The 576,716-nt window shown below is 38.9% G+C and overlaps 1 protein-coding gene and 2 long non-coding RNA genes across 16 annotated transcripts; 1 reads left to right on the forward strand and 2 right to left on the reverse strand.

Annotated features, from left to right (window-relative positions):
- Positions 1–958: 958 nt before the first annotated feature.
- Positions 959–251,580, reverse strand: DIAPH2 (diaphanous related formin 2). Of its 13 annotated transcripts, XR_011811854.1 has the most exons (31): positions 251,250–251,575; positions 236,249–236,281; positions 233,616–233,792; positions 232,097–232,201; positions 227,694–227,714; positions 221,831–221,970; positions 220,690–220,764; positions 220,535–220,604; positions 219,724–219,860; positions 218,584–218,692; positions 216,389–216,499; positions 214,968–215,086; positions 214,463–214,579; positions 213,401–213,519; positions 211,916–211,980; positions 210,213–210,317; positions 207,309–207,851; positions 204,031–204,145; positions 186,505–186,606; positions 184,945–185,039; positions 183,471–183,572; positions 176,925–177,164; positions 168,034–168,163; positions 161,953–162,078; positions 141,602–141,765; positions 125,536–125,671; positions 116,596–116,691; positions 27,883–27,976; positions 8,534–11,734; positions 5,647–5,707; positions 959–2,681 (listed from the first exon to the last, which is right to left on the reverse strand). XR_011811854.1 is itself a non-coding variant. In XM_072043112.1 (29 exons), the coding sequence occupies exons 1-28, from the start codon at positions 251,370–251,372 to the stop codon at positions 27,927–27,929; spliced, it is 3,525 nt and encodes a 1,174-aa protein (XP_071899213.1). In that variant the 5' UTR covers positions 251,373–251,575; the 3' UTR covers positions 959–11,734; positions 27,883–27,926. The 13 variants fall into 13 exon arrangements, 8 of the variants coding, with proteins under 8 accessions (XP_071899213.1, XP_071899210.1, XP_071899215.1 ...); XR_011811856.1 differs by having other exon boundaries at positions 959–8,725; positions 11,687–11,734; XR_011811855.1 differs by having other exon boundaries at positions 959–9,158; positions 11,687–11,734.
- Positions 251,581–255,512: 3,932 nt separating this feature from the next.
- On the forward strand, positions 255,513–284,636 carry LOC106016322 (uncharacterized). The gene is made up of 5 exons (XR_001188942.5): positions 255,513–255,792; positions 256,467–256,500; positions 279,399–279,451; positions 281,975–282,060; positions 282,558–284,636. It is a non-coding gene; the product is annotated as an uncharacterized lncRNA (long non-coding RNA).
- Positions 284,637–347,071: 62,435 nt separating this feature from the next.
- LOC106016323 (uncharacterized) lies at positions 347,072–373,848 on the reverse strand. 2 transcript variants are annotated; one of them, XR_011811768.1, is made up of 4 exons: positions 373,528–373,848; positions 364,816–364,924; positions 364,281–364,385; positions 347,072–349,663 (listed from the first exon to the last, which is right to left on the reverse strand). It is a non-coding gene; the product is annotated as an uncharacterized lncRNA (long non-coding RNA). The 2 variants fall into 2 exon arrangements; XR_001188943.5 differs by lacking the exon at positions 347,072–349,663 and adding an exon at positions 357,793–362,298 and having other exon boundaries at positions 373,528–373,844.
- Between the last annotated feature and the right edge of the window lie 202,868 nt (positions 373,849–576,716).

Below are 576,716 nucleotides of genomic sequence, written 5' to 3' on the forward strand. Positions count from 1 at the left end.
CCTTGACACCAAAGAATGTACACGAGAAAATAACCACTGGAAAAATAACCCAGCAACATCTATTAAAAAGCAAGACAATTGGTTAAGCAAAAGCAAAACAAATGGTTAAGCACCCAATTTTCAGCAGAATCCAAATTTCTAAACCATGTTCCAGAGGAATGAGAAGAAAAAATATCTATGTGTAGAACTTGGAAACACTTGTTCATAGCACAGTTGGTGTGTGTATATGTGTATATAGATATGTGACAGTTTCCCTTGTCCTAGTTTTGTATGTTGATTATATGAATGGACTTGCGTGCTATTTTGACATTACTTATCTGCACTGGCTTTAGGAACCATATGTTTTCATTTATAATCCAATGCATATCTGTAAGTTCCATATGCACTGTGTAAATATGAATTTATGTTTTGAGAGCAAGTATGAACTTGCATAGTTCGGAAGCCTTCAGATCAGAAGCCTCGAGTGTCATTATTTAGAACAGAATGGTAGTGGTTATGGTCAGAAAGAAAGGTACTGATCTTAGTAGTGACTGTTGTTACAGGCAACTGTGTGAAAGCTATAGAAACCTTCTGCATGTGTGTGCCTAGCAGCACAGTATGGCTCACATAAAATAAAGATCTGAATAGCTACATCTTCCAGCCTTCTTAAATAGGGTTTTATTGTACCAAAAAGATTTTTTGCTACTAGCATTATTTTTTTCTATCAATTCACTTCAGCTGAATATGAAGCTAAGGTATAACATATGCTGTATGCATCATATGTTTGCCTGCATACCCATGCATATTGTTGCTTTGTTTTATTCCAGGAGTCTCTTGAGCACATGGAAAGTAGAATTTCAGTGGGTTGGAAATTTATGCTTCAGTAAATATATTGTCAATTTAGTGACCATCTGTAACTTAGAGAATTTTCTTTTACTCTGCAGCAATTCATATATAATAGTTTTAAAAACAGACCCAATAATGTTATGGAAGCTCTATATTTAATTATATATATATATTAATATATATAAAGCCCAAGTATTAATTTACCATCAAGACAAACTTTTCATGAGTTCTCTTAGATAAGAACATACTGACACAGTTCCACAGTACATGTATTAACATTTGCAGACCCATATTGCAGACACGCACACAGACAGAAAGGGAAAGCTAACCTTCTAGGATATCCAGGACATAGCATTTAGCTGGATTCATATTACAGTATAGAGAGAATCAAATTTTCAGTTTTAGTCAGTTAGTACATAAAGACATGTTCTATCTTAAGACTTTCCTCTGAATGCAAATAAAATGTGTATATTTACATTTATATATATATATATATGAAAAACAATTCAGTGATAGGAAATTCAGCTTCAAAAGCAAAATTCTTGGAGAGTGATTCAGGAGTGATGAGTGAAAACAATGTTCTCTTAGCTTAAAAAGCATTATTTATAGATTTTTCTATCATTCAGGACAAATACAGTAGCCATCATTCTTGATCATTTACAGAAAACACTGAAAATTTAGGTCAGGATGACTACTTTACTCAGGGACAATTTAAGATTGTAATTGTTTGCTACCATTTTCTTTATCAGCAACAACATTTGTATTAACTGTCTTACTGAAATGAGATTTACAAATAAGCAAAAGGATGCAGTTTGTGCAATCCGTTTCCGAAACAGCTCCACAACAGTGTTCTTCCTTCCTGCTCACTATAATCTATGATGAGGAGACTGTACAATATTAATGAATTGCATTCATTATCCCCTGTCTAGGCAATACCTTCACCCTCATAAGAAGTGTTTTTTTCAAGAGGGAAATCCGTATTCTTCGCTTCTTCTTTCTTCTAATACAAGAAAACATAGGAAACACAGAAGAACATAGTATTGCCTTAGCTGCATTTGCACAACCCCAGGAAATAACTTCTATTAAATCTTTTTTGTTCTCTCTCGTTTGCTCTGTCATAGGCAGGATTTGAACACTAACATTTGAGAGGGATGTTAATGAACTCCCAGAGGATTAAAATAAAACTACAGTAAATATTCATTTCAGTCACCTAGCTCTATGCTTGTATCTGTATGTAGAATGATGACCTTTATTAATATAATTTCCCTCCTACTTCACAGGTTACTATGTTGATTTTAGACAGTTTGCACTGCTTTGACTGTGACAGCGTTGTTAAAATGACACAAAGCAAAGCTGAAGAGATACTGGAAGCCCTAAGGAAAGAGCTGATGTTGGAGATTAAGAAGAATTTGTCTTTTAGCTATAGTACTGGACATAAATATTTTAGATTGTTTACTTTCTCACTTTATCAGCTCATAGATCAAATATATATGATTTTTATCGTATATATTTTTATCATATATATGATTTTATATAATATCATTTTAATCATATTATATTATTTTTATCAGATATATAATACATAAAATCACATACATTTTTATAATATATATTTTATCATATATATATCAAATATATATGATTTTTATACTTGTGTATATATTTATATATAAAAATCATATATCCTATATAGCATGACTGCTTATTCATGCATCAATGCAATTCAAAAAAGGGCAACTTGAAAGAGTTAAAATGCAAATTAAACAACAACAATCAAAATACTGGGGAGGGATGCAGTCTTCTTCACTACTGGTATACACAAATCTAGTTGAAATTCTACGTTTCTGTTTGCTGATCTGAAAAAAAAGAAAAAAGGATATTACCTCATTTAGGTACTCTGAGAACTAAGTGTTTTGAACAAATCCTTCTAAATTTCTTAAAGTGATTTGATAGAATAAATCATTCCATTGTAAAAATTAAACTTTTAAAGCTCATATTACTCTTCAAAATATTTTTTTTTCAAGATTTTTTTTCTTTTTTTCTTTTTTTAGATTCCATAGCATTACATATCTTAGAAAAAGACTTTACTATTGTAGTCAGTGTTTCCATTAATCTTAATGCCATCTATTGGCACAGAAGAACACATTCAAAGAATTGAATGGAAAATGACATGCTCTCAGGAGATGGCATTTATGTTGTTACCTGCTTAGCTAAGATTGAAATAGAATACTATATCTGAATTGGTGACATGCTATTCAAATTAGTTTCTAAGTGTTACAATTGATTTAGCTGTTTTGAAATTTATTACTTAAGAAATGTTAAAATTTTAACTTTTATTTGCTGCATCATGACAATCTTATAAACCCTAATGCTCTGCAGGTATAATCTTATGAATATCTTCCATGTCTTCTTCTGATATATTTATGGTGTTTGATTTATTATTAGTAGTATTATTCAAACACTTGTTTTAATTAGGTAGTACTGATTAGTTTTTCAAAATTCCAAATGTTTACACTTTACTTCAGTCAGGATGCTGGGATGCCTAACCATCATCATAAGAAAATACTTTCTTCACTAAAAAATCTTTTATAACTTCCTAAACTTGACATACATGTATATGGTTTCCTTTTTTATCCTAGAGAACCACACTGTAATGTTGGGTACTGTGAGACAGATCTGGAAATCCAGTTTAAAGTATCGCCACTAAAAAACTTCAATGTTATTCAGTTTACTCTGACTGGCATTAGGCTCAAGTATAACTACATAGCCCGGTAGCTATGATTTTTGCTGTTATTAGTAGAAGATGAAGGGCTTCACAATGACCTGGCAGCATACTAAGTTATCTAACCTTTCCTTGGCCTGAGCTATTGTTAGCTAGTTTATAGCAGTTAGTCTAGCAGCCAAGTAGCTATTGCTTAACCTGTTCTAGCCTAATCACTGTGAATGTCACATAACATAAAGGCCTGACAAATATAGTCATTCTATGATTCTATGAATATTGAATGCCATGCATTCAAAGTGTAAAATTTTGCTTTTGATGCTATCTTAAGTTATGTAAATGATCCCTTTCACACAGAACTCTGTTTTATTCACTTAAAGGACAATTATTCAATACTTCTGCTATGCATCAGATTGAATGTGTGGCCTTGACACTCTAATTTGCAGTATTTAAAGTCTAAATTCTTGATACCAGATCTAAAATGATTAACATTTTGTCATGGTCATGCTTTGTAAGCATCCAACATTTTTTTAATAGAATATTGGTACAGAACAAGGTTTGTTCTCAGCCACATTATCCATCAAAATGTGGCAATCAGATTATAAAAAATCCATTTATTTTACATAGTTGAAAAATTCCATTGAAAATAAAAGGCTGGCAATCAGAGAAGGTGTGGATCTGGCTCACCGGTTGTTGAAATTAACCAAAAATTTAGTTAATCATAACATAACAAGGCCAGGTGTACAACACTAACAAGTCTGTGAATACTTACAAAAGAAAATTTGTTTATGACACAAAATCTAGACAGATTTTTAACAGCTAACAAGAAACCTATGTTCCATAGATTTTACTGCAAGCTTAACATATTTCTGAATTTAACATTTCATAAGCAGTGGGAAATTTTATTTCCTCTAGTTTGGCCCTTTAGTACAGCTTTCCATTTCATAACTCCTTTCAAATTTGTCTCACAAGAAATTAGCACAGGTATGTGATAAAAAACAAACAAACAAACAAAACCCACAAAACTGAGCAACAGGTTAATATAATAATGGAACATTAATGTTATATAAAGTGTTTTTTGTTGTTGTTGTTATCTGCATATTTCACCAGTGAAGTTGTTTAAGTGTGAAAGAACCAAAATTCTTGTATTATATCAGTATGTGTACATTTCAGAAACAAACAAACAAACAAAAGTAGACGTGACAGAAGAAATCTTAATTGAGTACTATACAAATAATGATCACTAAAAATGCTACTTAACTAATCAAGTAATTACAAAGAGATTGTAAAGTACATATTTATAAAATCTATATTGTTAAAGTCATTGAAGTTGTTGTAAACTGTCGGAAAAAGATGTAGGAATGTTGAGAAATAAGAAGTAACCAGATTTTGGTATGCTTTATAACAATAAAATCAATGTATAGTAGCTAATATCAGTGCAACTAATTGTATGAACTATTAAAATGAAAAATCCCCATGCAACCCAAAATAGGAATTATTATGAAAATCAACATTTTATTCTCTCCATCTGTTTTTCATATAATTAAGAGAAACTACTGAAAAGAAAGAAGATAAAGTGTATGAACCTTTATACATTTATAGCAAACTTTGGAGTTTATCTTATGGCACTGTAAGTGCACAAAAAACTCCCAATAGTACACTTAAAATATGATATATATGGCCATTCTATCACATTTTGACACTTTGTACAGTATGTTCTGAGTTTCAGTCACTATCTGTTGTTAAAACATAAGATTGTTCCTTCAGTAAAATAAGCTGTGACGAGGAGAACATAAAAGCAAAGGTACTGAATAACATATTTGTCTATTAGGAATTGGAATATCTTACTAGCACTGGCAACACTGCAGAGACTTCTAAATCTACAACCAACACACTAAGTTTCGGTGGAAAGTTCTGTGGTTTCTAAGGAAATTCCTATCTTACCAAATCATGTTTGTTAAGTTTGATGTAGAATTGACTAAGGTGTTTCAAAAAGGTCTCTCTCCAGCTTGCGTGGTAACATTAGCACTTTATTTCTTAAGAAAAAAAATTAGCAACTTACATTTGAAATTCATATGAAATTCTTCAGTCTTCAGACTTACCATCTATCATATAACCATATGTTATCTGCAGAGTCTTTGGCTTTGATGAACCTAGGAGGAACTACAAAGAGATCTGTTAGAAGCACTGATTTATTATATTTAATAAAAGTTATCCTGATCCACTAGGTTCGGACATTTAATTAAAGTCAGTGGAAAAAAAAATGCAGTAGGAAATCAGAGTAAAATTTAATAGTAAATCAGCATAAAGCAATTCAAGAGAAACCAGAGGGGATTGATATAATACCTGATTGATTGGGAAGGATACAGTATTTCAAGGAGTGAAAATGTCATGCAATACTGTCCAGTTCAAATATATGCAGAATACATAGGTGCTAGATAACTCATTTATGTGCAGAAGTGCTGACAGTATAACAGGAATGGCCAAAATACTTTAGAAGACAAATCCTGACATAAATGATTTATGGTCTAGATGTATGGTTCACAGTATTCCCTGCTCTGATTCTAGTTTCTGCATACATATTTGCATTAGCTTTGAACTAGGTAAAGTACCTACCTCAGGAATAAATACCAGTGTAGGCATAGCAACATGAAGTATATTGCAGATTCCAGTGTTCACTCATCCATTTGAGTGTGTGACTGGGTGGCTAAGTTACACTGAACTTTTTATCCTTTCACAACAATACTGACAACAGTAGCTAAGTAACTAGCCCACGTGGTCTCATTCTTCATCCTCCAAGCCTTTCTAAGTTTATTTATTGATCAGTTGCAAAAGATATTTTCATGATCTCAATTGCCTTGTCTAGATTTCAAGTTCCCATTTCTCAAATTTGATGGGTAGATCTTTGTTATCATATGAAGAACAGTGCAGGAAATGACCAAAGGACTGACAAATTTAAAAATTTTTAAGGCATTCAGGAATTAAGGTTTTTCTGTCTACAAGGTAATCCTGTTTTATTCTTAGCCAATCAGTTTAACGTAGTTTCTCAGACAAGAATTAAACTATTTTTGTCAAAGACATAAGTCCTCTAGTAACTTTTCTAGCAACATTGTTCAAACTCCTTTCTTCTTGGGTTGAACAAGAAGATTGTAATTTATCTGGTAGTATTAAAGTTCTATGAGTTTTTGTTAAAATGTCATTTCAGTAAAATAAATAAATAAATAAATAAATAAATAAAATCTCTGATTCCCTAAACTTTCTAGAGGCAATTCATAATCTAAATGTAAGCAGTACCCAGTGTATAAAATACTTCAGTTAACATTAGGTGTAATTAAGTTATATTTCTTAAAACGTTAAAATAGAAAATTACAGTCCAAATTGGAGTTTGATTATTAAGAAGTAATATTTTATATTCCTTGAAAAACAAAGACAAAAATAAACACCGCGAACCACAAATATTAATGCTATCTAAGACTTCTGTGTGGCTAAATAATTCATAGAAGTTAATTGAATTTTGTTGGTTGGAAAAGGGATAAGATTGATTTAGCAATGAGACAGATGAGTTAATCCCCTAAAGCCTCTGATATAAGGATTACCCATTTCTACAACCTCTTCTAATTTTTCCCTAATAATGCATAGATCAGCCAGCAATCAGTTTCTAGCAACTCCTTACCAGTTGCTGACCCCAGAATCTATTTGTGCGGTAATAATATTTCAGAGGAAGTGCATGAGTCATCACCATTTGAAATAGTTTAGTCCATATTTTGTCCATGTATACTTATTCAGAGGTAACTATTTTTTCTGACCTCTCCAAAGAGCAAGAGTAATTTAAATGTTTATCTTATACTTTTTTAAGTTTTAAGTTTTTATGCTTTTTCCTCTTGTACATTAACATATAATGTGATTTATAATAAAGTTGTGAGTATGTATTGTCCCCAGACATTCAAGAAGATACAAAGTCAAATGCATATAAATTTAAGGAAATCTGAAGAGTAACAATTTAAATATAAATGACTGTTAAGACAAAGATCAAGAAATAGGACACATATGTAAATCAAACATGCATAAATCAGACATACAGTTTGGACTTATATGTGTTTGTTCATGTGAAATTTGCAAGCTATACCTGCAAATTGTTCTCTTAAGCCATATGCATTTCACACATTCTAGCAGACTGAGCTGACAGCTTTCAAATGCAAGTGAAATTATTAAATGGAGATCTGCAAGCACTGAAAAAATTATATACCACTACTCAGATTATGACATACATATAGGCATGCCAGGAACACAGCATTTTTTTCATATACAGTCTTAATAACCCCAATGAAATAAGAACTCTGATTTCCAGGAATAAACTTTATAAGAAGGAATTGTTGAAGGAAAACAGAAAATTATAGTTTGGAAACCATGATTATCTAAACTATCTAATCTACAGATTATGAAAATTTATTCTGGTCCTGTTTTATTTAAATCCGCAATTCAAATCCCAAAATTTATTCACTGATTCACTTTGTAAAATGGTGAACACTCTAAACCCAGAATATTAAAAAGGTCAAAATGATATTAAATTCAAGGCTTGGCAAAATTAAAGAAGAAGCTTTCAGATCTCAGACTGGCCTCAACACACATAGAAAACTAGAGGAATCAAAGATACATGGTGCTTTGGACTTGGAAAGATTGTGTCCAAGAGGAGTTCTGATACTACGCGCTTGTAACAAAAGTTCAGTGAAGAGAGAATATACAGCTGTACAAAATTGACATGCAAGTGTTTTTATTTCCCAAAAAGTACTAAATTTGGTAAGAGAACAATCTGTGATACTATAAAATGGTTCTTTAACATCAATTTTCAATCAATCTCAGAGAAGAACCAATCCTCTAATTCCTTTTCCACAGCCAAGTCTGCCATCTGATTTTTCTACTGCTCTCTGCACTAATTTTCCTAGAATTAAGAGTGCTGATGGAATCATAACACTCAGTGCATACACGTACCTGTTGTGAGTTTTATTCTTGCTCTCTTCATGGCTTCACCATTTTATTCAAAATCAAGGGAAGGTACACACAAAGCCCTTTTGACTTTTCTCTCCAGTGACTTCTACACATTTCCATCTTGAATAAGTGCCAGTTTGTTTTCCACAATTTGTTGGTTTGGTTTTATTTTCAAGTTGTTGGTGGCGGTTTATACTGTGTATATCACATAGTAGAGACTTTCAGAAGCTGTGTAAGCAGCATTTTATATGAAAGGTTGATATAGTAAGTGACCTCGTGCAAACTGAGCCATCTTGCAGTTTTACAATCATTTATTGTGCAATATGCATTGTTTTTGATTTTTCGTTTTTTACGAGTCCTTGTTATACAAGTTATGCTTTTAGACATAAACTGTTGAAAAGCATTCAAATACACGATACATATACAATGTATAGAAAATATTAAAATAATGTGATTGGGTTAGAAATGCCTCACTGATATATTTTAGTGAATTTAGCGGTTCAAGGAAAGTATGTACTGCCTGTCATATAATGAATTTTACACGTAAAAGGGAGTATCTATGTACAGTTTACTCAAGTGCATATATAGTCTTACCTTGGAGTTCAGCTCATTTTTTTCTAGCACAAAACTAATAAACACAAAAAGAAAGAAAAGTCCTTGACTATTACAAGGTAGATTTCTCAGGTGTCTTCTCTCTTACCTTTTCACAGCTGCTGGAAGAAAAACATATCTTTTTCTTATATAACAAGTTTGTGTAGCAGACACATTCAGTTCTTTCCTATCATTTTCTTGTCAGAAGGGCAGTAAACATGTTAAGTAAAAAGTGTAATCTACTTAAGATGCAGATGTAATGCATCCATTGCATAATTTACTGCAAATTAAGTACGCAACTATCAAATCTCTGAATGTCATATTTTTTATACAACAATTTTATTTCCTCTTAGAAGATCTAAAAGCACAGCATTTCTGCAGCTGAGACTGGTAGAAATTCTCAACTACAAAAGGACATCAAAAGTATTTTTCTATGTTGCACTTGTAATATAAATTTATTTAGTTAATAATACCTGAGTTGAATAAAAATTCAAGTGTGCATGTTGAAACTAAACCCATATATCAGGGTTTGACCTTGAAAAATATTTTCTTCTAGTATCTAGAAGATGAAAACATTTAGTGCCAAACAAAACATATCTTATTTAACATATCTTATTTAACAAGGGAAAATGATGGGAATAGCAAGAATAGCTATAGCTTAAGACAGGCTATACTGTTCTAAGACAAGGTGTAGAAAATGCAATTAAAAATGTCAAAACAAATAGCAATAGAAATCATAAAGGCAATCACTGCCAGAGAAATTACTCTTATTTTGTTATACATTTCATTACTTAGTCAACTAACTGCTGTTAGATAAAGGACACAGAATAGCTCCTGAAAACAACTTTATACTGAGGGAAGTCATATGTCATAAATGGTACATTTGTCATCAGACTTCCTAAGAAAACTAGTGTTACTTCAAATATTTAGATTTTTTGATATATATATAAATATGTATTTAATTTTACAGAGAACAAATGTAATTCTGTAAGGATTTAGAAAATATTTCTTCCTTCAAGGATTATTTTCCTTATTTGTGGAAGTTAAGTTTTAACTCAATTTGGATTTTGGAGATTTCATGATTTCCAGTCATTAGGAATTGCTTTTCTAAAAGGTATTCACCTCAGAATGGCTTTAAGATTTACGAATCTTGGAAAGTAGATCTCAACATTTCCATGGTTCATCTCTGCGTTATTCTCAAGCTAAATCAATCTTCAGATTCATAAATAAGTCTGTAAATATTATTGCTTGCCAGGAACAGTATCACCTCAGATACCTAGCACAGTAGTAGAATGAAGGAAAAGAACCTTTTTTTTTTTTTTTTTCTTTTTTTATATTATTATTCCTCTCCAGTAAAAATAAACATTCTATTCTAGAGAAGGAAAAAAATAAGGAAAAAAGTACAAGAAAAAATCTGAAATAATCTGGACAAGGAATGCTAGAAAACCTGGTTGGAGAAAAAAAAAAAAAAAGGAAAAGACCAAAAGAGAGGAAAAAGTGCTATGTGCCAAATAGATGTGAAAACAAAGAAGAGAAGGAAGGAAGACAGAAATGAGAGAGAAGAAAGCATACAGAAAAGCAAATAAAAATAAAAATTATAATTCAAAAAAAAAAAAAGAACAGGGAAAGAGAATGAATACCAATGAGATTTATACGTATGTGTATGTATATATACATGTATGATATATATACATATATATATATATATACATATACATGTATATATATATATATCACAGAATCACAGAATCATTAAGGTTGGAAAAGACCTTGGAGATCATCCGGTCACTTTCTGGGAAAGTATCAATGTCAAAACATGTAGTTGAACAACTGTATGAAATAGATACATCATATCTCTTGGGGGAGCAGAGGGGCAGGTGCTGACCTATTCTCCTTAATCACCAGCGATAGGACCTGCAGGAATGGGGTCAAGTTGAGGCATGAGAGGTTTAAGCTAGACATCAGGAAGAGGTTCTTCACTGAGAGGGTGGATGCACACTGGAACAGGCTCCCCCGGGAAGTAGTCACTACACCAAGCCTTTTGGAATTTAAGAAGTGTTTGGACTATGCACTTAGTCACATGGTCTGAATTTCTGGGTAGACCTGTGTGGTGCCAGGAGTTGGACTCAATGATTCTTATGGGTCCCTTCCAACTTGGGATATTCTAGGATTCTATGATTCAGTATGATCAGTAGAAATCAGGGGCAGACATAGTCAAACTTACCTAGAGCAACAGAATGCCTAAGGCTGGTTCTTACTATCGTCATGCTGAGGCAGCATATATTGCCCTGGATTTCTCCTTGCATAAAGAAGACAAAGCATGGCTTGTATTTACTGCCAATGCTTTAAGTATAATCTTTGACATGTACCATCCAGTAAAGTGATGACTGACATCAAGTCTCCCTCATTTGTCACGCACTAGTGTATTTTGATTCCTTTTTGCACTGTAGTGTCTTACATGAAATTTTTCATTTACTTCAGTTAATCTTTCCTCAGGTGTTCATGTCTTGCAGGTATTTTGTTTATATATATATAATTATTTTTTTTTTAAAGAATCTTTCTTACCTGGTAGATTGTCTTTGACTTTCATAGATCTCTTGGTTTTGTTTTTTCCTAAAAGAAAAGAAAGGTTAAACGTACATTGAGTGCAAGCAGGAAAACTATGCATTTGTTTTTGCAGTTTTTGTTTTTTATTTTATTTTTTCTTAAATTGGCAATCCAGGGGAATTAAAAGAAAAGCCGAAAACAAAAACAACGGCCAAGACAAAGAGAGTATATACTCTTTCTTCCAGTTTCTAACATGATATGTTCAAATACCTTTTGGATACAGTATGTCAGATTGTGTTTCACCATATGATATGACATAATGCAACATGACACACCAATTGTTTTGTGACAGAAATGTAAAGAAAAAGAGCTTCTCTGCTCTACTGCTAAAGAAATCTTTTTAAGTAGAGAAATAGACAGACTTTTTCCAAACATCAGTACATCAAAGTGTAACAGCCTTGAGGTCTTTCCCCTTCCAGGAATTCCTACTGCCAGGGATCAGGGACAACTTCAATATAGTGCAACTGCAGGCTCTCCCCTTTACCTGACAGCTCTGCTGGGAGGCCTGAGCCAGACTGACTCCACTTTCCTGTGGGATCTGCTTTTAAGTTGAGATGCTCATGTTTGGTCCCAGCCTGACCTACAGACCAGATGTGTGGCAGCCAGGGATCCTGGTCATGGATCCCATTGATCCAGACCCATGGAATGACATCCTGCCCCACCTCAGACCTGCCTCATCACTACAGACTTGGTGGCCAGTCTGTACTTGTGTCGTGGTGCCACATATCTGACCCTGGTCAACATCACTAGACCTGATCCTGACCCTGATTCACTATGGGCCCAGCTTGACCCCATGGACTCTTGATCACACCTGGTATGCCAGGCATGCTAACTCACCTTGCTTGGTGAGTGCATGGTCCTGAGTATGTTATCATGTTTAGCGCTTGACTTCTCTCCCCTAGGGAGCAACCAGCCCATGATGTGCCCCAACACAAAATGAATATTAATTCAGCCAGAAACAGTACTGCTCTGTAGGCCCAGCTGGTACTGTTCATTCTGAGAACACATAGCTTTCCCATTCTAGCAAATTGTAACTGTAAACCTTTTAATGTTGAAGCATGCTTGTAGGGCCCTGATTGAGCGTATCATCTAAAATTTTGGTCACATATTATGTGTTCAGACTGATTAAAAGTGGAATCAAATTCAACTTCTAATAGCTGGGAATTTCACTTAATCACTTTGAGTATTGTAATTTTGAAGCTTTTCAGCACCAACATTTCTTGAGATTTAGAGATTTTTGTTTTATTTTTGAACTTTATTATTCACACTATGGTCTATGACTCTGTGATGACTCTGTGATCCCAGAAGGCTGCATAAGACTTCTGAGGAGGACAAGCTCTGGCTGAAGATAAAAGCATTATAATAACGCAATAACAGGAAAAGCTCATCAGCAGCAATTGATTCTACACTTCCAGGTAAAAGAGATACCAACTACAGAACAGGAGAATACACCAAAACAGCATGAATTCAGTGTACTTGTGGGCTGGGAGTATTCGCATGTAAGAGCCTAGAACAGCCAAGTCCTCACACAATACATAGCAAACTATTCATGTGGCACAACACAACTTAGTGCAGTAACCTGAACGAAGACATATGCTCTAGAAACCCTACCAGATAACTCCAGGTTACGGCAGTGCCAGTATTTGTATAGTTGTATATTTATAGAAGTCCTTTGTCACTTTCAGATGAGGAAACAAAGAAAAAATAAGACTGCCTTTGACTAATTTATATATCCAGATCTAGATTACCTAGATTTTTCAAGCATATTTCAGCAAAACTTGCTCCTAAATAAAGCCCATGGTATCCTACTGCATACCCTCAGGGTAGATCTGAGGATTTGTCTTAACTGATTCTTGAGACTCTTTCAGCCAGGGAATTGCAACAGTGCTATTAAAAAGAGTTTTATTGACATGACACATTCCCTAAGATAGGTCGTTAATCATTCCATGTTATTGTATCAATAGTATACTTAATGTTTTAATTCAAGCAAAATCCTAATGATACAGCTATCAGGAGGAAAAATGCTACACTGAATCTAAGTGGTGCTTCCACTATGACTGAGTAGTGTATTCAGACTAATACTTATCAGCTTGGCTTCTGCTGTTCTGTGTGTATTTTCATGTATTAAAGAATTGTTTATAAAAAAGGAGGAGGTCAGCAATGTCATTCTTGTAAACTGATAGCCTACTTAGAAAGAACTTCTTGGAACTGCCAAGAATTTTGTTGTGTCATTTTCTCTGGAGCCTTCTCTCAAAACATATGCATAAACATATCCTCAATGATAATACTGGGCATATGTTTCAACCCCAAGCAACACTGACTGCTGTGGTTCTATACCAAAATAACTTAATGAGACAGAGGGTGCAGGTTTTACTACTATCTTCCAAATAATACCCTGTCCTTATTTACGTCACTGGGAAAAGGATTCATTTTAACTTTACAATGTATAGAAATGTTAAACATCTCAGAAACAACAAACAAACAAACAAACAATAACAATAAACTTGTGATAATAAACTATGTGATTACCTTAATTCATATTTACTACTTTTTTTGATTCTGACTGTTTTCTCAGCAACCTTTCTTGGCAAAATAAACAAGTGACATTTTAAATGATGGAGAGTAAAGTAACACCGTTATTTATAAAATGGAGGTTCCAAGACAAGGAAATTGTCACTGATACAGAATGGAGATTAACACAACTGCATACCCCAACCATCACTCAGCAGAGTGAAGCCCGAAGGGAATGAAAAAATGCCTTCACTCCTCCCTAAAATCTGACAAAACTGTAGCGCTATAACTTGTGATATGCTGTATAATTGTGTTAAGACTTGACATCCATGTTGAAGTACAAAGAATCTGTGGTTCTGCTCTGCTTGTTATCTGCTGTTGTAGATCCATGCTGCCTATATGAGCTTGATCTTCACTTACTGCACTTAACTTAAAATGGCCCTGCAAAGTTTTGGTGTTCTTGTGTCCTGTGCTGCAGGGTAAATCCCATTCCTATTTGGTTGTACCCCCCTGCTCTGCTTGCCTCCCCATCCTGCCGAAGGCACGCTGCCACTGGCAGACTTGGGATCCATGATCACACACACCATGCTTTCCCTTCAGATTTCAAAGATTTTGCCATGAAAACAATTTTGTGGCAAGTTTAATATTAATGAAGCTATTGAGAGCAGCTGTTTAACACAACCACTTAAACCAATTGTGAATCCCACATCACCACCACACCATTGTTTTCACACTACTTTAATTCAATCTAGAATTGAACAAAGAATTTAGCCTACACTAACAGAGCAATAGAAAACAGAAAGTGGAAAAAGAAAGGTGATAAGAATGAGAACTGAGGCATATCAGGAAAAAAAAAAAAAAAAGAGAGAAAAAAAAGAAACTGCAATAAAGCTCATTTTCCTTCCAAATTAAGCATGACTATCAATCTGCCGTGTTTTTGCAGACTTAGTTTACAAATATATTAATTCATCATACCTCTTTCAGGTTTAATAAAAATAATACCAGTTCAAATGAGCATCAGTCAGTTTTGTTGTCTTATAATAGACTGATGGCTTTAAGCTTTCCAAAAGGAAATTCAATTTGAATAAGGATTTATCTTGAATTGTCAGTGAAATATCCGTCCCTCAATAATTATTTCTCACAATCATTCTAAATTCTGTTAGTATTTTTTCTTCCAAAGCACCATATTTTGAAGTTAGCCCTAGGTAAATCACAGAATATCCATATTAATGGAGATATTTATAGTAAGAGCATTGTTTTTTTCTCACAGTAATTCATGTCCCAAAAAGATCCTTTCTAGTACCATAGGAAAAGAAGATATATCTGTGTAAAATGTCACCAGTGTTGAAGCAACTATACACAGTATTTGTTTCTTTTGATATTTCAGCTGAGGTTTCTAAGTTCAAGTAATTAACTTAAGGGTTTTCTTGTATCCTTCCACTGCTTCTTATATCTATCTGTCAAAATGATTTCATTAAAAAACTCACAGATGATCATTTTACTGAATTTCTGACAAGTTAATATACTCCTTGTAAAGCTGTAACTACAGGTTAGATTTGGTTTTGATTCAGTGCCCAATCCGTTTACTGTTTACAGAACAGGAAAAAATATCAGGTGTAATGAATGGTGCTAAGCTGGAATAAAATAAATTGAACATGCATTTTTTTATTTTTAACCTCTTATGATCTACTGCCTTTTCAGATGATATTTAAAATGAATACATATCATTCAGGTGTTCAAATGTGCATATGTACCTTTATCCCAGGATTTAAGAAGAGAAATGGCAATCATTAACAACTACAGAGTGCACAGCTGGTCATTAACAGCAGAAGTTACAGATCCTTCTGAATAGCCACTACCAGTCAAAACAAGGTGATGAGTTTTTTTTTTTTTTTTAAAGAGCACTACATGACTCACAGTCAAACAGCACTGGAGCAAGCCAAGTCAAAGAAGCAGATTGTCTAATTAGAGTTTTCAGTTCTTTATATTTGTTAGCTGCCTAGAGAAGCTTCTTCAAAGATGCCCTAAAATCAAGTAATACAGAGGACAATCAGAGGAGAAAAAAAAATCTGCTTTTCATGTAAAGCAGTAAGAATTGGACTTCAGGAAACAAACACATACTGTATTTTTACTTTTCCTGTGCATGAAAAATAAAGGAGGTAGACTTGTTTTAGAAATACTCATTCAAGAATATTTTCTATAGATTAACTAATTTTGAATTCACCTACAAATCAAAGTACAGACATTTTTAGCTTTGTATTGTAAACATAATGTAAAAACAGCAAAAAATAAAATGGTATGTGTTGCATCCATTGAGTTTACAAATGGCAAACAAACGAGGAAAGCGATATTTCTCTCCGAAAACAATTTCTGCCAGTTATTTGAAACAGATAAATCCTAAGCAAGTTAATGAGCAGTAATGTTTCTCTAAGCATTACTCTTAACATCTGAAATAAGTAGAAAACAATGAAATAGAGACTATAGATGAGTCCATTCTTCCTCCAGCACATGCCATTCAAGATGATAGCTAACTAGGAAAATCTCCAAAATTAATGCTGAATTTTGCTCTCTTTAAGAGAAATGGTGGAGATAATATAAATATAACTCAGTCTTATCAACTGATTCAGTTCCAAAACCCAAACTTTTAATCATATGGTTTTATGGTCAGAAAAGCCTAAATATCAGAAGAATAATTCTTGAATGGAACAGTAACAGTCTGGCATTACATGCTAGCATTACATGCTAGGACTCACAAAATTGCATTTCCATTGCCATAATATCAACAAATAAATTTTATACTTTGACAGTTCATCACATAGAACATAGTGAGAATTTCCAGAAAATGTTTAAATTGTTCAATTTTTGAATAGTGTGATTCATTCTTAATAAATGAAGGCAGTTTTTTTTTTTTTTTTCTCTTAAATATGGCCGATTTGTTCGTTTAATAAAATAGAAACAAAAGAGCTCAGATTCCATCAGGAAATACAGCATAGTACAGGAAAACACAACATAAAAATGGTCCATTGATTCTGGTCCATAACAAATAGACAATACTAGAAAAGCTTTAACCCATTTTTCTTGTACTGAAACATTTTTTTTTTTTTCCAAAAACATAAACTAGTTGGATATACTACATATCCAACTCATGATAGTGATTTCCATGAGTAGATTTTCCAGCTTGTTCTATATGATCGCTGCATAATTACTAGTCTTAAAATGCCTTTAATTCCTCTTATTTTTCTAGTGTCCTAATCTATGAACCAAATAGATCATCTCTTTTTAATAAACACTGGAAAAAGGCATCTCTTTCCAAGATTCTGATAAAGCATTTCCAGAGACTGTTGTGAAAAGAAATACATCAAGTATACATTTTCTACAGCAGCCCAGACCACAGTAAAAACTAATTTGAACAAGGACTGGATACCCTGGCAAGATTTTTGATCCTTGAAATCAATATGAAGCTGCTAAAGGCAGAGGGAGGAAAGGAAGCACAGCAGTCTCTGGCTTGGTTATTGTTTTGCATGAACACTGAATTTCTAAGTCATACACCATACTAACATGTCTATTAGGTGTGTGATCTCCTTAGGCCTTCTTAAAGACATCTGCAGAAAATTAGTAAGGTCAGGCTGAATCACTTTCTTGTGTAAAACTCAAGGCGGTCACAATCCCAACTTCAGCACTGGAATTCTTTGTCCTAACATTTACCACTTGTAGTGGTAAACCCAGTCTTCTGCCAAGAGAGACTCAGTGCAAAGATAAGCATCTGACACCATGAATAAGGCCAGATGAGGACAAGGGACTATAATGATAGGGTGAATTAATAATTAGGTAGGAAATTAGATGGTTCTTGATGGACTACAAAACCATCACTTATGGTACAGGTGATCTGTAATTGGATTACCACAGAATTAGGAATATGAAAAAAATATTTCTAATATTCCTGATTTGCATTCAAATATATTCTCCAAAAAGAAAAAGAGGACAAATTAGTGGTGTTGCTACTGAGAGATTTTTCCTGTAGGAAAACAAAACAAAATAAAACAAAAACAAAAAAAAAAAAAAAAAAAAAACACACACACAATCTAAGATATGCTATAGAACTTAAAGGGACAAAAAAAACGAAGATTATTTTCCAGATTTTTTTTGTCAACATTATACAAATGATATCAGAGATTAAACGCTGTTAGCTTTTTAAACTCATAAATCATTACAATTGAGATGTCCAGTAGCATTAAGTAAATCACGTAAATGTCAAAATCATTTGTCAAGAAATTATGATCATAATTATCAGATATGTTTTTTTTAAAGGGAACAAAAAGTAAAAGCAAACAAACAAACTTAACTTTTCTTTATGGTACTTCAGAACCTCCTTGTTTTTCATATTTCAGTGATGATCAGGTTTATGATCAACTTAAGCTACTCATATACTTGGAATAACATAAATCAACCTTGTTTTTATAACTCCTTTATCCGGCTAGTTTTACAAAATTGATATTTGGAAGTGAATTCTTACCTGCTTTTGTCTTTCAAGATAGAGCTCATATGAAGCTGGTATGACTAGGCAAGTTTAGACCATCTCTGCACTAATCTATACTTGCTATAGCAAAAATTGCAGAATGTATTTCAAAACCATCCCTGCATGTTTAATAGCATTTCCTGGAAAATTCCACTATTAAGAAAATGCAATAAGACCTTGGACAATTTTTTTTTTTTACAGTCTCCCTGTTCTGGTTTTGCTTTTGATCCCGCAATTGGCTTCTTTATGTATTGCTTCCACTGAGAATGAAGTGTTCCAATCTCTATGTATTGAGGATCTAAACCTTTTTTTTTTTTTTTTTTTTTATCATTTAATCTGTTTTCATGCATCCTTCTCAAGCTAAAGCAACACTGTTGAAATAATTATCATCTTCAGTCTGTTTCTGAAGTTAGAGGTTATTGCCTCCTCTAATCTCCCAGTGGAGCTGCTTATATAAGTAATTCTTATCCTGTTTCAGTTCCAATCAGTTTGATTAGCAAAATTCTATTATGTATGCTCTATACATTAACTTGGATCATTTAGTTAAGAAGCAGGCAGATAAGAAAATCCATCCAATCAGAAAAATGACTACTTCCTACAGGGAGTATTGACATGAAGAAGAAGATAGGTTAGGGGAACAGCAACCCCTTCAAGCTGGTATGACTCCAGAGAGAATACACCTGTGTAATTCCATCAAGATAGCCTGAATGCACAACAAAATATATATACTGGCATATTTTTTATACTAGAACAAATATGACTTACATAAGCTGCAGGAGAACAGGAAATTCCCTACCTAACTTTAAGTTAGATTTTCACAAATGGATGATATTTGATATAGCATAAACTCTTACAATAAAAAATTACTCTTTAAAAAATATTAATTAATATGATCTGACAAAGAACATTTATATGAGTTCAGCAGAACGTCTCATCTGGAATCAGCATTTCTGGTCTGTGAAATGCACAGTTAATATCCATGGAAGTGTGATTCATGTTCTCCAAGGCAGGAAAGGGTACACCTAGTTCTAAGCTATGAACAGAAAATTAAAACTTTTTTTTTTTTTTTTTTACAATAAGTAGAAATATAGCAGGGAAAACAAAAAAAGAAGTCAATTTCTGAAGGTTTTTTTTTGATGTGTACAGTTGGAACACGGACCAATCCATGCACAGATTTATAATATACATGAAGAAAAGTGATACTGCTGCTTTGACATTATCTTCCAGTTTAGTGACAATTAATTGGACAGAATAAACCTAAATACTTTCATCCAGTATTATGCACAAATTGTTTAATTCTTTAACATCTTATATATGCTTTTTTAAGGTATATCTCATTTTTAACATGTATTTCTATTGTACCCACAATATTTATCTGCATGCAGTTAATTCACTACCTCCGTATGCCAATAAATGTTGTGAGTAAAACATATACATCTACTGTATATGTTACTAACTTATAGTTAATAACAAATCAGATTTTAATGCTAGAATTGTGACTACTGTAGAAATATTTACTGTAGCTAGTACGACTTCTTCATTGTATTGTCATTTACTCTGTTATTTTTTCTAGATTTCTTAGCATAAAAGTAAGCAATTTTGCACTGTACCTATGCCATGTTTTGTTGAATTCCCATCAAGATGGTAGTGCCCTGAAGCACCTGGAAATGTGCACTGATCTTCTGCAACACTAGTTTCATCTCTTCAAGACTAAAATTGATTTTTCTCAAACTGGCATGTAAAGGTACAAAGTGTACTCAGTGATCCATAACTCAAGTGAGTGCAACAAGACTAGCCTCAGTGGTTGAAGAAGCAGTAACTTTTTAAGCCTCTGCAAGCAACAGTGAAAAGAAAAGAAAAGAAGAAGAAGAAAAAAAAAAAAAAAAGCAGACAGTAGTGAAGAATTTATCTTGTAAAATGCCAGGCAGTCAAGTTGTTCTACTGCTGCTGCAGGCTATTGTCAGAGTTGCTAAGTAAATGGTAGAAATAGTGTTCTTTAATTGGAAAGAGCTGGGATACCATGGTGATGTGCTTTTTATAGCATACCTAATATAAACAGATAAAAAGGGATTTCTAAACTCAGATTTTATCTCTGCATTATTTGCCCGATTCTGTATTTCACTGTGAAAGTTTGAATCCTCCCTGAAATAGAAGGAAAAGTATTGGAGTTTCTCCTAGCTCTCCCCCACAACATAATCCTGTCTGTAACACCTAGGCTTATCAAAGGGAAAGCAAGTAGAATCGTAGAATCATAGAATAATAAAGGTTGGAAAAGACTTCCAAGATCATCTGATCCAACCATCACCCTTACTACCACTATCACCCACTAAACCATGTCCCTGAGCACCACGTCCAACCTTTCCTTAAACACCCCCATACGCCACCACCTCCCTGGGCAACCCGCTCCAAAGCCTGACTGCTCTTTCTGAGAAGAAATGTCTCCTCTTTTCCAAACCAAACCTCCCCTGGTGCAACTGGAGGCCATTCCCTCTAGTCCTATGATTAGTTATCTGCAAGAAGAGTCTGACTCCCAGCTCCCTACAAGTTGGACTATGCCTTTAAACAGAAAGACCGGTCGAGTCTTGCACTCACTCAGCCCCCATTAGCAATTGCCTGGCAACTCATGTACTTCCCTGATAAAGCAGAGCAGTACATATGTCTCAGAAAGGACATGCACAAGAAGCAGCGTCACCAATAGGCAGACCGCATGCTACTCTGTCAGGCCATGATGCTTTCTTAATACACAATCCGATAGAGAATACATGGTTTTAGATGTGATGTCATCTGTGGAGTCCCTGACCCGTTAACAACAAAATATCAGTATTGCTAAGTCCTGAAATAAAAAACTGAATTTCACAGGCAGTTCAAATTTCTACATCTACTAGTTTCTGCAGTGTCCAAGACTTCAAAAAGGCTCTTTATTTTATTTTCACTACATGTACGTAAATCATAATGTAGGAGAAATGCAACAGAGCGTTCAGGCACTTGGGAGTAATGAGAATTTCCATTGTCATGGAATATCTTGATGCTAGCTAACTTGCTTGGTATTATTAAACTGAGGTAGGTAATGTAGAAATTAATAAAAACATTTAATTACTAAATCATGAGTAAGAGAAACAAATGTTTTCTCTTCCCCTTTCTCTACACTACATAGCCCAAGATCAAAATATTTCTTTTTCCTTTTGCAATCATCTGATAAAGTGGTAGATGCTAGCCTATATTCTGTTTTCAGTAACAGAAAGAATTGCTTCTCATCAATCTTGTGTGCTCAAAAATGTAAATTCTGAGAGTGAAAATGGAAAATCTTTATGAAAACCGATGAAATGTCATTCGTATGAACATATGAAAGCTATAGAAATTGAACACAATTTTGAGCGTCCAGACAATTCCTACTCCAAGTTTGTGTTGCTCTGACAAAAAATAGTATGGAAAATAAGTGAGCTGTAGAAAGATACAAAGATGATATCAGCTATGATTTTCTTTTTTAAAAAAACTTTATTGATGTCTGTATATTTTACATAAAATTATTCTAATTATACCCCTTGCTTGCAGTAACTACCTTTTTTATTAATGAAGTTTCCGATAATCACAATTTCATAGAATCATAGAATATCCTGAGTTGGAAGGAACATACAAGGATCATCAAGTCCAACTCCTGGCTCCACACAGGTCTACCCAAAAATTCAGACCATATGACTACGAGCACAGTCCAAACACTCTTAAACTCTGACAGACTTGGTGCCGTGACTACGACCCTGGGGAGCCTGTTCCAGTGCATGACAACCCTCTCAGTTTTCTGATATCTAGCCTGAACCTTCCTGTCACAGCTTGATCCCATTCCCTTGGGTCCTATCGCTGGTCACTAGAGAGAATAGATCAGCACCTGTCCCTCCACTCCCCATCATGAGGAAGCTGTAGGCTGCGATGAGGTCTCCCCTCAGCCTCTTCTTTTCCAGGCTGAACAGGACAAGTGACCTCAGCTGCTCCTTTCTAGGCCCTTCACCATCTTAGTAACCCTTAGTTTCTTTCAACATAATTGTGGAAAGAAATAGCTCAAGTTACAGATACCATTTTCAGAGTGCTTCAGGTTACAATGCCACCAGTATTTTAATTCTATTCACTGGATGCTAATACATTAATCAGGATTAGATTTCTGTAATTTGACCATACTGTGATAGTGATTAGCACTGTATGCAGCTTAGGCCACAGTCCTTAGAGTTCATACAAGTAATTGCATTGACATAGCAAAGAATTCTGACGCTGTTCCCAAGTACAGAGCAAAGACTGAATAGTCACTAACTGGTTTGAAACATTGCTTTGAAAAAGGGCCTATCATAGCAATAACATATCCAGATGTTCCTTTATCTCAAATGCAGAGTTATTAATAGACTGCTTCATCCTTGCTAAAAAGAGAGCCAGTTAACACAGCCTTACTTTTAATTTATGATTTGTTAGGTCTATTTCTTAATGTGATTAATGACAAATCACTACTTAAAGCATGGAACATTCATCAGCAGAACTGTAAGCCCTTAAAACAGGTGTTGAGGGAATTTGAGAACTTTACAATGCAAAGTTCTATTGTTTCTATCAGTCTAAATCACCAAAAGAACTGAAAACAAGTAAGGCTTTCATGGTTTTCATCCATACATGAAGGGCAAACGTCAAAATTTGCCAGTGCGGAATGTGAGACAACAAGAAAACAGAACCTTTCCTGAAGCTTTCTTGAAGATAGAAAGTTTTTGGTTAAGATTTGCCTTTTTTAAAGGATGAAACATTTAGAATCTTGATTACTGGGAGAAGGAAATAAGAGAAGGAAAAAGAAAGAAAACCTAGAATGTAACTATATAGAATACCGACCTATATATCGTACATATAACACAACAAGAATACATCTGACTTCTAGGTATTTCTGAAATTACAGAATGAAAGATCAGTTATCAAAATAAATTATTTATTGTATGAAGTAAATGTCCACAGAGGACACTGATAAAAAAAAAAAACTAAGTAGACCAGATGAGCCAGAGACCCTCAGGACAAAGACCGTGAAAATTCTCAAAGAAACTTAAAAAACGGACTAAAAATAGATAGTGGTAGTGATTCTTCTTCCCTAAAATAGGAAAGGTATAAAATAGTTAATTAGAGATATTCAAAATCAATATTATTATTTTTTTCTAACATCTGTACATCTAGGAACATTTTTACTAGGTATCCTACTTTAGTACTAATTCCCCTAATGACTAATTTTAGTCATCGGTGATTTTTGCTTTTCTGCTCAGTTCTGTTCAGTTTTTATTTCTACTTCCTTTTCTTTCCACGTCCTGTTATTTCATCTTCTCTTTAATGTATATTGTAAGTTCTCTAGAGTAAAATTTTTTTCTTTGTTATAGGTCTGCAGAGAGCCTTGCATAACCCACCCATGATATACAAATGGTGGGTTTAAGTGATAGCATACAAATAAATTAACACAAAATGTTTATTGCACTTATACCCACTTATACCTAACAGAAACAGATGACTAATGGATATTAAACGCTGGTTTAATTAATGGGGAAAGAAAAAAAAAAAAAAAAAGCGGGGGAAAATCCTGTTGATAAACAGATCTTTAAAAATTATTTCAACACAATCTGTTGCAGTAATTACCAGAAAAAAACTTCCTGGTTCTGCCTTCAAAGACAGAGAGAAAGAAAAAATGAGTGAGGGTGCCTGGGAGTACTGTTTATGAAAAGGAGGCCTGTGAATTGTGCAGTACTTCAGTGTCCTGACCACTGGAGAAGATTGAAAACTGACTAGAATAAAGAGAATCTGCAAAACTTGACTGCAAATAAACAATTTTCTTGTCTCCATTTTATTCAGAGTTGGCCATTATCAAAATGTACATTCATTCCAGAATGCAACCTTTTTAAAAAAATTATTGAGGGGCTGGTAAAGAAGTGTCAGATACTAATAATTCCAGTCTGAATATTCTCACTTGAATAATGACTTCCAGACATTGCTTCAATTCAAGGTATGCTAAGATCTGTGGCCTCTCTGGATTCTACGCAGATCCAACTATGGGAACACAGAAGTAGTTTAGAACTGCCCTCCTTTCACCTTCAGAAATCAGACCCGATCTCCGAGCCAGTTCCAGTACTCTCTGTGGTAGAGTAGCTCTTTTATTTTTCTTTTTTTTTTTTTTAAATTATTTTTCAATTTTAAGTTGTGAAAAACAAACAAAAAACGCATAGTGGATAATTTTCTCTGTAGCATGATGTTTGATGGACATCCTTGATTTCTGTGCAAGAATGTTTGAAAGTGACTGATACTATGGAAAGATAGTATTGGGCTAGCTCTTATATAGGACCTTTTAGTTTTCGTATCTATGTTCTTAATTTTGGTTGTTTCTAAATCTGACTTGTAATTCAACCCCTTAAATATTTCTAAACTAATGGTATTTCAAAATAATTATTTCTAAAACTTTTAATGGTTTGTTTTACCTCCTTAACAATAATTAAAAAGACAAAAATTCTTTATTCTTACCTCTAACATTGAGTATTCTTCCCTTTACAAATCAACTATCCACTAATTATAGAGACTTTACACAAGATGTGTTAAGTGGCCTTTCACAAATGGTGTCTTCTAGCATGAAACGCTGGTAATATCCTAGTCATATAAATCCGTATATGCTACAATATAGAAGTCCAAGATTACCTTTTTTGAATAGTTATAAATAAAAACTTTGTACTTATTTTTGCGTATTTAATATTTTATTTCAATTTTTGAGTTATTAGACTCCTTCAGTATTATCTGTAGAATAGAGAATACTGAGAATAAATCAGACCAGAACAAAATAAAAATGGAATAATCTAGGAAAAATAGCATGAGATACTGTCTTTCACTGGTTGACCATGCCTTTTAATGAACGCTTCTACCCAGACAAAGACAGAGATGAAATTATATCTTTCAGTTAGGGAATTTGTCCTATCTGCCCAGTTTTCCAGCTTGACTGACTGGAAAAAAAGATTTTCCAAGCCACATAACTGGAGGTTGAATAATCATTGTCAAAAAGATGAGCCCTGAAGTTTGTCCAGTTGTATTAAATACATAAATAAAAATAATAAATAACAGGATGATGCTTGTCTACTATTGCTCATGATGTCTTTCGTCACAGAACTGCACTGCTACAATGCACACCTCAGTTTGCTTGGAAGAAGAGAATTTAGAGCAGGTTAACAAAGTGACTGCTCAGTTTTGTTGACTTCAAGCTTATTGTCCAGCATACAACTGGATTCAAGCAGTAATACTCATGTATAGAAAACACAGGGTAATTAACAGGGTAATTAACAGGGTAATTAACACAACCATATTTAGGTATTTGCATGGGATAAAAAGTGATTTTTATTCATCACTGGGAATAAGAACTTCTACCAGTAGATTTTGGGTTTATTTATTCCTCTACTAAACTGATTTTGACAGTTTTTTATTCCTCATGTTATTTGTCCTGGTCATCTTTGTAATAATATCCCATTTTAGTAGTCAGTGACTTCATTTTAAATTTTTTGTTTGAAAACAATCTATTTTCTTTGCCCTTTCTTATGTGATTGCTTGTGCACTTTCAAGTCTGGTCGAGTTTTTCTCTGACACTACATGCAAAGTACTGTAGAGACAGCATTGTTTTTGCTTGGTAAACATCTGTGCCATGAAAAGATATTGCCTGGGAAATGAATTAGGCATGAATAAGTTTTATATCCCCATTTAAAACAAATATAAAATAAATCAAATTATTGTTTAATATACTTAATTATCTTTTCATGTGTCGCATGTCACATAGCATATGTCCTGTAAAAAGCACTTGGTTTGGTCCTCTGAACATGTCATTTATATGCTAATGATGAGAGATGAAACAACACATTCTTGCCAGTCAGAATCCACTGTAAAAAATATGTGTCCCTAAATAGAGTTCTATTCTAAAAATTACATTAGTCCAGCCATACTTAATTTTGAAAAGGGCGAACTAACTGTAACTACAAATTCTCTGAATATGGTAAATAATTCATTTTATTGTAGAATATTTACCAGAGGATTTTTTAGGTTGGATGGAGCTCATCTAGTCCATCCCTCCGGCAGGGTCAACTAGAACCTACTTTACCATTCTAATTGAAAAAAAAAATAAAAAAATAAAAAAATGAAAAACTGCTTCATCCTTTCATCCTTTAAAAAGGGCCTTGACTAAGCTGTTTTTCTTATGTTTATCTTGGATTTCTTCTATCACAACTTGTGCTATTTACTTCTCAACATATCACTGGGCATCACTGACATCTGACTGATTTTAAAAGGCACTTAAATCTAGTAATAGTTTATACAGGCAAAAAAAAAAAAAAAAAGTAAATATATTATTAAAAAGTAGTTGTAGTTCTGAAAAAAATGCTAAGGGTGCCACTCAGTCCAAACTGTGTCTTCTACACATCTGAATTACTGTGAACACTTTATCTCAAAACATGATAAAGTACCTTTCAGTAATAAATTCATTATAGTACTTTGAAAATAGAAGAAATAGCTCTCTATCTGTAAATAATTTGTAGTATTTGCTTGGCTCCAGACAATAAACCAAATTATTTTGTGACCTAATGCCACTGAGAGCAGCAAATTCCTGTCACAGAGGTACACACTTCATCATTATAATATAGATCATGAGTATCACTAACTATGTATATTTTCACATTGTCTATATATACAAATACACTTAAAAATTTATATATCTAATACACATAATGTCATGTGTTCAACTGGGCAACATTTGCATTTACTAAGCTCTCAATTTTTAACAAGCCTGATATAAGGAACCTCTTAAATGCCTACAATATATTCACCTTTCACAACATATAATAAAGTCAAACACACTCATGCAGCTACTTCATTACAAACATACTGTCAAAGAAATGGAATCTTTAAAGGAATGAACTCATCTGGAGGTGGTGATTGAAAGCATTTTCGCATCTCAGGAAAGGAGCATTTTAACATTGCTTGTCACGGACATCCTGTTAGGCCTTCATGAGTATCATGTAACACCTTTGGTACAGCTTCTTTAAGACTAGAAATGAACTTTTGCTATTGGTTCTACTGTAAAATTGAATTAATACATTGTACTCACAGGTTGTTTTATTCAAATGATAATTTTTGCTTGCTTCTTGCTATTCACCAGGAAATAACCAGCTCCATATGACTCATGTTGTGGGAGTTCAAGCCTGCTTGCACACAAAAGAAAATTACATAATTAAACTAAATTCTGCAAATCAAAAACATCTTTGTAATTGCCTAAAGAGTATTTTATATTCCATTTTCAGAAGATGCTTCTCTGTGTACCTATTCAGAAGGAACATATATTATAAAAATTAATTTTAGTTTCTTAAATAATTAAGCAGTTTGGTGAGTTTTAGTTGCTGCTGTTGGTGTGTTTTTTTTTTTTTTTTTTTTTTTTTTTCCTCCCAAAGAATACTTCTCTTATGCAAATTTCTGAATTTTAGGTTTATGCTTCAGTTTTGTCCTGATTAAGGAAATGTCATTTACTGTACATGTATCTGATCTGAGTTTCATTTTTTTTTAAAAGATGGGCTATTGGGCAGAAAAATAAACAAACAAGCACTGATGTTCTTAACAATCTCTGAACTAAATTTAACTTAAGGAAAATATTTTAAAGTTAATAAAGAATGGAAAAATTACAGAAAAAATATTGTTATTTCAACAGACATGAAAACAGACAGGACTTTCAAAACACTACTTCAGAGAAGTAAAGAAAGGCCAGGGAGAATAGTGATTAATGAGTAGAGCTTTAGCATTTAGTTTTGTGGGTCTTCTTGGAGTCCAGCAGTACCAATCCACCAATCAGCAGTTCTTTCTGATGTGTTGTTTCCTAACCTAACTACAGACTGTCACTTCAATCTCTAGAGAATGTTATTGCCTAGGAAGACTGAACTGGTAAGGGGGAGAAAGAGACCAAGAAAATCACTTCTAATTACTGTGATGTCAATTTGGAGACTAACTGGAAACATCAAAAATCTATCCTTATTTCTTACACTAGAGTAAAACCAAAAAAAAAGTCTCTTGACTTCTTGATCCACAGCTCTGTCTAGTTCCTGAAAATGCCAGTTTCACTAAACAGGATTTCTAGACTACTCACAAGTGGGGACTTATAAAGGACTTATAAATTATGATAAAGGACTTACCATAATTTAATGATAATCGGTCACAGAGTTCTGTTTAGTGAATTCTAATGCTTCCAAAAATTGGATTTTGATGAGGTTTCTGCACTTTAATTTCTTCTCTGTATGCATTCCTGCTAAAGACTATTAAATAGAATACAGACTGAAAGCTAACCCACACTGCATACTTCAAGATGTTTTATTAGCTTTCGTGAACATTAGACAACCTGTCTGTATTTACCACCTGTTAATAACAGGATGGCATAGAAAATAAAATACATGCCATGAAGCTTACTGTTATTGTCTCCCATCTTTGACATTTTCCTCTTTGAACATTCTGCAAAGAAACTCTCTCTGGTTCTCACCATTTCCCTTTACATCCACTACATCAAAAGCAGAGAAGAACAGAATTCTTAGCCTAATATTGTGTAGGTGACAAAATATTTCTTATGCCTCTGCTTTGGTAACAACTTTGAAATACTTTTCATAGCTGCTTGACAAATCCACAATTTCTTCTGCCCAAATCCTGGCTGAATTTCAGTCTCATAATTACATTCCACCTACCTAAAATTCTCCCTTTAGTTTGAGTGGGATAGTGTGCCATTTTCTGAGCTCTGTTAATTTGCTTATAAACTCCCACAGATACTAAAGAGAAAGTCAGGCAGTACTTGGTTTCACTTTTCTAAAAACATTATATACAATGTACCAATTTTTCAGTAAAGCTAGTGAAAATATTCCAACAGACCGAGGCCATAGTGCTGAATCTAACACTGTTGCTGACCAACTAACTTTCTGCCCTTCTGTGGCAGCATTTAAGCTGATTCAAAGTGGTGTGGAATGAAAATTCTCTTGATCCAGAACTCATGAGCCAGTGCCCAATATAAACATTGTAACAGCATACCTGTCTTTTTTTTGAAAACTGCTAAATGGCAACATTTTTATTTCAGTGAGAAATTAAGAATTTCCCAAACTTCATTTTCCAGGAAAGAGAAATGTTAGTCCCTGGTACACTCTGCTTTTCAGGTCCTAGTGTAAATCTCATTCTTGGTTTAGAGATGTGACAAACACTGTAGAAGCTGTAGGCTTTCCCTTTATCAATTATTTTCTTGTTCATCCAGGCATCTAATTTTTCATTTATACTTGAAAAATACTACTAAACAATTACAATGCTCAGTTTCCTGATCACTACGAAACCTAAAAGAAGAGTAGTTTTTATTTTGGGATCATCGGATTTAGACTTGCAAACTAATATTTGTAAGACAAAAGCAATTATCATTAGTTGAACATGAACTTCTAAGCATTCGGAGTTTAAAAAGTTCCAAGATCATGTGGTGTTCAAAAACTAAAGCCAGAAAAAAAAAAAAGAATAATTGGTAAGAGGAATAAAGGTAGTATCTTGACAAATATCAGAAGAGGAGATATAAATTGATATTTGTAAGCAGACCTTCTGTAGACTTTTTCTGCAGTTCTTCTAAGAGTTGTTCTGTCTAGCAGAATTATCAACAACTCTTATGTTTCCCAGACACCACTGAAACTCCTAAAGTATTTGAGCCCATTTGTTGTTCAGTTATTAATAACATTTGCATCTGTTCTACCTGATCTTCTCTGATCATTTTGTCTAGTGCTAATGTTTTACCTTTTCCTTTTTGAATTACTGCAGATGTTTGCTGATTCTAACCATACTACAGCTGCCTTTTAAACAAGCTACAAAATTATCAGAAAATGCATTGGACATCAGAAGAAAATTTCACTAGCAGCAGGTTTTCCACATGATGAAGAGACAGAATGCCAAGAAAACCTAATTTACTCTTTGTGTGAAGTAGAAGGGTTATATTCCTCTGGGTCTTTATTCCTGTGCATGCCACTTTGCAAATGAAACACACCATGAGTACTGTATGAAAAAAGCATCATGAATACTAAGTTGGTCTTGAGTTATACAGGAATATAAAATGCATTGGTTCTAGTTAAAATTGATTTTGCCTTGGAAATAAGTATTGGATTCACTTTCTCTCCATCCCCAAAACACGTAGACAGATGGAAAATATCATGGTTGCTGCTGTATATTTGAGTGATAAATATACTTACACAATAAAGAAAACCAGCAATATTGTTGGTAGTTTCAGGAAAAAAAAAAGTTACTATTTCACTGCAAAGAGGTACAGTCTCTGGAATAAGTTCACAGAGTTCAGCAGTGTTGATTTACAAAAGAGAAAAAAAAAAAAAGAAAAAAAAATGAATTTTTATATTTTTTCCTTGTATTAAACAAGGCATAATTAGAGCTCCTGTTGGAGCTACCAAAAAGTCAGGAAGGCAAGGGGCTATGTGAAATTATAGAATTAAAACATCTTGTGTAGTGTTGTAATAAGTGTAGCAGCTGCTAGATTCCTTGTGTTTCCTTTTATATTATGTTAAAATAAATTACTGGTCTGAAAGTGTTTTTCTAGTTACTGATCTTAAGTAAAAATATTGATGAGTACTGATGAGATCAGATAAACCAACAGGATCCAACTTTCATAACCATTTGAAGGCCCAAATGACTTTGAATATTTTAATCCTGTAAAATACATTCAAATATTTTTCACACATAATGTTCAAGGAACTATGCTTGATACAGATTTTCAGGCTTTTCAGATGGGCTTCTTCACAGTTTATATGTAACTGAAATGTGCAACCAATTTCTGCTCTATTCTAAAGTATCAGTTGCTGTTTAAAGAAGGATTATTGATGATACTGATTCTTGTCACCAAAAAAGGCAGAATTGATCAGTCTGAGGCTATAAAACTTATTTAATTATTTACACAATTCCTCAGCACCTTTTAGGCAGCATCAGTTGTACCACTTATTAGACCATTTTCACGAAATAAGAAGTAAAACAGATATCTTTGGTTAGGTTGATATTATTGATCTATTATGATTTGATCAAGGTTAAACAAATCATAACTTCTTTTGCTCCTTTTATTACATTCTAATTATATACAGATTCTTACAGTATAGACTGAACAGTTTGCCAATGCATTTTATTTTAACATCAAGTCAAGTCCAGTTGGAGGCCAGTCACTAGTGGCGTCCCCCAGGGCTCGGTGCTGGGGCCGGTCCTCTTTAACATCTTCATCAATGATCTGGACGAGGGCATTGAGTGCACCCTCAGTAAGTTTGCAGATGACACCAAGCAAAGTGTGTGTGTCGATCTGCTTGAGGGTAGGAAGGCTCTGCAGGAGGATCTGGATAGGCTGCACCGATGGGCTGAGGTCAACTGCATGAAGTTCAACAAGGCCAAGTGCCGGGTCCTGCACCTGGGACGCAATAACCCCAAGCAGAGCTACAGGCTGGGAGATGAGTGGTTGGAGAGCTGCCAGGCAGAGAAGGACCTGGGAGTGATGGTGGACAGTCGGCTGAATATGAGCCAGCAGTGTGCTCAGGTGGCCAAGAAGGCTTGTTCAGCCTGGAGAAGAGGAGGCTCAGGGGCGACCTTATCGCTCTCTACAGATACCTTAAAGGAGGCTGTAGTGAGGTGGGGGTTGGCCTGTTCTCCCGTGTGCCTGGTGACAGGACGAGGGGGAATGGGCTAAAGTTGCGCCAGGGATGTTTTAGGTTAGATGTTAGGAAGAGCTTCTTTACTGAAAGGGTTGTTAGGCACTGGAACAGTCTATCCAGGGAGGTGGTGGAGTCACCATCCCTGGAAGTCTTCAAAAGACGTTTAGATGTAGAGCTTAGGGATATGGTTTAGTGGGGACTGTTAGTGTTAGGTTAGAGGTTGGACTCGATGATCTTGAGGTCTCTTCCAACCTAGAAATTCTGTGATTCTGTGATCAAATAACTTTACCATCTGATTTATTAATAAAGTTAATGTGTCTTTGCAGAGCCAGGCACCAGATCAGAAATACTATGGTAGACTGATATGATTGTCTGAGCTGGAGTCACCTTTTCCCCGCAGTAGCCCACACAGTGCTGTGCTCTGCACTCATAGCTGGAACAGCACTGATATCACTCAAGTGTTGTGTCTACTGCTGCATAGTGCTGGCACAGCATCAGGACTCCTTCCAGACATCTAGAGATGTAGAGCTGGCCCCTGAACTAAGAGTTTTAACCTAGGCTACTTTAGATGAATAAATAGCCATCAGATTTCATCAACAGAGCTTATCAGAGGTAAAAGATATGTCCATGTGATCACAGAGATCTTGGGCAGGCATAACAGAGAATATGTGCACTCTAGTATTTCAGGCTTGGATTATATTCTGTAAATGAAAATAGATTTGGTGAAGATTTGCAGCAAAGATACCTAGGTATAAGTGCAAAATACGACTGAAGAATTAATGAAAACTGTAAGGCACTGAAAGTGGGAAAAAAAAAAAAAAAAAAAAAAAAAACTTGCAAGATGCAAATTGAAACACAGTTGTGTATGAAACTAGGCCACAAAACATTCTCGAGCCCAAGAAAACTCCTACCTACTGCCAAATACTGCAGATCGAAAACACCCACCATGTTGGTGAACACAGTGTACTCTGCACTAGTACATTGATATCACTGGTGTGCAATAACACAGCAGGTGCTATGCTGTGAGGAATTAAACGTTGTAAGAGTTTTCACTCAGCAGAATCTGTCACTTCTCCACCTCCCAGCTGTTCTTGTCTTTCACTGTGGATGTTGGAAGGCTGCACAATCTGGTTTAAAGTATGGCAAAAGGAATTATCTTTCTATTGTAATTCTTATTTTGTGTTCTCTGCGAGGCTTCTGAAAATTCATCCACTATGCCTCTGCTATATTGTATATATTGCAGATATTTGCTTTTAAAGATTAACTAATATTTTCTTGAATTTGCATGCAAACTGTTGTGAACTGAGAACGTCCTTCTGTTCAGTTTTATATTTCTACATTAAGGAGAACTGTAGGCATTTTTGCATTATATCACAGCATACTTTTACTATAATCCCCATTTACCTTAGTAACTGATCACATTGCAGTTTATATCTGTAACAAAATACTTACTCATTTCTCTGTCCTATTGGCATACTTTTGGTTCTTTATGAGAAATGCCACATTTTGCATGTACCTCCCAACCTGTCCCATAGTTGAATTCTGAGCTTCAGAGCTCCATACTGTGTGAAATAACATTCTTCAGGGTTGAATACATTCTGATAAAATCAGGCAGCTTCTTTTTCTAACTCCCAAAAATAAAGCCTTGTGCCCCCAAAATCCCTAAAGATTTCTGTAAATTATTCACTTTGCAATTATACATACTCTTTCAACTTATGGAAAAGTGTTTGTTCACACTGAGAATTGCATGTCCATTATCATTCATTCTCTCCCTGGATCTCAGACATATGCACACAGACCCACATAGCAACTCTACATTTTTTAAAAACAAAACCAAATTTTCTGCTATTCTGATGCAAGACACATCAGGAAAATAATGCTTCCAATAAATCTGAGAGAAACTACTGGAGAGATACAGAAGTTTCACCTGTTCCAGACTGGATTTTATGTTTAGCAAATTTTCATTTTCCCAAAAATGACCTGGCATAGAAATAATCATTTTGTTTTGTGTATTTGACCATGGTGAATAAAATCATAGAATTATAAAATCATTTAGGTTGGAAAAGACCTTTAAGATCATCAAGTCCAACCATCCACCTACTACTACAAGTCCAGTGCTAAATTGTCCCAAAGTGCCACATCTGTGCTTCTCAAATACCTCCAGGGATGGCAACTCCACCACCTCCCTGGACAGCCTGTCCTTATTCCTAACCACCTGTTCCATAAAGAAATTCTTCCTGAGATCCAATCTACCCCTTTCCCTGGTACAACTTGAGTCCTTGCATCCTATCTCGTCACCTGAGAGAAGAGACTGACACCCTGCTCGCTGCAGCCTCCTTTCTGGCAGTTACAGAGAGCCACGAGGTCTCCCCTCAGACTTCTTTGCTCCAGAGTGAACTGCCCCTGTTCCTCAGTCTCTCCTCATAATGCCTGTTTTCCAGGCCCTTCACCAGCTTTGTTACTCTCCTCTGCACACCTAGCTGCTCTTTCCTGAACCTATTCCAGCACATGGGGTTGTTGTGACCCAAGTGTAGCACATGCACCTAGCCTTGGTGAATGCCATACAACTGGATACAGCCCATCGGTCCAGCCTATCCAGATCTCTCTGCAGACCCTTCCTACCGTCAAGCAGATCAGTAGTCCCACACAGCTTGGTGTCATCTACATATAATATTTCATATAATTCTCCTGGGGAAAAATTCTGAGATAATGAGACACAGTAATGTACATAAGGTATATCTAGTTAATATGCATAAACAATTACAAGAAATTAAATTCTAAATGCTCCTATATTAAAAACATCTGTGTAATCCTTGCTAAGGGCAGAGACAGACCTCATGAAAGATAAGGCAGTCGTCTAAAAATGGGAGAAAAAAAAAAAGATATATTTGGGGCTACATCCACAGGGGCATTACTAGCAATGAAAGAGATGTAGTCATCTTACTCTATGCAGCACTTGTAAGGCTGCAACTGGATTACTGTGGAATTATTGGCCCCACAATAATTCAATAAAGACCTGGACATATTGAAATGGGTCCAAAAGAGGACAATGATGATCAAAGGACTGGACAATCTGTTCTATGAGGAAAGACTGAAGGAGTTAGGTCATTTCTCTCTGGAGAAGAAAAGGCTCAGAGCAGACCTCATCAAAGTTTCCCAGTACTTAAAGGGCAGCTACAAAGAGGACAGAGGCTCTGTCTTCACAACTTGCCATATGGAGAGGACAAGAGGCAATGACTACAAGTTGCAAGTATCATCTTTATAAAAAATTCTGTTTTTTTTTACAGTGAGAAAAATCAATCACTGGAACAACCTCCCCAAGGACACGATGGCAGTTCCCATCACTGGAAGTTTTCAACACATCGCTAGACATGGCGCTAGGTTATGTTATCTAGGTTCTTATCCATGAGGGGTTGGAGCAGATAATCCTTCATCAACAAGGGAGAACATCTCCTTCCAGTCCGTGTTGTTCTATAATTCTATGAATAGTTCTGTCTTAGTCCTTACATGCACCTGGTTTACTTTGTCATTACAGCATCTGAGTGCCTTCCAACATCCTCTGGAATATTTTTAAAGTCCAATAAATTCCCATGTAAAATAAATTATTAAACTACAGTTAAGTTGGAAGGTTAAAAGATATTCTTTAAAACAACTGATTAAAATAATTGTATTTCACTTCTTTCTCAGACTAAGATTTACTTACCATTTTTTCATTTATTTCTTACGTAGAGTTGCAAATGTTTTAAAATAATTTTCCTTTGCAGAATAAAATCTAAAATATGTCCTTCATAGCTAACTCCTGAATTTAACAATTACTAAACTGACAAAAGATATCTTTTACTAAGAAAGGCCATAACGTGCTTTTGTCACGCTTGCATAATATAGACATTCATAAACCTAAACAAGAGAACACTGATTTAAATCCTTTGATTTTTTCTGATGCAAAGTCTAATCCTCAATCATTACACTAACTACTGTTTTTATTCTGCAAGTATGACAGTTTATGGGTATTGGACCTGGAGACTTTAACTTTGTATACATTGACACTTGTGTAACTGGTATCATGTATTTTACTTTTTGTGAAGTGCAAAGTATTTCTTTTCTTTGCATGTTTATTTTATTAAGAAGGAGATCGAATATGCCTTATTCTGTGGATTTTGTCTGCCCAAAACATACAAAAAAATTGTGATAGTTTCTCTTTGTTGAAAATACAAGTTCAGTTTGGCTCAATAATATGTACTATTGTATAGAAGTAATGTAAAAAAGAGATCATAACGTAAGACATACATTTAAAACATTAATGAATATATGAAGAGAGCATCTCAGGGAGAAACAGAGTTGCAATTGTCTAGGCATATTGAGATATATAACCTGCCTGGATATAATGAATCTTAACCTATTTAATTAAAAATAGACTTATACTTTATGATACAGTGATAGGAACAGCCTATACATGTAGGGACGCTAAATTTATCCTCCTTTCAGTTATCAGACAAAGTCTGGCTTGGATTTGATCCATTTTGCAAGAATTTCACTCAATGGACTCATTTAGAGCAAGCTTATTATAGGAACTTGAGCCGCACTGATAACTACACACCTTCTTAGAAGGCAGACCCAATTGTTACCCCCTTTTGGCATCAGCTGTTTGAAGATGGATAGAGACAGATAATCATCCTAAAACATTAGAGTTCAAAGAATGCCAAATAGCATTAAATGTCAGATGAAGCACTGTGTTTTAAGAAACCAGTGGATAATATAGTGCTAAAATTGGAAATCAAACCATATATTTGCATTTGGACTTCTATTTATGGCGATGATGACTGAAGAGTATTGCCAAACAGGTTTGCATCAGACCAATGTTTTTTGTTTGTCTTCTTGCAATATATTCAGATACCAAGAATGTTGTTTTGGCAGATAGAGTATAGCCATTCTAATTATTATTATTATTATTATTATTATTATTATTATTATTATTATTATTATTATTATTATTCAAAATGTGCTACTGAGCTTGTATTTAAAGATTTCACAATTTCTTACTCTATGTGGAGCTTTAAATTCAGGGAAGATGGCATTGCTGAAGTTAGTTACATTAGCAGCCAGAATTTGAAAAAGATCCTGTCAGATATTGTTAGGCATTTATCTTATCAGTGGTACATTTCATACATACTTAATGAAATAAGAACAGGAGATATTCCTGCCCTACAAGCAGCAAGAAACAATATACAACAAATTTTTCAATGACCTTCATTTATCTTTTTCCTTCTATTAAAAGCTGTTATGATCATGTTTTTTCCACAGCACAAGGAAGCCAGATAACTGATATACTTCTTCCTCATCACTTATGAACATTTCTTATAGTTATGCAAAGTATGAGATTGCACCAATTACATAATATAAATGGAAAGCACTAAAATGAGGGGTTCTCCTTGCAAATTCATTGTGCTACTACTGTGTTTTCTACTTAGCTACTTAAGGATGTAGTTTAAAATACTTTTTCACCTAGGTTTCAATAGAAACTAAACAGTACAAATGTTCGCTTGATCTAGAACATTGGAAGAAACATTTAGAGTATAAATTTTTCAATGAGGTTTCCAATACTAACTTCTCCCAACTGAGCTAAAAACCTAAAAGTAATTATCATACTCATAATATGACATTTTACCCTGTATTAATTATGAAATTATAAAAGTGGAGGGACAAAAAATTGTGTCCTTGTGTGTTTATTTCTTATGTAATAGCTAACTTCCATACAAGACTATGTATTGAGTACATATGTTTGAACTTAACTTCAATCAAGCTATAACTAGGGCAAAACATCCCCAAAAAACAGTCACTTACTTTGTCCTAAAAGTGATAAATTATAGAGGGATAGAAAAACAGAACAAAGAAAGGAAGTCTTCAGAAGAAATTGTCAGACACTAGCTTCTATACATTTACATAAGAGCAACTCATGTAGTACAAATATGAAATTCGTAGCTATATCTCAAATTTAAAAGAGGTCACCTACCAGACGACAGATTTCTTGTAGAACAGTCTTGATAATTTTTTCATCAAGGTGCTATCTACTGGGATATGACAGTGGGGAAGGGAAGTAGAAACACAGAAAACAGGATGGGAAAAGATGCATTAGAATTGTAATATACTCTACAGCTTTTAAAAGAGTGGGAAGACTTCATTAGTAGGAGCCAAAAGTAAAAATGAGAGCTAAAGGCAGTAAAGATAATACAGTAAAGGAAGATAATAAGATAAGCATCATGTCTGTATAACTACAGTGACACACAAAAAAACAAACAAACAATCAAAAACTTTAGCACTGTGATTGAAGGGCACACAACAATAAGCACCAGAGCATAACATACATTTAGTATAAAATATCATATAGAATCATAGAAGTAATGGTCAGTAGTTCAGATGCAGGAAAAAATGGTATTATGATGCTTACAAAATTGTTGAATGAAATATAAAGGTAGAGAAATATGCAGGCAAACAAAAATGAGATATTTGCAGGACATAAATGAAGAAATGAAGAACAAGGACAATATGCACTCCATATAAACAATGATAAATTAACAGTTAGTATATTACAGAACAGGAAACCGATAAATAATGTGCAGAAAGAAGCAGAAGTAAACTGCAGTGCATTCGTAGACAGAAATTCTTAGCATCTCAAACACTTACTGAAAACTAAACATGGTAACAATCTGTGGAAACAAGAAATAAATTATGGAATGAGAAAAATGATGACAGTGTAGTTCTGTCGTACTTCATATCATCAATTAGGATTTATAACACAAATTATTTGGCGTACTCGATTTTAAAAAAGGCAATACAGAAACATCCACAATTTGCAACTTATATTGCTTTGAAGATTTCTTTAAAATCCTTAAAAACAAGTAAAGTATGCATTGAAAATCTTGGTTTAGTTCACTAAAGCTTACAGATGTATCTTCTGGTTATCAGGTTAAATGATCTATAAAGAATCACTGTGAGAACGATCATTGAGAATCCCGCTGTTCCCAGTGGGAGTATAATCCGAGGGATAGAACACAGCTGTGTTTTGCCCTCCCAAGTAACCAAAGTCCAAGTCTAGTGGTTCTCAAGAAACAGCTCGCTCACCTGTTCATCCTTCATTTTTTTTAATGAAGAAAAATGACTTACATGCAACTAGCATGTAAGGTAAGTATGGGAAGCCAGAATTACACATCTTACTTTTGATAGAAAATGCAACAAGTTTGTTGTTAGGTGTGGCGTAATGGCCACATGGACATCAGGGTTCTTTAAGGATCAGTAACTTCACCTACTTTATTGAGGGCATAACTTCGACTAACTTTACTGAGGACAGGCTCCCTTCTTATACCATTCACTCTGCAGCAGTACTTTTCCACTAACTATTCATTGGTCAACAATTTTGCCTGCCATCAGCAAATACTCAGCAACTTCCATGTCTTAAGGGCTGGAGAACAAGCAGTCCGAGACAGCAAGGCGTCTCCTGAATCACCCTTCTTTGTTCCCTCCAAACTAAATTCCTGATGGCCTCATCATTAAGAGTCCGATGTTACGACCAATTATGGGGCTTGTCGATCCCCATCGCCACACTCTCACAGTTAGGTTTGTCTCACGCTCAAGCTCTGAGTAAGATTTTAAAATATGTTTTGAAAACACCTTAAGCATGTTTGCTTTTCAGATGAAATTTAAACAAAACAAAACAAAAAAGTCATAAGTTTAAGAAAACTCTCTCCAGTTTTTCATTTTTTTGGCAGTGGGTCACTTTTGACACAAACCCAAAAGTTTCTAAGTCACAGAATGTAGAAACTAGCTCTGCTTCTGTCAAGCTAGATTTCAACAGATGTTGATGGAAACAAATTCAGTATTAGTTCTCAATGCCTCATCTTTTCTGACACAGTACTCAAGGTGAGGCTGCACCAGCACAGGCACTTCCCTCAAACAACTATTAATGCCAGTGTTCTGAAAAGCAAGAAGAGAGGAACTTAATTCTGGCATAAACCTGTTGGAAGCAACTGTTTTATTGTGCACCAATCAATCAGAATATTGACATTGTCAACATGCAAATGCCAATCCATCATAATTCAGATACTGAATCAAGGCAGCAAAAGGATTCTTGAAAACAGAAATATATTAATGATTGTAATCTCAGATCTAATCCTTTCTTCCCTCCATAACATATCTTGCCAGTTTTTTTTTAATTAATCAGCACCACCACAACCATCTTATAAAAGATGGTGCTCATAAAAACTGAAGGCTTCAGTCAGCCATCAAAACATTGTCTGGTGTAGAGCACAGATGGAGAAGTATCACAACAGAAAACCTAAGTCAGAGAAGTTATGCTACGAGTTTATCAGACAAACGGTTGTGATAATTCACTGCCATAGACTATATTTTCTATGAGAACAGAAAAAAAGAAGAGCCTATTGTCAGTCATCATGATTCTACATTCAAATCAGTTTGTGTTCACAACGACCTAGATAAGTCCAGAGGAAGAAAATTAACTACAATGGCATCACAGAAATTCTGAATTCTTCAATTTGGATTTGTCAGGTATTGCAGCAAAGTATCTTTTGAAGTGAATATTAAGAAAAAGAAAGAAAGAAAGAAAGAAAAAGTTGTCAAATAAAATTGCCACCTAAATGCATCTTTGGATTCATGTAGAATTCAATATTTGGAGAGACATCCATACAGTCCCTCAGCTTAAATGGGAGATATCCACAGGTGAAAAACTGATAGGTACAAGGATGCATGATAAGGGCGTTTGATGTATTGGTTCTGTGTGGCCTTTTTTCAATTTCTATGTTGATAGAATTGCAACAAATATGTTGACAATCCAAGTTAATCTGAGCCGAAAATGTAATCAAAATATGAGAGCAAATTCTGCCTAATTCCAAACAATAATATTGTCCTGGTCAGGAAGCTACCGTAAAATACAATTTGGTATTTTTGCATTCTTTATATTTTTAAAATGCAAAAATATATTTTTGCATTCTTAAAATGTTTACTTACATTCTTAAAATGTTTACTTATATTTTTGCATTCATTTTAAGAATGCAAAAATATAAGTAAAAATATTTTTTAAACCCATGAAGAACACACACAGTTCAAGATTGGTCTAAAAGAACTCCCTCCCTCCAATCATGGGCAGTCTTTTAATTAGAAAGGTGCTACGCTGAGTTAGCAGACAAAAGCCATACACAGGAATAAAGATCAGCAGTTTATATCAATTTCAATAGTGTCCCATGTTGTCAGTAGAATTTGTGGCATATGCATATGAGTACCCCATCACCTTTCCTACTGAAAGTGAATATAAAATTCTTCAGCTTTACTTACAAGAGACGTTGGAGTTAAAATTGCCAAAGAAATAGCTATAGGATAGCAAGATATCGAACTACTTTAAAATTATTTTAGAAGAAGACAAGTTCAAGTGAAAACTTTTTGAAGAAACTAATTAGCAAGCCTTTCCTTAGTATATACTAAGAAAATAGGTATCACAAAGTTCTCTTTTTCTAAAAACAGCATGCTCCTCCATACTACATCAAAAGAAAAAAAAAATAGAAAAAAAAATGTGATGCGTCTCTAGAGACAGAAAAGAAAGAATTCTGCAAAGAAAAGAAACAGAAACACAGCTATGTGTGTGGAAAACGTGTCTGTATCAAAGTACACCAGCACTGAAATTCCTTTTTATGCAGAGGTGTAAGAAGTGCTAAGCAGGATTTTAGAAACCTCTGTAGGAAGGAATTCCTTCCCATGTTTGTCCTTCTGTGTTCTTCCATGCCTGCCAAAATTAGAAACCTTTTCCGCAATCCTAGATGCCCTGCATAAAAAGGATAATTTTTCAAGTCATAGAAAGGGTAAAGGTAAAACACAAAATAGCATTGTTATCAGAACTTCTCATTTGGTTGGTTTGTAAAAGATAAATTACCTTCAGCAGGAGGTGCCATCTAATAAAGTAGCATGTCTTTATATTGCTTGCATTATGTTTGCATTAGTGTTAGAAGAAAACAATAAAGTAACAAAGCAACATCTTGCATGCCTGCAGGGATTAGGTCAATGTAATTGTTTATTGTGCATTCATCTGAGACTGCTGGTGATAAAAATGGTATGATCACCAACTTTTACCTAAATAGTTCTTTGCACATTTGATATTCCTAGGGAAATTCAGTCCAGGTGCTCACACATTTATTATCTGAAGCTTCATACAGGTAACAGGAAAACATTGTAAAGTTGGAGTTGAAAGACCAAATCAAAACTTCTGTGGTTAAGTTCTTTTTCCTGAGAAATGTAGCTGAGTATTCTCAAATGTAATTAAATGCATAGCAGGACATGATCAAATCCTCTGGACAATAATGTTAGGGAAGAGACGGGCAACTCTTATTGGATAACATAGCTTGAAATACATGACTTTGTTTCACAGTGCACAAATTGTCAATAAGTATTTTCAGATCCTGACAGCTGTGGCCAGCTCATTCTGCTGCCTGTAATTGTGCAAACTATGTTGCAGAGGCAGTGGGATCAAGAACAAACTCCAGGCAGCTGGTACTGAGGTCTATGTGGGTAGCCAGGAAAAATGTATGAGCTTGGACTAGTATTAAAAGATGTCAGTTCATGTTGTACTTCTCATACTTAACCAAGGCCAGCTTTTTTTTTTTTTTTTTTTTTTTTTTTTTGTCAGAAATTGCAAAATATTTCATTTGCACTGAAACCAAATATCTTACATAGCAATGCAAAATGAGCTTTTTTACTAATATCGTAAGAAACTACTTAGCACCTTTTTGGGTGGGACTCTACGTCTCTTTGATGTAAATCTCTTTGACAGATTTAAATTATTTTTTTTGTTGATAGTCAAGAACTCATAAGAAGCCCTGCAATTTAACTAATTTATTTGGTTCTCAATTAAATATCCAAAAATATGTACGTTGTAAACTTGCAATAACTCACAACAACTCAGGTTGTAATGGGTCTCTTAAATTTTCCAAAAGTAGGAAGTGAATGGTAAGTAGAAAGTAAATAAGCTTGCACCTTGGCTTTAAAATACAAAGGACTCCAAGATTCTTTAAGAAACCTGAGGCTCTGAACGTCTTAGTATGAAGGTCACCTGAAATAATGTCCTGGATTTTCATAATGATCAAACAGTACAAATAAAGGTAGTGACTGTCTCTCTACATTTTAGCCATTTGTATCTATAGTTTTATAACACCTTTTATGCTTGTTTATAGTAAACATTAACAGAGCTGTGGAAAAGATCACTTATAGTTTGCTCATATAGAAGGACAATTGTTTGTATTAATGAGATTATGATTTTTGGTTTCAAATAGTAGCAATTAGAGTTAAAATAAGAATTCTCACAGTTGATCAGAGATATGAAAGGCATGCTATAATTAAGACCTGTATAACACCAGATCGTTTCTACTTATCAGATGCTTGCTCATACACCAGAAGATTATATAGACTACTTAGCAATGTTGTGAATACAGGGAAGAAAAAAAAGTCAGAAATAACTCGCACGCCTTATTAAGAAAATTATTTTTCCAAGCATTTTGTCTTACAATTGCCCTATCATCAAATCTGGCAAAGAAAACTGATCCAGAGATTATACCTCTGTTGTTATTACCAAATGGATTTACTGTATCAGTAAATCCAAAGGATGGTTGATGTTTAATCACTGAAAAATTCTTGCTGTTTTAAAACTGTGATCTCTATGAAGCTTTTAAAATTATATCTATTGATAAACTATTCCTTGACTTAGCAAAATGCCCAGCACCTTTGTATTCTGAAGGATTGAAAATGCAGCATACCATGAAATGTGCAGTAATAAGTTGCCATTTCATGGTGATATCAATTGTCTGAAAAGCAGTTATTTATTGTATCCATTTAATGTTTAGTCACTGTAGGAACTGCAGAACTAGTAGCTCTCCCTTTATAGACTAATATTTTAGCTTTGGGAAGAACTCAGGGGTTTTCTCAAAGATAGATAAATAGAGATATTCTCAACTCAGATATTACATCAATATCCAATTACATGAAAAAAGGTAGGCGTGATTATGGATGTCTAAAATACATTAATCCATGGATGTTAATTTGTGTATATGCCATGAGAGATTTCCACACTACTTTATGATACTGCGTAGACTAGCTTAAAACCAAAGATTTAAACTCTTCCACTTTTATACACAAAACACCATTTTTCAAAAATATTGATTCACTTTCACATATGATATAATATGTAGCATAAGTAACCCTACATAAAATTCCCTGAGCTATGTTCTACTGTGCAGGTATCAAAATGTAAATGCTTTTCTTAGATCCTGAGTACTTTAAACTACAGGGAAGGATAAAAATGTAAGTTGCAAAATAAAGTCTTAAGTTCCTTCCTTCCAAAAAATCTATGACTTTGAAAACACAGGTGAGGGTTATGTTCACCAATAGATAGTAATTCTACTCTGACATTCATAAAGATGCAGGCACATTATGAAGCAACTAGTTAACAACATACATATCTCTAGATACTGCCAATTACATAGAGGTTTGCTAAGAACCAGTAAAATCACAATGATTTAAGCTAGAATGGATGGATAAAATCTCCAAACTTTTCTTTTCTTTTCTTTTCTTTTTTTTTAAATAAAGAAACAAATATTTTTGAACCAAGTTATAGAAAAAAATCAATAAAACTGTATACTTGGGTTTCTTTTGAACACAGTAACAGTTATTTCTTCACAAAGATATAGAATTTACTAAGAAATCTGCTCCTAGGATAAGTTATTATTACTTCAGCCATTTCCAGGTTCCAAAAGAAATGAAAATAGTTTCAAAAATGCAGGATGTTCATGAAATGGAAAAATGGATGATGAATTTGTGTCACTTGCTGCACATTGTCAATTGTTTGCTTTTCATCATAAACTGAAAAGACTCCAGAGACCAGTCACTTGGAAGCAGAGCCAGTCTGAAGCCTAGGTCAATGAGGAGGCTACTTAATCTAGAAGGAAATAAATAATGTCAAAAGAAGCAAATCTGGTAGCAGGGAACATCTGTTATTCCTCCACAGTAATTTATTGCCTGGCAAGAACTAATGAATACAGTTTTTAAGGTATTTCTCATTGAGCTAAGAAGTTCACAAAGGAAAATCAGTAAAAATATTCTTCTCTGTTATAGAAATAGGTTAAAGACACCGCAGGAAACATGTCTTTGATAACCTGACTGGGGTTAAATAAATCAATGGTCAGCATTGTACTAAGAGCTGGAGATGGGAATGTTGAATTTTCCTATGCTTCACCCAGACTGTACAGGAGATGCAGCAAGAGAAATGAAAGGAAGAGACTCTGGTTCACTGCGGGTGATCTGGAGTATAGTGAAAGATCTTCCTCACTTGCAAAAAGGTTGGGAACGGTACAGTCAAGGTCTGAAATAATCACCTGCTTGCATACCAGAAATCACATTTGTTATGCCAATGACTAAGAAAGCGAGAAGCTGCATTATCATAAGCATTTTGCAAAGGCTTAGATTTGTTTTAACTAAAATTAATATCATGGGATCACAGGTAGAAAGGTTGCAGGTGAGTCCTTATGCTATATATGCTGACTAGCTAAAACAAAAAACAACTTGTATATTACAACTTGTGCAACTTGTTCCAAGACAAATACAGCAACTCTTTGCTCAGATGGATAATGGCAGGATGAGGGGGAATGGTTTAAACTAAAAGAGGGGAGATTTAGATTAGGGGTTAGAATGGAATTTTTCACTCAGAGGGTGATGAGGCACTGGAACAGGTTGCCCAGAGAGACTGTGGTTGCTCCATCCCTGGAGGTGTTCAAGAGCAGGTTAGATGAGGCTCTGAACAACCTGATCTAGTGGGTGGTATCCCTTCCTACGGCAGAGGTGTTGGAACTAGGTGATCTTTGAGGTCCCTTCCAACCCAGGCCATTCTATGATTCACTAGATCTATATCTGATTTTGTGCCAACTTTCTAAAAAAATGGCTACAAAAGGAAGAGTTTCCTAAAAAAACTTGAATTTGTGTGCTGGTTAGTACAGTGGGGAACAAACAGCATTTATGCTTCATCCAGTGAAGCAGAACAAAGAAAACTAATCTCAATTTTCCTTTCTTTTTCTGTGCCATAGGACCAACATTAGCGCAAATGTTTCATAATAAAAACTTATATTTATTCATTTTGCAAATGACATGATGGTAACTGAGCTGAAAAGTTTTGTTCCTATACTCTGACTTGTCAAGTAAAGAAACAAATCTTTTTCAAAGAATAAATCAATCACTCTTAAAATTGTAATGTCTAAGAATATAAACTAATTTCTGACTTCTTGTTATGAGCTATAGTTTATACTATATTACAAATACTCCTAAAGGTAATAAATTTGACATAGAAAAAAATAATATGAAACCTAATTACATTTAATTTGATTAAATTAGAATGGACACTTTACAGTAATCTCATTTAATTCAAGACATTTGTAAAAATTGCTAACAATGCCTTAGGAAAAAAAAAAAAAACAAACAACACACATATACAGAAGTTTTACATTTATCAGCTGTCTACCTTCCCCTCTACTGGGGGAAAGATGAGAATGGAAATGTCATGTTCTGGGTTAAATTCTGCCAAAGACAGCCACTTTCTACATTCCACTGACCTGAATCTGTTAATAAGAGCCATAGTTTTAGAGCTAGAGAAGAAATGGGGTACAGAAAAGCACAGTATTCCTACAAGCTCTCTCTCTGCAAATGTATGGGAATCTTACTGCTATTTCTCTGAAAAAAAAAAAAATAATAATAATAAATATATATATATATATATATATATATATATATATATATATGAATCTCACTGCTTGTCTCATCACATTTATCCTAAAAAGAATTCATAGTGCACATTAGTAAAACCTTTTCTTTGTGTAAAGGAGCTCCATGTTGGCATAAGCCTGGGTCAGAAGCTCTGTTCATTGCTGATAATGTTGATCTTAAAATATGTGGGATGGAACGGTCGTGCTCTATATTGCCCAGATAAGGAGTTAAATATTTTATCTGGTAGAGAGCCACAGCTGAAAATCAACTTTAAACCAGCTCCTCTTGAGCATTTTGTGTAAGATCTGTTTTAACTTAGCTGAAAACCCCAGGTACTCAAACTTGATGCTCTCAACAGGAAGAACTTTTTAGAATGTTGTTTTTATATTTTTGCCAACAAAACTGATTTTATAAGTTCCTTGGTGATTATTTTCAAAACAAAATGTTCTGAAGAGATTTGATGTTTCCTTGTTGAAGCATTCAATCATAAAATGGTTTTGAGTGGAAGGGATCTTAAAGATTACAACCCCTTTGCCATCTTGCTTTTACCTTTATTCACTGAAAAGAGAACACTTAGCCAGTCAAGAAAGAACCACTTAGTGTCAAAACTTACTTGCAAAGGTTTATTAGTAGAATGAAAGGTAATTAGTTTCTCTCATTGACCACCAAGTCATCTTTTCAATTACTGATTCATCATCCAATTGGAGGTCTCTTTTTATTTTGTTTTATATGAGAAACTTGGTTAGACATATTACATATCTCCAGAACAACCTGAGCTAAACTCTTCTTCTTTTACTTGCCTTTCTTCCAAACCTTGTTAACTACTAAAATACCGTTATATACCAGCAATTAAAAGAAAACCAATCTAGCTATGAGAAAAACAGCCACTGTTTTTATACAGTACATATAAAAATGTCTTCAACACTAAAAAATCTGCTTAAATATTTTCTAATTATCAGTAGTTCAGTAGTGCTAAAATTTGCTTAAATGTTTATTCACTTCAGTGATTCAGTATCTCACTTTTTCTCCAATCTTTTTTTTTTTTTTTTTTTTTTTTTCCAGTGCCACAATAAATCAGGCTGTGAAATAAGCTTAGTTTAAGCAGCAAAACAATTACGATTTCACATTTAGCAGCTCAAAAATTGCCTTATGTTCAAATGCTTCTTACTAAGGTTCCCAGATACATTCCACAGAATGACAGATTCTTATCATAACAGAAAAATGCTTTCTTTGGGCAAACTAAGGCTTACCATCACAGGCTGTGTTGAGTATGTATTTGAGGGTAGAACCTGAAGAAAATCTGTTTTTTTATTTGATATTTACTAAATTAAGTTTATGGTGATTAGATGAGATTATAAATAATTTACCCAATTTAATCTGGTGATTATTAGAACTTTCTAAATTGAATTTATATATAAGCAACCTCCAGAAAATGAAAGTCTTAGCCTACTTGCATTAAAAAAAAATCAAAAAAGTATCAATACTATTGATCAAGATACCAAGTTTATTATGAACATGAAATTCAATTCAGATTTTTTAATGAGTTTTTAGCAGATGTTAGTTAAGTTTAATAGAAAAAATGGAGAAATTACTGTTAATATTTATACTGAGTTGAAACATAAGTCAGTATCAGTTTTCCATTAAAAAAGGAAAGGCTGGAAATCAGACAAATCTAACATTTAAATAATTTTGAACTATTAGAAGTTTCATATATTAATATTGAAATCTCTCAATAATTTCAAATAAAAAATTGTATATTTAAAATGTTTATTTTAGTTTGATTTAGTTATCAGAATGAACACACTTATTTTCAAGGAAATGCTTTTTTTTTCAAATTATTATTATTATTATTTTTTTAGGAAAAATTTGAACTGTCTTATGTATCAGATGTGTAGTTGTATACTATGTATATGTATATTTGTGATTACAACTACGATATATCTATATAAAATTGTGAGTCTTATCATACTTGAGCCAATGAGAAAAGTCCTCCAGTATCAAGAGTGATTTTTACTTAAAGAACTAAAGTAGTAAAAATCTAATTCCAACTCAGGGTGCCCTTGCTTGGACAACATTCATTTAAACATATGATATTGTGATTAAAAGTGCCTCTTTTAACACCTTCCTACATGAATATTTGAGCATCCAGACATTTAAAAACAGATGGGATTGGGGAGAGGCAGAAGTCTTAATTTGACTAAAGTAGTAGCTTTTCTTCAGAGTTTCAATAGTTGTGAACTTTTCAGGTGTGGACCCATGGGCTTGAAATCATACCCAGCACTAATGGCTGGAAAACAAGTACGTCGGTTCAGAAAATGGTGGTGGAGGAGCAAGAATCTTATATTTTGGGCTACATACTGTTATACAGACAGAGTAGATGGGATGCTGTAAGGAGAAAAGTCACTGCCTGAATGAATTTATAATTTTTTATTTATTTTGAATGCCATCTTCCATGGTGGCAAGCATCATATATAAAGATTTCTCTTACTTGAAAAAATGCTCAACTACATAAAACTGAAATGAATTCCTGAATCTATTGGCAATAACATTCCAACATCTCATAATTTTACAATACTTAGGTATTAAACACAAAAAAAAAAATAAAGGAATGTTTAATATGAAAGCAATTAATGAATTGATAAATGATTCAGAAACTGAACAAAATTTTATCTGTTCTTTTAATTTATCCTTTATGCCAATTTTGTCTAGATGGCATAAGACCACCTTCTGTAGGGTGGGAGTGGGAAACTGTGACATCAGAAAATAGACAGGAGTGAAAATAATTATCATGCAGGTGTTATCTCTGCCTCCTGTGTAGCAATTACTGAATGTACCATACAGCTTTATACTATATAAAAACAATGTTCTCTTTTATTTAGTGTTGTATATCCAAATGCAAAAGTGACCATTACTGAAGTATATCAGGTGGAGCATACAAACTCACTGATGCTGAGTACAGAAGAAAGGCATTGAAAAGAATTAGATGAGAACACTATCTGGCTTTATAGCACAGTTCTGTCATTAAAAAAAAAAAAAAAAAAAGAGATTGGGATCAGAAAACAATTTATTTAAGCCACAACATACTGGGCATTCTCAAAATAATAAATAAAACAAAAATAAATAGATAAATAATCTAGGCATTAGCCTAGGTTGACCATATGGTCCACCAACATACTGGTGGAAAACAAACAAACAAACAAAAAACAACAACCTGTCCATTATTCTTAAATACAGCCAGAAACAGAAGATATAACAAGCTCGCTGTTCAGAACACTCCTTCTAGTGAAGGCAAGTTTTTATAAGTCAAAGAGCACAGTTGCTATCTGATGGCTTTGCAAACTTTTTTTCTAAATCTTGTGGAACTGCATGTGTTTGAACTATCTCCAGCTCTTGTGAAAACTTGCTGTTGGACCACCCAACAAAGTTAGCCATCCAAATGTGCTACATTAGAAGCAACAGTAATCCTAGTCCAGCCCAAAAATCTACTTCATCCTTTGCAAGGCTTATTTCAAGAGATCCACCTCCAATAATGATGGGTGAGTGAAGCAAGATGAAGTAGCTGCTCCAGACAGAATTACTTGGTTTCAGCAATAGTGATTCCCTTTTGAGAAGGAATAAAGAATCTCCATGTACATTATTATGTTATTGTTGAACTATTGCTAGAAGGAAATTTCAATCGCCAGATAGAAATTCCTTTTATATGCTTCAGATACCACTTTTTGTAAGCTTGATCTTAATGGAAGACATTCCTACTGAATCTTCAGTGAGAATCACATTTTCCTAACACACAAATATTGTTTATTCACATATGCAAGACATCCTTAGATATCTGCAAGCAGATGCCAAAATCACCTTCATAGCTAGGTTTCTGTACAAACAGTAATGAACTATTTGGCTTGTAGAAAAACATACATTAGTTAACACACAAAATTGCAACTTCAATGTTATCCACACAAAGCTCTTACCAAAAGGGAAAACATATGTATATTTTATTTTTGAACATTAAATATTCACAGAATGTTTATTAAGACAAATACATAGCCTCATCAAAATGAAAGACTTGTGAATTTTTAAAATTAAAAATGAAAACATAATGCTAATAAGACCTAATGGCATAGTTAAATATTTAAAATACATCTGTGAAAATGTCTTTTAATACCCAGATAGCTAAACAGATTTTTCTTTATAAAACATCTTCAGCTACCAAAACTTTGCAGTGCATCAGTTAACTAATTAAAAAAGATATTTTTATTCTCTCTTACAGTTTCTGTCTTCTTCATATATAAATAATATATATTTATTCTCAATCAGCTGGCTAAGCCAGATAAAGCTTACAGAATTAAGTTGTACCCCATGTTGGATATATTAGGGAGCATCATTCCTTTAAAACAGATTGGAAACATATTGCTTTCTATATAAGGTTTTTCTATAGCTTATATTATGTTACTTGAGATCTATGTCAAGTGGAAATCAAGTAGGAAAATTATTTTGTACTTGCTAATGCTGTATACCTATTTATAAGATACAAGATCCTACAACAGGAACTGTGGTTACTTTATTGCAGATGGTGGCACAGGTAGCAAACAGCAATGACAGAATTAATTGCCATACCAAATTCTAACTACTGGTTTTGTTTATTTATTTATGGCTAGAGCAATGACAAAATTTATGAACATACTTCAAATTATTCCTTGATGTTTTAGTTTGCCTTCTCAGCTGTTGCTACAATTAGATCTTACATGGACTGAGATCAGCAATCACTTCAGATTCATTACAGAAAAGATTCGTTCACAGATACATCTTTAGACAAAGCAGTATGCAGAAATAGCAGTTAAACTCTGTAACTCTTGATGTATTTATTCAGGGAGGATTTATAAAATTATTTTTAAATATTTAAATAAAAAGTTTAAATAAATCAGTTCTACCCAACTTTGACCTCCATTCTTAATATTTAGCTGAAAATATATTAGTACACAGAAAACAAAACAAAACCAACCAACCAACCAACCAAGTAAACATAAAGCACCCTTTGCTGAAATATTAATCAGAATTTCAAATATCTCAATCCATCCAACCTCACAATGGCTAGCACATCAATATTTCTCAGGTCTTTTGGAAAAAGGTCAGATGGCCAAAGCTTCTCATTGAAAAAATCTTGAAGCTATAAATGAAGAGCTTTTTCTTCACTGATCATTACAAGGAGGGGGCATAGATTATACAATAAAACCATCAGAAGGAGTCAGTCCACCATACTGTACACTCTCACTGGCATTTTTTTTTTATTTGGAATATAAGAGGAGGATTATACTAATCACAACTTTTTTCAGCTCTGACTTTACTGATGGACAAAACGTTAAGCACAATAGCTTGTCACATTGCCCCAAACTGCTGAAGTTCTCTGTTCAGCAATGTGTGAACATGGTTTCAATGCCACTTAAACAGCTTTTGTAAAAAGACAAAAACAAACAAACAAACAAACAAACAAAAAAAAAAAAAAAAAAACATGACCATGGAGTGTGTCTCATTGCTCACTCTTAATTGTAAGGACATTCTGTTAAGAAAATGACATTAGTGCCCTTCTTTAAGATAACAGTCCCTGGCTTGATCTTTAGTTTGATTAGCTTTAAATTCCACAGATTTAAACTGAATCCTGTACTTATGCATAAACAAAGTGATGCTAGTTTGCTGCAGTAAACAGATGTCACTGATCTGCACAGTGATCCTGAAATCATGTTTTCCATTTCTCTTGCAAAGAAGAGTGTGATCTCTAAACAGCTGCTTTGTTGACTCCCACAGGTATCTCCACTTTATTTTGATGGAAATAATTTCTATATATAGTGTCCATATGTTCCTTTTCTTTCAACGACTTAGTAGAAATTAAGTAAACAAACAAAAAAATCCCACTTCAAATGACTGCGTAAAAGCTACCCTCTGTTTCTATACAGCTACCAAAAAGTCCTCTCAGAAGACCATGAAGTCCCCATAAAGACTCCATAATGGTCTAAAGGTAGTAACCAGGGTCAAAACCTCCTAATTTATTGCTGACCTTTAGTGTTAAATTCAATTGTGCTTGTCTGTGGCTAAAGTTCAGCACAGGAGTAAACATTAAGCAATGTTGGGGCCTTTATCTGGGAGTGAAGGTTTTCAACCTGTTTTCAGATGAGCAGTGAAAGCAGTGGACTGAATTTTGATTTTTATCCCACTCACATCTACATTAAAACAAAACAAGACAAGACAAAAAACAATAGCTTCAAGACTGAGAAGCACCACCATTTGAACAAATGGTGGTCAGATATTCTAAATTAAAGACTACCTACTCTTATTTTTCTGCTTTAGTTTGCCACACAAATTGCAATGTAGTATTAATTTCATTTGTACACAAATTACCCATTACAAAATAGGTACCTACCAATACCTCTAAGTTCAAGTTTTGGCTCCTATAGTTTAGAATTTCATTTCTTTCATTATTTTTATTATATATATATTATTTATTTATTACAATTTTTGCTTGATTTGATTCTTATATTTATGCCTTGTAAGAATACCATAAAAAATCTGTTGAATTTGTGCTGTGGGAAAAAACTTTGATGTGTCTGATGTTCAATCCTAGCTTAATTTGTAAATGATAAATTGGGAGGCTTAATCTCAGTACCCATATGTCACATCTCAAAACCAGATCGCACTTTGGGATGAATGGCAGGCTCTGCTTAGCAAAGCTTTAGATTGACATATTGGAGTGGGTTTGAGAGATGCTCAGGAGGAACACTTATTCATCTTTTATCACTGGTGGAAGTATTCATACTTCAAATATATCAAAAAACATCAAAGGATTCTCATGGACAACTATATATATATATATATATATTTTTTTTTTTTTTTTTTTTTTTTTTTCTTAGTGTCAGTGATCCACATATAAGGATTGTTTCTACCTAAGTGTTCTAAGCAATAGATACAGCTTCCATCTATTAGCTTCAGGTTCCATACAGGTAGGGAAGAATGGTCATAAGACATAGGGAGCATAATTAAATTTATATTTCCTTATATTTCCTTTTTTTCCTTTCACAGACAAAATGGATTGTATTGCAGTGCATCCTAAATCCCGAAGTATCCACCACAGCCTTCTGTAGCTTTAAGATCTAAGCATGGCCAACTAGTTATCACATCTTCAATTGATCTTCAGACAATTCTTACTAGAACAGTCATTTGCTAAGGCTGGGGTAACAATACACATAATTTTTGTTCTCTAAACACCATCTTATGTGCTTCAGATGCATACACATCATAGTAAAACCCTTCTTCTTCTATTAACTCTCTGCTGTTGAAGCATTCTACTATCTTGCTCCCATCCTTATTCACTAGTAGTTTATGTGCTTGCAAACGTAGAAGATAATTTCAATCAGAATTGAAACATCTTATGCCCAGAAATGGCATCTTAAATACAGTTTTTTAGGGACTCTAAAACTCACTACTTGAAATCACATTATAAAGGACTGCATTCCAGTTGCCAGGAGTGGAGAGAGACAACTTTTCTTCAGCGTTGTTCTCTCCTCCCCCATGTGTCTTCTAACAACTTTACAAGGAATGGAAAAGCCATTTAAAGAAAAACACTATGAAGCACTAAGGCCACAGCATTAGTAATCTGATATTGCATGATTAAGAAGGCTACATAATTAGCCCATTTCACCGCAGAAAAACTTGCCAGTGGTCTTTGTTTCCTTCATTAGGTGGTTAAAATAGCAAGAGCAAAAATTCTGGCTTTTCTATCAGGAGTTTTTAAAGGTAGGATAGCTGAAAAGGGAGGTATTCAAAATCTGATATGATAACCAAGATAACCAGAATGTGACAATATGAAATAGCTTTAAACTTTAAAGGAAATTTCTCTTAACAGATGCTTTTTCTAAAGTCTTATTTTCAAATAATAAACAAATGCAGTAGAAAAATTATGAAAATTTTAAAAAGAACCCACAAGTCATAGCTCACATAATCACTGGAACAGATTCTGTTATACTGTTGCTAAACCTACAGTGCCTGATGGATAGTTGGTTTTGTGAGCTATCTAGCCCTAGTATAAGCTGTATTATCCCTGCTAAACAGCATTAATCACAAAAAGAAGAGGTCTTCATACTTCATTGTGCGTGACAGCCATCATTTAAATTACAGCATCTTTGATTTGCTCTGTGCCAACGTCAAAATTAGGGCTAAGATTTGCACAGATTCCAATTTTAACCTTTGATTTAACCTAAGATTCGAATTTTAACCTTTGTTCTAGTCCTGTGACATAATTCAGCATTTCTCAGTATTTTACAGAGACTGAATTTTATTCTTTTGCATAATTTTTATTATACCTTCTAATTTTACAAACTTCCTATTGAATGAAATCTGATGTTGCTCTGATTGTTCTTTCCTCAACCTCACAAACTGTGGTCCAACCAATGCATTACCTTCAGGAATTCTGCTCTAGTAACTGCTCAGTTCTGTTACAAAAACACTTGCACATGCAATTTTTCACATGAGCTAAATTGTGTGGAAGGAGATGGGTAAGTGTTCCTTCCATGGAAGAAGCAGCGAATGACTGGAAGAAGTTGACTATGTGGATAATAATCATCTCTTCATCATCATTCTGGAAGCACACAGCTATCAATCCATGCCTAATCTTGACAATGTATTTTTAACAAACTCCTCATATAGCAGGAAATGATAGCTGCAAAAGCTGATTTATCCAAGCTGCTCTGCTAGTTTCTATTCCATGACAGGATAGCTAATATGCTGACAGACAACTTAGGCTGAGCTGTTCTTGATCTCATTGTGTGCCATCTGATGCAAGTTAACTACAAAAGATATATATTATCACACAGACAAACTTCTACAAAAACTAGTGGAATTACTTTCAAGCCAAAACTTGAAAAGTAGCTTAGTTGCCTAGTCACCCTATAGCTTGTCTTAAACTAAAATAAATCAAGGCTGTTGTAACAGAGAAATGTTAGAGAACAGATTTTTTTTTTTTATTTATTTATGTCTATGTATACATATACAATTATTAGTGATTGATTAGATCCAGGGCAAATCTAGGTCAAAATGTTAAATATTGATATAACCATTGGCCTGAAACGTTCTTAAAGTAGCATTTATTGTTGATTCTTGTGGGGGAAGAAAACAAAACAAAAAACCCACTGACTCCAATCCATTCTAGGCAAAGCAAACAAGAACTAGATTCTTGTGGGAAAGCAGCAGCAGTAATACCATATAAACTGTCAAAGTCTGTGGGATGATTTCACAATAGCAGTGCTGTCTAACTTCATCCATTAAAAGTCAGATTTATCTGAAAATTCTAACCTCACAGAGGCAAGAAAAGCAGAATAGTTCTCTATTTAAATAATTTTGAGTTTACATATTTTTAACATGTTATGATTTTCAACAAAAAATATTGTTTTTAGATTGAGCCTATTTGGCAGTATCTAATTAAAAACAGCAAGTAAAATTAAGAAAGTAAAGTAGTGTTAATCCTGGAAAACTAACAATACATTTACCTTTTAATTTTTCCTTGTACGTTTCATTGATTTTGAAAGGCAATCCTTTTTTCCTGGCTTCATTTTGACACTTCATTAGCCAGTGGGTCATCACCTTTCACCCCACTGAGTAGTGGTTATTTTTCATGCCAACAAAGACAGAGAATTCAGATCTAATTTGAATTACAGGTAATAAAGGGTAATTATCTGCACCATTTTTTTCTGATGTGTATCACTGTCTCTGAATTGGTAGAACTAGATCTTTGTAACTTCGATGACAGTGGATTACAGAATATAACTAGTCCTCTGCTATACTCATTGGGGCAAAGACTTAGAGATCATGCATTCAAATTTGTGTAATTACTGTCAGTTTAATGATGAAGATGAAAGAAGATAGTGTATACTTAATTAAGCAGAGAAGCATATGAAGATTTTGCATTAAACATTTAATGGAACAATAGACACAGAACTGGAAAAGGTACTGTGGACAAAACATATCCCTTTATTTTGAGTAGACAGGACAAATAGTATGTGCTTTTTTCTTTCTCCTCCAACTTATTTTTTTCCCCCTAATATAATGATAATTGTGCAATTAAGGGAGCCATGATCAGCTTTAGGATATGTAGCGAAATTTCACCTTTCTTCCTATGTGAGTCAACGATGAAAGGTGCCAGAATAGATGCACTAGAGTCCAAAGTTATTCATCAGAGACAGTGTTGACACAATGGCAAAAGCTTTCTTTTCCCTGACTGTAACAAATACAAAAATAAATAAATAAATAAAAAACAACACACTTGTCTTAATTCATATGTTTAAAATTCACAGCTTCTAATTATATTTATCTTTACAACATCCCCATGACATGGTAGAATGCTCCCTTATATAGAGAGCAAAGTAAGGAAGCATAGGCAAACATAGAAAGGACTCAGACAGCCTAGTCATCTAAGAAAGAACAGAACCCCCCAAATCCTTCCTAATCCATATGGCACAGGGTGATCACTGTAGTGTCTACAATACATAAAGTTCTACATTTCCTCATATGTGAAAGGGTCCCACCCTTCAGATTGTTTCTTACTTGGCTGACATGCTCAGCACAGCTGCTACGTCTAAGCCCGTTGCCCGTTCAGGCTGCCTGTCTCTTCTATGTAATGCATTCCAGTAGGCTTTCTCTGGCCATACTTTACATGCATTATCATGTTCTGCAGGAAATACAGCAAGAATATCAGCTTGTTGGAGTAAAAGCTGGTTAGGGCTTGAAAAAAAAAAAAAAAAAAAAAAAAAAAAAAAAAAAAAAGCTTTGAGTAAACATATTCCATGGAATAGGGAACATGAGCCTGAGGGCAGAGTAGTACAGAGGAATGCTAACAAAAAGCTAGTATAATGCTACCACCTGTTACCTGTTCCTGGACAGATTACTTCCACTGCTGAAGAAAATGAAAAATGATAGGGCCACAAAATTATTATATAAAATGATATATGTATCTTCAGCTATGTATTAAGAGAAATCCTTGTTCTGATATTGAAATATGTGATACAGTTATTCAACTAAGATTCTGGTCTAAGCCATGCAGCCTCAGCCCAGGACTGTACTCCTAAACTACCAAGGAATTTAAGTTTTAATGTGCATCCTCCTCTTTGACAACTTTATTGATTAGTGTAGATGATGTCCCTTCTGTGTGCTGTTGTAAATCCCATTGCAATAAGCCTCCTTTCCCTCAGTGCACAGGATCATAGGTGCTTACCTCAGAGTTCTGCCTGTTGCACCAACAGGTTACAACATATTAAGAACGTCTGTGGATTCAGCCCTAAGGTCACAGACAAGGTTACACCACAGCAGCAAACTGAATCCATCTCTCTTGGATTTCAAGCTGTGTCCCACTCACTGGCCTATTTATCCATAAGAAAGCAAGACAGACTGGTAAGAGCAATGAGTCCAAATCTAACTGGATCCTGAAGATTGTCATATTTTCCAGTTCGTACATCTTAGTCCACTAAAATGGTGATGGGAATTCTCAACGATATTTGATCATATGAACTGGAAACGTAAAGTTCTGTCACTTTCTACAAGCTCATGAAATTTCAAGGGGATACAGTTCTAATTACCTCTCATAATTGATTTGGCAGATAAGTAATAATTTCCACTCTTCTATTAAATGTAGATGTAAGGAGCATGTCAAACAGCTCAAGAGTATAGTGCTCCCCAGATGCTACACCTGTTTCTCATATATCATTTTCTTCTGTTTCAACATTTGAGTTTACCAGAAGGTTATGAATAGCTAAGTTCTGCCACCAGGGAAGGTCATCTCTGAGTGATCCTTATTACTTATTACCACTACTTGCTTACATTTTATTAATGGTCTACAGACTCTAGTCAGGATCTCACTTGGATAAAGGTTGGAGAAACATATGGTGAACATCCCCTGCTGAACACTCTAAGAAGAGAAACAGATAACTGGCAGGAAAATCTTATATTAGAATGATTATGAAAACTGACGTATTAGTCCTATTCTCTTTACCTATCCTTGTTTCTAAATGTGTGCCCACACACACACAAACAAACAAACAAACAAACAAATATCTTTACTTCTGCTGGCATTTGAGATACAATAATGCAAAAGATGAAAAAAAATAAAAACCTAAAACTACTATAAAAATAGAGAGTAGAATGAGAAAAGAGAACTTTGGGGATCAGACAATAACGTGAAGATGAGATGAGGTGCTTCATGCTTTGGACCTCTTACATCTCTTTGGAAGGAGTTCCTACAATTGTTTTTGGTGAGTTTACACAAAGATGTGTTGAAGCATTTATTTATATGGAAACAATGTCTTTCTTGTTCTAATATTAGAAACAGTTTCAGCCATAAATTTTCCCTGGATTTTAGACTCAACAACTTTCCAACTGATTTAGTGTGCTTCAGGCCGATGCCAAGATTTCGAATCATCTTCTACAGAAGAAACTTTCTTTGATAGCCTGTATCAGACCAAAAGTCCAGTGGCTTTGTAACCTTTACCGTTTTATTCAGGCTGATGACTGGGGACTGATACACAGTTCCGTGAAACAAGAATTCTACTGTAGAATATGATTAGTCAGTTGCTTCATCTGGTTAGAGACTCTAAAAGCAGTGAGACTGAAATCCCAGAGATAGCTGAGGGCAAACAACGTACACTGTAGTTTTTTCTAAATATCAAATTATTGCAAGATGAGCCTTAGCATAATACCTTACTGTGTCATTTGTATTTCTGTATGCAATTCTTCACCTTCTGCCACAATGACTCTGTTTACCAGTGCAGCACTAGTGGGGTTAAATAACTCATCTGCAACACCTGTGTAAAGAACTGGAGGGGTTTAGGACTGAACTGTAGAACTCTGATAACGAGACAGTAAGCCTGGCCCAGTGACCCAAAACAAAGCAAGCAATGGATGTAAAAGGGCAATGCTGGGAAAACGAAGGAAAGTTCTGAATTAACCTGGAATGATTATGTGTTCTGACAGAATGAAGTAACTCCTACTCACTGTACTAAAGCTACATGACAGCAAAATGGAACAACAACAACAACAAAAATGATGTAGACTTTGCATGCAGTATATAATATAGTACCTTCTCTCATATATGAGTAAGAGTTGCTGGAATAAACTTTGTCAACAAACATTAAAAATAAAAATAATCAGACATATATTTAAAATACCATATTTAATACATATCCTTATGAACAAGACCATAAAGGTATAGCACAAAATCACAAAGGAGCATACATACCTTCCATAAGATATTTAGTTACGTTTATCTACAGAATATATTACTATTATTATCCTTATTACAGCAACTCCTGGTGCAGCTTTGCACCATCCACATATCATATGTATTAAAAGCGAAGGAATATATCTATAACTAGGTTTTATTATTGTTGTGGTTGTATTTTAAATCTCCTAGTGCTCCTGCTGACTCTTTCAATTCATACCTCTTACAGTTAAAGGGACTAACTAAAGCCAAAACCCATGTATTAGTGGGTTCTACCAGACAGGGATCACTTCCTTCTCCTAGAAGGATGATTACTTTTCTACCTTGGATCACTCTCTTTCACTGCAGTCTCCTGGCACTGTTGAACAAATTTATGTTTCCTGTGTAGAAGTAACAATAATCTTATGCTGTGCAAATAGCACTCAGCTGTGCTCCTCAACTCATGCACTTCCCTGGCCTCTGACCAACTTCACCTCTATGAAATGGAATGCAAACAAAAAGCAATGCAAGCAACATAAACACATGTTTAGTGATTGACTATATGTCCCTTACTCCTTTTATAGCAGACATTCACGTTGCCACTGCTATGCAGTAATTAGCTTGTCTGAAAACAAGACTTAAGTCATGACATGGCTTAATAATCTGCACATTGGTAGTCTTCTCTATACAATTAAAGGTGAGTTGGCTTACTGGCAACCAGTTCTCACTTGGCTTTGAAGATTAAACTTCACTAGCAGGTCTGCGGAAACATCATGTACCTACAGTTCTTGCTATGATCCAGTGTTTGAGGACAGTCAAAAAGAGCAGCAAAGCATTTGAAAGGTAATCTTCAAACAGGAAGAATGAAAGCCTGATGGAGCTATTGTTTTTAAATATAAGCGTGGGAGGCCATAGAAAAGAATATAAACAGCCATAGAAGACTAATGATTTGGGACACATGATACCCCCTCAGATTTTCAATTTCCCATTTGAACTGCCAACTTTCTTTTCTTAGTTTTAAAAGTAAGGGATTGTTAACCTAAAATAACTAGATTAGCAATGGCTGTACTTTTCATGGGAAGATAGAAAAAGCATTGCACCTTGTAAGATACTTTTATTCTACTCAAGAATTTCTTAAAACTAATGTTGAACTATCAGAACCCTTTCTAGTCTCTAATTTGAGTCAAGTCTCCCAAGGAACCAAACTGTGCTTCTTATTAGAGCTCTATAGTTTAGGCTGTAGAGTTGAGAAAAGGGAAGTAATGCTTAGCTGTATAACTGTAGTTTGTCAACACTTTAAGAATCACAGAATCACCTAGGTTGGAAGAGATCTCCAAGATCACCTAGTCCAAATTATGGTCATCATTTTATCTCAGAAAAATCATGTCTGAAGATATCATGATATCAGTTGAAAATGTGGATGGTACAATGGCAAATGAATTATGTGATAAAAATGGATGGTCTTATGCAGCAAAGTTGAAAGAATAATATTACTGTCAAATAAACAAGGAAATTATGAAAGTAGATGGCAGGCTTTGAATTTCTGTATTCTCTTAAGATACCTTTAAATATTTTTATAACAAAAACAGTTGAAAATTCAAAAAATTAGAAAGTGGTTTTCTTCCATTTTACACATTCTTTCTGCCTTAGCTTTTAACAAGTCTGTTGTGATTACAAGGGTTTTCTGTATCTTGTACAAAATGGCTGTCTTGAAGCAAAAATATTGTACTATGTCAAATAAAACAAATTTAACACCAATCAGCTGCATTAATTGGAATGACAGTGACATTCTGCACTACACTTGAGTGGAAACACCTTATAGACAAAATGCCTGACATTTGATTGTGATTCTCTATTTAGACTTACCTTGTTTAGAAATGCAGCTCCTAGAATTGAAAGCATAGGATTCAAAATATAGTAGCAGTTATAGTAATCGTAAAACATCTTAAACTTTCTACACTATAAATTCTGCCTATAGAATAACATTCAGAAAGTCTCCAAGTCTCTCCTATTTTAACAATGTTAGTGCAAAAAAACAAAGATAAAACAACAAACCCTACTGACTTAAAAATAAATGTTTCCTTTGGTATTAACCTTGCTACCCTGAAATCCACTTACAATTTTTTCTTTTTTTTTTTTTTCTTTCTATTCTCGCTTCTCCTCCTCCCTCCACCCCCTCCCCCTCCCCCAGCACTACTCCCTTCCAAAGGAGTAGTTTGCCAGTTAAGACACATCCATAAACTCCTCTGCTCAGGGAGAGGGGACTGAGCAGCTAATCTTTTGGTAAGACTAATTGTCAGATCTGGAAGAATTTTTTATTGTAGAAATTTGTTCACTGAAAATCAATCAACACTAGCAAGGAGAACTGCATAAGTAAGAAATTATAAATCAGAGATAAATCATTGTTGATAATTATTAACAGGATTAAAGTCTGCTTTGAGATGAAGGACACTCCCTTTTGCAGGTAGTATACATCTCAGCAATTTATGGTGACACACAAATGTTAGGTAACAGAACCCATACTGGATTAAAAAAAAAAAAAAAAAGAGATAAATTAAAAATCTAAGTCAGAATTCTGAGAATAAAACTGGAATTCTCACTCAACTCTGGACAGCAATCACAAACCACATTTCTAAAGAAATCCCTAGAACAGATACCTTAATCATGACACAAACCACAAACTTCTGATTCCAATGAACAGCTGCAATGTCTTTTGCTTTCAACAGGAATCCTGTGTGCTGACTTTTCCCCAACATAATTCCCCACGCATCTAAACCTGAGAAAAGTTGACATGACTGAACTGACAATACTTCAAATTCAGATCTCAATCTTTCTAGGATTTTTTTTCCTAACAATTAAATAGAATATTTAAGAAAGAAATGCTAAAAACAAACAAAACAACCAACCAAAAAAAAAAAAACCACACAAAAAACAAAACACACACACACACACACAAAAAGCAATAAAACACAACAAACCCATAACCCATAGGTCCAAGGACACAAAGAACTTTTTCTGGAATAGACAATGATAAAGAAGCTCAGAGTATTTCTCCCATGTTAGTTCACTGATTATTAAACTGGTTTAAATATGAGCTATAGTTAGAGCAGTGCAAAATAGACTTTTTCAGAAATTACATAGAACTTTTCCATTTCATATAATTCTGCACTATGTTGGTTATGGGCTTGCAGTGCTGATTAAGTAGATTTCTGCATCAAAAATGCAAATGTATACGTATTTTTGATGCAAAACACTCTTTGCTTGAATGCTATTAAGTCTGCTGTGATACTGGCCTGTTTGTGCTCAACAAATTTTTCTGTTACTGAAACTTCACAGTAGATTATGGACTCAAAACAGACCCACTTGGGGATAAAGAAAACATCCTTAAAGTTATGCAAAATATTCATAACAAAATGCAAATACTGTTTACAGTTCTCAGACTCTCAGTAGAGTAACTTATATTCTAAACCATAATCACCTAGAAGCTATATGGAAAACTTTTTATCAGTCTCTGTACTGGATACTTACATTATTGTCTTGTATGACAAATGTTACAAAAAGACCCAACACAGCATTAGATATAAAAACACCAATTTTAAAGTAAGGATGTTTTTAGATACATTGAACACCAACACATTCAGAATGGCATTCACTTTCACTAAGAAAATTTTCCAAGAAGGAAATTCAGACAGGGGACTTGTTTCTAGAAGGAGTGAATGTGTACAGTTAAAGGATTGGGTTTTAATTCCACTATGTTAAAATGCACTGAAAATGAATTGTGCCAAAATAATTATTCACATCATACACTGCTGGGCAGTTGCACATTGACATATTTACATTTTGCCAGAATAAGCAATGCCTTCTGAGAACTATATACCTCTGCTTCTTTAACCCTCGTATCACTAATTAATACAATCCTTGTCATCTTTGCTCACTGACATATTGAACATATAACTTCTCACTCCTCCATGCACATGTACCTTGCTGTCTTCCTTCCCACTGAGTAAAAAGTCCTCTACACTTAGGACCAAATGTTCTGTTTCCTAACATGCTGCATTAATAAACTAATGACACTTCTGTCAGTCTCTCTTCTGATCAATTCTGCCTCCTCAAGAGATGTCCATAAAATAGTGCATATACCTCTACACCGTACCGAACTCAACCTCACTGATTCACAAAACAGTTCTGGAGAGTAAGACTATATCACAAAAAGACTGGAAGTCTGCAGAAAAACAAACACAAAGCTATATGGATCAGACCTCCATCTTACTAAGATCCTTTGTTAGTTCTGTGTCTCAGGTAATACTCATTTAGGAGTTAGCTATTTTTCAGCAAGTATAGGTAAATTAATTATGTTGTAGAGTTTATACTCACATGCAGGCCTTTATCGGGTGAAGCGTATCTGTGTGAGTAAAGATGGCTGTTCCCATTACAATTAGGAGGACCTGTCCTCACTGTTTCAATTTGCTGAATTGTTTCTTCAGAAATTTCTCCCACATGTTCTATTGGATTATTGGATATTCCTTTTTTTTTTTTTTCTTTTTTTCCAGTCTGAAAATGTGTAGAAAGGATGTTCACTGATAACTTCGATGTTCTGCTCTGCAAAGGGCTACCATCAAACTGGCAACTGAAATTACTGAAACTAAGACAAAACCGCACCAGACAAAACAGGTTGTGAAAGCGAAAGATTTCGAAATTTGCTCCGCAGGTAATAGAACAAATGTGAAGTTAAACAGATACCTTCTGGTTTAAATTCACTGTATGTATCCTTCCTGATCATTTGCTCCTTTTAGGCTTGGACACCTCCATGAAAGAAATCTGATGAATTAAAGAAATGAAAGAAAATTATGACTACAATGGTACTTGATAGTACCAAAATGGCAGGCTATGTCTTTACTACACATGAATACTCGTTTAATGTAGGAAAACTAGTACACTTTCTAAGGGGAAAAAAAAAAAAAAAAGATAGAAAGAAAGAAAAAGACTTAATGATGACAGATGTGTTATATAATTTGTTTCCTTGATTATACTATGTACTCCAGTAAAAATACAGTTTTGCTGATAGTTTTTTTTTTTTTTTTTAATTAATTAATTTATTAAAGGCTTCCCCTGCTTAACTACCTTAGGGCAGATATCTCTTAACTGTCTCGATCAATGCCATGACTTAGCTGAAACTGTCAAAGTACACCTCTCCTCAACTGTAACACCATTCATTCATCTAACTCAAACCAAAAACCAGTAATAGTGAAATGAGTGAACAATACAAAAAATTGGCTAAGCGAATAAATATTGGTAGTAACCAATATTTAAGACTAATCCTGGCATAACTCTTCTACCAAGTATTTGAATAATATGCACAATTGAGGTTTTAGTTTGATTTTTGAGCAACCAGGTGTAGGGAAAGGTCCCTTACATGGCAGTGGGGTTGGAATTAGATCATCTTTTAAGGACCTTTCTCACCTCAACCATTCTATGATTTTCTAATAGTTAAGTTCCTCAAGAGATATTGTTCAACAGATGCACTTTTGTTGCATATCTATTTCTCTGTTTACCTCATATTTCGTGTTACAAATTTTGCTTAAAAAGAAATCATGCTTGACCCTCATATAATTTCATGTAGTTCATAAATAAGTAGCTTCAAGTCTGAATCACTTGGACAAAAAATAAAAAGGAAATGGCTAAGAGACCTTTTGTCTACTATGTCAGTTCTCTGCCAAATGCAGGAATCAAAACCACTCAAGATTTTACAGGGCAAAACAAATTATGAGCTCAGGACATACAGTAACTAAATGAATGGAAAAGGATGACGTTTCTCTGATACAGTTCACTAAAACCCATAAAAACGAAGTTTATCCTCTTTAAATTGTTCCTTTGTGTAAAAGGGATTATATTTTATATGATTTAGTGCTTCTTTAAATGGTTGCTGCTGTAAAAGTAAGATTACAGAAATGAAATTATTTAGGAAGAAAATACAGGGACAGATGCAAAAAGGCCCCCAAAGCACCTAAAATAGTGTTTGTAAAATCATTTAGCATAGCTATGCTTTTGGCCACTTGTGCAACTTGTCTCCCCTCCTCTTTATGATTATTACATTCTAGAAAATTGCATTTTAAAAAAGTGCCATGTCACTTCAGCGGTAGAGATGTCTGAAAATATAAAAGTCTTTCAGTAGCAAAGCAGCTCCTTCTGTTTCCACATTTTAAAAAAATGACACCTTATATATATAATAAAAATTATAATAAAATAAATAAATAATCTTTTCAATTTTAGCTTTACAAATTAAAAAATGACATTAGAGTTGGATGGGGCTTTGAGCAACCCAGTCTAGTGGGAAGTGTCACTCCCCATGGCAGTGGGTATGGCATTTATATGTCATTATATGGCAATTATATGACATTTAAGGTCCATTCCAACCCAAACTATTCAGTGATTCTATGTCTGCTTGTTTATGGCATTTCTTAAGTGATTTGTTAAGAGGACACTCACAATTGGTATATGGTCCACTTCACATAGATGTAGGACTGAATTTTGTTAGTGAAATGCTGTGGTAGAAATGCCTAAAGACGTGCACCAAATTTCAGCAGGCAAGAAAATTATTATTTTTAAAATGCAGTTTAAATAGTTGGAACTCAGTTATGGCTGACAGGGAATCAACTCCTACCCTTAACTCTTCCCTCGCACTGGCACTTTTTACATGCTGTACAACAGTATTAACCTTATGGACAAACATGCTGATGCTTTCAATCACAAGCTGAAGAATAAGAGCTGAGCAACACCTTGTGTTGGTTGATAAAATTAACCATATGCTGTGATTTTGCTCCTTTTCTTCCCTGATATAGCAAATTTATCTCTCTGCTAACAATTTCCATGTTTCATCTTTTGAGGCATTTACATATTTTAATTTCTTTATAAAACACCAGCCTTTCAGAAGGCACTTGATAACACTATTTTACATGTATTTTGTTCTTCATTTCTTTCCTATGCTTTCTGACACTATTCATTATGTCAAATGTTGCTTTCCAGTGTAAATCAAAGTTCCTTGAGATATTTTTTGCCAGATTGAGAGCTGAGACTGACAGCTGATTATCACTATTCCACTTCCTTTTTTTTTTTTTTTTTTTTGGCAGTTGTTCACTATTAAAAAGTTAGACGTCTGTCTCCTACTCACTTCAATTGAAGATAGTTCTTTTCTACAAATGTTTACTATATCCAGTTGGGTAGGAATGCTACAAAGTGATTATTTATGTTGTTGTGAATGTCTGCAGATTATTCATTTTTGTTACTTTTTTTTTTTTTTTGTTACTATACTGTACAAACATATAAAGATGACTCAAAACACATTTCCATTATGTTTAGTTAAATTCACAATAACTGGATACTTGGAAACATTTTCTTCCCAACAGAATCCATACCCAGTTTTGTAATAAAGAATTTCTAAAATAGTTTTTAAACTGATATAGCAATTAAGCTTACCTTTATATTTCAGAATGTTAAGTCTTCAAACCTAGGGAACCAGCTACTTTTAGCAATGAATGAGATGAAAAAAAAATGATGTGATAAAATAAAGCATTCTATCACCTTACAAGAGATATTGCTAAAGAAATCATCATGCTTCAATGAACTCATACAAATTGATCTTACCCATTTTTTAAAACAATTTATTTGTGCTCCAAGAATCAAAAGTTATTTAAAGCTAAATATTTAGGTGGGCACCTGCAGATGGTCTTGGGGAAACCTTTTATATGAAGCAACAGTTTTTCCTTTCATTAACTTAGCTTTCATTAAAATGACAGATATGGATAATCATAACACATCTTCTAGATGGGGTATATATTTCTGAAGTCCACAGAAAAGGTGCCATTTATTTCAATCAATTTCAGAGTATTGGCTTAAAGTGAGCACAGCCAGGCTCAATATGCATAACCCACACAGCAGCATCCAGATGATTGACTATAGTACACAAACATTATGATAATATGTTAGGTAACTGCTCTCATAATAATAAACTGAAGAACATTTAGGATGTCTGGCTTGGTTTATTAACCAGACCTAAAGATCCAAATATGAACCATATATGAAATCGCTATAAATTATATGGAAGCTACAATTTGTACCTTAACACTATCTAGCAAAAAATGATGCAGTTTTTATGTCTATTAGCTCTTGAGGTAGGGTTTTGTTTCCCTTAACACCTGCTCTGTGTTTTAGCTTCTGGTACCAGTAGGTCATAAGAAGCTATAAATTACCCTCATTACCTTAATCATAATCAGGTTGTTAGGTAAGCTCCTTTCCATCATAACATAATCACATTCCAGCATCTGCATCAGGCTTTAAGACTTCCTATGGTTTATGAGGAACAGGGATCTGAGTCAATCAATACGGAAAGCATTAACGTCATGCAACATACTGTATATGTGATAGACACATTTGCATATCATTATAGCTGCAATAGTTCTATGATAAACTTTCAAACCTAAAGTGAATAAATACAAGTAGTTGTTTAAATTAAAACATGCAGGTCATAATGACAAAATATGTTTTGCATTTCACCTGCATACATATCTCATTTCACAGTTTCAGGTGTTTTCTTTTTTTTTTTTGTTTTGTTTTGTTTTGTTTTTCTTCTTTGCTTTTCTTTCAACTGCAATTTAGTGTTGAGACTTCTACAGGTGTTGGTGCTGAGGGAATATAAATAGGTGTGCAGACTAACTACAGAAATCTGCTAATGTATTACCCAAGAGAGATAAAACAAACTGAATTTAGATGACTTTATCCAGGCATTGCAGGGAAAAATTTCTTTGCCAACCTTCAAAAATCAAGTTGATAACAGCATAATTTTATGCAAGTTTTGTTAGCTTATCTTTAGTTTAGAGGTGTGAAAATGAAACTAGTTGGGCTAAGAACAGAATCAAAGGACCATCACCACCAGATTTTTTCGCCGTACCTGTAAACAGGTCTTTCTTTTTACACAAAATTCTTCCACATTGTACAAACGTAACCAAATATCCCAAATATCATTTCTTTTAGATTGTTCTTAACCTTTATGGTGCAAAGAAAGCTGAAAGATGTGAACAAACTGTTGCAATAATGCCTGAGCCTGCAGTGTAAAAGTGTAACTTTGAGGAAGCAACAGCTCCTTGCTTTTCAGGCAGGGTCCGTGGTACTAGAGATGTTGCTTGTCCCCTGCCCAGTCTTCCTGCTCTGCTAGGAACTGGCCTACAGCTACATCCTGCTTTTTAAAATTCCTTTCCAAGACCTGCTGATCAAAATGCAGCATTCTGCACTATTCCAAAGGCAGATAACAGGACTGCCCCAAGCATAGCCTCATGAGCAGACAGATCTGCCTGCTCAAACTGTTCCTGCAGAAGCCTGGTGCTTGAGCCAATCCGCTTTGTGTGTCTGCAATTTGTGTCTTCACTTTTTTTTTTTTTTCTTAAAGACTCACGGACTTTGGAAAGCGCGCAAGCGCTCACAGTGCTTTTCAATCATCTGTGTTTCACAGATGATTTTCCCTTTAAGACACAGATCAATTATTTCAATGGAAGAAAGTTTGTCATATTGCTCTCATGAAAACCATGCCTGAAGACCTGGCTCTTTTGCCTCCCTGTGAATGCATCTACAAAAGTATTCTGCAGGCTGCTATGAGCTTGCTCTGCATGTGGCCTGAGCAGACAGGATGAGAGCCAGCTGAAATCAAAAAGCTGTGTAATTTTGTTAGCATGGTGCACAAGATATCCTTTGCCTCTCAGATGGGTTCCTTAGGTTGGCTGCATTATAATACTAACACATACAAACAGCTTGCAATACCTTGTGAATTTAACTGGACTAAATTTAGATTTTTGCTCACATTATGCAAGGAAAAAAGAAAAAAAAAAATCCTGTATGGTATTTTTTCTTCTCAATCTCAGTTTCACATCTATTGAAAGAGCCATTAAATATAGCCATGAAGTACTCATCAAATACCTCCATGCAATTCAATCGAATGTTTTTATAATTCTACCACAGCCCAGTAATACTGATTCTTATGAAACAAAAATAAACAAACAAACAAAAAAAGCTAATTTTGAGATGATGTCTGGAGTAAATAAAAGAGGGAAGGAATATAGCTCAAAGTTACAGAAAGGATCCAAATGTAAGGAAGCAATCAAAGCGTCAGAGAGCCAGAATTTGCTATCGATCTTACAGAATCACAGAATTGTCTAGGTTGGAAGAGACCTCAGATCATTGAGTCCAACCTCTGACCTAACACTAACAAGTCCTCCACTAAACCATGTCACTAAGTTCAACATCTAAGCGTCTTTTAAAGACATCCAGGGATGGTGACTCCACCACTTCCCTGGGCAGCCCTTTCCAATGCCTAACAACCCTTTCGGTAAAGTTCTTCCTAATATCCAACCTAAAATTTCCCTGGTGCAACTTTAGCCCATTCCCCCTCGTCCTGTCACCAGGCACACACACAGAATTTCTTCAGCATGTGAGGAAGCAACAGAAATAATTACCATTGAGAAAGGTATTAAGGTTCCTGCTAGTTATTTGAGAAGAAATTCTGCCTGCTAACCTCCCAAACACAAAATATCTAAGAGGATAATGGCAATTCTAAACTGCCATACAAGTAAGAAACATTAACCTAAAAATAAGGAATGGGCATATGGTGCATATATATGTAAGACATCATTACTGCATTTGCCTAATCACGACAATCACAGCATTTACATTTATAGCTCGCACTTTGAAGTTTTCATTATTTCATGTTATTCTCATAAGAAAATAAATCTTTATATAAAATTCTAACTATAATTCACTTCATTATAATAAAATGGTGCATTAAATGATCCTTTGGTGTATCTTTATCACATATACAAAGTTACTCGAGGAGTGTTATACCAAATTGGCTGATCATATTCATTACAATCTCATTCAGTTAGAATCTTAAGCTTTTATTCCAGAAATCCAATGTGCTGTCTATATTTTGGGGCAGTTCAATCTATTATTGTGACATCATTTAATTGTTTAAGGTGCGACAGACTGTTTTGAAAGTCTGCCAAATTTCTATTCTGTAAAAACCATTTTGTGACGGAGTGAAGAAGTAAATACAGAAAACAACAACAATAGCTGTCTAACTGAATGACTATGTCTCTGCCTTAAAAAGTTGATAAAGGAACCCAGTCACTTAAAATAAATATGGACCCGTGCAATTTCTTTAGTGATTCCCTTTTATTGTTATTGTTGTAAAAATAAAATGGTATCACCACAATCTGTACATAAGTTTTCGGTCATTTTGTTTTTGAAGTTTTCCTCTATTAGAAAAAGTATAATTTTCCTCAAAATGAAGTCAAATATACTTGACACTGTAGAGAAGAAATCCAAATATCCAAAAACCTTAGAGAGCCAAAAGTGTCACTGAGTAATTTCCAGTAATTTCTGCATTGTAATACTTAATGAAAACAGTTCTTAAGGTGATGATACTCTATTAGTAATAATCGTTATAAAAAAGTAAAACATTGGCGCACCTAGCAAAATTATGTTATGTATATCTTTATTACAGTTTTCAGAATACATGGATAAACAATGGCCAGGCTGTAATTTCATCAAATTCCTATTTTAAACATTACATACAAACACAGAGCTGATTAAAAATAGAAATGCATGAGTTTTGTCACTTTTTTTTTTCTTTTTCCTTTTTTTTCTTTTTTTTTTTTTTGGCATTAGGAGTCACATGACTTCTAAAAGGGAAATCAAATGGTGCATGATACTGACTAACCTGTAATCAATTATTGTTCACTTTCTGTGGCATATGTACCACCTCAAACAGCGCTAAAAGAAGCACTACAGTAACAAATCTTTCTCCTTCAACATTTTTCTAATGACATCAATAGGTGCTAAGTGACAGTTTGCAGCACTGCAGAATTCACAGGCCTACACAACTCCCTTTCTTGCGCAGAAAAGCAATATGTGATCTGAAATAGAGACACCTGAAGCTGAGGGATTTGGCTTCATCTGCTTTTTTTTTTTTAATATTTACATTTTGTGTGCATGCATGTGCATGTGCAGAAGTGATGTGAAGATTTCTTACAATACTTATATCAACATGAATAACTTGCAAATACATTATGGCACGTAAGAGGCGGGCTACCTTTACATTGCTTCATCTCATTTATGACACCTGAATTCTCACCAATTCAAAGGCAAAATACTGAAGAATAATCCAGCCAAGCCTTTGTATAATGGATAAGAAGCAATACACTTAATGTAGGTAAGTTTGCTCCCACTCCCACCTATCACCAGTTTTGAATATTTACTAGCTATACGATTTTCAACATAGGAAGTACTAAGTTCACCCATCAAAGCATGATTTGCCTGAGGGATGCAGAAGTTGAGCACTGCAAAGTTTTATTAATGAAAGCTATACAAGGATTTCCAGAGCCAAACCTAAAACTCAGCCAAATTCTCAAGAGTTTTGCAAACAATTGTGGGATGACTTTGAAGTAGGTCACTAATGAATTGTGTTTTGGATAGAAACCATGAAAACATTATGGTTTTTACAGCATTTCTCTGAGGTAGTACATATACCACACACAAAAGATGCAAAAATATACATATATTCATTACTATTTGTATATTACAGAAGGGAACTATGGGAATGTTCGCATTTGTCTCAATTTTCAAAAAAGAATCAATAATTTCAGGTAACATTTTTCATATTGACCATGGTTGTTTATAACCAAAACGAATTATGTAATAATAACTCTAGGAATACTTCCTGAAGTTGTTTGTCAATGCCCTCTGAGGTACTAATTTTGTTTTGGCTTTAGCATCAGTTCAGAATATGGTTAACACAAAACAAACACCCCTATGTGCTGGGAAAGGATATTTGCTCAATCACAAACAAACATACATGACAAATTGTGTTGCACTTTTTTTCTCAGCAAACTGCATAAAACTGGAGCAAAAGATGTCTAGTGTCATTTCTGATCTGTACAGCCAGCAGTTTTAAGCAACAGAGATGTATATTTGTATATGATTTAAACATTTCATTCCCATGTCAATTGCAGACTTAATTCAATTCATTGCAAAGGTAAGATTATTTTCCTCTTAAATAAACTAAGAAATGTAAACAGTGTAACATCATAAAAAACTCCTCAGTACTTGTAACCGGTAAAATGTGAATGCAAACAGATGTGCTAGTATATTGTTAATATAATGTCTCAGAGGACATATAGTGAAACATAATTAGCAAGAAATTTATGTATGAAGCTTCCAGTAATTTTCTTTCTGGGATTACTCTGAATACAAATATAATTTAACTGATATATTTCATTTTTTAAAATTAGAAAATAAGGCAAGTGCATTTCTGAAAAAAGGTGCTACTCTTCTACACTTTTAGATAAACATGTGACAACTCTGAAAATTAGATCAATAATAAAAACATTAAAAATAGCTGCAATTTAATATAGACTGAAAAACTATCAAAAGACAAAGTGACCAGCATCAATTTCAGAAAATATTTTAGACTTCATAAATACGAGCACCCTATATTTACATAAATCATCTTCTAGTTTTCCTTTGAAAGACACTTTTGTTCTAACAGATATGTCCATTAAATAATATAAATGTTTCAAATACGAAAAAAATAGTAGTAAAATAGAAGTATCAGATGATGATGTTATTTTGGATTTGCTTTTTGCTAAGATTTGGTTCTTGAGAATCTGTAGTCAGCTTTTACAGACCTTTTAAAAAATTACAACCATGGAAATGAAAAACTTCTGCACTAATTACTGCTACAGTATAAAGATTCTACTTTGAGCTTTTGAGTTTTCACATATAAAGATTATATCAGTTCTTGTAAATCCCAAAATGCTGATTTTAAAATTTGAATTTTAATACACTGTTGATTTCAGTACGAATTTATACAGACATGATGCACCTAATCCTTTTTAACTGGCTTTGCAAATTAAGCACAGAGCTGCAAAATTAATAGTTCAACTTTAGAAAGTTATGGTTGAGTACAAGGGTTGATGTTGACCTTAAACAAAACAGAATAAAATTCTTTGTATCTTTTACTGAAAAACAGAGAGAATCCTGTTGCATGCTTTTTTTTTTTTTTTTTTTTTTTTTTTTCTCTCCTAAGTACCATACAAGTCTTTTGCTTTATTACTAAAAATCACAAAAAGCCCCAAACAGTTTAGGTAGAGCATTAGTTGACAGTGCACATTTCACCAGGCTTCAGTCGCATTTGTATGTTTAGCGATATAGCAATGGGCAAAAAATATTTACTTTGAAGACTAAAAAGAAATTCAATACTAGTCTGATAAGGAGCTGTATCTTTTCTTTCAGTAATTGGATATCTATTGGATATTTATAGTTTGAAATTATTAGAGTTTATCCCAATCTAGCTGGATAGTCTTTAAAGTAGCTTACCAGAGAAGCAAAAAGAATGTATTGTACAAAATGCTTGGCTCAAGCAGTAGTGCAAAGTTATACCACCCCAGTATTGAATGCTCCTGTAGAGCTAGCAGTTTGTGCACAGAAAATAATGTGACACCTTGCCTTCCAAATATTCTTTACATAACATTAAAAAAGATGTTCTCCATAAACCCAGGCAATATGTGTATTTGTAATAATTCATCAGTGAAAAGCAGTAATAATCTGAGAATAAGTGCCATCTACTACACCATATCCCATTTTTTTTTAATATCATAGCTGAACAACATACAAGTAGTTTGACTGAACTCCCTCTCAAAATCCTCCATCCCATCCAAATTAGCAATGAGCCTTCAGTAAGGATGGTGAAGACTGATATGAACACCAAAATTGACTGTACATTCAACTAGAATCTGGGGAGAAACGGAAACTGTAGTTTCCCCTTGAGTGATAGAACAATACACAGTGTCAGCTACTAAACTGACTGCTCACCTGAGGTACTGCAGTGCAGGGGCCTGTATACAAAGTAGAATGGGAGTAATTTTCTGAAAAATCAGTCTGCTGCAATTATTGTTCACTGCTATATAGTGCTCCAGGTGGAAAATTTGTTCTTAGCTGCTAAACCATCAGCACTAAAATCTACCAATAGAGATCCTGCTACATGTTTTACCTGAGGAAAAACTCAGAGGCAGTCCTGAATAGCTTCGTAATGTAGCCTATCTCTGAAAACCTACACAAAGGTATTTTTAGCATAATTAAAATAGGACAATCATATTTTCCCCCAAATATCTGTATAAAGAATATATAAGTGCATAATTAGAAAATTCCTCTGTAGATACAGTTAAAAACATATTCTGCCCTTGATATCATTAATTTTGGTAAAATCCTTTTTTTTTTTTTTAAATTTTTATTTTTTAGCAGTGATAAGTAAATACACATCATTAAATCACCAAAAAGTGTAGATATGTGGTATTATCCTACTTGCAGCCAAAATTGCTGGATCCACCAGGCTTTACATTTAGATATGATTTCCAGCAACCTGACCAGGCTTTTATGCATTGCTTTTTTTATGGTTACAAAAATGATTCTGATATTGTACATCAGCTCATCTCTGAATTTATTAACATACAATTTTATTGTTTTTTCCTTTCATGTCCAAATGAACTGCAAATGGAATCCACAGCTGTATTCTTTCAACAAAATTGTATTTTCTTACCCATAAAAAACATATCCTAGAAATCCCCAACTTCATGTAAGTTGCCAGCTTGAAAAAAAAACAAAAAAAACCAAACCAACAACCAAACAGAAAAAAAAAAAAGAACATAAGAAAGTGAGACCTTACTGTTTAACACTGTTTACAGATCTTGGTAGTTGGGGTAATAAGACACAGTATGTGGATTATTTAGCAACAGCTTTTAAAATACATAATATTTGTACATCTATCTCATGTAATCAATACCAGCATTATTTTATGATCACCGCCAATTTGTATGATAAACTCGTTTAAAGGTATATCCATTTAATTGTTAATAAAACAATTCACTAAATTCTTTGGCATCAGAAGAATCATACAGCTGCGATTGTTCCATTGTGGCGAGAACGAGACCTTTCCAAAGTTACTTGTCTGTTATCTGTAATATAAAGAGAAAAAAAACAAATCACCATAAGATTTGAAACATGGATAATGTGATGTCAAAAGGTTTCCAAACAGCCCTGAAAACCATTTCAAATGATATGTAAATAAGTAACTAGGAGACTGGATCAGAGAAGTTTCACACTGCAGCTGCCAGACTGAGTTCAAGAGTTCTGCAATCAGCAATAAATTACTTTCTTGATTAGAGAAGCTGGGTGATAAAAGCATTGAGAGAATCCTGAAACACTGTCCCCTTGGAAATAGCACACAATAACTAAAAGTCTGAGTAAAAATCTTATTTTATAAACAATTATGTACAGAAGCTCTGGAAAAATACATTTCAGTACTCATCAGATTGTATTTACCAAAGAAGTGATGGAAAGCCTGCTCTAAGATGCTACAAGTACAGAAGTGCTATAACTATTCACTATAATTTGGTAGAGTTAAAAATAGAACAGTTAAATCAACCACTTCCTAAGCATTTCCTGATTGTACAATGTGAACAACTTTTAGTAGGAAATATTACACGGTAATTATTGCAATGAATAATAAATGTCTTTCACATGAAAACAAAACATTAATGAACTACCAATCACATCTAAATACCTTTTAAATAAAGTTTTAAAGCAATGAATACACACATACAAAGGCAAAAAATCAAACCCCACTTAATTTTCTGGATATTTTAACCTTTATTTTTTTAAGATATAGCCCTGCTGCACCAGTTTATTTTTTCTGTCACTGTTTACTTCTCTTATGTCCAACTTGCTGTTCTTTGCTTTGTTTGTATCAGCCGAAGACTTTCATTGCTACAACATCATGGCATCCCACTACTATACAGCTGGAACTCATAAGTACTACTGGAACATTTAAAAACAACAGTAACTGCTGAAGCAGAAACTCTAACAAACTGCAGTCAAACAGGTTTTCTCAGCTTTTTTCCAAATTAACTGATTTAGTTGTTTTTAGTTCCACAATGCAACAGGCTATAAAGGCAGGTGCTACAATGGGAAAGCACTACATTTGGGCCAAAGCAGAGGAGTGAAAATTCATAAGCCATGAGACTCTACCCCATCTGATGGACAGAAATGTATTATTTGAAAAAGATATGGACTGCATCACCATGCAGTCCTAAACTAACAAAGTTCTAAGCTAACAAAACCAGAAATGGTCTAAGCACATTAAATAAAATTCCAGAGTAGACAAAGATCTGTGATCTGTTTCTGGACAAGAACAGAGTATGCCTGTGAAGACTGCATGGGCTCTGCAAAATCAACCTTTCCTTTCCCTGTTCAACACAAGTGTTTCCAATATTATAGGGAATTATAGCTCCTTTACCAAGATTATTGGTTCTTTTTATAGTTCTGCCTTGCCTTCATTTCCTAATGAATCTATTCATGCATAAAGTATTCAAATTACCCTAAATCAATCTGTTTTGCATGGGAGTAAGTCTCTACACTGGCTGCAGTGTCACTAGGCACTAGAAATTAAAGCATAGAAATGGTGTCTAAAACCCAAGAAGTGTTATCAACACAAATGTGCTGCTGTTCATCTATAACAGCTATGAGTAGAGTCCAGTGATACTTACTCTCAGTGACTAATTTAACTGTTCTGGGAATAAATATCTATAACATAAAAAATATTTGTGGAGGCGCTATTTATATGAACACATCATTCACCATGTAATGTGAATCTTGTAATGTAAGAAAACAAACACAATAAGCTAAATGTATAAATATATGTCACACAGTAAACAAAAAAAAAAATTATATTTAGACGATGTATTATAATTTTTTTTTTCAGTGACATCACCCTTCTGCCTTATACTCTGTATGGGTAACATATTAGAATTACAATCAATTAGAAATACAGGGGAGAGGAAAATATTTTTGCAAAAATGCACTCTGCAAAATGTGTTTTCCTTTCCTTAATGCTCCTTCATTAGTTCTGTTATTAAAAGAGAAGTCTCAATAGCTGCAACAGATTTATTAACTCCATAGCTTGTTATCAGCATGAAACTCAGTTATACTAAGAGAAAAAGAAATTATATTTTACAGAACTGCAATATTAAGATTAAGTGACTTTTCCTCTTCACTTTCTACTTATCCACTTTGCCAGGTAGTACCTTTATGTTCTCCTAATTACAAACATTTTTTTTTTAAATGAACAATCAATGCTAGTAATAATATAGATGATGTGCAATCGAACTGACTAGTTATGAGACTGAGATATCTGGTAAGAGAAAAAGGCACATTCTACAAAACTATACCTTAAAGGTACTCAATTAGAATTTGTATAAACCTGTAACAACCACAAAAAAATCATTTGTGTTAAAATTATATATCTACTGTAAACTGCTATCTTGGACTTGGTACCTTAGTTGGCTAATTCACGAGGATTAAATTATTATTATTTTTTCAGTCACTGCATTAAAAGTGTTTTTGTGCTGTATTAACAGCAAGCAATTCAAACAGGAAACTAAATTTAAAACCTTCTTTCTCTGCAGACCTTCCTACAGTACTCATCAGAAGACTATCTAAATTACTCCTAGATGTGGCCAAGATTAGCACTCCTAGAATAACATTAAAAACAGAACTAAACCAACAACCAAATATGACTGGTGGAAATAACTACTGTTTTTGTTGATGTTTTTGTGTTTTGCTTATTCGTTTTAAACAAGAGATTAAAACATTAACCTAGATGCAGAATGCAAAGTGTCCTATATATCCATAGGGAAATGGGCTAAGAACACCAGGGCTTTGAGGCAAGAGTACTACCAGAATCATTTGTCTTCCTATAAGATTATGGTCACAGGACCCTTAAACCTGGACAACACGTATTTTAAAGAATGTCTTAGTTAATCACATTAACAAAAACAAAATAGTGGCAAAATTTTGAATCCAATAGAGAGGTAGTGTATGTCACTGGGTGTTCAGCAGGGACCTGTTGTGCTGGAGCACATGTTGGAGGGCACAGTAAGGATAATGTATTTAAAAAGCTCACACAATTAATTTGCATATTCACAGTCACTGCTTTTTTTGGTTTTGTTTTGTTACCTACCCCAAGTTGAAAGAATGAACCTTCCCATAGCTGACAATAAAAAAGATGTTTACTGCTCAGATAAAGTAGCTGCCTGCATATATTGAGTTGAAAGAGACCATATAAAGGAGTTACTCAGCAATGAATAAATGAATACAGTATTTCAGATTTCATCTTTTTGCAAAAGATGCAGAAATGCATCCTGTAAGGGAATTTATAAGTCTTACGCTTTTGGGAATCAATGAAAGTGCCTGAATCAACTATGTATTTATTCATTCATGTAAAATTTTGTTCACTGGGAAATCCTACTGAAACTCATCTTGTTTTCCTGAGCAACCCAAAGGAGAACACTCACAGGTCCTTGTATTTCAGCACACACTATGAACCATATAACATGGAAAACAATGAGAAGACCAAAAAAGATTTACATAAGTATGGAATGATTACAGTAAAAATGAGTAGGTAAGCCACTTATTATGTCAAACAGATAAGCTGTCAGAGCAGGTGTCTATTCTCGGGGGAAAAAAGACATGTGAAATGACAACAATATTCCTGCTTTAAAAAAGGTGGAAGTCCAAATAACATTTCACAACTACCACTTTTTTCTGACTGAGATAACTAAGTATTTCCTATACACTGTCATTGATTAAAAATGGGACAAGTTACAATCAATTTAAATCATGTTAGTCTGGATAGCTGCTAGTTTTCTTCTTCAGCCATCTATGCACAGGGAAAATTAAAGCCAAGTTACCATGTAATTTGATATAACAGCGTATTATCAACTGCTTTGAAGAAACGTAATGACAAGAATTAATTTAATTATTTTTGTATATTGACTGTGTGCATCTTCATCATCTTAGCTTACTAAAAGTGAAAGGTAAAGCTTTTTGGACATTGTAATTGAGAGAACGTAAGACAGAAACAGAATGGGTATCATGTACCATAACAGGGAAGCCCATCTCAGGCACTTTTTTAACAGCTACAGCTGAATAGTGCTCTCTATATTGTCTGACCTATATCTATGACATTATTAGCTGTAGTTTATATGACATATGAACTGAGATATAAGTTAGTCAAGGAAATTAAGGACTTCAAAACTGTTGTGTCTAGCACAAAATCTTTTGAGAAACATTATCCTGAGAGAAAATATCTCTAACTTCAATTCTGTTAAGATTCAGTTCATTTCTGTGAAATTTGATTTCAAATTGATCTTTCAAAACTTGCAGCCTATATTAAAAAAAAAAAAAAAAAAAGCAATGAGCTATCAGCTATGGAAGACAAGTAACACCTCAGAAAACACTATCTAAGAAAGCACTCTGAAATAATACTCTCCATATCTACATTGCAGACACATGAAACAAGAAAACACAAGATTTCTAACTGTGTTAGGGGAAACAGTTAATATGTTTTGTTTTGATTCTTTAGTATTTTAAAGACTTATTTCAACCTCAACTGGCACCCTACACATGCCTGGCAAAATCTGAACTAGACACTTTATAACCATCTCAGACAGGTCATTTTACATATATTTGGATTTTATATTTTTGTAACCAAAATGAAAAAAAAAAACAAGCGGTTATACAATTTCCCTGCTCTCAGCTTTTATTCCTGAACAGAACCTCAAATTTTGATAATCAAACTTAAATGACAGCTAAAATGGTTATTTTAGCAGCAAAGAAAATTGAGATTTCAAGGAAAATCCTGGTATATCTTGTTTTAGGTTCAACCCCAGACTCTGATGTGCATGCTGTGTGATACCTGAGCATATAAATAGAATATGGTGTCGTGAAAAAGAAACTTACCCTCAGGCTAGAGAAACAGCTGCATTTGTCTTTTTCCTTTTTTTTTTTTTTTAAGCTCTGACCATAGTCGATATAGTCAACACAATAAAAATAACACCTTTGCAAACAAAATCTGTGATATATATGAAATCTGTAAATAAAAATTCTGTGATACAAAAGCTCAGCAAATTCTGCCATGCAAATAAATACTTATCCTATTTAGAACTGAAGAAAATCTAATAAACTTCAAAATTTATAGAATAAAAATAGATTTGTAAATCTTATATTTTTGTAAACTTTATCTGTTTAAAATATTTTTATTATTACTTAATCCAGGCTTTAAAGATTTTACAAAAAATCCTAAACCCAGTAAGTTAACATTCCTTAAAACTTTAAATGATCTACTTAGTACTTGAATTTGACTTGGCTTTCTTTGTTAATAGTCCCACTTGGGATATGCATTGAAAGTTCTTCCACAAGAGTTGTGATGGAAGAGCGTTACTTTGAGACAATACATGCCTGCCTCAGGGGTTACAAGACAAATCAATCTATTTTTCTGCTTTCCTCCAAGGGTAATTGGCTTTTAAAATTACAGAGAAAAATAGGTCTTCACGTCAGTACAAGGCAGGCCCATATACAGACATTTTCCATTTCTTTTTCTGTTTGAGTTCTTAGCTGAGAACTAAGGTGGATAAAAAAAAAAAAAAAGAGGAATGACTGCATTGAGTTGAAATCATCTCCAATAATAACACTGTGACCTGCATCTGAGTCTGGAATTTACTGAAACCTACTATGAATAACTGTTATTTTTCTCATCAGTATTTTCCTTCTAATTTGTGATAAAATTTACTTCTAATAATGACTTGCTTCAAAGCAATGAAACTCACAATAGCCTTCAGGTTTTTCTGATTGCTATTAACTGAGCTTTGTAATACATTACTCATGAGAATTTCTTACTGGAGGTATGATATGTGAAAATATTTTCCAAAGCTTAAGATGAGTAATCAGCTAAACTCATACACAAAAACAACAGCAAACTGTTGAAAAAAGTCAAAATAAAGTAGTCTTTTAAAAACTACTAAAATTCCCTTGAAACACTGCACTGAACCTGTACCACTAAACCTTTAATGTGAACTTGCTCACTGGGACTGTGTATACAGGTGTAAAGCAATTATTAGATTTGATATCTGAATGAACTCAGGCTCCCATTAGAGCTTGAATGCTTCAATAACCCTATTATTTTCCTTCCAATGCTCCCAGACCTGATCAACTTAATTATTCTGACTAGTGAAACATTTAGGACATGAATGTATGATTTGTTTTAAATCAAAAGAGACAATTGAAAATACTACATAAAATAACATACAAAAACCCCCATGGGATAAATGTGATGTGTCAAATCCTGGAAAAAGGTCAGATCCAAGTAGCAGTAACAAAAAAAAAAGGGGGGGAAAGAGATACACTGCAATAAAACTACATTTATTCAGACATTTTTCCTTGAACTTTTAATTTGTATCCTTTATTGCATTTAATGTACCATAAAAAGATAAAAAGGTATATATTACTAATCAAAAGGGTAAGGGTATTTCAGAGAGTAAATAACTTAGGTCTGCTTTGCTAAGCTAAAAGTCCCAAACCCCAAAACACAGACTAACTACTCTTTTATGACTACACACAGACTTTCAGTAGTTGTTCAAAAGTAAAATATATTGTCTAATAAAAAGACACATTTTACACTGGAGATGTTTCCCAATTTTAACTGTACCTGCTATTTTACTGTTAAGGAAAAGAGAGAGGGCAAAAATGTATACCCACATTTTGTACGGATTTGGTACAATGCTAATAAAACCATAATATTCATAAGCAATTTAATTTAAAATACTTTTAAAAAATGTGCTATTCCCAGCACCCCTATTAACACTGCTGTTTATACAATTTGTATTTGCCTTGAAAGCAAGTTGTCTGTAAGGTTACAAACATGACAAAGAAATAAAGACAGTAATAGGTTCTGAACTTCAAGTATACGAACAGCCAAAAAGTTAAGCATCTTCTCATCTGAATGCATTTGTCCTTAAAAAGAATCAAACTGACATCAAAGTGGTCCCCTTGTCCCTTGCCTCCTTTCACTAATGATATGTAATGGCTGCTGAGCCTGCAATAAACGTGTTTATGTCCAGCTAGATTGCCATCATTTTACAATCTAATCTGATACTTTTAAGAAAGAGGAAAGTCATGAGAGACCAACACCAGCTTGTGCTGAAGGCATTTCTTGACATCAGCCTTCACTTTGCACTTCAAATATAAGTATTTGATTTGACAAAACATACAGAAAGTCATAAGAGAAGGCTCTTCACCTCTTCTCCAAAACTGCCTGGTAGAAGTCAATACCAATTCATTTACAAAGTTACAATCAAAAAACACCAGATGAAAGTAAGAGAGGAAGCTTTCCAGCTATTCCTTAAAAATATTTTATTAAAGGGCAGCATAAGACAACATTTGCCTCTGTAGGATTGCTCCCACCTACGCTTCTCATTTTTATCACTTAGCAGTTTAAATATGGAATTTACATGTCCCATGCGCAGATGCTTTAATCTTTGACTAGAACATGAAAGTAATGAACTCAAAGCTCTCTGTTCTGTAAAGGAATTTCTTTCAGAACAGGAGTTGGATAACACTCCTGAAAAGCAAGTCTTTCCTGCTGTTTCACACAAAATGGCTACCATTTCCCCCCCCATACCCACACAATCAACAGCCCTTGTCAAAATCAAGGGATTTTTCTTGTAGCGTGCATTTTTTTATGCATCAGAAACAAATTCTCTTTATAAAAACATAATTCTGCAGTATCTTGTAGTCTACATATAAAATGAAATACTTTAAATAATACAATAAAGGCCAACTATTCATAATATTTTTTTTTGATTAAATAAAATATCAACATTTTTTATTCATGGCTAGGTTAACATTTACAATTCAGCATTCTGCAATATTTAAATGGAATTGAATATGCTATGAGAAAACTTAAAACTACATCACTCCTGTATGATTGGCTGGTATGGGCCGTAGCTGTCTGTGCACATCTGCAACTTCATCGTGTAACATTAAAGTAAAGGCCCCTGTTTGAGCCTGGCAAGATGATCTCACTACTACTTGTTACTTCGCTATACACCCCAATGTAGAATAACTAAATACTGCATGGGACTTTTACTATAAATTATTTTCAACAAAGACACTTGCAGATCATGTGAATTAAACTGTTCTAGTTATCATCTACCTTACTGTTCATGTGATCCTTTGAACACTGATGAGCATCTGAAAACCATTATGATTTCACAGTTGAAAAATACTAAGAAATTACTTTCAAATTAGCTGTGATTTTTAATTCTTATTTTAAAATGTTTATGAAAAATAATCTTCTCACAGAAGGGCATTTCAAAAATCTTTGCCATCTGAAATAAGAATAAGGTATGCCAGTCTAAAAATGTTCTTAAAAAAGTACTAAAAACATTGAAATGTATAACTTATCATTTTAAAAAATGCTGAAATAAAATATTGAACAATCTTAGAGTCTATGATTCTATGAATCTTCACCACTTATTCCAAGACACTTTTGAAACAGAAAAGTCAACCAACACATCTGTAAATTTCTGTAAACAACATGGCTCCAACATATTGTACCATTCCTGTAAATACTTTATTACACAAAGTATTACTTGGTTCTCCTTTAGAATATTTTTAAGCACTGTCAAAATCGGTATTTTTTTCCTTGGATGCTATCCATCTAGTCATCCCTGTCAGCTTTGCAGATAAGACAGCTGATATGGCAGCATTTTGTGCAACAGCTGCTGCAAGTATTAGTTTTACTCATTTGCTTTCACTATATTTCTTCTGAGCTCTATACTGCAATATTTTATTATGAAATATTATGAAAAGCTTTTATTTATTTTTTTTTTACAGACTATATTAACTTTGTAAACCATTAGTTTCTTGTGAGTTTAGTTGTAATCAAAATATTTCTCAAATGAATTTGTTATTTATTATAGCTTCATAAGAGGAAATCCAAGAAGTTAAATCTGCTGCTAAATGTCTATCTCTTTAGGGATGAAGAACGAGATGCAATAGAAAGCCTCAAAATTTTTGTAAAAGCCAAAATGTAACAATACCCATTAGGGAGTCATAATTATCTTTTATGTGAATGAGGATACTTGACGGGAATTTAGATTGTAGTTTGCCAAGGGCTAAGAGAGAAGATTCAAGACAAAGATAAGCATTGAAATACTATTTTGCATATTAAATTGTGGCACGTCGTGTTTCTTCAAAAAATTATCAGAAATGTTTGGTAGATGACTATCCAATTTATCTTTACAGTTATACATTTGTGGATATTTCAATTGCTTCAGAATGTGAGCACCTGTACACCAATTTATCACTGAGAAAAATGAAGGCATTCACATTCCACCAACTCCATTTCTCACCAATATTACGTTTTAAGCCTAAAATAGATGCCTAGCACTCTTACACTTTTGTAAATAAAACATACACAGTATTTAACTTGTAGAGGAGTAAAATCTATAATTTTTAAAACTACAATCTAATTTTACTGATGCTGTGAAAGAACACAATCTATCCACTCCAGAAAGAATATATGGAAGAGATGAATGATAGAAAAAAAACTGATTTCTGTACAATATTGAAGACCGATAAGAGTATAAAACAGAAGGTGAAAAAGATATGGGACTACATTGCTAACAGTCTGACCAGAGTTGCCTGCTGCAACATGAAGAGAGATGAGAAAATGCACAGAGGACAGCAGAAGTATTGGCCTTCACATATCCCCATAATGACAAGGAAAATAACATTGGGCTGTTACACAGAGACCAAACTTTTCAACACAATCAACAGCAATGAAGAAAGGCAAGCTTTAGGCTGATATAGAATAGAATAGTATTTAGATGATGCAGTTCAGTGTAACAGTAATTACGTGGCACTGTGACTTAAGATCCTTGCATGAGCAAAACCACACCAAAAATACACTAGTCTTGTTCAACTCCAAGAAAGGAAGGCTATGATGCAAAGACTGCTTAAATTTACCCTGTTTAGAAGTACAGACCAAAGACATACCAAGTACGTTTACAACACACAAGAGAAAAAAAAAAAAAAAGCAATAAAATGTTTGATATACAGTGGAATACAGAACCTTGTTACGAACAAGCTGGCGTCTTTCCAAAAGCTCAAATCTTGTCTGAATTAATAAAATGGAAAGAAGCATGACATTGTGACTCCAATACTGGGTATTATGCATGTACACAAGACAATGCCAAAAATTTACAAGGACAAAAACATTGGTACAAAACAATTAAGCTATTTCCACTGTAGCAAACAATTAAGGGCAAGAGTATGAAAGTACTCCTCCCCGCCCTCCCCGCATAAGCTGCTAGTAGAATTATTACCTATACACCTAAGTGGTGTTGAAAAATCTAAGTAAGTATCTTTTAAAAATTCAAGGTCAAACACAGTATTTAAGCAAACCATCACTTAACCTCAGATATTCTGGGTCTAAAGCTAGTAGTTTAAACAACTGCTAAAATGACTTCTTGCTTTCTGAAAATGGCTTAATCATCCAGTCTGGCCTTATACAATTAAAAAGCCTCATTGACAACTGAGGTAACTAAATATTAATTCACATCATACAGAATTTAATTTGTAATATAAATATTGACCATAATACATGATATAATATACTATATAATCCCTGATTCTTGTCTCTATTCCTCCTGCCTTTGAAAAAATTTACATTTTGTATAAAACCACAAATTGATTCAGATCATCTAGTCTCTGTATTTCTCCTTTATGAAATTCTGCATTCATTTGCTTAATATGCCTTGTCTTGCTTCTAAATGACCTATTAGATGACAATTCCAATGAACTACAGAAAGGTTGAGGGAGTCAAGCTCATTTACTCTTTTGAGCAGGAGGACTAAGCAATGATCTAACAACAACCTTTGCCTCAAAGGTGAGTCACAAAACCCCAGTCAAATTCTTCTTGGTCACATAGATGGTAAAACAATAGACAGTAGTTGAGAATTGCAGCTTAAATGTTAAGAAAAAGAATCTGCATTAGGAATGTAGTGTAACACTAAAACAGGGAAATCAAGAGGTTGTGCAGGTTTTCAGGACTTGGTTTGACAAGTCACAGCTGGCTCCATCTAGTATGATGATAACCCTGCTTCAAGCAGAAGGCTGTATTATGTGATTTCCAAGAGTCCCTTCCAAACATGTCTCACAAATTAATCAATTCTGTATTTCTTGGCAAGTACATATCAGGGATTCAGAAATGATAAGTGTTAACAGTAGGGTGTTTTTTTGTTTTTTTTTTTTGGTTTGTCATTAGTATTTACAACACACTCGTAGCAGTTCTAAATGTCAGGGCTCTAGTTTCAGTGATATTTTTCCAGTGGGAAAGTTCTGATGCCTGGTGTTTTTCGTTTTTTTTTTTTCTCCTTTGCCAATCAATCGTTTCTAATTCATTCAAAGCTTAAGCCAGAATTCTTCAGTGAGACTTTTTCATAAGTAATTATATAATGAAAATAATTTAAAATCTATTATTTCACATATTTCCTAAAATAGTTATGTGCCCACAGGCTAAAGCATATACTGAAAAAGTAAACAAACTTACAGATGGGGAATCTTCATGACATTCTGAGGACTAAACAATAAGATATGGTTGGACTCAGGCTAGCTACCTGATAAATTCCTGACTACAAAAAAATTGCCAGTAATGGTTCAGAATTTAATAGATGTAAAATGTAAAATAACATTCATAACTATCGCATCCACAGTTAGGTATGACTGAACATGTAACACGGGCATTTAGGAAATACTATCAATATGGTAAAGAAGCTGTATGTTTTGGCTTATGTACATTTCACAGTATTTTAAAATCCTGTATCCATTGTGCACACGTTGGCCACATCCTAGTCACAGAGCAGGTGCATTCCTCAGCAAGTTCCTTGCTTATTTTATTTGGGGTACCCAGCAGTGAATAAGCCAGGTCACTTCTGGTTTGTGCATATGCATTTCCTTCCAAAAGTGCTTGGAGGAACACAATGTATCAGGGTGCAGATGCAGTGCACACATGTGGACCCAGATTCTCAAATATGCCATTAAACATCTGTCCATGCCACAGATACAGCCAACAGGACTTCAAGTCAGTACTGTGATGAGGGAAACAGCCTCTCTGTATTATGTAACAATAAATAAATTTAAAAGCTCCTAAGACAGTTCCCTATAATCTTCCACTAAAAGCGCAGAGAATATGTTGTGCAAGCACAGAATAGGCAAAAAGAAGTGGAAAACTGAGATGTTATTTATCGTTTCTTAATTTGATTATGCCTAAATTTCTCATGGAGAAAGCGAAAAATAAAACTACCTCCCCTATCTTGTTTCATAACTGTATGAGAATGCAAAGCTATGGTATATGGTGGATAAGCATACTGTGCCAACAAGGGCAGTATGGCATGTCAATGCACAAGAATATAAGGTGCTGTGACGATATGGGCATATATTCACATATATAAAAATACAAAAAATGGACTACAAAAATCCCCTAAACCTTTGCATCCTAATTTCTTTTCTCTGACAGGTTATTTTAGTTGCCAATGGCAACTGAGAACATATCAAATTAATAAAAACAGCCATTTAAAAAAAATACAATAAAGCTGTAATAGATACTAGGTAGAAACACAGGCTGAAACACACAAGGTAGAAACACAAGTTAAGTGTCAGGTTTTTGTAAGGTAGTATTAAACTATGACAGCCTTTGCTTTAACTCTAGCTTTCCTTTAAAATAAAGTTGACCAATTCAGTCAGAAACCAATTCTTACCAAGTTTACTTTAATTTCTGATGATAGCATTATATGCAATCTGTGCATACGGCTACATATGCTCTTTACTGGAGCTTTTTTGAAAAGGTGTTCTAAACAAAGAACATTTAAGCAGTGATTCCCACCGCAAACCATGTACATCTTAACCCACCTGAAAGGGAGCGAAATAAAACAACACATGAAGTATGAAAATGCAAAGAAGGATATATGAATTGAATTTCAATTTTATCTACTAGTCACCCTGAGATGCGACATGAAAAACCAATTTAACACTGAAATGGTATTCAAATATTTGACTCCAATCCCTTATTGCTTCTAAATTCACTCCAAAGTCAAGATTATTAATTCCTACTGACAGAAAATCAAGATTTAATGATCATCTAATACCTCTTAGGAATTAGAGTAAATTCAGATGGTAATTCAGACAAATTAAAATGATTTTACAAATATAAGGAAAACATGATACAGAATGCCCATTCGGGCATTTCTTTTGGGGCAGTAACTACCTTTTAGGAACATACAGAGCAAAAAAGTATATTTCAATGTGTGCAATAAATGTTTACAAGTTAAAAGGGAACCTTTATTACCTAGGAACATTTTTCCATACCATTCTCTGCTTACATAAAAAAGAGGCACAGCATACCTTGAAAAGTATCCATAGTAGGAAAGTGAATACAATAATTTGAACCCAATGACTTCGTAGCAATAATAACACTTAGTTGAAGGATAGTAAGACTTTCAAGATCAAGCTGTAAATTCACCAAGGCACATTCAGCCAGAACTGTTAAAATGATTTGCTTTGTACAACTTCATAAAGAAACTGACTTCAGCTTAGTAAAAATGATATGCTGTATGTGATTTTTAGGTAAATTTTTAGCTTTCAGATCATGGCTACAGGGAAGTAACAATAAAACTGAAAACGGTGTGAAAAATGGAAACACAAATTTATAGCCTGGACATTGATTCCTTGTGCCCCAGAGTTTTCTTTGCTAGCAGGAACACTTTAAAACATATTACAAGCCGATGACAATTTATTTTTATATGTCAGTGTTCATTTTTTATTTTGGATTTTGTTTGAATCTAATGACTATTATACCCCAAAGCAATTAAAATTGTGCATCTCTTTATGTGCAATGCCTTTCCTTTTAGCAAAGTTACTATACAGAGAAAAAAATTCAACTGGTGCAACATCCTGTCTAGCACCAAGTAGAAATTACACTAGAAAACTTAACAACCAAAGTAAGCTCTAAAGGCAGTTCCAGTACATTCTGTCTATAATAATAATAAACAAAACAAAACAGATAGATCCTTCTCTAAAATTCTTTAGTTGAAACAGCCTGTAGAAATCTCCACTAATCTAACCTGGAGGAAAAAAAAAGCTAATGTGAAGTTTGTTCGTCTTACCCTTACCATTTTAGCAACAGAAGTCAAATGGAAAAGAGGGGTGGGAGTATGCCCTACTCTGCTGTGCCTATGGAAGGGAGACCATAACAGTTGAGAATTCCACCCTGATTGCAGCAGTCTCAGACAGTAATATTAGAAACAGTTAAGAAATATGAATTGCTTGAATGACAGCTACATCTCAAGTTTTTGCCTACCATAAAGTCTTAAGACCTATCAATGTAAAATACAAACATTTATAAAGCTCCAACTTTTTTTTTTCCTAAACGTTTGTGCTTAGCAACTGACAAAACATTTTGGAGATGCCTATTACTGCAGAAATGAAGGAAGAGAACTACACACAACAGCATTTCCATTCTCCTTATTGCAATTCTTCTTCCTTTAGCGTATTTGCCCATTCATCATATATTTCACCTAAGTCTAATTTCATTTTTAAGTTAACAATATGCTTCTGTCATTGGCAAAGGGCTTCCATACAATTCTATGACATCACACATTTAAATTGTACATGCAATCCATTTAATTTCTGATATTGATTTGTATGCATCACTCGTATTACATGGTTTCCAGAACATGGACAGAGTGTAAAGGTGAAAATTTCTTCCAGTTGTTCTTCCTTCTAACTTTCTATGACTTCTGAATCCCCTAATGGTACCATTCTTATCTATGAAATCTATTTCTTTACTATTTTAAACATACTAAACTTAAAAGCCAAAATGAGAAGTCCTGAATATCCTAAATAATACAGGAGGCACTTGGAACTAGCAGGAAGTAATTAACTCTCTTATAAATCTTTTGTCTTAACACATCCTTCTTTATTTTCCCATCCTGCTTTTCAATTTGAAGAAGTACTTTGAGATACCATCTGGCTATTAAAGACAGTGGAGAAAGGAAGCTTTAAAAGCAGTTATAGTGAAGATAAAAAAGCCAAAAACACACACACACACACAAAAAAAACAACCACAGTAACCCAGTACCAGCTCCAAAAAACAAACAAACAAACAAACAAAAAAACCACAGGCAAAATAATTTATTGTTCAAGACTGTTGTTCTTCATTTAGGATTTAAAAGTGAAAGCAAAAAAAGCAGCATGAAAGCTGTTTTTGAATTCCATTTACTATTTTTAATCTCTTTTATGTAGGGTTAAGTATGAGTTTTCAGCATTAGAGACACTTAATCTAAACCTAAGAATTTCCTCTGAAACCATCCCTTCCAGTCCCTATCATGAAACATTCTGAACTGGTTTATGTTGTTTTAGTGGGCATTGGAGCATTGGCTTCAAATGGAATTTGGGGAAGAAATATCTACAAATGCTTACATAACAAAAGGTAAGGCAATTACTTTATTTGAAGAGCTCTCCACTAGGATACCTGAAAGATTGGAATTCATCATTCTTTGAGCTGCTGTCTAGTACATATCAGTTTGATGTAAAGCACTGATATAAGGTGTATCCATCTCCCTGAAGTTTCTGTACAGGGAAACTGATTACATACAGAAGTTTAAGTAGGTGCAGCATATAAATCTTTATGTGCTTTAACTTAAAATTGCTAGCAGTTCACATCAAGACTATTAGAAAATGAGTAAGAAATGAGTTTTGATATTTACTGTATGTTTTGGCAGCTGCTCAGAAGACCAATGTTTAATCTGCTCATCTCATGGGGATACAGACAGGATAAGAACCTCTTTTTTTCTGCATACAGATTAAGAGGATATGTACTGTCTGCCTTACCACAAAAACCACAGTCCTTCTCCTGAAGAGCTTTAAACTTTGCAGGCCGAGCACTTACACCCCTTACAGCTTTCCTCCCCCCAGCAATTTTAAACGCCAAAGTTGAAGTAAAAACTTAAAGATGTTGGCATTTGTGGAACTGATATAGTTGCTGTCTTCCACATGGTAAATAGAAGTGAGAATGATAAATGATGCCAACAATTATGCTGTTAGAGTTTTGAACTAACTACACATACAGAATTTAATATAATGATTTAAGAGAAACTTTAGCCTCGACTAATCCAAAAAGTTATAACATCTTCAATATTATAATTAAAACAGGGAAGTGGTGCAAGGTAAGCATTTTAACTTCCTAAAACAAAACAAAAAGAATTCCAACCTTACTTCAAGGCAAAGGCTGAGATTTACATTTACAAATTATATTCCTGTACATGAGAACAACAACAACAAAAAAACAAAACTCCCTTTTCACCAAAAGCTTCTGTTCAATTGCAATATGGAAGATACGAAACGATTTTTCATTCTGAAGACTGTCAATGAAATGTCAATGAAAACCCAGAATAATTATAGCTCACACCAAGTATTACCTACAATATGGCCTCAAACATACATTCACTACTATTTCATCTCTAAATTTAAGTTGATATCCCAGTTGCTCTTCAGCTACTTATTGTACCGGTATCTGTGCTGGGTAGCTGTTCAGTATGGTTACACTTCTCATAGAATGACCAACATGACTGTTTACTGAACTCAGATAATCACATATCCACTAACAAACACACAACAACATCCTTAAATGTCAAGGACCAACAAAGCATGAATTTCACATTTCAAACATCATGAATATTTTATGAAAAGCATTAAATTATGGAATCATTTTTTTCTAGACGGTCTGTAACTAAACTGTAGATTCCTATACTTAAAGCACTGTATGTGTGAATATTTAAGTAAACACATATACATCAAAATAAGGAGGTTGTGGTGTATATATATACACACTTTCTCCCCCATTTTTTTTGTTCTCCCAGACATTATTGGTTAAAACAAACAAACAAACAAACAAACAAACAAACAAAAACCAACAAACAAAAAACAAACTGGTTTTACATATAAATCCCAATTAAATGGTGATGATGGGGCTTTTTTCTATTTCAGACTACAGACATACACTTTGTTTCTAATAGCAAATAAAGGTAACAATTTAAAAACCTAGTTACTCTAGAGTTCTACTACAACAACACTTTCTATTGGACAAAGCCCCCTCTTTTTTTTTTTTTTTTTTTTTTTTTAAGTTTAAGATAATTTTAGACACAAGTTATTGAAAATGTGATTTAGAATTCTTTACTTTGGGTGGTTAATTACAGCAGCAGAGTTGCAAAAATATGATGACATAATAAAAAGTAATAATTTTATCTCTGAAACATATCAGAGTAAATAAAATAAAACACAAATTAATACGAGTATTTTTATTACATTGAAAATATTAAATGTATGCCAACATGTAATCTAGTCCTAATGGTTCAGCACTGAACAACATATTCTAGGAATTTATAAAAACAAATGTAACTACCCAAACACATGGAACTTGTAACAAGCCACTCTTATATTGTGTTTTGAATAGAAAACTGTTACCCATTCATGACTGTGCGATTAGTCTACAATTCTTAAAGAAATTAATGTATTTCCTAACCACATCAACTAATGAATGCAACTGAGCCAAGGTTTTATCTTCATTCTATGTGAATTTTCCACCTCTTTCAATTGACAAGGAGAATAGAAGGTGCCTGTTTAACCAAAATATCTGATTTAGAAAGATAATGAAAATTCTTTTGCAGTGATTGGGTCCAATCTACCTCCAGTTATTTTGCAGCAAAAGAATCCATGATTTTATTCCTCTTTCACAAAGGGCACAGAAGTCAAATGAAGCCTTTACCTACGTTTCTGAAAAATATAAGTGTGAAATAACCTAAAAAGTTCTCTGCCAGACACACAATTCTGAATCCTTTTTTTCCCCCGTATCTTCAGAAGATTGGAACGTTATCAGTAGATACACTGATTAATGCAATTAAAGCCTTGGGAACATTTTATGCCTGAAGACCCTAAGAATAATTTAAATGGTTTTACCATAGTTGAGTGGTAAAGAACTGTCATGTATAGACCATCTAAGAAATTTTCTATGCTAAAGTATACAGCTATTTTTAAATTGCCAACATTGCACCTGAAGTTAAATATTCGATTTTGGTAATGTGCTTTACTCTAACCTAAAATAAGGAGTATCCTGCTAATTTTAATTTCCTAGGGCACAGATAATTTTTAACTCAGAATATCATTTTCTCAAGGACATGTGTTCCTGCAGAAAGGCTGGAGTCTCTGTATATACTTTAAAGGATTGTTTCATGATAGATTATACCTGACAGTCCTTAGTGAGACTATCACAAATATTGGTGAATAATGCACAGTGCAAAGACTACAAATGTCAGTATAATATTTGAGGTATCACAACATGAAAGCACACAATCTGAAACATTTGCAGAGATGCTGTCATGATACCATGCCTTGTGCACAGCACTGTTTTCAGGATAAGTTTATTAGAATGTCTTTAAATACTTAGTTTTATAAACCATAAATAGCACATCGCTGTCTATTTTCATTTGTACATCATCTACTGAAGAGATGGGAAAGTCAAAATGCCTGTGGGTTTTGCAATAGTAAGTCACCTTGACTATTCCACCATGTTTCTGCTTGAAGCAGGATGCAGACACTGTTAACAGTGAAAACACCAAGGGTGTCTCTCATCATACTCATATTGCTTGTTTGCCTCTTATCAAAAGCCTTAAACACTTACTGTATTTCATAACTAATATACATTTTATGTTCATAATACATTTTTACTTTAAAACAATTCTTTAAAGAATCAGACTATCTCTGACTACAGTAGAAGTTGCATGAAAAAGTTCACTATGTATTTCAACTTATTAAATTTCAGGTTATACTTTTAAAATCAACATTGTCTTTAAAAACAACTTATTTCAGATACAAAGAATATGCAAGTGTAAACTCCAGATAGATTATGAAGACTAACATCTCAAAGCAGTTATTGGGTAGCTTCTCCCAAACACGTTACTAGTTCTCAATTTAAAGTAGCAGAGATGCAGTTGGCCAGGCTGGCTGAAGTGTAAGGTTACATTTGCACCTCAAAAATATTTAAGCACGTCTACAGTTTTATTGGAATAAACTGGATGACAATACGAAAAAAATCTTTGAAAAATATTAGTTCTAGAAAGAAACTAATACATACCAAAAGAAGTCATTTTCTAACCATCTGTACTAATATATTGTCATCAAGTTTGAGTTGTCTAATTCCAAGATACAGCACCATGGAAACTGACATTATATTACAGTCTTGTAGAAACTTCATAGAAAACTTTATCTGCTTTTTATTTTTCTTGCTGTTGTTCTTGTTTGTTTTCAATATTTACTGCCTATTAGTATTTAAGATACATGTCAATAAAAATTTGACACAAAATATTGGAGAATATCAAACATTAAAGCATTTTAGACCACATCTGCTGATGGAAAATATTTAGTAAAAAAGAGGGCTTCCTGCTGAGAAAAGTCCATTCCATGGGCAAATACTGATTGTGAATTCTTGTATCCATTATATTGTCAATAAAGGAGGAACTGAAGGTGAATTGAAGTTTAAAACGCTCTGCCATACTTAAAAAAATATGAATAACACATTATTCAAGAAAGGTCAGTAATTAACTGGAAATTATGAAATGGAACAAACTTAATCTTCTTGATGGTAAAAGCATTTTACGTAAAAGCATGCATTTCTCCTTATGCTGTAAAAACTGACATCTCATTACTTTTATACTCACCTTCTAAGGTGTTTAGTAAAAGACTTGTGCCAGCACAGAATTCTTATATATGTGTATATATATTTATGTGTCTATGTAGACATACACGCATTTACATTTACATGTTTACATTTACTGAAAACACATATATTTTCAGTCTCGATTTCTGTACAGCAAAAGTTACTTTAGAAACCTACTTATTCCAATATATAACTTCAAGATGAAGTGAATGATAAAAAGACACTATTTTTCAAATGATAAAATGTTTTGACATTCACTGTGAAAGCGTTTTTCTCTTTCAAACAACTTGCACCACAGGTTGTCTAAATATGTTCCTAAATATATTATTCTTGCTTATGGAGCATTTTACTCACAGATTTGTCTGCTATATCCAAATACTGTCTGAAGTACTCCTATGTATAACATTACATGAAGAATTTCTTCACAATTCCTTCTGAAAACTGCTAGAATCAGGGCAAAGGCATACTGATAAACATGACAAGGATCATCATCCTCACCCTCTAATATCCTTGATTTCAAGGTAAATATAAGAAAAGGCATTGAAAAATCCTAAAAAATGGAACTGAAGTATAATAGAGAAAATATGCCACTTGCTCCAGAATATTTTATATATATATATATTTTTTTTTTTGGATTGTCATAAAATTCAGAATAATCTGAACAGAATAAATGCTTACCAATATTTCTTTAAATAAATATATGTCAATTAGAAACCAAAACAGCTTTCATTACAGGCTGAACACAATTTTAATTGATAAACGTATTTTGCATAGATATAGTGTTAAATATGTCTCATGGTTAATAAATTCTCATCCTTGGACCTTGATGTTTGAGTACACCTGAGATCAGAGGTGACTTGTAAAGTCACTATGTAAGTAGCTTATTGACACTAAACTGAGTCCTATAAAATGTTACAACTTGAAAACACCTTCTATACGTACACACAGAGTGAAATTTTCAATATTCATTTGTGGCATTTAGGACAATACCCAAATCTACATAAAACAACCAATGTCCATCAGGATTCCTGATAGCAAGGCTTGTAAAAAAAAAAAAAATAAATTAAAAAATAAAAATTGGTTGATGATTTCAAACTATGGCCTGGTTCTTCATAGGCACACATGTTTTCTGAAAATAAACAGGCCATACCATTTTATATATAACATGCAAATAGCATTACTCACTACCTAGAACACTCTACTACTTCTTCATACTTTGTCCATTCTTCTCTAAGACTGATTGTAAAGGATACATGTAGAATGTAACTAAATGATACACTTATAGGTCAAAGCAGTGCAGTTCTGTAGTTTGCAATCTAAACAGAGAATGCCTATGGATCTCACAAGAACCTTAATACAATACAAAGTCTTGAATATCTCTTCCTTTGTGATATTTATTGTTGACAGGTTATTATTAGGTTGGTTTTCTTCCCAAATTCACAGGTAATCATATAAATTATATGAATTATGAATTCAATTTTACATGAAGATGGACTCTGCTGTTATAATAGCTGTTTTGAAACAGCTCACAAATGAGAAACTCTAAGCATTGATATATGTCAAAACTGGTAACAAAATGAGTGAAAGTCAAATACACCTTCTAAATTATTTCTAAATTTTGCCCATGTACATAAGCACAAACAGACCTACACTACTTTTGTGAAAGCAAGAGCATTCATTCAAATAAAAAAGCATACATGCAAATAAGCATGGAGAAAAAAAAACTATACCCTCCCTATCTTTTAAGAGACATAGCCAAATTTTCAGTGTAGTTGACATCATCTTTCTTGGTAAACACTTACAAAAGCCTATCAGATTGATGTGAAGGAAATCAAGGACATTATTTTCACTTACATTCCCTTTTAAAAATGCAGAACTTCTTTTAAAAGATGACATGAAGGACATCAAAATAGTATTATTGTTATTGCATTTTAGATAACATCGTGCAACTGACTACCTTGTATCCCAAAACATGTAGGTTGGTGTCTTCAATACTGGTAATATATTACAGTATCCAGTCTGTGAAGAGATCGTTTGACTTGAGTTACTGACTGTAATATTTGCAATAATTGTGGATGTGTAACAATAACCTGTAAAATATTATTTCCAGTTAACTTACTACTGTACTTTAAGTTAATGAATCCTCCTAAGACATTGAGAAGGGCATATGATTTTATCTATGAAGGAAGGAAATGGCATGGTTAGGGAGAATGATTCCGTCTGCATCGTGAGGATGTATAAAAAAAGTTTCTGCCTTAATTTATGCTGTTTCAAAGTCCTAAACTAGTTTCCAAAACGTAGTCCATCAAAGGCATTCTTAATATTCAAAAAGACCTTGCTAATTAACTCCGAAAACTACCTCAAGTAGAACCTGCTTCTCCTGCTCCTTAGAAAAGTTTTAATTACACAGATTAAGCACTAGGATTCCAGATGCCACCTTCCCATAGCTTTCTTCCTTTCTAAATAAGGTGCTTTTGTGCTGATCTCCCCTTTGCTTTGAGAAGAGCTTTGGACAGGTTGTTTTTATGATTAAGCAATTCCATGTGACTATTAAAAATGATGTGACAGCATGGAAATCACATTTAACCACTTACTGAAGACTTAACTCTTTTCTGAAATGTTATGACAGCTGGCCATCAGAGTAGGTTTTACTTAACACAGATATTACTTGAAAACCTAAATGATAGTTATAGAGAAGATCATGGCAGTACACTCACATGGGTGTATGATGGCAGGACAATAGGCACAACTTCTTCCTTCACTGTGATCCCTTTACATAAGAAAAAAACCAACCCAACTCAACTGAGAGAACAATTAAATATAATAGGCTCCCCAGACAAACAGTGGAAACTTTTTTTTTGGTCATTAAAAATACTGAAGACATAGCTTGACAGGGAAATAGTCCCTCATCTGAGGCCCTTCTTTCAGCAGATGAGTGGATCAGATGACCTTCCAGAGTAGACTTCTGTCTGATTCTATGAACACATGCATCAGATGACAAAATACTACCAATGCAGTTCTCTCCTCCCTTTCTGTATTAACATTTAGTGGAAGATAGTCAGAATAGTGTTTCAATGGATGAGCAGAATTTTATCTGTGCAGTTCCAACCACCACTGCTGTATGAATAAAGTAAGCAACAGGGTTAGTGAGAGTAGCTCTGCAGAAATATACTTAGTTGTGAAAAGGTCTCTCGATTACTTTTTCCAGTGTGCAAGCCTTCCTTCAGATGACAGAGTTTGCACGAACATATGTATGCATAGAAACTATAAGTAATGCAACAGTTGATACAGTCTTCTATTTACAGTCACTGCTCTCCAGCCAGGATGCTAAGCATGGGCCCCATTTCCTGGATTTTCTCTGATCCTAACCCATGTGTAGCTGATGGGCTTACTAGAGATGACTGATAGGTAGGTACATGCAAATAGAGAAGGATGGTAATACTGACCAATTCAAAATACTAAGAATGAAAATTATTAGAATTGCCTACAAAACACTGTCCCAGAAAGCATTATTACTACAACATCCCACGTGGAATTTACAACAAAAATCTTGTATCTAAAAGCAGATGACAAACTATATTTTAATCAACATCTGCTTATATCTTCTACAGCATGCTCAGCAGGAAGCACTTTCCTAGTTGCAGCTCTACGGAATTGGCAATGTTCTGTATGCTCAGGAAATAAAACTATCTGCTACAAATATCTGAAAAAAAAAAGTACAAAAGTACAAGTACAAAAAAGAACTCTCACATTTTGGAGTAACAGAAAATGGGTTCAGATCCACATCAACTCACTGAGGTACAAATGATCCAGTTAGGTTAATTCAGGCAACTCTCCTCACCAGCTGAATATGCTTCATGTCATCACCTCCTAGCTGACTGTATGCCATTCTCTTAACTAAAACAGAGCTCTCCAATTCTCACCAGTCCTACCTCTCTTACCACATAATTTCCAGCTAACTGCACATCCCACCTGCCATGCAGCATCAGCATTAACCTCCACTAAGACTTGTTATGGAAGTCTACTGTAAAGATAAACAGAAGAGCAATACTTTCAAATAAACAGAAATGATTCAACTTCTGGTTGCAGTCTGTGTTGGTATTAATCTAAACTGGATATCTATCTTCATGAGAACATAGAAATTGGAAGTAGTTATTTGTTACCATTCTATTACATACGGTCTTTAAAAGTGAAGCTGAATACCATCAAAAAACTTACTATATAGAGCATTTTTTCTATGTTAAATATTATTTTGCTTACTGGTAACAGACAATTCTTTCTCCAAAAAATACTCTATGACCGCTTCAAATAATTAAGTTACATTTTTCTTTACTCCTTGTATGGTTTGAAAACAGGGTGTGTACTTGTAGAATTACAAAAAATTAATGATAAAATCTATCAAAATTAAGTAACAATCAGGCAAATAGTTTCACACTACCTTTTGAAGCATGGTATATACAGAAAAATATATACCTAAAGACTTTCAGACTTTAAGAAAAATAAATTATTTATAGGAATTAAACACACACTCCCAGTGAAGAGAGATTCATAATATTGAGTTACAAGGATATTTAACAAAAAATAAATTTTATCCCTAGATAATCACAAGGTTAATGGTAGCTAACCTATACTACGCATTTACTTCATGAAGTCTCAAAGCAAATTTTAACAACTGCCAAAAACTAGACATCATGTGAAAAATATTATCATTCTTTCCACAAAAAATTAGGAATATTCTCTTCAAATTTCTTTAGCATGACGGGTAAAAAGGGACATTTTAACTAATATATCAATTCTGAAGTGTCTTCCGAGTCTTCAGAAAGGACTACTGTATCTTTTGGGAAAAAATGGCATAGCTTTCTAGTCACTAAGTAGTTGATTGCTTACCCTGCTTCCCTAGAAATCTTGAAATAGTGGACTACAATGGTTTTATTGCTGAAATATATAGTTATTTCAGACCATTAATTTTTGTCTAGGCTATCTGTGAGAATGTGTCAATCCATATTGACCCATAACAACCCATAACAACCATACTGCAGTGGTTAAAACAGAACTTGCATGCAAAATACATTTGCGCAAATATGCTTCAAAACACATTTATACCTTGTAATAAGTTCCTGTTAATTTTTTTGTCAAAAGAAAATTCTGGGAAGTATGTATGCTCCACTGAAACCAGATCAGACTTAAGAATGGCCATATGATTTCTAGCAATATGATACAAATGATAACACTATATGCCTGTCATAAAAATTCAAACATATATGTAATTGCTTCTTGTAACCTGAAACAACTGCAGGGAAACTAGTTTAATGACTAACTTCAATGGCAGCAGAATCAGACACAAAAACTGTTTTAATATGAAGATACCACTGCCACTGGCATCCTTTTCTCACTCAGTTTTGAAAAAAAACTTGCCGAAAATTCTTACAAAGACAGAAGAAATATGTTTGAAATCCTACATCTTCCTACAGAGCAATGAAAGCCTTTGCTAGCTATCAACTGGATGACACAGACAAATGTAACGCATCTCCATGACAGGCATAGTAGTAGAGTAAGGCTTTAGAAACAGACTTCAAAAATGTGCAACCCTTAAAATTAGAGCTATACTATTATAAATAAGCAAGCAAACAAAAAGAATAAGTACATCAGATTTCTTCTACAATGAGGTTTTATTCCAGAAATAGAAATTTATTAAAATGTATCATATAAAAATGACACAGCTATCATTTCTGACTGATCACAAGTAATGGTTTAATGGTTCATTTGTGTACTGACACCAACATGATTACATACTCTTGGATCCTGCTGGAGTACACTGCCTCACAAAAGCTTAATTCTTTCATCATCATCCCTCTTCAATCAAGCAAAAACAACTACAGATGTTCACAAGACAGGTTGAAGAGAGATAAAGGAATAAGCTTGCTTGAGCTAGAGCCTTTTCTTCTTTGCCAGAAAAACATGCAACAACCAAGAAAGAAAAAGAAAAACATGTAAAGGGGAGGACACGTCTACAAAAAGTAAAAAAGAACGACTGAGGATGAGACATAATGAATTTGGCACTGGGTTGGGTATTGCAAGTTGATACCCTGCTGTAGACGAAAAGAATCATCATCCTTGCACCAAGGGGGAGGAGTGGAAATCATATATAAGTTATATTAAGGTGACTATTTTGAAGACTATTAGACATACAGGCCATTTAATACTGTGCTAAACTCAGATAGTTTCTGCCTGTGCATAGAAAGAAAAAGAATAACAAGAATCTGCTCCTTATTAAATCCTCATGAAGTGACAATTTCTGATGCATTTGTTTCATTTTCTTACCTCTGCTTGAGCAGCAAGAAAGGATCTAAAAGCAGCAGGTTTTATGCCACAAGTGATGCCTAGGTTTCCTACCCATAAATTTAACACAGTGTTTTTATACTTAAAGAAATTCTACAGATTAGTAGAAAGACAAAAATTCAGAGGGATACTGACATATGTGTTATCCCACCTTGGATGCTTATCAAACTCTGAGCTTTTGCTTCTAATACACACACACACAAAACAACAACAACAAAAAATGAAGTCATAATAGATTAAAAAAAATAAAATTCTCTCCTAATAAATTATTGTGCTGTTTACAGAATTTTCCTTTATACGTCTGTAATATTTTTGCATGCTTACATCAACTCTTATCTTACTCAGACAGTCAAGGTACTTCCAAAAACTGAGAATTAGAAGTAGCAACATTTATGTATGCACTGGAACAGTATATCTACAACCTCCTGCTATCTACTTCATGAAGATTCCCCAACCCCCCCTTTTATTTTTTTTTTCAGTCTTTACTGTTAAATTTTATTTCCTCCTTTGCTGTATATCAAAAAATTAAGACTGTGAATACAAAGAGTTCAGCAAAGTTGACACACCACTTATCTTTTCAAGCATTCCTCAAAAGACAAACCAGTTCTGGTTACAATTTTCTATTTCAACAACTCACATCTTTAATCTGGCTTTGTTTGGTTCTTTCAATTGATGCCAGGGTGCACAGTTGAGCTAGCAGTTGTGATTAAGAGGTCAAACATTGAATTCAGTAGTTTTTTTTTTAAATCTACTTTTTTCCACAACTATTACTTTAGATTCTTATGTTATACATATCAGCAGGAGGCTATGGGTGAACACCACCCCCCAGTCAAAAATTGAAACAAGCTTTATTATCAATTACTGCTTGAAGTAAATGAACTCAATAGGAGTTCAGATAATCCAAGAACATACATATTGCCCTTTGAATTCAGAAATTGCTTGGTTTTCCTTCCTCCAAACCATCAATCCCTCTTCAAAAACCTTCAAAAAAATTTTTTAATTATTTTATTATTTGGGGGGAAACTTCTTGCACAAAAAAAAAAAGGCAACAAAAAAATGTATTCCCATGGACAGAGTCCGTTAAAAATCAAATTACTTCCACACCATTCTCCTATTATTTACCTGCCAGTAAAATATGTAGACTCATTGTCTCTGCTTTCTCTGCTGGTCATTTTTGTATTTATTACTGAGTTACTAAGTTGTTTTTCTCTCCCTTTTTCTAAAGCATGTTTTTTCTGTTCTGAAAAACTGGGCCACATGCCTCTGAGGAGAAAGTAGTGCATTATTTCATTCCCACCTTTTCTTCTTTTTTGGCATCTCTGAGGCCTGCTATGCCCAGAAGTGCTTCCACTCAAGCTGGACCATCAAATCAATTATCACAGCAGTCTGATTTCTAAATATGAATGGCAATGAATGACAACAGGCAAGGCAAACTTTCAGCTTTGATTTGTCATTGGCAATGTAAATTTTTTTGTTTTGTTGTACAGATGTTTGTTATAGTGGCAATTTGACCAAACTCTTCCCCCTGCTGTCTGCAACTACACTGTGTAGATCTTGAGATGAAAAGCTTCACTTTTGCCAAGTCAATAATGAAAAGAATAAATATGGGATAGGCCATTATCAATATAAAAGTTCTCTTTTTTCCGCTACACTGTTACTACAATTGTTCCTGTCAAAACAAACGAACAAACAAACAAACATAAGAAAAAACAAACCACTATAACAAACTTTATGGTAGTTTCCATTAAAAAGAACCCTAGATATTTCACAATTACAAAGTTCAATTGTTTAGTACTGCTGTCCCACTATTTAACATCAGATCTTCATTTATAGTAATAAGCTTCATTTTTTTTCCAGCTAGAATTAGTATGGCCTTTTGCAGTACTAAAAGATTATTTACTGTATAGAAGCATCCACATGTAATACCAAAAGTACAAGACAATTTAAGTAGACAGTAAATTAGAAAAAAAAAGAGGTCCTACCCTTATTTATCATCAGTCATAGTTTGATGGTTTCTCCAACGGAGACTCATATATTATTTTGTTAAGAACAGAATTAAACTATGAAATATAAAAACTGATTAAAATATTTTTGTACATTTCTTCATTGACACTACTAGTTCAAAAACATGCAAAAACTGCACTTTATATTGAAAGCTTATAATATTTTTATAGAGAACCGATTATGAAAGTGTTTTTTAGATAGCAGCTGGGACACATTCAGAAAACTTTGGAGTCAATTCACCTGCAAGTTTGCTTTATTGACAGTATATATAAACTGGGTGGCAATATATACGAAAGACTATATTGCCTATTCTAGTGAAAACAATTTCAACCAAGCAGGTAATAATTTATTTCTGCAGTCACAGAAAAAAAAATAAATCTTAACTTAGGTACTTTTGAAACACTCTTGGATTGTAAATTTGCTTTAATCTTCTCAAAAAGGGAGGTTTAACAGTACCACCTAGTGGTATCTATCCATAGACATATGGACCAAGTGGGCATCATATGGATACTAGGAAAGCTTCCTACAATCTTCTGACAAACCAGAACTCTTAATGATGTCACAGTTGAACCCTGATTTTAGATGCCTTTGCTATTGTAGGACTTAAGATGGCAATCTTTTTTTATTATTATTATTATTATTTTTCCTGTGTGATATTCAATTCTTATGTAAACCAGACAATTCTTATGTAAATCCAATTTCAAAACAGACAATTCCATTTATGATAATTTTTTTCATACGTGCCATTACTGCTACATTGACCTTTAAAAGGCTATACTTAAAGAAGACATGAGACTGCAAGCAAACTGGTCTTACACTATTTCATTCATCTGGAAATGCGACTACATGAAAGACCAAAATACTGCAATTCTGACAAGCAGATGGTGGACTAAAAGTACTATGAAGTGATTACTATGAAAAAACAGTTTTCACAGTTATCTTACTTATTAGACACTGAACTTTTTTGCATAGAATGAGTGATAAAGACAGCATACCTGCATGCCAGCATGAAACTGTACAACCCCTCATCAAACCAAACTGATTAAGAAGAGTAGTTCTGAACTTGGAATTAGACTATCCATTATTCTTATATCTTATATCAAATCCTTTTAGAATCCATTATTCCTATATCAAAACACGTCACTTCAAAGAAAACATAATAGATAACTAAGAGAAAACTTCATCTGAAGATGACTATCTGCAATACCAGTCTCTCCAGTACATATATGCATAGTGGTTTATAATAGACTTTAACATTTTCTTTACGGAAACTGGGGTTATAAAAGAACAGTGAGGTCCACTTTACCATTTACTTGTATACTCTGCAGATACGAGAAAACTACCATTTTGAAGAGTTTTCCAAAGTGTGGATAAAATTATTCATTTTAATACCTTTCAAGTTTCTGGTATAAAACAGTATGTTATTATACTGGGTCTGGCTGGATCTGTGGGTCTTACTTTTATCATTTTTTAAACATCTGTTTCTCTTTATGTGGCTAAGGGGAAAGTTTATTCTGGATCAAAGTACTTCAGTAACTTTGTGAAAAAAGGGTTGCTGCTGGGTACTTAAATGGTAAATTTATTTTCTCAAGAAAGCTGTTTTCACTGACATGAGCACATGAATGGAAGAACGCATATCATGGTTTCAGTGACTTGCATTTACCAAGTGACAGATAATGTCTTTAGTAAATGATTGATCTTAAGTTGTTCTTATTGCCTGTAGCAACAAGAGAGATTTAGAAACAACTCATCATTCATTTTCCTTTAAACAACGCTACAGATAACTTTAGATTACAAACTGAATCAAACTATGGATTTAGCTAAAAAAAGTGGGAACACCTCTTCTGAAGACGTTTTTGTATTCTTTTATTTTATAAAGATTTATTTTACTTCATGGATATATTTTGCCATGAAAACAAAATTGCAAAACGCAAATTTGAGTTGCAGACACATCTACAAACCCTTTCATAGTGTAAAGAAAAGGAAGGCTTGGAACACCCTTCTTTGGTCATTCTTAGTTTCCATATGCCAGTTGTGAATTATGCCTCAATAAGATAAATAACTAGTCAAGAGTGAAAAAATGATCTGCTTTGGCGCACATCCTCAGGCCTGATGGGCTGACTACCTGTCAGATAATGTTGAAAGTAGGATTATGTCTGAAAAGGTTGACATACCACAGACTTCTCTAAATCAAACACACGCTGTTTAGCTAAACTCAGTGAACTTTAACTGATTAGCCCATCAGTACAGTGAATTTGTATCAAATAATTTTCAAAAGGCTAAACCAAGAGCCTATTTCAAATATCTTCAAATAACTTCAAATATCAATGGTAAACAAACTATTATATTGGAGATTTCTTGTTAAAAAATTGAACTAAACAAAAAACAAAAACACAAATGCATCCTTTTAATCCTTATTGTTCAAGATCAAATCTATAAAACACTATATTCAAAAAAAGGTAACAATAAAAAGGTACATACACATACACACAAAGTTTCCACTAGGCTGGAAAGCAGAAATCAAAGTCCTTATATATATATTTTCCTGCCTTTTTTTTTTTTTCCTTTTTTTTTTTTTTTAATTTTATATCAAGCACTATATCATTGAAAAAAATATTTGGGAACAGGAATTCCACTCAAAGAAAAGATCATCATAAGGATATTCAAGTCTACAAGGGAAATCTGGTAAAATGAAAAATCAGAAATGCAGAAAGCTTTAGAAAAAGAAATAAAACAATTTTTAAAAAACAGAACCAAATTAATCCTTCAGTTCAAGATGTCATGAAAATATTCTTGTTGGAATAGGGTAGACACAACAAATGCAAGAAATGCTACAAAAGAAACAGAAATATTCCGTGCTTTGTAACCATAGAGGAGTAGCTGTTAAAACTGCCTTGGACTTCTCTAACTCTTCTTTCCTTCTTACTGACTTGTGAAACAGGCAGTCAAATAAGAACAGAAAATACAATACAGTAGAGGTGGAGCTTTTTCTGGCTACACAGACAAAGCTCCAAGATTGCACTTGACAGAAAAAAAAAAAGTGATGGAAGAACATCCATCCGATTTAAAGAGTTTCATATCTGTTCTTCACAGATTAATAGAACAGTATTTGTTTCTTTTTAAGAGTACAGAAAAGAGAAAGAATATGCAGTCTCCAGTCCTCTCCTCTGCATTTCAGAGAAAAATACAATCTTTTCAAGATAAATACAACTTTCTCTCTTCTAATACCACAAACAACACTTAAGTGAAGTGTAGTTAAGAGCATAAGGGTCACTCCAATGCAAAGTATCATAATTTACATGCACACGTTTATCTTCAACAAATAATGATGTTTTGCTTGACAACAATTACTTGTCTTTCAAGCATGTAGTTCTACTGTTTATTATCATTCAAGATCACATCACTTCAAAACCTACATCAATACAATTACCAAATCTGTGAGCTCATTTTTAGAAAAATATATCAGAGTGCTCTCAGTATTTCAATTTCTGATGCAATCTTTACAGAACACCAGCTGTTAATTTGATTTGGAGGAAAAAAATAGCTAAAAAAAGCAAAAGAATGTCAGTTCAGAATGCTCGTAGATCATAAACTGTTAATTGTTTTAAATTTGTATGAATGTTTAGATGCAGCTGAAATCCTGAACTCCTTTATTTGATTGCAAAACCAGAGACAATAGTGACTAAATTTGAACAGCGTTACTTGTTTATGTATTAAATGTCACCTGTTAGTTGCTGGAGCTGTATTTTATTTTTTTTTAATTCCTTCCTTGATTGATTTTATTGAGATTTAACTATTAAGTTACAAGCATATGTCTGATGTTTTAGGCAGAAATACATCTTTGTATTTTATGAATAGAATTAAAATATACTCAAGCATAAAACAAAATTTTAAAGGTGAACACAACCTTTTATCCAAAATGTATCCGGATTTATGGCACTCCTTAAAACACCAAAAAAGTTACATGCAAGAATGTGGCAATGTACTGTAGTCTAAATTTAAAAGACTTGTCTACAAATGTTCTTTAGTTGGCTTTTTAAGAAATCCAAGTGTTGTTTCTAATTCCAATATTGTTATTTATTCTACAATATTCCTCCTTAATCCTTGAAAAATCAAATTTCAAGAAAAAACTCCTCAATTCAAATAAGCTGTGTCATATTCAAGTTCTGGCAGTCCAAAGCCATACAATTTTGTTGACTACTTTTTTTTTTTCCTAGAGAATACAAACTGTTCCAACAATATTTTCCAAAGGTATCCTACCAATTTCCCTTAATAGGTCATTTGCAAATAAATTCTTAAAAGTCCTTAGTAGTCGGAAGTCACAGTCACCCTATTTTAATAAGTCAATTAAAAAGTGTACAGTTAAAATCCACAGATACATTTACAGGTTTTATGCACTTGTATATGTATAATTCTCAGAGTAACATTGCCTTAATATCGATATTTTGCAGAACTTTCTCTCTTCAACTGATGCTTTAGTGTTAGTCTAAGAATCCTCTTGCTGCATTTTCTTTTCTGAAATGTATTAATATTCCGGCAGCATGAGGATAATTTTTCCAGTATACATCAAAGAACACAAAACTGACAAACTCGGGTTAAAGTTTCGTACTTTACGCAGTGATGTTAAAGTCCTTCCAGGCTACATGAGCATCTTTGAAACAGAAGACATGAATATTAGAGCTTACATTAGTCTTTCTGTTCTTCAACACAGACTCTAAAGAAACCGCAGGGCATAGGAGATGTTTGGAAACATGGAAAATTCCAAGACACATCAAACTTCCAGACTACTCTTTTCATGTTGTGATTATCTTCTTGGGTTGTCTAACTCCTGACTACATGGGCCAGATGACACCTCAAGGAGCTGAAGGCAACAAAGAAAGTAAAAAAATTAAAAATTATCTGCAGTTGCAGAGAGTTTTGACAGTTTAAAACGTTGCTTTCTTGAAAATATCAACAGTTTTTTCCAGGTCAGGTATGTTAACCACACAAAAGAATTGAAGATAGTACTGAAGATGTTATTTCTGACATCTGAAGGGCAGAATGCATTCTAAAATCAAGCACCAGACTACAAGGAAGGCGAGAATTGCCTCTAAAACAGCATAATAAGTGCAATGTCTTAAAAGATTTCAAACAGAACATGAGCGTTCACTTAGTAAGGATCATAAGGTGCTTTATGCAGTTAGTCATCTTCCCTGTCCAAAACTGATTTGTTTAGTAAGTTACTTTTATTTATGAAATCTTGTTTGAATATTCGAACAGAAGGGAAATAATACTGCAGGTATCATTAGACAAAACAAGTATGACACAATCACAGGAAATTACAGAGCATTATGTGCCAAAATTCTGAAGAACCAAACCTACAAAGGGTAGCATCTAATAACCTGTATCTAGAAAACACTTCAGATTATGTGAAGCTTCAGTGCAAAAACAAGCCTCTATAGACTATTTCAGAAAGTTCTCTGAACATGAAATGTTCTTATGATATGCCAGCAAATAATAATAGCTGGACATCACACATGCTGTCCTGGGAGACAAACGGAAAACTATAGTGTACTGAATTTGTACAGGGTAAATTGGAAGACCAAAGGTCTTCCTAAAGGTACTTTAATACCTGACAATTGATACTCAATCTAGTACAAAACGTTCTTATTCACAATTTTATTGTCCATTCTACTTTCCATGGTCAAAAGTCACAGAAATGTCTGAAGACCCTGGACTGTTTGAGTACCTCTATACAACGAAAGAACTTCTCTACAGGTTTTTATAGTCCATTAGATTGCTTTGTCTTTGAATCCTCCATCCTTTCAACTACTCCTCTAACGGTAAGTACTCACACAAGTGCAGTTCCAGCAAACTGCTAAAACAGATCTTTACAAGCTTATATATACCCCTACATTCTCACGTCAGTGCTAAAAAGCTTTCAAATTATTCAACAATACAAACATTTTACAAATACAACACAGAAATACAGCCAAACTCTGTTCAGAGACAGACAGCATCTTTTTTTCTGAAATGTATATTCCTTAGTAATAGAATCAATCTTACTCCAACTGCAAATAAATATTCGGACTCCACAACAGTTCTAGCTTCCTTCAGATTGGTTGTCTACTCGAAGAAAACTTTTGGTAAATCTCCCTTTTTCATTCTAGTAAAGAAAATCTAAAAATAAAACATGCTTATGTGTCATCCACCATGTAGTGAGTTATGTCTATACACAAATAATGTGATTCACCACAGATTAATTTTATATTAATAAAATGATTAAGCTAATTGACTTCCATATAGTTGACTCAACACTGTACTAAATTGTAATCAGACCCCAGTAATGGTGGAGTTTGGTTTTGTTCTAAAATCAACTTAATTCAAACTCAAAGTAAGCCCTAAGAAAAGCCATAAAGAAATTGCATCCTCCATTGTGTCCTGTTTTATCCATTCTGCTGACACAGATTAAATCTGCATAATTTGGCCGTGTATTGAGATTATAGAAGGTAAATGCTGCGACCCCTAAAGCTGGATTTTCTCCCACCCTCTTTTGTTTAGGAAATAAAAAATTAAAAAAAGCATTCTCTGGTCTGCTTAGTCTGACTGACAGCTTCTATAGACTGACTTAATGAACCTTTCAGCCCAAAAGTCTTCACACATCCCCTGATAAGTAGTGGAGTCAAGTTTTACTTTGGGCATTCTCATAAATTACCAATGATATCACTGGAGTTCAAAGCTGTCAAAAAAGTAAAAACAAAACACACTGTTAAAACTTCAGGAAGATCAACTCCTGAGGAAACATTGAGGATTTTAATTTTCATCGATTTTATGTTATTTTGGAAGTCTGTTCACTTTGAAATGCAAAAAAAATCTGCATAATAATTGGACATTTCCCTAATTCAGTGCGACGCGTCTGTTGTTCTTCGTAATTTCATGGGGAAAAAATGCAGAAAGACTGTCATTACATTCCAATAATATGTTTGTGAAGAAATAGAAATTGTTTTACAGTTCTATATACCTGACATATTAAACAAAATAATCTTCAACAACAGAAGAAACACCTAACGCGTTAACAGAAAATGTACAAAAATACAGAAATAACACAAAAAATGAAAAGCAAAAAGAACAGAGCTCTGATCTGAATAGCACCACTATCTTGTTTATTTTTAGACATCCATGTGGAACGCACTGTACTGTATGCACATGGCTTTTAAATAGCAATATTATGATGTTATATACTTCCATGAAAGGGTAAAAGAGGATAAACTAATTCACATATTAGTTATAACATGCTCACGGAATCTTACAGCCTACACTGGCCTCCAAAAAAGAAATAAGGAGTATATATATAATGAAGTGATCTTCTACTGAAACTAATGAAACCAATCATATCTAATCATAACTCCTGCAGTATGTTTTGAAACGGACTAAACAAAACCAACTCTTTGGATGTTGGTGTCTAGTTTATACAGGATATAGATCAATCATTCTAGGTTTTGGAATTAAGAGTTCCTCAAAACGTATCACCACTACAATTATTATTAACCTATATTATAAAGTTCAGACCTGCTTTTATTCATCATTAAAAGTAACTTCACTCTACTTGTAGCAGCCTTTAAAATATTAGAGTATTTAATCTGAAATGATCTAGTATTACATTCAGTGATTAATTAGCACTGATGGTTTTTAGGATGTGAGAGCAATTCCTGAGCTATGTATATTACAAACTTAGCAGTTCAGCTACATTACATTGAGGCCATAATGTGCAACCATTAATGGAAGCACCTGTGCCAATGTTTCAGAGCTGTAATGGGGATAGTGACATAAAGATGCATTAAAGATTTTGATTGACCAGGACACGGCATGCTCCTTGAAATTCAAACTTTCCTGGAGCACAAACTACAAAATGTAGTCTGAGAAAGTCTACTGCCATGCAGTCAGACCTGTATTCATTTAAGCCCAACATAATATGAATGAATGGCCAAAGACCTTTTGGAGAAAGATAAAAAAAAAAAATCATGGCACAGAACCAGAAATAATATGCTATTAGGCAAAAAATCCTCCTAAAATTATCTTCTCCACAATTCTTAAAACCATGAACATTATGAAATTCATACCTAGACAATATTACAAAATATATACCAAAAAAAAAAAAATAAAAGAAAAAAGAATCCTTCATATATAATAAGCTTCAAATATCAGGGTATGGTTTTTGGTAGCACTCATCTAATAATAGTAGTTTTAGCATAGAAAGAAATAGAACAGATTTTAAAAAAATCTTATTTATATCTCTAAGACATAGTAACTAGACTTCTTACTAGATTTCTTATATGCTTCTTTTTCCCCTTTAAACACTGTGTTGACAAAAATTTGTGTCACGCTTAAGAAATGTTACATGTTACATATAACCCTTTTCCAAATTCAAAGCAATGCTGTGCTTTCCCCAAACACATGACAATAGTTTATGTGTTTCCCTAGACACATGAGAAATACACAGTTCTATCTCGTTTGAATGTTTCTAATTTTCTTTCCAGGTATTTCTGCATGCAAAAATGCATTAAACTAGGAATAATGCAGAAACATTTTTCTAATTCCACTATACTCATAAAGCATCATTCCATGTCAAGCCCCAGCGTATCTCACATACAAATATCATTTCAGTATTCCTAAAACATCAATAAAAAATGATATTACCTAACACTTTTTAAAGTTATTTTATTGACGCAATAAATAAATCTTTTTAGTACCTCCACTACTGAAAATACATATTGGGTCTTCTGTAGACAAATGGACTTGGCTTTACTACACTGCAGGTGACTTAGAAGCCAGCATAGTTTATGCACTAGTGCAGTAGTTCATAGCCACTCAAGAACTTTGCTGGGCTGGGATCAGCACTTCCTTAGACAAACCTAAAGACCATTTAAAAAACTGGCTAGTAGTTGTTTGGCTTCAGACTAGCTTGATGTTCAGGCTGTTTATGCCTGCAAACGGCTCTGGAATTATGCACGGATTGTTGCATAAAAAACAGACCCTTTAGAGAGTCAAAATATTCCAGTATTACCATTACTTCTTGATCAACTGAAATTGAAAGAATCACAAAATTCTAGAATTCCAAACAGGTAGGAACTTTATTTTAGTGACAAATTTTTTCATGTGCAAAACTTTGAATACCAGTATGATTTCTAAGTATGTTACCACACCTGATACAGAAGTTCTTTCCTAACTACATTGGTTGGAGTTCTAAAATCAATGGTATTACTGCCTTCCATGAAGTCCCTTTGCTTAGGCTAGTCACAAAATGAAACTCAGGTATACCTTTTGTTACAAGCTTAAAAAAAAAATATAATCTTTTTTGCCAGAGCAAGATTGCCTCTTTCAGCACTAACGCTGGTGTATGCTAGTTTAGAAAGACTTAAGAAATGCATCATTCATTTACTTGTCTGTTAAATGAAGGAAGGAGAGTAGTGTCCACTGCCGTAAAGAGCTTTTCGATTTTCAGATCGATACAGTGAACACAGAGTAATACCCCCCACTATCCTTATTTAATCTCATATCTTGAGATTAATCCCCATCCCTTTCTCTTGGCTGACCTTTCCCAACACTTCCAGGAAGTCCATCTGGCCTCTTTCTCTAGTGTGGACTGCTAGCTTTGCATGCTATTCATTAGTACTCAAGTAGTTGGTAAATGAGTACACAAACATCCTTTTTAAGTGTGTAAAAGTGGTTTCTCTAATTTCAGGTACCACACAGAGATGTGGCCAAAATTCAGCCACCAATCTCAAGAAATTTAAGCCTTAACATCTAGCAAGACATACCTATTAAAATGGAAGAGTGTGAATTAAAAATAAATCAATATTCCTAAATGTGAGTAACTTATACAAAGCTCCTACAAACTTATATAAAATTCTAACCACATGACCTTGGCATTCTCATTCTTGATGACTTTTTTTTTTTGAGAAGCTAGTCACTATGAACACTTCTTCTGGTTCTCATAAAAACTTTTAGTTCTAAAGGTCTATTCCAACATGTAAGACATCCAAAAGGTTTTGGAATCCTAAACAAAGCTTCTAAGAGATTCAGAAAAAACTGTGTCAAGTCAGCTCTCAGAAAAAAATACTCCATAAGATATACTCTACAGCTGTTTCAGGTACCTATGATGAAAGGCAAAAACAACTTTAAAGAAACAATTTCAACATCTGAAGCATCGGGCACAGCCCTGCATCTCACTTACATAAACTCAGATGTTATATGATGCAACTTACAGATGTCATGGGGCTGCAGCATAATCTTCAGTATTTCCATAATCATTAACAAGCAATGCATTTTTAGTGCAAAAGCAAACAGACATTCTGCTATGCTTGAAATTTCATATATGTACAGCCTTATATTTCTGGATCTCAGAAGAATTTGATGACTGCAGTAATGCCAGTGTTAATTTAAAAAAAAAAAAGATGTGTTGAAAAGCTTGAAAGAGTGTTCTGATACGTTTACGTTCAGTGTAAAATTTTATGTAATGCTTTTCCAGAAAAACTAACAAAGCATACTTTACATACTACACTGAAATGGATTTAGAAGCACTTACACCAATAAAAGCAAGTGGCACATTATTTAGCATTACCTTGTATAAGTTATTACTTAACACAATGACACTTGTGTGCATTACCTAGCACATTACATTGCGTAAGTTATTAAATGCTTTAGGTGAATTACATAAACTCAGATGTAACGAGTTAACAATTAAATAGCACCTTTTTGAAGGACATGTTTAGAATGCGTATCACTTTCTGTTTATTCAGATAAAGGTCTTGTTTTAGAAAAAACTAATTAAAATGGCAACTAACAATTCACAATTATACAAAGCAATATAAAACACACACACAAAGTCTAAAGTTCACAACACACTTGTCTAATTTACCAAGGATTCATAAGTACTTTACTGAAAAAATATATATATTTTTTGGAAACCTCACACCTTTTTTTCCAAGTATTACGTAACCTCACTATGTCAATGTGTCAAGAATCTCTTAAGTACCAAGATCTAAGAATCAATTTGAAAGAAACTAATCAGTTTTCAATACTATCTCCAGTGAAAGGTAATAACCACAATAACACAGGAGAAAACAATATGAAAATTACTCAAATGTATGCAATTCCTTATTTTTTTGTCTTTATGTTCATACACTTATTAATTGTGAGGTATTTTCAGACCCTCTTCATTCCCTTCATGCTTAAGGGCGTCACCCATGTAAAAACCTGGAGAATCTAGTCTAAGTAGGTTTTAGGTTAAAGCCTGCTTCTTTTTTTTTTTGGTGTGTTTCTTTTTAAAAATGTAAAATATATTTTAAATAAAAAATTGGAAAATAGAGCATACCGTGAGCTTTAATAAAAGGTAAATATATAGTAAATGCTATTTACAAACTGTATGCAACAGGCATACTTGTAAGGGGAGAAGAATGGAAAAGAGAAAACACTGCAACTGCTTAGCTCTTTCTCAAATTTCCTCATGACCTAACTTGCAGGAAGCACTACTTGTTCAGACTACACCTGTAAAATACTATTGTCTTCTTCAAAAAAGTAGATGATTTTTATTGTAAATCAACTTTCACAGCTACACAGAGTACATCTTCCAACCAAACAAGAACATATTTAAGACTTGTGCTTAAAAATGATGACCGGCTATATTCTTATACCAAACTCTTCCTCGTGTAAGAAGTTAACATTTTTCATCACTGCCTACAATAAACTGATTATACTTATGGTTTTAATGATTAAAACAGACTTGCTTTGTGCAGTCATGTTTTTAAATTACACTTGAAACAGAAGAACCCTTGTTATATTTCAGAGCCTCCAATTACCTGAATATAAAGCTATATTTAAAAATCCATGACCAAAAAGAATGAATTCCTACTGAATTTTCACAGTAGCTCAGTGGTTTCCAGAGAAAATTATTTTTAAGTCTTGGCAAAATAACTTTTCTCCACTCAGTTCATAATTAAAAGTTTTAAGAAATCATCTTACCGTGTCCCCTTGGTGTTCGTTTCCTGCGATCTCTGAATGCTGCTCCTGACTGCAAGGCCTCAAGCAGACTATCCATCACTCCTGTCTCATCACCCTCTGAAAATAGGAGAAAGATATTATTAATCCCAGTGCAATTGAAATCAGAATGTTAAAAAACAAACCAAACCAAACCAAACCAAAACAAAACAACAACAACAACAAAAACTTACATAACACTTCCAAGCCACAGACATACGTCTTTATGTAATGGATGCTGTCAGCGCTTCAGGTATCCCTGCCTAGTTTTTATATGATGCTCTATTAAGTAAAATTTATGCCAATCCTACTGTTCTTCAAGACGTGATCTTGTGCATTATTGATGACATTTTCAGCATGCAGACAGATGCTGTTGAATGACTGTATTTTCACTGCTAAAATTCCTTTAAGAACATCTTGAAGTAGAAACAGGCCACTTTTTGGGGGATTTAATCAAAGCACAAGGAAAATCTGATGAAACTGAATACCGCAAATATTGTAGTACTGCATATATATTTGTGTTGACTCTTATTTTTATGATGCACTGAATCTTTACTAGCCACATACTACACTGCTACTCATGTAAAAGAATACCATGGATGACCTTAAGGCAAGATAAAGAAAAGAAAGAGTAAAAAAAAAAATGCAGTGAAACTAAGAGGTGCAATACTTTGTAAAAGCTGAATTCTATTTCTGCCAAATCTTCCTCTTGGTTTTCTATTTGGTTCCCCCCTTCTCACTCCTGACTGAAGCAAACTTGCTGCTTTTAAATTGCTGGATTTTACAGTGCAGTATGATAAAACAAGTAGAAGGTTTATTTTTTACATATTTAAGTTGTGAACTTCCTTTGCATTTCAGACTGTTAATAAAAGTTGATCACAGCACACCACAAGAAAAAGAGGTCAAAGCTGCAATATTACGAAACTGTTGATGAATACTTATTTTCCTGCTCACATCTGTGTTATAATCTAAAGCTAAAATATAGACTAGGCTCAGCAGGTAGGAGGTGAACATTTTATTTATCTCTCTCAGTCTTCAGGCTAATACAAATTACTCCACCAAAGAGTGGGAAGATAATTACTTTATGCAAAAGATTTACATTACTGGAAGATACTTCTGACTTGCACAAAATGTAGGAGTTTAAACGTACATTCAAGGCTCTCAAATGCTAAAGTTTAAAAGCAGCTTATTAAGGCAAAAGGTATTCTGCCCCGGTTCTCAGTTACATTTAGATGCATTAGATTAAATCCAGACCTGATATAAGAGCATGCAAATCCTAAATCAATACCTGGTTCTAATTTCTACATAATGATTATCAGTATAATTACTTGGTAAATTTAAATTATATATCAATGTAATTTCAACTATTAAGTATAATATGTCACATATATAAACTTATCTTCAACACCAGATGGAAGGGAGCAGAACAAGAGTAGCAACCTGAAGACTGAAATACAAGTCTTCCTGTACAGAAAATCTTGTTAATTTTCTTTGTCTACCTTACCATACACATGCTTATTCAATGGTTTATTGTTGGTTCTGCATGAAATTTATTTTCTAAATCAAAGATCTGTAAATACATTTTAACCAAACTATTATACTCCATGTTGATCTGAAACATCTAATGAATAATATGATTGCAAAACACATAGAGTTAGTTAGCATGTTAGAATATTTTATGCGTAGAAAAATTACAATCATTTGACCTTCAAAAAAAAAATTGGCAGAATGTATGCAAAAAACCTTCAATACTCCATAGATGTTTACACAGCATTCCACATTTTCTGCTGAGTGTGCTATTCTACCTGCTAATTACTGCGACTGCTAAAGAACACCCTATTTTGGGGTATCAAAATATACAATACAAAGAGACATGAATTACAGAAGCTGTAGAACACAGTGATGAGATTTTTAACTTCTCAAAGTGAAATTTATGCTGGGTATGCTCTCATCACTGCATCTTAATGAAAGTTGTCAGTTGACTAAATGGAAACTGGACAAAGAATTGCATTTTTAGTCAGCCTTCATTAAAATTCATAAATAAAATATTCAGTAGAAGTTTCAGACCTCACCCACAGTTTTTGCTGAGGTACTTCACATATTACAAGCTACCTCCTTGATTTATTTTAATACAGCCTGCAACAGTTTGCAGACACAAATCAGCTAAGTCAAAAAAAAAAAAAAAAAGTTTCTAAATTAACTTATTCTTAATCAAAATTGTCCATGAAAATATGATGTGGATGCCCATCCTTAGAAGTGTTTGAGGCCTGGGTGGATGGAGCTTTGGGCAACCTGATCTAGTGGAAGGTGTCCCTACCCACAGCAAGGGGTTGAAACTAGATGTTAAGTCACCTTCCAACCCAAAGCGGGTTAGATACTACAATTTTAAAAAGAAATATAATAACTGGGATAGCACTTTTGACTGGTGATGGTAAAACAACACAGCAGAATAGCTTAGGTCTTTTCAGTCACTTTAGTCGCTCTGGAGAACAGATTACAGAAACTGCTTGAAATCAGAACACGTCAGACCATCCATACAAAACATGGTCCATCTCCTGCCTGTTTGGTTTCTTCTGAGCAGTAGCTGTGAATCTGAATTGGCTCCCAAGAGCCCCTGGGAACATGTTCTCATTTCTAGAGTGTTCTGCTGTCTTCCCTTTGATTTGTTCATGCTGACTAGGAGAAGATCATGAAGAGAATGCCCTTGTATTTTACTGGTGCACCTCCCTTTTCCAGTAAGGGAAATGTATTTGCAAAACAGGTTGTACTCTTTGGGTTTCAAATGTACTAATTGTAAACTAACTTAAATTAACACAAACGTAAGTAATTGCATGGCCATTTGGACAGAAGCTTTCTGGAACTTTGCAGGAAATTTTTCTCAAATCTAGGCCCTTAGTGAAAGAGCCTTATCAAATGCCACTTTAGGTAACACATATCTACCTGTCTGCTTCTCCAGATGGTTTCAAATTCATACTCCTAATCACATCTTGCACTATATTTGTTAGCACTTCTGATGAGTTACATTTCAACAGTGGAACTACCAAAATGGTTCACTGCTCTTTCATGAGTCAAACCCATGTCCCTTATAAACTTTGAAAAAAAAAAAAAAAAAAAGACTGTGTATTCGTAACTAGTATTAGGATTCTAAAATGCAATATATTCACTTAACAAGGTCAATTTTCAGTGTCTTTTGGCAAGTATGTATTTATGTTTTCATACATTTGTATGTTATTCATCTGCTAAATTCATTTTGCAAGCATAATAAATATCTTCAGGAAGCAGTCTTCCTTAGCATTTTGCACTATAATACAATCTCGTGACTGTTATTTACTTTTTAATTAAATGGAGAGCAAGTTTGGACGGTATGACTGATAAATGAACCTACACCTCACGTCAGTTTACAAAAGAAGGGAAATCCTTGCTTACATACCAAATTAAGCATATTGTTTATGATAACCTGATCTCAGGCTTATATCAAGTTAATAGAATGAGAAAAATGTGCTTTGTTACACTGGCAGACCACTAAAAACAATTTCTGAAAAGTGCACACTTATTTTCAGAAAATGTCACAGTGGTCAAGGTCTACTTCAACAGGAATGTATTTAAGTGAAATGTATAAATATTACCCCTGGGGATCATTTGCCCCTTGCAAGGATTATTTACGCACACACGTGTGCACAGACACTGCCTCTGTGTGGGAAGGAAATGATTGTGTGGCTCCAAAAAAAGAGAGAGAAAAATACCATAACAATTGAAGATATCCATAATGAAGTTCCACTATTGTTTCAAAGGTTACAATTCTGTTACAGTATTAAGCAACTTGTAAGTGACATAATTAGCTGACACAGCACTTTTAGCATTAGAAAATCACTTAAAAATTGCTGATAGTTAACAACTCAAATATTTTATCTAAAAAAAAAAAAAAACACAAAAATACATATAAAAACTAAAAAACTCGCAAACATTATGCAACTTTCTGCTTCCAACAAAAATGTATACTCTGCATACTAACCCAGAAGCAGTCTTTGTTTCCGCTGCACATTAAAAAAATTAAATGCAATATTGTTACTTTATAATTATTTCTTAAACTTCTCCCAGTGGATTACAGAAGTCACCAGTGATCAGAAATTTCAAGTTCAAAGTTTGACTGTACAACTAACAAACAGCCATGAAATTAATGTCATAACGTTCAAATTACTTTAATTTGGCATCTATACCTGAGAAAAAGAAATCCACTTTTATCACTAAAATAAGCATCATTTGATGTCTTACAGAATTTAACCTTATAAGTATATATACATTTATATATTTTGGCAAATGAGCATTACTTAATTCATGAAGTTAACTTTATCTATACAACTATTAAACAATTTTGGGAAGAATGTTTTAACACTAATCATACAGTAAAAAGAGGCTCATTAACATGGTATTCTTTCCCACATAATTAGGGAAATTACTGTTGTTAAGACAGCATCTTAACAATCCTATTACAAATGAGATACTATAACCACAGAGAAAACAATCATTCCACTGAGACAAAATTTAGACACCAACCTTGTTCCCAGTTTAAATGGGGACACAGTTACATTTCACAACAGTTCAATGAGCAATTCTGTTATCCTGATTTCTGCACTGTAGAAAAAGCTATTTGATCAACTAATTATTACAGAAATGGTTTTTAACATTGGCAGTTCTACAAAATAGATGAATATAAATTTAAATAGCAATTATATTGGATAAAGACTATAAAGTATTTTCGAAAGTAACAATACGTGCTTTTGAAAATAAGAATACTTTTTCTACCAAGGAAAAAGAAAGGTGAATTTGCATGTATTAAAAGTTAACACTAGCTACTGTCCAGTAAATATTTCCAAAGAACCCTTAAGTGAAAGAATCTAATAGCATTGCCTTTCTTCACCTGTAATTATCCCGACTAGATTTCAGTCTAATGATTTTGTTTTTTTCCCATGACAATTTACCCCCATGGAATCTTTTTAGAGTTGGACTTGATGATCCTTAAGGGTCCCTTCCAACTCAGGATATTCTATGATTCTATGATTTTCATTTTGCCTACCATATTCATAAACAGAAATTTTCCATTACTTTTTTTTTTTGAGATAATATTTTCATTTCTAATTTCTTTTTGTCTACCATGCTTACATCTATTTGCATCTCTTGAGATGGTTTTGATCTATATTAACAACAACATTTACAGTAGTTTTAATTCTCCCCCCATTTTCCACGTGGCTTCAAAATACTGCATAAACACGGCTTATAATTTTTGAGCAACTCATGTAATTGGAGAAGAAAATACCAAGCCTTGTTGTACTTTTACTGGTATTTTTGACCATAATGTAAATCTCTATTTATTTTTTTCCTTTCTTCTGTGAAGATTACATTTCAGGAAGAATGCAGCATATTCAAATGGACCATTGACATGAATATGAAACATAAAGACTTCACAAATTAATTCTAACACTGATCTAATTGGCATCCAGCACCATAAACGAATAATTAACAGAATGTAAATATGCCTCATGTTTTACCATACCAGGTACCTCTTGCAATCACTAGCCGAAACAAACTCAAAGGATTAAGGCTAAGATACTGTCAACGTAATATGCATCTCATAATAAACTTAGTATGTATTTCTGTTTATGCTAAAGGGCATAGAAAGAACACAGCAATTAAGAAAGCATACAGTCAGTAAAAAAACAAGCATGACCTTCTTGAATTGCACCCTGCAATTGCCAATGCAAGTGTAAACTTTTCAAGGAAACAACTGAATTATTGCTGATACTAGTACATAACAATGTGAATAAATGGCAGATGAATTCTTATAAAACAGTACTTAAAAAGGGAAAGCAGAAATATCCATCAACCACTAGCATAGAACTTAATTTCTGTTATCTTCATCTGCATTAGGGAACAATGTTAATGTGTCTTCAAAATAATTTATTCAATACGAGTTGGGACTAAGCAAGTTCATTCTATCTTTTATCCCAATATCTTCAGATAAAAGGTGATTTTAATCACCATGGTAATCAGACATAGTGAAGAGCAAAACTGCTTCTGATTAAATAACATTTGCATCAGAATTGCTGTTACACGTTTTTCAGCTCCTTGAAAGCTGACTTCAGTTTTTTCCTCTCTTGTTCACTTAGAAGCAACATTGCAGGAATTCTGCAGATGTGAAGTCACGTGGAAGTCATGAAAACACTATACAAACATATAGCCCAGCCTACTACAGCTCTCACAAAAATGTAGACCACTGCTGTAAAATAAAGAATGTTTTCTTTTCATAGAGCTGGCAAGCCGTAGAGAAAAGATTAATTTTCAACTAGGCAACTAAAAATTTTGATAATAGATTCTTCAAATCACAATTTTTTTCATCCGCACTTAAGCATCTACTTTTAGTTGCATGTCAATGTCTTCCTCAAAAATGCTTGAGCGTGTCACATATAGGGAAGAATGAAATATTCTGAAAATATTTCTCTGAAATTTTGATTTGTGTCATCAGCTGAGCACTACTTAAGATCTTGTCCATCATGCTGCTGTTATAGAAAAAAATCACAAAAGCTATCTTTGACTCGAGCCACTACACCATCTTTTCAGTTAAAAACAGCCCAATTGCATGGACATTTGAACGCCAAGTAATACAAAATCCACTGACTTCAACACTAAAGAAGAAACTTGATGGAAATTACTTCAAAATAAATTATAGGCTGAAAAGATCTTATTGTTGTTTAATGTATTATTTTAGAATAGAACCAGAAAATCAACTAATCAACTAATCAACTAATTCTGACCTGGATGTTCCAGTGACTTACGCATCTGTGTGAAAGTTTTCTTGCTCTTACTTGGTTATAGAACTGCACCCTTACAGGGCTTGAAAATATAGGAATCCTATTACTATTGCTCTGACCTGAGAGGCTGTAGCGATATTTTTTGTTTGTTTTTGTTTTCTTTTTAATTGAAGATACAGCTGAAGAAATAACTATTGCATAGTTACGTTAAAACACCCTTCAGCTGAAATTACCTTGTCAAAATCACAGCTTGAGAGGACATATGTGTCCTTCCTCTAAGTCTTCTGCTTCACATTTGCTTAGACAAATCTGTGAACTATTTATATAAGCAGCAATGAGCATACAGAAGTAGGCATATCACGAAAAAAAATATAATTAGTTAAAAAACCTGGATATCAGTGTCCTGGATTCTAGTGGGGATAGAGCTATCACTCCACTCCACCCCTCCTACCATGGCAATAGAGTTCTAACATGCAGTGCATTCGAAGTGCACTGGTATCAAATCTATTCAAAAATTCAGAATGCAAATAAAGCTTTTACTTTCCCCCCAGTTCTTCTTAACACAGTCTGGTAATACAATAGAGAATCTATCATTTGTAAAACATATAAAGTAAACTCAGTAAAAAAATATCACTAGTAAATAAAATTTATCCTCTGCATCCATTTTTAGTTTTGAAGACTGATATGGTTCCTCACTTTCACCAAAATAAAAATATGAAATTTCTAACCACAAAAAAGCACAGAACTGTGACACTTGGTATACATATGTCAATAAAGATAAAATAGTATAACTTCCTGAAATCATTGCAAACATGACTCAATCTGACAAAGTAATGTGTAAGTAGATGGTATATATTTAAGATACACTGTTATTACTGTAACTGTATACCTGTTGTAAGAATTTCAGTTAAAAACAAACATAAATGAATTAATGGTTCAATGCAAGTATCTGATCGGTATTAAAAAATACATACAGGTCCCAAAGGAGGTTTCTGGAACACAAGTCCTATGAGGAGCTGCTGAGGGAACTGGAGTGATAGGAATGCCCCTGTGATTCTTAAAGTGAAAATATGCTGGTGACGGCAAATCTTAGGGTTGTAATTGCTCTCTGAAGAGCACAGGGATGGAGTAAGGAACTTGAAGAACAAAGCATTCTCAGTACTGCATCTACAAGATCCATGTTTTTACTACGGCTGTACCAGAGGTACACATCACCTTAAACACAAGTTCATTTAAACCACAGACTAAAGATTAAGCCTACCAAAAACAGAGACTGTAGAGGATCATGGTAGCCAAACCAGAAGGAGAGGATGGTGACCTGACACTCCTTAAGTGCTAGCTGTCAACACACACGTCACAGATTTCCACTGGTCACAGGAAATTTACTTATTTGCAAGAAATACCGGCATTCTAAGTACATTTGACACCATACAACTGCATAAGCAGTGTTTCTGCATGACTGCATTATCAGTGATTAAAATGCTGTCCAGAACCTTGTCCTTCCATGACTTAGATTGCTTTCACTTTCACAGCCATCCTCAAAGATGTTGCAGTGGGCTTTTTTTGCCTGGCCTAGCGTTTCTCCAGTGTTTTCCATACAATCTTCTCACAGCTGACAAGCTTAACACTGCTATTTATAATGCTGAAATATAATTCTACACTTAGGCCCTGAGCTCAACCAGATTTTCCAGATCATAATAGGATTGTTGGGAGAACATACATTATAACATGGAGCCTCCAAGCCCAAGAAGGAAGACATAAATTGCCACAGTATCTTGATTATAAAGATGTTCACAGAATGAAATTAACAACAAAGCAAGTAAGATACTACTTCTTGGAAGTAAATCCTTATGAAGAAATCAATTAACTGCAACAAAGGGAAACAAGGCAATAATTCACAGCAAAATGGCTTGAAAGGAACATTGTACATAGCTAATGACAAATACAGAATTATAAAATCAGAAAGGCCAAAGCAAAAGAGTTCTCACTGAAAAAATTTACCTTTTTTTTCTGCTTGCAAAACAGACAGCAAGTATTTTTCATATTGACCTGAAACAATCTTCAGCTCGTTATTCCCCACCACCACCCCGTTATTTCTCTAGTAAAAATGATGCCTTACCTTTGTTCATATCAATCAACTGCTGTTTCTTCTTCTGTCTCTCCAGTTTCTCACGTTCAGCCTTTTCTTTTGCCAGTTTGGCTCTTTTCATTTTTTCTTCCATCTCTCTTCTTTTGTTGTTTTCTTTTAAAGCCTCCTGCATTAGATAAAAAGAACATGGAAGTCTACACACTGAGGACTAGAAAAAATAACAAAAATTAACCTTGTTTGCACAGATATGCATTTACGTCTCACATAAGTGAAAAAAATAAAAAGGAACTGCTACATTTTAAGCATTGTCAGAAATTTTAAAGAAAAAAAATTATCTAATAATGTGTATAATAGTATGGTAATCAGAAGAATGAAATCTGAAATCACTTTACGTTTATGGTGATTAAAAAATTCCAGATAGTTCAGCAGCAACATGTATGTTTGTTTGTTTGTTTGGATTTGCTTTTAAGACTGAGTCTAGCTTAAACCAACAGCTTACTTTTAAGAGGAGTAAGTGTAGATGAAAGCAAGTTTCTGTCATTATGCAGTTCAACTACGAGTAACTAAAATTAATTTACCAACATTTAAGCTACAATTCCTCAAATATTTTGAAATATACTGAAATATCCAAAGCAGTCTGCATTGCTTAGCTACACAAAAGTTATCAAAATTCATGGAAAATAGTTGAATTTGTGGATCAAGACAGCAAATCTAAAGTCTCTTTGATGACAGGTTACATAAAGTACCATGCTAAAAGCTATAAACATAGAGCACTCCTGGATGAAAACCTTCCACAATCCTTCCTACAATTAATCTAGAATATATCCTCCTTTTCCAAATGAGGTTTTGGAAATGAGTCTTGATTTCCTACTGTGTTGGGTTAACCTGGGCTGGCTGCCAGACACCTTCCAAGCCACTCTTTCACTCTCCCTCCTCAACAGGATAGGAAGAAAAAAAAAAAAAGATGAAAAGCTCATGTGCTAAGACAAAGGCTGGAAGTGGCTGTTTCTGGCATGGGGCAGGTCCAGTCTCTCCTCACAGAGCCTCTCCACAGTGACCCCTCCCCACTACCAAAACCTGGACACACAAACCCAATAAACTTATTATGTCCTCAAAACCAGTCATAATTCCTATTGCACTCCTTGCTCTCTTAAAAAAACAAATACTTGAGTTCCTTTAAGCTTTTACATAAGATCTTCAATACATCCTTCGTTTCACCCTTCCTAAGATTCATTTATCATTAGGAAATTCACTGAAATCCATCATGATTTAATTTCGCCTAACATTATAGATAGACATGATAAATGTTAAGGGTAATTTTCTTATTTATATTCACAAATAGACATTTATTGCTCCCTTTCCTCTCCAACTCACAGTACCCTAATATACTCTACCTACAAGTAGTGTAGGTCTGGGCTTCAGGTTATTTTGGACATTATGTCCAACAAAATAGGTACAGTAATGGGGCGACTGGATCTAAAACCATCCAGCCTCTAAACTTCCTAACTGAAAGGACATTATATGCAAATACACAGTTCATAAATACAAAATATATACAGTTAATAAAATACGCTACCTACTCATGGCATTCGAACAAAAAACATTCAAAACAGAGACAGAAATCCAAACAGGGCATCACATTAACAAGTCTCTAGGGCTCTTGGTTCCCAGACTGGCAGTTTTGGAACTAATAGAATGAAATGGAACACTGCACCCATACAGTTTCAGAAGGCTTTTCATAGCAATGGTAGAGTTACTCTACTTATTCACCCTTGGCTTCACTGTAGTCATCCAGCAATTCTTTAGTAACGCTCTAGTATTCTGATTAGTATTTAGCAGATCCTTTCCTGCTATCCCTTATCCACTTAAACCTCCTACCTACTCACCCACCCAATTTTATGCCACATTCCTTAAAATTGACCATCTATTCTTTTCCTTTACATACCACTCCAAAATGAGGACTGAAAAAAGAAAATGATTTGCTATTTGACACATCAACATTGTTTAGTGAAAGTATTCCTTTTCCTTCAAAAAAGTGTCTCAGAACCAGGTCACACAGAAAGTACTTGTTTATCATTACTCTCCACCAGCTAGTTCCACATTTGCTATGTTATTTACTACTGTAGACAATCAGACAATAGCCTGAAATATATAACTCACAAGAATATATTACCAGATGTTTTTCAAGCTATGTGCTGAAAGCAAAATAATTAAATGTTCAACTGTATTTATAAACATATTTTATATTTGAATTAACATCGACCATACTTTTTCAAAGCTAGTTGAAAAAGACTCTAAATAAAGGAAAAGAGACCTTTTACTTGGATGAATGGTGTTGTCTACAGAATTTGCTCTACCTCAATTATAATAAAAATCCTTTAAGTTTTCCTCTACTTAATTATTTGTCACCCTCATGTGGCTTTGATTCCTTCCTTATTTACTCTTTGCTCAGTTTCTAGACCTCCAGACTGTGAACTAGCCCAGTGATTTCTAATATAAAGGTAGAACAAGTCTGCACATGACTTACCATGGTGTGTAACTCAATGTCTTACCATTCTAAAGTCTAGAGATGTCACATGATTAAAATGGGGCATTCAATTTTTTGGAGTGATTCATACAGCAGCAAAAGTGTATGGGACATATAAGTGCATAAATTTTGAGGCTAGTGGTTTCAAACAGCTGTAACAGATTGCTTTTACAAAAACTTATGCACACAGTAACATTAGCAGGAACATGACCTATGCTGATACTATAAAATAAAAAGTAAAACAGAAAAAAATTAGAATTATAAACTCCCTTCAATGCTACAACTTTTTTGAGAAAAACTACAGTGGTTGAGTTCTAAAAAGACATCTATTAGTTCATTCACTTTTACGCACGCTGCCTATGAGATGTTAGATAATCAACTTATCATCATTCATTCTACAAAGTAATAGAAGAGAGTACTTGATTTTTATGCATAAAAATGCCACTTTAAATTGAATTTCTACACTACTTTAATAGCATAATGTAGGACACCCACAGAAATTCATTCTCCATGCCTTAAAAATAATACTTGCAGATCACTCAGACCTTTCCTAAATTTGCCTTGCGCGAGCAAAATATGTGATTCAATATACAAGAAATAAAGAATTGCATCATAAATCAATAGGAACAGTGAACTCAAATTAACTGGAAATTCATGTATACAGAAAGAGTTAAGATGCAGCAGATTGCTCAATGTGTTCATATAAAGATCTTTCGTGAGTGTTCCATGGAGGATAACATTCAAGTTATCTTTATGACAATAATGCAAAAGAGATGCTGCAACCTAGAATTAAACAAGAACAGAAATACTGAATTTCCTGATGGGTGGCTACAAAAGAGTAAGTAGAAAAGATTATTTAGGATACTGCCCCGTGCTTCATGAATCCTAACCATTATATCTAACATAAAATATCTTTGGGATGCTGTCACTGCAGGTCAAGCTCACCCAGGACCAAGACCAGCATTAGCAGGAGCACTGGCATTTACTCAAAGGCACAGCCATTCTGCACTGGGGCCCCAACGCAATGCCAGAGCTGGGGCTGGGGACAAGGGCCAAACCAAGGCATGTACACAACCCCAAGCAGAGCCATCCGCCATCAGGCTTACTATAGCTTATGCAGCACATAAATTAACATGCATAAATATATGCACCACCTTGTGTTGTTCAATAAGTACAATCCACTTGCTTCCAGCTACTACTTATCATTATGGCCCTCAGGTGCGTCTACATCCAGTATCTGCCTGTCTTGCTGGCACCAGACAGATCATTATCAAAGAAATCAAGGGTTTCTGGATGAGGGAGGGTGTCATCTACTTTAGTTCATCATTACGTCTTCTCACACCCTACAGACGCCATTATAGGGTAAGACTTCTGCAGGTGTAGCTGCTGTTGTATATGCAAGGTGGGGAGTACGGTTTTGCACTGGCTAATCAGCAATATTACATTTTAATATACTTAGAACTGTATAGCTATGTAAGGTAGAAGAATCCTTCACTATTTACTGAATCAAGTTTAAGGGTAACAATTAAAAACAGTAAGTAAGCATGTTCCAGCAATACTCTTTCCAATAATCACAAAACAGTCGTCAAGCAGACAGATTTGGAACTGTTTTATTAACTAACTTGATTCAATATTTTACCACCAGAATAAACACACATGCCTAATTCAGGTTATTACTGAAAGAGACAGAGCTGAAATGCATACTTACATACTAACAAATGTGTATTATTGTCATTACAGAAATGAAAAAAATATCTGCGAACAATCTGAGCAGAGGAACCGAGGACCATATCAGACAAATTGTTGTTTAGGTCAAAACCAGATCCTTTTTGGGTCAAGAAAGAGATGAATCAATAGGTCAGCTTTGCACCATTATGCAAGTGAAACCTTACATTTTAACAAACAAACAAACTAAAAAAAAACAAACTTATTTCAAGGTGATTTTGTAAAATCTATTCCTAAGCTTTCTACGCGTGCCTAAAATCAAGCAGAAAGTGATGGTTTTGTTCTTCCATAGATCAGGATCTTAAATGTGATGCATTGAAAGGACTCAAAGTTTTTGCCTGGAATTCTCAAATTTTAACAGAGATTGCAAGGATTACTACACTGTGCAATGTATATTGATGTAAGTATCTAAACACCAAACCCATCAAAATAACAATAAAATAAAACAGCATGGGTTTGAAAGCTTTTACGTGCTTCCTTCAAGAGAAGACTGAGAGACTATTAAGCAAAAGCGTTCCTTCCAGAGAATATATGCCAATACACCCTTAGGAAATGAAAAACACAAAAAAAAACAAAACAAAACAAAAAAAAACACCAGAACATTGCAAGGATACTCATAGTCATTGGCTTTTTTTTTTTTTTTTTTTTTTTTCCCAAGGCTTCTTATACCTTTCACTTCATGCTTCATATTACATTTTGACAGAATAAGCCAATTCTACTAGCTTGCTTTCGAATTTCCTAAACATGATAAGCCAATCTAAACTTCTGGAAATAAGCTAATTTACTCCAACATCAGCAAGCTAATTGAAGATATAGTAACAGTGATCAATCAAATGACAATTAAGACAAATGGGGGGTTCAAATTATCAAATTATTATCTTAATATGATATATGAACAAGCACAACGATGAGCCTGAGAGTCAATGAAGTGGCCTTGTGGAGACTTCAAAAGAGAGATCAGATTACTACTAATCTAAGACCCAAACACAGCTTTTTCTCTAACAAATGTGTTAGATGCAGATACAAGCATCTGTAGACTGTGGACATCTTCTATGGCAGGGTCTCTTTTAGACTTAGAATCTTGCAAAAGGGAGTCACTTAGGACAGGTAATAAACCCTATTTTTTTTTTTTACAAGAGCTCTTGAACATCTGGGTTAGATTCACATCTTAGGTACTGTGATTCTCAGCATCCTAAACTATGGCTGGTTTTCAGCATGGAATAAGGATTTAAAATCCTCATTTAAATTTTATAAACTTCCAAGATAATGGTAAGGAATAACGAGAAGACTCAATTAGACTTACTGCAATCAGTGCTGACTGGACAATCAGCTTAGAACTATTGAAAATGATAAAAAAAAAAAAAAGTTTTAATCATGTCCCTTTTCAAGATTAGGAAGCCTAACTGCTGTTTCTTCTAGATCATGTTATCCTACATTACTTATGAAAAAAATTATCCAAAGGCCTCACTACCATAAAATATATATATATTAGTTTTCCCATCTACAAGGCCTATGACACTGCCACAGAAACGAGTTAGGCTTGCCAGGAACAAATCCCAATCCCATCTACTTTGCCAGTTATACCTACGCTTGACTGCTTTTTAGTGCTTGTAAATGCAGTGTACTCCAATTCACTTTATTTTGTATTGTATTTTTATTATCTTCTAAGAGAAATGTCATCCTTACCCTTTTATGTCAGAAATAGGGCGGCCACCTACCTAGCAGCACTAACAACCTGTTAACGAAGTCAGTAAGTTACCACACTTATATGAATCCTTTTGACTCCAATTCCATTACTTACTTAAAAACTTTCCTAGCCTCCTAGCCTACACTCAATTCCTGATTTATCTTTAAAAAAAATAAAATAAAAAAAATGAAGTTCTCATTAGCACAAGTTGGACTTAGATGAGAAATGAGAGACCTTAGAAAAGGGTCTTTTTTTTTTAAGGAGGACAGCAAGGGCTTGCTATATACTGCCTGTTAGTATTGCCTCCTGGAAAACTTTGCCGCAGGAAATATTTCTTGGTGATTTTTTTTTTTTTTTTTAAAGGCAGAAGGGGCAAACTGTATTCCCAGACAAATAACCTGGAAGAAGAGTGAATAAACATATTCTTTCTTTTAAGTCATTCTTAAATTACAAACTCAATTTACTAGTTTAAAACCCGAGAATTCAGCTTGAATTTATGTAGTGCCTTTCACTAAAAAAAAAAAATAAAATTATGTGTTATGTATTGTATATTCATTGATTTGTATCACTGTAACAAATGTCCTACTGTATTCAAGGGACGCTTCAAAAACAACCATGGGAAAAAAAAAAAAAGCTCCTGCATCATACAGCTTAAAGTTTGCTTTGAAGCATATTATAAGTAAACAAATACTAGAAAGAAGAAAAGGGCTTACAATTATACTCAAGTTGCTGAATTCACTGTGATGAAAAATTCTTCATATGAAAGAAACATAACAGATGTTTTGTTTCCTGCTTGATACATGACATACATCTTATAAAATCTTGAAAGACCAGGACACTTGTGGTCCAATAAAAAGATCGTTTAATGTTGTATCATTTTGGGGGGAGTTCCATTTTCTGGATCTTATATTACAGGGTTACCGTAAAATATCCCAGCTACTCACAAATCATCAGTGAATCAAAAGTCACTGCTGACACAACAGTGCAGTTTATTTCAATGCTCTTTTACAAGCAACCATCACATACTGCCAACTGATGTTACTTGTATCTGCTTAAATATTTCACTATACTAGAATACAACCCATTTTTCTTTAAGTACATTCATAATGTAATCAGAAGATTTTCTTACTCAAAAAGCAGCAATTACAAAAATGTTTTCTAGGAGAGGGAAGCAGTCACCACTGATAGAAGTTCACTAAGTATAAAAAATATTCCTTTGCTGAAGGAAGAAGCTTCTTTGCATTTTGTAACAACTATACCTACAAATGCTAGATTTCACCTCTCTATTTTTTTATTTACTTCCTCCAATTTTACTGTACTTTTATAGACATTATTGCAACATTGCTTTTGGACTTAATATTCACCCTTAAGACTACCTGCATGAAAGGGGGAGCCCACAGGGAAAAAAACAAGTGAAAAAAAAAAAGAAAAAATTAAGAGCTGAATAAAGAAAAAAAATCCCCATCTAATGTTAACGTTTGTATTTCATACACCTTTCATAAAGCATAGGACCTCATTAAAAGGAAATTTATGTGCATTTTTAAATGCAGGCATAACAGATTTGGTGGATATTTGTAAATACTCTAGCGCCAACAAACATCCAGAAAGTGACAGTTGTGATAAAAAATATTTCAGATCATTTGATATAAAGTTTGTGAGACAGCAGGCTAAAGTGAAGAACCAAAACAGAAAAGAACAAACAGGCATCTTGGTTCAGGCAACTGATTAATCATTCCTTGATAAGAGCCTGAAAACTATACCAAACCAAGTATATCAGGTTGCAATTGTTCCAAGGCTACACTGCAAATGAAGGACAAGAGAAGTTTGTGTTTACTTTCACTGAAAGGAAGGACTAAATCAATATTACCTAAAAAAATATATGTTCCAAAATGTCCCAAATATGAAAAGCATATTCTTATTCTGTGGATCTACTATTATACATGTATATGTAAAAAGGAAAAAAACAAAATCACTACTTTTGATTCAATTTCCTGGTAACTGTCAGCTCTGACAGAGAAGAAAATACATAAATCCTCCCCACACATGCATGTCCCAGCTTGATTTTGAATCAGGTTTCATTTACAAAGGAATGTCCTCATGCTTAAGTGCTTTATGTACATCTTGAATACAACGAGGTTATGAAGATGTATCTAAGCACTAAATCAAAGAAATAAACCTAGGTAGAGGTGACACAAAATTACTTGTTAAAAGCTCACTTCTAAGGTTTAAATATTCTACCTGATCTTAGGGTAAAGAAGAGAGTGAACAAGAAGCAGCACAGCCAAGTAAAGACCAAGAAAGGCAGGATTTCCAACTGCAAGAGGTAAAGACAATTTCTGAGGTAAAGCAACACAAACTTGATTTAGTCCTCTCACTACACTCTTGGCTCTAATTATGTTTCTTCCAAAAAGCGCAGAAAAACCTAGAAATAAAAAGTGAGCATATATATTTATAGCATATATCAATAAAACAACTGTGTTTCATCCATCCATATTTCTAGATTGATTCACTAGGCTGCAGCTTGATGAATTGAAATGGCTCAAAAGGAATGTTTGGTTAGATAAGTCATAGGTGCTCTGAGTTTATTTGGTTATTTGCAACCATATGACAGACAGTTTTGCAAATTTAAATGTGAATTCCTAAGTATGCAGAGCCGTCTTCTCCTAACATCACAAAACAGTGCAAAAAATGATTTATTTTCACACAGCTTGACAGATACCGATAAAGAACTAGCTATGAGATTAATTTGGTATTTGACTGCGAACTCTGTGTGAGGGCAGTCTTAAAGATATAAAAAAAAATGAAAAAAAAATGTTCATAAGTAAATTTCTGTTCAACAAGCCAACGTCTATTTCTCTAAAAAAAAATAATAATAATTAGTCAGTGCTAGCTACCACTCCCACCCCTCCTCCAAGTATAGCAAGGCATTCCAGTGGCAGTCAATATGTCTCAAAACACAGAGGAAGGTCAGCTACTATATCTGCTTACATGGCCTCCTTGTAATTTCCTTTTCTGCTGTTATTCAGGGATAACAGAGTAACAGCTTATTTATATGGAAAATCTTGTTGGAAAATAATTTGGGAAACTACTGAACTGAAATAAGTATCACTGTATAGGTGATACATATATATCACTGTATAGGTGAACTTGTGGAGGTGCATTTAGTAAGTACTGTTTCTCTCCAACTTGCAGAAGAAATAATTAGAAAATGTATGTATTATTTATTTCAAGAAATCAAAAACTGGCATTATTTTCCATTTAATGTATGCCACTTCTGACAATGATCATTACAGTCTTGAACATATTTTCAAAAGACCAGATGCTATGTAATACGAGCATTACAAGAAAAACATATCATGCAACAAGCATATATTTTATATATGATATATAGATGTGTATGTGTATACATACATAAACACAGATTTCTCTGTGACCATTAAATGTGCCTTTCAGAATAATTTTTTTATTAAAGATGAGCCTAAAATTAAAATATATTGATAAATTTCATCTTTTTCAAAAACACTAGCTGAATTTCAGTATTGTATAACGTAACAATCCTATCTGCAGTTGCAAATGAAAGAAGAGAAAGCAAAATGCCGTAACAAAGAGAGACAGTAATTTATTTAGTCAGCACACTTGCTTCCACACAGCAAAATTATATACAGAGTCACAGGATAAGCAAAGGGAAATAGTGGTTAAAGCTGTTATACAAAGCTAACAGAAGAAATGTTAAGATTTCCTGAAGGGCTCTGTTGAATTCTAAGTGCTGATGACTGGCCTTTATCTAGAACTATATATGCTGTAGACTCAATTAAAACATAGCATATATATATATATATATAAATCTATCTATCTATATATATATATATACACATAACTGATCTTCAAGGAAAACCTTCTCCAAGCACTAAGATCACCATCCTGTCATGCAGGAAGCTGAGGAGGTTTGGCAGGTTTAAGTGTGGTTGAACAAAGAACTCTTGATGTAGCTCTGATGTAAAACAGAGAAGTTGAAAGCTAGAAGCATGGTTATGCTACCCAAGAGAAATACAGCACTACTGCACAGGGAGGGAAAGAATTAAGAAAGCCAAAGCTCACTGTGAGATAAAATTGGCAAGTGATGTGAAAGGCAATGAGAAGGGCATTTACATCTACAAAGGCTGATTAAAGAAGAGATAGTTCTGCTGCTGAATTGAGCATGGAACCTAACCTCAGAGTCTCATGTACTCAGTACCTTCTTCATCTCAACCTTTACCATCCCTGTCTCACAGGCTATCAGGGCAGCTGACTGATGTCATTGCAAGGCCTCTATTTCATCAAAAAGCTGCAGGACTCAAAGGACATCACCAATGCCTGTGAAAAGCAAGTGTTATTCTCATCTTAAAAAGAGCGAGAAAAGCTTGGCGAACTTCATACTACTCAGCCATCACTTGTGTTTTCATGAAGTTCACAACATGATTCCTTCTGGAAGCCATTTCCTGTTACACAAAGGACACGATGCTGACTGGAAACCAAAAGAATGGACTTAGCAGGGACAAATTGTGCCTGACCAACCTGACTACCTTCTATACTGAAATGACTGACTGGCTCTGTGGAGGGGAAGGCAATGCATGTTTTGTTGTTGTTGTTGATCTTGGCTTTAGCAAAGCCTTCAACACAGTCTCCCACAGACATGGTATCTCAATTCATGGAGATATTCAAAACAGGGTCCCACGCAGCTTGAACTAACTTCTGCACTAGCCCTGCTTTGAGCAGGATGTCAGACTCAATGACTCTCTACTATGTTCTTCCACACTAAATTACCTCATGATTCTATGGTATGTCTTATTATAAACGCTCACACCAGAAAAATTAGCAACAAAACCAAAAGCAGCAATCTGAAGAACTCCTGAACTTTTAATTGTTAGCAGCTGTAGTACAAGAAATAACACAGGAGAAAGACAAACAAGAAAAGCCAAGTCAGGCATATTTCAAAAAATATCTGGAATTATATTTTGGCCATTTACTTCAATCATTTACCATAAATGGGGAAAAAAACAACACTTAGAAGCAGCATGCAGGCACTATTCTGGTTTGAAAACAATGTATTTAATAAGTAAGCATGCTCTACAGAACATCTGGAAATGCTGTATATACTCAGCTTTCTCCGATGGCACCTGAATTCTTATCAGTAGTTATGAATTTTTACAGTAAATTCCACAGATTAAATGAGTTCCAGTGATTTATTGCTTTTTCTTGATTTTTCCTTAAACTTGAAAATTGATTGCTTTTTTATCTTTTTGAAAAACTTTTCATAGCCATCAAAATGTTGCAGAAAAACTTAATTCTTTAAAATAATTTTCCTTACAGAAAATAAAATCATTGTACTGCAAACTTCTAATGCTTGCTCTAGGCCTTCTTCATGCATATGGAAAAATTAAATCCTTAAACAAGAATCTTTATGCCACTGAAGTCTACAAGGTTCTGCTCTGGATAAAATAAGTCCAGAAATTCTCAAAAGACCTAATTACAATTACTACAACTAGTGTATATATCTGAACAAGTCAATTTGACTAAAGCACAAATTATACTAAGGAAAGAAAGCTTTTCCTTAAGCTATACACGTCTCAGATCTCACTTTTTTATACTGAAGACTTTAATATTTAATATTTAAAGAGGCTTAGTAGATAATACAGATAAAAACTTTTTTAAACCCTAGCACCACACAGATAATTAACTATTCAGACCAACATATGCAGCATTAAAACAGTATCTTAGTAGACTACTCCCTGCTTCCTAAAATTATAAAGTGACACAAGAAATTAGCTCCACTTCTCTAGAAACTTGGAAAGATTATTTGTTGTCTGTCTTTTCTGTTTGGAATTCAAGTCTAATATTCCAAACCAGAATACAAAACTTGATAGGTCTGTCTTAGTAAACTGAATCTATTCACAGAGATTTAGTCTTTAGGATAATCTCCCACCCTTAAAAAAAAAAATAAAAAAAAAAAATTATTGCAGTTTTTTAGTATTAAGTAAAACAAACATCAAACAAATATCCTAAGAAGAGGCGACCATACATAGGTGTTTAGAAAAAGCAGAATAGCTAGTGGATTCTGATCTCTGCAAGCATGTACATGTATAACTGAAGTTTCCCTCTGTAATTACTTTCCCTTAAGACAGAAGGCACTTTACATCAATTAGGTAATAAGACAATTATGCTTTGCAATGACTGTATTTACAGCACAAGATGAAGGTGTTGTGGAGATATTCAAACATAATAACCTTGTAACAAGGATTGTGAAAATGTACATGTGAGGTTATCGAGATCCTCATTGACAAGGAAGTACATGACTATGTAGTGCCTACCAGAAAGATGCTGTTTTCTTGCTTTGTGAATAGCTAATAGTTGTGTCTGAATTTTAAGAAGGAAAAGTCCATTAAAAGTAATTTAGTACATAAGTGAAATACTAAAGGCAGATTACAGTGGAAAAAATGAAGAGTAGTTGCAGTCTACTGAAAATACGCAACTACTTGCTCAAAGTAAATCCTTTTTCTGCTAGATTTGATGTTTAAGGAGTATTTTATCTGTACCAAACACTCTGATAATATCCTCTTCCCCTCCAATAAAATAAAAAAAAGGAAAAAGAAAAAACAAACAAACAAAAAAATGTCAAGACAACTTTGCTGTCTGCTTTCAGTACTGTCTAGTAATCAGAACACAGGTATTCCTGCACTCATACATAAAGAAAGTAAAGCATATTCTGGCAAATAAAACCCAGATAATATCTCATGGTAAAAATTATCTGGGTAGTTTATAGAATTTACACCTCTTTTCCACATCCACAGAGGAGTATTTGCAGAAGACATGTATACAGCATTAACAAGACGATTATGTGCATGTTGGGAATAATAATTAACAGTAGTTTGCTGGTAGTTTTCAACACCTTCATTACTCTGATTGCTACAGTTATTTCAGTGATTAAAAATAATGTTTGAAATGTCCTAATTTTTAACAGTTTTCTAAAACAGTGAGAATTGGCTATCTGGAGCCTTGCTGTAAGTACAAGTGTACAAAATGCATACAGAAGAGAAATTTATTCTCAATGCACATTTAAATTATTCAGTGACATAATACACTTCCTTCCTCCCAAGTCATACTGCATTTATCTGCATTCTGTATTTAATGTGCAAATGTTCAAAGTCACCTGAACATTCCAGATTTAGAAGCATGTGATTGAAGTATTTCACTAAATGTTTCTGAAACAGGACCTCATTTAATTGAGGTAAATTAGCAAATATTTGAAAAACAAATAAAAAAGCATACATACTTCAAGTCCACATTAACAGTCATCACTGAAGTACAGGTATTAGAGATGCAGTGAAATCCGTTCCAGACAGTATTCTCACAAATAATATTTAGGAAAGTCAGTGAAACTTAAAAACTGGACCACCAAAAAATTCACAAATATACAGTTTTCTATAGTATAGACTTACACTACATTACTTAACCCTAAACACAACTGATGTAAAATGCAAAAGCAATCCTAGAAAGCTGCTTTGAAGAAAAACAAAGTTACTGGTGGACAACTGGTTGGATGAGAGGCAGCAGTATGCCTTTGGAGCAAAGAAGTTTGAATGCACAGTCAACTTTTTAAATAGTACAGTAACAGGTTGAAGGAGGCAATTCTTCCACTTTACCGCTCCTTGAAAAAACACATCTGGAGGAGTTCTGTGCCCAGAATGAGTTCCAATGAATATTGGAGCATGTCCAGTAGTTGATATCAAGACGGTCATGAGGTTGGAGCATATGACAAGCAGAAGCTGGGAACTGAGTTTGTTCAGCTGTAAGAAGAGAAGGCTCTCAGGCGACCTAATTGCTATCTACACAACATAATGGGATGGTATACAGAAGACGGATCTAGATTCTTCTCAGAGGTGCAAAGCAATTGAACAAGAGACAATAAATACAGTCGCTCATGTTATAACTTTTTTCCTATTCTGCCACCACAGGTGTGATTACTGTGGAAAACAGAGAGGTCGTGAAATCTCCATTCCTGAATAAAAATGTAACTGAACAAGGCCCCATGATACCTGCTGGAACTTGACCTTACTTTGGATTATATAGGCGGACTAAATAATCTCTGAAAGTCCAATCAACATAGCCACATGAATTTAGACATAACACAGCCAACAACATAGTGTTGATATTGTAAATATGACATAAAAATTAAACACTCATAAAATAACCTGATTTGTGTCTTTGCAAACTCTGGAACTTATATCAGCAGAAGATTCAATGCATTCATACATTTGAAATTTTGGCACCCCAAGCCTTGTAGTAATTCCTGCCACTGGGATTAATCCTAGATTTTTATTGTGTTTTCTCTTTGTCAAATTACCAAAATATTAGACATATATAAAGTCTTAACTATTATTATAATATATATTGTAGCCATCATATTAAAGGACAGAATAACCACTCTATTTTATAAAATATGACATTTTATATAGAAAATATATAACTATTATACCTTGTCATGAAAAGAGATTTGCCTCCTGGACAAGCATACAGATAAATCTCAGAATTTTCTCCTTAAATAAGTAGCAATGAATTAAAGCCGATCCCACCCTCTCCGCCATTATTATTCAGTCATTTCAAATACAATTATAACCAGCAAAGAGCAACAGGCTATTAGCCAGATCTTGAGATAGTCAACAAAGAAATAAAATAGACATATTTAAGCAATTGGAAGTATTTTCATTCTAATATGCTTTCTAGAAAACCTGGATATTTGTTCTCTGGCTCCTGTCACCTTCATAGCTGTTTAAATACATACTTGAGGACAGATTTTTCACCACAGTATTTGGATATTGCTAGTTTGAAGTCTGTTTCAAGTAGTTACAATGAAGTAGACTTCCAAAATTAGATATCCATGTTTGAAAATGTGAGCTTTGGATTTATGAAAAATTAAATGCATTGAAATAGTTTATGACAACTATTCCTGTTTTTGACACATCTTCGTGCAGATGTGTTGGCATACTTACTAATTATAAAAAAAAAATCGCAATTTGCTTACAGTAAAAAAAAGAATAATTACTGCCAAATTAAAATGAACAGTTAGATATATTGTAATAAAAGTTTACTAATACAGTAAACTTAGCACTAAAATTACGTTTTGAAGTGGTTATTCATTGGCATACTTACTAATTATAAAAAAAAAATCGCAATTTGCTTACAGTAAAAAAAAGAATAATTACTGCCAAATTAAAATGAACAGTTAGATATATTGTAATAAAAGTTTACTAATACAGTAAACTTAGCACTAAAATTACGTTTTGAAGTGGTTATTCATCCATTACACCGAAACCAAAATTCCTATGATTATGTGATGAATTAAGGCAGATACTGGCAATAGAGAGATCTCAGAGCTACAGCTGCATGGTAAACAGTGGTATTTCCAAGCGATGTTAATATACTCTAGAGACATAATGTGACACTGCAGGCATCTGTTTTCCTTGTGCACTTCCTATGGTGCTGCTGATTATGGCTTCCAGACAGCCACTAGGAAAGATGACATTAAAGCCGTTTAAATAACTTAGGTGTTGAATAAAATTCTTAAATTCCAGCATAAAGAAGCCAAACGCTGACAGCAACCGTACCAGCTGACTAGAAATAGTAATATGAACATTTAAGTGAGTATCAGGAATTCTGTCAGAAATGGAGGGCTTATTATGGAAGTGTAAGCTTTAGCATCACAGCATCATTAAGACATCAGTCAGATTCCCACACAATGTGAATATAGGTACATCCATTCTGGTTTTTGTTCCATTATTCACTAAGGTTGTTGGTTTTTTTTTGTTTGTTTGTTTGTATGTGTGGTTTCTGGTTTTGTTGTTTGAGGCTTTGTGTGTGAGGTGGGGTGGTAGGGTGTTTTTTTTACACTTTTTCTAATTATCCATTTCTTGGTCACATTGAGAGTTGGATTTGCAAGTTAAAGAATTATAATTATCAGTGACCAAAATCAAATTAATTCTGGACACGTGCAACTGATTCCCTGCCACAGCATAAAAGAAAAAGTTAACTAAAACTCAAGGAAGAAAGAAGAGGAAGAAATTAAACTTGAGAGAACCCACAGGAAAAGTAAGAACATATGATGTTTTGCAGACATTACTTACCAAAAATAGAGTTCTGAAGTTGCTCAGATCGCCAAAGAATTCTTCTATGCTTACTGCTTTGGGATCAAAGCTAAAGTACTCTCCCAAATTTTCATACAATTTAGTCATGTTGTTGTGCATGTTGGATAGTTTTTCATACTGTTCTCGTGCACTCTCAGCGAAGCTGTAAGGTTTTGTTAAGGAAAATAATTCACGTGCAATTAAATCTACCAGCAAAATATAAACAAGAAAAAAACTTCAGTACTAAGTTTGTAGAATTGGAAAATCTGCTAGTATTGTCTTGCTGTCAAGTGGGACATATTTTATGTAATCATAGTTCAAAAGCACTTATGCCCCCTTGTATGTTTAATACAGGTAATACAGCTACATAATTTACCCGGAATACTGTGTTCAACTCTGGGCCTACAGGAAAGCTAGGGAGGGACTCTTTATCAGGGAGTGCAGTGACAGGGCAAGGAGTCATGGCTTTAAATTAAAGGAGGGGAAGTTTAAATTAGATATAAGGAGGAAATTCTTTACTACGAGGGTGGTAAGGCACTGGAACAGGTTGCCCAGAAGAGGTTGTGGATGCTCCATCCCTGCAAGTGTTTAAGGCCAGGCTTTGAGCAACCTGGTGTAGTGGAAGGTGTCTTCGCCTGTGGCAGGGTGCTTGGAGTTAGATGATCTTTAATGTCCCTTCTAATACAAACCATTCTGTAATTCTATGTTAATTTGGTCACAGCTTATGAATACACAAAGATGACAGCTATACAAGACGCTGAGGGGTAAATATTCTCTGTCTTTCAAGTTGGTTTACAAATAAATTCTCAAAAACTCATGACTTCTAAGCTAGCAAGAAAGAGCAAATAACAGGACAGGTGAAAAACAAACAAAATTCTTCTCTAAAGAATGTCCAGACACTTCTCTACTGCAGTGGAAGTAAAAAGCTGGATAATTGCCAGCTATTTAAATGCACCACAGAACGAAACCCAAAACACGAGTATCTAACGCAAATGTACACTTTTATATTAGGTAATATCAACTCTAAATCAATCAGGAACTCTCAACAATATTTAATCAGAGATACAAAAAAATACCTGAATTATTTAAGTACTAGTGATAAACAGGTAATGAATTGTTGTACAATTGGAAATGAAACACCAAGGAAGTTGACCAGACTGTCATCTACATCCATTCTGTTCCATGCTCTTTTACCCTCTCCCACATGTGGTGGTTTTACCGTGCTAGGCAGCTAAACACCACAACTGCTCTCTCACTCCCCCTCCTTAGATGAGGAGGGGAAGAAGTAAAGAATAACTCACGGTTTGAGATAAGGATAATTTAATTAAGGGGAAAATAATAATAATAATTATTATTATTATTGAGGAAAGATTACTAACTAAACAATTTAACTAAAGGGGAAAAAAAGAAAAGGAAAAGGGAAAAGGGAGGGGGAAGGGGAAAAAAAAAGTCCTGATGCTGTGCCAGCACTGCTCAGCAGCAGACACAACACTGGTGTGATAACACTGCTGTTCTAGCTACAAGTGCAGAGCACAGCACTGTATGGGCTGCTGCAGGGAAAGTTAACATTCCAGCCAGACCCAGTACACCACACTGAAAGAAGTACCTATTGCTTTCATTTCCATGAAGTGATATTATTAAAAGGTCACAGTATATTACATGTTGTATTAGTAACTGAAGAATGTAGAAATGAATCTTAGACTTATTTCCATCCCAGCAGTGATCATTAAAAGTTTGCCTTAATCATTTTAAAAAATGATTTTTAAATGGTTATGATTTTAATGATGATTTTTAATGATGAAAAATGATTTTTTAAAAAGGGGGACTTTTTATTTCTATATGGAAAATTAGTTTTAGAATAATTTATTCATAAACAAAGAAATAGTGCAAGCTGTAAAGGAAAATATGACTTTGCTTTAAAGCTAATAAAGGTTCTGTCTGCTGTTTTGTTGTGGTTGTTCATATCTGCAAAGATATAAAGTCACAAATCACTGTAAAAAAAACAGATCGTACATTATTAAACTAGTTCTATGGATCATGAATTGTAGCTGATTAACAGGTTGTGCTGGATGTATCAAAACCTAAGAACAAGAAGATATGAGTTTTTCCCTGACCCACAGAAACCATGCAGCCTGACTCCCTTTTGTGGCTTTTATCTGTAATGACTGTCTTCCACGCAGATTCCCTGATGCTTAATATAGCAATTCTCATGACTCAGTTTCCCCATACTTGTGTCTCTAATCTGAGACTCTGCCTAGTTATCACATTACTAACTAAAAAATATCTGAGATCCCTAACTCTCTGCAAAAACAACAAATGACCCAGAAACTAATTATGGGAACGAGACATAAAGATTTGATATAAACAACTTATTTTTGAGCTTAGACTGAGCCCCAGTACAATTCTTCTGAAATCTACCAATAAATTGCATAGCGGACAAAAGAGAAGAAATACAGGTAAATATTCTCTTCCTAACATGTGCTCCTTGGTGTTTGGATGCTCTTGAGCACTTATAAGGCTATGTCATTTCATAAGTTATGTGCAAGAATGTCAAGGCTGAAAATACATTTTATTGGAAAGATGATTAATATTTTGTTTGAAATCTTCTGCTCTAATTTCAGGTCATCTGAAGTCATTTAAAAATTGGTTGTTCAAAGTATGATGGAAAAGTTTTTATATAATATAAATTTCTCTCCTAGGAGAGATATTTTCCAAGTAATTCCCTCTTCTTCATGAAAGTCTCAGTATCATAAAAAGAAAGTTTTATTCTTTTGCTAGCTTTGCATGTTCATTTAGGATGGCAAAAAAATTAAAACACCGTGATGGACATTAATAAATACCTTTTTTTTTGAAACAGTATGTACCTATATAGTTTCATACCAGGGCAAAGACAAGAGTAATAACTATATTTTCATTTTAGTTCATGAATTTTAACATGCCTGGTTATAATTTCAAGTGCAGAGCACTGAATCCCTCATCTTAACACAAGACAAACCTGGTATAGTTCAGTGTTTGATGACATTTAGCCGTATAAAAGGAAATGAAAAATTAGTGTCAAGAATATATTAAATAGGTAATAATGTCACATTACTGAATTATTGAGCAGAGTCTAAAAATTTCTTAGAAAAACACCAACCACCTTACAGTCAGCAGACTACTGTCTTGGACAGCCCACCAAAACTTTTTCCATTATCATCATGATGGATCATCATTTGATACTGAGAAACAGAAATACAGAGATAACACAATTATTCAAATTACATCCAAGGTTCCTTTCAAAAAAGCTCAAAATATAAAATTGAATCAATTAAAGGTTGCACATGCAACTTCAGAAATAACAATAACCACCACAATGAAAAAAACAAACAATATTTCTACTGAAACTAGAATATATTTAAGAGCAACACTGTATAAACATATACTATAGTTTCAACACTAATATTTTTCATTCAGTAAGTTCCAAACTGCAAATAAGAAATACCATTAATAGATGACTTGTAAGAGAAAGGGAAGTCAGCAAAGTCAGATTAATATGATGAGCAAAAAAAATGGACTATTTTAACTGTGCTTAATGTTAAAGAAAATAAGTCAGTGCTTTAGAGACAATAGCTTCAAAGATCATATCCAAAGTCTTGTTAAGAAAATTATTTTTAGTCACACAATATGCTTCTTACAATCTTCATATTTATAAAGTAATAGCAATTTGAAACATCATTTTGAAATATACAGTAATTCCAGAGGGGAATTACTGCCCACCACTTGGGCAATTCTGTACACATAAGCCTTAGTAAAGTTTTGAAATACTTATTTCAGTGGTTACTAGGTAAAAGAAAGTCTATGCTCTTTAATAAAATTCCACTTCTTATTTCAACAGCATTGTAGATGGCAACTACAAAAAACAACTGAGATTTTCTAAGCATCAAGTCAGAATTTTTGAAACTGTTAATTTTAAAATTTATGAGGGAATTACAGATGTCATGACCTCTTTCACTTGTTTCAACACTTGACCCTGCATTTAAATATAAAAAGTAAAAAAATCACTGTTGTAGTAACTGATACTAATACATAGTTTTATCGTATAATACAGTAAAATTTTCTGTATGTCATATCTGTAGAGAATTTTACAGAAATTAGACTCCCTATTTACTTGTGCTGACAAATTTTAGTTATCAACGAATTCTAGTTTTTCTAGTCTTTCTGTTAAAAGAGAAAGGCTGCAAAACATTCAAACTTCTGTTTTTCCTCCACAAAATGTTTTTGCTTGCTTTTGCATTGCTGCAGACTTGAGTTTCCACCCAGTTCTTATGGATAAGTCACTACACCAATGATCTTCACATTTTGAAATAGGACCACATGCCTATGTCACTTTGCCAAGAGGCTTCCTCATTATGTCAGAGAGAAAGAATCTCCAATTGCTGTTGATACTAGATTTGAATTATGTTTCAATATATAGGAATGGTATCATGGTACTTCCAAGCTTTTGTTTGGTTTATTTCAAGTAAACAGATGATAAAAAAGTATCAGAGTAATGAAGGTTAAAAACCTTAGATCTGCTGGATCGTTAGTTATCACTATCATTCACTATCCATATATCAATCATTATTTTTCTGTTAGTTACTCAAAAATTCCTCAGCACTCCATTTACTATTCTGAAAATTGTTGATTTCCATCACAGTGTTCTGTATCTCAGATAACAAAGTTTAATTAAACTGGCTTATTAAAATTTCCGTTACAAATTACATGTTTGAATGTTTCTCTGTGCTGTCCTGAAATGAACTATGGAATTAGTGTCTACAGTACTTAAAGTAGAAGGGAATGCAGCTGCATGACATGGCACCTTATCATTCTGAAGATACACATACATTCCACAACTCTTCAAAAGGACAAATACAGCTGCAATATTTGGGGAAATACAGTTAAGTATCGATAAAATTACAACTTAGATATTAAACCAACACAGAGTATGTAAATGTTACCAGTATAAAACTAGTTTATTGTCTCTACTGCAAATTCTTTTATTCTGGAAAAACAGAAGTTGGTTTTATAATTTTAACTGTCATTAACTTATTGTCAGTCAGCTCAGTGCACAACATGTTGCTGCCAACACCAGTGAAAATTAATAAACCAGCCGAAAAACTGCCAATTTAAAGAACTTAAAAGTGAATCTGTTGGAGCCCCAAATGAAGTAATAGGGGGAGAACTAATTAGGCAGAAAGAACTGTATAAATAACCATACAACAGCTGAATTTTGTTTGTATGCCTTCATGATGCATTAGATAAACCATACAAGTGGTATTAAAAAAACGTTTATGACACACCTCATCATAAATGTTGCGTTTTACTAATATGAATGTGTGGATTAGCGTATCTGCTTGAAAATTCACCTTATTCATAGGTGGCACTTGTCATCTTCGGCAGTAGGAAATTAGCAACAAAAGGATATTAAGTGTATTGTAGATCAGACAAGATGAGGAAACGATTTGAACACTGCGCTTCCACATAGGGGTCTGTGTTCATACCTAATAGTACTTCAATGAACTTAATTTATTTGGCCTTCCATATCTTCTGAATCAGGTGCTGACTTGCAGCCAAACTGAGCTTAAATGAGTGACTGAGTGCTGACACAGATAGCCCAGAGAGGTTGTGGAATCTCCCTCCCTGGAAAAAGCCATATGGACATGGTCTTGTGAAGCCTGCTATAGTTGGCCCTTCTAGAGCAGAGAGGTTGGACCTGATGACCTCCAGAGGTCCCTTCCCATCTCAGCCACTCTATAATTCAGTAAAATCCAGATGTATAAACAGAATAACCAACACCTTCCTCATAATTTCGACTTTACACTGTAACACCTCAAAGAATTTTCTTCAGCTAGATACACAATGCAACTTCATGCCATTCAAAAATCCCAAACTTACCAAGAAGTTTTATGCACTGTATTTAACTCACTAGAGCTTTTACCACTCCAAGCATGCCAGAACAAAATCGAACTATGAAGACTGCTGAAGAAAGACATGAAACACTAAGAACATACCAGTTGCCAGAAACTTCACTATTAACTAAAAACACTTAGTTCTAAAATTACCTTGCCGAATAGTTATTTCGGCAAACTGAAGTCTTGATTAAACTTGTAAACTAGTATTTTGCAAAACGCTGATGATCAGAGTAACTACATTTATTAAAAAATACCGGCAATTCAGTTTTAGTAAGTAAAAGGACCAGATACTTGCAATGCCTGCTTTGTGTTTGATTTAGCTTTTTATCTGTACCTAAGCCAAATCATTGTTTGATTTAACACACACAAAAAACACCTACACCTGTGCTTCAGAAACCATCTGTGAAAACAATGTAATCTCTTGACATCCTTACTTGAAATTAAAGCCTTAAGTATACTGCTTGCAAATCTATATAGCCATACACTACTCACAGTAAAACACTTCCCCCTGCCCCAGGGATACACCTATCTACTACTATTAGAGAAATACGCTTGAACAAGAATGCGAACCTTTTAATGACTTCGAAATAACTACCAGTTAGTGTCAAAATGTACCGAAAATATTTCAAGTACACATTCTGCATTCCATCGTTTCAAGCTAGGATATCATTTCAGAGCAGGACTCCGGATTATGGAAAAGCCAAAGAAGGCTAAAAATATATTTTACATTGCTACAAGAGAAACTGTTATACAATATTGTCATCATCTTTAATAAAGGGTGTATCACTACTCGCAGTTTCTAATCTCTAAACTCATCCATAATAGAGCATTCTTTGAATTGAACTGCAGAAACAAACAAACAGAACTTATTAGCTGAAGACAAATTCAGCTTTAATAACAGTCATTTACAGAGAGAGCTTTATTTTCACCTGCTATCAGTAAGTAAACAGATACTAACAATTTTATCATTCACACCACATACATAATGCATCTCTCTGACTACAGAGAAGATGACTTCTGGAACATACACAGATAATAATGAATCACAATTATATACCCAATCTTTTATTCCCATAGAAAGCCTATCTTTTCTGGTAGAAAAAAATAGGGCAGAAATCTTCATTACAATACACTTTATATACACAAATTAGAACCCAAAGAAATCAAGACCCAAACAAAGAAAAACAGTTTACCCATTTATATAAAATCACATCCTTTATAAGTATTTAAAGATTCACTAATAAAATACCCATTAAAAGCTCAGTGTAGCGATTTGTTTCTCGAAACAGGGCAAATTAATTCATCATTTGACAGAGTAGCCTGGGGAAGTGTTGTTGCTCCTCAGTTACACATCTAAGGGTTCTGTGCCTCTCCCTGACCTCAATTACAACCGCATTCAGTGTGTACAGACACTATTTAAGTGTTTGTGTCCATGGAAGTGAAGCACAAAGATCATAATGATCTTTGATAAAAATGCTAGCTGTAGCCTACTCACTCTCCCTAAATTGCAGACTCACTCCAAAGTGATGTTTATCAACAAGGCCTTTCTGACTTGGCCCTAAATAGCCATAAAACTTTCATCTTCATAAACATGAGAAAATATCAATGCTTTCTAACTCCTAGCTCTAAGCATTTATATCAATTTCAAATTTTCATCAATTCAAGCTTCTCAATAATAACAAGGCTCTTTCCATTGACTACACGTATACCACTTTAATATGCACAAATGAAAGCTTCTATCAACAGAATTTCAATAGTGCTTGTTTATTTATTTATACTCCTGTTAATCAGGAAGCAGAGATCAGTGCCCACTTCTCTAAAAGTTCCATAGGAACTCTCTAGGCAAAAACTGATAAAAGTGTATTTACAAAACATTCAGTACAAGGAGCAAAGCTCCATGAGCTGTTTCTTAAATTGTTTTATGTTAGAAAAGCCTGCTCAAATACTTGCTACAAAAGTAGCAATACTAATGTTTTAGCAATACTGCTACAAAAGCTGACAAAGGAGCTTTCTCTAGTAGCATGAACAAGTAAACTTTAAAAAGTAAGTAAGAATAATTGGCTATTCAAACAGCATACATAGAAGTCAGCATTTATAAAGCCACAGTCTACCAAGAAGAGAAGATATTGGCTGTCTTAAATGGATAAAAAGAAGGTTGGAAAATCCTTGAAATTATAGTTAGGTGTTAACCTAAATTAACCTAAAGCCACTTCCCCCCCGCCCGCCCCCCAGAGGAAGACAGTTACTTGACCTGAGAAGTTAATAAATCTGTATCATTTTTTTCATAACCAATAGGAAAATAATTCCCCCAAGTTTATACTTGTAAACTTTTTCCCCCCTTTTTTTTTGATTAAAAGTATTGTTAACTGAAAAAAGAAATATCAGAACAATTTTAAAAAGCACTAGAATGCCTGATAGCAAAACAAACCTCAAATCCTGACAAAACCAAGCCTTTATTTCTACTGATAAAATCGACAGAATTTTAGAAACTCCTTCTAGAAAAATACACTGAAAGGAATTGAATTTACTAACACTGGCTGAGAGCTAAAAAGCATACTTCCAAGAGAATGGCAAAATGCTGTTCATGAATGAAAGAGGTGGACTATTTAGCTTCATGTGTTCTGAAATGGAAGTTGACACCTATTAAAAACAAAAAAAGACTACACCAGATTAAGAATTAAATTTATAGGTAGATGTAGGTTTAGGTTATATATATATATAGGTATGTAGGTTATACATATATAGATTATATGTAATTTATATATTTATATATGTATAACATCAAACACAGTTAATATTGGTTTCATGATCTATGCCCACAGTTTTTAAATCCTTTTACACCAATAGCACATACTTCAATGATGCCATAAAAAAGGGTAATTGATGGGAGTCCTAGAATAACAACTGTAAAAAGATAACAGGTCAAACAAATGAAAACTGACATAAAATTACAGCAGAAAAATAAAGAATTTATCCTTTTTTTTTTATCCCAGCTTCGTAATGCTTTACAACTTTTTGTTTTTCTCTGCTGTGCTTGTACAAAATTCATAAAACTCTGTTAAGATCCTTCACAGGTCAGATCACATTTTTACCAGAAATCTTATACTAAGATTTCTGAAAATCTTAGTTGCTTCCTATCTACTTTATGCAGATGCTTTTCCAGCATGTTTTACAAGGGAAACCATCTCATTTTTCATCTAATCCTCATTTGTGATATTTTGGGTTAAAAATTATTTGAAACAATATGAAGAGTCATATTCTATAATTTTTTGGAGATCTCTCTCATTTATAGGGGTGCCAAGCAATTAGCTATAACCACTATTTATACATTAGAAAGCAACACAGAAGACATAATAACCAACAAAATATTGCAAGAGTAATGCATTTCTAGTGCATCTTCCCTGCAGAATAATTATATGAAAATCTGTTTGGAGAAATAAAAACAAGAAAACAAAAAGCAGCTATTACAAACAAAATGATACTTCAAAATTTGTTTCTTGTATTATATACAAATTAACTAAATACGAACGTTTCAAATAACACAAAGCATTGACATATGAAGTTTTATCAACCATTAAAAAATTAATTTTAATTAATTAATTATTTCAGCAAAACCACAATAAGGTAGCCATTCCTAGAAACACTCTTATTAGTTTTGGAACATAAAATGAGATGCCTTGAGCAATATTTACAGCTTTGTGTGCCCTAAATCTTTCAGAGAATCTGCAACCACATTCCCTTTCTCTTTGATCGTGCAGTTTTTCCTCACTTCATCTGGATTTAATTACAAAAAATATGTTTGAGCTGTCAGTTTTACCCTGGTTTAACAAGCTTCAGTCAGTAGATGTGATGGTTACTTCATCAAGATAAAGTTTTTTTTGGGGGGGTAAACTGTGGGGAAGGAATTGAGAAGTGACTAAGTCACATATTTCTAGGCTTCCTTTAATGCCGCAATGTCATGAAGCCCTCATTATTTTATTTTATTTTTTTTCAAATTCTGAAAAAAAAATCACTCAGCACAATGTTTTAAGACACTAGATGTTTAAAATCAAAGGAATGATTTTAATACTGATGGACAATCTATCTTATAGAAAAGCCACCTGGTAGAAAAATGTTGATTAAGTTTATTCAAATAAATTATTTAGTGCAAAGAACTGTTTTAATGAAGTGTTCAGAAACTGAAGTACAGGGAAAAAAATGACAGTCCAATCTAAAAATGAGTCTGTTTTGCACCAAAGTAGTATTTTGAATACCAGGTGCAAATTTAAAACCACCCTTCACGTATAATTTGAGTAATACAGTTTATGTCTTGAATTCTCTTTCAAGATATTAATACCAGAGCTATGTAACCACCCTTGTAGACCCCTTTTCAGGATTGAAGAAGCACACAGGGCAAAATGTAGTTCCACAAACTGCAAATTTTTTTGTTCAAGGAATTTCATTTTGGTATCTAATGCTGCAGTTAAAGGGACTTACAGTATCCACTCTCCCATTATTTTCAGATTTTAAAATAAGCATAAAGCAATTAGAAAATGGATCTCTACGGAATTATCATTTTAGCAGTGTACAATAGTTTTTCTTTTTTTATTAAAAAATCTGTATTAGTAATCTCTACAAATTGATTTAATATAGATTTAAGGACGAAAGCACTTTCCCTCAGGCAATTATTCATAATCAAGGCAACTTTAAATTTTCCATGTATTTAAGTAGACTTCTGTTCACAGAAGTTTGCTCTTAAAAATCTCGAAAACATCCAGGTTTTTCCTCCAACATAGCTTTTCAAGTCTGCTTAGATTTCTGTTCAAAATTCTTGTCTTACTACTTGGCCAACATATGTACACTTCAACCTTCACCCTTTTCTTGTATTAAAATTCTCTCTCAATTTTACTCAGTGCTAGCTTTGAAGCATAATTCTAGATTTGCGGTCTTTCAAGTGCAGAACAGAATAGAGCTCCCTCATGTGGTCTACCTGTATAATCTCAGGGATTAAACAACCAACGAAACCAGAAAATTGATAATCTGTTTTGTGTAACACTGTTTTCATTTACACTGAAAGAATTGCAACAGCTTTAATACACTTATGAAAAATTATATGATTTGAGAAAGATGAATTAGTAAACCCTCTTGTTTCCTATTTTTGGCTTTATAAACTCTCCCTTCTGTTTTCCTCTTCTCCAGGCCCAGCAACTTTTAACTCCATATGTAACAATTCTCAAACTTATCTAACTTCTTCCATATATATGGTATCTAACAACTGTAACAAAAATACCTCAATACACTTCAAAAGTTACCCCCACTCAACAAAATAAAGATTATTCTCTTTGCAAAATCAAAATAACTATTTTTTTTTCTCTATGAGGTAACGTGAACACATGATCTATACTGCATTCCCAACTGTGCTTGCTTCTTGCAGTGCACACTTTTGCAAAGTTATTCTCCCCTGATTATGTCCTGATTACATTTTTATTCTCCCAGGGCCCTTTTATACTCCTCTCATTTGTGTTTCTATTATTTACTGATTTAAGTGAATCTTACCACATTAGACTTGACCAGTTTAAAGCTTTCCTAATTCTATTTCACTGGATGACTATAACAACAACAACAAACTAACACACAGTAACTCAACTTTGAAATTATCTGCTATGTGATGGCATGCAATCAAAACAGACTCACAATTCTTTTGATGCATACTGCACCACAGAGGAAAATTTATCTCAGCATAGCTTAGGTAAAAATTCATGTATTTTGTGTGTTAAAAAAAAAAATACACACAAAACTCACCAACATGTACTCCAGGACATTTCATATTTTCAACATCCTTTATTAGAGCCGAAAGGGAGATAATAAAGGAGGTGGATTTAGATTTACAACAGACAGTGCATTCACTCTGTTTCAAGATAAATCCACTACTTTGTATACCCTAAAAGAAGCCCTTATAATTCCACATCTGCTTTCTATATTAACAGTTTCTTCCATTGGACTGCCAGTTTCTTCAAGCACTATAGCTCACATACATACCTCTTATTGTAACATTTAACCCTAAGAAATAAAGCTGAGGACAAAGAATGAAGACTAAAACTTCACATAAAGCTCCTTCATCCTCCAAACAATTCAACAAGGAACAACAAAGAAAATATTCTTAATATCAGTCTCTCTCAGTACATGACCATGAAGGAAGATAACCTTCAAACTCCTCTTTAGTAGAAATGTCTCCCTAACATGATAATGATATAAGGTATCATTAAATGAATGAAAATGTTTCACTTAAAATGGATAGAGTAAGAAACTGTGTAGCAATTCTGAAATTTTATAAAATTATAAATTCTGAAGCTATAAAATATGGTGGGAGTTCTAGTAAGTACTAAGACAAGGGGGTGGGGGAACAACAGTTTCATGAAAAATGGATTTTTTCACTGATTTTAGGAATCCTAATTTGGGGAAACAATGATCAACTCTGTCATTTACTGTATTAAATAGCAAACCAAACCCAAATGTATTTCAACCACAACACCAAAGGAAAATCATTATAGTTGAGTAGTAAAATATGTTGCCTTACTACAGCAATTAATCATTGTAAGTCAATTTTGCATAAAGATTCAAAGCTTTTATGTGCTTCATATTACAGCTGACACAACAGGATATTGTATTGCATGTCTAGAATATTTACATACAATATGAACACTGCATTTAACCTTATACCTTACAGTGAAGTCTGTTGGCCTTCATAGCATATAGACAGTCATACAAAATGTGACACCACTCATGCAAACAATTCAAAGCAATTATAGTAGGGGATTAATATTTTTTTCAGGGTCAAAAATTATTGATGTGAAAGGATTAGTAAATTCCACAAAGCCATATTAACATCTCTCCAAGGAAATTAAATTGAATAGCAACATTTATATGATGGCTGTCACTGAAACAACATGGAAGAAAAATGACACAGAGACAATCCTAGAAACTGAGTATTGCCGTATTGTTCAGGACTGACATCTTCAGAAAGCATTTCTGACATCATATCTTCTAATTGCAATAGATCCTGGACGTATTTCTGACATGTTGATTACCTAGTTTTTAAATTGGTACCTTCAAAAAGGCATCTGTACAATCAGATCATTTTATTTGCTGAAGAAAAAATCTCTACAGACTAAAATCACAGCAGTGCATGAGCTCAAATCTCTCATATAGCAGTCTCTCTGCCCCCCCTCATAACTTAATAATGTCAATATGTCAAACGTAACTGAACATTGTACAAGTTGCTTTGAATCTGATTCTGAACTTTGCAGGGTCAATTCTTCAATGGGATTCAGAATGCTGAGATGCTATGAGCTTGAACAATAAGCAGTGCAAAAACAAAAAAGACAACACTGTTCATTGATGCCCTGAATTTTCTAAGAGAGCTGCCAGTTAGGAAACTAAAAGCAGATTATATGTATTACTAATTCTTCCCATTTTCTATCACAGTGCTTTCAGAAGTGGGATATTCTGCCTATGCTGATCAAATACAGCAGACCTTCGGATGTACTTCTAAGAATTACAAGCACGATCAGTTTAATCAAGTTTGTCTTGGTTGCTTTAGCACGCTCATTTCAATATGATGAGTGTTCAGACAGAAGAGATTCTTAAATGTAACCTCATAAAATGATATACTGTTGATTTTCTTTTTAAAAAGTACATTCCATTATTCTTTTTGTGCATTTAGTGCAACACAATATTAACACAAATTTGGGGCATAGACATTCGGTGGATCGAAGTCAAACAGCCAAGCAACTCACTTAAATCTTAAAAACATTTACCTACAAGTGACAAATTTTATGTTCTCACAGTTCTACAAACTTAGAATAAAGCATTCAGGATGCACATTTAAACATATACCAATAGCATGAGATTCTTCCTTTGCACATCATGTTAACCAATTTTGCGAATTTGAATAAAAACGTCTACAGAATATGTACTACAAGGTACATATTCTTTTAGGAACATTTTAGTATCTCATTAACAGCAATCAAGTTTACCGCTCCACTACAGACCTTGGTAAATGTTATCCCTGTTACTTAAATATACTTCAAAATTTGAACATGAGCAATTTATATACTTGGGAATGTGCTGCAAAGCTGACTAAAATCCAGAGAACTACAACATCAAAACGGAAGTTGCTTACAGTCAAAAGCAGGCCTACATATTAGTCTGTACACTCAATTCTGAAGACACAAACTAAAAAAGGAATCACACCTGAAATGTAACATTACTTATAAAGCAAAAAAAACATACAATATAGTGGGACTTATATTTACTGCTTAAAGCCTTTTATTTACTGCTTAAAGACTACTCCATTTAAGAAGTACTAAACATGTACTAAGGATGGCTTACAAAGCAGCAACTTTCAGTTTATAGGCACAATGCATATTGTCATCTCCATTGAGTTGAACTTTATTCTGTCCTAAGTGTTTCTAAACTCTTTCATTCTGACACCATGCCCTTTACCTTAAAACCTATATTATCAATTTTAATCTTTCCTTCTTCACGCTACTTTCCATTCTCCACTTACTAAATGCTCTTCCTATTTTTTCTCCAGCTGATTGCTTTCTCACCTCTCATTCTATTATTTTACTCAGCTGACTAGAGCAGAACAACAAAATGAAACTGATTAAACTGGAAGCCCAACCGAATCATAGCTTGAAAATTAATTCAGTTCACATTCCTACTTCATCAGATGTCCTCAGCCCTCAGCCCAAAAAATATAAGAGAACATCTTATATTTTTTATCTTTTAAACTAGAATAAATCACTCCTGTTTCATTCCCCTTCACTGCATGCGCTCTTAAGTCCTCTTAAGTAAGACTTTAGAGGACTGAGGCTAGCAAGTCTTAAGACGTGCTTTTTTTTTGGTTATTCCTTGAAGTTTATTTTCGACTGCAAGCTGCAGGCTTAACTTTAAATGAATTCTTACCACTATGAGTACCAAAACACCATGTTCTCACAATGCAACGAAAACAACAAAAAGGCTACATCCAGAAGCCTGGTCTTTCTGTTCCTTTATTTACCACATAACTTAATACTTTAGAATTTTCCAACAACAATGAAATGAAGATTTTCCACCATGTTTCATTTTTTCTTGGTTGGGTGGTGTGTAAAAGAGAGAAAGAGGAAGGACAAGAAATGGGTTGAGTTTGGAAAAAAAAAAATCTTCCTGTTGTCTGGAAAACAAAAAAAATCTACCCGTTGTAACTTCAGCAAGGTAAACCTTCTGTCCCTAGACACTATATAGGAAAAGTATTTTGTCTAGTTACATAACCAAGATTTTTCTGAAATACCTCTTTTAATCAAAAACTGCACTTGCTGATGAATTTTTTTTCAAATACTACTTTTGCATATAAGAACAAAAAATCTTTATAAATATTTCAAGAAAAAGTACATTTAGAAGATGATCTCAAAGACTGTACATGACCTAAAATTCAAAGATCTTTGAATGGCTTTTCTTTTCTAGTTCCCAGGAGTAGTGACAAGTGCATTCAGGCAACAGGTATTTCAAATGCATTTGTACAATGCATGTACAAAACTTCATAGAAATTTCACCCTTTGGTATTACTTTTGAGGCACCCTTAAGTATGAGCAAATTCTAATATACATAATATACATACTCATAAAGAAATGAAGGGGCCAGTGCACTTCAAATTGTCTCATAAACAAAACAGGCTTCCCCAAAAATGACATCTCAAAACACCACGTGAATTATTTTTTCCGTAACAAGCTAGGAGGATATCCAAGTGCTAACAGATAAGAGTGTCACAGACATCATTAATACATCTCAGATATATTATGTTAAAAAAAAAAAGTCTGATTCTTTACAAATTATATAATGGTCCAAAAGCAAGACCTCTGATTCTTTATATACAAGCAGCTATAGCAAAAACCTAGTTTCCTTAGAAAGACAAACACTCATGCTTTAACATCACTTAAAAAGAAAATAATCCATATACCTATTACTTGTAAGTACAAAATTCTGAGTTTTCCATTTAAAATCTTTAATTATAGGCACAAAAACTGAAACAAATCAAGGAGTGAAAGCCAAATTTGTCATAGTCTATAATTACTTCTCCAGTGCTACATGAAGCTGGGATAATTATAAAGAAACCTCTCACATATATATGATCTTCAAGTAAAATACTATTTGAGTCCTGGATCAGATTATGAAAAAGTTACTTAACATACCATATAATTCACAGGCAGAACATTTTAATGTCTTTTCTTTTTCTGTAACCGTATTACATTTTACTTTACTTTACAGAACAGCTGTAATTCTCATTAGGTTCTGAAATCAATTGCTATTGGTGGCCAACCATATAAATAATCTTCAGGATCCCAGTAACTTCAGACAGTGCTGTGAGTATTCCTTAAAACTTGGGCAATTAAGTACCTGAAGAAAATCCCAATATAAGGCAGGTAAACTAAAACCCTAGTATGACAGCATGATAGTGCCTATACTATCACTTCAGAATCCCACAAAAATTTTTCTGTGCAGTTCCCCCCTAAAGTCCAGTGTTCCTTATAAACAACATGTAACTGCACTTACAGGATGCAGACCTGTGTCCCCACAGCAAGTAGTGGTCATGGAAGCAACTTTGCATTGTTTCCTAATGGTTTGATGCTTGGACTACATGATCTCAGAGGTGTTTTCCAACCTCAGTGATTCTAACCGAATACAAAGTTCCACTGTGATGGTGGTGACAGAAACAACTTCTGATGTAGAACAAAAACAAATAATATTAAATTTTTAACTCATGCCTGTGAAGCTACAAAAATACTGAAGCACTGTACTTAGTTGGAAACTGCTTTACAAAAGCATATTAAAAAAACACCAAGAATACTAGAGAAATGAGCCTACTTGGTTACCACAGATAAATTTAAGTCACCTGACCATAGTATCAAAATTCTTGCACTGAGAAAGAGATATGTAATAGCCATTAAGTCTTAAAAAACTTAAGATGGCTAGAAACTGAAACCATGAGAAGTCAAACCAGCATCAATCTGTGTATTTTTGAAAGAAAATCATTCATTGATAGAATCTATTAGGAACATAGAAGAAATTATACTATCTGAATTTTTCAAGTCAAGATTTATACTCTCATAAAAGACATGCTTTTAGACAGAAAAATCCAAGTATGACGTTGACAGTGGCATTACCTGTACTCTATCATAGTTGAAATCAAATCATATTATCACAATAAAATTAATTGGTTATAAAAGATGGAAATCAAACTACAGTCGCTTCATCTGCAATTCTTATTATGTTCACTGATCCTTATGAACAATCAAATAGAAAAAAATCATACACCCTTAGGCAGGAAGTCACATTGACACAACTACAGAACCAATTCACCAGAACCAATATCTGCATAGTCCTAAAGCAAGTCTAATAGAAAACCAAATATACTTGTGAAATCAAGTGATTTTATTTAGTTGCCTCCAGTTTTAAATATAAACTGCTCAGATAACTCATTTTGCCTCAGTTTATACATAATAAAAATGTGTCAAAATAAGTGTCTGAAATGTGTACCCAGTTAGCAAACTATAGTCATTGAATTAAATTGAATTTTGAATTCAATTTGTAAATTACATTGAATTAAAACTCTTAGAGCTATATTTAATTTTTTTAGTCAGTGGGACATACTTACTCATCTACTGTGGAATAGTAAAATATTATTCTTCCTGTCTTTGTATTTAATACCTACTGTAGTTCTGGGTTTAGGTCTCTGTCAATACTCTATCAATAACTACATCAAGTTGTGTGCACTGAAATGAGTAACCGTACACACCAAATAAAACACTGTTTAAGAAAAGTCACAAATTAACCTGCTTAAAAATGGGTAATGGAAATTAAATCTAACTCAAAAGTAAGCGGGATTCATACTCGTATTTTTGTCACTCATAATACAAAAAACTCGCATTATTTCTCTTTTAAGTTATAGAAACCAAACTTGTTCTATACCATTTCCTTCTACACTATGAATTATATTATTACTTTATCATTATAAATATTACAAGTGGTATTTTTTATTGTAATTAATGTCCTAATTTAGTAGGATACCAAGCAATACTCCTTTCATGCTGTCTGAAGGAAGTCTCATTCACAATTACTTGCACACTGCTTTGTTTAGTGGCAGGTAAAGAAAAGAGAAACTATGCCTTTAATCCTGCATGCCAAAACCCTACTGAGAGATGATTTATATTCCAACATGTACCAATTTTTCTGAAACACTCAGGCAGTTAGAGATGTTCAGCTTGAAATTCCTCAACTTCCTAATCTCAGTATGTGCTATCGACAACAGTTCTTCAACAATATGACAGAAACAAAAGAAACAGATTGATGATTAAAATGTGGTATTTTTCCTCTTAAATAATTCCTCTTAAAACCCTTCCAAATTTATTGTCCATTCTAAAAAATATAACACAGGAATGTAGAACATTTTAAAATATTAAACACATTTGATCATTTGACATAACATTCCTTAGGCAGAATCAGTTCATTTTTTAGTCTTATCTGTTTTGTTAAGCCACCAAATCCACTGATAGGATAAAAAGCTGTCAGACATCTACAGTTCAGGGTACCTACTTTAATAACCAGGAACTGGTAATCTAGCTGTGACATTAACATATGTGCACCAGAGCAAGTCTGCCTTCTTAATAGACTTGCAACATTTTTTTATTTTTTTTTTAAAGGATCTTTATATTATCGCTAATACAAAAAGCCATTTATATACATATATATGTACACATGTTTTAATCTCAGTAACACTGAGGCAATCTTCGTGCTTCAATAAATTCAGGAGACAAGCAGCAGATACAAAAAAAGGTACCTATGTGGCCTCACCAATACTTGAATGATATAAATAATCTTCTCTAAGTATAGTAAAGGCACAAGCAGAAAAATAACAAATGACAAAGCACTGGCTCAACACAACTGAAAGTATGTATACAACTTGCAATACAGTTTGTTGTAGACAGTAAGTCTACAACACATGTAAAATTCCAAATGACACAGTGGCAAAAGGTGTATTTCAATATCTTGGTTTCACGTCCAAAGAAAACTGGTTTACTTGACTGTATTCAGCCTACACACAATGTCAAAACAAAGGGCTATTACAAGTGAAGGTTTCCCTATGTGAATGCATCTCAGGAAAACAATTTTTTCTTCTACTAAAAAAAACAGCAAACCTGATTAAATGTGATTACTAACACGTCTCCTAACCTTGCAAAAAAGACAAGGTAGAATAAGGCAGAAGAGAACAAAAATTTTCTTCTTATGAGTTGTCTACTTCAAGTTAGTTTTCTAGTCTTGACAGAAACTTAAAATAAATGCACACAGAGAAGACATTAAACATATTCTTGTGAATTTCTGTCACCGAACCCATTCAGATGATTAATCCTGCTAAAACTCAGATTCCAAATACATTGGGTGAATCCTTCATTACATTCACCTAAGTATGATGAGCAAGTAACAGCAGCTCTAGACATCCATCTCCATTTTTTTAAACAAAAAAAAAAACCACAAAATTATAACTTCTGTCTCATTGCATTATCATTGCATTAAGATACCACATGAATTATCGGAGCTTCTATAAATGCAGAAAACGCCTGTCTTTACCATGTACCATACTCTAAATGGTTCCACACAGATGTGCTTTATGCATTTTACTTATTTTATTTTTTTAAAGAAACATGAACTTCTGCCTGGTCTCAGAAAATTTTGTGAGCTTCTTGCACTGACAGTTTACTTATTACCTTATATTCTTGCACAAAAGTAAAGACTGATATGTAAAAATTTTGGAGAGAAAACGATCTAAACGAACATGCTTTGGTGTTCTCCCACAGTTTTTCCTTGTACTAAAGAACGTACAGTCTCTATTCTCTATTTATTCTGAAATAAAAGCACAAATCTCTCAAGTACCAAGTATCTAAATACTTTTACTCTAAACAGATCTGACCAAAAAAAAAAAAAAAACCACCCGATACTCTCCCCTTCAAATATCAACCTATCTGAAGCTAAAATAAGAACCGATCTTAACTCTACTGCTGGCAGTTGTTGAGACAGAAATGACTTAACAATTACCATTAAATACTGTTCTTTAGAAGAAAAACAAAACTATCTTCATGACAAGACACTTTAATTCCTTTAAGAAAGCTATCTGCTTTTCTCCTTTGGAATACTTTAAATTATACACCAATTACGAATAAAACATAAGATTCAGCTTAGTTAATGGCTTCCTTGTTTTCTTACATTCAGCATATTCTGACATACTTTTCTCTCCACTAGAATAAAAGCATGGAAGAAGAGATTTAAAACTTAATTTTAAGTGTTGTGAAATACTTAACCAGACAAAGTTAACATTGATATCAGCCGTATAAACATGCAAAAAGGATATGCTCATCTTTTCTACGAACTTATCATGTTCATCTTGTGTTTTAGGGAAATTCTCAATGTCATTCTCTAGGCGCTGGATTTGCTGGTTCATTGAATCAAGGTTGCTCTTCAGAGTCTGGGCTGAAACTAAGAAAAAGAGTCAATAAGTAAAAAGCTTCCAGAATACAATTAAAAAGAAAGGGTGTCAGAAAGGGAGAAAACAACGACATTATGAATAGTCTTAAGAAGAATTATTCCATGAAGTAGACACATTTTTCTGAATTACTGTTCATAAAAAAAATTCAACTCTACATAAAAATAAGTAAAAATATCTAATGTAATACACCAAATCATCACACTTAATATGGAAATGTCACCACTTAATTCTACCATTAGTTCAAATGATTCAATTTCTATTCAAATTTATTGGTAAAAAATCTAGTATTTCATTCTTTTATATGTAATTCAAAGATTAGAAAGTAACTAAGGTTCAAAGAGACTTCACCTTATTAATGCATGTACTTGCTTAAATGAATCATCTTATTAACGCATGTACTTAGTTACAGAAGTGATTTAAGGAACAGACACAGAAAAAAGATCAAATATTTTTCTTTTACTGAAATTAAACTGATTTCTATAAACCAATGTCTGTGAAACCCTCTGTTAACATCAAAGATAGGTTTGAATAATACAAGTCACTGACAATTAAAAAGAAGTAAAGGACTCATAGTACAGCACTAAAAAGTAAATAGAGAATAGACACATACATATGGCACACACTTAATATCCAGGCACATTTTGAGATATATACTGTCTCACAGGCATACATGTGTGTATTACGCACAGACACATGTAATATATAAATGTACGTATCTCTGATATGTAATACTTTATCATTTCAGACTTTGATTAAAATATAACAACTGTTAATGCAATTGTGTATGGATTCTATTATCCTCTCAATTTGCCAACTGCAATTTTAAGGTAAGAACACCTTTTTTTGCTGCATTTGTTTGTTTGTGGTGATTCTTCTGGATGAATCCTGATGTTTTATGCTTATTTTGTGACCTGCACAAATCCTGTGTGCCAGCTTCCTACTTTCTCTGACATATGCTGTCAATACCATGCTTTTCGTATATTTTCACCTAGGAGTAAACTGCCAACAGCACATTTTTATATATACATGTTTTATATAAATAATTCACTGTGAAACAACTATGGCACATGATATACTACTGTGGTATATGTGCAGAAATTGCAGGCAGAAAGGAATCCAAAGTAAGAGGAGGAGTAAAGTGTTGGTAACACAATCAGGGAAAGCTGTTCAATCACTGAGTTATTAAAAATGCACTAGACAAGACATGGAACAATTTGATCTAACAGTCCTCCTTTTCAGGCTCTTAACTTTTAACAAGTGTTTGGTCTTTCCAATTTGTTGAAGTGCAAGCCATGCCTCCAGAGGCATAACAACCTTCCTCATATCAAGAAGAGTGTAAATTCAAGAACAGATGAGAATAAAAATAAGTAGCACTGTGAAAGCTACAAAACAGTACCAACTTCTCACTAAAGGTTGGTAATAAGGAATTCTGAATGGATTTCTTTCTTTGAGAAGCCACTTAAAGGGGTCTTCAAACCTCAATTGGTTTAGCTATATTCAGAAATTCTTTAATGCTCTAATTTCTTTAATAAGTAACAGCCTATGAGAGTCATCTGGACTGTTCCCTAATTTTGCCTCTGATAATTACTCTTCAGGAAGAGAAGTGAATCCTTAAAACACATGCCATACTGAAAAGCTTTGTTTAAGGTGGAATTAAAATTATAGCTTGAAAATGTAGCTTCAAATTCCAAACTACCATGACTTTGCATAACACTACACATTAGAAGATAACAGCCAAAAAAAAGCCCATAAAGCCTAAAGCCCATAAAAGACAGGGAAAACTTTTTAGACATATTTGCAGGCCAATCCTGAATCCTACTGAGTCTCCCAACAGGATGTATTTCAGAAATTGAAGATTGGAACTACAACACAAAATCTGCAAAGCTTTACTTCTCCGTCTTCTTCACTGAAATCTTGTCAGTGAAAGAGAACACTTCTGTCAAAAAGCTTTTAATGAGATGATGGATAAGCTACCATCAATACAACAATGATATATGCAAATATGGGACTGCAAATACATATGCATATGATATGACATATGCAAATACAGTTTTCTGGAGGACAGCAGTTATCCAGTATTTGATGCACCTACATTCAGAAAAAGACATTGAGATATTTTCTGACATTTCATTATTGCATTTTATATGAATGAAAAGAATGACAGAAGTCACTATACAGTGTAAGACTGACTTTTGATTGTGAAGCAAAATGCCAGCTTTCAGATTCTATTATGGAAAGAACAGTCACAGATGCAGGCATTATATTTATAATGCCATAAGGCACTGTCTATTTCATATCCACTAACATGCCAGATCGGGCAAAATCTGTTTCAGCAACGTAATCTGTGCAAGGTAGAAAATACCACAGATTTCTTTGTTAAAAACATTTTCTTCTACTGCAATGAACTATAGAAATTCCATTTGACAGAAAAATGACTACTATTTATGAGTATAAATAAAAAATAAATAAACAAACAAAAAAAATTACAAAACTTCTCATGACTCTGCATTCTGGTAGAAAGCCTAGTAGTTCCCAACTTTGGCAGACAAAGCAAGCAGGTAACATAAGTGTGTCAAGAATTGTTAAACGCAGGAGGAACTAGTCAGAATAATCAACTGATAAAAATGTTTCATTTTAAATATACATGCTATTTAAACCATGAACTATGATTTACAACTATTGTTCTTTTAAAATTTGATAACAAATTATTATTATAAAATATATGGTAACTTTCATCTTCTTCATTACGTGGGTTATGTATTTCTTTTCTACCATTTCTGGTAAGCTTAACAGTCATAGGAGCTTCAAGTAACAGAATATATATCTTTTGCAAGGATTTTCAAATACTTTTTACAGTACAACTTTTTTCTAGAAATCCCAAACATATTGCCTGACTCCAGTGAGGTATTCTTATTTTTAAAGTTTTTCATTGACTGTAGAAATGGATGTGAATTTGTTAAATATTTATTAAAATCACAAATCATAAAATTTTAAGAGAAAATGCCATAACTGAATATTACTTGCATCCAGTTTGTCACAACCATGTGATTTTATTGCTTTTTTTGCTTTTCTTCTCATATTAGGTAAGAAAGAATGCTTTGCCAATAATCTCTTGATAGTTAATCAGTTTGACCTTTGCTTATACTTTCCAGAATAAAACTGTTTCCTAATTTAGTTTTAGTTTTCAAAAAAACACTAGGTTGTTATTCCATGTTTAAAAAGATAAAAATATTTTATTATACCTAATATCAGATTATTGAAGATTTTGGTACATGCACGGGCAGTTCACCTAATTCCCATTGACCTTTACATATTAAAATCCAGTTTTATGCTTTATCTCCTATTTGTTCAAAACCATACATCTTTTGTTCAGATACTCGTTCTTTATGCTTATATGAAAATAAAAGCAAAGTAAGACTTTATTTTATTTACATGGGACCAAGAATATTGTCCTGAGATGTTAAAAGAAGTTGACTAAGTCTATGAATTTAGCTTTATGTATCGTTCAAACTGTGTGTCTGCCTTCTGCCTAAAAAGTAGATTTTGTTTATCTTTCCTTATTTAAATTCATACAGAGATAATATTGGCTGATAGATTTCCTTCTGTTTTACAGAAAAATGATCTGAATGCCCTCATATCTGCAGCCAGTTTATTCAAACAAAAGAAGCCTCCTACATGAAAATTAAACCTGACTGTTCATTCCCGAAAACCACTGGTTTATAAAACAACAAATGATAAATAGGAAGTGAAAATCATCTCTTCCACACAAAGCACATGAACTTGCTACACAGAGGAAATGACCACACGTGACAGGGCAGATGAACATTGCAGTTAAACAATAATCAAGAAGTACCATGGGAACAGTTGAGGCAAGTTACATAAATCAGGTTTATTCTGCCAAAAACCTGCTTTGTTACAGAAAGAAAAAAAAAGTCTGAAAGGGAAATTTTGGTCATTAAACATGAACAGTAATTTATGTTTCTGATAAGAAGTCTGCACTGTTTATAAGAAACTTAATGAGCTCCTATCTTACAGGATGAAATGTCTAACTGCAGTCAAACCTGCTTTGTATCTATCTTAGATTTCGGGATTAACAGGGACTTCACTCCCATTAAATGCTTTCTCCCTATTGGATGCTGTAGTTTAACTAAATTTTACTAACTCTTTCGGTTTAATTCCTCAAGTCAACCTAGAGAATATCAAAGGTTTTGAATCACAGTATAAAAAAACTCAAAGCTGCAAAACTCTTAATCATAGTTTTTGTGAAAACACAGACCAAACTAAGGACGCTTACAAAGTAAGCTGGGGAAGTGGGGAGAGCCAGACCTTGAAATCAACCATTCAAGTTTAAGATCAGTTTAAGAAAGTTATCTGTCTCCATATGTAACATTCATAGCAATGCTCAGACACAGCAGTCAGATGTAGGTCATCTGCTGTACATTAAGGCTTCACCTTTATTTATCAACTACTTCAATATTGCAATGTACAAGTCATTTCTTCAGTTTCTATGTTGCCTTAAACTACAATATCATCCTCAACCCTATTCAAACAGAACAGCTGAATTTTGTCAATAGGCATTCATGCCAATTAGGTATCCAACAGCAGAGAGGTGAAAAACATGAGACAAGTGAATGCTCAGAATAAAAATAAAAGTCTATATATTTACTGTAGCCCTGGTGATACTTTCATTGGATGTAAAGAAGAAAAACAAAGCTGGATTCTGAAATAACTACCTTTCTTGGAGTACAACTAACAACTTAAAGCATTAATTTAACATGGATTATTATCCTAATTCTGAAGTAGTTATATATACTGAGGTAGGAGTGAAAAATTACTGCAGTCCACTTCAAAAAGTTTTATCACATTGTCATTTATCCTGATTATCAGTTTTATTGCACTTGTACAGTAATTTCTCTCGTTAACATATAAAACTTTTCTGTTACAGTTCTGAAGTCTGTTATTTCATGTATTAACTAAACTGGGGTAGGGGAGTTGGCTTTGTCTGAACCAGCAAGACCTTTTCAACTTTAAGCAATATATATTTTAGTGTTTATGCAGAAAGAAAGTGTGAAAGGGTACTTATGAAGTTGACAAAAAAAAAGTCTATAACAAAGAATAGCAGTTGTGGCTTAATTGCCATTGGTATTTGAAACAGAATTTTAACATAAGAAATGTAATGCTTTGATGTAACATTTTTATCTCAAAGATAATCATAAACCTCACTCAATTACTACTAAATTACTACTAAGGCAAATATGATCAGGGAAAAATTCTGTTAGGATAAATCTTTATTATAACTTATACTACATGATAACCATTTATACTGTATGGCAGACATTATTTACGATATAAATAATCTTAATCTTTCCATAGCTAAGCAACAAGTGCACTAAAAAGCACACCTTATTATATACAACGGTTATCCAACAATAAATAAAGTTCTCTATCACATCTACTGGGCAATACTGCAAACTGACCAAAAATAAAATAAGTATTAATCATCGACTGTACAGTGTAAATTGAATTGTACCTTTCATATGCAATCTGAGCACATTAGAAAACATATTTGCTATTCTCTAAAAAAAAAAAATCAGGTATTAAAATGAGAAACATATGCATATACACACATGGGTGCTTACTCTCAAACAGTAAGTCTTGAAAGGCCTAACAGTAATCAACGCTGCTTATACAATTTTTTTACGTATCATTTTGTAAGCACTTCACTGTGTTGTATTATTTCCACAACCTACTTCAGAATAAAAGTTACTTTATTACTATTTCTCCCCCTCACTTTTTCTTAAATCAAGAAACATCAGAAAAGAAAAAAATCCACGTGGATTATTAATGCTTACATGTTACATAATCCTGCAATCTAAAGAGAAATGTTTTGACATGAAATATCTCCAAAGAGCTATTACCTCTAGGTGTTTCATCTACTTGCTTACCTTTACTTGCACTCTCAACATGCTGCAGTTCATCTGGGAATTTTAAGATGTCCCGGTAATTCTCCTCACAGATTTCTGCCAGAAAATGCAGTAAGGTTGTTTTCTGATCTGTTGATTTAGTATCTCTAATCTAAAAAGTGAATAGAAGAAAAAAAAACAAAAACACTTTTTAAAAACATTTTGTCACATCTGCCAAATTAATTTTATTTAAACTCATTAGCAAAATGTTAACTAAATAGGCTGCCTGCAAACAAAGCAAAAAAAAATTAAAAAGAAACTTCTGCAATTCTACTTTCTACAAGACTACAGAGGGAATTTAACCTCATACTGTATTTTTTGTTTTTATTTCTTAAACCTGAAGACAGTACAATTAAGTTTTCAGATTTTAGCAAAGGCAGTTCAGAATCCTGTCATGTATATATATGTGTGTGTATATATATATATATATATATATATTATAAAAAGATGTGGAAGAGATTAATAGTTTAGTTCATTCTATGGATGCCCCCACTGCCATTTCTAAAGCAATGCCTCTGAAATGCTGCATAGCTGGACATAGTGCTAAAATTGCTCTTTCACCAGACAAGTTAAAGAGAATTAATATAGCTGGACATAGTGCTAAAATTGCTCTTTCACCAGGCAAGTTAAAGAGAATTAATATAGTAAATTCTCAGTTTTTATTGAAGCAAAATCTAAAGAATAATGCTTGATCTTAATCTTCCAGCTTGCTTGGATTTTCAGACAAATTCTATTCAGAGAAATGAAATAAATGCACCACACTGGGACACCAAATGACAACAGTAAAGCAAAAGATATCCTAACTACCAGTAAAAGAAATTCAATTAGTCCAGTTTCATTCAGGTTAAGGTGCATGAGAATTATACACACTGAAGGCAATTTCATATTTTCACTTTACGCTCAATTGGACAGGCAATTTCTAGTGGTCTGAAATAAACTAGTGTTCTGAAGGCAATACGACCCTCTGCTCTCCATTAATATAAGGGCATTAACTGCTAGAATCAATTTATTATTTTAAAGATTGTCCTGAAATCATTGTTAAAATACAGGTCTAGTGATAAAACTTTAAGTACATATGTATACTTGTGGCATGTGCATGTAAATAAAAAGAAACATCACAACCTCAAGGGAATGACAAAAAGAATTTAAGTCCAAATTCAGTTTATCCATTTTCATGCAGACGTAAAGAATGAATGCATGAGTTGACTGAAGATTTAGTGGAAGTAGAGATTACCCCTTATTTACAAAGTTCACAGATACAGTAGGTGGATGCAAGAGTTTGAGATGAATGTACCTCACTTTTCATAGAGAAGTGGTGTTACAAGTATATCTGCGAAGACCTTTAAACTGAATTTTATTAACCATAGTTCTTGCACAAAAAAAAAAGAAAAAAAGCTACAGCATACAGAACAAATGAAATCAAGGATTTATTTAAGAAGTATATATAAATGTGTATAAAATCTCCTATTTGTTTTCTCATTCTGTAAATCACTAGTTCTAATTCTATAATCCTCATGACAGGCTTGCCATTGATGTTCAATTTAATACAGGCCTTTCAGCTTTATGGATTACCCTTTAAGAATAAATAAGTGCAGTCCAAAAACGGGCTTTTAAAAATATAAGGTATTTAGGCAATTAAGAATGCAATTTAATTCATAACAAATCAGTGATATAAGATTAAACAGTGCTCAGTAACAGTATGTAGTTAAAAGGTTTTAATATGCTATGTATATATAAAGGTTTTTCCAACTTGAAAAAAAAGCATGTTAGCGGCCCAACATCTGCATAGTAGGAAGAAATTGCATTCCAATTTGTCCATGAACAGCAACTACGGGATTTACACTCTTTGATCTTTATGATATCATAGTGGATAAAACATTTGTTCCCTGAAAACAACCAAATTACTTTACCTACAGATTACAAAATAAACATGTTTTGTCACCACCATTAATATCCAAACTAATATTAACATCTGCTCAACTGTTTAAAACATTTCATAAAGTCATACAGATCCTGAGCAACCTTTTCAAATTCTCTACTTTAGCCCAATCAAGGAACACATTATATTAAATTAATTCATATTTGACTTTCAATACCTAATATTGAGTAATTATATCAATATTTTAAAATAAAATTCTAAACCTACTAATAATGAGAGAAGAAAATACACACTTCTCAAGTGTAGTTTGGCAGACTTTAAAAATAAATTACAAACAAGACAGAACCTAGAACGCTAACAAAAGTTTGAATATGCTTTGAAATTGTCTGATTACCCTGAACACGAGTACACTCTGTGAAAACTTAATGGGTCCTTTCTCTTTTGACTCTCTGGTAGAACTTCACATTTTTGACTTCATGAAAAACACAGAAGATCTCCCATTTTTAAAGGAAACGGTGGATTTTAGGGTTGTATCTTCATAATTTGTCAAGAGAACTTCATTGCTATCAACCTAGCTATATTAAATAATTAAAAAAAAATATGAAAATATTTCGCATCCTGCCTAATAACTATATGTACTGAAACACAAGTTCGTGACTCCTAAAAAACCTCGCTTTTCAAATGCTTCTGCATTATGCCCCCTTTGTTTTTACTGTTTTATTTCCAAAGCATTCCCAGGGAAGTTACAACAGTTCCCTGAGACTTAATAAACAAAAAAACTCATTAATATTAAAAAAAATCATCATTTGGATTTTTTTTTTTTTAAGCAAAATAACCTAATTTATCTACTACTTCTCTAGAAGTATTAATGCATTGGAACAGAAGAGCTTTTATAGAGCAACGCCCACATATATGGCATTTGTAAAACATTAGTAATGCATGTCACTGATTTAAGGTTTTCCAATCCATTTATTTTTATATGAGATACTAACACGGATGTTAAAATCTTCAAATATAGATTTTGATTCCATGGCCTTAATCTGAGAGAAAACGTGGAAATAACACATTTGATTAAAGAAGTCAGTAGATCAATATAGGAGGTTTTATGGAGCAGCTTCCTGCTGAATGTCAAAGCATTAATTTGGTACTATTGCATTCCTTGTTTGGAATTTAAATCAAAGATAAATATACACAGAACACAATACTTGCAAGCATAGCCATTCAAATCAATCAAATATAGAGTATCTAGGTCTGCAGTTCAAAAATAACATCAATATAATAAAATAGTCCTGTTTCTTGCAATATTTTGATAAACGATTTAAAATGGTAAATCATACCATAACCAGTTTCAGGTTTTAATTTATTTTTCTTGCTTAACGGGTATCTTTGTATTAAGTTGTCAGGTGCCGGAGATAAAAGCGACAGTGAATGTAACGCAACTTAGTATATTCATAGAATCACCACCAGAGCAACATTTGATTATTATAAATCATAGAATATCCTGAGTTGGGAGACACCCACAAGGATCATCCACGTCCAGCTCCTGGAAGAGCTTTCTATTGATTTAAATGAGATTACATAAAATCATGCATCTTATGCCAAGAAATCTCTCTCTCTCTATCCCTACCTTAAAAGAGAAGAGACTGGTAGTCAATAATAATAAACACTAGTCAGTGATACTCAACCTATATGAACAGCTCATCTTGTACTATTCTCACTGTGAACAACACAGAAATATTACTTATTATATAAAATAACAAATTGTTCCAGATGGAATAATAGAAAAGCTTTATTTAAAGCAACAGTGCTTGCTGTTAGCCTTTCCATTAACTCAAACACGAAACAACAGAAGTTGTACTCTACATATGCTTAAAGCTAATTTTATTTCTTTCAATTACATTTCTATCTAGCCTAAAACTACAAGGGTTTTCTCATGCTTGAAAAGATGGTAACTATCATCTTTTTGCAAATAATTACAGTTTGATCATTTACACACAATAATCAAAAGCAACAACTCAAAAAAATTCAACTTCAGTTAATTATTACAGCATCTTCCCTGCATAACTTTGCTACTTCTGCCATATTCATGTTTTCACAGAGCACTTGACACTTAGGCAATCAAGAATACTCTAGTACATACACCAGGAGTAACGGCTTGGCCTCTCCTATTTAAACAAAATTAAGTTTTCTGTATTCTTCCAAATGCTGTTTACAAATCACTGCTTTTTCGAATCTACTCTGCAGTGTAACATTCAGAAACAGAATTTGCTTTTAAGGATTTGCAATTACCACAAAAGCATTAGCTTTCTAACTATAACCAAGTAAGTTTGAATCAGTGTTTTCTTTTATTGAACTTTATTAAAAGCTATTACACAATAAGATTTCTGTATATCAGATGACCAGCTATATTTTAAGAACATGTATTTCACAAAAGATTTGTCTCAGATCAATACCTGCCTTGTTTTTGATTTCAGCTCTACTAACAGACAATTAATTTTAAGATTGTTCAAGAAAAACAACAAAATCAATATGGATATCAAGTTCTATTGAAAAGTGAATTTATCAGGTTAGGATACTTTATAAAAACAAACTGATTTCTAAACGTATTTTACTTAAAGAAATGTGTATACAGACACTTCTAACTTACTGACAGTCAGAAATTCTGGTTCTACCAAAATAAATAAATAAATACATAAAAGCTCTCTTATTGTGGTTCCATGCATAGGCAGAAAGCCTAAAGACAGTTTAAATTACTGGTCTAATGAAAAAAATCTTACCATCTTACAAGTATCAAGACTTCAAAAATTCTTGATTAATATCCACTGTTTGATTCCCCTGAACCAACTATATTTTCTGGTTATTTTTCTGAGACTTAAACGCTAGTCAAAACATCAAATATAAAGAATAGCTAAAAACTAACATACAAGCCACATTCCGCTTGATTTAGAATAAATCATGTTCACATAACAGTTGAAGTCCTTCTAGAACAAGAATATTCAGAGGATAATACTGTTATTAAACTTTGATCATGCTTTATCCAATGAAGTAGACTACAGTGAGCTTAAAAAAACACCATCAGTCCAAAAATTACCAGTGAAAAATAAGCATTTGAAAACATTAAGCTAACCATTCTTATTTGTTTATAAAACTCCTATAGAAACGGTCACTAGATATGTAATCTTCAAAAGTAGACAAACAGACATCCTCATCTCTAAAATTGTCATCACCTGTGATATAGACAGACATCAAAACATAATTGTTCTTCACAAAATAGAAGCTTAATCGTGCTAGTAATTCAAAAAAAGACATTCATACTTTCCCCTTTTTACTTTTCCTCTTGTGTCCCACTGTATGTTTTTGAACTTCATGAACAGTTCATAACACTAAGTTTTGCCATCATTCATGAGCCACTGAAATAAGCAAAATGCACCTAATACAGACTTTTCCTTTGTATAGTTGGCCCTGACAACAGAAGACTAGCCAAAGCATCACTTCAAATTAACACCATTGTTTATTACAATCCCTTGATTAATAAAAAAAACAAAACAGTAAGCTCCAAGAAGTTGCAAACTTAATAGCAAAAAAGCCATACTATGAAAGCTTTCTTTATTTAATACAGTAAAAAGTTATATGCTACTTATTTATATAGTATGAAAATAACACCTTCACAGTATATTTGAAAAGAAGCTGACAGAGATTTTAAATACTGGGACAGAGAATGAACGCACTTTGTACAAGTGTAGTCTCAGGTTAAAGCTCTTCCCAAAACTGGCAGCAACTTAATAATTTAAAATGTCGTCTTTTGTTTTAAGAGAATAGATGATCTTGTGGTTAGTAGAAAGAAATTGTGTTGTCTGATTTTTTTCCTAACTGATTAAATATGCCAATTGACAGGCAGAACAGCAAACAAGTTCTTAAAGCATGCTAAGCATGCTCTACAGCATTTCCTGTACTTTGCAAATTGTAGTTTATATTCATGCCATAGTGTGACTCAACAAAAGGCAATATTAGAAAAGGTAAGAAACATTTCTGTTTCTAAAGTCACTTAAATAACAACAACAACAAAAAAAAACACTTCCATGGCAAGCAAAACAAAAACTTAGGATGAAATTTCTTTGACATTTTATACCTGACGCCTAGTCTAACAATGTACCTGACATTATAGAAATGCAATTTCTAAATAATAACATACTATGACTTATGAGGGTTCCACACACAAAAACAGAGCTCACAAAACAGTAAAGTAAGTTAGTCATTATTATGCTTTACATATATTCTATCAAAATGCTAACTAATGGCTCTCAAATTCCTCTATAAAAGCTTACAACTCAAATATATTGCCTGGGAGAAGAAACAAATACACTTGAAAATTATTCAAGGCAGACCTTTTTATGCAGTAATGCTGCCTTCTCAAATTGCCACCAATAAAATAAAATAAAATAAATAAATAAATGTCTTTCAGTGTTTACACAGCCTTCAAAATTTAGTAGCATATAGGTACACCACAGAGCAAACACGTATAAGCCACAAGACACTGGCAAACAGACTGCTATCTTGTTTTTGCTGTGAAATTTCACTTTTTTCTCTTAGTGCCTTCAGCGAAAAAACAGAAGACAGGTATTTCTATTTTTTCTATTCACAGTAAGGTTTCTCTGAATAGGACATTACACTCACCCTACCATCCTTATGCATACAGAAGCATTGATTTACACAATTGAAGGCCAACCATTTTTCAAGTCTTTGATTTCAACACTGTTTTAATCATGTAATGAAGCTGTTAAGTGGCTACAAATATATTAAATCTGGTGTTTACAGAAGATACCACCACCTGATATAGTTTAATATTTTATATTCTTCAAGGCAGTTAATGAAGGTCTGTGAGACTATACTCTTAGTTAAAAATACAGAGCCAATAATGCCATCTTACTACTTTGGGGGGAGAATGGGAGGGTAGAATTTGAAAGCTATATAACAAAGGAACCAAATGCAATTACCAATCAAAAATAATGTACCAAAAAAAAAGTCATTATCCAAATATCAGCTTTGTCTATAGAAGTAATGAAATTAAGAAAAATAATCAAGAATACTAAGTGTGTAAACACCTCTTTTTAATATATATATATATACACACAAAATAAATATCAATGGTCCGGAAGGGTGGTTCTTTAAGTAAGACGCTACAGGGACAAATTTTGAGGAAAAAACATCTATAGCAAAAGCACATTATTATAATGATCTAATTCAAATTTGAATGGTAAATGCATAAAAGCAATGAAAATCAGAGGACTAAATGGAAGCAGCAAGCATCTTTTAACTTAATTAATAAACAACAGAAGCAAATAACAACTACGTCGCTCTGTCTGGAGAAACTTATCCACTAACTTAAATTACTTTTCCTGACTTTGCAACTGATTAGTGATAATTCACAAGCATAATATTATAACTATAATATAATATATAATATAATAACTATACAGAGGTATTAATGATACAATTTTATGTCTACAGTTTGGTGAGACCTCCTTTTTCACTCCAACAGACATCACTGTCCTTGTAATTATTTTATTTTTAGACATCACCTTACAACAAAACATAATTAACATCTAAATGCAGCAGCACAGTAAGCATTTTGTTATGGAGAATGCTTAAATATTTTCTCTCACAGGTAAAAGAGTACTTCCTTCAGAAACATGTATTGAAAAAAGGTGGGTTGTTTTTTTTGAGGGCAAGGCAAGTAGTCATAAATTTTTATCTCAGTTATTTTAAATGGAATTCAGCTGTAAGCACAGAGAGTTATGCTTCAGCAATTACTCAGTTCAAGTAGAAAACAATTTGCAGGATTAGTCAATCTACATTAGCTGTGTCAACACCTTTGGGATTTGCATTGACAGCAATTTATAAGTCACCTGGAATGCAAGAATACCTTCTCAAATCTGTGCTATGCTAGAATACCATTTATGCATAGTCATCATTTTATCTCCCTCTAAATTAAAAAGATTTCCACTTAACTCACTAATTTCCCTTTAGATTCATATGTTAGTGACAAGAAAAAGCACCATTGGATTTATAAAATAAACTTCAAATTGGCTACTCTTTAAAAAAGCCATTAATGAATTAAACTACTTTCCGGGTCATGGTTTTATTTTACGTCATGTTGGCAAGATCTTTGTATTAAACTATAGTTAGCAGAGGGTCCTCCTCTACTGAAATATGTCAGATCAGACTTGCTGTGTATTTGAAAGGCTGTTTTCCCCCATAGTTACAACTCCTTGAAGTACGTATTAGATTTCTATGTGGCCTCAGATGGGGACTTGAACCATGGGCCCTCATATTATATCAAAGATAAGAAATAACAGCAAAATTCTGAGATTTATGTTTTGTTTTGTTTTGTTTTAAATATGTTTACAGATGTTGCATCTCTTTATTTCAAAGACAGGTACTTTACAAACTGAGATGGTCAAGCTCAGATCAATGCCTTAATCACATTTCATCATTTAAATAAACAAGTACTGCTACAAATTAAGTCGATGTTGTATCTCATTTTGCCACCACAAGTGAAGTTTAACATAGGATAAAGAAGTCTGTCTTTAATTCCACATACTTACCTCTTGCTTTATGGATAGCAGGATGGAATACAGAAGCAAGAGACAAGTAGCCAGAGCAATTTATCCCAAAGTCTATGTGCATACTATTGAAGAGATAATGGTTGAAAAAATTGAGGTTGGAAAGTCTGTTCTACTTTTATGTTCCAGAAAGACTCAGAACAGACTTACTGTTTAACGACTGCCTTTAATCACCAGTGCACTGAGTAGGACAGCTATAGGAACATAGCATGCTAGAAAGTTTTATTCTGTGTTTGTGCATCTGTTATTTAAAATAGCGATGTGGTCAGTAAACTACATTGACTGAGTGTTTTTCCCTAACTTGCGGTAGTTTCTCTTGTGGTTGTAAGCTTCATGAATCTGCACTTACCAGTTTTATAGTTTCATCTTACCTTGCAAAGAAAACTGATGTTAAAACCAAGAGACTGTGCATTTCTGGAACCAGAGTTCATGTAGTTTCCAAGAAATAACACTAACTCTAAAAGCCTGCTGAAGCTTTCACTCTTCTTCAGCTCTTCACAAGCCATTGTAACCGCCATAATGTCAGGTTTGATATTGTTTACGTGTTCTTCAAACATAAGCCTGAAAAGGATCCCATTGAGACGTGACCGCAACATTTTCACTGAACTCATCTATAAAACAAGAAAAGTTACATCAGAACATAAAAGAACAAAGGTTTATATTAAAAACCAACATTACGCAGCCAGAGTTGGAAGACTACAATTTCTATATTTTCATTGCCTATCTTGTATTTTCAAAGAATCTGTACCCGCACAAAGGTATTTTTTCCCAAAACCATATGCTTTGCTTGAAATAATTCAGTAAAACAACATACTGAAAATAAGAGTGCTTTGTGTTACCAAATCATTAATTTCCAAACTCACTAGCAATAAATGTACGCTACTAAACTTGTTCCTCATCACAGAATGTATGTAAGCCAGTTCCACCAGTTAACATATTAGCCTGAAGGCATATGTAATGACCATTTAGTCAAAGCTCCAATGAAGTTAGACTTGTAAGCTAAGTTTCTCAAGTTTTTCTTCCTTCAGAAATGGTCTAAACCACAGACGCTTGAAAGATTGTAAGATAGCAGAAATATAAACAGTTACAGTCTGATTAAACAAGAGAATTATCATTTTTAGACTCTCTTACTGAGCTGATGCACAGTTCTCAAGTTCTCTTCATCACTGGGAGAGCAGTTGGGGAGAAAAAGATGACGAATTCTTAGGGGCCCTTGTGGTAGGCCTTGGGAATATCTAAGTGAGTTTGAGACACTGAAGGTCAGGGTTCATTAGTCAGATGTTTATATGAAGCCAGATTACATTAGTGCCACTGTTCACGGAATATTGCCATTGTACTAATGGGAGCTATAACTTATGATATTTGCTGATAACATCAGCAAATTATATTAGTGCTACATCTAATTTGGTGATTATTTTTGCAGGTTTTAATTAAACTGAAGCTTAAATAGTTTTCTGTTATTACCTATACTGATACCAAGTGATAAGTAATATGTATCCTATCAGCATTTTGGAATGACGGTTACGAAACAAGCTCAAAGTTATATTATATATACAGTATGATATATTTGATATGAAAGCTTTTTAAGTTCATACCATCCAAGAAAAAGTCTCATCTTTGTCTATCCCAATGCATAATCCAGATTTAGGAGGTGAATGAAGAGTTTTGGGCTCAAATTTATGACAAGTTTCTATAGATTTGAAAAAATATACACAGATACTAAAAAAGGATATACTTAGGTTTACTCACTCTTTCAGTTCTGATCACATAACATCATGAAGTGTAGGCAACAAACTGCCTACTATTCAACTTGTTGTCTTTTGAAACAAACTTTGTAAAGCTTCTCCCCAAGACACTATTTTCTGTCTCAGGGATTTTTTAAAAGGTAGTATAGCACTAATTCATTCCTGACCTGATGGGAAGGCTATAAGATAACAAAGTTGTACAACAGTACATGACACAGATACTGAGAAGTATCTCTGATAGCAATATCATTACCTTAAACCCCAATACCAATTTTATTATTCTAGAAATTATTATTTTGTATTTTGCACAAGTAATCAGTAATATTTCCTTCTACTTTGCCATGGACTTTAATTCATAAAAATATGTATAAATTTAAGAAAATAATATGTATTGAAAATTTTTAATCCACTTAAAAATTTTCATTTAAATGCAAGAATGATTACCTTCCAAATCTAACTCTTAATTTTAATTAGAAGAATACAGAAAGATTTCTCCCCCAATGTATTCACTATCAGTGGTGTTCCTGAAGCACTTTGTCCCCCTGAAAGAAAAGCTTTGTTATGTGACAAATCACAGATCTTGGCCATCAAAACAAAGATTTTTATTTGCTTATGTATTTTGCTCAGACTTTGACCACATCTCCTTTGAGGAACTTTGAGATTTTTCTATGAGGAAAATGAATGATTCAGTAAAAAAGTGTTTCAGCATAACTTGCTTTTTAATCCCCATTATTAGAAATATCTACTGAAGCCTCCATAAGACGCCACCATTCAGTCTTGAAACATTACTTTTCTAATCATTCTCTGTTTCACAAAAGTCATACTGAAAACATTTGTTCTGAAAACAATCTACATTCACTGTGCTACAGTAAATGGAAGTCAAAGCAAGTTAAGTGATTAAGTGACTTTTGCAGGAAAACCTCCAATTAATGTTTTTATTCAAAATAGCATAGGAAAAAGTTGTAAAACTCTTTATATCCTGAAAGCAGTATTTTACCATATGGTTTAGTAAGAAATAAATTTGAATATGCCAACAACCTTCAACCCTTTCATGAGGTAAACATCACCATTTTGATATGCTTGGTTTAGCTTTTTTTTTTTCTGGTTAACGTTGGATCACACACTTTTGTAGTCAGTCATCCCTCAAAACAAATAATCACAAATAAATGACTATATTAGTATTGTCTGAAAAAAAGTATATTTTTATGACTTCTAATTTTTTAGTCAAATCTTAGTGAAGAACCATTTAGATTCAATCCAGTAGTAATCACAAGTGAGGTAAATCCAACATCATCTATTTCTAAGGCAAACAAGAAAGAGAATACAGTCTCCCCAACCACTTTCAATTAGTGGCGTAGTTTCTGGGAAAAGAAAAAAATCATAATACTATATAGAAGGAATGAGAAAGCATTAAGCAAGCACTAGATATAGTTGCTAGAAAACTGATCAATTAAAAACTTGAACTATGCAACAACTGCTAAAACCCAAGGTTACTCCTCCTCAGTTCAAGTGGTTTTCAGATATCAGTAAAGCCAACTGGCATTAATTCATGCTTTGGTAAGAAGTGTCTTGAGAGCACCTACTTTCTACACATACCTAATACACAGGGCTTGTATCTTGGCAACTTCATTAATTACTTTTGGTTTACCACTAAATGAAAACAACACAAGAGTCCTTCTTCTAGTCTTCTGGATCAAAGAAAAAAAATCTTCCAAATAGGAGAACAAAAACATTCTCCACATATTATCATACGCTCAGTACTATGTTTGGTAACAGAAAATTGGAATAGCTTTTGCACTCTGTCAAGTCACATTGCACTTGGTAAATTAATTTACGCTCACTGTGCAGACAATTCATATATAAACATGCTAAAGTAAACGAGAGCATCAGTTATGTTCTTTCATTTATCAAAGTCATATTCATTCAATCAAGATGAAGCCAAATATATGGCAAATAACGGAAGATTATTTTGCAGGTTTTCTTTACTTTAGAAATAAATGCTTCCACAGGGATAGATCAACATTTTGATACCTGTAATAATTACACCTTAAGTTAACTATCAGTTTGTTTTATTTCTAACAGCAGTGTATTAGCATAATACCAAAATTGCACATCCACTGGTCAAATATGACCAAAAGAGGTACAAAATTCAAAACCTCATCCTGCCTGTCCTATGCCCCATTAGAATTTCAGATGAAGTTGCAATTTCTTTCATAACACCTTCTGAACATGTTAAATTAGAGAAATAATTCTATCTTTATGAACAGCAGATCATCTTTGCATAAATGTACAAATAGAGTTACTTCAATTCTTAAAAAAAATATATATGCTTCTAAAGTAAGCCTATGACAAGCAAACAAATTTTGGCAGCAACAATCTGCCAACAAAAGTTGGACTAATCTGTTTTACTGCATTTGGCTAGGATTAGTTAGTTTTCTTCATAGCAGACTGTATGGTGGTTTTTTTTTATTATTATTATTTATGATGAAAACAATGCTGATAACAGTGATGTTCTAATTACTGATGAACAGTGTCACAGCATTCTCTGTGTCTCAATCTGCCTTCCCCCAATGAATAGACAGGAGTTGCACAGTAAGTTTAGGAGTTGAAATAAAGATGCCATTACATCACTTTCGTTTTTTCTTCTTCCACTTGTCCTTCATTTATTGTTTTTTTTTTTTTTTTTTTTTTTTTTAAATAATCTCAACTTCTGTGCTTTCTTTCTACCCTGTAGGGAGGGGATATAAGGAACAAATAAGTGAGCATTTATGCTCTGCTTAACTGTGTACCCAGATCAACCCACAACACCTGTTTCTTTAGTGAATAGCTGCCCTTAACTACCATTTGTAACTACCTAAATGGAAGAAACAGAGAAAACACAGAGGATTCTTGAAAGTGCATAGTGATAGAGCAAAAGCAAAAGACATGATGGTGCTGAGGAACTTCTGACTGTATGTAAGGAAAACACTTTTGAAAACGAAGATAGCCAAAACTGAGTTCAGCCTCATCATTCCTCATCAGGAAAATAATTTACTATTACCCAACAGAGAGCAGAACAGTCGGAGGATGTAGATAGACAGTATAGCATTCCAGAAATACCATTATGTAAAAGCTAGAGAGAAATGCAGCAAAAAGTGAATGGGGAGAAAGACTGAAGCTGAAGAGACAAGGAGGGTATGATGTTTATAAATTGCAGTGTTCAGAAGGCATCAAGCTGGGAGAAAAATCTCAGTTACAAAGATCAAAGGTGCAACATGAAATACCTTACAGCAGTAAAAAGAAGGAACTGAGAAATTTCAGAAAATTATGCTTAACTAGTTAACTGAATGGCAGACACCAGTCATTTGTCCCAGTGCCTCTGCCATGCTTGCTTCCATCCTGAGGTTTTCTTGCACAACATCTACAATTTGCCACTTTGGCTTTTCAGGTACATCAGTCACTCCCTGTCACCCTTTGCTTGTCGCCATTTCAAAAGTAGGCAGGAAGCAGACAGTGCAATTGTTCTGGCCTGCCTGCCTTCCCTCCTAGAGATTAAAAGCCCTTTCTGCCATAGGGCTGGAAGCACTATTGTCATTTTATCACACCATTTTATTCACTAGAAATGTCTGTTACATGACAGGAGGGAACAACATCTTCCTCCTGGGGTTTTAAAGAGTTTATATAAATATTACATTATAATAAATACAAAATAATACATAATATAAACTGTTCCAAAATCATGTTTCAGAACAATGAGGAAATCTGGTAGAATATTAGGAATGAATATGTTCATATTCTTCCAAGTTTCCTTGTTGTTCTGAAATAATGTTTTTGGAACTTTATACCATTTATAAAAAATTAAAATCAATTGCCTAGGAATTTTCAAAACTCATGGATACCTTTCATTTTTTGTATCCTCTACAAAAATCTCACTAGTTCAAATCATGTTCCCTAAATACAAACAAATCACTCAAAAGGTATTTCTGAAGCCAACTTACACTCAAAGCAGAGACTGTTTATATATACATATACACATGCGCACACACACACACGCATATATGTAAATAAAGCTGTTTCTACTATTTCAAGAACTGCTATTTCTGTTTTAATACTTTTTAATTTACATAATGCTGTAAAATTCCAACAACACCAAGCCTAGCTCCTCTGGTGTTAAGAATACATTCAAATACATTACAAAGGCGATATAGTCTCTCAGAATGTCAAAACTAAAGTGAAATGATAAACTAAATTGCTTAAGGCTTTATCAAGTCTTTGGAAAACCAGAATCAGAAAAAGAATCTTCCAAGTCCTACCTTAGTACCTGGTACCATAAAATCACATACCAGCATGTATTTGGCAATTTATGCAAACTGAATGATTTCATTCAGAGACAGGTTCTAGTCATTTTATCTGATATCCCTTCCTTTGTAATAGATACATTTATTGAACGCCAGTAAAAGCAACAGAATATGATGTTAAATTTCAATTCTATTACAAATCCATGCTTTTTCTAAAGCAGTTTCATAAATATATGTATACATACACATTCATACTGTATGTATATGCATGTAGGTGTATACACACATTTATAATATATAGAATCATAGAATATCCCAAATTGGAATGGACCCACAAGTAAAATCGAATCCAACTCCTAAAAAAGCTTTCTATTGATCAGAGTGCAATTTTGTAACTCTTCCTACAAAGAAATCTTTCCCCCACCTTTAAAGATGTGCAGATATATCTTGCCAAAAGATAAAACCTGAGTTGAGATATTATAAGCACGACTTTCAGATGTTCAGTTTTCAATACAGAAGAATAAATTCATCAAATTTGTCAGTGCCACAGTAAATGGATCTTTAAGAAGTTAAATTTCTAAGACTTCATAAAACAGTTATGAAGAACACTCTAGGCACAATAAATACTTAAGTGTTCCATGCAAAACACCGTACAAGAATCAGATTAAAGACTTGGTCTGATAAAGAAATGTCTTAATGTTCTTAATCACATGCTATAATCACTACCACAAGAAAACAAGTATGAATTTACAGAGATTTTTAGACTGTTTCTGATCAATAAATACAGCAACATTTACTTAATGCAGAATGTGAAATAACACTAACCAAAAGACTTTCGAGTTTCATCTATTTGATGAAATAATACTCTCCAGTTAATTACTGCATTAATACATACCACAACTCCAAATTGTTCTGACTCAGCGAGATCATTATATTCATCCTTCAGTTCAGCTAAGGCATTAAGTTCTTTCTGCTCAGGAAGATTCTTCACTAGGTTCTAAAATAAAAAAGGCATTATATTAAACTTGATATAACAAATGAGCTGGCATCTTAAAATAATGTTTAAAATAACACAACACAGAAATACATGAGGAAATTATAGGGAACTTATTTTATCTACATAGCTTAGACACTATATAAAAATTAAATGAAACCAGTAATTAATACAGACATCAGCACTGTCTTCAATTTGAAGAATGCCTTCACAGTATTTAGAAGTTATAGACAGATAAACATATAGACAGATAAAGATGAAACATGCAATTCTATAGCATTTTGATTACAACTTAAGACTGTTGTGGAGATAACATAATCTTACATTAAATGTTACAAGTAATGCTAAATGTTATATCTTAAAAACAAAAAACAACAACAACAAAAAAAACATTGCTTAAAAAAATCCATGCTAAAATTTGACAAAGTGATGAAGTACTAACTGTGTAAAGGCTTGTTCAGCCCAATCTCCCTGGAATAATCATTTTCAACAACCAAGAAAGGAAGAAAACATTCATTTACAAAGCCTTGTGGGAATTAGGACAGGGTCACAAACAGGGGACAACGAAGAACAAAAGGACAAACAGCAGCCCACTACATTAGCTACAAAAATATCAATTAGTGAAGACTGGATCAGCTGGTAATGATGACACCAATAATCTGCATAGGATATTAAGAGGAAGTAATTCAACATCAGTATCATCAGTGTGCTGCATCTATATACCATTTCAGGTTTGCCTTTTTCTCTCTTGTGCTCTTACTCCACAGAGATTGCTCTCCTCCTACTGTGAGGACAGCAACCAGAGACATGTAAAGAAGCTGTACTCCATATTTCCATCTCTCTGGCTGACAGATTTTGGCCTTAAAATAAGATCAAAGACACTCAGAAGCAGGTCTGATTTATAGATTCTTTCTGTTTCTTTGGTTGGTCTTGCATTGCACTGTAGCAGTATCCTGAAACATTCAAGTAGTTTCATCTATCACTACTGACAAGCAGAGGTTTTTCAACAAGAAGCTTTCCTGAAACTCTATTATCCACTAGCCTAAACTAGGTAAACATTTGTCTCAAGCTCAAAAACTAGAATCAGATTATTTTTTTTAATCTCCTACATTATGAATTTTCGCTTTCAGAAGAAAGAATTTTAAGAGTCTTTTAAAGACAGTTTTATTGCCATATGTAAGCATATACAAAAGTAGAAGTGAAATAAACAAAACACTAAATTCAAGTGATATATTTATAGCTGATATCTAGAAAACTCTACACTATTGTTACTTCTTAATTCTTACACCTTTGTATCATTTGTATGATACAACATCATTTGTAATCATTTGTATGTACAACACCCTATGAACAAAACCAAACATTTTTCACATACCTGAATCAAGGATTCACTCAGCTTTTCTTCATCAACCTCTAAAATGATATTTTTTATTTCTTCGTAAGGCAAACGGAAAGAACCCAAAAATATTGCTGAAATTCAGTAAGAAATCATTAGAATCCAAAAGGTCAAAGAAGATGGGATGTAGGAATACAAATTTCAATTCTAACAACTCAAAAAAATGTATCTTGATCCAAATTAAGCTAACTCACACGAAGAAAATTTTCTATATAAACTAAGTGTTATATGAAGTATGCTATTTGCATTGAAATCATAATAAATGTCATTTCTAAGAAATCAAACTATGACAACAATTTGGACTGTTTCTTCCTAGCAGTATTATTTATCTGTCAGAAATAAGTCTTTTTTTTTCTTTTATGAATAGCAACATACTTGTGTTACTACTAAAACAGACATGTTCAACCCATTATAAGACTTTAGCTGGTACTTCTGCTTTCACAACCACGTTTACACACCTGTACTGAATTTATAACTGGTTGAGTATTTTCATAACATTCTAAAAAAAATCCTTGTCAAAGGCAAAGACAATATATATACACACACTCTAACTCCTCTACCATTTTTAAGTAACTAAGCTTATAAGAGACTATATATATTGTATATGTTTCAAAGATGACATTTGTAAAATAATTTGATCCCAGGATGTTACAACGTCTCAGAACCCTATTCCATAAAACGCAAAATATCCCTAACACATACAGACTGATACATCGTTTTTCATGATATGCTACATATTCAACCCAATTACTATGTCTGATTTTCCTACAATCCTATTTTCAATGATTTGTTTAAAATTTTCTATCACTTGTGTCATAGCACTTTTTCTGCTTAGGAAAATGTATTCATGGATATGGCAATAAACAATGCACGGATTTGTTTTTATATACTTGCTTTGCCTCAAGTGTAGATGGACTACTGGCATTTTAAGGTATTTCTAATTCAGATATTAAAAAATCTACTACTCTCAGAAATCAATTTCCCTCCATCTTAAAATGGAAAAGCAAATTAAAAATAATAGGTGGTGCTGTTTTCTTTAGATTTTATAATAGTGGTTTTTGCACCTAATTTATCCCATTTGGCAATATTTGTCTCTTCAAAAGTCTATCTATCCCTCATCAAGTTCTTTATCCACTGCTGTAACCAGAAAAATCCACTGGGGATGGAAGCTGAGAGGCCAAACCTAAAACCCACCAACACTGTGTCCCTGAATCAGTGACTATCACTTAATTATACTTCTAGTCTAATGCAGTTAGAGAAACAATCAACTCTGTAATTAAAAAAAAGGTATAATTAAAATTTAAGTTTACACCATTTTCTGTTTGTTTTGTTTTGTTTTGTTTGTTTTTCTTTTTTTTTTCATTTTCCAAGGCTGTAAAGTGAATTTAGATCATACTTACATAAAACTTCTCTGAACTTAAGACTTACATTCACATTAGCCAATTTTTAGAAAAATATTGCACATTTAAACAAGGAAAGAATATTTAAGAACAGCCATGTGGAAATTATAATTATTCATTTATAATATTTGACACTCACATAAGTTTTGTGCAGTTTTTCCGTCCAAAACTCTTAATTCTTTAATCTTTTTCTTCGACTGAGCTACTTTCTTTTCTTCTGTTTCTTCTATTGCCTTTTTAGCTGTAAAGAATGTATTTATTAAATTCTGATACAATTGTTGAAGAGACTAATAGCAACTTAGTCAGAAAGCCATAACTCATCTATAAGAATTAGCTCAAGAAAATGCAAATCCATTGCCTCAATGTACTAAAAAATATCTAAGTAGAAGGAAAGTGAAACAAAATTCTTAATAAGATGACAAATTTTTCATGTACTATCACGTTATATTTATACATATATTATATATACTATCACATTATATTTATATATATTTATATATATTTTTAACCCAGAAGTTCTAGTATCTTCAGTCCAGTTTATTCCAAACACCTTTAAAAATGCACTGATTTGGTGTTACCACAAAGCACATGAGTGCCCTCTGTTGACACTGCAGTATCTCAGATAGCATTAGAAGTTAACCCAAAACCAGTAAGATAAATTATTCTAGATTCATCACAAAATAAACTTGAAGAGGTAGGTTTTTACTAATTGTCTTGTCCATAGTAAATAGCAAAACACACACAAAAAAAAAAACACACTGTAAAACATATAAAAATACTTTAAATTGGATTCTTTTATCGTTTGTTTATAAGTAACAAAGATTGCTGCCTTTATATTCAGTACTTAAAATTATACAGAAAGTAAAATGGTATTCAGATATTTAAAATATATGATGATTTTCTGAATAATTCAGTGTACTTAATTTTTACAAAATTTGCTAAAGTATTGCATAAACCCATTAACAAGGATTTATTTCCTTTTAAATATTATAGAACATATTTGGCACTGAAGAAATAGAAGCTTAACATGTCTAACACTAATAAAATTTGATGAACATTTTAAGTCAGCCAGAAGTGATTGAAAAACTTTGAAGTATAATTAAGAGTAAGTTTTAAGCAGACTAAATATTTTTCTTCTCAGAGCAGTTTTTTTTTGCTGTGCTGTTTCATCAGGATGGGTTTCACTACAGTTATCTCCTATAAAAACATGTATACTTTTAGTGTTAAGAGTTAACACTAAAGCCTCAGTTTCAACCTCTTAAAGAAAAAACAAAGTTGCTTTCACCTCGTACACATTACCAGCAGGAAAACATCTCAAAGTAATACTACTGGGTTTATACCACTTGAATAATTAGTTTACCCTGTGCGGCTGCATACCAGCATAAACTAAGCTAGTCCAAGACAGTTCCTTTATCTCCAGCTACCTCTAAAACGCCTGAAGCAGAGAAAGCTAAGCAGAAAAGACTGTTCAACAACGTAATGCTTGTTCTCCCCTTTCCCTGCTATTATTTTGCAAGCCTGGCCACGTATGACCAGCCTGCTATATATTTGGCAAAGGACAGAGTTACACATCAACTTTACAGCAATCTTACAGATAGCCCTGACCCAATGAACTACAGTTCAAAATCCTAAAGTGACACTCTATGAAATAATCAAACCCTTCTCACTAACTGTTCTCAATTAAACATGGATATAAAACCAGATGCTGAACAAATAAAAAAGTAATAATCCAAGAGTTAATAATGACTTCTCCCATGACAACACAATAAACGTTGTGAGTTCTGTTAAAGCATGAGAAACTATTGAAAAGCAGGAATTTGTTTGGTGAGACAGGTGTGAGAAATTATTTGAGAAGATAAGTGACTTATTCCTAATCCCTTTAATGAAGCCTTCCTAATTTCCATATAAAATCAAATGTTTATGGAAATATGGTGAAGAACATACATCCTTATAATCTGCTTACAGAGAGAGTATGAGACTTGTCAATCAGCCACAAACATTAAAGATAAACCTGTTCTTTTATTAGCTAAAAGAAAATACACAAAGACAGTACTATTTGTCTCTATCTTGAGACCTGCAAAACTGCAGGGCTAACAAAAATATTTTGTTATAATATACAAAACCAGAGAAGCAAATATGCTACCAAATGTCAGTTCACAAAAAGGATTTTTTTTTCCATTGATAATTCACATACACCTGATCAGACACAGAAAGAAAAACAACTTTATGAGCAAGAGTCCACACAGGGCAAACAACAAATTTTCAATAGTATCCCTCCCTCAACTGTTTCCAGATTGCATTTCTTTAGGTGTTGTGAAACTAGTAATCATACTTACAATACAAAAGACCAAACTTTCAGAAATTTTGTAACAAACTACAGCTACTCTTCAAATAGTTTCAAGCAGGAGACTAAGAACTTTTAGTTACCTTCATGCCAATTCACAAAAATCATAAAGAAATAACTGAAATCACAACTAAATTCAGTGACTATACCAAACTTGCTGTTGAGCATCTACACAAATCTTACCAACTTAAGACTCACAGGCAGAAGAGACATTAAATTACCAGAAATTCTTCTACACAGTTTGATTGATTACAAGCATAATGCTATCAAAAGTCATGCTTCTGCCCCTTCTGTTATTGAGCCTCTTTCTCATTCAGTCCATTTTAGCAGTGACTTGACTGCAATAGAACCACAAATTACAGATTTTTAAAGTAGAATTAAATAAATAAAACACTAGATAAATTTAAGAATCAATATACTACTACTGACCAACCTCCCAACTCTTTTCAGGTATTCCTTGCACACGTGCCTGTTTCACGATGAGACAGGCTTTTTATCTTGATGCCAAAGAACTAGTTGAAGGTAGAGATGAATAAGGATTTTACAGCAGTTAACACAGGGTAGCTCAAAAAAGATTAAAAAAAAAAAAATCAATCTGGAAGCTAAAGCATCTGTATTGCTTCATACAGATGTAGTTTAGTGCAATTCTCCATTTAGTTGGGAAGAAGCAACAAGCTTTTTTTTTTTTTTAAACTATCAACAATCATTCACTGAAGTGGCAAAAAAACTACCAATGCACAGTTATCTCACACTGATTATACCTACAGAATGTTTTGGTTGGTTTTACCTTTGTTTACCATCTTTCTAAAGCAGACAGGAGAGGGAAAGGTAGAGAGCCAACATGATCAAGCAGAAGGAAGAAAGGGGGTTTTAACACATGCAGATGTCTCTTTGAAGAAAAGAAAATTATCTGAATCCCCATGTTATATAACCTACTTTTTAAATTCAGAATTCAGTTCTATTGTGTTAATAAAAACATATTTGTTTATCACTGTAAGAGGAAAAAAGCTGATGCAACATGCTGCAAGGCATTGTTTTCTGTTCATCATACATTATGCAATCAATGCACATGCTACTTAAACGGGTACCTTTAGTGATGCCTTCAGCTGGGAACTAATATAATCCCACAAAAAGTACACTACTTGAAAACCACACAGGATCTAAACAAAAAAGAAGTGACACTAAACAGTGTTAAAAATATTAAAAAAATACTTCTAACAAGAATAACTATAACTGTGGCAAAAAATATACACAAAGATCTTGAAATACTTCAGAGACTTAATTAAAAAAAAAGTTCTACCACCAGTACTTTAAACTTCTGTACCAATATAAATAAGCACGTATGGCTTTTCAAAATTATTTTTCTACACTTGCCTGTAATTCAGCTACTGTAAAGTCACAACAAATTTTTAGAAATACAAAAATGCCAAGTAAATAGGACCCTAACATTTTCTGAAAGCCACCGAACGACAAAAAGATATTTCATAGCACAAAAAATCAGTAAACTTTACGAGAAAATTAAACTTCTTTGAACATGACTAAATTGGTGACCTTGGGAAGCTATTGATTAGCTATTAATTGCAGAGGTACCCAATAATAATAATAAACTAAAGAATAATTTAATAAACTAAAGAATAATTGTTCAGTTGGAAGAGACCTACAAGGATCATCAAATCCAACTGTCTGACCACTTCAGGGCTAACCAAAAGTTAAAATACAGTATTGAGAACATTATCCAAATATCCTCATTAACTAACGGAAATGGGGTAGCAATCACCTTGCTAGGAGGCCTGTGACAGTGTTTGACTATGGTGGGTTTTGCTGGGCACTAAGACAACACAGATTTTCACTGTCTATGCATCAGTACTTGATTAATTACTAAAAAGATCAGCCAATGCATTTTAGAAGTAATACAGTAAGTTTCTATGTGGGTCAGAAAACACATTTGTCTAATAAAATAAAATAAAATGCTTCCTGTAATAGTAATTTTAATTTAGACAGTCTCATATCCCAGTTGTTTTTTTTTCTCCCCTCACATATTAGGTCATTATCACAACAGACTGTAAGGCAGAGTAGTGAAGTATTTTCCAGACCTCTCCCCTCCCCCCCCAAAAAAAATCAAAGTAAAACAAAATGTTGGAAAAATCTTATTTCATCAACATTTTCATAAACTCATTTTCTGTTATTATGACAAGTGTGGTAAGCAAAAATCTTTTAAACGAATAGTTCAACTACTTTTCTGCTTGAGTAGGTACATCTTCCCCAATAAAGACACTCGTGAATTTCATATTACAAATGAATTTTAGAAGTAACGAAGCTAAAAAGAATTGAAAGATCTAAAACCCATTTATACACTCACGGTAGGTAGATATTGGTGCACAGACTGTCTTTTCTAAAATTGGAAGTTTTAGGTCCTCCGCCCACTACATACACTGTGCTATTTGACATTGAAGTCCCTGCCTGAATATTTAAACATTAAAAAAAACAAACACATCCCCAAATGCACCTTCCAATATCCTCTCCCTTTTAAAAATATTTTGCTATTATCAATATTTAAAAAAAAAACTGCACGAAAAACTGTTTCACTTGTATGTATTATAATCCCCAAATTCTCCATTTGTTTGCCATCTTCAAGATCTACTGTAGTCTGTAGTTTAAGTGCAATTTGATGTATTCTGGATATACAGTCTGACCTATGCAGTTAACTACAGAATCTTTCATTTCTGTTGACTTAGTACTTGTAAAATTCCATTAAATACTTCCTAAAAAGAACTGCATTCTCATACTAATTTAAACTTAAAAATAAATAAATTAAAAAAAAATAATAAATTACTAGGCTTGAGAAAGTAATTATCAGTATTAATAACAATGGTAATATGGTCATATTTACTGTTTTATTAAACAGAATAACAAGCAGAACTCAAAGGGATACTTTCATAGTTACTGAATCCAAAGCCTAAATTTTTATGGGAGAGATTATATTTTAAAAATTGGGGAATTATCTCTCTTAAGAGACTCTGTTATTTTCTGTAACCAGTAACCTATGCCCTGTGACGTTGACTGGAAGTCACAGCTTTGATAAATACTGATAGCAACTTTTTCCTTATTAATAAAATTACTAAAAAATAAAGAAATAAAGAAATTACTCTTCTAAGTGTAGAAGTCTGTGTCATCTGAAAATATGGTCTTGTCATGGGCAGTATAAAATTAGTTGTAATATATAATAAGCATATCTTTTAACTTAATATTATAAATGCATCTGTGTCCACAAGTCAGTAACAAGAATCCAGCTTACTTCTACCTTTAAGTTAGAATTACTTAGTTTTATTCAGACACATTATGAGGAAAGTGGCTTGTTTGGAACAAGAACTGCCATAGAACGCATGTAGAGTGTCTTTCTACATTACAGACATTCTAACTAAAGATCAGTTTGAAGTCATCCCAATGGAGCTGCAATATACCAGGACAGTGAAATGCTTGTACCATACTAACACAATATTCTTTATGATAAATAGTAATTGATTTATTTTTTGAGTAATTACTGATAGACAGTAATTGAGATGGTTGAAAAACATTATGTTTTTCATTGATGTTTTTCTTCATTGTTGTTTTCTAATTATTGCAGTAGGTCAACTGATACTTATTAGGTAACAGCCACCACTCAGTGATGTCTTGCTGTTTGCCTTTTGTGTATAATATACACTTTTGGTTTTCTCCACCAGTATGACAGCGGTCTTTGAAAGCACTGAGAAAGTGGAAAGGAATTAATTATTAATAAGGCTTATGAAGAGAAAAAAGGTAGCAACAAACCAGAAAGAACAGCAAAAACCAGGTTTGAAATACAGAGGAGATCAATGGTACAAGTTATGAATGCTAAAAGATTGCATGAGTTCATTGAAGAAAACATTGAGCACTTTGCCATGTATAAAGATGCAACTTCCCACTCAAAAACTCAACTGTTTGAAGCTGAGAACTATCAAATCATTCAGTTTACTCTATCTGCATAGTCCACAGAGACAGTCTCTATGTACTAAGTAACGTGTATTTACCTTTTTCTTATACCTTTACCTAAGCATCTACTCTCAGCCATCTGTTGTAGTCAAAATACCAGGGTTAACTGGCCTGAGGATGTACGGCTTCATATGTTATTGCTACAGTCTTATAGATCTGACCTGAAAACACTTCCTTGGAACCCCAGAATTTCAATGGGTGTTCAAAACACTCTCATATACATCTAAAGCATGTGCAGTGATTATTTGCCTTCAATAGGTAAATGATAAATTACGTCCATATTACAAGATTGCTCTTAGGGGACCCAACAGAATACTAAATTAAGTCACCTATGTTGTAGCGGACTTAAGACAGTCTTGACACACAACAGTACCAGTTGCTCACCTTTACCAACATAAGTTAGCTTTAAGCATAGACGCATACAAAATCCATATTATATTTTAAATTTAGAACGTCATCTATGATTTGCTTACCTTTATTTTAGCAACATAAGCAAAATAGAATTTATTAAAAAGGCAATGTATCAGCACGAATAATAAAAATGTCTTAAATGCAAGACCAATAGAGACAGTAATTAAACCAAGCTTCTTCCGTTTTAGAATACACAACTTAGACAGTTTCAAAACCATTTATAAAAATCAACCAGTGTAGCACAATGACATTCTGCTTTTAGAAAGCGGTTAAACTGGAAGTTTCTTATTCCCCTGCCTCTCCACCTTGGGAAATACATTTGTGTTAGTGTTTTAAATAAATTATATTCTCACCTTGAAGACTAGAAAAAGCTATCTAAAGGAATTACGTTACAAAAAAGTATCAGTTTCTCACAGCTGCATATACATAACTTTGTATACTCTGTAAGTATTGTTTCATTTCAATTTTACATCCTTCAGGGACCATTAACAAGTAATTCAGTAAGTCCACAAAATTATCAGCTTTTTATCTGCCTACGTACCTAATACTTTCAATTTCTCAATGAATTCAGAAGGTTAGTAGCATAATTGTTCACTCTTAATCCTTTAGATAGCTTTTTACATGTACCTATCTCCAAAGAATCTTTATTCACTTACGTAATAGATCTATCCGTGCTCATTGCATACATGGCAGACATTCTTGCAGTGGAAGATATTACATTCAAAGCATCTCCTAATAGAATTACAGCTGAAACAGCTAGCAACCTCTAAATGAGGTGAGAATTTATTTATTCAGTTAATTTTGTTCAGCAAAAAAGAAAAATCAGTTTTGCGCATAAAACTATCAGGGGACAAAAGTTTTTGGTTTTTAAGTACAAGAGCATTACAGGTCAGTAAATACGTATCTAGAACTGGTCCATGAAGCAGAATACATTTTGACAGTTCATAGCAAAAAGCAACATTTAATTTAACAGAAAATTGTGAGAAAGTATATTTAAGAAGCTGTGTATTACGAACTAGCTATAGTTCTGCTGGTAAGATGTAGGCAACAACTCTCGTGCAGACTTAAAAGAATTATTTCATAAGAAAACACTTAAATTTTGGTTATATCTTTTTTATGGTGGATTTTCTTATTTAAACAAATACACTGTTATTCCTGCTGGAAGTTTTCAGGACATGAAAATATAGGTGCATGAACTATTCACTTGTCAACACAAACTTTCTTGGTAAATAACAGATTCTTTTCAGCATTTTTCATCCTCTTCTCCACTGACTTAATTTTTTCCTCCCACCTTCACTTCATAAACTCACAACCAACTGTATGGCTGTACATCAGCTAAAGAAACTAAATTACAACTCTCAGCTTTCTAGCAGTAACTAGATAAGGAGCCTTCTTTACTAGTATTGAAAAAGTTTTCAGTAAACTTAGCCACAACTACAAGTAACACATGAGAAAACAAAACATTCTTAAAAACCACCCTGCACAGAACTACAGAACACAGACCTAGAAGTGACAACAAGTGCCTGACCTCCAACTCATTATCACCATGAGGATTTTATGTTCTTTGATACATAAACACTTAAACAGGAAAGATTAGCCACCCTTCAAAAAAACTTCCACAACAGATAATATTACTATTACATTTAAGGGAAAACTGTCATTAAAAAAAGGAATAGGCTACTTAATCATGTTCTGATACTTAATCATGTTCTGAGTGCTTATCTTCATATTAAATTAATTTCCCTTGTAAAAAATCAAGTTAAAAAAACAACCTTTGAAGAATAACTTGATTTTTTCCTCCTGTTTTGACATTAGATAAAGCATTCTTTACAGTCTAATCTATTTACCAAATATATTTAATTCTAGAAATACATGCATATTTTTATCTAAAAAACACTTTCAAGATTTTTTTTTTCAGTTCAACTTCTGAATTTCTTTTTCTCTGAACTCAAAGAAAAGATACTCTCTGTAAGAGCATTATAGATCAAGACTACTTCATGAATGTATTCATATTTCATGCTAATTAGTCTTTGTACATAATCCCTTTCCCTGGTGTGCCTTGTATATGTGTCTCTGTCCTCAACTGCTCATTAAATGTGCTATAGTTCATTTGAGCACTGCATCACTGAGACTGAAATAGACATTTCAGAATACGAAAAAATGTCTCTCTCTTCCTCTGCTGTATTTTATAAAGCCACTACAAACAAAAGCTCTATTTCCCTTAGAAAAACAATGTGTATAGTACAACATTCTGTACATTACCAGCAGAGATCACACAGTAGACTGGAATTTCATGCCTCTTGAATATGTTTGTCAATAACATATGCTATCTGTGTAGTGATCTTAACTCTTTTCTAATGGGGCCCTCTGACATACTAAATGTAGGGGAAAAATGCATGAATTTAAGAGTTCCCCCCTTCTCCCTTGACAATTTTTTATCATAAAAAATGACTCTTCCACCATTCATCCTCAATATTTTCACTTTCAATTTCTAAGAACCCTGGTCTAACACATTACTACACTGATTCTTTAAATTGCCAATCAAAACTTAAGATGTTGTAATGAAAATAACTCCTTAATCAAGAAATACATTCTTATGCAATTAATTTTAAGATCATTTAAGAAAGAAAGTAACACAAATACATATATATATACATGAATCTGTACTAAGTAGTAATAATAGCAGGCATCAGTTTACTTACAACAGAGCTTTCCCCATCACTTAATCCAACAGTACCAATTGCAAAAATCATTTTGAAAAAGAAAGGAAAAGATGGAGAAGTTGCTCTCCCTTTCTCATAGTACTTGGATTTATTCTGTTGTTGAAAAATAACTCAAATACATTTGAGTTGACAAACAAGACTGCTTCTATTGGAAGCTCATATATGAAATTTGATTACATAATCAAGCAGTAACTAAGTGAAATTCCAGAAGACACAGAAGCACTTCGTAGCCCTATACCCCAAAGCAGTATCTTCCTTTGCTCTGAAGTCATACACTTCTGAAACAGAGGGTAAGGAAAAAGAAAAATACACATGCTGAATTAACTGGAAGACCAAGGGAGCCACCTGCAGCTTGTAAAACCCCAAACAAATACACTAGGAGTATTTTTTTTTTCCTTTTTATTTCACCAAGACAACACATATAGTTGACTGAGCAAAACATGTATCTGTGCTTAATACTAGAGGTTTCTGTATCAAACTGAAGCTATTGCTCTCACACTTAAAACAAGAGAGCTGTGTGCTACACAACTTTGGAGTGTAAAGACATTTAAGGCTTGTAAAAGTTAAGTTCTCTGGTGAATTTGATCTGGGCTTCTTAACAAATTCATCTCCATTCTTTAGAAGTTCTAATCACTTTTTCTTTTATTTACGAAAAACAAACAAACTCGAAGGAAAACTGTTTGTGATAAACAGACTCCATTCTTTAGTTGCTACTTGCCCTCTTTACTAAATAATAGCCGAAAAGTGATCCTGAAAATTTTTTTCTCCTCACTAAGAATGTATCATTACCTCAAGCATAAAGAAAAGACTTATAAATAATGATACATATTTCATGTTGTTCTTAGTCAGTAAGGAGCAATAGTGAATAAAGCCTTGTAACATTCCCACAGAAACATTGTAAAGAAGTAGAATCAATCTTGAAATATTATTAGCACCTAAACAGAATAAAAATTAAAATCTGCATTTAGTAAATGTAATTCTGATTATTTCAGTGGAAATGACTGAAGCTAAAACATTCATTCTGATCCAAGAAAGAACAGTATCTGCTTTGGAAGACTAACTGGTCATATAGGGGGGAAAAATAACACAATTCATGTCAAAATGCAATACCTGTTAAATAAGGGGGCAAGGATGACAGAAATAAAACTATCTACATACTTTCTCTGAAACTAGCCTGTGTTCCTCTCTTTCTCCCTCTCCTCAATATCTGATAGCTGTGTAAACAGGAAAAGTACGTAAGTTACCATAGATATTAAAAAAAAAAAAAAAAAAAAAAAAAAAAATAATTTAAAAATTTAACAATGGGCAGTTTCACAGAGGAAAAAAATACGGATTAACTGCTTCAGGAAATGAAAAACAGCCTGCTTTATAAAAAAATTCATGATGAACCCCAACGAAAAAAAGCAAACCTAAGATACTAGTCAATGACCATCTGACAAAATAAATAAATAAATAAATAAATAAATAAAAATAAAAATAAATTAGAACTGTCAATATCTTTTTGTTAGTGTTTTACCAGAAAGCTGTAAACCCAAGCAGACTTAAAAGGAAGAAGAAATCTCTACTGTTCGATCATACAATTTTAAGTGAAGACTGCAAAATGTTTATGACATTGGACCACCTTCTCTCTTCAAGCAAACAGAGGATTGGTAGGCATAACGTCAGAAAAAAGAAAGCGTGGATGCTAAGAAACTGGTGTTTGAGCTTATCTTTCAGCATAACTAATGGATGATAGTTAAGTGCTTGTTGTATTTTGATTAGACTTAGACAGGATTAGAACAAATAAATTTTGAATTCTCTAGAAGGTGTATATACTTACTGTATGTGAAAGCATTACAAACAACATCTGCATAAGTCTACTATGTCACTAACTTGCAGTAATAGCCATTATTTCACCTCCACCTATTTCTACCACCAGTCCCCTTGCTACCTTAGATGGATTTGAAGAGAATATTTATGTCAGCATTTACAATAAACTTGAATAAACTTGGTTACTTGCTTACAATTCTGCACAAGTACAGTTTCCCAAATCATTTGTATTCTAAACTTATAGCACAAAACTAGAAACATTTACTACTCTCTAATAGGTGTTATTAATGGTGTTGCCAAAAGGTGTTAAGACCAACTAGTGATGGTCTCATTTGAACATCACCTTTTTCTAAATCTCACCACATCATGTGTTATTTCTTACTCAGAAGTGATATTTTCTCCCTTGATTGTTCTTCGGCTTTTTTCGTGTTAGATGAACTTTCTTCCTTAAATTTTTACAATCACCTATTCAAGCTACTTTCAGCTGCCTCTTTGAACCTCCTCAACCGACAAAACAAGATTAAATACTGAAATCCTGGCACTAACCAAAATCACAAACAAGTTAAAACCACACTTTAGTTTACCCTATCCATGTTTTAGTGTTTTTTTCCTGATTGCTGTTATTTTAAAACTGAGCTACAAAGGAGTTTTTAAAATTGTCCACAGTGGGAGATACCAAAGTTAGGACTGGACAGCCACCTACATTTTCCTATTATGACTGCTAAAAACAAGACCATATTAAGATAGCCCATTTTATATATTTTGTTACATACTACATTATACTTATAAAAATTAAATATCTTGTTCAATTATAGTTTATGCACAGCTTGGTATTTTCTCTTGTCCTTTCTCACTCACACTCAATAAAGTAAAACAAAAAATAACAACCCACAACTCAGCTATTAAAACCTTACTTCAATCTTCAAAACACGCATCAAAATGACTGTTGAATTATATTTTAAAAGTCTAATCATAAAGAAGCTACAGAACCCTGATTGAGAAGTTTTCCCTTGAGGTAAGTTGGATAGATAATGAATTCTGTACTGGAACAATCCCAGTAGTTACAGACTATTATGTACTAATTACTACCTTTACAGATCTACTGTACACATAATTAATTTCTTCAGAGTACCACTATCATTCTTGACTGGCAAAATACACAACCTAAATTACAAGAGCCAGAAATTAACATGATCCTTTTGGGAGAAGGCATTAACTTGCTTTGTAGTGTTTTGCAATTAGTCTATCAATCAAATAGTAAAAAGTCATTTTGATAGCAGCAGGGCAGATACGTTGGATACTGTCACATTATAAGAAAACTTAACCATAACATTTTAATCTTTTACAGTTACCCAATACACAACTGTGCCTCAAATATTCACAAAATTAAACAACACATGGAGCTCTTGAGATCATGTTTCACAAAGCATCACAGATACCAGACTGCTGATGATGTTCTTTTTGTCATGCACATAGCTGACCATAGAGTTTTATGTCAGTTAAAGGGATGAAAGCAAAATTCAAAAAACTATTTTTCTAGTTGAACAACAATGATCTGATTATATGCTTTTACAGATTGACTATTAGGAAAGTTCTTGCCAAGAACACTAAAAAAATTAAAAAAAGTCTCGACGTATAGTCAAGCTCTTCATCCAGTCCAGCCTGTCCAAAACAACAACAACAAAAAATTCAGCAGCCCAAACTTACAGAAATGTGTAACGACTGGATTAAAACACTGAGCGTAAATTCTTGTTGAACTTCATTAAAGTAAGTCCCTCTCTAGAAAATTGTTAGTCATTTAATCAAAAGTGCATTCATTTTTTAATTCTAAAATCTTAGTAGTGGGACAATCTCTGTCAAAAAGGTGTCATTCTTAGTCGACAACGCATCTCAGTATTCCACTGTACATCAACAGAAATTAATTACTTCCTTAAGATCACTTAACAGACTCATAAGGACAAGATGCATTTATTTGATCTCTTGGATCTCCTCACTTGACATAAGAGACTGCACAGTCAACACTATGTAATCCAGCTAAGGAGGATGACTGATGAATTAATTTCACATTCTCTTGATACTCTTTAATATTACTTTATAAAATTCTGGATGATGTTACGTCATCTTTCACTATTAACCAAGTTAAAAGAAAAAAGAAACTAGTTAGGGTACAGAAGGTATTATTTTTTTTGTTGTTGTTTTTTTCTGTACAGTTACACAAGGAAATAAACATACATTTGTGTGTTTAATTGCCACCTACAGTACAGAGACTGTCCTATTTCTTAATATCACCCAACTTTATAACAACAGTTGCCCATTCTTTTTCAAGTATACCCAATATGAAACTATTTACTTGCAAAAACAGTCCATGAGACTGTAATCATCATCCCCAGCTCTGCAACTGGAAGCACAATTCCAAGCTCAAAATGTTTATCTTTAATGAAAATTTGAAGCCCTGGAGTCCATTCATCACGGGCCCTTAAAAGGTATTCAAATATATATTTCTTTTGAAGAAAACTGAAAATCCTTCAAGACTGTACTGAGACAGGGATAATTGGATATCAGTTAACTTAGATCAAATCCCAAGATCTCAAAACCTTGGGAAGTCTTACAGACAAAACTATTGAATGATTCCTTTGTTCCCTGCACAATGCGTATTTTCATGTTTCGGCTTCATAACTGATTTTACATACTAAATACTGCAGTTTGACTATTAGTAGTAATTTAAACCTAATTGAAGACATTCTACACTGTACATCCATATTAAACATTTAATGTCACAATAGCAAGCAAAGATTTTAACCTTACACTTACCCTTTAAAAGAAAAGTTGTATCTAACTATAATTAAAATAAAATTATTTTACCTGCAAGGTAAAATAAGGGAACATTCCTTTTTGCTTCTGGAGCTGTGATTAAATATTCCTAAATTTCTAAGCAGCTAACCAATGAATGTAATACTTCTTTAACTAACAAAAAGTATGCTTCAGAGGTGTACTATTATGACTTATTTTTCCCTAAGGTCAGTTTTCTGGAAGTACCACTTCCCTGAGAGCAGGTGGTGCTCAGATAATGAGGAAGCATAGAGAATCTTGGTGAGAACCAAGATTAAGTTACTCCTGGAGTATCTTAAACAAAACTATGTTAAACAAGGGCAGGGGGAAGGAAGCAAAATGTCATTTTCATTGCCCCAAAGAATCATGGATAGAATTTAAAGGTTTAATCAAGTTTGAGTGCTGCAACCTTGAAGGAATATGCAACTTATTAATAAGTGCATATCATTTGTTTCACTTCAGTTACTACTGCCACAGGCATTCCAAAATCCCATGAAATACAAGATGATAAACACTAAGTCATCAGAAAAAGTTTTTAAAGATAGTCAGTTTTTAAAGACAGTCAGTTTTCTCCCACTCACCCACTCAAAATGTGTATTTGTTTTACACATTGACTGTGCTCTCTAGAGAATATAAAACGTGTTTCTATTTGCATTTCTTTAATTCTCCTGTAATATACATGTAGATCACACCAAAAAAATGGGACTAAAGCAGAGAAAAAAATTGACTCTAGATTATGCTTAAAATTAATATTTAGATGGTTAATGTGATGCCTGTGGTTTTTAAGGCAAAGTGTGAGAAATAAAAATGCTGATTATTATTTTAATGTTTCTCTTTGCGAATAGCAGTTTAAGAAGGCAGTTGCTTGTGAGATGCAATAATTTCAGCATATGCTACTACTAGATACTCTGAAGCTCCTGAACTTCTAGAAGCTTTTTAAGTATCAAAGTAAAGTTGAACTCAAAGAAAGAACAAGCTAACTTTCTCTACTACCAGCTAAATGAAAGTACAATAAATAGGTGTTTAAATAACCTGTCCTGGGCAATATGCAATAACTTCTCCAAAAATAGTAGGTAGCCCATGTGAAAATTGGCTGATATAATTATCTAGTTTATGACAGAATAAAAAAAGATGGCTCAAGGTAGAAACAGCAATGTAGTCTTCTTATTTCTCCCCATCCTTTGTCATGGCATGTTATTTTCTACAACCATTAAATGAGAATGGCAAAAGGATTAACACAAAAACTATCTGCAAGGCTATCACCAAGTTAACCTACGCAGAGAATTTCTATTGCTTCTTGTTTTATAACTGCGCAACTAGGTCAACAAGAATTTTCTCCCATGAAACCGACAACTACGTCAAAATTTCAGAAGAGTTTTTTCAACATTTTTAATGAAGTGGCTTTCTCAGGAATTCAGAAACATTCCTTCAGATTGCTGATGAAAGGATTCAGCTTAAGGCAGAAGCTTGTCATTTTCACTTAGAAGGTTCTCAATCCATTGCAAATATCTGCTGCCATGTGTTTTTTCCTTGAAGGTTTTATTGGTTTGCTGTCACACCCAAATCAGTGGCAAACTCCACATTATTTTAACCAGATGGCAAAACTATGTATCCTTTTTCTGAATTATCCCTGTAATTCATACAACAGCCAGGAAATCACAGACCCCTAAGTGCAATACAAATTCATTCTAAAAGTAATAAAATCCTATTGTAATTGACAGAAAGGGATTCTAGTTGAAGTTACAGAAGACTCGCTACAATCAAAACACAAGGCATCACATGAAATGTTAATTCTCAAAGCCAAAAAGTTGAAGTAAAAACCGCAATGCAAAAATACTTAACATTCACTTCAAATTCCTAAATGTTTGTTTGCTCACTAAGATTTGGCCTACAAATACTTGATCATCTGACTTGAACATCTGCCTCCATTCAGCTTCCAGAATTCCACATCCCTCAAGTATATCATATTCTAACTTGTTGACAAATGGATGAAAGATCTGCGGCTAAAGCACAAATTCTTTCTTTAACTACCCAACACTTCTTAAATTCTAATTTGTTGGGCTTCCTCATTAGCTCCCGATTAAGTTATTATTAAACCATACTTCAAATGTACTTGCTCCTTTTCAAATGTCTGAAACAAATTACGAATAAATGGCCAAATATGAACTACCGATCACTAGTTCACTGTAATCTACAGTTAACGATAAGACTTCAACAGACTATATGCAGCCTCATAAGTACTTAAAGGCCATCTGAAGGCTGTAAAAAGTTCAAAATAGCATTAAGTAACCAACCTTCAGTTGTCCGTAACTGCCTTCCTGACTCAAGATATAAATATTAACATATTATTTCCTACCTAAATAAGTGTTCAAAAAGTTAAGGATTTTTTTTTGTTTTAAATCTAGAAGCATTACCAGAAAAGCTATTTACATGACACATTGAGCAGCCAGCCTCATGTGGACTTGACACAAGCTCCAGCATAGTTCTTGCTAACAGAGAAACAGCTATTGCTCATTGCATTTCACCAAAAATTAGTAAAGTACCTGATGTTTTCCATGGTATTATGCAAAGTTTAAACAGTGTGTGTGCACACAAAGATTAAGGAGATGTATGTCTACAAAACATGCTACAAACAGTCATGAAATGTATCTAGTCTGAGCTTTAAGCCAACCAAGAGTTGGCTGTAGTTGCCAAGTATCAATGAAATTTGTATGACTAATCACACACCTGTAGTGGAAGAAGACTCTGAGGAGATAACTCTGCAAAAACTATGTCTTTGAGACTCAGGAGAAAGAAGTGATTAACCACAAGTGTTGCAAAGAGTTCTGAACTTACCTTCACAAAAAGGGAGCAAGAGTGTAGCCTCTGTTGTAAACAAATGGCTCTATCACCTGATCGGACCAAGCAGTTATTTAACTGTTTGTCCCCAGGTTAAAAGCACACAAACAAAACACGACAACAAAAAACACACCCCAACAACACTCAAAAACTTAGAAGAGAACAATGGTTTCAACTCGCAGATTCCAGTATCGTGGCATCAGGCACATTACAGGAGTTGTGATGTAACTGCATGTTGTAATAGCTAGATTCTTAAGTCTCATTTTCAGTGGTGTGGGATTTTCATTTACCACAGTGGTACAAATAAGCACATGTTTATTACACATTAAACCCTTCCCAAGTGATGAAGAAGAACCTGACAACTTGCAGTCTGTGAAGCTAGGAGCATTAATGCGGATAAGCATGATGCTAGTGTTAGAATCTGAAGATAGATCAGGGTTTAAATTGAAGATTCAACCTGTCTAGAACATACTAGGCAGATTCAGAATGCATTATTACATAAGGTTGTTACCACCAAAGGCCATGAAGTGAGAGGAATACAATTCCTGTAATAGATGGCAATGCTTAAATACACATTGTAAATCATCTTCCTACTTTAAGTATTGTATAATTCTATAGCAATCCACAAAGCATAAAAAAAACACCACTGCAGCTTTACACTTAATAAAAGCATGAGACAAAAAGTAAAAGAAGAACATACCTTTCACCTGTGTTCCAAAGGTGATTGCCAATTTTGCAAATAATTCTGGGCTTTCAAATTTATCTTCTTCAGCTTTTACCCAAAAGCTGCTTTCTGCTATTTCTTGGGGCTCAACCTGAAACAGAAATGTCACTTCCAAAGTTAATAACTCATCCTGTTAATAGCCAAATTAAAGCCAACTCCACAGGACTGTTGCAATAACTGGACTGAAATGCGTTTAGTTAAGTTCTATGTATTATATGTTGTCTTAAAAATCAGTAATTCTTAAAGAATACATTCAAACAAAAATTGTTGTGTAGGTTGATGGCAGTTTATAAGATTTTATTTATTTTTCTACGATCAGTTGAGCACTGACCAACACCCCCAGACCCTTTTCCTCTGCACAGCTTTCAAGCCACTCTGCCCCAAGCTTTTAGTGTTGCATGAGGTTGTTGTGGCCAAAGTGCAGGATCTGGCATTTAGCCATGTTGAACCTCATCCCATTGGCCTCTGCCCATGATCCAACCTTTCCAGGATCGTCTGCTGGGCCTTCTTACCCTCCAGCAGATCGATACTTCCCCTCACCATGGTATTGTCTGAAAACTTACTGAGTGTGTACTCAATAGATGTTATACACAATTATGAAGTAACTCAAATTCCTCTCTTCGATGCAAAGAACAGTGGCTACACTGATCAAAGAGAAATTTTACAGAAATATATATCTAATCATACATGTATACCCGTGTAACTTCTTCCACCCCATCCCCCAACAAAGTTATGTTTCAACAAGTAACTATGGTCACATGTTGGCAAATCAGAAACTGTCCTTTTATTTCACTGTTCATGTAGATGCTTATATTTTAAGATTAAAAAAAAAAAAAAAAGTTTGCTTAAGTATAAGTAATATAAATGGGCTATATGGTAAAAGTTCACATTCAGTCTAAGATAATGGTGCCCAAATATTTCACTTAAGCAGTCCCATAGCTCCTCCCAGTGGCCACAACCCTGCCCTACCACAGAAATAATTTGAAATCAATGAATATTCCAGATCAAGAACTTAAGCATCATTACATTATCAACACAGATATCCACATTCTCTGAACATAAAACTAGATTAGACTTCAACAGCATGGAAGCTTTCTACATAAAACAGAATGCTGTTGGATAACTGCTAGTTGCAAACTACTTTAAAACTGTTCCTCAATGTTTGTATATACTTATGCAACTTGATGCAAAGTTACAATTCATTGTTCATGCCTAATAGAATGATACCCCTTCTTTTCACCTCGATCATGACAGTTTTTCAGTCCACTTTGGCATGGATCAACAATACAAGCAACATTCTGCAGAAGAAAAATTCAGTAAGCATTCACTCTCTGATGATACTCCACGTACCTCAGAGCAGTCAAAGGACCAGAAAAGAAAGTAAGTAGTTACCTTCCACCATCTCTTGCTGTCATTACATAAATCCACCAAGCCTAGTACACATCCTCTGAAAGTTTTCATGGAAACAAATAATCTCACTCAGCAATGTGCAACCCAGGGACTTTTTCAAAAAGAACTGTTTGGGAACTAAATTAGCTTCATGGGTTGCTCATCTGCCAAACATCAAACAATTTCTGCCAAAAAATCTCATTTAAAAACTCACATACTACATCATATCACCTATACTTGTAAAATAAATGGTGAGCTTCTCAATTCTACCAGTTAAATGACTCTACCAGCAATGACTCTACCAGTTAACTATTAAAACTGCATACTGCTAAATCCAGTGCAGTAAAAACTTTAAACAAAACTGATACAATGTAACACCACTGCCTTTACTACCTTATGATAAGCTCTGCAATATCAGTGTAAACACCTGCCTTTCCCAGAGAAAGGCATTTATCTTAACAACAGAGTTATGGAAGATGTTGCTGTTAAAGCATGCTTTCTAGTACAACTATCATTGACAAGTAAGGCAATGAAAATCAAATTTCCTTTAAAACTTACAGAACATGTCACAAGAAGAAATATGCGAACACAATCATTTGTTTCATTTCCTTATTAATGCTTTAATTTAAAATAAATTGTTTATTCAGAGGACTAGTCTCAAAATAACACAACTTCACATCAAGACATCTGTCCTTACAAGAAAATTTTAGTGGTGTAGGTCTGTATACTTATCACAGCAAATAAGGATGTTGCTTTTTACTAGGAACAATTCTTTCTCCAATGCCTTCCCAACATTTTTTTGAGGGACTAGTCAAGTTCTTATGTTTCATGAAAGGCTCTTGAAAGGAAACTAGGAAAAAAAAACACTATCAATGTTACCATAACGGTTTCCTTCAAACTTCTTTTTTTTTTTTTTTTAAAGAAATTCCTAGAAAGCATAACCAAAGCACTGTGCTTTTGAGACAGTATCAGACCTAAAATTACACATTCTGTAAGCCTGATCCACTTTCAACTTGCCCTCAAAAAAACAAGCAAAAATATTTTTTATTGTACATACAAAATACACAATTTATGACTCCAACAGACTGCTTAATCCACAGCACAAGAAAACAAAATCAGAGCTCTGCTTTGCAGTGCCTTCCAAAATACCATTTAACTACTCACACCAGGTTTTACTGCATTTTATTGCTAGAGACTTAATTCCTCTAAGTTCATCTCCTTTTACAAAATCCTTTCTTATTACTCAGCCACAGCTACTTCAATTAAGTAAACACAGTGGTAGTCATCCCTCGACTCCGGATCCCTCTGTCAACTGTCAGATTGCCAAGATTCATAAATGGCAGTCTTCTCAACAGTTTTCTACCCAACTGTCAACTTCAAAATTCATTTCCCCAATCCTAAACACTAATAATCTTTTAACTAAATCAATCTACTGAAAATAGTAGTACCATGATTAAAGTATACACTTAAACTACCTGATAACTTAAACCTACTTGAAACACATTTAACTTCTGAAGTTTTTACTTGGCAAATCAAGCATCAGTTACAGCTAAAGACATATAGAACTTACCTCTACAGAAAATTACTAAAAAAATTTCAGATCTGCTAGCTACTCATATCCCCAGAATACAAGATGCTGAGTATTAAATACATTGAGTTTCCCCCATAAGATAAGGTGTCCTCGAAAACCAACACCAGCTGCATCACAACCAGTGCATTAGAAGTATTTTGGATACAGGATTTAATGAATTCCCCAAGCTTCATGAGTACTATCAGCTACTTAATATAAACCCTGACATTTCACCTTCTTCCTCAAAAGCCACTTTTTAATCAATGGGAGAAAAAAACAAAACATTTTGTAATACCTTTGACCAGTTGATTCTCTTCATAGAGACCTCCAGCTTATATTTTTTCTTCTCCTTCATTCCATGTGGTAATGCTGGTATCACTGCAAAGGGAGCAAAAGGAACACCTCCAAGAGGTGGTGGCATAGGAGGCCCACCAAAAAGAGGTGGTGGAGGCGGCACTGCTGCACCAGGAAGCGGTGGTGGTGGAGGTGGCAGCGATCCACCAGGCAGTGGTGGTGGTGGAGGCGGCAATACTGCACCAGGCAGTGGCGGTGGTGGCGGAGGTGTCGATCCTGCACCAGGCAGTGGCGGTGGTGGCGGAGGTATCGGTGTTGTACCAGGCAGTGGCGGAGGAGGTGGCACTACTGCACTAAGCGGCAGCGAAGGTAGCACTGCTTGTGTACCAGGCAGCGGCGGTGGTGGTGGTGGTGGTGGAGGGGGTGGCACTGCATCACCAGGCAATGGCGGAGGAGGAGGTGGTGCTGGAGGAGGAGGTGTCACATTCTCAGTTGATATTGGAGGAAGTGGTGCTTCTGTCTGTTGACTTGTCAGGACTGGAGCCTGAAATTTAAAAGAGCAATTCTTTTCATCTGGGGAGGGAAGGAGGTTTAATATAAACTGACTAGTCTACCTTGTAGTCTACTGTACCTCAATAAAATGAGAAATACCATGTACCATAAAACTACCAAGTAAACTGAATCACCTAGTATTTATAAACAAATGGTTTCCATTTTCAAGACAATGTACTAGTAGCACTAACATTGAAGAGAACAACATATGAATTTATATCTAATCGATGAACTAAAATAATTTCCCCACTCAGGACATCCTGGAGAGCTGTGGCAAAGATGGTAATAACCACACTTGATTTTAAGAACACTAAACTGCTGGTGGAAGGTTTTTGAATTAAATCACTGAAGCAGCTAGGGCAGTACAAGACTTGTTGTAACTATCCTGACATCTTGTGTGGGCATGGGGGTGGGGAGTGAAACAATCATGCTTGGTTTTAAAACTGTCTGCACTTGGATAGGAAGGAAAAATGAGCAATTCCAATATCCATTCCAATAAATTATTAGAGTGTCAAATTCACAGACAACTGTCTTTTAAAAATGGTTTAAAAACTGTTTCCGGAGATATGCACAAAATGCCACATGAGCTCATATTGTAAATCCTCTACATACTAAGGAATCTTTTGTTGCAAAATCATTACATAATGCAGGCTTTTCATTTAATCTAATTTACATACTCTTTCCATGCCTAATTATTTACTACTTCTAGTTTAATGAAACCAATTCCCGCCCCCCCCCCCAAAAAAAAAAGTAAAATACCATGCTGAAAAAAACTGAGTGCACCTAGAAATAAATGTCATCACATTCTAAGCTAGTTGAGAATGTAAATGGGAAACATAACTCAAGATTAAAAAAAAAAAGGTATAGATATGACAAAGTTAAGATATATCACTTAACTGTACCACTATTAAGAATGAGCTGTAATGTCTAGATAATATGAACTGTGTTGGCAATGATATAGCTGGATTAGACTAAAAATAAATTATTGACTTTGCTTAAAATGTGTTTCTTTGTCCCATGAACTATGCAAGTGTACTATTACAACTGTAATGCAACAACTGGTGGAGAACTCATTAAAACTGATTGACAAATTTCAGTGTAACTGTCTTGTAGAGATCTGTAACAAACATTAAAGTGGATAGGAACTAGGCATGAGGCATTGAAAGAAGCGTTTGTGAAGGAAAACAGCAATAGAAACCATAAGGTTTGTAACCACAAGTTACATCAATGACTTGCATTGAAAACCAGTGACACAATGTACAGCAATCCATCTGTTAAACACAATGTAACATGTTTATAGTAACAAGTAACAATGTAACAAGAAAGCCTGTGCTGTGAAAAGGCTACAGCACAGATTATTTGTCAGAAAAGGACCAGCATGTTGACAGCAAAAAATGGCAACCAGGTTATAACACAACATATGCTGTTCCTCCTCTTCTAATACAAACAGGAAGACCACAGTTATTAAGGTACCCACAATTAGAAAAAGTGCAACAGGCAGGCATTGGCTAATGCTCACGGAATGGCAAATTAGCTAGAGTGAGGCAAAAGGATCAAACTATAACAACTACTGGTTGCCAAAGGCCTGCCTAAAACCCCACTCATCATTAAACAAGAATCACCCAATAGATGTAATGACAACTCAACACAGAGCATCTCTTGCTTTCCACCTCACAGGTGATCCTGGATAGATAATCTGGACACACATTTTTGGTACCTGTGAGCAAAATTTATGAAGAAATAAATTCAAGTAAAATCAGCTTGGCTGAAATTATGTATCACCTTCCCCTTCCATGAGGTTTTGAATTTTTTGTTACATTTCTCTCTTATACTGTATAAAACTACTTCAACATTATTTTAGAAAAGGCTATAGCCTGGTATCTGGAGTTCAAAAAAAAAGATTTATTATCAGACTTCGCTTGCATGCACATTCTGAAAGGCATTTAAGTTATGCATGCACAGCTATCATGATTTCTACCTTTGCTACTCAGATATAAAGCCTTCTGAAAAAAAAAAAAACAAACAACACTTTCTGCAAAACATATAGAATTAGTGATATTAAGGCATAAACAACAAGGAAAAAAATGTCAGGCTAAATTTAAACTTTTCATAGCCTAAATATTTTTTTTTTCAATAAAGCAGGTATCTAGGACAGATTTTGAACACACTGCTATTTGAAAAAGACTACTTCCATTAAATAGCTTTAGTAGTTTACACTGCTTAAAAAACAAACCAATACAACTATAACATACATTTCAAATTCTACAGAAAGAACATTCTCCATGGCATTTTCCTCTTGATTCTGTAAAAACAGTTTTCAGTTGAAGAACTTAATGTAATTTAGTTTTATTACCTGTGTTCGTAGCTGTTTGATTTCTGTTTCAAGTTCTTTGATTTTCTCCTCTCGTTTCTGCAGTTCCGCTTGTGCCTCCTGTCGAGCTGTGAACTCTTCATCAAACTGTAACAATTAATCATAATCACAAAAGTTTGTCCATACTAGATATTATAATTTCATGAATTCTTTGAACAATAACAAATATAGACAATGTACAAGTCAATGCACCAGTCAATGTACAAGGAGGCATCCAAGTAAGTCACTAATACCCTTGATGTCCCTATATAAAATGCAAAAGTCCTATTTATAATATTTAAGTATGACTGTGAAAAATTCTTACTATATTTTCATCCTGCTACTGTTTGCTAGGCTTAATACATTATTAGCATATTCAAAAGCTTCTGTTAACTCATTCTTCCTCAGGACAAAACAACCAATCACTAAGAACACATGTTGACTTGCAGCAACAAAGTACATTCTGATGCAGGATTCTGTACAGTAGCATTACAACAATTTGCCTTCTCTAAAATTCAGACACCATAACTGTACTAAAAATGAAACCCCATTTAACACTGAAGGAAGAAAAATTGACTGTTTCACTGATTTCTTTTGAAATTCTTATTACATTCAAAAAAAATATACTACACTTTGGTCTGCAAAAGGCTTTTTAGGCTAAATAGTAAACATCAAAATTTTGAATGTTTTAGTATACAACACTATGTACAGGTTTTAAGTACTATTGCAGCCAATATAGTGCACTGAGCATTTCATATCATTAAACAGACTGTGTGATCAGCTGAGATTAACAAATTATCTATTAAATTCCTATCTCCTAGATAATTTTAAAAGTAATTTGAGAAAGCATTAATCAAGCTACTGTCAGCACAAATATGAACAGTGATAAAGCAGAAGGATAAGCATCAATTAATTCAGAAATACAAACATTTTTATTACAAGAAGAACACAGCTGGAATTCTACAAAATTATTTTAAAGGTCTAACCTCTTACGTTTCTGATAATATTTCAAGACTTCCCATAACTGAAAGGCTAAGTTATCAAGTTCCTAATAGAAGAGAACTGGACCAGAAGAAAGTAGTAGTTTGCAAAACTAGTTCTAAAATACCCTATAAGGCTCAAATGTGAATAATACGGAAAGAAGCTATTCTTCCCCATAACATAATACTTCATCTTGGGCATTATAAGGAGCTAAAGCAGTCTTTTCGTGTTAGCATCTCCATAGTTAGAGTTGATGCTTTTTGAAACATTGAATGACCCTGCCTTAGGTAAGTTTACTCAGGTTTGAAGCCAGCACTAGATGAAGAGCTAAGACAACTCCTTTCTTCTTCTCTGCACTCCTCCCCCTCTCCCCCCCTTTTTAAAAAGCGTTATTTAGTCATAGTTAAACACCTAAAGTGCAACACGTTTCAGGACAAAATAGTAGCAAGTGGAAATCTTTTCCCATCAGTTATCTACAGCAGATTGATGCAACTGAAAAATATTCACAGCTAATAGTAATCACCTGCTTTTGATTTTGGAGGAAGCTGGAATCTGAGCCTTGCACAGCAACGCCCCCAGAGCTATTAACTGTGGAAGAACAGGACTCCTGCCTGTGAGATTCATTGTTTCCAAATTTCCATTAAGTTTCTACTGTGAAACAAGCCTATAGCATTCTCGTCAGACTTCTGTTCCATAACTTAAAAAGAGTAGTGACAAGGACTTACTTTTCTGGAAAATTCTGCTGCCTTTTTTTCACTCTCTTCTACTTTAGCTTTGTCCACACATGCATCTGAAAGTTGAACACACAAAAGTCAGGTAAAACATCACAGCTCCACAGCTCTAGGGTCCCTTCCAACCACAATTGCACCATGACACGAAAGCAAGAAACAAAAGATAAAATGAATTACTAGGCTGATCTGACCAAACATTTGTTGAATTATTTTGATGAGCAAAATCTGTGACTATGAAAAAAAAAAAAAAAAAAGCTGTGAGAAGACAACTACTATTTTTTTAATATGAATAACTACAGCTTGTTTTGTCTCTAACAGATTACAGTTTGTACATAATGATTTTTGCCCTTCTAGATTAATCTACTCCTAAGTATTAGGTGAAAAAGGACTCCTACACTAGCATGAAGTAATAGTTACTTCTGAGTTTTCAATTCAGAAAGCCTCCTTCTGAGATAAGAAACCCAAAACTGAGCTGCTTCTCATTTTAGTAAAATTCAGAGGTGAAGACAATTTGGACAGGCTATAAAGCAGGTTTCTTCACTCAGTGGTACAAAATATTTCTATTGGTTTATAATGGATGGTAAAAAATATACTTTTTATAAGTGAAGCAAACAAAATTAACAGTATTATAAGTAGGAACTGGCATGGATAGACAAACCAGTTATTCCCTCAACTACTAGATCAATGGAAAAGATTTTGAGGTAAGATTAAGTGACCAGGTTCCTAGTCATAACTAAATAAAATACAGATACACCTTTTTAGATGTGGAAGTTACTTTTTCAGAAAGCAGTTCTTCCCCACCCTTCCAACGCAACCTGTACAGCATCCTTTCTCACCTTCTTTTACCAAAAAAGCTTTTTTGGTAAATGAAGATGTTCTCAAAGAGTAACTACTTCCTTCTATGAAACATTTACTCCAGAGGATGCCACTATTTAAAGAACACAGTCTATTCCACCCATCTTAAGAAAAGCTTACAGCAAAACTTTTAAATGCTGTTAACTGCCATTTAATTGATACTGTATTTATTCAGCTGCTTCTTTCACAGATGACATAAAGAACTGCAGGACTCTGGATGTTCAACTGACTAGTTTAGCTTACTAAACCATCTCAAATGTCTGGAAAATATTCTTAGAATTAACCCTATAACAATTAAAAATTCATTAACAGTTAATGTTAATACAAATTTTGGTACTTGTTACAGACCTGAAATTCATAAAATTTATGAAAAAGCAATTTTTACTTAGCAAGACTATCAGATTCAGATATATGCCAATATAACATTGGAGAATAAAACTTCATCTGTGTCATTTATTAAGGGCTGCAGAGCTTAATCTGACCTTTCCTACAAGTAAACCTGTAACTTACATGCAGGTTTCTATAAAACTGAGAAAATTCATGCAAGATTTTTAGACAGCAGCACAGAAAGGAAAACATACACTTTAGTAAAACACAATGTAAGATTGCTTGTAGTATACAAACCAACAAGGTGAGTAAAATCCACATCCATTCTTCCTCTGCATTTAAAATCTGGGTCCATTCCACTAGAGTGCAATACTATCTGTGATACACATTCTTCGATTATCTTGTAATACTGAGGTCTAACAAAGAACACATTTTACAAGACAACATGAACAATAATTTATGCAACAAGGAGTGGAAAATGGGGCAACTCCTAATATAAGAATTTTACATTTGCCAGTAAAAGGATCAAGCCAAGTATTACTTGCATGCTGGCTAATAAAGCACTATTACAACATTAACTACTTCAGTATTTTCAACATACGCTGCAGAAATTCTTTAGTAAGTTATCAATACACTTGCAGAGTTATTTTACTGTTAAGTTAATCGATTGATATTCCTCTCTAAACAACTGTATCAGGGTCCTGTAACATTAGAGAATTCTGTGCTCAGAATTGTTAGTTGTAACCAGTGCAGTGTATTACACACCTCAATTCCACATAGCACTGAGTTTTCAAAGTAGGAAATGCTCAAGCCTGAACTTGCAATATTTCAAACTTCCCCAAAAAATTAAGAACTGAAGATTTCTCAGGTTATATTTTACTTCTTAATTTCATTTTGCACATCAATTGTTTTTATCATTAACTTACAGGAAAACATTTCCTAAAACAAAAAGCTATACGTAGTACTTCTACACTGCTAAGATACAACGAGGTGCACATACAGTAAAGATAAGCTTAAAGAGGAAAGAAGATGCAGAGCATCGTGAAAGACTTTTGAATTACTAGTTATACAACTAACATAAGTTCATTGAAGCCCCAGAAACTATCAAACTCAACTGACATGTGCTTAATAAATTAAAATATTAGGGGATGAGGGTGCTAGAGAAAGTAAGTCTCAAGTCTTTTAAACAAGTATTATATTTAATATGATCTTTATAAAATTAACACTGAGCAGAAAAACAAGCATCATGTAACATATCAGCTACAGAGCAAACTACTCGTAAATGATCATGAGCCACTCAATTTATTTTATTCTTCCCCTTAACACCTCCAAATATCAACCCTGACAGCTGACTCTTACCTGACATAGTAATCATTCCTGATGAGAAGGAAGTGTTGGAGAATCGACAACAAGTAGCCTTCAGAAGTAGTATCTTTCAACATATTGTACAATAGGTGAAATACTTCATTCATATCAGTGCAAACATTGTTAAGGAAATGCACGAATTAAAAATAAATAAATAAGAATAAAAAAATAATATTTTTTCTTACAACTTAGTTATCAAAACTAAGTTGTTATTTTATATTTTCATGTATCACAAGCCAGAGTTTAGTTTAGTAAAATTTAGTTTAGTTTAGTAAATGCTATTCACAACATACTGAGTTCCTAATTATTCACATTGAAATCACAAATATTAATACTAATTTTCTAAGTAAGTTTTTAACAAAAACAAGTGGAATGAGATGTGCTTGAGCAAGTCCCTGCAAAATCTGCAACTGCGACAAATCAATTGCATGTAAAGCTTTCTACCTTTCATTTAATAGTTATTAAACAAATGTAATAACACCATTTCTACAAAGGATATTCCATTTCAGCTCTGATATCATTGAGACGATGTGACAGTTCAATCAAGTCTTCGTCTTTGTTCTCATCAAACACTTTCAACTGAATATCAAGCTCTTCATTCTCCTTATCTTTCAAGGCCTGTTTTTAAGACAGCGCATTTTAATTTCGCCTTTTGTTTCCTAAAGCAAGAATTCCACCACCACCACTCCTACCCCTACAAAGATTACATCATGGCAAAATCTAAGACATAAAACTTAGGAGCAGAAAATACATCTTTTAAAAAGTTGTAACTCAGAGATTTTTTTAAATGTTATTGCACAGTTGAGGAAAAATTAAGGCATAATATCAGCCAGTAAGGCAGAACAATAAGCCAGTATCAGATACAGGCTATAGAAATATGAAACTTTCTGACTGAGTTTTATTTTCTTCATGGAACACAGTTGACAGTTCAGACCTCAGGTCAAAGCACGTGAGGTAAATTTCAAAGCATTAATAAAAGTGAATGTAAAAAACCTGAACAAGTGTAAAAGACATACTAAAAAACTTTTAAAAGTCATTCTACAATACAGCATGAAAAATATCTGTGGTACACTGAGAAACATTTACAAGTAAAGCAGAGAAGAATAAAATTAGTATTACGAGTTAGGAAAAAAACGGTTTTCTTGAAATACACAAATACTTGAGAGACAGGTTTAACTTTCTACTGGGCAAATCATAAAAAAAAAAAACTTAATGCAAAAACCATTAGTGTGAACGTACTTCATGCTCTAAATGAAAATTTGCCGGGAGTCGTCATAACTTGATACATACAAACTAAATGCTAAGTATGTGTTTCTACTTTTGTTGTTGTTGTTTATGTATTCTGATTCTAATGTTTGAAAACCAGAGAAGCATACTATGAATACTCAGAGCATGAGACAGAAATATGGATCCTCCCGAATTTTTCTTATTTCAGAACTGCTCTGCACTTCAGTTTCTTGAAAAATAACCCATTCTACCATGTCTTCTATCGTGATTTATTATAATTCAGTTCATTTGACACCCCACTTACCCCCCAATTCTTAAGTTCTAGAAGCATTTATTAATCATGTAAAGACTAATTTTCAGTAGCTGTTAAAACACAAACATACACAAAGAGCTCTTTAGGCTTTCAGAAGCTCTATAACAAATGAAGACTGCATGATCACATTCAAGTACAAACATGATATAAAACCTATGTACCCTAAAAAAATAGACATATAAGTATCAGTACCTTTTCAAAGCAAAAAATACAGTTGCATGAATTCACACAAACATAAACAGGTATGTCATAATTTCTCACATCTCCTGCATGCCTTTAGAATATATAAACAACAACATGTCAATGAAGCTATCTGTTATTCTTCAACAATCTCAGGTAACAGGCTATCATCAATTCCAATCAATATACAAACTACGTACAGGCAATATTTTCTTCAGGCCACAGCGTAAAAACTCATTTCTCAAGTGTATCCTGAAATCAAGTTCTTCTGGAGATGTAACAAGGGCATTGATGAGCTGCATGCAGGCTACCTGTTATTGAAATTACAGGAAAAAAAACTTTTAGTATGCATGCAAATGAAAATAAATACCTATTGTCTTCAACTATTTCAGTTTACTCTGTAAAAAACAAGTATCAAGAGATTGATATTATTCATTACATTGTACGCAGACAACAGTTTGACTGACTTATGCTAGTCAAGCATCAAATACTGTCCTGCTTTCATATTATGAGTACTTCTGCTACTTCAACATGGTATCAGGTAAAAAGGATTAAACTTCATTTCAGAAAGTTATTACAACACTACAGTTCCACACTGCAAGTCCTCTTCTTCCTTAGTACATACTAATTTGAAAACAACCTGTTGTTTTTTTACAGTACTCAGAAATTATGTGAAAAATAACACACACTAAATATTTTGCATCAGCAGGTGTCTTTTCTACTCCTGCACCTCATTTTTGCAAAATGCCTGAAGTTTCAGACTATGGGCCTAATGCTTTAATTGAACAGCTGTGCACTTGAATTAATTTTAAAACAGGTACACAATATCATAATGCCAAAGTGCTGACACATTATAAGACAAAAACGGGACTCCAGGGAAATACCATGAAAGAACTGTTAACTGCAAATAGAAGTAGCATTAGGGTAGACATAAATAAACAAACAATGGCTTCAGAGAAAAAATCAGATAAATACACCCTTCTAATTTTAATTACATTCACTATTTAGTTTTAATGGCACATCCTATGGAGCCTTAATTTCTATTAAAACACTTTCAAAGACACTCCCTTTATATAGCTGCATCATCTGCATCATCTGATAATGTAGTATCATCACATTTGCTTCAATAATTCGTATGTTACCACCAAGACATAACTTAACAAGCCAAAAGTACAAGTCCAATCAGAAATTAATAGAGAGAAAAGGTGCCATCTGCTGTGATTGCTTTTGCCAGAAGAGATGTTGGCCTAATGACTTGTGCCATACATTACAAGTTAAGAACAGTTTTGCCAGAAACAAGTTAATGAGTCTTACGATTGTATATTTATTGAAGTATAAATGTAGTTTGGGGGTGTTTTTTCATTCGGAGGGTGTTTTGTTTTGCGTGGTGTTTTTTGTTTTGCTTTTAAATCAACAAGGTCAAGGTTGGAGGTATCAAAATGAATTTCTTTTGTGATAACATTACTATTAATTTAACAAGCATGCTTAAGATGCAATCTCATTACATAGTATCAAAACAAAGGCAACCAACCATTTCAGTTAAAAGTGCTTTCAAAAAGTTAACATGTTTATTAGTAGTAGAAAGATAAATGTCAATCTCCATTTCATCTTTGGCTTTCAGGAACACCCACCCACGTTCATGGTAGCTAGCATTTGTCAAGCATTTCCACCTACATTTCATAGTTATTCTAAATTATTAGTATTTTGAAGTAATTTGCTTATTTATGACAACATGATTAAAAACCCTGGGGGAAAAAAAATAGTAAGTATATTTCATGACTTACTTCTCCAAGACTGTACCTTTAAACAATAGAAATAGCTTTAACTGAGACTCCAGTACAATTGAGTTGCATATGGGTTTCTCCCTATCACAAACTAGACAAAATTTTATGCTATTTCTGCCAAAGAGCTTTAAATTCCATACTTTTGAGTGACCTAACCTTTAATATTGCACTTTACCAAAAAGATTTGCTGGGTAGATATTTTCAAAATTGACAAATTTCAAAAGAGAATACAAACTCCATTTTGTGGATACTATGACCAAATTGCTTCTAAGAAATAAGTTTTACCCAAGTTCATACAACACTGCTTGAAAGCAGATGTCATCTATATAAACTTGCTGAACACCTAATCAGCTCCAAAACATGAGTTTCAGATACTAAATTAAGACTCCTGTAGGTGACATATATGATCTCATAATGGATAAAGGGATCCCTTCCATGCAAAAAATCTAATATCAGCAGGTCTTTTCTATTTTTCCTCTTTTAGTAAACTGGAGTAATAGTAGTAAGTAGTTTTCACTGGTAAATAATTTAAAGATTGTTAAATGGTACACGGTCTTTTAGTATTTCAGATTTCTTAGCTATTGGTAAGCATATAAAAAACGTAAACCCACCTGCAGTTGTAAGAATTCATGATTCTCCAGTCCTTCAACAATCTGAGAAAAGCGTTCTCTATTGTTCCTCTCAGCAGCAGTTGTTATAGCTCCTAAAAGCTTGTCCAGCCTAAGAGAAAGATGAACTGTCAAAACGTATACAACTCCCAGCACTGTCATTTTAAAGATTTGTAGTCTTTATTTATGCAACGCAAGATTTTAGTGCAGTTGTAGATAATCTGAAAGCATTTATCTACATTCATCTACATACAGCTGAAAACAAGCCAAGAATCAAGCATTAAAATATATACGTTTAATGACATACCTATGTAAAGTTGAAAAAAAATCAAGAACTATGTGTTAAAATATCTACAAGATTAATGTTGAACTATAAAAGGTTGTGACATTCAGCTAAGAAAGAAGACATGGTGAAAAAAATTACTACCTTTGCAAACTGCGCAAAGTACTACCAGAAATGTTTAATGCTAGAATTCCCAAATAACCTGTCTTTTCAGAACCCTTATGTAGTGAATAGGCAAAAACAGTCTGAAGACAAAATTCACCATTTTTTATGTTCAGTAAACATATGCCAAATGATTATCTTTATTTTACAAAGACAGTGGACATACCTTAACATGTGATGCCAAACTAGTCAATTTCAAAAAATCATCAGTTCATCTCCCCTCCTCAGATGCTGATGTCCTAATTGAATTCCTCCCAGTAATGGGACCAGTTGTGCCCCACGGTAACAATTTTAAACACTCTAAATCTGACAGCTTTCCCTGTGGCAAATAGAAGTTTGCTATTCCGTAACATTCTTCTCAGGGATATATGAAATAATCTATGCTTTGTTTTTTGTTTTTTGTTTTTTTTTTTTAGCAGATATTTATGAATGTTGATGGCTTAAGTCATCTCTTCTCTACAGTACATCATTATATATTTTTCAGACATTTTTCAGGTCATGTTTTATAAATTTATTTGCTTTTCTCCAATTTAATGCATCAGAACAGGTGAAAGTCTCTTCTCATTTAAAATACAAGTAGCATTAATAAAGCAATGGCATAACAGATTACAAATACATATACAAGTTCTCACCTGTGTCCTAGCTGAGAACACAAAAGCATTCAGAAAAAAGAATTTTTCTTTTAATGTCTTACTTACATATTCTCCTCTCCAACGATGCAAAGAGCAGAAAGTATTTTTACTGTTTCTGTCATCATGTGTGGTTGCCTTGGATCAATTGCTCTTGATAACAGTAAGAGACTTCTTTCATCTCCTAGAATCCTTTGCAATCCGTACTTAACAAAACAGAAAGCTTACAGTGAAAATAAAATATTGGCCTCAAATTCTCATAATCATTGGATTTCAGAACCTTAGGCACCTTCAGACACATGCACACGTTCCATATGAAACTTGGTAACATTCTACTAAAACCTGGCTATTACTGCTTGGAGATGGAAGTCAGACTCCCAGTTTTATATTTGATTTTTTTTTTCCAGGAAAACAAAATTCAGTTCCTAAAAAAGATAGCCAATCTTGTAAAATTAGGTACCAGTTCGTATTTTTTATCTGAACTACCTCAACAGCATGAAGAGTTAGTTCTTATATTTCCACCTGTCCCACCCTACCCCGTAACAGCCCCTGGGCAAGTCAAAACACACATACACACACACACTAAATCATAGAAGTCAAAAACTAAGCTCGTTTTTATTGTATACTTGTAAAAGAGCTGAAATAGGGTAGGTCAAAAAAAACTTTCATTGGCATTTATTGAATTTATTTTTTTTTTAATTTTCATCAAGTACAAGTAAGTTGGCAAAAAGTTATATTACCTTAAGACCTACATTTTAAGAGTCTGCTAACAAAAGATATATGAAATTTCCTTGCTTTTCTAAGATTCAACATGCGACATTCATCTTGAAATCAAAAAACTACCATACCACAAGTTATCTGCATTTTAAATATTTCTTACTTTATTGTTCATAAATGCTTTGAGGCACTGGATAAGTTTATGTTGATTCTTCTTATCAATATTTTCTTGCCTTGAAAGGAAAAAAGAAAACAACATAAGTACAATCTTCACGTGCTACCCCATCTCCCCCCTCTTCAAGTGATTTGAGTCCTTACTGTTTCTTGTCCAGAAGCCTTTCCAACACATCCAACATAAGTCCAAGACCTTCATGTCCAAAATTGTTAACCCAGCTGGAAAAGGGAGGGAAAATGCTTCTAATTATTTCTTAATCAAACCTTAAGCTTACAAAGCTATGTCTCCAGTACTGCTCTCTTCAGGCATACTACTGTAAGTCTCACTTTCCAAGAAGACCTGATCAACAAGACCAATGCTTAATTCCAGAAATTAGACTTTATTAAGAACCATCAGAAAACTCAAGAAACTATTGCAGACAATTGTAGGCAACTCATTTATCCTTTTACATTGTGCTGAGAACTACGTTTTGGTGCCAATAAGCATGCGGCTGGATGTTTCACAGAAAGTGACTAATGGGAAAGAATCCCACATTCACACAAATTCTATTAATCCTCGAAGTTATATCTGCCTACACCTCTGTGTATCCTCATGCAAAAAATCACTTTGAATAAAACATTCAGAAACGTCCAATCCTCTGGAAGGCAGTAACCCATGCCACTGCAAGATCTTTAAAAAAAGTTCCGTAAAACTGAGTAAGAAGTTTGTTTAAAAACAAAAAGCAACAGTAACAATAATAATCATCATCTTTTATCACTTAACTAGCAGTTAAGCTATGATTCTGCCACAATAGAAATGTGGAAAACGGTTTTGGAAACATCTCGTTACGGATTTGCACTGCTTTAATAACTTCCCTCACAAAATATTTGTTTCAGAAAAAAACAGATTTGGTTTACATAGTTCATACTAAGAACAAAGTTTCATGTATAAACTAAAACAGACTTAGGCAACCTGTTGGAGCTAGTCTGAATACAACTGTTGTACCATTCACTTCCAGAGTAGGAACAGAATAAATCATTACAATCAATACAAATTTCGTCCTCAAATTGCAGGGTGCAGACAATATTTTGATATTCAGTCATCCTATTTGATATCAATGTGTTATTGACTACTGATGTAAAATGAATTCCCACCTTTAAAAGAAGGGATCTCAGAACTTTCAAAACCAACCCTTTTTAAAGCGTTAATGTAAAGGCTCTGGCAAAAACAAAAATAAAAACCCAACACTACTTTGCACTGATAAAGAAAAACAGCATGATGAAAACCAAAGCAGAAGTTACTCACCTGACTGGATTGCTGGTTAGAGACACTCTCAAAGACTCTAGACAATTGAGAAGCTTTTCCTCTGCAATTCCGGATCGCAATTCATGAATATATTCTTGTGAGGACAGTGTGCATTCATGCTTGCTGTTTTTCAGTCCACCCTATCACAGAAGAGAGAATGCTGCTTAACGGTATATAGATCATTGTAGCATGTAAGCAGATGGTAACACATAAGCATGTCAGTATTTCCACATGAATTTTAAAATCACTGTTTTCCCTGTAGAACTATTAAAGACACCTGACCGATTTTCGAAAAATGTTTAATACGTTGGATTTTGTATCACAAGGGTAAACATATTTCTGGCATCTTTTTCACTTCCTTGAAAAAAGTCCATGTACCACATGTTGGATATAAAAACCTACTCTTATATTTCAATTGTATTAGCATATTTGACTGCTTAAGACAATCTCATTTAGCATTTGCTTCACAATACTGCATTAGAAACCACCATAAACATATACACTCCAAACCCCCACAGTTGTTGTTACGCTTCTCTTATCATTCTCTCTTTACCTGTCTTCAATATTTATTTTTATAGCTGCATTACCATATCCTGACACTCAAATTCTCTCTTCTGCAGGAAGAATAGGAGGTTAAGCCACTGAAGATGACATTGAAAAGGAACTGGTACCCACTGACTGTTAAATTGGTGTTTTCAAAACCATGCAAATACATGGCTCAATGATTTCTTGTAGAAGAACTCCCTGCTTGGTCACTAACAGATCCCTAGAGGAACTTAATTCGTTATAAAACAGAAGAATGATGTAGAAGATTTCACAAAGAGCTCATCTCCCTGCTATAGTGCCAATTTTGAAGAATAACCATGTACAAACGTGTTTCAGTATACCTTTCAGTATATCTGTTACTCAGTTTTTAGAGCTGTAGCATTCAAAACCATGAACAGTGCTCAAAACATTTTACCAAAAGGTGCAAATAACCCTTTGCAGAGCTCTGATCAGCTGTAGAAAAGTAGGCTTATCTTCAAAGCGTGGTTATCACTAATAGGCAGTTGTTAAAGCTCCTTACCTCTCTACAGTTGAAGAGAACCTGATATAGTTGTGTCATGAGTGTAAAGGCAATATTAAAAATGTCTGACCCAAAAGAGGATTTACATGTATTTGGTTTTACTTGAATCAGGAAGTTCAAATGCTGTAACCTTCCACTTGTGCCTCCTTCAGAAAGCTACATGTTTCATGAAGTTTGCTTTCCTTTACTTAAATTCTTAACATTCGTTTTCCAACAATGACACTAAATATGGTTGTTGACAAAATAATGCCTTTTCTACATTAAAGTTAACGATTATGACCTACATATATCCCAATGTTAATTCATATAACAACTATTAAAATGTTTGCAGTATATATTCAAATATACACAACATCAACAGGACAACAATCTGACAGGGACTGTGAATGTATTAAGACAAGAGTGCTCTCAAGCCTGTGTCAGCTTTGGAGATGTGGATGTGAATAGTGCCTTTAGCTAGCCAATGCATGCCAGTTACACATAAAAGGACTAGGAGAGCTAAGAAGATGAGAAATAGCATATAAAGGAACTATAGTCTGTCAATATCAACTTTCTAAACAAAGGAATGCTGTTATGCAAAACATACACTTGGCTTTAAATCAAGGAAGCATATTAGTACTACGTATTAATAAATCATAATAGTACTGCAAAATCATTATTCTCAAAGTCCGTAATGTAAAGAAGTGGAAGACAGGAACAGCTTCATGCTGTTCACTGCTTTGGAAGGAAACCTGGAAAAGATTATATGTGTTACTATCACTATCTGCATTGTACTACATGCAGTTTTTGTCATCTCAGATGTTCCCTAAGAGTGTAAAAAAAAAAAAAAAAGCACTGCTGTAAGCCAAAAAAATATAGAGAGAGATAATGGAAGCTTCAATCATATGTCTTTACATATGAAGTTAAACCCTAAAAAAGCACTCCAAAATGCAAGACATGTTTGGTTTTCAAACGGTGATTTCCTGTGTCTAGCCCTTTCACTGTAGCTTGCTGCAAACTCCAAAGAAGTACCTACACAGATGAGGCATTTAAGACTTTTTTGTAATGTTTTCTTTTATATGTAAACTTAGCGTGCTCTTGCTGACTCTCTTTCATAGGCACTTAGGACATTACTGAAGATCCTCTGTTCTATTTCCTTGCTTCCGTAAAACTCAAGATTCCTTCAAAAACAGGTACAATTTATGAACAGGTGAAAAGTTGCAGGAATTGGAAGTATGATCTCCTAAGCCTTCTTATCATGTTTTATGGAACAGGTGTACTTTTCCATTTCTGGCATAACTAAGCACCTTTAACTGCATGACAGTAAGAAACCACCTCAGCTTCCTTCCCCCCAACCCTTCAAAAACAGATTATCACTTAAAGTGGCTCAAAAAATCCATTCTCAAAGCCTTTTATCCAAGTACTCTAAATCATACTAGAGAATTCTCAGCTTCTTAACAGGATTACTTCTTTGTTTTCTGCAAGCAATTTGTCAGTCTCATTCCACTCTTCTTTCCTCTAGCCACGCTAAACTCAAGTGCTACAACCAAGTGCTATTTCTTTTGTTTCTCTATTAAAAGTTTTATTTGAATGCTATATTTAAGTACTGCTATGCCTTTACATGGTTCAGATTTTAATATATATATTTCAGTTATTCTGAAAGCACAGCCTAGAAAAAAATGGAATACAAGGTCACAGTTAAGTATAGGCTTTGTGTGAGAGCTTCTGGTAAGACTGACGGCAAAAGTACAAAGGGATGTAGATGACTAGGTCCCACACTAGAACTTTCAGAGATTAAATCGAGCATAAGATGAAAGATCTTAGAAGTAACTTTACAACCAGTCACCTCAGTATTACAACTAAGGTATATAATTATTCATCTATGATCACTCAAACGAAAGCTTGGACCACACATTTAAAATAATTCTCTGAGGAAGTCAGAAGTTAAGTTTAAGGAAAAAAATAAGTTTAAGGAAACTGGGAAGTCTCACCAGAAACAACTGTATGAAAGAAAGCCCAGCTTGCTTTCTCAAGAAGAAGGTTAAATCTAATGAAATCACACATTTCAAGTTTTAAGGGACAACAGTAACAAGACAGATACCTTACAGCACAGAACATAACAAAAAATCAACTGAAGTATGGCTTTCTCTCTACATGTTTAATTATTCCCTAGAAAAACAGACAATAATTAAATATTTTAAATATTTCTGTTTTCAGTTTCTCGTTCTACGTTGGCTACAGGTGCTAGACAATAAATTCTTCCCCCAGTAATTTAGTAAATGTCAAAAGGGTCTTCCAAAGTGTCCATCTTTATACGCTACTAAGGTTTAATTGCCAGAGGAGGCCTGGAAACAAGGTTAGAAGCCAATATCTAACAAAACAAGAACAGAAAAAGCATTTTTACCTTCATGAGGAATATGCCAGTATTCTCTCTACTCTGTGCTGAAGAACTATGAAGCACCCCTACACCAAACAGATGGGCTGCAACAGTTAAACTACGAGACCAGAAAAATCTGTACAAGCTGCTTGTCTTTGAGGCACCAGACGGATAAAATCTCACTGGTTTGAGGCTAAAGCTGAGTTCATCAGCTGAAGAAGTTTTAACTATGTTGCTTCCAATAAACAGGCATTTTTTACTTCAGGGAGAATGCTGGTAGCCAGTACATTGACTAGAAATCTCACAATATCATAAGTGGTCACTTCTTTCCAATTCACTGTACCTGTTACAGAAACAGCTGGTACCAGAACACTTATTAATGAAGTCAAAGTAGTAGCTTGTATTCCATCCCCATCACCTCACATTAAATGACTGAACTGAAGAGTTTTTGTATACCGTCTATTAATGCAATTCTGTTGCTATGCCAAGCAAATGAACAACTATATTTTAATTAGAGCATAACAAGAAAGGCAGATAAGACAATTGAGGTGGTGCTCAGAGACCTTTTAAATTCTACATACTTGCAGCACATTTTACTCAGATAAGCAGTGTCCTTGTTCAAGCTATGAGTAAAAATGTTGTATCATCTCCTGTACTAGAAAATGAAACTCTATATAGCACCTATCCCTTAGACATTAGCCAGACTTGCTAGCTCAACCCAACAAAACCAGAACCTAGTTCTATGTCAGATATCTATGTTAGCATCTTACAGTTAAGCATAGTTGTGCCATTTCAATGCACTTATCTCTGCCTTTAAAAGACAAGAAAGGTTGCTAAATGGGCAGCTCAAATGGCAAGCAGGCACCAATGTTTGATGTCCCAAATAAAACTCAAATAAATTAAAGCTCCAGGTTCTCCAGAAACAAGCAAACCTCCTCTACAACTGTACTATACTCCAACAGTATCAGCATCAACGGCACGAGCAGTCCAAAGTTCTCTTCCTTTCTAACCATAAAATCTGTAGCTTTTCAGGAAAGTAACTACATATAATATATACAAGTTTCAACCTTTTTGTAAATGAAGTGAACAAGATAGTTGTCAGTCACCCAGAAGGCTCAGTCTGCCTGGAGGCATGCTGGTCTGGAACTTAGGGAGCAGCAGGTGGATTTATTTTGTTGTGTGTTTATTTTTTGTTTATTTATCATTCTCCTTCTCAGAGTACAACACCAGTGCTGTCAGATGCACTCAATTTCCAACTGATGAATCCGATAAAAAACAAACACTGAGAATAAGCACAACATGCATTCTTTAAGCCATTATATGTGTGCATAAGCCATGCTTTAAGAAGGGTATTTCTTATTTTCCTAGTTACTTGTGCAAAAACATGCTTTTAATGCATAACTATTAATTCACAGTCTAACAGAGAAAAAGAAAAGGCATGCAGAAAATGACATTCTGGTATATTCTATTGCGCATATCCCAATTTCCTTTATAAAATCTCTTCACAAAGCAGCTGTTCAGAACAATTCATATTACAAGGAAATTACATGGGAGCAGCAATTATTTGAAACTGGTTTGAATGCATGTTAATAACCTTTGAGGTAATGATTTTTATGGTGTTGTTTTTGTTTGTTTATTTTAACTACAAAATAGAAACATTGAATACGACCTAAGTAGTAAACCTTCCAATAAAAAAAATATAATAAATAAATAAAAAGCCTGCTTGGCTACAATTAAAGGCCACCCATAACTAAAGAGAACATCTTTACTTTCAGGCATTCTTTAAATTGTAAATATAATTATTCCCAGAAAGTCATTTTGATCCTTTTTCCTGGATTTAGTCCTGATAAAAGTATCAAATACTTGTTTTAAGAAGTTAAATACCAATAAATTCAACCATGACAATATAAAACACAACCAAGAACCTATTAATGCAATAGCTATGCTGCCTATACTACTTAATTGACCTTTCTGAATCCTGTGTTAATCCTATTTACACTGATATCCTGGAGCATATCCTGACATTTTCACAGTGAATGAATTTTCACTATGAATGGTAACAACGTAACAAAAATCTGCATCTAAACAGAATGAAAGAAGTCAAAGACTAATTTCAAGTTTCAGTTGATTGCCTTCAATACAAAAGCACAACAAGCCTAAACTGTATTGGTTGCTCATGATGAGTAGATGAATTCTCAGAGTTGCAAGTCTCTTGAAATAGATCCCTAAAAAAATTAAAATGAATCCCTTGGAGCAATAAATAATTTTATAGCGGTAAGTTAAGTCCGACTGTGGTCAGAAATAATTATTCTGATGAAGTAAGGATGCATTTATGCCCATGGAACTTTTAAATCCATGAATGTCTAAATTATTCTAACCTACTCTCTAGAAACCAAAACGTATTTATAATAAGAAAACAAAACTATCATGTTCATACTCACCGGAACTTTACTTCCGACTATCTGCATGCAGTGGTCAGCCAAGAGAGGTTATTGTGTGAAAAAGATAATAATAATAATACATAAATAAACACAGCAAAGTACTTAGTAGGATGTAGCATCACACAATTTTTTTCAATTTAATCATTAGTAATAGTTACACTCTTATTATTTGGTCAAAATGCTTAAGAGTTACATTTTCTCAACAGGAAAACAAGTTCTACTGTAAGAGAAAGAATTTGAAATTTTTATGTTCCACTGCTGAATCATCAGTATCTCACACATTTACAAATAGCTAAATGTTTAGCCTGACATCTACCTCTGGAGAGATTAAGAGATATGCCATATTGTTAAAATTAACAGGTCAGGCACTGTAAAAGTGAAAAGAAACTAAAAAGAAGACACTGAGAAAACTACAGAAAAAAAATAATGTCATACTGATTTTCTTGTTTTTACAAAAAATCATTTACCACAGTACTTTTTTATCTATTTAGATGATGTCATCATTGTATTTAATTAGATTTTCATAATCAAAAACATAGCCTACCATTATAAATCTAACTCATACTTCAGAAAATCTCGTGCCATTTTTCTTTAACTGTTCAGTATGTATGCTTTTACATGGATGATTAACCAGTGATTTACAGACGGATATTTTCTCTTTTTCACCATCGAACAGGAAGTCTGCATATTCATGAACAGCAAGTTGACTTCACACTGGATTAACACTTGACAGAAAGGCAACACAACTCTGCCCTGTTCCACCAGTTTGTGTAAATGACCATGATCCTGTAAAAAACTGTACTATGGACTTTGCCTAAACATTATAGACCTTTTCTTGTCAGCTATTTTCTACAATCTGAAAGCAGACCTTTTAATTGAATATCCATGTTTATCTGATCGATAGCCTGAGACGGTATGATTTTCTTCCAATATCTGAATTTGACAGTATCTGTTCAGCATCTGCCTGCTTTGTTTTCTACTTTTATCTTTTCCGTTACTCTTTTAGGAACTCTTTCAGAAGACATAGTCCTCTCAAGTCTTTCACAATTACCTCTTTTCTCCTCTTACTGACAAAGCTTCCTCCAGAAGCACAAGGTGCAACTGTCATCACCAGTCAGGCAATCTTTCTTCCTAATTTACAACCTTCTCTCACCAATGTTCAAGTAATTCGATATGACATAAGATGTCACTAAGATCAGTTCTGAAAAAGAATTCTGAGCCTTCACCATTTCCCAATTACCATTTCCATGGTCAACAATGCATCTCTACAAATGAGAGAAGAAATCGGAAGCCCAGATAATTACTTCACATCAAAGGATCCAGCTTATTTGCTTCCATCTTTCCTCAGTCCCCCAAGAAAAAGGAAAGCTTTTTTTCATCCATTAAAAATCAAGGATTCTCACTCAGAACTCTGAGGACAACACAGTGTTTCAGAAAAGCATGGCCAACAAGCTGCAGATGGCACGCAGGGCAAAGAATATGAAGACCGATTTTTAAGTTGGTTAAGACAACATGAGCAAATGAGAGTGATACTTCAGATGAATGGAGAGATCTCAAAGGCTCAAACTAAAATGACCATGAGATGGAACTGGAAAAAAAGTTGCATCAATTGGCCAGTGTGCTTCATGAGCAATGAGCTCTAAGTGTAAGAAAAGGCCAAAGTATCTTCAGTACAGAAAAGAAGATAAATGAACAGTTATCTGTGACGAAAGAAAGGGAGAAAATTTTAAGTAACATCATTTTTTATGCAGTCAGCATTTCCATGGAAGACAAAGCTGAGGACAGCCTGACGAAAAGAAAGCTTGCCAAGTCAAGACGTGGTAAAAATTGGTTAGGGCTTGAATTCAACTAAGTCAAATTAGTTGACTTAGAATTAGAACTAAGTCTGTTCGGCCAAACAGAAGATGCAATTAACAGTGGAAATGAAGTTTGGCTTTATTATAAGATCCCAATCAATATTTTACAATTGAGTTCTACTTCATACATTTTTAAGTCAATTAAGATGCTAGCTATTTTCAGGCTATGAAACTATAGAAAGCTCATTCATGTCTCTGAACAACCTTAAACATCCCATTCAGATGGTGTGATTCAATTGCAAGGAGCACACAAAGTTCGATACAAGCCCTTTTTCTGTTAGGAAAAAAAAAGATTCTGCTTATCTATAGAACATCCATACTGGAGCTGATTTAAATTAAAAGCATATATTCATGCATTTTGGGATTTTTTTTTTCCAGTTGTTAGTGGCAAATGTACACCCAGTTGCTGCAGCTCATATGGTAGGCAGTAATGCAGTCTGTTAAAATTTTTCAACAGTTAGACATGCCATGCTTTTCTTACTTTACTACTGTATCATGGTACTCAAGGAGTCTACATTTGAATACCTTTATATGCATGGGAGAGAACCATCTCCTAATTAGTTCTGGGAAAGAAATGCCATGTAAATACTTTGCATTGTGAAAATTTCTGCTGCTTCAATAAAAATATTTTTGCTTATAAAAAAAAAAAAGATTTAACATTGATAATCTAGTAAAAACAAAACATTAGAACACAATCAATAATTCTCAAGACAGCCTAGGCAAAGCATATTAACTGAAAATTTCACATTTACTGCATAAGCTTGAATAATTTTCTATTATCCTGTATATTTAGCTAACCAATGCTTAATGCACTTGATTACTTAAAATTTGCAGTCCTTCACTCTGTCCTTTAAGGTAAATATGTGCAAGAATATCACTCCTCTTAGAAGGGTAATCACCATTTGCACATTGTAATAGAAACTTTTCCTCATTTAACTTTTTAATATTTAATGCAAAGCATTTAGGTTTAGTAATTGCACGTGATTCTAGCTTTTTTTTTTCTTTTCCTGAAGTTTAACTCCAGCAAGCTGATTTTAAATGTTAGAAGAAAAAAAACACTTATTGTGTCATTTGCAGTCTATTCTTACAGATTCACTAAGTAGACACCAAAAATAATCTTATTCTCTGCTCCATTTAATTAAGAAGCAAATTACTATTTAATATAATGTTATCAGTATCCCGCAATCAGATTCCGCCATATAGAGCTGCTAGTGCTGTTGCGATGAGGTGTTTGAATAATTACTCCATACACAGGCTTCGTGTCTAGTAAGCTACTGTTTGCAATAAAAGGTTAAGCGTGAAAAAAAAGATGAGATTCATCCTAATTTCTAAATAAAACCATACACATTATCTAATTCTATTGAAGAACCATGTTGATATCAAATCTGGTATCTTGAAGAATACTACTGCCCCTTAAATATGAAAAGCTAACCCCTTCTACCACTTGCCCCCAGTGCTGATAAGCAGTTCTGACATTATTGCAATTAATTCAGTTCCTTAGAATTCAGTACTATAATAGTTCTTTGAAGTTCTATATGCAGCAAACAATGTATACAGCAACAATATATACAGCAAACAATAGAACAAATCAGGATACAAACTATTTCTAGTGAAATCATCCATTTGTATTTGTGTTTTGTGCAATACTTGTGTAGCCTTGTGATTCATTCTCTTATTACATAAAAGAACTGTATAGTTCTTTTTGTATATTGCCATAGTAAATATTTTAACACAGAAAAAGCATTATTGTTTTATTTTATAACTACTTAGTACTAATATTCCCACTACTGAAGAAAATGAATTGTAGCTCATCAGCACTTGAGATGATGTTGCCACACCCAGCAGCTGTTCAAGCATATACTAGTTCTCTTACACTTACTTCTATTACCCCAAAACAGACATTTTTCAAAAATTCTCCATGGAGGATCCATCAACTAAGGGTTAATCAGTCACCTTTCAGTACAGACAATAGCCAACACAAATAAAAGGTCTGAAAAATACTTTTCTACTTGAAAACAGTTTCAAATAGACCATCTTTTCACTACCTTCATAGTATATAAAATGATTAACAAAATATTTAACACAATCTTCAAGCCTGCTACATGTTCAAATTAAGCTAAAATCTTGACTTTATTTCTAAGCAATTCAAATATTTTGGTTGTCTAACACTGCAAATTGCACATCCAGTATGTATAACGTTACTTAAATCATAAAGTCATGCTGTCCTTTCCAAGTACTTCTGGTTCCAAACAAATCATACAAATTGCACAAAAATATTTTATAGTTCTATTATCCATTACTCTTCATCAGTGAATTTGAAATTTATTGTGATTTACAATGAAGCAGCACCTTTCCACATTGCCCAACTCAAATGCAAACACTTCATACACAGCTGCAGGAGTTTCCCCTCCTACCACTCTTAGAAGGTAAATCCAAACAAAATAAAACAAAACAAAACAAAAAAAAAGGAAGTTTCATCTTCATACGCATAACCCTCACGAAGCTAACCTTATTAGTTTCACCTGTTTGGGAGAGGCGACTACTTACAGATTTGGCAGTTGCAGAAATGTACTGGACAACCATCTCACGTTTTGTTGTCAAGTCTTTATCTCTTAAAGGAGCTTTACGGTCTTCATTTAAGTTCATGTCTTCCTGTAAAGAAAGAGACCATCGGGATTTTATTTAATATTTTTTATTATTTTTATACTCCTTTTCTTGTACAAAATGCTCATTTTTAAGCAGAAGTGAGTTTTTCCAGTATACCTGCTTTAGTCAGTTTAACTCTGATCTGATTTTCTAATCTAATACTGTCCCTTAAAGTGCCTGCTGTTTTAAAGAGTTCATCAAAGATGCGATTGCACTGAAAGCAATTGTCATTAAAATGAAATTTAGCTCAAAAAATAAAAACAGATGACAATACTCATTACAGAAGTATTAACTCTCATCACATTCCTGTGCCTTTTTTTTTTTTTAATAAAAACACAAATTTTGTTACAACTGACAATGTTCCTGCAAAATTGCTTCTACCCAGAAGGCTCAGATTACATGTATTATTAGCTTGCCACTGGGGTAGATGTGACTATGTTTCAACTGATATATTTAAAACAACCTTAAAAATCCAAATACCCTACTAGATATGTAAGATGTATAAATGCCTATTTCAACTTAATAATTAAATAAAAAATGCAGCCGTTACTAGCCATGAATATCTTGCCATTAAAAATCAAGGTTACATCAGATTAGCAGCTAAAACCATTCAATATTACTGCAAGAACTTACTAGTCAATAGCTTTTCAGAGAAACACTAGTCTCTGGAAGACTGAGCTATTGTCTTCTTCAATTTATATTACTTGGAAAAGTTAAAAATGAATCCTTTAATCTAACAAGAAAATCAAGCAAATATTATCCAGTCTTTCAAACAAGCTTCCTTGAATAGAAGAGAACCGTGCAATGGAATGGGACAGTTCTTAGGCCATGCTGGCAGTGTGGAAATTTATGACAATTTTCAAGAATGATACAGAAAACAGTACCTAAAGCAATCTCAAAAGGTTGCCCATCCTGATGCTTTGTGTACCAACACTAATCTGCATGACAGAATTAATACACATCTATTTCTAAAGTTTGCTTCTATACTACTAATAGAAAGCTAGAAAGCATGCTTGTGAGTGGAATCACAAACCTTGACAAGGTCACCTAAGAAAAAATGATCAGGATTATACAAAATTCAGCTTTGAATAATTATATAATCGAGAATTAATGGAAATTATTATTTTCCAAAGGCATTTACTTAAGTTTATTAAAAACAATCCCTCAACAGCAGTGCCTAACTACCACAACTACGGCATACAGAGATTATCTTAATGAAATAATCCCGTTTCTCCCACTTTTTTCTCCTTCTTCCCTTTATTTTCTCTGAAGAAGTAGTCTAAGAAATTTGTATAGAAAGGATTCCATCACTCAGAGCTATCAGCTGTTTACATACCAGAACTTCCAAAACAACATTTTAAACTTACTACTACATAAATAACATGAAATTCTCATAAAACAATTTGGCATGTCATCTTACCATCATTTTTTCAAAGAGATCCATAACTTCTTTTTCTGATAAGTTCATGCAACGTTCATCAACAAGTGCCTGGGAAAGTGGGATTTCACTTATAGTAGGTTGAGCATCAATAGGATGCTGAATAAGAGGTTTCTCTTTTTTCACTGCTGATTTTCTGAAGCTTGTTATTCTGTCACGCTGTAAAGATATCCAATTAAAAATAAGCAGAGACAAACAGAAACATAGGAAAACAGAGGCATTAACTCAATTATATGATAGTAATACACACATTTTTAGTTCATCTCAGCAGCAGAGACAAAATTCAAACTACTTTAAGTAATAATTCTCTTACATTCAGAGATTAGTTTTCATAGAAAAAAATATTTCAGGTAGATTCACGACAGGTTACATGCAAATGCGATATGATGTCCTAACAGTTTCAAAAGTATACCATCTACATTACATTCTTAGCATTTCAAAATCCCAAGTTGATCTTCTGTCATTACTCCCTAATTATTCTCATAGTGAGTAAACATGGTACCACAAAGGTCATGTCCAACGTTCCTTCACCTGAAGAGCTATAAGCCTTTGGAGGACAACTGAAAAAGCCAGCGTTGGGAAGGAGGCACTCAAGTTCATCAGGCTTATTAAAAAAATCCTGCTGAAGTAAAATAAAGTTCATAGAGGAATTAATGCTCCTAGTTCACAACTTCTTGAAGTGCTTTTGAGCACAGACTCCTGAAATTAGCATGTAATTTTAAAAAGCCAGGTAAAAGATTACTCACATAAAAGCAGCCATCCATAGTTAAATACACATAAAGGACATTAGTGAAAGCATACCATATAGTTTGCCATGACATTTCACTGGTTAACACTGACTTGTTTTATGCCTTATACCCCCCAACACACACTTTTTTTTTTAAAGCATGCTTATTCAGTTAATTTGTTAATATTGGAAACAACAACAAGCACACCTTCCTTATAAGGCTATTTGTTACTGTATTATTTAATATCTAACTCTATCCTAAATAGAGTTAGATGCAGACTTAGAAATTTTTTTACTTCAGTAAAACCATCTTTACAGATAGGTGTGCATATATATACACACACACACATATGAATGCAATGTTACATGTATACAAATTTTGTAAATTAACTGTTTGCATCAACAAATATGAGTATATTTGTTTTAGGCAAGGAACAGCCTTATTAAGATGTGCTTTCATTTACCAGCAGCTTACGTAGGGTTACCAGTATCATTCATAGCATTTATTGTAATATCTATCAATACATGTAATACAAAACTTATGTTGTCTATAATTAACGCACGTAAGGTGTAAAAAATTCGAAGTACTGTTTCATTTGTATGAAACAGATTAATTTAAAATTAGTCCAATCTGGAGGGGAGAAATTCGATTAAGTGCTTTTGAAGACAGGCAAGAGCAGTTGTTCATTGATTTTTCCTGTTTTATTTCGTTGTGGTAGTGATGTTTTTTTTGTTTGTTTGTTTCAGGGTTTAGTTTTCGTTTCTAGGTTTTGCTTTGAGATCCTATTTGAGACTGTTGTAGGTTTTTGAACCAGAAGTATCCCCAGATAAGCTGCATGTCCTTTGAACTTTTGGAAAGTTATTTTTTTGTGTTTGTGGTTTCGAGAGGAGTGGGTTTAGATTCTTTTTTTTTGTTTTTCCACTTAGAAGTCTTACATTTGTGGACAGAAACACATTACCTAAAAGGATATTGTCATTTTTTTAAAAAATGCAACCATTTTACACTAATCACATTTTTCCCTTACAAGAATAGTTATGCTTCTTTGAAATTAAAATTAGGGCATATCCTATTGAAAAGTCTACAATATGTAACATAATGCTGGCAAAACGACACCCAACATTAACCAATATACATCAAATGCAGTTTTACTCCTCACTTACATTAAAGTGCCCTATCAGCAGTCATGATGAAGTAATGCATAATCAATTTCACTGTACTGTGATCCATTGAAATACACATCATTAACAATAAATGTGTTTAATCAAACTGCGATGTAAGATCACTTTAAAGACATAAATGAATCTTACATACGATTACTAGGCACCATTTCTTCACTTCAGGTATGTAAGTGATGACTAACTAAATAGCCAGCATGGCTTAACTATCATGTATAAAAAATGGAAGTTGATAGTTTTACTGCAACCTATTTTGAAATTATGAAATAATATCAAGTATATGCAAGTATTCAAAATTATCTGCTTGGTGCTGTTGAATACAAAGTTGTTCAACATACAGTGCACTATTATTCGCCAAAATAGTTCCACTTGAATCATGTAGTAACTAACTTCAAAGAAACACTGAAGAGTCTTTACTGTTAAAAAGGCCAAAAGAAGTAACACCAGTTACTTCCAGAAAGTTTAAATACATCTACAGTATTACCAAAGCTTTTAGAATATGGTTAACGATAACAATTTGGAGAAGCATCTTTAACAACTTTTCTTTAATTGAAGTTACAAATGAAGATCCTTAAGTATAGGTAACTAATTTTTCTAAAATCCAATGCTTAATATCCTTATAAGAACATGTTATATTGTCCACAAGATTTGGAATAAAATAGCATGCAGTGTGTAGTTATCGTTGCAAATTAAGATATTCCGAAGACCTTACCACATCATCTGCCAAAGTTTTTATTTGGATATTCTATTAAAAAAAGACACACACACAAATCAAAGAAACAAGAAGAAGTTACCTACTGTTTTAGAATAAAGTCTGTATTCCATCTATCCTAACATTTAAAAAGCACCCAAAATTTCAGGAAGTGTTCTACCACAAGCACAACTACATGAGCATGGAACCTGATGTATGCTATTGAAAAAAACAGGCTTGTATCCCCTCTCACCTTGTCTTTCACCCAGTTAACTCACAAAACTGCAGCATGTATAACTAACACCTCTACTATAACTACACCTCTACTATAAATAAATAAATAAATAAATAAATAAATAAATAAATGAAATCTCTCTTTAAACAGCTTTCCAAGACAAACACTAAGCTGAATCAGCAAATAGCTATGACAGTCTCAGTTTTGACAGTTGTTGATATTTGAAGAGAATTTACTGTGCCCTAGCTTTTTGATCCTTATATCATTTTAGCACTGTCTCATCTACTAAATTCACCTCAATACTCTCAATAGTAAGTACCATAAATTGATTGAAGAAGTAATGTTAAACACTATTGTCTATGACCCCTATTCTCACTTTTTCACTAACAGTACGAAAAACCTGCTGACACAGATCATAAGCATCATATCTTTATTCACAACCAAGAAAGCAATCTTTATTGCATTACCATTACAACAATCATATCAAGGAAGAGTAGGTTAATAAGCATTAATTTACACCGCACAGTCATGAATAGATAATGGTCTAGAACTTAAGGAGGAAAAAAGAAAAAAAACAATTGCTGTATCTGAAAAAGTGCAGTAATGGGTCAATGACACAGCCCTGCAAGTCACTGGTTTTAACCAGCAATCGATCCTTGGTTATGCTCTCACCAGCCAAAGCATTCCAGGTGCTTTTGTCAACACCCCATGCCACATGAGTCAACAAACCTTTGGCTGGGTTTTAAGTTATTCCAAGTATATTGTACTCCCTTGGTTAATGAGAACTGATTAACAACTCCCCTTGCAATAAGGGTCCAGTAAGAAACAGTAACAACAGAAACAACAACAGAAAACTTGACACTGTAAGCACTGTTCAGCAAAAGCTAAAACACCAGTATGTTAACACTGTTTTGATCACAAATCTAGAACACAACACCACAAGGAGTGCTACAAAAAAAAATCATAATAAAAAAAATTAACTCCATCCCAGCCAGACTCAGATGAGACAGATAGAATAAAATGTGTTTCTAGTCCAGATATTGACACCAATCCTTTTCCTTCATAACTGCAACATCTCAAACCTCTTCCTTCCACCCTCCAGTTCTCCTCTAGTTTCACTGTGTGAACTAAGATTTATTTATTCCAGTAGACTTTCTTAACGAACATTGTTCATCACTAAGTCCAAGAGAAGTAAAATTCAACCATGATTTCAATCCAGAGACATCTATGTAAGCAAGAAGCTCTAGAACTTGGAATGTTTTAGCAATCACTTGTACTAGAAACATTCCCTATTCCCCCCCCGCCTCCCCCCCTTTTTAAGTACTGTCAATCTCTCCCAGAACCTGCAGCAGGATAATCTACTCCATCTCTACATTTATATTGCATTTGTCACTCAAAATCCTCTGGGCAAAATACTGAATACGAAATTAAGATACCACACAATGTTGTTTTGTTTTTTTTTTTTTCTCCCTAGACATCAAGCCCACTTCTCAGAACTCCTTACGGTGCACAAGCTATGCTGCTGCCAGTAGCTACTCAAGATAAGCAACACATTTAACAGGTAGAAGTGAAACTGCAAGAAGTTGGAGGCAGAAGTAAGGTAGGTATATGCCTGTAGATTCTCACTGACACAGAGTTTTGACAGTCTCTTATACTAAGAAGCAAATCACGATATCTTCTAACTATTGCTTTCAGACTGATTTAAGAACATAAATGAAAAGTAGTTTACCTCCCTAGGAGAAAGCTTGAGATATCACAGTGTTTGCAATCAGTCCTCTAGCATTAGTCTTTCAGCCCCCTATAAGATAGCCACAGCATTACAAGATGAAAAGAGATCAATTCTTTCCTAGCTTGTTAAAGACTCAAACTTCCTGATTTTAATAGTATCTCAAAGGCAAAAGGTTTTGCAAGAACCTTTATGATTAAATATTTGCAAATAAGAGATATTAATGTTGATACATAAAACCACACAATTTAAGAGGTCAGCATACCATCTCTTTTCCTCCTTGCTTGTTAATATTAGCACAAACTATGGAACTTGACCAATTCCTGTATCAAAGCACAAATACCTACTGATTTACCTAAGTCTTTTCAGTGAAGGTGGAATTAAGTAACAGAGCTTTTTTCAACTGGAATGCCTTTCCATTCCACCAATACTTAAAAATATTTACTCCATCCAAGTTTAGTGTATTGCTGTTAGTATCCCACTACAGACAAATCACAATAAGGCACTCCAAAAAAGAACAGCATATACTAATGCAATCGCACCACTCAATTCTTTTATCTTTAAAGGTCAGTTTCAACCTTGCTTATGTCCTAATAGGGACTACAAAGAAATTTTTACAACAGCTCACCACATCTTTTGGTATAAAGATCATGATTTCCTTATCAAAGCTGAGTTCAGACTACTGAAGTAATAATATCAACATGTAAAGAATTAAATGATTTGAGATGATTAGCTTTTAATGTTAAGATCACAGCAAGTATATATTTTTTCATCCTTTTCTAATTTCTGTATTAGCAAAGCATTCCAGGTCACATGGGAGCTGGCCATGAATTCTAAGTTGCAAAGATAACTCATAAACACTGCATTATATTTAAACGGTAGTTCACTGTGTTCAGAGCTGTTACAATCAAGATTCTCACTTCTGACACAAAAATAAAATTAAAAGCAACTCACAGTTTACCACATATATATAATGAAACACTGATCAATCAGCTGGGTAGCTTCTAAACCTACAAGCAATTTTTACTCTATTGCTTGCCACTCAGCAAAATCACAGTGTGTTGTAGTACCCTCTTCTGACCATAGGCTACAATTTCAGGTGAAGCAAACTGAAATATGACCTTCCTAGTTAAAAAAATAAATAAATAAATCAGAAAGTCAAGAGAAGTCTTGTTTTTGAATTTACATGGACTTCAATACCTGAAAGAGACATCGGAAAATTTGGCTCAATTAAAAGTGTTTTTTAACTTCTGGCCATCCTCTCAACCTGGTTGCAAGAAGCTCTCTGGCATTCCCCAATTACTGTACTTTCTTCCCACATTCAAGAGGAGATTGATCATTTAGAATTGAGCAATACTAGGAAAATAAGATACACAACTCCTTGTCAAAGCCAGAAGGTTGCCCAGGGTGGTCATTATTAACAGCAGGGGGCACCAAGCCGTTAATGATAGAGCTAGAACACTGAACACATCAGCACTGCTCCCAGATTGGAGGGAAGAGAGACACAGGCTATAGGCACATTAATAGTGTACAGTGGCCTTCACAAATGCCATTTGCTGATCCTCAAGGGATGAAGGAAAGGTGCACCTCCACACTCCGTCCCTGTGCAAGGGGAATACACAGACCCTAGGAAGCTTTCTGGTCTGACTTCAACAGGAGGTTCAGAGAAACTGAAATGGCTTCCTTATTTTTGTCTGATTTGACAGAACACTATTAATACTCCAAAAGCAAACAGACTAATCAAGAAACAGCATTTTTCCAGATGACATAAAAAAGCCTTTGCCAAAAAGCAAGTTATTTCAGAAGATTAAAATAGTAACTCTAAAGAAACTTAGATTAATTTTCTTCAACTCCTTCACGAAACTTTTGTTATTTGTAGCTCAAAATAAGCTTGTTTCAGACAATGAGTCATTGATGTTCATACGTAAGCTTTAAAATCAGAGCAAAATTAAGAAGTGTAGCTCCACAGCAGTTTAAGCCAATAAAATTGTTGGTTGTGAGACACAAGGACAACGGTGATACTGGGAAAGCCACCAACTGGATCACATTAGACAATTGAAAAAAAAAAAAAAAACTCAGAAAGCCTATTAAAATGGTACAGTTTTCACACTAGCCAGTGCAAAGGAAGATAAAAATAAGTTCTGACATTTTCAAGAGCTACTGCTAGAATCCAAATAGTATCCACCAAGTTCCTACATCAACAGTATCAGACAAGTTCTCCTTAAAGCAGCACAGGATCAGCAGTTTATACCAGCATGCTACATGACTGGTGAGTTCTTTACATAGCACTTCGTACATTCAACTTATTTACAGATTGGTGGAGCCATTCCCAAACAACACAGGTAAAAGTACAGCAGTAGGCTTTGATAAAGTTTCCATCTGTAAACTGAATATGATTTTCTTCTGACCTTTTAAATGACTAATTTGTGCATTCCTATTTGAACTTCAGAAAAAGCTTGGTAAAACAGTAGCTCCATTAAGGTTAGCTCACAGTATACTGAGATTGAAGCTAATTCCTGAATGACTTTTGAGATAAACAGTAATCCTACCAGTTAACATTTTACATTAAAGTATTTGTTTCATGAAATCATGGTAAAGATTTTATAAAATTCACATGTGTGTTCATGGGTAATTTAAGCACATACTACTCTTCAGTACTATGACAAACTATCTGTTTTGCTTACCTTCCCCTCGTAGCATTTAATACTTTCCTCATAACCCATTACAAGCACCTGGAATCATGAATTCCTGCTCCTTCTTAACAGGAACTCTCAACTGTACTGAAGTAAAATGATCTTACTAGCTTCCTCATTATTATGTACAATATAATTCCTCTCTATTCACATGCTACTTCATTTCCTACTTGCCTGTAGGACAATCAATCTTCTCAGGAAGCTGCTATAAACAGGAAAGAATACAAAAAGGAAGAGAAAGCCCCTGTTTGTATCTCAGCAGCTGTAAATTCAGTTTAAGCCACTGTTTTGACTACTGAGTTGCACTGTAGTCTACACATGCTGGTTATTACTGAACTTGAATTTCTGTTCTTCAAGCAAAAGCTAAAGTCCATTGCTACAGCAGCATTACTCATTTTCCCAAATTTTACCATTATATTAAATGCATTATCAAATTTATTATTGGAGGAAAAAAAAAAAAGGCAACTTTACAATCAACTTGTTTATGAAGAGACCAAATACTGGCCAACCAAACATTTGCTCTTTTTAGGAATTGTCTTGGAAGAAAGAACAATATTCTAAGGAGCTGTTGACATGGCCACTGTAACCATAGTCCATGATTACTGGGTACAGACAAAATGAACACTGAGGGTACTTCCCACTCCTTTGGCTCACTACATCCCTTCCACTGCCAGTTCCTTTGCAAGGAACTGCTTTTGGTTGGCTGAGTTCTGTGGTATTTTGGTGGTGTGGTTTGCTTTGTTTTTAAATATTAAAAACAAATATAGATGTCCTCTCTTCTTCAAAGTCTATCAAACATAAAATTCTCAATTTTCAAGGAGCTGCCCGGTATTTGATTGGATTCTTGGTATGGGTTTTGTTAGCTTCTGCAACGTATTATGGGTCTTCTGCTTTATTGTTATGTATGTAAAATCTCTCCCAACAGCAACGTTCTACTTTATTTTAATCCTCTCCTCAAATGGTAGCAAAGGAATCATCAAGTAGACTGTGATATTTATTTCACTGTCTATGGTACTCACAAGAGCAAGAGGTATTCCAGGAAACCAACAGCATACTCAGTTAAGAGTCTTCCCAAAACTATCTCTGCATATAGCAGTAAGGAAAGTATACAGAAACTGAGACTGTCACTTCACAGGGATAATTAGAGTATATACATGTATACCTGCATGGTATACCCATATTGCCAAATGGGAAGCAAGTAAGCAGGAATAAAAAACAATATGCAAGGTTTGTGCGTAAGGACTGGAGAATTTTCTCCAATCAAACCGTTATCTCAATGACTTCAGAAGAACTCTCTCAAAGTTAACTAGTCACTGTTCATCTTAAAAAAAAAAAAAAAAACACGTAACTTTAACTTGCAACAAATTATTAACCCCAGGTTAGAGGCATAGGTTTGCAGTTAAAATGGCTGCATGTCTATGAAAGGGTAAAAACAGACTAAGACTTCAGTAAAAGTGAATATAACCCTTCTAAAGTTAAAAAAAGTCTCTCTAGGGAATGGGAGGTAAAAGGTGGTGGCTTATTCTCATTACTCTTAACTGACCAAACTCAATAGCTTTATAATAGCTTTTACTCAGTCTGACCAGCTCCACAACATACCTAAATGAAAAGATCAGCTGCTTGCACTCAGGAGAACAGAGGACAGGGAAGGAAGATGCACAGTAATTTGATGCACAACAAGTGTTGCTATCTAGCAAACTAGCTTTGTGCTGACGCTACACTGAAAGTAAAAAAGCTCAATTCATAGCTTGCGTGCAAGCATCAAATTGAGATCGAGTTGGCACTTAATATATCAAGAATTGCTTTGACATGTTTTTTCCAATGTAAGCATTCCAAAACGTTTTTTTGCAAAAGCGCTCCACAATAATAGTATTAAAAAAAAAAAAAGTTCCTTAAGAACTCAGAAGTCAAGTACATGTATTTTTTAAAAACAAGCCTCAGAGATACAGGGCTTAATATGGCCCCGACAGGCACAGTTGGCAGAAAAGCAAGAAACATGCAGTCAGCTCAATAAGCATTTAAACGATCCATTTACCACACCAGGAGCTTTACTGCATTCACTTGTAATGAAGTCCCAGAAGTTGATCCAATGACTATTGAAGTGATTAACCTAACAAGTGATTTCAGTCTATTTTCCCAGGAAAAAAACACTTCCAGATTTTCTTCCAAACCAAAACCAATTCACTTGCTTACTCTAGGTGCAGTAAACAGAATATGCTGATACTGACAAGCAATCCTGCCCATTACCAGTACAACAGCAAACACATGAACAGTTCTCTAATAAAGCATACCTGCCACTTTTTTTCCCCCACAGGCACACAATATATGTACAGAAAGCTGTGTGGGTATCTTAAAAGATTTTTAGAAATATTCAGACGAACTTCCCACATCTAGTATTTTAGTAAATGAAGCTTAAGAAAGCCCACTTCAAAAGCTACACTTTCTATCAAGCAAAGCATGAGATGTATCTGACACTCAACTATCTGAATTCCTGTTCTTTTTTTCATAAATACAATGGTATTCAAGAAAGACCATTAAGGTATTAATTGCCAAGACTATTAGACTTGAAATTAAAACTAAGCCCTAAATAAATACAACTCTGCAATGCTATTCTGTGTGTGGCTCAAAAAACTAACTGCATATGGCATCAATATATATGCTTAGCTTGACAGTTGAAGTACACTAAAAAATAGAATTTGATTATTTTCCCTGTTTATACCACTGATGACCACTGCAGTCCCAGTCTTCTTTTTTCTTCCTTAAGCAAATACTTCCCTGCTGTAATGCAACTGGAACACTGCATGTAACTAAGATTAATAACTGCCATGTTCTCATCTCCTCATGCAATCAAATGCAAACATCCAGCTCAGTTCCATTATGAAGACGCAGTTATTTTTAAAGCAACTTCAATTCTATAGCAATACAAGTATATAACAGCAGAATATGAAGAACCAAAATGTAACAGTAAAACAAAAAGAAACTGTACTGTACAAGAAATAACTATGTGTATCTAGAATCTACTGAACCTCACATTGTCTTTTTATGTGTTCCTCACAAGAGCTACACTCATCAAAAAAAAAAAAAAAACACACATCCTCGAAGGTCAATATTCTAATAACCATCATTAGCTCTTGCCACACTACTAACTGAAAGAATAATGGCTACAAAACTAAAATTTCTCCTGGCCAAAGTACTTTGCATCACAAACTATCACAAGGTAACTGGCAAGCAGTTGATCATACTTAATAGTGGTAATGGATGAACTTAGATAAACGGAAGGAAAAGGAATTTTAGTAAACAACCAAAGAAGAAAATGATTAGGGAGATTTTTGACTGGATCATTCTCTTCATCCCATTTGTGCCAAACAGAATGGTCAGTTTAGCACTGAGGTGGGAACAGAGACTAGGCCATCAATGCTGTCCAAGAACAGCTGATAGTCTCCTCTGAACAAATATTTTTAAGGCCACCTTTAATGTTCTACACCTAAATAGCACAGTCTGTTCAAAGTCACAGATGCTGGTATTCAGTTTAAGAGACTTTCTGAAGAAAAAAAGCAACTGCTTCAGCATTTCACTGATTGTCATCCTTTTCCTCCATACAATTAATTAGTAGGTAACAAGCTTTACAAACTGCAATTATTACTTTTGTCCAGCAAGATCCAGTTTATTTACCTATTAGAAAGTTATGCATGAAATCAGGAGGTCTACAGACACTTACTCTACTAAAACTGTAGGAAAAAGCTACTTCATTCACAAGACAGTAATGAGTTTGATACAAAGTAACGTGTAAGTTTATCCTAGTCCAAATTAGTTTTGTCTACTTGAAACTTTTAAGTTAGTACACAGACAAAGACTTTCAATTGTTAATGTTCTCTAAAAATTATCTTCTCTCCTATTATAAAGGGTTATAACGGTAAAGTTATTTCTCCAAAATGAAGTTATTAAATGATAAAAGATACTGAATTTAAAGAATGACCATGGCACGCAAGTAGTAAAGAACTATGTAAAACCATTCATTTTAGTCATTTCCTAACTTCTTGTGGTTTTAAGGTTAAACAAGTTAACTGATGAATAACCAACTGAAACTGTCAGTTGCTTCAGCGGCAACGGACATCTTTTCTTCTACTTGGCCTCTAGAATTAGGCAGGGATTAAAAGAATTAGAGCAACTTTATTAGCCACTATTGTTTACCCCTAAAGAACTGCAATTGATGTGGAAAACATGAAGTCTTCTTATAACCCACCCAACTTTTTTTAAGCCTTAACCTCTTCCTTCTACTGGGTAATCAGCAATCACATTGCTTATAGGCTATTTGCAATACAAAAACAAAAGTTTGTACTCTAACTTGGATATTGGACACCACAATACTTCAGCTCTCAGAAAGCATCACTCCTGTATGATGAAAGCATCACTCTACAGCATGATATGCACACTGTTAGTTTTCATGGTAATTCTCTTCCGTGTTGCCTCAGTGAAATCTGGTTTGTTTGCAAAGCTTCCTGTATCGTATAGAATATCTCTACAGTTTTGTCTTACAAGTAGTAGTTCAGGAAGTTTAATTACCACAAACAGATAGGCTTATCACTGTAAGTATCACTTCATTTAAACAGTGTCAATATCAAATCACATTACAAGCTAAAGCTAGTCAGCACTAAGTATGTCCTGTTCTACCATACTAGAACCAGTGCCTGATCAGTATCTTTTTCTGCAACATAAGCAAGTTTTTTTAAGACATCCAGTTGCTGGAATATCCTGACTCTGATCTAAGCACACCCAGCACCTTCTAAAACATACATATTTTAGGGGTATTTCAAGCATATACTTTAAGTGAGAATCCTCTACAGGCATTCACTGATTTTACTGAGACGCTATCATCTCAAATGTAATTCATTTTATTCATTTGCCAAAATCTTTGCTTAACATGATTCATAATTCATGAATTATGAGTCTTTTCTTATGTGTTCTTTCCTGTGCAAAAGAGCACATTCTCTCTCCACGGGAGAATGACACCCAACAGCCTGAGGTAAACAAGGTGGTGCTCCTACAGAGCACTGCCCAGCAGTGACCAATACTACTGACAGCTCATTTCTGCCCTGCATTCCTGCCCTGACGTGCGTTTCCTAGCTATGTTACTCCACCCATCTACCAAGTACACTCAGTTTACTTCTGCATTTAAGCTAATAGATAAGGCTTTTATTCCACTTTTTGACACTAGCTTGTAGCACATTAGTCAGAATCCTGGGTCCATACTTTTTGATTCATCTCAGAGCTCACACTGTTTAAAAAGACTTCAATATGAAGCATAAGTGATTTCTACTTTTAAACTAAAGTATGAGTTGCTCCTTGTAAGATGAATCATCAAAACCACGTCATCAGATCTACTTGCATTCCAATTAAATAACCTTTCTCTTACCCCTAAGGTTTTGATTTTTTTACCCCATGTTATACAAGCTGTCTCTATCAATCTACTTTTAAAGACAGCAAGATACTCACACCACAGCCCTTCTCAGAAATAAAGTTTGTAGCTAAGTGAAGCATCTATCACTGAACAACTAACACACAAATAAGAAATTAACTTGGGAGTAAAGAAGCATGCTTTTAGCATGATACTTAGCCACTATATGCACAGATATACTTCTATTTATGCCAATACAAAACCAAGAAGATACATTATAAAACACAACTCAGACAAAAAATACTAACCATAGTAAGTTCTAGCTAGACAGCATTCAAATAGCCAGGAAACACCACATACCCTGTTATAACATCCCTTTTCAAGCAGTGATTTGTACCATCACATTTGAAAGGATCTCAGGTCTCTAGTCCTAATTGTATGTTGACCCTCAAGAAGCAGGGTCAAGATAAGATTCAAACCAAGCTGCTCAAGGCTTTGTCCAGGTTTGCAGGCCATGAAAACACCCAAGGATCAATATTCCAAGTATCTCTGATCAACCAGAGCTTGATCACCCTTCAAATGATCTTTTCCCTTCAAACCTAGTCAGAATCTCTCGTTCCAGTTTATAACCACTGTTTCCTATTTTCATAGCATGAACTTCTGTAAAAAGCCTGGCTTTAAACTCCAAGAAGACTGAAGATGATTAACAACTGGAAGAGCCTTTGGGTTCAGCAAAGTTAGGAAAGCTATGTCCAATCAGATGCAACACTTTGAAGCACTTAACTGTTTCCTATGTAGCCAATAGATACTTCCAGTGTTAAGAACAACAAACAATGTCCAAGTTAAGGACTAACAAATACAAATGCCAGCAATTTCCCTGACAACCTTAGTCTGTTTCTCCTAGTACAGCAGGCATACTTTTAAACAAGCAAAACAAGCATGTTGCCAAAACCAAGCTAAGAATGTGGCTGTTCACTGTTGTCGCATGCCAGCCTATCCTCAGGGCTGGCATGAGATCACATGATTGTTTGCCAAAGCAATTTAATTTTTTCTTGCCTATTTCACTGCAAACAAAAATAATGACAAAAAAAAAAAAAAACAAAACTGGGCACTCATTCCCACCTCCAGTCCTTGTGACAGCACAAAATGATGTGGGAAAAAAATGAAATCAGAACTCTTCCACCAGCTGCAACGTGTCAAGGTGCTCAAACTAGGCTATCAAATTTTAAGAAAATACTCATTTACACACTACTAGTACAAAACTGGGAGCTAAATTCTAATTGTGCAGTTCTGTTAAATTCAACAAGTTATATTAAACTTAAACGATTTCCAAAATGACCCAAAGCATAAAAAAGAAAAATGAGTACTAATATAGCCCATCTTCAACTATTTGTGTGTGAATATGCATCGATTTAATTATCTAACACAGAACTATTTCATAGAATTGTCTGTGTTAGAAGGAACCTTAAAGGTCACCTGGTTCCAACCCTCTGCCATGGGCAGGGACACCTCCCACCAGACCAGGTGGATAGATGATGGAAAGGCAGTGGACATGGTGAATCTTGATTTTAGTAAAGCCTTTGACACCGTCTCCCACAGCATCCTCACAGCTAAACTGAGGAAGTGTGGTCTGGACAATCAGGTAGCGAGATGGACTGTGAACTGGCTGAAGGGTTACTGGCTGAAGCCAGAAGGTTAATGGTTAATGGGACAGAGTCAAGCTGGAGTTCTGTACCTAGTGCAGTCCCTCAAGGGTTGGTACTGGGACCAGTATTGTTCAGTATATTCATCGATGACTTGGGTGAGGGAATGGAGTGCACCATCAGCAAGTTTGTAGTGGCTGACACGCCAGAAGGCTGTGCTGCCATCCAGCAGAACCTCGACAGGTTGGAGAATTAGGTGGTGACAAACTTTATGAAATATACCAAGGGTAAGTGTAGAGTCCTGCATCTGGGTAAGAACAACCCCAGACACCAGTATAAGTTGAGGACTGTCCTGCTGGAGAGCAGTGAATGGGAGGGGGACCTGGTGGTCCTGGCGGACAGGGGGTTGACCATGAGCCAGCACTGTGACCTTGTGGCCCAGAAGGCCAACATCATTGTGGGGTGAATTAGAAGGGGTGTGGTTAGTAGATTGAGAGAGGTTTTACTTCCCCTCTACTCCACCCTAGTGAGACCACATCTAGAATATTGCATCCAGTTCCGGGCCCCTCAGTTCAAGAAGGACAGAGAACTGCTTGAAAGAGTCCAGCACAAAGGCACGAGGATGATTAAGGGAGTGGAGCATCTCCCTTACAAGGAAAGGCTGAGGGAACTGTGTCTCTTTAGCTTAGAGAAGAGGAGACTGAGGGGTGACCTTATTAACGTTTATAAATATGTAAAAGGTGACCGTCAGGAGGATGGGGCCAGACTCTTCTTGGTGATACCCAATGATAGTACAAGGGGCAATGGGTGCAAGCTGGAACATAGGACATTCTCCTTAAATATGAAATTAAGCTTTTTCATGGCGAATGTGACAAAGGACTTGAACAAACTGCTCAGGGGAGTTGTGGAGTCTCCTTCTCTGGAGACATTCAAAACCCGCTGGTTTGCGTTCCTGTGTGACGTGATTTAGGGATTCCTGCTGTGGCAGGGGATTGGACTAGATGACCTTTCAAGATCCCTTCCAATCCCTAAAATTCTGTGACTCTGTGCCCAAAGCCAATCCAGCCTGGCCTTGGGCACTGCCACAGATGGAGCTTAGCTGGGCAGCCTGGGACAGGGCCTCACCACCCTCATTGTGAAGTATTTCTTCCTTGTATTTCATCTAACTCTCCCCTCTTTTATTTTCAAGCCATTGCCCTTTGTCCTAACACTATACCCCTGACAAAGAGCCCCTTCCCAGCTTCCCTGTAGACCCCTTCAGATACTGGAAGGATGCTATAAGGTCTCCACAAAGCCTTCTTTTCTCCAGGATGAACAACCCCAGCTCTCAGCCCATCTTCATAAGAGAGGTGCTCCAGCCCCTTGATCATCTTTGTGGCCCTCCTCTGGACTCCTTCTAATACTTCCATGTCCATCTTTAGCTAGGAGCCCCAGCGCTGAATGCAGTGCTCCAGGTGGGGTCTCATGAGAGCAGAGCGGAGGGGGACAATCCTCTCCCCTGCCCTGCCAGACATGCTGCTTTGGATGCAGCCCAGGGGATGGTTGGCTTTCTGGGCTGCAAGCGTAGATTGTTGGCTCATGTCAAGCTTCTCATCAACCAACACCCCCAGGTCCTTCTCATCAGGTCTCTCAACCCACTCTTTGCCCAGCCTGGATTAGTGCTTGGGATTGCCCCAACCCAGGTCCAGGACATTGTGAAATTCAGCATGGCCAAATGCAGAGTTTGCACAAGCCCACCTGTCACACCTGACATGGTCCCTGCAAATGGCAGTCCTTTCCTCCAGCGTATCAAAAATTTTATTTGCCCTGATTTGTAATTCAAACCATCTTTTTCATTACTAGCGCCAATTACATCTCCGAAGTCTAGTCTTACTGGCATTTTTCTTGATTGACTGGGAGTAAATGAGGCTTTGCACCCTTTAAAAGACAAAAATGAAGAAAGCTACATCATTATACTGAACCACATCAAGCACTGCTGCCTCCCTTTTACCTTCAGACGGACATGGATATGAAGCAGAGAACCTGCATCTCCTCCTAGAATCCCTTCCCCCCACTCCCCCCCCAAAAAAAAAAACTTTGTCTTTCCCAGCTCCACCTCTTCTGGAGCCACAGACAAACTATTTTTTTTTTTTTAATCATTTCCCCTAAAGCGTATATATACAAGCAGCTTTTCTAGCTAGTTTAGGTACAAAGTTTGTTTTTATTCGTACTGTATAAGGAAGTAAGAGCTTGTTCCTAGTAACACCATTAAACAAAATAAAACAGCATATTTGGTTATGTTCCCTTAAGACAGTCACCTTTAATACACAGTTCAAGTTATTTAATGTTTTTTTTCTGACATCCTTTTAAATAATCACCACTTTCAGTATATTTTAATGCATTACACATTATGCATTTAGTATCTTCCCTCCACACATTCCCATCGAGTTTTCAACAAGAAAAAAGAAGAGGAGTTTCCAGGCTAATCAGTCCAAGGTTCTTCCATACTATACTTGAGAAGAAAACTGCAAGGTGGGAGCACACAGGTATTAACTAAGTTTTACTATTACCTGTGAAAAGCCATGCAAGATTATACAATGAAGTCTGTAACTAGGACTTTATTCACTATGAAGAGTCCAGTAAGCATTAAGCATCCACTACACCGCTTTTCTGGAAATCCAATCAGAAGGCTAAAGTGAAATATGTTACTTCGATATAAACCCAAATAAACGGGAGTACAGAAATTAACGATACAAAGTAAACACTAATGCAGTAACCATTTCTGCTGCTCCCACATTTATAACTTGCGATATACTGCAGGGCTGTTGGCTGTGAAATGCACCTGTGTTTCGGGTTATCAGGTAGAATCCATAGCCCTAAAGAGGATTTGTGCACTCAAAAGCTGGCCTCTACCGATTACAAAAAAAAAAAAAAAAAGGAAATGGAGAATTTCCAAAAATTTTCTTGCCCGCGCACCACCGCCCCCAAAAAGCGCTACAAAACCGCATTAATTCCGTAGTTCCCTCGGGAAGCACGCGGCTGCCATCAGCACCGCCGACGCGCTGGGTGCTCCCCCAGCCTCTCCCCGCCCGGGCGGCCCCAGCTGCGCCCGGCCCCGGCCCCACCAGGCCCGCAGCGCGCCCCCTTCCAGCTGTCACCAGTCCCTACGGCAGCGCCCCAGACCTCGCGGGCTGTTTTATTGTTATTATTGTTGTTATTGTTATCTCTAAGCCTGCCGTTCCCACGGCCCCGGCCGCCCGCCGGGCCCCACGTCCTCCCACCGGGAAGCCGCAGGGCGGCGGCCGGCCGCCTCCCCCGCCCGCCTTCCTCGTTCCCCCCGCCGCCCCTCACCAGCTTGGGCTTGTTCCGGCTCTCCTCCTCCGCGGCGCGCCCGCCCCGCTTCGGGTTCATCCTGCCGGAGCCCAAGGGCTCCTCGCCACCGCCGCCAGCGCCCGGGGCCCCTTGGCCCTCCATCCTCCCGCCGACTCGGCGCTAACCACCCTTCTTCCGTAGCCGGGGCCGCGTCCTCAAGGCCCCATGGGGCCGCCGCTCGCGCGGTCGGGCGTTTCCTCGTCCCCTCCCCGGCGCAGCCGGAGCAGTTCCTGGAGCCGCTGCCCCGCCGCCGCCTCCGGCCGCCGAACGCCTCCCTCGGCGCAGGCGCGCGCGCAGCGGGCCGCCCTTGTTGCGCATGAGTCGGGGCGCAGCGCATGCTCTGGCAGCGCGGGCGGGAGGGCGCTGGGGTGGGGTGGCGGCGCCCGGCCAGGAAATGGCGGAGCGAGGGGGTGCGGGACGGCGCTGGGAAGGTGAAACCAAGCTGATTGGTGCCGTGCTGGGGTTGTGCGGAGCGCTCCTAGCTCAGCCCTGCCTCAGACGGGTTGTTGGGAGAAGGAGAGGCCGAGTCCACTGCCTGGCACGTCCGGGGAGAGCTGGGGTGGCCGGAGCCCGCTGTGGTAGCAGGGACTCCTGAGAACGTGGGGCGGCTGGCGATGACTGGGGCAGGAGAGATTCGCCCGTAAACCCCGGCCTCGGCGGCCTCTGCTTCACGCAGCAGCGCTGGGCCCCATGCACAAGCGCTGACACTTCCCACGCAGGGTTTTTCACGAGGTGATTGTGGCTTCAGCATGTTTCCCTGTGTCTTATTTTAGAAACACACTGTGCACAGCAGTTAACTGTGCTGCTGTGACAAATTCAGTTATCAGAAATGAGAGACTTTCTTTTCTCTTAAACTTTGAGAACCCCAGCCTCCCCCTTTTGAGGCTTGTACACATGTTCATGTTTGACAACATCAAAAGAAACTACTTGAAGTCTTTCCTTACAGTAGAGATTCCCTTTGGGTGGGCCGCATGGTTGTCCCTGTATTATCAGAAGTATTATTAAAACAACAAAAAAAATTACGTTGGCATAACAATGTATGTTTGTTAAAGTATACCAGGAAAACAAACAAAATGTGGTGGTGTGATGGGACAAGGACAATCCACAAACCTTTGGAGTCCATATCTAGATAAAAACCTGTTACTTCACTGACCTCTAACAAAAGAGTGCCAATTCATGTAATTAAAGCATGCCTGATTCATGAGATTCATGTAGCAGTCCTGCATTTCTTTAGACTCCCCAAGAATAGCTTCAGTACCAGATGAAATAATAATAAAAAAATACAACAGTGGAAGCCTGTAGACAAAATCTGACAATGCCATCTTTCAAATAAAATCCCTGGTCTAAAACTTGTAGGACTCTTAAAATCTGAGTAAAATCTTTGCGGAAGTTTAAAGGCCTTAGACTTAGCCAGCTCAGTGAAGGTACTCAAATCCAAACTTCCCTTGGGCATGTGACTTCTTAGTACACATTCTCTTCTGATCTTATTTTTCTTATTTTCATAGCACGTATTTGGACACAGCTTATGCTACCTTAACTACACGGAATTTCCAAACTAATCAAGTAATCATGAATTTAAGCACTTGTTTCTCATGACAAACAGTAAGTTATTTCAAGCATCATCAGTGTAACATCATTCTACAGCAACAGTTTAACAACAATTTTGCCAGTTTGGGTTAAAAAAAAAAATCGTATCTGTTTTCCTCAGTGAGCTCTAATGCCCATTTGGCTTTGTTTTTGTGCTATCTTAATTGTCTGTATTAAGCAGCAACCATAAGTAGAGGAGAAAGGTAGTCTTTGTAGAGTCAGAGCAAACAATTTCTAATTGCCTGATGTTTCTGCACACAAATTTAGGGGTTTGAATTAAAACTTCGCAGCACTATTTGTTCAGCATAACTAAAATATTCAAGAACATTGTTTTACACAAATAGTCTGAGTTTTCCACAAAGCTAACTGCTTTAGTCAAGTCTTCTCCAGTGAAACTTACATCAGACTAAGCTCTAAGATAAAAAAGCAGCAGGCAAAACATTACAAAAAATACTTCACAGGATTAGCAAAAACAAGTATACATGGCAGAGCTCAAAAGATCAACCAATTGTACATTTAAGCTTGGAGTTAATTTAATTTTAGGTGGAGTAAAACAGATTACATACGTGATCTTTTTAAACAAAAGAAGAGAAAATGCACTGAATTCAGGTTTAGGGACTATGCATATTAAATTGAAAATAAACCCCAAAATATTTACTAGTTCAAGGGCTGTTAGGCAGTAGTAGCTGTACCGTGACTAAGTGGAGAAAAGATGTGCAGCCATCAGGCTGCTACTCCACAAGTAGTCATACTTCCTCTTCCTACTGCCATTTGCTGCTCTCCTGGAATAAATGTCTGGTTAGTTAGCATGACTATTTTTTTTCTCTTTCATCTCCAACTTACAAATATTTAGCAAATCTCCCCATAGCGTGCTCAGCTCAGGTCATTGAGTTGTACTTACACTGCTACAGGATTTTCTTTTGAATAGATTTTTATAAATCAAGCACTGCTGGGATGACTTCAGTCTCCTCAGCACAAGTTAAAGCCAACCATATTCTTTTTGACAATATTTTTAGTTATACTCCAGAATTTCAGTATTCCTATTATTTTTTCTTGTTTCAAGGACCAAGAAACAAATATTCAGTATATATAAATTAACAACTTACAAGCATGTAAACTCTGCAAGCAATTTTAAGCAAAAGGAGTGAGGTGATAAAATGCAATGATCCCAGTTAGGAAAATATAAATGGGAAAGCCCCTCTGCAAGAAAATATATAGAACAAACAAAACAACAATATGTAATAACAGCAAACAGAAAACCACAACTGTGCTTAAGGCAACCAGACGAACCTCAGATCATTTTGGCAGTTGGTTTGCAATACAGTGTTTTGGCCCATCTCCGAGAGCAACACAGTATGGCCTGAGGGTGGAAACTAGTAGTTGTACAAATTGTTATTAACTTCACTTCATCTCTGAAGAAAAATTAGTTATACATTTATTAAAAATCGTTTTGCAATATTAAAAATATGTAGCTACAGAAGGTCACTGCTATGTGGGTGGTAACATTTCTTTGTGGTTTCTCATGTAATCTCAGCCACTTAACAACAGCTACATGACAGAAAATGACATCTATATAAAACAGACAAACAAAAAAAAAAGATTGTCTTACAGCAAAATGATCGACTGATAAACATGAGATATTTTGAGCCTCCAACATGCTATTTTATATATGAATTTAAACAAAGCTTTTTGAAGATGACTGTTGGATCCAGCAATGTAAGAACTTAACATTCTTAACACTCTCCCTTTAGACATATGAAAAAATACAGCTGTACAAGTTTACAGAAGCCACATACTGCAAAAATATCTGAAAAAATAAAGGGTTCTGAGTTTATGAGTTATAAATTCAAAGACAGGATTTCCATTTACCAGCGATGACACAGGCTTCTGCTTAAAATAGCCATTCTAAAATAGCTGCAGTCAACTGATCACCAAACAAGCTATTTAAGTTTTAGTCCTTGAAAAAATGTTCTATTCTACAGTGTTGTAGTCTTGAAGAAATAAGTTAACAAGCTTGAAACCTATGTTGTAACTGTAGAGGGTGGCAGAAGTTGGAATGGAGAAAGGGAAAAAAAAAAAAGGAATTGTTCTGCATATAACCACAAGAGAACACAAACTGTATTTAACTTAACCACAAACAGGAAACATGCTTCTAAGTCACCCACTAGTATGTATTTAAGCTTTTCATCCAAAATCCATATATCATTAGCACAAACACTGTACATCGCAAGATATACCACAATCTTTCAACTACTCATATACAACTGTAGACTTTTTTTCAATGTATTGTTTCCTCTCCTGATCTCCATCATCACAGCAGTCAGTTTTCACTTTCCTGTCCCTGTTAAACGGATTGCAAAGTGATCTGTGTTAAAATTTAGCTTATTTAAAAATGACTTTAACCTCACTCAACAATCCTTGATTTTGCCTATCATAAGGTCTCAGAAATACCTAGCTTTTCTTTTGTATCATTGCAGGTAAAAGTGCATGTAAATTCCCAATATTATTCAGCTGTTCCTTCCAGGAATTCAAGACCCTTTCTAATCTGGCTCAGTTGCGTAATCTAGGCTCTGCCTGCTGACAAAATTGCTAAATTGTGAGGAACAGTGGAACAGCTGTGTGAGACTATAAAAGAGAGCCAGAGAAGAGGGGAAAAAAAAAAAAAAAAAAAAAAGAACAGAATTGCAGCTTGAGATTGGGTTGATTCTAGTTTTAGGATTAAAAAAAAAAAAACAAAAATGCTAACATGGAAGTACTTAAAATCCCCACTGAAAACACTAGGGACTTAATGGAATGTAGTTACATAGTGGTAGTAAGGTTGTGTTGTTGCAAACAATGAAAGTAGTACTTCATCTCCCTTACTTCTGCTTTTTTATTCTCCAAGGATTTTTTCTGAGTGTTTTACAAGCATAGTGGCTGTACTAATCTTCTCATGGTAACTTGTTAACTTCAAGCTATTTTATTACGTGTGTTAACCTCGACATTATTTTATTACATTTTGAAGTTGCATTTGTATTCTGTTCAATCCATCTCTTGGTTTGTGGTGGGAAACGTGACAAAGTGACTGAGGCAGTGACGTACAATGTACTTTAATAGAGCTATCAGCTTGTATTATTTAAGTACAGAAAGCAATGTGTACTGGATGTGTTTCCATAGAAAGTGTCAGGATGTGATGTTTTTCATTTCATGACAGCAAAAAAGCTTTTCTGGATTTCATTGCTTTTAGAGAAACCAGTTGATACATTGATAAATGTTTTTGTTTATTTCTGGTCCTTTTTGAGTCTTAGTGATACTTGAAACTGATATTTGTAGGCCATTCTGTGAGTTTACACCTTCTAAGTGGCGTTGCTGTTCTGATTAGCTGTATATTCCTATTTAACAAACCTAATGTAGATGTAAAAAGCTTAATTTTCTTAAAAGCTTGTAAGTAATTGATAAAGCAATTTTGTTAGTATGATTCAAATCTTCATTTTAATCCTTTGTGTTTTAACAGTCTAATCTTAGTATAAGTTTATTAGTCATGGTTAGCCAATTAAATTAATTCCTGAAATTACTTCTTGAAAACAAATCAGCACTTTAACAAAACTAATTGTTTTTCTTCATTTCTAGTAAATGAATGCACGTCACAAGACAGTATCTACAGGTAAGAATCTGTACTTTTAACTTATTGAGTAGTAGTTGCTACTAGTAGCAGTATACTGAGATGAACTGCAGTGTTAGTTTGTAAGTGTAGGAAAAATAGTAAAAGAGTTCATGTAGTGAACTCAGATTCTGTCCTGAAACAATCTAACTGCTACATCCTTCTAATCGAAGGAAGGTGCCATTATCTGAACCTACAATAAAACGGTCTTTCTTTCAGAGGAATGATGGCAAAAGTATTGATAGTTTTCCAGTCTCTCTTAACAGTGTAATTTAATGATGATGTTTTCTTGTTGGGCATTGACTGACATTCAGGCAGGCTTGAGTGGGTGTGACAGTGCATACCCTGAAAGGGGATTCCCATTGTTTATACGTTAGGAATAGCAGTCTTTAACTTCTGCATAGACAGGTATTGCAAATTCCTTGTTTCTCTGGATTGTATAAAGCATCATGTTTCCTGCTTGTTTTTCTAGCAATATGCAAGTATATTTATTTGTATCTAGTACCTGGTTAAACGAGCACTGACTGTGAGCTTGTTCCAACAGGCTAAGGCAGGTTAAGAATTCTGATGTATCAAAGTTACCCAACATCACCTTTGTCTTACTGAAAAAGCCGTGAGTCAGTATATTACAAATAGCAATGACATCATGTTGCTTAAACTCTGAACTGATTAGTCGGAGTTCATGTGATCCTCAGTATTAAGGCACACCTAAACAAGCTAACATAGTGGAGCATGCTGTAGGAACTTTGAAAACACTGCCTTTGCAGTACATCTTACAGCGCTTGCTTTTTCCTGTTATCCTTTTAGGAAAGGTCTTTGTGGTTGCCTTTATGACAGAAAAACAATTCTGTAAAAACTAGGCTTCAGAACATAGTACTTGTGTTTTTCTGTGTATTTCTTGTGTGATGAGTCACTAAATCAGTTAATGTAGTCATATAGTCACTTGTTTATGGTTGAACAGGCTCAAGTTAAAAATACTTTAATTATATGAATGCTTAGATAAGGGGAATGACAACTGGGAACAACTCCCAGGTTTCTTTAAAAACTGAGACATTATTTTAAGTTTTATAATACATCTTTTTTGAGATGCGGGTGCTATGTCAGTTATGTCATGCTCCCTGAAATCATCAACAGTAACTTCCATAGTCTTCAATAGTATTCTATTTGTTGTCATAGGAGAGCTAATCAACTAAACATTCTTCAGCTGCTAAATACAGCCAACAAGCTGCTTATGAGTCAAGACTCTGGAAGATAATTCTGTTGCATATAAGTACAAACTTCATTGGCTAGCTGTCATGTTCCCTGTGTGAACAAATACCTACAACTTTGGCCTTTCGTTTTGGCATTCTAGGTTAACATTCTGGTGAGCCATGTTTTCAGTAGTTTGTAGTAAGCTTATACTTGTTAAGGACTGCAATTGTCATACAATCATTCTAGAGTATAATGCACAGTCAGCTTGGAAACTTACACTGCTATATCCGTGGCTACTTACTAATTAGCCTTTCAAACGTTCATGAATCTAATTTCCATACAGAGCAGCAGTTCAGGGTAAGTTACTAGATAAACACAGTGATTACCTGAAACCAGAGCTACATAATTTTATAGCAGTTTTGAAAATCTTTGCAGTTTGTTGCACTTCTATTAGGGGGGAACGCTGCATTGTACAATCATACTTTTACTTTAAGGGACGTGAGATATGAGTGCTACTTAGCCTCTTTATAGAGACTCTGAAATTAATTTCTGCCAATTACAGTAGTTATGGAAAAATGAACTTTTTTCTTTTGTCATTTATTTCTGTATCTCCTGCTATAGAATCTGTTAATCTTTAAAAATAATAAAATAAAATAAAATAGAAAAGGTGCTCATTGTCAACTGCTTGGTAGAATTCCTTAAATTTAATACTGACTTTGAAAGATAAGTGATCACTCAAGTATGTCCAATGCTCACACTTACTTCTGTGTAAATTTTATGTATAAAATAAGTTATCATAATAAGAAGCTTGCTATCATATTAGATTAGTGGATCAAGAGTACTCTACAGCTAAGCAGCTGCACACTTAATTGAGATAAAGGAAACCATCATTCTTTATTTGGAGCTTTGGAGCATGTTATAACGCTGTTTTTCCTGTATAGTAATGCATAGTCAGTAGCCATGAACAAACTAACAGCCTGATGGATATCAAGTGAGGAAAAAAATTAGTTATATTGGCAACCTGTTTGAGAGCTGTTTTTGTCTTAGAGTTTACATTTGTCTGAGATGTACTGACCTGCTTCTTTCAAGAGCTATTAAAATTTCTCCAGTGTGAAGTGAAACTTACCTCACTTCAGAAATACATCTGTGCTGACTCATCAGTGGGGCAGAACTGTTCCATCCTTTAGATCTGTTTGTTATAACATATGCTGAGTTCATAGCAGCTGCATAGCTTTCCAAACTGTGATGGAAGATGAGAGAAGGAACAGTAGGAGAATGGGAGAACCTAATCTCTGAAGGTTTAGGGATCTTCTGAATGCGGGCTTCCCATAGCTCCCTTGCTTAGAAAAAGTTGATGTTCTTTGGCAATCCCTGGCTGCAGTTCTGTTTTCTAGCTCTCAGCTTCTCCTGGTTTTGGCTGCTCCTGGCATTGCCCATTTAGTCAAGGAATTCACTGTATTGTGCCTTTAATGAAGCCAGTTTTCTTGTGAAATGACAGCACCATTATGCGGTTTTCATGCAACTGGCACACCAAATGCATTCAACTAGTGTCACAGTAAAAGAACATCATTGTAAGGGGAGACCAGGGAGGTAGTACCTTTTTTTTTTTTTGGGGGGGGGGGGAGGGGAATCAAAACTTAAATGTCAAATGTCACAAGCACATGCTGGACCTACGTGAATAATAAAGGACAAGTATTTATAAAAAGAAAGTATATGGACTTTACATACTTTTTCCTGGGGTTTTGTGTGTGCTTTTTTGTGTATTTTTACTTCTAGCTAAATACGTCAGAATGTAAAAAGAAGTGCTTTCTTAGTAGATAAACTTAACATTATGAAAAATGTAACAAGTTTACCACACAGCCTGCAGAAAACAGGAAACAGCTTTTTGTCATACTTCCTTTTTTGAAGGAATGCTTCATCATGACACCACTGAATATTAAACATTAATTTGTCAGCTGTGGCCAATGACCAGTTTTGCACACTGAAGTAAATGGGTACAGGCAAAGTGGTTTCAGCTGCTAGAATGGCAAATGTTTTTTTCCGCAATCAGAAAAATTAAGTTATTTGGTTCATCTTTGTGCATCTACAGGAACTAAAAGGAAACTTTCAGTAGTGCCAGTGATCTTTGTACAAATATAAGAATTGCTGTTTACTGGATCTTCAGGTAATGACACCTTATAAGAAAAGGTTAAGTGCTCTGTTTACTTCAGGATCACTGACTGTTGTGTTTTTAATAACACAGCTAAAACAGCAAAATAAATGTCACTGAGCATCAGCTTTATTTTAAAACATTAAAGTGACTGCTTTGTAGAAATGCTCTACTTAAAACACTGTATTTCAGTTGTCTGACAAGTATAAGTTCACGGAATGCTTCTGTTAGAAGAAACACAGGTTTCTGCAGTCAGTTAACCAACTTTGTGCCATGCCTACATTTCAGTTTGAAATGTGTTAGATACTGAATACCAGTGGTTGAGAGCCTCTGACTCTGTGATGTACGCGTTCACTTACCCACTACGCATGGTAAGACACTGTGATTTAAAAGGCAATTTCAGATTTCTATCTGATCTGATTTGTGCATCTTTGAAGTAAAGGGTATTGTTTTAACTTGTATTTGGCAGCAGCGGTATAGCAATTGTTAAAAATAACAGGTTTGCTTTGCGAGTCTTGCATGTAACTACAAATGAGTAGAGTGAAAAGGAGGTACTGTCAGTACCCTTCAAACACTGAGTGATGACTAGTATGTCAATTAAAACATGAGTGAATGCAGCTAATCGTGTCCTGTTTTATATTTCTGAGGCTGAAACACAGACAAGTCTGACTCATCATAAACACTCCAGAAAAGCTATTAAAGGAAGCTGCATTAGACCTGTTTGTGTGTGGAATTCCTAAAGAACTTGTTTGGTGGGAGTGAGGGAGAATGCACAGCTTCCAAAAGAGATTTTGAAGGCATAAGCATAATGGTATTTATTTAAAAAAAAAAAAAAAAAAAAAAGACTCTAAAAACACAACATTCAACAAATGGAAAACATTTATTAGAAAACAAGATGTACATGTATTTTATTTCTACCTTTCTGAATGCTCTGCTTAATTTAATTCATTTTCACATTAAGACTGAACAAATACTTTTCTCTGCTTTGAAAACAAGTGTGCATACATGCTTCATTCTGCATTGGCTCTTCACAGATAAGGCTTTTACTTCCCAGACTTCATTAAGCAGTCAGTTGAGCAAGCTAAATGTGTTCCAAGTAGTAATGGATACTTACTCCATGTAAGTACAACAAGATTATGAGATACTGAAATGCTGAGTACTTAACTGGCACGGTATCATTTATATTACAAATAAATCTATCAGGTAAATAATTCACATGTTTAAAATAGCAACATATCTCCTAGCTCTTAATAGTGTAGTTCTGGGTCACTAGATGTGTTTTTTTTTGTTGTTGTTATTTTCTACTTCAAGCCTTGTATCTTCAGTTCTATCTCTGAGATGATCTTAGCCTTTTCAGAAAATAAATGCCTCCTGTAAGTTGATTTTTTTTTTTAAGCCACAATAGAAAAGAAAAGCTTTCATCAGAATATTTGTGAAATACAAGTACATTATTTTAAGCTAGTTTACACACATTAAGTGTTTGTTTTGTAACATTCTAGGTTGTTATGCTTAGATAATTTTGCTAAACTTGCCTTGTTTTCTTCAAGTTCAGACTGCAGTTGTTCAAATATAAGCAAGCTTAGATTTAAATAAGTCTTGCTTTGAGAACTTTAATGTCACTAAAATTACAACAAAACAAAGGAAATAAAAGGAAAAATAACTTTATGAGTAGCAGAATTCATGAAGTCTGGCTTTGTTAAATTTGCAATTCACATTGTAATATCCAACGTATAAACTTTGCAACTTTGTCAGGTTTTAAAGGCTTTTGAAACTTTTGAAAGGTATAAACTTTGAGGCATAAAGGACAAATCTATTCTATTGCTTTTTCCTTGCAAGTACAATTTACCATGGCTTTTTTCACTATCTTGCTGACTATTTTCAAAGACACTGTAAAAGTTGTCTTCTAAGATTTTCTTTAAATTGGAATGAGAATTTAAAATAAAAGGAAGAAGAACACAATTTCTTTCTTTGTAACACTAGTAGTTCAAAAACTTAGGTAAGGAAGTTCTTCCTGATAGTAATCCGAAGAGTTCTGGTCTGGCAGAATCAGCAAAATGTTTGTACCATAAATTGGATAGGGTTTCTACTGTCTTATGTTATTTGCTTATAATGGTGTTTTCTAAATAATTGAGGATAACTTGTGTTTTTTAAGAAAACAAAAAAAAACACTTAATAAGCAGTGATAACACTAATACATATCACAACGAATAATATTGAAGATGATCTGACCTTCATTAGTGTTCATGTTACTATCTGAAGCACATTCTCACTTATTTTTCTCATAGTGATCCAAGAACTTTCTCTGGATTCTCTCATTAATATTGTTGAATGTACTGAGTCAACAATAAGAATGCATTTATTTATTTTGCCCTCACTTTTAATTAGGTTGGATATACAATCCCAATATGACTTGGGTACTTCATCATAATGAAAGATATGTAATAATGTCCTGAAATACAGAGCCAGAAATACACATGAGAAATGAATCAACTCACCTGTGTTTTGTAATTCATGGACAGTGAGGGCGATTCATAGTATGTGAAGACAGAATGGATCACCTTGGAGTTTACCCTGAGTACATCAATGAGGCCTTGAGATACTGTCCCAGTCAGTGCATTAGCTTGTTTTTAAAAGAGGATAAGAGAAATCAACTGCATGGGGTCAGTGTGGGAGGGGGAGAATAGAACAGAGGGGGTAGGTGACACATTCCATTTAAAAAATAATTGTTCTATAATCAAATAATGAAAATAAAGAATATATTTCCAAGTCAATCTTTTTGCTGGTGAGGTTATTTTTTTTTTTAATTTAAAGCTTAATTTTTGATTGACTTTATACTTGAAAAGCCAAATTCAAACCCTTGGAGGAAGACCTTGTATACCAGTAAACAAATTTTGTTTTCTAAAAGCAGCGCATGCATACATGCATGTTCATGTGAATCACCTTTCATTTTCCCTTCCATTTCCCTTTAAGTTTTTTTTGATCTAATAAGTGTACTTCTGTGTATATCTTGGACTTGTATGTTGTTGTGGCTATTACAGTAAGAAAAATTAATACCTGAAAATGAAAATTGCTGCACTAGATGAATCCCTGCACCATATTGACTAGATAATTTTTCTTTAAAATAATTAGTTTTCATAGTGATAAATATATTGGCTATTACGACTGAAATAATAAAGGTATTTCTTCTGCAATCACTGAATATAAATCTTCTCTGGACTGTGTCTAGTTCTTGCTAACTGTTAAGGCTCAGTTAGGACATTGTAATACTTTTGAAAGAAAACAAGCTTTATTATTTCACAACTTCACTTTTAATCTCTGGTATTTTTCTTGATTTCCAATTTTGAATTGGTATCAATAAGCTCAAGTGTTTTTGATATCTAAGTCTGAGTGAAGCATGTTGAATTGCTTTCCCTGAGTGTTCTTTGAATACTCTCTCTATAGTTGCATCTTCCAAGATTAGGTCTCTCATATTATTTAACTTTCATAGTCATTTTGAAACAATGAAGTTGTGCCTATTTGCTGCTTCTGGTGCCCAGAACGTGAGGCTCTAGAATACAACAAAGGATGTGCAAATACTATAACCGTCTTACTTTGTGTAAGTAGTCACATGATTAAAAAAAAAAAACAAACACACATTTGCTTATTCAAAAACAAGTTACACAGATGAGAACGTCTGCATACTGAAGCATGGTTGACAAGGGCAAGGGTTCATTTGTGGTATCTTTTCTACTGCACCCCAAAATAACATTGTCTATCTATTGCCTATTTGAGTAAGGTAGGTGCGGATGGATTTCACTACTGGAAAGTAACATTTTTTTGACAGTAAATTCTGTGGGGGAAAAAAATGTTGTAGAATAGTTACTGCATATAGATGCTTCACTGACAGTTTTAGGTACTGAATAACCACACTGATCAAGTTATTGCAGGGTGCCTCACACTTTGTAGAGTAGTTGTAAGTATCTGTGTTGTTGGCAGTAGTTTTAGAGATGTTTAAAGAGACAATGAAAAAGATTATCTTTGCAAATGTCTACCTCAATACACTAACAGAAACTGGATAACGTGATCTCTTTAAATTATTTTTTTTGTACTTGCAGGCTAGCTCATTTTATTTGAACAAATTTCTTCCCCAGCTGATCAAATGTTTCCAAATGCTAGCTTGTATTTGCATGTGTGTTGCTAAGATAAAAATAATGACATGGGAATAGGTGAAAATGAAAAAAAAAAAAAAGATAATAAAAAAATTTGATTGCACTCATTGGATCACTAACTTGAATTAGATATAGTGGATGATTTATACTTACATATCATACATTTATACTTTTCAATGGAAAAAATATTCCCAGCTGCTGTAGTTTTCCAAAACAGATCTCTCAGCCATATGGAAATGCAAATTGCAAATTCAGTGCACAACAGAGTAATCCCTTTAAACAGAGCAACCAATTGCATTAAGCAACCACAATTAATATGCTTAAAACTCATACAAAGGAGCTTTATATTTAGCTTCAAAGAGCACGTAAAAATAATTTTGCAGTTATGAACTGTGGATTACTTAGCAGTATTTTACTATACACAGGATTTTCTTGTGGTTTACCTAGGATGATGATGATGTTAACTATAGCTACTTCAGGTGGAAGGACTCAGAAGCAATGATGGACATCTTAATCATTATTTTACATGTGAAATGTGAAATGACTTCTGATATTTAAGTATTGCCTTATACTAAGAAAGGAATCTTTCCACCCAACTGCAGCTAGTCCCACAGCTGTGGCAGGTTAATTTAATTCTAGTTATTTCTTCAGAAGTGGAAGAGGCCAACAGTGCAAAGAGTTTCATTCTGTGCTAATATCAGAAGACTTTCAAATAGTAATATATTTTATTAGCTAATTAATAAATAGCTAACTTAAAACAAACAAGCAATATGGCCTTTCTAATACATTAACTTGCTCTGCAGTCTGAAAAGTTAGGTGATTTTTCCTTGGCCATAATTTACTTGTGGAGGTTGGCCCCAAAGTTAGGGCATACAGACCTAGCATTTTCAGTTTCTCCAGTTGAAAACTGATTCAAATTTGAGAGTGCCAACTATTTCTACTCAGCGTTGTTTCATGCCAGATTTTTCAGTTTTATTTAATGTTGTTAGATGTTGCTCTATACATACATAACACATTGAAATGCAAACAGGGTACCATTGCTGTACTAGTTATTCTGTGAAATAGTTTTCACTGAATTTTCCTTTTCATGAATGTGCTAGAAAGCACCAAGTGCTTCCAGGTTCTGGCAATATTTCAAAATAATGAAATAAATACATTTCTAATAAGAATATTCTGAGGAAAATTCAGATGTTCCCTAACAAGTGGCAGTAATATTGTAGCGAACTTTAGTGTTGTGAATAATTTCAGAGAGACATGTTCTTTATTAAATAATGAATTGCCATAAACACGATTAAAGATGATACATGTGAATTCATTTTCAGTTTGTTTGTTTAATCATGTCAGAATCCTGCTAGTTATGGAAGATCACTTCGATACTCAGTTATTTATGTTAGAAACTCCAAAATCTGCTATCCAGACTTAAAAGTGCCTCTTCAGTTGGTCTTTATGAATTTACCATTATAGTCCACTGCTTTTATGCTAATGGCATTTTTGCCTATTTTGTGTAGTGAAACTTTATTTTAAGCCCTACTAGAAATTGCTGTGCTTAAGAAATAGTGTGTTCCAGGAAGTAATGGGAACATAATGTAATTAAATGAAGAAATATCTTTATCTTCCTGAAGGTAAGAGTAGAACTGAGTCACAAATGGAGCCAGTCAATGGTACAGAATAGCATTGCCTTTAGGTATTTATAAAGTCAACAAGGTAATCAAAGATGAAGCAGAAACTGGAAAAAAAAAATCTAGAAATGGTTTCTGACACTTGGAGATTGCGAAGTCATTACGGTTAGAATGTGTCACAAACCTGCTGTAAGACACAAAGTACAATTTTGACAAGGTTATATACCTTTGGAGGGAGGTACAAGTTGGTAACACAAACATCTGTATTGGAGAGGCAGGAGTGTGTTTATGTTTTGCCCACACACATTTATCTTCTACTGAAAGAATGTTCATTTCTGTTGAATAAATTCTGTTTTTGACCTTTATCAGCATGAAATGGAAGCCGAGTTTCTATGCAGTGTGAAATATACAGTAAGAAGACTGTCTTCTGTGCTAAACTCAGGTGTTGGTGCAAGCTGTGTAAAGTCAGTGCAATATATTCTCTTACAGCTTTTCTAATTGAGAATAGACATTTTCATAGTCATCACCTAAATCTCCTTATATGCAATGCTTTCTTTGTATCTTAAGTCCCTTACAAACTCAGACAATACATAGTGCTATTGATGTGTTTGAATATGTAGATACTTAATCATCTTTATTCCAGTTGCATGGTTCCATAGTTTGTTTTAATTATTGATGTTTTCTCTGTTATGTAGCGGCTAGGGGCAAAATTAAAAACTTGTGGCATGCTTAGATAGTCTCTCCACAAATTAGTATAAGTGCATGTGGTGGTTTTACCATGCTGGGCAGCTAAACACCGCAACTGCTCTCTCACTCCCCCTTCTTAGATGAGGAGGGGAAGAAGTAAAGCAAAGAACAACTCATGGGTTGAAATAAGGATAATTTAATTAAAGGGAAATAGTAATAATAATAATAATTAAAGAAATATTATTATGAACTAAACAATGTAACTTAAGGAGAAAAAAAAGAGGGGAAAAGGAAGGGGGAAAGGAGAAAAAAAAAGAGGAAAACAAACAAATGAAGGCTATGTGGAAGTGCAGAGGAAAGAAATTACTCTCTACTTCCCACAAATGAATGATGATTGGCCACGTCCTTGAAGCAGGGCCTCAACGCACGTAGCCAGTGCTCGAGAGAAGGACCGCCATTTCCACGAGAGCCCACCCCTCCCCTCTTCTTCCTGTTTCCACCTTTTATTGCTGAGTGTGACATCACATGGTATGGAATATCCTTTTGGTTGGTTTAGGTCAGCTGCCCTGGTGATGTTTCTCTTCTCACTTTTTGCCCACCCCCTAGGAGGGTTCGAGAGAGGCCCAATGCTGTGCCAGCACTGCTCAGCAGCAGGCACAACGCTGGTGTGATAACACTGCTGTTCCAGCTACAAGTGCAGAGCACAGCACTGTATGGGATGCTGCAGGGAAAGTTAACATTCCAGCCAGACCTAGTACAGTGCATGAAAGTTAATCTTAGAAAGCAGACATGTCTAAAGAGTACAAAATCATATAAATACCCTAATATAAATTATTAGGGTGACAGAGAATACTAGATAGGTTTAATAAAGAGAGGTATATAGCATCGTGGTCGTGATACTTCCCTTACTTGGATCAAAACAGACTCACTCACTGAAGTAGTGTAAAAGCTGTTCTTACAGAACAGCTGAGCTCTCTGCAGCACAGAACTGCATAAAGAATTAGATCATAAGTGGGGAAGTTACAGATTATCATAATTTATCATAGTTTTCATGCCTCTCTCTCAAGTTTTCCAGTTTTTAATGTCCAGACCTTGGAACTTTCCAAACATCATGGGAACATAGATTTAAATACCAAATAGGATGTTTGTTTTTGTGTTTACTTTTACATGTATAAATCCAGGACATATTTATGCAAGTCTTGGTGTGCTATTATGGACCATCAAACTGCCATGCTATTTCCTGAGTCTGTAGAGAAGATATTGGTGTTAACAGTGATTTACAGATAACATTGTGATTTATGTCCCCAGGAGCTTTGTTAGAGAGGAAGTGATTGTGAAACAGGAAACTGGGCATTGTATAAAAACATCCATAACTAAGTCACTGGAGAAAAAAGCTACAAAGAGTAATTTATGAAATGTATTGCTCTTTTTTTGTATAAAAATGTATTTCTCATTGTGTGCAGCCAGATGTTCTAATTGTTGATAGTAATACGAGCGACTAATTTGATTTAAAACTGACTTTTTAATTGAACCTTAGCACTCAAGTGGAAGAAAAAGAAATCAGTAACAGAAGTAGCAACACTTTGGTGTGATCAGGGTTTGGTTATCTTTTCTGGATTGAAAAAACTTTTAAGCCAAGGAGAGAAAGAAATGAATGTGAACAAAAGGAATGTTCAAACTTATGTAAGCATATAATTGTCTTGTATTCAAGAGTTCATACATGCTTAGCATTAGTAATCGGGAGCAAGTATCACGATGTTTTGCTCTATAGTGAAATCTTAGTAAAAAGCCATGTGCAAAAGCTGTTTTATGTTGTCTAGAACTAACCTAACATTATATAATCAGAATGAAAAGATTGCTTGTACATCTTATTTTTTCCCACCTTTTTTAATGGTTTAGCATATATCCATAATCCATTTCTTTTTGACCAAATTCTTCTAACTCTTCTTTATTCTTCCTAATGGCATACAAACTGAATGGAATCCTTAAATAGTTCTGAGGATGACAGTCATAGCAATGACATAGCAATGGGAAGGAATTGCAAACTCTTCAAACATTGCTTGAAGGTTTGGGGTGGGCGTAGGGTTGATAGCTTAGTTACTAAACTGGTGAATAGATGAAGTGTGGTCACTGGGGAGTAGAAGATACTCAGATAAGTATATCCACTTTGATTTGGGAATATAGTTTTTCTTCCTTGGGCGACTAGGCAGAACAAACAGCCTATTAAAACTCTTGGGAAAACTGCTGTTAAGAAAACAACAAGCAGTTTGCAAGGGAAGCTAGCCTTATTTAAAATCTAAGAAGGGAGAATAAAATGAGTGTAAACTCAAAATGAAAATCTGAAGTTGATCTTATACACTCAGCTGAAGCTAGCAAACTAATTGCTAAGCAGCTGAGGACAGATGCATTTTCATACAAATGTTAGTTCGTAGTCTATGTCAGGTTGAAGACTGCCAGCCAAATTCCATATATTCGAAGGGATAAATTTCCTTTTTTTTTGTTTATTCTCCTCTTCTCCCTTGAGAATGGAAGAAAAACTATTCTTTTCAAAGACAGAATGTTATGAAGACAATATTATAATGAGAAAAAATGTTTAGCCCTTATCTAAACTTATTAAGCCTGTCTGAAATTAAATCTGCTTGTTTTACAGACTGAAAAGGTGAAGGCATAACTACACAATTGTTGTCGTAGAGCAAGCTCTACAGCAATTGCCATTTAATAAATATATCAATATTTATGGAGGGAAGAGTTAGAGTAATGAGGAAAGGCTCACCTGTCTGATCTGAAATTGGTTAGAAATAAGGTTAGAGAAAACTATAGATAATTTTGTCTCTCCTTGCTTTTTTGAGCCCTGGAACAGAATACATACATTGTTTTTCTATTGTGAGTGGTAGACTGTTTAAACATTTTCTCTTTTATTTGAAGGAAAAAGCAGATTAAATTAGCAGGATAATCAGTTGTAGAGAAGAAAAGTTATTGTTTAAGTTGGTAAAGCTCTTTCCAGTGTTCCCAAACAAGAAACTGTAGTGTTCTGACATTGGTTGGAGGAATGAATGCGAAACAAAACACTTGAGCTGCACTGGATTAGAAGGAGGTTTTAATGCTGAAGTCTGTTTTGTTAGGTTGTTGGTGCTCCCCATTCCCCTGCCCCCAGGTACCTATCTAGGCATTGAATATTAGTCTTTCTGGGATTTCTGAGAAAATGAAAGCTGTAGGAATAATTCAGATTTGCTCTTCAAAAGATAGGGCACTATCTGCAACTTGACTTCTGTTCTTGAATTATGTTGCTTTTTACAAGTATGACAGCTTTATGGCATAGTAGTGTTCAATATGGGAATGATTTTAGGTCAAGCCAAGTCACCAATTTGCTGCAAAATGGACTTCTTCTCTAACAGTGATAAGAGCCTTGACGTAGTGACATTGGTTCAGCTGTTCAAGCTGCTTCTCTCCCAGCCCTCCCCCCACCCCTTGTACTTCTATTGCTTTGTAGGAACTCTCATGGTTTTCCTATTGTTGAGTGAATGCACCTTCTTAAGGCTGCTAACAGACACTTCTGTTTGCTTTTGTATTGGCCTGTGATAAGAGCTTTGGGATGAGTGAATGAAATGCGCATCCCTTGTGTAACTTTTCTATATCTATTTAAGCTTATTATTTTTTATGTACCTAAAGAGAAACAACATCTCTTTGTGGCCTTTTAAATTTTGGATGAAGGATAGTAAAACAAATGGGAAGTCTCATCAAGGCAATTGGTTTAGTTTAACTTCTATTTATCAGAGTTAAAGGACAAGAAGGCAAATATGTTGAACTATTTTAAGTATAGAAAATGAAAGGATCAGGGAAGAATTAAGCTTTATAACTTTGGGAAAAAAATATCCCCTTCTCTCTTAATCCGAATTAAAATATTAATGCCAAAACTAAAAGTCCCTTGCAGAATCATCATTTATGTGCATCGTTCCTTCCTCCTGCAGCAGTACTTCAGCAGGCTCCAACAATAAACATCACTTGATGAGAGCACTACAGAATTCTTCAGTGGTTTCAGCATCTATACTGTCCTGTATAATAGGTCATAGCTTTGAAAAGCATATTTGGGAAAGTACTTATTGGAGCTGAATCATAAAGCGTTCTTACATGTGGTAGTGAATTCTGCTAACGCTTTAATGTTAAATTTGGGGATGTGCTGCTGCCCTCTACTGTCTGATCCACGAGGAGTAGGTTTTATCTAGTGAAGCATGCAACAAAAATATTCTGAAAAGAACAACCTAGGCTTAGGAGCAAAGAAAGAGGATTCATATTAGTCTCCTACACGAGAAGGATTAAATCTTTTACCTGCATCATAAAATCACTTTCTTCTGTAAAGTGACTAAAATTACGGCAGTTTTGGAAAAGTGAAAGGACACTAAACCCATTAATATTTTAAGCCATTTCATGTCTACTAGTAACATTGATGCTAAGTATTAGCAGTAAATCACAGAAAGCATGCAATAAAGTATTTGAATTTTTCAGGGAACACTTTCATCCAATGTAGAATCCATGAACCATATAGCCTCTGAATGATATTAAAAACTTATCTTTCAGCTTAACTTTGTAATAAAAGAATCTAAATGCACCTTTAATTTCAAAGGAGAACTTAAGGAGAACTCATTCTCTGATTTAGTGCAAAACCACACAAATTTCCTGGTTAGTCACAGTATGCAAGATTAGAACAATAGATGCTTACTTTTCAATTGTAGTAGCTTCTCCATGAAAAGAGTGACCAGTAATAGTAATAATAGTAAATGGTGGTAGTCTAACATAAATGTTCAAAGACACTTGTTCAGTTTTACTGCATTGACAGTGTGGGGCTTTCACATACAAAGCATTTACATATCATGGTGTGTTCTTTCAAGAGGTTGAGAGAGTTCTGTGTTTAGGACATAATATTTTTATTCTTTAAATTATGCCATTTTGCCTCTATCATGTGTAATATTGAAGATTCTTCACTTTTGTAGCTACGGATGAATAGCTCGAGGCACCCTTTTTTCCCTTTAAAATGCAAATTCTTACATTAAATTGTTCTGAGCTTCTGAGAGGCTGCTCAAGTTAGCTTCCTTGAGATGTGCAGAAACTTAACGTGTTCATGCAGGAACATGTTCATTCAGCTGTGTCCTTTGCACTTTCCTTATGCAGCTGTTATCCTGCAGTAACAGGAAGAAGGTTGACTGCTGCTATTGAGTGCACATTAAAAATCTTTGGCAGGATTTATCAAGTAGTTTATTAACTCCTGTGGTGGATTTATATAAATTTTTGTGTTGTGGACCTATTTTAAATTCTCTGTAACATCTCAAGATAAAGATTATCATTTTGAGCTTGAGCTTTAAGGCCACATATAGAAATGCTAGAAATGCATTCTCTCCCCTTATTCACCCCTTCAGAAAATATTAATACTTTTAAGAAATCCTTCTTGTATAGGTACATCTTTTCAAATACACATCCTGTTCCCTAACACCACCATCTCTTCTGTCTCCATCTACTTGCCACTTACTTCTGACAATGAAGTTCTGACCGGCACACAGTGGGTTTCCTTTTTATTCCCCTTTTCTTCCCACTCTGTAAGTAAGAACCAAGGAAAGTTGTAAAAGCTATAAAAAAAAAAAAAAAAAAGGCTTATTTTTGAAGTTATTTAATGTCATTTGGATGACGAACTCTATGAGTCAGTTTTTAGCTGTACTATCAAAAAAGATGGAAACGAGGAGAAAGTGAGCAAGGTGTATAAAGAACATTTGTGAAATAAGATTTTGAAAATAGGACAATACTCATTAGAAGAAAAAGTAGATCTGAATTCTAAATGTTTTCCAAACTGGAGAAAAAAAAGACTGCTATGATTTTGGCCAAACCAATTAGTTGGCTTAACTGATTTCTGTGTTTCCGTTGAGGTAAGAAGAATAAGGCCTAATGTAAAATAAATGTTGGCATGACAGTTCTTGTTTGAAAGTGATGATAATGGTAACTGCTGTGAAGTGACCAGCTTAATGGAATTTTTTTTCTCCCCATTACTTTGAGTCTAAATTTGGGTGACAAGAACACTATAACCTGGTACATACTGGTTTATCTTATGTTTGTCAGATTTTATTACTTCTAGTAATGTGCAGTTGCTACTAAATATTGACACCTCATTGTTGCTTTCAATTTAAATGTCTTTGTAAGAGAGGAAAGACATCAGGAAAAACAAAATAATTTTCTTACTTTGCATTTATTTATTACTGAATGGGTTGAAGCCAGACTTCCTTTTCTGTATTTATATGGTTGCTTGATACATTAGCAGCCTTAACTATATCTATATATTTTTACAGGAATACATGATGATTTAGAATGAGCTGTGTGAAGAATTACTGCCAGTGCATGTACACGTGTAAATCCATTACCAGATTACAGTTTTGTCCTTTTTAATTGTCTGGAATTCTGGGACAAACATTACTTTGTCTTGCAGAAAGGGTGGTGGCGGTGTTCACATACATGCACACTGATGATCAGCTACCTTAAATTGGCAAAAATAATTAGGCTTCAAAATGTTTACTTGAAGTAATTAACTGAAGACTTAGGAAAACAAATGGTAGCAAAAACTGATGATGTATTCTGTGAATAAATGTTAAAAGTAATGTAGGTGACTGATGTATTTCTGTTTGTAATGCAGAACAGAACAACCCAGCTTGAATTATTTCTAGATTTCTGCCAGGTTTTATAGATCAGATTTAGCTCCTTAATGTAAGACATCTTTAAACCCTCTGTTTTCTCACAGTCCCTGGAGGTGTGACACTGCATTACATACTCATTCTGCTAGGCACGATGGGGAATTGCTAAAATACTTGGCATGAGGATAGGAATAGCATTTCTTTCCCCAAGTTTAATTTAGAAACAGTTTTCATAGGAAAACTTGCATTAAAATAGGTGTTACACATTTAAAAAAAAAAAAAAAAAAAAGGAAGCTGGAATGGCTACTTCCACGTTATAGTCTTATCCATAATGTACAGGGATGCTCCTGGGACATGGATCAGGTACCTGTTGAAAATAGCCCTTTGGCCAGATGAATACTTTTTTTTTCTCTTGCTGTACCAGATGGTACAAGTGTAAGACCTGATGGCACATAGCCCTGCACTTCCTGAAATGACAATGAACTTTTTTTATAAATTTATAATATGTGAAATTGCAAAAGGAAGTTTGGCCAGTCTATAAATTGCCAGTACTTAAACAAAGAAAAATTAACATATAGTCACAGAAGTGCTGACTATTAACAGTCCTCCTTGATGGAGGAGAAAATATTCTTGTCAAAGTTCTTGTCAGATTAGCAAAGCTATAGAAAAGCATTAGATGTTGCTATAAAGAAACCTTGGGTGAGAATGCCAAACCTGAGCTTGAAACATGTAGTGGGAATTGTGTACTTTACATAAAAACTAAATGACCTTGTTAAAATTTTACTAGTAACACTTCAGCTGCTTTGTGAGTTAACTCCACAAATTGTAATTGCTAAAGTTGCTTCTATATATAAAGTCTATCTATGAAGTTCGGAGGCCTTAAAAAATTCCTCAGTGTTATGGAATGAATTATATAATGGAAAAATACTTTTTTTTAAATGTGTATTAATAATTTACTCCTAATGTCTGAGGAGTTGAAGATTTAATGAAAACTACGATATTGTGGACTTGAGCAGCAATTATGATCACAATGTGTTCATGGAGATGAGTTCAAAAATGGAAATTGTATTTGTCAATTCCATTCTAGTAAATGGATGAGTTTTGCCGGATAAGTTTATTTGGTAGCATGAAGTAATTTAAGTTCTTAATTCACCCTAGTAGAACAAAACTTACTACAGTAACTGTCTTTCACTCAGCATACTGATTAATATATTATACCTTCCTTCCCTTCCTTCTGACTCATCCTCTGTTACCCGCATTAAGTAGCTCCTGAAACATGAAGTGGCTAATGAGTGAATAAATCTGTATCAATAACATACTGTATTTTGAATTTCATTTCTGTTGAGGCTAGGAAAGCATCTGTTCCAACACAAAATGTTGGCTACATTTAGTATGTGTGAAGATACAATGAAAGTAATCTTCAGGCTTTCATCTCAGCTTTGGTGGACTACAGGGATAAGAGGCATGGTGTTTATGTTTGACCTTTTGATGACAAGCCTCACTGAGATTCTCAGAAATGGGAGGCAGTGGAATAAGAATAACTGGAGAAGTCGCTTTTTGCTTAAAGCTTACTCCTGTAGAATGGGAAGAACAGTAAAAGGAGAGTTTAAAAAAAAAAAAAAAAACACAAAAAACAAAAATAAACTTAGCTCTGTGGAACTGTAGAGTGTTACTATAGATAGGTTGCAAGACAAAAGAGCTGTCTTGGCATGTTTATGGCTCAAAGATGTGCAGCCTCATCTGCAGAACTCCTTTCTATCCTAAGGAGTTTTTCTTAGGAATTTCATACTTCAGCTAGCACACTAAAATGTAGGTTTAATCACTGCATTTTGTCTCAATTTTTGATTTATCATTTTGGTCTGTCATGACCCCATTTTCTGTCTCTTAGCTTGGCTCTTAATTTCCCACATATGTGGTTATTGGAGTGATTTGTTGAGAAACATAAACCTGTATTGGTTGGTTGGGTACTTTTGGACACGTGACATACGCAACAGCAAATATCAAAACTCAGATGCTGAAGTCCCACGTGGTACATGCTGTCTAACGCTTAGCTGACCGCTGTTGATTTGGAAGTTTCCAAGCTAACTGCATGACATCTGCAACATGTTTATTTTCATGGAATTTTGTGAGGCTTTAGCAAAGGAAGAGATAATGTTTAGTGTGTTAAAACACTAAACACAGTGGGTTGTCTCTGTATCAGGTCTTAAAACAGTAAACACAGTGGGTTGTCTCGGTATCAGATCTCATGCAATAGTATTTTGCATAGGGAAAAACATAGCAAGAATAATTCATCAGTTCATTGCTTAGATTTATTATGTGAAATAAAAACAAAAATCTGTCTTGACTCTCTAGTAGTACTGTAATACTGGAGAAAAAAACTGTTTCTCAGCAGTGGAAGAAGAAAATGATTCCTTCTGTTCCTCTGAAGTAGAAGGGTACTCAGTGGCTGGCAGTGAATGAGCAATTCCATTGTGAAGAGGGGTCGTTTTATTTTATTTCCTGTTATGGTAAGAAAATTACTTTTTTCAAAGTCACATTTTACTTCACGATCAGAGCTTAGCAAATGTTCTTTGGTTTCTTTAACTTCTCAGTTGTGCTTGAAAAATTCTTATTAAGGTCTGCCTTCAAAATGTTGCCTTCTCTTTTATTCAAAGAGTTAGCTGTGCTCAGTCATGTTAGAAAATAGGAGCATTGCTGGATACTTTGACTTTTTCCCTCTCCATTATTCAGCAGCCCGCAAATGTTGACTTTAAATAAAGACAGTATAATCCTTCGTGCTGTGAAACTATTAAATTGAGGGATCATTTGCCGCACAATTGACAATTTTTTATAAAATCCTAATTTCCTTTGCTGCTACTTTTAAGAGAAATGTTGTTTAGTATTCCCTCTTTTTCAGCCCAAATAAAAGGATGTAATGATGAATGATGTTTTTCTTGGAAGTTAATTTTTCTGTTCTACCATCTTTACTGCAGGCCATCCAGTTCTCATGTTATCTTGTAGTTTTGATTTTCATCACATTTCTATACATAAAAGTGGAATCTTAAATTTACTACTTTTCTACTTTTAGCAGTAAACTTCATCATAGTTACTTCACTCTTCAATGCAGTGCAAAAACAGAAACATATTTCATTAAGTGTTATTGGTTGTTCTAGGCTTTTTATGGCCTGGAAGAAGCAATGGGACTGCTCTTTGGATAGAACTTTGGAGCTAACTAATGAGAGTTCTGGGGTAGCCTGCAGTCATAAATACACTTGCCAATTTAACTTTTGGACAAGTAAACATGCCCTTCATTTTGAGAGTGTTAAGTTAATTCATCTTCTCTCTTCTTACATACCTTAATCTCTCTCCTGTACCATCAAATGACAATCTCATACATTATTAATCCCATTTGATGTTAAGCTGTACAAAAAGTTCTGCTTGCTGCCAAGGTTCAAGATTATAGAGCATTGCCTGTGGTTTGTGCTGTGATGCTTGACTCTCTAAGGAAAGCAGAGAAACTGTGGAAAGGTAACACTGATTTTAGTTTAACACTTGATCTCTGCAAGCATGTAGAGGACAAAGTTCTTCAGGAAGAAGTAAGGGATGCTGAAAAATATCATCCAAAAGTAGCTGTTGAACTGTTCTGAGAGGACTTGCTTTGTGTAGTTAAGCATGGCACTTACCCTCTGCAAGCCAGTTGTGCTATAAGAGTAGCTGGGCCAGTTTATCAATACCAGAGCTTCTGTAGTAAATCTTCAGAACTTGCTGGTGATTACTTGTAATCTTCCAAATAATTCTTGTAGTTTAGCAGAGATGAAAGTTTCTAGTTTGTCATGTTGTGTGTGCCCTCTAGGTAATAACTTAAACAATTTAAAGGAGAAGGAGAGTGCACTTATTTAAGATGAACCAAACAAAATTTGTGTGTCCTTCTGGTAAACAGTCTAGGACAAGCTGGTAAGTAGTGAGTTCACTACTCCAGGGAAGGTGCCTGCCTGGAGCGGAGGGCACAGTGGGACGCCAGTCTAATAGAAGCATTAAAAAGCACTGTGTGAGATATTCTTGTCAGCTGCTGGGATTTTCTGCACTGGAGAAAACCATGTACCCCTCTATCTCCCCATGGAAAGAGAGGAGGGTGTCTTAAAGACCTTGTGTTCTGGGTTCTCTCATCTAGCAATTATCAGCTTCTCTGAGTTTAGAATTTTCTTGTTCTAGTTCTTTTTTTTTTAAATTTATTTTTTATTTGTTATAAAGTAACTGTACTTCTCATTCTTCAGTGTGCTGGTGGAAATTCAAGGAGGAATTGCTAACGTATAGTAAGAGGTGGGTAAAATGGCAGGGAACTCTTCTTTTATCATGAGGGAATCAGTGTTAATAAGTCAGATCAGTGATTTTTATTTAGTCAAAATAAAAACACCAAAAACATATGTTTACTTGCTTTACCAGCTGTCATAAAATTTTGGAGAAAAAAGGTTGCTGCCAAGCTTTCCAAGGGGAATATTTCACAGAAGTATTTTAACCTTTATACCTTACAAAACCAATTGGCTTCTTTTTTCTTATAAAGTTTTTTTTTTTTTTTTTTTTTTTTTTTGCTGAGATTCTACTGCAGCAAAGCTTTAGATGTGAGGAAAAATACCAGCTCTGAAAGAAATGACTGGACTGCCTTCTAGTGGTTTTGGTTATAGGCTACTCTTTACAAAAAAGAACTCATCTCTTCAAGTGAATCATATTCCAGATTTAATAAACTCCCCCCAGAATCTTAGTATTGAACAACTAAAAGTGTGTTCTATGATATTTGCTCTTTAAGAAGCACAAGGCAGATCATACTAGCCACTTAAGGTGGGCTGGTTGCGTAATCTTAAGAGAAGTCCTTTAACCTGTTTCTATTATTTTGGGTAGTATAGAGGCATCTACTGCTACATCAGGAGAGGTTAATTTTAAAATAAATGGCTCAACTTTTTAATTCCTTTGGATAGTGTTAAAAAAAAAAAAAAGTGATAAAGTCCCAAGGAAAGTAATGTGGTGTTAATCATTTTAAATTTGATTTGTGTCATCAGACAGTAGCAAAAGAGCACCTTATACAAAAGTAGTGAAGACATTGATCTGAGAAGGTGTAGGGGATTTGAATGTTTGGTATTAAGTAAATAAACAGACCTAAATTGTTGCAACTCCCTCATAATTTTTCTTGGTGTCATAGCAAGTATTATTGTACACTTCTCTTCTGCTACTGCTTGTCAGTAGGAAATATTAAGATCTCTGTAAATAGATGCATGTTTTACTGGGTTCTGACTTTAATGTACATACAGTATGTTCTCCTGATGACTCATATAGTTCATCTTCATGTTAACAGAAATGAAAGCCTATCGTTATTACCATCAACAGCTTTATTATGAATTTCCAACTTTGTGTACCCTTTCATGATTGTTTTGTTTCCCATCAGGGACCAAAACTTACACTGGTGAGAGTGAAGATTTTTTTTTCTCCTGTTAGAATGATAGGGCAGAAATGATATCTTAAGTAATATCCTGAAATCAGAACACTTTAGAATGCTCTTAACTTCAGTAAGAGTCCTAGAATTGACATCTTATTGGAAATTTATTGTGAAGAGAAAAATTATGCTTCTGAAGTTTGGTGCAAATTATCTTCCAGAAATAACATAATTAGATATGCAGAGATTTTATTGCTTTTTCCTGTATGCTGATACTTCAAATAAATAAATAAGAAAATTAGAGCAGGGCAGTGTCAACTTTATTTGGAGGTTATATTAAAGGCAATTCTCTATGATAAAGATGTGCAGATACAGTTGAAGAGCTGTAGAGATCACTACATTTCTAGTAGGGTAGGTTAAGGTGCACTTTACAAGAAGGTAACTAGTTGCAAAATTAAACCTTAAGTAAGTTGGCAGAGAAGTTAAGTAGTGAGATCTTAGTTTTAATCTGGATAACAGCCTTGCAAAGATGCTGAAGGAAACTGATAACTGAAGTGTGACACAGATTGAGTTAAATGAAGGGATAGGTATGTACAGAAATGGCAGCAGTGCTCAAGGACACTATAATATAGAGGGTGACAGGAGACTCTTGAATCAGCAAATTATGATCAAATTTGTGAAGAGGCTGACTACTGGAAAAGATTGATAACCTTCAGTCTGAAGTATTAGTGTACATAGGCTCTTAAATCTGTCATTAAACTTGAAAGAAGGCAGTTACAACTTATATTGACAAAGATAAGTACCATGTGGAGGCAAAAGTCATGAGAGGTATTAAAAATGGTCCAGCTATTTACTAATACTGTAAAAATAACACTTATGACTAGAGGAGGAGAAGTAACTTCCACTGGTGTCAGAAGAATCCTGTGTTAAAATATGGCTGTTACTGTAATTTTTTTTTTCAATTGCTTTCAAAGAATGTTTGTGATACCTTTGATAAAAGTAAAATCATTATTTTGAATTTGTGTATGTTCACAGGCTTACTGGTGTTAATGTCAATCTGATTACCTGTGTTTTCTTAGTCAGCATTGGTGAGTAACACAGCTAAATAGTTTGTAAGTTTGAACCTGGAAAAAATATTGTTTATATCTCATCAGGAATGATTTTTGTAAGCAAAAAAAAAAAAATCACTAACTGAAAATCACTAACTGAAGCTGATGGAGATTAAGTTAAAATGGATAATATTTCACTTTCGGCCGTTACATTCTTTTTTGATGATTTGTATTTCCCAGCAGTGAAAGCCTGTGGTGGCTATGAAAATTGGGCATTTTAAAGGTCAAGAATCACAGTATGGTGAACTTGTCTTTTGTGGTAGTTTTGTTCCTATGTGCCGAACGCTAGATTTCTGGCTTACAAGATTCTCTTCCTCGTCCTTGTGAGAAATAGAAATGAGGATTAACTGAAAACTCTTCTACTCAACTATGTATACAAGGCTATTTTTTTCAACTCTGCATGGAGGGAAATTTTGACTTTTTTTTTTTTTTTTGGGGGGGGGGCTCTTTTTGAAGTTCTTAGTGTTTAATTGTACTGTGTTTTTTTTTTTTTAAGATTCCATTTGAATTACCGACTTCATTCTGAAACTGAAATTTTGATTCTGTATATGACCTTACCTTATAAGAATACAGAATAAATAACAGCTAAGGAGAAGAGACCATGATTCCATTACTGCTTATGAGTGATATAACTCCTTTTGAACAGTTCCTTTGAGGCAGCACAGAAAATGCATGGTGCTAGAGAGCAGGCCCTGAAAAAACTTACTAATCCTTCAAGTATTTTTTTCCTTGGGAATAGTTCATTATTTTTATTATTTTTTTCCCAACCTGTGATTGAGGTTTTCATGCTTGGGAGTTTCTAACTATGTCATAGTTTATGTAGCTATTTTATTGTGCTAAGTCACCCATGGAACTTGAAGTTTTTAGTTTAAGTACAAGCCTTTAATCTCAGTACACTGTAGTCTATGGTAGCCTTAGGGATGTTCAAAACTTCTAGCTAATATTCTTTGCTTATCTTGGGGGCCAGCTGAATGCAAAGCAGGCTTTTTATCATTCTACTTCAGTATCTTTAGTCATTGCCCTGATTTCTGTAATAAAATGACATATGCATTTTACATTATCAATATAGTAGTTATCCAACAGAAGCACATAAATGGGAATTAGTGTTTGTCAAGTAATTGAAGTGTTCATCTTAATTCAGTTTGGTTCTAGATTTCTGTCATAAAAGATTGGATAGGTTTCTTGCAAGTTCTTATATCTCATTTACATCTCTGATGTCTTCATGACCGCTCTAAATCTCTGAGGAGAACTAAGGTATAGATTAAAAACCTTTCCTCCTTAAAAATGTTGAGCTACCTGACAGTAATCAATTAAAAACACAGGCTGGAGGTAGGATTAAACTAACCAAGAAGGTAGTTTAAAAATAGGCTTTAAAACTCAAATCATTATTGACCAGAAATTCTTCAGGGACATTAACAATGTATTTGATAGTTGCCAAGGAAACACAACCTTCCCAGTGGCAGTATGCATTGCACGTAATAAGTAACTGAAGTAATTCTGACAAAGACTGATCTACTTGGCCATATCTATTCTTCCTTTAGTGTCTGAAAAAACTGCAAATGTGTTTACATTCAGGTAGATTAGTTCTCACTGTATATGCTGCACCATTACAGCTTCATATTTGAAGTTGCAATTCAATTCAAAACAAAAACAGGATATCAGTTTTTCCTGATTGAAACACTGTCATTTTGCAATGAAACAGGCAGTAGATGTGTGTCTGGCCTGCCATTCTTGATTAACCATAGGGCGTTTGGAGGAGGCAAAAGCTATTTGCATAATTGTATTATGTTTATGCTATATATTGATGCAATACAGAATCAGTGTATTCAACCCAGAAAGTCTAAAATAGCAGCAGACAGTTTTGCAGAGCTTCATAGTGTATTTTAACATGTATGTGTAGAACTCTATACCACTGTAGCAAATGCAGCATGAACTTGATTTATTTTTTGTGCCTCAGGGTAAATGGAAGTGTTGAGAGTAAGAAATTTCCTGTTCAGATATGGTGGAAGTGCAGTGAAGAACCTAGGGAGTAATCCCAATCCATTAAAAATATAAGAAAATAACACATTATTTAAGATTGGTACTGAGGTATCAAATTATGGTAATGGAAGCAAAGCAAAATTGCCAAAATGGATCTTCTACCCAAGTGACCAACCTGATTTCTTGAAGTGCTAAAAAGATCTAAAAGAAACGAGAAAATACCTGTCAAAGTGGCATGTGTAACATCAGAAAGATAGGGGTTTCAATTCTGCGTTCCTTAGTGCTGTAACTGAATCAAGGTGACCTGGTCTATGCATAACTTCCTTAATTGTAATGAATGTTTTAGACTCAAGTTGGTATTTGAAGTGTTACACATAGTCATGACATATATAGCACTCTTTGAGGAGACTACTGTTGAGGCTGTGGAGGCTTGTAACTCAAGTTACTGATGAGGAGAAATTGTTTCTGAAAACTTGGATTTGCAGTGAAGCTTTGGTAATTGTGAGCATTTCTGTCTTTCAGTGCTTCTAGTCACAACACTGTTACATGTGTGATGAAGTGTTTGATAACGTACTTGGATGAGGCCTTTCTACAGGATCTTGAGATCTGTAAGCGTGTGAGCCCTCATTACTACTTTCCAGGCAGGAAATACTCTCACATCTAAGCAAGTAGTATCAGCCTATGTATGGGACACTGCAATAGAAAGTGAGCATGTCTGCAGTGTTAATTACATTAATTCAAGTAAGTAGGTGACACAAATTTAATGTCTCCTGAGAAATATTCAGAAAACTGATTTTTTTTTTTTTTTTTTTTTTTTTTCCGAAGACACATTTTCAGAATTTCACCATGCTTGCAGAATTGATCCTTCTACATTAAGGACATTTTTTTTTATAATTTAGCAGTACGTAATTCTTATTTCATTTTGATGTTGGCATTTGGATATTCTTTTAATGGGTTTTACTAAGAAAAATAATGACTTGATTAAACAGTGGCTGAAATAATCCCAGAAGATGTCTTTTACACCATAAATTAATGCATGTTGTTGTCGTATCTTTTATATAACTGATTGGTCCTTTCTCCCCTCTCCTCCCCTCCCCATGTTTAGGTTGATCTCCATTTTACAAAATAAATCATAGCTAAAATTCAGTGAAGACCTTCCTATATTTTAACCTGCGTCAAATATGCTTGAATCCATTATCCAAGCACAGTTGGGAAACGGATCACAGCTCTTGCTTGCTGCCATGTTGCTGTGATCTTTGGCAGCTAGAACACCTTTTCTAAGGGGGAGAAAGAATGACTGAGAATGGCTTGAATTAAATATGTATCTCATCTTTATAGAGGAGTCAAGAAGAGATTAAAATCATAAAAGCATTTCCTGAGGCACATAATCTACCTAGACCTAAATTATTCAGAAAATCGTAACTTTTTTTTCTGAAACTTTGAAATACATGTGCTGTAACTTCAGTGAAGCATCTGTGAGTTCGTTGTTTTTATACTGGCATGAAATGAAATATATCTTAATTTGGGATTTCTAACTGGGTATTTTATAAAGATGCTGTACACTAACTGTTCACACTTAAATATTTCCAACACAAAGATATCAATGGCCAGGCCATAAGCATTGCATAAATTTATCTAAAAATGCAACAGATAATCAGTTAAATTATTACAAATCAATCCTTGAATAATTGTAATAAATTCTGTAAAAAAAGCATCGTAGTTTACCTTTGTGTGGAGCAAGCAAAGTGTAGTAATTTTCCAAATGTATTTCTATTTTGTTTACCTTGATCAAACTCAGATGTTTAGTACATGCATGCAAGGAATAGTCAAGCATGTCTTTGGATTTGGAAGTGATGCATGTCATCTCTTTTGGCTTCTTTTATCAAAGAGCTAATTAAAAATCAAAGTAATATAAACAGTCAAAATGAAACCTTCAATAGAATTTAAGTTGTATGCTACTGCCATGAGAAGCATTTTTTATATGGCTCCAAAAATAAGAATTCCAGAGCTTGTTTTGAATTCAGAAATGAAACTTGCAATGAAGTTTTAGACTAAACTCAAGATGCTCGCTTAAGGTTTAAAAAATAAATTGTTCTTTGATGTTCAACTTTGGATGCTCTCTTTGGGGTGAGGGGAGACAAATCTAGTTGCATTTGATGTCATTGGTATAGAAGTATTTGTTCATCTTAAACTTCAGAACTATGAGCAAAAAGCAGGCCTTCTTTGAGTACTAATAGAGATGTTTGGTGACTTACCTTCTTTAATTACTATCTCAGTAGTACAAACATCCCTTGTTCTTACAGTGACGTGATGCTCGCGTGGATAAGTAAGAATAGGAATTCATCTTTTTCTGTGGCTGGTTTTTTTGCTGTTAAAGTTAAGAATATAGTGCAGAAAAGAAGGTACAAAAGTACATTCTGCTAGTACATTCAATGTCTTTGCTCTCTGAAACATAATCAAAATTGTTTATTCAATATTTGTAGAACATTTGACTGTCAGGCCATTAATAAAATGTCTTTTTTTGAGAACATTCATATCTTAGCTGGAGCAATAAAAATTCTGTTGTAAATAAGCAACATACTCAGATAACTTTGGGTAGTTTGGGAAAAGCTTTTCATAGAAAATGTGATACTGGCATTCTTCAAAAATTTTGATTGGAATTTTTTAATGTTATATTAATAATAATAGAGCTGGTTTGATGTGTCCTTTTTCATATTTGCTCTATTAACAGTAATAACTATTATATTTAGTTACGGTTTCTGGATGTCTGCACTGAATTTTTTTAGGAGTGCACTAGAGACAAAAATCCAATTTTTCCTTCCTTTTCTTTATCTCCATTTTACTTCCTCCCCTTCCTTTGGATTCCATGGAATTTCTTCTTCATGTTTTGTTGTTCAAGCGTATTGCATTGAATGCAACACTGTATTTCCCGCTATCACTAAGAAATTTTAAATTCCTGTTATCATTACATGCAAGTCCTTTTGCAGGTTTATTATATTTCCCTCAGGCCATTGTCTCAGCCCTCTTTTATATCAAATGATTATGATATAAATGGATCTTGTATTTTAAATGAGTACTGATGTAAATTGCTAATGGTGTAATAGTGTATTTTGTGGTTGTATTTGTTGCTTTTTAACTTTATGAATGTTGATTCCCAAGGAATAAAGATTTACTGTGGAGGAAATGCTTGAATTTTATTTATTTAGTTAGTTATTTTAGTTCTGGAGCTGAGGTGAACATTGACAATTATGACCAACCAAACACAGAGCTCAGAACTCAAGTGTTTTACAAGGCAATCAAACTGGTTCAGTCAAACACACATGACAAAGAAACAGTAAAGCCAATACTTACTGTCAAATCATGTTAAAATGTTAGTTAAAGCATGTATGGATGATATTCTTCAAAAATATTTTTTCTATTTAATAACATGAGAAGCTTGATTTAAAAACAAACAAACAAAACATTAGTTAAAAATGGGAACTGAACTTCTGATACGATTTTTTTTAAAAAAGGGTAATGTGCCATTGGCAACAGAGGGAAGAGGAACGAAAGGAGTAAAGGTTACTAAAGACTGCTATGTACATGCTTATATGCATGTAGTTTTGTCTGAGGAAGGAAAAAAAATGTGCAAACGTGTTCCAAGTTATGATGAAGGGCTTACTTATTTAATCCTTATCACTTCTGCAGCTTGGTTGTAGATCTGTTCTGCTGCTAGCTTCTCTCAGCAGTCTCCTACTCTGTCTTCCTAAACAGCAGCAAAGTCTATTCAGCTGCTGCAATATGGAGGAGTAGAAAGGAAAAACAGTGATCAAGAAGCCAGCAATATATGAGCAATCTTTAGCAGTGTTCTCCTTGAGCTTTAAGTAAGCAAGCGGCAAGGAAAGGAGAACAGGAATGGGCAGATACCATCTTTTCTGTCAAAATGACTGTGGCTAAACAGTAAATGGTACACCAGAAGGAAACTGATAACACATAGCTACACCATCTGTTATGGTGGGAGTATCCATATGGAATGAAGATCATAGAATCATAGCATGGCTTGGGTTGGAAGAGACCTTAAAGTCCATCCTATTCCAACCCCCTGCCATGGGCAGGAACACCTCCCAGCAGCCCAGGCTGCCCAAGTTCCATCCAGCCTATCTTTGGGCATTTCCAGGGATAGGGCAGCCATAGCTCTGGGCAGCCTGGGTCAGGGCCTCACCACCCTCATGGTGAAGAATTTCTTTCTTATATCTGATATAAATATAACCTTTTGAAGTTTATAGCCATTCCCTTTGTCCTATTGCTATGTACCCATGTAAAAAGTCTCCATCTTTTTTTTATAAGCCCTGTTCAAGTACTGAAAATCTGCTATAAGGTCTGCCCAGAGCCTTCTCTTCTCCAGGCTGAAGAACCCAGTGCTTTCACTGGAGAGGTGCTCCAGACCTCTGAGCATCCTCAAGGCCTCCTTTATGTTGTACTCGAATAAGTGAAATGAAGCTGCTACTGATTATCTATCTTGTATCTAGTATCTTGTTGGAGTAGGATGGAGTTTATTTTCCATCTCCTCAATAGTGTTAAAATTGTACCTATTTTGTGATATCAGAGGGCCCAGCTTTGCTCACACCAATGGTAATCAGGAGTGGTGAGGGAGGAAAAATAAATATTTTAAGGATAGATGGCAGGTGTTATGGCCATGCTCTGTTTCACCACTTGCTGTGACTTGTTGTGGCTTCAGGTAATTGCGTATGCACTAATCTAAACTAAGAAGAGAGCAAGTAAGTAAAGAAGTAACTTTCTAAACTAGTAGCTCTGAATGTGTTCTGTGCTTGACAAAAACCTTCATGTTAGTATGGAGAGGAACTTGAAAAAGACTGTTATGCGTTATAATCATTTATTGTATGCTTTGCTAACTTTGCCAAGTCAGCTGTGCTTTCTCTAACTCAAGGCAGTATAACTTGATTTTAAGATACATTGCTAGCTAGGATGATAATATACTAAAGTTTCTTGAAGTGTCTCAATTCCTTTAAATATGGACTAGAGCACACTGTAAAGGACAAACGTTCTGTATAGTGTTTCATGTGCTGTATGGTGTTTCACATGCTTACTTGCATGTGGCTGTTGTAGAAGAATGGTAAGGGTTACTGAAGGGGTGAAAATAAAGGATCTTGTTAATTCATGACGATTTAATTAAAACATCTTGTGCTTTTCTATTCTAAAATGAGAATTTGAATTGGTAGTAAATAGGTAAATTGGCATTATTACATGTTGACAGTCTCTGCAACAGCAGTATCTCAGTAGTTCATGTGGTGATAAGCCTGAAACTTATTTAAATTCTTTCAGTAAGAAAACACCTTTTCTTTGGGGGGAGAGAGGGATACAAGAAAAGTAATTTTTAATGTCAGATATCTAATGTCTACATGCTGTGGAAAATGACCTTGTTACAGGTATAGTGCTTACTGTTAATCTGGAGGTAGAGTGATAAGGATCTAAAGTATAGTCTTATGGTCCTGTAGCTCAGAGTTTGATCATATTACTATTTGACTGTTGTGGTTATACCCATCCAGAGATCCTGAGGTACTCAGGCAAATTATATATAATTGGTTATTTTGGTCACTGTTTACTGAACCTGCTCAATGCCAGTTTCTGCTAGATGACAACTCAACCATTTTTTTGTGCTAGTGATAATGCTACTTTGAATGCCAATGTAATAAGAACACTGATTGGAAGAAAACTAAACTGAGTACTTGGTGTGTCCTAGAGTTTCCAGCCAACGTAGTCGATAAGGTTTCACAGATGTTGAGACTGATATTATTGTTACTTTTAAAAAAATAATTAATAAAGGATAGGGGAGCCTGGACCAGTGAGAGTGGCTTTTTTGCAGCACCAGAAATAATTGCAAGTATTTTATATAGTGTAGCCAGTAGAATTTTTATTTGCACTAGGGAGCTTTAAAAAAAATAAAAAGCAAAAGCACTCTTGCTGCATGTTAAAATACTACATAATTATCTGTTCCACAAAGAACTGCCTTGAGGTAAGGGATAGGACTGTGATTCCTTAGGGTACCTTCCAGATCTGTGATATCTGAAAAACAAACTGATCTCTGTTGGGTAGCAGCTATCAGAGTGACTATTCACCTTTTACAAAGCTCCAAGACAAAAGATAATCTACAATATCAAAGCAAGGTGTCAAGGACATCAAGAAATATGAAGTAACTTTGCTCTACGCTCTCTTAAATACAAGTTTCAAATTGTATCTGAGGAAATTCACTGTCAGAAACTATTAACATATATTATGTAATGATGCAATTATTATTTAGCTGAGTAAACCTCAGCTGACCTTTACTCCTTATTAAACTACAATGAAACAAACTTATAGATTAGCCCTTAAAGGTTAATCTTCCTTAGGTTTATAAATGAATTTTGACAGGGTCTTGTTTTATCTTGATTGACCCAAATTAGAAAGAAGATGGAAATAGATTAAGGTTATTGACGTAGTGATGCAAAGAATCAGATAGCTTTAGCCAAGAAAAACTGATTTGCAACACCAAAGAAATGACAGCCATGTTCCAAGGTCATCTTTTCTATTTGTTTTTGTTCTTGTTTTTGTAAGCAATAACTCATTCTGTGGGGATGTAATGAAGCTGGTGTGTATAGTATGGTTGCAATCAGCAGTTAGGGAACAGACACAAAATATGTGGTAAGGAGTTCTTTATTGGCTTAGTTACTCCAAGCTGTCACCAGGTCAGGGCAAAGGCAAATAGTACTTTCCAGCTCACATTATTACCACATTATCTATTTGAGATAGCGTATATACAAACTTGAAAATTCCAGGGTTTCCAACATTTTTCTTGGTGTTTTTTTTTTTTTTTTGTTTGTTTGTTTTGTTTTGTTTTGTTCTGTTGTGGGTGTTGATTTGTTTGTTTTCTTACTGTAAGTCAGTTGACTCGCAAGGTCTAACTGAGTTGCTGTTCTTAATACATGTATGCTGGCTGTTTACTAGTGCTTGTAAAAATTCATGGCTCACTTTGTTAAATATATTTACCTCCAACATTTGACATCAGAAAAACTTGAAAGAGGAAATTCAAGGAATTAAGCCCCTTCATGTGTTTTGGTGTGTTTGTTTTAAAATTGTAAAAGTTTGGCTCCAAACCAGAGGAGCAGTCAGAAATAAAGATAAATTCTCATGAAATTTTATCTGTGAGCTCAAGTCTTGCCTGTAAGAGTCCATGCCATAAATTTTACTGTTATACATTCTTGTTTGAACCAAGCTCATAAAGACAAGATGCATAAAACTGAAAGATTTCAAGGTAGTAGCAAATCCAGTATGTGACATCATGAGCATGCCTGAAACTAGGTAGGGTGTGTAGTGAAGAGCACATCCTTGTGCTTCTAGATTTTTATTTTTCCAGGGTTGCAAATTTGTCACAAAATATAAATTGAAACATTCATACTTAAATGTCTGAACAGTACATCCTACTGCAGAATATGATCTATCTAACTTGCTTCCAGCATACACATTGTTGTCATGGTAGCATTCTGTATATGTAGGAGTTAAATACATGCTGCAAAATAAGTGTTTTGAACATGTGGGATGGAATTTCTTTTCAATCAGAAAGGTGGCTTGTGAGTCTGAGAATAACTCAGTGCTGAGGACAGGTTTTGGCCTGTAACAAACTCAATTTTAATTAACCTGAATGCTTTAGGCATTGGATTTTCTTAGATGGTTTGCACTTCAGGAGTTCTAAGATTTCTGTTGGGTTCTGTTTATATGTAGTCTGTGTTTTTTTTTTTTTTTTGTATGTTTTTTTAAGTACTGCTGAACAGCAAGGGTTTTCTTATGTTTAGTAAAGAATAGAAATAACTTGCTGAAATCTCTTCTGCTTCAGGATTATAGTTTTCTTAGCAAATGTAACCAGACTGGTTTATGAAATAGTGTTCTTATCTTTCCTTTTTCTTTTTTTATGGAAATGACCTTTTCTTACATCTAATGGTTGCAGAATATATGCCTGTCTGCCTTTCTGCCTGTCATTCTTATGGGGAGGGGGGGCGGAGGAGGGGGGGGAGGGTCAAAAAAACACAACAAAGTAGCTTTAAAGGACTGTAGTATAGTAGCATTTTGAAAAAGCTAACAGGGTTTATAATCACGCACAGAACAACTTCAAGTTACTGTTACTGTAATGAACTTGAAATATCAAGGCAATATTATGCAAAAGGTAATTAAATTATACATCAGGAATGTTTTTCTAACTAATGTTAATTAACTCTTCTCTTGGCCTGCTTCCTTGTGTTAAAAACATGATTAATTGTATCAAAGTTTTTTTGAACTAAATACTTCAACCTTAGCTGTGTTTCTGGATATATGATCTTTATCCAAAGCAAAGAGGGAAGCAAATGAAGACAGAAATGCCAGTCACTCAGTGAAATGTAAAATAAAACTGTCCTGGAACAACCAATTTTTTCTCCAGGGATGCTGCCAAAATGGTCAGTTAGACTGCAGATAAAACGGACAAAGAAATTCTACACAATGACCAAAATGTTTCCAGATACAAAATTAATTTAGGATCTTTATGTTCCAAATTTACTTCTTTTATTTATTTTTTTTTTAAAAAGCTAACATACAGTAATTGCTATTAGAACTAATACCACAAGAAGGAGTTCTACTATGGAGCTTCTAAGCAGTGGCAAGCAAGAATATCATGGATTTTCTTTTTAATGGTGAAAGTTCTGTCATAATGAGAATAGATATAATGTGAAGTAGAGGGATTTTGATATTTTTAATCCTTCTTTTCCCTATGTGCTGTTAATGACATTGATGTATTTGATGTAGAAAACATTTGTTGTTCCTAAATCCAAGTTATAATCATCAGTAACACTTATCTGAATTTAGATAGCTTATGTTAAAAGTCCCAAAACAGTGTGATAATGTCTCAATTTTGTTAATCACATACTCTGTGACAAAATCTATTGGAATTAGTTTCTTCTTAAACAATGTATGTTCCATTGATCAGTGAAAGCCTTGAGACCTGAACATGGCTTTACCACAAGAAAGAAGTCAAAATTAGGAAAGTATTATATCACCAAAATTAAATACATATCCTATTGAAGATTAGAAGTTGAATTCAGCTGTATATTTTGTGGTGTGGAAACAAAGGATTGAGATCATATGAAGAGAATGAAATTCTGCCCCCAATGAATGCCATCAAAACACAACTTGACTGTTTTAACACAATATGAATATTTTTTTCCACATCTAACATGCGTGAACAGTCAGGATGTTTTTGTAGGACACAAATCTCCCTGCGTAAATAACAAAGCATGGGCCTTCAGTTAGAAAGTCTCTAGTTTATGCTAACCAGGAAAAAAAAATATCTGTTCAATTACCATTATTGAAGTTGATAGAGAAGTATGAGGGACAATGGACACAAGTTGCATCAAGAAAAATTCCAGTAGGATGTTAGGAAAAGAAATTTCACAGTTGACATCCTTCCAAACAAAACAAAACAAAACTTTATTGTTATTTGGATTGCCTTTTTTCAAGCTCGTGCTTTTTCTATGTTAGAGACATAAGTCAACTGAGATCCTCCAAGCCTTAAAAGGCTGACACTCAGTTTCACTGAGTGACTTTTCAAAGATAGCTACTACTCTATGTAGTTGGGAGCTATTTTTTAAAAGGGATCTGTTAAACTCCCTGTTTGAATTAGATGTGATAAAAGATGAAGTTGACTAGGGATTTTCTTTCATCTCTTAAGCAGCTTTGATTCATATTTAATGGTGGACTTCACCACAATTCTGATTTTCTTTCATGTCCATTCTTTACTCAAATATATATTTAAATGAAGGATTTATTTCTTTTCCTTATGAAATACCTTTGAAAGTGGAATAAGCATTGACTTAATGTGGTCATATCTGTAACTGATTCACATATGGTATTAGAAATCTACTATTTAATACTTACCTTAGACTTATCAGTCTTCAAAACAACTGCACAAGAGAAATTCTGAAAAGGGGGTCACTAGGATAGTGAAGCTACTGGGCTAGAATGTCAAGTTACTAATTGTTTGTAAATCAAGTGATTCATCTGGACTTTGAAACTCTTGACATCTGATAAAGCTAGAATACCATCTACATGTATAATGACTTCCTAGTTCTGAAGATATTCTGCGGGAAGTATTTGAAGCAGGAATTTAAAAGAAAATGCTGAGGCAATTTTATGATGGAAGTTTTCCATTGAGAGAGTTTTGCTCCTAGTGCAACTAAGTGCATGCTTGCAAGCAATTTGGAGTGATTATTATTATTTTTACAAATTTCTTTGTAGTCGACATTCTGGTGTATAACAATATATAGCTGCTATTCAGGAGACTAAAGAGAGAGGAGTGAAATTTTTTCAAAAAGACCAGTCACACAATGTCCAAGGTTGGAAGGGGTCTCTGAAGATCAACTGGTACAGACCCCAGCAAAGCAGGATTGCCTAGAACACATTGCGCATGTTGGCATCCTGGTGGGTTATGAATATCTCCAGAGAAGGAGACTGCACAAGCTCTCTGGGCAACCTGTTCCAGATGCAGAGTATGTGGAGTGAAAACTGTCATGCTAGCTTGAGGATCGAACAAAATGAGATTACCTAGTACTTTAAACAGATTGCAACATTGGTCCTTGGTAAGTATGTCTTATAAATGTTTAAGTCTGAACTTGATAAAATATTTTAATTCTTTTTCTCAGGATCCTGTCAGGGAGTAAGTACGGTATTGATTCAAAATGGAATACAATTTTTCTTTCAAACTTTAGTACTGAACTTTGAAAGTTTGTACTTTAACATGACGATGTGAATATACAGTATGAACATTTGAATATACAATACCAGTACTGTTGTACCTATTGCTAGTACTTTGTTATATAGTAAAATTGAAAGTTTTAGTACCATTTTCAATAGTTCAGATAGTAACCAAAATAGCAGCATTGGGGTTACTGCAAAGAGTTTTAGAATATTATGAAGACAGTGAGAAAATTAAGCTATTTCCAGATTATTCAGAAACAAACTAGTAATCCCACTATTTAAATATGTATATAAGGAGGAGCCCTTTTGTATTTCAGTCTAGTTATGTAGGATATCTTCTAAGTTGTCATTTTTTTAAAACAATACTGTAATTCCAACTTCTAAGGAGCTATAAGCAATTTAAAGGAATTTCATAGCTATCTGGCTGTTGGTCATTTAGGGAAATTCAGTACAAAAGGAGGGAATTACTGAACTGAGCAGAAAATAGCAGTTACTAAGAAGTAAGCAAAAACATTTTAGCTACTTTGTTATTGATGGAATTTTTAGGTATTCTGTTAAAAAAAAATAAATGTTGGATTAGATGATTTTATAGGTCTTTTCCAACCTTAATGATTGTGTGATTAAAATAAATAAGCAACCATTACTGTATTACTGTACAATATTACTGTAAAATCCATTATATGCTGTGCTGTCTTGAATTCTTTCAATTTCAAAAAGTGTTTAGAACAAGGAAGAAGTTCAGGATGACTGAGGAGAATAAGATACAGGATTTTTCTTGGCCTCGTCAGTTACTCATGTAGTATAGATCACAAACTAACTTGCTTCTTTACAGTAGGTAGATTCACAGCATGATTCATCAAAATTGCAAGTTCTTAAAAAAAATTCCTTCTCTTTCATTTTCAAACTTCAGTGAGTGTTACAGAAGGTGGGAGCTGTTATTCTGCACAGTGTGAACCTCTTGAAAATGCAAAGTGCAACAATTTAGAGCTGGCTGGGTTAGCTGCATAACCCGGTGTAGGTGGTAATGGAGTCTTGCTTATTGTACCTCCTGCTGATTTTTTTTCTTTTAGTTTCTTTTTGTTTCGTTTCCCCACCCCCCACCCCCACCCATCCTCTGTATCCAATGCAGCTTTTCTGGAAGTGGAAGTTCCAGAAGAGCCCATCCTAACATACCAGCTAAGGTGAAATAGATATCACCTCACAGTTGACCTTAATGGAGGGTCACATTGTTTTTTGGGGGGGTTGATCTCTGAATGCGATTTCTGTTAAATTAAATTTCTGTAATGCTGTCACAGATGATGTTCTGTAGTTTAATGGCAAGATATTCAGCAGAAAAAAAGTAATTTTAAATTAAGGTAGTAAGGTATTCATTCTGCCAAAAGTATAGGTGTACAGTCAGTGAGAAGTTGATCATTTTGAGAACAGTCACAAAAGTCAGAATAAGTGTGCAGAGAAATGAGGTGGATTTGTGGAAAGACATAGAATATGATAAATTCTTTCAATACTTGGGAGTAAAACTTCAAATTATGCTTAGTGAGAAGTGTCGTTAAACATCACCGATACTGGTACTTTCAAAAGATACTGGATCTTTCAAAACATGTTTGATTTTCATACAATTTGTTGATATAAGTTGCATACTATAACAAATTAAGGAACTTTTAATGGTATAATTTCTCTTTTATTTGTGTGAAATTTTGTAAAGTGGTTTGAGTGTATGCTAGATGCATTGTAATAGAGAGTCTTGATTTCTTTCCTGCCTCTTACCTGAGGAACAAGTTTGGCCAAATACTTGTTTTTCTTTGATTTGATTTAGTTTTTATTCTTTGATAACTAAAATTTAATCACAAGAACAATTTCCAATGTCCCTATATGGCAAAAAAGAAGAGCGGGGAACTTCTTTATTCTTTGCATCAGTTGTTAGAATGTGACACCTTAAATCTGTCAGCTTGGGAATACTGTGAATCTTCCTACAGTCCCATCCACATATGCATTGCAACGATCCAAATGTATTTGCTGTGTGTTTTCCTGAAATGACCACACAGTAATAGTGTTATTTCTCTTCATTTTTCATTAAATTTAATTTTGAAGTCAGACTGTTGTAACATATTGATTGATTTAGTGTTATTATTTTTGGAAGAAGTACTGTTCTCTTAACCTGAAAGTTCTGCAACAACTAAATTAAATGCAAGCTTTTTTTTTTAAAAAAAAAATAATAAAAATCTAATGGTTTTGTATCAGTACATATTCTCACTGCCACAATCCTCCTAAAGCTGAAGAAATTAAAACTAACATATTACTCAAATTGTTTATTACAGCACCAGCAAAGCTTTTGCACTGGTTTGATCCTCAACTTCAGGTAAAGATGCTATAGCTTATGCTGTTGATGATAGAATGGCATAATCATGACACACAAGGAAATGAAGTAAAAAGACATGACGTTACACTGTAAGAGTTTGTTGTTTGTTCTTTAGCTTATGAACAGTGTGCCAAATCTTTGTCTCATTCCAAACTGACTTGAATGCCGCCTCTGATGGAACTTTTTTCTCCCCTGTTATCAAGGCACTGAGGTAGCTAGCATTTTGGTACTAATGTGAACTTCCTCCTGTTTTCTCTCAAAGCATAAAAAGTTCCTGCAACATCTTTTCTCCACATACATCCCTCTTACAGTCTTCCATAGTATCCTCTATCTTTTTGTTCTGAAGTCAGAAAGATAGTTTGGTCAATCCAAGTAGATTTCAAAATAAATTCTCTAATAAAGGCAGGTGGGGAGAGTGAGAGGAAGTAATATTAGTCCTTTGTGAATATTAATGAAGGAGGTGAATAGTAGTTTAGGCAAAAGGTAGTAACATGTACTTCATTAATGTTAAATTGTTGAGATGTTTTTTCTTAAATTGGAGACTGTAAAGGAATTTTCAGGGCTAGTTGTGAAGACTTAAATGCTCTACCTACAAAGTGAGTGAAATTCAATTCAGTCTCCATATACATTACTTTTGTTCATTTAAATCTGCCAAGACAGGAGCCAATTAGTGTTACAGATAATACAAGCAGCTAGACTGAGACCACCAAAGTGTTACATGTTCCATGTAAATCAATGAAATATCCTGACTTCATAATGACCTCCTGTCACTTCTAGTGATGGTGTGACTTTACAACTAGTTTTCTAGAAGTGAGAAGCTCTGTGATTCTGTTATAATCTTCATGAAATTTCCAGCTTTCAGGTTCCTTGGGGTTAATAGACTCATAAATATGTCTAGAAATTGAAAAGTTTCAGAAAGTTTGCAGGTGGCTCATTATAACATTACTATAATGACCCCTGACAGTGTGAATAAAAGAGCTCTGCTCTGTTATGATCAGAAATGATTGTTCACTTAAAATGTGCTTAATTGAATTACTATGAAATATGTACATCTCTAATTTTCCACTTATTATTTGTAGACTTAAATATGTATTTTTACTTGGTCTTTTCTAAAAAAAATTACATTATGCTGGTACTGTCACAGCTTTTCTGTAGGGATGCAGAAGCAGCAAAACTTTAGTGTTCTGTGAGTGAGCAGCTGCTCAAAACCCTGTTTAAGACCAACCTGTTATCATCTGCAGCAAGGTGATTTACATTTTTGCTAACACACACAAGGCAATTTAGGTGCAGGTGTATCTTGATGTTTTTGAGGAGCCTCATGATATCATGTGGAAAGCATGCACTGTCACCCAGTGCATTTAGACTCAGGACTGTGTGTTAGTATCCCTACAGCTCTTACAGTTGTTTTTTTTTGTTCAAGTAGGGTAATTTTGTTCTTCATTTTCCTACTATTTAATTATCACTTTTCCTGTTTAGTGGAATCCCTGAAGTGGCTTTGTGCTTGTGATAGAACGAGGGTGGCAGTGGAAAACAGCACAGACTTGTTTTTTCTCAGTAGACTTAAAATAAATGTCCATATTCTTGATATGGAAGCTGGTTCTGTCTGGAATTTAAAAAGATACAACAAGATCCTGTAGAGCTTACTTCTCTTTAAACTGTTAAATGGAAATCTGAACATGGGGAGTGCCTGTTGAAGGGGCATTATATGAAGCACTTAGCAGCAGAGCACCTACAGATCCAGCAGCTAATAAATTATCTGACGCAATTAAAAATCTTAAGATTCTAAATTGTGGATTGCCTACGTGCTTAGCTGCCAGACGGGTTAAACCACAACAGTCATGCTTGAGCAATCTTTGCTAAATTGTTCTGTACAGAATTCAATGTTTATCCTTTTAATTTTAAAGGCATATTGCCAAATAATTACTCATACAGTCAAAGAAAATAAATAAATAAGTAAAAATCATTGAGTATAACCCTTAAGCAAGCTATATAATCTTACTCTCCAGGTTTTTCAGCAAATGAGATAAGAGATAACTTTCAAAAATGCATTTACCAAAACAGAACCCTTTCAAGTCATTTCTAGTACATACTACTATGGCTCTTAATGACTGTTGCAGTAAGCTTGGTAAATTACTTTCACTGTTTTATGTGTATTTATACTTGTATTGTTCTTACGGTAAATTCCATTAGTCTCTTTTGTCCTGATGGCTGATGCTTAGCATTTTAGGTGGAAATATTGCATCAAAGTTGGAAATAAAATTTAGAAAAGAGAGAACTACTCTAAGTGATGCTTATTGTAATTACTGTGATTTGAGAGTATATGCAACAAGCAAGATACCATAATTAAACTATTCCTCACAAATAGTGGAAGATGTTTACTGAAAGACACAATACTTTTCCTTTTTTCTAATGATGAAGGACCCCATCACTGGACAGCCGTTTTTGCTTCTATTGAAAGTTAAATGATATTGTTTTCATTATCAGACTGAGATGATGTATTCAACTTTTTATACATTTGTTTTATTTTGTTTTACTTTGCTATTTTTCTTAAAAGACAGTTTAATTTCTGATTATGTATTTGTGGCTGAGGTTCAGGTTACAGTTTCTAGAACCATGCAGAATACAGCCAAAAGTGAATTTCAGTGAACAGTCCTCAGAGTAACTGCTTTTCCTCTTAGAGGTCTGTAACTTATATTGAATAAACTTAGAATTGAATATTTATTGAATATTGAATAAAAAACTAGAATTGAACTTTAATAATAAAACTTTATTGAATAAAAACTAGAGCACTTCCATCTTGTGTAGGAGAACTCATCCAGTCCTTAGCTTTGGAAGGTATTTACCAGTGTCTGACCTGAAAAAATCTCTTGCTGCAGTATAATCCATTGCTATCAATAATGTGCAAAGACAATATACTTTTCTGCAGCAGCAGCCTGTTATGTATTTAGTTAGGTATCATACGCTTCTCTTGACTTTTATTTTTTGCAAAACTATCCAAATTAGTTCAGTCTTTTTTGTTAGGTTACTCTCCTCAGATCTCTGATGGTTTTTATTGCTCTGTCACCTTTTCCCAGTTATATTTGTTCTCCAAGAAGCTGAAGCTATATGCCCCAAAGAAGGCATACATTATGCATATAGTACAGGTTTTATCACTAATTGGAAGGATTATTTGTTATTACTTGTTATCTGTAAATTGGAAGGATTATTTGTTGTGTTTTACATCAATATTCCTATGTCTTTTCCATTATCCCTTTTTAGCAAGTGTGGCACTAACTTTCCTTAAGGACTTTTGCTTATTTGTACAGTTATTTAATTCTATCTATGCAAAATGATGTATTTTAGAGAAGAAAATTTTAAACTGTGAGCAGCTCTACACTTGCATCATATCTTATAGGCATGTTCCTTGTTTTATTGTGCAGGCCCAGGACAGGCTTTTACAGATTCCTTGTGCTCATTTGACAGCAATAGTCACTACCAGTAAATGTAGCCTGGATACGTATATCTAGTCAATTGTATTTCACAACTCTCATCTCAACTGCATCTCCTTAGCTTGCAATTGTGAAACAAGGTCAAAAGTCTTATTTAAGTCTCCTCAAGTAGCTTTTCAAGATGTCAGAGGAGGAAACTTCATGGATTTGATGCAACATCTTGGAAATGGATGTTAGCTCCTAGCTAACACAGTGTTGTTAGGTAATTTTTAATTAACAGTGGATAAAATGATGACTACATTAATGTCAAAAGTGAAATGCACAAATGCTATAGAGAGTCTTCTCCTTAGTCTTGCAAATACCCATCTCCATTTAGGCAGAGTTTTGCTCTCCAATTTACATTGATCCCTAGTGCAGAAGTTGCAAATTTGGACTCCGCTTTGTATTTCTGTACTGGTATTCAATAACATCTTAACACATAATATATGATTTCAGAGCAAGTATGAAGGTTGTGGATTATTTGGTCTGGAGATAAAATCTGGGCACTGAGAAGCATGGAGAAACACTAAATAAAATACATCAATTCTATAGTTTAAATGAAGTTTCAGAATGAAATTAATTGCAAATCATATAATAAGTTACAGCTGATTGACTTGGTAGGTCTCTCAGCTGTCTGATCTGTCATGTAGAAGATATTTCTATTTGGAAGAGGGTGTAGTTATTCATGTGGATGTGTTGGGAGAAATCTGGAGACATATCACATATGTCAGTATGTATCATAGCCGCAAGATGTCAAACTGAAATCTTAGAAGTTCTGGACTGTTTCTCTCAGTGAGGCATTATGGGAGGAATGCTGGTGGAAAATCATCAGGGGAAATTTCCATTTATTCAGTCATGGATAAGAGACAGTAAAAATTGTGATACTTTCCTACCCTTTACACTTAGGCTAGTGAAAGTGGACAGGCAGCGATATCATAGGTCTGTCTTCTCAGGATGTTTGGAGAAGTATTACTGCAAAGTAGTTCAGTTCACTTCCACATTGCATCCAGTTGTCTTGTTATTTACCTGGTTGCAGTGTTTTTTAGAATACTTGAGACTTGTTTTATCATGTACTAAAAATCTAAATACATTTAATGTCCTTACAACCTCCTTGAGGTACCTCTAATGTGATTATGAAATTAGGGTAAGGAGATTTCTCAGTGCGTACTTGTGTAAGACTTCTTGAATATCGATAAGGAAAAAAGATACTAAGTATGTGGGAACAGCCCCTTGAAGTTCAAGGGTAATTGAGTTAAAAGGAGAGAAAACAACACCGGTGGGAACCTGCTGAGTATATTAGGGGGGAAACTGAAAGAAGTCAACATATTTGAGTAAGTTTATATAGTGGTTATATGCATTAAATACATGAAATTAAATTCCCAAGTCCTGTAGTCTCTATTTTTTTTCCCTGTGTTTTGTGGGGTATACAAAGGTACATAAGTAGAATAAGAGAAAACATGCTTGGAATCAGTCTAATATCTCAACAAAGTTGACAAATACGCATTAGAAAACAACTGATGCTAAAAATCTGAAAATAATGTGCAATTATTAAATATTATTGGCTTCATTGAATTTAATTTATGTGTAGAGGGAATCTGCAGCATGTTAATAGAAGTACTTGTTTTATGGAGGGAAAAGTAGGAAAATAAAGGAAAGGGTTTCTCTCCGTTAAGAATGTTGAAAGAATTTATGTACTTAAAATAGTTTGGAAGCTTTAAGTAGCATAGAGACAAAACATGCTTTAATGGAAATATTTTCCTCATCTCTTTTTTTTTTTTGCCTGTTTGTTTAAAAAAGATGAGTACAAAAATATAGTTATCCAGAAAGGCAAAGCTTAAAGCATTCCAAAAGCCTTCTTGTTTTTTGTGCTTTGTTGTAATTCTTCCAAAGCCTCAAAAAAACTAGGCAGAAACCAGATACTATACAACCTTGAAAAATGCTAAGCAATGCTGCATATAGAGGAAGATGAAATCAAACTGCAATACAGGAAATTTCATATTGGCTGAGATCTGGTATTGCTTTCAAAAACTGCAAAAAACCAAAAACATTAGGTTATATTTGGACTTAAGCAGTGGAGTTGTAAAGCTAGGCATTAAAAAAAAAACAACACCTATCATCAGATAGGTAACTTTATAGAAGGATGGCTTGTTTAAACACAATGTTTGAGGAAACATTTAAAAAAAAAAAAAAAAGAGAGAGAGAAATAAAGCTGCTGAGATATGCAGGCATTTGTTTCAGCCCGTGGAGATTGTTTGCAACTGGAAGACAGTCATTTTTTTCTCAGAAATGTTACCATTGGGGGTTCTAAAACTTGTTAGTTCTGCTAACATATTGCCACTTCTCTTCATAGAAACTGATAACTTCTTTCATTTCTAGTTTTTTTTTTCAGTGATTGTTATTTTTCGAGGAATCAAAATTACACACAAATGATTATTAATACATGGTTTGACAAGTCTCTTTTTCATACCCTAAAGAAGTTTTCTTCTGAGAATGTGGAATAACCTAAAACTTTTGAGTATTTACTGCTTCTAACATAATGGTGCTTTTAAGTTACCATTTAAGTGACATAAACTGCTAGAGAACTGTTCACAGGGACCATAAGAGTGGCACTCCCAGTGGCACTCCCAGTGGTAGCAGTGCTGCCAGTGCTGAAGGAGTGAGGAAGGATAGACCTGTGACAGCTGTGGGGTGAAAGATATTTCAAGTAGGGTATGCTTTTTTGTTGTTGCCTAGTGAGTTTTGGGAAAGGAGGACATGGTATTTGGATAACTACTGTGTGAGGATGCCATAGGTATGACTTCTGTCATAATAAAATAAAATACAAGACTAAATATATAGTCATGTGCACAGTACTTCAAACTTACTGAGATATTTCTGTTCATCTTTGAACTTGCAAATATAGTAATATGCTGCAATTTTCTTTTCTTTCCGGCAAGGACAAGAGCCAACTTCAGGGAATCAATTTGTTAAGTGTGTGTAGTAAGAAAAAAGGGACATGAGTTTTGAGCTGCACGTGAAAAAGAATGATAATTGTGTTTGTAGCTTATAGCACCCAGAATCCCTGTTATAGTCTATTTTCCCACTTAGTTCTGATGTCAGAACTAGAAAACTGATGAAATTATTATCTAAACCTATCTTCACCACAACAGATAGTGAAACTGTTACATATTAAATAGAGTCAACTGAATTATCTTTTTGCTAATGACTGCAGTAATATCACGCGAGATAATTAGTGAGGTTAAGGTAAGAGAGAGATCCTATTCCTACTTAAAAATAATAGTGCTATAGCCTGATTATTTTTTCCACTTTTCAAAAGTGCACACTGAATACACAGTCCATAATTGAACTGCTACACTTGTTTTCAAACTTAAAAATCTTACACTAAGCCAGTAAGTACAAAAATATGAATTCTAAAATTATGTTTTGATGTTATGAACTTCAGAACTGAAGGACTTGTTAGACTAAAATATCAGCACTTTAACAGCAAACATGAGCTAGGAATTGAACTATTTCAGTAACTAAAAATAATAAGTCCTCATGATGAATCTCTGAAAAATTAATTTGAAACTCATAAGACATGCACAGATTTCAACAGCATGAATAATCCTACATTACCATTGAGAGAGGACTAACTTTTTTTTTCAAGCAGCAAGAAGACTATATGATGCTGTTACACAGTAGTAAATATGGGTTAAAATAACTGGAGAATTGCATAAGTGAACAAGCGTGCAACAATTGCATAACAGTACAACAAAAGTCAAAAGCTTGCAGAGCAGCTGAAAATCTGCATGATAAATTACATCACATTGCATGATAAAATAATGGAAGATTGTGCACAATGTAGCAATGAAGTGTACATTTTTTTTGTGTAAATTTAACACTAGAACTGCACTGCTTAGTGTAAGGAATAGGGTAATAGCAGTGCAAAGGGATGTAAAAATTTGATTTCATAAGCAGTGTTACTTTCAGTTTAATATCAGATTAGATTAAGACTGAATTTAATTACTTACAGTAGATTTGATTTTTAACTAGAAATACTATAATAACTATAGAAAACAATGTATTGGCCCAATGGCCAATTTCTTTCTTCTCATTAGCTAGTACAAAGGCACCAGTAAGTACTAGTTAGTAATTTTGTCTCTTATCAGAAGCAGGCAATGTACATGACTCAATTAGTGAAATAAACACTATGTAAATATGCAATGTAAATGTGCCTTGCAAACTCTAAATTAAGATGTCATTCCATATTCTCTTAACAATACAGCATCAGTCTACTGGATGACTGTTCCATCAACCTTTTCTGTACCTGTTTACTTCAGGCAGGCAAGTTAAGAATTATCAGTAGTTGAATATTCCTGTTTATATTCTTTTTAGCATTCTGTAGAAAATAAGATATGTCCCTTTTTTTCTCTGGGAAGCACGTAGTTCTTCCCTGCTAATTAGATTTCACATGTAAGAGACAGTGATAAGAGCACAACTCTTATACTGATTAGGTTTGTAATCTTAGTTGTAGTCTTAAATTGTTTCTGTTGCTAGGAAGTGATAAACATGTGCTGACTTTTCTAAGGAACTACCTAATGTTTCCTTTTAAAGTTTTCTTAAATTTAAGCAATGGAATCAATTTTTTTCTTGTGTTAGGGCCAAAACCTAGAGCACATTTTAAGCTAGAGTCAGCTTAAAACAATATTTTTATAGTTGAATTAACACACAATGGTAGATATACTATTTTTTCTGCGGTGTCTTATCTGCAATGTAATTTAGAAGATAGGTCTGATTGCTTCTTCAGTTTTCCTTAAGTGTCAGATTATTTGGGGCAATCTTTCAGTTACTCTTTCTCCAACCTTAGGATTGTCATCCCGAGTCTTATTACCCTTGCAATGGGATATTTCCTTGGAAGTTGTTATACTAAACAGAGATTTTGGTAACAGTGGAAATTTTTATCTGTAAGTAATGAATTAAAGTTGCTGCCTTATCGAGAAGGGATGCAGTACTGATCTGTTTTTGTTCCAAGTTACCAATAAGGTAATAAGGTAAATTATTTAAACTAATTCTATTTTTGTCTCAAGTTAAATAACATTCAGGTGAACTTACATGCAACAGTCTAGAAAAATGTACAAATGAACAGAGGTGTGGGTGGTCATTGAACTTTTCCAGCAATTCAGTGTCATTTGAATGGACCCTTACATAGCTAAACTATATGCTGGCAAAATAACAGTACTCAGTATGTGCCACATAGGTGGGCAAGTAAGTTACTGATGATAAAGAAGTTCCTACTTGGAACCCATTTTTTTTTTAACAGCTATTATTTGGTACCATTCAGAATTGGTTACCCTTCTCGGGACAGTGTGGAGGCTTCTAGAATAGCCAGAGCTTTGCAAGAATATCAGAGACAGGATATGCTCTCAACTGATATGGCTGCATTTCATATTCTAATACCCATTCAAGAATTTATACTGGAGAAACCCTGAAGACAAATCTGTAGAAATAAAAGGTATTGGACTGGTTGTAGTGAAAGTATAAAATTTATTACTTGTCCTGTTTTCTGTTCGTTATGTAGGTGACATTTACCCCTTAGCTAGTTATACTGTATTTAAAAAAAAATGAAAACAACCACCCACCTTTGGATGGCATAGTCCATTCTGTCTGTCATGCAAAGAATTCTATATTCATTGTATTGAAAACAGAACCTGGAATGTTTATCTTAAAAACAGAAAGCTTCCATTTGATGTGGTTGTTTCATTAACATCTGCAAAACATGGCTATAGCTTGATCAGATTTTACTGGTGTTGCTCATTACTCAAAGAATGTTGTGTAATTTAATAGTGCTGTGTTTTATAGAACTGTGACTAAATTATAACAGCCAAGTTGTTACCCCTACCCCACCCCCCACCCCCTATTCCTCTTTTGTCAGGTTTGTCATGTTTCAGTATTTCAAATAATAAAGCTGGACTTCAGTGCAAAACTATGATGAGGTATCTCTTTTCCTCTTTTAGTTATGTACCATGAAAAGAACTATGCAGGTCTATTTTCAGAAAAATTCTATGTTTTGGCCACTTTTGAAGGAGAGAGTGATTACCTTAGTATAGAAATTGCAGTGTGATACCTGGAAATAAGTTGCTGCTTTTTCAGTGTAGAAATATAGCCGTTTTCAACATGTCTAGTGAAGTATGGCATGCAAATTTGTACAACTGCTATTTTTGATTTGCTTCAATTAAGTCAATACTCAGGATGCAAAATAAATCTTAAGAACTTACTTGCTTAGTGAACAGGAGGTTGTTACTCGATATAAGAGCCACAGCTTAGACTGCAAAGAACATGTCAGTAATGATAGCCATAAGAGACTTCTGAACTAGGTAAACACAACTGAAAATGAGGATGCAAGAAACTGTTGCCATGGCCATGTGGGTTTTCTGTAGAAATTGCACACATTATGGATTAAATTTAATTCTGAAGGGCTAGAATAATGAGCAAGTGTTTGCTTACCAGTTCAGTAACCCTCATGATGTTGTTGACAACATGCTAGGGGAGGAGAACTGGATGAGCACTGACACTGTCACCTCATTATGTTCCTGATACTGTGCTGGGAGATAGGGTCATAGGAATGTGTGTGTTGCTGGGGGGGAGGGGAGGGACAAGCAAAGAAAGGAAAGTAATTAGGAGATTGAGTGGTAGCTTTAAAGACTCTATGGATTTGATTGCCATTTGCATACATTTGACTTCTGTCATTTCAGAATATAAACAGAATATGATTATAGAGAATTAAAGTGTATTCCTACTGTGGGGCACAGAGCAAGGTCAAAAAGCAGAGTGATTTGAATTGTGCAAATTAGACAAAAATTTTGAGAAATATTTCATGACATAAAGCTATCAAAAATCGTAATTGAAGAAAAGAGACCAAGGAAAAGGTCATAACTGTATTCTTAACTGTATGAAGTTGCCAAACAGTAGAATATCTTAATTTTAATGAAGCAAGAAGACTCCACAGAGGGTGATGAACAGTCAAGTAAATAATGTCAGTTTAATAAGATTCTAAAGGTTGCATGCCTTGTTGTAAAGCTTTATTTTGCTCATCATTGTATAGCACATGATCTGTGTTAGTAACAATATAATGTCCTAGGGTACGCTAACAAGGTAATGAAGTTACATAATAGGAGTGCAATCTTATACAAAAGCATCTGTGGTGTCTAAATTTTCGCCTACAATGTGATTAAAAATAAATAAATAGGTGAAACAAGTACTGAACTGTAGGCTGAATAAACAACAGAGCTGATCTCTACTCAGAGGCAGGATAGGGTCCTCCATTCAGTGTATTGTGGCTCTGTCAGAATGCTGTGTTTTCCAAGGTGGAGAGGTCTTCAAGATGTGATATTTTGTTCCAAAGTAGGATGATGGTTTGAAAGGAAAATTGCAAGAAACATCAGTAAAGAGGTACGTTCATTAAAACAGTGAAGATCCATGGTGCTAATCAAAGTACTTGCTAAGTGTGCACTAGTTAATTAAGATTCTTTTGACGTAAAATTAAAAAGAAACCAATTGAATGATTTACAATTACCTTTTGGGCAACTATATTAACGTACTGAAATTACAGCATTTAAAGACAACTGTATGGAGTATAAGTTCAAGTAAAATCAGTTTTCAGCACCATTTTTGTTTCATGTGCATCTATGAAGAAGGAAATGTGCTCTATAAATCACTGGTTTATCAAAACTGAACTGTTAAAACATTTAAGTTACTGCCACAAGAAGTGAGTTCTTCAGATTGGATATAATTATGTAAATTAGGAGACTTATTTAGCAGTATGTCAAATGATGCTCAGTTTAATTAGTGTTTTTCTTGAAAGAAAATGGAAAATAGAAATATCAATAATTTTGCCCTTAGATTGACTCATGATTTCTAAGGTTTTGGTTTCTGACTAAAAGACATAATTATGTCACATTAGTGTTGTATCTCTACATTTATTAACTATTCATGATCTTACAGAAGAAGACTGAAGTCCCTGTTTTAAAAGTAAGCAGAAACAAACATTTAAGAAACAGGGGAAAAAAACAACTTGTTCCCTATCTTCATGTGAATGCATTTCCTCAATATTGGTGAGGAGAAAAAAAAAAAGGAAATTAAGTATTGCCCTGTATGTTAACATTCCATTCAAAAGAATTTACATTTTTAATTATTTATTAACCTATTTTTTCTTTTTTATCACGATGTATTCTAGTAAAACAGTCACCATTCTAAATCAGCATTTTGTTATCTGTACATATTTGCTCAAAGGAGTTGAATGGCAATGCAAATAAAGACATTATTTCATATTAGGGTTTAAAACAACTGAAACCAGTTACTTCAAGCTGAAAAAGGTATGCTGTCTTCTGCAAGCATACATTGTCTTGTACCTTAACTTCTTCTTCAAGTTAGTATAAATGTATCCTTGGATGGCACTAAGATTTTTTTCTTTCTAATCCCATAACACTGAATTTCAGTATTTGACCATGATGTGGTTAATCACTTGTTCTTTTGGAGAATAAACAGTGTATAGAAATATGCTTACCATGAAAAGAAATCTGTTGTGCATATTGAAGTTAGTTGTTATAAATGAGATAATAAAAGGAATACATATAGGGTCATATGCTGTCAATTTGCATAATTCTACCTTGTGGCATGTCATACTTTAAAACATGCATAAGTCCAGCAATATTTTGCCAGCACTCAGTTAAGAGGCGTGAAACTCTTTCTTGATTAAAGATGAAATCTGACACTTTACCATCAGCTTGAACTCCTCAAAGGGACAAGCTGATGGTGTTACAAGGTTCTGTGGATATGGTGCAGTGACTGAAAAACTGAGTCAGTGTTTTGATATGCTTTCAATTGTCCTCCCTGAAAAGCCACCTAGGGGATGACTGACATACAGTCTTGTTAAACTCTGAAAGCTGTAATTACGCTATTGATGCCTTCAGTATGTTTGTCCTGGCCTAACTACTTGAAATATAGGAAGGCATTCTACTTGCACAAGAAAAGAGAAGCTCTGACTTGCCTTGCTAACAGGAGATGAAAGCAGCTAAACTTTTGGCTTGGTAAGACAGTACATGAGTTGGAAAACACAGGGGAATATCTCATTCCAAAAATCTTTTTTGCATACAGCCTTGCAGAGCAGTGTTGTATATGACCTTGGAGTAAGACTGCTGACACTGATAGGGCTTGAGTTTCTTTTATTTTGTTCCTACTGTAGTCATTTGCTCATTGATGCCCTTGGCATATTTTCTCTGATGACTGTTCTTTTGGATTGTTCTAATTCTGAATTTTTACTTTGTTTTGTCCTTAAATCCTCAAAATAATGGCAATTAAATCGCCCTAATGTCTCTTTACTTCTTTTTAATCCTGCCTGTTAAATAATCATAGCATCAAATCCTGCATGTTTTAGTGTTTGTCAGCTGGTAAAAATACTCTAAAAATCCCTCCTACCTCTTCCATAATCCTTTAACTCATTCTAATGTATTCAGCTCCAAACATATATCTAACAAATTTCATGAAATTTGCAGAACCTTAGTGAAAAACTTCAGCTTTTCAAGTCAATACTTTTCTAAGATGCCAAAGATCTACCAGGGCATTACTAATTTGTTTTTTTGCTTGTGAACTAAACTCTTCTAACCCTTCTAGTCCTCACCTAAATTAATATTGAACAATAGCAATTGCATTGCCACTCAGACTTGTGGCTTTTTTTTTTTTTTTCTTCCTAATTCAGTACTAAACCTGAAATCAAAAGTTGTATTTGGGAAAATGAATGCCATTGCTTTATGTCATATGACTTGACTGAATGTCCTTGTGTTCTCCAAAAACTGAATTTCACATTTTTTTTCTTAAACATTTTACAGAGCAAAATGGCAATTGAGAAAATTCCCTATCCTGCCCTGGGTGCTTAAGCTTTTTGGCTTGTTTGCTATCTACCACTTGTAGATTTATTTATTTATTTATTTTTAATATATTCTAATCAATAATATGTGATACTAAAATCTTCATTTGAAATTTGCCATTGCAAGTATACCAGTGCGTTCAGGGATTGTCATTTTAACAAGAAAGGCACCAAATGCTTGGCCCAGTTGTTCTGGGGTTTTCTTTAAATCTGTTTTGTGAATAACCAGACTGGCTTGGAAAGCCTTCAGTGCATGGTGGGAAAAGAATGAGAAGTGAGGCATCCTTTACCAGACCTTGTGCTGCTGAGGCACGTGGCACTGCAGTAGGTGAGCTGTCATTTGGAGATGCATGTGTAGTCTGGGTCTGGCACTAGTCTGGCTAAATATGGTACTAGCAGTCTCTGAGAAAGCCAACTCAATTTTTCAGATGCAATTTGTTCCTTTTTTAATTTAAATTTTCAGCCAAAAGTTAAATGTTGTTATGCATGTACCATGCCATATTTCTGTACTCATCTATGCACTATGCTGGCTTTGATGTTTTGTTTATAGTGTAAAAATATAACCTTTTATTTTAAATTAAAGCTATTTGACCCACTAATTAGGTGTCTACATTTTCTGCATGAGCAGCATTTTTGCCTAGCACTAATATTATCCCTTATATAATTTATGGCAAGCTTTTGTTTCTCTCAGTCTTGATGATGATTCAGTTGTAATTTGTGGTACCATCTTCAGTGTATTGTCATATATCTGGAAAGGGGAGCATATTTTCTTAGCTTCCCTTCAGAGGTTTTAGGTGAAAAATTACAGCAAACTCCCCAGCATCATCTTCATGTTTACATACAATGACATACTTTGGGGGTTATTTAGCTATTGTCTGCCATCAAGAACTCTTTTTCTTGATTTTTCTTTAACTAGTACACTGTACTCTCATCTACAGATGTTTTTTTCTTTTGACAAGAGGCTTTCAGGTAGTTTGTATTTTCTGTGGCATCAAAACATACACGTATGTTGTGCATGCCTCCTACATTAGGGAGGGATTTTGTACTCACGATATTTGTATGCCTGAGAATTGAAAAGACAAAGTTTTGTTTTATAGGAGTATACTTTGGAAAAGCTTCATAGCATGTAATTCTGGAGTTTAATCAAATCTTTCTTGTCGGTTTGGGGGGATTAAGACTGGAAAAGGAGAGAGCACAGGAAATAAATGCCTTCAGCCTATTTTTCCCCCCTTGAAAGGAGAAAAAAATACCACCCTGTTACCATGGAAGAATCAACATGATAGAGAACTGTTGCATCTCCAATACAATTTTTTTAAAAATCCAATTGGTTACAGCTGTACTGAGAGGGAACAAATGTTTTGCTGCCTTTGCTGCCAAATCATAGATTATATTTGGAAGCATAAGACTAATGAAGAAACAGTTCAGAAACAGTGACTGCAAAGCTTCAGGCATAAGAAATGAAACTGTTAGCTTTCCTTGTAAAACATATTAGGCTCTAATATTTTTGTTGTTGTTGTTTGTTTGTTTGTTTTTAATAGAATGTTAATTTATATATAATGTTGTTTCCAGGGGATTCAGTTTTTCACTGTTTCCAGGGGATTCAGTTTTTCACTATGGCAGTGATCCCAAGCTTTATGATTTCTGCTGGCTATCATTTATCTATTTAACAGCAGCAGCTGTCTGCTTAGAAAATTATTAACTGAAACTGAGCAGAGGAGGTAGGCTGGATGGGAGCACTGACCAGAGTGTTGGGGATTGCAGACATGGTGCCCCTGATTCTCTTTGTATGTTCAGTACAAACACCAAAAGGTTGTTGAACAACCTTCTGTTATTGACATATGACTGACTTTTTATTGAGACACTACCATGCAACAGACTCGGGGCATGTCAGTGTGAATTACAGTAGGATTTTGATGTCTCAAATAGCATGCTTTTCAGTAGCAGCCTTTCTCCCTGTCATATCTTGCATTTTGATTTTCACCTAACCTATTTGATTGAACATGTAGGTTTTGGCGAATTCAAAGATTGAACTTGCTGAAGTTCACTATGTCTGGGTGGAGGTATCAGTATTTTTTTTTCTTTCTTTCTTTTTTTTTTTTTTTTTTTTTTGAGGGCATTAATAGGTATATTACCATAGGTTCACGCTTTAGAATCCTGCTAGAGATTTCTGGGAGGAAAAAAAAAAAAGCTTGTTTTGTGTGGTATTTACTATATTGAGCAGACTTTACTTATGTGCTCTCAGCTGATCAGCTGATTTAAATGCCACAGAAAGACATTGGCTTTCTGTGAAAGAATTGGCTTTTTTGGTAAATCTATAAGAGGACTGCAAGGTGAACACATAGTCCCAATATTTAGTGGTACAGTTAGTGTTGTACAAACTCTTTAAGTCCACACACATAGCACAAGAGGTGTGGGCAGTGGGAAAGCTGGGCAAACAGAGGGAGGAGGAAGTTGGGTGTGGATTATACGGAACTATAAAATTCTGTGCTTGTCTGTCACCAAGGCAATTGCTGTTGATAAGCAGAAAACAATGAATATAAATAGACAAAGATTAGAAAACCTTAACAGTAGAAACCACTAGTTCAGACAGTGTTTTCATTGGCTGTGTTCATCATACATTCTGTGACCCTAACCCTTAAATTAATAAATGTAAATAAACTGCTAATAAGGATAAATCATGTTTTAAAGATGTATAGAGAAGTTATTAGTGGACAAAACATTTTAGAGAGCAGGGAAACCAAAAATTTCAAGTATATATCAAAATCTAGGAGGTTTTGTTTTGTTTTTATTATTAGTCTCCTTTAAACAGTTGGCCAGTTGATTAGTCTTTTGCTTTTGAAATTAGTAGACCTGTATACCTGCTATGGAAAGGTGGTGCTCTATTACAGTCTTATTTTCTCATTTGATTTACTGTTAGCTGGTAAACTACTGGACACTGTAGTTTAGTTGCTGATCAATGACGTAGGAATTTAAACCTTTCAGAAGTAACCATCTGCTATGAAATAGATCACAGATGTCTCCTTTAGCAGCCTGTTGCAGTATGGTAAAAATTACTTATTACAAACTGAGCTAACTAGTTGACTCTGTGTTACTACACTAGTAGTATCCCCAACAGCATATATATTTTAACTTCTGTGAGGCATATATGGGTCATGCACTCTTGGAGCGATGTGCACAGCAGTGAAAACTGAGAAGTTGAATTTAGAGATCTGGAGTGCCTTGCAGTTACAGCTCCAAGTTGCAACTTTCTGTTGGTTATAAACAAGAGTTAACACCTTGACAGTTCATTATCTGTGGCCAAACTGAGGCCTATTTGGCAGCATGTTTTTTTGGGGTGGGTTAATTAAACAAACAAACAAACAAAAAACACAAAAAATACTTTCCTCCATATTATGAAGCATGTTTGGTATCATGTTGGATAACATTTTTTGTATAATTCCTAAAACATTACTTAAATGGAGAAAATCATTCTTAGAAGCTATTGTATACCCGGGGTTTTAAGCTTAGATTACTCCTAGTACAAATATAATTGTTATAAAATCATAATATGCATTAGTGAAAAAGGCAGAATGATGAATAGTATTTCAAGATTTTTTTTTTTTAATCAGACACCTATCCTGAGTTACAGACATTGTGCTAGATTTTCATTTTTTTTTGGTAATTCAGACTCAGAAAACCTGCAAGTAGAGAATAATTCGTTTGATTCACTACCTATACAGTACTTTATTTTGTAGTGAATTAAATTCTAGCTAATGATCTATTATTGTTTGTTCACATTAATTTGCACTTACTTAATGATATCTTCAAATTCTCCAAATATATCAGTAGCCTTGCTACTGTGGGGCCTTCAGGCAAACACAGTCATAAAAATGCAGGTGTATTTAGCATACATAATAAAAATACAATAAAAATGCAGGTGTGCAAAGCAGGTTTGTGAAGTGACTCTTGTACAGACTAAAACTAACAGTGTTTATGTGAGTTAAGAGGTAATGACTAGCACTGAAGTTTCTGATTGCCTTTCCTCCGTGATCTTCTCTCCAGCTCTAGCATTACTGTGGCATTTTACCAGTGTGTGCAATGACTCAATTCCCCATTTTATTTTCTCTCACAGATGGCATAATTTCATCTGATGCTCTGAAAGTGACAAGTGGCACTGTGGCACTGACTTTATTGTATTAGGCTGTGCTAGCTGTGATGAATATATGATCTGTGTTTGAACATTGTGTCCACCTTTGCACAGCAGAAGATGAAATAAGAAATAAGGAAAGCCAATATAAGACCTCAGATACTACTGATGTGGCTTTGAGCATGAAGGCAGTATCAGTAAGATCATTACTGGTCACCATGTAGTAGCACTAATTAAAAAAAAGAAGTATCTAATGTGCCAGGAAACATAGAGACCTGTGGCTGACTCACTGGCTGACGTAGTTGTTTTGGCATACAGCTTGTACAGTGCTGCCAGTTCTGTCTTACTCTGTAGGATCTATTTGCCCAGAGCTTTTCAAATTCATTTCCAGAGATGGCAATTTTGGTGGAACAGTAACCTATACATCCCAAATCACTTGAATTTTTGAAACTGTGTGATACATAAGTATTTGATCTATTGCCAGACTGAACAATATTCCAAAACCCAGTGTGAAAAGTTTATTCTTTGTATTTTTGTGCTAGTGTTTATTTTCCCCCTCTGTTATGATAGGCAGGCAGTGAATTTTATTGAAGGGAAAAAAAATGCGTTGTGAAAGACCTTCGAACACTCCCTTACCTGAACCATGCACGCTATATACTATATATATTTAATCTGTGTTCCTAGACTTGCTTGCAAGAGTTGGGCAATAAGGTAGAGGCAGAAATGAGAAAAGGCAACACCATGATTTGTAGTAACTGGCAGATTAAGAAGTGGCTTGATGGGTGATTAAACAGATATACATCTGTGTTTGGTGATGAAGGTAATTCATTACAATGAGTCCACGTCTCTGGACTTGACCTTGATATAGTGGAAGGGATAATAGGTGGAATAGGACCTCAGAATGAAACACATAAGTGTGCAGGTATGACTTCAATTAATATCTGTATCACTTGGATTAATATCTGTGAAAGTGGTCTCAAAAAGCCCGATGTGTATGCAGGCTTTATTGGCCAATAGTCTGGTCTTCAGCTCTGGAACAGTTTTGTTGCTCTTTCTATCACTATCACTGTCAAGCTAGTCTTGAGAGCAACATACCTTTGAGTCGGTATGAGAAATGTTAAAAATATTCACAGACTAAACGTTATTAGTATCATAATATTTTATATACTCTTGTAAAGACTTTACAAAAGCAGATTTCCCATCCCAAACAGTGTTACTTTCAGAGCTTGCTTTCAGTGGGAGGAGAAGCTCTACAGGAGCTCCATTTCCATTTGTGCCTTTGTTCTCTGCAATTACTTTGTTTACTGCATAAAGAATTGTGTTTTTTTCAGTAGTTCTTCAAGATAATTATCCGAAGCATAGGTTCATTTGGAGGGTGGAGGAAGGGCCAAGATAACAAAAATCTCTTCCATGTAAGTGTATGTACTTGCCTGCAGAGACATTTCTGCAGCAATTTCCCTGTACATATTAAATGAAAGACCTGGAGTACATTTTTTCTACATAATGACTTTAACAGATATTTTTCAAGGGAATAATATATATTTTGGAGGTGCATAATTTATTATGCAGGTCTCATAGCTCAAATTGAGAGACTATTCCCTGTAGAATATAGTGGCATGTGTTACAGTGGCATATATTCCCATGTAGAAGTGAGGCACTATCAATGACAAGGCCAGGTCATGTATGTTGCAGAAAAAGTGCTTCCAGGTATCTGTCCTTCACTCTGCAGAATTTTGATGTTCTGTGCTCTCACTGATTGTCTCTCAGGATGCATTTCTTCATGCTGCTTCATGTAGCCATGACCAGACCACTCAAGCCCCAGTTATCCTTAACTTTAAGGCACTCATTGCTGTAGAGAATAGCTTTATCCCCAGTGTTGTTTTGGAGACCTAGAACAACTGTAGAAGGCGTTAGTGGAAACAAGAGGGGGAAAATGAGAGAGAAGAGTAGCATATTTGTGTGCCTGCAGGTAGGATTTATTAGCCTTTTTTTTTTTTTTTTTTTTTTTTTTTTTAAATACTTAGATTGGAAATAGTTATATTTACACATAAAAAGCTTTTTATTTTTTTCTTCAAATTGCAGTGCTTTATGCAGCAATACAACTTGCCTGTTGCTAAATGCCAGCTGCAAAAATCAGTAGAGATTTGCTAATTTCACTTGCTCTGTAACACTAGAATAAATCTGACCATGTCTTGATGTACTGATCAAACTAGTATCCAAATCCATACTTGTTGTATATGGAATGAAGTTTTGAGTGCAGCAAATGCTATTTACTTTGCTTATGCTTTATGTGGATAAAATAAAAAATGCATGTGTCTTCAGGTGAAGTTTGCATCCAAATGGGACTTTTTATTAAATATATATATATATAGCAAAAGAAATTATGATTGAATGCATATATAATTTTATCAATTTCCTATGTTGGAAGGTCCACTAATATGAAAAGATAATTTTGTCTGAAATGCACTGTGTTCAGAAAGCATTCTTGTTTTTTTTAGCTTTTATCCATTTTCCAGATTGTAGGAAGTCTATTAATACTCAATATTTTAATGTGTCCTATTGCAGTGTCCATTTGGACGCTATTATGAATGTATCATCTGATAAATTTGGAGTAACTATTTAATATTCTGTATTCCAAACATTGGAGTAAATGACTGCTTGATGTATTGCATTCCTTTCCAAAAATACAGATATAAATTTAAACTGCTGTATAAAATTGTTTAATAGCTCTGTAAAATAAACTGCGTATATCCATGTAGCTGTACTATTTGGACATGAAAGATGTATACAGAAAGTTATCCACACCAGAGAAGCACCATGTTATAACAGCCAGGATACTAGAACAGGACTGAAAATCTAAGTCACCTGATTAGCTTCTTTGTAGTATTTTTGACTTTGTAAATCACCTTGGAACCGCATATGTAAAGCAGTATTATTCATTAGTCATCTTTGGGCATATTGTAAACAGTTAGCCAGAGTGCTGTACTGATGCATGATATTCTTGATAGTTTCAAAAAATTGACCTGCTGTGTAGGGGAAAAATTTATTCTGCTACTACAAACTACAGCATATAAAATATATGTATTATGTATATATACATGTAAATTGTTTTAATATTTTGAAAGTAATATTACTATGCATTAATATTATGTTTATATATATGAGAAGTTATGCATTACTTTGTTTTTATACAACACAGACTGTTTCTTTTCAGGGTGAGTAAAGAGTGTATCATGTATATCAGATCCAGATTCCCATCTCAGATGAGTTATAAGAATCTGGAATGATTTGATTACAGCAGATTTAGCATTTCTGAACAACAATAGAAAGGTACAGTGCAGACTTTAGAAATCATAAATGGGGAATTAGCAGTTAATCTTTCTAGAAGTGTATGCAAACTGTTGCTGGAAAATGACTCAAGCTTAAATTAGTTTAACCGGTTGAAAAATGAATTCCATAATGTACTCCATTATCATGAATAATTCTGCTGTTCTGACTGAAGTAGTAGTAAATAATGAAAGAATTTAGATCATGGAAATTAGGCAATCTTTCACATTGTTTTAATAACTGTGGCTTTGAATTTTGTTCTGACCTTTACCAGAGGCTTCATATCAACATGTAGCACATCATGATCAGCACAGGGGAAGGCTTGTTTAACAGTGAGGGGAAAAACGGAATTGTGAAGAAATGCAGTGGAGAAATTGAGGAACATGCTATTACCTTGTTACTGAATCCTCCCTGGAACCTTTAAAATATTTTAATAAAGCAAAATAAAATAATTGTATGAGGAGATGCTTTTAAATACCTGAAGAATATAATGGATTGGTCAGTGATTGTTTTTCTATCTGGCTTGATGAGGTCAAGTCATTGCATTGAGTAGTATAACAGATTTTGTATTTTATTATTATTGGAATTATTGGCATTGGAACGGGTTGCCCAGGAAGGATTACTGTCCCAGGGGGATGTTTAAGTAAAGGTTGGACCTGGTGCTTAGGGACATGGTTTAGTGTGTGACATAGTGCGTGGTAGGGGGATCATTGGACCAGATGATCTTGAAGGTCTTTTCCAACCTTAATGATTCTGTGATTCTACCTAGATAATCTTTTACTGGTTTCACCATTTATAAGAAACAAGGTATGTCACATGGATGTTGGTTTCCTGGCAGACTTTTAAAATAAGAAAACAGCAGTGATTCATGAACTTGGCAGGGATTCTTTCAAGTATGAGATAATTAAAAAATATGAACTACTTTTGATACATAGATTCATACTAATATTTCAGAAAACACCAAGAATTAACAGCTTTTTTGGTATAAATACCTTGCAGGAATAAGCTTTATTGTGTAGAAAATATACATGTATAATATACACTCTTTGTACCCTTCTTTCTTAATATATTTATTTAAAAGTTCTTGTTTCACTGCTTAATTGCTTTGAGTAGTATGCAGGAAATAATATTTTGCATAGCTTAGTTAAACGGTTTATGTGTGAACATAATCACAACTGTAGCTATTAAAAATAGAGGAAAGGTAAAATGTACAATTCAAATATTTCCCTCTTTGAGGACAGAGACCAAATAGATATAACAAGTCATTGATAAAATGTTCCATTCAACTGGACTAATAAGAAATGATAGTTGAATAGCAGTCATGGCAATAAATCCAGTGGGACAGTATTCAAAATACAATCTTTTATTGGGAACATTTTATTGATTTCTCCTTAGTTAGATGTATTGCTGAGATAAAACCAATCTAGGTTTGTAACCTTGGATTAGAATCATAAAGATACTACTTATTGTCACTATTTAGACTTGTTAATGTCCACATAGGCACAATCTGATGTGGCCAGAACTTTAAGGTGAGTCTGTTGAGGTCTTTTCTTATAGTTCAGGTCTTTTTCTTTCTTTTGTTTGGGTCAAAAGGCTTTTTAAACAACAAAAAAGCTTTACTAGGATACAGATTGAAATATCTAACACTTCAAATAAATCATGTAGGTGAGGTAGAGCACAAGTTAAAAAAGACCCCTGTATCTTTGTTTCTTCCCCCTGCTTCCTCCTCCTCTCCTATTCTTTTGTGGTAGGTCACTTCCCCAAGTCTTGGCTTCAGTCAGCTTGCTCATTTTAAACAGTAGCAAACTCCACGCAGCCCAGTCTAGTCACTACAAAGTTTTGCTTCATCCCCGCTGAGGAGTCAGTGTTTTCCCTTTCCCAGGAAAGGGAAGGTATGGGCTCTTCCTGAGATGCAGATTCTCAGCACTTTCTTCCCCCAGATATCATATAGATTTGGGCATCTTATTACTGCTTATCAATAGAGACCGATCCATATGTCATTTCTATTTTCATGGAGTATAACACAGACACTCAGCGCAAATGAACTAGTACTGTCTATAGTAACATTAGTATCCACGTGCTTTTCAAAAGCAAGCAGTGGAGAAATCAATATGCAATGGCTGACAATAAGATGTTTAAAAAAGGAATTTGAAACTAACTGGATGTTTTAGACAAACAGAAAAGTAAGAAGAATCATTTTCTCCTCTGAGAGGTCTACAGGGAGACCTTGACCTCACTGCGCAGTAGATCTGAAGCAGAAGAGATTTCTTAGGGACTGCTTTGGTGAATTACAAAATAAAGTACTCCTACCCAGTACATTATTTTTGTTTTAAACTATTTATAATGGTGGAAAAGTCTTCATATTTTGGCCAACCTAATACATAATTGTGAAACTAAGATGTTCTTGGCAAAGAAGGTATTTCAGCTTGTGTGTTTTTAGAAGATGCTGCTCTTCTCAAAGCTGATTTATTTTAGTCTGGTTGCTGTGACAATAGCCACAAAGCAAAATTTGGCTGTTCTGGGAAGAGAGGGTCAAGTGCAGGCCACTCCTGCTGTCAAAGTGAAAAGGGCATGGAGAAATGATGAAGTGGGATAGGGAACTAAGGGGGAAAAAGGAGAGGGTAAAAAAAAAAAAAAAGAAAAAAAAGTGAAATTTCTGCTGTGAACAAAATGGGTGCTGACTGCTGCTTATAGAAGAGAGTTCTTGCTTCCAGCAGTAGTGGCTGCCCTTATAACATCCTGACCCTTCCCTATTAGCAGCAGCAGCCACCAGCCTGACACTCAAAAATCCCAATTGAGAAAAAGAGCCCTTTGCTTTTTTGCTACATAGCAGCAGTCTGTGCCCTAGGCATATAATTTCATTGCTTTCACCAGAGGTGTGTATATGGTGTAGTGTATAGTACAGAGGCTTCATCTTGACCTACTGAAGGGTTTGGTTCTGATTTATCCTGTAGGCATTTAATTTTAACTATACATCACTGGTCATTATATTTAAAGCTTTAAGTCCATTATCATTAAGATATGAGAAGAAAATTGAAAAACCTCCAAAATGAATGGATATGATAAAACAAGATAAAATGAGTTCTGTAAGTTCTGTTAGTGTGTGTTTGTTTGTTTTTATCATGAAATAAGGACTTAAGGGCTCTTATTTTACTTCTTTCAAATAATTAATGTTATATATGAGAAATATTTGTTATCAGTATATGTCGGGAAATATCTTCACTTAGAAGAGAAGATAATGTTTCTGAGAAAAGTATTCCAAATACAGGCAAATGGAATTCCCAATTTAACTTTCAAACCATAATTGAAAGTACTTAGTTGAAAAGGGAACCTGAAGAGCTTAATCAATTAACCTTCAAACAGCTCTTGTTTTATTGTAAGAGCATAGCTGCTTCAGCTCCTAGAATAAGAGCTCGTGTTCAATAATAAGAACACAAGTATATATTTATTTGCAATTTAGATGTACTGATATTTGAAAGAGTTTGAACATCAAAGTTTCCTTAGCTAATTTTTGGTAAGGTAGGATATGACGAGTTTGAATGTGAAGTCTTTGCAGCTTCTTCTTCAAGCAAAAATATACCAAGATGACTTTAACCCTGTAAGAAGTTCATGTGTTCTTTACTTCTTGAACTGGAAGCAGGTCCTTTTGGCAATGCTAACTTCACTGGCAAAGAAAAGTAGTTTAACATTGATTCAGTAGTATATAAGCAAGATAGCACATGAATAGAAACAATCTGATGTCATGTGGTTTAAACCAATATTTTCAATAGCTAAATCATATCCCAAAAGACATTGCAAGGCCTCCCTAGGGGAAAGTCAATCAAATACTAAAAATATGAATGTGTTCTGGATGCATACAGTAATGTATGAATGTAGCAGGGTAAGAACAAACTATGGCATATTTCTAGTGTTTTGTGCAATTCCTCTTGAAATTTCCAAATGAGTTGTTTCGAAATGCTTGCCAATGTTTCCCACATGTTTGCCTGGTATTCATACAACTAGCTAAAGAATGTGCTGCTCAGTACTGGATCCATGTAGCTGAGCATGTTTCAATTCCTGTATTATTTCTGAGAACAGGAATGCCAACTGCTTTATACATTGATTCACATTTCACATTCTTTTTAGATGAATTAATTAGGGCTCTCGAGCTTACATTTTCAAAAGGTGTTTTCTACTGGAAGAAACTCATTTTTCTGAAACCAGGTTCTAGAGAGTGATACATAGGGAAGGATGAGAGACAAAAGGGCAAAGCTGAAATGAGGTTCAGACTGGATATATTGGGAAAAATATTTCTGAGGTCAGTCAAACATCAGGATAGGTTGCTTTCAGAGATCATGTAATTTCCATTTGGGAAGGCTTTCAAGACCCAAATGGGTAAAGCTCTGAGCTTTGTTCATGCTTGTTTTTTATCCAGCTCAGGTCTGATTTCACAGCTGACCTACTTTGAGCAATAGGTTGGACTACGTAACCTGTTGAGTCCCTTCTGGTGTGTTTTTTTGCAAGGTCCTATGCTTTGTGTTTAATCTTTATTCGGTTTAGTATGTTCATGCTCAGAAACTTGTGGTTTACTCAAAACTTGTAGGTTACTCTAGCAAGGTTTTCAAAATGGCTGTGTAAGTGCCTGCTCTTGCAACAGCATGCATTCACCATCACTGTGAGTTTTCATAATAGAGAACTGGTTTCCTGTTTCATGATCAACACTTGCCAGATGCATCTGTTTTAGTTGCTTAACACGCACTTGTGACTCAGGCAAAGATTGTCACTTTTTAAGAGTTTGTCTAAAACATATGTACACACCTCTCCCTCAAACCTTTCACATGATGTGAATGGTTTTGAGTGAAACTAGACCCATTTGAAAATGTCACATCAAGCCAAAACATACACACATATATATATATATATATATACACACACACACACATGCACGCTTTTTTATTTCGGTGGTTTTATGCAACTGTTAATCATGATTGCTTTGGAGTCTTTTTTTTTTTCTTTTTTTTTTTTTTTTTTTTTCCTTAAAGGCTGAATTACAAAGCTCAGAACTGGCATGACTAACTAGGAGAGATGCAATCCTAGAGAGAGAGGAATTCTCTTCTTCCACACACATGGGGAAAACAAAAATGTCTTTTTCATTAAGTAGTATGGGGAGAACAGAGTTACACAATTAAAAGAGTAGGTAACCATTTAAAAAGATTTCTCTAACCAATTTCAGCCTCTTAACACTGTCAAACTTCTCTGTATTTCTTATCTTTCTAGTACTTCCTGTTGTCTGTCTGCGTACATCCCCACTATATCCCTCTTAGGTGTGCTGTTGATGGGATGCGATATGTTCCGCGCCACTGTGGGCACAGTGAAGCTGGCCACTTGGCATTTGTTTTGTACACGGGACAACAGACAATAGGAATAGACTTGCATCGTAGGTGTAATAAAATTCAATCCTGTAGTAGTTATTTGTAACATTTATGAATGATATGACCTTATAAGTGCATGTAATAGTGTGCCAAATGGCAGAATAAAGTAATAATAGCTGTGAGTTTGTTAGTTTATTGATTATGCAATTTCTGTTATTTTTTTTAGTAGTGTTGCTTAATAACTAATTAAAGAAACCATGTTATTTATATTTTGGGTCTGCAATTCAAGAGGTAGAATCAGACCCATAAACAGGGCCATGTGTTGCTGGGGTTTCAGCTAAGTCTCAGAAATGATGAATCCATGCAGAACAATCAAGAAGAGCAGTCTCTGTAAGCAAATGGACATGTTAGTAAATAAGCAAGATTAAAAACAGTGTGTTTAACTCTCCAAAGAATTATAAATAATCATGAGTTGATAGTGGTCAGTGGAAACTCATTTTGGAAAGCAGATGTTCCAGTTTTAGAGAATATCATGTCCCTATACTGATGTTAACGTAGCAACCATTCCCAAGTCACAACAATGATGAATGCCATTTGCACTATTTTTCTTAATTTTACATCAGCATCTTGGCAAATTCTTATCACAAATGTTTCATATAAAATTAACTGGCTTCATTCCAGCAACTCTGAGAATAAATAAATTCTAGCACCAGCTATCCTAGTAAATACTTTGTTTCTAAGCATTCATGTAATCTTAAAAAAAAAAAAAAAACAAAAAAAAACAGGGCTGAAGGAAACTTGAGAGGTCATCTAATTCATTGAACTGCCTCCTCATAAATCTTCATCCCTGCCTAAAAGCTTGGGGTGAAATAGTTTCTAGAATTGCATTAAGTGGCATGATCCAGTTCTTCACTACCTTATAGTGAAAAAAAATTGCCTACTTCTAATTAATTTTTATTGACAGGAGTGAAAAGTCACCATTCTTGTTCTGTTCAGTGTATACAGAATTCATGTCCTCCTTTTATCTTTCCAGTAGCTTTTCTTATAATTTGCTTATTAACATGTATTTTCAATTTGTTTATTAACATGTATTTTCAATCTCCAGATTCCTACAGTAGGCAAACATCTTTTTAAAAAATAAAAAATTCTTCAAAACCCATTTTCTAAAAGCACTTAATTTTCTTGGTCAGCTTGTGGGTATATTATATATATGCAGATATTACATATACGCATTACTTGGCAAGGTGGAAGGCTTGCCTCATGTTTTGCATATAACATTGCTATTTATATGTGCTGGAATGTGAACATTTTTCACAGTTTATACTGGTGATTTTGTGTATTTTGTTTAACTTCAATTTAGTTCTCATTTCGATTAGTTCTTTTATTTCTACTGAACTGTACTACTCTATCCAGTTTTTGAATTAGTCTGCTCATACTGCAGCACTTATCCCATCTGTGCAGTCCGGTACCAAGACCCATTTTTTACAAAATGATGCAACTTGGGTACTTACCTGTTACTTCTAGCCACTTCTCTGCTTCTCTTGATGTGATTAAAGTAGATACTGGATGTGTTATTGTACCTGAACAAGGGAAAGATGAAAAAGACTAAGAAAAGTACAAGTATCCTCAGTCTTTTTCCATGAGTAAAGAAGTAATGAGTATAGAATACAATAATTATTATAAAAAATATAGTAATGTATTGTATAATTGTATTACTATTATATCGTCCAGGAAAGGTTGGGAGATTAGAGTAAAAAGCTGATCTATACTGATCTATTTGTATAAAGTTCCATTTTTTTTTTTTTGTCTTTAAGGTTGGTACAAGTTGAAAATTTGCTGAGCAAGAATGTTTGGAAATAATGGCAACAGAATTGGCAGGACTGTAGCTAGCCTAATCAATAATAAAAGGATAATCTGTCTTTCTTTGTGGTGTACAAAGCAATAACTTGTTGTTCAGATTGATTAACAATCGAAGCAGAGCTGAGGCATTTAATCGATCTCTAAAACTGTTGTGAGTGTAATACAAAGTAGTAGAGATTAGGGACAGCAATGACAGTGATATTAACAGAAATGGGGGAGGCAGTCATTTCATGATGTGAAAAATGCTGAGCTGAGGATTTATTTTATTTTTTGATCAGGCTTTCTGTTGTTATACACATGATTGCTTGACTGCAGCATCAAGTTGCAGAGCTCTAAAAGGGGGGGGGGAGGGGGGCTAAATGGTGACTTCTTTAAGGGAAGAAACTGAGTGAATGGTTTAGTAAGATATAGACTATTTGGTGTTTGGAGCTGTTATTGAAGGAATATCTTTCATCTGGTAAATTGTATCTGTTCTTTTGTGTTTTTCTGAACACTTCCTTCTATTTTTTAACCACAAAGACTGTCTTTTCCTCCTTGTATATCTTTGATTATTTATGCAGTAGCCACAGTATTTGTAGAGCTCCTCCACGACTGGAGACCATTATGTGGCTGGAATTTCAGGAGCATTTTGGAACAACTGAAGCCATTCCTTTGTCACTCTAACCAAGTTTGTGGCTTACTGCATGGGTATATTAAACATGATACCATAGAAATACAATAACAGAGTACAGGTTTTCATCTTCCTGGGAAATAATTATAAGACATGAGACACTGGATTTTTTTCATTTAAAGTTGGAAAGTTCTGCTTAGATGAGGGTTTTTTAAACTTATTTACACTGTGTAAAATGAGATGAAAAACCTTAAGTTAACTATAAAACTTAAGTTCTGTGTAAGATAATTAAATAGATACATATTCACATGGAAGTAATTGAGGATGGACTATATTAGAACTAATTATTTTTTTCTGCTTTGGGTCATTTTGAGGGCCATTTAATTTTGATGTAACTTTTTGAACTTTTCAGAACTGCACAATCAGTATTTACCCCAGAAATTAATTGTACAAGTAGTGTGTAATTTGGAGTATTTTCCTAAAATTTAATGCTTTAGTCTGAGCACCTTGACACATTACAGCTGGTGGAAGAGCTCTGATTCTATCTATCTTTTTTCCACATCATTTTGTGCTGTTACAAGGACCAGAGGTGGGAATGAATGCCCTTTTTTTTTTTTTTATTTTGTTTTAATTTCTTTGTTGCTTTTGGTGGTTTTCTGTTTTCTTTATTTATATAAGCAAAATTTAGATTATTTATATTTTGAATAGGAACTCACAAAGGGAGTCCAGTAGAAGCCACCAAGGGGCTGAAACAGTTGAAGTTTGAGAAGTGTCTGAGCATTGGCTTTGCTGAGCTATGAGAAGAGAAACCCCACAGAAGATGTTATTGCTGTTTACAACAACCTAATAGAAAAAAGTCAGAATCTTCTCAGGGGCACAGAGTGATAGGACAGGAGGCAATGCACACAATTATGCACAAAGAAATATTTTAATTAAACATTAATAGTAATAAAACAAAAGTTTCCATAGTGAGTGTAGTCAAACTTTGGAAGCGGTTGCTGTAAAGGCTGTGTTATTTCCATCCCTGGAGATACTCAGGCTTGACAAGACAACTTCTGGAGCAATCTCTTTTAAGTTGGCCCTCCTCTGAGTCCATGTTTGGACCAAATGACTTCCAGAGGTCTATTCCAACTTACCTTAGAGTCATAGAATCATAGAATGGCTTGGGTTGGAAAGAACCTCAGAGATCACCTAGTTCCAACCCCCCTGCCATAGACAGGGACATCACCCACTAGATCAGGTTGCTCAGGGCCTAATCTAACCTGGTCTTGACCTTATCTAACCTTATTTTCTGTGACTCAGTGATTCAATAATATGATATGTATGTGTATATGTATACATATATGTATGTATGTATGTATTTTGTATGTATTTTGGATGTTAGCCTTTAAATAGATCTGGTACAACTGGTGAGAGCAGGTGAGTTGATATTTATTTATCTTTGTCTTCTGAAGGGCTTCCTTTAACTGACAGGAATCCTTGTAACACGAGCTTCTCAATCATGTTGTCTTGTCATTATTGGCAGTTACTCATCCTGGTTGTCTGAATAACAGCACGTAGTTAGCTTTAATTTGATCAGAGGTACTGGAGGGAGAGGGTAATACTCAAATCCAAACATCAAAAATCCAGGGAACGTAACTCAGAGATGTATGTCTAAGCCTGACTTTATGACTTTAGTCCTAAAGTCTGTAACTGTTGATTTATGCACATGAGCTTTGAATTCTGTTATGGAAATTTATCAATTAAGTATCTACGGGAGTTCTAGAAGGAAAGTACAGAGCTCTATCCAAATGTTAATATGTCACTTAAATACATTACTTTTTTTTTTTTTTTTTTTTTTTTTTGATCTGCAGCCGTGTTTTCACTTCAAATATTGAATTTCTTCTTATTTGTCTAGTTTATTTTTTTGAAGAGGCAATGAAAACTGTGGTCTTGACATTAAAAACTGAGACAATGGGAATAATTGTAATCTTAACAATACTTTATAGGAGTAACTGTCTTCCAAAGGTGGTTTGGGCAGATTGTCTGTTCCATCATAAAATGTACTAACTTAAGTAAGGGGGCAGAATGTCAAACACCCAGACATATATTTATTGACTGGCCTTAACAGACTCTTTGGTTCTTGTGCACCTTCGATCCCTTACGCTTACTGCTTCATGATGCATAAATTTAGGAGTCCATGTGCTGAACATCAGCCTCTGTATTCTACTCTACAGTCAGCCAGAATAGACTAAACAGGACTTGAAAAAAAGAAATGTACCTTGACAAGCGAAAATCGTGTCTCCCATGTTAAGGTTCTTTGAAGCTGGAACTGTCTTTGAATTTAGGCAATCAGTTCTTCAATAAAAGATCACAGTTCCTTTTTTGTTCTCTGGCGTTGTAATCCATTTGAGGATTCTGTCAACACCCCTTTCAAAAACTGCATAAACCTGTTAAGATTTGTAGGAGAAAAATCAATACAAGTTGCCTTTAGTCATAAGTTGAAGTTCACAGCCAGGGCTTCCTCCAAGAAAAGTTTCAGTACTAGAAAAGAGAAAGCAGACGTGTTTCTTTACAGTTCCCAGTTGAAAGCAATTACTGGTACTGCTATATCTTTGGCATAGATCTTTATTTATTTATTTTGTGTGTGTGTGTGTGTGTGAATTTAGAGATTATTTTGGTTTCCCACTATTTGCAGTAACTGACCAGAATGTAAGGACATGTCCTAACAGTGACAGAACACTAGGATATCAAGAGAGTAAGTACAGCGCTTGAAATGTAGACTAGCTGGAAAGCATGATGAGTTCTCCCAAAAGAGATTTGTAGATTCATTGCAGCATCTATTCCTTACCTTACTTTAATTTCCTGCATCATTTACCCAGTGTCTTCTGTGGCAGTGCTTCCCTTTATATTAATAAATAGTGGCTTAACTTATACATTTTTTTTCTGTAGTGGTGAATGTAATCTGTTTGGGTTGCAGATGAAAACTCAAGGCAACTCTTCTGTCTTCTTATTAGAAACCCACACCTGTGAATAATACATGGGAAACAGCCTGTAGTTCAAATGGAAGCTTTTTTCCTCTGGCTAAATTTAGTTTATGATTAAACTCTTACTGTTCTTTATGCTAATACTTTCTGGCTCCTCTCTGGAACTTTCTTTATCCATACCAAAGTTCATCATACCTTAAACAACTTTTGGTCCAAGTGTAGTTTGAGGGTATTGAGGTGGGGGAAAAAAAGACAATGCTACATTCCAAAGTCAACTGAAAAATACGGGTGAGAATGTTTTGTATAGAGCTGCATTCTTAAAATATACTATTGTGTATTTTGAGCCACTCAGTTATGTAAGCCATGTCCTACATGCAAGGCTATTAAAATATCTTGATGCCCCAGCCCTACAAAAACTCCAGGAGTCCATGTCAAATTAACTTTTAACTGAGTTAATTCTTAGTTCAACTATAGCTACATTAAGAGAAATGGGAAAAATCAAGCAAGCATTAAGATAAGGTTAAACAGAAGAAAGAGGCAAAATTCTTCCCAAATGAAACGTTCAAATTGCTGCAAACTTCACTTTTAATGCCTGCTGTGTTTTGTTTGGGGGTTGTATTAACTGCTTGTTCCTTGTTATCCCCTTCTTTCGCAAGTCCTTAATTTTTATTCAGCAGAACAGAAAACTTTCAGTAGTGAAAAGGTACTAAAAAATCTTTTTTTTTTTTTTTCTTTTTTTTTTTTCCCCACTTACACAAGCATCCTCCTCACTAGGTTATACTGTGATGCTTTTCAGGCTTGTTCCATTAACAGTTCTTTAAGAAACAAAAAACGTAAATTTACATTTCAAAACTGCATTCTAGTCTCTTTAGATGATGGTTTTGACATCTCTTCTACGTTCAAAGCAGTTCTACATAACTATTAATTGGGTCTTTTGTGGAAGATGAGCAAAATTTCTGCTTTAGGGAAGATAAGCAAAATATGGGCCATAGGAATTTCACCCTGAAGATTAAGGTCTGCAAGAATCTTTATCTCATGGCCATTCCATTCTCACACATTTTCCAACTGAAAAGAAGTGTTATGAATGTATGCAAAAGTATTATATGGTGCAAAAAGTGGTTGGAAGGTGATTAACATTTACATGTATATCAGTGTAAATGGAAAAGTTTATGTTTTGTGAGAAGTGTATGTTGTAAGAGTATTGTTTCATGTATTCCTTCTGCCAACAACACCTTAAACGAGCAGAAACAAATTGTATTACCTGTTCTGTATTACAATTGCTGTTTCTGTGGTTTTAGGAAATCGTTTGCATTATTCTTGTTCTGCATCTCTCCATTCATTTCTTATGAGTCTGCAGGCTATTCTAGCCTCCATCTGGCAGAGAAGGCTGTTTCACAGCCTTGCTGCCTAAAGTTGTTTTTTTTTTCTAGAGTTCTTCAAGCACAGTCTAGAAGAACAGAGTATGTCAATCCACTGCAGAAAGAAACTAAAAAAAAAATTGCTGCCCTGCAATCTAAGTAGCATTGGGCATCTTTAAAGTCAGGAGAAAGACCTTCTCTTAGATAACTTGTCAGTCAGCTCTTTGAGCCACACATGAACAGTCTTCAAGATAGAAATAAGCTCTTAGACTGATTCTGAGCATCTTTGTATTTTTCTTTATAGAATGGACTCAGCTTTTCTGCTGATCCTTGTTAGCTTCTCTGATATATCCACTCACTGGATGTTTCAAACTTCAAGTAGAATAGAACTACTCTAAGTACTAGCCAGTATGTTCTCTACTAATTAGTAGTTGACGGAACTGGAGAGAGAGGGAAAGAATTTCACTTCAGTGCTAAAGATAATAAAGGCAGGAAGAGAGGTCCTTGATAAATAAGAGAAGTAGGAGAATGTTATGGATTTGGTTTAGAATAAAAAGAGAGATTGTTTATGCACTGTTTGGAAGCTTGTATCTATGCTGATGCATCAAAGCTATTTTGAAAGCCTTTCAAAGCCTTTCACCACTGAAAACCTTTCACTCCCAGAAGAGGGTGGGGAAAGGGCAGCCCTGGAAATGACGCATAAACTTACGCAGAGTATTGGACATAAAAGATAAAAAATAAAATAAAAAATCCATGCCAAAATTCAGGAGCATTGTATATTAAACCTAAGTGTAAGACATGAAATTTTGTTATGACACAATGAAATAAACCAACTTTACTGGCTAAATCACTGGCATGACTCTTTTTTTAGGACACTCATGAAAATTTGCACATACCCATTGAGCCAAAGAAACATCTTTGTTGAATAGTTGAATTTCTTGCTGCCTCTGAAACCCTTTTTATTCATCTTAGAAAGGTATTTCCTTATTTTTTTTGTTCGGTCCAGGTAGGTATCATAACTGATAATTCAAGATAATGATTTTAAATTGTTGATGCATAAATTACAGCATGTAGCTGTTTGAAATTATTGTGAACATGTTGATAATAATAGAAGTTAAAGCGTGGGAGAAAATAGTTGTAAGCAGTAGAGGATTCCAGTAAGTTTGTTGCTTTCTTTCAGTTGCTTTGGTAGATAAAACAGAACACTTCAAGAAAGTATATGAATATAACAGGAGAAAGAAAATGATTAATGTTACTATGTTAGAGACAGGAAAAAAATCAATCCTTCTGCATGAAGGCCTCATCACTCTCCTTTTTGTTCTGCAACCATTTTAATAAACATTTGATAAATATCTATTTGGCCATGGCAGGAAAAAATCAAGTTTAAAATATTGGTTCATAGGTAATCTTTCAAAGCATTACATCGTAATAGTTAAAAACCTTATCAGTTTCCATGTGAGTGTTTAATGTCTGAGGTGTCAAGCAATTATCAGAAGAAAGCAGTGAGAAATTTTGTTCTGAATTGTAACGCATGTTACAAGGAGGATATAATGCATATGTATTCATAGTAGCTCAGAACCGATTTTATAAAAATGCCACTGGAGATATTGGTCTCAGAGGAGAAACACATTACTTCAAATACATATATTTAGAATAACAATGAAACCACACTGAGTTTTTCTGTGATGTCATGTGTGCACTGTGAATGTTACTGAAAAGTAGGAAGGGAGGAGAAGATACAAATACTTTACTGTGTTAAGTCTTGTGGAGACTGAAGTGCATATGTATAAAGGTGTTTCAAATAAAAAAAAAAAAAGGATGTGAATGTAAACGCTATGTGCAAATTCTTAGACTTCTAAAAATGCACTCCTGTTTATTTAGTAAGCATTTGCAAGTTCTGTTTCATTTTAAACTTTGGCCAAAAACGAGGTGCAAATGATGGATCAAGACTTCTGCAAGTAGGTGTAGTAGGCCTAGTGTACTAGTTTGGTAGTAGGCCTTTAACAATAGCTTGAGCCCACCTACATAATGCTCACGTAGTCTGCATCTCTACAAAGAGACTGTAAAGCCTCTTCCTTCTTTCTCTTGTACACATTTGTGTGCAAAACACTATCTAGCAAAGTTTCTATATGTTCTTAAATTGCATTACCAGAGCTTATTTCCACGTGCATTTGGAAGGTGACAGAGACAGCAATTGTGTTCTTGAGGAAGGTACTGGCTCATGAAAGATCTTTACATACCTCCCTGGTGGAGGATTGCAATTACTATTCTACTTCCAGCAACTCTTTGCCTGAATCATGACAGCTCTTAATTATGTGTGAAAGCACAAGTTACATACAGAGAAATTTCTTAGAGAAAATTACCTAGGAGTTGTATTCAGGTTTGGAATGGTCTTCAACAGGGTAATTCTTTTCGTCATTCTCAGTCTATTGTTTTTGCTTCAGGAGCTCTGAAACTTTGCTTGACTTTCATACCAAAGAGTGGTTATTCTCCTTCATTCAAAGTTTCTTTTTTTTTTCTTTTTTTTTTCTTTTCTTTTTTTTTTTGGTGGTCAGATTTGGTCCTCTTTCTTTAAATAAGCCCCTAGTAGTCTATTCCGAAGTAGTCTATTGCTCAGTGTAGTACTACTTGAGTACTACTCAATGAAACACAAATAAGTAACAAGTTTTCACATTTCTGATCAAACTTACTATGTTAAATCTTATTACTCAGCTACGTAAATTTTATTACCCTTACAATACAACTGTTGCATTTTTAGTTTATGTATTTAATGACAAAGATTTATTAATGTCTGTTGCGCTTAGAGATATCACATTGGCAGTTGTGTTGGGGTTGACTTTCAAAATAATTTCAAGCCTACAGAAGCTGACATTTCAAAAATGCACTATTCCAAGTCATGATAAATCCAAGATTTTAAGGGATGTCCAGCTTCCATAGCTGCTTAATGAACAAAGACAGCTGAGTCAGGACAAACGTACAGCTCCCTCTCCCAGATAGTGTTTGGAACTCTGCCACTTCATATAGAAGAATGAAATTGAAGTAAGTTGCCTTAAAAAGACAAGAAAGGGGATTTAAATCTGTTCTCCTTTATCCCACAGAAACACTCCAGGGTGTTGTGTCAGGATTTTAGTGCATAGCCTATCTTAAAGTTTTCTGTTTATGTGGAAAGTTTGGGCTTTATTGTATGAACATTATCAGATAAATTGTTTTCAATGAAAACTTGCAGGAAACTCTCCATGTGCTACAACAGTTAACTTGCATTTATGCTAGCTTGTTCTCTTTATTCATTTAGGATTTTTCAATTATGAATGGTCAATCTGACTTTTAATAAGCATTTCTTAATTCACATTTTGACATGAGACCTATAATGGCTTGAAATAAGCCTCATTTATTAAAGGTAACCCTTATAGCTAAAGGTAGGTTAAATTATGAAATCCAAAGAGTTTCAGGAAAGAGGTGATCATTAGGGATTGTAGTAGTATCTTGATTTTGTAGATTGACCATTCTCTAATCAATAAAAAACAGCTACTTGTGCCATGCTAATTCATCTTTGTCTTGTGTTTCTGTAGTTAAGCGGCCAATATAACTGTCAATAAAGGAGCTGGCCACTTGTTGGAAAGCTTACATCCATAAATAGTAGAGAAAGATCTTGTAAAAAGACGTTGGTCTTCCCAGAGCTCTGAGAGTTGAATTTCAGAAAGCCAAGTAAGCATTTGTGCACTGCAGTTTTTCTGCTGTAGGGCTAAGCGTTACAAGGATGACAAGGTCATCCTGATGACCTCAGAGGACGGGAACACCCCAGCTGCTTGGAGGATTAGAATTATAGGGCTTTTTTTTCCTGCCTAATTATATTACTTTATATTTTGCATGTTCTTCTGCATATGTTAGGAAGAAGTCTGTAGGGAGCTCATTATGTTACTAGACTTGTACTTGCAGGCTTGCAGAGCCATGGCTTGAGGGATGTGTGAGGTGCATTCATTTGAAGAAATTCCATATCCAGACTGAAACACTGTTGAAAATTTGTAGGAACTCTGCAGGTTGTCTCTCATGGGATATGCTTTATCCCTTCCTGCATGTTCCTGAAGGGAAACTGTCCAGATGAATCACTCTTGACATATTTTCACTTTCAGCTAGTGGCTAGGAACAGACATTTTGCTCATCTGTTAGTGAGTCTCTAACCCATGAATGGATTTGTGAAGGAAAAGGAGCCAATGAAACCTGGCTAGTCACCTTGCAATGCTTTTTTCAGAGCTATTCCAAGTCCCATGACCAGCATATTCTAGAAGTACAATTTAGTTGTGTGGGGTTATTTTCTACCATTTTTGGTGGACACAAGTTGAAAGATGACAGTCACACTCCCAGCACAGTGCTATGTTAACACACTCAAAACTTTGTTGCTGAGGGGAAGACAATGTCAAGAGAAAGGATATAAGGCAAGATTTTATGACAATGCTTTCAGGATGATAGCATGACCATTTGTTGCAGAAATGGGTAGAATCCATGTTCACTCAGCACTTTCAGCTTTCCTCTTTTAAAGATGAAATAAATAAAATGGCACACCATACCTCATGGTATAACTGATAAAACTGACTTAAATTGTTTAAACTGAAGATTGTCATAATTTTCTGGACATCATGGAACTATTGTGGCAGCTGCATCTCAAATTTGTCTATACCTTTACCAGCAATGAAGATAGAGAATGTTTAATTCTAAGATTCCAAGTTCTGAATCTAATTAGTATATTGAGGAGAAATATTAACCAGAGATTTAAAACACACACACACAAATGGAATCAGAATTGTCATTTGATTTCTCCAGCTGATGAATCACATCTTTATTTCTCTTGCTACCATCAGATAAATGATTTTGCACTTTCGTAGTCGTTTTGGGATATTACACACCTGACATCACCCCGTTAACAGGTTTAAAAAATCAATTTTTATTTTAATCACAGACATGAAATGATATTATAAACTTATCTTTCACTGAAATATAAATGCACAGAACCCAGAATAACTTCTGTCAAAAGGACAGGATAATCCTGATTTCTCAGTTCAGACCTGTAAATAGAATTCGACTGCCAAGCTTGCAAAAAGATACACATTTTGTTGATTAAGACCAATAGAACCCACAAGCAAAATTTGAACCCACAAATTTGAAAAATGAAAAATAAGTTTCTGTCTGACCCTTTGAGAAAGACTAGTCAAAACTAGTCAAAGACTAGTCAAAACCCTGTCCTCTTCCCCCAACATATTTGTTGCCTTTTGTTTAGCTTAGTTTGAATGTGACTTTTGTCTGAGATTTTAGCTTCAGAGACAAAAGGCAGAAAGGGGAAAGTGCACTGAGATCAATATACTAAAGAGTTATGACCAGTTGTACTATCCACATTTATTTCTATTTAAACCATGCAGTTTGTGAGCCTAAGCACTGTTTTAGCTGTTGAGAATTGGCATGTCAAGAGTTCTCTTTGTATTTCTGAGGCAATTTGTCCCAAATGCATACTTTTGTCAGCAGCACAGATGTGTGCATACTCAATTAGAATGCTTTTCTATTCTTAAAAATATAAATTCTACAGTGTTCCTCAGCTTTTACCTTCTATAGATAAAACAAACAAACAAACAAATAACAACAACAACAAAAAAAAAAACACCCTCATTTGAGACAGAACACAAAATGCCTTCCCATTCTACAAAGCAGCTAGTAACTGTTCATGATGACAGTTTCAGAGGCAGAAAAAATCAGAACAACTTTACTACCAGCATTCACTATCTGCTGTGCTGAATGGCTGGGGTCCAAATTACAGGTATAGAATGTGTTAAACTTGTCAGCAAAACCTGTGAATCAGTGATACTTCCTGGGTGCACTCATTTCCTAAAGTGAAGACAGCATCAGACTTCAATTTAATAGATAGATATTATGAAATATCTTGGTTAGATAATGCAAATAAGAGATTGAATTGCAACCTTGATATTTAACAGAAATATTATTTTTGTTTGTTTGTTTTGCTTTTAGAGGGATGCAAAAGAACAATCTATCTCCAGCAGGAATGTCTGCTGGAGAACTTGGTGAATGTTTTTTTGGGAGAGCAAGTCTCATTTCTTATCATGTCTTAATGCTTTCCTCCTAGAAAGCAATATAGTGCAGCTGTTTAAATTGTGTCCTAGTGCTGAAGAGTGTATCTGGGGATGGTAGGAGAAGAGTCTCAATATCTACAGATACTTCATTTATTACTGCAGAAAGACTGAAATTCTGACATTTGATTTTAATATTTTTTCTTTTATGAATATAACTCCTGGGGACCCTGGGGACTTGATGATCCTTGTGGATCCCTTCCCACTTGGGTATTCTATGATTCTGATTCTATACCACCTCAATGCCCCAGAACTGAATGATTCACCAGTCAGTTAACATGCAGTATTGCTCCTAGAAGCCAATTATTGTGCTTTAGAATTTAAAAATTAAACTTTTTTCACATATGAAAAACATATATATATATTGCTACAATGCTGTTTTTTTTTTGGCCATAAATCATTTGATTTGGGGATGGTCAACCTTAGTTCTTCTTGGTTTACTGAAGTGACAGGCTTTTTTACCTGTGTCATTCTGTGGGATGTAGAACAGGTTGGGAAACCGCAGAGAAATATGCCATCATATTATGCCTGAATTATTATGTGGATAAAATTCACCAATTTTCATTTGGAACCTTATTTGGAAAGATGCATGAAAAATAAATGTCTATTTCTAGTGAAGGCAACTGCTACTCAATCTAGAATAAGTATTCTGTTGTGAGAAGATTTATGGTGTTAGTCTCATCTGCTTTTTACAATTACTGCATCCTCTTGGGCCTTTTCTGCTGCTTCTCCATTCCATTTTCAATTTTTGAACTTCTCGTTTGCCTAACTGCTCAGATAATCTGGAAGGTGAAGAATGACCAGAAAGGACTGAAATGCCATTTTTTCATGCTTAATATCTGACTAAAAAGAGCTGGCCTATCTCCAGTGTTCATGCACAAATACTTTATCTCTCAGGTTTTTTAAACTGAGTCATAATTGCCTATGTCAAAAGCTGTCAGTACAACAGGGTAGAAAGCAGTCAGCTCTTTTTAGTCTTTGTATTACATAAAGATGTTATTTTGGAAGAATGAGCAACGATAAAGAACTGTTGCAGTGCTTTTGGTAGATCCCTGTTTTCACAGTAACTGTGAAGCTCATGGGGCTTATAGTATTGATCTCTTTTTCTCTTGTAAGGAAGGAATTCAAAACAAAGCAATAGGAATTTAAGCACAATATACAGGGAAAATAGGGCTGGACATCTAGAAACATTTGTATCTAACATGCACGTTCCTGCAGCCAGTGTAATAATGTATGAAAATGTGTAAAACATGAAACTGAGTAAATTGTTTTTACTGTGGTATGCACATTAGGACATGCTATTGTCTAAATGTTCTTTAAAAGGAAAATTAAACACAAACCATTCTTGTATCTATCTATTATACATATAGCACAGTATAGTGACTTCCCTAATTCTGTGTGATTTTATGAGTAGTATAAAGTATAATTAATATTTGCAGTGTTTGAAATCTCAATAAAGAATACTATCATTGTTTACTGTAGTATCCACTTTTTCAAGTGGACAACAGAACTCCTAAAGATTTTTGAGAACTTGTTTATTTTCATCCTCATGAATATTCAAATGACTTTTAAGATAATTAATGAAAATAGATTGTATAATCCCGCTTCGGACCACTTGTTGCAGTTAAGTAATAATTTAGCTCTCTGAAACCTACAAGGTAATGCTTCTGAAGTTCTGTATTTATTTATTTATTTATTTATTTATTTATTTATTTTTATTATCTGTAGCTGAAAATCAGTCTTGAGAATTACAATATATATGGCAATATGTGTTCATGCATTAATTCCCTGAGTCAATGTTCCAGCTTTCTGGTTCACCTCCTTTGCTGAGGTGATAATGGCTTTTGTGAAGCTGTTCTGCAACAGAACGAAGTGCTTTCTCAACTAATGACTCATTGTTTTTGTATATTATGCTTTAAAAATTTCAAAGGGGACAATCCATCCCCATTAAATAGATGTAACCTCCCTAGCTTGCTTGTATTCCTCCTCATGCTATTACATTTCTGCTGTTATCTGACTGCAGCTTTCAAATGACTCTATGGTAAGGAAATATATTTAGCTGACACAGAAGCAGAAATCCAACTGACTGCAGGCTCTGTAAATTTGCCTTAAAAATGCTCCTTGCCTTTATAACATATTGAGCAAAACTGAAAATGGTGAAATTCTTTGTAAAGTGAAAAATGCTAGAACATAAACAAGGCATGTTTTAGAGGGAAAAGCATGTGTTTACATAAATGGGGGTAGCACTTAGTAACTAAAATAAGAATGCAAAAGCAAATGTGTTGTTATACACGATATAAAATCACAACGCAGAAATTATTTATTATATGCATGCTTTATAAAGTGAACTGCACCAAAGAGGCTGACTTATTTGCCAGCTGTAGGCTTTTTGTTCTTCTTGCATGCATCTAGTAGCATAAATATTATGTAAGTGGTGGAATTTATTTTTCCGGACAAGCAAGATGATGATGACTAGTAACTACAAATTGGGTAGTTCTTTCAACTTTGTGATATCCAGGTTATGTCTGATTATTTGGAATTAAGATTTGGAATCTGGGCAAGTCACAAGGTTGGAAGCATAAAAGAATGGCTTCTATGTATAATTTATAAGGATTCCAGAAATCCTTAATCACAATTAGGTCAAACATAAGCTATTGAGTATCTTTGGTGTGAGATCTTTGATATACTCAGTGGTTTTGAAGATAAAATAATGAAAATCTGGAAGATCAGTAGCCTTGCTGTGTGGTACCTGTGAGGAGAAGGGTACTGGGAAAGCATTAATATGTTACATCATCACTGCACTTCCCTAATGACAGAATATTGCTGCAACTCAGTACTTCAAGTTCCTTTGAAAGTTCCATTTCTCAAGATAAATTCTAAGACAAGGTATTCCTTGTCTTGGAACTGTTTAGCATTCTGTAGCCTTTGTAATCCAAGACAGCTTGTTACAGCACCACACTTATCACTGTAAACTTGTGTACCCCTGTAGGCTTTTTTTCTGGTACCACGGCCACCTCACGGCAAAATAAGCAAGCAATGTTGGAAGGTATGCATGTGAATAAAGTGTGTGCTTCAGCCTCAGCATTTTTCATCATCTGCCAGCAGCTTTGTATTTCACAAAATTCTACGCTGAACTGTCTGCCTGCATCATGGAAATCATCCTACTTGGGCGAACTATATAATGTCCTGATTCCCAGTATGACCTTGATCTTTAAAGAGAGAAAGAAAAGTTACTGTACTATTCAAATCAGAATAAGGTAAAGATCTTGTAAGGAAAGCCTTAAAATTTCTGTAGCCTCTTTTATCAGTAGCAATACAATAAATACTGCATTCTGTTTTTCTTGGTATTGTTTCATCTGTCATATTTCACGTTTAACATCATTTAAAGATTTCAAAGGAAAGAATAGATGACAGACCTATCTGCTGAGGCATATCTGTTCTTTTTTCAAACTGGTTTCTAGTTCTGATTAATCTTTTGAATGACCATATTTTATTTTTCACCATGCACATTTTAATTAAAATACTTAATCTGAGATGTTAACATTCAAAGCAAGAATTGTATAAATATGCTTATAAAACAAATATATTGTTAGTATGTTTATACCAGTCACTTCAAAATTACTTATCTCATTTATCCCTTAATTATATTGTCTGGTCTGGCTTTAACACATTCTTACTTGTTTGTACTAGCAAATGTGATGGATAAGGATCATAAGTAGTATACCTAAAACACCTCAAAAAATGTAATCCTGATACTTTTCCTTGTGCTGCTTTCTCTGCAATGCACATACATCTAATAGTACTAGAGGAGAAGTTTTCTATGCAAAATTATGTTCTGATAAAATCTGTCTCAAAATGGTGCCAAATCTCTACATCCAAACATTCACAAAAAGTCTAAAAATGACTTAGTAGTAGTATGTGTAAGTGGTAGTAATTTGAAGTTTAGTGCATGTGGGGGACTCATTTGGTAACTGATTTATGTTAACCTAGCTTCCATCATAAAGGAGAAAAGGCTTGCAGCAAAATAGGCTGACACGAAATATATTTTTCATTTCATTACCAGTGTTACACTTCCAACAGCTTTCTACCTTTCCTTCTACAAGTTAACACCATGCAGGAGGTGTTAGCTTTGTAGTGCTTGAACTCTTAAACCTGATCTCTGGGGGAGTGAGGAGGCTGTAATTACAATGAACTTCTAGTGCTGATGGTGAAAGAAAACTTGATATTTACAAAAGCTCAGAAGAAGCTAGACTAGGACTTCATTAACTTGATACCTCTAATTGATGCCTGGGCTAGGTCTCCAATGGAGCATGAATTCAGTGGTTTTCTTTAAAAATATTTTCCTCAGATACACATTAAATTGACTTTTAAATAGCTCACAATTGCTATCAGTTACAATGCCACCCAGAAATCTGAACTGCCGAGTGTCTTTTTTTTTTTTTTTTTTTTTAATTTGGATGAATGTTTTAAGTACTACGAGAAATTATATGCATAGTGTATAAACATAATCTTCAAATTTAGTTGTAACCCAGAACATGATTTAAAAGCCTGAAACCTGCTTAAAACCAAAAACCTTAATATGATTATGTATGTTTTACTCTGCTTTTGAAAGAAAATATAAGAAACAGAATGCATGAAACAACAAATGAATTAGTAGCTTGCTTTTGTAAACCTGGCAACAGAGGAGAAAGTTTTAAGCCAATTACTAGCTTTTCTTGAGATTTGCAACTTTTTTTAAAGGCAACTTTCATGTTAAGAATTTTTTAATTGTCATATTAACAATTTCTCACCTCTCACATTCTTTTCTTGTGTTTGAACTTATCACTGTGAACTGAAAATAAATGAAAGGTGACCAAAACAGAATATGTGGAATAAACCATTCAATAAAGAAGAGAAATAAAAAAGTAGCAAACAGTCTTTCATAATATTTGAAAAATTAACTAATTCAGTTTTTGTTCATTACCACTGAAATTATGACTTTTTAATGAGACTTTTTTGTTTTTACAAGAGAGCTAATGTCCTTTGTGCCACAAGTCTAATGTGAAGAAACACCTTGATGTACTACTTTGTAAAATATTATCATATTATCAGAGTAAGACATAGGTTTTAAAACTACAGGAGTCAGCAGAAGTGATGAGTGACTTCCTACTTCATGTTTGTGATTATTTCAATGTTTTGTCTATAAATCATCATGTTTGTTTGTTTGTTTGTTTTTAATCTCCAAAAAGGTAAAAGTTTGTGGTACATAATTTATCTCTTCTCAAAGGCAGCGGAAATGAGAGACAAAAAAGAAAATGTGTGTTTCCCTCTGAGTTTGTCACTCTCTTTTTAAAACTAATCCTTTCTACATTGATTTTATTGGCTTTTCTGATTTGTAAGTTTTCTGAAATAGAATGAAGAAATATACGAGAACAAGGATCGCATGTTATTTTGATTTCCTTATGATTTCTTTTTTCTGGATACATTCTGCCAAAAAGATTTGAACAGGTATTTAGCAATGGCAAATGTAAACTGTGAATTTCAGTTACGCATACTTAACAAGTTACGCATGTTTAAAAGACATTTAGATTTAGAGCTTAGTGATATGGTTTAGTGGAGGAATTGTTAGTGTTAGGTCAGAGGTTGGACTAGTTGATCTTAGAGGTCTCTTCCAACCTAGATGGTTGATTCTGTGATTCTATTAAAATATAAAACTGTCTGAATAAAAACATGCACATGATTTTTACCTGGAAAGTTACTTGGACAAAAATTAGAGTCAGATAGCTCAGAGTGAACTAAAATCTTTTTAGTATACCACTTGACCATTTGAATTCTTGTAAAGGTGTGTCTTCATCTTTCTCTCCTTACTAAGAATAGATTCAGCTCTATCTCAGTGTTTCAGGTCATCTTGAAATATATTACTTCTCTCACAGTTTTGAAACTTAAAAGAATTGTGAAAAATAATTCATTCTCAAGAGATCCAAGTCTACCAATTTGATCCGATTTGATCACAGTGCTCTTATTTTTCATCTAGGTATTACCTCTGCTTCTTTACCCTTGATTCAGTTATCCTTTAAGCAATTGTACTTAAGAAGTAGTGGATATTTTCTGATCCAACTGATTACAAGTGGTTTAAGTGGTTTTAAATTCTCTAAATCACTTCATTTTTATTTTATTTTTATTTTTTTATTTATTTTTAAGTAGCAGTTCCTCAGTACCTAAATAGAAGCAAGCAGGAAGATGATAGAAGTGCTTAAATAGGGCTGAAGCTGAATGTATTTTCTTCTGAGCTCTGTTAACTTTTGATCTTTAATTTCAGCTGGAACTTTGACTGTGTTAATTGTAAAACAAACGAAAAACAACTAACCAAACAAAAACAAGCAAACAAAAGAAAACAATGAAAACAAAACTGTGGGCTCACTAACTGGTGACTGACTACTACATAAAAAATGGATTTCCTATACAAGGAAGCATTTATCTTATCTCTGTGAAACTTAATTTTTCCTTTTTATTTTTACTTTAAAATATTAGTTTGCAGCAATACATACCACAATGATAAAGAAGCACAGGTGACAGAATAATGATTTTCCAGCCAATGTACAAAAAGCCTCATTTTTGAGTGCAGTCTGGGTTGTATAGATTTCAGGGTAGTTCTCTATTCATTACGCTGTATTTCAAAAATTTTACATGACCCTGAAATATAGTTCTTTTAAAAAATAAAATAATAAAAAAGTAGCTTTGGTTTTATAAGTGTTGAATTTGCAAACTGAATTGTAAATCTTCCCAATGTTGAGATTTTCCCAATTTTTGAATGTCATTTTTCTACTTTAAATAGTCTTTCAGGTTTCTTTCTGCTATGTTTTTAAATGTAGATGACCATCCAAATGGTCTTTTTTTGAATATGGTCTTTTATCTGTGGACTACATCTAATGCACATGCATATATGGATTTAGCTGAGATAAAGTACTGGATTGTATTGTTGTGTCTGACTGCCAGTATTGTTCCTGATAGTGACTGCAGAAAAAGCACTGTCCACAGCTTGAGCTTGATTGTACACTCTGTCATAGAGAAAGTCAAGGAAAATATAAGATTCCATTTGTGAAACAAATAAAAAAGACCACATTCATTTCAGCTGTTTTAGTAAGAGCAAATAATCTCAGAGAATTGGTGAATGAGACTTCCTAATGCTCACCTACTTTATGCATATCCGTCAATTTTCATTAAAAACAAAAATACCATGTACAGACTGTGTCCGGTATGTCCATGTAGGTTATGACATGCTTATTTCAGCTTTTTTCTTGCTTTTATTCCATTTTCTTCTTGAAAAAATAGACCGATATATTCCTCTGCAGTTTGTCTTCAGGACTATTTAGGGTAGTCCCACTGATTAAGATTTTCATATTCATACAGAATGTAATCAGCATGAAATTGCAAAAAGAAAGTCATCATGCTGTTTTGGCAGTGAAAATGTGGAATAAACAACTCAAAATTTGTCTTCTACCTTTCTGAAGTATATGATGGGTTAATCATTCATAAAGCAACTATTATCTTACAAGTATGACTTACAGCTGAAGAGAAATGAAAAATAAATACTGTGCTGTTATTTTTCTTTATTTGAAGACGTTCCATAATGTCTGCATGCAGGGAATGTTGGATACGTGTTTAAAGTGATCAAACTACTATTTGTTAAGGATTTTGACAGAACTGGAAAAGTTATTACTAAATGGCATGCCGCTTAATTTTTTTTTTAAAGGCTATAAAATCTTACAGAATAGGTAACAAGTCTGAGTAAAGAAAAATAAATGCTAGGGGCTTGCCTAAAAAAGACAGACATAGGCTTTTAATTTTTAATACAAGTAAATTTTTTTTTGAGTCCCACTTGTGGGAAAAGTAACTTCAGGTCAACAAAAATATGATTGAAGTAAGCCTTTCAGATTCATAGAATGATCATTGGCAACCTCACTTACGATGCATGTAGTGGTGGGGTTGAGTGGGGTGTCTGTGCTGCACAAGACTGAGTTCTGCACATTCAGTTGCATTTTGTTGACTTTTTTTTTTCCTGGCCCTTATTGTATCTTAATGAAATGACTTAATAAGGTGTGTTTTTGTTGCATCTCCCTCCCCCCTCCCCCCCCCCCCCCCCCCCCCAAATAAAAAACATTTTACCAAATTTGCTACACCAATTTGCAAATGTGATGTTTTGGACATAAAAAGAGAAATTGATGGAAACCTCAGTGAGTGAAGACCAACCTTATATATGAGGTTGTCTAGAAAGTGTCTGAATTTTTAGATTCTGTATTGAAGGGCATTTAGGGAGAAAAATAAATGGTAGAAATGCTTGAAGATCTTTCAGAACAAACATTTTTAGCTACATATAGTCTCTAGTTTTGAAAAGCAGCTTCTAGGAAAAAAAAAAGTTTGATTAAAATTAGACTTTTTGTTTTTTGATCTTAGGAAACAGGAATTACGGACAATGTACTTATTCTTTTAGTATCTTCCTTCCCCCACCCGGTCAAATCTACTTAGGAGCAAGTTAACATTTTTAAGCTTTGTAATGGCTGAGAAGTTTGCTTACGAAAAAACTATCTCTTTACCCATTGTATGTGTTCTGTATGGGTAAAACAGCAACGTCTAAAGCAAAAGAAGCATGGTGGAAATAGAAGATAAGGACAGCTGTGTGGAGATAGGACTTGTTAATGTTGGATTTTGGAGCCAATATAATACTGTATTTTATACTGCAAGGAAAGACTGATAAAGTGGTAGCATTTTGATTTTAGTATCTATACTTTCTTTTTAAGAGATGTGGTAGTTCCTACAATTTATGTAGATTTGTTCACAAAAGGTTTATTGACTTCAGGTGTAAGTATCTTGGAAAACAGGTTGCCTTTCTGGTACCAAAACATTAATGTTAGAATTTAATTCAGGGCTTTGAACTCAAGCTTATGTATTTTAGGTAATAAAGGAGTTCTGACTAAGGTGTTTCTTCCCATCATTTCCAAAACTGTCTGAACCACTGTTCAGTGGCAACAATGGCAACAATTGCCATTACATAAAATTATGAGAGTCTCTGAGAAATATTAGTATAATAATGTGGGAAAAAATGCACCAATTCTTCTACTTAACTACGACTTTAAATGCTTGTCTGTAAAATGCAAGTATCTGCCAATCTTGACTGCTGATCTTGTCAGTAAAATTGGGTGTTTTCTGTTTTATCAGTTTTATAATATTGATAGCAATGATATTGTAATGACTTATATTTATTGTGGGAGCTAAATCAGTCTGATTGTGCACTAGTAACAGCCACAAAGTTCTGAAAGTCACTGCAAATTTGTGAAAATATTACAGAATGCCATGGTGGATGCATTTTTGTGTCAAAAAAGTGTTGGTGATTTACTGTGTCCGGATAACTGAAAATTAATACTTAACAGCTATTATTAAGCAACATAAGTACAAAATAAATTTGTTTCCAAGGACACTATTGTGCATGACAAAGGAGAGAATAATCCATAGCTAGTAATTTTTAGCATAGGGGGATAAGCTTCTTTCCACCTTTCTTTCTGATGTTTTTCAGGATTTTTCCATGTAGACTAAAGGCTTTATACAGAGATGGTTAACTTGGTGGAGAATTCGGGTGTCCAATTTGCACTCAAGATTTATTAAATTGCTGAAAACTTGTACTTATAGCACACTTGCATATTATTTGGCTTTGACAAAAAAAAAAAAAAAAAAAAAAAAAAGAAAAAAGAAAAAAAAAGGTTTGGCAAAATCATCTGGAACTTTCAGGGAACTGGAAGAAAGAAACCCAATGGTTACTTATACACATCTGTTCTTCTCTTTGTAATTCCTACTACTGCTTGAATCAATGTCTGTATACGTCAATTTTATGCACTATTGTATCTGATCCATTGCCTTTCCTCAGTGGTTTCCAGAAATTGCTATTTATGAACCTTCTGTAAACATTTATGTGATTCAAGCCTCTTAAAGGACGGTGAATTATGTATGAAAATTTAGTGGCTGAATAAGTGGCAGTAGCATGGTACGTATCCAAAATAAGTTCATGTAATGCATACCTTTCGGTTTCCATTTCCCATGGGAATATGTCAGAAGACAAGCTACATTACTAAGTTAACCAAACACAAATTTGCCTTACAATTTTTCCATGCATTCAAATGGGACATGAATATTTTGCTTCCTAAGCTGCACAATTACCGTCAAGCTCATGTTGCAATGTGTCAGCAAAATGACAGCTTCCTCTGAATGACAACTCAAAGCTCTAGTGAAAAATGACATGATTTGTAAACCAGGGTTTGTTCAAAGAAAAGACTCGGTTCTTGAATGGCTATTTTGCATTGGGATCACAGCTGATCTGCTTTTTACAATACATCTTAAATTTATTTTAAAATGACATGCTTAAATGGAGTTGTAATGGTGTATAATAACATATCACAGAACATACTGTAGTATGTTAGCACCTACTAACATAACTTGTTGATAGCAACTAAAAATGCTCAGCAATGAGGCATATATTCTATGTAATTCAGTAAAAGCAAGTCAGTGGTAATGGGTCTCAGAGATCTTAAATGTTCACCTTAGTGGCAGGCTTTTTTATCATGCCTTTTGTTGTCTCTTGAGCAGTAACTGTCTCCAGCCATTTCTCCAATGGAGGCCTTATTTTTCATGTAGTATAAACCACTACTTAACTCCCTGAATGTCCATTTGTATGAAACTGTTACACCTGGCATTTCATCTTATTTATTCTTAAGTTCTTTTAATGGCATCTTTCTTAACAAAAAAGGTGAAATGGTATGTTACATATGTGAGCATAGGAAATAAGTGTGAAAGTGCACTTGGAGACTTTCATACAGTTTTTGTCCTCATGCATAAAGATAAAGGTCTAAGTATAAATTACCATAACATTTGCTATGTATCTTAAATACAAGTTTTGGAACTTGAGTTCATATCTGTGCTACATGTTGACTGTATTTAGTTTCAGTTCTTGGGACAAGGAATTGACCATATGACATGTTTACGTGGCCGCTAGAATGAAGCTCTATTTGTACTTGGAGACTAAGGAAGCTGCAAAATGTGTAATGATAATTATAATAATATGATCATTCATAAAGTAAGGAAAATAATTCCAAACATTTAAAGTGTTTTTGAACACTTCCAAAATATTTGGAAATTCTCTGTGATTGTTTTCAGGTGTAGTAAGAGATGAAGAATGAGTGGATACTGAAGGTGGATTAAGTGGATACTGAAGACATTAAAGAGAATAATCCTATTGTCCCTCTGGCTTAATTTTTCTTTTGTAGCATAAATATATATTGAGAGTACATAAAACATGGGAAGTAATTTGAATTGGTTCGCAAAACGTTGCTGGTTTGCAAATCGTTAGGACATTTCAACTGCATTGCCTAGTTCTGAGTTAGTATCTAGGCATTTTGCATTATATTATACCTTGGAATTGTGTCTGAAAGTTATGGCTACACGATACAGTTTCTGAGACTTGGTATTTAAGGTTGAAGGAGTAGAGCAACTTCTAGACAAGATCTCTGGTGTGAAGTTCTGGTTACAGTGACATTTATAACTTCTTTGTCTAAATAGTGCTGATGGGTTTGTCTTTCAACTGCACTTCAGTGCAGGAAATTTATTTTGACTCTTCTGTCTTCTTAGCTTCTCAGATTCTTCATGTTTATGTTCATAGAATTTCTTGAGATATTCCTGTAACACTTAAGAAATGATTCTCTAATTAATCATACTATACTATAATATAACTATATAATTCTCTAATTAATCATACTTCAGTATCAAACCCAAAGACTTTGAAAGGAGCATTGCATTCTAGAAAGTATGTACCTCTATAGATGTTGAACAAAATCTGTAGATATCCATGGCGTTGTTTGGTATACTGGTGGTTGAAAAAAGTATATCTCAAAAGGATGGCTATATTATTTTAGGGTATTTTGAATTTTCAGTAATTAAATTATAGTCAATTTCACAAATATTATATAACCTTAATGAATAAATAGGATTTATAATATTAAACAGTTAATGACTATGACATTTTGTTTTCAGCAGATGAATGGCATTTAAAAAAAATCATTATTTTACTGTGTTAATACTCAAATAATATCATTTAGAACAATAATAGGACTTAAAATTGTACTTCTGTTACTTATCTGCCTATAAGATTTCCCAAAGACCTTTAGAACTAGCCACTGTCAGACAGCTTCACTGGAAAATGTTTGGGATGACTTCAACATCCGTGACTGGCAAATCCTCACATCAATTATGGAGGTCACCTCAAATGAGTTACATTTCTTCAAATAGGCTTCTGCAAAGATCTCAAATAGCTAGACTGCATTTTCTATGCAGCCAGGCTAGTGAAACTTTCACTTGCTGCATACCAGGGATTGGTATCCTGTATAAATATCCTGAGTAAGAGCTGTATCCGTATGTGATGAGTAAGAGAGAAAATTTATTTTTATCATAAATTTATTTTTAAGCTGCATATGCCTTTTAAATTTCCCCATAAGAAGATATACCTGAATGTCCACTCACACATCACATTGGATTATTACTTGAACAGTATTTCAGCGTTTGTTTTGCTTTTAACTGAAGGTGTCATCACCAAAGTATTGGGACCTAACAAACACAATGGCTAATGATGCATATCTTTTTGGCTTGACTGGAAAGAGACTTCACTATTCCTCTGTGAGTAGAGTTCAATTGCCTTTTTAAGGACAGATGATAGTAAGTACAACATTGCCACCTTTTGGTCATAAGGAAAAGATGTATGTATGGTTAACACAGCAGCATTATGCAAGTTGGGGATGCTACAGCAAAACTATTTAATCGTATATTCATTTGTAATGTAACTGCTCAATAATGGTAGCCTAGTTCAGTGGAGGTTGTAGGCATCATTTTTTTTTGATTGTGTGTATTTCACATCATGGTGATGTGTTTAGAGAGAATATATTATGCTACATACTAATTATGTTTTCCTGAGGACTGAATTACATATGCATTGTGAAGATAGTATGAAGGCTACCATGGTTACCATTGTGCACCCAGCAACTTATTTTATACAGTGCCAATTAATCTGAGGTAATGCTTGAGAGAGGAGAACATTGTGTAAGGAATGCTAGTGTCTCAGCTGAAAGATGGAAATTAGATATAAAAGCACAGCTTTTATTGAAGATTATATGTCAGGGTCAGCATCTATAAATGAATCCAATGGTAAGACTAAAACCAGTAGTTCTGTCATACATAAAAATAAAACAAAAAATCTCAATGTAGGCCTAATTGACACACAAGAAACTCTTCTTCTTTATTGAGGGTATTCTCTGAATAGAAGGTTTTTCCCTTCACATGATTTTAATGCTGTATTCATGCAGTGCAGACTGTAATTGGAGATTATTGTTATTTCAGAAAGAACATGCATGTTCATGATGCAAAGACATCTAAGCCTGATATTGGCTACAAATGCTAGGGACAAATCTTATACCTCTGTCCCAAGACTTCCAGCTGGAGAAGACTAGGTATACTACAGTTCTAACTCTGTCCTGATCCTGACAGTTACTCAGTTTTGTCAGTGGGAGGTAAATGGTAAAATTAATGGACAAGCTGCATATAAAGTATAGTTATGATTCTTACCTTCCCATCTCTGCATGTGTACTTTTGCACTGGGACAAATGGTTTTAGTAGAGCAAGAGTATCCAGTCAAGAGCATTCAGATCCAGACTCCTCCTAAGTTCTCCTCAGTTCTGAATACAAAACAATGTTGTTGTAATTTCTAAATGGGAACTTGGAGGAAAAGTCAAGTGAATACATTGCCAAAGTCAAGCTCCTGACAGAATTGCAGATTTTCTGCTTGAATGTTTTTGTTAGATTCCCTGTGCATATTTATATCAATACAGCATAATAGTGTTAATGAGTAGCTGCAGAGCAGTGTACTGTGTAGTGTCACGGCCACTCCTCTTGATGCTTTTTCTGCTGCTCTAGGACTCTTGTAGCGTTTTGTTATTGATTCTCACTGCAGCAGCTGTTCATACCTTGCAACAAAGATCTAACTTAGCTATAATGAAGCAAATCACTAAAGATTGGTAATACTAACATTTTAAAGCTGTTTCAGGATAAAAAGGTTTAGACAAACTTCAAGATGAGTTTAATTTGTGTGTGTGTGTGTGTGTGCGCCTTGATTCTTATCATCCTGCAAAAATGTACATAAGATTAAATGTTTGGTGTTTAATGTTTAGCAGAAATTCTATCATATGATTCTGCAAAATGTATGAATGGTTGGATTTAAGTTAACTATCTATCTTTATACTGAAACAAATGAGGGGATACTTGTAAGATTCATTCTGCTAGCTGAGCAACATCATTTTCTACAGGGCTAGCAATTTTTGGCAAAGAAGTAATGGTAACAAACAGTTGGGAGGTAGTAACTTCAGCTTCCACAGATGTTCCATCAGTGAACAGTTGCCTAAGGCAGCAGCTTCAATGCTTAACTCATGGAATATTTATCTTAAATGATAAGAAAAAAATAATCTAAAAAAATTTAATAAAAAGCATAGACACTTTTTGCAAGTGTTATTCATTAACACAGTTCACAGGCTTCTGTGATTTGTAACTATATTGTTACTATTTACCATTAAAAACGAATTTGCTGTACGTAGTAAGCACTTCTCTGTAATCTGAGGAATTTTCAACAAAATTCCTGTGTAAAAGCAAATACCAAATTTCAGTAACTATTCACTCGTTAGTGATAAGTCACTCCTAAACTTTTTCTACATCGTTATTAGCACTCTGGTGGTTGAACTGAAGATATTTAACTCTTCTGCAGAATTAATCACAGGACTCCTTTAACCATAATATATAATGAACAACTCTTTCGCAAAGCTTTGAAAAATAATATAGTGAGAAACATCTGTCTGGTAGATGTAAATCAATTTTTATTTTTTTTACTGATTACCTTGTGCTGAGTGAAATTCAGATTGTTTACATTCATACACATCCTTCTTTTGATCCTAAGAACATGGCTTATTTACTTATTTATTTATTTTTCTTGGAGCTGGGCCAAAGCTCCTGATCAGGGTACTTGTTCAGTCAAGTCAGTATAACAGAGAAAAGTTGCAGTGATTTATGATAATAAATCCATATAGTTTATGCAGGTATCTTTTTATCTAATTTCAAAAATAAATAATTGAGCTGAATAAATGCCTATTAGTGGAAACCCAACGGATGTAGTTTATAAATAGAAACCATAGCTTCTCGTCCTGATGAAATCTGCATATTCTCTGAATTTCTCCCTTGGTGATATGGTTGCTTTCTGTTAGTTTTTATGATAATGCTTCCAATTAGACATTTAATTTTCTCTGGGGAAAAAAAATAAAAAAAATATAAAAACTATATGAATTATTTTTGAACTGTTATATATATTGCTGTATATATAACCCCAATCATTAATTCCCTGATTTGGAACTTTTGTTTTAGGGCAACTTTTTCTTTATATATAAAATATATATACATACATATATATACATATATGTATATATGTATATATACATAAAATATATATATAAAATATATATACATAAAATATATATACATACATATATATACATATATGTATATATGTATATATATGTATGTATATATCTACATATATATATATATATTTTTTTTTTTCAGGCTTCCCCTTAGTTCTAGCAGCAGAAACAGTTGAGCTGCACCTGACTAACTGACTAAACAATCGAGGGCTCCAGAGAGGTTAGTTGCTGGCTTTGCTGGTAGGGCTGAAAACTGCGGTTATGGTAGCAACATATTTCAGATATTGATACATCAGGCAAGGTGGATGAAGTGTTTTTCAGAGCATCTGGTTCTTTGGATGGATGGGCACGCAGATGGAGAAGTTCTGAGTGGCTGAACATTACTGAGGTTATTCAGCAAGCTGGCACAAATTTGTTTCTCCACCAGGAAGTCTGCAGTAGTGCTTTGGGCCATTACAAGTGAAAACCTGGAACTAAAAGGACAGAGGGTAACAGGGGAATACAAGGAAAACTGCATTAATTATTATTCTTTTTAGAAGATTAACTTTTCAATTAAAATTTCAGTTTAAGTAGAGGAAGTTTAGACATCAAGAAAAAGTACGAAGTAATATAAAAGCAACTTACTTCATTTACAATCCAAATGAAAACATTTTTTTTTCAATTTATGATATTTTTAGAAATTAAGACTAGTGTTCTACAAATACAAATCATTACAGTGAGACCAAAAAAAACTAATTGTAGTTTTGATAATTGCTGTAGCCTTGACAGTAGGTGTTGCAAGATAGGGTATGCTAAATTATATTCAAGTAAGTGAAATGTTTAATTACCTATTGAATAACACATTGAATTACCCTTTTGAAGAAGGACAACAGTTGCTTCTAATGGTGTTAGCATATTCCCCCACTCCTTTTGCTTTACCAATCATTAAGTCCCTGATTTGTGGCAACTTTTGTTTTTGTAGTTGAGCTGTACTGTGTTTTTGTATTGTTTTGCTTTGTTTTGTTTTTCCAGCATGTGTAGCAATAGTCAAAAAATTGGTTTAAACTTTTTTTTTCTATAGTCAATAGAAAATAGGATAGTACTCTGTACCGATTAATACCTATAGAGGATGGAAGGAGACAGGAACTACCATAACTACAATTACAAAACATTCCTATGAATCTGTTTTTCACTATGTTGTATGACTGTGGGAAAAAATTGAATTTTTAAATTGCCTGCAAGCCCATCACTTAACAGTTGAGTATTTTATCAACTTGACGTAAATGACAATTGTCTCTTGTCATGTTTGATTGTTAGACTTTCTATACGGTCTTTTAAGACATAACTGCATTTGGAATAACTTTAAGGTTATTCTGTCCTTGAGGCGGAAGTAGTAAGACACTCTTCTGTTTTCACTGGAGTGTATGTAATGTAGAGGAAGACAGTGTTTCCAGTGAAATGAATTCTTCAGTGTGGAAGAGAGTCCCAGTGAACAGACTTTTGCTCATTTACTCCCTGCAGAGAAATGACATTTGTTCTCGACAACATTTTCTCTTGAGAGGACCAGTTATTGGCTTATGTCACAAGCAGTCTACCGTTCTTCAGTGATATATTCCTTAAGGCATACATGGATCACTTTCAATACTCTGTGATCCAAATTCCACTCTTATTGATTGTATGAATGTGCTGTGTCTGTGAGAACAGAAATTGTTCTTCTGTATGTGTTAAAGTTCATTTGATTTTCTTTCTGATGTAGTGCTGATATGTGTTTCTCCATCTATATGTTGTGTGTGTGCATACACATACATATATATATGTTTATGTAAAAAGCTTCAGTGGTCTTTTACTTTTAAAGGGCTGGCTCTAATTCTAACCAGCCCTCTGCTGCAAATACAGATTTGCAGATTCTCTCTAGGGAATCAGAATAGCAGAGGCTCTCCTTCTTCCTTGCCCATTGCAGATGGTTTGAGGGTAAGTAGTAGGCATTATTGATAATTTTTTGTCAGTTTAAGGATAATAAAAACAACAAAATTCAAGATGTGTTGAAGGGAAAAGTTTACCATGAGAAAGTATAGTGAAATTTGATGAAAACCCTATGGGTAGCTACCCATACTGTTTGTATCTCTGAGGTTTAGCTGAGACAAACTGTATAAATACATGTACACAGTAAAATAATTAAATGCTCTGTTAATTTCTGGAGTGAGCAGGCCTCATTAATTTAGCTCAGGTTGTGCAGCTAAACATCTAGAATATACACAGTTAAATACAGTCAGGTAGAACTTGGCATTGACTGGAACTGGCATTTTGATTATTGAGGTACTTCTGTACTGCAATACAGTTCTGCCAGGAATGAGTACAAAAGGGACAAAAGAAAGAATTTCGTTCAAAACATGGGGAAAAAATTACAAAATTACTTAAGAACTTACGACAGACTGGACTCATGGCTGCTTTTTTTTTTTTTTTTTTTTTTTTTTTAAGCTTTCCTGGTTAAATATATTAAGCTGACTGTTCTGGTGCTTTACACAGTACATTAAACAACTTAATCATACTGTCCTGTCTTGCATTAATAATTTAGCATTTGTATTCTTGAAGCCACTATGTTTTCTTCTTTTGCTCTGTTTCAGTTCTCCTTCAGAATACAAATTCTGACTCATTTCCATTTTTTCCAGACCTGGTTGACTTTCTTGTTATTTTTTAGCCTTCTTGTCCAAAAATTGATTGTTTTGAGGACCACCACTGTATTTTTTATATGAATATTTCTTTCATTGTTGTATATTTCCCAGAATTCTTTAGCATCGTTCAAGAAGGAGGGCATTCTGGGACAATATCTTTGAGACAGAAGAGATTGTTATTCTTCGTGAATTTTACTCTGAACTAATTACTTTCATGTAGAATTAATTGCCATGTTTTCACAGGCATATATTCTGGATGAACACATCAAAGAAAGTTGGAACTTTTAAGATAGAAATTAGTGGGTTTTGTGCTTTGTCCTTCTGGAAACCTCAGATCCAAAACATCAGAAATTTGGTAAGTAAAGTAAAGGTAAAGGTAAGTAAATCCACAAGGCAATTTCAAGTTTTGGTCATAGATGCATATGCTGATCAATCCCCTTCATTGCTTCAGAAATAATTAGTATTAAAGAGAAGACTGCAGGCTTAAAGGGAAGTCTGTTTCTCTTTAAAATCTGAAGACAGCTGCTGAAAGGAGATGAATTTATATCTTAAGCTTATATCAAATGATTTAAAATTAATCTTATCATTTAAAAATACCAAACTCTGGACTTGTAAAGGCTATCAAAAATAGAAAGTCCCTAAATTTCAAGCAACTAGGAACAATACTGCTATTAGTTAAGATGGCACTTCTAATTTCTTCTTAAAGAACTACTTTTATGAATAAGCAGCAATTCAAGTTCTGTCCTGTTTGTACCATCTTTCTATAGTCTTCAATGACAGGGCTACTTGGGATGGTGCTTAACAGGGTAAGTGACATTTGAATGGCTCATCAAAACAAAACATCCATTTGTTGCTTCTGTCATTAATATGGATGCTACAGAGGAAATGTGCATTTTGCAGGGTTTAGTGATTTAACACAATAAAATGTAACAAGTTACATTTTTAAAATTCATCAGCATCATCATATTCTGAAGGTGGACTTTTAAAACTGCACCCAACTCCAATTGTGTTATAGATTAAACAATTTAACAATATATCAGTGATGGCAATTATAGGTTTATTGTATGTGCTCAGCTTGAGCATATAAGGTTTTCATTTTGCTTAGTAGCAGCTTTTTGGGGTGTTTACATAACTTTGTTTAGTTTTTGGTGATAGACGAAGGGGTATAACTACTAAATCTGAGGCATTTATAAAACCTAAATTTTGAGAGGAGCTATTTTAAAGAAAAAAGAAAACCAGGAAAATGTGGTTTGCTTCTCTAAAGCTCTTTGATAGGTGTAATAAGTAGTGATATCTTGGCTAGACAGTCTGTCCCTTCTATAGACTTTCAGGTGGTTTCTGCTGTAGAACTGACCAAGTCATACCTAAATAAAATGCCTGTAAATAGAAGAAAATCTTCTTGGTGATACAGAAATGGTGCCAATCATTAGACAATTTCAATAGTTGTTCAGATTTTCTGAATGGATGTACTGGCTCTGTCTGGGATGGAGTTGATTTTCTTCATAGCAGCCCATATGGTGCTATGCTTTGAATTTGTGACTAAGACAATGTTGGTGTTTTAGCTGTTGTTGAACAGTGCTTATGAAGAGTCAAGGTCTTCTTTGTTTCTCACTGCCCTGACTGTGAGTAGGTTGGGGTGCTCAAGAGGCTGGGACAGCTGATCCCAAAGGGATAATCTATGCCATATGAAGTCATGTTAAACAGTAAAAGCTCAAGGGTGGATGTTCAGTGTCATGACATTTGTCTTCCCAAGTAACTGTTAGGTGTGATAAGGCCCTGCTTTCCTGGAAGTGGTTAAACATCTGTCTGCCCCTAGGAACTACTGAATGAATTCTTCTGCTTTACTTCTGTGCACAGCTTTTGCTTTAACAATTACACTGTCTTTATCTATCATCCCATGAGTTTTTTCACTTTCACCTTTCCAATTCTCTTCCCTATCCTTCTGGGGCAATGTGAGTGAGTGGTTCTGTGGTGCTTAGCTGCCTATTGGGCCTAAACCACAACAGTGGTTTGAGATAATCGATAGCAGGGAATCATGCCTGAACTGGAATGACCACATAAGATTACTGGCCAGCTGGATGTAAATTTTCAGCAAGACACAAGCTTGAGAAGTCATCCCCGGCCCATCTGCAAATGCCATTGAAGGATTCTTGTGATAGAAACTCCTGTTGCTACCCGGAAAGTGTCCATCCATCCTGTTAGAGATTTGATTCCACATTGTGAGTTTAACTGCATGCCAAGATCATTATTTTTATTAGTATTTATTTATTTAAACAGTCTCTATATACAGCAAGGGGGAAGCAAAAGATGTATTTGGGGACCATGTAACAGGTTTGACATTTTGCAGTGCTCCTTTACTGTAACCTACTACAGGAGTAGACTGCTGACTATCCCTTACGATTTTGCATTTCTTATGTGCATGCCAAAGTGGACGTTATGTGGCAGTGTATGAAGGTAGTATCTCTTAAAACATGAGGGAGCAAATTAGAAAGAATTGCTTGTTGCTTTTTGTGTTTAATCACAACCTTCTTGGGAGTTTTGCATACAGCTGTCTGGCCAAAACATCAGGAAGTTGTTAGCATTGTAGGAATTAACACATGTTCCAAAAAGATTCAAGGAAATTGTCTGAAGTTCTAACATTAGTAATGCTTGAGGAAAAATACAACAAAAACAACAAAAAACTTCTGCAAACACTGCAGGATACTGCAAATTGCAGCACTGGAATCTATTTTATTTTATTTTAGCTGACAGTACTATCTAGTACTTTACTGTTATTTTTCCTTAGATTCTGTCTTTCTGTGCTACACAAAGGAACGCGTATGTTTTTGTTTTATTGCCTTTACTGTGGCAGCAAACATGCAGAATAATAATGACTGATGTTCTATGAGATTTCTTATCTTTCATGATATCATTTCTTTAACAGTCATTCTTCTTCCTACATATTTTTGGTGTTTAATACAATTCATCATTTCACATCTTTTCTTATTGCCATTCTCCACATTTTCTACTTTTGCTGACTTAGAGAGCAGTGAAGTTGTAACAATCTTTTAGAAAGAGAAAATCAAAAGGAGAGCTTCAACTACTGTTAATGCAGAACTATTTAATCATAGCAGATATTAGCAAACCTTTCATGGAAAACTACATTTTCTTTTATCAGGTTGTCATTAAAGAAAGCCTTGAGTCTGAGGTTCTTCTCCCTGACATCAAAAAAAAAAGGGGGCACATGCATGAGTAAGGCACATGGAAGACTGCAGTCTAATCCAAGAAAGACTATACTTGGAAATGAGAGACAGCCTTATTACTTCATTCTACTTGTCAGTTCCTTGCTTCCTGTGCTGAGAATGCCTAAGAGGATGCCATTTACAATAGTAAGTTTTTAATACTAGCCCTTGACTGACACAGGAGCATCTCCTTCAAATTTACTTTACATTTTCCTCTTCATCACTATAGTTTCACAGTGATTTTCTGTTTGTTGCATAGAATTTTTCTATTGATAGAAAGGATAGGACATTTTAATTCTATCTATGGATCACACTTTTAACAGGACTGAATTTTAGTTATAGAGGGAGAGGGACAGTATTTACACAGAGGTGGTTAAAAAGCCCAACTTCCTGTTATAAAGTTGCTTTACTATCCTAGGAGGTCACTACATGTATAGAAAAGCTATAGCAAAGGGTGGCAATGAAAACGAATGAGCTGAAGTGTTTTTTATAGAAGTCACACAGCAGGTGAGTGGTAGAGTGAGGAATAAATTTAAAGAGTTGTGAGTCCCAGACCAATGTGCTTGCAGTGAATTCTGCTGTTCTAGAAATCTCATTACTTAAAGAACACACCAGAAAAATGTAAAAGTTGGGTGATACATGCAGTGCTGATTGGAAATCGCCATACCCTGCTTAAAAATAAAAACCCCACACCACTGGATTCAAATCTAATTAAGCTTCACCTTATCTCTGATTACAAGAAATCCATGAATATATTTATATTCTATACTAGCATTTATTAGTTATGATCTCTTCTGAAATAAAGGCATCTGGAATCTAGAGCCATGGAAGAGTAGGAAGAACTCACCAGCAGAGACACAGAGACAGCGACAGAAATGTATCAAATACACATAAGAATTGGGGGTCTGAGGGGAATAATTCTGCTTGGTTCTTTAAAGGTTTCCTAGCTCTCAATATTTGGGGAGGTTTTTCTTTTGTATTTTTTTTTTAACTGGGAAATATTGCCTTTTGTCTTTTTTTTTTTTTTTTTTTTTTTTTATTTAACCGTTCTTTGTTTCATAAACATCTTATTATGTGTTCAAACGCTATGCTCCAAATTTTTTATTCCCTCCCATTCCCCTGCCCCCATTTTTCTCCCTTGAGTACAACCCCTGGCATTTGCAATAAATCTTTAATTCACCACCACCTGAAAATCACTAAAGGGTATGTTTGTTTGTTTTTATTTCAAGTCAATTTTCAGAAACTAGGGAAGTAACTTGTAATTATATTACTCTAACAGTTCTGCAGAGAGCACTTAGCTATAGAAAGTGCTGCAAATGTTTCACTTTTTTATTCAAAAATTACACTGGCTTATCAAGATAGCTTAAAAATCAGTTAAAAGTCTTGTTCCTTTTTACAAACTTGCAGCACATAGTCTGCACAATGGATATAAAAGCTTTCATCGTGAGCACTTACTTGGAGAAAAGATCTGGCAGAGACTGGGTAGATTAACAGTCTAATATAAAATGTGGAAAAAACTTGTCTCCATCTCATTAATACCATCTTCTTACTTGGTCTCTTTTCTTCGCTGAATGACAATTTGTAAGCACAGACAACTGGAAAGTAATTTGCAGCTGGCTGACAGTCTACAGAAAGTCATCCTGAACATCTAAAGTTTATATGGAACAAATATTTTTAAAATCCCTTACAGCACAGTCATAGGCACTTCACAAACAGAATCTAGGATAATAACAGTCAATCATAGCTTATACTACTCAAAAATGATGACTTCCTTAACTGAAACACATCATTTTGCATCACAATACATATAAGGTTCTTTCTTTAAAGAAGAACTTTCTCATGTGTATCTGAAGATCCTTATGGCATAACTATTCTGATATTATCTCATTAGAATAGATTAATAGAAATACATTAAGAGTGGTCTGATCAGTTTCTGAATTACCTAAGAACATCTATTTTTTAATGAGGACACTGAAGCAAGAGTTACAGGCTAATAATGCATATTGGTATTTTTTTCATGACTGAGCATAGAGAAAGACATGCTTAGTGCAGTTAAAATTCACCATCTACGTGCTGCCAGTATTAGTAGTACTAGCATCTGACTGAAGAATGTGATAATTTGAATCAAGGAAATTAATGCTGAAGTGATCTTGAACTGTGTTGGACTGGTCAGATTCGAGATCCAGAAAACTAAATTTCAGATACTCTTATTAATTGTACAGTTGAGTAGCCTGTAAACAGTTTATTAGTTCAAGAATGGCCAACTCACCCTTACATTTAAGAACAATCAAAATAAACTCTCCCAACCTTGGGTCATTCTGCTTTAGTATTTTTAAATGTCCAGTGTTTATGTTCTACAGTAAAGCCATTCATAAAGTAAATAATCTCAGGAGCATTCATGAATCAATATACCTAGGAAAATATAATTCAGATCCAAGCCAACTATATCCAGGAGGACATATCATATTATAACTTTCTTTAATTATCTATTTGGAAAAAATAGATTTAAGTAAAATGAAATTTGAATTGAAAATTCACAGTAAATCTCCATAAACATCTTGAGGACTTTGGAAAAGACAATGCTTTTGCTAAGGGGAAAAAAAAAAAAAGTAGGAATGACATATCCAGGAATAAATTTAGAATGGAAACCTCTTCTTAATTATCAGACAAGTGGGCAAGCAGAATTACTTTTCAGAAGGGAGAGTAAGAGCAAAATTCATTAACTTCAAATGAAACTCCACGACTTTATTGAAGGTTTATATGATACAGTTGCCTACAGCAATGTTTTGCTGTATTTGGTGATCCAGGAAACCCTTTCAGTCCCTGTGTTTGTAATGATTATGCAAAAATTCTTCCCTAGAGTAAACAAATACGACCTATTGCCAGGCACCTGAGGAAACTATGTTTATTTTAGTGATGTCTTACAGATGTATGCAATGACATATTAAAAATACCCCAAAGATTTAACATTAAAAAAAAAAAAAAATCAAATCTCAGGATAGATATTTTCCTGGTACATTTTACTTTCCTGTGGTGATTCTCAGAAGTTGCATAACATGGAGCCAAGTGGAGATTACTGCTATGAGCTAGTGGTATAGGTTCCACTTTTCCCATGCTCCCAAAGAAATTTAGTATAGTAGCTAAGGCAAAACCCAACGTGCTGACTGCTGTCTCCGAGAGAGATGGGAGAGATGGATGTTAGAATACAGTGGGAAAGGGAGCCATTTGAAGACAGAGAAGTCTGAGAAAGGTTCTCTCATATACTTAACTGTGAAGAAGCTTCTAAACTTCAAGGAAGCAGGAAATTAAAAACATTTTAGTTGTTTGAAATATTTTTCAAAATGATTGAAAACATTGTTTAATTGAAAGGGAACAATTTTCTTAGGTATCAAACAGTTCAATAGACTGACAAAATATGTCTGAATAATGGAAGTGTGGCACAGCTTTACATGTCTGTAACTCCTAGACAGATAACTAACCATGCTTTACAAGCAGTCCTCATCCAGGAGGCTACAAAAGATAATTTCAGGATATATCTTAATTCAGTATGGTCTTGAGGAAGGGATAGTGTACGAGGTGTGCAGCTCTAGTGTCCTTAAAAGCAAAGAATTCTTTTCTGCTTCATCCTTTCTTTTTCTCAGGGGGAGTAATTGTGATTCACTTCTGTTTCTTGCCACATGAAAAAAAAATAAAAAAAAGAACCAGCCCCGAGGTCTACCACTAACTGGTCAAGTAATTATACAGTAAGCAAGGGTATTTTAACCTATTGTGAATACAAGGTGAAAAGAATCAGATGGCCATGAAAATGCTCTAAATTGGAATGAAAGGAGATAGAGAATTTTGCACATCTGCTCCCAAAATCCAAGTGGCCTGATAAGAGCTTAAAAATGTGCTAGGCTTTAATTAATTATGGAGAATGTTAGTTCTTGCTTAGTGTTTGTTGTATGGCTCTACAGATACCAAAGCTTTTTAGTTAAATAGGAAGATCAGAAAAAAGCCTGTTGCTGAGAACAGCACGGACACTCCATAAAAATAAGGGTTGGTCAGAAGTGTCATAAAGGTTTGAGTTTGTACATGTATGATCACCCCTTCCCCCTAAAATGGAAGTTAAAGGCATGCCTTTGCAATTACGGTAAGCCAGGTTTTTTTCCCTGAGATAATTTTAATCAGAATGTGACAATTTATTAGAAGGCATTATGAAAAGGTCAGTTTTTGAAAAAGCTTCAGAAAGAAAGTTATTTCAAGTCAAAATGAAAGACCTGATAATAAGAGACCTATCAGAATGGTTCTCCTAACATTCATTAGGGGGTGAGAGGAGCAAGGTCTTAGGTCTGGTTAAGTGGCTATTCCTGTCTTTTCCATCAGAAAACTTCAGGTTAGGGGCAGTACAGAAAGGGAATAAGAAAAAAAGTTTAGCATCGATGTTCTGAAGCGATCAATCTTGCTCTATTCATATTTTTATAAGCATAACCCTTCTGGAACCATATCACCCTCACATTTTATCACTATCTCAATGAGTTATTTTACAGCAGTTTTACTTTCAAAATTTATCCTCAACAGGGAAAAAGATCATTTTATGAATGAATAGGGAAGTACTCAAGATCACTGAAACCTAAACTGGCCATACAAGTAAAGTTTTAAGTGGTAGTCTACTTCTACATTAATTGTAAAATGCCTATCCTACCCCTTTGTCTCTCCAAGCCAATTTGCTCTGTACATGCTCAAGTTTTGAGTTCTGAGTGCACCAAGTGGAATCGCATTCTTGTGGAATCAGAAGTAAAATCTATTACCTTTGTGTCTTACTCTAAAAATAATATTTGTGACTGGAGAGAGCTCAACTCTTTCATTAAGAGTTGAGGGCCAACACAGATGGGCTCATTAGACCACTGCAGCAATGTGCTTTTCTCTTGTTTTAGGCAAGAGGTGAATAATAGATTCAGCTATAGATTTTTCCCTTACTTTATCTTCCCTAGATATCTCTGTTTTCAGAGGGAATAGTGTAATGCCTTCACACTGATAAAAGTCAGAGCAAAAAAAACAGGGAAAATAATTTGGTTGCTGCTTGAAAGCATCTACAGTTTGCCAGTATCTGAGTGTTTGTCAGATACCTTCATAAATTTCATCTCTTCCTTTAACAGCTGTTTGAAGTTGAGAACCAGGCCCTCACTTGTATAAATTAGTACTGATTTGTAACTCAGTTGTTGGGATACATTTGCGCTCAAATAAATGTAAACATCCAATTTGTACGTCATAATTACACTGTGCTTAGCTTTTGAATTATAGAACTGCAATCTCTTTTGTATGTATATTGGTTAACAGTATTGTATCTCTTCTGCTAGAGGCAACAGAAAGATATTCTTATATTAAAAAAAAACAAACAAAAGATGTCTCACTGACGAAGCAACAAATTAAACCAACCAACTTGTACAATATAAAAGTCACAGTATTTCCATCAGAAAACAAAGGTTGATGGGAAACACTTTTAGAGGTCTTAGGATACTGCCAATTTAACAGTAATACCGCCAGCACCACCACCACCAAAACACCATATGCAGATACTGAAAAACATCTAAGATACCCTGTATTTAGCAGAGAGCATGCTTTCAAGGTGTCAAGGAGACAATAATAATATAGATTCCCTCAATGAAGAGAGAAGTAAATGCCATTATAAAAACAGACCCAAGAGCATACACTATTAGCTTTTTTTTTTCCCCCTGTTTTTGTACCTAATTAGAATATAAAACAAGATATAACTAGGAAAACCTGTGCTGACACTGAGTTATAAAACTTTGTGGAAAATGGCAGTATTAAAACTCAGGCAGATTTTTAGCATTGGTATGAACAATTAGGAATTGTTGACATTTTCTATCAGTGCAAAACCTCAAGTAGTTAACAGCTATACATGTTTCTAGGCAAACATAATCAAAAGGTGTTGGATGCCTAGTTTCAGGATTTGAAAAATGCCCATAACTAATATAACTTGATACAATGTATTTTAAAGTGAATTTAGAATGTTTTTAATCCTCTGTTCCTTCTTCATTCTCTCTCTCCATCTTTTATACATGCCATGGAACACCTTTCCATACACAAATACAATATGAGAGAAATGTAAGCGTATGCTTCATAGCAGTATAACTGAATTGCTGTAAAGGATTTTAAAGGCCTAAGCTCTTCTTTGAGACTCATCTTTATTTTTTTGAATACCCAGATTATGAAGAAGACATATGATAAATTAAGTCAGTGTCAGTTCCTCTCAATAACAAAACAAACAAAAACAAAAAAACACAACACAATAAAGACTTTTAAAGTAAAGTGGAGTTTGGTTGCAGTGAGGTTTGGCAAGTGTTTCTGACTGCCACAGCACATTTATAGCTAAACAGACAGCGTAGATTCTCTAAACATCCAAGCATAGCCATTTTTTTCTTGATGTTTCTAAATTATTCTTGCTCCTCTCATAAAAATCCTTGTAGCAGAACCAAGTATTCAGCAGTTCTTTGACAGGAGAGACTATTATTTTAGAAACACAACTATTTTTCTTCAAATGATCTTGTTGACAAGAGAAAAACAATGCTGGAGTCACTCAGAATGCTTCCTACTGCATGACAACAAACAAAAACCTTTATCACTTGCAATTTTAATGTGCTCTGCTTCCATGGAGTAAAAACTTATAAACTGTCATCTCCATGCCACCTTCTATCTTTATTTCCTAAAAATATTCAACTACAGGTCAGCTTTTGCAGGACTAGATATCTAGATTTGCTGAAGGGTCAAAAATTTACTTTTGTCCTAATTTTGACCAAACTTTGGACTGACAACCTTCTTAGATTAAAAGTTTAAAACTGTTGTTACAAATTTTCATTACAACAGAGGATAAAAATAAAAACCACCATCTGTGTTGTGTAAAATTTAAGCTCTATCCTTCTGAATTAGATTCCCTGCAAACTAGGTTGACATTATTTAGTTTAAGTTAGTGGACTCATGTTATGAAGCATTATAATTCAGTACCAGAAAAGAACACTATTCAGTCAGTTCATCTGCTTTCAGAAAAAGCAGTAGATAAACAAAGCAGTTCTGCTGCTCTCTAATTGACAACAACAAGAAAAAGATTGTTGAAGCTTTACATAAGTGCCCAGCGATGACTGAAAAAATAACTGAAGTGCAGGCAGTGAGCTTGTCCCCCCTTTCAGCAGTCTTCTCCAAATGTTTAGTTCTTCTCTAAATGTACAGTTGAAAGTCCTATCAGCATGAAGAAAAAAGAAATGTGCATGGTTTCAAAAAGAGCAAAAAAGCCCTGAAGCGAGTTCCTACACCCACTCCGAAATCCCACACATCCATGCAGTGCAGCTACAAACCCACATCCCAGCTGCAGCAATCAGCACCTCAGAAAGCTGAAGACAGAAGGATTTTTTTTTTTTTTTAAGCTTTGAAGTGCAAGGTTTTGAATGATAACTTACACATTCTTCAGTTTTTTTCCTTTTGCATTATTTTAAGTATTGTGTTGTTTATCAATACTCAGAAGAAAACTCTTTCTTAAACAGTAAACCTACCATGGAAAGTATTGCAGTACTTTCCCCCGCTGCCTTTATTTCCATATATCCAAAACCTAGTATTTCAACACTCTGCTCTAACTTTATATGGTGGATTGAATATGTAAAGAATCCTTAATCACTCTTTGTTTTCAGTGCTTGGTCATCTAAAAATTTGTACGTGTAAGACTTTCCATGTCAGGGAATATGCGGTGAGATATAGGAGGTCAAGGACAACCACAGTCATGATAGGCACAACTACACAGCAATTTTTAGGTACGAACAACTTGAGATAAAGAATCACCCAGAAAATCCTTTTTACTTAATGAACTTGCATATTTGGACAGTGGTAGCATGTTCTTAATAAGATATCTATTAGCGTTATAGAGCTGTGAAGTCTTAAATGCAATCATTAGTTTTAATTTTTTAAGGTATTAAGATGTACTTTACCTCTCTGTCACTGTCCTACACAAAGCAGTAAAGGAGCAGGCACTACTCTTACAATACTAAGAAGTTTGTGCATTGCGGTAAGTTGGAACTTTATCTTTAAAAATGGCAAATGATTTCTATGTAAATTTCAGTCACTCACTTTCATCTTATATTGAATTCAGTTTTAGAAATCAACAAATACAATTATAGACATGTGACTAACATTGAAGAATGCATAAAACTGTAAACTGAGCTGGACAAAGAAGATAACATTTTCCTTTAATAAATTCCTCTTAAATATTGATTGCTATTTCTCTTTGAGTTTTACTAGCTATCTTAAAGAAACTGTTATTTGAGCATAACGCCAGTAGAGACCAACTAAGACACCAAACATTCTCCAGTAACTTACATACTTAGTACAGTATGTACTAAGTACTTACCGTAACTTAGACAGTCACAGCTAAACTATTTTTAGTGATGCTTAGGAAGTCAGATCATTCTGGGAACAGCACGGTCTGTTTCATGTTTTTACAAATAAATGGGTAGAGGACTCAAGAACTAGCATTTATTTGGAAAATTGCTTGTTCTTTTCTTCCAGTAAAATATAAAAATACATAATATCTTTACCTATCACATGTTTATCTCAAACAACTCTCCACTTATTTCTTTAGATATTGTCAGTTTTAATTAAATCTGTTTCATTTCTGATTTCAAGAGACCTCTCAAAAATTTAAATCAAATATTTGAAGATAAATTTCACAGAAATACAAAAATTAAACTTGTGTGTTATCTCTTTCAAAACAAACAAACAAACAAAAAACTGTAAGCACTTGAGTTATTTAGATTCCTGAACATGTGAATCTTACATTATGATACTACACATAGAGTCCAAATTCTTTGGCAGAGAGTCACCTGGTATGACAGCAAGAATGAGAAACAGACATTGTTTGAAGCATCCTCCATAATGTTTTGAAAATCACATGGAGAAAAAAATACCATGTTTGGACAAAAATTGAGAAGTGTTTAAAACATATTGCACTTCATTAAAGTATTTAAGCCTGCAGTAGTTTATCAGTGCTCCAACAACCATTTCAGTGTTTTTGAGCTTTTTGTTTCCTAAACTAGATTCTTTTTACCGTGTTCCTTCCTGATCTTTATTCTCTCATTCCTAATCTTTATTCTGACAATGGCAGTCTGAAAGTCTCTTGGGTCCCCTACTTCCCCTCCTGAAACGTCAGACTCCTCTCAGCCCTTTTTACTCACCTTCATATCTGCAGTCCTCTTGAATTTTCAACATTTAACTTCCATTTCCAGCATTTTTGCTGTTACTCTCCTCCATTCCACCCCATTTCTCAAGAGCACAGTTGACTGCCAGTGCAAAAAGAAAAAAAAAAAGTTTTTTCTACAGTGCTGAAAAGTCTTCAGCTATCTCTAACACATCACACGAAGCCCTCTAGTGTCACCACTTCTGTTGTGTCAGCAAAGGCCATGCAATCTAAGCAAGCTTTTTTTCCTCCATCAGGCACTGCTTCTTGTCCTTTTTCGCTCTTCAGTTTTAAAACTAATGTTCCCAGACCAAGGTTACACTAGCTATTCCTTTTTTTTTTTTTTTTTTTTTTTAAGGCTTGTATCTCTTTCACATAAATCCTACCCTATTCCTATGTACATTTCCTTGTGTTCTCCCACCTCACCCCCCCCACCAGCAGGGGATTATGAGAGCACCAACTCCCAGTTCTAACCAAGTGCCCTTTTTCTGCACCCCTCCTTCAAGCTCCAAGCATCATGAGGCACCAGTTACCCTTCAGGATGGCAAATTTCCAGTTCTTTCACTTTCCAAAGCTGTAGCTGGCGGTGCACGCTCAGTTAGTCTGAAGAGGTAGTTCATTAACAGTCTGAACATGTAGATGCTGTGTGAGAACAGATGATATAGAGCCTGCTCAGGCAGAAAAGTTGGGAAAGGATCGACTACAACAGCAATACACCTTTCTGAAAATTGGCCAAAATTCTTAGTCTTGTGATTTAAAAAATATGGACAGGTTTTCACAGGGGCAGGGAAGGCACAATAGTGGTAAAGGCCATCCAATTAAGTTTCTGCGCCAAAGCCTAGTTTTTCCAAAAAGAAAAAGGTTCAAGAGAATGAAGGGAAAGAAATATCTAAACTTAAAAAAATAATAATAGAAAAGTCCAGCACTATACTACTTCCTTATGTTAACTCTCAGAGACTTCTGCAACTACTTTGGCTGAAATAAAATAAAACAATAAAGGCAATATGAATATATATACCTATATATGAATCTAGAAAAGCCATTCAGAAAGGAAAATTGCACTTAGTTGCTTGGCAAAGTTATGAGCTAATAAAAATTCAACATTATTTAAAAAAAAGTGTCAGAAAACGTTAACAATAACCACAGTGACATTCCCACCTAAAACATATGCTATCATGGCAGCCAGAAAAAAAATCTATTCCTAATGGGACTATGTAAAATATTGCAGGTCTTCAGCTTTTGTAAAACAAAGTGCCCTCTCATTCCCAAATGATTTTTTGGGGAGAAAAACAAACAAGAAAACAAAAAACAACAAACACACAAACTCTTGTGTGTTTCTATGACAAACATCTTTCATTTGCATTATCTTTTCACAGTATGCTTTCTGCAGCAGAATCATAATGACCCCCAGGGAAATGTATCATTTATTCTGTCCCGAGAGAGTACATTTATGCCATATCATTGCTACTTTAAAAGAGGTTGCTTATTATCCTCAGGAGAACAATTCAGTTGCATTACCCTGCCAGTGGCTGCTTCCAGATGTATTTTCATCCTAAGGAAGAGCTGCTGCTGATGCTTTGTTGACAAGAAAATCAGATCTGTTTTCACAAACATTTAAATTCAGCCTTACAAGAAATTACTCTCCAAGTATCTATGCAAGTATCCACAAAAAAGTGAAGCAGCAGAGGCTGCTTTCTGGGTTCAGGGGTTTATTTTAGGGAAAAAAAGAAAAGGACACAAAAAACATTTACTTTAAAAAAAAAAAAAAAAGAAGGAAAGCATTACTTTGTTCTACTTGCATTTAAGAAACTGTAAGAATAAATTGTGCTTTAATTTTTATGATTATTTTAATCAGTGCCAGATACTCCTGAGGCAAAGGTAACTCAATAAATAGGACAACCTGAATATTTTATACCTGAAGATCATTAGATTGAAGAAGGATGGTTGCTGAATCCCAATTTCACTACTTCTTTTTAGGACTACATTATCCCCCCACACACCTTGTTCATCAACCATTTTTCAAAAAATAGGGATAAACAACTTCAGAAAAGTCCAGGGCACAAAATATAATAGTTTAAAAATGTTTTAGAAGAATTTCAGTGGAGATGGGTCTCCCCTGCAAAGCATCATACAAACCGTTGGAATAAAAAAAATCCCTTTCCACTCTCACTACTTAGGCAGAAAAAGAGAAGCAAATGGGAGCAGCTCTGTAACCATAGTAACATTTGCCTATTATTTCCAAAGAATTTCTGAAGCACCGAATTTTGGATTCTGCATTCTGGGAATAAAGTTTGTATCAAGGAAAAGAACAGAATGAGTATTTTGTTGCAGTGCCTTATAATAACTTTTAAAATATATTTTTTCCTGAGAGAAGTCGATTGAAAAAGGGGTCATATGCAAAGAACTACAACAAAAAAATGTTACTGTGGACATATACTTTTTTTTTTCTTTAATGAGGTGAAAGATAATTTGGTAACTCAGGAGACAGTATCTGAAATTTATTAGTATTCATGAAGACATACTAATTTAGAATGGCCAATTATAAGAAATTTGTGATAAGGAGTCTTTCCATGCATTGTCTGCTTACTCAGAAAATTATTTTTATTTCCTCCCCCAATCACCCAGACTCATGAATATGTTTCCTAGCTACTATTGCTTGGGTCCAAGTTTTCTCTCTGCCTTCCTTTCCCTTTCCGGGGACTTAGAAGCAAGTCTGAACTTACACTGAAGAATTGTATTCACAATATCTTACAAGTATAGCCAATTATTTTACCAAAACCAACCAACCAACCAACCAAACAAAAAAACAACAAAAAAAAACCCCACGCCTTTCCAACTTACAGTTAATAGTTCTTGTTTATAAGAAGTCATACTTAGAAGTCAAGCTAAAATCATAAAGTAACAGAAAACTTATTTAAAAAAATAAATCTTGAAGTTGAACTATATTCAAATTCACAGTATAAAGATAGTAAAGGGCCTATAGGGGAAGATGTATGAGGAACAGCTAAGGTCACTTGGCTTGTTCAACCTGGGAAAGAGGAGGCTGAGGGGAGACCTCATTGCAGCCTACGGCTTCCTCACAAGGGGGAGTGGAGGGGTAGGCGTGGATCTATTCTCTTTAATGATTGAGATAGGACCTGAGGGAAATGGTGTCAAGCTGTGACAGGGGAGGTTCAGGCTGGATATCAGGAAATGGCTCTTCACTGAGAGCGTTGTCATGCACTGGAACAGGCCCCCCAGGGACGTAGTCATGGCACCAAGTCTGTCAGAGTTTAAGAAGTGTTTACTATGCTCTTAGTCATATGGTCTGAATTTTTGGGCAGACCTGTGTGGAACCAGGGGTTGGACTCAATGATCTTTATGGGTCCCTTCCAACTCAGGATATTCTATGATTTGATGAATTTTTAGCTCAAATACACCAAGGTCAAGGGTTCACTGGATCTTTTTAGACTACATCAAGAGAGAAGGGAACAGAGAGAGACTTGCTGATTAAATTAGGTCCTTGTTATTATGAGAAAGAGTAGTGGAAGAAAAGGGACAGTAGCGTAGCACTTGGACAATGTAAGTTCAACAGCTTACACAACTCCAAATTCTGAGGATGCTGTGCAAGTTACTTCATCCACATATCTCATTTCTATTTCCAAAGCGAAATAGTATGATGATGCCCACACAGAAGTCAGTAAAGCATGCAAATACCACTGAAGTGGCAATTGTAATGCCGTGGCAAATACTGTCTAGGATCCTTATATTTTTGAGTAGCATTTTGATAAAATCTTGCATCTAGCTTGCTTTATTTTCTTAGTCTAATATTTCTTGTGAGAGCTCTCAGTTAGCAATGTTCTTCTATATCTTACATGGTCAAATTTAGATGATTTATTGCCTAATAAAGTTAAAACATTAAGATTTTATGTAAATTATATGTAGCTCCCAGGAGGTAACTAACCTTCATGCAAAACTGAGCTACCAGTTTTTCTTTAGGATACACAAGTTATATATCCTTTAAGGACTAATCCATGCAATGCACAACAGGATTTATTTGTATTTACATGAAGGTCAAATTGGTAACAAGAGAACTAGAATTCCCGAGATGTAATATATTTTAAATGCATCATGCCAAATGAGGAAAATATCCTTTTAAATTGTTAAGAGAAAATGTATCAGAAAAGAATACACAGTAACACTCTGTGTGTAGCCAATATAATTCATTTATCCTTGCAATTTCAAGTGAACTGAGTATTTGACTTCAAACAAGCACAATCACACATACTTCAGCCAATCAGAGAAGCCAAGAGAGTACTTCACTTGGAGATCCTTAGCTGGGTGTTGTGGATGTTGTAAGGATTGGCCAGATAGAGACCACTGACCATATCTTAAATTTAGGCTTAAGCTACAGCTGTAAAAGGAGGTTACTATCCCTGCTGACCTACTTTAGAGCATTTCAGTTCAAAGCTCAGTGATTCAGTTTGGGAAGAAGTGACTATTTAAACTGTTCTGCCTGATTTTGCCTAAGACACACAAGGTAGCATTTGCATCAACTGTTTCATCCGCAGATTGCTGGTGCATGACAATGTTAATCTTTAATAACAGGACAGTGACAATGAGCTGCAGCTGATAATCTTTCTTTACTCACACAATTATCTCTGCAAGATCCCTCCACAGCTTTTTTTTCTGCAAACACCAACTAGAAAGAGAAGGAAATAGAGACAAAGTTTCTGAGAAACCCCTACCTGACCTTTTGGCAAATCACACACAGAATCACAGAATCTCTAGGTTGGAAGAGAAATGATCCACCCTGTGCCATCATTTGTACATCCTACTCTACACTGCAATCTCAATCTTATGATAAGTGACAACAAGACTAGAGCAACTACTTGAACTAGAAAATGACAAATGTACTGAAATCACTGTCCATCCTTTTTTGTAAGAATGTTAACAATAGGGTTCGGTTTCAGCAGGGAGGCAACAGGTCTAGGAACACTGCTGATGGCAAAAGTAAATGGTCCTACTTTGCATGTCAGTATTGTACTGTGATTTTGTCATTACGCTTTTCCTCACACCGCCACCTCTGCTTGCCCAACAGCATCATCTCTGCACTGCACTGACAGGATGGAGATGGAATACTCTGCCATTACAACAAAATGGACTGTGCTTAGAATTTTTTCAAGACAGAATGCTCATGGCCCTGCCTAGCTCATGGTAAAGTCTGTGCAGTGTATTTTGTAACTGCTGGCTGATATGCCTGCTGTCAGCCAAGAAATTCTGCTTGCATAAAGTCTTTGATGTGATAAGCAATCACTCTTTCAGTTATGCAGCAATGCCAACTTCCATCACACACCAGCTAATTCATATCAGATCCTCCTTTTCTAAGGTTTATGATTTTTAACCTATTATAAGCTAATTTTGTCTTAAGGGCTGATTATAGATATGTAATCTCAACAGGATTTTTACTCAATCTAAGTTTATAAAAATAGCACAGTTTCATTTCATGGTAGGCAGTTCAGATGGAAAGAAAATTCCACTTCTAAAACTTCCAGAAATACCTCTCAATACAAACTTCTGTTTGAGGACCAGTTGAGCACTAAAATAACCAAAACAACAACAAACAAATGTCAGAGCAGATTTTGCGTTTGTCTGAAGAGGAAATAGTACAAAGAGGTGCTATAGGGACAGAGGAAATATTAAGTAGGAACAAAACTGTGAAATTCAGTCTAATCATAAAAAAAAAATAAAAGTAAAATAGAGGAGAATCCAAGATGGTTTTACTTTATTGGCACAGAAAAAGTGACCATATAGTCTGTTAGCTTTACTTGGTAGGTCCCTTCCAACTGAACTGAAAACCTATTTTTTTTTTCTTAGTGTCTCTCTTAATATCCCTCTCCTTAAATTAAAAGAAAAGGCACTAGATATGGAAAAATATCACTATTATTTGTGAAGGAGCAGACAGGTGGAAAACGAATCATTCTTAAAATACCATAGAGCTAACAGGAGGAGGGACACCAAATGGCATTGGGGGAGGGGGGGGGGGAGGGGAATGAACAGCCATAAATAATTTTCAGGATGCAGATTAAGCACAGGAGTTAATCAGAAAAAGAATTCTCAATTGTAATATGACATCTATTGTATTTTATTGTATGGCTGATGTCAGCTATTAGGGAAGTAATAGAGAACCTGGATGACAAGACAAGCCTCCAGTCCCTGCAAAAACATCTCTTTTTATCTTAACTTGTGACAGTAAATTTTATGTTCAGTTTTAAGATGTGAAACCTGACAGTTAAAAATCTATTTCTGTCAAATCACAATTAATTTAGTAAACATTAATCAAATGCAGAAGACTACGACAAATCATTAAGTTGTTCATTGAAATAATTCACTGCATGTAGAAAAGTCACCTACTGTCCTCAGACAACCTGCTAGAAAAAATACAAACCAGACAGAGTGCTCTGATATAGCAGAGCCTAATGGAAAGGGAAATGATGCACCAGGTTGTACGTTTCTAACAATGGAGTATTTTGATCTTCTTTATGTGCACGATCCTGACATGTGACCCTGTAACAGGTAGACACAACCAGCTATTAGGTCTACTGAGATAATCATCTGAAAATTAAGTGGCAATAAGTCCAAAGGATGTCTCTGTACTAAAGTTGCTAGGGCTTTCTCGGTCAATAGCCTGCATAAAATCAAGTCTCCTCTTATACCTCAGCACAAGCTGTAATGACTACAAATTACAGCAGTAATTGTATTATACAGCAAAGTGATTTGATTTATTGCTTACACGGCATACTTAATAAGTTGAAGTAAGATTATCTCTATGTTCCATTTTTGGAATCTATTTTTTAAAGAGTAGTTTGCTGTGACTTTTTTTTTTCCCCTCAATGTCTCATTGCTCTGACTGCCACAAATAATTAATGCCTTTTTTTTTTTTTTTTTTTTTTTTTTTTTTTTTTGGTGAAAGCTTAGCGTATAACTTTAAAGCACGGAGGTAAGTCTGGTAAGGTCTGTAAAGAATCAAGAGGCTTTGCTACCACCAAGAGATAAAGTGGAGTTGAATAGAGATCAACAGGCGGTCTTGTATGGCAGAGAGCTCTTCACGTGCATCTGCTGGTGAATGAAGGCAGGCAATTGACTAAACCAGATTGCATGAGCATTTCTGTTAGGTTACAGTTTATTTTAATCTCAAATCACATGATTAATCATGTGCTAGACTCCTTTTATTTAATATACATTCAAACCCCACTTATCTTAGGATATATTTAGTGAAGGAGCATCTTAGAAGGATATATCATAGGGCATAGGAATAGTTCTCCCAGATGAAAGTTTCTTTCTTCATAAAGCAGAGATAACAATTCCCCTGAGTATACTTCATGTAATTGTCCATCTGCATCTATTTTTGTTAGATAATGTCAACACTACAGAACTAACAAATCTGCTAGCTAAAACAGGTATGTACTATCAAAAGGACTGTCAATAACAGTTCAGTACATTAAAAATTAGCTTTCATGCTTATGTTACCAAAAAAGTATTTTATTCTATTTAAAAACAGTGCAGGTACCCTGCATCTCACAAAAGAAAAACCACTTGCAAGTAAGAACTTTAGACACTGTGAAATACAACTCTGTACGTTACTACTTTATGACTCCCAGTTTTAGAATTGTGAAAAAATTGAAGTTCACTGAGTTACTCCATAAAGGTGTATTGAAATTCTTCTATTGAAGAATTCTAGGCTGAAATTTAATTAAATAGCCACAAAATAGTTCAATTATTTCAATAGTTCTGCACCCTGGTGATCACATTGCTTTTCTGACAGCTCTGAAAAAATACTATGTTTAACACTGAACCACAGTACTGAATCCCTGTTACACTGTCAGCCTATTTACTTTTATGTAGAAGCATATGTTCCAGAGTGCAATGCAAATATCCTTCAACATGAAAACGTTAGTATTCATTACTTTCCCAGTGAAATCAGAAATGACTGTGATATATTCATTAACTCAAACAGATGCCGTCTTTGTTTTTAACACCCAGATATACTGCAACTATTTCAATTTACTACTGCTTACTTTCCAGGCTTTGCATTGAGTTCTATAAGCCTTACAGCTCATTCTAACACATTTCATTTGCATACTGTGGTGGAAAGGCTAATCTCAGGCCAAGGTCATGTGCTCTGATTTTTCAGACACAGTTAGCTGTTACACACCAAAAAAAGAATAACTAAAACCACAACATAATGAAATCATCACAACTACACATCCCTCTCTAGAGGCAGACAGGTAGGTCCTTTATCTGCTTTCTCCTACACAAATGCAGTGTCCTGGTAGCACAGACTTGTTATACTAAAACTAATGTGCTTGTTAAGGCATCAGTCCCACCTTTCTTACATGCTACTGCCTCTTTCACATCAAACACCTGTATGAGCCTCACCTTAATAAAACCCCTAACCAAGACAAAGCTTCTGCATAAGCTTGCATTATTGCATAATGTTGTGAAATCAACATAAAGGACAACACAGTGTGGTACATCAGTAAAACATCTGCATCTCTAATTGACTTCACAGTTCTCACAATCCCCTAAAATACTGTTACTCTCCTGTCAACGTCAATTACCATGAAGAAGTTTCCAAAGAAGCAGTGACACAATAGCTTATACTACCTTTTGTCAGATACAGAATTCACAGTGGTGTGCTTGGCTGCCCACAGCCCATCAGACCGTGCTTGCTTTTGCAGTACCTCAAACCATCGACACAAGGTTGCATTGTACATTTTTGTGCACCAAGCTAGCAATACTGGCTGTACCTTACCTCTTACACAGTGATCGAGTGATCGTTGTGTTTGAGATACTTGGCTTTTGCTAGCTTCTTCGCCTCCCCCCCCCCATTTTCTTCATTGTATTAATGGAGATTTAAAAGATTAAACAAAATCAATGCCAAAGACATTGCAGTAGCACTAAACACTGGTCATCTAGGTTGCTCTGATTAGATAAAATTGATTCAATTGAATTTGAATTTCACTGGAAATTCAAAACATAAATGTATGGAAAAATACAGTGATAGATGCATTATTATCACTTGTTTCAAAAAAAATAAATTATTAAACATTGTAAACATTTTCACTACTGACACCCCATTTCAAACATTAAATAATGCAATTTTCCACATATTTACATAATACCAATGATTAAGTTATCAGAAATTTAATTGCTGCTCACAACAGAAATCAGAAATAAAAACAGAGCATTCACAATAGTTTTACCTCATATAAGATTTTGGCACTACAGCATAAGAAACAGTAAAACAACCAATCTGAAGCATGGAAGTAGCACTCTTCAGTTACTCACTCCTTCAACCACACTAAAGTCAGCTTCTTTCCCCCAGCATAAAATTTGCTCCAGCTAGTAGTAGCCCACTGAGCACAACCCACAGAAACACCTTCCTGCCTGGAGAAGACTACTGAGGTGAGTGCTCTCTTCGATCACAGCTCTTACTACATTACGGGGTCATTACCATGACAATTTAGTTCTTAAAGGAACTACAAACCCTCAAGGCCAGAATTATTTGGTAACCAGAGAGTAAGAATTTAGCCTTCCCTTACATTATTTCAGTGTAATCTCATGTCCCTCCAGTCTATTAGAGACACCTGTTAGGATTTATATTGAGGTAGTTTTGATATTCATCTGATGCATATGACAAGATATAAGCTATTCATATGAACATAGCAGAATTTTAATGAAAATTACCTTGGGATTATCATTACTTCATGCAGATTGCCATTCAATTTCCTCTCAAAATAATACATGCTTTTTCACAGTTTATAATTATATCATATTATCTCTTTAACCTCTATAGTAAAACCAAAGTTTTGGAGTAGAAAGTGTGTCCTGCAGAGAACTAATAGAGAACATCTAGAAAGCCAAAGGTTAGAAGAGCAGTTTGAATTCCTTTCCGTTCTATGGGAAGGGTTATGTATAAAAACTGCTGGCAGACACTTTTAAAGATACAACTTTAAAATATCACAGAAAGATAAAAGTGATCAATCCATACGCTATGAAATCATCCCATCTGGTTCCAATACACAGGAAATTAATCCAGACCAAATCAAAAACCACATATATCAGCTTAAAACTATTTGAAAAAAGAGTTGAACAATCCACAATAATCAACTATGAAAACAGCTGCACCAAAGATTCCCAAGCCAGAAGAACTTAATCCTATAAATTGGTCTTCCTAGCAGCAGCAGAGTTTAAGACATAAATCAACGTTTGAAATACGATTCTAAAATAAGAACAAACAAAAGTTGTCTAGAATGCTTCCATAATCACAGTGAGAATTCTGTCATTCTTTTCTCTAAAGGAACAGCTTAAATTGCCTAAGAACTGCCATTTTAGAACATTTGATTTCTCTGTTATCATCTTCATACTCATTTACAGTAATTTTCACGGTTTAGAAAAAAGTCTGGTAAACAAGCATATCAATTTTCTTCTTAAAAAAAAAAAAAAAAGTACAGAATGGGCAGCTGCATAGTGATATAGCAGCATGCCTCTACCCTGATTTGCAATGAATTTGCTTTCCTCATTGAAAATGAGGAAAAGCAAATTGAGGTAAAAAGTTTAGACTGACTTTTCACACGGAGAATTAATGATATTCTTACTATGCTTACTATGAATCTCAGTATTATGAAAGGGAAAAGATACGTATATAATTTAGTACCCCTTTACGTACATCAAAGCCATACCCCCTTCTTCTCTCACCTTTCAGCTGTGTCTTCTGAAAGTCAAAAATAGTCAATATATTTCTTTTTATTCTTTATAGGTTTGTTGCAAAGTCATTGAAATTAATGCAAAACCTCAACTTGCATTTAAATTCTAAATAAGGCTGTACACGGTTATTTCCTTCGATCAGAGGACATGAATAGGTCATATTGGCTGTAATTCTGTATTTGTCTGGGAAAGGCCTGTGACATTTGGGCTTCTTAGTTGTTTTTATTGTGTTCATGGCAGGGATGAGAAGTAGAGCTGGAAAAGAAGTGGGGATCATATTGGTGATCATCTAGTGAATGCAACTGTGTATCAACTTCATTCTTCATGAAGCTGAAATTAGAGTTCGCCATTTCAGAATTAAAATTTGAAATTATTTTTTTTTTATTACTTTGAAAACAGCTGTAGCAGTTTTGGTATTACTGTGCTGTATTTGAGACTAAACAGAAAGCTCATTTTGCACTCCTGTGTGAAGTTGTGGTATTACTTGAACCTTTGGAGCAATGATGCATGCTAAAATAGATAACTTCACTGAAATAATGAAAATAAATTCAATAACAAGGATCATAACTTTCAGCAGTTTAAATAGTCAGCAAACTGCGTCTCTCTCTCCAGATAGATCTGCAAAAAATATGCTTGTGTTGCACAGGGACTTCCTGAATGTTATTAAAAGATATTAGAAGCTTTGTATGAATTTGAGGACATATTAACATGCCTAGTTTTTGCTTTGTTTGCTTTGGTATATTATTGTTTTTTCAAGTTCTGAAAGAGAAAAGCATCTTTTGGAACAGCTAAGAGGAAAGAGGTTTATCTCATTAGCACTACACAGATTATGCTTAGATGAAAGCTTATGGAAAAGCAAAATGGGTATAGAAAGGGGATACTACAGAATGATTCTTGGCATGCTTTCGACCCTGAAAACATTACAGAGAAAAAGGGACCTAATTTCTGAAAAATTTACTTCTAACTACAGCAAGATTTACTGCAGTGGGGAGGAGAGGCTCAAAATACATTATTACTGGCATCAAGGTATCTACTTAAGTACAACCTTGATGAATTATTTCTAAAAATAGTATTGATGCAGGTAATCAAGCTTACATTTTTTTTGTCAAAAACGGGCATCCTCCTGCCTTCCTCCCCCTTGATATTGATTGCTTATAGTAGGAATATGTTTAAGAATGATAAAAGGCATTTTAGTCAATGCAGACTGCGGCCACTGACATCTTGAGGCACATGCGTCAATTTGTTTGTTTGTTTTTGTTTACATGTTTCTTTTCCTCCTCTGTTAAGTGCTGTGAGTTACACAGCTCCCACAGTAATTGCTGTTCTACTTATTTCTCTGATTACATTTTGCAGTTATGTTTTCAAAGCACAAATAATTGTTGACTTTTGCAACAGCAGCACCTCACAAGCAAGTACACAGTTGAAAAATAAGATTGGAGGGAGAATAGAGAATGATGGGCATACCATGAAATAAGTGATTTTTCTTCTGGTTGTAATGCTGATACAATAAAGACAGCAGATAAGATTCTCCTATATTAACTATATGTCATTTAAAAGTTAAGTAGCATTTCAAATCACAAGATGTATTCACAGAAAATACCAGCAATATTGTGGCAAAACCTTGACAAGAATTGATGCTAGCAATTTTGAACCTCTGACAATGTATCCACTGAGAACGTAGCTACCTGAACAGTACAGCTAGTACTTACCTCCAATGAGAACAGTTACTGCTTCACTGGCACATTCAGAAACTCAAATAAAACTGTGTATTCTGTCTTATTCAACCCTAATTTGTATTCAAGTAGGGATGTCAAGGTCTACAAAATGTAATGTATTTTCTCTTTGTAGATTTCACATGTATGTTTTTCTTCATAATGCTACAAATGTCTTCATTCCATTTAAAAAAAAGACTTGAAAGCCAGATTAGCTACAACAACAGGAAATCCATGGACATACATGAGACAAGAAAGAATTTCTAAAATGAAAAAAATAATACTCAGCCCTGCCCTTCCAAACTTCACACCTTAAACTTTCCACAACTATATTACAAATAAGAGGGAAGACAAATTAGTATTTTTTATAACTAATATTATTAACAAAAGACATAGATAAGATAGATATAACCTTTATCTATACACAGAGAGCATGTCCAAATTACCCAAATGTAAGAGCTACAGAATATCTCATGATACTCCATACCCAAGAAGAAATTTTCACCATTTATTTTAGTCATCAAATGAAATTAAATAAATGGCAATAGAAGATAAAGTTCCACATACTATCTCCTATCCTCTGAAACACACTGCGTATTGAGATATTTCTGAATTATAATACCAAAAAAAACTTTAACAGCATGGGTATTACAGGGGCAATAGTGAGCTTTGTTTGTGGTGCAGCAAAATTTAAGTCCACTTTTAACCATGAAATTTTATAGAGAACTATTTAGGACAACAAATAAACATGAAGTCAAAGAATCTCATTTATTTCCCACATATTTAGTCTGACCATTGAACCATTGACCAATTGACCAAACAGGCAGAGAGCTTGCTGCTTTGGTCAATCACACTTAAAGTCTGTAGTTCCAAGAGGGTGGTTTCTAATGGTGTGCCTAAATAGAAAACACGTTGCTCATAGAGGTGTTTGGAGCTTTAAAGCCCAGCCACATTGACACTGATTTCAAGCTGAAGGCCATCCCCAGTGAAGACAGAAGGCATATATCAAGCACATCTCCCTTCATTTACCCATTATCAGCTTCATTACAAGTCCTGCCTCTTCCCATCTGCCATACCTCCAAGATGCCTAACTCCACCAGTAAGTAAATTCAAGCTCTTATTCAAATTTGATTTAATACCCAGAACCTAAAATACAGCCTTTCAAACATGCTAATACCTACATTTTTTTTATGGTCCTCAGATATCATTAGTAATAACTAGTAACATTTGCAAAGAATAAATTAAATATTTCAAGAAGGGAAAATTTTAAATTCTATTATGTCATGGTCAAATCCATTTTGATATCTCTTTAATGGGGATGAAATATGGCATATATACACCTTATTTAGCAAATTTCTCATTTGTAATGTTGAACATCTTTGGTTTATTCATGATCATAACTCTTACTGCTGGACTGTCTGACATAATTCTATCTTAGAATCTGTTTAATTTGCATGTGAAATAATATGTTCATAGCATGTCTTGGCATAAATACAACTTAGAAAAGAAGGAAAAATTAATAGAATATTAGTAGTATATTTATAACTACGAGGCAAGAACAGGATACTACTTATGCAAATTTCAAATATTTAAAAATATAATTCTGAAAAGGACAGAAAAACTCAGAGTTAAATAATTACTCTTGATAACATCATTCTATTTTACTCAAAAAATTTAAATATGTAGAAATATGGAACTGTGCTGCTCTTATGTTGCAAAAACAGGGATCGAAAAATAATTCAGTGCCCTGTCAGACTATCTGCATAGCAACAAAAAAACCCTGTTAGTATCATTCAGCCTGCCTCTCTCTTCCAAACTATTCTTAATAAATACACTCTTCCCTCTCCTTTCTTCTATCACGTTGTGTTGGAAAGGAAAATAGAGGTTGAGGAAATATCTCTACTACAGTGATTTTTCAGTGTGTATTTGTGATATTCAGTAAAATGAGGTTAAACCTCTATTTTTATGTTCTTTAAAGAACAATATTCCCATGCTGTAATACAAATAGTGGTGATAGTAACAGATATATGGTTCCCTCAACTGCACAGAAAACTCCCCCACTAATTTCACAGAAGTCAGACTTCCATCTAAAGCCAGGCTTGCACTGCACATAGCTTCATATCACTTCCAAACATTTCAGCCTTTGTGAATGATACTTCCTGGAATCTCATTATAATAGATTATGTATGTTTTATATGTTGCCTCTGAGACCTGCATATTTTAATACGTGCACATTTCATCAAGAAATACTAGATCTGCCAGTTTTACTTTATCTACCCTCCATAGATAATTTGCCTTCTGAACAGAACTGAAGAGATTTTAAGTGATTTTAATACAGAAAGATATCCAGCAGCTGGATCCAAGTGTTAAAAAAATTGAAGTCCTATTAATTTTTTATCACATGTCCAAAAAGGCACTGCTCTGTGTAGATTATACAGGCATATTCAAATAAATTTAGGAAGAAAGCTTCAGACATTCTTCTCAGAATAATTTTAAGTAATGGATAATGATGAAAAGAGCAAGAAAAAAAGATGCTAAGAAAAATGTATTTTGATCAACCAGCCAACTACAGAAGTATTTCAAACACATGCATTTTCATTTCTCTAAGAACAGGTTCAATGAAGCATTAAAGAACATATTACCACAGAGACAGCTGTATTCTAGCATACCAAATCAGGAGACATACAGGTTACTTTCCTGATTTATGTATCCCATAGCATCTTCCTGCCAAGGCTGAGTCCCTTGACAGAGAGAGCAGAATAATTCTAAAGACATATGCTGTACTTCATCTTTTCTCAAAATCTCAAGCCATTGTGATTGTTGTAGAACCTGACACAGAAACTAAAAGATTTATAGGGTTAAGACTTGCACAGCTTGCAAAGATTTGCGAAGATGACCAAAGAAGCACTTATTTCACACACTTACTAATTTGATCATAAAAGCCAAATCAGTTTGTTTATAGTGATGAAAACCCATAGAAATTAATTGGCAAAAGATCTTTATTCTAGATTTTTGACCTTTCTCTTTAAGTTCTCAACACATAAGACATAAAATTTTTATGTTCCCACTGCAGCTGGGATGTTCTTTTCCTCTTTCAAAGGCTTCCCCATCAAAAAAACTAATACTACTCACTGACTGCACACTTTTATTTGGTGTTCAAAACTTCAACTTCACCTCAGAAAACATTTTCACTAAATAACAGAAGTTGTAGAATTATTCCCTACTATTGTTAAAAAAACTTGAAATGACAGATGAAAGCTGTAGATCCTTTGGTACATGGATAAAAAGCCTTGATGGTATAGAAATGAAAGAAAATAAAGTTAAAAATAATATTAAAAGATTTTAAGCAACAGCAATCACAGACAAGCTGAAAACAGTTATTTTTCAATCTTCTAGTCTATCACTAAAGATAAATTAACACAAATCTAGATAAAAAAGAAATGAGATGCTGTTGGCATTGAAAAAGTTTAGTGGCATATCTTCTCACAAAGCAAAAACATTCTTCAGTCCTCAGAATATGCAAAAGATCAAAAATAAAAAAAGGTCGTCAGGACAATTGAGACTGGCTGAGCCACAGAGTTCAGTAGAGGGCTGCAGTCACTAGGGGGATGAAGCACATTGGGTATGAAGAGATGCGGAAGAGTGAAAAGTGACTGCAAACATCCCCGAGCAACTGGATTTAGTTTTCCTCGCATCCCTGCTTTGAGCAGAGTGTTTGACTTGAAGACTTTCAGAGGTCTCTTCCATTCTGAAGTGCTCGTGATTGTCTGCATGGTACACTATGTGCTGAGGTTAGTTCTAAGCACTAAAGGATTTTCAAAATGTCATTTAATACATAGGACAGTGTATCTGAAATTAAGATCAAATAGACTAAAAAGGGTTTTGAAGCTGTACTAGTAAAAACAAAATCGACTGTGATGATCAACTGTGAGATTCTTTCAGATAGTTTTCTATGTTACCTTACAGTAATTTTTATATAAAACCTAAATATAAAATTACATTGATGAACTAATTATTGCGTGTTAAATCTACATACAGATATCTGGTATAAGTAAATGTCATTGATTTAAAAACAAAACAAAACCATTTTGAATTAAAGTGTATTGCAATACAAGCAAATAGCACCCCCCCCAAAACAAAACAAAAAAACAACAAACAAACAAACAAACAGAAACAACAAAAACCAAAAAAAAACACAATTGATTTTTTGAGTGTTTTACAATCTTGAATAGAAGTAAAAGCTGTGCTGAATACCACACTGTGTGATAAATGCCACCACAAATCCCTAAGAGAAAAAGATGATTGGTCCCACATACCACTCTTTTTTAGGCCATTCTGATTTTTTTTTGGTACTGCTGCTTACTCTCCTCCAGAAGAGCTTTGCAGCCTCCCACTGATCCATCTAATAGAAACGTGTCACCCCCAGTATACACCCCCACAGAAGGATTTTATTAGGAAAAACTTCAATCATATACAAAGTCCTACACAAATACATGCTTCAACAGAATACAAAGTGACACAACAGACTGTGAATTCTGGTTACAGAAAGGCATAAAGAAGACTTCATCAGGTGCATTGACTGTCAACTAACTTAAATATCATTTATTTGAATACATGCACTGCATGCATTCCTGCTCTAGGGAGTTGCTTTTAGTCACACCTTCATCCACAAAAATGCAGACTATGAAAACCCCTTTAAAATACCACCCCAGCCATCTCAGGGCAAAAAGAAATTCAATATGAAATCTTATGCAACAGGAATACCAATTTAGAAAAACAGTCAATCAATCAAAAAATGCAGTCATCCAGTACTTTGCCATGTTATCAGTCTCCAACTAGGATTCTGACACATGCAAGGATAAAATTCAAGCAACCAATGACAAGTTGAAAGAAACACTTAGTATGTAAAACAAGTAAGCTTCATGCTGTACTAACATACTGTAGACAAAGTACAATGGAACCACGCTGAAAGCTGATGTATATAACTACATATTATTAGAACAGTTATCTTACCCACACAGGTACAGTCCCTTATGACACTGCTTTTTAAAATAAACTTAAAATAGAGTAGGTGAACTCTATTCTATGCACATTTGTCAAAAGTAGGTTAAAGATTTTAATAATTAGCACTCCCTCAGATTGTCATTTCCTCCACTTACAGTCAAATGATGTTCAAAAGAGCAAGTGAAATACTTTCATATGTTCAAAGTGTTGGAAATGTTTATTGCCTCTGTGATCCCTGGGTGCCACCTTTAGTGAGGACAAACAAAAGCTTTTCTGAAGTAAATTTTGACCTGTGCATGGGAGGTAGTGATCATTAAACAGTAATCAAACAAGAACAACAAAACGTAACAGAAACAACCAGTATGGCAAGGTGCTTTCTGCAGTCTGCTAATGCTGAAGAACTTCTAGAAGAGAGACAGAACCAGTCTTTGGATTTTTACTCACTCAGAGCTACCTCAGTGGTTGACAAAAAGTGTTCCCTGTTATTTGCTTAATGACTCCGAGCAATAGGTTGGGGTTTAGTTGTGATAGATTTAATTGTGAGTTTTGATCGTTTCACTTTCTTACCTTCAAGTGGTTAATCTTAATTTTCACTCTCTGCAAATATTTAGAAATTGTGCACTTTCTCATTTATGGGATAGAACTACAATTGGTAGAAGCATTCCAGGAAAACATCACAAATATTACATGATCAAGTACATTTTGGAAAGGATCAGAGAAATAGATTAGAAAAAGATAGGAGCCCTTGTGCTTCAAAGCTTAAAATGCCTGCAGGTACAGGAAAAGGTTTATCACTGCTGAGTTTGGACATCTTCTCTTATGTGATCTCAAGCTCTTTTGACAAAGCAAGGAAGACACAGAAATGAACCACATGTACTAAGTGCATGTCAGACATAAAGAAACCTATTAGGACATACATTAAGCAAAATTTCCACTGACAGCAGTACAGGTATTTGGATGACAGGACCCACACCTAGTTCTGCTTTAAAGAAATGTTGTAACTATTTCTGTCCTTTTAATATGGACTTGAAATGACACAAAATGAACATATACAGTTACAAAGACAGGTATAATACAGAATATTGAATCTACGTAAATTATGGATGAAGAAGAACTAGAGGTCCCAAACACATCTTCTTTAGTTATAAATGTTGTCTTTGAAGGTATGTTTAGAAAGTCTGTATGAATGATGCAATTATAGTTCAGAAATAGCAGCATTTTCTTTAGTTATTGAAGGTAACAAAATGAGTAATATAGCACAAGGTGAAAAAGAAATACTCTGAATAATATGTACTTCATTTGCTAATAGTTTCAATTTATATTCTGCACCTATATCTAACCCATGCTTGGAATCATATCCTCAGAATACCCTTTGTTGGAGTGTTTTCATTAAAAAATATATATATAATAATAATATAAAAAAAATTTACTGCATATCTCACTCCTGCACTATTGTAGTGAAATGAGTAGGAAAATCTTTATTTCTATTTTTTATTTTCATTAGCCTTCAGTGCCATCAGAACTAACACTTAGAGGCTTTTCTTGTGAGCTTTACCAGGCAAGTTTACTTGAGACATCATTTTTGTTATGGCCACTGATCTTAAGTCTGCACCAGAGTGCTTACCCTCACTCCCTCCATTCTGTAAAGTGCTTCTGTGACTATTTAACAGATTCATTAGTTCAAAAGGAAAAATAACTATTATTTGACTCATTCTTATCTTGAATACCTGTCAGCTCTCCTGAATGCTTTCAGCTTAGAGAAATATAAGATAACAGATAACATAGATTTTTCCCATCCTTTCACTAGGAGAAAATTGAGTGACTTTCAATTACATTATGAAATATAGGTTCTTTAATTTCACTGCACTGAATGTGCATAGAATAAGGTACTTCAGAAGATCCCCTTAGTTTTCACAGTATCATTTAACACTTGAACTAACACGTTAAAGAGTTTGTGCCTAACAAAATACACCAAATGCCATATACATACTTAGAAGCTTTCTTTTCTTATCTTTCTTTTTTTTTTTTTTTTTTTTTTTTTTAGGTTTCTAATAAGAATCATCTTAAAAAATAATTACAGCATTATTCTAATTATTAATTCTAAGAAAATATTTTTATAATAAATTTGCTTTAAACTTTTTGCAACTGCTGAAAAAAATGTTTTTGCATTATCTTTTTCAGAGTTCTGGTATTATACACTACATGTATTTTTAAAACACTGAATCATTACACAGCTTCTCAGAGGACAGCAGTAAAGATGTGTTGTCAGTCATGTGCAGTAAAATGACAGATCTGGAATAAATCTGTACTTCTGCAAGCCTCCCATCACTCACAGATTAGACAAATCCAAACCTTGATGGTTCCAACACCTCGAACTTCCAAATCTATATTCACCAGCTACTTTGTCTGTTAACATTTGATGACTTAGTGTTCTTATAATTACTGAATGTTAAGGGCAACCTGCCTTGAATTTTGGATTTAAACCAACAGAGATTAAAAGAATTCAGTAGCACACTGAATAAAAGCTGTGAAATTCCTTTGCTTCCCTCCACAGTTTATTTCAGTTTACATAAAATGAGTTATGTTGATACTGCTTTCCATTATCAGTATTAAAGAACTGCCTCCACATCACCACAGTTCCCTTTTACATCATCCCTGTGACATTTTCAATGACAGAGTAAAACATTATTTCAGCCAATGATTGCAACTTGGGAGAGAAAGGATGCTGCAAGTCCTGAGTGACAAAGAATTGTACAGAAAAACTTGCATTGTGTATTTACCATAAAGCAATCACTGCATTTTTTAATTTTATTTTATTTTATTTTATTTTATTTTATTTTATTTTATTTTATTTTATTTTATTTTATTTTAATTTTTTATTTTTTTTGTATGTGTGAAATGCTATAGTCAGGTTAGTCTGTCTTTATTCAAGGAGCCTACAATAAGATTTATAGAAATAGAGTAGGGTAGTAAGAATATACTCTTCCTAACTAAATCATGTTACTGAGTATTACGTTATCAGTTGCCAACCTGTTAGTAAAGTAACAATCTTATACATTCATGGCATAAACATTTTAACATCCTTACAGTATCATACAAAGTACCCTCAAAGTTAGTGCTTGGCCTCCCTGTTTGATTATAATCACTATCTACATTAAAATGTAGTTAGGACTATAATGATTTCCTTTCACGTTACTTTCTAATGATGGTGTACCCTATTCATCCTTGCTTTTTTAAGTTTCAAATTGTGTAAGGCACAACATATATAACAACCTCTATACTGCAAATGACTTGACATGAATTTCATTTTTTAGTATGGATATATTTTTCTTTCACCCTTGTTGTATTTTTCAGCTGCAATGATGTACAAACAATCTGAGCACTGGAACAGGTTGCCCAGAGATGTTGTGGATTTCCTTCCCTGGAGATATTCAAAAACTGCCTGGACACAATCCTGGGTAATGTGCTCTAGGGAAATCTGCTTGAGCAGGGAGGTTGGACCGGATGTTTCCTGAGATCCCCCTTCCAACCTCGACCATTCTGTGATTCTGTTATGAATACAAGGGAATGGAGGGGAAGGATGCACATGATTCTGCATCACCTGTGCCTACCATCAGATCTCTAATTCTTTGATCCATATCTGTCTTCTGAAATGTAATTCAGAGAGGCAGATCATTACGTGACTTAGGTAAGGTTTTGTAAGGCATGAAATTTCTTTCGTTTTTATACTCCACACATTTGTACTGTCAATCAGTCTGTTCTTGCTTAAGATACTATTTAAGTAACTGTCTAGGCCATGTGTCAAAAAAAAAAAAAAAAAAAGTGCAGAATGATCTTGGTAGTATCCCAAAGCCCTCTTCTTTAGAAATGGGTGTGATTAAATTTGAAATGAAAACTACATCAAGCTTCTGCTATAAATACTGCATTTGTCATGATTTAAGACAGACAGTTTAAGATGATAACAAACTAGACAAAATTTCCATTGGCATATTAGTAGTCATGTTGTATCAGTCAAACCCAGGTAAACCAAAATGCGCTTGAAATCCATTCTTGCTTTTACGTCAAATCCTCTTTATTGGTTTATAGGCTGACATTAACCTCAACTCATGCATAAGCAGTCTTCTGCTTTTTCACTAGATTTAATTTGTAGTCCTAGTTTGTCTTTAGAATGCTTTGATGCCCTTTATGTTCAAGTCTTAAAATATGCATGGTGAGTTTTCGTGGAGGTTATTCTGAAAGCCTTCCTTGATATCTTTATATGATAATTGTGGGGGGGAAAAAAAAAAAAAAGCTGTAAACCCTGCTTTAGAACATTTCTTCAAATTATTTCAGACAGCATTTCTGCACACTGTTGCTACCAACACCACCGAGTGCATTTTCTCTCAGAAAGTATTCCTTTTATTTTTTTTTTTTTCCTGCTCAGATTTGCTTGTAATGTTCTATAACTGGTGCAGACATTCTCCCTTAAGCTATAACAAACACCAGGACTTCTAGTGATGTTGGTTGTGGCTGTGCATGGTATTGCTCAGAAAAATTATGAGAGAAACAATGTGACTGGTTGCATTTTGGTCAATTACTTTAACCAGCTGGACAGAACAGCTGGTTCATTTGTGTAGGGACATTTCCTTCTATTTATGAAATGCTTCTGACATTTTGAAATCCTTATTGAGCAGAAACATCAAGCATAGAAAGAATACAGAAGAACTTCTGCTTTTCTTTGTCAGTTTTTGTCCTAAGTCTCCATCCTGGTTTGTTTCCTTTTCAGACATTCTAGATTTCACTTTATTTTCTTACAATCTGTAATACCTCAAAATAATGCTTAAATAAATTGTTTGGTCCCTCAATCTTGCTGTGTTTGAAGGTGTTAACTCTCCTTGCAGAAATACCATGTTTATCTCAGTAATGCATGTTTCTGACCCCAACAGAAGAAGAGTTGAGAATTGCACTCTTTATGCTACATCCCATTATTTATAAAGTCATAGTAAATAAACTGGATAGTTTTTCAAATATCATTTGTAAAGCATTTTTGTTTCTCTGACAAAATCACATTGTAGTTAATCCACCTTTCCCACCCTACCCACCACTTGAAATGTAAGTGAATGTGTGCACACAACACACATCAAGTACCACATTTAAGAGCCACTGTCTGTATTTGAACAAATCCTATCTAGCTGCATAGATAATAAAAAGAAATGCTACTGCTTGTGAGTAGTTGCCATCCAGAATTTATCCAGAAGTTGAGTATAGAGAAAACATGCTTGTGTTACACCTTGAATGAATCTGAAGTATTTTAAACACAGAAATATATGACTAGGAACAAAACATTAAAACTGGAACAGTTACTGATCAGAATTTGTTTTTCAGGCAGAATGTTAGCTCTCATTTTACAATACTACTATGGAATATAAGCTTTGAATGTTAATTGCTCGACTAATCAGCAGTAGCAAGAATGGATTAATGACTTTTTTTGAGTGGTAGTATATCATACTTAGTACTAGACAGAGAAATTTGGAACTGCTTGCAGAGTAAAGGAGGATGAAATGTTTTTAACTTAACTTAAAATATGCTTGAATCGATACTTTTATATCGAAAATCAGTACTTTCTATTAGAAACTTACCCTCCTCCCCCTCCCCCTTTTGTTATTGGCAGTCACACGTGTTTACACTTTTCTCAGTGGAACATAAGCAACAATTGCAGGCTGCCACATGGCTAGCATACACTAAGCATATACTTGTTTTCTGAGGACATAGTAATACCTGAGGAATTATTTGTAAATTTTTTATAATTCAAGAACACCACTGCTATTGTAAAGTGGTGAGGGAGTAAACTAGGCACTTTGGCTATAGTGTCAATTTGGCTACTATTATGTTTGATTGTTTTAAAAGAGTTGTCTTGGTTCTCTAGCTATTTATTTATTTATTTTTAATCCTGGTAAAACAATACATGTATTTTTGAGTATTTTTGTTTGTTTGTTTTTTCAACCTTAGTACTTTTTGTTTCCCCCTTTTTTCTTATTTAAAATGCATAATTCACTTTTGTAAGTGCAAATCCACAAATGTGGTGATCTGAAACTTTTTTATTGGAGTTGAGCAGTGTTGATCATTGTGTATGTTTAGAGAATGCGGGTGCTCTATAATATCAAATACTGTTGAGGGTATCTTCCAAAGCCTGACTCCTTTGCTTCACAGGAGACAAGTATATCTGAACCTTTGTGGCTTAAGGTTTTTGTCCTAAATTTGGTTCACAGTTGGAAGTGTCTGGGAAAATATCTGCTTTGGGAGCATCACAAAATATTTTGCCATAGTTAACAGAACTCCTCCTAACTTCTGAGGACAGAACAAACATAGCAATTGAGAATATGATATTACTATTTAATGGTAATAATAATAATAATAATATATATATATTTCTGGTAGTATGCTTTTAGCCAAAGATTTACTGCTTAGGCTGAAGTTTGCTTTTCCTATTTAGTAAGAATCACATCATGTGACCCAGGATGGCATTAAAATACTCAGTTTTCCCATGGCTTATTCAGCAACTGTCTTAAAACAAAGTGGATTCTCTATCCAGTACTTTACATCAGCATTGCTTCTGTCCATGGAGCAGCCTGGTTTGGGAGGTTGTTTGTTCTGTCCAGCAGAGCATGTCTGTTCTGCAGCATAAAATGTCTGCTTTGCTCACTTTTCCCTAGAACACGGAAGTCCCACCAATGACTTAATTTTATGAGTACAGTTTGCTGATTTTTCTTTTATGTAGTTAATTAATTATTTATTTGGTACCTGAGGCACTCACCTGATATCTGTGCACCATTAACTCAAGTCCCCATTGCTATTGTGGAGTGTTACTAGTACACATATTTATATCTGCTCTGCGTTTATCAGCAGGGTTCAGTCTCAAAATGGCTATGTTCAAAAGTGATGTTTCCTGTGGGCTACCTTATGAAGATACAGTACTACATCAGTAAAGCACCTCTCCATCTGTTAAAAGGTGCTCTTCACTTGCTTCAGTCTGTAGAGGTTACTGCATTTAATCCATATGCCAATTAGAAATGTAACATTACAAGCAGCAAGAAAGAAACTATCGACTTTGAGCTGAGCAATGTAGTAATAAAGTAATAAAGAGGACAATGCAAGGTGGTAGTAAGTAAATCATCACAAAGGAAAATAAAAAATAATAGCTGAATTTGATTAGTTGCTTCTTCCCTGACTAGGACCTTAAATAATGTTTGCTTCTGGTGAGAAATGAGTGTTTTGCTCACAGAAATAATAGGTAATACAGGCACTCAGCCTTCTTTGATGTGTAATTTAAAAATCTTACTATACTGATTTACAAACATCACTGACTTTTGACGTTTCCTTTATCTATACGAAGTTCTAATAATCTGGATCGCAATTTTCTTCCTCCCAGCCCCCAAGCTCTGAAATGGACATTTGTTTCATTCTGATGAGTTTCTAATGTACATGTATATTACATGTGTATTGTATAACACTGGGGTGTTGTAGTGGCAATACAATGAAAGCAATGTTATCTCTGAAAGTACTGAGAAAAGTTCAACTTAATTTGGAGCAAAATTAATTATTTCAGAATTTACTTCAGTATCTGTTGTTTTTCTCAGAAGCCCAAATCATAGTAGGTACTGTACCAAGTAAGTCTGACCCACCTTTGAAAAAATTTGAAAACAGTACATGCAATTGGCCTTATAGTTTAATAATATGAGTTCACCCAGCTATAATCTTACTCTGTAAAGATAACTGGAATCCTCTGTTATGATACAGGGAATGCCACTAGCACAAGGTTTGTAGTTCCTGCGAGCCCCCCCAACACCTATTCCTGGCTTTAAGTGCATTAACCACAGAATGCAGCTTGCCAAAAATGATTTATTAAGAGGAAATAAGTGCTAGATGTGAACAGGTTGCAAAACTAAAACAAGACAAAATCAGTCTATATTCTATTGAGTGGGATGGACAGGGTCTTTTGGCAGAATAATAGACTTTATTATTTTCTTTTTTTAATGGCCCTTGGATAAAATACTCAGTAAAATAGGATAATGAAACAGTATTGATCTGTCTGCATCACCAATAATACATGTGACCTGAAGAACCACATTAAATTCAATTAAGCACCTATTTGTTGCATCAACACAGTCAAACTTTCATTTAACTCTTGATCTGACCTTCAGGTCAGAGGACAAATTTTTATTCCAAAAGCTGGTTATCTGTGTGTCGGTACATATGTAAAATTCAGATTAGATTTTGGATTAGTGTTTGCACCATAAATTAGTTTAACATGGAGTTCATAGGCTCCCAGCTTTGTTTTCCATTTTGTGACCCTTTTCAGTTAAATACATTGAATCAGATCCTAGGTTGGGTACCCAGCTTCTAAGCCAAAGTTAAGTGGCCAGCATGAGCCACTTAATGGAATACAAAGATAACTAATTTTGAGCTTCTGGCTGCTGTTAATGAAGCTCCAAAATATTTTTGCATGTTTGTAACTGTTTACCTGCTGCAAAGATGTAATATTGACCAAAAATAGATTGCAAGGTTTGTTTTCTGAGTTCCATAAATTCCATCCATTTCAACTGCACGGTACAGTCTAGGCAGCTGCCTGGAGAGCATTTTAATAGTCAAAAATTATTCTTTTGTCTGTAGAGATGGGAATAAAACTGAAATAAAACCACAAAAGGTCAGCCAGTACATTTGCCAATTAAAGTCTACTCTGGCATGATATATTTTGCAGTTTACAAGGGAATTATAGATTTTCATCTCATAATTGTGCACTGTTCTTCACAGCAATTCAGTTCCAGGAAGCTTATTCCTTTTACTGTCCATGTGACATAATGGGAGAACAACAGGTGATCACTTATTAGTACTTTGTACGCAGCAGTGTACATGTAATTTCTAAGGATATATTCTTATGCACTGTATAGCTTAATACAGTTCTAAAATCTGAACAGAGTTTTCCAAGTAAACTTGGTTTAATTTAATTTTAATTTTAAATGAAGATAATGTTTAGATGCAAATAAAATTCATCTATATCTTATGTACAGATGTAGAAACAATTTACTAAAGGCATATTTAGAGCAAGCTGAGATAGTCCTGAGCTAGCCAATGTAGTTACTAAGCTAAGAGAAGCATACTGAATTATATTTCTTATCTACAGGCCTAGTCACACTACTGCAGAGTTGAATGACTTCAAGTTTTTCCTGACTTTGAGTAAAGGCTAATTTAATGAGATAGGGTTTACAATTTATAAATTAAATGTTCTTAAAAGACGAATGCCTGTTTAGAGCGTAGGAAAGATGAACTTTATTTTAGTGGAAGAATGTTTACAGAACAGAAGACTTTAACTGCAACTTCCAAGCACAATGTGCAAGTGGAATTTAAATGGACCTGTTAATACTGTTGATGACACTACGAATGAAGGTCTAATTCTGTCTAATTTTACTGTAGAAATGAATCTAAACGAATAAATGGGCTGACAAAGAAAAGGCGGTTGCTTTCCCTCAAGGGACTTTTCACTAGGAAGGATCTTAAATCTAAAGAGTTTTTGTTGTTGTTGTTGTGAAAGAGAATATTTAGTAAGTGAAACTAAGAGAAGTATCAATTGTATAATCACATGCATTTTAAATTTGGGATGTTTTGGAAGGAGCAGTAGCGAGATGGCTCAACTAGTACTAGTTTTAACTAGACTAGTATAACTATATGGTCCCAGGTTTAAACTGAACATGGTATAAACAGATTGTGGCTAGGAAGGGAAAGTGATGGTACAGAGAGATACTTTAGAGATCATTTCCCTAACCATCTTGTTTTGTAATGTTAGCTTTGATTTCAACAGCTGGCTTGTATGAGCTGCCTAATAAAACAAACGTATCCCAAACTGTAAGACTTTGCAGCAGATTTCATGCTACTGTACCTAGCAAAGACTTAAATGTTGCAGCCTGAACTGTCGTATTTCTTAATAAGGAAAGCTTATTGCTTCAGTGTCTTTCAGTGTTGTCTCATAGACTTACGTCCTACACAGATTGACGAACATGAAATAAGTGCTCAGCCCTTCCATCCGTTACTTTAACTGAAAACAAAGAAAATACCAAAAAATTGTAATGTTGTAACTGGTGTCCTGTTGACCTGTAAATCTCTAAATTAAATCATAGAATCATAGAATCATAGAATATCCTGAGTTGGAAGGGACCCTTAAGGATCATCAAGTCCAGCTCTTGACACCGCACAGGTCTACCCAAGTTCAGACCATGTGACTAAGTGCACAGTCCAATCTCTTCTTAAATTCAGTCAGGCTCGGTGCAGTGACCACTTCCCTGGGGAGCCTGTTCCAGTGTGCAACCACTCTCTCTGTGAAGAACCCCCTCCTGATGTCAAGCCTAAACTTCCCCTGCCTCAGCTTAACCCCGTTCCCGCGGGTCCTGTCGCTGGTGTTAATGGAGAAAAGGTCTCCTGCCTCTCGACACCCCCTTACGAGGAAGTTGTAGACTGCGATGAGGTCTCCCCTCAGCCTCCTCTTCTCCAGGCTGAACAGGCCCAGTGCCCTCAGCCGTTCCTCGTACGTCTTCCCCTCCAGGCCTTTCCAGAACTATACTAACAAACTTAAATCAAATATTAATTTTTCTGATAGATGTTTCCATATGTTAAAGCCATACAAAACCACTTACATGTAGCTGTTTGGAGTAACCACTCTCATGCCTGTACAAACAGACATATGCTTTTTTTGGATAACATGCACTTATAGAAGGGTGGTTACTGAACTATTTGGATTCTGGCTTTGTGAAAATTGCAATTATACAAACGCATAATACTAGATTAGGTATGGCAACGGAGAGAACTCTGTTGCTCTGGAGACCATCTTCCTGGTGTCTGTTCTCTTTGTATTACCTCTTTAAATGAGATGTTGCATTTCAGAGGATAAATGTGGTAAAATATTTCTTTGTATATTCCCCTAGTTGTTAATAAAATAAGATTGAGGAATTCACTGCATTTCTCAGCTAAGACTCATCCTCTTTATATTCTACTGTGTTAGTAGTAGTGTTTTCAGTTTTATTTTTTAATACTACGTACCACTGCTGTTACATCTACCTTTCCTATCTTTTATCTATCTTTTAATAAAATGAGACAGGGGTGTGGTTATTGTGAGACTATACTTCTGGAGTAGAGTAATAAATGAAGTCTTAATAAGGAGCTGGAAACACTGGTGATTTATGTCTTTCTACAACGTTCATTATGCATACACATCTATGAGTAACATCCCATAAATTATACTACGTGCTGTAAAAAGCTATAAATTGTCATTTTTTAGTGTAAGTTATTACCATTAAAGACATTTATTCCCTGCTTCTGGTGTGAGTTTCTACAGCTTTCTGACCAATTCCCTGACTAATGAATTCAGAAACTGCAGGAAGGAGACTGAGAGATGCAGTGGCTGATTAAGTAGTGCAATTGACTTAAATCTGTTAAGTCAGAGGTTAAACTACGTAATGAGAAAAATATGATCTGTTCACCTGGTAGCATCCTTAGCATTGAGCATTTCGAAATATCATTCAGATCAACAGTATTATTTTTATTCACTGTTAATATGTGCCTACTGAAAACTAGAAATGCTTTTAAAATAATGATACCACTTTATACTGAACAGTCAGCTACAGGAGAGTGAAGATAAGCTAAATCCTGGGGACCAATTCAGTGTCTCCCATTGATCTGCCCATCATTAGAATTCAAAGCAGTAGCTCAGAGATATGGCTGTAAACATAGGAAATACTACGGTACTGTAGCAATATTTTTACAATTATGTTACAGTACAATTTTACAATTATATTACAGTACAATTTAAACATTTTTATGTGAGGAGCCATTAAAATACTGGGTTGTGCATCTTACTTTGTAAGATACTACCTTGTTGTTGTTGTTTTGTTTTGTTTTCTGCAGCACTGCTGTGGTAGTTAGTCTTTGGGAAGGCATTACGGTCCTCAAAATGGTTGTGGTTGTCACTGGCACCCTATCTAAAGGTTTGTGCTTAAGGAAGGCAAGACATGATGTATGAAAATTCACTTGTTTTGGACACCCATTAGGATACTTTTATTTGAAAGGGGGTGCTAACTTTCAGGCTTCTGGATATAAAGAGTTAGCTTGAAAATTAGATGTTGGACCTTGCAAACAAAATGCAGAAATCAATCATCATGAAATTTCCAAGGAATCCCCTGAAACAAGTCTGTTCCTTTCTCTGAAACAGTTGGGTTTACCATTGCTTTTGAAGAGATTATTCTTCTTCATGATTTCATTAAATCTAAGTTTGGCAGATGTCTTTCCTCATCCAACCTCCTCTGTATTTTGGAGGGAAACACATCCTAAAAGGTATCTTGGTAATCTTGTTGTTTTGGGGCATGATGAAAAGGATAGATCAGATTTAAAATCAATTTAAACATTTTTACTAGACACTTCTGTTGCATTCTAAAGATCTTTTTGTCTTCTTGTCCCGCCCTGCTGACTGGAGTACATTCCTGGCTAAAGCATGCCCTCTAGCGAGCCTGGGAAGTGAGATAAAAATTGCATAGTGTTCTCATGTCTGGGGTGGATTTTTTTATATTTTTTTCCTGTTCTTATGCAGCTTGGAGAATGAATCAAGTTCATAGTAATAGCTAATTTGTACTTTGTTAGGTGAGATAGAGAGGTCAGTATTTTAGTATTTCTAACATATTCCTAAAGCTGCCACAGTTCTATGTAGTAGAACATGGGAAAAGAAAGCAGTCCCATTTGTACTTTGTAATCCTTAAGTGTCAGCGGTTTGAGAGCTGTCTGTTGTGTGGATGACCTCAGCAACAATATGAAGCTAGAAAATAGAAGGCCAATTATAACTGAATTCTTGTTCATTTTCACAAATGGATCTGTTTTGTATCTCCATGATTTACAAGAGAATGAGCCAGAGAACACCTAGAAATTAAGAAGAAGAAAAAACATATCACTCAAAGTAAATGCATAAACTGAATAAATTAATTCTGGAATTAAAAATCAGAAATACCTGTCAAAGTGTAGAGGGATGAATTGCTCTTTCCTGGTTTATTTTTAAATTACTGATTTAAACCAATGTTTGGATTCAGTTTGAGGCCTGCAATACATTGTCATTTGATAACATCAAATGGTTATCTAACAGTTTGAAATATTAATACGGTTTATATGTTCTGTTGTTTCAGATTTTAAAATAAATATTTATATTTATTTTAAATAAATATTTATAAAATGCTTGTTTGGCATTTTCTAGTTCATTCAGATTCAGACTGTTCAATCAGTTTAATTCATAATGGCATCTCTTGGTGTTGTAGTTTACCAACAGGATTTTAAGAACAAATACTGTCTGACACCTCTCAGGTGGGAATTTTGAGTGAATGGGAAGAAGTGATTTGTGCCTGTATTGTACATTATGAAATATGAATCTTTTATGAAGAATTTTGAAGGTCTAATCCTAGTTAATTATTTCAGCGTTGTTAAGAAAGAGAATTTATTCATATGTTGAATATTTTTGTGCTTCCAGATATAGCTGACATTCATAATATTCCTGTACCCAGACCAAAACCCAGAAGATTCTGTAGCTGATAAGGGCAGGTTTGTAAATAGGCTAGCTGGTGGGCACTAGAAAGTGGTCAAAACTTACGTGCTTCTCCTCACACTCCATTGATGCAACAATTTGCAGTGCTCCTCGATTCAGCCAGCCTAAGAGCGAGAGGTTCAGTGTGGTTCAGTGTGGTTCAGAGTTTCAGTGTGGTTCAGTCAGATGTTGTATTCATTATGCTGCACGTAAGAGCTTAAATTTAAAGGAGGACTGCTGAGAACTCTCTGGTTTTCTACAGATTCAGATTGTTTAGGAGTGCACAGAAGTAATACAAAGATGAAAGTTTAGAACTCCAGATAGCCATATGAAGTTGAACTGTTTGCACTGCATGTGAACACTACCTCTTAGCAGCAATAATACAACAAATTTACATGTGGAATTGAATGAATTTTGCAAAATTAAATTGCATTGAAATAGTTGTTGGCAGTAGTGTGTCTGTTTCTTCAGTGCTCTAAAAGGGGAAGAGACATTGGTTTCATTTGCATTGTGTAATAGGTGAAAAAAAAAACACACAAAAAGAACGAGATAAAAACAGGTACAACACGAGCTGGCAAAAGTCTGTGAGGAGAGTGCTGAGTTCTCATTCACAAAAAAAAAAAAACCCACACACAAAACAACCCTTCCTCCCCACCCCCCCCCCACCCCCCTTATCCCATATGATTGTAATTAATCCTGCAAAGCTATATACTAGGGTTATAAGCTTTCTGGAGTTTCAAGCGGTAGAGTTGTAACTTTAAGAGTTATACCAGAAAGAAAATTATCCTTATTTCTTATTTAGCTGAAAAATGTGAGGTTGATGACTTAATTGCCTTTCTGTCACTCCTCCAAGTAAGACTTGCTTCATTTCTGTTGTCAGTATATCTGCCAGCCTGTATATTCACAGCCAGTGGGAAATAGGCACTAACAGTTTACAAGGCCATCTATAAGTAGTAAATGTTTGATAACTGAGAGTCATGTGGCTAATGTGCACAAGATTACCTCAAACAAACATTAAGCCAACTTCAAGGGAAGAAAAAAAGGCATACCTTAATCATAAGTGAAACTTTATACATGGGAAGTTTTAAATACACACAAAAGACAGAACTGTAAATTGGGGTATTTTGAGTGATAACTTCTGTTCTGGGGAACGTGCTCAAGGGACTTCATTATACTGTCCTCGGCAGAACTCCCCTCTCTGCTGCTCCCTGCTCATCTGTGTCAGCACGCTCCAGGTCTGTTTTTCAGTAACAGATGTGATCTTCCACTTTTGTGCAAAGTAGCTGCAGCTGATACTTAATCACAAATATCTCTAAGAAGATATTTTTAGATTAAAGGGATATAAATTACTTCAAAATTATCACATGCTTGAAATACACACACTGCATTTATTTGTTTTGAATTGATAGATTGTTTATGGAGCTCATACATACATATCATTTTGTTCCAAAATGAATGGATAGAAAAATTTGGAAACACTAGTTCAAAAAGTTCTTTCAATTTCTAGTGGCCCTTTCGCTAGCTATTAGTGCATATAAGAGCTCTGAATGAAAACAAATCAGTTTATGCCCTTATTCAGAACAGTATTAAAACTAGATTGATACTTGTCTTCCAGTTGCAAGGCTATTACAAAGTTTGTTTTTGTTGTTTTTGTTTTTATAGTTAAAAACATCTCTGTGATTTCTAGCCAAAATTTATTTATGGCCATTAGTTGTCGATCTGACTTAAGAGCTTCGAAGATCTTTAATTGAAATACCTAAAACTAATTGTATTATATACAAAACTACACTATTTGCTCTACTGAACATTTTTAAGAGCATATTGAGAAGGCACCTGTTGCAGAAAATGTGGTAATATCTTGAGTTGGAAAAGGGGAGCTCTGGACAACAAATTCATTCTCTCTCTTCTCTTTGGAGTCACACATTTAACAGTAATTTCTAATCACTAAAACAAGTGATTCTGCTGTCTTTTTGTGTTAGTAGCTATCCTGTATTTCAGAACAGTCTCTGCTATGTGACAGCTACAACCACACTAGCAAATCCTACCAGGTGAGTAATAGCTACCTTTCTGGACATTTAAGAGGAAAAAAGTTTTGTAGTCTATATACATAAATTTTTAGGGCCTGTAATAGGGATAATAAGCATTCTACTCAAGCAAATTAAACAGTGCTTTTAAAGGTTTAATATAGAATTAACATAAATTACAAGAGAATGTTTTATGGAAGTTTGAGAGTGGTTTTTTTTTTTTTTGTTTGTTTGTTTTTGTTTTTCTCTTGTGGTCTTAAAGAAATTACTGCCTTGTTAGCTGTTAAATCATAATCAGCTTATGTAGGACTCCTTGAACTCAGACATTGACATGTAAAACATTTTCTTGTAAAATACTTTTTGTAAACATTGTCCAAATTCTTTGCTGACAAAACAGTGGTAGTTGGGTCAAAATAAGATTTGATCTGAACAGATTCATTCATCTGGGCCAGATTTTGTGTCACACATTGTAAATACCTTTAAAAGTTAGGTAAATGTAAGTAATCAGTTGTGAAATTAAATTGTATGTAATAGTAGGAATATGGAAAAGGAAATTCCATTCCCAGATGGTTTTAGGTAAGTCCTGAAACAATTCTGGCTTTGGCTTTGCTAGTTGGTTTTTAATTTGCTCTTATATGAAAAGTAGTTGATACCAGCTTTTCCAACTTATTTTCCATCAATTTTAAACATATGAATGAAGATCTGCATTTTCTTTCATGTTTAAACTTCACTCTCATTCTGCCTTCAGGCTTAAAGGTTGAATATGGGTATAGTCTTTGTCCTTGAGTATCTTTCCTCAACTGTATATACTTGCTGCAAAGGATTCTTCAAAGTTTGAGGTATTTCAGTTGTCATTCAGGAATACACAGAAAAGATTGCACTAAGGACACTGTGTCATTACTACTTGCTGCGGAACAAGCATTTTCATCAGGTATCTCAGTGGAAACTGGAAGCTGATGAGCTTGTGCAGGTGTGGACTTTTTAGGTTACATGATGAAAAAATGCAGCCTGGTGTGAAAACTCAGCTGTTAAATTTATCAAACATTTACTGAAATCCCCAAAGGTCTTTGGAAGCCGTTAGCATTGAACACTATCAAGGGTATCCAAAATAACATTTAACTAGAGGTTTTTGAAATTTATCTCTGTAGCAGCAAGCAGAAGTTAAAAACAAGAACCACCTAATCCATTCCTATTACAGCATGCAATAAAATTTTGTACTAAGTGAATGAGTGAACTTCAAAAAAATTGAGTAGAATATCACTGATTTCTAAGGAAAGCTTTTAGAAAGGATATTGATGGGGGTCAATATAACTTCAAGCTTATTTTCTTTCTTTATACTGTCTTAACAATTGATGTGATTTCAAGTAGACAATTATATGAATATAGTGAATTATCTTAGTTATGCATAACCCTATGCCCTTTATCAGACCATTCTTTGTTGCTCTTGATTTTCTTTTCTTCTGTCAGCTAGGACCCTAACAGCTGCTGAAATCCATTGTCTTTTTGCACTTCCAGCTGTTTCTATGCTCCCATGCTGCTTCATCAATGGGTGGAAGCCACACTCACAGCTTTGTGTACCTAAAGTAGAGAACAGTGGTAGTGATGGAACAAGAAATAACATCTCTTCCTATATTTGTTTCCTGGAGATCTTGAAAGTTAAAATGCTATGGGGTGTTAAGGATAATTAAATTGGTGTACATCTTGTGAACTAGCATGTGTGAACTCTGAAATGAAATTCAGTGGAGGAAACTCACTGCTACTCTGTCCTCCTAAATGTCATTATGCTAAAACTGTAAAATTAAAAAACAAAACAAAACACATTTCCATCAGCATTGCATCAAGACAGCAAAATGTTATGCACAAATACTCTAAAGAGTGAGAGACCATGTAGAATATAGATCAACAAAATTTAGATCTTACAAACATGTAAAATTTATTCCATTGGGAAACTGATAGTGAAACATTTTCATCTCATTTCTACAGGCTGTAACCTGTAAAGCAGCCTGTATCTAGGAAGTAAATTGAATCTTTTTCCTCTCCTTTCATACTATGTGTGCATATTCTTTATTACTGTTTCCTCATTTAGGGGTAAAGTGTTGTTTGACTGAGTATAGAAATGGCTATTTATTAATCCACTGAAAATCTACTCTGGTTTTAACCATCTTGATCTAATAGTTATATCTTAGGCTTCATGTACAAAGAACTGATTCTGAACACACATGCTTTCCTGTACTACTGCAGTGCTGCAGGAGACAAATGTAAGTGAAGCTTTAAATAAAGCACAGATGTTTTTTTGGACAGTATTCAGAAAAACTGGAGGTAAATGGGAAGTGATCATCATCTCTTGCACATAATAGTTTCCACTATTGGTCATGTGTATAGTTATGTCTGTGTGTATATTGCATATTCCTAATGTCTTATATTTCTCACTTGTTTATTTCAGCATCATCTACAGTTTCTCCTACCAAAGCAATTGTATTAACACCAGTTTGTAATAAATAATGATTACGATGTTTGGGAAGCATCTAGTTGCTGTGGCACCAAACACCATTTTGTTTTAGAATTACCAGGCAGTAATTGGTATGAACAGCTGTAGCACTGGAAACTCAAAGAGCTAATGGGTGCAGATTTTTTTTTTGGTTTATTAAGGTAAAACAGAAGTCATGGCTGTGGCCTCACTGTGGCACTACAGGTGATGTTAAGAGCTGTAGCTGCGGTAGTCTGTACTGGTGAGTACCTCTGTGGCCAAGGGTAGTACTAGAGGAGATGAGAAGAGATGACAGTTCGGCCTTGGTGGACAACTGATAGTGTGTGTGTGTACATATACATGGTATATATATGAGCCACCTCTCATATGAGATAGAACCCTTCTTATACAACACATCTTTATAAATAATTATAACAAATGGCTTCACTTGAAGTACTTAACATCATTGAATGTATGCACACCATTAAACATAACATTCTGTCTGTTCTGTCCTTGGATTTTTACTTCTTTGAGCCTTGCCACACTACTAAACTGTTTATATGTATTTTTGCCCTTCTAAAGAATGTTTTAAGTCAAACCAAGTCAGCTCACGTTGTAGCCAGTCAAACTAACTGCTGACTTCATGATCAGTGTAACTCCAAGGAAAGACATGATTTTTAGCAAGGGTAGAAGAATGGCACAATGGTTGTGAAATGCTTCTGTGAGTGAAGTTAGAGGCAGTGCCCAATTAACTGTGACTGAGGCTCTGCGATGGTGCAAGTCTATCTTACTCCTTCAAATTCAGTGATGCAGCCAGCGTTTTCAGTAATGAACTGTCAAGGATTCAACCACTTTAAAGCTTTTGGACAGTGGCAATTATCTGAAAACATTCCTACAGATTTATCTTCTTCATTTACATTTGTTTGCTCTCTCCATCTCATTCAAAGCAGTCAGGACTGGTTTGCTTCCCTCTTCTCTGGAAGTTTGCACTAGGAACCATTGTTAGAATCAGAATCCTGATCTGAGAGCACGATGAAAAATGTTGCACACAAACTTGTACATTGGAGAGGAAAATGTTCATGTATACGTCAGTATTGTACTCAAACAGCTGCTTACACCTTTTAACTTTTAAACCTGAGAAGCAACAGGTAGTTTCTACGTTGCCCTTGGGGATAGTGTACTCTTCTGTACTTTGCTTCTATACAAACAGCTCAAAATTTTAAAGTCATGTTGTCAGTCATACCACCAAACAACCTTGCACGGCATTGCACGTTCCCCCCCCAGATGGATCTTGCCGTGAATGCGAGACCAGACAAGGAAATAATGCCGGCACATAAAACTAACTTGTAGATATATCCCTTGTTGGCATTCTTTTTTTTTTGTTTTGTTTTGACGCTTTGTGGGGCTTAGCTGTACCTCAGGGAGAAGAATGTCTTCTGGTGTGAACTGAAATTATACCTCTCTGCCACAATGTCTCTCTATTTATTTATTTATTTTTTTGGGGGGGAGGGCTGGGGAGGGGAGAGAAGGGTGTTGATAATTCCTTGGGGACACCTGAAGGAGTTGCAAAATAATAAAATTTAGGTGAAGGAAAAGTTCCTTCTCTTAATTTTTGTCGTTGTTGTTTTTCTTTTCCATCTGGTCATAAAATGAAGGTCCCATTTTCTGGCTTTTGGCAGATTGCAAGCATGCTGGAACCATTCACGTTACGTAGACTGTATTTGTCTGAAATGATAATATCATACCTATAGTCTGCTGCAGGCTCAAAAGCAGCCTATGCCTCCTGGTCTGTTTTATGCCTTTGCTTTTGTTACTACATCCTTGTAAGTCTTCAACAGGGAAATGAAATTACCCTATACAAAAGAAACACCATCCAGAAGAAACTTCAGGTGCTAGGGCCTGAATTTTCACTGAAACCAAAGGCAGGTATCTTACTGACGTGAAGAAAGGGGCTTTATCTATCCTGGTTTGTTTACTAATGAAGGAGCGTGAAAGAGATGCCCAGCCCCCACCTCACTACAACCTCCTTTGAGGTATCTGTAGAGAGCGATAAGGTCGCCCCTGAGTCTCCTCTTCTCCAGACCAAACAATCCCAGCTCCCTCAGCCGCTCCTCATAAGACTTGTTCTCCAGATCCCTCACCAGCTTTGTTGCCCTTCCCTGGACTCACTGGAGCCCCTCAATATCCTTCTTGTAGCGAGGGGCCCAGAACCGAACACAGTACTTGGGCTGCGGCCTCACCTGAGCCAAGTACAGGGGGACAATCACCTTCCTTAGTCCTGCTGGCCATGCTGTTTCTTGTAGGAGTCAGGATGCTGTTGGCCTTCTTGGCCACCTGAGCACACTGCTGGCTCATACTGAGTCGACTAGCCACCAGTACTCCCAGGTCCTTCTCTGCCAGGCAGCTTTCTAACCACTCAGATGGCTTTTCCAACCAGCTTCAAACTTCCAGATCTAGAGGAACGCTTTGACTGCAGCCTAAAAGCCACGTGTATGTAAGCTGCCGCAAGCCAGCCAATCTTCTTCCCATGACCTGCCAGGAAACAGCAACGTAGGCAGGTAACCAAATTAAAGCCAAAACTTGCCAGCCCAGTCCTTGACCTGAATAGTGAGTGAGGATCCGGATCCTGGCATTTATGTGCGATAGCTTCTACGCAGTCGAAGTAAATACACCCCGGGTGCCCTGAGCTGGAGGACCACAACGGTGGGCACGATAAACTCCCAACCGACCCTGAACGTGTGCGGGATTTGCTGCTCCACCTGGATCTATACAAGTCCGTGGGTCCAGATGGGATTCATCCCAGGGTGCATAAGGAGCTGGCTGACGCCATCGCGGGACCTCTCTCAATTATTTTTCAATGATCTTGTGAATCTGGAGAGGTCCCAGTAGACTGGAAGCTAGCAAATGTCGTACCAATTTTCAAGAAGGGCAAGAAAATAGACCGTGGCAACTACAGGCCTGTTAGTCTCACATCAGCGCCTGGTAAAATTCTGGAGAAGATGATCCTTGAAGGTATTGAAGCGCACCTGGGGGACAATGCAGTCATTGGTCCCAGCCCACATGGGTTCATGAGGGGTAGGTCCTGCCTAACAAATCTGAATTCCTTTTATGATAAGATCACCCATCTGGTTGATCAAGGGAAACCGTCTGACGTGATCTTTTTGAACTTGAGCAAAGCTTTCGACATAGAATCATAGAATCATAGAATATCCTGAGCTGGAAGGGACCCTTAAGGATCATCAAGTCCAACTCTTGACACCGCACAGGTCTACCCAAAAGTTCAGACCACGTGACTAAGTGCACAGTCCAATCTCTTCTTAAATTCAGACAGGCTCGGTGCAGTAACCACTTCCCTGGGGAGCCTGTTCCAGCGTGCAACCACCCTCTCTGTGAAGAACCCATGGTTTCCCGTGGGATCCTACTGGACAAAAATGTCCAGCATACAACTTAGCAAAAACACCATACGATGGGTGAGCAATTGGCTGACAGGCAGGGCTCAAGGGCTTGTGGTAAATGGGGCCACATCAGGGTGGCGCACGGTCACTAGTGGGGTCCCTCAAGGCTCCATTTTAGGGCCGGTCCTCTTCAATGTTTTTATAAACGATTTAGATGTAGGACTAGAAGGTGTTTTGAGCAAATTTGCTGATGGCACCAAACTTGGAGGAGTTGTAGACTTAGATGAGGGGTTGAGTGTGGAAAGGCCTTGCAGAGAGATCTGGACAGATTGGAGAGCTGGGCGATCACCAACCGCATGAAGATTAACAAGAGCAAGTGCCGGGTCCTGCACCTGGGACAGGGCAACCCTGGCTGTACGTACCGACTGGGTGACGAGATGCTAGAGAGCAGCCCCGCAGAGAGGGATCCGGGCGTGGTGGTTGACAGCAAGTTGAACATGAGCCAGCAGTGTGCCCTGGCAGCCAGGAGGGCCAACCGTGTCCTGGGGTGCATCAAGCACAGCATTGCTGGTCGATTGAGGGAAGTGATTGTCCCGCTCTACTCTGCGCTGGTGTGGCCTCACCTCGAGTACTGTGTGCAGTTCTGGGCACCAGAGTATAAAAAGGACATGAAACTGTTGGAGAGTGTCCAGAGGAGGGCGACGAAGATGGTGAAGGGCCTAGAGGGGAAGCCGCATGAGGAGCAGCTGAGGGCACTGGGCCTGTTCAGCCTGGGGAAGGGGAGGCTAAGGAGGGACCTCATTGCAGCGTACAACTTCCTCGCGAGGGGGAGTGCAGAGGCAGGTGCTGACCTATTCTCCGTAATCACCAGTGATAGGACCCATGGGAATGGTGTAAAGCTGAGGCAGGGAAGGTTTAGGCTGGACGTCAGGAAGAGGTTCTTCACCGAGAGGAGGGTGGTTGCACGCTGGAACAGGCTCCCCAGGGAACTAGTCACTGCACCAAGCCTGTCTGAATTTAAGAAGCGATTGGACTGTGCACTTGGTCACGTGGTCTAAACTTTTGGGTAGACCTGTGCAGTGCCAGGAGTTGGACTTGATGATCCTTATGGGTCCCTTCCAGCTCGGGATATTCTATGATTCTATAAATAGTGCAGTCAGAGGTCATGGGGCTAGATTTAGAAAAGTCCTGCATAAAGAAGGGATCTCAGAGAAGAAAATGTAGATAGCATTAATATCAAGAAAAGGAATTCTGATTGCTAAATTGTTTATCTGTCATGACTAGACAGATGAAAATCTATGATGGCAAGTTTGCCTTTAAGGTCATTTTATTTTTATTCATTTCTTTTATTTATTTGTATTTATTTTTTTAACAGGCTCTGTACTAATTTTGCTCACAGAATGACTAACAGAAATATGACCCTAGTGCACCTTTTGTAGTTAATTCATTAGGTCAACTGTAACCACTAAGCCCCTTGTCAGGTTATTTCTACAAGTGATAAGGAGCAATAGACCTTAAAACTTTGAAGCCAGATAGATGAGCTTATTCCACAAGGTCTCTTGGCTTCACCCTTGTTAAGTGCAACCTGCCAGGTGTGGGTCATTTGATATTTGTTATATAGGAAGCCTGAGGACGGGTGGGGGAATTGCCTCCCCAGGAGAAACTGAGGCTTGGGTAGCCTAGGGTGTTTTTCTCTCTTGGTAAATCGGGCTCAGTGTTCCCTACTAGGCTGCTTTTCCTTCAAGTTTTCTGCCCTCTCTGTGAAATAGTTTTAGAGACTCTATGAGCCAGTTACATTGGTGGTGCCTTCTTCAGAAGAACCCTGGTGGGACTATTTCACTGCGAAGCACGTTGGAAGTGACTCGAGTTCAGGAGACAGCAGGTAAGAGTTCCTGGGTTCTGTGGTTGTTACTGTTGAGGAGTTTGAGTACTTCCTTCACCTTGTCTGTATCCTGTGAAATTACTTAGGTGGCTTGTAAGCTCCCTTCCAAGCACTGGAGGAAAAAAAAAGGCCTCAGAAGCCCAAGTGCACACAGGTCAGCCTGAAATTGAAGGAGGTTCTTAAGTATTTGGAAGATTGAAAAACAGGCTGTGTGAAGCGGGGGGCGCGGAGTCGCTGGGGGTGCGTTCCAGTGTGCGACCACCCTCTCCGTGAAGAACCTCTTCCTGTTGTCTAGCCTAAACCTCCCCTGCCTCAGGCTGACACAATTCACTGTGGGTCTTATCATTGGTGTCTGGAGAGAATAGATAGGTACCTGCCCCTCCACTCCCCCTCGTGAGGAAGCTGTAGACTGTGACAAGGCCTCCCATCAGCCGCCTCTTTTCAGAGTCGCTGGGGCGCAGAGTCGCTGGGGCGCAGAGTCGCTGGGGCGCAGAGTCGCTGGGGCGCAGAGTCGCTGGGGCGCAGAGTCGCTGGGGCGCAGAGTCGCGCCATTTATTTCAAGAAAATCCTTTTAATTTATTTTTTATTTTTTTTATTTTTTTTGGTTTTTTTTGCTGTTACTAGACAGATGAAAATGTGAGAGCAATTTAGCCGGTAATTTCATTCCCTTTCTTCTTTCATGTATTTATATATTTTTATTTCTCTTATATTAACGGGTTCTAAACTAGTTTTCCTCACGGAATGAGTAGCAGAAATATGACCCTTACGCACCTCTTGTAGTTAATTCATGAAATTTATTCTAACTACAAAACTCTGTGTCAGGTGATTTCTTTTATCAATAAGGAGCAATGGAACTTATTATTGATAATTGAACCCCAGCAGGCTGCTTTTTCTTTTTGTTTTCTACTTTTGCTGTGAAATAGCTCTAGAGACTCTATGACTAGTTACATTGGTGGTGCCTTCTCCGTGCAGTAGAGCCTGGTGGTACGGCTTGTGAAGTTGCTTGGAAGTGCCGCGAGTTCAGGAGCTGGCAGCTAAGTGTTCCTGGGTTCTAGAGTTGTTTCATGTTGGGGAGTGGCCCCGTTCCCTAAAATCACAGCTCCTGGGCCCAAATCTGAGTTTCTTTTCTGTTACATGAACAGCCGGAGAGGGTCAGCCTCCTTTGGCTTTTGAGTCCGTTGCCTCCTACTCTTAACAGTTTTAGTGTTCGGTAGCGTACCTCAGGCTCTCCTATTTTGAGAGGGGTTGTGCTCCACTTACGTAACATGGGAATCCCTTTTTTCTGTCTCAAGCGTGAATGGTGTAAGGCACTTAGAAATCATTGCAGATGAAAGGGAAGTGAAGTTATCTTATTTAGAAGAAAAGCTATCCAGAAGAAACTTCAGTTGCTTGGGCCTGAATTCTCACTGAAACCAAAAGCAGGTATCTTACCGTAGAGAGCGATAAGGCCGCCCCTGAGCCTCCTTTTCTCCAGGCCGAACAATCCCAGCTCCCTCAGCCGCTCCTCCTAAGACTTGTTCTCCAGATCCCTCACCAGCGTTGTTGCCCTTCCCTGGACTCACTGGAGCCCCTCAATATTCTTCTTGTAGTGAGAGGCCCAGAACTGAACATAGTACTTGGGCTGCGGCCTCACCAGAGCCAAGTACAGGGGGACAATCACCTTCCTTAGTCCTGCTGGCCATGCCATTTCTTGTAGGAGTCAGGATGCTGTTGGCCTTCTTGGCCACCTGAGCACACTGCTGGCTCATACTGAGTCGACTAGCCACCAGTACTCCCAGGTCCTTCTCTGCCAGGCAGCTTTCTAACCACTCAGATGGCTTTTCCAACCAGCTTCAAACTTCCAGATCTAGAGGAACGCTTTGACTGCGGCCTAAAAGCCACGTGTATGTAAGCTGCCGCAAGCCAGCCAATCTTCTTCCCATGACCTGCCAGGAAACAGCAACGTAGGCAGGTAACCAAATTAAAGCCAAAACTTGCCAGCCCAGTCCTTGACCTGAATAGTGAGTGAGGATCCGGATCCTGGCATTTATGCGCGATAGCTTCTACGCAGTCGAAGTAAATACACCCTGGGTGCCCTGAGCTGGAGGACCACGACGGTGGGCACGATAAACTCCCAACCGACCCTGAACGTGTGCGGGATTTGCTGCTCCACCTGGATCTATACAAGTCCGTGGGTCCGGATGGGATTCATCCCAGGGTGCTTAAGGAGCTGGCTGACGCCATCGCGGGACCTCTCTCAATTATTTTTCAATGACCTTATGAATCTGGAGAGGTCCCAGTAGACTGGAAGCTGGCAAATGTCGTACCAATTTTCAAGAAGGGCAAGAAAATAGACCGTGGCAACTACAGGCCTGTTAGTCTCACATCAGCGCCTGGTAAAATTCTGGAGAAGATGATCCTTGAAGGTATTGAAGCGCACCTGGGGGACAATGCAGTCATTGGTCCCAGCCCACATGGGTTCATGAGGGGTAGGTCCTGCCTAACAAATCTGAATTCCTTTTATGATAAGATCAGCCATCTGGTTGATCAAGGGAAACCGGCTGACGTGATCTTTTTGGACTTGAGCAAAGCTTTCGACATGGTTTCCCGTGGGATCCTACTGGACAAAATGTCCAGCATACAACCTAACAAAAACATCATGCGATGGGTGAGCAATTGGCTGGCAGGCAGGGCTCAAGGGCTTGTGGTAAATGGGGCCACATCAGGCTGGCGCATGGTCACTAGTGGGGTCCCTCAAGGCTCCATTTTAGGGCCGGTCCTCTTCAATGTTTTTATAAACGATTTAGATGTAGGACTAGAAGGTGTTTTGAGCACATTTGCTGATGGCACCAAACTTGGAGGAGTTGTAGACTCAGATGAGGGTGGAAAGTCCTTGCGGAGAGATCTGGGTAGAGTGGAGAGCTGGGCGATCACCAACCGCATGAAGTTTAAGAAGAGCAAGTGCCGGGTCCTGCACCTGGGACGGGGCAACCCTGGCTGTACGTACCGACTGGGTGATGAGATGCCGTAGAGCAGCCCTGCAGAGAGGGATCCGGGCGTGGTGGTCGACAGCAAGTTGAATATGAGCCAGCAGTGTGCCCTGGCAGCCAGGAGGGCCAACCGTGTCCTGGGGTGCATCAAGCACAGCATTGCTGGTCGATTGAGGGAGGTGATTGTCCCGCTCTACTCTGCGCTGGTGCGGCCTCACTTCGAGTACTGTGTGCAGTTCTGGGCACCAGAGTATAAAAAGGACATGAAACTGTTGGAGAGTGTCCAGAGGCGGGCGACGAAGATGGTGAAGGGCCTAGAGGGGAAGCCGTATGAGGAGCAGCTGAGGGCACTGGGCCTGTTCAGCCTGGGGAAGGGGAGGCTAAGGAGGGACCTCATTGCAGTGTACAACTTCCTCGCGAGGGGGAGTGCAGAGGCAGGTGCTGACCTATTCTCTGTAATCACCAGTGATAGGACCCATGGGAATGGTGTTAAGCTGAGGCAGGGAAGGTTTAGGCCGGATGTCAGGAAGAGGTTCTTCACCGAAAGGAGGGTGGTTGCACGCTGGAACAGGCTCCCCAGGGAAGTGGTCACTGCACCAAGCCTGTCTGAATTTAAGAAGCGATTGGACTGTGCACTTGGTCACGTGGTCTAAACTTTTGAGTAGTCCTGTGCAGTGCCAGGAGTTGGACTTGATGATCCTTAAGGGTCCCTTCCAGCTCAGGATATTCTATGATTCTATAAATAGTCCAGTCAGAGGTTATGGGGCTAGATTTAGAAAAGTCCTTTGCCTTTAAGGTCATTTTATTTTTATTCATTTCTTTTATTTATTTGTATTTATTTTTTTAACAGGCTCTGTACTAATTTTGCTCACATAACAGAAATATGACCCTTGTGCACCTTTTGTAGTTAATTCATTAGGTCAACTGTAACCACTAAGCCCCTTGTCAGGTTATTTCTACAAGTGATAAGGAGCAATAGACCTTAAAACTTTGAAGCCAGGTAGACGAGCTTATTCCACAAGGTCTCTTGGCTTCACCCTTGTTAAGTGCAACCTGCCAGGTGTGGGTCATTTGACCTTTGTTATATAGGAAGCCTGAGGACGGGTGGGGGAATTGCCTCCCCAGGAGAAACTGAGGCTTGGGTAGCCTAGGGTGTTTTTCTCTCGTGGTGAATCGGGCTCAGTGTTCCCTACTAGGCTGCTTTTCCTTCAAGTTTTCTGCCCTCTCTGTGAAATAGTTTTAGAGACTCTATGAGCCAGTTACATTGGTGGTGCCTTCTTCAGAAGAACCCTGGTGGGACTATTTCACTGCGAAGCACGTTGGAAGTGACTCGAGTTCAGGAGACAGCAGGTAAGAGTTCCTGGGTTCTGTGGTTGTTACTGTTGAGGAGTTTGAGTACTTCCTTCAGCTTGTCTGTTTCCTGTGAAATTACTTAGGTGGCTTGTAAGCTCCCTTCCAAGCACTGGAGGAAAAAAAAGGCCTCAGAAGTCCAAGTGCACACAGGTCAGCCTGAAATTGAAGGAGGTTCTTAAGTATTTGGAAGATTGAAAAACGGGCTGTGTGAAGTGGGGGGCGCAGAGTTGCGGGGGGTGCATAGTCGCTGGGGGCGCGTTCCAGTGTGCGACCACCCTCTTCGTGAAGAACCTCTTCCTGTTGTCTAGCCTAAACGTCCCCTTCCTCAGGCTGACACCATTCACTGTGGGTCCTATCATTGGTGTCTGGAGAGAATAGAGCGGTACCTGCCCCTCCACTCCCCCTCGTGAGGAAGCTGTAGACTGTGACGAGGCCTCCCGTCAGCCGCCTCTTTTCCAGGCTGAACAGGCCCAGTGACCTCAGCCGCTCCTCATACGACTTCCCCTCTAGGCCCTTCGCCATCTTTGTAGCCCAGTATCTTACTGACTTGAAGAAGGAGGCTTTAATCTATCCTGCTTTGTTTAGTAGCAACCACCCCTCACCGAGCATGCGCTCTGAATTTCTCGGAGTCTATTACTTTAAACGGAGACGGGAGAACTTTTCACCAATCATAACTAAGATATGCTTGGCTAGAGCCACTCAAGCTCCACCCAAAAGAGAGAAAATAATATAAATTGGCCTAAGAGAGAGGGGATGTTAGGGAAGATACCACCATCAGGGGAGGTACCACACCAAGGGAATACAACATCCTTCGGACCTCCTGACTCCTGGGACCAGTCGATGGGCTCAGACTTTTTCTCCCCCCCCCCATTGGGATGCCTTTGGGTGAGATTTGAACACTTGGTTATTGTCATAAATGAGGTCTCAACTCGATCTGAATTTTGTAATATTTATAAAACAAACATTTCTAAAAGGTAGAAAAGCTATAAAAGGCAAGTAAACAGCGCTGGGTGTGCGGGGAGTCTACGCTCCACCAACACTCGCACACAAACATCAAACATCCTAAATGTACAGAGCATTGCTTTACATACTAAACGCAAGTATGCCTCTACATACGTACAATCAGGAAAGGTAGCAAACAATCCTCTAAGTTCCATAACTTAATAAAAATCGAGTACGCCTATACATATGCATGATCAGAAGAGGTAACAAACAATCCTTTAAGTTCCATGACTTAACAGTCTCCATTTTCCATTCCTTTTGAGCGATGTGTCTCGCTTTAAGTTGTCAAGCAACTCGGTCTTAAGGCCTTATGTATCCCGTTCTTCCCAGATCGAAGAAAAGCATATCCATCTCCTTGCGAAGGCCAATAGACCTGGGTCAAAAGGCATGTCCAGGTCAGCAGGGAGCGCAACAGCAAAAGCCTTCGATGGCTGTAACAGCAGAGGGGCCCATGGCGTAGCAGTCGGATCAGTAAAGGAGCCCGCAGCTCCCTCACTGTCTGGCAAACCACACCTTTGTGATTGTGGCACCACAGGGCTCTTTAAGGCCTCAGAGGCTGCTCACCAGGTGCCGAGCAATCCCACTGCAACCTTGTCATTTTTAGTTGCAGAGTTGCACACCTTGACCTCAGTTTGGTCCCATATTTGAGGCTCATAAACTGTCCAATTGTTAATAAGGAGAATAAGCTGTAAGGTTACCAGGACAATCTTTGTTCCTAAGGACGTATGATTCCTCATAACGCGCAACTGCTTACCAGCGAGGGGCAGTTGTGTGCACAGGTCCGCTTCTCTCAGCTCGAGCTTCTCTCCAGCTCCAGTGCGCCTATTTCCAGCGAGTTTCTGTACGAGCTTCTCTGAGCAGTTTGAGTTTGGCCAAACCTATCTTCATGAGGCAATCAAAGTGCCTGTTCCCGTCCTGGTCTCCATTCTGCCAGCCTGTTCCTCTTCACTTCTTGTTCCTGCTTCTTTATTGATGTAACTTCATCGTGCTCCCTTTTTTTTTTTTTTGTCTTGAGGGCAGGCTCCCCTCTTATACCCTTCTCTCCACGGCAGTTCTTTTCAAAACAACTTTTCATTGCTCAAACAACTTTGAATGTAACGACAACAGCAAACACCCAGAAACATCCATGCCTTAACTGGAGAACAAGAAACCGGAGACTGCATGGAGTCTCCTGAATCACCCTTCTTTGTTCCCTCTAAACACTTTTATATTCCTGATGGCCTCGTCGTTAAGAGTCTAATGTTATCTCAACCACGGGGCTTTCCAACGCCCATGGCCACGTTCCAAATTTCCCCCTCTTTATTAATATCAACCATTTTCTCGACACGAATTTCCACTCCATATATAACAGTTATAAATCTTTCTAGAATCTTTGATCCGTTTAACGCATTAATTTCTAGGCTGTGCACCTGTAACACCTGTGTATTTCATGCATGCTAGCTTGCTTTTGCAGACAGGCACTATTGCCGGCAATCCAAAGAACCTGGTTATCTCTTGCTGTAATAAATCACACTTGATTGCATTGTCATAGCTCTCATTAAGTGCAACTAGGGTAAGGGTGGTTACATGTTATTGGTGAATCTGTGACCGTGATAGTTCAGTGTTCTGAATCCAAGCAGACCCCAGACGGTTAACACGTTACTGGTGAATATCCGACCGGACCCCAGACGGTTGACGTGTTATTGGTGTGTCCGACAGGTTCGGTACCCTGAATCCGACCGGTCCCATAACGGTTAATCAGCTACACCCCTTAATGCGACACTAATGAAGGAGCACGGAAGAGACGCATGTCCTTACCTCTGGAGAGGAGGTTCCTTGCACAGCCAGTGCAAGGAACACAAAAATCAGTTGCGCCAGACTAACGTGGTTGTATCTGAGCTTGGAGGCTGCAACCCTCTTCAGACTTCCAGATCTAGAGGAACACTTTGGCTGCAGCCTAAAAGCCACGTGTACAGGAGCTCCCCCAAGCCAGCCAATCTTCTTCCCATGACCTGCCAGGAAACAGCAAGGTAGGCATGTACCCAAATCAAAACCCAAACCTTTGGCCCAGTCCTTGACCTGAATAGTGAGTGACGATCCGGATCCTGGCATTCATACCTGACAGCTTATACGCAGTGGAAGTAAACAGTGTAGTCAGAGGTCACGGGGCTAGATTTTGGAAAGTCCTGCATCAAGAAGACATCTCAGAAAAGCAAATTTAAATACCATTAATGCCAAGAAAAGTAACTCTGATGGCTATATTCTTTATGTGTCATGACTAGACAGATGAAAAACTATGAGAGCAATTTTGCCTTTAAGGTCATTTTCTTTTTTCTTTGATGTCTTTTCTTTCGTTTGTTTGTCTGTTTGTTTGTTTATTTATTTATTTAAACAGGCTCTGTACTACTTGTCCTCACAGAATGACTAACAGAAATATGACCCTTGTGCACTTTTTGTAGTTAATTCATTAGGTCAGCTCTAACCACTAAGCCCCTTGTCAGGTTATTTCTAGTAGTGACAAGGAGCAATTAAGCTTACAAGACCGAAGCCAGGTAGATGAGCCTATTCCAGGAGGTCTCTTGGCTCCACCCTTGTGAAGTGAAACCTGCCAGGTGTGGATCATTTGACTTTTGCTATATAGGAAGCCTGAGGACTTGTGGGGAATTGCCTTCCTGGTGGGGGAGTTTGAGGCTCAGGTTCTCTAGGGTGCTTTTCTGCTGTTGTGGTGGAGCGGATTCAGTGTTCCCCGGTGGGCTGCTTTTTCTTCACCTTTTCTCCCATCTCTGTGAAACAGTGACTCTATGAGCTAACTATGTTGTTGGTGCCCTCTCAGTACGGTGAGAGCCTGGTGGTGCGAAGTCACTGTGAAGCAGTGTGGAAGTGACTCAAGTTCAGGAGCTGGCAGGTAAGTGTTCCTGGGTTCTACGGTTCTTTAATGTCGAGGAGTTTGAGTACTTCCTTCACCTTGTCTGTTTTCAGTGAAATTACTTCCGTGGCTTCTAAGCTCCCTTTCCAGCCCTTCCAAATCTAATGAGAATGAAAGCTAAAAAGAAAGCCCCACCAACTCAGAAGCTCAAGTGCTTACAGGTAAGCCTGACTTTGAAGAATGTTCTTAACTATTTGTTAGGATTCAACAACGGGCAGTGTGGAAAAAGGTGCCTTAATGTGCACTCAAATTATGCCTTGCAGTGAGTAGAAACCGATGGGGAAGGTACTGGTGGAGTTATGACAACTTTCACTCAGTGGAAGTCGCAAGACTGTGCTGTTCCTAAAAGAAATGCCGCTTTCACAACATGTAAGTCAAAAGCAGTGTGAAGAAAGCCTCTCCTCTTCCCTACAGGCCTGCGTCTCTGCTGTGGAGAAAGATTTGGAATAGGTCCACCAGTGAGGAGAGACTATCTTCCTCCCAGGCTGTACAAACCAGTATCTGAGGTGGCGTTGTTTTCTTCTAGTTGTTTGTCTGAGTGCTTTTGACCAATAATCTTGTGTGAAACACCGTCTGCCCCTGTTAAGTTCACTATAAAAGTTAGGCTATTCGGGTAATAAAATGGAGCAGCATGATCTGACTCAACCGGTGTCTGCCGTGCTTTCGGCCGTGCTTCCTAACAAATGGCGCCCGAACAGGCTGAGACCTGAACAGGGCATCGCAGCGGAGCGGGAGAGCAGCGGCGCCGGGACATCAGAGCGGCGTGGGACCGACACATCGGAGCGGCGCCGGGAGACCCGAGGCACACGGAGGGACTCCTGCCGGACGGAGAGAGCCCTGAGAGACGCTGCAGAGCCACGGATGGCTCTGAGAGACACAGACCTGACAGAAGCCGGAACACCTGAGAAGCATTGAGAAACTCCAAGCACCGACCCGGACAAAGGACTCATGGTGAGACACGGGGAAAAGAAACCGTGGGGAGCGTGGGAAGAGATCTGCGGGGAAACGCGGGAAACGGAACCGCGCAGGGACGCGGGAACGAGGTCTCGCAAAGGCTGCAACAGCATAAATAAAGGTATGGAGAGACAAGCGGCGTATGATTTGCTCAATTGCTTTTTAGAAAAACGGAGCACGCAGGGTATAGGCTGCAAAAAGGATTTACCAGGATTATTAGCATATGGAGTAACAAAGGGTTGTTTTATCAATCCGGATACAGTTTTTGAACAAACAGAGTGGAGTAAATTTGGGGACAAATTGTTTGATGAAGTTATTAATGAAAGTGAGGCTGCTAAAAAATTACTGAAGCCTTGGAGAGCAGTCACTAATGCCTTAGCTATACATCAGGCTGAGCAGAGAGTCGCTGCTGCTGCTACAGAGAGACTGGGATTGCCAGGAAGTGCTGGTAGTGTTAACCCTCAACAGGGAGGGATGGGGGGAGCTGGGGATTACCCATTGCCGCCTTCAGTGAGGACGATAACGCTGCCTCAGGGGGCAATGGGAGCCTCCTCCTCTCTCATCATCCTTCTCAGAGTCGGTGTTGGTGCTCCCGCCATCACCAGCAGCACCACCGGCTCCTTCTCACAAAAGTGGGGAAATGGATGAGGAAATAAGAGAGCAAAAACCAGACAGAAAAAACACAAGCCCGTTTATAGAAGGTGTTCAGGAGAGGCAGAGGGTGTGGAAGCAAATAGCAGATGAGGCTGTATGCGAAGGTGAACACGGGATAGCTGCACAATTGGTTCAAGAGGCCTTCCCGGTAGTATATTCACCACCGGACGCCCAGGGTAATGTTACAGTTAATCTCGTGAATTTGGACTGGAAATTGTTAACTCAGCTGCGGTCCACAGTAAATGAGTCAGGTCTGAAAGGTGAACCTACGAGACAGATGTTGGACTATATTTGGGGAACTAATATTTTGCTTCCAGGAGACATATGTAGCATAATGAAGTTAATTTTGACCCAACACCAGCAGCTCTTATTTAATGCCCATTGGCAGGCTGCTTGTCAAGAAGCAGTCACAGTGGTAAGAGCACCTGGGGACCCTTTACATGGGGTCACGCTGGAAGAGTTGATGGGGGTAGGACCGTATTTTAGGACAGAAGCACAAGCATTGCTGGGACCTGATAAAGCGAAGGAATCGATGAGAACGGCCAGAAGAGCATTGGATCGGATAAAGGGGCCAGGGGGAATACCTTCCTACATGGGAATCAAACAGGGTAGAGAGAATCCATTTGGGCTTTTTATTGACCGCATAGCAAACGCCATACAGGCGGCTGGGGTGCCTGATTACCTCCAGGGCACGATATTAAAACAGTGCGCAATTCAGAATAGCAACCCTTCTACTCGCAATATATTGGCTTCCTTACCCGGGACATGGACAATCGAGGAAGGGTTGGAAAGAATGGCTCAGGTACCAGTAGGCCCACAGGCTATGTTAGTAGAGGCAGTAAAGCAATTAGGTGACAGCATGCGAGAGCAGGCACAGGCTATGAAAGAGCATGCTGAGTTTACACAGAGTCAAGTCCTTGCAGCTCTTGCTCCTTTGCAAACCGCCGGGTCACGCTCTGGTGGTCAAGCACCACCCCCTGGTGGCCAAATACCACACCGCTTGCGATGTTATCCTGGTGGTGTTTTTGGACACGTGAGACGAAACTGCAAAGCTGGGGCAGTATGGTGCTCAGATTGTCAGTCGGGCAATCACAGTGAAGCGGCATGTCGATGCAACGTGTCGGGAAACGGCTGGAACAGCGGGAAGAGTCGCCCCGCGACGACACAAAACGCGGCCGCATGCACAGCAACACCGAGGGGGAACCCGTTCCTCTCCGACCAGCCACAAGAGGGAGCCGATGTATCTATAATCAGCACACACAACTGGCCGCAGCATTGGCCAACATCTGAAACCAATGCCACGGTGGCCGGGGTCGGAGGAATGACACTTGCCGTCAGTCACCACCCCTGCGGTGGACAATAGGGGACAAAGTGGTGAAATGTTGTGTCTCTGTTAGTCCGTTGCCTGACGGGGTGCACGCACTAATAGGGCGGGACATCCTTGCTCAAATGGGAATGGTCCTTACCTGGGAACGCCCTTTATAGGGAACGCCCTTTATAGATATGGCCATTGTTTGGACTTTCCCGATCCCGCTCCGGTGGAAGAATGATGATCCTGTGTGGGTCGAGCAATGGCCGTTAAAACGGGAAAGTCTGATACAAGCGCATGAGCTGGTTAAAGAACAGTTTCAACAGGGGCACTTAAGGTTGTCAACGAGCCCGTGGAATACACCTATCTTTGTGATTAAAAAGAAGTCGGGTAAGTATCGGCTGCTCCACGATCTGTGTGCGGTAAATAAGCAGATGTACGATATGGGAGCAGTGCAGCCAGGGTTGCCTAATCCTGCGATGATACCTGAAGGATGGCATTTACTCATAGTGGACTTAAAGGACTGTTTCTTCACAATTGCTCTCCATGAAAATGATAAACAAAGATTTGCTTTTACACTTCCTGCAATAAACCGAGAAGGGCCAGACCAGAGATTTGAGTGGACGGTCCTGCCGCAGGGAATGCGAAATTCGCCAACTCTATGTCAATTCTGTGTCGACGATGCTCTACAGCCGTTGCGATGAAAATGGTCAGGAACAATAATCTGTCATTATATGGATGATATTCTATTGGCCCAGTCAACACCATTTTCTTCACAGCAAAAGGATGAACTAACGAAGCAACTTAAACAGAGAGGATTAGTAGTTGCCCCCGAGAAGGTACAGGAGACAAGCCCATGGAAATATCTTGGATGGCATATCTCCGATGCTACGATCCAACCGCAGAAATTGACAATACAATCAGACCTTAAGACTCTTAATGACGCCCAGAAGTTGATGGGTGATTTGCAATGGATTCGACCAGTGGTTGGTATTCCCAACGAGCTGTTAAATCAACTACGACCTTTGCTACGAGGGACAGATCCAGCAGCACCAATTCAGCTTACAGACCAACAAAAACAAGCACTACAGCTAATAGCCTCAATGATTACAACACGGGCTACGCATCGGCGTATAGAGGGTGCGCCTCTTGATCTAACTATTCTGTGTGGCCCCCAATATTTGATGGGTGCGATAACACAGCAAAAAATAAAAATGGGGGAGAAGCAGGGAGATACGGTGGTACTAGAATGGCTAGCTCCTCCGTTGCGGCCACGACGAACAATTCAAGAAAAAATCACCACATGAGCAGAATTAATTAAAAAGGGACGAAGTAGAACCTTGCAAGTAGACGGGGCCCCTCCTAACACCATATGGTTACCCATGAAGTCAAGTGATCTGGAATGGTATATACAAAATTCTGAGGAACTGCAAACTGCTCTATTGCATGATGGAGCCATGTTAATAGCAAAACCATTACAATCTCCTGTCTTGTCCTGGATGAAAAACCAGGGCTGGATAAGTAGACCAAAGTGATCACCCCAACCAGTTGCAGACGCAATAACAGTCTTTACAGATGCCGGTAAGTGCTCCAGAACTGCTGCAGTGACATGGAAGGATGAGCATGGCTGGCAACATCAGATTTTGCAAGCTCAGAAAGAGGATTCATTACAGACACTAGAACTGTTCGCAGTAGTATGGGCGTTTGTAAAATGGAAAGCTGTTCCGTTGAGTGTTGTATCTGACTCTCTTTATGTAGTAGGCATAGCCAATCGCATTGAGGACTCAAGTTTGCGAGAAGTGCAGAATGGACGACTGGTTCAACTATTGACAAGTTTGCAGCTTGCAATCGCACAGAGAAGTAAGCCGTATGCAGTGATTCATATTCGCAGTCATCAGTGGGAACAAGGGCTCGGAGAAGGCAATGCCCGAGCCGACCGATTAGTTGCTGCTGCAGTCACTGAAGCTCCACTATCACCATTTTGCCGAGCTCGAGAAGCTCATTCCATATTTCACCAGAACGCGAAGGGACTAGCTCGAGCCTACAATTTGTCTAATGCTGACGCTCAAGCAATCGTGAAGGCTTGTCCCATATGTAGTTATCATAATTTAGGAATGGGACCCGGGTGTGGAGTTAACCCAAGAGGGTTGAAAGCTAATGAAGTGTGGCAAATGGATGTCACTCCTGTTACAGCCTTGGGACAGTTAAAATACTTGCATGTAACGATAGATACCTCTAGCCACATGACATGGGCTACTGCACAACCCAGGGAAAAGGCTCGGGATGTGCGGCATCACCTCACTAGTTGTTTTGCTGTGTTAGGGGTACCTAGCACTATCAAGACTGACAATGGTCCAGCTTATAATAGTGGGCCACTGAAACGATTTATGCAATTATGGAATATCAATCATGTTACTGGCATCCCACACTCCTCCACAGGACAGGCGATAGTGGAAAGGGCAGATGGAACAATGAAAGGATACTTAGAAAAGTTCAGAGACATTGAAGACGTAAAAGAAAGAATAGGAAAGGCTCTCTTTGTACTTAACCATTTATGTGTGTTTGGGGACAGCACTGAGCCCCCTATAGTACGTCACCATGCCGGGGCAGAAACTTCTAAGCCACCACGCATGAAGGTGTTATGTTGGGAACTGGCATACAGGACGTGGACATAAGCAACCAGGGGTAGGCCTTAGAAGTCTCAGGGCCTGCTGTAGCTGAGCAAACCAAGCTGCCAGAGTAACTGTGAGAAGCTCCCACGGCAATGACTCCCACATCACCCAATTAAGGAACTCAGAAAGTATTGTTATCAGCAGCTGGCCTCAAGGACTAGGCCTATGTGACCGTTAAGCACAAAGGGGGTTGTTTTCCTAACTTCTAATCAAAAGGGGGGTTCTTTTCTTGCAGGTGGTGTTATTTTCTTAATGGTTTGTCTGGGTGCTTTTGACCAATAATCTTGTGTGAAACACTGTCCACCCCTGTAAAGTTCACTATAAAAGTTGGGCTATTCGGGCAATAAAATGGTGAAGCATGATCTGACTCTGCTGGTGTCTGTCGTGCTTTCGTCCGTGCTTCGCAACAGTGTTATACAGAGACATGAAAACAGGGCAATGGCTAGGCCCTGCTGAAGTGATCTGCCTGGGGCGCGGTTACGCTTGTGTTTCTTCCCCTACAGGTGCAATCTGGGTGCCTAGCCGACGCGTAAAACCAGCTGTTGAAGACACAGGCGGCTGTCGCCAGAAGGAGAATATTGAAGAGTAAACAGCAGATAGAGTCAGCAGCTAAATTATATTCTTGTGAATGAGATTGTGGTATGACTGAGATTGAGATGTGCCAGAGGCCTCTGGGTGTGCGATTGTGCTCTGTGTGTGCGATTGTGCTGTGTACTGTGTGAGTGAGAGCATGCTTTTGCCATAGTGCAGGCTGAAAGCATAGGAAATTGGTGCTGGCAAAAATCATAGGAAAATGGAGGACGAAGTAGCCCTAGATTTGTTACAGCGCTTTTTAGAAAAACGGGGAGTCGATTGTAAGCAACTAGCAGGACTAGTTGCGATCGGTCGAGCAAAATCATGTTTCACAAGTACGGAGTCATTGTTTGAAGTAGCCACTTGGAGAAATTTAAGGGAATGTACTGTTTAAACCTTTTTGATCATAATGAGTCAATTCACAAATTCATTACTTTCCTGAAAGAGCACATGAGAAAGATTCAATATGGTATCAACCCTTTCAATCAATGGTTCACTGACTTGGTTGAAACAACGCATAGATGGTTACTGGCATTAGTCAAAGAGGGATTAAGGATTCTGTTCGCTGTGGTGTCAATCATCATTGCATGTAGTATTGTGATAAATGTGGTTAAAGGGTTACTTGCAAAAATGTTATAGAGATTTTGAAGTGGTGCTGGAAACAGGTACCCGGTGGATCCCTGCAAAGTGGACTGAAGCAGCCGTAGAATCTGCACATGCCGAAGACGACCATGAAGAGGTTCCTGATAATCATTCTGACAATGACATGGGCTGCGCCAACTCAAGGACTGCCAAGGACAGCCTTCGATCCTAAGGAGAATGTCTGGGTATCCCTGGCTAGGAAACTGAATACCACCACCTTCTGTGAAAGTCTAGCCAGCCCTAGCACACCTTCTGTTACATACCTTGTTGGGGTACCATTCATTGACTATAGTAGTTGTGGTGTGATTAGGTTTAAGTTGTGTTACCATTAAGTGATTACAGTAATTGTAATGTTATTAGGTTTAAGTTTTGTTATGTCATTGTAGTTGTGTTATGTTATGTATTCGACGTCTGATGAAAAAACCTTCGGCCAAGTACTGCTCGTACAAAAAGAAAAAGGGGGAATTGTTGGGAATTGGCATACAGGGCCTGGACATGAGTCCGTGGAACAATTGTTTGATCTGAGCTTGCCTTAAGCAACCAGGAGTAGGCCTTAGAAAATCTCATGGCCTGCTGTAGCTGAGCAAACCAAGCTACCAGAATAACTATGAGAAGCTCCCACGACAATGATTCCCACGTTGCCCAATTGAGGAATTCAGAAAAATATTGTTACCAGCAGCTGGCTTCAAGGACAAGATCTACGTGAGTGCTAATCACAAGGGGGGTTGTTTTCTTGCAGGTGGGGTTGTTTTCTTCTAGTTGTTTGTCTGAGTGCTTTTGACCAATAATCTTGTGTGAAACACTGTCCGCCCCTGTTAAGTTCACTGTAAAAGTTAGGCTATTCGGGCAATAAAATGGAGCAGCATGGTCTGACTCAACCGGTGTCTGTCGTGTTTTCGGCCGTGCTTCCTAACAGACCCCTGCCCTGTCGCCGTTGGGCAGAGGGAGGGGATCTGGGAGTTGAGGAGGAATGGAGACAGGTCCCTGCTCGACATCGCAAGTGATGCCCTCCCCTTCTGGTCCCACCTTCCCAGGTGCCCTTCCACAACAGGTTTGAGGCCCTGGAGCTCGAGAGACCGGTGGGTGAGGAAGAGGTAGCAAGTGTTCCCAGGAGGATGCCTAGGGCGAGGAGGTCAACTCCACGCCTCAGGGCTGCCTCCACCAAGAAAGACAGAAGGGTTATTGTTGTGGGAGACTCTATCCTTAGGGAACAGAGGGCCCTATTTGTCGGCCTGACCCTATCCATCGGGAAGTCTGCTGCCTCCCTGGGACCAGGGTCAGGGACGTTGCCAGGAAGCTTCCCAACCTGGTACGCCCCTCTGACTATTATACTCTTTTGATAGTCCAGGCAGGTAGTGACGACATTGAAGAGAGAAGCCTGAAGGCTATCAAACAAGACTTTAGGGGGCTGGGACGGTTAGTGGATGGAGCAGGAGTGCAGGTGGTGTTTTCGTCCATCCCTACAGTGGCAGGGAGGGGTACAGAGAGGACACGGAAAGCCCACCTCTTAAACATGTGGCTCAGGGGCTGGTGCCAACGCAGAAATCTTGGGTTTTTCGACCATGGGGCACTTTACTCGGCACCCGGCCTGATGGCTGCAGGCGGGTCCCTATCTTTTAGGGGAAAAAGGATCCTGGGCCAGGAGCTGGCAGGGCTCGTTGAGAGGTCTTTAAACTAGGTAAGAAGGGGGATGGGGCTGAAGCAAGGATTGTTGGAGCTGTGCCAGAGGGAACAATAGTAAGGCCGGGGGATAAGGCAATGGCCCAGCTGAAGTGCATCTACACCAATGCACGCAGCATGGGTAACAAACAGGAGGAGCTGGAAGCCATCGTGCGGCAGGCAGGCTACGACTTGGTTGCCATCACGGAGACGTGGTGGGACCGGTCTCATGACTGGAGTGCTGCAATGACTGGCTATAAGCTCTTCAGAAGGGACAGGCAGCACAGAAGGGGTGGTGGTGTGGCTCTCTATATGAGAGAGTCTTTTGATGTTGTAGAACTTGAGGCTGGGAATGACAAGGTCGAGTCCCTTTGGGTTAGGATTGGCAGGGACAACAAGGCTAGTGTCCTGGTCGGGGTCTGCTATAGACCGCCGAACCAGGATGAGGAGACGGATGAGGAGTTCTACAGGCAGCTGACAGAAGTTGCAAAATCTTCAGCACTTGTTCTCATGGGGGACTTCAACTTCCCTGACATATCCTGGAAGCACAACACAGCCCAGAGAAAGCAGTCTAGGAGGTTTCTGGAGAGCGTGGAAGATAGCTTCCTGACGCAGCTGGTTAGCGAGCCTACCAGGGGTGGTGCCCCGCTAGACCTTCTCTTCACAAACAGATGTGATTGTCGGGAGCTGTCTTGGGCAGAGTGACCACGAAATGGTGTTCTCTATTCTTGGCGAGGCAAGGAAGGGGACCAGTAAAACCACTGTATTGGACTTCCGGAGGGCTGACTTTGTGCTGCTAAGGACACTGGTTGGTAGAGTCCCTTGGGAGGCGGTTCTGAAGGGCAGAGGGGTCCAGGAAGGCTGGGCGCTCTTCAAGAGGGAAATCTTAATGGCGCAGGAACGGTCTGTCCCCACGTGCCCAAAGACGAGCTGGCGGGGAAGAAGACCAACCTGGCTGAACAGAGAATTGTGGCTTAAGCTTAGGAGAAAAAAGAGGGTTTATAATCTTTGGAAAAGTGGACAGGCCACTAGGGAGGACTATAAGGATGTAGCGAGGCTGTGCAGGGACAAAATTAGAAAGGCCAAAGCTCATATGGAGCTCAATCTGGCTACTGTCGTTAAAGATAACAAAAACTGTTTTTATAAATACATCAACACAAAAAGGAGGACTAAGGAGAATCTCCATCCTTTACTGGATGCGGGGGGAAACCTAGTTACAAGAGATGAGGAAAAGGCGGAGGTGCTTAATGCCTTCTTCACCTCAGTCTTTAGCGGCAATACCGGTTGTTCTCTGGATACCCAGTACCCTGAGCTGGTGGAAGGGGATAGGGAGAAGGATGTGGCCCTCACTATCCACGAAGAACTGGTTGGTGACCTGGTACGGCACTTGGATGTGCACAAGTCGATGGGGCCGGATGGGATCCACCCAAGGGTACTGAGAGAACTGGCAGAGGAGCTGGCCAAGCCCCTATCCATCATTCATCAACAGTCCTGGCTATCGGGGGAGGTCCCAGTTGACTGGCGGCTAGCAAACGTGACGCCCATCTACAAGAAGGGCAGGAGGGAAGACCCGGGAAACTACAGGCCTGTCAGTTTGACCTCAGTGCCAGGGAAGCTCATGGAGCAGATTCTCTTGAGAGTCATCACGCAGCACTTGCAGGGCAAGCAGGCGATCAGGCCCAGTCAGTATGGGTTTATGAAAGGCAGGTCCTGCTTGACGAACCTGATCTCCTTCTGTGACAAAGTGACGCGCTGGGTGGATGAGGGAAAGGCTGTGGATGTGGTCTACCTTGACTTCAGCAAGGCTTTTGACACCGTCTCCCACAGCATTCTCCTCAAGAAACTGGCTGCTCTTGGCTTGGACTGGCGCACGCTTCGTTGGGTTAGAAACTGGCTGGATAGCCGGGCCCAAAGAGTCGTGGTAAATGGAGCCAAGTCCAGTTGGAGGCTGGTCACTAGTGGCGTCCCCCAGGGCTCGGTGCTGGGGCCGGTCCTCTTTCATATCTTCATCAATGATCTGGACGAGGGCATTGAGTGCATCCTCAGTAAGTTTGCAGATGACACCAAGCAAAGTGTGTGTGTCGATCTGCTTGAGGGTAGGAAGGCTCTGCAGGAGGATCTGGATAGGCTGCACCGATGGGCTGAGGTCAACTGCATGAAGTTCAACAAGGCCAAGTGCCGGGTCCTGCACCTGGGACGCAATAACCCCAAGCAGAGCTACAGGCTGGGAGATGAGTGGTTGGAGAGCTGCCAGGCAGAGAAGGACCTGGGAGTGATGGTGGACATTTGGCTGAATATGAGCCAGCAGTGTGCTCAGGTGGCCAAGAAGGCCAACGGCATCCTGGCTTGTATCAGAAACAGTGTGACCAGCAGGGCTAGGGAGGTGATCGTCCCCCTGTACTCGGCTCTGGTGAGGCCGCACCTCGAGTACTGTGTTCAGTTTTGGGCCCCTCGCTACAAGAAGGACATCGAGGTGCTTGAGCGGGTCCAGAGAAGGGCGACGAAGCTGGTGAGGGGCCTGGAGAACAAGTCCTACGAGGAGCGGCACAGAAGTCTGCTGCAGAAGTCGCTCATAGGGTTGTTCAACAATCCTTTCCACGCTCTTTAGCCATAATGTCTAATCTGTGGTGGCTTGCAAAGGAGTTTCTGTGCCTGCAGGGATACGTTAAAGTAGTTTTGTGGCAATGCAATGTAGTTTTGGAAGTTGTCTTACCCTTTTATACGTCTGTAACCTCTTTCCTGCATCCAGAGGAGAAGCTGTGAAGCTTGACGTTACGAATGTCTTATGCAGAATATCAACCCCACATAGTTAAGGTAGTTGTTCATCTTGGAGGGGGTACATTTGAATCCAAAACTCATCTTTAGAACAGAAGCAAGTGTGAGATATGTTCACCTGATTCGTGTCAGTATGGAACAATGCTAGGGCCGCATTGTATGATGAATGTGACCTTCTGTCTTGCATACCCTTGTATAACCACAAGTCTAAGAAAAACAGTGGTTAATGTATATAGTTCTTGTATCTTGCAAAGGAATGTTTTAGCAACTCATGTCAATAGAGAGCTTGAAGGGAAATGTATTTGTAGACTTTTCCTTGAAGTCTCTGGTATCTGGGGGGTTTCAGAATAACTGCTAACTATGATGACTATTGCGTGGGACACTATGCAAGTCTCTGATATCTGGGCAGGAGATCAAGGAGACAGGGAGAGCTGAAGAACAACTAAAAGACAAAGCTTGCAGGGAAGGTTGCACAAGTCTCTGACATACAGCCAAGTTGGACAAGAGGGAGGAAGACTATGAGCCTTCAGCACGAGAGACCACCAGAGGGACCACCGGAGACTGATACGCATGCTCCAGTAGGAGGGTTTGGATTCCGGAATCTAATTATAATAACCCTGTTGTTTTTTTTAGAAGTAGTAATGAATATGTATTAGCCTAGGAGCATAAAAATCAGCTGCTTGATGTAACTGGTGTGCGTCTTGGTGGAGCAGAGACTCCTGGTGCACCCAGCGCTGTTTGCTTACCTGTATTCCTTTAATAAATTGTAAACTTTGATTATAGTCCTATTTTGAATACTGAGCTATTTATTACACAAGGTATTAAGCTCTTTATGTTAATAGGAACGTGAGTCTTTCTGCCTGGAACACAATTCAACAGAGCAGTCAACCATTTCTTTAGCTTTGAAGATGCTGAAATGGACCCTGGGTTAAAAAGAACCGGTCCAGAGAAGGGCGACGAAGGGCGACGAAGCTGGTGAGGGGCCTGGAGAACAAGTCCTATGAGGAACGGCTGAAGGAGCTGAGCTTGTTCAGCCTGGAGAAGAGGAGGCTCAGGGGCGACCTTATCGCTCTCTACAGATACCTTAAAGGAGGTTGTAGCGAGGTGGGGGTTGGCCTGTTCTCCCACGTGCCTGGTGACAGGATGAGGGGGAATGGGCTAAAGTTGTGCCAGGGGAGGTTTAGGTTGGATGTTAGGAAGAACTTCTTTACCGAAAGGGTTGTTAGACTGTGGAACAGGCTGCTCAGGGAAGTGGTGGAGTCACCATCCCTGGAAGTCTTTAAAAGACGTTTAGATGTAGAGCTTAGGGATATGGTTTAGTGGGGACTGTTAGCGTTAAATCAGAGGTTGGACTCGATGATCTTGAGGTCTCTTCCAACCTAGAAATTCTGTGATTCTGTGGTTCCCAGCCTGTCTCTAAAGATAGTTGTTTAGTGCTAAAATGTGAGTTTCCTTTCTGGTATGTGACCATCCTAGTCTTAAGATTTCCAGTACTCAGTCATGTACCCCAGACTCCCGTGTTTTGAGGGGGATCGTACTCCCCTTACCTAATATGGGAATCCCGTTTTTGTGCCTCAAGGGTCAATGGTGTAAGGCACTTAGAAATCATTGCGGATTGTGGTTGTTGTCAGTTGCCACGTAAATTAAGGCCATGCAAGGACCTTCTACTCTTTCATCTTCCCTTTCATTTGTTGTCAGGTTACTACTCAATATTACACCTTTGGTGAGAAGTCCTAAAAAAAACCAACAAACATTACATCTTAATGTTAACAACTCTTGTTTTTTCTTTCTCTAGGTCTGCCAGTAGCTGACAAGGTAGAAAGATGACCTTTTCTCTTTCATTCTTGTGAAGTTAGAGGCAGTGCCCAATTAAACTGTGACTGAGGCTCTGCGATGGTGCAAGTCTATCTTACTCCTTCAAATTCAGTGATGCAGCCAGCGTTTTCAGTAATGAACTTTCAAGGATTCAACCACTTTAAAGCTTTTGGACAGTGGCAATTATCTGAAAACATTCCTACAGATTTATCTTCTTCATTTACATTTGCTTGCTCTCTCCATCTCATTCAAAGCAGTCAGGACTGGTTTGCTTCCCTCTTCTCTGGAAGTTTGCACTAGGAACCATTGTTAGAATCAGAATCCTGATCTGAGAGCACGATGAAAAATGTTGCACACAAACTTGTACATTGGAGAGGAAAATGTTCATGTATACGTCAGTATTGTACTCAAACAGCTGCTTACACCTTTTGACTTTTAAACCTGAGAAGCAACAGGTAGTTTCTACATTGCCCTTGGGGATAGTGTACTCTTCTGTACTTTGCTTCTATACAAACAGCTCAAAATTTTAAAGTCATGTTGTCAGTCATACCACCAAACAACCTTGCACAGCATTACACGTTCCCCCCCCCAGATAGATCTTGAATGCGACACCAGACAAGGAAATAATGCCGGCACATAAAACTAACTTGTAGATATATCCCTTGTTGGCATTCTTTTTTTTTGTTTTGTTTTGATGCTTTGTGGGGCTTAGCTGTACCTCAGTGAGAAGAATGTCTTCTGGTGTGAACTGAAATTATACCTCTCTGCCACAATGTCTCTCTATTTATTTATTTATTTTTTTGGGGGGGAGGGCTGGGGAGGGGAGAGAAGGGTGTTGATAATTCCTTGGGGACACCTGAAGGAGTTGCAAAATAATAAAATTTAGGTGAAGGAAAAGTTCCTTCTCTTAATTTTTGTCGTTGTTGTTTTTCTTTTCCATCTGGTCATAAAATGAAGGTCCCATTTTCTGGCTTTTGGCAGATTGCAAGCATGCTGGAACCATTCACGTTACGTAGACTGTATTTGTCTGAAATGATAATATCATACCTATAGTCTGCTGCAGGCTCAAAAGCAGCCTATGCCTCCTGGTCTGTTTTATGCCTTTGCTTTTGTTACTACATCCTTGTAAGTCTTCAACAGGGAAATGAAATTACCCTATACAAAAGAAACACCATCCAGAAGAAACTTCAGGTGCTAGGGCCTGAATTTTCACTGAAACCAAAGGCAGGTATCTTACTGACGTGAAGAAAGGGGCTTTATCTATCCTGGTTTGTTTAGTACTGAAGGAGCGTGAAAGAGATGCATGTCCTTGTCTCTGAAGAGGAGGCAAAGGAACAGCTAGTGCAAGGAACGCAAAATTCAGTTATGCCGAACTAACAGGTGGTTGTATCCCAGCTTGGAGACCACAACACAGAATCACCTAGGTTGGAAGAGACCTCCAAGATCACGTAGTCCAACCTCTGGCGTAACACTAACAAGTCCTCCACTAAGCCGTATCCCTAAGCTCTACACCTAAACATCTTTCAAAGACCTCCAGGGATAGTGACTCCACCACTCCCCTGGGCAGCCCGTTCCAATGCCTAACAACCGTTTCGGTAAAGAAGTTCTTCCTGACACCCAACCTAAACCTCCCCTGGTGCAACTTTAGCGCATTCCCCCTCGTCCTATCACCAGGCACATATGAGAATAGACCAACCCCCACCTCGCTACAGCCTCCTTTGAGGTATCTGTAGAGAGCAATAAGGTCGCCCCTGAGCCTCCTCTTCTCCAGACCGAACAATCCCAGCTCCCTCAGCCGCTCCTCCTAAGACTTGTTCTCCAGATCCCTTGCCAGCTTTGTTGCCCTTCCCTGGACTCACTGGAGCCCCTCAATATCCTTCTTGTAGCGAGGGGCCCAGAACCGAACACAGTACTTGGGCTGCGGCCTCACCAGAGCCAAGTACAGGGGGACAATCACCTTCCTTAGTCCTGCTGGCCATGCTGTTTCTTGTAGGAGTCAGGATGCTGTTGGCCTTCTTGGCCACCTGAGCACACTGCTGGCTCATACTGAGTCGACTAGCCACCAGTACTCCCAGGTCCTTCTCTGCCAGGCAGCTTTCTAACCACTCAGATGGCTTTTCCAACCAGCTTCAAACTTCCAGATCTAGAGGAACGCTTTGACTGCGGCCTAAAAGCCACGTGTATGTAAGCTGCCGCAAGCCAGCCAATCTTCTTCCCATGACCTGCCAGGAAACAGCAACGTAGGCAGGTAACCAAATTAAAGCCAAAACTTGCCAGCCCAGTCCTTGACCTGAATAGTGAGTGAGGATCCGGATCCTGGCATTTATGCGCGATAGCTTCTACACAGTCGAAGTAAATACACCCCGGGTGCCCTGAGCTGGAGGACCACGACGGTGGGCACGATAAACTCCCAACCGACCCTGAACGTGTGCGGGATTTGCTGCTCCACCTGGATCTATACAAGTCCGTGGGTCCGGATGGGATTCATCCCAGGGTGCTTAAGGAGCTGGCTGACGCCATCGCGGGACCTCTCTCAATTATTTTTCAATGATCTTGTGAATCTGGAGAGGTCCCAGTAGACTGGAAGCTGGCAAATGTCGTACCAATTTTCAAGAAGGGCAAGAAAATAGACCGTGGCAACTACAGGCCTGTTAGTCTCACATCAGCGCCTGGTAAAATTCTGGAGAAGATGATCCTTGAAGGTATTGAAGCGCACCTGGGGGACAATGCAGTCATTGGTCCCAGCCCACATGGGTTCATGAGGGGTAGGTCCTGCCTAACAAATCTGAATTCCTTTTATGATAAGATCAGCCATCTGGTTGATCAAGGGAAACCAGCTGACGTGATCTTTTTGGACTTGAGCAAAGCTTTCGACATAGAATCATAGAATCATAGAATATCCTGAGCTGGAAGGGACCCTTAAGGATCATCAAGTCCAACTCTTGACACCGCACAGGTCTACCCAAAAGTTCAGACCATGTGACTAAGTGCACAGTCCAATCTCTTCTTAAATTCAGACAGGCTCGGTGCAGTAACCACTTCCCTGGGGAGCCTGTTCCAGCGTGCAACCACCCTCTCTGTGAAGAACCCATGGTTTCCCGTGGGATCCTACTGGACAAAAATGTCCAGCATACAACTTAGCTAAAACACCATACGATGGGTGAGCAATTGGCTGACAGGCAGGGCTCAAGGGCTTGTGGTAAATGGGGCCACATCAGGGTGGCGCACGGTCACTAGTGGGGTCCCTCAAGGCTCCATTTTAGGGCCGGTCCTCTTCAATGTTTTTATAAACGATTTAGATGTAGGACTAGAAGGTGTTTTGAGCAAATTTGCTGATGGCACCAAACTTGGAGGAGTTGTAGACTCAGATGAGGGGCTGAGTGTGGAAAGGCCTTGCAGAGAGATCTGGACAGATTGGAGAGCTGGGCGATCACCAACCGCATGAGGATTAACAAGAGCAAGTGCCGGGTCCTGCACCTGGGACGGGGCCACCCTGGCTATATGTACCGACTGGGTGATGAGATGCCGTAGAGCAGCCCTGCAGAGAGGGATCCGGGCGTGGTGGTTGACAGCAAGTTGAACATGAGCCAGCAGTGTGCCCTGGCAGCCAGGAGGGCCAACCGTGTCCTGGGGTGCATCAAGCACGGCATTGCTGGTCGATCGAGGGAAGTGATTGTCCCGCTCTACTCTGCGCTGGTGCGGCCTCACCTCGAGTACTGTGTGCAGTTCTGGGCACCACAGTATAAAAAGGACATGAAACTGTTGGAGAGTGTCCAGAGGAGGGCGACGAAGATGGTGAAGGGCCTAGAGGGGAAGCCGCATGAGGAGCAGCTGAGGGCACTGGGCCTGTTCAGCCTGGGGAAGGGGAGGCTAAGGAGGGACCTCATTGCAGCGTACAACTTCCTCGCGTGGGGGAGTGCAGAGGCAGGTGCTGACCTATTCTCCGTAATCACCAGTGACAGGACCCACGGGAACGGTGTTAAGCTGAGGCAGGGAAGTTTTAGGCTGGATGTCAGGAAGAGGTTCTTCACCGAGAGGAGGGTGGTTGCACGCTAGAACAGGCTCCCCAGGGAACTAGTCACTGCACCAAGCCTGTCTGAATTTAAGAAGAGATTGGACTGTGCACTTGGTCACGTGGTCTAAACTTTTGGGTAGACCTGTGCGGTGCCAGGAGTTGGACTTGATGATCCTTAAGGGTCCCTTCCAGCTCAGGATATTCTATGATTCTATAAATAGTCCAGTCAGAGGTCATGGGGCTAGATTTAGAAAAGTCCTGCATAAAGAAGGGATCTCAGAGAAGAAAATGTAGATAGCATTAATATCAAGAAAAGGAATTCTGATTGCTAATTTGTTTATCTGTCATGACTAGACAGATGAAAATCTATGATGGCAAGTTTGCCTTTAAGGTCATTTTATTTTTATTCATTTCTTTTATTTATTTGTATTTATTTTTTTAACAGGCTCTGTACTAATTTTGCTCACAGAATGACTAACAGAAATATGAGCTTTGTGCAAATTTTGTATTTAATTCATTATGTCAACTGTAACCACTAAGCCCCTTGTCAGGTTATTTCTACAAGTGATAAGGAGCAATAGACCTTAAAACCTTGAAGCCAGGTAGACGAGCTTATTCCACAAGGTCTCTTGGCTTCACCCTTGTTAAGTGCAACCTGCCAGGTGTGGGTCATTTGACCTTTGTTATATAGGAAGCCTGAGGACAGGTGGGGGAATTGCCTCCCCAGGAGAAACTGAGGCTTGGGTAGCCTAGGGTGTTTTTCTCTCGTGGTGAATCGGGCTCAGTGTTCCCTACTAGGCTGCTTTTCCTTCAAGTTTTCTGCCCTCTCTGTGAAATAGCTTTAGAGACTCTATGAGCCAGTTACATTGGTGGTGCCTTCTTCAGAAGAACCCTGGTGGGACTATTTCACTGCGAAGCACGTTGGAAGTGACTCGAGTTCAGGAGACAGCAGGTAAGAGTTCCTGGGTTCTGTGGTTGTTACTGTTGAGGAGTTTGAGTACTTCCTTCACCTTGTCTGTATCCTGTGAAATTACATAGGTGGCTTCTAAGCTCCCTTTTAAGTACTGGAGGAAAACAAAAAAGGCTGCAGAAGCCCAAGTGCACACAGGTCAGCCTGAAGTTGAACAAAATTCTTAAGTATTTGAAAGATTGAAAAACGAGCTGTGGGAAGAGGCGCAGAGTCGCTGGGGCGCAGAGTCGCTGGGGCGCAGAGTCGCTGGGGCGCAGAGTCGCTGGGGCGCAGAGTCGCTGGGGCGCAGAGTCGCTGGGGCGCAGAGTCGCTGGGGCGCAGAGTCGCTGGGGCGCAGAGTCGCTGGGGCGCAGAGTCGCTGGGGCGCAGAGTCGCTGGGGCGCAGAGTCGCTGGGGCGCAGAGTCGCTGGGGCGCAGAGTCGCTGGGGCGCAGAGTCGCTGGGGCGCAGAGTCGCTGGGGCGCAGAGTCGCGGGGGCGCAGAGTCGCGGGGGCGCAGAGTCGCGGGGGCGCAGAGTCGCGGGGGCGCAGAGTCGCGGGGGCGCAGAGTCGCGGGGGCGCAGAGTCGCGGGGGCGCAGAGTCGCGGGGGCGCAGAGTCGCGGGGGCGCAGAGTCGCGGGGGCGCAGAGTCGCGGGGGCGCAGAGTCGCGGGGGCGCAGAGTCGCGGGGGCGCAGAGTCGCGGGGGCGCAGAGTCGCGGGGGCGCAGAGTCGCGGGGGCGCAGAGTCGCGGGGGCGCAGAGTCGCGGGGGCGCAGAGTCGCGGGGGCGCAGAGTCGCGGGGGCGCAGAGTCGCGGGGGCGCAGAGTCGCGGGGGCGCAGAGTCGCGGGGGCGCAGAGTCGCGGGGGCGCAGAGTCGCGGGGGCGCAGAGTCGCGGGGGCGCAGAGTCGCGGGGGCGCAGAGTCGCGGGGGCGCAGAGTCGCGGGGGCGCAGAGTCGCGGGGGCGCAGAGTCGCGGGGGCGCAGAGTCGCGGGGGCGCAGAGTCGCGGGGGCGCAGAGTCGCGGGGGCGCAGAGTCGCGGGGGCGCAGAGTCGCGGGGGCGCAGAGTCGCGGGGGCGCAGAGTCGCGGGGGCGCAGAGTCGCGGGGGCGCAGAGTCGCGCCATTTATTTCAAGAAAATCCTTTTAATTTATTTTTTGTTTTTTTTGCTGTTACTAGACAGATGAAAATGTGAGAGCAATTTAGCCGGTAATTTCATTCCCTTTCTTCTTTCATGTATTTATATATTTTTATTTCTCTTATATTAACGGGTTCTAAACTAGTTTTCCTCACGGAATGAGTAGCAGAAATATGACCCTTACGCACCTCTTGTAGTTAATTCATGAAATTTATTCTAACTACAAAACTCTGTGTCAGGTGATTTCTTTTATCAATAAGGAGCAATGGAACTTATTATTGATAATTGAACCCCAGCAGGCTGCTTTTTCTTTTTGTTTTCTACTTTTGCTGTGAAATAGCTCTAGAGACTCTATGACTAGTTACATTGGTGGTGCCTTCTCCGTGCAGTAGAGCCTGGTGGTACGGCTTGTGAAGTTGCTTGGAAGTGCCGCGAGTTCAGGAGCTGGCAGCTAAGTGTTCCTGGGTTCTAGAGTTGTTTCATGTTGGGGAGTGGCCCCGTTCCCTAAAATCACAGCTCCTGGGCCCAAATCTGAGTTTCTTTTCTGTTACATGAACAGCCGGAGAGGGTCAGCCTCCTTTGGCTTTTGAGTCCGTTGCCTCCTACTCTTAACAGTTTTAGTGTTCGGTAGCGTACCTCAGGCTCTCCTATTTTGAGAGGGGTTGTGCTCCACTTACGTAACATGGGAATCCCTTTTTTCTGTCTCAAGCGTGAATGGTGTAAGGCACTTAGAAATCATTGCAGATGAAAGGGAAGTGAAGTTATCTTATTTAGAAGAAAAGCTATCCAGAAGAAACTTCAGTTGCTTGGGCCTGAATTCTCACTGAAACCAAAAGCAGGTATCTTACCGTAGAGAGCGATAAGGCCGCCCCTGAGCCTCCTTTTCTCCAGGCCGAACAATCCCAGCTCCCTCAGCCGCTCCTCCTAAGACTTGTTCTCCAGATCCCTCACCAGCGTTGTTGCCCTTCCCTGGACTCACTGGAGCCCCTCAATATTCTTCTTGTAGTGAGAGGCCCAGAACTGAACATAGTACTTGGGCTGCGGCCTCACCAGAGCCAAGTACAGGGGGACAATCACCTTCCTTAGTCCTGCTGGCCATGCCATTTCTTGTAGGAGTCAGGATGCTGTTGGCCTTCTTGGCCACCTGAGCACACTGCTGGCTCATACTGAGTCGACTAGCCACCAGTACTCCCAGGTCCTTCTCTGCCAGGCAGCTTTCTAACCACTCAGATGGCTTTTCCAACCAGCTTCAAACTTCCAGATCTAGAGGAACGCTTTGACTGCGGCCTAAAAGCCACGTGTATGTAAGCTGCCGCAAGCCAGCCAATCTTCTTCCCATGACCTGCCAGGAAACAGCAACGTAGGCAGGTAACCAAATTAAAGCCAAAACTTGCCAGCCCAGTCCTTGACCTGAATAGTGAGTGAGGATCCGGATCCTGGCATTTATGCGCGATAGCTTCTACGCAGTCGAAGTAAATACACCCTGGGTGCCCTGAGCTGGAGGACCACGACGGTGGGCACGATAAACTCCCAACCGACCCTGAATGTGTGCGGGATTTGCTGCTCCACCTGGATCTATACAAGTCCGTGGGTCCGGATGGGGTTCATCCCAGGGTGCTTAAGGAGCTGGCTGACGCCATCGCGGGACCTCTCTCAATTATTTTTCAATGATCTTGTGAATCTGGAGAGGTCCCAGTAGACTGGAAGCTGGCAAATGTCGTACCAATTTTCAAGAAGGGCAAGAAAATAGACCGTGGCAACTACAGGCCTGTTAGTCTCACATCAGCGCCTGGTAAAATTCTGGAGAAGATGATCCTTGAAGGTATTGAAGCGCACCTGGGGGACAATGCAGTCATTGGTCCCAGCCCACATGGGTTCATGAGGGGTAGGTCCTGCCTAACAAATCTGAATTCCTTTTATGATAAGATCAGCCATCTGGTTGATCAAGGGAAACCGGCTGACGTGATCTTTTTGGACTTGAGCAAAGCTTTCGACATGGTTTCCCGTGGGATCCTACTGGACAAAATGTCCAGCATACAACCTAACAAAAACATCATGCGATGGGTGAGCAATTGGCTGGCAGGCAGGGCTCAAGGGCTTGTGGTAAATGGGGCCACATCAGGCTGGCGCATGGTCACTAGTGGGGTCCCTCAAGGCTCCATTTTAGGGCCGGTCCTCTTCAATGTTTTTATAAACGATTTAGATGTAGGACTAGAAGGTGTTTTGAGCACATTTGCTGATGGCACCAAACTTGGAGGAGTTGTAGACTCAGATGAGGGTGGAAAGTCCTTGCGGAGAGATCTGGGTAGATTGGAGAGCTGGGCGATCACCAACCGCATGAAGTTTAAGAAGAGCAAGTGCCGGGTCCTGCACCTGGGACGGGGCAACCCTGGCTGTACGTACCGACTGGGTGATGAGATGCCGTAGAGCAGCCCTGCAGAGAGGGATCCGGGCGTGGTGGTCGACAGCAAGTTGAATATGAGCCAGCAGTGTGCCCTGGCAGCCAGGAGGGCCAACCGTGTCCTGGGGTGCATCAAGCACAGCATTGCTGGTCGATTGAGGGAGGTGATTGTCCCGCTCTACTCTGCGCTGGTGCGGCCTCACTTCGAGTACTGTGTGCAGTTCTGGGCACCACAGTATAAAAAGGACATGAAACTGTTGGAGAGTGTCCAGAGGCGGGCGACGAAGATGGTGAAGGGCCTAGAGGGGAAGCCGTATGAGGAGCAGCTGAGGGCACTGGGCCTGTTCAGCCTGGGGAAGGGGAGGCTAAGGAGGGACCTCATTGCAGTGTACAACTTCCTCGCGAGGGGGAGTGCAGAGGCAGGTGCTGACCTATTCTCTGTAATCACCAGTGATAGGACCCATGGGAATGGTGTTAAGCTGAGGCAGGGAAGGTTTAGGCCGGATGTCAGGAAGAGGTTCTTCACCGAAAGGAGGGTGGTTGCACGCTGGAACAGGCTCCCCAGGGAAGTGGTCACTGCACCAAGCCTGTCTGAATTTAAGAAGCGATTGGACTGTGCACTTGGTCACGTGGTCTAAACTTTTGAGTAGACCTGTGCAGTGCCAGGAGTTGGACTTGATGATCCTTAAGGGTCCCTTCCAGCTCAGGATATTCTATGATTCTATAAATAGTCCAGTCAGAGGTTATGGGGCTAGATTTAGAAAAGTCCTGCATAAAGAAGGGATCTCAGAGAAGAAAATGTAGATAGCATTAATATCAAGAAAAGGAATTCTGATTGCTAAATTGTTTATCTGTCATGACTAGACAGATGAAAATCTATGATGGCAAGTTTGCCTTTAAGGTCATTTTATTTTTATTCATTTCTTTTATTTATTTGTATTTATTTTTTTAACAGGCTCTGTACTAATTTTGCTCACATAACAGAAATATGACCCTTGTGCACCTTTTGTAGTTAATTCATTAGGTCAACTGTAACCACTAAGCCCCTTGTCAGGTTATTTCTACAAGTGATAAGGAGCAATAGACCTTAAAACTTTGAAGCCAGGTAGATGAGCTTATTCCACAAGGTCTCTTGGCTTCACCCTTGTTAAGTGCAACCTGCCAGGTGTGGGTCATTTGACCTTTGTTATATAGGAAGCCTGAGGACGGGTGGGGGAATTGCCTCCCCAGGAGAAACTGAGGCTTGGGTAGCCTAGGGTGTTTTTCTCTCGTGGTGAATCGGGCTCAGTGTTCCCTACTAGGCTGCTTTTCCTTCAAGTTTTCTGCCCTCTCTGTGAAATAGTTTTAGAGACTCTATGAGCCAGTTACATTGGTGGTGCCTTCTTCAGAAGAACCCTGGTGGGACTATTTCACTGCGAAGCACGTTGGAAGTGACTCGAGTTCAGGAGACAGCAGGTAAGAGTTCCTGGGTTCTGTGGTTGTTACTGTTGAGGAGTTTGAGTACTTCCTTCACCTTGTCTGTTCCCTGTGAAATTACTTAGGTGGCTTGTAAGCTCCCTTCCAAGCACTGGAGGAAAAAAAAGGCCTCAGAAGTCCAAGTGCACACAGGTCAGCCTGAAATTGAAGGAGGTTCTTAAGTATTTGGAAGATTGAAAAACGGGCTGTGTGAAGCGGGGGGCGCAGAGTTGCGGGGGGTGCATAGTCGCTGGGGGCGCGTTCCAGTGTGCGACCACCCTCTTCGTGAAGAACCTCTTCCTGTTGTCTAGCCTAAACGTCCCCTTCCTCAGGCTGACACCATTCACTGTGGGTCCTATCATTGGTGTCTGGAGAGAACAGAGCGGTACCTGCCCCTCCACTCCCCCTCGTGAGGAAGCTGTAGACTGTGACGAGGCCTCCCGTCAGCCGCCTCTTTTCCAGGCTGAACAGGCCCAGTGACCTCAGCCGCTCCTCATACGACTTCCCCTCTAGGCCCTTCGCCATCTTTGTAGCCCAGTATCTTACTGACTTGAAGAAGGAGGCTTTAATCTATCCTGCTTTGTTTAGTAGCAACCACCCCTCACCGAGCATGCGCTCTGAATTTCTCGGAGTCTATTACTTTAAACGGAGACGGGAGAACTTTTCACCAATCATAACTAAGATATGCTTGGCTAGAGCCACTCAAGCTCCACCCAAAAGAGAGAAAATAATATAAATTGGCCTAAGAGAGAGGGGATGTTAGGGAAGATACCACCATCAGGGGAGGTACCACACCAAGGGAATACAACATCCTTCGGACCTCCTGACTCCTGGGACCAGTCGATGGGCTCAGAGTTTTTCTCCCCCCCCCCCATTGGGATGCCTTTGGGTGAGATTTGAACACTTGGTTATTGTCATAAATGAGGTCTCAACTCGATCTGAATTTTGTAATATTTATAAAACAAACATTTCTAAAAGGTAGAAAAGCTATAAAAGGCAAGTAAACAGCGCTGGGTGTGCGGGGAGTCTACGCTCCACCAACACTCGCACACAAACATCAAACATCCTAAATGTACAGAGCATTGCTTTACATACTAAACGCAAGTATGCCTCTACATACGTACAATCAGGAAAGGTAGCAAACAATCCTCTAAGTTCCATAACTTAATAAAAATCGAGTACGCCTATACATATGCATGATCAGAAGAGGTAACAAACAATCCTTTAAGTTCCATGACTTAACAGTCTCCATTTTCCATTCCTTTTGAGCGATGTGTCTCGCTTTAAGTTGTCAAGCAACTCGGTCTTAAGGTCTTATGTATCCCGTTCTTCCCAGATCGAAGAAAAGCATATCCATCTCCTTGCAAAGGCCAATAGACCTGGGTCAAAAGGCATGTCCAGGTCAGCAGGGAGCGCAACAGCAAAAGCCTTCGATGGCTGTAACAGCAGAGGGGCCCATGGCGTAGCAGTCGGATCAGTAAAGGAGCCCGCAGCTCCCTCACTGTCTGGCAAACCACACCTTTGTGATTGTGGCACCACAGGGCTCTTTAAGGCCTCAGAGGCTGCTCACCAGGTGCCGAGCAATCCCACTGCAACCTTGTCATTTTTAGTTGCAGAGTTGCACACCTTGACCTCAGTTTGGTCCCATATTTGAGGCTCATAAACTGTCCAATTGTTAATAAGGAGAATAAGCTGTAAGGTTACCAGGACAATCTTTGTTCCTAAGGACGTATGATTCCTCATAACGCGCAACTGCTTACCAGCGAGGGGCAGTTGTGTGCACAGGTCCGCTTCTCTCAGCTCGAGCTTCTCTCCAGCTCCAGTGCGCCTATTTCCAGCGAGTTTCTGTACGAGCTTCTCTGAGCAGTTTGAGTTTGGCCAAACCTATCTTCATGAGGCAATCAAAGTGCCTGTTCCCGTCCTGGTCTCCATTCTGCCAGCCTGTTCCTCTTCACTTCTTGTTCCTGCTTCTTTATTGATGTAACTTCATCGTGCTCCCTTTTTTTTTTTTTTTGTCTTGAGGGCAGGCTCCCCTCTTATACCCTTCTCTCCACGGCAGTTCTTTTCAAAACAACTTTTCATTGCTCAAACAACTTTGAATGTAACGACAACAGCAAACACCCAGAAACATCCATGCCTTAACTGGAGAACAAGAAACCGGAGACTGCATGGTGTCTCCTGAATCACCCTTCTTTGTTCCCTCTAAACACTTTTATATTCCTGATGGCCTCGTCGTTAAGAGTCTAATGTTATCTCAACCACGGGGCTTTCCAACGCCCATGGCCACGTTCCAAATTTCCCCCTCTTTATTAATATCAACCATTTTCTCGACACGAATTTCCACTCCATATATAACAGTTATAAATCTTTCTAGAATCTTTGATCCGTTTAACGCATTAATTTCTAGGCTGTGCACCTGTAACACCTGTGTATTTCATGCATGCTAGCTTGCTTTTGCAGACAGGCACTATTGCCGGCAATCCAAAGAACCTGGTTATCTCTTGCTGTAATAAATCACACTTGATTGCATTGTCATAGCTCTCATTAAGTGCAACTAGGGTAAGGGTGGTTACATGTTATTGGTGAATCTGTGACCGTGATAGTTCAGTGTTCTGAATCCAAGCAGACCCCAGACGGTTAACACGTTACTGGTGAATATCCGACCGGACCCCAGACGGTTGACGTGTTATTGGTGTGTCCGACAGGTTCGGTACCCTGAATCCGACCGGTCCCATAACGGTTAATCAGCTACACCCCTTAATGCGACACTAATGAAGGAGCACGGAAGAGACGCATGTCCTTACCTCTGGAGAGGAGGTTCCTTGCACAGCCAGTGCAAGGAACACAAAAATCAGTTGCGCCAGACTAACGTGGTTGTATCTGAGCTTGGAGGCTGCAACCCTCTTCAGACTTCCAGATCTAGAGGAACACTTTGGCTGCAGCCTAAAAGCCACGTGTACAGGAGCTCCCCCAAGCCAGCCAATCTTCTTCCCATGACCTGCCAGGAAACAGCAAGGTAGGCATGTACCCAAATCAAAACCCAAACCTTTGGCCCAGTCCTTGACCTGAATAGGGAGTGACGATCCGGATCCTGGCATTCATACCTGACAGCTTATACGCAGTGGAAGTAAACAGTGTAGTCAGAGGTCACGGGGCTAGATTTTGGAAAGTCCTGCATCAAGAAGACATCTCAGAAAAGCAAATTTAAATACCATTAATGCCAAGAAAAGTAACTCTGATGTCTATATTCTTTATGTGTCATGACTAGACAGATGAAAAACTATGAGAGCAATTTTGCCTTTAAGGTCATTTTCTTTTTTCTTTGATGTCTTTTCTTTCGTTTGTTTGTCTGTTTGTTTGTTTATTTATTTATTTAAACAGGCTCTGTACTACTTGTCCTCACAGAATGACTAACAGAAATATGACCCTTGTGCACTTTTTGTAGTTAATTCATTAGGTCAGCTCTAACCACTAAGCCCCTTGTCAGGTTATTTCTAGTAGTGACAAGGAGCAATTAAGCTTACAAGACCGAAGCCAGGTAGATGAGCCTATTCCAGGAGGTCTCTTGGCTCCACCCTTGTGAAGTGAAACCTGCCAGGTGTGGATCATTTGACTTTTGCTATATAGGAAGCCTGAGGACTTGTGGGGAATTGCCTTCCTGGTGGGGGAGTTTGAGGCTCAGGTTCTCTAGGGTGCTTTTCTGCTGTTGTGGTGGAGCGGATTCAGTGTTCCCCGGTGGGCTGCTTTTTCTTCACCTTTTCTCCCATCTCTGTGAAACAGTGACTCTATGAGCTAACTATGTTGTTGGTGCCCTCTCAGTACGGTGAGAGCCTGGTGGTGCGAAGTCACTGTGAAGCAGTGTGGAAGTGACTCAAGTTCAGGAGCTGGCAGGTAAGTGTTCCTGGGTTCTACGGTTCTTTAATGTCGAGGAGTTTGAGTACTTCCTTCACCTTGTCTGTTTTCAGTGAAATTACTTCCGTGGCTTCTAAGCTCCCTTTCCAGCCCTTCCAAATCTAATGAGAATGAAAGCTAAAAAGAAAGCCCCACCAACTCAGAAGCTCAAGTGCTTACAGGTAAGCCTGACTTTGAAGAATGTTCTTAACTATTTGTTAGGATTCAACAACGGGCAGTGTGGAAAAAGGTGCCTTAATGTGCACTCAAATTATGCCTTGCAGTGAGTAGAAACCGATGGGGAAGGTACTGGTGGAGTTATGACAACTTTCACTCAGTGGAAGTCGCAAGACTGTGCTGTTCCTAAAAGAAATGCCGCTTTCACAACATGTAAGTCAAAAGCAATGTGAAGAAAGCCTCTCCTCTTCCCTACAGGCCTGCGTCTCTGCTGTGGAGAAAGATTTGGAATAGGTCCACCAGTGAGGAGAGACTATCTTCCTCCCAGGCTGTACAAACCAGTATCTGAGGTGGCGTTGTTTTCTTCTAGTTGTTTGTCTGAGTGCTTTTGACCAATAATCTTGTGTGAAACACCGTCTGCCCCTGTTAAGTTCACTATAAAAGTTAGGCTATTCGGGTAATAAAATGGAGCAGCATGATCTGACTCAACCGGTGTCTGCCGTGCTTTCGGCCGTGCTTCCTAACAAATGGCGCCCGAACAGGCTGAGACCTGAACAGGGCATCGCAGCGGAGCGGGAGAGCAGCGGCGCCGGGACATCAGAGCGGCGTGGGACCGACACATCGGAGCGGCGCCGGGAGACCCGAGGCACACGGAGGGACTCCTGCCGGACGGAGAGAGCCCTGAGAGACGCTGCAGAGCCACGGATGGCTCTGAGAGACACAGACCTGACAGAAGCCGGAACACCTGAGAAGCATTGAGAAACTCCAAGCACCGACCCGGACAAAGGACTCATGGTGAGACACGGGGAAAAGAAACCGTGGGGAGCGTGGGAAGAGATCTGCGGGGAAACGCGGGAAACGGAACCGCGCAGGGACGCGGGAACGAGGTCTCGCAAAGGCTGCAACAGCATAAATAAAGGTATGGAGAGACAAGCGGCGTATGATTTGCTCAATTGCTTTTTAGAAAAACGGAGCACGCAGGGTATAGGCTGCAAAAAGGATTTACCAGGATTATTAGCATATGGAGTAACAAAGGGTTGTTTTATCAATCCGGATACAGTTTTTGAACAAACAGAGTGGAGTAAATTTGGGGACAAATTGTTTGATGAAGTTATTAATGAAAATAAGACTGCTAAAAAATTACTGAAGCCTTGGAGAGCAGTCACTAATGCCTTAGCTATACATCAGGCTGAGCAGAGAGTCGCTGCTGCTGCTACAGAGCGACTGGGATTGCCAGGAAGTGCTGGTAGTGTTAACCCTCAACAGGGAGGGATGGGGGGAGCTGGGGATTACCCATTGCCGCCTTCAGTGAGGACGATAACGCTGCCTCAGGGGGCAATGGGAGCCTCCTCCTCTCTCATCATCCTTCTCAGAGTCGGTGTTGGTGCTCCCGCCATCACCAGCAGCACCACCGGCTCCTTCTCACAAAAGTGGGGAAATGGATGAGGAAATAAGAGAGCAAAAACCAGACAGAAAAAACACAAGCCCGTTTATAGAAGGTGTTCAGGAGAGGCAGAGGGTGTGGAAGCAAATAGCAGATGAGGCTGTATGCGAAGGTGAACACGGGATAGCTGCACAATTGGTTCAAGAGGCCTTCCCGGTAGTATATTCACCACCGGACGCCCAGGGTAATGTTACGGTTAATCTCGTGAATTTGGACTGGAAATTGTTAACTCAGCTGCGGTCCACAGTAAATGAGTCAGGTCTGAAAGGTGAACCTACGAGACAGATGTTGGACTATATTTGGGGAACTAATATTTTGCTTCCAGGAGACATATGTAGCATAATGAAGTTAATTTTGACCCAACACCAGCAGCTCTTATTTAATGCCCATTGGCAGGCTGCTTGTCAAGAAGCAGTCACAGTGGTAAGAGCACCTGGGGACCCTTTACATGGGGTCACGCTGGAAGAGTTGATGGGGGTAGGACCGTATTTTAGGACAGAAGCACAAGCATTGCTGGGACCTGATAAAGCGAAGGAATCGATGAGAACGGCCAGAAGAGCATTGGATCGGATAAAGGGGCCAGGGGGAATACCTTCCTACATGGGAATCAAACAGGGTAGAGAGAATCCATTTGGGCTTTTTATTGACCGCATAGCAAACGCCATACAGGCGGCTGGGGTGCCTGATTACCTCCAGGGCACGATATTAAAACAGTGCGCAATTCAGAATAGCAACCCTTCTACTCGCAATATATTGGCTTCCTTACCCGGGACATGGACAATCGAGGAAGGGTTGGAAAGAATGGCTCAGGTACCAGTAGGCCCACAGGCTATGTTAGTAGAGGCAGTAAAGCAATTAGGTGACAGCATGCGAGAGCAGGCACAGGCTATGAAAGAGCATGCTGAGTTTACACAGAATCAAGTCCTTGCAGCTCTTGCTCCTTTGCAAACCGCCGGGTCACGCTCTGGTGGTCAAGCACCACCCCCTGGTGGCCAAATACCACACCGCTTGCGATGTTATCCTGGTGGTGTTTTTGGACACGTGAGACGAAACTGCAAAGCTGGGGCAGTATGGTGCTCAGATTGTCAGTCGGGCAATCACAGTGAAGCGGCATGTCGATGCAACGTGTCGGGAAACGGCTGGAACAGCGGGAAGAGTCGCCCCGCGACGACACAAAACGCGGCCGCATGCACAGCAACACCGAGGGGGAACCCGTTCCTCTCCGACCAGCCACAAGAGGGAGCCGATGTATCTATAATCAGCACACACAACTGGCCGCAGCATTGGCCAACATCTGAAACCAATGCCACGGTGGCCGGGGTCGGAGGAATGACATTGCCGTCAGTCACCACCCCTGCGGTGGACAATAGGGGACAAAGTGGTGAAATGTTGTGTCTCTGTTAGTCCGTTGCCTGACGGGGTGCACGCACTAATAGGGCGGGACATCCTTGCTCAAATGGGAATGGTCCTTACCTGGGAACGCCCTTTATAGGGAACGCCCTTTATAGATATGGCCATTGTTTGGACTTTCCCGATCCCGCTCCGGTGGAAGAATGATGATCCTGTGTGGGTCGAGCAATGGCCGTTAAAACGGGAAAGTCTGATACAAGCGCATGAGCTGGTTAAAGAACAGTTTCAACAGGGGCACTTAAGGTTGTCAACGAGCCCATGGAATACACCTATCTTTGTGATTAAAAAGAAGTCGGGTAAGTATCGGCTGCTCCACGATCTGTGTGCGGTAAATAAGCAGATGTACGATATGGGAGCAGTGCAGCCAGGGTTGCCTAATCCTGCGATGATACCTGAAGGATGGCATTTACTCATAGTGGACTTAAAGGACTGTTTCTTCACAATTGCTCTCCATGAAAATGATAAACAAAGATTTGCTTTTACACTTCCTGCAATAAACCGAGAAGGGCCAGACCAGAGATTTGAGTGGACGGTCCTGCCGCAGGGAATGCGAAATTCGCCAACTCTATGTCAATTCTGTGTCGACGATGCTCTACAGCCGTTGCGATGAAAATGGTCAGGAACAATAATCTGTCATTATATGGATGATATTCTATTGGCCCAGTCAACACCATTTTCTTCACAGCAAAAGGATGAACTAACGAAGCAACTTAAACAGAGAGGATTAGTAGTTGCCCCCGAGAAGGTACAGGAGACAAGCCCATGGAAATATCTTGGATGGCATATCTCCGATGCTACGATCCAACCGCAGAAATTGACAATACAATCAGACCTTAAGACTCTTAACGACGCCCAGAAGTTGATGGGTGATTTGCAATGGATTCGACCAGTGGTTGGTATTCCCAACGAGCTGTTAAATCAACTACGACCTTTGCTACGAGGGACAGATCCAGCAGCACCAATTCAGCTTACAGACCAACAAAAACAAGCACTACAGCTAATAGCCTCAATGATTACAACACGGGCTACGCATCGGCGTATAGAGGGTGCGCCTCTTGATCTAACTATTCTGTGTGGCCCCCAATATTTGATGGGTGCGATAACACAGCAAAAAATAAAAATGGGGGAGAAGCAGGGAGATACGGTGGTACTAGAATGGCTAGCTCCTCCGTTGCGGCCACGACGAACAATTCAAGAAAAAATCACCACATGAGCAGAATTAATTAAAAAGGGACGAAGTAGAACCTTGCAAGTAGACGGGGCCCCTCCTAACACCATATGGTTACCCATGAAGTCAAGTGATCTGGAATGGTATATACAAAATTCTGAGGAACTGCAAACTGCTCTATTGCATGATGGAGCCATGTTAATAGCAAAACCATTACAATCTCCTGTCTTGTCCTGGATGAAAAACCAGGGCTGGATAAGTAGACCAAAGTGATCACCCCAACCAGTTGCAGACGCAATAACAGTCTTTACAGATGCCGGTAAGTGCTCCAGAACTGCTGCAGTGACATGGAAGGATGAGCATGGCTGGCAACATCAGATTTTGCAAGCTCAGAAAGAGGATTCATTACAGACACTAGAACTGTTCGCAGTAGTATGGGCGTTTGTAAAATGGAAAGCTGTTCCGTTGAGTGTTGTATCTGACTCTCTTTATGTAGTAGGCATAGCCAATCGCATTGAGGACTCAAGTTTGCGAGAAGTGCAGAATGGACGACTGGTTCAACTATTGACAAGTTTGCAGCTTGCAATCGCACAGAGAAGTAAGCCGTATGCAGTGATTCATATTCGCAGTCATCAGTGGGAACAAGGGCTCGGAGAAGGCAATGCCCGAGCCGACCGATTAGTTGCTGCTGCAGTCACTGAAGCTCCACTATCACCATTTTGCCGAGCTCGAGAAGCTCATTCCATATTTCACCAGAACGCGAAGGGACTAGCTCGAGCCTACAATTTGTCTAATGCTGACGCTCAAGCAATCGTGAAGGCTTGTCCCATATGTAGTTATCATAATTTAGGAATGGGACCCGGGTGTGGAGTTAACCCAAGAGGGTTGAAAGCTAATGAAGTGTGGCAAATGGATGTCACTCCTGTTACAGCCTTGGGACAGTTAAAATACTTGCATGTAACGATAGATACCTCTAGCCACATGACATGGGCTACTGCACAACCCAGGGAAAAGGCTCGGGATGTGCGGCATCACCTCACTAGTTGTTTTGCTGTGTTAGGGGTACCTAGCACTATCAAGACTGACAATGGTCCAGCTTATAATAGTGGGCCACTGAAACGATTTATGCAATTATGGAATATCAATCATGTTACTGGCATCCCACACTCCTCCACAGGACAGGCGATAGTGGAAAGGGCAGATGGAACAATGAAAGGATACTTAGAAAAGTTCAGAGACATTGAAGACGTAAAAGAAAGAATAGGAAAGGCTCTCTTTGTACTTAACCATTTATGTGTGTTTGGGGACAGCACTGAGCCCCCTATAGTACGTCACCATGCCGGGGCAGAAACTTCTAAGCCACCACGCATGAAGGTGTTATGTTGGGAACTGGCATACAGGACGTGGACATAAGCAACCAGGGGTAGGCCTTAGAAGTCTCAGGGCCTGCTGTAGCTGAGCAAACCAAGCTGCCAGAGTAACTGTGAGAAGCTCCCACGGCAATGACTCCCACATCACCCAATTAAGGAACTCAGAAAGTATTGTTATCAGCAGCTGGCCTCAAGGACTAGGCCTATGTGACCGTTAAGCACAAAGGGGGTTGTTTTCCTAACTTCTAATCAAAAGGGGGGTTCTTTTCTTGCAGGTGGTGTTATTTTCTTAATGGTTTGTCTGGGTGCTTTTGACCAATAATCTTGTGTGAAACACTGTCCACCCCTGTAAAGTTCACTATAAAAGTTGGGCTATTCGGGCAATAAAATGGTGAAGCATGATCTGACTCTGCTGGTGTCTGTCGTGCTTTCGTCCGTGCTTCGCAACAGTGTTATACAGAGACATGAAAACAGGGCAATGGCTAGGCCCTGCTGAAGTGATCTGCCTGGGGCGCGGTTACGCTTGTGTTTCTTCCCCTACAGGTGCAATCTGGGTGCCTAGCCGACGCGTAAAACCAGCTGTTGAAGACACAGGCGGCTGTCGCCAGAAGGAGAATATTGAAGAGTAAACAGCAGATAGAGTCAGCAGCTAAATTATATTCTTGTGAATGAGATTGTGGTATGACTGAGATTGAGATGTGCCAGAGGCCTCTGGGTGTGCGATTGTGCTCTGTGTGTGCGATTGTGCTGTGTACTGTGTGAGTGAGAGCATGCTTTTGCCATAGTGCAGGCTGAAAGCATAGGAAATTGGTGCTGGCAAAAATCATAGGAAAATGGAGGACGAAGTAGCCCTAGATTTGTTACAGCGCTTTTTAGAAAAACGGGGAGTCGATTGTAAGCAACTAGCAGGACTAGTTGCGATCGGTCGAGCAAAATCATGTTTCACAAGTACGGAGTCATTGTTTGAAGTAGCCACTTGGAGAAATTTAAGGGAATGTACTGTTTAAACCTTTTTGATCATAATGAGTCAATTCACAAATTCATTACTTTCCTGAAAGAGCACATGAGAAAGATTCAATATGGTATCAACTCTTTCAATCAATGGTTCACTGACTTGGTTGAAACAACGCATAGATGGTTACTGGCATTAGTCAAAGAGGGATTAAGGATTCTGTTCGCTGTGGTGTCAATCATCATTGCATGTAGTATTGTGATAAATGTGGTTAAAGGGTTACTTGCAAAAATGTTATAGAGATTTTGAAGTGGTGCCGGAAACAGGTACCCGGTGGATCCCTGCAAAGTGGACTGAAGCAGCCGTAGAATCTGCACATGCCGAAGACGACCATGAAGAGGTTCCTGATAATCATTCTGACAATGACATGGGCTGCGCCAACTCAAGGACTGCCAAGGACAGCCTTCGATCCTAAGGAGAATGTCTGGGTATCCCTGGCTAGGAAACTGAATACCACCACCTTCTGTGAAAGTCTAGCCAGCCCTAGCACACCTTCTGTTACATACCTTGTTGGGGTACCATTCATTGACTATAGTAGTTGTGGTGTGATTAGGTTTAAGTTGTGTTACCATTAAGTGATTACAGTAATTGTAATGTTATTAGGTTTAAGTTTTGTTATGTCATTGTAGTTGTGTTATGTTATGTATTCGACGTCTGATGAAAAAACCTTCGGCCAAGTACTGCTCGTACAAAAAGAAAAAGGGGGAATTGTTGGGAATTGGCATACAGGGCCTGGACATGAGTCCGTGGAACAATTGTTTGATCTGAGCTTGCCTTAAGCAACCAGGAGTAGGCCTTAGAAAATCTCATGGCCTGCTGTAGCTGAGCAAACCAAGCTACCAGAATAACTATGAGAAGCTCCCACGACAATGATTCCCACATTGCCCAATTGAGGAATTCAGAAAAATATTGTTACCAGCAGCTGGCTTCAAGGACAAGATCTACGTGAGTGCTAATCACAAGGGGGGTTGTTTTCTTGCAGGTGGGGTTGTTTTCTTCTAGTTGTTTGTCTGAGTGCTTTTGACCAATAATCTTGTGTGAAACACTGTCCGCCCCTGTTAAGTTCACTGTAAAAGTTAGGCTATTCGGGCAATAAAATGGAGCAGCATGGTCTGACTCAACCGGTGTCTGTCGTGTTTTCGGCCGTGCTTCCTAACAGACCCCTGCCCTGTCGCCGTTGGGCAGAGGGAGGGGATCTGGGAGTTGAGGAGGAATGGAGACAGGTCCCTGCTCGACATCGCAAGTGATGCCCTCCCCTTCTGGTCCCACCTTCCCAGGTGCCCTTCCACAACAGGTTTGAGGCCCTGGAGCTCGAGAGACCGGTGGGTGAGGAAGAGGTAGCAAGTGTTCCCAGGAGGATGCCTAGGGCGAGGAGGTCAACTCCACGCCTCAGGGCTGCCTCCACCAAGAAAGACAGAAGGGTTATTGTTGTGGGAGACTCTATCCTTAGGGAACAGAGGGCCCTATTTGTCGGCCTGACCCTATCCATCGGGAAGTCTGCTGCCTCCCTGGGACCAGGGTCAGGGACGTTGCCAGGAAGCTTCCCAACCTGGTACGCCCCTCTGACTATTATACTCTTTTGATAGTCCAGGCAGGTAGTGACGACATTGAAGAGAGAAGCCTGAAGGCTATCAAACAAGACTTTAGGGGGCTGGGACGGTTAGTGGATGGAGCAGGAGTGCAGGTGGTGTTTTCGTCCATCCCTACAGTGGCAGGGAGGGGTACAGAGAGGACACGGAAAGCCCACCTCTTAAACATGTGGCTCAGGGGCTGGTGCCAACGCAGAAATCTTGGGTTTTTCGACCATGGGGCACTTTACTCGGCACCCGGCCTGATGGCTGCAGGCGGGTCCCTATCTTTTAGGGGAAAAAGGATCCTGGGCCAGGAGCTGGCAGGGCTCGTTGAGAGGTCTTTAAACTAGGTAAGAAGGGGGATGGGGCTGAAGCAAGGATTGTTGGAGCTGTGCCAGAGGGAACAATAGTAAGGCCGGGGGATAAGGCAATGGCCCAGCTGAAGTGCATCTACACCAATGCACGCAGCATGGGTAACAAACAGGAGGAGCTGGAAGCCATCGTGCGGCAGGCAGGCTACGACTTGGTTGCCATCACGGAGACGTGGTGGGACCGGTCTCATGACTGGAGTGCTGCAATGACTGGCTATAAGCTCTTCAGAAGGGACAGGCAGCACAGAAGGGGTGGTGGTGTGGCTCTCTATATGAGAGAGTCTTTTGATGTTGTAGAACTTGAGGCTGGGAATGACAAGGTCGAGTCCCTTTGGGTTAGGATTGGCAGGGACAACAAGGCTAGTGTCCTGGTCGGGGTCTGCTATAGACCGCCGAACCAGGATGAGGAGACGGATGAGGAGTTCTACAGGCAGCTGACAGAAGTTGCAAAATCTTCAGCACTTGTTCTCATGGGGGACTTCAACTTCCCTGACATATCCTGGAAGCACAACACAGCCCAGAGAAAGCAGTCTAGGAGGTTTCTGGAGAGCGTGGAAGATAGCTTCCTGACGCAGCTGGTTAGCGAGCCTACCAGGGGTGGTGCCCCGCTAGACCTTCTCTTCACAAACAGATGTGATTGTCGGGAGCTGTCTTGGGCAGAGTGACCACGAAATGGTGTTCTCTATTCTTGGCGAGGCAAGGAAGGGGACCAGTAAAACCACTGTATTGGACTTCCGGAGGGCTGACTTTGTGCTGCTAAGGACACTGGTTGGTAGAGTCCCTTGGGAGGCGGTTCTGAAGGGCAGAGGGGTCCAGGAAGGCTGGGCGCTCTTCAAGAGGGAAATCTTAATGGCGCAGGAACGGTCTGTCCCCACGTGCCCAAAGACGAGCTGGCGGGGAAGAAGACCAGCCTGGCTGAACAGAGAATTGTGGCTTAAGCTTAGGAGAAAAAAGAGGGTTTATAATCTTTGGAAAAGTGGACAGGCCACTAGGGAGGACTATAAGGATGTAGCGAGGCTGTGCAGGGACAAAATTAGAAAGGCCAAAGCTCATATGGAGCTCAATCTGGCTACTGTCGTTAAAGATAACAAAAACTGTTTTTATAAATACATCAACACAAAAAGGAGGACTAAGGAGAATCTCCATCCTTTACTGGATGCGGGGGGAAACCTAGTTACAAGAGATGAGGAAAAGGCGGAGGTGCTTAATGCCTTCTTCACCTCAGTCTTTAGCGGCAATACCGGTTGTTCTCTGGATACCCAGTACCCTGAGCTGGTGGAAGGGGATAGGGAGAAGGATGTGGCCCTCACTATCCACGAAGAACTGGTTGGTGACCTGGTACGGCACTTGGATGTGCACAAGTCGATGGGGCCGGATGGGATCCACCCAAGGGTACTGAGAGAACTGGCAGAGGAGCTGGCCAAGCCCCTATCCATCATTCATCAACAGTCCTGGCTATCGGGGGAGGTCCCAGTTGACTGGTGGCTAGCAAACGTGACGCCCATCTACAAGAAGGGCAGGAGGGAAGACCCGGAAAACTACAGGCCTGTCAGTTTGACCTCAGTGCCAGGGAAGCTCATGGAGCAGATTCTCTTGAGAGTCATCACGCAGCACTTGCAGGGCAAGCAGGCGATCAGGCCCAGTCAGTATGGGTTTATGAAAGGCAGGTCCTGCTTGACGAACCTGATCTCCTTCTGTGACAAAGTGACGCGCTGGGTGGATGAGGGAAAGGCTGTGGATGTGGTCTACCTTGACTTCAGCAAGGCTTTTGACACCGTCTCCCACAGCATTCTCCTCAAGAAACTGGCTGCTCTTGGCTTGGACTGGCGCACGCTTCGTTGGGTTAGAAACTGGCTGGATAGCCGGGCCCAAAGAGTCGTGGTAAATGGAGCCAAGTCCAGTTGGAGGCTGGTCACTAGTGGCGTCCCCCAGGGCTCGGTGCTGGGGCCGGTCCTCTTTCATATCTTCATCAATGATCTGGACGAGGGCATTGAGTGCATCCTCAGTAAGTTTGCAGATGACACCAAGCAAAGTGTGTGTGTCGATCTGCTTGAGGGTAGGAAGGCTCTGCAGGAGGATCTGGATAGGCTGCACCGATGGGCTGAGGTCAACTGCATGAAGTTCAACAAGGCCAAGTGCCGGGTCCTGCACCTGGGACGCAATAACCCCAAGCAGAGCTACAGGCTGGGAGATGAGTGGTTGGAGAGCTGCCAGGCAGAGAAGGACCTGGGAGTGATGGTGGACATTTGGCTGAATATGAGCCAGCAGTGTGCTCAGGTGGCCAAGAAGGCCAACGGCATCCTGGCTTGTATCAGAAACAGTGTGACCAACAGGGCTAGGGAGGTGATCGTCCCCCTGTACTCGGCTCTGGTGAGGCCGCACCTCGAGTACTGTGTCCAGTTTTGGGCCCCTCGCTACAAGAAGGACATCGAGGTGCTTGAGCGGGTCCAGAGAAGGGCGACGAAGCTGGTGAGGGGCCTGGAGAACAAGTCCTACGAGGAGCGGCACAGAAGTCTGCTGCAGAAGTCGCTCATAGGGTTGTTCAACAATCCTTTCCACGCTCTTTAGCCATAATGTCTAATCTGTGGTGGCTTGCAAAGGAGTTTCTGTGCCTGCAGGGATACGTTAAAGTAGTTTTGTGGCAATGCAATGTAGTTTTGGAAGTTGTCTTGCCCTTTTATACGTCTGTAACCTCTTTCCTGCATCCAGAGGAGAAGCTGTGAAGCTTGACGTTACGAATGTCTTATGCAGAATATCAACCCCACATAGTTAAGGTAGTTGTTCATCTTGGAGGGGGTACATTTGAATCCAAAACTCATCTTTAGAACAGAAGCAAGTGTGAGATATGTTCACCTGATTCGTGTCAGTATGGAACAATGCTAGGGCCGCATTGTATGATGAATGTGACCTTCTGTCTTGCATACCCTTGTATAACCACAAGTCTAAGAAAAACAGTGGTTAATGTATATAGTTCTTGTATCTTGCAAAGGAATGTTTTAGCAACTCATGTCAATAGAGAGCTTGAAGGGAAATGTATTTGTAGACTTTTCCTTGAAGTCTCTGGTATCTGGGGGGTTTCAGAATAACTGCTAACTATGATGACTATTGCGTGGGACACTATGCAAGTCTCTGATATCTGGGCAGGAGATCAAGGAGACAGGGAGAGCTGAAGAACAACTAAAAGACAAAGCTTGCAGGGAAGGTTGCACAAGTCTCTGACATACAGCCAAGTTGGACAAGAGGGAGGAAGACTATGAGCCTTCAGCACGAGAGACCACCAGAGGGACCACCGGAGACTGATACGCATGCTCCAGTAGGAGGGTTTGGATTCCGGAATCTAATTATAATAACCCTGTTGTTTTTTTTAGAAGTAGTAATGAATATGTATTAGCCTAGGAGCATAAAAATCAGCTGCTTGATGTAACTGGTGTGCGTCTTGGTGGAGCAGAGACTCCTGGTGCACCCAGCGCTGTTTGCTTACCTGTATTCCTTTAATAAATTGTAAACTTTGATTATAGTCCTATTTTGAATACTGAGCTATTTATTACACAAGGTATTAAGCTCTTTATGTTAATAGGAACGTGAGTCTTTCTGCCTGGAACACAATTCAACAGAGCAGTCAACCATTTCTTTAGCTTTGAAGATGCTGAAATGGACCCTGGGTTAAAAAGAACCGGTCCAGAGAAGGGCGACGAAGGGCGACGAAGCTGGTGAGGGGCCTGGAGAACAAGTCCTATGAGGAACGGCTGAAGGAGCTGAGCTTGTTCAGCCTGGAGAAGAGGAGGCTCAGGGGCGACCTTATCGCTCTCTACAGATACCTTAAAGGAGGTTGTAGCGAGGTGGGGGTTGGCCTGTTCTCCCACGTGCCTGGTGACAGGATGAGGGGGAATGGGCTAAAGTTGTGCCAGGGGAGGTTTAGGTTGGATGTTAGGAAGAACTTCTTTACCGAAAGGGTTGTTAGACTGTGGAACAGGCTGCTCAGGGAAGTGGTGGAGTCACCATCCCTGGAAGTCTTTAAAAGACGTTTAGATGTAGAGCTTAGGGATATGGTTTAGTGGGGACTGTTAGCGTTAAATCAGAGGTTGGACTCGATGATCTTGAGGTCTCTTCCAACCTAGAAATTCTATGATTCTGTGGTTCCCAGCCTGTCTCTAAAGATAGTTGTTTAGTGCTAAAATGTGAGTTTCCTTTCTGGTATGTGACCATCCTAGTCTTAAGATTTCCAGTACTCAGTCATGTACCCCAGACTCCCGTGTTTTGAGGGGGATCGTACTCCCCTTACCTAATATGGGAATCCCGTTTTTGTGCCTCAAGGGTCAATGGTGTAAGGCACTTAGAAATCATTGCGGATTGTGGTTGTTGTCAGTTGCCACGTAAATTAAGGCCATGCAAGGACCTTCTACTCTTTCATCTTCCCTTTCATTTGTTGTCAGGTTACTACTCAATATTACACCTTTGGTGAGAAGTCCTAAAAAAAACCAACAAACATTACATCTTAATGTTAACAACTCTTGTTTTTTCTTTCTCTAGGTCTGCCAGTAGCTGACAAGGTAGAAAGATGACCTTTTCTCTTTCATTCTTGTGAAGTTAGAGGCAGTGCCCAATTAAACTGTGACTGAGGCTCTGCGATGGTGCAAGTCTATCTTACTCCTTCAAATTCAGTGATGCAGCCAGCGTTTTCAGTAATGAACTTTCAAGGATTCAACCACTTTAAAGCTTTTGGACAGTGGCAATTATCTGAAAACATTCCTACAGATTTATCTTCTTCATTTACATTTGCTTGCTCTCTCCATCTCATTCAAAGCAGTCAGGACTGGTTTGCTTCCCTCTTCTCTGGAAGTTTGCACTAGGAACCATTGTTAGAATCAGAATCCTGATCTGAGAGCACGATGAAAAATGTTGCACACAAACTTGTACATTGGAGAGGAAAATGTTCATGTATACGTCAGTATTGTACTCAAACAGCTGCTTACACCTTTTAACTTTTAAACCTGAGAAGCAACAGGTAGTTTCTACGTTGCCCTTGGGGGTAGTGTACTCTTCTGTACTTTGCTTCTATACAAACAGCTCAAAATTTGAAAGTCATGTTGTCAGTCATACCACCAAACAACCTTGCACGGCATTACACGTTCCCCCCCCAGATAGATCTTGCCGTCAATGAGAGACCAGACAAGGAAATAATGCCGGCACATAAAACTAACTTGTAGATATATCCCTTGTTGGCATTCTTTTTTTTTTTTGTTTTGTTTTGATGCTTTGTGGGGCTTAGCTGTACCTCAGTGAGAAGAATGTCTTCTGGTGTGAACTGAAATTATACCTCTCTGCCACAATGTCTCTCTATTTATTTATTTATTTTTTTGGGGGGGAGGGCTGGGGAGGGGAGAGAAGGGTGTTGATAATTCCTTGGGGACACCTGAAGGAGTTGCAAAATAATAAAATTTAGGTGAAGGAAAAGTTCCTTCTCTTAATTTTTGTCGTTGTTGTTTTTCTTTTCCATCTGGTCATAAAATGAAGGTCCCATTTTCTGGCTTTTGGCAGATTGCAAGCATGCTGGAACCATTCACGTTACGTAGACTGTATTTGTCTGAAATGATAATATCATACCTATAGTCTGCTGCAGGCTCAAAAGCAGCCTATGCCTCCTGGTCTGTTTTATGCCTTTGCTTTTGTTACTACATCCTTGTAAGTCTTCAACAGGGAAATAAAATTACCCTACACAAAAGAAACACCATCCAGAAGAAACTTCAGGTGCTAGGGCCTGAATTTTCACTGAAACCAAAGGCAGGTATCTTACTGACGTGAAGAAAGGGGCTTTATCTATCCTGGTTTGTTTAGTACTGAAGGAGCGTGAAAGAGATGCATGTCCTTGTCTCTGAAGAGGAGGCAAAGGAACAGCTAGTGCAAGGAACGCAAAATTCAGTTATGCCGAACTAACAGGTGGTTGTATCCCAGCTTGGAGACCACAACACAGAATCACCTAGGTTGGAAGAGACCTCCAAGATCACGTAGTCCAACCTCTGGCGTAACACTAACAAGTCCTCCACTAAGCCGTATCCCTAAGCTCTACACCTAAACATCTTTCAAAGACCTCCAGGGATAGTGACTCCACCACTCCCCTGGGCAGCCCGTTCCAATGCCTAACAACCGTTTCGGTAAAGAAGTTCTTCCTGACACCCAACCTAAACCTCCCCTGGTGCAACTTTAGCGCATTCCCCCTCGTCCTATCACCAGGCACATATGAGAATAGACCAACCCCCACCTCGCTACAGCCTCCTTTGAGGTATCTGTAGAGAGCAATAAGGTCGCCCCTGAGCCTCCTCTTCTCCAGACCGAACAATCCCAGCTCCCTCAGCCGCTCCTCCTAAGACTTGTTCTCCAGATCCCTTGCCAGCTTTGTTGCCCTTCCCTGGACTCACTGGAGCCCCTCAATATCCTTCTTGTAGCGAGGGGCCCAGAACCGAACACAGTACTTGGGCTGCGGCCTCACCTGAGCCAAGTACAGGGGGACAATCACCTTCCTTAGTCCTGCTGGCCATGCTGTTTCTTGTAGGAGTCAGGATGCTGTTGGCCTTCTTGGCCACCTGAGCACACTGCTGGCTCATACTGAGTCGACTAGCCACCAGTACTCCCAGGTCCTTCTCTGCCAGGCAGCTTTCTAACCACTCAGATGGCTTTTCCAACCAGCTTCAAACTTCCAGATCTAGAGGAACGCTTTGACTGCGGCCTAAAAGCCACGTGTATGTAAGCTGCCGCAAGCCAGCCAATCTTCTTCCCATGACCTGCCAGGAAACAGCAACGTAGGCAGGTAACCAAATTAAAGCCAAAACTTGCCAGCCCAGTCCTTGACCTGAATAGTGAGTGAGGATCCGGATCCTGGCATTTATGCGCGATAGCTTCTACACAGTCAAAGTAAATACACCCCGGGTGCCCTGAGCTGGAGGACCACGACGGTGGGCACGATAAACTCCCAACCGACCCTGAACGTGTGCGGGATTTGCTGCTCCACCTGGATCTATACAAGTCCGTGGGTCCGGATGGGGTTCATCCCAGGGTGCTTAAGGAGCTGGCTGACGCCATCGCGGGACCTCTCTCAATTATTTTTCAATGATCTTGTGAATCTGGAGAGGTCCCAGTAGACTGGAAGCTGGCAAATGTCGTACCAATTTTCAAGAAGGGCAAGAAAATAGACCGTGGCAACTACAGGCCTGTTAGTCTCACATCAGCGCCTGGTAAAATTCTGGAGAAGATGATCCTTGAAAGTATTGAAGCGCACCTGGGGGACAATGCAGTCATTGGTCCCAGCCCACATGGGTTCATGAGGGGTAGGTCCTGCCTAACAAATCTGAATTCCTTTTATGATAAGATCAGCCATCTGGTTGATCAAGGGAAACCAGCTGACGTGATCTTTTTGGACTTGAGCAAAGCTTTCGACATAGAATCATAGAATCATAGAATATCCTGAGCTGGAAGGGACCCTTAAGGATCATCAAGTCCAACTCTTGACACCGCACAGGTCTACCCAAAAGTTCAGACCATGTGACTAAGTGCACAGTCCAATCTCTTCTTAAATTCAGACAGGCTCGGTGCAGTAACCACTTCCCTGGGGAGCCTGTTCCAGCGTGCAACCACCCTCTCTGTGAAGAACCCATGGTTTCCCATGGGATCCTACTGGACAAAAATGTCCAGCATACAACTTAGCAAAAACACCATACGATGGGTGAGCAATTGGCTGACAGGCAGGGCTCAAGGGCTTGTGGTAAATGGGGCCACATCAGGGTGGCGCACGGTCACTAGTGGGGTCCCTCAAGGCTCCATTTTAGGGCCGGTCCTCTTCAATGTTTTTATAAACGATTTAGATGTAGGACTAGAAGGTGTTTTGAGCAAATTTGCTGATGGCACCAAACTTGGAGGAGTTGTAGACTCAGATGAGGGGCTGAGTGTGGAAAGGCCTTGCAGAGAGATCTGGACAGATTGGAGAGCTGGGCGATCACCAACCGCATGAGGATTAACAAGAGCAAGTGCCGGGTCCTGCACCTGGGACGGGGCCACCCTGGCTATATGTACCGACTGGGTGATGAGATGCCGTAGAGCAGCCCTGCAGAGAGGGATCCGGGCGTGGTGGTTGACAGCAAGTTGAACATGAGCCAGCAGTGTGCCCTGGCAGCCAGGAGGGCCAACCGTGTCCTGGGGTGCATCAAGCACGGCATTGCTGGTCGATCGAGGGAAGTGATTGTCCCGCTCTACTCTGCGCTGGTGCGGCCTCACCTCGAGTACTGTGTGCAGTTCTGGGCACCACAGTATAAAAAGGACATGAAACTGTTGGAGAGTGTCCAGAGGCGGGCGACGAAGATGGTGAAGGGCCTAGAGGGGAAGCCGCATGAGGAGCAGCTGAGGGCACTGGGCCTGTTCAGCCTGGGGAAGGGGAGGCTAAGGAGGGACCTCATTGCAGCGTACAACTTCCTCGCGTGGGGGAGTGCAGAGGCAGGTGCTGACCTATTCTCCGTAATCACCAGTGACAGGACCCACGGGAACGGTGTTAAGCTGAGGCAGGGAAGTTTTAGGCTGGATGTCAGGAAGAGGTTCTTCACCGAGAGGAGGGTGGTTGCACGCTAGAACAGGCTCCCCAGGGAACTAGTCACTGCACCAAGCCTGTCTGAATTTAAGAAGCGATTGGACTGTGCACTTGGTCACGTGGTCTAAACTTTTGGGTAGACCTGTGCAGTGCCAGGAGTTGGACTTGATGATCCTTAAGGGTCCCTTCCAGCTCAGGATATTCTATGATTCTATAAATAGTCCAGTCAGAGGTCATGGGGCTAGATTTAGAAAAGTCCTGCATAAAGAAGGGATCTCAGAGAAGAAAATGTAGATAGCATTAATATCAAGAAAAGGAATTCTGATTGCTAATTTGTTTATCTGTCATGACTAGACAGATGAAAATCTATGATGGCAAGTTTGCCTTTAAGGTCATTTTATTTTTATTCATTTCTTTTATTTATTTGTATTTATTTTTTTAACAGGCTCTGTACTAATTTTGCTCACAGAATGACTAACAGAAACATGAGCTTTGTGCAAATTTTGTATTTAATTCATTATGTCAACTGTAACCACTAAGCCCCTTGTCAGGTTATTTCTACAAGTGATAAGGAGCAATAGACCTTAAAACCTTGAAGCCAGGTAGACGAGCTTATTCCACAAGGTCTCTTGGCTTCACCCTTGTTAAGTGCAACCTGCCAGGTGTGGGTCATTTGACCTTTGTTATATAGGAAGCCTGAGGACAGGTGGGGGAATTGCCTCCCCAGGAGAAACTGAGGCTTGGGTAGCCTAGGGTGTTTTTCTCTCGTGGTGAATCGGGCTCAGTGTTCCCTACTAGGCTGCTTTTCCTTCAAGTTTTCTGCCCTCTCTGTGAAATAGCTTTAGAGACTCTATGAGCCAGTTACATTGGTGGTGCCTTCTTCAGAAGAACCCTGGTGGGACTATTTCACTGCGAAGCACGTTGGAAGTGACTCGAGTTCAGGAGACAGCAGGTAAGAGTTCCTGGGTTCTGTGGTTGTTACTGTTGAGGAGTTTGAGTACTTCCTTCACCTTGTCTGTATCCTGTGAAATTACATAGGTGGCTTCTAAGCTCCCTTTTAAGTACTGGAGGAAAACAAAAAAGGCTGCAGAAGCCCAAGTGCACACAGGTCAGCCTGAAGTTGAACAAACTTCTTAAGTATTTGAAAGATTGAAAAACGAGCTGTGGGAAGAGGCGCAGAGTCGCTGGGGCGCGGAGTCGCTGGGGCGCGGAGTCGCTGGGGCGCGGAGTCGCTGGGGCGCGGAGTCGCTGGGGCGCGGAGTCGCTGGGGCGCGGAGTCGCTGGGGCGCGGAGTCGCTGGGGCGCGGAGTCGCTGGGGCGCGGAGTCGCTGGGGCGCGGAGTCGCTGGGGCGCGGAGTCGCTGGGGCGCGGAGTCGCTGGGGCGCGGAGTCGCTGGGGCGCGGAGTCGCTGGGGCGCGGAGTCGCTGGGGCGCGGAGTCGCGCCATTTATTTCAAGAAAATCCTTTTAATTTATTTTTTATTTTTTTTATTTTTTTTGGTTTTTTTTGCTGTTACTAGACAGATGAAAATGTGAGAGCAATTTAGCCGGTAATTTCATTCCCTTTCTTCTTTCATGTATTTATATATTTTTATTTCTCTTATATTAACGGGTTCTAAACTAGTTTTCCTCACGGAATGAGTAGCAGAAATATGACCCTTACGCACCTCTTGTAGTTAATTCATGAAATTTATTCTAACTACAAAACTCTGTGTCAGGTGATTTCTTTTATCAATAAGGAGCAATGGAACTTATTATTGATAATTGAACCCCAGCAGGCTGCTTTTTCTTTTTGTTTTCTACTTTTGCTGTGAAATAGCTCTAGAGACTCTATGACTAGTTACATTGGTGGTGCCTTCTCCGTGCAGTAGAGCCTGGTGGTACGGCTTGTGAAGTTGCTTGGAAGTGCCGCGAGTTCAGGAGCTGGCAGCTAAGTGTTCCTGGGTTCTAGAGTTGTTTCATGTTGGGGAGTGGCCCCGTTCCCTAAAATCACAGCTCCTGGGCCCAAATCTGAGTTTCTTTTCTGTTACATGAACAGCCGGAGAGGGTCAGCCTCCTTTGGCTTTTGAGTCCGTTGCCTCCTACTCTTAACAGTTTTAGTGTTCGGTAGCGTACCTCAGGCTCTCCTATTTTGAGAGGGGTTGTGCTCCACTTACGTAACATGGGAATCCCTTTTTTCTGTCTCAAGCGTGAATGGTGTAAGGCACTTAGAAATCATTGCAGATGAAAGGGAAGTGAAGTTATCTTATTTAGAAGAAAAGCTATCCAGAAGAAACTTCAGTTGCTTGGGCCTGAATTCTCACTGAAACCAAAAGCAGGTATCTTACCGTAGAGAGCGATAAGGCCGCCCCTGAGCCTCCTTTTCTCCAGGCCGAACAATCCCAGCTCCCTCAGCCGCTCCTCCTAAGACTTGTTCTCCAGATCCCTCACCAGCGTTGTTGCCCTTCCCTGGACTCACTGGAGCCCCTCAATATTCTTCTTGTAGTGAGAGGCCCAGAACTGAACATAGTACTTGGGCTGCGGCCTCACCAGAGCCAAGTACAGGGGGACAATCACCTTCCTTAGTCCTGCTGGCCATGCCATTTCTTGTAGGAGTCAGGATGCTGTTGGCCTTCTTGGCCACCTGAGCACACTGCTGGCTCATACTGAGTCGACTAGCCACCAGTACTCCCAGGTCCTTCTCTGCCAGGCAGCTTTCTAACCACTCAGATGGCTTTTCCAACCAGCTTCAAACTTCCAGATCTAGAGGAACGCTTTGACTGCGGCCTAAAAGCCACGTGTATGTAAGCTGCCGCAAGCCAGCCAATCTTCTTCCCATGACCTGCCAGGAAACAGCAACGTAGGCAGGTAACCAAATTAAAGCCAAAACTTGCCAGCCCAGTCCTTGACCTGAATAGTGAGTGAGGATCCGGATCCTGGCATTTATGCGCGATAGCTTCTACGCAGTCGAAGTAAATACACCCTGGGTGCCCTGAGCTGGAGGACCACGACGGTGGGCACGATAAACTCCCAACCGACCCTGAACGTGTGCGGGATTTGCTGCTCCACCTGGATCTATACAAGTCCGTGGGTCCGGATGGGATTCATCCCAGGGTGCTTAAGGAGCTGGCTGACGCCATCGCGGGACCTCTCTCAATTATTTTTCAATGACCTTATGAATCTGGAGAGGTCCCAGTAGACTGGAAGCTGGCAAATGTCGTACCAATTTTCAAGAAGGGCAAGAAAATAGACCGTGGCAACTACAGGCCTGTTAGTCTCACATCAGCGCCTGGTAAAATTCTGGAGAAGATGATCCTTGAAGGTATTGAAGCGCACCTGGGGGACAATGCAGTCATTGGTCCCAGCCCACATGGGTTCATGAGGGGTAGGTCCTGCCTAACAAATCTGAATTCCTTTTATGATAAGATCAGCCATCTGGTTGATCAAGGGAAACCGGCTGACGTGATCTTTTTGGACTTGAGCAAAGCTTTCGACATGGTTTCCCGTGGGATCCTACTGGACAAAATGTCCAGCATACAACCTAACAAAAACATCATGCGATGGGTGAGCAATTGGCTGGCAGGCAGGGCTCAAGGGCTTGTGGTAAATGGGGCCACATCAGGCTGGCGCATGGTCACTAGTGGGATCCCTCAAGGCTCCATTTTAGGGCCGGTCCTCTTCAATGTTTTTATAAACGATTTAGATGTAGGACTAGAAGGTGTTTTGAGCACATTTGCTGATGGCACCAAACTTGGAGGAGTTGTAGACTCAGATGAGGGTGGAAAGTCCTTGCGGAGAGATCTGGGTAGATTGGAGAGCTGGGCGATCACCAACCGCATGAAGTTTAAGAAGAGCAAGTGCCGGGTCCTGCACCTGGGACGGGGCAACCCTGGCTGTACGTACCGACTGGGTGATGAGATGCCGTAGAGCAGCCCTGCAGAGAGGGATCCGGGCGTGGTGGTCGACAGCAAGTTGAATATGAGCCAGCAGTGTGCCCTGGCAGCCAGGAGGGCCAACCGTGTCCTGGGGTGCATCAAGCACAGCATTGCTGGTCGATTGAGGGAGGTGATTGTCCCGCTCTACTCTGCGCTGGTGCGGCCTCACTTCGAGTACTGTGTGCAGTTCTGGGCACCACAGTATAAAAAGGACATGAAACTGTTGGAGAGTGTCCAGAGGCGGGCGACGAAGATGGTGAAGGGCCTAGAGGGGAAGCCGTATGAGGAGCAGCTGAGGGCACTGGGCCTGTTCAGCCTGGGGAAGGGGAGGCTAAGGAGGGACCTCATTGCAGTGTACAACTTCCTCGCGAGGGGGAGTGCAGAGGCAGGTGCTGACCTATTCTCTGTAATCACCAGTGATAGGACCCATGGGAATGGTGTTAAGCTGAGGCAGGGAAGGTTTAGGCCGGATGTCAGGAAGAGGTTCTTCACCGAAAGGAGGGTGGTTGCACGCTGGAACAGGCTCCCCAGGGAAGTGGTCACTGCACCAAGCCTGTCTGAATTTAAGAAGCGATTGGACTGTGCACTTGGTCACGTGGTCTAAACTTTTGAGTAGACCTGTGCAGTGCCAGGAGTTGGACTTGATGATCCTTAAGGGTCCCTTCCAGCTCAGGATATTCTATGATTCTATAAATAGTCCAGTCAGAGGTTATGGGGCTAGATTTAGAAAAGTCCTGCATAAAGAAGGGATCTCAGAGAAGAAAATGTAGATAGCATTAATATCAAGAAAAGGAATTCTGATTGCTAAATTGTTTATCTGTCATGACTAGACAGATGAAAATCTATGATGGCAAGTTTGCCTTTAAGGTCATTTTATTTTTATTCATTTCTTTTATTTATTTGTATTTATTTTTTTAACAGGCTCTGTACTAATTTTGCTCACATAACAGAAATATGACCCTTGTGCACCTTTTGTAGTTAATTCATTATGTCAACTGTAACCACTAAGCCCCTTGTCAGGTTATTTCTACAAGTGATAAGGAGCAATAGACCTTAAAACTTTGAAGCCAGGTAGATGAGCTTATTCCACAAGGTCTCTTGGCTTCACCCTTGTTAAGTGCAACCTGCCAGGTGTGGGTCATTTGACCTTTGTTATATAGGAAGCCTGAGGACGGGTGGGGGAATTGCCTCCCCAGGAGAAACTGAGGTTTGGGTAGCCTAGGGTGTTTTTCTCTCGTGGTGAATCGGGCTCAGTGTTCCCTACTAGGCTGCTTTTCCTTCAAGTTTTCTGCCCTCTCTGTGAAATAGCTTTAGAGACTCTATGAGCCAGTTACATTGGTGGTGCCTTCTTCAGAAGAACCCTGGTGGGACTATTTCACTGCGAAGCACGTTGGAAGTGACTCGAGTTCAGGAGACAGCAGGTAAGAGTTCCTGGGTTCTGTGGTTGTTACTGTTGAGGAGTTTGAGTACTTCCTTCACCTTGTCTGTTCCCTGTGAAATTACTTAGGTGGCTTGTAAGCTCCCTTCCAAGCACTGGAGGAAAAAAAAGGCCTCAGAAGTCCAAGTGCACACAGGTCAGCCTGAAATTGAAGGAGGTTCTTAAGTATTTGGAAGATTGAAAAACGGGCTGTGTGAAGCGGGGGGCGCAGAGTTGCGGGGGGTGCATAGTCGCTGGGGGCGCGTTCCAGTGTGCGACCACCCTCTTCGTGAAGAACCTCTTCCTGTTGTCTAGCCTAAACGTCCCCTTCCTCAGGCTGACACCATTCACTGTGGGTCCTATCATTGGTGTCTGGAGAGAACAGAGCGGTACCTGCCCCTCCACTCCCCCTCGTGAGGAAGCTGTAGACTGTGACGAGGCCTCCCGTCAGCCGCCTCTTTTCCAGGCTGAACAGGCCCAGTGACCTCAGCCGCTCCTCATACGACTTCCCCTCTAGGCCCTTCGCCATCTTTGTAGCCCAGTATCTTACTGACTTGAAGAAGGAGGCTTTAATCTATCCTGCTTTGTTTAGTAGCAACCACCCCTCACCGAGCATGCGCTCTGAATTTCTCGGAGTCTATTACTTTAAACGGAGACGGGAGAACTTTTCACCAATCATAACTAAGATATGCTTGGCTAGAGCCACTCAAGCTCCACCCAAAAGAGAGAAAATAATATAAATTGGCCTAAGAGAGAGGGGATGTTAGGGAAGATACCACCATCAGGGGAGGTACCACACCAAGGGAATACAACATCCTTCGGACCTCCTGACTCCTGGGACCAGTCGATGGGCTCAGACTTTTTCTCCCCCCCCCCCCCATTGGGATGCCTTTGGGTGAGATTTGAACACTTGGTTATTGTCATAAATGAGGTCTCAACTCGATCTGAATTTTGTAATATTTATAAAACAAACATTTCTAAAAGGTAGAAAAGCTATAAAAGGCAAGTAAACAGCGCTGGGTGTGCGGGGAGTCTACGCTCCACCAACACTCGCACACAAACATCAAACATCCTAAATGTACAGAGCATTGCTTTACATACTAAACGCAAGTATGCCTCTACATACGTACAATCAGGAAAGGTAGCAAACAATCCTCTAAGTTCCATAACTTAATAAAAATCGAGTACGCCTATACATATGCATGATCAGAAGAGGTAACAAACAATCCTTTAAGTTCCATGACTTAACAGTCTCCATTTTCCATTCCTTTTGAGCGATGTGTCTCGCTTTAAGTTGTCAAGCAACTCGGTCTTAAGGCCTTATGTATCCCGTTCTTCCCAGATCGAAGAAAAGCATATCCATCTCCTTGCGAAGGCCAATAGACCTGGGTCAAAAGGCATGTCCAGGTCAGCAGGGAGCGCAACAGCAAAAGCCTTCGATGGCTGTAACAGCAGAGGGGCCCATGGCGTAGCAGTCGGATCAGTAAAGGAGCCCGCAGCTCCCTCACTGTCTGGCAAACCACACCTTTGTGATTGTGGCACCACAGGGCTCTTTAAGGCCTCAGAGGCTGCTCACCAGGTGCCGAGCAATCCCACTGCAACCTTGTCATTTTTAGTTGCAGAGTTGCACACCTTGACCTCAGTTTGGTCCCATATTTGAGGCTCATAAACTGTCCAATTGTTAATAAGGAGAATAAGCTGTAAGGTTACCAGGACAATCTTTGTTCCTAAGGACGTATGATTCCTCATAACGCGCAACTGCTTACCAGCGAGGGGCAGTTGTGTGCACAGGTCCGCTTCTCTCAGCTCGAGCTTCTCTCCAGCTCCAGTGCGCCTATTTCCAGCGAGTTTCTGTACGAGCTTCTCTGAGCAGTTTGAGTTTGGCCAAACCTATCTTCATGAGGCAATCAAAGTGCCTGTTCCCGTCCTGGTCTCCATTCTGCCAGCCTGTTCCTCTTCACTTCTTGTTCCTGCTTCTTTATTGATGTAACTTCATCGTGCTCCCTTTTTTTTTTTTTTTTGTCTTGAGGGTAGGCTCCCCTCTTATACCCTTCTCTCCACGGCAGTTCTTTTCAAAACAACTTTTCATTGCTCAAACAACTTTGAATGTAACGACAACAGCAAACACCCAGAAACATCCATGCCTTAACTGGAGAACAAGAAACCGGAGACTGCATGGTGTCTCCTGAATCACCCTTCTTTGTTCCCTCTAAACACTTTTATATTCCTGATGGCCTCGTCGTTAAGAGTCTAATGTTATCTCAACCACGGGGCTTTCCAACGCCCATGGCCACGTTCCAAATTTCCCCCTCTTTATTAATATCAACCATTTTCTCGACACGAATTTCCACTCCATATATAACAGTTATAAATCTTTCTAGAATCTTTGATCCGTTTAACGCATTAATTTCTAGGCTGTGCACCTGTAACACCTGTGTATTTCATGCATGCTAGCTTGCTTTTGCAGACAGGCACTATTACCGGCAATCCAAAGAACCTGGTTATCTCTTGCTGTAATAAATCACACTTGATTGCATTGTCATAGCTCTCATTAAGTGCAACTAGGGTAAGGGTGGTTACATGTTATTGGTGAATCTGTGACCGTGATAGTTCAGTGTTCTGAATCCAAGCAGACCCCAGACGGTTAACACGTTACTGGTGAATATCCGACCGGACCCCAGACGGTTGACGTGTTATTGGTGTGTCCGACAGGTTCGGTACCCTGAATCCGACCGGTCCCATAACGGTTAATCAGCTACACCCCTTAATGCGACACTAATGAAGGAGCACGGAAGAGACGCATGTCCTTACCTCTGGAGAGGAGGTTCCTTGCACAGCCAGTGCAAGGAACACAAAAATCAGTTGCGCCAGACTAACGTGGTTGTATCTGAGCTTGGAGGCTGCAACCCTCTTCAGACTTCCAGATCTAGAGGAACACTTTGGCTGCAGCCTAAAAGCCACGTGTACAGGAGCTCCCCCAAGCCAGCCAATCTTCTTCCCATGACCTGCCAGGAAACAGCAAGGTAGGCATGTACCCAAATCAAAACCCAAACCTTTGGCCCAGTCCTTGACCTGAATAGTGAGTGACGATCCGGATCCTGGCATTCATACCTGACAGCTTATACGCAGTGGAAGTAAACAGTGTAGTCAGAGGTCACGGGGCTAGATTTTGGAAAGTCCTGCATCAAGAAGACATCTCAGAAAAGCAAATTTAAATACCATTAATGCCAAGAAAAGTAACTCTGATGTCTATATTCTTTATGTGTCATGACTAGACAGATGAAAAACTATGAGAGCAATTTTGCCTTTAAGGTCATTTTCTTTTTTCTTTGATGTCTTTTCTTTCGTTTGTTTGTCTGTTTGTTTGTTTATTTATTTATTTAAACAGGCTCTGTACTACTTGTCCTCACAGAATGACTAACAGAAATATGACCCTTGTGCACTTTTTGTAGTTAATTCATTAGGTCAGCTCTAACCACTAAGCCCCTTGTCAGGTTATTTCTAGTAGTGACAAGGAGCAATTAAGCTTACAAGACCGAAGCCAGGTAGATGAGCCTATTCCAGGAGGTCTCTTGGCTCCACCCTTGTGAAGTGAAACCTGCCAGGTGTGGATCATTTGACTTTTGCTATATAGGAAGCCTGAGGACTTGTGGGGAATTGCCTTCCTGGTGGGGGAGTTTGAGGCTCAGGTTCTCTAGGGTGCTTTTCTGCTGTTGTGGTGGAGCGGATTCAGTGTTCCCCGGTGGGCTGCTTTTTCTTCACCTTTTCTCCCATCTCTGTGAAACAGTGACTCTATGAGCTAACTATGTTGTTGGTGCCCTCTCAGTACGGTGAGAGCCTGGTGGTGCGAAGTCACTGTGAAGCAGTGTGGAAGTGACTCAAGTTCAGGAGCTGGCAGGTAAGTGTTCCTGGGTTCTACGGTTCTTTAATGTCGAGGAGTTTGAGTACTTCCTTCACCTTGTCTGTTTTCAGTGAAATTACTTCCGTGGCTTCTAAGCTCCCTTTCCAGCCCTTCCAAATCTAATGAGAATGAAAGCTAAAAAGAAAGCCCCACCAACTCAGAAGCTCAAGTGCTTACAGGTAAGCCTGACTTTGAAGAATGTTCTTAACTATTTGTTAGGATTCAACAACGGGCAGTGTGGAAAAAGGTGCCTTAATGTGCACTCAAATTATGCCTTGCAGTGAGTAGAAACCGATGGGGAAGGTACTGGTGGAGTTATGACAACTTTCACTCAGTGGAAGTCGCAAGACTGTGCTGTTCCTAAAAGAAATGCCGCTTTCACAACATGTAAGTCAAAAGCAGTGTGAAGAAAGCCTCTCCTCTTCCCTACAGGCCTGCGTCTCTGCTGTGGAGAAAGATTTGGAATAGGTCCACCAGTGAGGAGAGACTATCTTCCTCCCAGGCTGTACAAACCAGTATCTGAGGTGGCGTTGTTTTCTTCTAGTTGTTTGTCTGAGTGCTTTTGACCAATAATCTTGTGTGAAACACCGTCTGCCCCTGTTAAGTTCACTATAAAAGTTAGGCTATTCGGGTAATAAAATGGAGCAGCATGATCTGACTCAACCGGTGTCTGCCGTGCTTTCGGCCGTGCTTCCTAACAAATGGCGCCCGAACAGGCTGAGACCTGAACAGGGCATCGCAGCGGAGCGGGAGAGCAGCGGCGCCGGGACATCAGAGCGGCGTGGGACCGACACATCGGAGCGGCGCCGGGAGACCCGAGGCACACGGAGGGACTCCTGCCGGACGGAGAGAGCCCTGAGAGACGCTGCAGAGCCACGGATGGCTCTGAGAGACACAGACCTGACAGAAGCCGGAACACCTGAGAAGCATTGAGAAACTCCAAGCACCGACCCGGACAAAGGACTCATGGTGAGACACGGGGAAAAGAAACCGTGGGGAGCGTGGGAAGAGATCTGCGGGGAAACGCGGGAAACGGAACCGCGCAGGGACGCGGGAACGAGGTCTCGCAAAGGCTGCAACAGCATAAATAAAGGTATGGAGAGACAAGCGGCGTATGATTTGCTCAATTGCTTTTTAGAAAAACGGAGCACGCAGGGTATAGGCTGCAAAAAGGATTTACCAGGATTATTAGCATATGGAGTAACAAAGGGTTGTTTTATCAATCCGGATACAGTTTTTGAACAAACAGAGTGGAGTAAATTTGGGGACAAATTGTTTGATGAAGTTATTAATGAAAATAAGACTGCTAAAAAATTACTGAAGCCTTGGAGAGCAGTCACTAATGCCTTAGCTATACATCAGGCTGAGCAGAGAGTCGCTGCTGCTGCTACAGAGCGACTGGGATTGCCAGGAAGTGCTGGTAGTGTTAACCCTCAACAGGGAGGGATGGGGGGAGCTGGGGATTACCCATTGCCGCCTTCAGTGAGGACGATAACGCTGCCTCAGGGGGCAATGGGAGCCTCCTCCTCTCTCATCATCCTTCTCAGAGTCGGTGTTGGTGCTCCCGCCATCACCAGCAGCACCACCGGCTCCTTCTCACAAAAGTGGGGAAATGGATGAGGAAATAAGAGAGCAAAAACCAGACAGAAAAAACACAAGCCCGTTTATAGAAGGTGTTCAGGAGAGGCAGAGGGTGTGGAAGCAAATAGCAGATGAGGCTGTATGCGAAGGTGAACACGGGATAGCTGCACAATTGGTTCAAGAGGCCTTCCCGGTAGTATATTCACCACCGGACGCCCAGGGTAATGTTACGGTTAATCTCGTGAATTTGGACTGGAAATTGTTAACTCAGCTGCGGTCCACAGTAAATGAGTCAGGTCTGAAAGGTGAACCTACGAGACAGATGTTGGACTATATTTGGGGAACTAATATTTTGCTTCCAGGAGACATATGTAGCATAATGAAGTTAATTTTGACCCAACACCAGCAGCTCTTATTTAATGCCCATTGGCAGGCTGCTTGTCAAGAAGCAGTCACAGTGGTAAGAGCACCTGGGGACCCTTTACATGGGGTCACGCTGGAAGAGTTGATGGGGGTAGGACCGTATTTTAGGACAGAAGCACAAGCATTGCTGGGACCTGATAAAGCGAAGGAATCGATGAGAACGGCCAGAAGAGCATTGGATCGGATAAAGGGGCCAGGGGGAATACCTTCCTACATGGGAATCAAACAGGGTAGAGAGAATCCATTTGGGCTTTTTATTGACCGCATAGCAAACGCCATACAGGCGGCTGGGGTGCCTGATTACCTCCAGGGCACGATATTAAAACAGTGCGCAATTCAGAATAGCAACCCTTCTACTCGCAATATATTGGCTTCCTTACCCGGGACATGGACAATCGAGGAAGGGTTGGAAAGAATGGCTCAGGTACCAGTAGGCCCACAGGCTATGTTAGTAGAGGCAGTAAAGCAATTAGGTGACAGCATGCGAGAGCAGGCACAGGCTATGAAAGAGCATGCTGAGTTTACACAGAGTCAAGTCCTTGCAGCTCTTGCTCCTTTGCAAACCGCCGGGTCACGCTCTGGTGGTCAAGCACCACCCCCTGGTGGCCAAATACCACACCGCTTGCGATGTTATCCTGGTGGTGTTTTTGGACACGTGAGACGAAACTGCAAAGCTGGGGCAGTATGGTGCTCAGATTGTCAGTCGGGCAATCACAGTGAAGCGGCATGTCGATGCAACGTGTCGGGAAACGGCTGGAACAGCGGGAAGAGTCGCCCCGCGACGACACAAAACGCGGCCGCATGCACAGCAACACCGAGGGGGAACCCGTTCCTCTCCGACCAGCCACAAGAGGGAGCCGATGTATCTATAATCAGCACACACAACTGGCCGCAGCATTGGCCAACATCTGAAACCAATGCCACGGTGGCCGGGGTCGGAGGAATGACATTGCCGTCAGTCACCACCCCTGCGGTGGACAATAGGGGACAAAGTGGTGAAATGTTGTGTCTCTGTTAGTCCGTTGCCTGACGGGGTGCACGCACTAATAGGGCGGGACATCCTTGCTCAAATGGGAATGGTCCTTACCTGGGAACGCCCTTTATAGGGAACGCCCTTTATAGATATGGCCATTGTTTGGACTTTCCCGATCCCGCTCCGGTGGAAGAATGATGATCCTGTGTGGGTCGAGCAATGGCCGTTAAAACGGGAAAGTCTGATACAAGCGCATGAGCTGGTTAAAGAACAGTTTCAACAGGGGCACTTAAGGTTGTCAACGAGCCCGTGGAATACACCTATCTTTGTGATTAAAAAGAAGTCGGGTAAGTATCGGCTGCTCCACGATCTGTGTGCGGTAAATAAGCAGATGTACGATATGGGAGCAGTGCAGCCAGGGTTGCCTAATCCTGCGATGATACCTGAAGGATGGCATTTACTCATAGTGGACTTAAAGGACTGTTTCTTCACAATTGCTCTCCATGAAAATGATAAACAAAGATTCGCTTTTACACTTCCTGCAATAAACCGAGAAGGGCCAGACCAGAGATTTGAGTGGACGGTCCTGCCGCAGGGAATGCGAAATTCGCCAACTCTATGTCAATTCTGTGTCGACGATGCTCTACAGCCGTTGCGATGAAAATGGTCAGGAACAATAATCTGTCATTATATGGATGATATTCTATTGGCCCAGTCAACACCATTTTCTTCACAGCAAAAGGATGAACTAACGAAGCAACTTAAACAGAGAGGATTAGTAGTTGCCCCCGAGAAGGTACAGGAGACAAGCCCATGGAAATATCTTGGATGGCATATCTCCGATGCTACGATCCAACCGCAGAAATTGACAATACAATCAGACCTTAAGACTCTTAACGACGCCCAGAAGTTGATGGGTGATTTGCAATGGATTCGACCAGTGGTTGGTATTCCCAACGAGCTGTTAAATCAACTACGACCTTTGCTACGAGGGACAGATCCAGCAGCACCAATTCAGCTTACAGACCAACAAAAACAAGCACTACAGCTAATAGCCTCAATGATTACAACACGGGCTACGCATCGGCGTATAGAGGGTGCGCCTCTTGATCTAACTATTCTGTGTGGCCCCCAATATTTGATGGGTGCGATAACACAGCAAAAAATAAAAATGGGGGAGAAGCAGGGAGATACGGTGGTACTAGAATGGCTAGCTCCTCCGTTGCGGCCACGACGAACAATTCAAGAAAAAATCACCACATGAGCAGAATTAATTAAAAAGGGACGAAGTAGAACCTTGCAAGTAGACGGGGCCCCTCCTAACACCATATGGTTACCCATGAAGTCAAGTGATCTGGAATGGTATATACAAAATTCTGAGGAACTGCAAACTGCTCTATTGCATGATGGAGCCATGTTAATAGCAAAACCATTACAATCTCCTGTCTTGTCCTGGATGAAAAACCAGGGCTGGATAAGTAGACCAAAGTGATCACCCCAACCAGTTGCAGACGCAATAACAGTCTTTACAGATGCCGGTAAGTGCTCCAGAACTGCTGCAGTGACATGGAAGGATGAGCATGGCTGGCAACATCAGATTTTGCAAGCTCAGAAAGAGGATTCATTACAGACACTAGAACTGTTCGCAGTAGTATGGGCGTTTGTAAAATGGAAAGCTGTTCCGTTGAGTGTTGTATCTGACTCTCTTTATGTAGTAGGCATAGCCAATCGCATTGAGGACTCAAGTTTGCGAGAAGTGCAGAATGGACGACTGGTTCAACTATTGACAAGTTTGCAGCTTGCAATCGCACAGAGAAGTAAGCCGTATGCAGTGATTCATATTCGCAGTCATCAGTGGGAACAAGGGCTCGGAGAAGGCAATGCCCGAGCCGACCGATTAGTTGCTGCTGCAGTCACTGAAGCTCCACTATCACCATTTTGCCGAGCTCGAGAAGCTCATTCCATATTTCACCAGAACGCGAAGGGACTAGCTCGAGCCTACAATTTGTCTAATGCTGACGCTCAAGCAATCGTGAAGGCTTGTCCCATATGTAGTTATCATAATTTAGGAATGGGACCCGGGTGTGGAGTTAACCCAAGAGGGTTGAAAGCTAATGAAGTGTGGCAAATGGATGTCACTCCTGTTACAGCCTTGGGACAGTTAAAATACTTGCATGTAACGATAGATACCTCTAGCCACATGACATGGGCTACTGCACAACCCAGGGAAAAGGCTCGGGATGTGCGGCATCACCTCACTAGTTGTTTTGCTGTGTTAGGGGTACCTAGCACTATCAAGACTGACAATGGTCCAGCTTATAATAGTGGGCCACTGAAACGATTTATGCAATTATGGAATATCAATCATGTTACTGGCATCCCACACTCCTCCACAGGACAGGCGATAGTGGAAAGGGCAGATGGAACAATGAAAGGATACTTAGAAAAGTTCAGAGACATTGAAGACGTAAAAGAAAGAATAGGAAAGGCTCTCTTTGTACTTAACCATTTATGTGTGTTTGGGGACAGCACTGAGCCCCCTATAGTACGTCACCATGCCGGGGCAGAAACTTCTAAGCCACCACGCATGAAGGTGTTATGTTGGGAACTGGCATACAGGACGTGGACATAAGCAACCAGGGGTAGGCCTTAGAAGTCTCAGGGCCTGCTGTAGCTGAGCAAACCAAGCTGCCAGAGTAACTGTGAGAAGCTCCCACGGCAATGACTCCCACATCACCCAATTAAGGAACTCAGAAAGTATTGTTATCAGCAGCTGGCCTCAAGGACTAGGCCTATGTGACCGTTAAGCACAAAGGGGGTTGTTTTCCTAACTTCTAATCAAAAGGGGGGTTCTTTTCTTGCAGGTGGTGTTATTTTCTTAATGGTTTGTCTGGGTGCTTTTGACCAATAATCTTGTGTGAAACACTGTCCACCCCTGTAAAGTTCACTATAAAAGTTGGGCTATTCGGGCAATAAAATGGTGAAGCATGATCTGACTCTGCTGGTGTCTGTCGTGCTTTCGTCCGTGCTTCGCAACAGTGTTATACAGAGACATGAAAACAGGGCAATGGCTAGGCCCTGCTGAAGTGATCTGCCTGGGGCGCGGTTACGCTTGTGTTTCTTCCCCTACAGGTGCAATCTGGGTGCCTAGCCGACGCGTAAAACCAGCTGTTGAAGACACAGGCGGCTGTCGCCAGAAGGAGAATATTGAAGAGTAAACAGCAGATAGAGTCAGCAGCTAAATTATATTCTTGTGAATGAGATTGTGGTATGACTGAGATTGAGATGTGCCAGAGGCCTCTGGGTGTGCGATTGTGCTCTGTGTGTGCGATTGTGCTGTGTACTGTGTGAGTGAGAGCATGCTTTTGCCATAGTGCAGGCTGAAAGCATAGGAAATTGGTGCTGGCAAAAATCATAGGAAAATGGAGGACGAAGTAGCCCTAGATTTGTTACAGCGCTTTTTAGAAAAACGGGGAGTCGATTGTAAGCAACTAGCAGGACTAGTTGCGATCGGTCGAGCAAAATCATGTTTCACAAGTACGGAGTCATTGTTTGAAGTAGCCACTTGGAGAAATTTAAGGGAATGTACTGTTTAAACCTTTTTGATCATAATGAGTCAATTCACAAATTCATTACTTTCCTGAAAGAGCACATGAGAAAGATTCAATATGGTATCAACCCTTTCAATCAATGGTTCACTGACTTGGTTGAAACAACGCATAGATGGTTACTGGCATTAGTCAAAGAGGGATTAAGGATTCTGTTCGCTGTGGTGTCAATCATCATTGCATGTAGTATTGTGATAAATGTGGTTAAAGGGTTACTTGCAAAAATGTTATAGAGATTTTGAAGTGGTGCTGGAAACAGGTACCCGGTGGATCCCTGCAAAGTGGACTGAAGCAGCCGTAGAATCTGCACATGCCGAAGACGACCATGAAGAGGTTCCTGATAATCATTCTGACAATGACATGGGCTGCGCCAACTCAAGGACTGCCAAGGACAGCCTTCGATCCTAAGGAGAATGTCTGGGTATCCCTGGCTAGGAAACTGAATACCACCACCTTCTGTGAAAGTCTAGCCAGCCCTAGCACACCTTCTGTTACATACCTTGTTGGGGTACCATTCATTGACTATAGTAGTTGTGGTGTGATTAGGTTTAAGTTGTGTTACCATTAAGTGATTACAGTAATTGTAATGTTATTAGGTTTAAGTTTTGTTATGTCATTGTAGTTGTGTTATGTTATGTATTCGACGTCTGATGAAAAAACCTTCGGCCAAGTACTGCTCGTACAAAAAGAAAAAGGGGGAATTGTTGGGAATTGGCATACAGGGCCTGGACATGAGTCCGTGGAACAATTGTTTGATCTGAGCTTGCCTTAAGCAACCAGGAGTAGGCCTTAGAAAATCTCATGGCCTGCTGTAGCTGAGCAAACCAAGCTACCAGAATAACTATGAGAAGCTCCCACGACAATGATTCCCACGTTGCCCAATTGAGGAATTCAGAAAAATATTGTTACCAGCAGCTGGCTTCAAGGACAAGATCTACGTGAGTGCTAATCACAAGGGGGGTTGTTTTCTTGCAGGTGGGGTTGTTTTCTTCTAGTTGTTTGTCTGAGTGCTTTTGACCAATAATCTTGTGTGAAACACTGTCCGCCCCTGTTAAGTTCACCGTAAAAGTTAGGCTATTCGGGCAATAAAATGGAGCAGCATGGTCTGACTCAACCGGTGTCTGTCGTGTTTTCGGCCGTGCTTCCTAACAGACCCCTGCCCTGTCGCCGTTGGGCAGAGGGAGGGGATCTGGGAGTTGAGGAGGAATGGAGACAGGTCCCTGCTCGACATCGCAAGTGATGCCCTCCCCTTCTGGTCCCACCTTCCCAGGTGCCCTTCCACAACAGGTTTGAGGCCCTCGAGAGACCGGTGGGTGAGGAAGAGGTAGCAAGTGTTCCCAGGAGGATGCCTAGGGCGAGGAGGTCAACTCCACGCCTCAGGGCTGCCTCCACCAAGAAAGACAGAAGGGTTATTGTTGTGGGAGACTCTATCCTTAGGGAACAGAGGGCCCTATTTGTCGGCCTGACCCTATCCATCGGGAAGTCTGCTGCCTCCCTGGGACCAGGGTCAGGGACGTTGCCAGGAAGCTTCCCAACCTGGTACGCCCCTCTGACTATTATACTCTTTTGATAGTCCAGGCAGGTAGTGACGACATTGAAGAGAGAAGCCTGAAGGCTATCAAACAAGACTTTAGGGGGCTGGGACGGTTAGTGGATGGAGCAGGAGTGCAGGTGGTGTTTTCGTCCATCCCTACAGTGGCAGGGAGGGGTACAGAGAGGACACGGAAAGCCCACCTCTTAAACATGTGGCTCAGGGGCTGGTGCCAACGCAGAAATCTTGGGTTTTTCGACCATGGGGCACTTTACTCGGCACCCGGCCTGATGGCTGCAGGCGGGTCCCTATCTTTTAGGGGAAAAAGGATCCTGGGCCAGGAGCTGGCAGGGCTCGTTGAGAGGTCTTTAAACTAGGTAAGAAGGGGGATGGGGCTGAAGCAAGGATTGTTGGAGCTGTGCCAGAGGGAACAATAGTAAGGCCGGGGGATAAGGCAATGGCCCAGCTGAAGTGCATCTACACCAATGCACGCAGCATGGGTAACAAACAGGAGGAGCTGGAAGCCATCGTGCGGCAGGCAGGCTACGACTTGGTTGCCATCACGGAGACGTGGTGGGACCGGTCTCATGACTGGAGTGCTGCAATGACTGGCTATAAGCTCTTCAGAAGGGACAGGCAGCACAGAAGGGGTGGTGGTGTGGCTCTCTATATGAGAGAGTCTTTTGATGTTGTAGAACTTGAGGCTGGGAATGACAAGGTCGAGTCCCTTTGGGTTAGGATTGGCAGGGACAACAAGGCTAGTGTCCTGGTCGGGGTCTGCTATAGACCGCCGAACCAGGATGAGGAGACGGATGAGGAGTTCTACAGGCAGCTGACAGAAGTTGCAAAATCTTCAGCACTTGTTCTCATGGGGGACTTCAACTTCCCTGACATATCCTGGAAGCACAACACAGCCCAGAGAAAGCAGTCTAGGAGGTTTCTGGAGAGCGTGGAAGATAGCTTCCTGACGCAGCTGGTTAGCGAGCCTACCAGGGGTGGTGCCCCGCTAGACCTTCTCTTCACAAACAGATGTGATTGTCGGGAGCTGTCTTGGGCAGAGTGACCACGAAATGGTGTTCTCTATTCTTGGCGAGGCAAGGAAGGGGACCAGTAAAACCACTGTATTGGACTTCCGGAGGGCTGACTTTGTGCTGCTAAGGACACTGGTTGGTAGAGTCCCTTGGGAGGCGGTTCTGAAGGGCAGAGGGGTCCAGGAAGGCTGGGCGCTCTTCAAGAGGGAAATCTTAATGGCGCAGGAACGGTCTGTCCCCATGTGCCCAAAGACGAGCTGGCGGGGAAGAAGACCAGCCTGGCTGAACAGAGAATTGTGGCTTAAGCTTAGGAGAAAAAAGAGGGTTTATAATCTTTGGAAAAGTGGACAGGCCACTAGGGAGGACTATAAGGATGTAGCGAGGCTGTGCAGGGACAAAATTAGAAAGGCCAAAGCTCATATGGAGCTCAATCTGGCTACTGTCGTTAAAGATAACAAAAACTGTTTTTATAAATACATCAACACAAAAAGGAGGACTAAGGAGAATCTCCATCCTTTACTGGATGCGGGGGGAAACCTAGTTACAAGAGATGAGGAAAAGGCGGAGGTGCTTAATGCCTTCTTCACCTCAGTCTTTAGCGGCAATACCGGTTGTTCTCTGGATACCCAGTACCCTGAGCTGGTGGAAGGGGATAGGGAGAAGGATGTGGCCCTCACTATCCACGAAGAACTGGTTGGTGACCTGGTACGGCACTTGGATGTGCACAAGTCGATGGGGCCGGATGGGATCCACCCAAGGGTACTGAGAGAACTGGCAGAGGAGCTGGCCAAGCCCCTATCCATCATTCATCAACAGTCCTGGCTATCGGGGGAGGTCCCAGTTGACTGGCGGCTAGCAAACGTGACGCCCATCTACAAGAAGGGCAGGAGGGAAGACCCGGAAAACTACAGGCCTGTCAGTTTGACCTCAGTGCCAGGGAAGCTCATGGAGCAGATTCTCTTGAGAGTCATCACGCAGCACTTGCAGGGCAAGCAGGCGATCAGGCCCAGTCAGTATGGGTTTATGAAAGGCAGGTCCTGCTTGACGAACCTGATCTCCTTCTGTGACAAAGTGACGCGCTGGGTGGATGAGGGAAAGGCTGTGGATGTGGTCTACCTTGACTTCAGCAAGGCTTTTGACACCGTCTCCCACAGCATTCTCCTCAAGAAACTGGCTGCTCTTGGCTTGGACTGGCGCACGCTTCGTTGGGTTAGAAACTGGCTGGATAGCCGGGCCCAAAGAGTCGTGGTAAATGGAGCCAAGTCCAGTTGGAGGCTGGTCACTAGTGGCGTCCCCCAGGGCTCGGTGCTGGGGCCGGTCCTCTTTCATATCTTCATCAATGATCTGGACGAGGGCATTGAGTGCATCCTCAGTAAGTTTGCAGATGACACCAAGCAAAGTGTGTGTGTCGATCTGCTTGAGGGTAGGAAGGCTCTGCAGGAGGATCTGGATAGGCTGCACCGATGGGCTGAGGTCAACTGCATGAAGTTCAACAAGGCCAAGTGCCGGGTCCTGCACCTGGGACGCAATAACCCCAAGCAGAGCTACAGGCTGGGAGATGAGTGGTTGGAGAGCTGCCAGGCAGAGAAGGACCTGGGAGTGATGGTGGACATTTGGCTGAATATGAGCCAGCAGTGTGCTCAGGTGGCCAAGAAGGCCAACGGCATCCTGGCTTGTATCAGAAACAGTGTGACCAGCAGGGCTAGGGAGGTGATCGTCCCCCTGTACTCGGCTCTGGTGAGGCCGCACCTCGAGTACTGTGTCCAGTTTTGGGCCCCTCGCTACAAGAAGGACATCGAGGTGCTTGAGCGGGTCCAGAGAAGGGCGACGAAGCTGGTGAGGGGCCTGGAGAACAAGTCCTACGAGGAGCGGCACAGAAGTCTGCTGCAGAAGTCGCTCATAGGGTTGTTCAACAATCCTTTCCACGCTCTTTAGCCATAATGTCTAATCTGTGGTGGCTTGCAAAGGAGTTTCTGTGCCTGCAGGGATACGTTAAAGTAGTTTTGTGGCAATGCAATGTAGTTTTGGAAGTTGTCTTGCCCTTTTATACGTCTGTAACCTCTTTCCTGCATCCAGAGGAGAAGCTGTGAAGCTTGACGTTACGAATGTCTTATGCAGAATATCAACCCCACATAGTTAAGGTAGTTGTTCATCTTGGAGGGGGTACATTTGAATCCAAAACTCATCTTTAGAACAGAAGCAAGTGTGAGATATGTTCACCTGATTCGTGTCAGTATGGAACAATGCTAGGGCCGCATTGTATGATGAATGTGACCTTCTGTCTTGCACACCCTTGTATAACCACAAGTCTAAGAAAAACAGTGGTTAATGTATATAGTTCTTGTATCTTGCAAAGGAATGTTTTAGCAACTCATGTCAATAGAGAGCTTGAAGGGAAATGTATTTGTAGACTTTTCCTTGAAGTCTCTGGTATCTGGGGGGTTTCAGAATAACTGCTAACTATGATGACTATTGCGTGGGACACTATGCAAGTCTCTGATATCTGGGCAGGAGATCAAGGAGACAGGGAGAGCTGAAGAACAACTAAAAGACAAAGCTTGCAGGGAAGGTTGCACAAGTCTCTGACATACAGCCAAGTTGGACAAGAGGGAGGAAGACTATGAGCCTTCAGCACGAGAGACCACCAGAGGGACCACCGGAGACTGATACGCATGCTCCAGTAGGAGGGTTTGGATTCCGGAATCTAATTATAATAACCCTGTTGTTTTTTTTAGAAGTAGTAATGAATATGTATTAGCCTAGGAGCATAAAAATCAGCTGCTTGATGTAACTGGTGTGCGTCTTGGTGGAGCAGAGACTCCTGGTGCACCCAGCGCTGTTTGCTTACCTGTATTCCTTTAATAAATTGTAAACTTTGATTATAGTCCTATTTTGAATACTGAGCTATTTATTACACAAGGTATTAAGCTCTTTATGTTAATAGGAACGTGAGTCTTTCTGCCTGGAACACAATTCAACAGAGCAGTCAACCATTTCTTTAGCTTTGAAGATGCTGAAATGGACCCTGGGTTAAAAAGAACCGGTCCAGAGAAGGGCGACGAAGGGCGACGAAGCTGGTGAGGGGCCTGGAGAACAAGTCCTATGAGGAACGGCTGAAGGAGCTGAGCTTGTTCAGCCTGGAGAAGAGGAGGCTCAGGGGCGACCTTATCGCTCTCTACAGATACCTTAAAGGAGGTTGTAGCGAGGTGGGGGTTGGCCTGTTCTCCCACGTGCCTGGTGACAGGATGAGGGGGAATGGGCTAAAGTTGTGCCAGGGGAGGTTTAGGTTGGATGTTAGGAAGAACTTCTTTACCGAAAGGGTTGTTAGACTGTGGAACAGGCTGCTCAGGGAAGTGGTGGAGTCACCATCCCTGGAAGTCTTTAAAAGACGTTTAGATGTAGAGCTTAGGGATATGGTTTAGTGGGGACTGTTAGCGTTAAATCAGAGGTTGGACTCGATGATCTTGAGGTCTCTTCCAACCTAGAAATTCTGTGATTCTGTGGTTCCCAGCCTGTCTCTAAAGATAGTTGTTTAGTGCTAAAATGTGAGTTTCCTTTCTGGTATGTGACCATCCTAGTCTTAAGATTTCCAGTACTCAGTCATGTACCCCAGACTCCCGTGTTTTGAGGGGGATCGTACTCCCCTTACCTAATATGGGAATCCCGTTTTTGTGCCTCAAGGGTCAATGGTGTAAGGCACTTAGAAATCATTGCGGATTGTGGTTGTTGTCAGTTGCCACGTAAATTAAGGCCATGCAAGGACCTTCTACTCTTTCATCTTCCCTTTCATTTGTTGTCAGGTTACTACTCAATATTACACCTTTGGTGAGAAGTCCTAAAAAAAACCAACAAACATTACATCTTAATGTTAACAACTCTTGTTTTTTCTTTCTCTAGGTCTGCCAGTAGCTGACAAGGTAGAAAGATGACCTTTTCTCTTTCATTCTTGTGAAGTTAGAGGCAGTGCCCAATTAAACTGTGACTGAGGCTCTGCGATGGTGCAAGTCTATCTTACTCCTTCAAATTCAGTGATGCAGCCAGCGTTTTCAGTAATGAACTTTCAAGGATTCAACCACTTTAAAGCTTTTGGACAGTGGCAATTATCTGAAAACATTCCTACAGATTTATCTTCTTCATTTACATTTGCTTGCTCTCTCCATCTCATTCAAAGCAGTCAGGACTGGTTTGCTTCCCTCTTCTCTGGAAGTTTGCACTAGGAACCATTGTTAGAATCAGAATCCTGATCTGAGAGCACGATGAAAAATGTTGCACACAAACTTGTACATTGGAGAGGAAAATGTTCATGTATACGTCAGTATTGTACTCAAACAGCTGCTTACACCTTTTAACTTTTAAACCTGAGAAGCAACAGGTAGTTTCTACGTTGCCCTTGGGGGTAGTGTACTCTTCTGTACTTTGCTTCTATACAAACAGCTCAAAATTTGAAAGTCATGTTGTCAGTCATACCACCAAACAACCTTGCACGGCATTACACGTTCCCCCCCCAGATAGATCTTGCCGTCAATGAGAGACCAGACAAGGAAATAATGCCGGCACATAAAACTAACTTGTAGATATATCCCTTGTTGGCATTCTTTTTTTTTTTTTGTTTTGTTTTGATACTTTGTGGGGCTTAGCTGTACCTCAGTGAGAAGAATGTCTTCTGGTGTGAACTGAAATTATACCTCTCTGCCACAATGTCTCTCTATTTATTTATTTATTTTTTTTGGGGGGAGGGCTGGGGAGGGGAGAGAAGGGTGTTGATAATTCCTTGGGGACACCTGAAGGAGTTGCAAAATAATAAAATTTAGGTGAAGGAAAAGTTCCTTCTCTTAATTTTTGTCGTTGTTGTTTTTCTTTTCCATCTGGTCATAAAATGAAGGTCCCATTTTCTGGCTTTTGGCAGATTGCAAGCATGCTGGAACCATTCACGTTACGTAGACTGTATTTGTCTGAAATGATAATATCATACCTATAGTCTGCTGCAGGCTCAAAAGCAGCCTATGCCTCCTGGTCTGTTTTATGCCTTTGCTTTTGTTACTACATCCTTGTAAGTCTTCAACAGGGAAATGAAATTACCCTATACAAAAGAAACACCATCCAGAAGAAACTTCAGGTGCTAGGGCCTGAATTTTCACTGAAACCAAAGGCAGGTATCTTACTGACGTGAAGAAAGGGGCTTTATCTATCCTGGTTTGTTTAGTACTGAAGGAGCGTGAAAGAGATGCATGTCCTTGTCTCTGAAGAGGAGGCAAAGGAACAGCTAGTGCAAGGAACGCAAAATTCAGTTATGCCGAACTAACAGGTGGTTGTATCCCAGCTTGGAGACCACAACACAGAATCACCTAGGTTGGAAGAGACCTCCAAGATCACGTAGTCCAACCTCTGGCGTAACACTAACAAGTCCTCCACTAAGCCGTATCCCTAAGCTCTACACCTAAACATCTTTCAAAGACCTCCAGGGATAGTGACTCCACCACTCCCCTGGGCAGCCCGTTCCAATGCCTAACAACCGTTTCGGTAAAGAAGTTCTTCCTGACACCCAACCTAAACCTCCCCTGGTGCAACTTTAGCGCATTCCCCCTCGTCCTATCACCAGGCACATATGAGAATAGACCAACCCCCACCTCGCTACAGCCTCCTTTGAGGTATCTGTAGAGAGCAATAAGGTCGCCCCTGAGCCTCCTCTTCTCCAGACCGAACAATCCCAGCTCCCTCAGCCGCTCCTCCTAAGACTTGTTCTCCAGATCCCTTGCCAGCTTTGTTGCCCTTCCCTGGACTCACTGGAGCCCCTCAATATCCTTCTTGTAGCGAGGGGCCCAGAACCGAACACAGTACTTGGGCTGCGGCCTCACCTGAGCCAAGTACAGGGGGACAATCACCTTCCTTAGTCCTGCTGGCCATGCTGTTTCTTGTAGGAGTCAGGATGCTGTTGGCCTTCTTGGCCACCTGAGCACACTGCTGGCTCATACTGAGTCGACTAGCCACCAGTACTCCCAGGTCCTTCTCTGCCAGGCAGCTTTCTAACCACTCAGATGGCTTTTCCAACCAGCTTCAAACTTCCAGATCTAGAGGAACGCTTTGACTGCGGCCTAAAAGCCACGTGTATGTAAGCTGCCGCAAGCCAGCCAATCTTCTTCCCATGACCTGCCAGGAAACAGCAACGTAGGCAGGTAACCAAATTAAAGCCAAAACTTGCCAGCCCAGTCCTTGACCTGAATAGTGAGTGAGGATCCGGATCCTGGCATTTATGCGCGATAGCTTCTACACAGTCAAAGTAAATACACCCCGGGTGCCCTGAGCTGGAGGACCACGACGGTGGGCACGATAAACTCCCAACCGACCCTGAACGTGTGCGGGATTTGCTGCTCCACCTGGATCTATACAAGTCCGTGGGTCCGGATGGGATTCATCCCAGGGTGCTTAAGGAGCTGGCTGACGCCATCGCGGGACCTCTCTCAATTATTTTTCAATGACCTTATGAATCTGGAGAGGTCCCAGTAGACTGGAAGCTGGCAAATGTCGTACCAATTTTCAAGAAGGGCAAGAAAATAGACCGTGGCAACTACAGGCCTGTTAGTCTCACATCAGCGCCTGGTAAAATTCTGGAGAAGATGATCCTTGAAGGTATTGAAGCGCACCTGGGGGACAATGCAGTCATTGGTCCCAGCCCACATGGGTTCATGAGGGGTAGGTCCTGCCTAACAAATCTGAATTCCTTTTATGATAAGATCAGCCATCTGGTTGATCAAGGGAAACCAGCTGACGTGATCTTTTTGGACTTGAGCAAAGCTTTCGACATAGAATCATAGAATCATAGAATATCCTGAGCTGGAAGGGACCCTTAAGGATCATCAAGTCCAACTCTTGACACCGCACAGGTCTACCCAAAAGTTCAGACCATGTGACTAAGTGCACAGTCCAATCTCTTCTTAAATTCAGACAGGCTCGGTGCAGTAACCACTTCCCTGGGGAGCCTGTTCCAGCGTGCAACCACCCTCTCTGTGAAGAACCCATGGTTTCCCATGGGATCCTACTGGACAAAAATGTCCAGCATACAACTTAGCAAAAACACCATACGATGGGTGAGCAATTGGCTGACAGGCAGGGCTCAAGGGCTTGTGGTAAATGGGGCCACATCAGGGTGGCGCACGGTCACTAGTGGGGTCCCTCAAGGCTCCATTTTAGGGCCGGTCCTCTTCAATGTTTTTATAAACGATTTAGATGTAGGACTAGAAGGTGTTTTGAGCAAATTTGCTGATGGCACCAAACTTGGAGGAGTTGTAGACTCAGATGAGGGGCTGAGTGTGGAAAGGCCTTGCAGAGAGATCTGGACAGATTGGAGAGCTGGGCGATCACCAACCGCATGAGGATTAACAAGAGCAAGTGCCGGGTCCTGCACCTGGGACGGGGCCACCCTGGCTATATGTACCGACTGGGTGATGAGATGCCGTAGAGCAGCCCTGCAGAGAGGGATCCGGGCGTGGTGGTTGACAGCAAGTTGAACATGAGCCAGCAGTGTGCCCTGGCAGCCAGGAGGGCCAACCGTGTCCTGGGGTGCATCAAGCACGGCATTGCTGGTCGATCGAGGGAAGTGATTGTCCCGCTCTACTCTGCGCTGGTGCGGCCTCACCTCGAGTACTGTGTGCAGTTCTGGGCACCACAGTATAAAAAGGACATGAAACTGTTGGAGAGTGTCCAGAGGAGGGCGACGAAGATGGTGAAGGGCCTAGAGGGGAAGCCGCATGAGGAGCAGCTGAGGGCACTGGGCCTGTTCAGCCTGGGGAAGGGGAGGCTAAGGAGGGACCTCATTGCAGCGTACAACTTCCTCGCGTGGGGGAGTGCAGAGGCAGGTGCTGACCTATTCTCCGTAATCACCAGTGACAGGACCCACGGGAACGGTGTTAAGCTGAGGCAGGGAAGTTTTAGGCTGGATGTCAGGAAGAGGTTCTTCACCGAGAGGAGGGTGGTTGCACGCTAGAACAGGCTCCCCAGGGAACTAGTCACTGCACCAAGCCTGTCTGAATTTAAGAAGCGATTGGACTGTGCACTTGGTCACGTGGTCTAAACTTTTGGGTAGACCTGTGCGGTGCCAGGAGTTGGACTTGATGATCCTTAAGGGTCCCTTCCAGCTCAGGATATTCTATGATTCTATAAATAGTCCAGTCAGAGGTCATGGGGCTAGATTTAGAAAAGTCCTGCATAAAGAAGGGATCTCAGAGAAGAAAATGTAGATAGCATTAATATCAAGAAAAGGAATTCTGATTGCTAATTTGTTTATCTGTCATGACTAGACAGATGAAAATCTATGATGGCAAGTTTGCCTTTAAGGTCATTTTATTTTTATTCATTTCTTTTATTTATTTGTATTTATTTTTTTAACAGGCTCTGTACTAATTTTGCTCACAGAATGACTAACAGAAATATGAGCTTTGTGCAAATTTTGTATTTAATTCATTATGTCAACTGTAACCACTAAGCCCCTTGTCAGGTTATTTCTACAAGTGATAAGGAGCAATAGACCTTAAAACCTTGAAGCCAGGTAGACGAGCTTATTCCACAAGGTCTCTTGGCTTCACCCTTGTTAAGTGCAACCTGCCAGGTGTGGGTCATTTGACCTTTGTTATATAGGAAGCCTGAGGACAGGTGGGGGAATTGCCTCCCCAGGAGAAACTGAGGCTTGGGTAGCCTAGGGTGTTTTTCTCTCGTGGTGAATCGGGCTCAGTGTTCCCTACTAGGCTGCTTTTCCTTCAAGTTTTCTGCCCTCTCTGTGAAATAGCTTTAGAGACTCTATGAGCCAGTTACATTGGTGGTGCCTTCTTCAGAAGAACCCTGGTGGGACTATTTCACTGCGAAGCACGTTGGAAGTGACTCGAGTTCAGGAGACAGCAGGTAAGAGTTCCTGGGTTCTGTGGTTGTTACTGTTGAGGAGTTTGAGTACTTCCTTCACCTTGTCTGTATCCTGTGAAATTACATAGGTGGCTTCTAAGCTCCCTTTTAAGTACTGGAGGAAAACAAAAAAGGCTGCAGAAGCCCAAGTGCACACAGGTCAGCCTGAAGTTGAACAAAATTCTTAAGTATTTGAAAGATTGAAAAACGAGCTGTGGGAAGAGGCGCAGAGTCGCTGGGGCGCAGAGTCGCTGGGGCGCAGAGTCGCTGGGGCGCAGAGTCGCTGGGGCGCAGAGTCGCTGGGGCGCAGAGTCGCTGGGGCGCAGAGTCGCTGGGGCGCAGAGTCGCTGGGGCGCAGAGTCGCTGGGGCGCAGAGTCGCTGGGGCGCAGAGTCGCTGGGGCGCAGAGTCGCTGGGGCGCAGAGTCGCTGGGGCGCAGAGTCGCTGGGGCGCAGAGTCGCTGGGGCGCAGAGTCGCTGGGGCGCAGAGTCGCGGGGGCGCAGAGTCGCGGGGGCGCAGAGTCGCGGGGGCGCAGAGTCGCGGGGGCGCAGAGTCGCGGGGGCGCAGAGTCGCGGGGGCGCAGAGTCGCGGGGGCGCAGAGTCGCGGGGGCGCAGAGTCGCGGGGGCGCAGAGTCGCGGGGGCGCAGAGTCGCGGGGGCGCAGAGTCGCGGGGGCGCAGAGTCGCGGGGGCGCAGAGTCGCGGGGGCGCAGAGTCGCGGGGGCGCAGAGTCGCGGGGGCGCAGAGTCGCGGGGGCGCAGAGTCGCGGGGGCGCAGAGTCGCGGGGGCGCAGAGTCGCGGGGGCGCAGAGTCGCGGGGGCGCAGAGTCGCGGGGGCGCAGAGTCGCGGGGGCGCAGAGTCGCGGGGGCGCAGAGTCGCGGGGGCGCAGAGTCGCGGGGGCGCAGAGTCGCGGGGGCGCAGAGTCGCGGGGGCGCAGAGTCGCGGGGGCGCAGAGTCGCGGGGGCGCAGAGTCGCGGGGGCGCAGAGTCGCGGGGGCGCAGAGTCGCGGGGGCGCAGAGTCGCGGGGGCGCAGAGTCGCGGGGGCGCAGAGTCGCGGGGGCGCAGAGTCGCGGGGGCGCAGAGTCGCGGGGGCGCAGAGTCGCGGGGGCGCAGAGTCGCGCCATTTATTTCAAGAAAATCCTTTTAATTTATTTTTTGTTTTTTTTGCTGTTACTAGACAGATGAAAATGTGAGAGCAATTTAGCCGGTAATTTCATTCCCTTTCTTCTTTCATGTATTTATATATTTTTATTTCTCTTATATTAACGGGTTCTAAACTAGTTTTCCTCACGGAATGAGTAGCAGAAATATGACCCTTACGCACCTCTTGTAGTTAATTCATGAAATTTATTCTAACTACAAAACTCTGTGTCAGGTGATTTCTTTTATCAATAAGGAGCAATGGAACTTATTATTGATAATTGAACCCCAGCAGGCTGCTTTTTCTTTTTGTTTTCTACTTTTGCTGTGAAATAGCTCTAGAGACTCTATGACTAGTTACATTGGTGGTGCCTTCTCCGTGCAGTAGAGCCTGGTGGTACGGCTTGTGAAGTTGCTTGGAAGTGCCGCGAGTTCAGGAGCTGGCAGCTAAGTGTTCCTGGGTTCTAGAGTTGTTTCATGTTGGGGAGTGGCCCCGTTCCCTAAAATCACAGCTCCTGGGCCCAAATCTGAGTTTCTTTTCTGTTACATGAACAGCCGGAGAGGGTCAGCCTCCTTTGGCTTTTGAGTCCGTTGCCTCCTACTCTTAACAGTTTTAGTGTTCGGTAGCGTACCTCAGGCTCTCCTATTTTGAGAGGGGTTGTGCTCCACTTACGTAACATGGGAATCCCTTTTTTCTGTCTCAAGCGTGAATGGTGTAAGGCACTTAGAAATCATTGCAGATGAAAGGGAAGTGAAGTTATCTTATTTAGAAGAAAAGCTATCCAGAAGAAACTTCAGTTGCTTGGGCCTGAATTCTCACTGAAACCAAAAGCAGGTATCTTACCGTAGAGAGCGATAAGGCCGCCCCTGAGCCTCCTTTTCTCCAGGCCGAACAATCCCAGCTCCCTCAGCCGCTCCTCCTAAGACTTGTTCTCCAGATCCCTCACCAGCGTTGTTGCCCTTCCCTGGACTCACTGGAGCCCCTCAATATTCTTCTTGTAGTGAGAGGCCCAGAACTGAACATAGTACTTGGGCTGCGGCCTCACCAGAGCCAAGTACAGGGGGACAATCACCTTCCTTAGTCCTGCTGGCCATGCCATTTCTTGTAGGAGTCAGGATGCTGTTGGCCTTCTTGGCCACCTGAGCACACTGCTGGCTCATACTGAGTCGACTAGCCACCAGTACTCCCAGGTCCTTCTCTGCCAGGCAGCTTTCTAACCACTCAGATGGCTTTTCCAACCAGCTTCAAACTTCCAGATCTAGAGGAACGCTTTGACTGCGGCCTAAAAGCCACGTGTATGTAAGCTGCCGCAAGCCAGCCAATCTTCTTCCCATGACCTGCCAGGAAACAGCAACGTAGGCAGGTAACCAAATTAAAGCCAAAACTTGCCAGCCCAGTCCTTGACCTGAATAGTGAGTGAGGATCCGGATCCTGGCATTTATGCGCGATAGCTTCTACGCAGTCGAAGTAAATACACCCTGGGTGCCCTGAGCTGGAGGACCACGACGGTGGGCACGATAAACTCCCAACCGACCCTGAATGTGTGCGGGATTTGCTGCTCCACCTGGATCTATACAAGTCCGTGGGTCCGGATGGGGTTCATCCCAGGGTGCTTAAGGAGCTGGCTGACGCCATCGCGGGACCTCTCTCAATTATTTTTCAATGATCTTGTGAATCTGGAGAGGTCCCAGTAGACTGGAAGCTGGCAAATGTCGTACCAATTTTCAAGAAGGGCAAGAAAATAGACCGTGGCAACTACAGGCCTGTTAGTCTCACATCAGCGCCTGGTAAAATTCTGGAGAAGATGATCCTTGAAGGTATTGAAGCGCACCTGGGGGACAATGCAGTCATTGGTCCCAGCCCACATGGGTTCATGAGGGGTAGGTCCTGCCTAACAAATCTGAATTCCTTTTATGATAAGATCAGCCATCTGGTTGATCAAGGGAAACCGGCTGACGTGATCTTTTTGGACTTGAGCAAAGCTTTCGACATGGTTTCCCGTGGGATCCTACTGGACAAAATGTCCAGCATACAACCTAACAAAAACATCATGCGATGGGTGAGCAATTGGCTGGCAGGCAGGGCTCAAGGGCTTGTGGTAAATGGGGCCACATCAGGCTGGCGCATGGTCACTAGTGGGGTCCCTCAAGGCTCCATTTTAGGGCCGGTCCTCTTCAATGTTTTTATAAACGATTTAGATGTAGGACTAGAAGGTGTTTTGAGCACATTTGCTGATGGCACCAAACTTGGAGGAGTTGTAGACTCAGATGAGGGTGGAAAGTCCTTGCGGAGAGATCTGGGTAGATTGGAGAGCTGGGCGATCACCAACCGCATGAAGTTTAAGAAGAGCAAGTGCCGGGTCCTGCACCTGGGACGGGGCAACCCTGGCTGTACGTACCGACTGGGTGATGAGATGCCGTAGAGCAGCCCTGCAGAGAGGGATCCGGGCGTGGTGGTCGACAGCAAGTTGAATATGAGCCAGCAGTGTGCCCTGGCAGCCAGGAGGGCCAACCGTGTCCTGGGGTGCATCAAGCACAGCATTGCTGGTCGATTGAGGGAGGTGATTGTCCCGCTCTACTCTGCGCTGGTGCGGCCTCACTTCGAGTACTGTGTGCAGTTCTGGGCACCACAGTATAAAAAGGACATGAAACTGTTGGAGAGTGTCCAGAGGCGGGCGACGAAGATGGTGAAGGGCCTAGAGGGGAAGCCGTATGAGGAGCAGCTGAGGGCACTGGGCCTGTTCAGCCTGGGGAAGGGGAGGCTAAGGAGGGACCTCATTGCAGTGTACAACTTCCTCGCGAGGGGGAGTGCAGAGGCAGGTGCTGACCTATTCTCTGTAATCACCAGTGATAGGACCCATGGGAATGGTGTTAAGCTGAGGCAGGGAAGGTTTAGGCCGGATGTCAGGAAGAGGTTCTTCACCGAAAGGAGGGTGGTTGCACGCTGGAACAGGCTCCCCAGGGAAGTGGTCACTGCACCAAGCCTGTCTGAATTTAAGAAGCGATTGGACTGTGCACTTGGTCACGTGGTCTAAACTTTTGAGTAGACCTGTGCAGTGCCAGGAGTTGGACTTGATGATCCTTAAGGGTCCCTTCCAGCTCAGGATATTCTATGATTCTATAAATAGTCCAGTCAGAGGTTATGGGGCTAGATTTAGAAAAGTCCTGCATAAAGAAGGGATCTCAGAGAAGAAAATGTAGATAGCATTAATATCAAGAAAAGGAATTCTGATTGCTAAATTGTTTATCTGTCATGACTAGACAGATGAAAATCTATGATGGCAAGTTTGCCTTTAAGGTCATTTTATTTTTATTCATTTCTTTTATTTATTTGTATTTATTTTTTTAACAGGCTCTGTACTAATTTTGCTCACATAACAGAAATATGACCCTTGTGCACCTTTTGTAGTTAATTCATTAGGTCAACTGTAACCACTAAGCCCCTTGTCAGGTTATTTCTACAAGTGATAAGGAGCAATAGACCTTAAAACTTTGAAGCCAGGTAGATGAGCTTATTCCACAAGGTCTCTTGGCTTCACCCTTGTTAAGTGCAACCTGCCAGGTGTGGGTCATTTGACCTTTGTTATATAGGAAGCCTGAGGACGGGTGGGGGAATTGCCTCCCCAGGAGAAACTGAGGCTTGGGTAGCCTAGGGTGTTTTTCTCTCGTGGTGAATCGGGCTCAGTGTTCCCTACTAGGCTGCTTTTCCTTCAAGTTTTCTGCCCTCTCTGTGAAATAGTTTTAGAGACTCTATGAGCCAGTTACATTGGTGGTGCCTTCTTCAGAAGAACCCTGGTGGGACTATTTCACTGCGAAGCACGTTGGAAGTGACTCGAGTTCAGGAGACAGCAGGTAAGAGTTCCTGGGTTCTGTGGTTGTTACTGTTGAGGAGTTTGAGTACTTCCTTCACCTTGTCTGTTCCCTGTGAAATTACTTAGGTGGCTTGTAAGCTCCCTTCCAAGCACTGGAGGAAAAAAAAGGCCTCAGAAGTCCAAGTGCACACAGGTCAGCCTGAAATTGAAGGAGGTTCTTAAGTATTTGGAAGATTGAAAAACGGGCTGTGTGAAGCGGGGGGCGCAGAGTTGCGGGGGGTGCATAGTCGCTGGGGGCGCGTTCCAGTGTGCGACCACCCTCTTCGTGAAGAACCTCTTCCTGTTGTCTAGCCTAAACGTCCCCTTCCTCAGGCTGACACCATTCACTGTGGGTCCTATCATTGGTGTCTGGAGAGAACAGAGCGGTACCTGCCCCTCCACTCCCCCTCGTGAGGAAGCTGTAGACTGTGACGAGGCCTCCCGTCAGCCGCCTCTTTTCCAGGCTGAACAGGCCCAGTGACCTCAGCCGCTCCTCATACGACTTCCCCTCTAGGCCCTTCGCCATCTTTGTAGCCCAGTATCTTACTGACTTGAAGAAGGAGGCTTTAATCTATCCTGCTTTGTTTAGTAGCAACCACCCCTCACCGAGCATGCGCTCTGAATTTCTCGGAGTCTATTACTTTAAACGGAGACGGGAGAACTTTTCACCAATCATAACTAAGATATGCTTGGCTAGAGCCACTCAAGCTCCACCCAAAAGAGAGAAAATAATATAAATTGGCCTAAGAGAGAGGGGATGTTAGGGAAGATACCACCATCAGGGGAGGTACCACACCAAGGGAATACAACATCCTTCGGACCTCCTGACTCCTGGGACCAGTCGATGGGCTCAGAGTTTTTCTCCCCCCCCCCCATTGGGATGCCTTTGGGTGAGATTTGAACACTTGGTTATTGTCATAAATGAGGTCTCAACTCGATCTGAATTTTGTAATATTTATAAAACAAACATTTCTAAAAGGTAGAAAAGCTATAAAAGGCAAGTAAACAGCGCTGGGTGTGCGGGGAGTCTACGCTCCACCAACACTCGCACACAAACATCAAACATCCTAAATGTACAGAGCATTGCTTTACATACTAAACGCAAGTATGCCTCTACATACGTACAATCAGGAAAGGTAGCAAACAATCCTCTAAGTTCCATAACTTAATAAAAATCGAGTACGCCTATACATATGCATGATCAGAAGAGGTAACAAACAATCCTTTAAGTTCCATGACTTAACAGTCTCCATTTTCCATTCCTTTTGAGCGATGTGTCTCGCTTTAAGTTGTCAAGCAACTCGGTCTTAAGGTCTTATGTATCCCGTTCTTCCCAGATCGAAGAAAAGCATATCCATCTCCTTGCAAAGGCCAATAGACCTGGGTCAAAAGGCATGTCCAGGTCAGCAGGGAGCGCAACAGCAAAAGCCTTCGATGGCTGTAACAGCAGAGGGGCCCATGGCGTAGCAGTCGGATCAGTAAAGGAGCCCGCAGCTCCCTCACTGTCTGGCAAACCACACCTTTGTGATTGTGGCACCACAGGGCTCTTTAAGGCCTCAGAGGCTGCTCACCAGGTGCCGAGCAATCCCACTGCAACCTTGTCATTTTTAGTTGCAGAGTTGCACACCTTGACCTCAGTTTGGTCCCATATTTGAGGCTCATAAACTGTCCAATTGTTAATAAGGAGAATAAGCTGTAAGGTTACCAGGACAATCTTTGTTCCTAAGGACGTATGATTCCTCATAACGCGCAACTGCTTACCAGCGAGGGGCAGTTGTGTGCACAGGTCCGCTTCTCTCAGCTCGAGCTTCTCTCCAGCTCCAGTGCGCCTATTTCCAGCGAGTTTCTGTACGAGCTTCTCTGAGCAGTTTGAGTTTGGCCAAACCTATCTTCATGAGGCAATCAAAGTGCCTGTTCCCGTCCTGGTCTCCATTCTGCCAGCCTGTTCCTCTTCACTTCTTGTTCCTGCTTCTTTATTGATGTAACTTCATCGTGCTCCCTTTTTTTTTTTTTTTGTCTTGAGGGCAGGCTCCCCTCTTATACCCTTCTCTCCACGGCAGTTCTTTTCAAAACAACTTTTCATTGCTCAAACAACTTTGAATGTAACGACAACAGCAAACACCCAGAAACATCCATGCCTTAACTGGAGAACAAGAAACCGGAGACTGCATGGTGTCTCCTGAATCACCCTTCTTTGTTCCCTCTAAACACTTTTATATTCCTGATGGCCTCGTCGTTAAGAGTCTAATGTTATCTCAACCACGGGGCTTTCCAACGCCCATGGCCACGTTCCAAATTTCCCCCTCTTTATTAATATCAACCATTTTCTCGACACGAATTTCCACTCCATATATAACAGTTATAAATCTTTCTAGAATCTTTGATCCGTTTAACGCATTAATTTCTAGGCTGTGCACCTGTAACACCTGTGTATTTCATGCATGCTAGCTTGCTTTTGCAGACAGGCACTATTGCCGGCAATCCAAAGAACCTGGTTATCTCTTGCTGTAATAAATCACACTTGATTGCATTGTCATAGCTCTCATTAAGTGCAACTAGGGTAAGGGTGGTTACATGTTATTGGTGAATCTGTGACCGTGATAGTTCAGTGTTCTGAATCCAAGCAGACCCCAGACGGTTAACACGTTACTGGTGAATATCCGACCGGACCCCAGACGGTTGACGTGTTATTGGTGTGTCCGACAGGTTCGGTACCCTGAATCCGACCGGTCCCATAACGGTTAATCAGCTACACCCCTTAATGCGACACTAATGAAGGAGCACGGAAGAGACGCATGTCCTTACCTCTGGAGAGGAGGTTCCTTGCACAGCCAGTGCAAGGAACACAAAAATCAGTTGCGCCAGACTAACGTGGTTGTATCTGAGCTTGGAGGCTGCAACCCTCTTCAGACTTCCAGATCTAGAGGAACACTTTGGCTGCAGCCTAAAAGCCACGTGTACAGGAGCTCCCCCAAGCCAGCCAATCTTCTTCCCATGACCTGCCAGGAAACAGCAAGGTAGGCATGTACCCAAATCAAAACCCAAACCTTTGGCCCAGTCCTTGACCTGAATAGGGAGTGACGATCCGGATCCTGGCATTCATACCTGACAGCTTATACGCAGTGGAAGTAAACAGTGTAGTCAGAGGTCACGGGGCTAGATTTTGGAAAGTCCTGCATCAAGAAGACATCTCAGAAAAGCAAATTTAAATACCATTAATGCCAAGAAAAGTAACTCTGATGTCTATATTCTTTATGTGTCATGACTAGACAGATGAAAAACTATGAGAGCAATTTTGCCTTTAAGGTCATTTTCTTTTTTCTTTGATGTCTTTTCTTTCGTTTGTTTGTCTGTTTGTTTGTTTATTTATTTATTTAAACAGGCTCTGTACTACTTGTCCTCACAGAATGACTAACAGAAATATGACCCTTGTGCACTTTTTGTAGTTAATTCATTAGGTCAGCTCTAACCACTAAGCCCCTTGTCAGGTTATTTCTAGTAGTGACAAGGAGCAATTAAGCTTACAAGACCGAAGCCAGGTAGATGAGCCTATTCCAGGAGGTCTCTTGGCTCCACCCTTGTGAAGTGAAACCTGCCAGGTGTGGATCATTTGACTTTTGCTATATAGGAAGCCTGAGGACTTGTGGGGAATTGCCTTCCTGGTGGGGGAGTTTGAGGCTCAGGTTCTCTAGGGTGCTTTTCTGCTGTTGTGGTGGAGCGGATTCAGTGTTCCCCGGTGGGCTGCTTTTTCTTCACCTTTTCTCCCATCTCTGTGAAACAGTGACTCTATGAGCTAACTATGTTGTTGGTGCCCTCTCAGTACGGTGAGAGCCTGGTGGTGCGAAGTCACTGTGAAGCAGTGTGGAAGTGACTCAAGTTCAGGAGCTGGCAGGTAAGTGTTCCTGGGTTCTACGGTTCTTTAATGTCGAGGAGTTTGAGTACTTCCTTCACCTTGTCTGTTTTCAGTGAAATTACTTCCGTGGCTTCTAAGCTCCCTTTCCAGCCCTTCCAAATCTAATGAGAATGAAAGCTAAAAAGAAAGCCCCACCAACTCAGAAGCTCAAGTGCTTACAGGTAAGCCTGACTTTGAAGAATGTTCTTAACTATTTGTTAGGATTCAACAACGGGCAGTGTGGAAAAAGGTGCCTTAATGTGCACTCAAATTATGCCTTGCAGTGAGTAGAAACCGATGGGGAAGGTACTGGTGGAGTTATGACAACTTTCACTCAGTGGAAGTCGCAAGACTGTGCTGTTCCTAAAAGAAATGCCGCTTTCACAACATGTAAGTCAAAAGCAATGTGAAGAAAGCCTCTCCTCTTCCCTACAGGCCTGCGTCTCTGCTGTGGAGAAAGATTTGGAATAGGTCCACCAGTGAGGAGAGACTATCTTCCTCCCAGGCTGTACAAACCAGTATCTGAGGTGGCGTTGTTTTCTTCTAGTTGTTTGTCTGAGTGCTTTTGACCAATAATCTTGTGTGAAACACCGTCTGCCCCTGTTAAGTTCACTATAAAAGTTAGGCTATTCGGGTAATAAAATGGAGCAGCATGATCTGACTCAACCGGTGTCTGCCGTGCTTTCGGCCGTGCTTCCTAACAAATGGCGCCCGAACAGGCTGAGACCTGAACAGGGCATCGCAGCGGAGCGGGAGAGCAGCGGCGCCGGGACATCAGAGCGGCGTGGGACCGACACATCGGAGCGGCGCCGGGAGACCCGAGGCACACGGAGGGACTCCTGCCGGACGGAGAGAGCCCTGAGAGACGCTGCAGAGCCACGGATGGCTCTGAGAGACACAGACCTGACAGAAGCCGGAACACCTGAGAAGCATTGAGAAACTCCAAGCACCGACCCGGACAAAGGACTCATGGTGAGACACGGGGAAAAGAAACCGTGGGGAGCGTGGGAAGAGATCTGCGGGGAAACGCGGGAAACGGAACCGCGCAGGGACGCGGGAACGAGGTCTCGCAAAGGCTGCAACAGCATAAATAAAGGTATGGAGAGACAAGCGGCGTATGATTTGCTCAATTGCTTTTTAGAAAAACGGAGCACGCAGGGTATAGGCTGCAAAAAGGATTTACCAGGATTATTAGCATATGGAGTAACAAAGGGTTGTTTTATCAATCCGGATACAGTTTTTGAACAAACAGAGTGGAGTAAATTTGGGGACAAATTGTTTGATGAAGTTATTAATGAAAATAAGACTGCTAAAAAATTACTGAAGCCTTGGAGAGCAGTCACTAATGCCTTAGCTATACATCAGGCTGAGCAGAGAGTCGCTGCTGCTGCTACAGAGCGACTGGGATTGCCAGGAAGTGCTGGTAGTGTTAACCCTCAACAGGGAGGGATGGGGGGAGCTGGGGATTACCCATTGCCGCCTTCAGTGAGGACGATAACGCTGCCTCAGGGGGCAATGGGAGCCTCCTCCTCTCTCATCATCCTTCTCAGAGTCGGTGTTGGTGCTCCCGCCATCACCAGCAGCACCACCGGCTCCTTCTCACAAAAGTGGGGAAATGGATGAGGAAATAAGAGAGCAAAAACCAGACAGAAAAAACACAAGCCCGTTTATAGAAGGTGTTCAGGAGAGGCAGAGGGTGTGGAAGCAAATAGCAGATGAGGCTGTATGCGAAGGTGAACACGGGATAGCTGCACAATTGGTTCAAGAGGCCTTCCCGGTAGTATATTCACCACCGGACGCCCAGGGTAATGTTACGGTTAATCTCGTGAATTTGGACTGGAAATTGTTAACTCAGCTGCGGTCCACAGTAAATGAGTCAGGTCTGAAAGGTGAACCTACGAGACAGATGTTGGACTATATTTGGGGAACTAATATTTTGCTTCCAGGAGACATATGTAGCATAATGAAGTTAATTTTGACCCAACACCAGCAGCTCTTATTTAATGCCCATTGGCAGGCTGCTTGTCAAGAAGCAGTCACAGTGGTAAGAGCACCTGGGGACCCTTTACATGGGGTCACGCTGGAAGAGTTGATGGGGGTAGGACCGTATTTTAGGACAGAAGCACAAGCATTGCTGGGACCTGATAAAGCGAAGGAATCGATGAGAACGGCCAGAAGAGCATTGGATCGGATAAAGGGGCCAGGGGGAATACCTTCCTACATGGGAATCAAACAGGGTAGAGAGAATCCATTTGGGCTTTTTATTGACCGCATAGCAAACGCCATACAGGCGGCTGGGGTGCCTGATTACCTCCAGGGCACGATATTAAAACAGTGCGCAATTCAGAATAGCAACCCTTCTACTCGCAATATATTGGCTTCCTTACCCGGGACATGGACAATCGAGGAAGGGTTGGAAAGAATGGCTCAGGTACCAGTAGGCCCACAGGCTATGTTAGTAGAGGCAGTAAAGCAATTAGGTGACAGCATGCGAGAGCAGGCACAGGCTATGAAAGAGCATGCTGAGTTTACACAGAGTCAAGTCCTTGCAGCTCTTGCTCCTTTGCAAACCGCCGGGTCACGCTCTGGTGGTCAAGCACCACCCCCTGGTGGCCAAATACCACACCGCTTGCGATGTTATCCTGGTGGTGTTTTTGGACACGTGAGACGAAACTGCAAAGCTGGGGCAGTATGGTGCTCAGATTGTCAGTCGGGCAATCACAGTGAAGCGGCATGTCGATGCAACGTGTCGGGAAACGGCTGGAACAGCGGGAAGAGTCGCCCCGCGACGACACAAAACGCGGCCGCATGCACAGCAACACCGAGGGGGAACCCGTTCCTCTCCGACCAGCCACAAGAGGGAGCCGATGTATCTATAATCAGCACACACAACTGGCCGCAGCATTGGCCAACATCTGAAACCAATGCCACGGTGGCCGGGGTCGGAGGAATGACATTGCCGTCAGTCACCACCCCTGCGGTGGACAATAGGGGACAAAGTGGTGAAATGTTGTGTCTCTGTTAGTCCGTTGCCTGACGGGGTGCACGCACTAATAGGGCGGGACATCCTTGCTCAAATGGGAATGGTCCTTACCTGGGAACGCCCTTTATAGGGAACGCCCTTTATAGATATGGCCATTGTTTGGACTTTCCCGATCCCGCTCCGGTGGAAGAATGATGATCCTGTGTGGGTCGAGCAATGGCCGTTAAAACGGGAAAGTCTGATACAAGCGCATGAGCTGGTTAAAGAACAGTTTCAACAGGGGCACTTAAGGTTGTCAACGAGCCCATGGAATACACCTATCTTTGTGATTAAAAAGAAGTCGGGTAAGTATCGGCTGCTCCACGATCTGTGTGCGGTAAATAAGCAGATGTACGATATGGGAGCAGTGCAGCCAGGGTTGCCTAATCCTGCGATGATACCTGAAGGATGGCATTTACTCATAGTGGACTTAAAGGACTGTTTCTTCACAATTGCTCTCCATGAAAATGATAAACAAAGATTTGCTTTTACACTTCCTGCAATAAACCGAGAAGGGCCAGACCAGAGATTTGAGTGGACGGTCCTGCCGCAGGGAATGCGAAATTCGCCAACTCTATGTCAATTCTGTGTCGACGATGCTCTACAGCCGTTGCGATGAAAATGGTCAGGAACAATAATCTGTCATTATATGGATGATATTCTATTGGCCCAGTCAACACCATTTTCTTCACAGCAAAAGGATGAACTAACGAAGCAACTTAAACAGAGAGGATTAGTAGTTGCCCCCGAGAAGGTACAGGAGACAAGCCCATGGAAATATCTTGGATGGCATATCTCCGATGCTACGATCCAACCGCAGAAATTGACAATACAATCAGACCTTAAGACTCTTAACGACGCCCAGAAGTTGATGGGTGATTTGCAATGGATTCGACCAGTGGTTGGTATTCCCAACGAGCTGTTAAATCAACTACGACCTTTGCTACGAGGGACAGATCCAGCAGCACCAATTCAGCTTACAGACCAACAAAAACAAGCACTACAGCTAATAGCCTCAATGATTACAACACGGGCTACGCATCGGCGTATAGAGGGTGCGCCTCTTGATCTAACTATTCTGTGTGGCCCCCAATATTTGATGGGTGCGATAACACAGCAAAAAATAAAAATGGGGGAGAAGCAGGGAGATACGGTGGTACTAGAATGGCTAGCTCCTCCGTTGCGGCCACGACGAACAATTCAAGAAAAAATCACCACATGAGCAGAATTAATTAAAAAGGGACGAAGTAGAACCTTGCAAGTAGACGGGGCCCCTCCTAACACCATATGGTTACCCATGAAGTCAAGTGATCTGGAATGGTATATACAAAATTCTGAGGAACTGCAAACTGCTCTATTGCATGATGGAGCCATGTTAATAGCAAAACCATTACAATCTCCTGTCTTGTCCTGGATGAAAAACCAGGGCTGGATAAGTAGACCAAAGTGATCACCCCAACCAGTTGCAGACGCAATAACAGTCTTTACAGATGCCGGTAAGTGCTCCAGAACTGCTGCAGTGACATGGAAGGATGAGCATGGCTGGCAACATCAGATTTTGCAAGCTCAGAAAGAGGATTCATTACAGACACTAGAACTGTTCGCAGTAGTATGGGCGTTTGTAAAATGGAAAGCTGTTCCGTTGAGTGTTGTATCTGACTCTCTTTATGTAGTAGGCATAGCCAATCGCATTGAGGACTCAAGTTTGCGAGAAGTGCAGAATGGACGACTGGTTCAACTATTGACAAGTTTGCAGCTTGCAATCGCACAGAGAAGTAAGCCGTATGCAGTGATTCATATTCGCAGTCATCAGTGGGAACAAGGGCTCGGAGAAGGCAATGCCCGAGCCGACCGATTAGTTGCTGCTGCAGTCACTGAAGCTCCACTATCACCATTTTGCCGAGCTCGAGAAGCTCATTCCATATTTCACCAGAACGCGAAGGGACTAGCTCGAGCCTACAATTTGTCTAATGCTGACGCTCAAGCAATCGTGAAGGCTTGTCCCATATGTAGTTATCATAATTTAGGAATGGGACCCGGGTGTGGAGTTAACCCAAGAGGGTTGAAAGCTAATGAAGTGTGGCAAATGGATGTCACTCCTGTTACAGCCTTGGGACAGTTAAAATACTTGCATGTAACGATAGATACCTCTAGCCACATGACATGGGCTACTGCACAACCCAGGGAAAAGGCTCGGGATGTGCGGCATCACCTCACTAGTTGTTTTGCTGTGTTAGGGGTACCTAGCACTATCAAGACTGACAATGGTCCAGCTTATAATAGTGGGCCACTGAAACGATTTATGCAATTATGGAATATCAATCATGTTACTGGCATCCCACACTCCTCCACAGGACAGGCGATAGTGGAAAGGGCAGATGGAACAATGAAAGGATACTTAGAAAAGTTCAGAGACATTGAAGACGTAAAAGAAAGAATAGGAAAGGCTCTCTTTGTACTTAACCATTTATGTGTGTTTGGGGACAGCACTGAGCCCCCTATAGTACGTCACCATGCCGGGGCAGAAACTTCTAAGCCACCACGCATGAAGGTGTTATGTTGGGAACTGGCATACAGGACGTGGACATAAGCAACCAGGGGTAGGCCTTAGAAGTCTCAGGGCCTGCTGTAGCTGAGCAAACCAAGCTGCCAGAGTAACTGTGAGAAGCTCCCACGGCAATGACTCCCACATCACCCAATTAAGGAACTCAGAAAGTATTGTTATCAGCAGCTGGCCTCAAGGACTAGGCCTATGTGACCGTTAAGCACAAAGGGGGTTGTTTTCCTAACTTCTAATCAAAAGGGGGGTTCTTTTCTTGCAGGTGGTGTTATTTTCTTAATGGTTTGTCTGGGTGCTTTTGACCAATAATCTTGTGTGAAACACTGTCCACCCCTGTAAAGTTCACTATAAAAGTTGGGCTATTCGGGCAATAAAATGGTGAAGCATGATCTGACTCTGCTGGTGTCTGTCGTGCTTTCGTCCGTGCTTCGCAACAGTGTTATACAGAGACATGAAAACAGGGCAATGGCTAGGCCCTGCTGAAGTGATCTGCCTGGGGCGCGGTTACGCTTGTGTTTCTTCCCCTACAGGTGCAATCTGGGTGCCTAGCCGACGCGTAAAACCAGCTGTTGAAGACACAGGCGGCTGTCGCCAGAAGGAGAATATTGAAGAGTAAACAGCAGATAGAGTCAGCAGCTAAATTATATTCTTGTGAATGAGATTGTGGTATGACTGAGATTGAGATGTGCCAGAGGCCTCTGGGTGTGCGATTGTGCTCTGTGTGTGCGATTGTGCTGTGTACTGTGTGAGTGAGAGCATGCTTTTGCCATAGTGCAGGCTGAAAGCATAGGAAATTGGTGCTGGCAAAAATCATAGGAAAATGGAGGACGAAGTAGCCCTAGATTTGTTACAGCGCTTTTTAGAAAAACGGGGAGTCGATTGTAAGCAACTAGCAGGACTAGTTGCGATCGGTCGAGCAAAATCATGTTTCACAAGTACGGAGTCATTGTTTGAAGTAGCCACTTGGAGAAATTTAAGGGAATGTACTGTTTAAACCTTTTTGATCATAATGAGTCAATTCACAAATTCATTACTTTCCTGAAAGAGCACATGAGAAAGATTCAATATGGTATCAACTCTTTCAATCAATGGTTCACTGACTTGGTTGAAACAACGCATAGATGGTTACTGGCATTAGTCAAAGAGGGATTAAGGATTCTGTTCGCTGTGGTGTCAATCATCATTGCATGTAGTATTGTGATAAATGTGGTTAAAGGGTTACTTGCAAAAATGTTATAGAGATTTTGAAGTGGTGCCGGAAACAGGTACCCGGTGGATCCCTGCAAAGTGGACTGAAGCAGCCGTAGAATCTGCACATGCCGAAGACGACCATGAAGAGGTTCCTGATAATCATTCTGACAATGACATGGGCTGCGCCAACTCAAGGACTGCCAAGGACAGCCTTCGATCCTAAGGAGAATGTCTGGGTATCCCTGGCTAGGAAACTGAATACCACCACCTTCTGTGAAAGTCTAGCCAGCCCTAGCACACCTTCTGTTACATACCTTGTTGGGGTACCATTCATTGACTATAGTAGTTGTGGTGTGATTAGGTTTAAGTTGTGTTACCATTAAGTGATTACAGTAATTGTAATGTTATTAGGTTTAAGTTTTGTTATGTCATTGTAGTTGTGTTATGTTATGTATTCGACGTCTGATGAAAAAACCTTCGGCCAAGTACTGCTCGTACAAAAAGAAAAAGGGGGAATTGTTGGGAATTGGCATACAGGGCCTGGACATGAGTCCGTGGAACAATTGTTTGATCTGAGCTTGCCTTAAGCAACCAGGAGTAGGCCTTAGAAAATCTCATGGCCTGCTGTAGCTGAGCAAACCAAGCTACCAGAATAACTATGAGAAGCTCCCACGACAATGATTCCCACATTGCCCAATTGAGGAATTCAGAAAAATATTGTTACCAGCAGCTGGCTTCAAGGACAAGATCTACGTGAGTGCTAATCACAAGGGGGGTTGTTTTCTTGCAGGTGGGGTTGTTTTCTTCTAGTTGTTTGTCTGAGTGCTTTTGACCAATAATCTTGTGTGAAACACTGTCCGCCCCTGTTAAGTTCACTGTAAAAGTTAGGCTATTCGGGCAATAAAATGGAGCAGCATGGTCTGACTCAACCGGTGTCTGTCGTGTTTTCGGCCGTGCTTCCTAACAGACCCCTGCCCTGTCGCCGTTGGGCAGAGGGAGGGGATCTGGGAGTTGAGGAGGAATGGAGACAGGTCCCTGCTCGACATCGCAAGTGATGCCCTCCCCTTCTGGTCCCACCTTCCCAGGTGCCCTTCCACAACAGGTTTGAGGCCCTGGAGCTCGAGAGACCGGTGGGTGAGGAAGAGGTAGCAAGTGTTCCCAGGAGGATGCCTAGGGCGAGGAGGTCAACTCCACGCCTCAGGGCTGCCTCCACCAAGAAAGACAGAAGGGTTATTGTTGTGGGAGACTCTATCCTTAGGGAACAGAGGGCCCTATTTGTCGGCCTGACCCTATCCATCGGGAAGTCTGCTGCCTCCCTGGGACCAGGGTCAGGGACGTTGCCAGGAAGCTTCCCAACCTGGTACGCCCCTCTGACTATTATACTCTTTTGATAGTCCAGGCAGGTAGTGACGACATTGAAGAGAGAAGCCTGAAGGCTATCAAACAAGACTTTAGGGGGCTGGGACGGTTAGTGGATGGAGCAGGAGTGCAGGTGGTGTTTTCGTCCATCCCTACAGTGGCAGGGAGGGGTACAGAGAGGACACGGAAAGCCCACCTCTTAAACATGTGGCTCAGGGGCTGGTGCCAACGCAGAAATCTTGGGTTTTTCGACCATGGGGCACTTTACTCGGCACCCGGCCTGATGGCTGCAGGCGGGTCCCTATCTTTTAGGGGAAAAAGGATCCTGGGCCAGGAGCTGGCAGGGCTCGTTGAGAGGTCTTTAAACTAGGTAAGAAGGGGGATGGGGCTGAAGCAAGGATTGTTGGAGCTGTGCCAGAGGGAACAATAGTAAGGCCGGGGGATAAGGCAATGGCCCAGCTGAAGTGCATCTACACCAATGCACGCAGCATGGGTAACAAACAGGAGGAGCTGGAAGCCATCGTGCGGCAGGCAGGCTACGACTTGGTTGCCATCACGGAGACGTGGTGGGACCGGTCTCATGACTGGAGTGCTGCAATGACTGGCTATAAGCTCTTCAGAAGGGACAGGCAGCACAGAAGGGGTGGTGGTGTGGCTCTCTATATGAGAGAGTCTTTTGATGTTGTAGAACTTGAGGCTGGGAATGACAAGGTCGAGTCCCTTTGGGTTAGGATTGGCAGGGACAACAAGGCTAGTGTCCTGGTCGGGGTCTGCTATAGACCGCCGAACCAGGATGAGGAGACGGATGAGGAGTTCTACAGGCAGCTGACAGAAGTTGCAAAATCTTCAGCACTTGTTCTCATGGGGGACTTCAACTTCCCTGACATATCCTGGAAGCACAACACAGCCCAGAGAAAGCAGTCTAGGAGGTTTCTGGAGAGCGTGGAAGATAGCTTCCTGACGCAGCTGGTTAGCGAGCCTACCAGGGGTGGTGCCCCGCTAGACCTTCTCTTCACAAACAGATGTGATTGTCGGGAGCTGTCTTGGGCAGAGTGACCACGAAATGGTGTTCTCTATTCTTGGCGAGGCAAGGAAGGGGACCAGTAAAACCACTGTATTGGACTTCCGGAGGGCTGACTTTGTGCTGCTAAGGACACTGGTTGGTAGAGTCCCTTGGGAGGCGGTTCTGAAGGGCAGAGGGGTCCAGGAAGGCTGGGCGCTCTTCAAGAGGGAAATCTTAATGGCGCAGGAACGGTCTGTCCCCATGTGCCCAAAGACGAGCTGGCGGGGAAGAAGACCAGCCTGGCTGAACAGAGAATTGTGGCTTAAGCTTAGGAGAAAAAAGAGGGTTTATAATCTTTGGAAAAGTGGACAGGCCACTAGGGAGGACTATAAGGATGTAGCGAGGCTGTGCAGGGACAAAATTAGAAAGGCCAAAGCTCATATGGAGCTCAATCTGGCTACTGTCGTTAAAGATAACAAAAACTGTTTTTATAAATACATCAACACAAAAAGGAGGACTAAGGAGAATCTCCATCCTTTACTGGATGCGGGGGGAAACCTAGTTACAAGAGATGAGGAAAAGGCGGAGGTGCTTAATGCCTTCTTCACCTCAGTCTTTAGCGGCAATACCGGTTGTTCTCTGGATACCCAGTACCCTGAGCTGGTGGAAGGGGATAGGGAGAAGGATGTGGCCCTCACTATCCACGAAGAACTGGTTGGTGACCTGGTACGGCACTTGGATGTGCACAAGTCGATGGGGCCGGATGGGATCCACCCAAGGGTACTGAGAGAACTGGCAGAGGAGCTGGCCAAGCCCCTATCCATCATTCATCAACAGTCCTGGCTATCGGGGGAGGTCCCAGTTGACTGGCGGCTAGCAAACGTGACGCCCATCTACAAGAAGGGCAGGAGGGAAGACCCGGAAAACTACAGGCCTGTCAGTTTGACCTCAGTGCCAGGGAAGCTCATGGAGCAGATTCTCTTGAGAGTCATCACGCAGCACTTGCAGGGCAAGCAGGCGATCAGGCCCAGTCAGTATGGGTTTATGAAAGGCAGGTCCTGCTTGACGAACCTGATCTCCTTCTGTGACAAAGTGACGCGCTGGGTGGATGAGGGAAAGGCTGTGGATGTGGTCTACCTTGACTTCAGCAAGGCTTTTGACACCGTCTCCCACAGCATTCTCCTCAAGAAACTGGCTGCTCTTGGCTTGGACTGGCGCACGCTTCGTTGGGTTAGAAACTGGCTGGATAGCCGGGCCCAAAGAGTCGTGGTAAATGGAGCCAAGTCCAGTTGGAGGCTGGTCACTAGTGGCGTCCCCCAGGGCTCGGTGCTGGGGCCGGTCCTCTTTCATATCTTCATCAATGATCTGGACGAGGGCATTGAGTGCATCCTCAGTAAGTTTGCAGATGACACCAAGCAAAGTGTGTGTGTCGATCTGCTTGAGGGTAGGAAGGCTCTGCAGGAGGATCTGGATAGGCTGCACCGATGGGCTGAGGTCAACTGCATGAAGTTCAACAAGGCCAAGTGCCGGGTCCTGCACCTGGGACGCAATAACCCCAAGCAGAGCTACAGGCTGGGAGATGAGTGGTTGGAGAGCTGCCAGGCAGAGAAGGACCTGGGAGTGATGGTGGACATTTGGCTGAATATGAGCCAGCAGTGTGCTCAGGTGGCCAAGAAGGCCAACGGCATCCTGGCTTGTATCAGAAACAGTGTGACCAGCAGGGCTAGGGAGGTGATCGTCCCCCTGTACTCGGCTCTGGTGAGGCCGCACCTCGAGTACTGTGTCCAGTTTTGGGCCCCTCGCTACAAGAAGGACATCGAGGTGCTTGAGCGGGTCCAGAGAAGGGCGACGAAGCTGGTGAGGGGCCTGGAGAACAAGTCCTACGAGGAGCGGCACAGAAGTCTGCTGCAGAAGTCGCTCATAGGGTTGTTCAACAATCCTTTCCACGCTCTTTAGCCATAATGTCTAATCTGTGGTGGCTTGCAAAGGAGTTTCTGTGCCTGCAGGGATACGTTAAAGTAGTTTTGTGGCAATGCAATGTAGTTTTGGAAGTTGTCTTGCCCTTTTATACGTCTGTAACCTCTTTCCTGCATCCAGAGGAGAAGCTGTGAAGCTTGACGTTACGAATGTCTTATGCAGAATATCAACCCCACATAGTTAAGGTAGTTGTTCATCTTGGAGGGGGTACATTTGAATCCAAAACTCATCTTTAGAACAGAAGCAAGTGTGAGATATGTTCACCTGATTCGTGTCAGTATGGAACAATGCTAGGGCCGCATTGTATGATGAATGTGACCTTCTGTCTTGCACACCCTTGTATAACCACAAGTCTAAGAAAAACAGTGGTTAATGTATATAGTTCTTGTATCTTGCAAAGGAATGTTTTAGCAACTCATGTCAATAGAGAGCTTGAAGGGAAATGTATTTGTAGACTTTTCCTTGAAGTCTCTGGTATCTGGGGGGTTTCAGAATAACTGCTAACTATGATGACTATTGCGTGGGACACTATGCAAGTCTCTGATATCTGGGCAGGAGATCAAGGAGACAGGGAGAGCTGAAGAACAACTAAAAGACAAAGCTTGCAGGGAAGGTTGCACAAGTCTCTGACATACAGCCAAGTTGGACAAGAGGGAGGAAGACTATGAGCCTTCAGCACGAGAGACCACCAGAGGGACCACCGGAGACTGATACGCATGCTCCAGTAGGAGGGTTTGGATTCCGGAATCTAATTATAATAACCCTGTTGTTTTTTTTAGAAGTAGTAATGAATATGTATTAGCCTAGGAGCATAAAAATCAGCTGCTTGATGTAACTGGTGTGCGTCTTGGTGGAGCAGAGACTCCTGGTGCACCCAGCGCTGTTTGCTTACCTGTATTCCTTTAATAAATTGTAAACTTTGATTATAGTCCTATTTTGAATACTGAGCTATTTATTACACAAGGTATTAAGCTCTTTATGTTAATAGGAACGTGAGTCTTTCTGCCTGGAACACAATTCAACAGAGCAGTCAACCATTTCTTTAGCTTTGAAGATGCTGAAATGGACCCTGGGTTAAAAAGAACCGGTCCAGAGAAGGGCGACGAAGGGCGACGAAGCTGGTGAGGGGCCTGGAGAACAAGTCCTATGAGGAACGGCTGAAGGAGCTGAGCTTGTTCAGCCTGGAGAAGAGGAGGCTCAGGGGCGACCTTATCGCTCTCTACAGATACCTTAAAGGAGGTTGTAGCGAGGTGGGGGTTGGCCTGTTCTCCCACGTGCCTGGTGACAGGATGAGGGGGAATGGGCTAAAGTTGTGCCAGGGGAGGTTTAGGTTGGATGTTAGGAAGAACTTCTTTACCGAAAGGGTTGTTAGACTGTGGAACAGGCTGCTCAGGGAAGTGGTGGAGTCACCATCCCTGGAAGTCTTTAAAAGACGTTTAGATGTAGAGCTTAGGGATATGGTTTAGTGGGGACTGTTAGCGTTAAATCAGAGGTTGGACTCGATGATCTTGAGGTCTCTTCCAACCTAGAAATTCTGTGATTCTGTGGTTCCCAGCCTGTCTCTAAAGATAGTTGTTTAGTGCTAAAATGTGAGTTTCCTTTCTGGTATGTGACCATCCTAGTCTTAAGATTTCCAGTACTCAGTCATGTACCCCAGACTCCCGTGTTTTGAGGGGGATCGTACTCCCCTTACCTAATATGGGAATCCCGTTTTTGTGCCTCAAGGGTCAATGGTGTAAGGCACTTAGAAATCATTGCGGATTGTGGTTGTTGTCAGTTGCCACGTAAATTAAGGCCATGCAAGGACCTTCTACTCTTTCATCTTCCCTTTCATTTGTTGTCAGGTTACTACTCAATATTACACCTTTGGTGAGAAGTCCTAAAAAAAACCAACAAACATTACATCTTAATGTTAACAACTCTTGTTTTTTCTTTCTCTAGGTCTGCCAGTAGCTGACAAGGTAGAAAGATGACCTTTTCTCTTTCATTCTTGTGAAGTTAGAGGCAGTGCCCAATTAAACTGTGACTGAGGCTCTGCGATGGTGCAAGTCTATCTTACTCCTTCAAATTCAGTGATGCAGCCAGCGTTTTCAGTAATGAACTTTCAAGGATTCAACCACTTTAAAGCTTTTGGACAGTGGCAATTATCTGAAAACATTCCTACAGATTTATCTTCTTCATTTACATTTGCTTGCTCTCTCCATCTCATTCAAAGCAGTCAGGACTGGTTTGCTTCCCTCTTCTCTGGAAGTTTGCACTAGGAACCATTGTTAGAATCAGAATCCTGATCTGAGAGCACGATGAAAAATGTTGCACACAAACTTGTACATTGGAGAGGAAAATGTTCATGTATACGTCAGTATTGTACTCAAACAGCTGCTTACACCTTTTAACTTTTAAACCTGAGAAGCAACAGGTAGTTTCTACGTTGCCCTTGGGGGTAGTGTACTCTTCTGTACTTTGCTTCTATACAAACAGCTCAAAATTTGAAAGTCATGTTGTCAGTCATACCACCAAACAACCTTGCACGGCATTACACGTTCCCCCCCCAGATAGATCTTGCCGTCAATGAGAGACCAGACAAGGAAATAATGCCGGCACATAAAACTAACTTGTAGATATATCCCTTGTTGGCATTCTTTTTTTTTTTTTGTTTTGTTTTGATGCTTTGTGGGGCTTAGCTGTACCTCAGGGAGAAGAATGTCTTCTGGTGTGAACTGAAATTATACCTCTATGCCACAATGTCTCTCTATTTATTTATTTATTTTTTTGGGGGGGAGGGCTGGGGAGGGGAGAGAAGGGTGTTGATAATTCCTTGGGGACACCTGAAGGAGTTGCAAAATAATAAAATTTAGGTGAAGGAAAAGTTCCTTCTCTTAATTTTTGTCGTTGTTGTTTTTCTTTTCCATCTGGTCATAAAATGAAGGTCCCATTTTCTGGCTTTTGGCAGATTGCAAGCATGCTGGAACCATTCACGTTACGTAGACTGTATTTGTCTGAAATGATAATATCATACCTATAGTCTGCTGCAGGCTCAAAAGCAGCCTATGCCTCCTGGTCTGTTTTATGCCTTTGCTTTTGTTACTACATCCTTGTAAGTCTTCAACAGGGAAATGAAATTACCCTATACAAAAGAAACACCATCCAGAAGAAACTTCAGGTGCTAGGGCCTGAATTTTCACTGAAACCAAAGGCAGGTATCTTACTGACGTGAAGAAAGGGGCTTTATCTATCCTGGTTTGTTTAGTACTGAAGGAGCGTGAAAGAGATGCATGTCCTTGTCTCTGAAGAGGAGGCAAAGGAACAGCTAGTGCAAGGAACGCAAAATTCAGTTATGCCGAACTAACAGGTGGTTGTATCCCAGCTTGGAGACCACAACACAGAATCACCTAGGTTGGAAGAGACCTCCAAGATCACGTAGTCCAACCTCTGGCGTAACACTAACAAGTCCTCCACTAAGCCGTATCCCTAAGCTCTACACCTAAACATCTTTCAAAGACCTCCAGGGATAGTGACTCCACCACTCCCCTGGGCAGCCCGTTCCAATGCCTAACAACCGTTTCGGTAAAGAAGTTCTTCCTGACACCCAACCTAAACCTCCCCTGGTGCAACTTTAGCGCATTCCCCCTCGTCCTATCACCAGGCACATATGAGAATAGACCAACCCCCACCTCGCTACAGCCTCCTTTGAGGTATCTGTAGAGAGCAATAAGGTCGCCCCTGAGCCTCCTCTTCTCCAGACCGAACAATCCCAGCTCCCTCAGCCGCTCCTCCTAAGACTTGTTCTCCAGATCCCTTGCCAGCTTTGTTGCCCTTCCCTGGACTCACTGGAGCCCCTCAATATCCTTCTTGTAGCGAGGGGCCCAGAACCGAACACAGTACTTGGGCTGCGGCCTCACCTGAGCCAAGTACAGGGGGACAATCACCTTCCTTAGTCCTGCTGGCCATGCTGTTTCTTGTAGGAGTCAGGATGCTGTTGGCCTTCTTGGCCACCTGAGCACACTGCTGGCTCATACTGAGTCGACTAGCCACCAGTACTCCCAGGTCCTTCTCTGCCAGGCAGCTTTCTAACCACTCAGATGGCTTTTCCAACCAGCTTCAAACTTCCAGATCTAGAGGAACGCTTTGACTGCGGCCTAAAAGCCACGTGTATGTAAGCTGCCGCAAGCCAGCCAATCTTCTTCCCATGACCTGCCAGGAAACAGCAACGTAGGCAGGTAACCAAATTAAAGCCAAAACTTGCCAGCCCAGTCCTTGACCTGAATAGTGAGTGAGGATCCGGATCCTGGCATTTATGCGCGATAGCTTCTACACAGTCAAAGTAAATACACCCCGGGTGCCCTGAGCTGGAGGACCACGACGGTGGGCACGATAAACTCCCAACCGACCCTGAACGTGTGCGGGATTTGCTGCTCCACCTGGATCTATACAAGTCCGTGGGTCCGGATGGGATTCATCCCAGGGTGCTTAAGGAGCTGGCTGACGCCATCGCGGGACCTCTCTCAATTATTTTTCAATGACCTTATGAATCTGGAGAGGTCCCAGTAGACTGGAAGCTGGCAAATGTCGTACCAATTTTCAAGAAGGGCAAGAAAATAGACCGTGGCAACTACAGGCCTGTTAGTCTCACATCAGCGCCTGGTAAAATTCTGGAGAAGATGATCCTTGAAGGTATTGAAGCGCACCTGGGGGACAATGCAGTCATTGGTCCCAGCCCACATGGGTTCATGAGGGGTAGGTCCTGCCTAACAAATCTGAATTCCTTTTATGATAAGATCAGCCATCTGGTTGATCAAGGGAAACCAGCTGACGTGATCTTTTTGGACTTGAGCAAAGCTTTCGACATAGAATCATAGAATCATAGAATATCCTGAGCTGGAAGGGACCCTTAAGGATCATCAAGTCCAACTCTTGACACCGCACAGGTCTACCCAAAAGTTCAGACCATGTGACTAAGTGCACAGTCCAATCTCTTCTTAAATTCAGACAGGCTCGGTGCAGTAACCACTTCCCTGGGGAGCCTGTTCCAGCGTGCAACCACCCTCTCTGTGAAGAACCCATGGTTTCCCATGGGATCCTACTGGACAAAAATGTCCAGCATACAACTTAGCAAAAACACCATACGATGGGTGAGCAATTGGCTGACAGGCAGGGCTCAAGGGCTTGTGGTAAATGGGGCCACATCAGGGTGGCGCACGGTCACTAGTGGGGTCCCTCAAGGCTCCATTTTAGGGCCGGTCCTCTTCAATGTTTTTATAAACGATTTAGATGTAGGACTAGAAGGTGTTTTGAGCAAATTTGCTGATGGCACCAAACTTGGAGGAGTTGTAGACTCAGATGAGGGGCTGAGTGTGGAAAGGCCTTGCAGAGAGATCTGGACAGATTGGAGAGCTGGGCGATCACCAACCGCATGAGGATTAACAAGAGCAAGTGCCGGGTCCTGCACCTGGGACGGGGCCACCCTGGCTATATGTACCGACTGGGTGATGAGATGCCGTAGAGCAGCCCTGCAGAGAGGGATCCGGGCGTGGTGGTTGACAGCAAGTTGAACATGAGCCAGCAGTGTGCCCTGGCAGCCAGGAGGGCCAACCGTGTCCTGGGGTGCATCAAGCACGGCATTGCTGGTCGATCGAGGGAAGTGATTGTCCCGCTCTACTCTGCGCTGGTGCGGCCTCACCTCGAGTACTGTGTGCAGTTCTGGGCACCACAGTATAAAAAGGACATGAAACTGTTGGAGAGTGTCCAGAGGAGGGCGACGAAGATGGTGAAGGGCCTAGAGGGGAAGCCGCATGAGGAGCAGCTGAGGGCACTGGGCCTGTTCAGCCTGGGGAAGGGGAGGCTAAGGAGGGACCTCATTGCAGCGTACAACTTCCTCGCGTGGGGGAGTGCAGAGGCAGGTGCTGACCTATTCTCCGTAATCACCAGTGACAGGACCCACGGGAACGGTGTTAAGCTGAGGCAGGGAAGTTTTAGGCTGGATGTCAGGAAGAGGTTCTTCACCGAGAGGAGGGTGGTTGCACGCTAGAACAGGCTCCCCAGGGAACTAGTCACTGCACCAAGCCTGTCTGAATTTAAGAAGCGATTGGACTGTGCACTTGGTCACGTGGTCTAAACTTTTGGGTAGACCTGTGCGGTGCCAGGAGTTGGACTTGATGATCCTTAAGGGTCCCTTCCAGCTCAGGATATTCTATGATTCTATAAATAGTCCAGTCAGAGGTCATGGGGCTAGATTTAGAAAAGTCCTGCATAAAGAAGGGATCTCAGAGAAGAAAATGTAGATAGCATTAATATCAAGAAAAGGAATTCTGATTGCTAATTTGTTTATCTGTCATGACTAGACAGATGAAAATCTATGATGGCAAGTTTGCCTTTAAGGTCATTTTATTTTTATTCATTTCTTTTATTTATTTGTATTTATTTTTTTAACAGGCTCTGTACTAATTTTGCTCACAGAATGACTAACAGAAATATGAGCTTTGTGCAAATTTTGTATTTAATTCATTATGTCAACTGTAACCACTAAGCCCCTTGTCAGGTTATTTCTACAAGTGATAAGGAGCAATAGACCTTAAAACCTTGAAGCCAGGTAGATGAGCTTATTCCACAAGGTCTCTTGGCTTCACCCTTGTTAAGTGCAACCTGCCAGGTGTGGGTCATTTGACCTTTGTTATATAGGAAGCCTGAGGACAGGTGGGGGAATTGCCTCCCCAGGAGAAACTGAGGCTTGGGTAGCCTAGGGTGTTTTTCTCTCGTGGTGAATCGGGCTCAGTGTTCCCTACTAGGCTGCTTTTCCTTCAAGTTTTCTGCCCTCTCTGTGAAATAGCTTTAGAGACTCTATGAGCCAGTTACATTGGTGGTGCCTTCTTCAGAAGAACCCTGGTGGGACTATTTCACTGCGAAGCACGTTGGAAGTGACTCGAGTTCAGGAGACAGCAGGTAAGAGTTCCTGGGTTCTGTGGTTGTTACTGTTGAGGAGTTTGAGTACTTCCTTCACCTTGTCTGTATCCTGTGAAATTACATAGGTGGCTTCTAAGCTCCCTTTTAAGTACTGGAGGAAAACAAAAAAGGCTGCAGAAGCCCAAGTGCACACAGGTCAGCCTGAAGTTGAACAAAATTCTTAAGTATTTGAAAGATTGAAAAACGAGCTGTGGGAAGAGGCGCAGAGTCGCTGGGGCGCAGAGTCGCTGGGGCGCAGAGTCGCTGGGGCGCAGAGTCGCTGGGGCGCAGAGTCGCTGGGGCGCAGAGTCGCTGGGGCGCAGAGTCGCTGGGGCGCAGAGTCGCTGGGGCGCAGAGTCGCTGGGGCGCAGAGTCGCTGGGGCGCAGAGTCGCTGGGGCGCAGAGTCGCTGGGGCGCAGAGTCGCTGGGGCGCAGAGTCGCTGGGGCGCAGAGTCGCTGGGGCGCAGAGTCGCTGGGGCGCAGAGTCGCTGGGGCGCAGAGTCGCTGGGGCGCAGAGTCGCTGGGGCGCAGAGTCGCTGGGGCGCAGAGTCGCTGGGGCGCAGAGTCGCTGGGGCGCAGAGTCGCTGGGGCGCAGAGTCGCTGGGGCGCAGAGTCGCTGGGGCGCAGAGTCGCTGGGGCGCAGAGTCGCTGGGGCGCAGAGTCGCTGGGGCGCAGAGTCGCTGGGGCGCAGAGTCGCTGGGGCGCAGAGTCGCTGGGGCGCAGAGTCGCTGGGGCGCAGAGTCGCTGGGGCGCAGAGTCGCTGGGGCGCAGAGTCGCTGGGGCGCAGAGTCGCTGGGGCGCAGAGTCGCTGGGGCGCAGAGTCGCTGGGGCGCAGAGTCGCTGGGGCGCAGAGTCGCTGGGGCGCAGAGTCGCTGGGGCGCAGAGTCGCTGGGGCGCAGAGTCGCTGGGGCGCAGAGTCGCTGGGGCGCAGAGTCGCTGGGGCGCAGAGTCGCTGGGGCGCAGAGTCGCTGGGGCGCAGAGTCGCTGGGGCGCAGAGTCGCTGGGGCGCAGAGTCGCTGGGGCGCAGAGTCGCTGGGGCGCAGAGTCGCTGGGGCGCAGAGTCGCTGGGGCGCAGAGTCGCTGGGGCGCAGAGTCGCTGGGGCGCAGAGTCGCTGGGGCGCAGAGTCGCTGGGGCGCAGAGTCGCTGGGGCGCAGAGTCGCTGGGGCGCAGAGTCGCTGGGGCGCAGAGTCGCTGGGGCGCAGAGTCGCTGGGGCGCAGAGTCGCTGGGGCGCAGAGTCGCTGGGGCGCAGAGTCGCTGGGGCGCAGAGTCGCTGGGGCGCAGAGTCGCTGGGGCGCAGAGTCGCTGGGGCGCAGAGTCGCTGGGGCGCAGAGTCGCTGGGGCGCAGAGTCGCTGGGGCGCAGAGTCGCTGGGGCGCAGAGTCGCTGGGGCGCAGAGTCGCTGGGGCGCAGAGTCGCTGGGGCGCAGAGTCGCTGGGGCGCAGAGTCGCTGGGGCGCAGAGTCGCTGGGGCGCAGAGTCGCTGGGGCGCAGAGTCGCTGGGGCGCAGAGTCGCTGGGGCGCAGAGTCGCTGGGGCGCAGAGTCGCTGGGGCGCAGAGTCGCTGGGGCGCAGAGTCGCTGGGGCGCAGGGTCGCTGGGGCGCAGGGTCGCTGGGGCGCAGGGTCGCTGGGGCGCAGGGTCGCTGGGGCGCAGGGTCGCTGGGGCGCAGGGTCGCTGGGGCGCAGGGTCGCTGGGGCGCAGGGTCGCTGGGGCGCAGGGTCGCTGGGGCGCAGGGTCGCTGGGGCGCAGGGTCGCGCCATTTATTTCAAGAAAATCCTTTTAATTTATTTTTTGTTTTTTTTTGCTGTTACTAGACAGATGAAAATGTGAGAGCAATTTAGCCGGTAATTTCATTCCCTTTCTTCTTTCATGTATTTATATATTTTTATTTCTCTTATATTAACGGGTTCTAAACTAGTTTTCCTCACGGAATGAGTAGCAGAAATATGACCCTTACGCACCTCTTGTAGTTAATTCATGAAATTTATTCTAACTACAAAACTCTGTGTCAGGTGATTTCTTTTATCAATAAGGAGCAATGGAACTTATTATTGATAATTGAACCCCAGCAGGCTGCTTTTTCTTTTTGTTTTCTACTTTTGCTGTGAAATAGCTCTAGAGACTCTATGACTAGTTACATTGGTGGTGCCTTCTCCGTGCAGTAGAGCCTGGTGGTACGGCTTGTGAAGTTGCTTGGAAGTGCCGCGAGTTCAGGAGCTGGCAGCTAAGTGTTCCTGGGTTCTAGAGTTGTTTCATGTTGGGGAGTGGCCCCGTTCCCTAAAATCACAGCTCCTGGGCCCAAATCTGAGTTTCTTTTCTGTTACATGAACAGCCGGAGAGGGTCAGCCTCCTTTGGCTTTTGAGTCCGTTGCCTCCTACTCTTAACAGTTTTAGTGTTCGGTAGCGTACCTCAGGCTCTCCTATTTTGAGAGGGGTTGTGCTCCACTTACGTAACATGGGAATCCCTTTTTTCTGTCTCAAGCGTGAATGGTGTAAGGCACTTAGAAATCATTGCAGATGAAAGGGAAGTGAAGTTATCTTATTTAGAAGAAAAGCTATCCAGAAGAAACTTCAGTTGCTTGGGCCTGAATTCTCACTGAAACCAAAAGCAGGTATCTTACCGTAGAGAGCGATAAGGCCGCCCCTGAGCCTCCTTTTCTCCAGGCCGAACAATCCCAGCTCCCTCAGCCGCTCCTCCTAAGACTTGTTCTCCAGATCCCTCACCAGCGTTGTTGCCCTTCCCTGGACTCACTGGAGCCCCTCAATATTCTTCTTGTAGTGAGAGGCCCAGAACTGAACATAGTACTTGGGCTGCGGCCTCACCAGAGCCAAGTACAGGGGGACAATCACCTTCCTTAGTCCTGCTGGCCATGCCATTTCTTGTAGGAGTCAGGATGCTGTTGGCCTTCTTGGCCACCTGAGCACACTGCTGGCTCATACTGAGTCGACTAGCCACCAGTACTCCCAGGTCCTTCTCTGCCAGGCAGCTTTCTAACCACTCAGATGGCTTTTCCAACCAGCTTCAAACTTCCAGATCTAGAGGAACGCTTTGACTGCGGCCTAAAAGCCACGTGTATGTAAGCTGCCGCAAGCCAGCCAATCTTCTTCCCATGACCTGCCAGGAAACAGCAACGTAGGCAGGTAACCAAATTAAAGCCAAAACTTGCCAGCCCAGTCCTTGACCTGAATAGTGAGTGAGGATCCGGATCCTGGCATTTATGCGCGATAGCTTCTACGCAGTCGAAGTAAATACACCCTGGGTGCCCTGAGCTGGAGGACCACGACGGTGGGCACGATAAACTCCCAACCGACCCTGAACGTGTGCGGGATTTGCTGCTCCACCTGGATCTATACAAGTCCGTGGGTCCGGATGGGATTCATCCCAGGGTGCTTAAGGAGCTGGCTGACGCCATCGCGGGACCTCTCTCAATTATTTTTCAATGACCTTATGAATCTGGAGAGGTCCCAGTAGACTGGAAGCTGGCAAATGTCGTACCAATTTTCAAGAAGGGCAAGAAAATAGACCGTGGCAACTACAGGCCTGTTAGTCTCACATCAGCGCCTGGTAAAATTCTGGAGAAGATGATCCTTGAAGGTATTGAAGCGCACCTGGGGGACAATGCAGTCATTGGTCCCAGCCCACATGGGTTCATGAGGGGTAGGTCCTGCCTAACAAATCTGAATTCCTTTTATGATAAGATCAGCCATCTGGTTGATCAAGGGAAACCGGCTGACGTGATCTTTTTGGACTTGAGCAAAGCTTTCGACATGGTTTCCCGTGGGATCCTACTGGACAAAATGTCCAGCATACAACCTAACAAAAACATCATGCGATGGGTGAGCAATTGGCTGGCAGGCAGGGCTCAAGGGCTTGTGGTAAATGGGGCCACATCAGGCTGGCGCATGGTCACTAGTGGGATCCCTCAAGGCTCCATTTTAGGGCCGGTCCTCTTCAATGTTTTTATAAACGATTTAGATGTAGGACTAGAAGGTGTTTTGAGCACATTTGCTGATGGCACCAAACTTGGAGGAGTTGTAGACTCAGATGAGGGTGGAAAGTCCTTGCGGAGAGATCTGGGTAGATTGGAGAGCTGGGCGATCACCAACCGCATGAAGTTTAAGAAGAGCAAGTGCCGGGTCCTGCACCTGGGACGGGGCAACCCTGGCTGTACGTACCGACTGGGTGATGAGATGCCGTAGAGCAGCCCTGCAGAGAGGGATCCGGGCGTGGTGGTCGACAGCAAGTTGAATATGAGCCAGCAGTGTGCCCTGGCAGCCAGGAGGGCCAACCGTGTCCTGGGGTGCATCAAGCACAGCATTGCTGGTCGATTGAGGGAGGTGATTGTCCCGCTCTACTCTGCGCTGGTGCGGCCTCACTTCGAGTACTGTGTGCAGTTCTGGGCACCACAGTATAAAAAGGACATGAAACTGTTGGAGAGTGTCCAGAGGCGGGCGACGAAGATGGTGAAGGGCCTAGAGGGGAAGCCGTATGAGGAGCAGCTGAGGGCACTGGGCCTGTTCAGCCTGGGGAAGGGGAGGCTAAGGAGGGACCTCATTGCAGTGTACAACTTCCTCGCGAGGGGGAGTGCAGAGGCAGGTGCTGACCTATTCTCTGTAATCACCAGTGATAGGACCCATGGGAATGGTGTTAAGCTGAGGCAGGGAAGGTTTAGGCCGGATGTCAGGAAGAGGTTCTTCACCGAAAGGAGGGTGGTTGCACGCTGGAACAGGCTCCCCAGGGAAGTGGTCACTGCACCAAGCCTGTCTGAATTTAAGAAGCGATTGGACTGTGCACTTGGTCACGTGGTCTAAACTTTTGAGTAGACCTGTGCAGTGCCAGGAGTTGGACTTGATGATCCTTAAGGGTCCCTTCCAGCTCAGGATATTCTATGATTCTATAAATAGTCCAGTCAGAGGTTATGGGGCTAGATTTAGAAAAGTCCTGCATAAAGAAGGGATCTCAGAGAAGAAAATGTAGATAGCATTAATATCAAGAAAAGGAATTCTGATTGCTAATTTGTTTATCTGTCATGACTAGACAGATGAAAATCTATGATGGCAAGTTTGCCTTTAAGGTCATTTTATTTTTATTCATTTCTTTTATTTATTTGTATTTATTTTTTTAACAGGCTCTGTACTAATTTTGCTCACATAACAGAAATATGACCCTTGTGCACCTTTTGTAGTTAATTCATTATGTCAACTGTAACCACTAAGCCCCTTGTCAGGTTATTTCTACAAGTGATAAGGAGCAATAGACCTTAAAACTTTGAAGCCAGGTAGATGAGCTTATTCCACAAGGTCTCTTGGCTTCACCCTTGTTAAGTGCAACCTGCCAGGTGTGGGTCATTTGACCTTTGTTATATAGGAAGCCTGAGGACGGGTGGGGGAATTGCCTCCCCAGGAGAAACTGAGGTTTGGGTAGCCTAGGGTGTTTTTCTCTCGTGGTGAATCGGGCTCAGTGTTCCCTACTAGGCTGCTTTTCCTTCAAGTTTTCTGCCCTCTCTGTGAAAACTATTTCACTGCGAAGCACGTTGGAAGTGACTCGAGTTCAGGAGACAGCAGGTAAGAGTTCCTGGGTTCTGTGGTTGTTACTGTTGAGGAGTTTGAGTACTTCCTTCACCTTGTCTGTTCCCTGTGAAATTACTTAGGTGGCTTGTAAGCTCCCTTCCAAGCACTGGAGGAAAAAAAAGGCCTCAGAAGTCCAAGTGCACACAGGTCAGCCTGAAATTGAAGGAGGTTCTTAAGTATTTGGAAGATTGAAAAACGGGCTGTGTGAAGCGGGGGGCGCAGAGTTGCGGGGGGTGCATAGTCGCTGGGGGCGCGTTCCAGTGTGCGACCACCCTCTTCGTGAAGAACCTCTTCCTGTTGTCTAGCCTAAACGTCCCCTTCCTCAGGCTGACACCATTCACTGTGGGTCCTATCATTGGTGTCTGGAGAGAACAGAGCGGTACCTGCCCCTCCACTCCCCCTCGTGAGGAAGCTGTAGACTGTGACGAGGCCTCCCGTCAGCCGCCTCTTTTCCAGGCTGAACAGGCCCAGTGACCTCAGCCGCTCCTCATACGACTTCCCCTCTAGGCCCTTCGCCATCTTTGTAGCCCAGTATCTTACTGACTTGAAGAAGGAGGCTTTAATCTATCCTGCTTTGTTTAGTAGCAACCACCCCTCACCGAGCATGCGCTCTGAATTTCTCGGAGTCTATTACTTTAAACGGAGACGGGAGAACTTTTCACCAATCATAACTAAGATATGCTTGGCTAGAGCCACTCAAGCTCCACCCAAAAGAGAGAAAATAATATAAATTGGCCTAAGAGAGAGGGGATGTTAGGGAAGATACCACCATCAGGGGAGGTACCACACCAAGGGAATACAACATCCTTCGGACCTCCTGACTCCTGGGACCAGTCGATGGGCTCAGACTTTTTCTCCCCCCCCCCCATTGGGATGCCTTTGGGTGAGATTTGAACACTTGGTTATTGTCATAAATGAGGTCTCAACTCGATCTGAATTTTGTAATATTTATAAAACAAACATTTCTAAAAGGTAGAAAAGCTATAAAAGGCAAGTAAACAGCGCTGGGTGTGCGGGGAGTCTACGCTCCACCAACACTCGCACACAAACATCAAACATCCTAAATGTACAGAGCATTGCTTTACATACTAAACGCAAGTATGCCTCTACATACGTACAATCAGGAAAGGTAGCAAACAATCCTCTAAGTTCCATAACTTAATAAAAATCGAGTACGCCTATACATATGCATGATCAGAAGAGGTAACAAACAATCCTTTAAGTTCCATGACTTAACAGTCTCCATTTTCCATTCCTTTTGAGCGATGTGTCTCGCTTTAAGTTGTCAAGCAACTCGGTCTTAAGGCCTTATGTATCCCGTTCTTCCCAGATCGAAGAAAAGCATATCCATCTCCTTGCGAAGGCCAATAGACCTGGGTCAAAAGGCATGTCCAGGTCAGCAGGGAGCGCAACAGCAAAAGCCTTCGATGGCTGTAACAGCAGAGGGGCCCATGGCGTAGCAGTCGGATCAGTAAAGGAGCCCGCAGCTCCCTCACTGTCTGGCAAACCACACCTTTGTGATTGTGGCACCACAGGGCTCTTTAAGGCCTCAGAGGCTGCTCACCAGGTGCCGAGCAATCCCACTGCAACCTTGTCATTTTTAGTTGCAGAGTTGCACACCTTGACCTCAGTTTGGTCCCATATTTGAGGCTCATAAACTGTCCAATTGTTAATAAGGAGAATAAACTGTAAGGTTACCAGGACAATCTTTGTTCCTAAGGACGTATGATTCCTCATAACGCGCAACTGCTTACCAGCGAGGGGCAGTTGTGTGCACAGGTCCGCTTCTCTCAGCTCGAGCTTCTCTCCAGCTCCAGTGCGCCTATTTCCAGCGAGTTTCTGTACGAGCTTCTCTGAGCAGTTTGAGTTTGGCCAAACCTATCTTCATGAGGCAATCAAAGTGCCTGTTCCCGTCCTGGTCTCCATTCTGCCAGCCTGTTCCTCTTCACTTCTTGTTCCTGCTTCTTTATTGATGTAACTTCATCGTGCTCCCTTTTTTTTTTTTTTTGTCTTGAGGGCAGGCTCCCCTCTTATACCCTTCTCTCCACGGCAGTTCTTTTCAAAACAACTTTTCATTGCTCAAACAACTTTGAATGTAACGACAACAGCAAACACCCAGAAACATCCATGCCTTAACTGGAGAACAAGAAACCGGAGACTGCATGGAGTCTCCTGAATCACCCTTCTTTGTTCCCTCTAAACACTTTTATATTCCTGATGGCCTCGTCGTTAAGAGTCTAATGTTATCTCAACCACGGGGCTTTCCAACGCCCATGGCCACGTTCCAAATTTCCCCCTCTTTATTAATATCAACCATTTTCTCGACACGAATTTCCACTCCATATATAACAGTTATAAATCTTTCTAGAATCTTTGATCCGTTTAACGCATTAATTTCTAGGCTGTGCACCTGTAACACCTGTGTATTTCATGCATGCTAGCTTGCTTTTGCAGACAGGCACTATTACCGGCAATCCAAAGAACCTGGTTATCTCTTGCTGTAATAAATCACACTTGATTGCATTGTCATAGCTCTCATTAAGTGCAACTAGGGTAAGGGTGGTTACATGTTATTGGTGAATCTGTGACCGTGATAGTTCAGTGTTCTGAATCCAAGCAGACCCCAGACGGTTAACACGTTACTGGTGAATATCCGACCGGACCCCAGACGGTTGACGTGTTATTGGTGTGTCCGACAGGTTCGGTACCCTGAATCCGACCGGTCCCATAACGGTTAATCAGCTACACCCCTTAATGCGACACTAATGAAGGAGCACGGAAGAGACGCATGTCCTTACCTCTGGAGAGGAGGTTCCTTGCACAGCCAGTGCAAGGAACACAAAAATCAGTTGCGCCAGACTAACGTGGTTGTATCTGAGCTTGGAGGCTGCAACCCTCTTCAGACTTCCAGATCTAGAGGAACACTTTGGCTGCAGCCTAAAAGCCACGTGTACAGGAGCTCCCCCAAGCCAGCCAATCTTCTTCCCATGACCTGCCAGGAAACAGCAAGGTAGGCATGTACCCAAATCAAAACCCAAACCTTTGGCCCAGTCCTTGACCTGAATAGGGAGTGACGATCCGGATCCTGGCATTCATACCTGACAGCTTATACGCAGTGGAAGTAAACAGTGTAGTCAGAGGTCACGGGGCTAGATTTTGGAAAGTCCTGCATCAAGAAGACATCTCAGAAAAGCAAATTTAAATACCATTAATGCCAAGAAAAGTAACTCTGATGGCTATATTCTTTATGTGTCATGACTAGACAGATGAAAAACTATGAGAGCAATTTTGCCTTTAAGGTCATTTTCTTTTTTCTTTGATGTCTTTTCTTTCGTTTGTTTGTCTGTTTGTTTGTTTATTTATTTATTTAAACAGGCTCTGTACTACTTGTCCTCACAGAATGACTAACAGAAATATGACCCTTGTGCACTTTTTGTAGTTAATTCATTAGGTCAGCTCTAACCACTAAGCCCCTTGTCAGGTTATTTCTAGTAGTGACAAGGAGCAATTAAGCTTACAAGACCGAAGCCAGGTAGATGAGCCTATTCCAGGAGGTCTCTTGGCTCCACCCTTGTGAAGTGAAACCTGCCAGGTGTGGATCATTTGACTTTTGCTATATAGGAAGCCTGAGGACTTGTGGGGAATTGCCTTCCTGGTGGGGGAGTTTGAGGCTCAGGTTCTCTAGGGTGCTTTTCTGCTGTTGTGGTGGAGCGGATTCAGTGTTCCCCGGTGGGCTGCTTTTTCTTCACCTTTTCTCCCATCTCTGTGAAACAGTGACTCTATGAGCTAACTATGTTGTTGGTGCCCTCTCAGTACGGTGAGAGCCTGGTGGTGCGAAGTCACTGTGAAGCAGTGTGGAAGTGACTCAAGTTCAGGAGCTGGCAGGTAAGTGTTCCTGGGTTCTACGGTTCTTTAATGTCGAGGAGTTTGAGTACTTCCTTCACCTTGTCTGTTTTCAGTGAAATTACTTCCGTGGCTTCTAAGCTCCCTTTCCAGCCCTTCCAAATCTAATGAGAATGAAAGCTAAAAAGAAAGCCCCACCAACTCAGAAGCTCAAGTGCTTACAGGTAAGCCTGACTTTGAAGAATGTTCTTAACTATTTGTTAGGATTCAACAACGGGCAGTGTGGAAAAAGGTGCCTTAATGTGCACTCAAATTATGCCTTGCAGTGAGTAGAAACCGATGGGGAAGGTACTGGTGGAGTTATGACAACTTTCACTCAGTGGAAGTCGCAAGACTGTGCTGTTCCTAAAAGAAATGCCGCTTTCACAACATGTAAGTCAAAAGCAGTGTGAAGAAAGCCTCTCCTCTTCCCTACAGGCCTGCGTCTCTGCTGTGGAGAAAGATTTGGAATAGGTCCACCAGTGAGGAGAGACTATCTTCCTCCCAGGCTGTACAAACCAGTATCTGAGGTGGCGTTGTTTTCTTCTAGTTGTTTGTCTGAGTGCTTTTGACCAATAATCTTGTGTGAAACACCGTCTGCCCCTGTTAAGTTCACTATAAAAGTTAGGCTATTCGGGTAATAAAATGGAGCAGCATGATCTGACTCAACCGGTGTCTGCCGTGCTTTCGGCCGTGCTTCCTAACAAATGGCGCCCGAACAGGCTGAGACCTGAACAGGGCATCGCAGCGGAGCGGGAGAGCAGCGGCGCCGGGACATCAGAGCGGCGTGGGACCGACACATCGGAGCGGCGCCGGGAGACCCGAGGCACACGGAGGGACTCCTGCCGGACGGAGAGAGCCCTGAGAGACGCTGCAGAGCCACGGATGGCTCTGAGAGACACAGACCTGACAGAAGCCGGAACACCTGAGAAGCATTGAGAAACTCCAAGCACCGACCCGGACAAAGGACTCATGGTGAGACACGGGGAAAAGAAACCGTGGGGAGCGTGGGAAGAGATCTGCGGGGAAACGCGGGAAACGGAACCGCGCAGGGACGCGGGAACGAGGTCTCGCAAAGGCTGCAACAGCATAAATAAAGGTATGGAGAGACAAGCGGCGTATGATTTGCTCAATTGCTTTTTAGAAAAACGGAGCACGCAGGGTATAGGCTGCAAAAAGGATTTACCAGGATTATTAGCATATGGAGTAACAAAGGGTTGTTTTATCAATCCGGATACAGTTTTTGAACAAACAGAGTGGAGTAAATTTGGGGACAAATTGTTTGATGAAGTTATTAATGAAAGTGAGGCTGCTAAAAAATTACTGAAGCCTTGGAGAGCAGTCACTAATGCCTTAGCTATACATCAGGCTGAGCAGAGAGTCGCTGCTGCTGCTACAGAGCGACTGGGATTGCCAGGAAGTGCTGGTAGTGTTAACCCTCAACAGGGAGGGATGGGGGGAGCTGGGGATTACCCATTGCCGCCTTCAGTGAGGACGATAACGCTGCCTCAGGGGGCAATGGGAGCCTCCTCCTCTCTCATCATCCTTCTCAGAGTCGGTGTTGGTGCTCCCGCCATCACCAGCAGCACCACCGGCTCCTTCTCACAAAAGTGGGGAAATGGATGAGGAAATAAGAGAGCAAAAACCAGACAGAAAAAACACAAGCCCGTTTATAGAAGGTGTTCAGGAGAGGCAGAGGGTGTGGAAGCAAATAGCAGATGAGGCTGTATGCGAAGGTGAACACGGGATAGCTGCACAATTGGTTCAAGAGGCCTTCCCGGTAGTATATTCACCACCGGACGCCCAGGGTAATGTTACGGTTAATCTCGTGAATTTGGACTGGAAATTGTTAACTCAGCTGCGGTCCACAGTAAATGAGTCAGGTCTGAAAGGTGAACCTACGAGACAGATGTTGGACTATATTTGGGGAACTAATATTTTGCTTCCAGGAGACATATGTAGCATAATGAAGTTAATTTTGACCCAACACCAGCAGCTCTTATTTAATGCCCATTGGCAGGCTGCTTGTCAAGAAGCAGTCACAGTGGTAAGAGCACCTGGGGACCCTTTACATGGGGTCACGCTGGAAGAGTTGATGGGGGTAGGACCGTATTTTAGGACAGAAGCACAAGCATTGCTGGGACCTGATAAAGCGAAGGAATCGATGAGAACGGCCAGAAGAGCATTGGATCGGATAAAGGGGCCAGGGGGAATACCTTCCTACATGGGAATCAAACAGGGTAGAGAGAATCCATTTGGGCTTTTTATTGACCGCATAGCAAACGCCATACAGGCGGCTGGGGTGCCTGATTACCTCCAGGGCACGATATTAAAACAGTGCGCAATTCAGAATAGCAACCCTTCTACTCGCAATATATTGGCTTCCTTACCCGGGACATGGACAATCGAGGAAGGGTTGGAAAGAATGGCTCAGGTACCAGTAGGCCCACAGGCTATGTTAGTAGAGGCAGTAAAGCAATTAGGTGACAGCATGCGAGAGCAGGCACAGGCTATGAAAGAGCATGCTGAGTTTACACAGAGTCAAGTCCTTGCAGCTCTTGCTCCTTTGCAAACCGCCGGGTCACGCTCTGGTGGTCAAGCACCACCCCCTGGTGGCCAAATACCACACCGCTTGCGATGTTATCCTGGTGGTGTTTTTGGACACGTGAGACGAAACTGCAAAGCTGGGGCAGTATGGTGCTCAGATTGTCAGTCGGGCAATCACAGTGAAGCGGCATGTCGATGCAACGTGTCGGGAAACGGCTGGAACAGCGGGAAGAGTCGCCCCGCGACGACACAAAACGCGGCCGCATGCACAGCAACACCGAGGGGGAACCCGTTCCTCTCCGACCAGCCACAAGAGGGAGCCGATGTATCTATAATCAGCACACACAACTGGCCGCAGCATTGGCCAACATCTGAAACCAATGCCACGGTGGCCGGGGTCGGAGGAATGACATTGCCGTCAGTCACCACCCCTGCGGTGGACAATAGGGGACAAAGTGGTGAAATGTTGTGTCTCTGTTAGTCCGTTGCCTGACGGGGTGCACGCACTAATAGGGCGGGACATCCTTGCTCAAATGGGAATGGTCCTTACCTGGGAACGCCCTTTATAGGGAACGCCCTTTATAGATATGGCCATTGTTTGGACTTTCCCGATCCCGCTCCGGTGGAAGAATGATGATCCTGTGTGGGTCGAGCAATGGCCGTTAAAACGGGAAAGTCTGATACAAGCGCATGAGCTGGTTAAAGAACAGTTTCAACAGGGGCACTTAAGGTTGTCAACGAGCCCGTGGAATACACCTATCTTTGTGATTAAAAAGAAGTCGGGTAAGTATCGGCTGCTCCACGATCTGTGTGCGGTAAATAAGCAGATGTACGATATGGGAGCAGTGCAGCCAGGGTTGCCTAATCCTGCGATGATACCTGAAGGATGGCATTTACTCATAGTGGACTTAAAGGACTGTTTCTTCACAATTGCTCTCCATGAAAATGATAAACAAAGATTTGCTTTTACACTTCCTGCAATAAACCGAGAAGGGCCAGACCAGAGATTTGAGTGGACGGTCCTGCCGCAGGGAATGCGAAATTCGCCAACTCTATGTCAATTCTGTGTCGACGATGCTCTACAGCCGTTGCGATGAAAATGGTCAGGAACAATAATCTGTCATTATATGGATGATATTCTATTGGCCCAGTCAACACCATTTTCTTCACAGCAAAAGGATGAACTAACGAAGCAACTTAAACAGAGAGGATTAGTAGTTGCCCCCGAGAAGGTACAGGAGACAAGCCCATGGAAATATCTTGGATGGCATATCTCCGATGCTACGATCCAACCGCAGAAATTGACAATACAATCAGACCTTAAGACTCTTAACGACGCCCAGAAGTTGATGGGTGATTTGCAATGGATTCGACCAGTGGTTGGTATTCCCAACGAGCTGTTAAATCAACTACGACCTCAAGGTCTCTTGGCTTCACCCTTGTTAAGTGCAACCTGCCAGGTGTGGGTCATTTGACCTTTGTTATATAGGAAGCCTGAGGACGGGTGGGGGAATTGCCTCCCCAGGAGAAACTGAGGCTTGGGTAGCCTAGGGTGTTTTTCTCTCGTGGTGAATCGGGCTCAGTGTTCCCTACTAGGCTGCTTTTCCTTCAAGTTTTCTGCCCTCTCTGTGAAATAGTTTTAGAGACTCTATGAGCCAGTTACATTGGTGGTGCCTTCTTCAGAAGAACCCTGGTGGGACTATTTCACTGCGAAGCACGTTGGAAGTGACTCGAGTTCAGGAGACAGCAGGTAAGAGTTCCTGGGTTCTGTGGTTGTTACTGTTGAGGAGTTTGAGTACTTCCTTCACCTTGTCTGTTTCCTGTGAAATTACTTAGGTGGCTTCTAAGCTCCCTTCCAAGCACTGGAGGAAAAAAAAGGCTGCAGAAGTCCAAGTGCACACAGGTCAGCCTGAAATTGAAGGAGGTTCTTAAGTATTTGGAAGATTGAAAAACGGGCTGTGTGAAGTGGGGGGCGCAGAGTTGCGGGGGGTGCATAGTCGCTGGGGGCGCGTTCCAGTGTGCGACCACCCTCTTCGTGAAGAACCTCTTCCTGTTGTCTAGCCTAAACGTCCCCTTCCTCAGGCTGACACCATTCACTGTGGGTCCTATCATTGGTGTCTGGAGAGAATAGAGCGGTACCTGCCCCTCCACTCCCCCTCGTGAGGAAGCTGTAGACTGTGACGAGGCCTCCCGTCAGCCGCCTCTTTTCCAGGCTGAACAGGCCCAGTGACCTCAGCCGCTCCTCATACGACTTCCCCTCTAGGCCCTTCGCCATCTTTGTAGCCCAGTATCTTACTGACTTGAAGAAGGAGGCTTTAATCTATCCTGCTTTGTTTAGTAGCAACCACCCCTCACCGAGCATGCGCTCTGAATTTCTCGGAGTCTATTACTTTAAACGGAGACGGGAGAACTTTTCACCAATCATAACTAAGATATGCTTGGCTAGAGCCACTCAAGCTCCACCCAAAAGAGAGAAAATAATATAAATTGGCCTAAGAGAGAGGGGATGTTAGGGAAGATACCACCATCAGGGGAGGTACCACACCAAGGGAATACAACATCCTTCGGACCTCCTGACTCCTGGGACCAGTCGATGGGCTCAGACTTTTTCTCCCCCCCCCCCATTGGGATGCCTTTGGGTGAGATTTGAACACTTGGTTATTGTCATAAATGAGGTCTCAACTCGATCTGAATTTTGTAATATTTATAAAACAAACATTTCTAAAAGGTAGAAAAGCTATAAAAGGCAAGTAAACAGCGCTGGGTGTGCGGGGAGTCTACGCTCCACCAACACTCGCACACAAACATCAAACATCCTAAATGTACAGAGCATTGCTTTACATACTAAACGCAAGTATGCCTCTACATACGTACAATCAGGAAAGGTAGCAAACAATCCTCTAAGTTCCATAACTTAATAAAAATCGAGTACGCCTATACATATGCATGATCAGAAGAGGTAACAAACAATCCTTTAAGTTCCATGACTTAACAGTCTCCATTTTCCATTCCTTTTGAGCGATGTGTCTCGCTTTAAGTTGTCAAGCAACTCGGTCTTAAGGCCTTATGTATCCCGTTCTTCCCAGATCGAAGAAAAGCATATCCATCTCCTTGCGAAGGCCAATAGACCTGGGTCAAAAGGCATGTCCAGGTCAGCAGGGAGCGCAACAGCAAAAGCCTTCGATGGCTGTAACAGCAGAGGGGCCCATGGCGTAGCAGTCGGATCAGTAAAGGAGCCCGCAGCTCCCTCACTGTCTGGCAAACCACACCTTTGTGATTGTGGCACCACAGGGCTCTTTAAGGCCTCAGAGGCTGCTCACCAGGTGCCGAGCAATCCCACTGCAACCTTGTCATTTTTAGTTGCAGAGTTGCACACCTTGACCTCAGTTTGGTCCCATATTTGAGGCTCATAAACTGTCCAATTGTTAATAAGGAGAATAAGCTGTAAGGTTACCAGGACAATCTTTGTTCCTAAGGACGTATGATTCCTCATAACGCGCAACTGCTTACCAGCGAGGGGCAGTTGTGTGCACAGGTCTGCTTCTCTCAGCTCGAGCTTCTCTCCAGCTCCAGTGCGCCTATTTCCAGCGAGTTTCTGTACGAGCTTCTCTGAGCAGTTTGAGTTTGGCCAAACCTATCTTCATGAGGCAATCAAAGTGCCTGTTCCCGTCCTGGTCTCCATTCTGCCAGCCTGTTCCTCTTCACTTCTTGTTCCTGCTTCTTTATTGATGTAACTTCATCGTGCTCCCTTTTTTTTTTTTTTGTCTTGAGGGCAGGCTCCCCTCTTATACCCTTCTCTCCACGGCAGTTCTTTTCAAAACAACTTTTCATTGCTCAAACAACTTTGAATGTAACGACAACAGCAAACACCCAGAAACATCCATGCCTTAACTGGAGAACAAGAAACCGGAGACTGCATGGAGTCTCCTGAATCACCCTTCTTTGTTCCCTCTAAACACTTTTATATTCCTGATGGCCTCGTCGTTAAGAGTCTAATGTTATCTCAACCACGGGGCTTTCCAACGCCCATGGCCACGTTCCAAATTTCCCCCTCTTTATTAATATCAACCATTTTCTCGACACGAATTTCCACTCCATATATAACAGTTATAAATCTTTCTAGAATCTTTGATCCGTTTAACGCATTAATTTCTAGGCTGTGCACCTGTAACACCTGTGTATTTCATGCATGCTAGCTTGCTTTTGCAGACAGGCACTATTGCCGGCAATCCAAAGAACCTGGTTATCTCTTGCTGTAATAAATCACACTTGATTGCATTGTCATAGCTCTCATTAAGTGCAACTAGGGTAAGGGTGGTTACATGTTATTGGTGAATCTGTGACCGTGATAGTTCAGTGTTCTGAATCCAAGCAGACCCCAGACGGTTAACACGTTACTGGTGAATATCCGACCGGACCCCAGACGGTTGACGTGTTATTGGTGTGTCCGACAGGTTCGGTACCCTGAATCCGACCGGTCCCATAACGGTTAATCAGCTACACCCCTTAATGCGACACTAATGAAGGAGCATGGAAGAGACGCATGTCCTTACCTCTGGAGAGGAGGTTCCTTGCACAGCCAGTGCAAGGAACACAAAAATCAGTTGCGCCAGACTAACGTGGTTGTATCTGAGCTTGGAGGCTGCAACCCTCTTCAGACTTCCAGATCTAGAGGAACACTTTGGCTGCAGCCTAAAAGCCACGTGTACAGGAGCTCCCCCAAGCCAGCCAATCTTCTTCCCATGACCTGCCAGGAAACAGCAAGGTAGGCATGTACCCAAATCAAAACCCAAACCTTTGGCCCAGTCCTTGACCTGAATAGGGAGTGACGATCCGGATCCTGGCATTCATACCTGACAGCTTATACGCAGTGGAAGTAAACAGTGTAGTCAGAGGTCACGGGGCTAGATTTTGGAAAGTCCTGCATCAAGAAGACATCTCAGAAAAGCAAATTTAAATACCATTAATGCCAAGAAAAGTAACTCTGATGTCTATATTCTTTATGTGTCATGACTAGACAGATGAAAAACTATGAGAGCAATTTTGCCTTTAAGGTCATTTTCTTTTTTCTTTGATGTCTTTTCTTTCGTTTGTTTGTCTGTTTGTTTGTTTATTTATTTATTTAAACAGGCTCTGTACTACTTGTCCTCACAGAATGACTAACAGAAATATGACCCTTGTGCACTTTTTGTAGTTAATTCATTAGGTCAGCTCTAACCACTAAGCCCCTTGTCAGGTTATTTCTAGTAGTGACAAGGAGCAATTAAGCTTACAAGACCGAAGCCAGGTAGATGAGCCTATTCCAGGAGGTCTCTTGGCTCCACCCTTGTGAAGTGAAACCTGCCAGGTGTGGATCATTTGACTTTTGCTATATAGGAAGCCTGAGGACTTGTGGGGAATTGCCTTCCTGGTGGGGGAGTTTGAGGCTCAGGTTCTCTAGGGTGCTTTTCTGCTGTTGTGGTGGAGCGGATTCAGTGTTCCCCGGTGGGCTGCTTTTTCTTCACCTTTTCTCCCATCTCTGTGAAACAGTGACTCTATGAGCTAACTATGTTGTTGGTGCCCTCTCAGTACGGTGAGAGCCTGGTGGTGCGAAGTCACTGTGAAGCAGTGTGGAAGTGACTCAAGTTCAGGAGCTGGCAGGTAAGTGTTCCTGGGTTCTACGGTTCTTTAATGTCGAGGAGTTTGAGTACTTCCTTCACCTTGTCTGTTTTCAGTGAAATTACTTCCGTGGCTTCTAAGCTCCCTTTCCAGCCCTTCCAAATCTAATGAGAATGAAAGCTAAAAAGAAAGCCCCACCAACTCAGAAGCTCAAGTGCTTACAGGTAAGCCTGACTTTGAAGAATGTTCTTAACTATTTGTTAGGATTCAACAACGGGCAGTGTGGAAAAAGGTGCCTTAATGTGCACTCAAATTATGCCTTGCAGTGAGTAGAAACCGATGGGGAAGGTACTGGTGGAGTTATGACAACTTTCACTCAGTGGAAGTCGCAAGACTGTGCTGTTCCTAAAAGAAATGCCGCTTTCACAACATGTAAGTCAAAAGCAGTGTGAAGAAAGCCTCTCCTCTTCCCTACAGGCCTGCGTCTCTGCTGTGGAGAAAGATTTGGAATAGGTCCACCAGTGAGGAGAGACTATCTTCCTCCCAGGCTGTACAAACCAGTATCTGAGGTGGCGTTGTTTTCTTCTAGTTGTTTGTCTGAGTGCTTTTGACCAATAATCTTGTGTGAAACACCGTCTGCCCCTGTTAAGTTCACTATAAAAGTTAGGCTATTCGGGTAATAAAATGGAGCAGCATGATCTGACTCAACCGGTGTCTGCCGTGCTTTCGGCCGTGCTTCCTAACAAATGGCGCCCGAACAGGCTGAGACCTGAACAGGGCATCGCAGCGGAGCGGGAGAGCAGCGGCGCCGGGACATCAGAGCGGCGTGGGACCGACACATCGGAGCGGCGCCGGGAGACCCGAGGCACACGGAGGGACTCCTGCCGGACGGAGAGAGCCCTGAGAGACGCTGCAGAGCCACGGATGGCTCTGAGAGACACAGACCTGACAGAAGCCGGAACACCTGAGAAGCATTGAGAAACTCCAAGCACCGACCCGGACAAAGGACTCATGGTGAGACACGGGGAAAAGAAACCGTGGGGAGCGTGGGAAGAGATCTGCGGGGAAACGCGGGAAACGGAACCGCGCAGGGACGCGGGAACGAGGTCTCGCAAAGGCTGCAACAGCATAAATAAAGGTATGGAGAGACAAGCGGCGTATGATTTGCTCAATTGCTTTTTAGAAAAACGGAGCACGCAGGGTATAGGCTGCAAAAAGGATTTACCAGGATTATTAGCATATGGAGTAACAAAGGGTTGTTTTATCAATCCGGATACAGTTTTTGAACAAACAGAGTGGAGTAAATTTGGGGACAAATTGTTTGATGAAGTTATTAATGAAAATAAGACTGCTAAAAAATTACTGAAGCCTTGGAGAGCAGTCACTAATGCCTTAGCTATACATCAGGCTGAGCAGAGAGTCACTGCTGCTGCTACAGAGCGACTGGGATTGCCAGGAAGTGCTGGTAGTGTTAACCCTCAACAGGGAGGGATGGGGGGAGCTGGGGATTACCCATTGCCGCCTTCAGTGAGGACGATAACGCTGCCTCAGGGGGCAATGGGAGCCTCCTCCTCTCTCATCATCCTTCTCAGAGTCGGTGTTGGTGCTCCCGCCATCACCAGCAGCACCACCGGCTCCTTCTCACAAAAGTGGGGAAATGGATGAGGAAATAAGAGAGCAAAAACCAGACAGAAAAAACACAAGCCCGTTTATAGAAGGTGTTCAGGAGAGGCAGAGGGTGTGGAAGCAAATAGCAGATGAGGCTGTATGCGAAGGTGAACACGGGATAGCTGCACAATTGGTTCAAGAGGCCTTCCCGGTAGTATATTCACCACCGGACGCCCAGGGTAATGTTACGGTTAATCTCGTGAATTTGGACTGGAAATTGTTAACTCAGCTGCGGTCCACAGTAAATGAGTCAGGTCTGAAAGGTGAACCTACGAGACAGATGTTGGACTATATTTGGGGAACTAATATTTTGCTTCCAGGAGACATATGTAGCATAATGAAGTTAATTTTGACCCAACACCAGCAGCTCTTATTTAATGCCCATTGGCAGGCTGCTTGTCAAGAAGCAGTCACAGTGGTAAGAGCACCTGGGGACCCTTTACATGGGGTCACGCTGGAAGAGTTGATGGGGGTAGGACCGTATTTTAGGACAGAAGCACAAGCATTGCTGGGACCTGATAAAGCGAAGGAATCGATGAGAACGGCCAGAAGAGCATTGGATCGGATAAAGGGGCCAGGGGGAATACCTTCCTACATGGGAATCAAACAGGGTAGAGAGAATCCATTTGGGCTTTTTATTGACCGCATAGCAAACGCCATACAGGCGGCTGGGGTGCCTGATTACCTCCAGGGCACGATATTAAAACAGTGCGCAATTCAGAATAGCAACCCTTCTACTCGCAATATATTGGCTTCCTTACCCGGGACATGGACAATCGAGGAAGGGTTGGAAAGAATGGCTCAGGTACCAGTAGGCCCACAGGCTATGTTAGTAGAGGCAGTAAAGCAATTAGGTGACAGCATGCGAGAGCAGGCACAGGCTATGAAAGAGCATGCTGAGTTTACACAGAGTCAAGTCCTTGCAGCTCTTGCTCCTTTGCAAACCGCCGGGTCACGCTCTGGTGGTCAAGCACCACCCCCTGGTGGCCAAATACCACACCGCTTGCGATGTTATCCTGGTGGTGTTTTTGGACACGTGAGACGAAACTGCAAAGCTGGGGCAGTATGGTGCTCAGATTGTCAGTCGGGCAATCACAGTGAAGCGGCATGTCGATGCAACGTGTCGGGAAACGGCTGGAACAGCGGGAAGAGTCGCCCCGCGACGACACAAAACGCGGCCGCATGCACAGCAACACCGAGGGGGAACCCGTTCCTCTCCGACCAGCCACAAGAGGGAGCCGATGTATCTATAATCAGCACACACAACTGGCCGCAGCATTGGCCAACATCTGAAACCAATGCCACGGTGGCCGGGGTCGGAGGAATGACACTTGCCGTCAGTCACCACCCCTGCGGTGGACAATAGGGGACAAAGTGGTGAAATGTTGTGTCTCTGTTAGTCCGTTGCCTGACGGGGTGCACGCACTAATAGGGCGGGACATCCTTGCTCAAATGGGAATGGTCCTTACCTGGGAACGCCCTTTATAGGGAACGCCCTTTATAGATATGGCCATTGTTTGGACTTTCCCGATCCCGCTCCGGTGGAAGAATGATGATCCTGTGTGGGTCGAGCAATGGCCGTTAAAACGGGAAAGTCTGATACAAGCGCATGAGCTGGTTAAAGAACAGTTTCAACAGGGGCACTTAAGGTTGTCAACGAGCCCGTGGAATACACCTATCTTTGTGATTAAAAAGAAGTCGGGTAAGTATCGGCTGCTCCACGATCTGTGTGCGGTAAATAAGCAGATGTACGATATGGGAGCAGTGCAGCCAGGGTTGCCTAATCCTGCGATGATACCTGAAGGATGGCATTTACTCATAGTGGACTTAAAGGACTGTTTCTTCACAATTGCTCTCCATGAAAATGATAAACAAAGATTCGCTTTTACACTTCCTGCAATAAACCGAGAAGGGCCAGACCAGAGATTTGAGTGGACGGTCCTGCCGCAGGGAATGCGAAATTCGCCAACTCTATGTCAATTCTGTGTCGACGATGCTCTACAGCCGTTGCGATGAAAATGGTCAGGAACAATAATCTGTCATTATATGGATGATATTCTATTGGCCCAGTCAACACCATTTTCTTCACAGCAAAAGGATGAACTAACGAAGCAACTTAAACAGAGAGGATTAGTAGTTGCCCCCGAGAAGGTACAGGAGACAAGCCCATGGAAATATCTTGGATGGCATATCTCCGATGCTACGATCCAACCGCAGAAATTGACAATACAATCAGACCTTAAGACTCTTAACGACGCCCAGAAGTTGATGGGTGATTTGCAATGGATTCGACCAGTGGTTGGTATTCCCAACGAGCTGTTAAATCAACTACGACCTTTGCTACGAGGGACAGATCCAGCAGCACCAATTCAGCTTACAGACCAACAAAAACAAGCACTACAGCTAATAGCCTCAATGATTACAACACGGGCTACGCATCGGCGTATAGAGGGTGCGCCTCTTGATCTAACTATTCTGTGTGGCCCCCAATATTTGATGGGTGCGATAACACAGCAAAAAATAAAAATGGGGGAGAAGCAGGGAGATACGGTGGTACTAGAATGGCTAGCTCCTCCGTTGCGGCCACGACGAACAATTCAAGAAAAAATCACCACATGAGCAGAATTAATTAAAAAGGGACGAAGTAGAACCTTGCAAGTAGACGGGGCCCCTCCTAACACCATATGGTTACCCATGAAGTCAAGTGATCTGGAATGGTATATACAAAATTCTGAGGAACTGCAAACTGCTCTATTGCATGATGGAGCCATGTTAATAGCAAAACCATTACAATCTCCTGTCTTGTCCTGGATGAAAAACCAGGGCTGGATAAGTAGACCAAAGTGATCACCCCAACCAGTTGCAGACGCAATAACAGTCTTTACAGATGCCGGTAAGTGCTCCAGAACTGCTGCAGTGACATGGAAGGATGAGCATGGCTGGCAACATCAGATTTTGCAAGCTCAGAAAGAGGATTCATTACAGACACTAGAACTGTTCGCAGTAGTATGGGCGTTTGTAAAATGGAAAGCTGTTCCGTTGAGTGTTGTATCTGACTCTCTTTATGTAGTAGGCATAGCCAATCACATTGAGGACTCAAGTTTGCGAGAAGTGCAGAATGGACGACTGGTTCAACTATTGACAAGTTTGCAGCTTGCAATCGCACAGAGAAGTAAGCCGTATGCAGTGATTCATATTCGCAGTCATCAGTGGGAACAAGGGCTCGGAGAAGGCAATGCCCGAGCCGACCGATTAGTTGCTGCTGCAGTCACTGAAGCTCCACTATCACCATTTTGCCGAGCTCGAGAAGCTCATTCCATATTTCACCAGAACGCGAAGGGACTAGCTCGAGCCTACAATTTGTCTAATGCTGACGCTCAAGCAATCGTGAAGGCTTGTCCCATATGTAGTTATCATAATTTAGGAATGGGACCCGGGTGTGGAGTTAACCCAAGAGGGTTGAAAGCTAATGAAGTGTGGCAAATGGATGTCACTCCTGTTACAGCCTTGGGACAGTTAAAATACTTGCATGTAACGATAGATACCTCTAGCCACATGACATGGGCTACTGCACAACCCAGGGAAAAGGCTCGGGATGTGCGGCATCACCTCACTAGTTGTTTTGCTGTGTTAGGGGTACCTAGCACTATCAAGACTGACAATGGTCCAGCTTATAATAGTGGGCCACTGAAACGATTTATGCAATTATGGAATATCAATCATGTTACTGGCATCCCACACTCCTCCACAGGACAGGCGATAGTGGAAAGGGCAGATGGAACAATGAAAGGATACTTAGAAAAGTTCAGAGACATTGAAGACGTAAAAGAAAGAATAGGAAAGGCTCTCTTTGTACTTAACCATTTATGTGTGTTTGGGGACAGCACTGAGCCCCCTATAGTACGTCACCATGCCGGGGCAGAAACTTCTAAGCCACCACGCATGAAGGTGTTATGTTGGGAACTGGCATACAGGACGTGGACATAAGCAACCAGGGGTAGGCCTTAGAAGTCTCAGGGCCTGCTGTAGCTGAGCAAACCAAGCTGCCAGAGTAACTGTGAGAAGCTCCCACGGCAATGACTCCCACATCACCCAATTAAGGAACTCAGAAAGTATTGTTATCAGCAGCTGGCCTCAAGGACTAGGCCTATGTGACCGTTAAGCACAAAGGGGGTTGTTTTCCTAACTTCTAATCAAAAGGGGGGTTCTTTTCTTGCAGGTGGTGTTATTTTCTTAATGGTTTGTCTGGGTGCTTTTGACCAATAATCTTGTGTGAAACACTGTCCACCCCTGTAAAGTTCACTATAAAAGTTGGGCTATTCGGGCAATAAAATGGTGAAGCATGATCTGACTCTGCTGGTGTCTGTCGTGCTTTCGTCCATGCTTCGCAACAGTGTTATACAGAGACATGAAAACAGGGCAATGGCTAGGCCCTGCTGAAGTGATCTGCCTGGGGCGCGGTTACGCTTGTGTTTCTTCCCCTACAGGTGCAATCTGGGTGCCTAGCCGACGCGTAAAACCAGCTGTTGAAGACACAGGCGGCTGTCGCCAGAAGGAGAATATTGAAGAGTAAACAGCAGATAGAGTCAGCAGCTAAATTATATTCTTGTGAATGAGATTGTGGTATGACTGAGATTGAGATGTGCCAGAGGCCTCTGGGTGTGCGATTGTGCTCTGTGTGTGCGATTGTGCTGTGTACTGTGTGAGTGAGAGCATGCTTTTGCCATAGTGCAGGCTGAAAGCATAGGAAATTGGTGCTGGCAAAAATCATAGGAAAATGGAGGACGAAGTAGCCCTAGATTTGTTACAGCGCTTTTTAGAAAAACGGGGAGTCGATTGTAAGCAACTAGCAGGACTAGTTGCGATCGGTCGAGCAAAATCATGTTTCACAAGTACGGAGTCATTGTTTGAAGTAGCCACTTGGAGAAATTTAAGGGAATGTACTGTTTAAACCTTTTTGATCATAATGAGTCAATTCACAAATTCATTACTTTCCTGAAAGAGCACATGAGAAAGATTCAATATGGTATCAACCCTTTCAATCAATGGTTCACTGACTTGGTTGAAACAACGCATAGATGGTTACTGGCATTAGTCAAAGAGGGATTAAGGATTCTGTTCGCTGTGGTGTCAATCATCATTGCATGTAGTATTGTGATAAATGTGGTTAAAGGGTTACTTGCAAAAATGTTATAGAGATTTTGAAGTGGTGCTGGAAACAGGTACCCGGTGGATCCCTGCAAAGTGGACTGAAGCAGCCGTAGAATCTGCACATGCCGAAGACGACCATGAAGAGGTTCCTGATAATCATTCTGACAATGACATGGGCTGCGCCAACTCAAGGACTGCCAAGGACAGCCTTCGATCCTAAGGAGAATGTCTGGGTATCCCTGGCTAGGAAACTGAATACCACCACCTTCTGTGAAAGTCTAGCCAGCCCTAGCACACCTTCTGTTACATACCTTGTTGGGGTACCATTCATTGACTATAGTAGTTGTGGTGTGATTAGGTTTAAGTTGTGTTACCATTAAGTGATTACAGTAATTGTAATGTTATTAGGTTTAAGTTTTGTTATGTCATTGTAGTTGTGTTATGTTATGTATTCGACGTCTGATGAAAAAACCTTCGGCCAAGTACTGCTCGTACAAAAAGAAAAAGGGGGAATTGTTGGGAATTGGCATACAGGGCCTGGACATGAGTCCGTGGAACAATTGTTTGATCTGAGCTTGCCTTAAGCAACCAGGAGTAGGCCTTAGAAAATCTCATGGCCTGCTGTAGCTGAGCAAACCAAGCTACCAGAATAACTATGAGAAGCTCCCACGACAATGATTCCCACGTTGCCCAATTGAGGAATTCAGAAAAATATTGTTACCAGCAGCTGGCTTCAAGGACAAGATCTACGTGAGTGCTAATCACAAGGGGGGTTGTTTTCTTGCAGGTGGGGTTGTTTTCTTCTAGTTGTTTGTCTGAGTGCTTTTGACCAATAATCTTGTGTGAAACACTGTCCGCCCCTGTTAAGTTCACCGTAAAAGTTAGGCTATTCGGGCAATAAAATGGAGCAGCATGGTCTGACTCAACCGGTGTCTGTCGTGTTTTCGGCCGTGCTTCCTAACAGACCCCTGCCCTGTCGCCGTTGGGCAGAGGGAGGGGATCTGGGAGTTGAGGAGGAATGGAGACAGGTCCCTGCTCGACATCGCAAGTGATGCCCTCCCCTTCTGGTCCCACCTTCCCAGGTGCCCTTCCACAACAGGTTTGAGGCCCTCGAGAGACCGGTGGGTGAGGAAGAGGTAGCAAGTGTTCCCAGGAGGATGCCTAGGGCGAGGAGGTCAACTCCACGCCTCAGGGCTGCCTCCACCAAGAAAGACAGAAGGGTTATTGTTGTGGGAGACTCTATCCTTAGGGAACAGAGGGCCCTATTTGTCGGCCTGACCCTATCCATCGGGAAGTCTGCTGCCTCCCTGGGACCAGGGTCAGGGACGTTGCCAGGAAGCTTCCCAACCTGGTACGCCCCTCTGACTATTATACTCTTTTGATAGTCCAGGCAGGTAGTGACGACATTGAAGAGAGAAGCCTGAAGGCTATCAAACAAGACTTTAGGGGGCTGGGACGGTTAGTGGATGGAGCAGGAGTGCAGGTGGTGTTTTCGTCCATCCCTACAGTGGCAGGGAGGGGTACAGAGAGGACACGGAAAGCCCACCTCTTAAACATGTGGCTCAGGGGCTGGTGCCAACGCAGAAATCTTGGGTTTTTCGACCATGGGGCACTTTACTCGGCACCCGGCCTGATGGCTGCAGGCGGGTCCCTATCTTTTAGGGGAAAAAGGATCCTGGGCCAGGAGCTGGCAGGGCTCGTTGAGAGGTCTTTAAACTAGGTAAGAAGGGGGATGGGGCTGAAGCAAGGATTGTTGGAGCTGTGCCAGAGGGAACAATAGTAAGGCCGGGGGATAAGGCAATGGCCCAGCTGAAGTGCATCTACACCAATGCACGCAGCATGGGTAACAAACAGGAGGAGCTGGAAGCCATCGTGCGGCAGGCAGGCTACGACTTGGTTGCCATCACGGAGACGTGGTGGGACCGGTCTCATGACTGGAGTGCTGCAATGACTGGCTATAAGCTCTTCAGAAGGGACAGGCAGCACAGAAGGGGTGGTGGTGTGGCTCTCTATATGAGAGAGTCTTTTGATGTTGTAGAACTTGAGGCTGGGAATGACAAGGTCGAGTCCCTTTGGGTTAGGATTGGCAGGGACAACAAGGCTAGTGTCCTGGTCGGGGTCTGCTATAGACCGCCGAACCAGGATGAGGAGACGGATGAGGAGTTCTACAGGCAGCTGACAGAAGTTGCAAAATCTTCAGCACTTGTTCTCATGGGGGACTTCAACTTCCCTGACATATCCTGGAAGCACAACACAGCCCAGAGAAAGCAGTCTAGGAGGTTTCTGGAGAGCGTGGAAGATAGCTTCCTGACGCAGCTGGTTAGCGAGCCTACCAGGGGTGGTGCCCCGCTAGACCTTCTCTTCACAAACAGATGTGATTGTCGGGAGCTGTCTTGGGCAGAGTGACCACGAAATGGTGTTCTCTATTCTTGGCGAGGCAAGGAAGGGGACCAGTAAAACCACTGTATTGGACTTCCGGAGGGCTGACTTTGTGCTGCTAAGGACACTGGTTGGTAGAGTCCCTTGGGAGGCGGTTCTGAAGGGCAGAGGGGTCCAGGAAGGCTGGGCGCTCTTCAAGAGGGAAATCTTAATGGCGCAGGAACGGTCTGTCCCCACGTGCCCAAAGACGAGCTGGCGGGGAAGAAGACCAGCCTGGCTGAACAGAGAATTGTGGCTTAAGCTTAGGAGAAAAAAGAGGGTTTATAATCTTTGGAAAAGTGGACAGGCCACTAGGGAGGACTATAAGGATGTAGCGAGGCTGTGCAGGGACAAAATTAGAAAGGCCAAAGCTCATATGGAGCTCAATCTGGCTACTGTCGTTAAAGATAACAAAAACTGTTTTTATAAATACATCAACACAAAAAGGAGGACTAAGGAGAATCTCCATCCTTTACTGGATGCGGGGGGAAACCTAGTTACAAGAGATGAGGAAAAGGCGGAGGTGCTTAATGCCTTCTTCACCTCAGTCTTTAGCGGCAATACCGGTTGTTCTCTGGATACCCAGTACCCTGAGCTGGTGGAAGGGGATAGGGAGAAGGATGTGGCCCTCACTATCCACGAAGAACTGGTTGGTGACCTGGTACGGCACTTGGATGTGCACAAGTCGATGGGGCCGGATGGGATCCACCCAAGGGTACTGAGAGAACTGGCAGAGGAGCTGGCCAAGCCCCTATCCATCATTCATCAACAGTCCTGGCTATCGGGGGAGGTCCCAGTTGACTGGCGGCTAGCAAACGTGACGCCCATCTACAAGAAGGGCAGGAGGGAAGACCCGGAAAACTACAGGCCTGTCAGTTTGACCTCAGTGCCAGGGAAGCTCATGGAGCAGATTCTCTTGAGAGTCATCACGCAGCACTTGCAGGGCAAGCAGGCGATCAGGCCCAGTCAGTATGGGTTTATGAAAGGCAGGTCCTGCTTGACGAACCTGATCTCCTTCTGTGACAAAGTGACGCGCTGGGTGGATGAGGGAAAGGCTGTGGATGTGGTCTACCTTGACTTCAGCAAGGCTTTTGACACCGTCTCCCACAGCATTCTCCTCAAGAAACTGGCTGCTCTTGGCTTGGACTGGCGCACGCTTCGTTGGGTTAGAAACTGGCTGGATAGCCGGGCCCAAAGAGTCGTGGTAAATGGAGCCAAGTCCAGTTGGAGGCTGGTCACTAGTGGCGTCCCCCAGGGCTCGGTGCTGGGGCCGGTCCTCTTTCATATCTTCATCAATGATCTGGACGAGGGCATTGAGTGCATCCTCAGTAAGTTTGCAGATGACACCAAGCAAAGTGTGTGTGTCGATCTGCTTGAGGGTAGGAAGGCTCTGCAGGAGGATCTGGATAGGCTGCACCGATGGGCTGAGGTCAACTGCATGAAGTTCAACAAGGCCAAGTGCCGGGTCCTGCACCTGGGACGCAATAACCCCAAGCAGAGCTACAGGCTGGGAGATGAGTGGTTGGAGAGCTGCCAGGCAGAGAAGGACCTGGGAGTGATGGTGGACATTTGGCTGAATATGAGCCAGCAGTGTGCTCAGGTGGCCAAGAAGGCCAACGGCATCCTGGCTTGTATCAGAAACAGTGTGACCAGCAGGGCTAGGGAGGTGATCGTCCCCCTGTACTCGGCTCTGGTGAGGCCGCACCTCGAGTACTGTGTTCAGTTTTGGGCCCCTCGCTACAAGAAGGACATCGAGGTGCTTGAGCGGGTCCAGAGAAGGGCGACGAAGCTGGTGAGGGGCCTGGAGAACAAGTCCTACGAGGAGCGGCACAGAAGTCTGCTGCAGAAGTCGCTCATAGGGTTGTTCAACAATCCTTTCCACGCTCTTTAGCCATAATGTCTAATCTGTGGTGGCTTGCAAAGGAGTTTCTGTGCCTGCAGGGATACGTTAAAGTAGTTTTGTGGCAATGCAATGTAGTTTTGGAAGTTGTCTTGCCCTTTTATACGTCTGTAACCTCTTTCCTGCATCCAGAGGAGAAGCTGTGAAGCTTGACGTTACGAATGTCTTATGCAGAATATCAACCCCACATAGTTAAGGTAGTTGTTCATCTTGGAGGGGGTACATTTGAATCCAAAACTCATCTTTAGAACAGAAGCAAGTGTGAGATATGTTCACCTGATTCGTGTCAGTATGGAACAATGCTAGGGCCGCATTGTATGATGAATGTGACCTTCTGTCTTGCATACCCTTGTATAACCACAAGTCTAAGAAAAACAGTGGTTAATGTATATAGTTCTTGTATCTTGCAAAGGAATGTTTTAGCAACTCATGTCAATAGAGAGCTTGAAGGGAAATGTATTTGTAGACTTTTCCTTGAAGTCTCTGGTATCTGGGGGGTTTCAGAATAACTGCTAACTATGATGACTATTGCGTGGGACACTATGCAAGTCTCTGATATCTGGGCAGGAGATCAAGGAGACAGGGAGAGCTGAAGAACAACTAAAAGACAAAGCTTGCAGGGAAGGTTGCACAAGTCTCTGACATACAGCCAAGTTGGACAAGAGGGAGGAAGACTATGAGCCTTCAGCACGAGAGACCACCAGAGGGACCACCGGAGACTGATACGCATGCTCCAGTAGGAGGGTTTGGATTCCGGAATCTAATTATAATAACCCTGTTGTTTTTTTTAGAAGTAGTAATGAATATGTATTAGCCTAGGAGCATAAAAATCAGCTGCTTGATGTAACTGGTGTGCGTCTTGGTGGAGCAGAGACTCCTGGTGCACCCAGCGCTGTTTGCTTACCTGTATTCCTTTAATAAATTGTAAACTTTGATTATAGTCCTATTTTGAATACTGAGCTATTTATTACACAAGGTATTAAGCTCTTTATGTTAATAGGAACGTGAGTCTTTCTGCCTGGAACACAATTCAACAGAGCAGTCAACCATTTCTTTAGCTTTGAAGATGCTGAAATGGACCCTGGGTTAAAAAGAACCGGTCCAGAGAAGGGCGACGAAGGGCGACGAAGCTGGTGAGGGGCCTGGAGAACAAGTCCTATGAGGAACGGCTGAAGGAGCTGAGCTTGTTCAGCCTGGAGAAGAGGAGGCTCAGGGGCGACCTTATCGCTCTCTACAGATACCTTAAAGGAGGTTGTAGCGAGGTGGGGGTTGGCCTGTTCTCCCACGTGCCTGGTGACAGGATGAGGGGGAATGGGCTAAAGTTGTGCCAGGGGAGGTTTAGGTTGGATGTTAGGAAGAACTTCTTTACCGAAAGGGTTGTTAGACTGTGGAACAGGCTGCTCAGGGAAGTGGTGGAGTCACCATCCCTGGAAGTCTTTAAAAGACGTTTAGATGTAGAGCTTAGGGATATGGTTTAGTGGGGACTGTTAGCGTTAAATCAGAGGTTGGACTCGATGATCTTGAGGTCTCTTCCAACCTAGAAATTCTATGATTCTGTGGTTCCCAGCCTGTCTCTAAAGATAGTTGTTTAGTGCTAAAATGTGAGTTTCCTTTCTGGTATGTGACCATCCTAGTCTTAAGATTTCCAGTACTCAGTCATGTACCCCAGACTCCCGTGTTTTGAGGGGGATCGTACTCCCCTTACCTAATATGGGAATCCCGTTTTTGTGCCTCAAGGGTCAATGGTGTAAGGCACTTAGAAATCATTGCGGATTGTGGTTGTTGTCAGTTGCCACGTAAATTAAGGCCATGCAAGGACCTTCTACTCTTTCATCTTCCCTTTCATTTGTTGTCAGGTTACTACTCAATATTACACCTTTGGTGAGAAGTCCTAAAAAAAACCAACAAACATTACATCTTAATGTTAACAACTCTTGTTTTTTCTTTCTCTAGGTCTGCCAGTAGCTGACAAGGTAGAAAGATGACCTTTTCTCTTTCATTCTTGTGAAGTTAGAGGCAGTGCCCAATTAAACTGTGACTGAGGCTCTGCGATGGTGCAAGTCTATCTTACTCCTTCAAATTCAGTGATGCAGCCAGCGTTTTCAGTAATGAACTTTCAAGGATTCAACCACTTTAAAGCTTTTGGACAGTGGCAATTATCTGAAAACATTCCTACAGATTTATCTTCTTCATTTACATTTGCTTGCTCTCTCCATCTCATTCAAAGCAGTCAGGACTGGTTTGCTTCCCTCTTCTCTGGAAGTTTGCACTAGGAACCATTGTTAGAATCAGAATCCTGATCTGAGAGCACGATGAAAAATGTTGCACACAAACTTGTACATTGGAGAGGAAAATGTTCATGTATACGTCAGTATTGTACTCAAACAGCTGCTTACACCTTTTAACTTTTAAACCTGAGAAGCAACAGGTAGTTTCTACGTTGCCCTTGGGGGTAGTGTACTCTTCTGTACTTTGCTTCTATACAAACAGCTCAAAATTTGAAAGTCATGTTGTCAGTCATACCACCAAACAACCTTGCACGGCATTACACGTTCCCCCCCCAGATAGATCTTGCCGTCAATGAGAGACCAGACAAGGAAATAATGCCGGCACATAAAACTAACTTGTAGATATATCCCTTGTTGGCATTCTTTTTTTTTTGTTGTTTTGTTTTGATGCTTTGTGGGGCTTAGCTGTACCTCAGTGAGAAGAATGTCTTCTGGTGTGAACTGAAATTATACCTCTCTGCCACAATGTCTCTCTATTTATTTATTTATTTTTTTGGGGGGGAGGGCTGGGGAGGGGAGAGAAGGGTGTTGATAATTCCTTGGGGACACCTGAAGGAGTTGCAAAATAATAAAATTTAGGTGAAGGAAAAGTTCCTTCTCTTAATTTTTGTCGTTGTTGTTTTTCTTTTCCATCTGGTCATAAAATGAAGGTCCCATTTTCTGGCTTTTGGCAGATTGCAAGCATGCTGGAACCATTCACGTTACGTAGACTGTATTTGTCTGAAATGATAATATCATACCTATAGTCTGCTGCAGGCTCAAAAGCAGCCTATGCCTCCTGGTCTGTTTTATGCCTTTGCTTTTGTTACTACATCCTTGTAAGTCTTCAACAGGGAAATGAAATTACCCTATACAAAAGAAACACCATCCAGAAGAAACTTCAGGTGCTAGGGCCTGAATTTTCACTGAAACCAAAGGCAGGTATCTTACTGACGTGAAGAAAGGGGCTTTATCTATCCTGGTTTGTTTAGTACTGAAGGAGCGTGAAAGAGATGCATGTCCTTGTCTCTGAAGAGGAGGCAAAGGAACAGCTAGTGCAAGGAACGCAAAATTCAGTTATGCCGAACTAACAGGTGGTTGTATCCCAGCTTGGAGACCACAACACAGAATCACCTAGGTTGGAAGAGACCTCCAAGATCACGTAGTCCAACCTCTGGCGTAACACTAACAAGTCCTCCACTAAGCCGTATCCCTAAGCTCTACACCTAAACATCTTTCAAAGACCTCCAGGGATAGTGACTCCACCACTCCCCTGGGCAGCCCGTTCCAATGCCTAACAACCGTTTCGGTAAAGAAGTTCTTCCTGACACCCAACCTAAACCTCCCCTGGTGCAACTTTAGCGCATTCCCCCTCGTCCTATCACCAGGCACATATGAGAATAGACCAACCCCCACCTCGCTACAGCCTCCTTTGAGATATCTGTAGAGAGCAATAAGGTCGCCCCTGAGCCTCCTCTTCTCCAGACCGAACAATCCCAGCTCCCTCAGCCGCTCCTCCTAAGACTTGTTCTCCAGATCCCTTGCCAGCTTTGTTGCCCTTCCCTGGACTCACTGGAGCCCCTCAATATCCTTCTTGTAGCGAGGGGCCCAGAACCGAACACAGTACTTGGGCTGCGGCCTCACCTGAGCCAAGTACAGGGGGACAATCACCTTCCTTAGTCCTGCTGGCCATGCTGTTTCTTGTAGGAGTCAGGATGCTGTTGGCCTTCTTGGCCACCTGAGCACACTGCTGGCTCATACTGAGTCGACTAGCCACCAGTACTCCCAGGTCCTTCTCTGCCAGGCAGCTTTCTAACCACTCAGATGGCTTTTCCAACCAGCTTCAAACTTCCAGATCTAGAGGAACGCTTTGACTGCGGCCTAAAAGCCACGTGTATGTAAGCTGCCGCAAGCCAGCCAATCTTCTTCCCATGACCTGCCAGGAAACAGCAACGTAGGCAGGTAACCAAATTAAAGCCAAAACTTGCCAGCCCAGTCCTTGACCTGAATAGTGAGTGAGGATCCGGATCCTGGCATTTATGCGCGATAGCTTCTACACAGTCGAAGTAAATACACCCCGGGTGCCCTGAGCTGGAGGACCACGACGGTGGGCACGATAAACTCCCAACCGACCCTGAACGTGTGCGGGATTTGCTGCTCCACCTGGATCTATACAAGTCCGTGGGTCCGGATGGGGTTCATCCCAGGGTGCTTAAGGAGCTGGCTGACGCCATCGCGGGACCTCTCTCAATTATTTTTCAATGATCTTGTGAATCTGGAGAGGTCCCAGTAGACTGGAAGCTGGCAAATGTCGTACCAATTTTCAAGAAGGGCAAGAAAATAGACCGTGGCAACTACAGGCCTGTTAGTCTCACATCAGCGCCTGGTAAAATTCTGGAGAAGATGATCCTTGAAAGTATTGAAGCGCACCTGGGGGACAATGCAGTCATTGGTCCCAGCCCACATGGGTTCATGAGGGGTAGGTCCTGCCTAACAAATCTGAATTCCTTTTATGATAAGATCAGCCATCTGGTTGATCAAGGGAAACCAGCTGACGTGATCTTTTTGGACTTGAGCAAAGCTTTCGACATAGAATCATAGAATCATAGAATATCCTGAGCTGGAAGGGACCCTTAAGGATCATCAAGTCCAACTCTTGACACCGCACAGGTCTACCCAAAAGTTCAGACCATGTGACTAAGTGCACAGTCCAATCTCTTCTTAAATTCAGACAGGCTCGGTGCAGTAACCACTTCCCTGGGGAGCCTGTTCCAGCGTGCAACCACCCTCTCTGTGAAGAACCCATGGTTTCCCATGGGATCCTACTGGACAAAAATGTCCAGCATACAACTTAGCAAAAACACCATACGATGGGTGAGCAATTGGCTGACAGGCAGGGCTCAAGGGCTTGTGGTAAATGGGGCCACATCAGGGTGGCGCACGGTCACTAGTGGGGTCCCTCAAGGCTCCATTTTAGGGCCGGTCCTCTTCAATGTTTTTATAAACGATTTAGATGTAGGACTAGAAGGTGTTTTGAGCAAATTTGCTGATGGCACCAAACTTGGAGGAGTTGTAGACTCAGATGAGGGGCTGAGTGTGGAAAGGCCTTGCAGAGAGATCTGGGTAGATTGGAGAGCTGGGCGATCACCAACCGCATGAGGATTAACAAGAGCAAGTGCCGGGTCCTGCACCTGGGACGGGGCCACCCTGGCTATATGTACCGACTGGGTGATGAGATGCCGTAGAGCAGCCCTGCAGAGAGGGATCCGGGCGTGGTGGTTGACAGCAAGTTGAACATGAGCCAGCAGTGTGCCCTGGCAGCCAGGAGGGCCAACCGTGTCCTGGGGTGCATCAAGCACGGCATTGCTGGTCGATCGAGGGAAGTGATTGTCCCGCTCTACTCTGCGCTGGTGCGGCCTCACCTCGAGTACTGTGTGCAGTTCTGGGCACCACAGTATAAAAAGGACATGAAACTGTTGGAGAGTGTCCAGAGGAGGGCGACGAAGATGGTGAAGGGCCTAGAGGGGAAGCCGCATGAGGAGCAGCTGAGGGCACTGGGCCTGTTCAGCCTGGGGAAGGGGAGGCTAAGGAGGGACCTCATTGCAGCGTACAACTTCCTCGCGTGGGGGAGTGCAGAGGCAGGTGCTGACCTATTCTCCGTAATCACCAGTGACAGGACCCACGGGAACGGTGTTAAGCTGAGGCAGGGAAGTTTTAGGCTGGATGTCAGGAAGAGGTTCTTCACCGAGAGGAGGGTGGTTGCACGCTAGAACAGGCTCCCCAGGGAACTAGTCACTGCACCAAGCCTGTCTGAATTTAAGAAGCGATTGGACTGTGCACTTGGTCACGTGGTCTAAACTTTTGGGTAGACCTGTGCGGTGCCAGGAGTTGGACTTGATGATCCTTAAGGGTCCCTTCCAGCTCAGGATATTCTATGATTCTATAAATAGTCCAGTCAGAGGTCATGGGGCTAGATTTAGAAAAGTCCTGCATAAAGAAGGGATCTCAGAGAAGAAAATGTAGATAGCATTAATATCAAGAAAAGGAATTCTGATTGCTAATTTGTTTATCTGTCATGACTAGACAGATGAAAATCTATGATGGCAAGTTTGCCTTTAAGGTCATTTTATTTTTATTCATTTCTTTTATTTATTTGTATTTATTTTTTTAACAGGCTCTGTACTAATTTTGCTCACAGAATGACTAACAGAAATATGAGCTTTGTGCAAATTTTGTATTTAATTCATTATGTCAACTGTAACCACTAAGCCCCTTGTCAGGTTATTTCTACAAGTGATAAGGAGCAATAGACCTTAAAACCTTGAAGCCAGGTAGACGAGCTTATTCCACAAGGTCTCTTGGCTTCACCCTTGTTAAGTGCAACCTGCCAGGTGTGGGTCATTTGACCTTTGTTATATAGGAAGCCTGAGGACAGGTGGGGGAATTGCCTCCCCAGGAGAAACTGAGGCTTGGGTAGCCTAGGGTGTTTTTCTCTCGTGGTGAATCGGGCTCAGTGTTCCCTACTAGGCTGCTTTTCCTTCAAGTTTTCTGCCCTCTCTGTGAAATAGCTTTAGAGACTCTATGAGCCAGTTACATTGGTGGTGCCTTCTTCAGAAGAACCCTGGTGGGACTATTTCACTGCGAAGCACGTTGGAAGTGACTCGAGTTCAGGAGACAGCAGGTAAGAGTTCCTGGGTTCTGTGGTTGTTACTGTTGAGGAGTTTGAGTACTTCCTTCACCTTGTCTGTATCCTGTGAAATTACATAGGTGGCTTCTAAGCTCCCTTTTAAGTACTGGAGGAAAACAAAAAAGGCTGCAGAAGCCCAAGTGCACACAGGTCAGCCTGAAGTTGAACAAAATTCTTAAGTATTTGAAAGATTGAAAAACGAGCTGTGGGAAGAGGCGCAGAGTCGCTGGGGCGCAGAGTCGCTGGGGCGCAGAGTCGCTGGGGCGCAGAGTCGCTGGGGCGCAGAGTCGCTGGGGCGCAGAGTCGCTGGGGCGCAGAGTCGCTGGGGCGCAGAGTCGCTGGGGCGCAGAGTCGCTGGGGCGCAGAGTCGCTGGGGCGCAGAGTCGCTGGGGCGCAGAGTCGCTGGGGCGCAGAGTCGCTGGGGCGCAGAGTCGCTGGGGCGCAGAGTCGCTGGGGCGCAGAGTCGCTGGGGCGCAGAGTCGCTGGGGCGCAGAGTCGCTGGGGCGCAGAGTCGCTGGGGCGCAGAGTCGCTGGGGCGCAGAGTCGCTGGGGCGCAGAGTCGCTGGGGCGCAGAGTCGCTGGGGCGCAGAGTCGCTGGGGCGCAGAGTCGCTGGGGCGCAGAGTCGCTGGGGCGCAGAGTCGCTGGGGCGCAGAGTCGCTGGGGCGCAGAGTCGCTGGGGCGCAGAGTCGCTGGGGCGCAGAGTCGCTGGGGCGCAGAGTCGCTGGGGCGCAGAGTCGCTGGGGCGCAGAGTCGCTGGGGCGCAGAGTCGCTGGGGCGCAGAGTCGCTGGGGCGCAGAGTCGCTGGGGCGCAGAGTCGCTGGGGCGCAGAGTCGCTGGGGCGCAGAGTCGCTGGGGCGCAGAGTCGCTGGGGCGCAGAGTCGCTGGGGCGCAGGGTCGCTGGGGCGCAGGGTCGCTGGGGCGCAGGGTCGCTGGGGCGCAGGGTCGCTGGGGCGCAGGGTCGCTGGGGCGCAGGGTCGCTGGGGCGCAGGGTCGCTGGGGCGCAGGGTCGCTGGGGCGCAGGGTCGCTGGGGCGCAGGGTCGCTGGGGCGCAGGGTCGCTGGGGCGCAGGGTCGCTGGGGCGCAGGGTCGCTGGGGCGCAGGGTCGCTGGGGCGCAGGGTCGCTGGGGCGCAGGGTCGCTGGGGCGCAGGGTCGCTGGGGCGCAGGGTCGCTGGGGCGCAGGGTCGCTGGGGCGCAGGGTCGCTGGGGCGCAGGGTCGCTGGGGCGCAGGGTCGCTGGGGCGCAGGGTCGCTGGGGCGCAGGGTCGCTGGGGCGCAGGGTCGCTGGGGCGCAGGGTCGCTGGGGCGCAGGGTCGCTGGGGCGCAGGGTCGCTGGGGCGCAGGGTCGCTGGGGCGCAGGGTCGCTGGGGCGCAGGGTCGCTGGGGCGCAGGGTCGCTGGGGCGCAGGGTCGCTGGGGCGCAGGGTCGCTGGGGCGCAGGGTCGCTGGGGCGCAGGGTCGCTGGGGCGCAGGGTCGCTGGGGCGCAGGGTCGCTGGGGCGCAGGGTCGCTGGGGCGCAGGGTCGCTGGGGCGCAGGGTCGCTGGGGCGCAGGGTCGCTGGGGCGCAGGGTCGCTGGGGCGCAGGGTCGCTGGGGCGCAGGGTCGCTGGGGCGCAGGGTCGCTGGGGCGCAGGGTCGCTGGGGCGCAGGGTCGCTGGGGCGCAGGGTCGCTGGGGCGCAGGGTCGCGCCATTTATTTCAAGAAAATCCTTTTAATTTATTTTTTGTTTTTTTTTGCTGTTACTAGACAGATGAAAATGTGAGAGCAATTTAGCCGGTAATTTCATTCCCTTTCTTCTTTCATGTATTTATATATTTTTATTTCTCTTATATTAACGGGTTCTAAACTAGTTTTCCTCACGGAATGAGTAGCAGAAATATGACCCTTACGCACCTCTTGTAGTTAATTCATGAAATTTATTCTAACTACAAAACTCTGTGTCAGGTGATTTCTTTTATCAATAAGGAGCAATGGAACTTATTATTGATAATTGAACCCCAGCAGGCTGCTTTTTCTTTTTGTTTTCTACTTTTGCTGTGAAATAGCTCTAGAGACTCTATGACTAGTTACATTGGTGGTGCCTTCTCCGTGCAGTAGAGCCTGGTGGTACGGCTTGTGAAGTTGCTTGGAAGTGCCGCGAGTTCAGGAGCTGGCAGCTAAGTGTTCCTGGGTTCTAGAGTTGTTTCATGTTGGGGAGTGGCCCCGTTCCCTAAAATCACAGCTCCTGGGCCCAAATCTGAGTTTCTTTTCTGTTACATGAACAGCCGGAGAGGGTCAGCCTCCTTTGGCTTTTGAGTCCGTTGCCTCCTACTCTTAACAGTTTTAGTGTTCGGTAGCGTACCTCAGGCTCTCCTATTTTGAGAGGGGTTGTGCTCCACTTACGTAACATGGGAATCCCTTTTTTCTGTCTCAAGCGTGAATGGTGTAAGGCACTTAGAAATCATTGCAGATGAAAGGGAAGTGAAGTTATCTTATTTAGAAGAAAAGCTATCCAGAAGAAACTTCAGTTGCTTGGGCCTGAATTCTCACTGAAACCAAAAGCAGGTATCTTACCGTAGAGAGCGATAAGGCCGCCCCTGAGCCTCCTTTTCTCCAGGCCGAACAATCCCAGCTCCCTCAGCCGCTCCTCCTAAGACTTGTTCTCCAGATCCCTCACCAGCGTTGTTGCCCTTCCCTGGACTCACTGGAGCCCCTCAATATTCTTCTTGTAGTGAGAGGCCCAGAACTGAACATAGTACTTGGGCTGCGGCCTCACCAGAGCCAAGTACAGGGGGACAATCACCTTCCTTAGTCCTGCTGGCCATGCCATTTCTTGTAGGAGTCAGGATGCTGTTGGCCTTCTTGGCCACCTGAGCACACTGCTGGCTCATACTGAGTCGACTAGCCACCAGTACTCCCAGGTCCTTCTCTGCCAGGCAGCTTTCTAACCACTCAGATGGCTTTTCCAACCAGCTTCAAACTTCCAGATCTAGAGGAACGCTTTGACTGCGGCCTAAAAGCCACGTGTATGTAAGCTGCCGCAAGCCAGCCAATCTTCTTCCCATGACCTGCCAGGAAACAGCAACGTAGGCAGGTAACCAAATTAAAGCCAAAACTTGCCAGCCCAGTCCTTGACCTGAATAGTGAGTGAGGATCCGGATCCTGGCATTTATGCGCGATAGCTTCTACGCAGTCGAAGTAAATACACCCTGGGTGCCCTGAGCTGGAGGACCACGACGGTGGGCACGATAAACTCCCAACCGACCCTGAACGTGTGCGGGATTTGCTGCTCCACCTGGATCTATACAAGTCCGTGGGTCCGGATGGGATTCATCCCAGGGTGCTTAAGGAGCTGGCTGACGCCATCGCGGGACCTCTCTCAATTATTTTTCAATGACCTTATGAATCTGGAGAGGTCCCAGTAGACTGGAAGCTGGCAAATGTCGTACCAATTTTCAAGAAGGGCAAGAAAATAGACCGTGGCAACTACAGGCCTGTTAGTCTCACATCAGCGCCTGGTAAAATTCTGGAGAAGATGATCCTTGAAGGTATTGAAGCGCACCTGGGGGACAATGCAGTCATTGGTCCCAGCCCACATGGGTTCATGAGGGGTAGGTCCTGCCTAACAAATCTGAATTCCTTTTATGATAAGATCAGCCATCTGGTTGATCAAGGGAAACCGGCTGACGTGATCTTTTTGGACTTGAGCAAAGCTTTCGACATGGTTTCCCGTGGGATCCTACTGGACAAAATGTCCAGCATACAACCTAACAAAAACATCATGCGATGGGTGAGCAATTGGCTGGCAGGCAGGGCTCAAGGGCTTGTGGTAAATGGGGCCACATCAGGCTGGCGCATGGTCACTAGTGGGATCCCTCAAGGCTCCATTTTAGGGCCGGTCCTCTTCAATGTTTTTATAAACGATTTAGATGTAGGACTAGAAGGTGTTTTGAGCACATTTGCTGATGGCACCAAACTTGGAGGAGTTGTAGACTCAGATGAGGGTGGAAAGTCCTTGCGGAGAGATCTGGGTAGATTGGAGAGCTGGGCGATCACCAACCGCATGAAGTTTAAGAAGAGCAAGTGCCGGGTCCTGCACCTGGGACGGGGCAACCCTGGCTGTACGTACCGACTGGGTGATGAGATGCCGTAGAGCAGCCCTGCAGAGAGGGATCCGGGCGTGGTGGTCGACAGCAAGTTGAATATGAGCCAGCAGTGTGCCCTGGCAGCCAGGAGGGCCAACCGTGTCCTGGGGTGCATCAAGCACAGCATTGCTGGTCGATTGAGGGAGGTGATTGTCCCGCTCTACTCTGCGCTGGTGCGGCCTCACTTCGAGTACTGTGTGCAGTTCTGGGCACCACAGTATAAAAAGGACATGAAACTGTTGGAGAGTGTCCAGAGGCGGGCGACGAAGATGGTGAAGGGCCTAGAGGGGAAGCCGTATGAGGAGCAGCTGAGGGCACTGGGCCTGTTCAGCCTGGGGAAGGGGAGGCTAAGGAGGGACCTCATTGCAGTGTACAACTTCCTCGCGAGGGGGAGTGCAGAGGCAGGTGCTGACCTATTCTCTGTAATCACCAGTGATAGGACCCATGGGAATGGTGTTAAGCTGAGGCAGGGAAGGTTTAGGCCGGATGTCAGGAAGAGGTTCTTCACCGAAAGGAGGGTGGTTGCACGCTGGAACAGGCTCCCCAGGGAAGTGGTCACTGCACCAAGCCTGTCTGAATTTAAGAAGCGATTGGACTGTGCACTTGGTCACGTGGTCTAAACTTTTGAGTAGACCTGTGCAGTGCCAGGAGTTGGACTTGATGATCCTTAAGGGTCCCTTCCAGCTCAGGATATTCTATGATTCTATAAATAGTCCAGTCAGAGGTTATGGGGCTAGATTTAGAAAAGTCCTGCATAAAGAAGGGATCTCAGAGAAGAAAATGTAGATAGCATTAATATCAAGAAAAGGAATTCTGATTGCTAATTTGTTTATCTGTCATGACTAGACAGATGAAAATCTATGATGGCAAGTTTGCCTTTAAGGTCATTTTATTTTTATTCATTTCTTTTATTTATTTGTATTTATTTTTTTAACAGGCTCTGTACTAATTTTGCTCACATAACAGAAATATGACCCTTGTGCACCTTTTGTAGTTAATTCATTATGTCAACTGTAACCACTAAGCCCCTTGTCAGGTTATTTCTACAAGTGATAAGGAGCAATAGACCTTAAAACTTTGAAGCCAGGTAGATGAGCTTATTCCACAAGGTCTCTTGGCTTCACCCTTGTTAAGTGCAACCTGCCAGGTGTGGGTCATTTGACCTTTGTTATATAGGAAGCCTGAGGACGGGTGGGGGAATTGCCTCCCCAGGAGAAACTGAGGTTTGGGTAGCCTAGGGTGTTTTTCTCTCGTGGTGAATCGGGCTCAGTGTTCCCTACTAGGCTGCTTTTCCTTCAAGTTTTCTGCCCTCTCTGTGAAATAGCTTTAGAGACTCTATGAGCCAGTTACATTGGTGGTGCCTTCTTCAGAAGAACCCTGGTGGGACTATTTCACTGCGAAGCACGTTGGAAGTGACTCGAGTTCAGGAGACAGCAGGTAAGAGTTCCTGGGTTCTGTGGTTGTTACTGTTGAGGAGTTTGAGTACTTCCTTCACCTTGTCTGTTCCCTGTGAAATTACTTAGGTGGCTTGTAAGCTCCCTTCCAAGCACTGGAGGAAAAAAAAGGCCTCAGAAGTCCAAGTGCACACAGGTCAGCCTGAAATTGAAGGAGGTTCTTAAGTATTTGGAAGATTGAAAAACGGGCTGTGTGAAGCGGGGGGCGCAGAGTTGCGGGGGGTGCATAGTCGCTGGGGGCGCGTTCCAGTGTGCGACCACCCTCTTCGTGAAGAACCTCTTCCTGTTGTCTAGCCTAAACGTCCCCTTCCTCAGGCTGACACCATTCACTGTGGGTCCTATCATTGGTGTCTGGAGAGAACAGAGCGGTACCTGCCCCTCCACTCCCCCTCGTGAGGAAGCTGTAGACTGTGACGAGGCCTCCCGTCAGCCGCCTCTTTTCCAGGCTGAACAGGCCCAGTGACCTCAGCCGCTCCTCATACGACTTCCCCTCTAGGCCCTTCGCCATCTTTGTAGCCCAGTATCTTACTGACTTGAAGAAGGAGGCTTTAATCTATCCTGCTTTGTTTAGTAGCAACCACCCCTCACCGAGCATGCGCTCTGAATTTCTCGGAGTCTATTACTTTAAACGGAGACGGGAGAACTTTTCACCAATCATAACTAAGATATGCTTGGCTAGAGCCACTCAAGCTCCACCCAAAAGAGAGAAAATAATATAAATTGGCCTAAGAGAGAGGGGATGTTAGGGAAGATACCACCATCAGGGGAGGTACCACACCAAGGGAATACAACATCCTTCGGACCTCCTGACTCCTGGGACCAGTCGATGGGCTCAGACTTTTTCTCCCCCCCCCCCATTGGGATGCCTTTGGGTGAGATTTGAACACTTGGTTATTGTCATAAATGAGGTCTCAACTCGATCTGAATTTTGTAATATTTATAAAACAAACATTTCTAAAAGGTAGAAAAGCTATAAAAGGCAAGTAAACAGCGCTGGGTGTGCGGGGAGTCTACGCTCCACCAACACTCGCACACAAACATCAAACATCCTAAATGTACAGAGCATTGCTTTACATACTAAACGCAAGTATGCCTCTACATACGTACAATCAGGAAAGGTAGCAAACAATCCTCTAAGTTCCATAACTTAATAAAAATCGAGTACGCCTATACATATGCATGATCAGAAGAGGTAACAAACAATCCTTTAAGTTCCATGACTTAACAGTCTCCATTTTCCATTCCTTTTGAGCGATGTGTCTCGCTTTAAGTTGTCAAGCAACTCGGTCTTAAGGCCTTATGTATCCCGTTCTTCCCAGATCGAAGAAAAGCATATCCATCTCCTTGCGAAGGCCAATAGACCTGGGTCAAAAGGCATGTCCAGGTCAGCAGGGAGCGCAACAGCAAAAGCCTTCGATGGCTGTAACAGCAGAGGGGCCCATGGCGTAGCAGTCGGATCAGTAAAGGAGCCCGCAGCTCCCTCACTGTCTGGCAAACCACACCTTTGTGATTGTGGCACCACAGGGCTCTTTAAGGCCTCAGAGGCTGCTCACCAGGTGCCGAGCAATCCCACTGCAACCTTGTCATTTTTAGTTGCAGAGTTGCACACCTTGACCTCAGTTTGGTCCCATATTTGAGGCTCATAAACTGTCCAATTGTTAATAAGGAGAATAAACTGTAAGGTTACCAGGACAATCTTTGTTCCTAAGGACGTATGATTCCTCATAACGCGCAACTGCTTACCAGCGAGGGGCAGTTGTGTGCACAGGTCCGCTTCTCTCAGCTCGAGCTTCTCTCCAGCTCCAGTGCGCCTATTTCCAGCGAGTTTCTGTACGAGCTTCTCTGAGCAGTTTGAGTTTGGCCAAACCTATCTTCATGAGGCAATCAAAGTGCCTGTTCCCGTCCTGGTCTCCATTCTGCCAGCCTGTTCCTCTTCACTTCTTGTTCCTGCTTCTTTATTGATGTAACTTCATCGTGCTCCCTTTTTTTTTTTTTTTGTCTTGAGGGCAGGCTCCCCTCTTATACCCTTCTCTCCACGGCAGTTCTTTTCAAAACAACTTTTCATTGCTCAAACAACTTTGAATGTAACGACAACAGCAAACACCCAGAAACATCCATGCCTTAACTGGAGAACAAGAAACCGGAGACTGCATGGAGTCTCCTGAATCACCCTTCTTTGTTCCCTCTAAACACTTTTATATTCCTGATGGCCTCGTCGTTAAGAGTCTAATGTTATCTCAACCACGGGGCTTTCCAACGCCCATGGCCACGTTCCAAATTTCCCCCTCTTTATTAATATCAACCATTTTCTCGACACGAATTTCCACTCCATATATAACAGTTATAAATCTTTCTAGAATCTTTGATCCGTTTAACGCATTAATTTCTAGGCTGTGCACCTGTAACACCTGTGTATTTCATGCATGCTAGCTTGCTTTTGCAGACAGGCACTATTACCGGCAATCCAAAGAACCTGGTTATCTCTTGCTGTAATAAATCACACTTGATTGCATTGTCATAGCTCTCATTAAGTGCAACTAGGGTAAGGGTGGTTACATGTTATTGGTGAATCTGTGACCGTGATAGTTCAGTGTTCTGAATCCAAGCAGACCCCAGACGGTTAACACGTTACTGGTGAATATCCGACCGGACCCCAGACGGTTGACGTGTTATTGGTGTGTCCGACAGGTTCGGTACCCTGAATCCGACCGGTCCCATAACGGTTAATCAGCTACACCCCTTAATGCGACACTAATGAAGGAGCACGGAAGAGACGCATGTCCTTACCTCTGGAGAGGAGGTTCCTTGCACAGCCAGTGCAAGGAACACAAAAATCAGTTGCGCCAGACTAACGTGGTTGTATCTGAGCTTGGAGGCTGCAACCCTCTTCAGACTTCCAGATCTAGAGGAACACTTTGGCTGCAGCCTAAAAGCCACGTGTACAGGAGCTCCCCCAAGCCAGCCAATCTTCTTCCCATGACCTGCCAGGAAACAGCAAGGTAGGCATGTACCCAAATCAAAACCCAAACCTTTGGCCCAGTCCTTGACCTGAATAGGGAGTGACGATCCGGATCCTGGCATTCATACCTGACAGCTTATACGCAGTGGAAGTAAACAGTGTAGTCAGAGGTCACGGGGCTAGATTTTGGAAAGTCCTGCATCAAGAAGACATCTCAGAAAAGCAAATTTAAATACCATTAATGCCAAGAAAAGTAACTCTGATGGCTATATTCTTTATGTGTCATGACTAGACAGATGAAAAACTATGAGAGCAATTTTGCCTTTAAGGTCATTTTCTTTTTTCTTTGATGTCTTTTCTTTCGTTTGTTTGTCTGTTTGTTTGTTTATTTATTTATTTAAACAGGCTCTGTACTACTTGTCCTCACAGAATGACTAACAGAAATATGACCCTTGTGCACTTTTTGTAGTTAATTCATTAGGTCAGCTCTAACCACTAAGCCCCTTGTCAGGTTATTTCTAGTAGTGACAAGGAGCAATTAAGCTTACAAGACCGAAGCCAGGTAGATGAGCCTATTCCAGGAGGTCTCTTGGCTCCACCCTTGTGAAGTGAAACCTGCCAGGTGTGGATCATTTGACTTTTGCTATATAGGAAGCCTGAGGACTTGTGGGGAATTGCCTTCCTGGTGGGGGAGTTTGAGGCTCAGGTTCTCTAGGGTGCTTTTCTGCTGTTGTGGTGGAGCGGATTCAGTGTTCCCCGGTGGGCTGCTTTTTCTTCACCTTTTCTCCCATCTCTGTGAAACAGTGACTCTATGAGCTAACTATGTTGTTGGTGCCCTCTCAGTACGGTGAGAGCCTGGTGGTGCGAAGTCACTGTGAAGCAGTGTGGAAGTGACTCAAGTTCAGGAGCTGGCAGGTAAGTGTTCCTGGGTTCTACGGTTCTTTAATGTCGAGGAGTTTGAGTACTTCCTTCACCTTGTCTGTTTTCAGTGAAATTACTTCCGTGGCTTCTAAGCTCCCTTTCCAGCCCTTCCAAATCTAATGAGAATGAAAGCTAAAAAGAAAGCCCCACCAACTCAGAAGCTCAAGTGCTTACAGGTAAGCCTGACTTTGAAGAATGTTCTTAACTATTTGTTAGGATTCAACAACGGGCAGTGTGGAAAAAGGTGCCTTAATGTGCACTCAAATTATGCCTTGCAGTGAGTAGAAACCGATGGGGAAGGTACTGGTGGAGTTATGACAACTTTCACTCAGTGGAAGTCGCAAGACTGTGCTGTTCCTAAAAGAAATGCCGCTTTCACAACATGTAAGTCAAAAGCAGTGTGAAGAAAGCCTCTCCTCTTCCCTACAGGCCTGCGTCTCTGCTGTGGAGAAAGATTTGGAATAGGTCCACCAGTGAGGAGAGACTATCTTCCTCCCAGGCTGTACAAACCAGTATCTGAGGTGGCGTTGTTTTCTTCTAGTTGTTTGTCTGAGTGCTTTTGACCAATAATCTTGTGTGAAACACCGTCTGCCCCTGTTAAGTTCACTATAAAAGTTAGGCTATTCGGGTAATAAAATGGAGCAGCATGATCTGACTCAACCGGTGTCTGCCGTGCTTTCGGCCGTGCTTCCTAACAAATGGCGCCCGAACAGGCTGAGACCTGAACAGGGCATCGCAGCGGAGCGGGAGAGCAGCGGCGCCGGGACATCAGAGCGGCGTGGGACCGACACATCGGAGCGGCGCCGGGAGACCCGAGGCACACGGAGGGACTCCTGCCGGACGGAGAGAGCCCTGAGAGACGCTGCAGAGCCACGGATGGCTCTGAGAGACACAGACCTGACAGAAGCCGGAACACCTGAGAAGCATTGAGAAACTCCAAGCACCGACCCGGACAAAGGACTCATGGTGAGACACGGGGAAAAGAAACCGTGGGGAGCGTGGGAAGAGATCTGCGGGGAAACGCGGGAAACGGAACCGCGCAGGGACGCGGGAACGAGGTCTCGCAAAGGCTGCAACAGCATAAATAAAGGTATGGAGAGACAAGCGGCGTATGATTTGCTCAATTGCTTTTTAGAAAAACGGAGCACGCAGGGTATAGGCTGCAAAAAGGATTTACCAGGATTATTAGCATATGGAGTAACAAAGGGTTGTTTTATCAATCCGGATACAGTTTTTGAACAAACAGAGTGGAGTAAATTTGGGGACAAATTGTTTGATGAAGTTATTAATGAAAGTGAGGCTGCTAAAAAATTACTGAAGCCTTGGAGAGCAGTCACTAATGCCTTAGCTATACATCAGGCTGAGCAGAGAGTCGCTGCTGCTGCTACAGAGCGACTGGGATTGCCAGGAAGTGCTGGTAGTGTTAACCCTCAACAGGGAGGGATGGGGGGAGCTGGGGATTACCCATTGCCGCCTTCAGTGAGGACGATAACGCTGCCTCAGGGGGCAATGGGAGCCTCCTCCTCTCTCATCATCCTTCTCAGAGTCGGTGTTGGTGCTCCCGCCATCACCAGCAGCACCACCGGCTCCTTCTCACAAAAGTGGGGAAATGGATGAGGAAATAAGAGAGCAAAAACCAGACAGAAAAAACACAAGCCCGTTTATAGAAGGTGTTCAGGAGAGGCAGAGGGTGTGGAAGCAAATAGCAGATGAGGCTGTATGCGAAGGTGAACACGGGATAGCTGCACAATTGGTTCAAGAGGCCTTCCCGGTAGTATATTCACCACCGGACGCCCAGGGTAATGTTACGGTTAATCTCGTGAATTTGGACTGGAAATTGTTAACTCAGCTGCGGTCCACAGTAAATGAGTCAGGTCTGAAAGGTGAACCTACGAGACAGATGTTGGACTATATTTGGGGAACTAATATTTTGCTTCCAGGAGACATATGTAGCATAATGAAGTTAATTTTGACCCAACACCAGCAGCTCTTATTTAATGCCCATTGGCAGGCTGCTTGTCAAGAAGCAGTCACAGTGGTAAGAGCACCTGGGGACCCTTTACATGGGGTCACGCTGGAAGAGTTGATGGGGGTAGGACCGTATTTTAGGACAGAAGCACAAGCATTGCTGGGACCTGATAAAGCGAAGGAATCGATGAGAACGGCCAGAAGAGCATTGGATCGGATAAAGGGGCCAGGGGGAATACCTTCCTACATGGGAATCAAACAGGGTAGAGAGAATCCATTTGGGCTTTTTATTGACCGCATAGCAAACGCCATACAGGCGGCTGGGGTGCCTGATTACCTCCAGGGCACGATATTAAAACAGTGCGCAATTCAGAATAGCAACCCTTCTACTCGCAATATATTGGCTTCCTTACCCGGGACATGGACAATCGAGGAAGGGTTGGAAAGAATGGCTCAGGTACCAGTAGGCCCACAGGCTATGTTAGTAGAGGCAGTAAAGCAATTAGGTGACAGCATGCGAGAGCAGGCACAGGCTATGAAAGAGCATGCTGAGTTTACACAGAGTCAAGTCCTTGCAGCTCTTGCTCCTTTGCAAACCGCCGGGTCACGCTCTGGTGGTCAAGCACCACCCCCTGGTGGCCAAATACCACACCGCTTGCGATGTTATCCTGGTGGTGTTTTTGGACACGTGAGACGAAACTGCAAAGCTGGGGCAGTATGGTGCTCAGATTGTCAGTCGGGCAATCACAGTGAAGCGGCATGTCGATGCAACGTGTCGGGAAACGGCTGGAACAGCGGGAAGAGTCGCCCCGCGACGACACAAAACGCGGCCGCATGCACAGCAACACCGAGGGGGAACCCGTTCCTCTCCGACCAGCCACAAGAGGGAGCCGATGTATCTATAATCAGCACACACAACTGGCCGCAGCATTGGCCAACATCTGAAACCAATGCCACGGTGGCCGGGGTCGGAGGAATGACATTGCCGTCAGTCACCACCCCTGCGGTGGACAATAGGGGACAAAGTGGTGAAATGTTGTGTCTCTGTTAGTCCGTTGCCTGACGGGGTGCACGCACTAATAGGGCGGGACATCCTTGCTCAAATGGGAATGGTCCTTACCTGGGAACGCCCTTTATAGGGAACGCCCTTTATAGATATGGCCATTGTTTGGACTTTCCCGATCCCGCTCCGGTGGAAGAATGATGATCCTGTGTGGGTCGAGCAATGGCCGTTAAAACGGGAAAGTCTGATACAAGCGCATGAGCTGGTTAAAGAACAGTTTCAACAGGGGCACTTAAGGTTGTCAACGAGCCCGTGGAATACACCTATCTTTGTGATTAAAAAGAAGTCGGGTAAGTATCGGCTGCTCCACGATCTGTGTGCGGTAAATAAGCAGATGTACGATATGGGAGCAGTGCAGCCAGGGTTGCCTAATCCTGCGATGATACCTGAAGGATGGCATTTACTCATAGTGGACTTAAAGGACTGTTTCTTCACAATTGCTCTCCATGAAAATGATAAACAAAGATTTGCTTTTACACTTCCTGCAATAAACCGAGAAGGGCCAGACCAGAGATTTGAGTGGACGGTCCTGCCGCAGGGAATGCGAAATTCGCCAACTCTATGTCAATTCTGTGTCGACGATGCTCTACAGCCGTTGCGATGAAAATGGTCAGGAACAATAATCTGTCATTATATGGATGATATTCTATTGGCCCAGTCAACACCATTTTCTTCACAGCAAAAGGATGAACTAACGAAGCAACTTAAACAGAGAGGATTAGTAGTTGCCCCCGAGAAGGTACAGGAGACAAGCCCATGGAAATATCTTGGATGGCATATCTCCGATGCTACGATCCAACCGCAGAAATTGACAATACAATCAGACCTTAAGACTCTTAACGACGCCCAGAAGTTGATGGGTGATTTGCAATGGATTCGACCAGTGGTTGGTATTCCCAACGAGCTGTTAAATCAACTACGACCTTTGCTACGAGGGACAGATCCAGCAGCACCAATTCAGCTTACAGACCAACAAAAACAAGCACTACAGCTAATAGCCTCAATGATTACAACACGGGCTACGCATCGGCGTATAGAGGGTGCGCCTCTTGATCTAACTATTCTGTGTGGCCCCCAATATTTGATGGGTGCGATAACACAGCAAAAAATAAAAATGGGGGAGAAGCAGGGAGATACGGTGGTACTAGAATGGCTAGCTCCTCCGTTGCGGCCACGACGAACAATTCAAGAAAAAATCACCACATGAGCAGAATTAATTAAAAAGGGACGAAGTAGAACCTTGCAAGTAGACGGGGCCCCTCCTAACACCATATGGTTACCCATGAAGTCAAGTGATCTGGAATGGTATATACAAAATTCTGAGGAACTGCAAACTGCTCTATTGCATGATGGAGCCATGTTAATAGCAAAACCATTACAATCTCCTGTCTTGTCCTGGATGAAAAACCAGGGCTGGATAAGTAGACCAAAGTGATCACCCCAACCAGTTGCAGACGCAATAACAGTCTTTACAGATGCCGGTAAGTGCTCCAGAACTGCTGCAGTGACATGGAAGGATGAGCATGGCTGGCAACATCAGATTTTGCAAGCTCAGAAAGAGGATTCATTACAGACACTAGAACTGTTCGCAGTAGTATGGGCGTTTGTAAAATGGAAAGCTGTTCCGTTGAGTGTTGTATCTGACTCTCTTTATGTAGTAGGCATAGCCAATCGCATTGAGGACTCAAGTTTGCGAGAAGTGCAGAATGGACGACTGGTTCAACTATTGACAAGTTTGCAGCTTGCAATCGCACAGAGAAGTAAGCCGTATGCAGTGATTCATATTCGCAGTCATCAGTGGGAACAAGGGCTCGGAGAAGGCAATGCCCGAGCCGACCGATTAGTTGCTGCTGCAGTCACTGAAGCTCCACTATCACCATTTTGCCGAGCTCGAGAAGCTCATTCCATATTTCACCAGAACGCGAAGGGACTAGCTCGAGCCTACAATTTGTCTAATGCTGACGCTCAAGCAATCGTGAAGGCTTGTCCCATATGTAGTTATCATAATTTAGGAATGGGACCCGGGTGTGGAGTTAACCCAAGAGGGTTGAAAGCTAATGAAGTGTGGCAAATGGATGTCACTCCTGTTACAGCCTTGGGACAGTTAAAATACTTGCATGTAACGATAGATACCTCTAGCCACATGACATGGGCTACTGCACAACCCAGGGAAAAGGCTCGGGATGTGCGGCATCACCTCACTAGTTGTTTTGCTGTGTTAGGGGTACCTAGCACTATCAAGACTGACAATGGTCCAGCTTATAATAGTGGGCCACTGAAACGATTTATGCAATTATGGAATATCAATCATGTTACTGGCATCCCACACTCCTCCACAGGACAGGCGATAGTGGAAAGGGCAGATGGAACAATGAAAGGATACTTAGAAAAGTTCAGAGACATTGAAGACGTAAAAGAAAGAATAGGAAAGGCTCTCTTTGTACTTAACCATTTATGTGTGTTTGGGGACAGCACTGAGCCCCCTATAGTACGTCACCATGCCGGGGCAGAAACTTCTAAGCCACCACGCATGAAGGTGTTATGTTGGGAACTGGCATACAGGACGTGGACATAAGCAACCAGGGGTAGGCCTTAGAAGTCTCAGGGCCTGCTGTAGCTGAGCAAACCAAGCTGCCAGAGTAACTGTGAGAAGCTCCCACGGCAATGACTCCCACATCACCCAATTAAGGAACTCAGAAAGTATTGTTATCAGCAGCTGGCCTCAAGGACTAGGCCTATGTGACCGTTAAGCACAAAGGGGGTTGTTTTCCTAACTTCTAATCAAAAGGGGGGTTCTTTTCTTGCAGGTGGTGTTATTTTCTTAATGGTTTGTCTGGGTGCTTTTGACCAATAATCTTGTGTGAAACACTGTCCACCCCTGTAAAGTTCACTATAAAAGTTGGGCTATTCGGGCAATAAAATGGTGAAGCATGATCTGACTCTGCTGGTGTCTGTCGTGCTTTCGTCCGTGCTTCGCAACAGTGTTATACAGAGACATGAAAACAGGGCAATGGCTAGGCCCTGCTGAAGTGATCTGCCTGGGGCGCGGTTACGCTTGTGTTTCTTCCCCTACAGGTGCAATCTGGGTGCCTAGCCGACGCGTAAAACCAGCTGTTGAAGACACAGGCGGCTGTCGCCAGAAGGAGAATATTGAAGAGTAAACAGCAGATAGAGTCAGCAGCTAAATTATATTCTTGTGAATGAGATTGTGGTATGACTGAGATTGAGATGTGCCAGAGGCCTCTGGGTGTGCGATTGTGCTCTGTGTGTGCGATTGTGCTGTGTACTGTGTGAGTGAGAGCATGCTTTTGCCATAGTGCAGGCTGAAAGCATAGGAAATTGGTGCTGGCAAAAATCATAGGAAAATGGAGGACGAAGTAGCCCTAGATTTGTTACAGCGCTTTTTAGAAAAACGGGGAGTCGATTGTAAGCAACTAGCAGGACTAGTTGCGATCGGTCGAGCAAAATCATGTTTCACAAGTACGGAGTCATTGTTTGAAGTAGCCACTTGGAGAAATTTAAGGGAATGTACTGTTTAAACCTTTTTGATCATAATGAGTCAATTCACAAATTCATTACTTTCCTGAAAGAGCACATGAGAAAGATTCAATATGGTATCAACTCTTTCAATCAATGGTTCACTGACTTGGTTGAAACAACGCATAGATGGTTACTGGCATTAGTCAAAGAGGGATTAAGGATTCTGTTCGCTGTGGTGTCAATCATCATTGCATGTAGTATTGTGATAAATGTGGTTAAAGGGTTACTTGCAAAAATGTTATAGAGATTTTGAAGTGGTGCCGGAAACAGGTACCCGGTGGATCCCTGCAAAGTGGACTGAAGCAGCCGTAGAATCTGCACATGCCGAAGACGACCATGAAGAGGTTCCTGATAATCATTCTGACAATGACATGGGCTGCGCCAACTCAAGGACTGCCAAGGACAGCCTTCGATCCTAAGGAGAATGTCTGGGTATCCCTGGCTAGGAAACTGAATACCACCACCTTCTGTGAAAGTCTAGCCAGCCCTAGCACACCTTCTGTTACATACCTTGTTGGGGTACCATTCATTGACTATAGTAGTTGTGGTGTGATTAGGTTTAAGTTGTGTTACCATTAAGTGATTACAGTAATTGTAATGTTATTAGGTTTAAGTTTTGTTATGTCATTGTAGTTGTGTTATGTTATGTATTCGACGTCTGATGAAAAAACCTTCGGCCAAGTACTGCTCGTACAAAAAGAAAAAGGGGGAATTGTTGGGAATTGGCATACAGGGCCTGGACATGAGTCCGTGGAACAATTGTTTGATCTGAGCTTGCCTTAAGCAACCAGGAGTAGGCCTTAGAAAATCTCATGGCCTGCTGTAGCTGAGCAAACCAAGCTACCAGAATAACTATGAGAAGCTCCCACGACAATGATTCCCACATTGCCCAATTGAGGAATTCAGAAAAATATTGTTACCAGCAGCTGGCTTCAAGGACAAGATCTACGTGAGTGCTAATCACAAGGGGGGTTGTTTTCTTGCAGGTGGGGTTGTTTTCTTCTAGTTGTTTGTCTGAGTGCTTTTGACCAATAATCTTGTGTGAAACACTGTCCGCCCCTGTTAAGTTCACTGTAAAAGTTAGGCTATTCGGGCAATAAAATGGAGCAGCATGGTCTGACTCAACCGGTGTCTGTCGTGTTTTCGGCCGTGCTTCCTAACAGACCCCTGCCCTGTCGCCGTTGGGCAGAGGGAGGGGATCTGGGAGTTGAGGAGGAATGGAGACAGGTCCCTGCTCGACATCGCAAGTGATGCCCTCCCCTTCTGGTCCCACCTTCCCAGGTGCCCTTCCACAACAGGTTTGAGGCCCTGGAGCTCGAGAGACCGGTGGGTGAGGAAGAGGTAGCAAGTGTTCCCAGGAGGATGCCTAGGGCGAGGAGGTCAACTCCACGCCTCAGGGCTGCCTCCACCAAGAAAGACAGAAGGGTTATTGTTGTGGGAGACTCTATCCTTAGGGAACAGAGGGCCCTATTTGTCGGCCTGACCCTATCCATCGGGAAGTCTGCTGCCTCCCTGGGACCAGGGTCAGGGACGTTGCCAGGAAGCTTCCCAACCTGGTACGCCCCTCTGACTATTATACTCTTTTGATAGTCCAGGCAGGTAGTGACGACATTGAAGAGAGAAGCCTGAAGGCTATCAAACAAGACTTTAGGGGGCTGGGACGGTTAGTGGATGGAGCAGGAGTGCAGGTGGTGTTTTCGTCCATCCCTACAGTGGCAGGGAGGGGTACAGAGAGGACACGGAAAGCCCACCTCTTAAACATGTGGCTCAGGGGCTGGTGCCAACGCAGAAATCTTGGGTTTTTCGACCATGGGGCACTTTACTCGGCACCCGGCCTGATGGCTGCAGGCGGGTCCCTATCTTTTAGGGGAAAAAGGATCCTGGGCCAGGAGCTGGCAGGGCTCGTTGAGAGGTCTTTAAACTAGGTAAGAAGGGGGATGGGGCTGAAGCAAGGATTGTTGGAGCTGTGCCAGAGGGAACAATAGTAAGGCCGGGGGATAAGGCAATGGCCCAGCTGAAGTGCATCTACACCAATGCACGCAGCATGGGTAACAAACAGGAGGAGCTGGAAGCCATCGTGCGGCAGGCAGGCTACGACTTGGTTGCCATCACGGAGACGTGGTGGGACCGGTCTCATGACTGGAGTGCTGCAATGACTGGCTATAAGCTCTTCAGAAGGGACAGGCAGCACAGAAGGGGTGGTGGTGTGGCTCTCTATATGAGAGAGTCTTTTGATGTTGTAGAACTTGAGGCTGGGAATGACAAGGTCGAGTCCCTTTGGGTTAGGATTGGCAGGGACAACAAGGCTAGTGTCCTGGTCGGGGTCTGCTATAGACCGCCGAACCAGGATGAGGAGACGGATGAGGAGTTCTACAGGCAGCTGACAGAAGTTGCAAAATCTTCAGCACTTGTTCTCATGGGGGACTTCAACTTCCCTGACATATCCTGGAAGCACAACACAGCCCAGAGAAAGCAGTCTAGGAGGTTTCTGGAGAGCGTGGAAGATAGCTTCCTGACGCAGCTGGTTAGCGAGCCTACCAGGGGTGGTGCCCCGCTAGACCTTCTCTTCACAAACAGATGTGATTGTCGGGAGCTGTCTTGGGCAGAGTGACCACGAAATGGTGTTCTCTATTCTTGGCGAGGCAAGGAAGGGGACCAGTAAAACCACTGTATTGGACTTCCGGAGGGCTGACTTTGTGCTGCTAAGGACACTGGTTGGTAGAGTCCCTTGGGAGGCGGTTCTGAAGGGCAGAGGGGTCCAGGAAGGCTGGGCGCTCTTCAAGAGGGAAATCTTAATGGCGCAGGAACGGTCTGTCCCCACGTGCCCAAAGACGAGCTGGCGGGGAAGAAGACCAGCCTGGCTGAACAGAGAATTGTGGCTTAAGCTTAGGAGAAAAAAGAGGGTTTATAATCTTTGGAAAAGTGGACAGGCCACTAGGGAGGACTATAAGGATGTAGCGAGGCTGTGCAGGGACAAAATTAGAAAGGCCAAAGCTCATATGGAGCTCAATCTGGCTACTGTCGTTAAAGATAACAAAAACTGTTTTTATAAATACATCAACACAAAAAGGAGGACTAAGGAGAATCTCCATCCTTTACTGGATGCGGGGGGAAACCTAGTTACAAGAGATGAGGAAAAGGCGGAGGTGCTTAATGCCTTCTTCACCTCAGTCTTTAGCGGCAATACCGGTTGTTCTCTGGATACCCAGTACCCTGAGCTGGTGGAAGGGGATAGGGAGAAGGATGTGGCCCTCACTATCCACGAAGAACTGGTTGGTGACCTGGTACGGCACTTGGATGTGCACAAGTCGATGGGGCCGGATGGGATCCACCCAAGGGTACTGAGAGAACTGGCAGAGGAGCTGGCCAAGCCCCTATCCATCATTCATCAACAGTCCTGGCTATCGGGGGAGGTCCCAGTTGACTGGCGGCTAGCAAACGTGACGCCCATCTACAAGAAGGGCAGGAGGGAAGACCCGGAAAACTACAGGCCTGTCAGTTTGACCTCAGTGCCAGGGAAGCTCATGGAGCAGATTCTCTTGAGAGTCATCACGCAGCACTTGCAGGGCAAGCAGGCGATCAGGCCCAGTCAGTATGGGTTTATGAAAGGCAGGTCCTGCTTGACGAACCTGATCTCCTTCTGTGACAAAGTGACGCGCTGGGTGGATGAGGGAAAGGCTGTGGATGTGGTCTACCTTGACTTCAGCAAGGCTTTTGACACCGTCTCCCACAGCATTCTCCTCAAGAAACTGGCTGCTCTTGGCTTGGACTGGCGCACGCTTCGTTGGGTTAGAAACTGGCTGGATAGCCGGGCCCAAAGAGTCGTGGTAAATGGAGCCAAGTCCAGTTGGAGGCTGGTCACTAGTGGCGTCCCCCAGGGCTCGGTGCTGGGGCCGGTCCTCTTTCATATCTTCATCAATGATCTGGACGAGGGCATTGAGTGCATCCTCAGTAAGTTTGCAGATGACACCAAGCAAAGTGTGTGTGTCGATCTGCTTGAGGGTAGGAAGGCTCTGCAGGAGGATCTGGATAGGCTGCACCGATGGGCTGAGGTCAACTGCATGAAGTTCAACAAGGCCAAGTGCCGGGTCCTGCACCTGGGACGCAATAACCCCAAGCAGAGCTACAGGCTGGGAGATGAGTGGTTGGAGAGCTGCCAGGCAGAGAAGGACCTGGGAGTGATGGTGGACATTTGGCTGAATATGAGCCAGCAGTGTGCTCAGGTGGCCAAGAAGGCCAACGGCATCCTGGCTTGTATCAGAAACAGTGTGACCAGCAGGGCTAGGGAGGTGATCGTCCCCCTGTACTCGGCTCTGGTGAGGCCGCACCTCGAGTACTGTGTTCAGTTTTGGGCCCCTCGCTACAAGAAGGACATCGAGGTGCTTGAGCGGGTCCAGAGAAGGGCGACGAAGCTGGTGAGGGGCCTGGAGAACAAGTCCTACGAGGAGCGGCACAGAAGTCTGCTGCAGAAGTCGCTCATAGGGTTGTTCAACAATCCTTTCCACGCTCTTTAGCCATAATGTCTAATCTGTGGTGGCTTGCAAAGGAGTTTCTGTGCCTGCAGGGATACGTTAAAGTAGTTTTGTGGCAATGCAATGTAGTTTTGGAAGTTGTCTTGCCCTTTTATACGTCTGTAACCTCTTTCCTGCATCCAGAGGAGAAGCTGTGAAGCTTGACGTTACGAATGTCTTATGCAGAATATCAACCCCACATAGTTAAGGTAGTTGTTCATCTTGGAGGGGGTACATTTGAATCCAAAACTCATCTTTAGAACAGAAGCAAGTGTGAGATATGTTCACCTGATTCGTGTCAGTATGGAACAATGCTAGGGCCGCATTGTATGATGAATGTGACCTTCTGTCTTGCATACCCTTGTATAACCACAAGTCTAAGAAAAACAGTGGTTAATGTATATAGTTCTTGTATCTTGCAAAGGAATGTTTTAGCAACTCATGTCAATAGAGAGCTTGAAGGGAAATGTATTTGTAGACTTTTCCTTGAAGTCTCTGGTATCTGGGGGGTTTCAGAATAACTGCTAACTATGATGACTATTGCGTGGGACACTATGCAAGTCTCTGATATCTGGGCAGGAGATCAAGGAGACAGGGAGAGCTGAAGAACAACTAAAAGACAAAGCTTGCAGGGAAGGTTGCACAAGTCTCTGACATACAGCCAAGTTGGACAAGAGGGAGGAAGACTATGAGCCTTCAGCACGAGAGACCACCAGAGGGACCACCGGAGACTGATACGCATGCTCCAGTAGGAGGGTTTGGATTCCGGAATCTAATTATAATAACCCTGTTGTTTTTTTTAGAAGTAGTAATGAATATGTATTAGCCTAGGAGCATAAAAATCAGCTGCTTGATGTAACTGGTGTGCGTCTTGGTGGAGCAGAGACTCCTGGTGCACCCAGCGCTGTTTGCTTACCTGTATTCCTTTAATAAATTGTAAACTTTGATTATAGTCCTATTTTGAATACTGAGCTATTTATTACACAAGGTATTAAGCTCTTTATGTTAATAGGAACGTGAGTCTTTCTGCCTGGAACACAATTCAACAGAGCAGTCAACCATTTCTTTAGCTTTGAAGATGCTGAAATGGACCCTGGGTTAAAAAGAACCGGTCCAGAGAAGGGCGACGAAGGGCGACGAAGCTGGTGAGGGGCCTGGAGAACAAGTCCTATGAGGAACGGCTGAAGGAGCTGAGCTTGTTCAGCCTGGAGAAGAGGAGGCTCAGGGGCGACCTTATCGCTCTCTACAGATACCTTAAAGGAGGTTGTAGCGAGGTGGGGGTTGGCCTGTTCTCCCACGTGCCTGGTGACAGGATGAGGGGGAATGGGCTAAAGTTGTGCCAGGGGAGGTTTAGGTTGGATGTTAGGAAGAACTTCTTTACCGAAAGGGTTGTTAGACTGTGGAACAGGCTGCTCAGGGAAGTGGTGGAGTCACCATCCCTGGAAGTCTTTAAAAGACGTTTAGATGTAGAGCTTAGGGATATGGTTTAGTGGGGACTGTTAGCGTTAAATCAGAGGTTGGACTCGATGATCTTGAGGTCTCTTCCAACCTAGAAATTCTATGATTCTGTGGTTCCCAGCCTGTCTCTAAAGATAGTTGTTTAGTGCTAAAATGTGAGTTTCCTTTCTGGTATGTGACCATCCTAGTCTTAAGATTTCCAGTACTCAGTCATGTACCCCAGACTCCCGTGTTTTGAGGGGGATCGTACTCCCCTTACCTAATATGGGAATCCCGTTTTTGTGCCTCAAGGGTCAATGGTGTAAGGCACTTAGAAATCATTGCGGATTGTGGTTGTTGTCAGTTGCCACGTAAATTAAGGCCATGCAAGGACCTTCTACTCTTTCATCTTCCCTTTCATTTGTTGTCAGGTTACTACTCAATATTACACCTTTGGTGAGAAGTCCTAAAAAAAACCAACAAACATTACATCTTAATGTTAACAACTCTTGTTTTTTCTTTCTCTAGGTCTGCCAGTAGCTGACAAGGTAGAAAGATGACCTTTTCTCTTTCATTCTTGTGAAGTTAGAGGCAGTGCCCAATTAAACTGTGACTGAGGCTCTGCGATGGTGCAAGTCTATCTTACTCCTTCAAATTCAGTGATGCAGCCAGCGTTTTCAGTAATGAACTTTCAAGGATTCAACCACTTTAAAGCTTTTGGACAGTGGCAATTATCTGAAAACATTCCTACAGATTTATCTTCTTCATTTACATTTGCTTGCTCTCTCCATCTCATTCAAAGCAGTCAGGACTGGTTTGCTTCCCTCTTCTCTGGAAGTTTGCACTAGGAACCATTGTTAGAATCAGAATCCTGATCTGAGAGCACGATGAAAAATGTTGCACACAAACTTGTACATTGGAGAGGAAAATGTTCATGTATACGTCAGTATTGTACTCAAACAGCTGCTTACACCTTTTAACTTTTAAACCTGAGAAGCAACAGGTAGTTTCTACGTTGCCCTTGGGGGTAGTGTACTCTTCTGTACTTTGCTTCTATACAAACAGCTCAAAATTTGAAAGTCATGTTGTCAGTCATACCACCAAACAACCTTGCACGGCATTACACGTTCCCCCCCCAGATAGATCTTGCCGTCAATGAGAGACCAGACAAGGAAATAATGCCGGCACATAAAACTAACTTGTAGATATATCCCTTGTTGGCATTCTTTTTTTTTTTTTGTTTTGTTTTGATGCTTTGTGGGGCTTAGCTGTACCTCAGGGAGAAGAATGTCTTCTGGTGTGAACTGAAATTATACCTCTCTGCCACAATGTCTCTCTATTTATTTATTTATTTTTTTGGGGGGGAGGGCTGGGGAGGGGAGAGAAGGGTGTTGATAATTCCTTGGGGACACCTGAAGGAGTTGCAAAATAATAAAATTTAGGTGAAGGAAAAGTTCCTTCTCTTAATTTTTGTCGTTGTTGTTTTTCTTTTCCATCTGGTCATAAAATGAAGGTCCCATTTTCTGGCTTTTGGCAGATTGCAAGCATGCTGGAACCATTCACGTTACGTAGACTGTATTTGTCTGAAATGATAATATCATACCTATAGTCTGCTGCAGGCTCAAAAGCAGCCTATGCCTCCTGGTCTGTTTTATGCCTTTGCTTTTGTTACTACATCCTTGTAAGTCTTCAACAGGGAAATGAAATTACCCTATACAAAAGAAACACCATCCAGAAGAAACTTCAGGTGCTAGGGCCTGAATTTTCACTGAAACCAAAGGCAGGTATCTTACTGACGTGAAGAAAGGGGCTTTATCTATCCTGGTTTGTTTAGTACTGAAGGAGCGTGAAAGAGATGCATGTCCTTGTCTCTGAAGAGGAGGCAAAGGAACAGCTAGTGCAAGGAACGCAAAATTCAGTTATGCCGAACTAACAGGTGGTTGTATCCCAGCTTGGAGACCACAACACAGAATCACCTAGGTTGGAAGAGACCTCCAAGATCACGTAGTCCAACCTCTGGCGTAACACTAACAAGTCCTCCACTAAGCCGTATCCCTAAGCTCTACACCTAAACATCTTTCAAAGACCTCCAGGGATAGTGACTCCACCACTCCCCTGGGCAGCCCGTTCCAATGCCTAACAACCGTTTCGGTAAAGAAGTTCTTCCTGACACCCAACCTAAACCTCCCCTGGTGCAACTTTAGCGCATTCCCCCTCGTCCTATCACCAGGCACATATGAGAATAGACCAACCCCCACCTCGCTACAGCCTCCTTTGAGGTATCTGTAGAGAGCAATAAGGTCGCCCCTGAGCCTCCTCTTCTCCAGACCGAACAATCCCAGCTCCCTCAGCCGCTCCTCCTAAGACTTGTTCTCCAGATCCCTTGCCAGCTTTGTTGCCCTTCCCTGGACTCACTGGAGCCCCTCAATATCCTTCTTGTAGCGAGGGGCCCAGAACCGAACACAGTACTTGGGCTGCGGCCTCACCTGAGCCAAGTACAGGGGGACAATCACCTTCCTTAGTCCTGCTGGCCATGCTGTTTCTTGTAGGAGTCAGGATGCTGTTGGCCTTCTTGGCCACCTGAGCACACTGCTGGCTCATACTGAGTCGACTAGCCACCAGTACTCCCAGGTCCTTCTCTGCCAGGCAGCTTTCTAACCACTCAGATGGCTTTTCCAACCAGCTTCAAACTTCCAGATCTAGAGGAACGCTTTGACTGCGGCCTAAAAGCCACGTGTATGTAAGCTGCCGCAAGCCAGCCAATCTTCTTCCCATGACCTGCCAGGAAACAGCAACGTAGGCAGGTAACCAAATTAAAGCCAAAACTTGCCAGCCCAGTCCTTGACCTGAATAGTGAGTGAGGATCCGGATCCTGGCATTTATGCGCGATAGCTTCTACACAGTCAAAGTAAATACACCCCGGGTGCCCTGAGCTGGAGGACCACGACGGTGGGCACGATAAACTCCCAACCGACCCTGAACGTGTGCGGGATTTGCTGCTCCACCTGGATCTATACAAGTCCGTGGGTCCGGATGGGATTCATCCCAGGGTGCTTAAGGAGCTGGCTGACGCCATCGCGGGACCTCTCTCAATTATTTTTCAATGATCTTGTGAATCTGGAGAGGTCCCAGTAGACTGGAAGCTGGCAAATGTCGTACCAATTTTCAAGAAGGGCAAGAAAATAGACCGTGGCAACTACAGGCCTGTTAGTCTCACATCAGCGCCTGGTAAAATTCTGGAGAAGATGATCCTTGAAGGTATTGAAGCGCACCTGGGGGACAATGCAGTCATTGGTCCCAGCCCACATGGGTTCATGAGGGGTAGGTCCTGCCTAACAAATCTGAATTCCTTTTATGATAAGATCAGCCATCTGGTTGATCAAGGGAAACCAGCTGACGTGATCTTTTTGGACTTGAGCAAAGCTTTCGACATAGAATCATAGAATCATAGAATATCCTGAGCTGGAAGGGACCCTTAAGGATCATCAAGTCCAACTCTTGACACCGCACAGGTCTACCCAAAAGTTCAGACCATGTGACTAAGTGCACAGTCCAATCTCTTCTTAAATTCAGACAGGCTCGGTGCAGTAACCACTTCCCTGGGGAGCCTGTTCCAGCGTGCAACCACCCTCTCTGTGAAGAACCCATGGTTTCCCATGGGATCCTACTGGACAAAAATGTCCAGCATACAACTTAGCAAAAACACCATACGATGGGTGAGCAATTGGCTGACAGGCAGGGCTCAAGGGCTTGTGGTAAATGGGGCCACATCAGGGTGGCGCACGGTCACTAGTGGGGTCCCTCAAGGCTCCATTTTAGGGCCGGTCCTCTTCAATGTTTTTATAAACGATTTAGATGTAGGACTAGAAGGTGTTTTGAGCAAATTTGCTGATGGCACCAAACTTGGAGGAGTTGTAGACTCAGATGAGGGGCTGAGTGTGGAAAGGCCTTGCAGAGAGATCTGGACAGATTGGAGAGCTGGGCGATCACCAACCGCATGAGGATTAACAAGAGCAAGTGCCGGGTCCTGCACCTGGGACGGGGCCACCCTGGCTATATGTACCGACTGGGTGATGAGATGCCGTAGAGCAGCCCTGCAGAGAGGGATCCGGGCGTGGTGGTTGACAGCAAGTTGAACATGAGCCAGCAGTGTGCCCTGGCAGCCAGGAGGGCCAACCGTGTCCTGGGGTGCATCAAGCACGGCATTGCTGGTCGATCGAGGGAAGTGATTGTCCCGCTCTACTCTGCGCTGGTGCGGCCTCACCTCGAGTACTGTGTGCAGTTCTGGGCACCACAGTATAAAAAGGACATGAAACTGTTGGAGAGTGTCCAGAGGCGGGCGACGAAGATGGTGAAGGGCCTAGAGGGGAAGCCGCATGAGGAGCAGCTGAGGGCACTGGGCCTGTTCAGCCTGGGGAAGGGGAGGCTAAGGAGGGACCTCATTGCAGCGTACAACTTCCTCGCGTGGGGGAGTGCAGAGGCAGGTGCTGACCTATTCTCCGTAATCACCAGTGACAGGACCCACGGGAACGGTGTTAAGCTGAGGCAGGGAAGTTTTATGCTGGATGTCAGGAAGAGGTTCTTCACCGAGAGGAGGGTGGTTGCACGCTAGAACAGGCTCCCCAGGGAACTAGTCACTGCACCAAGCCTGTCTGAATTTAAGAAGCGATTGGACTGTGCACTTGGTCACGTGGTCTAAACTTTTGGGTAGACCTGTGCGGTGCCAGGAGTTGGACTTGATGATCCTTAAGGGTCCCTTCCAGCTCAGGATATTCTATGATTCTATAAATAGTCCAGTCAGAGGTCATGGGGCTAGATTTAGAAAAGTCCTGCATAAAGAAGGGATCTCAGAGAAGAAAATGTAGATAGCATTAATATCAAGAAAAGGAATTCTGATTGCTAATTTGTTTATCTGTCATGACTAGACAGATGAAAATCTATGATGGCAAGTTTGCCTTTAAGGTCATTTTATTTTTATTCATTTCTTTTATTTATTTGTATTTATTTTTTTAACAGGCTCTGTACTAATTTTGCTCACAGAATGACTAACAGAAATATGAGCTTTGTGCAAATTTTGTATTTAATTCATTATGTCAACTGTAACCACTAAGCCCCTTGTCAGGTTATTTCTACAAGTGATAAGGAGCAATAGACCTTAAAACCTTGAAGCCAGGTAGATGAGCTTATTCCACAAGGTCTCTTGGCTTCACCCTTGTTAAGTGCAACCTGCCAGGTGTGGGTCATTTGACCTTTGTTATATAGGAAGCCTGAGGACAGGTGGGGGAATTGCCTCCCCAGGAGAAACTGAGGCTTGGGTAGCCTAGGGTGTTTTTCTCTCGTGGTGAATCGGGCTCAGTGTTCCCTACTAGGCTGCTTTTCCTTCAAGTTTTCTGCCCTCTCTGTGAAATAGCTTTAGAGACTCTATGAGCCAGTTACATTGGTGGTGCCTTCTTCAGAAGAACCCTGGTGGGACTATTTCACTGCGAAGCACGTTGGAAGTGACTCGAGTTCAGGAGACAGCAGGTAAGAGTTCCTGGGTTCTGTGGTTGTTACTGTTGAGGAGTTTGAGTACTTCCTTCACCTTGTCTGTATCCTGTGAAATTACATAGGTGGCTTCTAAGCTCCCTTTTAAGTACTGGAGGAAAACAAAAAAGGCTGCAGAAGCCCAAGTGCACACAGGTCAGCCTGAAGTTGAACAAACTTCTTAAGTATTTGAAAGATTGAAAAACGAGCTGTGGGAAGAGGCGCAGAGTCGCTGGGGCGCAGAGTCGCTGGGGCGCAGAGTCGCTGGGGCGCAGAGTCGCTGGGGCGCAGAGTCGCTGGGGCGCAGAGTCGCTGGGGCGCAGAGTCGCTGGGGCGCAGAGTCGCTGGGGCGCAGAGTCGCTGGGGCGCAGAGTCGCTGGGGCGCAGAGTCGCTGGGGCGCAGAGTCGCTGGGGCGCAGAGTCGCTGGGGCGCAGAGTCGCTGGGGCGCAGAGTCGCTGGGGCGCAGAGTCGCTGGGGCGCAGAGTCGCTGGGGCGCAGAGTCGCTGGGGCGCAGAGTCGCTGGGGCGCAGAGTCGCTGGGGCGCAGAGTCGCTGGGGCGCAGAGTCGCTGGGGCGCAGAGTCGCTGGGGCGCAGAGTCGCTGGGGCGCAGAGTCGCTGGGGCGCAGAGTCGCTGGGGCGCAGAGTCGCTGGGGCGCAGAGTCGCTGGGGCGCAGAGTCGCTGGGGCGCAGAGTCGCTGGGGCGCAGAGTCGCTGGGGCGCAGAGTCGCTGGGGCGCAGAGTCGCTGGGGCGCAGAGTCGCTGGGGCGCAGAGTCGCTGGGGCGCAGAGTCGCTGGGGCGCAGAGTCGCTGGGGCGCAGAGTCGCTGGGGCGCAGAGTCGCTGGGGCGCAGAGTCGCTGGGGCGCAGAGTCGCTGGGGCGCAGAGTCGCTGGGGCGCAGAGTCGCTGGGGCGCAGAGTCGCTGGGGCGCAGAGTCGCTGGGGCGCAGAGTCGCTGGGGCGCAGAGTCGCTGGGGCGCAGAGTCGCTGGGGCGCAGAGTCGCTGGGGCGCAGAGTCGCTGGGGCGCAGAGTCGCTGGGGCGCAGAGTCGCTGGGGCGCAGAGTCGCTGGGGCGCAGAGTCGCTGGGGCGCAGAGTCGCTGGGGCGCAGAGTCGCTGGGGCGCAGAGTCGCTGGGGCGCAGAGTCGCTGGGGCGCAGAGTCGCTGGGGCGCAGAGTCGCTGGGGCGCAGAGTCGCTGGGGCGCAGAGTCGCTGGGGCGCAGAGTCGCTGGGGCGCAGAGTCGCTGGGGCGCAGAGTCGCTGGGGCGCAGAGTCGCTGGGGCGCAGAGTCGCTGGGGCGCAGAGTCGCTGGGGCGCAGAGTCGCTGGGGCGCAGAGTCGCTGGGGCGCAGAGTCGCTGGGGCGCAGAGTCGCTGGGGCGCAGAGTCGCTGGGGCGCAGAGTCGCTGGGGCGCAGAGTCGCTGGGGCGCAGAGTCGCTGGGGCGCAGAGTCGCTGGGGCGCAGAGTCGCTGGGGCGCAGAGTCGCTGGGGCGCAGAGTCGCTGGGGCGCAGAGTCGCTGGGGCGCAGAGTCGCTGGGGCGCAGAGTCGCTGGGGCGCAGAGTCGCTGGGGCGCAGAGTCGCTGGGGCGCAGAGTCGCTGGGGCGCAGAGTCGCTGGGGCGCAGAGTCGCTGGGGCGCAGAGTCGCTGGGGCGCAGAGTCGCTGGGGCGCAGAGTCGCTGGGGCGCAGAGTCGCTGGGGCGCAGAGTCGCTGGGGCGCAGAGTCGCTGGGGCGCAGAGTCGCTGGGGCGCAGAGTCGCTGGGGCGCAGAGTCGCTGGGGCGCAGAGTCGCTGGGGCGCAGAGTCGCTGGGGCGCAGAGTCGCTGGGGCGCAGAGTCGCTGGGGCGCAGAGTCGCTGGGGCGCAGAGTCGCTGGGGCGCAGAGTCGCTGGGGCGCAGAGTCGCTGGGGCGCAGAGTCGCTGGGGCGCAGAGTCGCTGGGGCGCAGAGTCGCTGGGGCGCAGAGTCGCTGGGGCGCAGAGTCGCTGGGGCGCAGAGTCGCTGGGGCGCAGAGTCGCTGGGGCGCA

This window comes from Anas platyrhynchos, chromosome 10 (assembly GCF_047663525.1).
Source record: "Anas platyrhynchos isolate ZD024472 breed Pekin duck chromosome 10, IASCAAS_PekinDuck_T2T, whole genome shotgun sequence".
NCBI lineage: Eukaryota > Metazoa > Chordata > Aves > Anseriformes > Anatidae > Anas > Anas platyrhynchos.

Bases quoted from the DNA above. Each gene is read 5' to 3' on its own strand.
- DIAPH2 (XM_072043106.1), bottom strand. From the start codon at position 251,372: ATGGAGGGCCAAGGGGCCCCGGGCGCTGGCGGCGGTGGCGAGGAGCCC. The intron at 236,282-251,249 runs GTGAGGGGCGGC...TTTTTTTAATAG, and splicing joins GCCGGAACAAGCCCAAGCTG to AATATCCAAATAAAAACTTT. The intron at 220,765-221,830 runs GTGAGTAACTTC...TCCCTTTTCCAG, and splicing joins CTAACCAGCAATCCAGTCAG to CTGGGTTAACAATTTTGGAC.